Source organism: Delphinapterus leucas, chromosome 7 (genome assembly GCF_059928025.1).
Source record: "Delphinapterus leucas isolate spDelLeu-1000000601 "Yukka" chromosome 7, BTC_Dleu_Yukka2, whole genome shotgun sequence".
Taxonomy (NCBI): domain Eukaryota; kingdom Metazoa; phylum Chordata; class Mammalia; order Artiodactyla; family Monodontidae; genus Delphinapterus; species Delphinapterus leucas.
In genome coordinates, this window is record NC_143135.1 from 24,027,938 (window position 1) to 24,604,653 (window position 576,716).

At 45.3% G+C, this 576,716-nt stretch overlaps 5 protein-coding genes across 24 annotated transcripts; 2 read left to right on the forward strand and 3 right to left on the reverse strand.

The window, feature by feature from the left end:
- Positions 1-20,691: 20,691 nt before the first annotated feature.
- On the forward strand, positions 20,692-50,461 carry ELF5 (E74 like ETS transcription factor 5). 8 transcript variants are annotated; one of them, XM_089914946.1, is made up of 8 exons: positions 20,718-20,800; positions 22,812-22,926; positions 27,578-27,702; positions 37,559-37,792; positions 41,256-41,306; positions 46,519-46,587; positions 48,449-48,668; positions 49,071-50,461. In XM_089914946.1, exons 3-8 carry the CDS (start codon positions 27,582-27,584, stop codon positions 49,165-49,167), a joined length of 792 nt encoding a protein of 263 aa, XP_089771072.1. In that variant the 5' UTR covers positions 20,718-20,800; positions 22,812-22,926; positions 27,578-27,581; the 3' UTR covers positions 49,168-50,461. The 8 variants fall into 8 exon arrangements, with proteins under 8 accessions (XP_089771071.1, XP_030618507.1, XP_089771075.1 ...); XM_089914945.1 differs by lacking the exon at positions 22,812-22,926 and having other exon boundaries at positions 20,692-20,800; XM_030762647.2 differs by lacking the exon at positions 22,812-22,926 and having other exon boundaries at positions 20,692-20,800; positions 48,473-48,668.
- Positions 50,462-59,537: 9,076 nt separating this feature from the next.
- CAT (catalase) lies at positions 59,538-106,869 on the reverse strand. The gene is made up of 13 exons (XM_022583656.2): positions 106,741-106,869; positions 90,597-90,768; positions 89,429-89,539; positions 88,320-88,450; positions 87,763-87,867; positions 87,037-87,162; positions 81,221-81,412; positions 80,606-80,758; positions 77,499-77,637; positions 74,662-74,792; positions 69,688-69,795; positions 68,098-68,181; positions 59,538-67,782 (listed from the first exon to the last, which is right to left on the reverse strand). The coding sequence occupies exons 1-13, from the start codon at positions 106,804-106,806 to the stop codon at positions 67,717-67,719; spliced, it is 1,584 nt and encodes a 527-aa protein (XP_022439364.1). The 5' UTR covers positions 106,807-106,869; the 3' UTR covers positions 59,538-67,716.
- Positions 106,870-153,543: 46,674 nt separating this feature from the next.
- ABTB2 (ankyrin repeat and BTB domain containing 2) lies at positions 153,544-335,265 on the forward strand. Of its 10 annotated transcripts, none has more exons than XM_089914953.1 (18): positions 153,545-155,287; positions 287,287-287,433; positions 294,398-294,611; positions 300,063-300,158; positions 315,025-315,177; positions 316,537-316,702; positions 319,587-319,676; positions 320,243-320,359; positions 322,743-322,839; positions 323,099-323,234; positions 325,037-325,266; positions 326,678-326,856; positions 327,298-327,403; positions 327,758-327,896; positions 328,420-328,510; positions 332,746-332,814; positions 333,501-333,614; positions 334,960-335,265. In XM_089914953.1, the coding sequence occupies exons 1-18, from the start codon at positions 154,405-154,407 to the stop codon at positions 335,155-335,157; spliced, it is 3,225 nt and encodes a 1,074-aa protein (XP_089771079.1). In that variant the 5' UTR covers positions 153,545-154,404; the 3' UTR covers positions 335,158-335,265. The 10 variants fall into 10 exon arrangements, 9 of the variants coding, with proteins under 9 accessions (XP_089771085.1, XP_089771087.1, XP_089771086.1 ...); XM_089914955.1 differs by having other exon boundaries at positions 153,546-155,287; positions 327,794-327,896; XM_089914954.1 differs by having other exon boundaries at positions 153,546-155,287; positions 320,243-320,344.
- Positions 335,266-336,477: 1,212 nt separating this feature from the next.
- NAT10 (N-acetyltransferase 10) lies at positions 336,478-381,663 on the reverse strand. Of its 2 annotated transcripts, none has more exons than XM_089914962.1 (29): positions 381,441-381,663; positions 379,382-379,504; positions 378,943-379,034; positions 376,635-376,806; positions 375,136-375,258; positions 373,423-373,484; positions 371,891-372,005; positions 371,685-371,792; positions 367,978-368,111; positions 366,680-366,773; positions 366,438-366,536; positions 362,827-362,963; positions 359,734-359,858; positions 359,129-359,279; positions 358,749-358,845; positions 357,755-357,871; positions 356,772-356,873; positions 356,601-356,675; positions 355,911-356,027; positions 354,935-355,068; positions 354,676-354,724; positions 351,296-351,392; positions 351,101-351,211; positions 350,009-350,181; positions 349,382-349,501; positions 348,912-349,010; positions 348,455-348,528; positions 347,339-347,422; positions 336,478-339,586 (listed from the first exon to the last, which is right to left on the reverse strand). In XM_089914962.1, exons 2-29 carry the CDS (start codon positions 379,487-379,489, stop codon positions 339,574-339,576), a joined length of 2,982 nt encoding a protein of 993 aa, XP_089771088.1. In that variant the 5' UTR covers positions 379,490-379,504; positions 381,441-381,663; the 3' UTR covers positions 336,478-339,573. The 2 variants fall into 2 exon arrangements, with proteins under 2 accessions (XP_089771088.1, XP_022439367.1); XM_022583659.2 differs by lacking the exon at positions 336,478-339,586 and adding an exon at positions 342,139-342,874 and having other exon boundaries at positions 381,441-381,662.
- A 3,441-nt stretch (positions 381,664-385,104) lies between these two features.
- CAPRIN1 (cell cycle associated protein 1) lies at positions 385,105-421,691 on the reverse strand. 3 transcript variants are annotated; one of them, XM_022583660.2, is made up of 19 exons: positions 421,508-421,690; positions 420,720-420,929; positions 409,015-409,077; positions 408,815-408,901; positions 406,302-406,540; positions 406,130-406,212; positions 402,351-402,488; positions 400,669-400,721; positions 400,505-400,591; positions 399,248-399,403; positions 399,049-399,157; positions 396,795-396,856; positions 396,200-396,310; positions 395,833-395,982; positions 394,732-394,882; positions 390,503-390,697; positions 389,916-390,016; positions 389,446-389,509; positions 385,105-387,895 (listed from the first exon to the last, which is right to left on the reverse strand). In XM_022583660.2, exons 2-19 carry the CDS (start codon positions 420,927-420,929, stop codon positions 387,831-387,833), a joined length of 2,124 nt encoding a protein of 707 aa, XP_022439368.1. In that variant the 5' UTR covers positions 421,508-421,690; the 3' UTR covers positions 385,105-387,830. The 3 variants fall into 3 exon arrangements, 2 of the variants coding, with proteins under 2 accessions (XP_022439368.1, XP_089771089.1); XM_089914963.1 differs by lacking the exon at positions 400,505-400,591 and having other exon boundaries at positions 421,508-421,691; XR_016393804.1 differs by lacking the exons at positions 385,105-387,895; positions 389,446-389,509; positions 389,916-390,016 and adding an exon at positions 391,345-391,448 and having other exon boundaries at positions 390,593-390,697; positions 421,508-421,691.
- Between the last annotated feature and the right edge of the window lie 155,025 nt (positions 421,692-576,716).

Consider the following 576,716-nt stretch of genomic DNA (forward strand, 5'->3'; position numbering starts at 1 on the left):
GCACTTCACTCTGCCTTGGGGCATGGCAGCAGTCAGGGAAGTCTTCCCAGAGGAGGTGGCACGTGAGCCAATTCCTGAAGCGCCTATCATCAAGAAGTTGACCTATCTCACCAGCACCAAAGACAAAGAAAATAGACTGGGGAGAGGGCTTACTGATCAAATGCAAAGACAAGGAACGATGAGAAAACCCAATGAGTCTTGGAGTTCTGAAGAATTCAGTCAGGCTGAAGCATGAAGGAATAAGAATGGCAGCTTAAGGAAAAAAAAAAGAAAAAAAGAAAGGTTGGTGAGTAAGTTGCTCATATATTTTAAATGCTCCAAGGAAAGATAATGTAAATTTTTCAAGGCAGATTAATAATTGACTTTATCACACCCATATGTATTCAATGAGCCAAGTCAATTTGCTGCAGGGGGAAAAAAAAATACTAACATTGAGCAATTCCCATTTGCCAGACACTGCTGTAGTATTTCACATGTATAATCATTGAATTGCCCCAGCAGCCCTAGGAGGTGGGAACGAATATTACATTTACAAATGAGGAAACAAGCCAAGGAGAGATTAAGTGACTTCCCAGGGACGCAGAGTAAGAAAGCAGTAGTCTGACTGCACCCATGGAAGCCTTAGCATTTTGGTTTCCTTGGAGTTGAAGCAGGTGAGCTAATAAGGTGCAGGGCTGAGTCTGAAGAAGAGAAGGAGATGGGAGAAGGAGAGAGAGAAAGAGCTAGAGCATGACTGAGGGAGAGAGGGAGGGAGAGGAGTACAGGGGTGGAAGTGGAAGAGGAAAGGAGTTATGGCTGTCGTTCCCTGTGAGAGACCCTCTGAGCTAAGGTCTAGGACTGGAGGCCCCACTGCTCAGAAGACTCTTTGGCCCAAGCCACAGCAGGGTGGATGGATCCCAGGATTCCCATGGGTGGGGCCTGTGGGCACCAGCCATGCCGGTGAGGGAGGAGGTGGCAGGAGCCCCAGCAGTGTGCATGGGACAAACCTTCTACCTCCATACCCGGGAACAGTCAGAGCAGATTGGACCAAAGAACACTGGGCTGGGAGAGCCCTGGAGAGCAGCCAATGCAGACCCCTCGTTTTATAGTTGATGAAACTGAGGAAGGCTAAGTGATATGCCCACAGGTACCCAATGCTATTGTGTGTGCCTTTTCTCTCTTTGCCTGCAATTACCCACCTGGTAGGGGTAGAGGTGAGACTAAAATCTGGATCTCCTGATCTCCTAGAATTTAAACGTCCATCACTAACCCTTCCTTCCTACGGGGTCAACTGCTCAGTCAAGTTCTGAAAACTAGGGTCTCAGGGACTCACCTGAAGAAAGGGCTACGCCTTCAAGGACAGGAGCAAAGGGGGTTAGAAGACATTGTTAGCATAATAAAACTTGGCCAGCTTCCTGAGAAACAGGCATCTGTCTCTGAGTTACGTCCATGCAATACAAGGTGAATCCCAGTATTCTTTCTCATTCTTTTCTTGAATAATATGGACTTCCCTGAGCAAAAGGAAGAGAGACTTCTGGAAAAAATAAGTGGGGAAAGACTGGAAGCCAGAGAAGAACGTTTTGTAAAGAAATTTCACGATATTTGGTCAATGAATGAATAGCTACCAGGGAGTCCTGAAAAACGTTCTTTGTACTGCGCTCTACACAATAGCCACACTGATGATATTTGAAAGCATATTCTAGTATTGCCTTCCTAGCTGTTAAAATTTGTTTGACAAAGAGACACTGTCCCCTACTGTCCCTGCCTCCCTGACTCGTATTCCTGGGAGCCCCTGGACTGCCCCACGAGCCAGCAACTAAAGTTGCTCTTCCAGCAAGGGGACCACCAGACTCCCCAGGTTAAGTTCTGATTGGCCAGCACTTGTGCAAGTACTCTTTGTTAAATAACTGAATATGCCCCTTAGTTATAAAAAAAACCTCTACAGTTCAGTTTGACTGAATTACGCAAAATGAATGCTGTACTATGTAGTCTTTCCATCAACCAGGTGCATATACCTCCTGAGAATCCACTAAGGGTTAAACCCTGTCCTAAGCACCAAAAAACAACAGAGACTAAAACCTGGCATGGATCTGTGCAGTTTTCGTGGAGCTTTTAGTCTAGGAGGAAAAGTTCTACACTCAACTTCACACCATCATCAAATAAGACAGCCTACATGCTCCATTATCCAATGGTTTTCAACAGGAGATGGTACAGCCCCCCAAGGGGATTTTGGAAAGGAGGGGAAGTATTTTATGTTTTTGTAACAACTGGAAGTTGTAACCAGCTTTTAGTGGGAATGCAATGGACAGTCCTGCAAAAAGAATGGTTGTTCTACCCCAAAAGCACTGAGATTTGAAAGAAAAAATTATAAGCAATCGACCTTGAACCACTGTCAGACAGAATGGTCTGCATGTTGAACCACAGCCTGCCAGAGTTTTATATGATGCTTATCATTGAATAATTGGGCATAATATAGGGGTCAAAAAGAGTTCAAGGAGGCAAGTTCTGGTTAGAGAATCCTACTCTGTGGTGAGACAGTGTTGCATATAACCAGTGATCCTCCACTCAGAGGCAGCCACGGAGTTCTGCATTCTGAACACAGTACCTGCAGGAGCAAAAAAAAAAAAGGAGAAGAAAAGAAAGTGTTTACTGAAAACTATACTACCAAAGACTGTGTTTTAAATACTGAACTTCAGCCCAGTACATAAAGAGTTAAGTCTCTTGCTTGTTCCTTTTTTTAAAAAAAATGAGCAATGTACCTCCTAATCCTTGTAATTTCATTCCTTTCCAGCCAGAAAGCACTGTCTGAACCCACACACTCCTCTCTAAAGCTTTCTTTACAGCCCCTCTGTTGCAGAAACCGAAGTATTATTTTCACCCTCGGCATTCTCCTAAAGTATAGCAAATATCTCTTTTCCTTGACCACAGGGCTGAGAGCTGGCAAAATAAATTGTAGCGAAGAAATCAGTAGTCTAGAATGCTAATCCATTATTCAGCCAAAATCTTTTCCTGGTCTTGCTCCTGATCCCTACAATGTGACTGTGGGAGTGGTAGCTTATAGACAGTAGATACATAGTAGATGGGTGGGGAATATCTGCTGAGTGAATGAATAAAATGATAAAAAAAAAAAAAACATGCAATGGGTCACAGCAAGATCCCGACACTGCTTAAAGTCACCAAGAAGTCAATTCCATTTGAGGCTCAGAGGCTGGAATCTAAAACTCTGGCCTGTCTCCTATTAGATATTCAATATATTTTTATTGATTAATAATAGTAATAACAGCTAACTTATGTACCAAGCACTGTACTAAATGCTGTACCTGGATCATTTTATTTAATCGTCACATAAACGCTGAAAAGTAGGACTCATCGTTATCTCCACCGTCCAAACAAGGAGCGTAAGATAATGAGAAGTGCAACTACATGCCCAAGGTCACTCAGCTAGAAAGGGATGGAGCAGGTTACCAATCCTGGTCTCGTGTCTCAAAAGTTTAGCCGCCCGGCTCTCTGGAGGGTAAGAAGATGAGTTACTGACTTCCCATTCGTTGGAGCCCATAGGATTCCAATATGTCCCACTGGGCAGTTTTTAGAGGCTATCTCAGAGAAATAGGAGTTGAGGAAGCTGCTTCTGAAACCTGGAGCATCACCACCAAATACTTAAAGAGCACTGTGCCAGGCAGTTTGCTGAAAACTCATGAACTGAAAGTGTGTATAAAGAGTTCCAGGAGCTGTAAGGCTGTAGAAACCAGACAGGCCTGAGCGAGGAAGTCGGGTCAGAGATGGATTCACGAATAAGCTGGTATTCGACAGCCTGGGAAGGAGATAGGGATTTGGAGACAGAGGAGAGACACGTAGGGAAGAACACGTCATCACTTCCCAAGAAAAGAAAGAAGAGTGATCTGCCTTGAAGGAAGAATTCGATCCTTCTGGCAACACATTCCTGCTTTTCAGACCCAGGAGCCGGGTCTAAACACTAAAAGTAATCATTGGCACAGCCCAGAACCAGATCTCGTGAGGAATTCTTAAGAAGGCACTTCCAGGGTGATAGGAAAAAGCCTGTGGCTGGCTGCCATGATGAGAGGAGTTTTGCTTGTGCTAAGAACCCAAGGGGCAAGAGTGGGTGTGCACAGGGCTCGGATCAAAGGAGGCTACTCCTTGGCCCCTTTGAGTTTAGAGGATTATACAACAGAAGCCCATACATCTCTGCAGAGGTTCAGCTTTCACGGGATCCTTTAATCGTTTCAAACTGGCACTGAGTCCCATCTTATTTATTCATGTGTATTCTAGAGTTTCTCACACAGTAACTCCCCTGAAGTCCCCAGGCAAACCTGGGGCTCTGCTCAAGATGAGTCACTCAGGAGCTCCAAGTGGGTTCCCTGGGTTAGGTCAGTCCTGCCCTCAGCAAGAGATGCTGGGAACAGGGGGAGGGGGGTTATCCTTGAGCTCGGACAGCCTGGGAAACTTCAGGGGTCATGGAGGGAGGAGGGAGGAAATACCCGATGAGGGTGCCTAGATCATCAAAGGGCTGGCATTTGGGGTGTGCTCATTAATAGCAACTGATGGATGAAACTTCTTAAGGACATTCTTAGGGAAGTAGGATTAGCAATATCCTTGGTTTTTTATAGCAGTGAAGAATTTTCAAAGACTAGTCTCGTAGACTGTGTGCTGCCAAGGATATGGTCCATTATATCAGTTATGACTCTTCTGATGCATGTGACAGAAACCCAACATGAACTAACTTAAAAAATAAGAAGGGGAGATTATTGGTTTACCTAACTGAAAACTCTAAAGGGAGTTCAGGCATGGCTGGATCAAGGGCTCAAACAATCATCAGGATTTGGTTTCTCTCTGTGTCAGCTCTGCTTCCTTAAGTGAGTTTCTCACTCTTGAACAGTCTCCTACCACATGATGGACCCTCAGAAGCTCCAGGCTTCCACCTTCCCAGCTTCAAATCCAGGAGAAAGAAATTCTTTTCAATAGCTTCAAGAAAGATCCTGAGATTAAGTCTCTTCTCAGCCTCTTGGCTGATTTCCAAAAGCAAACATTTCAAAAAGTCACATGGTATCACTTCCACTATAGTCATGGTCCCACCTAGATTCAGCGGGAGAGAAATAGACCCCAAGTCTCTATGGGAGAAATGTCAAAGTTACATTATAAAAAGTGTATGTGTGCTGAGATAGCGTGTTGAGCCATCTCTAGAAAATACAGTCTGCAGGGAACTGGTAAGCACATTGAAATTTGAGGAGCCCAGCACAACACCAATTTTAGGCTCATTACTTATTTGATACTTTGCTTTCCAAAGTTCCTAGCGTATTCCTCAACCAAAGAATCAATACATTTGTATCAAAATCAAGCATTTGTATCATATACATAATAAGAAAACATAGAATATTTTCTAAGTAATGTCCTATTTTCACTCATCTGGTCACCAGTAAATAGTCATAGAGTCTCTATTATAGTCAAGGCATGGTCATAGGTGCCAGACATAGAGTGGTAGATAGGATGACATGGGCCCTGGTTTTGTGAGGCATCCCCTTTTTCTTAAGGTGTCAAGGATCTAGAGCCTCTTCATGGCCATCCTGGAGGTCTCCCAACACAGATCCTTGGAATTCTCCAATGAATCTGAGGAGGGCTGCACTTTTCTGAAACCTCCGAAATTCTTTGCAGGACTAGCCATAGTACCTGCAGAGGATTTTGGTCAAAAAGGGACCCAAATATCTGTCAACACATGATGAAGACATCTGAGGGAAAGTCACAGGCAGAAGCAAGTCCTGATGTGAGGTTGCGATGGTATCTTTCCTGTCCTCTGAGAGGACAGAGGCTGTGACAGACACCACATCCCCATCGCCAGCCACCCTCTTAAATGTTCTCACCCAGGAGGTGCTTGCCCTTGGGGAAAGGCAGGCACCTGAAGACAGTGACTAAGTCAGGACTCATCCAGATGCATATGATCAACCCCAATGCAAAATGTATAAGAAAGAAAATGTATTGGTTTTCATAACCTAAAGGTCCAAGGGCACCTAGATTCAGGAATGCTGGATCCTGGAGCTCAAACACTGTCTCACTACCTTCAGATCGCTCTCTCTCTCTCTCTCTATCCATCCAGCTCCATCACTTTCCAGCTCTCAGATATATTCCTGTTTGCACCTTAGCCTTCTTCCCTACCCCTAACCTGGCTTCCTCCATGTGTTCAGGAAAAATGGCGCTAAGAAGCACAGAGTTCATTGTCTTTACTGTTCCTCATCCCAAAGGAACAGAGACCCTGCCTCTCTCAGGATCCATACCTGTGCCTAGTGAGAACTCTGATTGGCCCTGATTGGGGCATATGCCCCCTCCTGGACCTGTCTCAAGGCCCAGGAAGCTGGAAACCTCCAACTGGTCAGCCTGGGGAAGGGCAGAGCCATGATTGGAGCAGGCGAGGGGTGACTTTACCAAAAGAAAACTGAGTGGCTGTTATCGAAAGAAGAGACAAGGAATGCTGGTCAGCAAAAATAACTAGAATCCCCATATGACCCCCTGGGCCAAAAGCAAGAACCTAAGGGCTAAGTGTATGTCCTCCTGGGACCAAGATTTCATTGCAAATGGCAGTTTCATGAACCCCTCCTCCTATATCTCATCCCAATGCCCACATCCTAACCAGCTTGCCTGCCTTAATCCAAACGCCACCACCTCTGCAAGGCCTCACCTCATTTCCCCAGATCAAGAGTGGTCACCCCATCCACAAATATCAAGCACTTACGAAGTACCGTGCTAAGCACTTAGCTTATTTTATCTCACCTAATCTTCACATCTCCACGAGATAAGCACTATTATTGCCTCCATACTAGTTTGCTAGGGCTGCTATAACAAAGTACCCCAAACTGGGTGGCTTAAACAACAGAAATGTATCATCTCATAGTTCTGGAGGCTAGAAGTCTAAAATCAAGATGTCAGATTGGTTTCTTCTGAGGGCTGAGAGGGAGAATCTGCTCCATGCCTCTCCCCTAGCCGCCGGTAGCCCCAGTATTCCTTGGCTGGTAGATGGCATTCTTCTTGTATCTCCACATTGTCTTCTCCCTGCAAGTGTCTGTTTCTGTGCCCCAATTTCTCCTTTTTATAAGGATACCAGTCATACTGGATTAGGGCCCGCTGTAATAACCTCATCTTAACTTGATCATCAGCAAAGACTTTTGTTTCAAATAAGGTCACATTCACAAGTACTGGGGGCTAGGACTTCAACATCTTTGGGGACCCAATTCAACCCATAAAATATACCCTTTTTTTTTCATATGAGGAAACTGAGTCTTAGAGGATTACGTGCCAGAGTTACATACCTCTGAAGGCAACCTATATGCTAATGTCTGGGATCTGAACAACTTCACTCTGTCTCTCTACTCATCCTTCTCCAGAAATCTCATCCCTCTTTAGGACACTCAACACTGTTTACTTTGTAACCACTATTCCAGCGATTTGTGTGTAATTTTGCACCACCCTTCTAGACTCTAAGCTCCTTAAAAACAGGAGTTTAGGGCTTCCCTGGTGGTGCAGTGGTTGAGAGTCCGCCTGCCGATGCAGGGGACATGGGTTCGTGCCGTGGTCCGGGAAGATCCCACATGCCGCGGAGCGGCTGGGCCCGTGAGCCATGGCCGCTGAGCCTGCACGTCCGGAGCCTGTGCTCCACAACGGGAGAGGCTACAACAGTGAGAGGCCCGCGTACCGCAAAAGAAAACAAAAAACATCCCAGGAGTTTATCATATTTATTTCTGTTTGCCCAGCCCACATAGCAAGGACTTAATCAATATCACCCAGAGGAATAGAGATGGACACCGAGTTCAGGGGCAAAAACTGACCACTGTTCTTCATAGATGATTTCATTTATGAACCAGCTAAGTCTTATATAGAAGAGTTCATTTTTTAAAAACACCTTTTCATTGGTCCCTTTGGCTTCCTTCATTAACTCTTTCAACAAATTTTTAATAAGCCCCTCCTATGAGTCAGGCACAGTGATAGGCACTGAGAAAACAGATAAATCAGACAGAATCCACAGCCTCTTAGAGCTTAGAACCTGGTGGACAAGACAGATAAATCACTAAATCATTGTAATACAATGTCTCGAAGTACAGGCTGTCTTGACGTCAGGAGTTCTTAGAAAAGTAATGAAGGGAGGCAAGCTAGGACTTGCACAACTTCTAAGAAGTTGGAGAAGAGACACTACAAGCCAGAGATCATCTTAAAATACTAAATTTTAATATAAGAGAACACAGTAAATAGTCTCCCCATTCCTGCTGCTGCAGAGAGCCAGACTGAACGAACAATGTATTAGGAACTCTGCCCTAAAGCTAGCTTTGGTCTCAACCAATAAGCCGGAGAAAAACCTCACATGGGTTCCAAATCCAGGTAGACCTGGGTTTTGGTTTATTGTTTTGTTTTTTTTTTTAACATCTTTATTGGAGTATAATTGCTTTACAATGGTGTGTTAGTTTCTGCTTTATAACAAAGTGAATCAGTTACACATATACATATGTTCCCATATCTCTTCCCTCTTGCGTCTCCCTCCCTCCCACCCTCCCTATCCCCCCACCTCTATGTGGTCACAAAGCACCGGGCTGATCTCCCTGTGCTATGCGGCTGCTTCCCACTAGCTATCTGTTTTACGTTTGGTGGTGTATATATGTCCATGCCACTCTCTCACTTCGTCCCAGCTTACCCTTCCCCCTCCCCGTGTCCTCAAGTCCATTCTCTGCATCTGCGTCTTTATTCCTACTTCCTTGTTTGTACTGACATGCCTTCTGCTCAGCGGAAAAGCATCCCATTGGATAGTGGGCTCTTGCTTTCATCCTTAGCTAAATTCAGCTTCTCTAAAATGTGTAAGAGAGCTGAGATCCAAGAGGATGGTGGTCCACATCTCCAGGCCCATGGCATTGAATGCCAGTTGAAAATCAAGATCTCTTAATTTCTGGAAATGGAGTGGTGGGGTCTAGTCCCAGGGTAGGGACTAGTTTAGGGAATGAGGTCAGGGGCCTGTCTAGCTCAGTTTCTAGCTCCTACCTTCTTTTAAAGCCATCACTGTCTTTAGCGCTAGCGTGTTACCAAGTCACTTGTCAATGTCAGAGGAGCCATGCAAAGGATCTTCGGCTCGTCGTTAACCTCATTCCAGCATGTAATTAGCCTAAAAGTCCTCCTCGCTGCCTCCATTTAGTGTTACATGATAAAGAATAAGATATTTTTAGGACACCGTGAAGACTTTAAAGAGTTAATTATGGCTCACTGGAGTCCATCCCCAGGACCCCAAGATGCAAGAATTAAACCGTTTCTTTTCCAGTGTCAGACTTCCAGACGGAGTTCACGGCCACTTCCTCCAAGAAACTTGAGATTGACATTGGCTTGAAAGTAGAACCAACAGAGTGTGCAGTGACAGGTTGGAGAAAGTAGTTTGATTCGGCCCTTCCTCCTACTCTGGGCCATGTGTTTTTAGAGATACCATCTGTGCAGTGTCGGAGAGAAAAGAGAACCAAGGAGAGCTGGAATTCTACTTACCCTCCTAGTTCCATGGGGCGAATCCAGCTAAAGCCATTTGTAATCTCTGAGCTGGAGAGACCAACAGTGTGTCCAGAGTTCAAAGGGAGTTCAGCCCTAATCTGGACATTACAATCTGAGCCAATCTAACCATGCAGGCTCTGAGGACATTATTATCAGTCAAGTGTAATTATAGATAAAATAGTTTTATTAATCACCTTCCTAAGGAGACTGTGTTTATCTGATGGCTGTGCATGGCACGGGGGGATCTGTGCTGTGTGTGGTGGGTCTCTGGGGAGAACAGAGTATCTGGGGGAGAGCATGGCAGATACAGCAGCGAGTGTGTCTGGGAGCTGTGTCTAAGGGTTATGCAGGCTCTGTACACGAGGGATGGTAGAATTCTGCCTATTCTCCCCTATACCTTGGATCTGTCATAATTCTTTTCCCCCAGAAAATAGACTTTTCTATATTTGTACTTAGCTAGGGTCTATGGAGCTCCCAACTGCCAATTCCACCTGCAGGTGCCCTCTTTTTATTTAATTTTTTTAATGGGAGTATAGTTGCTTTACCATGTTTGTTAGTTTCTGTTGTAGTGAGTGAGTGAGTCAGCTATATGTATACATTTATCCCCTCCCTCTAGGACCTCCTTCCCTCCCCCGCATCCCACCCATCTATGTCATCACAGAGCACCGAGCTGAGCTCCCTGTGCTATGCCTCAGGTTCCCACTAGCTATCTGTTTTACACATGCTAGTGTATATATGTCAGTCCTAATCTCCCAGTTTGTCCCACCCTCCCCTTCCCCCACCATGTCCACATGTCTGCTCTACATCTGTGTCTCTATTCCTGCCCAGCAAATAGGTTCATATGTACCATTTTTCTAGATTCCACATATATGCGTTAATATACGATACTTGTTTTTCTCTTTCTGACTTACTTCACTCAGTATGACAGACTCTAGGTCCATCCACATCTCTACAAAGGACCCTATTTCGTTCCTTTTTATGGCTGAGTAATATTCCACTGTATATATGTACCACATCTTCCTTATCCATTCATCTGTTGATGGACATTTAGGTTGGTTCCATGACCTGGCTATTGTAAATAGTGCTGCAGTGAACATTGGGGTACACGTGTCTTTTTGTATTATGGTTTTCTCAGAGTATATGCCCAGTTCTATTTTTAGTTTTTTAATGAACGTCCATACTGTTCTTGCAGATGCCCTCTTTAGCCACTAATTGTCTGCCACATTTTCAAATCTTACCTCCAGGTCTATCTTGGCTTGTCTTAAACGTCCATCACCTTAAACTAGTTTGTCAGTTGCAAGGTATCCTGAAAAAGTAGTTCTCCTTCTGTTCTGAATATTGGTTGGCCTGACCGGAAGTCAACTCCACTCACCTCTGGTCAGGATAAATGAAACTCCTTTTCATTTCATGAAAAGATCCTCCAGAAAGTCTCCAGTTCTGATTTAAACTTGATTAAACATCAGTGGTCAGCTGGGTGTAAGGTAACACTCCAAGGCTAGGTTCCCCCTACAGTGAGGGCTAAGCAACTTCCCAGAGACTGTGGATCAGGCACGTAGCCAGCCTGGTCATCTCTGCCCTTCCCCCCAGTCTACTGACAGCATTAGATATTTGGACAGCCTCTCTCGGCACAGCCATGGTCTGTTGGCCAATTGTGCAACTCACCACTTGCTTTGGCTGGAATACTTGACCCCAGTTGATTCTTTCCTCCCTCGGAAGGCCTTGTGCAAAATCTGTCTTCTGCCTTAATGCAGAGGTGCCACCTGAACTTTGTCCAAAGTGACAGCTGCAACCTGGGGTGGATATAACCCCCCAATCAAAAAGACCCAGTGCCTGTTTCCCTCCCATAGAGGCAGGTGGCATTCACATTCTCCTCTGGGTACTGCAGAAGGGGTGAACTTACCAAAGCCCACCCATAGGGTTTGTGCAGAAATATGTTAAACTGGGCCAGCTGGGACCTCTATGGCCAAGTGGCAGACCTGTTGGCCACTCTTCAGGGTGAGTCGTTGGGATTCCTAGGGCCTCTTTGCTCCCAGAAGGGCACACTGGAGCTCAGGGGAAAAAAAAAGTTTGGATGAGGAAATGAACATCTTATAAAAGTATTGCTCCATTTAAGATAATTAATAACTGTTGGCCAAATATGGTGGCCTTCTCCTAACTCCCAAGGTTGATCCCCTTTTGATAGATACCAGATAAGAGACTGAAAATGAACCAATGGATGGATGAATATCTACTAGGTGCCAGATGCACATACCTGTATTATTTCAATTAATCTAGTGAATAACTAATATTACTCTCATTTTGTTGATTAGGAAATTGGGGGTTGGATAAGTTTAATAACAACAACAGCAGCAGCAATAATAATAATATAGTAAGTAGTATAGCCATGATTTATTGAGTATTTAATAAATGCCAGGCATTGAGCTAAGTACTTCTTGTTTTATATTAGCCATTTAATCCTCACCAGAACTCTATGAAGTGACAGTGTATTTATCCAAGCTTTTAGATGAGGAAACTGTGTCTTCAGAAGATAATTATCACTGGCTACTAAGTGATAGCACTAAGTTTTGAACCCACATTTAACAGATTCAAAACCCAGTACTCTTTCTTGCACTTGTTTTTCCTTTGCTACCTTCTCATCTGGCTTTTGCTCTTAACAATACCACAGTTGTCTGGTTAGTTATTGTATCACTTGAAAATGTTCGGCCAATTTGCACAGCAAAGGAAACCATAAACAAAATGAAAAGACAACCCACAGAATGGGAGAAAATATTTGTAAATGATGCAACCAACAAGGGATTAATCTCCAAAATATACAAACAGCTCATGCAGCTCAATATCAAAAAACCAAAAAGCCCAATCAAAAAAAGGGGTAGAAGACCTAAAGAGACATTTCTCCAAATATAGATGACCAAGAGGCACATGAAAAGATGTTCAACGTCACTAATTATTAGAGAAATGTAAATCAAAACTACAATGAGGTATCACCTCACACCAGTCAGAATGGCCATCATCAAAAAGTCCACAAACGATAAATGCTGGAGAAGGTGGGGAGAAAAGGGAACACTCTTGCACTGTTGGTGGGAATGTAAATTGATACAGTCACTATGGAGAACAGTATGGAGGTTCCTTAAAAAACTAAAAATAGAACTACCATACAACCCAGCAATCCCACTACTGGGCATATACCGTGAGAAAAAACTCAAAAGAGTCATGTACCACAATGTTCATTGCAGCTCTATTTACAGTAGCCAGGACATGGAACCAACCTAAATGTCCATCGACAGCTGAATGGATAAAGAAGATGTGGCACGTATATACAATGGGATATTACTCAGCCATAAAGAAGAATGAAATAATGTCATTTGCAGCAACATGGATGGACCTAGAGATTATCATACTAAGTGAAGTAAGTCAGACAGAGAAAGACAAATACCATATGATATCACTTATATGTGAAATCTAAAAACACGATGCAAATGGACTTATTTACAAAACAGAAACAGACTCACAGACTTAAAAAATAAACCTATGGTTACCAGAGGGGAAAGGTGGAGGGGGGAGGGATAAATTAGGAGATTGGGATTAACATATACATACTACTACGTATAAAATAGATAACCAACAAGAACCTACTGTACAGCACAGGGAACTCTACTCAACATTCTGCAATAACCTAACGTGGAAAAGAATTTGGAAAAAAAAAAATATATATATATATATATATAACTGAATCACTGTGCTGTACACCCGAAACTAACACAACATTGTAAATCAACTATACTCCAATATAAAATAAAAATCAAAAAAACAGAAAAGAAAATGTTCAGCCAAGTCCCATATCTCACTGGTTCTTTGGAACCAGAGGGATAACTTGACTCAGAATGAAACTGAATCCTACTGATCTGCTTTTGTACTTTGAGAGGAATTAAAACATCATTTCATGAAAAGAGATGAGGGCAAGTGATGTCCAGGACCAAAGAAGACACCTCTTTTCTCCTTAACTCCAACAGCTCAGTGATAACTTCCCCAAATGCGGACCCCGAGACAAACACCTTGGGGGGTGGCAAGTTCCACATTGGAACTTCCCTGGGTTTGCAAGTTCAAGGCACAGACAAGTCAGTGTTGATGTGGGCTTCTCGATGATGCTGGGCAGCTTCCCAAATTTGAGGGCTCTCCCCTCAGATTTATAAGCGCTCATAAGTACCAGGAATTGTTGGATTTCAGTTAGGATATGATGACAAACTCTGGAATAAAACGATAAATCAGAAAAGTTCATAATAGTGAAAGACTGAAATTTTGTAAAAAGCACAATGCCTGAGTTCTTACACCGTTCTGTGTTTATAGCCAAGACTGTTTCTCTAAATGAGTTTCCAACAAAACCAAACTCAGCAAAATTCAGTGTGTAATTTAGACCTTTGTACTTTTTAATGGCAAATTAAGTTGTGGGAGATAGTAGAAGATTACAAGGAAACAACCAAAGAAAACAATGTTAGTTCAAAATGAGTGGAAGAAGGAAACCCAGTAACAACCTCCGTAAGAAAGAACAGTGCAATCCTGGAAAAATACATGGGTGAAGAGTAAGAGAAAAATCAAAGTTGTTGACCAAGTATCCTTGCTGACCTGCACAAATTTGCCCCTGAAGAGCAGACAAGATCTGAGGCCTCCTCAAACTTAAAGTCCTCGTCAACTAGGATCCCCCTTGTTCATAGGGGCTGGTGCGCCAGACAGCACGATTCAGACCTCCAGGACCGCCACATGGTGGCATGTGTTAGACTCAAGCCAACCTTCCACAAGCTCCTGGTCTATCACATACACATTCTCTCCACACACCTGCAGGTTTCCTCTTCTTTGAAAGAGCCTGTCCTTCTGTTCATCCCAGACATTACAGAGCACCATGGGCCATGTCCTGAGCTTTAAATTAAGCAATCCTAGGATTGAACTCTGGCTCTGCTACTTGTTAGCTGTAGACCTTGGGCAAATTACTGAAGCTCTTTGAGACTCAGTTTCCCCTTCTGTAAAATGGGGATAATAACAACCCCAACTCCTACAGGTGTTATACTTGGCACATGATAAGCGACCATTTTTAGCAAGCCCTTCCAATTTTTCACAGCCCAGCTCAAATGCCACATCCCACAAGAAGCTTTTTCTGACTGTTCCAGCCCTTATTGTCCTCCCGCTTCCTCAGGTCCTACAGTTCCTAACTCAAAATTTGGCTTGGACTTATATACTCCCTCTAAATGTTTCCTCTTGAATTCTTTGCTAAAGTGTCTATTACTTGAAGGCTACAACTGGGCCTCACTATTTTCTATTCCTGAAAATACTGGCCTATTATATATATTTTAATTGCTATATTTACCGAGTCCACATTTTAACTTTTCTGAAATCAGGATAAGCTGTATAATCTATCTGCACATTTAACATAATGTTTTCTCCCCACAGTGACCTAAATCAATGTTGTATATTATAATCAACAGCATCTCAGAAATAAGATTTGGTTGACTAATGAGAGTAGATCTACATGGATCTGCTACAAATTTCCCCTAGCATCCCTCCTCACCCTTCACCCTCCATCCTCACGGCCACCCCCACCCACAGTCCCTTGACCAAAGACATGCCTTTGGATGACAACTGGCAGAAGTGAGGAGTTTAGTGTGGAGACATGGATATCCGTGTGGAAACACACTTTATGAAACTACATGTGTGATCACTCCCACTGACAGGCCTCAGGAAACCGAGGTTCAGATAAGTTTACCCAGTAAGTCCAATGTCAGCTCACCTACAGGAGGATTAAGTCTTCAATGACTGACTGATTGATTGATTATCTAATGATAGCCTGTTATTAATGTGGTTCCTGAATTAACCAAGCAAAGGAGCCATGGCTGCAGGGACTGGTCCATTCAATACCACACTACACCATACTCCAACCAACACCATGGACTGGCCACAGGAGTCAGTGGTGGCATCCATTCCTCAAATTGTCACCCCCAACAATTCTTTCAGGAAGCAAGCTCTCATGCCTGCCAGGGGACTGATGTTTGGTAGGAAAGCAACTAAAGAAAATACTGTCTTGAAGAATTCTTCCTTTGAGAAGGCTTGTCTTAGCTGGGCCTCTCAGATCCATGCCTTTGTATAGCCATTATTTCTTCAGATTCATTTGGGCTAACCCAAAACATAGAAAATCTGATTAGGTTGGCTTCTGGTATCTTTACAGGAAGAAGGGAGATTAAAAATACAGCCATGCAATTGTGTCTGCTGTTCCATAAACATTATCATAATTCAACCTTACAGTGACAAAATCAGTATTCTTATCTTCATTTTCACTATGCTTCTGTCAGCCATTGACTTTGCTGTTGCTTAACTTCCACGATGCCTTCTGTGCTGGAAATCACACAAAGATCCATTACTTCCATGAGGCTCATAGCCAAGGAGGGATTAGCAGGGGAGCTACCTCACTGCTGCTCTCTGCTGAACTGGGGCTCCTGGCCAGGAAAATGGACAGCATGTACAGCTAAAGGATGAGTTGAATAAAGGAAACTGGGGAAAGACTCCCAAAGAGGAAGTAAAGCAAATACAAAATCAGCCAACAAGAATTGCTGTAGCACTTATTTGTGCTTAAGTCCATGCTAGGTGTTTTAGGGGACAATAGGTTTATAACCCTTGTCCTTGCTTTCAAGGATCCTGCCAGCAACCTGGGAGGCCTAAGAAAATGGATATCTCCTCAACTTAGATTCTGCCTCCTAGAGGTACCGAATGATAGCATAATGGGGAAGCTTGTGGACTCTGGTGCCATCTTCCTAGGCTCAAATCTTACCTGCAGTTCTACCAGCTGTGTGATATTGAGTAAGTTACCTGAACTTTCTATGCCCGTTTCCTCATTAGTAAATTTTAGATAATAATAATAGTACCTACCTCAGAGGAATGATGCAAAGGTTAAATGCTTTAATACACGTAGCAGGCCTAGACAGTTCCTGGCACCTAGTAAATGCCAGATAAATGGTAGCGACTGTGACTATTCATTGCAGGAGGGCAATATTATCCTGCTTGGTATGGTAAACTTCAAAATTCGGCGATCTCAACCAACAGTTTCTCTCCGTAGACCATAGTCACCACTCGGTGAGAACTTACTGTGCACCAGGAATCACAGTAAATACTTCCAGATGAGAAACTGAGGCCCTGAAAAGTTGTTGCTTCATCTAATGGCTCCCAGGTGGCAGGTGCCAGGAGTTGGTTATCATATACACCTACTGAAAGGAAACTTTTCATTCTTAAATATTTAAACCAGTAGAGCATAGAAAATGTAATTTCTCCAACAGACTATTTTCTAAAAAATAGTTTTAGGATAATAGAGACAGGGATCCTAATCCAAAGCTCATACACTTCACCATCACCCTGAAAACCTGTCCTGCTAATGGCATCGTCTGTGAATTTACCTATGTGTATTTTTTAACTCATTTTTGTTTTCAGCCTGTACTGCCTCTTGGGGTGGTGGTGAGGGTAGCAGATTGGGGGAGAGAAAAATGACTAAAGAAATGTTGGCCCAGGTTAAATGGGGGTAGGATCTAGGAAAAGCGTGGAACCCATTACATCTCGTACAAGGAATTGGGTAGGAACCTCCAACCTTACGTCAGGTGACTTGTCTTTTAATTCACTTCCATGATACATGCACGTATATTGAGCGTCTTCTTTGTCCCAAGAACCATACCAGGCACCAGGGAATCAATGAGGTACCAGAATTTCTACTCTACACTGAGAGGTAGACTATGGCAGCAACAGCCATGAGACTCAGGGATCTTGAACCAACAGAGGGGGAAGGACCCCCTCTGAGGCCAGTGCTGAAGCCAGAGCAAATGGAGAGACGCCAACTTGAGCTTCTGTGTCTACATTGTGGTTTTAACACTGGGCAGCCCTGAGTTCAACCCAGGCTTGATCACTTCCCAGCTGGGTGACACCCAGCAAGCCTGGCACCTCTGGTTCTTCATCCTAAAAAGGAGGTAGTGATAGCTACTTCCCAGGATTACTGTGAAAAATAACCAAGGTACAGCAGGTGAGCGATTCTAGCACAATGCTTGGCATATGGTAGATGCTCTACGTGTGATTCCCTCTTCCCTGTCCCCATGCAGCCACCCCAGGAGCACCTAGAGACTGGTTAGCATGGTAGTTAAGAGAATGGGCTCTGGAGGCAGAAAATACTGCTCTGTGTGACCATGGGCAAGTTATTTCACCTCTCTGTGCCTCAGTTCCTTTACCTGTAAAATGGGGATAATAAGTAATACCCCCATCAGAGAGTTGTGAGAATTTAAGGCAGTGAATGCACTAAAAGATAAAAGGAAGCATATGGAAATTTTCAAGCATTCATTTGAGCAAACTTCGATTCCAATCAGGCATCGCCAAACTGGAAGTGGTTAGGTGTTTAAGAGCGCTCCACCAACAAGAGCCAGGGGAATGGTTTTTATAGTACAGACGTGGAAGCAAAGCAAGGAAATTATTTGATTGGCTATAGCTTGAGCAGTTGCTTTATTTGGGAAATCCCAGTCTGCTGCCCGTGATTGGTGGCTTTGAATTTCATTTTTTCGGATACGAGCACATTTACAATCAACTCTGGCTTAGGTTTCGGTTTGCTTGCTTGGGTTACCCAGGCATTAAAGCCACCACAGTCAAACGGCCTCCTTGTTTAATTACTTCAACAAATGTCACGGCAGCCCATAGATAACAGAGCACACACTAGGGCTCTCACCACTTCCCAGCTTTGAACTCATTTAATTCACCCAGCACCCTATAAGGGATGCATTCTTTTTCCCTCAGTTTACAGATGAGGGAACTGGGATGTTAAGGGTAATAAATAAGCTTCCCAGACTTACCCAGCCAGAAAATGGAAAGCCAGGATTCAAACCTATGAAGTCTCCCTCCAGAATCCAGCCTTAGTCACTCTGTGGCTCTTGTAAGCCTAATTCGTGTTACCTGTTATTGCTACGTGGTTGAGACAGCAGAAGGAGGATGGGCTGGAAAGTCTAAAATACTTCATTCCTTCTTCTGCCCCCTTCTGACATTCAACTACAGGTTTTATGAGCTTAGTGTTTGATACCATCCAAGATCTCCACTCCAATCAAATTTAGGTTCAATGTGATAGTTAGACTCCATTAGAGTCAAATTCCTCTTTTATTTTGGTTTTATCTTAATCACCCCTTTTACCCACTAGTCCAGAAGCCAGTAATTCCCCACGAAGGCACCCAGATACGCAGTATTACACATTCAGGACCAACAGAGTTTGTTGTCATCACATTCATTGCCAGAAACTTGAAATAGTTGCACCAAGACAGCATAGAAACAAATATAATTTCTCCAAAAGATTCTTTTCTAAAAACGATAGCAGAACAAGATGTTTTCCATGAAAACCTCTCCGCTGAGAAGAACATATGTGTGCGGATACAAACACAAGAAGACTTTCCAAAACTACTGACAAGATGGGAAAGTACCCAATGGTGAGAAACATGGTATGTACGACCATCCCGGTCCCCTAGATGCTGAGGAGGAAGAAGCAAATCACAGAATTTTAGAGCTCAAAGGAATCTCAATGACCACCTAATCCAGTTCTCTGCAAACTCTTTTTAAGTGCGGATTCTTTTGTTCAAGAGAAATCTTATCCTGAAGATTTGTATAAAAGCTGAGATGCTCTTACTGAATCAGGGAGGAACAGCCCAGAACCTAACCCACTCTGCTTTCATCCTCTCACCCCCAGCAGCTCTTATGAGGGCTCCAGGGAACCCTTGGGGTTCTTCAGAACACAGTTTGAAAGTCACTATTCTAACCCAACCTCTTCCTTTTACCATCAGGGGAAATGAAGCCCAGAGAAGCTACCTGACTTGCCTGAGGTTACACAGCAAGTCAGCAGCCTAGGCAATCCCCTTATCTTCCTTCAACACTTTTTCCATGATGACACCTGAGTCTTCTAATGAACTACCTTTTGTTTCTCCAGACTGTATATATGTTTTTGTATGTTTGCACCCGTCCCCGGTGTTCCCAAGAAAACCTAACAAACCAGTCCTTGCTTTCACTCTAAAGCTTGGAGTCTGCAATTTGGACATAAGCTCTTGGCTGCCCAGGAGAGCTGGAAGCACAGGGCAGAAAGGCAGAGGGTTGGCAACACTGTCCTGAGGCAACCAGGAGATACTCTATTTTCAGCCTGAGTTGGGTTGAGTTTCTGCTCTTACAGGGAATCAGGTAGTTCTCAGCAAGTCACCTGAGAGCTGACATCCAAGTCAGACCCCAGCCTAGAAGCTGTGGACACCTGACTGAACCGCTAAACCTCCTCATTTCTCCATCCGTAAGGAGGAGAGGAAGGGAGAAAGCCACCACATGGCATGTTATGTCCAAAGAGGTTAGAAGTTGAATAGCTCATGTGTCTGATGGCCGGTTATGCTTTGTGTGAAAAAGTAGAAGCAAGGCCCAACATTGGTTCTACAAGCTGGCTGTTCCCTTCATCTGCTCAGAAGGCATGAGGTCGGAGGAAGTGGTGGAGAGGGGCTTTCTGATTAACGTGCTCCGTCAAAGAAAACGCTATGATCACAGCGAAACAAAGGGCTCATTCAGTACTTCACTTGCAGGACCTCATATGACCCCCAGCGCACCCAGTGGGTAGGTCCTGCTATTTGCATTAGAGCTAGTTACCTTATTAACTAGCTAGTTGAGTGGTTCAAGATGACACGACTAGAAAATGATGCACCTAGAATTTGAATTCAAAGTCATCTAGCTGCAAAGTCTGTGTTCTTAACCACTGCCCCATCCTACCCTTCCACCTTGCCAAGCTGCGCAGGTGCGGGGCGGGGGGAGGATGACAGGATATTCAAATTCGCAGGACTCTGTCAGCCCAGCAGGGGGGCGGCAGACATGGGCACCACAGCTGGATTCCCAGGGTTTCCCCTCCAGCTTGCCCTAAAGAGAGTTCCCAGCAAACACAGGATCCCAGAAAGCTCCCAGAGGCAAGAATTCTTGGCTTGTTTACTGATTCCCCCAGGTTGCAGGGGGAGGGGGCGGGGTGTGTGTGAGCTGGGCACAAAGGCAGGATAAAGGTAAACTTTCTGCGTGTGAGAACCATTCCCCCCTCCAAGGAGCCGTGTCACACTGTATGTCACCGTCATCAAAGGGGCTGTGCATAAACCTGAAAAACCAAACGGACCTGTCTGTAGGTGTTACTTATATCACAAGGCTACAGGTGCCTTTATTTCCACTGTACGCCGGTGCTGGGAGCGCCCGCCTTCTCTTGCCTTGAAAACCTCCTCTTTGGACCCAGCACCGCTGTCCTCAAGTAAGCGCCTTTTCTTTGCTCTTTTGGATGAATTGTAAGGGGTTTCAGAGCTTAGAGCCTCCGGCTGGGGCCTGGGTCTGTAGGTCTGTCCCCAGCTCCAGACTGCCCGCCCTCCTGCCATGTCCATCAGTCACAGTGCCTCCCGGGAGCTGTTTGAGTGGGATTTAACTGCTTACCTGAGAGAGACATTTTTGCATCCTCAGGCTGTGTAGCCAGCCACCCACCACCACCGTGGTAGCCCCCACTGCCTCTGGATCACTTGATTAAACCAAGGGGAACTAACTAAGAGAGAATGCATACAGGCACTCTATTCTCTACCCTTCCTAAAGCTAACCTTAGGAAGGGAAGCTGGATTTTACACCAAAAAATATTCAGCTTCAAGGAAAGCCCACCTTCTCCTGCCTAAACGCCTCCTTTTCCCATCGGCCTGCTCATGGACACCCCCCCCCCTTGAAACAGAGAAGATAGCTGCCTTATACAGATTAGGGCGTTTTTCAGGAGATTGTCTTACGTAATAGCTTAAAGGAAGCCCGTTCTGCCCTCTCACACCACCTCCATATAGAATGCTTCCAGAAAAGCAATGGTTAGGGTTTTTCCACTGTATTTATTCTCAGACCTCCGCAAAGACCCTGTAGTATGTGGTGTTCTTGTGCATTCGCCCCCTGCTGGCAGCCACCAGTAGCACATGCTCCCTTCTCCAGCTGGAGCTGGGGACCCACGTTTATTTGGATGTGCTAAGAATTTTACAAACTGGAAAGGTTATCAGACATCATTAGGGACAACCTCTTCGCTTTACAGATGAGGAAACTGAGGCCTAGAAAGGTAAAGTGATTTAGGGAGACAGCTTCATGTTTTAGTCTAAAGACGCAGGGAGAGGGGTTGTTTACCCCTCTGAGTGAAAGCTTAAATTTTTGTCCCCATGTTCTCTGTGAGAATGTTTTTCATGATTCAAGGTGCTGTTGACAAGAGTTTTCACAGATTGGTTTTCTTCTTTTCAAAGAAGTCACCTGAGTAGCAACCTTTTAGATATATTGACAATGATTGATTTTCTTTCCCGCCCCCCCCCCCCGGGACAGGAATGGACATACGTATTATGGCTACTCATCTACATATATTACCTAATTTGGTTAAATCCTTGGGATAATCTGAGCATTGTGTTTAAAATCCCCATTTTAGAGATGAGGCATTTTAAAGATGAGCTCAGAGAGGGTCATGGATTTTTACATAACACACTTTGTATAAAACAAAAATAAAGAATAAAAAATACAATTTCGGCAGGCTGAGTAGCAAGAAGTGTGTCCCACGTCCCTTGCCTTGTGAGTGGCAGAGGTGGGATTTAAACCCCAGTGGATTTAATCTAAACCAAAGCTGATAAGCTTTGTACTGGAGCCCACAGTAAACTATACGGCGTACCTCCTATGAGTCTTCGCTGAATCTTTAGAAAAACAACGAAAAACAAACTAACTAGCAAACTCCCTACACAAGCCAAAAAAAGATGAGGAATCACTTGGCAAGACGTCAGCAAGGCAGTTCTCACAGCTGCTCTGGTTTCTCCCAGAGCAAACACTCAAGCAGCCAACCCACAATCCTTTAGTAGCAAGTATTGAAATAGTCCAGTGGGTTTTCCTCCATGTGTCCTTTCTTAGGGAGGTCCAAAAGGTGGAAGTGGACCCTGCCTTGCCCGCAGGGCTTGGGACCTGATGGACGCTGGGATATCGCTGAGGCTTTAGAGGACAAAAAGCTTTATTTTTCCCAGTGAGATTGCCCAGGTGGTGGGATCAGGGAAGGCCCTCCCTGGCCCCCTTCTCCATGGTTTACACCCTCACAGCCTTGTTCTGCCCAGTGATGTATTAGCGCATAAACAGCCAATGTGTAGGTGCTTCACTGGGTGGATTTTTGGTCACATGCCCGAAGTGAAGTTGATGATCTCTGCCAGGGTCAGGAAGGAATTTTCCTTCTCTGGCTAACTGGCCAAGGCTGGGTGGTTTTCTGCTTCTGCTCTCTCTGGAAGGCTGAGCAGAGGTGCCATGGACACCACACCTGTGACTGCTGCCTCTGACTCGTGTGAGGGCAGGAAGCCCACAGGCCTGTCTCTCTGACTGTGTGGACCCTCCCCGTGCACCTTGGTGAGTGAGCCGACTCTCAGAAGGGATAGGGAGCCTCTGCAGGCACTGGGGACCTGAGCGTCCACGCCACTCCCAAAGGTCCAGCCAGCCTTTCTCGTGCATGGAAGAGAACCCACTTGATTCCTCCCCCTTGTGTGGAATGTGCTTGACCCTTTCCTACTTATTAGGCAGCTAGAATGTGGACCACACTTTGGGGAAACTGATTCCTACTGCCGTGGGTCTGTGGATGGGCCATGAGTGAGGGTCCAGAGTACTTCAGGCGCCTGGCTAGCCCAGGCAAAGAATGTCCAGAGTCCACAGTGGGCATAGGAGGAAAGGGAGAAGAGAAAATTGGGGGAATTTTTAGAGCTAAAAGTTTCATCTCTGTAGTGATTGAATTGTACTCCAGTTTGGTGAGCTGACTTGACTGCACCATCCAACTATACCACCGTATATATGCGTGTGCATATGCGCGCACACGTGTGGATGTGTCGGCCCACTCCAGTGGGTTCCTGCAGAAAATCACGCAGCTGGGGCAGGTCTTGGAGTCCACCTCATCTGTGTGTCCATTTAGCAGATGAAGAACTGAGGCTCGGCAAGGAGCAAGTATATGACTCCCAGCCCAGTGCTATTTCTGTGATGACAAACCAGCCAGCCCCTCAAAAACCAAAAATGTGTGGTTAAAACAGCAGGCCTAGGACCCTCCCTAGACATCCCTTCTTGTCCTGCTGCTGATTCTGGTTCTAACACAGTGCTTCTCAACCTTTTTTTTCTTTATCACCCCCTCTAGGGAGCCTTTTTAGATCATTGTTTCTTAATCGTACCCCTTCCATGAAATGTTAATATCACAGATTTACTATTTATCATTTACGTACTATGGCCTTTTGGAGGGTCATAAAGGATTATAATGGCTAAGATTTTTCTGACCCTCAAGAACCAATTTTTTCCCTCTAGGGTCACTGTCCCCCCCCACTGGGAATACATATTCTAACTTCAGGCCTGGCCTTATAAATCACTGGGCACCAACGTCTTCACTGAGAAGAGGGTCCTCAAATAGCTGTTCTCTCCCACCACCCTGTTCCACCTACATTAAAGAAATCTTAAGGGCTAAAATGTTCAATTATTAAAAGGACCATAGAGAGCCTAAGAAGCTGGGCTGCGGAATACAAAGCAGCCATTATTCCCAAACTTTCACACCTAGAGCCCACTGGCTAAGTGGCCGAGGTCTCTTGTGGAGAATCCAGAGTTAATAACACTCCGTCCTCCCACTGCAATAGCAAAAAAAAAAAAAAAAAGCTGCTGCCTTTTATAAAACACATCTTTCCACAAAGCAAAAGATAATTACAGAAGAAAAATGCATGTTGTACACCTGAAGACAGCCCTTTAAGAAAACTTGATGGATATAATTTGCCATAGAAGAACCACCAAAGGGAATCAGATACAGACGGTGCTGTGTACAGCCCTGGAGAGATTACAGAGCAGCCAGTGGGTTGGTGCAAAAAGAAGAAAAAAAAGAAGTCTTTAAAGGAGGTAAATATCGTACTGGTCAAAAATATTCCTAATTTTTATATGATCAAATTCAATTTACCAAATGACTTTTGAGAGCTTTGCTAGGCAGAGATGAGGAAGAGTGCACTCCTACTGTCACGTTATGTATCTGGAGGATTCCTAATTGACATCGAAGACCTGGGAACTGTTTTCTATTTTCCTCCACATGGAGGCCACCTCTCCTTTCTCCAAGCCTAGCAGTGAAGGTCATGTCAGAAGCCTGCCATTCTCTTCCTCCATTTTCTGAGCCTCCAGCCCAGAAGGGCAGGGGGCATTTTTACATTGAGCCCTCACTTAAGAGAACTTTTCTGGGGTCATGTCCAGAAAGAAGAAGGGGCTTTGGGCTCCAGGGGCCCTTCCCTCCTTCATAATCTCCCACCCCCATCCCTCTTCATCCAGCCACCTGCTCTGGATATAAAACCAATCAATCCGTGGGAAAATCAGAGTCCAAACCCAGGCAGCCTTGACTTCTGTTTGATATGGCTCGCAGCGGGAGATCTAAGAACGTGATAATCTGCTGGGCACGTTAACCCTCTCCGGGCACCAGGAAGGAGGCTTCCTAGTGCGGTCTGGTGAACCTTCGATGACGCCCATAGAGGGTGCCTACATGTGAGAATTTGAACTCAGTTATTTATCTACGTCTGGAGCACAGTTCTCATGCACATCTGATGGTGATGATGATAGATAGAGAGATTTGCAAACATCCCCAAAGAATTGATCTTTGGTTCTGGAAGCACACAATCCCTGCCCCTCTCGGTACTGAGGTCCTATTTGACGTGTAAGTGAACCTGGGATGCGTCTGCGAACAGATGAGGCTGTGAGTGTTTTTAGAAAGGGAAGCAGATGGGTTGGAAAAAAACGTAAGAATTCTGTATACCATAACGCTGTGTGACTTTGACAAAGTTACACAAATTTCCTGGGCCTTAACTTTCTCAGCTGTAAAATGGGTGCGGGGAAAGATTAGACCAACTCAGTACTTTCCAACATGCGGTACTCCGACCACTCATGATACATGAGATAAATCTGGTCGGGTGTAGGCAAACTTTTTCTTAAAGCACTAGATAGTAAATATTTTAGGATTTGCGGGCCTAAAGGCAAAAATCAAGTACATTATGTGTGTACTTATATAACCATTTAATATGTAACCATTTAAAAATGTAAAATCATTTTTAGCTGTGGGCCATTCAAAAATAGGTAGTGGGCTAGATTGTGCCTGTAGGTTGTAGTTCGTGAACCTCTGATCTAGGCGGTGCACGGATGACTAATTTTTATTTCAATGCTTATGTCTTTATTTTTATGTATGTGAAACGAATACCGACCTTCCACTTATAGTGGTGATGTAAAGTTTTCCTTTTAAATAAATGTGGTTATGTTAAAATAAAAAGGGAAGTGATTTTTTTTAATATATTAAGGAAGTTATCATGGTGGCAGGCGAATGACTAAAGCTTGGGAAACACTGGACGAGATGATTAATAAGCTCCTGACCATCTAAAATTCCATGCACTTAATAACCTAGAATCTAGTCTTTGCTTTGACACTTCCCAGCTTTGTGATTTTTGAGCTGCTGTGTCCCCTTTGCAGAAGGGAGTAGAACCACGCTATCTCATCAACATTATTGCGATAATCATAATAGAAGTTGGGTGAACAGATTTTTCTAATTCACCAAACATGAATTCATTTTTTTCTGAATTGTGGGAATATGGGAAACAGCAAAAGGAAACTTGAAAGACGAGACTGGTGGGGCAAGAATGCTTATGAGTAGAAGCCCCAGCCCATTTTTTTCTATCCCCTTTCCAGCCTCGACCAGTCATCTTCTCCCAAAGCTTCCCACTCACCAGCATGCACAATTAGGTTCATGACTTCTTAAACAGACCCACCTGCGTTGTCACCCAAACTCCCAGCACCTGCCACCTGGGTGCTCTGCGGCGTGTTACCTGGAATCTCAGAGCGCCCATCCCTCATCTATAAAAACAGAACCCACACCAGAAACTGCCTCAGAGTGGTTGCCCTGGGGACACCATGAATAATGAACGTAAACTGCTCAGCCCAGAGCCCTCAGTGAAGCAAGTGTGTTACAATTATCACAGGTCTTCACTCTCTTATCCAAAACCCTGAGGCGAGATGTGCTGAAGAATTCAGAATTCTTCAGGTATTAAGAAGGTGCCACAGGGTATATACTGCAGAGCACAGAATACCCCTCTCAAGGTATTGGCTGCTAGGACTGCTTAAATGCGTTAATATTTCTGTAGTGTATCATATGAATATTGATCAAGTGGAACAAATAAAGCTATAGCTATAGGTATAAAACTACAGAGCATATCTATAGTTGTATACGTTTAATAAATGTGTAGTATTTAGTTTATATACATATATAGAAGTAGAGATATAATATATATTATAATTATATATAAAAATTTTATAACATCAATTCAGGACTGTTTTTGCTGGGAAATAAGTTGGAACCACACATACACACACACACACAAAAACACACACACACACAAATATACTTTCATTTTCAGAGCTTTTGGATTTCAGAATTGTGGATCAGTGTTTGTGGGCATATTCATTTATAATAATTCTTGCCCTGTTTTCAGAAGTATACATATATTTTTTTTGGCCACGCACCATGCGGCATGCGGATCTTAGTTCCCCAACCAGGGATCAAACCCCCGCCCCCTGCAGTGGAAGCGTGGAGTCTTAACCACTGGAGTGCCAGAGAAGTCCCAGAAGTATATTTTTAGACATTATAATCCAGTTCAGGGCTCAGGTGTGAGAGAATAGGAAAAGTAAAGAAAGAACATTATTATATAATAAAAGCCTTCATCCTCCAATCCCAGCTTTGCCACTTACTGGCCATGTGACCTGGACAATTGTCTCAACCCCTCTGCCTCAGTTTTCTCATCTATAAAATGGGGATACACACACACACCTCACAGGAGGTGGCAAGGATTAAAAAATGTCACCATGGAAAGCACTTAGAGGGGTGCCTGGCTCCTGGAAGACTGTATGTTTGTAAGCGTTTGCCGTCATTACTAAAAACCAAGTGTCGCCCTGCTGGGGGCTCCTACAGTGTGGCTTTCTTCCTTCATCCGCCTCCTCACAGCCTCTCCTGCCGTTACAGGGTGATGTTGGACTCAGTGGCACACAGCACCTTCCTGCCCAACGCGTCCTTCTGCGACCCCCTGATGTCGTGGACTGACCTGTTCAGCAATGAAGAGTATTATCCTGCCTTTGAGCATCAGACAGGTGTGTACGTCTGGAGAAGCTCATCTGAGCTGGGACAGACTGGGGCAGGAGGTGGTGCTGGCCTCAGGCGGGTGACAATGCCATGCTGGGGGCCTGAAAACGCCAGCTCTCACCAGTGTTAAGGGCAGAGGGTCACAGGAGACCCAGGCGGGAGGAAGGGCCGCTTCTGCAGAGAGAAAAGCACTGGAATCCTCGCCCCAAGCTTTTCCCAGCTCTGTGGGCTTGGGGAACTCCACTAACCTCTCTGAGCCTTATTTTGCTAATGGGTAAAAGGGAGATGATAACACCAATCTCTTGGAGTTATTATATTTAAACAATGTAATAGAAAGAAACCCTTAGCCCGAAGCCTAGTACACTGTGATTGTTTGATCACTGTGGCTTTAGCCAACATTTGCTAACTACTAGCTATGCCCCAGACTCTGTACCAAACACCTGTCTCTTCCTTATTGAAGCCCTAGGAGAAATTACTAATTACTATTCCCATTTTATAGATGAAGAAACTGAGACACAGAGAAGTTACATGACCTGCCCAAGGTCTCACAGTTAGTTAAGTTTCATGCAAGTTGACTTGAGCGTCTGCACTCTTAACTCTCTTACACGTTCATCTTATAAACGACGTAACGCTGTGATTATTGGTATTAATATTTTAGATAGTCTCTGAGCTTCTATTTCCTTATCCCTAAAGCAGGGATGATGAGAATTACTGTGAGGATTAAGGGAGCCAAACTGTGAAATATATAGCCTGACACCAAGCAAGTGCTCAGTAAACAGCAGTGTCCTTGCTGTCCCCCAGGCTGCCCTCCCCACACTTCCTCCTCTCCCAGCCCAGTTTTCTCCTCCTAAGAAGGAAGCACGGGGCCTTGTGCAAGCCCCATGCCAAAGGGAGGCCAGCTGAGCTTTGCCCCAGAAACCCTCTGTGGGCCTCTGTCCCCAGGTGCTTGGGTGACTACACATCACAGCAAGCCTGGCTGGCTGCTAGCACGGCAGGTGCACGCCCCACAGAGGGTGATGCAAGCACTGATCGAGCCCTCAGGCCTCACCACCCAGCCTTGACCCTGTGTGCTCCGGCCCAGCAGGGCCCACACTCAGGGTCAGGAGGCCAGCAGCCTCCGGAAGAGGCCAGGCCTCTGAGAACACTGTGAAATGTCCATCTCAAGGAGCCCCTGCCTCCAGGCCAGAGACCAGTGTTGCACAGACAGACCTGAGACACACACTTACAAATCGAATCCCACACCATCCCCCAACCTCACACACGACACACTTGTACGTATGACATCGCTCACTCTCACCAGGGTCCAGATAATTGCACATGGACCTGAGTCATCCAGCCGCACATTGTAATTCTCCTTCAGGCCTAAGGAGCACCTTGTTTCCAAGAAAGACAATGAGGAATGTACTCGATCTCCCCTACACTCATTATTTGGTCAAGAGGCTAAATTTGAAGGAGGAAAACGAAGGCTTTCGAGTCCCTGTCCCTTCCCCATGTGTCCCACAATGGTGGAGCCCAGCTCCTGTCCCTTCTCTCCATCCATGCATAACCCAGAGCTGCCATCCTGGGAGCCTCCTCTTCCTGCCTCTTCTACCAGGGGGCATCAGAGCAGGATGGGAGGGGGTGGCCTCAGCCGCCTACCCCGTGCAATGTTCCAGGAGCTTCTGTAGTTGTCAAGAGCTCGGACTTTGGAGCCAGGTGTCCTAAATATGAAGAGCGGCTCTGCTATTTAATAACTGCAACACCTTACCCTCTCATGCCTCAGTTTTCTCATCTCTGAAGTGGAGATAGCAGTAATGCCTATCTCGCAGACTTGTGAGGGTGAAATGAGTTAATAGGTGTGAAGTGTCTGGGACATGGCAGGCACAAAGAAAGCACACACAAGTGTGTAAAAATGAAGGATGAGTTTCAGTTTGGGTTGAAGAAGCAGCTCTGGAGATGGATAGTGGTGATGTCTGCACAACAATGTGAATATACTTAATGCCACTGAACTGTGCATTTAAAAAGTACGGACCCAGCTTTCTCCTGTCTGAGGCCTCTGCATCTCCATCAGTGTAATGAGGGATTGGACCAGGTCCTTGCTAGGATCCCTTCCTGAAGCGTCTCTGATTCCTGCATCAGGCAACATCACAGAGGTAGACTTCATCCCCCACCACCCATTGGGAGACTAGAAATTCCCACCAAGATGTGAAGACAGAATATCCTCCGAGAGTGGCCCAGCTTCCTGACATTCCCCGAGGGAGGAGCCAGGCTTTGGGCTGGCCCTCTGGCCCTCTGGACTTCAGAAGGAGCCGAGTGTCTCTGAGCTCATAAAGGTCAAGGTTGGGTGTGAAAATTTAGTCTCAAATGAGGACCCGGGCTCCCCGAGTCCCACTGGTGGGAGGAATGCCCTGCAGTGCCTTCTGTCTTTTTGTCACCCCAAGAGGTGACACATGGGTCTGAGTGTCTGCAAAAACCTTCTCTGAGAGGGATGCGTCAGGGGAGAGCCAGGTTCTCCTCCAGACACTGCTCCGCCATCTGTCCTAAGGTCCTTGCCCACCTCCCAGGAAATTCCAGCTTGAATTCAGGGTTGTCCCAATGGCAGCTTCCTGTTTGGGTCTGAGGTCAAGGGCTGGTGCTGGCATCCACCAGCCCCATGACCTTGGGCAGGTTTTCCCGAACATCTCTGAGATATGCTCTCCTCAGCTGAAACGGCATCCACCTCCCAGCGTTGGGAGGATTGACTGAGATTCCACATATAACGTGTTTAGCAAAGCACCTGGCCCTTGGCAAGCGGTCACTGTAGCCAGGACACCTCATGACTCCCTCACAGCTGGTGGATAAACAGCTTTCTCTCTGCTCGCTTCACTTTTCATATTGAACAAAAGCAGCCCGGGTCTCCATCTCAGCCTTTCCAATTCAGAATGTTGGCAGCTTAGACACTTTGAGACCAAAGGGAGAGAAAGGGAGAAAGAAATGATGTGCCCGCTGGATAAATGATGTCCGTGAGAGTGCAGGGAGGAATACGCAACCTAGCTGGGAAAACCAGCTGCTTACTGCCTCTTAACTGGCTTTAGCAGAGGGCAGCTGAATCTGTGTCCGGCGTGTGTTAGGTGCGCAGCATCTGGCCTGTCTTAGAAGCAGCACAGCCTGCTACACGGCAGGCTGGCGAGTGAGCAGTCACAGACTGCAGAATGTTCTAGAATATCATGCGCTAACCCTGGCCTTCCCTTCAGCTTTTAAAGTAAAGAATTACAGATACTGGAAAATGTTATCAAAGAGGGACGTAGAGGGGAAGTGCATAAATTTCACAAGCATGTGGTATTTTGAAGAGATTATTTCTCCAGTCAAGTCCCAGTCGCCAAGCATCTGACAAGCCATGGAATACCCTGATCTAACCCCTACTTTCTGGAACTCCATCCTGACCTTCACACACCCACACACCCCTCCCCTGATTGCCGAGGTGGCCAGGCCAACACTCAGTAGGCCTTGGCTTTCGGATCTTCCTTATACTTTGCGGCAGAGGTTGAGGCAGCTCTAGGGGTTCCCAGGAGGTCCCTCGGGGACCTGCAGTGACAGCTGAGAAGGACAAGCTTTAGGTCCCCCTCCCCACCTCCCTCCCTCACTTTGATTCGGAAGATATACAGCATAGTGGTTACTAAGGCTTGGCTGCAGGAACTGGAATCTGCCTGTATGACCTCCTCCTCGCTCAGCCACTTACTCGTTGTGTGACCTCAGGAAAGGATTTCACCATTCTTTGCCTTACTTTCATCATTTACTTTGTAAAATAAGCTACGTGATCTAGGACCTCATAGCATCATGTTGAGGATGACATGAGAAAACTCAAGGAGTGTAGCATGGTAACTGGCACGTACTAAGTGCTCAACAAATATGTTAGCAATGGGAGATTTTATTTGAAGACAGAACTGTTTCTTAAAAAAGAAAACAAGGTGCAAAACCCTGATCTTGGATATTAACAACCAGAGGATCAGGAAGAGAGGCATCTGGGTCTCACAGGGGCTTTTCTTAGGCAAGACTCCGGTTCAGGGTATAGAAGTTTGAGATCAGATATGAGAGAGAGTCTAGGAACTTCTAAATCGAAACCAGATAATGAAATACAAAATCATTGGAAAGCCTAAGGTGAGCCCCGTGGCGGTAGTCACACCCCAGGACACCCCCAAGGAGAGACCTCACCATCAGCCACCTCCGGCCTCTCCCACACGCATCCAAGCCTTTGGGCAGCTGTGGCCCCAGGACGGCTCAGGGCTTGGTGCTCTCTGCCCCTTTCTAACCACACTCCCATGGCCTCGGCTCTCTGCGGATACCCAGCCAGCCCTTCTCGTCTCTTCTCCACCCAGTTTCTTACACTGCTCCAGGCTTTTTTTTTCCATCTCATGGTCTAAATCATTCCACAGGCTTGGAAGAAAAGCCAAGAAGGACTATTGGATGGGGCTAGACCAGCTCAGGAGGGAAACCTAGAAGCAATATATCATTTCAGATCTCTCCTCATAAAGTCCTTCCTTTCAGTGACAAAGCCACAATCGATGGTGCCCGGTGCTATCCAGTCCACTCCCTGGCCTCTTCAGCGCTGTTCCAGGCAAAAGACTTTCCCAATTCCCAATGCTAATAAATCATGCTAATTGTGGTCCAGTCCGTCTAACTCAGGCCTCCTCTGACCCAAACTGTCTGCCTCACTCTCACTGAGTTTTGGGTTGCTTTGTTCTGCTTGTCCGTCAGCTAGACTCAGGCCCCGGTGGAGATGGCCTCATTTCCCTGAGAACAAATGTCATCCCAAAATAATAACTAATTACAAGTGACATATGGAAAGCTTCCTGTCGTTCAGATAACTGGGCTAAGTTCTTTACATGCATCATTTCTCTTCCATTTCGTAGCAAACTCCCTAAGAGGTAGGCACTATTATTATTCCTGTTTTATAGATGAAGGAGGCTGAGGTCCAGAGAGGTTAGGAAACTTTGTTAGGATTGCACAGCTAACAAGTTGAGGAAACGCAATTAACGTAGTGGTATGAGTAGCCCTGATATTAACAAGTATAAATGGGTGGTATTTAATGGGCACTTACTACCTGCCTGTCCTTTTCCAAGCACTTTCCACGTATTGATTCACTTAATCTTTTTAACAGCATTATGGGGTACGTCCTAGTATTCCCATTTTGCTGAGGGAGTGAGAACAAGAAACAGATGCCCTTGGAGACCCTCTTAGGGTCCCTAGGAGGCAGGACCACTAAGTGTGAGATCACACACCCGTTCAGCTTTTAGGGGGAATCCAAATATCAAGAGCCCTGGTTTCAAGTTCTAGAACAGTGATATTCAAGGAGCCTTCTGGGGCTAAGGAGGGGAAGCCATATAGTACCTTCCCCTAACTCCCAGCAAAGCAGCACTGCTTTTTTTCCAGAGAAGTTTCAATTTGAAGAAAATACTATTCGACTAAAAAAGTTTAAAAGCCTTAGCATGCCCGCTGTAAACAATAGCCCTGAAGGAGACAACCGTCCAGAAGCTTGTGAAGTTCTTCCTCACAAAGTCACTGCCAGGAGTGAGCCAGCCTTGGAAGAGTTTTGACTGACCCTCAGAGTGGTTTTTAAAAATTAAATAAGTCAGCACTTAAAAATCAAGAGATTTCACATAATATCTGGGCTTGGCAACACAGGGCCCACCTTCCTGCCTGGCAACAGCCAATTGGAGCCGGGCCACCACTGTCCACTTGGCATGAACTTGCCCATTCCCACTGTCCCCATCGGGGGCCACTTTGGGCACTGACATACGCTGCTGACCCTGTGGGAATCTGAGTGTGCCAGCCAGCTCCAAAACATAAGGCCTCCCTCCAAATTTCACTGCATCCCAGGTTATAGCACCGGTTGTGAGCATTTCCTCCCAGAATTGCTGAAAACTCCCTTTAGCCCCCTAATTCTTCTTCCCAATGCAGCTAGCCCTTAAACAAGTGTCCTGACCTACTTCCGACTTCAAAGGAGCTGGCCAAGGCTGCTGTTTAATCGTGGCCTGTGGACCTTTGGATTAAGTCTACCAGGTACAGGACATCATCCATACCCAACTGGTAAACATAGGCAGAAGGGCCTCATAGCTCAGCTTCTCCGAAAAGTCTAAATTATTTTGTGAATAGTAAGCACATCGAGGCAAACACTTTACACTTCCAGACAATACAACCTGTTAAAGATAACATATTCTCTGGGTGTATCACCCTGTCTTGTATTTTCCCTGAGTGCATCTCTTCCGAGTAGTGAAGGGGTCTCCGTGCAATACAGACACATACTGTATAAATATTTATATAAACTATGTGCATATGTTTTAATATATTTATATATATATATATATATATATATATATATATATATACACCTTCATTGGAATTGCTGAGTCAGTCTTCCAGATGTGTGTCCAGTCTGGTCCTTGCCAACCAAGAAGAGTGAGACAAAGGTGATGCAAACTTCCCACGTCCAGAGGCAGAAGAGTTGGTGGAGGCCTAACCCCCTGACCGACCAGCCGCGTGGCCTGAGTCACGTAACCTCTCAGAACTTCACTTTCCTCCCTGTGAAGTGAAGATAATAAGTGGCAGTCCCCTGGCTGGTCATTTCACCTCCGGAACACCCACAGGGGGCTAGGCGGGCTCTGCCCTGCTGACTCAGGGTGAAGAGGCAGAGCTGGCCACGCCCCTGTGGGACAGCAAGCCTTCCTGACAGGGGCAGTGAGCTGGGTCTTGAGGACGAGCAGCAATTACTTAGAGGACCGGAGGGGACCGCACCCTAGGTGACCAGAGGCGCCTGTGCAAAGACGCCAAGAGGCTTCCCTCTATGCTGGCGCTTCGCGCTCCACCTGGCCGAGAACAGCTACTTTGCTCGCGCTCAGGACGGACTCCGCTGGCGAGGAGAGCCTGCCGTGTTTTGCCCTGGCTCTGACCTCCCCCCGAGCCGCACACGAAGCCTGCTCTTCGGGGAAGCTGCCGAGGAGAGAGAGCCGAGAGGACGGAGGCTGCGCTAGCGACACCTTCCCAGGGTCAGTGACACTTCTCCGAATCCCTTAGGCCCTCGCTGGCCTCCAGAAACAACACGGCCGTGGCAGTCTCCCAGGGGCAAAGAAAATGACTTGGGGGTGGAAGAGAGAGGGGAGGGGCTCAGAGACTTGGCGCACGCTCTCCATGGAGAGAAATGAAGTGTGCCCTGCAAGGGCAGCACCCCGATAGGCATCTCCGGCGGGGCTCAGCTCGGGACCCAGGGAGGAAGAATTTCAAGGCTCATAAACATCTCTCGTGGGAATACCAGGGAAGTGGAGGCCCCGGGTTTACTCCAGCCAGAACTCGGCACGTGAAAGCACAGGCCAGAAGGGGGAAGGGCCGCCAGGTGTTCCCAGGAGACCCTGGCACCCCCAGCGGCTGATGGGGGCCCCTTCTCATCCAGCAGGTAGAGGCCACAATATCAGCCTCCACCATCCTGGCCGGATATCAACTCTTAGACTCACACACATATAGAATTCTGATTAAAACCCTAAATTTAAACAAACCTGAGATCTGGGACCTGGGACCCTTTGCGTCAGTGCTGGCACCTGGACAAACGAGTCCTCCAACAACAAAATACCAAGGAAAGACATTATGAGGGACTAAAAATAACTGCAGGTACATGCAGTTGGGGCAAATGATGAACAATAAGATACAAAAAGGCCAAAATCCAACTGCCACTTCTGAGGCGCCAAAGCAAAAGCAGGGTCCTGTGCGGGATGTCTGCGCTCAGCTCCACCAAGGGGGTGGCTAGGCCGCCCCTCCCGCCTGACCCACCAATTCGCCCCACCCTCCCCCCGTTTAAGGGACCAGGTTGACCCTCCTCGGGGATCAAGCAAGGGCACGTGTTTCTTGTTCTCACTCCCTCGTGCTGCAGCACGAGTCCCAAGAAAGCCTTGCCTGAATTCCTCGTCTGGCCTCTTATCAATTTCTATTGAGTCTACAGCAAACCTAGTGTTCAAGTTTGACCTCAATCCACTTCACGGTGGGAAAAGAGATTTCTGGAAGGCCTCTACGTTTTAGGGGGAAATCCGAGGAAGTAGAGCTGATGTAGATCAGGGCATATAGCAGCCTGGCCAATACACAGGGGGTGCTTAGGGGCAGAGAAGCCATCTCCCGCCTGGGATTAGAAGCGCCACAGTTCCTTTGGGGACAGGGGCAGCCAATGCAGCATTTAAAGGGGGAATCATAACAGCCTCGCTGCCGTGCACTGTGGGGTGTAACTCGTGAGGGACACTTTCTGTCATCCACACAGCATGAGCCAGTCACCCCTGCCTGCCTCTGCTCCCTGCCTTTCTCCTCAACCCTTCTCCTTCTCTCTGGCTCTGTGTCTGCCTCCACTGTCTGATCTCTTCTCTCTGCTGACCTCTGAGGACCAGCATGATGGAACGGAAAGAGTAATGGCTTTCAAGTTCAGACTGGGGTTCACATCCCACCTTTACCCCACACTGGCTGTGGGATCTTGGGCAAGACCTCCATGACCTTCAGTCTCCTCATCTGTGACCTCCTGGGGGACAGGGACCAAACCTCCCATTCATCATGAATTTTCAGATCAAAATTTGTTGCTTCACAAATAGAAGGTATTCAGTGGTAATCTTCTAGACCCTGTTCTAAGTACCCTAAATACTTTTACATGTATTAACTCATTTAATCCACAGACCAACCCTATGATGTAGGTGCTATCATTGTACCCATTTTACTGATGAGGAAACTGAAGCTTTTTGAATGAATGAATGAGCACAATGGCAATGGCAAGAACTGTTTATGTCAAAGTACCTGACCAAGGACCTGGTACCTCACATCTTCCATAGCAGATCTGCCACCCTTTTGGTTTCTCCTGGCATTGGGACAGTCTGTTGAGCACCCATCTCTGCCCCTGGGTTAGGCACAGCCTCCTCTCAGCCTCCCAGACAGGATGGCACACACCTCTGTCTGGGGCGTAGGGGCCTTCACTGAAGGAGTGAAGGGAATCTGCCCTCTGGATAGAAATTCCTCAAAACAGCACCAAAAACACAAGAACAACAATACAACCAACGCTTCCACCTCCCCCTTCCCCTGGAGGAGCGTGCTCTGGTCATCCAAGGTCTGCCAGATGCTTGGGCAACATTTCAGCAGCCCAAGGCCCTCAGCACAAGATGCCCAGGGGCAGCACACAAACCTATAGCCAGTGCTGGTCAGCTTTCCATAACAGCAGAGGGAATCAGATCAGCCTCGGATGGTGCCTGGCACACCACAGGCATTTGTTTTGGTTGACCAAACATTTTGTTGAGGTTTTTCTGTAAGATGGTGTGGAAAAACCCGAATGAACTTTTTGGCCAATCCGATAATAAGTATTGAATTGATTGATAACTTTCTATGCACCATATAGTTTATAGGCGTTAACCACAAACTCCAGAACAGCCCTGTGAGTGGAGCATATTATCCCCATTTTACAGATGAGGAAACTGAGGCTTAAATGTCTATGGATCTTGTCCAAGTAGAAAGCAGCAGAACCAGGATTTGAACCCAGGCCTGTCAGGCTCTAAAGGCTATGCTCTTGATGTGCTGTTGTCTGAAACCAAATACCTGAAGGGACTTTTTCTTTCCTTCTCCCCTAGTTCCCCCCTTTCAAGGAGCTCCCTAGCCAGGACCAGGTCTCTCGCCCCGTCATTCCCTCTTCTGCCAGTAAGGCCACTCGTAGGATCCAGTCCCCTCTGGTTTTCGCTTCAGGACAGAAGGTGACCAGGACCCCAGCAGAGCAACCCAGGGCTGGAGGCCCCTTCAACTCATTGGACAGAGGATGATGTTAGTAAAACGAGAGCCTCCTTTGAGGGACTTCTAATCCTCTCCTGGCTGTCATCCCTCACTTGTCTCTTCCTGGTACAGCCTGTGACTCCTACTGGCCGTCTGTCCACCCTGAGTACTGGACGAAGCGCCACGTCTGGGAATGGCTCCAGTTCTGCTGCGACCAGTATAAGCTGGATGCCAACTGCATCTCCTTCTGCCACTTCAACATCAGCGGCCTGCAGCTCTGCAGTATGACACAGGAGGAGTTCATCGAGGCAGCTGGTGTCTGCGGGGAGTACCTGTACTTCATCCTCCAGAGCATGCGCTCACAAGGTCAGTGCCAAGAGGGCTGGGCTTTGAGGACAGGGACCCGGTGTTGGGACCAAATGACCTCTGAGGTCCTTCCCTACCATATGACTCACATGGCGAAATTTTATTAGCTGCAACTCTCTGTTAAACCAAATCCCCTGCTAACCAGACCTTTCTGTACCCAGAAGCTCTAGCATGCTAGAATCAGAGATTGGAGGTAAAACGGAGTGAGTTACAAGGAAGCAAGCTGAGTACAATTTTTTAAAAAAAGAAGAAGAAAGAAAGAAAAAGAAAACTAAAACACGTTCAAGGACCGCCCAGGAACCAGGCTGATACAACAAACTATTATGTTCATAAAGATTGTTAACCATAAAGGGTGGACAAAAAGAGGAGGCTTCTGCTTGACATTTTATTAAGCAGAAGGAGAAGAAAATTAACTAGACCCTTTCCCTTCCCTGTTTCCAGAGGAGTCCGACTAATTGCCATTTCCTTTTATCACATTCCTAATGGTCAAGGATCGAATGGCCGCAAGGTGGCCCCAGTAGCATTATTTAACAGCAACATGCCCTGCCAGAGTAGAATGTTGCTGGACAGGTTTTTTAAACCCGGAAGCATTTTTTGAGAACATACAATTCTGTATCCCCATATCACAGAGAAAGGAACTGAAGTCCTGAATGGTTAAGTGACTTCTCCAAGGTCAACAGGGCTGATTCATGGAAAGTCAGTACAAAGCAAGGACTGTGAGATCAGAAAGACCTTTGCTCCAACCCTGGCTCTCACACTTCGGAGCCGCAGGACCTCTGGCAAATGGCTTAACCTCTCTGAATCTCCACTGTCTCGCCTCTGTGGTGGGGTTATGATACACCCTCCCCGGGCTTCTTGACAGGATTCAGTGAAACATTATCTGGCACAGCAAATAAGGACGCAAATACAATGAATGGCAACTGTTTTTGTCATCATGAATATAACCAAGAGGCAGAAATTTTAAAAAAATAAAGAAACACATCTCAGCTGAATTTTAAGAAAGACCTTTCTAAAAGTTAGCACCTTCTTTTAAAAAGGCAGCTTCAGGGGACTTGCCTAGTGGTCCAGTGGTTAAAACTTCGCCTTCCAATGCAGGGGGTATGGGTTCGGTCCCTGGTCGGGGAGCTAGGATCCCACGTGCCTTGCAGCCAAAAAACCAAAACATAAAACAGAGGCACTATTGTAACAAATTCAATAAAAGCTTTTAAAAAATGGTCCCCATCAAAAAAAATCTTTAATTAATTAATTAAAAGGCGGCTTCAAAAGATACCTAAGGTGGGAAGCTCCCCGTCACTGGAGATAAGCAAGCAATCTAATAGCCCCCTGCTTGATGGCGGTGCCGTGGCAGGGATTCCTATTTGGGCGGAAACCCACGGAGTACCTTCCAGCTCTATGATTCTTTGCCCTCCTCTTGATCTCCCCCATCACGGGTGCCTGAGAGCAGGAAAGCTAAGGATGGGGGTTCTCAGGCACTGCTTGGTTTCTGCCCTGGGAGCCATAGCCCCCTGGGGTGAGGAAGGGACAAACAGACCTGCTGTCCACTGTTATCCAGTCTCTGCTTGATTATCGCCAGTGACAGTGACCTGCCAGGAGTAGTGGCCTCCACTCAGCAGGCCTTCCCTGAAAGGAGGCAAGTCTGAGCAAATCACAGAGGCTCAGGGAGGAGCTGGGGGCTCCATTCAGAACCATCCCAAGGGGACAGCCTTGCACGAGAACCCCAGGGCCACAGAGATGAGTATTCCATCCTGAGAAAAGATTCAGCTTGGTACCGCCAGCCTCGGCAGAACGTCAAGTCAATCACGTTTGGTCTTCAGGCCCAGCAGTCCCTGTGCTGGGATCTCCCACCTCGGGCGCTTCCATTCCTGGCAACTGTTACATCAAAAAATACCTATCCCTGGTCCCATGACCTCAAAGTCTGTGCAGAACAAATAAGCTAAAATCCAACTGTTTTTTTAAGCAGGCCACAAGTTGCCTCTTCTTATTCTAAGGAATCCCTGGAGTCACAAAGCTACCTCCAATGGTGGACATTCAGGGACTCTATGAGCCAGGGCGGTTATCCTGTTGATCAGTAAGATGATCTACTCCATCAACCTGCTCTGTCCTCAAATCCCTCCTTTAATGTTCCTCAGGCGAGAATGTATACAGTGATTGAAATACATGTATTGTGACCAAAGTTTCCAGTGTCCCAATTTGGCCAGGACACGGTGTCTTCAACCATTATCCTGTCTTTCATTCTCAAAAGTGTCCCTGTTTGGACAATAAATTGTATGTTATCTAGTTATTACCCAGTTTAGGCTTTATATTACCCCATAGATGAGGGCTCTGGAAGAAAATGACACAGAACAAGTTTTAGCAGGGAGAGGAGTTAAAGGGGGCTCTAGGCCCAGCGTGCTGTCTGGCTCAGCAGGTGTTGCAGTAGGATTGAAGCACGAGGACCCTGGTCGCTGGAAGGCGAAGTCGGCCGGAGAGGTGCAGGGCAGAGGGCAGACTCTCCCAGCACAGGAGAGGAAGATCCCCTGTCACCCCCTCCTGTTCTCGGGAAGAGGGAAGAGAGTGCGTGGCTGACCAGAACCAATCATTCCTAGAACCAACGGCCCTAGGAATCAAGTCACAACTCTGCCCTGTTCCTGTCTTCTCAGTAAATGGAAACTAGTCCTCACATTGGACACCAAGTTAGAAAGCAGGTGTCGTTTGGCCTGTGCTGCTACGTGAAAATGTGATCTGAAACTCTTGATTCGCCTCACTCTTCAGAGACCGCCAAGGCCCCGACCGTCTCCAGACTCCTTTAAATCCTCATGTCGGGTTCTGCATTTCTTGCAGCCTCCCGTGTCCATTTTTCTCTTTGACCCGCATGTAACAGACGTTCAAATCCCCAAGGGATTAGAGATCACATCCCAGATCATAGATTCCGAGAGCCAACAGGGAGGGCAAGGGTGTTTCTGTCACATGTTGCCAGTAAGGAACACGAGCCTGGAGACAGAGTGACTGGGCAAGTCTACACGGGGGTCAGTGATTCGGCCCAGCTCAGAGCCCAGGCCTCCTGATCCCAAGCCAGAACTCACTGTCAGTGCCCACTCAGAAAAGCCTAGAAGCTGCTGGGATGCGTGGCCCAGGGCTCTCTCCAGGTGGCCTTTAAAAACAAGGAGATTGAGGAATTTCTCGGTGGTCCAGTAGTTAGGACCCGGTGCTTTCACTGTTGGGGCCTGGTTCGGTCCCTGATCAGGGAACTAAGATCCAACAAGGCTCGCAGGGCAGCCAAAAATAAAACAAGGAGATTACATCTCTCAGGGGTGGCTTCAGGGTGGCCCTATAAAGGCCAGGTGGCCTCCAAGTTTCCTTCTGAAATAAAAGTACCCTGCAAAGGGCACAGTGGCTCCCCTTCTCCCCAGTACCTCCCCTCGTGACCTGGCTGGGGAAAGCAGGATTGTATGCCATGGTTTGTGGATTTCTTTTTCTTTCCCAGGTTACTCCTTTTTTAATGACCCTGAAGAGACCAAGGCCACCATCAAAGACTGTAAGTAACTGAGGTCAAGCTGCCCAAGGCCGTGTTGAGGCTATTGTTGGGCACATGGGCTTGAATGATGCTCTTGTGGGACCACACTCAACGTCTGATGACCTGAAACAGTAAAGGCTAGAAGAAGATGGCAGGAGAAACACGGTGGACAGAGCAAGTCTGTGGCTTCCTTAACCTCCCCCAGGCTCAGTTTCCTTGTCTATAAAATGGTGAGACACCTGCTGGGTTGTGAGGAGTTCAGGTAACAGCACATACAAAGCGCCTGGCCTGTGCCAGCAGCGTAGATGCTCCAAATACTGGTACCCTTTAGCAATAATAATCATAATTACTAACCATTAGAGGCCTTGTGGTTGATAATGTCTACAAAGAATCTGAGCTCACTAAGCAGGTCACGTTTATAATTATAAGGTAATGGAGGATCTCAGATGGCCTTGTTGATTCTGAAAATTAACACTCACGGTTTCACTTGTGCAGATGGAGAAGGCTTAAGAAAAGGAACTTTGGAGCTTTCATTTTTTAGAGATGATGATGGTTGCTCTTAGTTACTGAGACCCACGCCAAGGTCCTGGCTCAGGGGCCTGGCCAACTAGGACAAAGTAGCATCCTGGGGCTTCAAGCAGTGTTCCCATTCATCTTAAATAGCTCTAAGATTAATAGCTACTGTTAGTGTTTGTGAAGCCCTTACTATGTGCCCAGCGCGGTGCCAGGCCAAGTATTCTACCTACATTAACTTATTTAATCCTTATGATAACTGTGCTAGATCGTAATGTTATCCCCATTTGTATCTGAGGAAACTGGAGGTGCTGTAACTCACAAGTTACAAGTTATAAGTCAATGCCGAGCAGAGATTCCAACTCATCTTCTCAAAGTCTATGCTCTTATATCCTGTGTCCTTCACCACATGCCCACAGGTGCACACACACATGCACGCATGCTCCAAGACCCTGCTGTTCACTCTGCTGTCCACTCAGTTGAGACCTAAGACTCAGGACTCCTCTGGGTCTGGGCCCAGCTCCACAATGGTTCAGAGAACAGGAGATTTTCAACTTAGTACCTGCTGAAGGGGCCCAGGCCCGACAAGCTAGGAAACTGTCAGAACTGGCCCAAGTGAAGTACCCCAGCCCCTCTGCACTTGATGTCTCCTGTCCACACCCTCCCCACCTCCACCGCAGAAGCACCAGAGGACAAAGCTTACGGGCTGGCTTTGCTGCCGGGCATCTCCGGCTCCTGGGAGGCTCTATGGCTGGACTGCGAGCATCATGGGGACGTGCGTGTGATGAGCTCGATTGAGAAACTGCCACGCCAGCCTCCACCCAGCTTCTGGAGGACAGCGGACCAGGATTTCAATCAACGACTGAGAACATATCCTTTGGCCACATTTTAACAGTCTCCAGTTTCAAGGCAACCAAACCTCTCCAAATCCCACAGACAGCAGAGAGCCCAGGCCATGTCCCCACTCGCCCTGCGGCAGGCACAGCCCAGCTGCAGGGGCACATTGAAGATGAAGATCGTTGTGAGACAGGGAGCTGCCCCCCCAGAACACTGTGGAACTCCGGAGAGAAGTTTGGGGTGGGGTTCAGGGTACCGCTGCTGCCACCTCCTCAGACTGACCTTGGGGACGTTTGGATCTGGGAAGCTGCCTCAATGTGGCCACGCACTGATGGCTTCAGCCCCTGTGCCCCCACTAACACCCTCACCCACCACCCGCCAAGCAAGACCTCCAGCCGAGCCGAGCCGTGACTACACTCAAAGCCACCACTGAGGAGTAGGAACAGATAAAACAGGGTTATTTATCTCTGGCAAGACCCACAAGGGGAAACTCCCACCATCCCCACAGCCCTGCCTCGTGCTGACCCATCCTGTGTTCATCTCATCAAGCCAAATCTCTTCCATCCAAAGCACGTGGAGAAAGCATCAAAATTAAAAGGGTGACTCTTCCATTTCTTGCCACTTTGGCATTTCAGAGAAAGCTTGTTGTCTAGTCACCAGTTAATAATTCGCCTGTGTTTGTCTTGATGACTCCATTTGTTGTCTCTCTTCTTAAAAGATTAAATTAAAACAGTGGCCAGGTCTTCTCTGCAGGTGAAGCCGCAGAGCGTGACATTGGATCAGATAGGAGGGCAGAACCCTTTCTCAGTCTTGATCAACCGACCGTCAGCCCTGCTCACCTGCTCACCTGCATTCACCTCTCTCTACCTGGCGGCAACCCCACTGTCAGCTGATCTCACCTGAGCATTCACTGTGGCTTGGCCCGTGTGCATGGGCCCGTTTTCCCACATCAATACAATCCCAGGCTGTAATGTAGGAAAGGGTGGAGGAGAGGCCGAAGGGACCCCGAGAGTTGAAGTCACGCATTCGTGTCATTGTTTGTTCCAGAGAATGATGCACGGCATTTATTAGGGCTGAGGGCCCTGATGCCGGACTGTTCACATGCGATCTCAGCTCCGACGTCGGGCAGGCATATGACCTGGATCGTGCTCCCCAGACATCGCCAGGGCTCGCTCCGTTCTGCTCAGGCATCTCCTTGTCCGAGAGCTTTGTCTGTTCGCTCTTATTACAATTGCAACATCGCTCAGCCCCTTCACCATGACCTCTATTCTCCCACCCCGCTTCATTCCTCTCCATGGCATTTATCACCAACTGAAATAGGCCGTGTTTGTTCACTGGACATTCCTTCCCACTTGGGTGCAAGTCCCCTGAGAGGAGAGCCTGGGACCTGTTTCGTGACATCCTTCCCATGCCTGCTACAGAGAGTACACTGTGTCTCAGCACTCGTGAGCCCGTGAGTGAAGGACCTCCAGGGAGACGCCCAGCCACCTGATACCTCTGTCTTCTTATACGTAAAGTGGGAGAGTAAGAAACGTGCATCATAAGGGTGGGTGAGATTGGGTGAGCACCTGGCAGTAGCAAACACTCAACAAACTTTAATAATTATTCTTTAAGTATCTATTGAACACCTGCCATGAAAGACATGCTGAAGCAGGAATTGTGAACATCTGCTTTGAAACGGAACTGCTGTGGGTTCAAGTCCTGGCTCCACCTCTCTGGATGAAATTCTTAAACTCTGTGGGCTTCAGTTGCTCCTCAATAAATGGAAATAGCGATTATACCACACAGGGTCGTGGCAGGTATTAAATGAGATACTGTATGTGAAGCCCTTACAAGCACTTGGCACTTAGTAAGCACTCCTTTAATATCAGCTGTTAGTACACATGAACAACGGACGAGATGGACCTCTACGGTAGAGGTAGAAAGGGACCAATGCTGGAACACTGAGGAACACGCAGGCGCTATGGGACAGAGAGGGCTCTAACCCAGAGGGTGAGTTCCGAGAAGACTTCCTGACGAGGTTTTGTGAAGGTGGGGTCACCTGGGTGGAAGTGGGGAGCGGGAAGCACGTGCAAAGGAAGCAGGAGAAAGTCAAGCCCCATTGGGACCATCTGACCCAAAGGAGGGACGAAGTTGGGGAGCAGCAAGAGATAAGCCTGGAGAACTGGGTGGGGGTCCATGTGTGAAAGGCCTGACTAACGTGGCAGCCTCTGCGCAGGACATCACAAGGTACCACTGCAGGATGTCACGCCAGGGAGTGACAAGACCCACTGGCACTAGACAGGCCCCCCCTGGGCAGTGGTGTGGTACACAGGACACCATTCCCTCCGTGGACAGCATACGTATTCTGTCATTCAGTATTTATAGCATCATGTCCCTACAGCAGGGAAGGTGAGTGGAGTGCAGCGTGGTGGCCGCTCCACAATACTTACTGAGCACCTACTATATGCCCAGCACTGTGCTAGGTGCTGGGGGATACAGGTGGGAACACAAATCCCTGCCCTCTAGTGGGGAAAGTCAGCCAGCGAGCAAAATAAATAAATATATAATATGTTCCATGGTGACGAATATGACAGCAAAAAATAAAACTAGCACATGGAGTGTTGAGTAGGGTGAGCGTGTGCAATTCCAGCTCAGGCAGTCAGAGAAGGCCTCGCTGAGAAGGTGACTTTGAGCAAAGATGGAGATGAGGGCGTGAGCCCCTGGACATCCAAGGGAAGAGCACTGAGGGCAGAGGGAGCAAGTGCCCCAAGGCGGGATGTGCCCGTGAGTTTCAGAAGGAGCCGGGAGGCCAGTGTGGCTGGAGCGGGCTGAGCAAGTGATGTGGGGGTAGGGAGGGGTGATCTGGTACCGCCTTTTCTTTTTTAATCATATACACTTTGCAGCGACCTGAGTGTCTCAGACTTACAGCGTGATTTCTAGTTTAACTCGGCCTTGAGGTCACGCCTTGCTTTCTGCTCTTCATAAGCTCTACTCTCTTTGCTTTTACCTGTGTCCCTTCTAGTGTGTTCTCCACACACTAGCCAGAGGGATCTTCTTAAAAAGTAGACCTTGTTAAAGTCCTAAGTCTTCGCTTTACTCTTTGAATAAAATCCCACGTCCTGGGCTTCCCTGGTGGCGCAGTGGTTGAGAGTCCGCCTGCCGATGCAGGGGATGCGGGTTCGTGCCCAGGTCCGGGGAGGATCCCACATGCCGCGGAGCGGCTGGGCCCGCGAGCCATGGCCGCTGAGCCTGCACGTCCGGAGCCTGTGCTCTGCAACGGGGGAGAGGCCACAGCAGTGAGAGGCCCGCCTACCACCAAAAAAAAAAAAAAATATATCCCACATGCTTACCATGTGCCCACGTGACCTGCCGGCAGCCCGGTGCCCCTACCGCCACGCCTGGGCACCCCACGGGCCTGCCTGGTCGCCACCCTTGGCTTTGCACATGCTGCTCCTTCCCTCTGGGACACCCTCCCGCCTCCTGACACCAGCGTGAGTGTCTCCCTTCCAGGAGACCCGCCCTGGCCACCCCATCTACAGCAGGTGTTTTCCTCCACCTCGTTCTCTATCTAAGGCCTCCTTCCCTCATAACACTTAACTCAGTGGCGATTTGTGTTTCACTTGTGTTTTCCTTGCCCAATAGTCCTTAACCTCCAGGTGAGCAGAGACCAAGTCTGTGTTGTTCACTTTCTATCTCCAGCTCAGAGCCCAGAACCTGGCACACAGTAGGGCCCCAGTGTTGAATACAAACGCTCCTTAAACCTACTAATTATTCCCAAAGAGCCCAGCACGCTGTCTCCTACCACAAAGGTGTTCAATTAATAGTTGCTCATTTGGTGTGATTTGAGGTCGGAACGTGGTCTCCAGCTTCCTTCCTACAGCTGTAAATCACTCTGTTGCAGACGCTGTTTCCAGTTGCTTGAAAACAAGTGGCATCAAAAGTCAAGACTGTCACAGTCATAGTCGAACAAGTAAGTGTAAGAGATGCCATCTGTCATTGGTAATTTCTTAAAACCATTCATGAGACAAAGTAATCTAACAAGCTTTGAGACTCAGTGTTTGAGTGAGTCCCGTTATTTCCCAAAGAACATAGCAGAGAAATTGATGATTACTGTTATAAGTGTTATCAAAATCCAATTTCTTTCTTTTTACTTGGAAATGGTATTAGGAGAATTAAAGTAATGTTCTAACCATGTTAAATTTCTGAATAAAGGTTTGTTTCTCCTGGTCTACTGTGAATCCTTCTCACTGAAGTACTCAGGGATGATACTAAAGAAACCCCATGAGTTGGCAGTTCTGTTAGCTTTCCCAGAACTAAGATCTACCCAGGACAGGGTCGAGCCTGCTGGGCTTGGTTCTAGCCATTTAACATGTATTAAAGCATAATCCTCTAACCTGTGCTATGAGGTAGGTACTCTTATTTTGACTTTAAAATAATGCACAACATGGGAGTTGCGAGTTAAGTTTTTGGGGGGCAAAATGAGGACTGCAGCCCGGGAGACAGCGGTTCAGGTAACTCTGAGAAACTGCCCCAAGGAGGCGAGGGGAGGAGCCAGGAGATACAGGAGTTTTGCAGCAAAGAGCAGGTAATCGGAACGTCAGAAGAGTATTGATTTTTGCTTTTTGTTTTTCTAACATCTTCATTGGAGTATAATTGCTTTACAATGGTGTGTTAGTTTCTGCTTTATTACTGGGCATGTCCCCTGAGAAAACCATAATTCAAAAAGAGTCATGTACCACAATGTTTATTGCAGCTTTATTTACAATAGCCAAGACATGGAAGCAACCTAAGTGTCCATCGACAGACGAATGGATAAAGAAGATGTGGCACATATATACAATGGAATATTAGCCATAAAAAGAAACGAAATTGAGTTATTTGTAGTGAGGTGGATGGACCTAGAGTCTGTCATAAAGATTATTGTTCATTAAAGACAACCAAATGTCTCAACTTAAGGAATTCAGCGCTTTTCTAGGTATGAGAAGATGCAAGAGTCTGGGCTCAGTGAAATCATTCCTTTGATATGCACCTCAGCTATCTGGGGCCAGTATCCTGTATTTTCACATCCTGAGTTTCCTCAGGGCTCGCCTTAGGGAGTGGCTGCAGTCTGATGGCTGCTAAATGGCAGGGATCCTTTTCAGCCCTGAGTCGCCTCAGGGCTCACAGGCTCACGTTGGAGGGTTGCAATCATTGATGACTGTGACATCTTTTGTTTATTGATATGGCAGGAAATATTCCATTTGTAAATATTCCATTCCATTTATAAATATTCCATTTATCACTTACTAACCCATTTTAGAGAGAAGATAACTAGAGAGATTTGGTTACAGAGCTAGAAGAGGTGAATTCAGGACCCAAACCCAGCCAGCCAGGCTCCAGAGCAAGCCTTAACTATGATACAATGGAACAAGAGAAATACCAGTTTTTCATGCAAAACATAATGGTAGGATTAGTCCAGCCAGACAGTTGTAGCTATGGGATCTCAGTACAACCACACTGCTTTTCAGAAAGAAGAATGGAAACGTCATTCGACTGTCATTTCATTAATTCTGTAGAATTAGTTGGTAGTTCCATCGAGCAGGGAAAGTTCGTGAGCCAGTGTTGCTGGTCGATGTAAATAGGATGTCTCTGTGTGTGTGTTGTAATTACTTTAGTAGAAGAGGACATTTCACAGCTAGGTATGGTTCCCAGTAGAAGAAGACATTTCACAGCTAGGTATGGTTCCAAGTAGAGCGCTCGGTCATCACTTTGGGAAATAACCATGAAGGAGCATTTCTCATGGGTTCATGAGAAGTTGTACAACTCTTCAATTTTTCTGTTTTAATTTTTAGCTCACTTTTTTTCCTTCCCTAAAGGCCTCCAGAGCTCTCACCTATGGGAATTTGTGAGAGACCTGCTTCTATCTCCTGAGGAAAACTGTGGCATTCTGGAATGGGAAGATAGGGAACAAGGTATTTTTCGGGTGGTTAAATCAGAAGCCCTGGCAAAGATGTGGGGACAAAGGAAGAGAAATGACAGAATGACGTATGAAAAGTTGAGCAGAGCTCTGAGGTAAGTGAACAGCACAAAATGCCGTGAGCCTTCAGGCAGAGTTATATAAAAAGTGTCATGAGACAACACTTCAGCTCTTAGGTACAGGTGGGATTAGGGTTTGTAAACTGACACGCCGTCCTTTCCATTCTTGGCAGTGTTCCCCGGGGATCACTCTGAAGCCAGGCTATCAGACACACACACACACACACACACACACACACGTTTTGAACCAGATGTGGTGAGGTTCGCTCTTCAAGATGACTGGGAAAGGTTTAAGTGTAAGTTGATAAGAGGGTGTGAAAATACCAGGGTAACCAAAGACCAGCCTGTCACCTAGGAGGAAAGAGGAACGTGTTTATGCGCTGTTGTTTTCCCAGGGTATGAACCCTCCTCACGTCCCTCTTCTGCTGTCTTTCACAGGTACTACTATAAAACAGGAATTCTGGAACGGGTCGACCGAAGATTAGTATACAAATTTGGAAAAAACGCACACGGGTGGCAGGAAGACAAGCTATGATCTCCTCCATCATCAAGCTCGTTTTATGGATTTCTGTCTTTTAAAACAATAGATTGCAATAGACCTTGAAAGTTCACTTTTTTAAAAGCCTGCAAACGTGCTGATAAAATTTCTCCACATCTCAGCTTACATTTGGATTCAGAGTTGTTGTTGTCTACTTGGGGGTGATGACAGCAACCCTTAAGAAATTCCTTTTTTTTTTTTTTTTTTTTTTACCCGAGGGGAGGAGGGATGATCTTTTGTGGTACCCGGATCAAACATCACTTCCCTAATGAAGAGTTGCAGAACCACAATGCCCTTGCTATTGCTGCTGCTCAGAGAAAAAGGATCCAATTCTGCCATTAGAGGCTCATCCGGTGCTCCCATTCCAAAGGCTCAAAAGTTTTCACATAGTTAACTGTGGCAGCTCACAAAGCAAAAAAGAAGTGATTAGTTTGTAGTTAATATAGTAGGACGGGGTGAGATGTGGGTAAGACAAACATACTGTAGATTTTAAATTGTTAAAGTCAAATTCCATAGAAAAGTTTCTTAATTAGTAAAGGAGCTAAGCCATCAAGCTGGTACATAACTGGATTTAGCATAGGTTAATAGCGAGTTTCTTAACCAGAACATCTTTTTAGCCACTCAGCAAAACTCCCATGGCCATCCTTCTGCAGTAACACAAAATTAGGCACATTCTTAATTCTGACTGAGTGTATTCCCCCTCTTCTCCTAGGTGGGAGGCATCAGATGTGCAAAGAGTCGACAGACGCTTACATCAATTTCCAAATCACCTCTGTTTCTATGATTCAAGTTGTCAACACAATAAAATCGTAATTCATTGATTCTGTCTGTGGGCAAGACGTTACACCTTTATAGAACAGGGAATGTCTTGATGGCTCTATAATGGCCAATTAAATTATGAGCCTCTTGTTTTGTCTTCCCACCCGATGAGTATGCAAGCTCTAAAATGCATATTTCCTTGACAAAATTAGCGACGTTGGATATACACCAGTGAATGTTCACAAGTTAAAGTATGCACTGACATTTTCTCATCAGTCACTGGTAGGTGAGCCATTAGTGACCTCCAGCTGGATGGACTGCCCCTAGAACTCCTTCCCCAGAGCAGGAAGCCTCATGTGATGAGGCACTGAACGACAATACAGGCTGAGGGCCTCCATCTTAGAGTTTCACGTCAAAAGTAACTTGTTTTTTAAAAATGTGAATGACTGTAAAATAGTCTATTTTTTAGATTCATGTGTTTTCCAGGTGGATACAGTTTGTAAACAATGTGAATAAAATATTTAACATGTTACACTGTCTCCATATTGTTCAATTTAGCAAGGCCGACTCAGCAAATATTGACAACCTATAAAACCTTTGATGACCCTTCCATTTCCTAGCATTTAGGAGATGGAGATTCCTAGAGAGCCCCAAAATATGCAAGAAATATATGAAGTAATCCTCCCCACAACCTTTCTATCCTAAGACAGAGGCCCGCTCACAAGATGGAAGGCATGGTCCAGTGGGTCCTACAGCTATATTTTTGTTTGGTATGCACACACACACACACACACACACTTTTTTTTTTTTTTGCTTGTGTTTTGAGGTTTTGTTTTGTTTCTTATTTTGAATTAGTTGCCTTATTTAAAAATCAGGAGATTTACAGACAAATCCAGATTACCAATTTCTTTTTGAAAATCACATCTGGTACCACTACTTTCTCAGTGCCTGTCGCAGTAATTTCCTGGACCTGAGTGGAAGAGCATTTGGTCACCACTTCATGCTGCCTCAGACGCTGAACTTTGTTCTTGCACTGTTGTGGTTGGTTTGAGGGGTTTCTTTGTTTTTTTCTTTTTGATACAATTTTTAAAGGTTACACTCCATTTACAGTCATTACAAACTATTGGCTATATTCCCCATACTGTACAGTACATCCTTGTGGCCTATTTTATACCCAATAGTGTGTGCCTTCCCCTCCCCCATCCCTATCTTGCCCCTCCCCCACCAGCAACCACTAGTTTGTTCTCCATATCTCTGAGTCTGCTTCTTTTTAGTTATATTCACCAGTTGGTTGTGTTTTTTAGATTCCACATATAAGGATAGCATACAGTATTTGTTGTTCTCTGACTTATTTCACTAAGGATAATGACCTCCAAGTCCATCCATGTGGCTGCTAATGGCAAAATTTCATTCTCTTTTATGGCTGAGTAATATTCCATTGTATATATGTACCACATATTCTTTATCCATTCGTCTGTCGATGGACGCTTAGGTTGCTTCCATATCTTGGCAATTGTAAATAATGCTTCTTTGAACATTGCAGTGCATGTATCTTTTTTATTTTTTTAACATCTTTATTGGAGTATAATTGCTTTACGATGTTGTGTTAGTTTCTGCTGTATAACAAAGTGAATCAGCTACATGCATACATATATCCCCATATACCCTCCCTCTTGCATCTCCCTCCCACCCACCTTATCCCACCCCTCTAGGTGATCACAAAGCACCGAGCTGATCTCCCTGTGCTATGCAGCTGCTTCCTACTAGCTATCTATTTTACATTTGGTAGTGTATATATCTGCATGCCACTCTCTCACTTCGTCTCAGCTTCCCCTTCCCCTTCCCCGTGTCCTCAATTCCATTCTAGACATCTGCGTCTTTATTCTTGTCCTGTCCTAGGTTCCTCAGAACCTTTTTTTTTTTTTTTAGATTCCATATATATGTGTTAGCATACAGTATTTTTTCTTTTTCTGACTTACTTCACTCGTATGATAGAATCTAGGTCCATCCACCTCACTACAAATAACTCAATTTCGTTTCTTTTTATGGCTGAGTAATAGTCCATTGTATATATGTGCCACATCTTCTTTATCCATTCCTCTGTCGATGGACACTTAGGTTGCTTCCATGTTCTGGCTATTGTAAGTAGTGCTGCAGTGAACATTGTGGTACATGACTCTTTTTGAATTATGGTTTTCTCAGGGTATATGCCCAGTAGTGGGATTGCTGGGTCATATGGTAGTTCTATTTTTAGTTTTGTAAGGAACCTCCATACTGTTCTCCATAGTGGCTGTATCAATTTACATTCCCACCAACAGTGCAAGAGGGTTGCCTTTTCTCCACACCCTCTCCAGCATTCACTGATTGTAGATTTTTTGATGATGGCCATTCTGACTGGTGTGAAGTGATACCTCATTGTAGTTTTGGTTTGCATTTCTCTAATGATTAGTGATGTTGAGCATCCTTTCATGTGTTTGTTGGCAATCTATATATCTTCTTTGTAGAAATGTCTATTTAGGTCTTCTGACCATTTTTGGATTGGGTTGTTTTTTTGATATTGAGCTGCATGTGCTGGTTGTATAATTTGGAGATTAATCCTTTGTCAGTTGCTTCATTTGCAAATATTTTCTCTCATTCTGAGGGTTATCTTTTCGTCTTGTTTATGGTTTCCTTTGCTGTGCAAGAGCTTTTAAGTTTCATTAGATGCCATTTGTTTATTTTTGTTTTTATTTCCATTACTCTAGGAGGTGGGTCAAAAAGGATCTTGCTGTGATTTATGTCATAGAGTGTTCTGCCTATGTTTTCCTCTAAGAGTTTTAGAGTGTCTGGCCTTACATTTAGGTCTTTAATCCATTTTGAGTTTATTTTTGTCTATGGTGTTAGGGAGTGTTCTAATTTCATTCTTTTACGTGTAGCTGTCCAGTTTTCCCAGCACCACTTATTGAAGAGGATGTCTTTTCTCCATTGTATACTCTTGCCTCCTTTATCAAAGATAAGGTGGCCATAGGTGCATGGGTTTATCTCTGGACTTTCTATCCTGTTCCAATGATCTACATTTCTGTTTTTGTGCCAGTACCATACTGTCTTGATCACTGTAGCTTTGTAGTATAGTCTGAAGTCAGGGTGCCTGATTCCTCCAGCTCCGTTTTTCTTTCTCAAGATCACTTTGGCTATTCGCGGTCTTTTGTGTTTCCATACAAATTGTGAAATTTTTTGTTCTGTGAACAATGCCATTGGTAGTTTGATAGGGATTGCATTGAATCTGTAGATTGCTTTGGGTAGTATAGCCATTTTCACAATGTTGATTCTTCCAATCCAAGAACATGGTATATCTCTTGATCTGTTTGTATCACCTTTAATTTCTTTCATCAGTGTCTTATAGTTTTCTGCATACAGGTTTTTTGTCTCCTTAGGTAAGTTTATTCCTAGGTATTTTATTCTTTTTGTTGCAATGGTAAATGGGAGTGTTTCCTTAATTTCTCTTTCAGATTTTCATCATTCATAGGAATGCAAGAGATTTCTGTACATTAATTTTGTATCCTGCTACTCTACCAAATTCATTGATTAGCTCTAGTAGTTTTCTGGTAGCATCTTTAGGATTCTCTATGTATAGTATCATGTCATCTGCAAACAGTGACAATTTGATTTCTTCTTTTCCGATTTGTATTCCTTTTATTTCTTTTTCTTCTCTGATTGCTGTGGCTAAAACGTCCAAAACTATGTCGAATAATAGTGGTGAGAGTGGGCAACCTTGTCTTGTTCCTGATCTTAGAGGAAATGGTTTCAGTTTTTCACCATTGAGAATGATGTTTGCTGTGGGTTTGTCATATATGGCCTTTATTATGTTGAGGTAGGTTCCCTCTATACCTACTTTCTGGAGAATTTTTATCATAATTGAGTGTTGAATTTTGTCAAAAGCTTTTTCTGTATTTATCGAGATTATCATATAGTTTTTATCCTTCAGTTTGTTAATATGGTGTATCACATTGATTGATTTGCATATATTGAAGAATCCTTGCATTCCTGGGATAAACCTGACTTGATCATGGTGTTTGATCCTTTTAATGTGCTGTTGGATTTTGTTTGTTAGTATTTTGTTGAGGATTTTTGCATCTATGGTCATCAGTAATATTGGCCTGTAGTTTTCTTTTTTGTGTGACATCTTTGTCTGGTTTTGGTATCAGGGTGATGGTGGCCTCATAGAATGAGTTTTGGAGTGTTCCTCCCTCTGTTATATTTTGGAAGAGTTTGAGAAGGATCAGTGTTAGCTTTTCTCTAAATGTTTGATAGAATTCACCTGTGAAGCCACCTGGTCCTGGGCTTTTGTTTGTTGGAAGATTTTTAATCACAGTTTCAATTTCAGTGCTTGTGTTTGGTCTGTTTATATTTTCTATTTCTTCCTGGTTCAGTCTCGAAAGGTTGTACTTTTCTAAGAATTTGTCCATTTCTTCCAGGTTGTCCATATTATTGACATAGAGTTGCTTGTAATAATCTCTCATGATCCTTAGTATTTCTGCAGTGTCAGTTGTTACTTCTTTTTCATTTCTAATTCTGTTGAGTTGAATCTTCCACCTTTTCTTCTTGATGAGTCTGGCTAATGGTTTATCAATTTTGTTTATCTTCTCAAAGAACCAGCTTTTAGTTTTATTGATCTTTGCTATTGTTTCCTCCATTTCTTTTTCATTTATTTCTGATCTTATCTTTATGATTTCTTTCCTTCTTCTAACTTTGGGAATTTTTTGTTCTTCTTTCTCTAATTGCTTTAGGTGTAAGGTTAGGTTGTTTATTTGAGATGTTTCTAGTTTCTTGAGGTAGGATTATATTGCTATAAACTTCCCTCTTAGAACTGCTTTTGCTGCATCCCATAGGTTTTGTGTCATCGTGTTTTCATTGTCATTTCTTTCTAGGTATTTTTTGATTTCATCTTTAATTTCTTCGGTGATCTCTTTGTTATTTAATATGTATAGTTTAGCTTCCATGTGTTTGTATTTTTTACAGTTTTTTTTCCTGTAATTGATATCTAGTCTCATAGCGTTGTGGTCGGAAAAGATACTTGATACCATTTCAATTTTCTTAAATTTACCAAGGCTCGATTTGTGACCTAAGATATGGTCTATCCTTGAGAATGTTCCATGTGCACTTGAAAGTGTATTCTGCTGTTTTTGGATGGGATGTCCTATATATATCAATTAAGTCCATCTTGTTTAATGTGTCATTTAAAGCTTGTGTTTCCTTATTTATTTTCATTTTGGATGATTTGTCCATTGGTGAAAGTGGGGTGTTAAAGTCCCCTACTATGATTGTCTTACTGTCGATTTCCCCTTTTATGGCTGTTAGCATTTGTCTTATGTATTGAGGTGCTCCTATGTTGGGTGCATAAATATTTTCAATTGTTATATCTTCTTCTTGGATTGATCCCTTGATCATTATGTAGTGCCTTTCTTTGTCTCTTGTAATAGTCTTTATTTTAAAGTCTATTTTGTCTGATATAAGAATTGCTACTCCAGCTTTCTTTTTTTTAAAACATCTTTATTGGAGTATAATTGCTTTACAATGGTGTGTTAGTTTCTGCTTTATAACAAAGTGAATCAGTTATACATATACATATATCCCCATGTCTCTTCCCTCTTGCATCTCCCTCCCTATCCCACCCCTCTAGGTGGTCAAAACTCCAGCTTTCTTTTGATTTCAATTTACATAGAATATCTTTTTCCGTCCCCTCCCTTTCAGTCTGTATGTGTCCCTAGGTCTGAAGTGGGTCTCTTGTAGACAGCATATATACGGGTCTTGTTTTTGTATCCTTTCAGCCAGTCTATGTCTTTTGGTTGGAGCATTTGATCCATTTATATTTAAGGTAATTATCAATATGTATGTAAGAAAATTACCATTTTCTTAATTGTTTTGGGTTTGTTTTTTTAGGTCTTTTCCTTCTCTTGTCTTTCCTGCCTAGAGAAGTTCCTTTAGCATTTGTTGTAAAGCTGGTTTGGTGGTACAGAATTCTCTTAGCTTTTGCTTGTCTGAAAAGCTTTTGACTTCTCCAGCGAATCTGAATGAGATCCTTGCTGGGTAGAGTAATCTTGGTTGTAGGTTTTTCCCTTTCATCACTTTAAATATATCCTGCCACTCCCTTCTGGCTTGTAGAATTTCTGCTGAAAGATCAGCTGTTAACCTTATGGTTATTCCCTTGTATGTTATTTGTTCTTTTTCCCTTGCTGCTTTTAATATCTTTTCATTGAATTTAATTTTTGATAGTTTGATTAATATGTGTCTTGGCATGTTTCTCCTTAGATTTATCCTGTATGGGACTCTCTGCACTTCCTGGACTTGACTATTTCCTTTCCCACATTAGGGAAGTTTTCAACTATAATCTTTTCAAATATTTTCTCAGTCCCTTTCTTTTTCTCTTCTTCTTCTGGGACCCCTATAATTCGAATGTTGGTGCATTTAATGTTGTCCCAGAGGTCTCTGAGACTGTCCTCAATTCTTTTCATTCTTTTTTCTTTATTTTGCTCTGTGGTAGTTATTTCCACTATTTTATCTTCCAGGTCACTTAATCGTTCTTCTGCCTCAGTTATTCTGCTATTGATTCCTTCTAGAGAATTTTAAATTTCATTTATTGTGTTGTTCATCATTGTTTGTTTGCTCTTTAGTTCTTCTAGGTCCTTGTTTCTTGTATTTTCTCCATTCTATTTCCAAGATTTTGGATCATCTTTACTATAATTACTCTGGATTCTTTTTAAGGTAGACTGCCTATTTCCTCTTCATTTGTTTGGTCCGGTGGGTTCTTACCTTGCTCCTTCATCTGCTGTGTGTTTCTCTGTCTTCTCATTTTGCTTAACTTACTGTGTTTGGGGTCTCCTTTTCACAGGCTGCAGGTTTGTAGTTTCTGTTGTTTTTGGTGTCTGCTCCCAGTGGCTAAGGTTGTTTCAGTGGGTTATGTAGGCTTCCTGGTGGAGGGGACTAGTGCCTGTGTTCTGGTGGATGACGCTGGATGTTGTCTTTCTGGTGTGCAGGACCACGTCCAGTGGTGTGTTTTGGGCTGCCTGTGACCTTATTATGATTTTAGGCAACATCCCTGCTAATGCGTGGAGTTGTGTTCCTGTCTTGCTAGTTGTTTGGCATAGGGTGTCCAACACTGTAGCTTGCTGGTCGTTGAGTGGAGATGGGTCTTAGTGTTGAGCTGGAAATCTCTGGGAGAGCTTTTGCTGTTTGATACTATGTGGAGCCAGAAGGTCTCTGGTGGACCAATGTCATGAACTTAGCTCTCCCACCTCAGAGGCACAGGCCTGACACCCTGCTGGAGCACCAAGAACCCTGTCAACCACACAGCTCAGAAGAAAAGGGAGAAAAAAAGAAAAAGATAAAGAAAATAATAAAGTTATTAAACTATTTTTTAAATTATTAAAAATAAAAAAATTAAAAGTAATAAAAAAAACCAAAACAACAAAAAACAGGCAGACAGACCCTCAGGCAAATGGTAAAAGCAAAGCTACACAGACAAAATCACACGAAGACGCATACACATACCCACTCAGAAAAAGAGAAAAAGGAAACAAATATATATATATATATATATACATATAAAAAGAGGTAGATTGCCTATTTCATCTTCATTTATTGGGTCTTGTAGGTTTTTACCTTGCTCCTTTGTCTGTAACAATTTTTTTTTTGTCATTTCATTCTTTTTTTTTTTTTTTTTTGATGGGTAGGGCTGTGTTCCTGTCTTACTGGTTGTTTGGCCTGAGGCATCCAGCACTGGAGTTTGCAGGCAGCTGGATAAAGCTGGGTCTTGGTGCTGAGATTAGGACCTTCAGGAGGTCTCACTCCAATTAATATTCCCTGGGGTCTGAGGTTCTCTGTTAGTCCAGCGGTTTGGACTTGGAGCTCCCACCACAGGAGCGCAGGCTCGACCTCCAGCCTGGGAACCAAGATCCTGCAATCTGCGTGGTGTGGCACACACACAAAAAAGGAAATAAACAAAGAAAAAGAGGAGCAGTACAATATCAAAGAATAAAAAACAAAATAAAATTAGAAAGATAAAAAATATATTAGGAAAAATAAAAATATAATTGAAACAACTGCAACAAGGTAAAATAAAACCACAATAGAGAAAAGAAAAAAAGGGGGGAGGGGTGCAGAGGGAACAAAAGGAGAGAACAATAACAAAGTATAAAGCATAAAATAAAATTAGAAAAATAAAGATTTATTAGGAAAAATAAAAATATAAATGAATCATCAACAATGTAAAACAGAACCCCAATGTAAAAGAGGAAAAAAAAAAGCCTTGCAGGCAGAGTTTAGGTGGAAGGGGAACTTAGGCGGGGGTGGGATTTAGGGTGGGGTGGGACCTAGGCGAGTGGGGGGTGACGTTTGAGCGTGGGGCGGGGCCTCTGCTTAGGACCTGTGCAGAAGGGGAGAGGCAGCACGTGGAAAGGAGGTCCTCTGGAGTGTGGAGTTTGGAGGTGAGGCCCTGAGTGAGTGTGTGTGGTAGGGGTTAGGCCCATTGTGTTGGAGGGGGTCTCAGAGAGGGTCTCCGAGGATAGAGGTAGGGCCCTGGCTGGGGTGTGGGGTGGGGGCCTGGGCTCTGCATGGCAGCAGGGAGGCTCTGAGGGCAGAGGATTAGGCCTGGGAGCCCATCTGGCTCCCTGGTGCCTAAATGGACAGGGAAAGCCCTGGTCCTTTTCCCTTCTGTTCCTTCGTGCCCCTCCCCCACCCTCTCCCCCAGGGTCTCCCCCGTCTCCGCTGGACCCCTAACTGTGGGTGGGTCCTGCTGGGTGTAGGAACTCCGCCAGCCACCCCTCAGGGATACGGTCCCGTAGGTCCGGCCTTTACTTTTGCTCCCCCTTCCCTCCCTCCCACTCCCTCAGGACCCGCGTGGCTGGAGGGGGCCTAGGTGGGCAGAGCATCAGGCCCGGGATCTCAGCAGGTTCCTGGGGACCCGAGTGGGCAGGGGAAACCTGGCCGCACTCCCTTTTGATCCTCTGTCCTCCCAGTGGTCCCCAATCTCCCCCTTTGGGCGTGGAATCCCTTCCCCTCACCCAGCCGCCCTTCAGGGGCTCCATTCTCGTCCCGCCTCCACTTCTCCTCCCCCTTCACTCCCCCCACGCCCCACGTCCTACGCGGTCATGGGGGTTCCTCCCGTCCCCTTAGGTGTCCATGGTCCCCCACCAGTGCCTGGTAGGTGCCCCACTTGTGAGGAGACACAAATTCCGCGTCATCCTAGCACGCCACCTTGACTCCGCCCTCCACGTGTATCTTTTTGAATTACTGTTTTTGTTTTTTTCATATCTATACGTAGGAGTGGAATTGCTGGGTCACATAGTAGTTCTATTTTTCGTTATTTTGGGAAACTTCCATACTGTTTTCCACAGTGGCTGCACCAATTTACTTTCTGTTTGGGGTTTTATGTTTTTGTTTTTCATGCATCCAGAATGCTTCTACATTTTGAAATTGGGACCCCTGTCCCGACCAGGTGAAGAGGGAAGTGCCATGTTGATGGACTGGATCAAAGCTCACAGTCCAGCTGAAAGAAGAGACTGTCCAGGAAACTGGAAATTAGCTAACAGGAGGGGAGCTGGGAGCTTTCAGGCAACGAGCTTGGCAGTGAAGAACCAGAACCAAGAAGTTCCGGGGGATGGCAGAGACTGAGGTGGGGGCAGGGCAGGCAGCGGTGGACGGTAATGAGGAGTCACTCACTACCTAAGAGAAGCTGCCCCCAACCCAGAGAGGGGCATCAGGCGATTCAGAGAACAAAAAAATTAATCCCTCTGCTACTCAAAAAGTTTTCATTTTATTAAACTAGCATCATCTTTCTGTGCGTTTCCAGGGCTGCCCAAGTCACCAAATTTGGTGGCTTAAAACAATGGAAATTCATTCTCTCACAATTCTGGAGGCTGAGTCCAAAATCAAGGTATTCCAGGGCCATGCTCCCTCCATAGGCTCTAGGGAAGAATCCTTCCTTGCTGCTTCTAGCTTCTGGAGGCTCCAGGTGTTCCTTAGCTTGTGGCTGTAAAATTCCAATCTCTGCCTCAATCTTCATATGAGCTGCCCCTCCTCCTCCCCTTTGGTCTCTTTAGAAGCACACTGATCTTTGATCATCCCAGATGATCTCATCTGGAGACACTTGCAGAAAACTTTTCTCCAAATAAAGTCAACTTCACAGCTTCCTGAGGTTAGAACATGGACATATTCTTTTAGGGACCATCATTCAACCCACTATACTCTTTAAAATGTGAGTTTTACTTAAACATATAGTTTCATAATGCAATTCATTCAAGAGCAGAAAATACAAGGACAATTTAAAATAGCATACTTTAAGCAAACAATAACAAAGCAAAACAACAAAAATAAAAACGACAATGCAAAATTCACTTAACAGTCAAATGAGAGAATAAGTATTTCCTTTGCAAAGAGTGTCATAGTCGAGCTTTCTACATGTGATTGATTAAAATTTTCAAAAACTCAAAAGTAGGGCTTCCCTGGTGGCGCAGTGGTTGAGAGTCCACCTGCCGATGCAGGGGACACGGGTTCGTGCCCCGGACTGGGAAGATCCCACATGCCGCAGAGCGGCTGGGCCCGTGAGCCATGGCCGCTGAACCTGCGCGTCCAGAGCCTGTGCTCTGCAACGGGAGAGGCCACAACAGTAAGAGGCCCACGTACCGCAAGAAAAAAAAAAAAAAAGTATACGTAACTTTTTGAGTTCACCTCCACTAACCTTTCACATCTTTAAAACTCTGATAAGGATTTTAAAGCCTTCAATTTGTCTTATCAGATCACTGAAAATAGAATTTGGCCCTTTGCCTTTATCATGAACTAAGAGGCAAAGACATGGCCAAGCAGTTTGCCCATTGTTCTCCTTTCAGAATAGCAAGTGCTAAGAAATTCTTAAAACTCATTTCTGTAGCAGAGATTACAAATTAGACTGATGCCCCTTTATATGGGAAAGGAAAAAAATAATGTTTTTAAACTGAAATTCTACATTGAATTTGAAAGCAACAAGGTAATCTCTCAGTGTTTCTATAAGCCCAGACCAAGCCCTCATTTTAGAAGAGTAGTAGATTTTAAAACACCAGGAGTCGATTTTTAGGGAGCGGTGTGCCAGAAGACGAGTGAAAACGCATTTTAAGAAGGTGAGAATGTGAGAAATGAAAAGACATGTCCACACAAAAACACGTACACAAATATTCATAGCAGCATTATTCACAATAGCCAAAAAAGTAGGAACAACCCAAACATCTACCAACTGATGAATGGATCAATAAAAAAGCTTATTCATACCGTGGAATATTATTTGGCAATAAAAGGAAATGAAGTACTGATCCATGATACAACATGGAAGAATCTTGATAACATGATACTAAGTGAAAGAAGCCAGTCACAAAAGATCACATGTTGTATGATTCCATTTAAATAAAATGTGTAACATAGGCAAATCTATAGACGGATTCGTGATGGCCAAGGGTTGCAAGGCAAGATTAAGTTGGGGTAATGGTGAGTGCTGCTAATGGGTACAAGGTTTTTTGGGGGGTGACAGAGATGTTCTACAATTGATTGTGGTGTTGATTACACAACTCTGTGCCTATACTAAAAACCACTGAATTATGCACTTTAAATGGGTGAATTTTATGGTAGGTGAATTCTATCTCAAAAAAAAGCTGGGTGTTTTTTCTTTAAAAAAAAGGTGTCAATGATTAAGTGTTTTTAAACACTAAGAGGCCAAGCAAGGTGAGTATGAGAATGGACCATTGGGCTTTGTGTGTGTGTGTGTGTGTGTGTGATGTGTGGTAAAATATACATAAAATTTACCACTTTAACCATTTTTAAGTGTACAGTTCAGTGGCAAATACATTCATGCTGTTGTGCAACCATCACCACCATCCATCTCCAGAATTTTTTCATCTTCCCAAACTGAAACTCTGCACCCATTATATAAGAATTCCTCATTTCTCCCTTCCTCCCACCCCTGGCAACCACCATGCTACTTTCTGTCTTTGTGTATTTGACTATTCTAGGTACCTCATAGAAGCAGAATCATACCACAGTTGTCCTTCTGTGTCAGACTCATCTCACTTAGCATAACGTCTTCAAGGTTCATCCATGTTGTAGTGTGTGTCAGAATTTCCTTCCTTTTTAAGGCTTAATAATATTCCACTGTCTGGATATACATTTTGTTTATCCATTCATCCATCAATGGACCCTTAAGTTGTTTTCACCTTTTGGCCCTCGTGAATAATGCTACACATTTTACACATATCTCTTCAAGTGTCTGCTTCCACTCCTTTTGGGGATATACCCAGAAGTGGGATTGCTGGATGGAACCATTGGATTTTAGTGGCATGGAAGTCATTGGTGACCTTGGCAAGGGCAGTCTGCTTGTAGGTTCAAGAAAGGACAGAAGAGAGTGAAGATAGCAAGTAAAGGTAATTCTTATAAGATATTGGGGAGAAGAATAAAGGGGGCAAAGAACAAGAGAGGCCTATGAGATCAAGAGAGGATTCAGGGAGACTTACAAGAGCAAGTCATTCTGAGAAGAATGATACAGAATTCCAGAGCAGGCAGAAGGGCATGGACCAGCGCACGTATAGGGGGCTAACTTTCAATATGAACCGAACTCATCTGTGTCAACAGGAAGGAAAAAAGAGCACGTGGATGTCAGTGCTGGCAAGATGGAGGACTTCGGTGGAGGAAAAGATAAGGAAGTTATCCTATCCTTGATGAACTAGGAGCAGAGGGAGTAGGAGAGTTTACTGAGGAAGGAAAGTCAGATTTCCAGGCGTGCTGAGGGCCCACTTGAGGTCGTGGTCAAATTTTTAAAAGCCCGCTTCGTAGGGCTGTGTTTTGCTCCTGCCACAGTCATTTCCAGTGTAAGAAATGAATAAGTGAGAGGTTTAGTTTACCAAGGCTGGGTTCTGGAGTAATTACAAAATCTAAACAGGGGAAGTAAGGACAAGAAGAGGGTGATGACCAAGGGAAGTTGCTAGTAGTGTTGAAGAACTGATGGGAGGGGAGCCCTATGGGAAATTAGGTTAATGTCCAGATATGTTCACACACACACACACACACACACACACACACACACACAATTGGCTCTGTGGGTACAGTACACTGCCTCACCCTTTGACTTGGGCTTAACCATGTGACTTGCTTTGGCCAATGAAATATTAGTGGGCATGATATGAACAAAGGCTTGAAAACACACTTGTGCAATTTGAATTGCAATCCCGATTTCCTGAGAAAGGAAAAACAGGTTTCCTTTTCTTGCATTCTTGCACTTTTGCCGTTATTATGAGCTAGCCATCACCATGGGTCCTGTGTATCTTAATGTCACTTAAAAGTAATATCATTAGATAGTAACTCCCAGGAAGTAAAACCCAAAAGGAAAAGTTAACTTCATCAGTATTTATATTTGAAAATTACAAAATAGGTCTCCAGAGTAGAACTGGGGACACCTCCATGCAGATTTTTACATATGGAAACATGTTAGATACATGTAATTTAACTACCAGCTTATTTTTAGACTACAGAATAGAACAAAGCAGAAAATCAGCTCAAAAACACTGTGTTTATAACCAATATTTAAATAAATAACCTCCTTCCCATCATCAAAGTATATTAATTTTTATGACTTTATCTTATATATTTAATAAAGAGATGTAACTATATAGTAAAATTACTATATTGAAAGTATTCACCATTGGGTACAAATTGATAAATTTGTTTTCCATGTCTACAAATATAACAGTTTCCAGGCACATTCAAACACAGGAAGGATTTAAGCAGGAGAGTTTTGACAGGAGAGTAAAGGAGTTTGAGCTAAAAGATTGAGAATTTGTATCTACTAGTGTCTAATGGTTTCCTGATGCTCAAGATCTGATTCCTAAGAGTAAGCACAAACTGGTTTTGAAGATCTGAGATGAAGGGAATAAGAATTTTCAAGGAAAACAAGTTTTCAATTAGCATTCAGAACTCATTTTTAAAGTGTTCCCCTTGATTTTCAAGCACGATAGGCAAATACGGGTTAAAAACAAATGAAAAAACTTGAGGTTCTGAGCCCTATTTAAAAAATTCATAACCATAAGACTACAATGAATTCAGTAAAATTGCAGGATACAAAATTAATGTTCAGAAATCTGTCGCATTTCTATGCACTAACAACAAACTGTCAGAAAGAGAAATTAAGAAAACTATCTCATTTACAGCTGTATCAAAAAGAATAAAATACCTAGGAATAAATCTAACTAAGGAGACAAAAAGCCTGTGCTTAGAAAACTATAAGACACTGATGAAAGAAACTGAAGATAACACAAACAGGTGGAAAGATATACCATATTCATGAACTGGAAGAATTAATATTGTTAAAATGACCATACTACCCAAGGCAATCTATAAATTCAATGGAATCCCTATAAAATACCAATGGCGTTCTTCACAGAACTAGGACAGATAATTCTAAAATTTGTGTGGAAACACTAAAGACCCAAAATAGCCAAAACAATCTTGAGAAAGAACAAAGCTGGAAGCACCATGCTCCCTGATTTCAAACTATACTAAGAAGCTACAGTAATCAAAACAGTATATCACAAAAACAGACATATAGATCAATGGAACAGAACAGAAGCCCAGAAATGAACCCACACCTATCCAGGTAGTTTATATACAACAAAGGAAGTAAGAACATACAATGGGGAAAACACAGCCTCTTCAATAAATGGTGTTGGGAAAATTGGACAGCTACATGCCAAAGAATCAAACTGGACTACTCCCTCACACCATGCATAAAAATAAATTCAAAATGGATTAAAGAATTAAATGTAAGACCTGAAAGCATAAAACTTCTAGAAGAAAACAGGCAGTAAGCTCTTTGGTATTGGTTTCGGTAATATTTTTTTCAATCTGTCTCCTCAGGCAAGGGAAACAAAAACAATAATAAATAAAATGAGACTACATCAAACTAAAAAGTTTTTGCACAGCTAAGGAAACTATCAACAAAACAAAGAGGCCCTACACAATGGGAGAGGATATTTGTAAATGATCTATCTGATAAGCAGTTAATATCCAAAATATACAAAGAACTTACATAGCTCAATGTCAAAAAAACAAACAACTTGATTTAAATATGAGCAGAGGACCTGAATAGACATTTTTCCAAAGAAGACATACAGATGGCAATCAGGCACATGAAAAAATGCTCAACATCACTAATTATCAGGGAAATTCAAATCCCAACCACAATGAGATACACTTGTCAGCATGGCTAGTGTCAAAAAGACAACAAATAACAAGTGTTGGCAAGGATGTGGAGAAAAGGGAACCTTCGTGCAGTTGGTGGGAATGCAAATTGGTGCAGCCACTATGGAAAACGGTATGGATATTCCTCAAAACTTTTTAAAAAGATTACCATATGATCCAGCAATTCCCCTCGTGTGTATTTATCTGAAGAAAATAAAAACACTAATTCAAAAAGATATATACACCCCTATGTTAACTGCAGCATTATTTACAATAGCCAAGATATGGAAACAACCTAAGTGCCCATCAACAGACGAATGGATAAAAAGATGTGATATATAATGGAATATTACTCGATCATAAAAAAGAATAACATCTTGACATCTGCAACAGCACAGATGGACCTAGAGGGTATTATGCTAAGTGAAATAAGTCAGACAGAGAAAGACAAATTCTGCATGATTTCATTTACATGTGGCATCTAAAAACCAAAACAAACAATCATAACAAAGTTGCCAGAGGAGAGGGTGGTAGGGGGAGGAAAGAAATAGGTGAGGGAGATTAAGAGGTACAAACTTCCAGTTGCAAAATAAATGAGTCATAGGTATTAAATGTACAGTGTGGGGAATATAGTCAATAACTATGTAATACTGTTGTATGGTATCATACATATCATAACCAGACTTATAGTGGTGATCATTTTTAAATGTACAGAAATACTGAATCACTACGTTGTATAACAGGAACTAACATCGTGTTGTAGGTTATTTATACATCATCAACAAACTCAGAAAAAGAGATCAGGAACTTCCCTGGTGCAACAGTGGTTAAGAATCCACCTGCCAATGCAGGGGATCCGGAAAGATCCCACATGCTGCGGAGCACCTAAGCCCGTGCGCCACAGCTACTGAGCCTGCGCTCTAGAGCCCGCGAGCCACAACTGCTGAGCCTGTGTGCCACAACTACTGAAGCCCACACGCCTAGAGCCCATGCTCCACGACAAGAGAAGCCACGGCAATGAGGAGCCTGCACACAGCAATGAAGAGTAGTCCCCACTCACCGCAACTAGAGGAAGCCCGCGTGCAGCAACAAAGACCCAACGCAGCCAAAATAAATAAAGTAATTTTTTAAAAAAAAGAAAAAGAGATCAGATTTTTGGTTACTATCAGGTGGGGGTAGGAGAGAGGGGAACTGGAAAAAAGCAGTCAAAAGGTACAAACTTCTAGTTATAAGATAAATAAGTACTAGAGATGTCATGTACAATAAATATCATTAATGCTACTGTGTGTTACATATGAAAATTGTTAAGAGAGTAAATCCTAAGATTTCTCATCACATGAAAAAAATTTTTTTTCTAGTTCTTTAATGTCGTACAGTATCTATGTGAGATGATTAATGTTAACTAAACTTATTTTTTTTGTTTGGCCGCAACACGCAGCTTGTGGAATCTTAGCTCCCCAACCAGGGATCGAACCTGGGCCCCTGGCAGTGAGAGGACTGGGTTCTAACCACTGGACCACCAGGGCATTCCCATTAACTAAAATTATTGTGATAATCATTTCATGATATATGTGAGTCAAATTTATACAGTGCTGTATGCCAATTATATATCAATAAAACTGGGAAGAAAAAAAGGAAAAAAAAATTTTTTAATTAAAACTCATAATTAGATAAAGAAGTGAGCTAGTGAACAAGAGATCTAAGCAATTTTCAAAGCTGGGAAATTTGCTGTTTTCCCAATAGAATAAAGTTCTGGTCCCCTGTATCTCAGAAGCTATCTAAAGGCTATTGGTTTAAACAAATAACATACTACCCTTGTGAGGTTGATATTTTTAATTATACGGGTAAGTATCTGATAACAGATGACACTCAGATTCAGAGTCTTGAGACATTCCAAGTTATATATGGAGCCTAAAGAAACCAAATACCAGTCTTCTATTTTTATTTACAGATTATTTTATTGTAAAAAGATAAGCAATTACAGATCAGCCTGTTGCAAAATCAATACTATATTATCATAAATGTAATTCCAAGTTTTAAAAAATCTGATCAGTTCCAAGCAGGAATAAACATTAAGCCATGATGGTACTGAAGTTATTTTCAAAAGACACCAAATTGTGCTTCCTATAAGGAACTTAGAAAAATTTAAATTTCTGAGTGGATTATCTTTATCTTTTCTTCTTATATAATTACAGCCATATTTTTATATAACGGCCATGAGATGATATGTAAACATATTAATTTCACCAAGATTTTTTCTTATCAAATAAAATCGTATTTCTGCTAGAAACTTTCATTCTAGTCATTTTAAGTAAATAATCAGCTGTCAAAAGCAAATACACGTTTCTTTCAAATGATTGTTAAGCTCTAACGTTCATTTACCCCTAGGAAGATAGCATTAAAAGCCATTATTACGTTATTTGCTATAGAAACCTGGGATTATCATTGTACAGACATAAACTTGCATTTGCGTGTCTAGCGCAGGAGAATCTTCCATCCAGCGATGAGTGGGCATGTGTGTCAACATTATGCTTTGTTTCATAGGCGGACGGACGACCCTCACAGATTAGCTTTCTCCCTTGCAGCCAAGTGAGACCCGGGATTTACATAGGTGTGAATCGCGCTCTGTTTCGAAAGACCAAGACCGGCAGGTTACTTAACTCACTTGGGCAGCAACTCAGTATTTATCTTAGCTTTAATCTGTGCTCAAATGAAAATAAGCATTCAGAATTTGTTCACCTTCGACTGTCTTATACTGCCCAGGGCTAAAACAAGGAGCATGTGCTTTCCAGGTGAGCTCTTTATATCTCAAATGAGATTCTGAACAGCTGCTTAGGAAACGGAATAGCTGTCCCTGAGGAGAATCATCATAAAAGGAAACCCAACTACGCCCATCCACGACACACCCCCTCTGCCACAGCCAGGATGCTCTGGGCTCACCTTAGGTTTCTCAGCGTTGTATTTGTCCAAAAGAGCCTGGATGCGGGCCCCATAGTCAGGATGGACATCGCTGAAGTTCTTAACCTGTAACCAGGTGAAAATAATGTAAACATTACCCTAGCCCTCACTACACCAGTCCCCAGAGTCCGCCTCACAGGGTCGACTCCAGAGGGGAGGACGGACGCTTCCACGGGAGGCAGAACCACACAGCATTTACCAACACGGAGGAAGGCTTGCGTCCTGGACATATACTGGCTGAGCAACCTTGCCTAAGTCACTCATCTGGGCTTCAGTACCCACTCCTCATGAAATCAGTGAGATAACTAAATCTACCTCACACAGTTCATATCCACTCCCCAGAAAAATAAGTGGGATGACTACATCTACCTCGTAGAGTACCGTGAGAAAAACGCGTTATGAGGTGAGCTACATTTACAGCAGGTAAAGGGCTGACCTCGGAGGAACGCAAAAAGTTATAGCGATTTGCATTAAGAAACAGGCCCAGACACTGCCTGAATTTAAAGTGAGATGTACAAACACTGGCCCCTGCTGGGCAACTAAGCATACTTCAAGCAGGAATTCCTGACCGTGGGCTGATCCTGACGTGGGGCATCAAGAACCCACAGGGGGCCTTGCAGCTTCAGCATATGTGAGAGGAGAAGGCCAAGGGTTCAAGCCCAGTTCTCTACTTACAAACGGTCTTATTCATTCTTATCAGTGAGATGAGAAAATACCCGCCCCACCTATCTCACAGAGCGACTGTCAGGCTCTCTGCCCCAGACAGCAAGAACTATTAGCGCCCAGGGACTTAAAGGGTTATCTTTCATACACGCCCTGGTGAAACACAGTTATAGAACCTTGCCTGCAGACAGAGCATCCAGCCTGCTGGTACATATCTCCGGGCCTTAGAACACATCCCAGACAGCTGCCCCCATGAACAGAGAAGCAGCAACCAAGAGACAAAGAAATAGCCAGGGTTCCTAAATCTACAAGAGGCTAACTCCCCTGCGGCAGGCCGGGAGACCACAGCAGAGCACACAACACAACGAGCTACCATCAGAAATACCCTGGTGCCTCAGCTCAAAAGTTCAGCCTGAGTCTTTGGAAGCAGCTCAGTTCTGACCCCAGAAAACGTGCAAGTTTCTAGTTTCTTCCGAAGGAGGGTCAGGCCTCATAACATCAAGTAGTCAGGCTGACTTCAAATCACAAAAATGTAATCTGTATTTCTTATCACCTGAATTCTAAGCAAAATTGTGGCAGGACCCACATTTTGACATTGGACATCACCCTCTTACACAGAACTTGGCTGCAGTCAGACTGAACAGCATAGGAGGCCATTCACCCTAAACTCAACTAAATTATTATACACTGGACAAAGAGCTAAGGATCAATGGATATGGCATATATACTGGAGGTAAAACACAGAGAGAAAAGAATCAGAGGTTGATTGGGGATTCATACTAGTTTTTTTAAGTGTGCTTAGCTCAAGTGAAATAGAAATGACACTTCCATGGAAGGGTTTTCTCACACAGCTGCACTCTCTTCTCCTGCCAGCAGGTGTCACCCTTCGGCTTACAAAGTATCACTCACCGCTTTCTTCTGGATAAAAAGTTGCGCATCTTTCAGATGGCCCGCTATGTTCTCACATAGGCGTTTCCTCTGCTCCTCATTCAGTACGTTCAAATAGAAAGCCCGCACCTGCTCATTGAAAATAGAATGCAGGGAATCAAATAACCACTTTAGCACCAACAAAACTCACCCAAACACCACTTTTGAAACGAAGATGCAAGATTTCTCATTGGTATAAGAAGGAAAAAAGGTTTTAGAATTTAAGAATAATTTAAAATTATAGTTGAAACTGTCACGTGTTGAGTTCCTCACTTTTTATTTTATTTTAAGCAAAACAGGAAGATAATAGCTCATAACTTCTTTTTAATAATGTCCTTTGCAGTCACTGCTTATAAATCTCTCATAAATAGAAGGCAGTGTTGCCTACAATTAAAAATGCCACCACACCTTAATACTGACAAGTGCGGAATGTGCAAACCGTCATTAAATGTAAGCTTAACGCAATACAACCTTTGTTCAATTCACCCAGAACCAAAGGGGAGGAAAACACCCTAATTTATTAATTAGGTCTTTAGTTATTCAGAAGCCAAGATTTCTTGGAGAAAACAGATGTTAATAGTGATATTTTGCTTAGATTATTGGGTTTAACCTCTAAAATGACTATCAAGAAGTTAAAATAAAAAGTAAGAGCTTAGTATTAAGTATATGAGTCCTAACAGCCTCTGCTCATTTCTGAAATTAACCATTTCTAAGTTATGGCTATGATTCTATTCTACATTTCTTTCATTCACTCATTGAGCAAATACTTACTTCTCATGTAACTATAACGCACCAGGCACTACTCTATGTACTGTTCTACTAATGTTTATAAAGTCCAAAAATATCCAATTATCCAAAGTAGCAAATTCATAAAATATCAAATATTCATAATTTTTCTGTTATCAAATATCAGAATATAATAATATTTCTTAAAATCTGAGCAAAGTCTAAATATAAGGGACTTCCCTGGTGGCGCAGTGGTTAAGAATCCGCCTGCCAAGGCAGGGGACACGAGTTCAAGCCCTGGTCTGGGAAGATCCCACATGCCGCAGAGCAACTAAGCCCGTGCGCCAAAACTACTGAGCCTGCGCTCTAGAGCCCACAAGCCACAACTACTGAAGCCTGCAAGCCACAACTACTGAAGCCCATGCACCTAAAGCCCGTGCTCCGCAACAAGAGAAGCCACCGCAATAAGAAGTCTGCGCACCACAGCGAAGTGTGGCCCCTGCTCGCTGCAACTAGAGAAATGAGACGGGGTCTTCTCATTGTGGTGGCTTCTCTCATTACAGAGCATAGGCTCTAGGTGCTTTACCCACTCCAACACTTTTACCACAGACCTTTAAGAGCAGGACCAAATTCCTCTAAAAGGAAAAGTGACATTTTTACTAGTCTATACAAAGTTAGAGAATGATTTTTTTCTTTTTAAGTGTAACATGCCTACAGTAAAGGGTACTAAACATAAGTGTGAAGTTCAATGATTTTTCAGTGGACACAAATGTGTCACAACCACCCAGATCAAGACAGAACATCACTCACACCCCAGAAATCCCCCTACCATACTCCCCCACCCAGTCATTATCCCCTTTCTCCAACTGCCTCCCCAAGGGTGAATTTTTTGACTTCTAATATTATAAACGTTTTTTACTTCTCTTTCAAATGTACACAAATGGAATCATACAGTCTATATTCTTGTTCTTTTGCTCAATGTCATGTTTGTAAGGTTCATCTATGGTAATGTTTGTTGGAATACTTCTTTAATTTTCATTGCTGTACACTGTGGGAATATACTGCGGTTTATTTATCCAAGCTTTTGTTGATGAACATTGGGTAATATGAATAAACAGTGCTGTACATGTCTTCTGCTGCTCATATGTACACATTTCTATTAAGAATCTATGTAAGAGTGCACTTACTAGGTCAAAAGACACGTACATGTTTAGCTTCAGTGGATATTGACAAACAGTTCTCCAAAACACCTGAACCAATCTACACTCAGGTAAGAGTTAGAGTTGTTTCTCATTCTCGCAATACTTGGTACACAGTCTTTTTCAGTCTAGTCATTCTGGTGTGTATGTAGTGGTATCTCTTTTTAGTTTTATTTTGCATATCCCCGATGACTAGTGAGATAAACTACTCTGTGTGTTTTTCAGTCATTTGGATATTTTCTTTTGTGAAGTGCCTGTTCAAGTCTTTTGCCCATTTTTCTATTCATTTGTCTGTCGTTTTCTTATTGCTCTGCAGGAGTTCTTTACATGTACTGTATATGAGTTGTTTGTTAGTTAGAGGAACCGCAAATATATTTTCCCACTCTGTGGTTTGCCTTCTCAATCTCTAATTGGTTTCTCATAACAAAGAGAAGTTCTTTTGCTCTCTCTTCATGACTGAGTCTTGATAACATCTACTGCTCTATCCGCCAATTCAGTAATCTTCTCTTTGGCCATATTTAATCTCCTTTTAAGCTCATTTACTAAATGCTTAACTTTAGTTGTTGCATTTTCCAGTTCAGTATGTTCATTCAATTCTTTTTCTTTTTAATTTAATTTAATTTAATTTTATTTTATTGGCCGCATTGCATGGCATGCAGGATCTTAGTTCCCCAACTAGGGATGGAACCCGTGCCCCCTGAGTGGAAGCACAAAGTCTTAACCACTGGACTGCCAGGGAAGTCCCCTCCATTCTTTTTGGACAGATTCAAGTTCTCTTATTAAATTCTCCATGTTGTCAACTGTTCTCTGTTTTCCTGAACATATTATTTGCAGTTATTTTAAAACCTATATCTGACAATTCCACTATCTGGATCTTCAGTAGGTTTGTTTCTATTGCCAGTTGTTTTTTTTTATCCCCCTCTTGCTTTTCAGATATAAGGTCTTATGTGTTGGGTATGCCTGATAATTTATTACTGAATGCTGGGCATTTGCATATGAAAAAATACAGAGATAATTTGAGGCTCTATTTTCCTCCAAAGCCTTATGTTTGCTTCTGGAAGAGAGGATAGAGGGAGATCATCTTAATCCAGTCTGAGATTGGACTGGTATAAAACTGAGTCTCATTTTTTGTAAAGGCAAGTTGATTTCAGGTTTGCCCTTATTTCTAGGGTGGCCGTTCAGGGATCCAACTGAGTGCCTGGGATGTTAACTAGAGGCCCTCTTCCTTAGCAGGTCCTGAACTCCAATTTTTATTCCCTCCAGACCCATGAAAACGCTGTAAACTCTGCTCAGTATGTTGGCCAATACTTACAAAGTAATAAATGCCTCATGAGAAAAGAAGAACAAATATCAAGCTCATATCTCTGCACTTCTTTTCTGTTCAAAATCTTGGCCCCTCAAATTCTTGCTGCTTTTATAGCTCTCCACAGCCTTTTTGTATCTTATCTAGCTTTCCAATGTTCTCCATGAGAGGATAGGTCTGACACAAGCTTGTCTGTCACAAGCCAGAAGCATGAGTCCAAGTGAATCATTTTTAAGAGTATAAACCTGGATCTTCCTATTTATATTCCATGTGACTCTTACAGTTATAGGATTATGCTATGAAGCTATAAACAGAATCTTGACTGCTTAAAAACTTGAGCTCTATATAGTGATAAGAAAATCTCTCAAAATAAGAATGATCATATAGTAAATTTTAATGTGTGAGCAACAGCCTCATTATCTAAATTAATTTTTACAGAGGTTGTATTAGCTAGCTTAACACTGGAATAGACTTCAGGTAGGTAAAATTTTATGAGAAGCAGGAACTGTATTGTAATATATTGATACTTGGTAACCTACATCACCAAGAATAAGGCAGTTACTATAAAAGGCTTTTAGGAGACATTTAATTTCATCTAAAAATGGTTTATAAGGTACAATAAAGTAATTTCTTTTTTACATACATGTATACACGTAAGTGCCTTTCAAATAACGGCATCTTCATAGTGAATTAATTTATGTATTTAAGTATATTTTACTGGGAACACACATTGACAAATTGAAAAGCTAGAATAGGTCCCATTCTAATTTAAATATTGTTTAACACCAACTACCCAAGCAGAGATCTAAGACGACTATACTTTTTAACTTTATCCTTTTCTTACGTGTGGTATAAGTTGCACTGGGCACATTAATGAGGTGGCTGCTCTTCAGAGTCAAAGGGCCTCTTCCATGGCATCTACTAAAAGAACAGCCCCCAGGCAGCCATAGGTGATTAGAAAGAGGATGGGCACTTGACCCCGGGCAGTTAACTAGAGGCTGGCCAAAGGCCAATGATGCAACCCACAGTGAAAACATTAGTCCATTCAATCCAATTTCCTCTCTCCAGAATCTGACTGTAGAAGTATTGAGAGAAGGAGTAAAAAAGGACCAAAAAAAAAAAAAGTAATACATGGAGAAAGAAGCCGTAAAGAAGAAGAGTTAGGCCATGGTCATAGCAAAACCACAGCAATGTTAAAACACAAGCTATGAGGCAAAGAGGAGAAAAATAGGGAAGGACATGGTAAGAATGAGTAATTGGTATTGGAGAGCAACAGCAGACAGATGGAGAGTAGCTGAGTCACATGAATGGGGTGCCGTGCAGTGGAAACACCCACACCTTTGCTACTGGGCCTCCTAGTGCTATTTTGAATCCAGTTCTAGTCCCTTAAATCTGGACTGCCTTTCTCAGATTCTTAGATTCAGCTGTACTTAAGCTTTACTTGCCCATTTCTTAGATTTCCACGAGATCACTGCTTCCCCAATGGCTCCCACTTACATCCCGTCAATAAAATTTGGAGGAACTGAAATGAGTCTCCATACCTTGTACTAAAAGGGCATAGTAACACAACTCTTCAACTCCATTTAATACAGGCACTGATTTATGAATAGAGATGTTGTCCCTGAATTCAAGTTAAGACATATTAGACACTTTAAACGGGGGAATATATGCAGACATTGACAAGGAGAATAACCAAGCAACTCGCACAGCATACAAAAGAGCCACTACCTGAGTGACATTATCATCGTTGGCACTGTTGAAGCGCTGCACATCCCCAGAACAGTGGGTCCTATGTTCCAGGGCATAAAGCTGCTGCTCTGGAGCACCAAAGCTGTTGGGGTAATAATTTGGAGCTCCACCTTTAACAGAAAACCACACAGATTCACTTGGGGAGATGAAAAATGAAGGAAGTCTACAAACAGTCAACAAAATAAGAAATAAATTCAAGTGACATTTATACATATGTGTATACACACACATATACATGCCATGCACATACGATTTTTAACACCCCATATTTAGCTACAGGCAGTACTTGGATTCTTAGAGAATATGCCATCCGCCAAACGCTTGCGGTGGCTGTCTCACTCTGCGTCTTAATGAAGAGATCTCAAATTCCCTTTGAACACTTCAGACGGCCTCATCTCTACAATCTCCTGATGCCTTCCAGTACGAATATATTTATATGAGCTTGGTTTGGTCGCCATAGAAGAAGAGACTCAAAGACATATTTCAGGTTGGAGGGTTTCATTGGGGCTTGGGCTCAGTTCAAAAACAGAATCACAGGGCTTCCCTGGGGAGGCAGTGGTTGAGAGTACGCCTGCCGATGCGGGGGATGCGGGTTCATGCTCCGGTCCCGGAAGATCCCACATGCCACGGCGTGGCTGGGCCCGTGAGCCATGGCCGCTGAGCCTGCGCGTCCGGAGCCTGTGCTCCGCAACGAGAGAGGTCACAACAGTGAGAGGCCCGTGTAATGCAAAAAAAAAAAAAAAAAACAGAATCACAGAATTCTTGGGAGCAGCTCAAAGTTCTAGCTCTGCTCCAGCTCTGCTCCTTCAATCGCCAGACAAATGAACGGAGCCCTGAGATGTTCACTGAGTGCTGCAGGGTGATGTGGTGGTCAGTGGTGGATCCGGGATCTGGGGTTTTTGTCCTCTCCATTCCAGCACGTACTACACTCCTATCACAGGATTCTACTTCACTATTTATTTCTTAATGGTGTTTTAGGATTCTCGGGATATCTATCCTTCCTATTGACCAAGACTTTATTCAGTTCTAGTTTCACTTTCACTTCTCTCTACAGATAAATTTTTAACAAATTTTTCTAAAATTTGATATTTCTAGTATGTCAGCACTCATTCATCTGGAATTAGGAAAAATAATGACAAATGCGATCAAAACATTTATTAAGATTTCTGGAATAAGTTATGAGGCTCTTTTTTCCTTTTGGCATGTTCATTTTCCCAACTATACCCTGCTTCGGCTGATGTTACAGAAGCTGCATTACCTGAGTACGTGCTGCCTAAACAGGAAGGATGGCCTGGAAGCACAGTAAGTGGTTTGAACAAACCAGTCGGGATTAGAATTTTACCCAGCTCACTGCCAGAACAGATTATTCTGGGTGGATAAGCAGGAGATGCCTGTACATCACATTGACGAAGGAGCCAAATGCATGTAGGAAGAGAGGGGGCACCCTACTACCATGGAGCCCAGTTATCCACCTAAGAAATTCATTCCAGCTCAGCCACGTCCATGCGAAAAGCAAAGTGCTCCAATAACGAGCCATCACAGTGGTTTTCTGCACTAAGAATTAGCTCTTTGAAATGTGCCAATTGAATAATTTTTAAATTTGATTTCCAAATTATCTCTACCTTTACTCAAAGTCGCAGCTGTCTTCAAGTCATTGACTACTGGGAACAATTAAGCTCTTTCATCAAACTGCAAGGGCACAGCCCAAATGGTCTACTTTTAAAATTAGGCAAAAGGTGTGTCAAAGTAGTGTTTTTCATACATATGCCACTATAATAGTAAACAAGAATGGTAAACACAAAGCATTTACTTATTAATGACATTCCAAAATATACATGAACTGCTCTGATACAGCCAGTCTCAATAATGAAAGGACCGAGGGAGATTAATGAAAAAAAATCACTTTAGAATAAAAAAGCAGAAGACAGACACAGAAGTATCAGTTACTTTGGGCAATAACACACTCCATACCTTTGTAAACCTCAAAGAGCAGAAATATGGCAACAACACAATACAATCATTCAGTGAGCATGTAAACTTGTTAAATACTTGGAAAAGGCTTAATGATAATGGTAACAAAATGCAAGGCACAAAACTATATATACAAACTAATCTTAAATGTATAACAAGTATTCACAGAAAAGACTGGAAAGAAATACAGCAAATTGCAACAGTTCTGGCCTTTGGATACTGTGACTATATATGGGTTTTTCTTCTTTCTTCTCTTCTTTCCCTTATATTTTCCAAATTTCCTTTAAGGTACATGTATCATTTTTAGCATAGAAAAATAAACTTTGTTTGAATATAGACATCTATGGCTATAAATATAAATCATCAGTAAAATTTCTGAAGGGATCATGTGTCCTTCAGACACATGTAGTATGGCATGTGTACGGCAACTCTTGGCTTTTGCATTTCCAAGAGGCTAAGTCCTGGTGACTTAAGAGTGATTTCAGGAATCGTCCACTTTGTGAAGAGTCTTTAAAACCCGCTCCCTAAGTTGGATGATACCCTACAACAGCCAATGTGGAAAAACCTTTCTCCCTGCCTTTCATAGTCAGATGCACAGCAAGTAAAATCTGAGGAGGGAACTCTCCATAAAACATATAAAATAGATGAAAGTATGGAGAGTCCTCAGGCAGTTTAAACCTTCATTGCTGGGCAACAAATAGGAGGTTGGCAGGAGCGGCTGCGGGGCCTCCACAGAGCAGCAGGTGCCTGGGGCAGCCTGATGACCCCTGGGCTGGCGGGGCCTCCCACGCCCTGCCCAGCAGTGCCCTCCACACCCGCGGGGTGAGCCACGGTCCCAGGCCTACCCTGATTGTCCAGCACGCACATGGGGCCGTCACGTTGGTAGCTGGCCACTCGAGCTCGGAAGGGACAGTTCACAGGTATCTGAAGATAGTTGGGTCCCAGGCGGTGGCGGTGAGTGTCGGGATAGGCAAAAAGGCGGCCCTGCAGTTACAAATGAAACAGACTTTGACGGTGTGCAGTAACATACGAAAGAGGAGTGGCCCGTGAACATCACTGTAAAGTTTCAAGCACAAAGCATCACAAAGCCCTGCCTGTCCTCCCAGTAAAGAGCAAAGTCTCTTCTCTCTCATGAAATGAGTTCTCCCTAACTGAACGGTCCTTACTCTTCCACCCCTGGGGGCCAAACAGCCACAAATCTTCACATCTGTTCTAGGTCATCACTCCTTTTTTCCTCAAGTAACAAGTTAGTGCCCAGGCTTGAATGATTTCCTATTCCCAAGGACACATTACATTGTGAAATAAGTTTGCTAGAACCCAACTAACTGGAATCATGAACTAATTCCACTCCTCCCTACTCTCTCACTCTAGGGGAGGGGTCAACCATTTGCTCTTAACAAAAAGAAGATTTCTACAAAACCAACCGTACGGGAAATCATTCCGAAAAAGCACCTCCCATGTTGCATTCTGGTGTATGTCAGATACACTTTGAGCCCTGAGACTTCCTAGATTTAAACAAAATACTACACAAAGAAAGCCACAGTGCAAAAACGATGGCCCTACATTGCCACAAGGTCCTGAGTCAAAGATTAAATTACATATTTACCAAGGCAGGAGGTTTTGCCTCACACATATTTACCAAGGCAGGAGGTTTTGTAATTTCTTTCAGTTAGTGTTGAAACAAAAAGCTTTATGATTAACTCCCCATCAATCTTAGTATCCAATTATTTAAATATTCCCATTATTCAAAGCTCTATTACATAAGCAGAAAGATTAGGAGTAGTTTTCTTTCATTACCTTCATTACTGGCCTTGAATCTGAATGAGTATTCTTATGTCCCTAATTCTATGGGCCAAAATACAAACCAAGTTGAACAGGACAACTGATGTGATTATTTTGTACCAAATCACGGAGGCCAACGTGCTCAATCCCGTCTCGCCATTCTGTCGATAATTTGCTCTGGGCTGAGCGACCCTGCCTCCCATAATCATTTCAGATAGCCCCTAAGGTAACATTCAGATGACTGGTCATGCAGCCGTGCCCAAGACCACCTACACTTTGGAAACTGGTTGCCTCCTTTTACCCAAAACAGACTAACTTGTGCTCTAACTTTACCAACAGGACAGAAGATACAGTTGAGCCAAGAGCAGCTCCTGGATATAGCCTCATCATGTAATTCTGGTCTTGTGTCACCTTAGGTTTATAAGGCATCACTATCCCACCTGCAGGTGGAGACCTTCAAAGCTAAGGCTGTGAAATGGGCACAGCAAGGCCATACCCTGACCCCAACTTGAATGCAGGCCTTACCCAAGGCCCTGTGCCCAAGCTCCTTGCTGGGCCGGGGTGAGAAAGCAGAGCAAAGCTCTCCCACTCAATCAGTCAGGCCAACTTCTCCTCTCCCAGTAAACTGCAGAGTGTGGGAGAGAAGAACGGCTGCACCTGCATCACCAGGTACTCAGGGGACAGTCTCTGTGACTTGCTATTATACTACTGCCTGCTTTTCACCATGGTATGGCTTACACTTTGGATCCCAAAGTTTTAAAAGTTAATAATCTGACCTGGTTGAAAGGCAACTGAGAACACTGTTCGTTACTGTACAACCACTACCACCTGAACATGCATTAGTTCTCATCAGGGTAATTTCCAAGCCCTCCGAACCAGCTCTCCACTTCCAATCCCTCCTCTAACGACATCCTACATATTCCTGCCGAAAGACTCCTCCTAAGGTCCCATGCAGATTCTATTACAAACCTACTCAAAAAAGCTTGGACAATTCCTCACTGGTCACCAAATGGCTAAATAAGTACAACAGTCCTTCCCTACTGTATGGCCTCCTATTTTAGCAGCCAGGACAGTCTATCAATAGATAGGTATTCAATTTATAGTAAACTGAAAACTAATATAAACTTTCTTTCTATAAAAGGTTCAAATGTTCCCAATGTCAAAGCAAAAAGTTATTATTTAAAAAACAAAGGAAACAGCTTGCCTCCATGGAGAGTGACACCTGAACTGGAATCAGACACTTACATAAGAAAACAGCTGTCAGTCACTGTGGTCTTTAAACTTTGTATCATGGTCAGTCCAAGAACATGAAAGATTGATTTACTCAATAATTATTAAGCCAGTTATTTTCCTATTAATTTCTGATCCAAATAAGAGTTTTTCTCTCTTTGTACTCCTGAAAAAGCATACTGGTGAGTGGTGAAAAAATACTGAATGCCTAGGAACATTACCAAAACAAATGGTTAAATTAACCCACTGGCTTTAATCAATGGAAACATAAACTGAGTTTGTAAAAATCATCTCTGGGGGGCTTCCCTGGTGGCGCAGTGGCTGAGAGTCCGCCTGCCGATGCAGGGGACACGGGTTCGTGCCCCAGTCCGGGAAGATCCCACATGCCGCGGAGCGGCTGGGCCCGTGAGCCATGGCCGCTGAGCCTGCGCGTGTGGAGCCTGTGCTCCGCAACGGGAGAGGCCACAGCAGTGAGAGGTCCGCGTACCGCAAAAAAAAAAAAAAAAAATCATCTCTGGGTCTCTTTCTACATGTGGCAAAATTCAAGCATCACCATAGAAGAGGAAATAAATAAAGTTATGCTGACCAAGCGTTACAATCAATTAGTGACAGTCCTCCATCCCATTGATTACAAATTGAAAAAGAATATTTTACCCCACAAATACCTAAGGTATTTCTACTATAACTTCTTTTAAATTAAGAGCCTAAATGTCAAAGTCTTACCATATTGAGGGACCTACAATGAAATTTGTTTTACACTGTAATGCTCATTTAAGGATGTTTCAGTCAGTCCCACAGGAACTAAGGACCCAGACAAAAGTTTAAGTGATGTTCTAGTTAATTCTTCATATAAAGGTCATGCCAAATTACACTCTGCGCGCGCACGTGTTTGTGCGCGCACACACTCCCGCCTCAGAACCTCTCAATCCACCAGGTTTACCTGAAGCATTTTGTCAGGGCTGGGCTCAATGCCAGGCGGCATGTTGCTTGGGTCAAAAGCCAACTGTTCAACCTCAGCAAAGTAATTAACTGGATTCCGGTTTAAGACCAGTTTACCAACTGGGATAAGAGGGTAGTCATTGTGAGGCCAAACCTAAAAATAATGCCATATTCACAATTACCAGACAATCAACAGAAGGAACTTAAAGTACCCATAAAAATACCAGCTTTCAAATACAATGAAGAAAATGATGATAAGTGAAAATAACATTTTTGAATCCAACAAAATGATAAGAACTTAAGGTGAGTGCATTGGTTAAAACTTTCACAACAGTAAACAGTAAACATTGAGTCTTTCCCTGGGCAAAAGTACATCAGCTCATCAAAATTTGTTCCCTGCTAATAACAATATATCAGGCCACCCAGATGAACTTAGTAAACTCATCAAACAGGAACTGGAAGGGAAATGCTGGTGAGCCCTCACGCACAGGCTAGGAAACTCTTATGTGGTACCACTGTGTTTTGTATACAACTTACGAATGCTTGACCACAATTTTTTTTAATTAGTTGCAAAGACACTTAAAAAAGAAAACAGTTTGGTTGTTAACTGACTCACCTTGGTAATATCAAATGGATTAAATGGGAAAGTTTCTGCCTGTTTAAATGTCATGACCTGGATGTAAAAAGTCCAGGAGGGGTAGTTGCCTGTGGCAATGGCATTAAAAAGATCCCGGAGGCCATAGTCAGGATCTTCCTGGGCAAGTCTTGCTGCATCTTCAACAGAAAGGTTTTTGATGCCCTGGTCAGTCTACAGAATGAAAGAAAAGAAGCTCAAACTGAAACTTATTAGCAAAGTTATCGAACTTTAATCAATAATTCATTGAAGAATTATGAGTAACACCAACCAAAGGCTGGATTTTCCTTCTAACAGTAATCCTACTGTTCAAATCTGATACAAGTATGAATTTATCACTAAGAAATTCTACTTGATTATCCTGATTCTTCTCAATGTCCAAGGAATCTGTCTACACATTTTATATTTAAAATTAGTCTTTCTTTCCCTTTATGTATTCTATATTATTTGAATTTTTAAAATTGTTGACAGTTTATTTTCAATTTTTCACTCATAGAGAATGCTACATTACTGTCTTCAGACAAGCTAAAACAATTTTTGCTATAAAATATACATAACAAAATTTATCTTTTAACCATTTTAAAGAGTCCAATTCAGTGGATTTCTTTGAGGACATATCTTAAAATGGAACTGTTGGATCATATGGTAATTCTATGTTTAAATTCTTGAGGAATTTCAAAACTGTTTTCCAGAGCGGCTATTATTTGAATTTTTATACTCATGCTATTTTCAGATCAGAAAAAAAAATTAAAATATAATTTTTTTTTTTTTGTCTGTGTTGGGTCTTCGTTCCTGCACGCAGGCTTTCTCTAGTTGCGTCGAGCGGGGGCTACTCTTTGTTGCGGTGCGCAGGCTTCTTGTTGCGGTGGCTTTTCTTGTTGCGGAGCATAGGCTTTAGGTGCCCAGGCTTCAGTAGTTGCAGTATGCGGGCTCAGTAGTTGTGGCTCACAGGCTCTAGGGCACGCGGGCTTCAGTAGCTGTGGTACATGGGCTCAGTAGTTGTGGCGCACAGGCTCTAGAGCACAGGCTCAGTAGTTGTGGCGCAGGGGCTTAGTTGCTCTGCGGCATGTGGGATCTTCCCGGACCAGGGATCGAACCTGTGTCCCCTGCACTGGCAGGCAGATTCTTAACCACTGCGCCACCAGGGAAGTCCAAAATATATTTTAAAAATAAGCAAATGATTAATGAAATTAAAGGACTTTCCCTTTTTTTTTTTGCATGAAGTAATTTTTTAAATTCCCTGTTTTATAATAGCTCAAGTCAGTTACTGAGATTGTGCTGAGCTAGTATCCCTCCACCCCAACTGTCTTCCTTGTTTCTATTTTTAAGAAATCACAGAGTCACAGTTTGTAGAGCTGAAAAGAACTTCAGTACAGCCGCTCTAAAGCAGTTCTCTGAGTATGAGCAACTAAAATCAGTATTCTGACCTTCTAAACAAGCCATTAAGATCCAAAGAAGTTAAGTCACTTTCACAAGCGCTCCTATTATCATCCCATCCTGCTCTTCAACAGAGTTCCCACCGGTATCTTATTCTGAAAGATCCCCAACAACTCAGGCACCATGGAAATATTTCTTTAGCAAGTCAACTCTGGAAGGCTGGTCTATTTCTACCACAGAAATACCAACTCTTTCTAGCCAGTGGGAAGGTTTAAACTCTTCTTACTATTAGATCTTCAGGATTAGAAAATGGAAGTCACCATCTGCAGATCACCCAGCTAATACAGTAAACTGTGCAATAATATTTCAATACCTTTCTGATTTTAACTGAATCCCCTGGGTTTAGAAAAGAATAATCTTAGGTCAGAATAATCCAGATTGATGAACCTATGTAGATCTCATGCTACCTCAGAGCCCTCTGCTGAACAGACCCATAAGGAATCCAATCTTTCCAGGACCGCTGACAGCTGGGACTATTACCAAACTTTACTGTGACAGAACTGGAGCTCAGAGAACTTTTTTTTTAAAATAAATTTATTTATTCATTTTTGGCTGTGTGGGGTCTTCGTTTCTGTGCGAGGGCTTTCTCTAGTTGCAGCGAGCAGGGGCCACTCTTCATCACGGTGCGCGGGCCTCTCACTATCGTGGCCTCTCTTGTTGCGGAGCACAGGCGCCAGACGCACAGGCTCAGTAGTTGTGGCTCACGGGCCCAGTTGCTCCGCGGCATGTGGGATCCTCCCAGGCCAGGGCTCGAACCCGTGTCCCCTGCATTAGCAGGCAGACTCTCAACCACTGCGCCACCAGGGAAGCCCCCCAGAGAACTTTTAATAATATACCAAGTGCCAGTTCTCTAGAAGAGGGAAGATTTGAGTTCAGATTGTTTTAACTACAAAGCCACAACATGCTAGCTGTCTGAGATACAATCATTTAGTTCTGCTCTAAGTGACACTATGCTGCTCCTTTTGGCAATTACAAGCCAATGGGTCAACTGTTTCCTGCAACCGTTCCTTGCCAAAGATTATAGATCCGAGTCGTAAGTATAAAGACAGGTGACAGTTTTCCTGTTTGATATACCCACATAAGTTGTTCAGATAACAATTAAAACAGGACAGAAGAAAATAGGTCTTTGGGATATCATTAAGGGGGAACCTATATTTGTCATGCGTCCACTTCTGTCTCTGCTTATTTTAGCAGTAGTTATTTGGAAACAAGTTCTTAGGCAACCAGAGGATTTTTAATAACCTTCTAGAGTTCTCTGGCAATATTACTTATTCTAACCAATGCCAAGATCATACTAAGAGAACCCTTTAAAACACCTCAGTTAATTAAAAGATTCTCAAAAACTTCCCCAAAAGTAACTGATCTGATCTGATTGTATGAAAGCACGTGAAAAAAACAAATTTTGGGCGGGAGGAAAGCAGCAGCCAGGCAGCCCAGCACACCCCTCCAACCCCCGACTGCTGCCATGATGCCCAAGAGGAAGGTCAGTTCTGCAGAGGGGTCAGGGAATGAGGAGCCCAAGAGGAGATCTGCAAGGTTGTCAGCTAAACCCGCTCCTGCAAAAGTGGAAATGAAGCCCAAAAAGCCAGCAGGAAAGGATAAATGTTCAGACAAAAAGTGCAAACGAAAGGCAAAAGGGGGGCTTCCCTGGTGGCGCACTGGTTGAGAGTCCGCCTGCCGATGCAGGGGACATGGGTTCGTGCCCCGGTCCGGGAAGATCCCACATGCCGCGGAGCGCCTGGGCCTGTGAGCCATGGCCACTGAGCCTGCACGTTCGGAGCCTGTGCTCCACAACGGGAGAGGCCACAACAGTGAGAGGGCCGCGGACCACAAAAAAATAAAAAATAAAAATAAAAAATAAATAAAAAAGGCAAAAGGGGAGCAAAGGGAAAACAGGCCAAAGTGGCTAACCAAGAGACTAAAGATGATTTACCTGCAGGAGACGGGGAAACTAAAAACGAGGAGAGCCCAGCCTCTGATGAAGCAGGAGAGAAAGAAGCCAAGACTGATTAATATCACACACCCGGTCCTATCAGTGGTCCCTGTCTCCCTTCTTGTGCAATCCAGAGGAATATTTTTATCAACTATTTTGTAAATCCAAGTTTTTTAGTAGCTTTAGAAACAGTTTTAAGAAGGAGGAAATTCCACCTTATCCCATTTTTTTAAGTGTAAATGCTTTTTTTAAGAGGTGAAATCATTTGCTGGTTATTTTTTGGTACAACCAGAAAATAGTGGGATATTGAATATGGGAGGCTTTGATTGTCTCAGGTGTCAGCTTAACATTCCATAAATGGGGATAGCTTTTATATCCTATAATACAAAGCATACCAAATGGCAATTTGGAGTCAGTTGTGCATTTAAACGTCTTGAACACTTTAAATTACGTCTCTTCCCATGTTGTTTTTGGTAGAATTGTTTCCTAAAGCAAACCACCCCTTGATCTTGGCTCTCCTGGTCAGAATTGTATGCACTCTGCTACATCTTTGGTCGTGGTAGTCCAGTTTTCCTAGTAACTTCATTAACATGCTATAAACAATTGAAAATTCGAGTACATAGTGTATATATGATATTAAATCGTGAATTAGTGGGACTTATGATGTAACAGCACATCAACGTTGGAAGGTATTGGTACTTGATATTCCGTTAAGGAAAATTTGCCTCCAAATTTTAAGCTGGAAAGTCACTGAAATAAGTGACTCTGTGTAGTTGTGATTTTGTTTAGAAAAGAATCACAACTACATGATTTTTGTAGATTTTTTTGTACATATGTTAAGAACTGTGTACAAATTGAAATGTCTGTGTACTGATCCTCAAAACAACCAATAAAATCTCAATTATGAAAGAAAAAAACAGAATTTTTGTTTTCTGACATTTGTAACTGATTTTTCTATGTGCCTTGTGCATGATATATCCTCAATAAATCCTTAAAAATGGATGGATGGGACTTCCCCTGGTGGTGCAGTGGTTAAGAATCTGCCTGCCAATGCAGGGGACATGGGTTAGATCCCTGGTCCGGGAAGATCCCACGTGCCACGGAGCAACTAAGTTGTGTGCCACAACTACTGAGCCTGCGCTCTAGAGCCTGTAAGCCACAACTACTGAAGCCCATGTGCCTAGAGCCCATGCTCTGCAACAAGAGAAGCCACCGCAATAAGAAGCCCGCGCACCGCAAGGAAGAGTAGCCCCTGCTCGCTGCAACTAGAGAAAGCATGTGCAGCAATGAAGACCCAACACAGCCAAAAGTAAAATAAATTAGAAAAAAATTATATAAAAAAATAATGTTCTATTTAAAAAAATGGATGGATGAATTAAAAAGTTAGGAGAAATGTTTTTGGAAAGATAGCATCAGATGTTGAAAATGAGAGTGAGATTGGTATTACAGATAGAAATGCCCCAATTCTGTCTTAATCCCCTCCTGAACCCCAAAACCATATATGCTCAGAACAATGTACTCAGGGCTAGGAAAGGCAAAGCAATATAACACTTTACTGTTTGCTAACACTTGACTCTAAACTCCAACAAAGAACTCTAGGCTAAACCAGGTAGGAATTTCCTTTTACCTAGCTTGGAGACCTGTATTATCTCTTTTTTTTTTTTTAATAAATTTATTTATTTTTGGCTGCGTTGGGTCTTCATTGCTGTGAGCGGGCTTTCTCTAGTTGCGGTGAGCGGGGGCTACTCTTCGTTGGGGCGCGCGGGCTTCTCATTGTCGTGGCTTCTCTTGTTGCGGAGCACAGGCTCTAGGCGCGCAGGCTTCAGTAGTTGTGGCACGTGGGCTCAGTAGTTGTGGCACACGGGCTTAGTTGCTCCGCAGCATGTAGGATCTTCCCGGGCCAGGGCCCGAACCCGTGTCCCCTGCATTGGCAGGCGGATTCTTAACCACTGCGCCACCAGGGAAGCCCTATCTCTTTACCTTTGATCTAAAACCTTAGATCTTCCTTCTCCAGAGAGAAAATAATATCAACGTGCACCTGCCGGCACCAAAAATATTAAACCAGAGAGCAAGCACAAAATGAGCATTTTCCGAAATATTTATGGCAGAGCTTCCCAAATATTTATGGCAGAGCTCCTTGGGAGCTTGATTGCTGATAGTAGCTGTGTGCTATTACCCTCCAGCCACATGAAGAGACCAAAGAGAGACTACACACAGTTCTTCTAATTGGGCAGCGTGAGTCTATTCACTCAAGCTGTGGTCAACACAACAGTCATGGTCCTACTCAACCAGATCAATACTTGTCATCCTTGAGGGTAGAGGTATGGCTAACGTGGGGGAGGCCTTGATTCTTGCCCAATCCTCAGAAGAAGTAAGGATACGTGGGCGGTGGGAGCCTTCCACCGCACTGCCCAAAGGCAACATGTACCTTATAATGGAATTTGCAGTAAACAGCCTTTCCATTCGCATCAACCAGTTTGAAAGTATGCGATCCATATCCATTCATGTGCCTGTGTCCATCTGGGATCCCTCGATCACTGAATAGGAAGGAAACCTAAGGAACAGAAAAGTAAAGTGTAAAATTTTTCAGTTTAAATCAAAACATCTTATATTTTTAAGACATTCCCAAGTTTCCATAAAAATCTCCTAATGACATGGAACATACTAGCCAAGTGCCCACAGGAAAGGTTACCATTTGTAAAAAATGACAAACAGAAGAATTTTTAAGCAGAATGGTATATAAATCATTAACCTCATGGCTCAAAATTCTATAAAGAAACGTTAAAACAAATCTGAAAACTAGCCTAACTTGCTATTCAAATTTTAATTTAATAGAAAATTTGTTTGGTACTACTTTCCCCTCATTTCCCTAATACAAAGAACTTTACTCCCTACTAGAAACTTTAATCCTTAATATTGCTAAATATCAATTGATAATGATTCTAGAATCACGTAAGGTCTATGAATGGGGAAAGATTAAGAAAATCAATCATTATAAAACCCTTCAAGGATCAATAAATCTGAGGAAGCCTCCCAAAAAGAAAGTCAAAAACCAATTCCAATAAAATAGGCAAAACTGGAGAAAAACGTATGAGGCATAATTAAGAGTTCCATATCAGGTGATATAACATAGCGAAAAAAAAGGTGTTCCCACCTGATGCAGAGACTCAGGACGCAGGCTCCAGAAGTCCCAGACCATGTCAGGATCCTTTAGGTGCGTCTGAGGGTTTCTCTTTTGGCTGTGGATAAAGGATGGAAACTAAATGGAAAAAGAGAGAAAAAAAATGCAAAAATTAAGTTTACAGGAATAATGGTGTCTTATACATTGCTTAACGCTAGGTTTACAGATTATAATTTTGAACAATGTAATCCTAGAATTTTAAGCTGCAAAACCCTAAAATGAAATTTGCCCTCTACGTGTTTCTAGGGCAAATTGCCTCTTTTTATTCATCTTCCAAGCTCTGCAAGGAAAACTGGACTATTCCCATAACATCAGTGAATCCCGAAATGCCAAACTAAGACCAATGATAACTGTTGTTAGTTGACCTTATAAAAAGATATTAAATACAGAAAAAATTTTTAAAAAGGCAATCTAGCCAATCCAAATTCTCTTCTTTCTGCCCTTCCCAGGGCTTTTCCTCAAATGCCAATCTATACAGAGTATTTGAAAGCAATTTAAATCAGCAGAGTGCAAAATGCCTCATCACCTACCAATATGGCATCCCTGATGAAGAAAATGGGGGTGTTATTTCCAACAAGATCCCAATTACCATCCTCCGTGTAAAATTTCACTGCAAACCCTCGAGGGTCACGAACAGTGTCAGCTGAGCCTGATTCTCCAGCTAGAAGATTCAAATGAGAAAAATGAAGCCTCCACAAGAGTACTTTGCATCCAAGAAGCCTAAAGTCATAAAGAAACACTGGGATCTATCCTTTCCAATTCGTTTTCTAGAAGTAAATTAGGTATTTAAGTGCCTGGGTTATTATTTCTACTACCCACCAGCTAACTCAGACTAAAAAGTAAACAAAAGAATTAACTGAGAGAAATGAGAGAGTGTTATGTAACAACAGCTGAAAAGATTATCCACTTAACATAAAAAGATAGCTTTGTTCAAACAGGTAATTAAAATTTAAATTAAGGGAAGAGAATAATTATGAAGATTAAGGTAGTGAACAAAGAGAATAAGTGAGTGTCAAAATTATGAGGTTAATACTAAGAAAATGAGTCAAAACATAAATTCTTATTCTTAATTTCATTTACTTTTGCATTCCACAGTATTTTTAAAATGCACAAGTTCATGCAGAAACAGAATTAACCAGGCATTGTGGTATGTTGAGATGCAGTTTGATAGCTCTAACTCTTACTAGCTCTGTAACATGAGGAAAATCACTTACTCTCTCTGAAATAGAAAGAACCCCATCTTGCAAAGTACATCTACAGACTATAAACAATGTCAGTAAAGCACCAACCATGGATGGCATAGAGTTAATTCTCAATAAAGGGCAACTGTTATCATGGCTACTGAGTAAGATTCCCACTTCATGCAACCACTTGTAGGAAAAATTCTTTCCAAATGTCACAGAATTGCAGAGGCGGCCTCTGCATAAGTATGATTTCCTAAGACCTCAACAAACAGAATTATAAGTAACTTTCTACATGTCTTAAAATACTTTTTCTACTGTAAAACCTTGCTATCATTTGAAGAAGTGCTTGTTTTCTATTGTCTGGTAAGCTTTTTCTTGAAATTAAGTTATAAATGCCCCAGATAAGATACACGGTTGAGTTAAGCAACACCAGTAATGCAAACAGACCAACTTACCAACAGTGGAGAAGCGAACTGCAATGGGCGTCCTCTTTCCAATGTGCTCAAACACCTTCGCCTTGGAGTATCTGGTAATGTCATGCGTGACCTCAAAGTAGCCAAAAGCCCCTAAGGAAAAAGACACAGAAATCCTCATCACAAGACCGTCACTCAGGCCATCAGGCCCTCAATAGGCATCCGCGTGAGAGAGAAACTGGTGGCTTAGCACTGGCCTTCTGGGAGCTTCCAAGATGATGGGAGAAGGGGAGATAACCAAACACAAAATGATGAGAGCAAAGTGCAAAGTCCTAGGTCACTTAGTACTAAGCTGAGTGCTACACAGCTGGAGCCAAAGAGGAGGAGGAGATGGGTGGGACCAGAAGGAAAGAGCCAAGGTTGCCACGAGGACACAGGGCCTGAGAGGCCCCTGAAGTAGAGGCCAGGACCTAGGAGAGAAAGAACAGGGTGGAGAGGAGGAGAAAACACAGGGAGAGAAGGATTGAGCATGTACGAAGGTCGCCACAGAGCCAAACAACAAACTGAACAGCATATCAAAATCATGAGGGAAAAGACACGCAAAAAAAGCTGGAGAAGATGGAAGAGCAAATAAAGAAATTGGGAAGTCCTAACTGGGAGTCCAAGTAAGCAGCTAAAACAAAACAACTTCTTCCTTTCTATCAAGCTTTGTTTTTCCTATTGAGTTTTTAGCTTTCTTTTAAACACCACCCCCATCTTTTGTTTCTCTAATAAATGCAAGATAAAAGTTTTACAGAAGTTTTCAACAGAAAGGAAAAATCACCACAAACCCACCACACTAACACAACCGTCATCGATTTTGCCCAGTTCATTCCAGTGTTTATCCAGTTAAGTGCACCATCTAAATCTAATTATAATTACAGTATGTCTGTGTCGGTACTTCCACATTTTTACTTCTTCACTAAACTGCAAAATGGACTAAAAGGAAGATTACTTTTATTTTCAGTAAAAAATATTTTATATATAATGTGAAATCCAGGGAAATAACCATCATTTAATTATTGACTCCTCTATTGACAGACATTTTTTCCCTTCCCCCTGGAATGGAGATTTGGCACTTCTATTAAAGGAGCTCTGATCCTTTGAGAAGGAATTTTTAACCCAGGTGTTATGAAACAGTCCTTTTACAGCAAATGAACACAGTTCTCACCTGCTCCTTTGGCGTGCACGACTCTCTCAGGAATTCTCTCCCGGTCAAAGTGAGCCATTTCATCAGTGAAAACCACATCCTGAACAAGAAGGGGCCCGCGGGGCCCTGCTGTAAGAATATTGAGTTTGTCTCCTATCGGATTACCCGCTCCGGTGGTCAAGACATCAGGTTTCTAAGTGAACATGAGAGGAGAAGAGTGCAAGAGAGTCAGTACAATCACACACTTAATTTCCGCCATCACAGGGCACATCGTTTTGCATTTTTTATACCTTCTACCCAAACTCTTTTTAAATTTCCTGTGTCAAAAGTACTGAAATACTCAAAATATGCAATTGCCTGAAATTTATAGTCAGGTCGCAGAAATCCTAAGAAATCTGCTCTGAGCAGCAGGAAGATGGCTAAATAACTCGCCAGCTTGCTCCACCCCTGCTCCAGCTACAGCCACCGGGCTCCACACAGGAAACCCCAGATACGGATCCGCCCAAACGGATCCTATGTGCTGAACGTGGAACGTCCAAACTAATAGTGAGACGATGGTCCCCACAGAAGCTATGCCTGTAAATGCTTTCCTCAATCTTATAAACTCTTCCTGACTGCTGCAGAGGTCAAGGCGGGTCATCCTGTACAATGCATTCATTTCTCTCAAGCAGTGTGTACCAGCTATTTGCAACATCTCTTTTCAATTCCAAGAAAAAAAAAAAAGTCAGTGGCTTTTGTTGTCACTGATAATAAACAGTTATTGGTAAGATGGATTATAGTACTAATTTTCTTTTTTCTTTTAAACTTCTTTTATTAATTTATTTTTGGCTGCATTGGGTTTTCGTTGCTGTGTGCAGGCTTTCTCTAGTTGCGGCGAGCAGGGGCTACTCTTCCTTGTGGTGTGCAGACCTCTCATTGCGGTGGCGTCTCTTGCTGCGGAGCACGGGCTCTAGGCGCACAGGCTTCACTAGTTGTGGCACATGGGCTCAGTAGTTGTGGCTCACGGGCTCTAGAGCGCAGGCTCAGTAGTTGTGGTGCATGGGCTTAGTTGCTCTGCAGCAAACGGGATCTTCCCGGACCAGGACTCGAACCTGTGTCCCCTGCACTGGCAGGTGGATTCTTAACCACTGCGCCACCAGGGAAGTCTCTATAGTATTAATTTTCTAAAGATGCCAAATGTCTCTGAGATGAGATAGGTTGTTTTATGGTAATAAAGAATTAGCTTTCATCCACCCAATTCTCCCATTTCCGTTACATCAGAAGCCTCTCAGCTGTCCCTTCTCTAGAGTGGGGACAGCACTTTTAAGTCTCACATGATCCTGGGCAGCTCCCAGCTGTGGTCACACTCTGCTTTTGACTACAGCCAACTGCCTCTCCCATGACCTCCCCTGGTCACTAGGAAATCAGGGGAGATGCAGAGCTAAGCCACCTCCAACTGGGTGGGTCCAACCCCCAGCCTTGCCAATTACCAGATGTGTGGCTACTAACAAGTTACTTAGTATTTCTGAGGTTATTTTTCATCTGAAAAATGGACAAAAAATAACTACTTCCCAGGGTTAACACATGGATTAAGAGAACTGAATGTACACAAAATAAGGCCACACACCAGGCAAATACATGTTACTGCTGTACTGGCCATGAGAAAGTGACCTGATACCAGAAACAAAGCATTTCTGGCTTTATTTTTCTAGAAACCATGACAGATGTGTAGGTATCCATCCAGACTCTCTCGCCCTATCCCCTACCCATCCGGCAACAAACCCTTCCAAACTATATGAAAGTTTACGTGTCCAGTCTGTGGTTACCACCCAATCACACCACCCCCTTTTGAAGACACACATGCGCTAGTAAGTGTGACACTGTATACTTGTTTAAAATCTAAACTAGAAAATGAATCAGAGAAAGAAAGAGTGAAATTGCACAACTTCACCTTTAGTTTAAACCTAAAACCTTGATTTTTCAACCTTGGATGTCACTGGAATCACCTGGGAACTTTTTTTTAAGTTTTTTTTAAAATTTATTTTATTTCATTTATTTATTTTTGGCTGTGTTGGGTCTTCGTTGCTATGTGCGGGCTTTCTCTAGTTGGGGCGAGCGGGGGCTACTCTTCGTTGCAGTGCGCGGGCTTCTCACTGCAGTGGTTTCTCTTGCTGCGGAGCACGGGCTCTAGGCACGCAGGCTTCAGTAGTTGTGGCACGCAGGCTCAGTAGTTGTGGCACACGGTCTTAGTTGCTCTGTGGCATGTGGGATCTTCCCAGACAAGGGCTTGAACCCGTGTCCTCTGCATTGGCAGGTGGATTCTTAACCACTGCGCCACCAGGGAAGCCCACCTGGAACTTTTTAAAGCACTCGGATGCCTGGCCGTTCCCCCCTAGAAATTAGTGATACAATTAGTCTAGGTGAGGCCCAGGCTGTTATTTTTTTGAGCTCTCCAGGTGATTCCTAAGTGAGGCCAGGATTAACCACCACTAACCTAAAGCTTTTGGATGGTCTACAATTAAAATTGTAAAAAGTCTGAGTAAACTAAGTCTGTCCACCCTTTACATGCTCTTTTCATCATATAATCAAGGCACTAAAGGAAACCTAAAAATGGCAGAGGGGGGTGGAGGGGAGGAATGTCCCATAAAAGAGAAGAGTATGAGGGAGAATACCAAGCTTAGTAAAAGGAAAGGTAAACAGGTCAGAGTGTCATTTACTTTTCTGCATCCCTAATACAGGAAGGAGTTGCTGCTGAGAAACAAATGAGACCACACCACAAGACCCCTCCTCATGACCAGGTCAGTGTGATAAAGTCAAGAATAAAAACCATGCCCAAAGGAGGCAGATCAGAGTAAGCCGGATGAGCGAATGAACGAGTGAAGAACTAAAGAATGAGATGGTTTCGCCTGGTGACACTGAATCATGGAATCTTCGCTTGGCAATGCTGGAACATTGCCACCACTGGGACTCCCTCCCCCCAACGCAGGAATCTCCTCCATAACACCCACCCCCTGGAGAAATGAAACCTGGGTTTGTAAGTTACAAATGCAGCATTTGTCATCTCTTCTTATTCCCTGGTCTAATAGATCAATTGTTCTCACTTTTAACACCTTTCCTCACACATGCTAATGGATATGTAATTTGCTTTTAAAACAAGTGTGGCAGGGAAAGCTTCAACATGGTCAGCAAGACAGAAGGGAGGCCAGTGGGCAAAGACTAGGGAGGAAAAGATCCTCGACTTCAGGGGGTGTTTAGGGCAACATCAGATAAGAAAAACTGACTTCAAGCAAAGGTAAGAGTATTTACTAGATGAGAAGAAGGACTCAGTATGTTCGCTGAGATGGAGAGAGTTAACGCAATGATGCTTTACTGAAAGTGAGGGTGGAGCTGGGAAACGGACCTCGAAAGCAAATTTTTAAAACTCATTTCTGAAAAAAAGCTAGCTCCATGCAGCGAGCATTGTGATCAGCCCCAGTGTAGACACAATTTGTTTTTATTTTCGTTTGAGCCAAACTTCCAGGAGTCTCAAGCATTTAGAATAATTTTGAACTTGAAGCAGGAAGCAGTGAAAATCAGCCCTCCAGGGCTACAAGCAATGACAAAAATGTCCTGGAATGGCAAAACTTGGAAGATGATACCTGCTTATATGAGTACAGTCCGATGAAGCCATTCCCTGTACAAGCTGAGAAGGGCAGAGGTGATGGGGCGGGGGTGGGCGGGGGCCGGCAGGGGGCGGGATAAGGGAGGGAAGAAGAGAAAAAATGAAAAGTCTACAAACAGCAAAGGCAGCAACCATCTGGCAGCGACGATAAGAGCAACAGCGTGGCAGATTTCAGCCAGAGGCTGGGAGAGAAAGGGCTGGAGGGAAAAATAACTCAGAGCTTGTCTGCAGGTCAAGAACACAAAAAGCAGCCATAGCACACCTGGGTCACATTAGAAGTTCAACAATCCCAAGGTGGACCCCTCTACAGGCTGGATGGTGAGGGGGGCGGCGGCAGGTGGCAGTGGAGCGGGGCATGTGGATTTAGAACAAGGGTCCCTCAGGCGACTCATCTCAACACTCACGCATTCACCAGCCAGGGTCCCTGTCCTCCCCGTCGCCACAGACCACAGAGGCTGGCAAGAAGCATCCCTGTGTCCTGCACACACAATGCTATGGGTCTGCAGTCTTGGAGGAGGGTGGACAGAGGGCTCCTGAGGGCAGTGAGTGCCAGGAAAACCATAATACAACCACGTCCTGTAGCCTGCGCCCCTGTTTTTCACAAGCATCAAACAAAAGAAACAATATCCCATGACGCAAGCTCTGGGCTTTCTCTAGGAATATGATGGAGTGTGGTTACTGCTGGTCCAAAGCTAATTAGAAAGGACAAACACAGAATCAATGCAGTTGACAGAACTGCATACGTTCTGTATATGTTCCTCATTTCCCTCTGTAACTTCCATTTCTCAAGCACCTGCCATACACAAGGCCTTATCCTAGCTACCTTCATTCAAGCCTCCCAAGAACCCAGTGAGATAAATGTCATTACTCCCATTTAATGGGTGATGCCACATGCTCAGAGAACTTAAGTAACTTTACACAGATTTCAACGTGGCAGCACACGTTTACCTGCAACATATAACAAGTATGGAAGGGCAAAGATGTACCTGCCTACTTGCTGATTATTGGGGGTTTTTTGTTTGTTTGTTTTAAAACTCAGTGCAAGGTCACTTTACAACTAGAATTTTTTTGAGACAGAAGAGCTTTTCTGTTGCTGGACAATTCTAAGAGCTCCCTCTCTAGAAAAGCAGCATCAGTACCTGTTAATGTGTTTACATCTTTCTGGCTGCCAATTCCTCATGACATTCACACATGCTTCTCCTGGACCGCTCTTCCTGCCCCGCCCATGCCACCCCATGAGCTGGGCCAAGGGCAACTTCTTGTGCCCCACAGAATAAATATTATAATTGTCTGTGTACTTCACAGTTTTTCCTCTCTAGACAGCACACTCCTTTTGCATCTATAGCCCTGACACCTGCCACAGTGCTCTGCTACCAACAAGTGCACAACCAATGCTGTGGATCCAACATGGGAATGAATTAAACTATGGACCAATATGAAATGGCCAAGAAGGATTATTTCTAAAAAGGAGGAGGATACAACAATAGTCTATGCCTCTCCCTGCACCTCCCCTCCAAAAAATAAAAGAGAAATATTTGAACTTATAACTCCATATTCTGATCAATCACCTTCAGACAAACTTCTTATAAAAACTGCTGCAGAAATTGGCAAAGAAGTACTTTGGCCTGGCTAAAAACTGGCACCATGATTAGAAAGAAGGACTCAAAGTTAAAGTAAGGGCTTCCCTGGTGGCGCAGTGGTTGAGAGTCCACCTGCCGATGCAGGGGACACGGGTTCGTGCCCCGGTCCAGGAAGATCCCACATGCCGCGGAGTGGCTAGGCCCGTGCGCCATGGCCGCTGAGCCTGTGCAAAGTTAAAGTAAAATTCCACTTTGGCTTTGCTGTTTGTATTTTTTGGCTCAAACTAAGACATGGATGAAGAAATTTTCCTGGGAGGAGTCAGGTTGGCTTTCTCTGATGAAATATTTTATCAACCTAGCTTCCACTGATTGGTGCCCACTGCTGACATAATTTCCAAGAACTTGCTACCCATCTTAGTTTTCCTTTTTTAAATTGAAAAACAGTGGTCATGCAAACCATCCCCAACTTTCAATCCCAACAGAGTCATAACGACAGCTTCATATTCCCAGAGGTCAATACAGAATATACCTAGTATTTCTAGCAAATCACTGTCTATGACACACCCGTGTACAGAAAACCAATGACAGTCCTGGTCCTCAGATCTCTTGGTGCTCCAGGCCTCTGTCCTGATCCAAAGAAGGAGGTGGGGGGGACTTCCCCTGATGGGGCAGTTTGGGAAAGGGACCCAGGCCTGCACAGGGCTCCACTCTCTCCCCTTTGGAAACCAATGGCTGCAGGCAGCAGCCATTCCTCTGGTCATCTCCAGAGCTGCCTAAACACAAGGGGTAAATAAATTCAGCTCAGGAGAGCGGTCTCAGCAGGCCCTCTTGGCCAAAACTCCTAAGCCACGTTCTCCAGTCAAGCCTCTACCGATAATAAAGGTGATTCTGGATTCCTCTCATGCCACCGACTCCCTGCTTCTCTGTCAGCTTAGGTGTGCAACGTGTACGTGAGAGGCCTAACCTACTAGACTCGCTCAAGCCTCAAAACAACAAACAACAGCTTGCTCTGCGGGCGCTGTTCTAAACTCTTTACTCGGTGATCACATTTAATCCATCTCTCCGAGGCAAGGACTATAATAATCTCCATTACACGGAAGAGGAAACTGAGGCACCAAGAAGTTATACAACTTGCTCAAGGCCACCCACCTAGAATGGGGCAGAAGCAGAAATTGAACCCAAGCAGACTGGCTCGAGGACCCAAATCTTACCCACACGCTATAGCACCTCTCAAAACAACATAGCTAACGTCTCCTGCACATATTCTTCCGGCTGGGTAATTGACATGTATTCATCTACACACACGTTTTAGATAAATGAATTCTCACAGCAATACTGCAAAGTAAGGAGGATTATTATTCCATTTTCAATATGGGAAACCAAAGAGGAGGGAGGTGAAGTAACCTGGCCGGTGGTCAAGCCTCAATTTGAACCCTGTCTGACTATAAAGCCTGACCCCTCACCTGACCCCCTTAAAGTTTAAGCCACATAAACTTCGTTTACAACCACCCTAGGGAGGAGAAAGACGGACTTAAGAGACATATCAACCCATGTAGTGTATGAACGTTATTTGCATCTGACTTTGAACAAAGTGTTAAAAAAAGAGAGACGGACAGTGTCAGGGGTCCCCAAGACCACCCCGGGTTCAGTGATTCCCTAGAACTCACAGAACTTAGCATCTAGGCATACTCAGGCCGTTACTTATTACAGCATTTAGGTACAAAGCAAAATAAGCAAGGAGAAAAGGCACAATGAAGTCCAGAGGAAACCAGCACAAGCTTCCAAGAATCCTCTCCCAGAGTCATGCAAGACATGCCTAATTTCCCCAGCAAGCTGTGGCTACTCCCGTGAAATGCTGTCTCACAGGGAAGCTCGTTAGAGACTCGGCACCCAGGGTTTGTACTGGGGGCTGATCATAGAGACACCCTCTGACTCCCGGAAGGAAAGCAGGTGTTCAGCATAAACCACACTGTTTGCACAAATGGCTTAGGCACTGTGAGCCACTCTTACCAGTTAGGGTGGTGGGAACCCTCCAGAAAGCCAAGGTCCAGATGCCAGCCAAGGGCTAACCTTGCCAAGAGGTCTTTCTAAGGGCAGCAGTCTCAGGCCTGCATGGAAACTCTTTTCTGCACAGAGACAATCTGGGAAACTGATCAGGCTACTTGGAAATGTGAGGATGTGAGGTATTACTGTTCATTTTGTAGATGTGACCACAGTATTATTTTTAAAAAGTCTTATCTTTTGGAGATATATCCTAAAATATTCACAGATAAAATGATACAGTGCCTGCTATTTGCTTCAAAAATGGGGTGGGGGGGAGTTGGTGGGATTGAAATTCATTATTGAAGCTGAGAGACAAGGCACTTGGAGGTTTGCTAAACTATCCTCCCTATTCAGTTCTGGTTTGAAATTTTCCACAATATAAAGTTTTGGGTTTGTTTGTTTGTTTTTCCACGAAGAATCAAAGAGAAATGCCTAAGAAAAGAAATGAGGGAGAAGTTGAAGCAAGGGAGAGAAATAGGGGGCCGCATCATACATGAGTGGTAGCTCTGAGCAGGCAAACTCAGCACTGCACTCAAAACATGCAACAGACCAGGTGATGAACGCTGGCTCCTGCTCAGACAGGGCTTACCGTCACTAGAAAAAGTGGAAAATGCTAACTTCCATGTAGGCCACTTACTCCTCAACTCTGGATTAAGTCTGATGTGCTTTTCATTTTCAGCATCAGACAGTGACTCACCTCAACACCACATCACGCTGAGGGGGTTTTCTAGCACACAATCAGTGAACTGACAACACTAGGAAATTTTTCTGACTGCCTGAAAGACTGAAAACTACGCTTTCTGGGCTCTAAGTGGACACTTCATCACTGGGATATACTTCATTTTGTAAGTTGACTTCATCATGGTTAAGCCACTAAGGGTCTCAGTATAAGTCAAGAACAGTTGGTCATTCTAAGCTCAAGAGGCGAGAAGGAGTTTTCATTCTACTTTACTAATTGCCTAAGTTATTCTATACCATCTGCCTGGAGAACTGCCATTCAGTAAAATACTAAGTAATACATAATGGAAAAAGTGAAATCCAATAAATGTAAGAAAAGATCAAACTGTGTTTTTCATCAAGAACCAAATGGGTCCTGTTGGTACTAAACAAAGTATACTAAAGTATCACTGAAGTGACAACAGGCCATCTCAGCAGTGTGCTAACTGGTATGGGATACGGCCTTAGGCTGACAACAATACACTCACTGCTCAAGGAACAATAGGATCTCACAGGCGTAAGTGGCGCTGGGAAAACCGGACAGCTGCACGTAAAAGAATGAAATTAGAACACTCCCTAATACCATACACACAAAAAAAACTCAAAACGGATTAAAGTCCTAAATGTAAGACCAGACACTATAAAACTCTTAGAGGAAAACACAGGAAGAACACTCTTTGACATAAATCACAGCAAGATCTTTTTTGACTTGCCTCCTAGAGTAATGGAAATAAGAACAAAAATAAACAAATAGGACCTAATGAAACTTAAAAGCTTTTGCACAACAAAGGAAACCATAAACAAGGTGAAAAGACAACCCACAGAATGGGAGAAAATATTTGCAAAAGAATGAACGGGCAAAGGATTAATCTCCAAAATATATAAACAGCTCATGAAGCTCAATATTAAAAAAACAACCCAATCAAAAAATGGGCAGAAGATCTAAATAGACATTTCTCCAAAGAAGACACACAGATGGCCAAGAAGCACATGAAAAGCTGCTCAACATCACTAATTATTAGAGAAATGCAAATCAGAACTACAATGAGGTATCACCTCACACCAGTTAGAATGGGCATCATCAGAAAATCTACAAACAACAAATGCTAGAGAGGGTGTGGGAAAAAGGGAACCCTCTTGCACTGTTGGTGGGAATGTAAATTGATACAGCCACTATGGAAAACAGTATGGAGGTTCCTTAAAAAACTAAAAATAGAACTACCATATGACCCAGCAATCCCACTACTGAGCATCTATCCAGAGAAAACCATAATTCAAAAAGACACATGCACCCCAATGTTCATTGCAGCACTATTTACAATAGCCAGGTCATGGAAGCAACCTAAATGCCCATCGACAGACAAATGGATAAAGAAGATGTGGTACATATATACAGTGGAATATTCCTCAGCCATAGAAAGGAATGAAACTGGGTCATTTGTAGAGACGTGGATGGACCTAGAGACCGTCATACAGAGTGAAGTAAGTCAGAAAGAGAAAAACAAATATCGTACATCAACACATATATGTGGAATCTGGAATAATGGTACAGATGAACCAGTTTGCAAGGCAGAAACAGAGACACAGATGTAGAGAACGTATGGACACCAAGGGGGGAAAGTGGAGGGGGTGTGGTGGGATGAATTGGGAGATTGGGATTGACATATATACACTAATATGTATAAAATAGATAACTAATAAGAACCTGCTCTATAAAAAAATAAATAAAATTAAATAAAATAAAAAAGATCTCACAGGCAAGCAAAGACCTGCCTGTCCTTGAACTGCATGGGGGCAAGAGGAGCAAATGCCTGAAGAAAATAAAAAATTATTCCAAGGATTCCAGGGAAGGAAACTAGTGGGTAGTGTTTTTTCTTGTTTAATTAATTAATTTATTTATTTATTTATGGTTCCTTGGGTCTTCCTTGCTGCGCACGGGCTTTCTCTAGTTGTGGCAAGCGGGGGCTACTCTTCGTTGCAGTGCGCGGGCTTCTCATTGTGGTGGCTTCTCTTGTTGTGGAGCACAGGCTCTAGGCGTGCGGGCTTCAGTAGTTGTGGCTTGCGGGCTCTGGAGTGCAGGCTCAGTAGCTGTGGCACATGGGTTTAGTTGTTCCGTGACATGTGGGATCTTCCCGGACCAGGGCTTGAACCTGTATTCCCTGCACTGGCAGGCAGATTCTTAACACTGCACCACCAGGGAAGTCCCTAGTGGGTAGTTTATTTTCTTCTTTTATTTTATCGGTAGATATTAATCCAATGTTATCAGTAATCACTTTTTTTTAAAGTAGGTCTGGATGGACTCCATTCACTGTGCTTTTGTAAAAAATTTTTATTGAAATATAGTTGATTTATAATATTGTGTTCGTTTCAGGTATACAGCAAAGTGATTCATATATATATATATATATATATATATATATATTAGGTTCCTTTCCACTATAGGTTATTACAAGATATTGAGTATAGCTCCCTATGCTATACAGTATACAGTAGGTCCTTGTGGGTTATCTCTTTTATTTATAGTAGTATGTATATCTTAATCCCAAACTCCTAATTTATCCCTCTCCCCCCCCACCGGCCCACTTTCCCCTTTGTTAACCATAAATTTTCTTTCTATGTCTGTGAGTCTATTTCTGTTTTGTAAATAAGTTCATTTGTATCATTTTCTTAGATTCTAGTGGATAGTTTTAATTCCAGAAAAAACTAAAAAGTTGCCTTCTACAAGGAAGATAAATAAATGTCAGACTTCAAGGTCACATGGTTGGATGGCTGAGCTCAGACTGACTGAACACACCTCCTCTCTCACTCAAATGGGAAATGTTTGTTTTTACAGCAAGGCTCTTTTGTATTATTTTTTCTAAGAGGAAACATGTCACAGTAGTTGCTAATATTTTTCTACTCTCTTCTTGGTAAGTTGTCCACGTTTCCAGCAAGATATGGTTAAAATACACTGCTACTGGTTTTCAATAATAAGCAAACAGGGCTTCCCTGGTGGCGCAGTGGTTGAGAGTCCGCCTGCCAATGCAGGGGACACGGGCTCGTGCCCCAGTCCGGGAAGATCCCACATGCCGCGGAGCAGCTGGGCCCGTGAGCCATGGCCGCTAAGCCTGCGCGTCCAGAGCCTGTGCTCCATAATGGGAGAGGCCACAACAGTGAGAGGCCCACGTACCGCAAAATAATAATAATAATAAGCAAACAATTAGAATAATCCCACCAAGAAAAAAACCTTGAAAATACACAGAATAACTACTGCAAAAGGGGTTTTCTCTGCCTTGAAACTGACTTTACTAAATAAATCTGATAGCACTGGGAATTGCTCTGGTCCTTCAATTTTTCAAAAAAGTAGGGAATAAGAGGAGAGAAAGGCTCAAAAAATGAAGGACAACTGATCCACAAATATAAAAGATTTCACTACTCTTTGTAGTAGAAACTACAGTAGTCACAGTACCAGAAAGAAAATAAAGAACCAAAGTGAGAAAATAAACAAAAATAAATATTTGCTTGTTTTATGTTTCGCAATCAGCCTCTCTTTTCTTACCAGGAAAAAAATACAGAGTGGTCTAGATGTTGGCTAAAAGAAGTAAAAGCTTAGAAATTTTAATTCAACTTCTCCTAATGTCCATCTGTCTCTCTCTCTTTCTGCCATACTATGTCCCACTCCTAGGTAGTTGCCACCAGAAATGAAAGCACGTGTGCACAAGAAGTTACTGAGTCACCCCTTCTCCAGCCTGAATGTTAGCAGTGTAAAATCAATGCAGTTATTATCACGTTACCCTAAAAAATACATAAACCCTCAAAGGCTCTGTCTTATGACTCATTGACAGGAATGGATGGGATAAGACCCAACCTCTCTCCCAACTAATAAGGGAACTGTTAAAAAAAAAAAGGTTCCCTTGAAATGCTCAAATTCTCCAGTTTTTAAGGGATCAGAGGCTACCAAGTACCCTAAGTATCCCAAAGGAAGAGACAATGGCATTCTAAGCAATGAACGACAAAGTTTCCATCTAAGTTCCATTCAGAGTGACTGGAAATACATGGAGAACCACCTCCTTCCCTTCAATGTATTTTGACAGAAAGAAAAATAAAGTTTTTAAGAAGATCCAAGTCATACCTACGAACATATTTTTTTTTTTTTTTTTTTTTTTTTGCGGTATGCAGGCCTCTCACTGTTGTGGTCTCTCCCATTGCGGAGCACAGGCTCCAGACGCGCAGGCCCAGCGGCCATGGCCCACGGGCCCAGCCGCTCCGCGGCATGTGGGATCCTCCCGGACCGGGGCACGAACCCGCGCCCCCTGCATCGGCAGGCGGACTCCCAACCACTGCGCCACCAGGGAAGCCCCTAGTACGAACATATTTGATTCATTCATTGCTCGCTTATTAAAGTTAACAAAGGTCCCAATTCAGTTGTCAGCAACAAAATATTCCCACAAGGAGAGACGCCCAAAAAATTGCTTTCATTCTGGCTGACACGGGTCTTAAAGAAGGAGACACCCAGCTTGACATTCGGCATCTAGTTCTTGAGGACGGAGACAGCAGGGTGCCCTCCAACAGTTGTTCCATAACTTAAAGCTCTCACAATCCAGAAAAAATAAAAACAAATTGGGGGGTGGGAGGCAGGCTACTGACACAGAGCTGCCCACTTATAAAAAAAAAAATTTGCCAAGCAAGTGGAGATTTTTTTTAAAATACCACCCTTTACTGTCATAATTTTCTAACAGAAAGAATATTTTAAAGCCAGAAAGTAAAATACCCTTTTAAAAGAGATTATGTCTGTTTGCCCATCACCACATCACAAGAAAATGGCTAGAGAGATTGTCACCACATGGAACGTATGTTTGGATACAATGTAGTAGGGTTGGCTACCTAGGCACAGAGGTAGACTATGTTTCCCAGCCTCCCTCACAGTAGGTGTGGCCATGTGACAGGGTGCTAGACAATGGAATGTGAGTAGAAGTGACCTACACCACTTCCAGCCTGGCCTCTAAACCTCCCTCATACTCTCCTCCATGCTCTTAACCTTCTGTGACTAGACAGTGACGTCGAGGGCAACATTAAGAAACCATGTGTTGACAACGGGGAGTCCTCCTTCAGCCTGCAGCCCTCGATAACTGTGGGCTGCAGAGTACTCACTACCCTCTTCTTCAACCTCAAACCACTTTGGCTAATCATGTAAGAGAGAAATAAACTTCTAATATGTTTATGCCATTATACACTTTGGGATGTATAATATTATTACAGCACCTGGCCCATACATGACTGTACTTAAAATATGGGCTATGAATTAAGGATAACAAGACAAACAATCCAATGTTTTAAAGGACAAAAGATTTGAACAGATACATCAAAGAAATATATACCAATGGTCAAATAAGCATATGAAAAGATGCTCAGCATCACTGGTCATCAGAGCAATACAAATACCACTTCCTACCCACCAGAATGGCTTAAATTAAAAGAATGACAATACCAAAAGATGGCAGGATGTGGAGCAACTGGAACTCTCAAACTCAGTTGATGGAACTGTAAAATGGTACAACTGCATTGGAAAAAGGCTTACGAGTTTCTCACAAGACATTCAATTACCTTATTCACTTACCCAGCAATTCTACTCATAGGTATGTTTTAAAAGAAATAAAAGCATATGTGTACAAAAAGATTTACATAAGATTCTTTATAGAACCTTTATTCATAACAGCCACACTGGGAATAGCCCAGGTGCCCAGCAACCGGATAAACATGCGGTGGTCTAACCATACAATGGAATACTACTCAGCAATAAAAGAACCATGGATACGTGCAATGACGTGAATGAATTCTAAAACATTTTTTTAAATCTTAAAACATATTTGCTGAATGAAAGCAGCATTACACAAAAAGTACATAAATCGATGGTTAAAAAAGAAAATCAACATGGTTGCCTGAGGCAAGACTGCAGGGGTTGCAGGAAAAGACTGGAAACAGCATGAGGGAACATTCCAGGGTAATGAGAATCTTCTGTACCTTAATAAAGGAACCGGATGCACAGGTGTTTACATTTATCAAAAAGCAGAGAATGGTGCGCTTAATATTTGTATATTTCCTTGTATATAAATTTTGCCTTAAAAACATAAATAAGCATTGAATTCTGTTAATTTGCATACTTACTATTTAGGGGTCAAGTCTGCTGATGTCTACAACTTACTCTGAAATGCACCTCCAAAAAACAGGTTAAAAGATGTATGAAGGGACAGGCAGATGGAATAACATGTAATAAAAAAAGTACACAGCAAAAAATATGTGGTGGATATATGGGCATACACTACACAATTCTTCCCACTTTTCTGAATGTTTGAAAATTTTCAAAAGAAAGCACTGAAAAATTACAAAGGCCATGTGACATATGCAAAATTCCGTTTGGTGGGGGGAGTCACCTCAAAGAAATAAGCAGTTTTCACTCAGAGCAGCTCAAGTAAGAAACAACAAGACATCAATGTGACGGCCAATCAGGACAACGTAAACAGTGCACTGAGATGCATGGGCAGAGGAGACAGCAGTATTTCAACTAGAAGTGCCCAAATTATAGATGTGCTTTGCGAGCCAGCTGTTTCTCACATGGGTGACCAGGTGGGGTAAATCACCAGGGAGGTCATAATGACTTAAAAACAGTTAATGATTCTCCCAAACAGTGAAGAGGCAAGCTAGTCTCAGGGGAGTCCTTTAAAGAGAATAAATTTTGTTTTATGAAAAACTCACTACATTGTCCATGTTTTTTTCAGTTCACCAAGTATTCATGAAAACCTCCATGTGAACCAGGATGCAGCAGCCACTGGGTATGGAGAGAGTCCTGGCCCCAAGAAGCTGGGTTCTAACCTTGACCCTGCCACTAACTAGCTGCCTGTCCTTGATTGATAAGATGCTAAGTCTCTCTGGGTCACTTTGACTAAGAACTCATGAAAAACTAAATACCCTAGTAGCATATAAGGAGCAAAATGATAAATTTTCCAGGCTCTTAGAAGAGAATGGCAGCCTTCCCACAAACAGGGAACTATAAGGCAATCCATGGGAACTCAGCATTAATACTAGTTCATTAACACTAACCTGGTTTTAAGAAAGAGCGCTAGACATGACTCTAGTCCTCTCTCTGCCATTAACCAGCCACCATGGGAACTGGGCAAGTCCCTCAGACTCTCTGGGCCAATTTGACAAAAGAAGACTAACTAACACAGTATTGTGAAGCAATTATACTCCAATAAAGATCTATTAAAAAAAAATAATAAATGCTCTCATCCCATCCAACCTTCTCAGAGATGCCCTTCAAGGCTCTGCACCCCAGGGTACAGGCCAGGAATGCCTGGCCCACCAGCACTGGGCTGAAATCCTACTCATCTTTAAAGCGCTTGTTCAGATGTCACCTGCTTTGAGAAGCCTGCCAGCCCAGTTGGTCACTCCCTGTACACTCTGCAATTAACCTATATTAGCACCTTCACCACGTTGGATGGTAATCATTTGTTTATCTGTCTTGTCTCCCAGACTGGACTTGGAGCTTCTGTGTGGTGCAATTCTGGCCTCATTGGAATTTGTACCACTCACCCAGCACTGTTCTTAGCACATGCTGGCACTCAAAGCATATGTGTAAATAAGTGCATTAATTAATCACTAAGGTCACTTCTAGCTCTAAAATGCTAGACTTGATGTTTTTAAGTGCAAAAGAAATCATGGGTGTAAAAATCTTTTTATGTAGTTGTTTAATGCTGTGTGTACGGTGCTGCGGACGTCGACATGATAAAACACGGTTCCTGTCCCCCTGGTACCCCACAAATATGAAAGCTGGTAGTCACTGAGCAAGGGCAAAGCTAGAGCCTGTTCCGACTTCCCCCCTCACTTCCTTTCCTGCAGCTGCAGCTCTCTGCCTCTTTCCACGTGAGCCTTCACTCCTGCCTCAAGTTGCGACCTCTGTCCCAGCTGGCAAAAGCGCAAAATTATAAGCCAACCACCCGCGACCTGCGGCCCACGACAAATCCTGCACACACACACCACACACACCACACACACACACACACACCACACACCACACACACACACACCCCGCCCGTTATCTTGGTACAGCCCTACCGAACCGCCGCGCTGGAGAAACAGGGGCGGTTACTCGCGGACACCTAGCTTTCTGCGCGGACCGTTGGGCCGTCTCAGTGAGCGCAGGGTGTACCTGCACGGCTCGCTGCTCCTTCCAGAGCTTCATCTGGTCGCTAGCTGGATCCCGGCTGTCCGCCATTACGTCTGGCGATGCAGAACGCTGCAGGATACCTCTACTCTCGCGTCTCCAGCCCCGCGGCTAAAATTGGCTACTTCAGACTCCGCCCCTCAGCTCCGGCCCTTGTCCCGCCCCCCTTGGCGGGACCGCCTCCTGATTGGCCGCTCGAGCGCCAGGCGGGATGGGATTGGAAACCAAATAGGGGCGGGGCTGGAACTCGGAGGGGAGAGGTTGGGGAGAGGTTGGGGAGGGTGGGTAAAGGTGGGGAGACCCGCGGCTCAGACTCCCTAACCGCGGGATTAAGGGACCTAGGGCCGGGGCCCCGAGTACCAGGACGTGACTCTCTCCTCGGTTTATCAGCATCCTTCAGGTTGCCCTGGGAGGCAGCGGTTGGTGGACTGCCAGTTTTGTTGAGGGAAAGCTTAGGTCCTGCTGGGTGCGGCTTTGAACTCTGTAAATATGCTCTCAGCTCTTAAAAAAAAAGAAAAAGAAATTCTGGGTTGAGTTCATCTGTGCAAAATGAAGTTTTGTCATGTTCTAATGTTAATATTGTTTACAACTGAAGGATTGATGGAATTTGGAATAAATGCATACACTGATTCTGCATTTAAGTATGACCAGTGGCCACACTCTCAAATGTTGCATTATTTCTTCTTTGCTACAGATTATGCACAGAAAGACATGCCTTTTTAAAAAACACAGAAAAGCAAAATATTGGCAAGTTCTAAATGATCTTAATAGTCTAAAATACATAGGAAGAACATTCAACCTTTTAGACTCCCTTTTTGGTTCAGAAGCTCCCCATTTTTGAGTGTCTACTATGTGCTAGACATTGCTGATGGTTGCCAGACTCTATCACTTAATCTTCACAACAAAAAGACATTAAAGATCAATGAAGTCTCCCCACCATGACAGTATAAACAAGAATCAAGAGGTTGGCTTGCTCCTGATGTAGAATAATTAACTAAGTTAACTAAGATGCTCAAACCCACTATTTATTAGTAGAAATGCTGGCATAGAGTTTAGAAAATCTCTTCAGTAAGTTAATGGGGCTGATTTTTGAGGTGTTCGAGCAGTGCATTTTAATAAGTGAAATAGCAGAATATATTTTGTGATATTCCGGAAGAAAGTTGCTCAAGAGTTCAAAGATGCAAACAAGTTCTATGACTTATTCTATGAAAATATCTTCAGTTGGTGTTTTACTCATGTCAAGATGCTTAATTAGATGAAGTGTGAAAGGCGGACTTGCTTGTCCCCAGCTAGAGAGATTGTCTACAAAGTTAGAGACAATTGCCTTGGCATAATAAAGCTAGGGGAAAAAATGGGACTCCTAGACCTCAACAGAGATCTGTACTCCTACAACTTCTCATCCTGAGGCCACATCATAGATTTTTCTTCCACTCTGTGAACCTCCCACTCATAGGGCATCACACTTATTCTTCAGATCTTCCCTTCCCTCAGTTGTTTCCATCCTCGTGTGGTCAGGGATTGCCTTATTCCAGACAAGCTGTCACTCTTTTACTTGTGGATTCATATCACTTTTTATGCTTGAGCTTGTCTTTGAAATGTTAGCATACTGTTAGGACTCTAGTTCAGTCACATTTGTATGAAAAAGGATTTTTGTGAATAGAACTGGAAATCTAACCACTGTTTATAACATTATTTGCATGAGAATAAGTCTTTCAAGTTTAAATTAAGTGAAAGGAGCTAGGGAGGGCTACCAAGACTTTTTGCCAAGTCACATTACGATTACCAGACCTATTAGAAAACCCTAAAGTAAGAAATAAAAACACAGGGCCCGTAGACAACTTCCAAGTATTCAATAATGTACATGATTTCTCCGGTGGTTTTGTGTAAATCTCATCTCCTGTACCCACTGATGCATATGTCTCCTTATTTTAAAGGCCCTTTGTTTCCTGGGCCTCAGCTGCTCAGCGGTAGGACTTTTGATTCTTTCCAGTTTTCACCATGAGTTGAATCAAATGCAATTCCCTCTCCAGATCATCGCTTAACTTATCTGCTTCTCTTGAAAAGTAGGCATTTTTTTGTTTGCCCCTCCAGATCCACTCTCCACCCTTCTCAATCCTCATCTGTACTCCAGGAATCTTGATTTTTATCATCCACTTTTCCCCATGATACCCTGCCTTCTTGTTGAGTTCAGCCAATGGTGGGCCGGCACAAGATGGGAACTTAGGAGGAGAGAGGGGCCAAAGTATTCATTACATCAGCTCCAAAGTCGGATTTACCACGAAGTTAATGAAGCTTAAATTTTAGAGTTCCTCACCTACACACGTTCCTTCCAAACTTCTGAGAGGTGTCCTCACAACGTGCTTACGTGCAATGTGTTTTCATAAAATTAGAGCGAGATATTTAACCATGATTGAATATGACCTCAGTCTCTTTTGATTCTGAATTCCCCTCCATCACACTACCTCTCTTATCAGGTGTCATTGGAGTGACTAGTTATTTTTGGCATTCTGTTAAGGAGACATTGAGCTGGAGATTCATTTAGTTGGGTTTAGTGGAATACAATTAAGTGACTTGCAGTCTCTTCCATGTATAGTTAGTTATTATTCATAAAGTTTCACAGGCTAGAGAGTGGCAGAGTTATGTCTGACTCTGATACCAAGTATCTGTGTGGCCTTTTCTCTGTCTGGTGAGCCTCACTGAGCCTTTGATTCCTCTATCTAAAGGCACAGTAGCCCATCCTCAGCCTCTTGCCAACGTTTGACACTTTTCTCACCTCCAGCACACTTTGTTGTCTTGTCACTTGGTCTTTATCCCCCACCACTGCCCTATCTGTACTCCACACTCCACTAAGCTAAGATTCTTGACTTTGTTGAACCTTGCACTGCTCATGCTCTTCCCTTGGCCAGAAATGGTCTTCCCTAATCACACTTGCTTAGGTTCCTATTAATTTCTTGCTGGTTTGACATTAAAAAAATGATGGGGCTTCCCTGGTGGCGCAGTGGTTGGGAGTCCGCCTGCCGATGCAGGGGACACGGGTTCGTGCCCCGGTCCGGGAAGATCGCACATGCCGCGAGGCGGCTAGGCCCGTGAGCCATGGCCGCTGAGCCTGCGCGTCCGGAGCCTGTGCTCCGCAACGGGAGGGGCCCCAACAGTGAGAGGCCCGCGTACCGCAAAAAAAAAAAAAAAAATTTTAGAGATGTGTCAGACTGTTAATGAAATATTATGCTATTTTGGGGGGATTCTGTGATGTGTATGGTACTTATCAGATTATTCAAGTTTGTAAGTTGTGATTTCTTTTACCATTGTAAATAAAGGTTGATTTTTGTGCCTAAGTATATGTTCTTTTCCTTAAAGAAGCAGTGCAAATTATATAAGCTTTGAATCCCACAAGATCGGGATCCATTCCTACCAAGCTCACTGCCGGCCTACCCTGCCAAGATTCCTTGATTTCTTGGAAGCAGCCATTTCCTACAGCTACAGGTATAATTGGTTCCAGAAACCACTCTTTTTCTTTGCCTCTTCAGACCCAAGAATTGCACAGCCTACCTGACAGTCACAGGTGCTTCACCCTTTTTGTACAGTCCCTTCATGAAAATTTCCACAATTTTCCCTTCAGAGTGTGCTATTTTTTGCAGGAATTCTGACTGATACAAATCATAAAAAGCAAAATAATGTGATGCATCTTATTTATTTATTTTTTATTGAAGTACAGTTGATTTACAATGCTGTATTAGTTTCAGGTGTATGGCAAAGTGATTCAGTTATATATATATATGTTATTACAAAATATTGAGTATTGTTCCATGTGCTGTATAATAGGTCCTTGTTGGTTATCTATTTTTTATACAGCAGTGTATATATGTTAATCCCAAACTCCTAATTTATCACTCCCCCCCCTTTCCCCTTTGGTAACCATAAGTTTGTTTTCTATGTCTGTGAGGCTACTTCTCATCTGTAAATAAATTCATTGGTATCATTTTTTTTTAGATTCCACATGTTAGCGATATCATATATTTGTCTTTCTCTGTCTGGCTTACTTCAACGTGATGCATTTTAAAGGACACATTCTGTAGATATTACAGCACTGTGTTGGACAATACTTGTCCAACCAGCATGGTACAGGGCAGTAGTTCTCAAACTTTTGACCTTAGAACCCATTTACACTCTTAAAAATTATTGAGGACTCCCAAGAGCTTTCTTTTGTTAATGTTAGAAATTATTGAAGCATCCAAACAGAAGAACTAAGAATATTACTAATATTAAAATTCTTTAATTTGTAATTTGTTTATGAAAAGAAATAATAGCTGTCTTCGAGTCACTTTGGAAGTTAGCTAATGAGATGTCAGTATGGTCCACGTGAATGTTAATAGAAGCCAAGTTCCATGGTGTTGAACCTCACTTCTGAAGGCACATATCAGAAAAATAAAGAAGGAAAAAAATGACAATATATCTAACTATGACTTATTTATTGAGAAATTAATATGCATATTGGAACTCTCAATCTCAACATTGCCAAACATCATCTAAGATAGAAGGTGATTATGATGAGGCAATCTTCCTTGGAAAATTGCAGTGGTTTCCAACTTTCCATTGGCTAGGAAATGAAAGAATCGCAAACCTCGAAGATACTTGACGTGAATATTTTGAGCTCTAAAACAGAAAATTGTGAACAAAAAAATATTATTAAATACTGAGGGCCGAAGTCCTCATATTTTTGAGAACTGAATTTAGAAAAAACAATCCCTCTGCTGCTTACTGGCTGACCTGAACTAAGGGCAGGGATGGCTTTTGTAACTCTCCCCACCCTTTCTGGAACATGACCAGCCCATTGGGCGGTCTTATTATAGAACACACAGTTAAACTGGCTCCCTGGGGGTGGAGCTGAGGCTGCACTTTGCCAGTTTGAGAGTAGTGTGCACCAACAACACAATCCCTGCCTTTCATTAATTTTTCCTGGGGCTTGATCTTCTATCTGAACCCACAGAAAACTGCCACTGGCATGGGAGTGGTGATGGTGGTAGGTGCCAGGGGGAAGGGGGAAGAAAAAGCGTCAGGATCCACTGGAGAAGCCAGTTATTTTTAAGTGGGACAACATTAATACAATAGACATCTGTTCCATTGAGAAAAGACCTTTGTTTAACGTATGGAGCTTTCAGTATAAATCACAAAATGATCTAACCTGTAGATGGTAGGCTGGAGTATTGGAATCCTCATGCCTTACATCAATGGGAGCTGTCATTGCAGAATTTAGTTCCCTTTGTGGTTCCCCCAAATGTGCACTAATTATTAACTTTTAGACTTATAGCTTAAGAGCTGTAAGTAGAGCTAGCTCTGAATTGAAAATTGAATGCAGCCAGCTAGTAAGCCCTCAGTTGTTCAACATTCAAAAGGTTTTTATTTGGTATCAACCTGGGCAGCCTCTAGGGTTCAACAGTTCATAAATTGGTATGATCCCTGCCCTTTGGACCCTATCATCTAGTCTTTCTCAAGCTAACAAGATCACAGGTTCAGGAATTAGTCAATCAACTGTTCCCGAAGGACAATCGACTAAGCTGGAAGGAACCAACCAACCCCTACAAATTAGCAATTTAGAAATAAGGGGTTAAAATCTAAAATGCATAAGGAATGCCTACCACTCAATAGCAAACAAACAAACAACAAAAACAAACAAACAAAAGCAAATAAGCCAATTAAAAACTGGGCAAAGACCCAAATAGACATATTTTCCAAAGAAGACCTACAAATAGCCAACAGGTATAGAAAGAGCTGTTCCACATCACTAATCATCAGGGATGTGAACATCAAAACCACAATGAGGTATCACTTTATACCTTTTAGGATGGCTATTATCAAAAAGAGAAGCAATAATAAGTGTTGGAGAGGATCTGGAGAAAAGGGAACCCCTGTACACTATTGGTGGGAATGTAAATTGGTATAGCCATTATGGAAAGCAGTATGGAGGTTCCTCAAAAATTTAAAAAGAGAACTCTCATATTATCCAGCAATCCCACTTCTAGGTATATATCCAAAGGAAATGAAATTAGTATCTCCAAGAGATGTCTGCAACCCCATGTTCATTGTAGCATTATTTACAATAGCCAAGATATGGAAATAACCTAGATATCTGTTGACAGATGAGTAGATAAAGAAAATGTGGTGTATATATATATATACACACACACACACACACACACACACACACACAGTGGAATATTACCAGCTCTATGTAAACACACACACACACACACAAAGGGAAATCCTGCCATTTCCAACAACATGGATGAACCTGGAGGACATTATGCTAAGTGAAACAAGTCAGACACAGAAAGACAAATACTGTAGGATCTCACTGACATGTGGAATCTAAAAAGGTCAAACTCATAGAACCACAGCATTGAATGGGGTTGCCAGGGGCTGAGGGGTGGAGGAGATGAGGAGATGTTGGCCAAAGGGTACAAACTTTCAGTTATAAGATGATTAAATTCTGGAGATCTAATGTGCATCATGGTGACTATAGTTAATAATACTGTATTATATACTCGAAGTTTGCTAAAAGAGTAGATCTTAAGTATTCTCATCATGCACGAAAAATGGCAACTATGTGAGGTGATGGATGTGTTAATTAACTTGATTGTGGTCATCATTTCACAACATACACATATATTAAATCATCTCTGTTTACACCCTAAGTATATACAATCTTTATTTGCCAATTATACCTCAATACAGCTGGAAAAAAAATAAATAACTGAGGTCCTCATAGATTATTATATCCATGCATCTGTAGTTCAAAACTAGTTAGAAACCAGGACTAGAACCCAGCTCTGCGGACTCCCAGACTTTTCCTCTTTGGCGATGTTTACTTTCCTTCCCACTTCCCCACACACAAAAAAGCCTAGTTTCACATTTTAGAATCCTTATACCAGTAAATATCTGAAGACACACACAGGAAATCAATGGCCATTGACTCCTGGCCATATTGCAAAAGCAATATGTTGTTTGTCTTGTATATTTGCCAACTGCTAGAGTACAGTTGTGACATAAATTTGTTTTTCATGAAACATTCTCTACTTTTAAAACCAAAGTTCAACAGAAAGCTGATCACATGAGAAGTACGTCACATATAACTTCGGTTGATAGATGGACTTAAATGATAAATATTAAATAATGGCATTAATCTCTGCTTCAGTAAAGTCCCATCAAAGCTTACCTTTCATAAACATGTACTATTCCTTTAAGTTGGCTTTTCAGATTTCCAAAAGGATTTAGCATAACCTTTGTCATAGTGATTTTTTTTTCTTTAAGATATATTTTTAATTAAGCAAGTAATTCATGAGTACTTTATTGTGTTAAAACAATCAAACTATACAGAGGTAACTAGTTAATGAAGTCACTTACAAGTCAGTATGTAATAGTGATTTTTTAATGTAATATTGATTTTTAAAATATGCTAGACTGAGGAAAAGTTGTGAAATATATTTAGGAGTGGAAAGGCAGAATAAAGTTCCCTGTTTCTTTCTTCTTCTTTCAGGCACCCAGTGGGTCCAATGTCCTTTACCTTAGTGTACCATGTAGAGTAGTTAACAACTGTTCCTAAGAAAATTGTCAAGTAGTTAATGTTCTAGTTATCACCCCAAACAATTCATTTAAAAAAGAAGACCCAGGAAAAACACTATCAATACAAAGTATTGAATGCTTATAAGGAATTTAGGCAACACCCAGAAAGTGTATTTTGCAGGGGTAGAGGGGCTGGAGGGAGGAAAGAGAGAGAAGTGGGGAGATGGGAAAGAGGTATAGAGTAAAGGGATCTACCATATGCACAGCACTGGAGTTACTTCTACAGGTTGTCAATCCAGTTGGGGAGGATACTGATAACATTCCTCAATCATGGACAAGGAGACAAAGTTTGCATTTGTCATTTTCCCAATGTCAGATGACCAGAAGTACAAAGCCTGATCTGATTTATATTCTCTTTATTATAAATCCTATGTGTTTTCCACTACCCTGGCATTGCTGCTCTATCATTGTGCCAGGCGTGGCATATACAATGCTATGTTTAATTCTCACAACAACCCCATGGGATAGATGTTGTTCCCAATTTCAAAATTAAGAAACTGCCTCAGAGAGGTTAAGTCATTTTGCCCAAGGGCCCACAGTAAAAGAGAGCATTTAATAGATAGGTGAGTGCAAAGCTATGCCCTAGTATTTCAGTGTTTCTCAAACAGACCATGAGAGCCTGTGAACCTATTTTTAGAGGCCTGAAGAGCCTCTTCAAGAACTTTTAAATTTTGTATTTTTGGGCTTCCCTGGTGGCACAGTGGTTAAGAATTCGCCGCCAATGCAGGGGACACGGGTTCGAGCCCTGGTCCGGGAGGATCCCACATGCCGCAGAGCAACTAAGCCCGTGCGCCACAACTACCGAGCCTGCACTCTAGAGCCCGCGAGCCACAACTACGAAGCCTGCGCGCCTAGAGCCCGAGCTCCACAACAAGAGAAGCCACCGCAATGAGAAGCCCGCACACTACAACGAAGAGTAGCCCCTGCTCACCGCAACTAGGGAAAGCCCGCGTGCAGCAACAAAGACCCAACACAGCCAAAAATAAATAAATACTTTTTAATTGTATTTTTATTTTTAAGATAACATTTAAAATTTAATAGAAACATATTTTGTATAGCCAATGCAGGGGAGGAAAACTTTTCCCTTCTTCCTTCTATGTTCTTTGGCTGACCTAATAATTAAATGGACATAAAACAGATTAACAGGAGAAAAACAAATTTAATTTCACAAGTACAGGAACCCCCCCCAAATATGTGGCTCCCCAGCAGTCTGGCAATTAAGGCTTATATGCCATCCTGAGCTAAGGAGAAGGGGGTAGGGGCCTGGCACTTGAAAGGGGAAGAAAGCAATTCATAGAAAGATGGGAAGAGCAAATGTTTGGTAGATAAATGTGTGCTGGGCCACGTAGATAGGTCTTCCTGATGAAAAAGGTTATCTCTGCTAATAGCTCTTTCTCTGGTACAAGCCTCTTATCTAAGAGATAAAAAGAGATAAGAGATAAAAATCTCTCCTTGAGTCTCTTGAGCCTTGATCTCTTCAGTTGGAAATCATCCACATGCCAAAGTGACAGTTTTGGGTAGCCTGCCCTGAGCCCCATCACCAAGTAATGCAATGACATTTCAGTGCAGGCATTTATATTCATATTTATAATCATCATAACCTTTAAAGTCTTGGTAAACATGTTGAGTTGCCACTGGATTGGTGTGTCCTCATGTCCAAATGGCAACTCTCTTTCATTTGTACCTAGAGTTCATTTTTTTGCAGTTATAAGACCATATTTCTTTTCTGCGGTGATAATTCATAACTGAAAAATTATTAAACCATTATCTGATATATCAAGACTGTTGCAGCTCTGCAGTTTCTATGTAGGAGAGACTTTAATGGCTGTAGTGGGTTGGAATTAGGAGCAACAAGAGTTGTCTTGAAGCTTCATTGACAAGGGCGTGATTTTCTTTTCTTTTCTATTTTTTTAATAGATCTTTATAGGAGTATAGTTGCTTCACAATACTGTGTTAGTTTTTGTTGTACAACAGAAAAAATCAGCCATATGCATACACGTGTCCCCATATCCCCTCCCTCTTAAGCCTCCCTCCCATCCTCTCTATCCCATCCCTCTAGGTCATCGCAAAGCACCGAGCTGATCTCCCTGTGCTATGGTGCTGCTTCCCACTAGCTATCTATTTTACATTCGGTAGTGTATATATGTTGATGCTACTCTCACTTCATACCAGCTTTGTCCTCCCACTCCATGTCCTCAAGTCCATTTTCTATGTCTACCTCTTTATTCCTGCCCTGCAACTAGGTTCATCAGTACCTTTTTTTTTTTTTTTAGATTCCATATATATGTGTTAGCATACGGTATTTCTTTTTCTCTTTCTGACTTACTTCACTCTGTATGACAGACTCTAGGTCCATCCACCTCATTACAAATAACTCACTTTCGTTTCTTTCTATGGCCGAGTAATATTCCATTGTATATATGTGCCACATCTTCCTTATCCATTCATCTGTCAATGGACATTTAGGTTGGTTCCATGTTCTGGCTATTGTAAATAGTGCTGCATTGAACATTGTGGTACATGTCTCTTTTTGAATTATGGCTTTCTCGGGGTATATGCCCAGTAGTGGGATTGCTAGGTCATATGGTAGTTCTATTTTTAGTTTTTTAAGGAACCTCCATACTGTTTTCTCTAGTGGTTGTATCAATTTACATTCCCACCAACAGTACAGGAGGGTTCCATTTTCACTACACCCTTTCCAGCATTTATTGTTTCTAGATTTTTTGATAATGGCCATTCTGACCGGCATGACATGATACCTCATTGTTGTTTTGATTTGCATTTCTTTAATAATTAGTGATATTGAGCATATTTTCATGTGCCTCTTGGCCATCTGTATGTCTTCCTTGTTGAAATGTCTATTTAGGTCTTCTGCCCATTTTTTAACTGGATTGTTTGTTTTTTTGATGTTGAGCTCCATGAGCTGTTTGTATATTTTGGAGATTAATCCCTTATCTGTTGTTTCATTTGCAAATATTTTCTCCCATTCTGAGGGTTGTCTTTTTGTCTTGTTTGTGGTTTCCTTTGAGATGCAAAAGCTTTTAAGTTTAACTGTCTCATTTTTTTATTTTGTTTTTTTTTCCATTACTCTATTGTATATTGTATATTGTATTGTTGTATTGTATTGTTGCTGTGGTTTATGTCAAAGAATGTTTTTCCTATGTTTTCCTTTAAAAGTTTTATAGTGTCTCGTCTTACATTTAAGTCTTTAATCCATTTGCAGTTTATTTTTGTTTATGGTGTTAGGTAGTGTTCTAGTTTCATTCTTTTACATGTAGCTGTCAGGTTTTCCCAGCACCACTTATTGAAGAGGCTGTCTCTTCTGCACTGTGTACTCTTGCCTCCTTTGTGGTAAATTAGGTGACCATATGTGCGTAGGTTTATCTCTGGGCATTCTATCCTGTACCATTGATCTATATTGCTGTTTTTGTGGCAGTACCATACTGTCTTGATTACTGTAGCTTTGTGGTATAGTTTAAGTCAGGGAGCTGGATTCCTCCAACTCTGTTTTTCTTTCTCAAGATTGCTTTGGCTATTCAGGGTCTTTTGTGTTTCCATATGAATTGTAAAATTTTTTGTTCTAATTCTGTGAAAAAAGCTATTGGTAGTTTGATAGGGATTGCATTGAATCTATAGATTGCTTTGGGTAGTATAGTCATTTTCACAACATAAATTCTTCCAATCCAGGAACATGGTATATTTCTCCAACAGTTTATGTCGTTTTTGGTTTCTTTCCTCAGTGTCTTATAGTTTTCTGAGTACAAATTTTTCGCCTTCTTAGGCAGGTTTATTCCTATGTATTTTATTTTTTTTGTTGCAGTGGTAAATGGGAGTGTTTCCTTAATTTCTCTTTCAGAGTTTTCCTCATTAGTGTATAGGAATTCAAGAGATTTCTGTGCATTAATTTTGTATCCTGCAACCTTGCCAAATCCACTGATTAGTTCTAGTAGTTTTCTGGTGGCATCTTTAGGATTTCTATGTATAGTATCATGTCATTGGCAAACAGTGACAGTTTTACTTCTTCTTTTCCAATTTGTATTCCTTTTATTTATTTTCCTTCTCTGATTGCTGTGGCCAGGACTTCCAGAACTATGTTGAGTAAGAGTGACGGGAGTGGACATCCTTGCCTTGTTCCTGATCTTAGTGGAAGTGCTTTCAGTTTTTCACCGTTGAGTATGATGCTTGCTATGGGTTTGTCATATATGGCCTTTAGTATGTTGAGGTAGGTTCTCTCTATGCCCATTTTCTGGAGGGTTTTTATCATAAATGGGTGTTGAATTTTGTCAAAAGCTTTTTCTGATTCTATTGAGATGATCATATGGTTTTTATTCCTTAATTTGTTATTGTGGTGTATCACATTGATTGATTTGCATATATTGAAGAATCCTTGCATCCCTGGGATAAATCCCACTTGATCATGGTATATGATCCTTTTAGTATGCTGTTGGATTCTGTTTGCTAGTATTTTGTTGAGGATTTTTGCATCTGTGTTCATCAGTGATATTGGTCTATAATTTTCTTTTTTTGTGATATCTTTTTCTGGTTTTGGTATCAGGGAGATGGTGGCTTTGTAGAATGAGTTTGAGAGTGTTTCTCCCTCTGCAATTTTTTGGAAGAGTTTGAGAAGTATCGGTGTTAGCTCTTCTCTAAATGTTTGATACAATTCGCCTATGAAGCCATCTGGTCCTGGACTTACGTTTTTTGGAAGATTTTTAATTGCAGCTTCAATTTCATTACTTGTGATAGGTCTGTGTATATTTTCTAATTCTTCCTGGTTCCGTCTTGGAAAATTGAACTTTTCCAAGAATTTGTCCATTTCTTCGTGGTTGTCCATTTTATTGGCATATAGTTGTGTGTAGTAGTCTCTTATAATCCTTTGTATTTCTGCAGTGTCAGTTGTAATTTCTCCTTTTACATTTCTAATTTTATTGATTTGCATCCTCTCCCTTTTTTTCTTGATGAGTCTGGCTAAGGGTTTATCAATTTTGTTTATCTTCTCAAAGAACCAGCTTTTAGTTTTATTGATATTTGCAATTGCTTTCTTCTTTTCTATTTCATTTATTTCTGCTCTGATCTTTATGATTTCTTTCCTTCTACTGATTTTGAGTTTTCTTTGTTCTTCTTTCCCTAGTTGTTTTTTGGGTTTTTTTTTTATAAGAAGATGTTGGGGGTAGGAGTTTATTAATTTATTTTATTTATTTTTGCTGTGTTGGGTCTTCATTTCTGTGCAAGGGCTTTCTCTAGTTGTGGCAAGCGGGGGCCACTCTTCATTGTGGTGCACAGGCCTCTCACTATCACGGCCTCTCTTGTTGCAGAGCACAGGCTCCAGACGCACAGGCTCAGTAGTTGTGGCTCACTGCCTAGTTGCTCCACGGCATGTGGGATCCTCCCAGACCAGGGCTCAAACCCATGTCCCCTGCATTAGCAGGCAGATTCTCAACCACTGCGCCACCAGGGAAGCCCTCTCTAGTTGTTTTAAGTGTAGGGTTAGATTGTTTATTTGAGATTTTTCTTGTTTCTTGAGGTGAGATTGTATTGCTATAAACTTCCCTCTTAGAACTGCTTTTGCTGCATCCCAAAGGTTTTGGATCATCATGTTTTTGTTGTCATTTGTTTCTATGTATTTTTTAATTTCTTCTTTGATTTCTTCAGTGATCTCTTGGTTGTTTAGTAGCACACTGTTTAGTGTCCATGTTTTTGTGTTTTTACAGTTTTTTTCCTGTAACTGATTTCCAATTTCACAGTGTTGTGGTCAGAAAAGATGATTGATACGATTTCAATTTTCTTAAATTTTCTGAGGCTTGATGTGTGACCCAAGATTTGATCTATCCTGGGGAATGTTCCATGTGCACTTGAGAAGAAAGTGTATTCTGCCTCTTTTGGGTGAAATGTTCTATAAATATCAATTAGATCTATCTGGTCCATTGTGTCATTTAAAGCTTGTGTTTCCTTATTTATTTTCATTTTGGATGATCTGTCCATTGGTGTCAGTGGGGTGTTAAAGTTCCCTAGTATTATTGTGTTACTGTCCATTTCTCCTTTCATGGCTATTAGCATTTGCCTTATGTATTGAGGTGCTCCTATGTTGGGTGCATAAACATTTATAATTGTTATATCTTCTTCTTGGATTGATCCTTTGATCATTATGTAGTGTCCCTCTTTATCTCTTGTAACAACAGTCTTTATTTGAAAGTCTATTTTATCTGATACAAGTATTGCTACTCCAGCTTTCTTTGGATTTCCATTTGCATGGAATATCTTTTTCTATCCCCTCACTTTCAGTCTGTATGTGTCCCTAGGTCTGAAGTTGGTTTCTCATAGACAGCATATATATTGGTCTTGTTTTTGTATCCATTCAGCCAGTCTGTGTCTTTTGATTGGGGCATTTAATCCATTTACATTCAAGGTTATTATCAATATGTATGTTCCTATTGCCATTTTCTTAATTGTTTTTGAGTTTGTTATTGTAGGTCTTTTCCTTCTCTTGTGTTTCCTGCCTAGAGACGTTCCTTTAGCATTTGTTGTAAAGCTGGTTTCGTGGTGCTGAATTCTTTTAGCTTTTGCTTGTCTGAAAACCTTTTGACTTCTTCATCGAATCTGAATGAGATCCTTGCTGGGTAGAGTAATCTTGGTTGTAGGTTTTTCCCTTTCATCACTTTAAGTATATCCTGCCACTCCCTTCTGGCCTGCAGAGTTTCCACTGATAACCTTATGGGGATTCCTTTGTATGTTATTTTTTTGTTTTTCCCTTGCTGCTTTTAATAGTTTTTCTTTGAATTTAATTTTTGTTACTTTGATTAATATGTGTCTTGGTGTGTTTTTCCTAGGGTTTATCCTGTACAGGACTCTCTGTGCTTCCTGGACTTGATTGACTATTTCCTTTCCCATGTTAGGGAAGTTTTCAACTATAATTTCTTCAAATATTTTCTCAGACCCTTTCTTTTTCTGTTCTTCTTCTGCGACCCCTATAATTTGAATGTTGGTGCGTTTAATGTTGTCCCAGAGGTCTCTGAGATTGTCTTCAATTCTCTTCATTCTTTGTTTTTTATTCGGCTCTCAGCAGTTATTTCCACCATTTTGTCTTGCAGCTCACTTATCCATTCTTTTGCCTCAGTTATTCTGTTATTGATTCCTTCTAGCCTATTTTTCATTTCAGTTATTGTGTTGTTCATCTCTGTTTGTTTGTTCTTTAGTTCTTCTAGATCTTTTTAAAATATTTCTTGTATTTTCTCAATCCACACCTCCATTCTGTTTCTGAGATTCTAGATCATCTTTACTCTCATTACTCTGAATTCTTTTTCAGGTAGATTGCCTACTTCCTCTTCATTTTTTTGGTCTTGTATGTTTTCACCTTGCTCCTTCATCTGCGACATATTTTTTTGCCATCTCATTTTTTTTTTAATGAGTGGGATTGTGTTCCTGTCTTACTGGTTGTTTGGCCTGAGGCTTCCAACACTGGAGTTTGCAAGCTATTGGGTAGAGCTGGGTCTTGATGCTGAGATGAGGAACTCCATGAAACCTCACTCCAGTGAATATTCCCTGGGGTCTAAGGTTCTCTGTTAGTTCAGTGATTCAGACTCGGAGCTCCCATGGCAGGAGCTTCGGCCCGCCCCCGTGTTTGTGAACCAAGATCCCACAAGCCACCTGGGGAGGCAAAATAAATAAATAGCAAAATAAAAAATAAAATTAGACTAGGAAACTAACAGATATGTTAGGAAAAATATAAAAATAAAAATATAGATGAATCAACAACTGGAAGGTACATTAGTACCACAATAGTAAAAAAGAGGAGGAGGGAAAAGAAAAAAAACCAAAACAGGGCGGGGGGGGGCGGTCCTTGGCTGTGGGGGGCGGAGCCTAAGCAAGGGTGAGGTTTGGGCAGTAAGTGGGGCCAATGCTCAGAATCCACAGGGCTGTGGGGGTGTGGGGTGTGGGGCTTAGGCTTAAGGAACAGAAGGGGCCCAGGTGTGCCCCCCACCCCTGGTCTCAGAGGGCAGGGGACCTCACCTGGGAGCTCAGCAGGCTTCCTGGGCTCAAGTGGGCGGGGCAAACGCCCTCCTCTCCTCTCCTGCTCCTCTGGCCTGGGACGGCCCCTCCCGCCTGCCTCTCCTGATCTCTCCGGCCTCCCTCAGATGCCTCCAAGGACCCACGCGGCCTGGATGGGGCTTTGGATAGAGGGGAAGCGGCTTGGGAGCTCAGCAGGTTCCCCTGCCCGAGTGGGCCAGTGGATCGCCCTCTGCGCCTCTCCCACACTTCCCGGAGAGTCCCTCCCACCTGCGTCTCCTGATCTCCCTGGCCTCAGGGGTGCCGATCCTGTCTGGCCTCCACTTCTCCTCCCCCCTCAGTCCGCCTACGTCCTACCGGTTCACTTTGGGGTTCCTCCCGTCTCCTTGGGCATCAAAGTCCCCCACCAGCGGCCAGCAGGCGCCCTAGTTTTGGGGTGACGCTAACTCCACTCTTCCTACACTGCCATCTTGACTCCGCTTTGGGAGTGATTTTCTACAAATAAATTGAGCCCTCTACAGAGCATAGTTCTCTCCAAGAAACTCTTAACATTTTCATAAAATGATCATTATTCAATTACTACATAATGTTTTTCACTCTTGCACTTGTTTAAAATAAAGTGCCTTTCCTCCAGAGCCTTATGTAATTCCTTTGCTAGTAACTTTGTACCTTTCCTGATTGCTTAATTTAAATGTAAGAAACTCTAAAAATTCTTAACCATGGGACATGGATATAGCGCTGATCAGAGCTTTGCTCTCAGTAGTTAAATCAGCATTGAGTCTGGACTGCCAAATGAATTAGGAATAGTACAGATTTTAATGGCTAAAGTCACAGTTAGCTATGTAGACCTTTTGATTTCAGCACTTTAACGCACAAGTTCCTCTTGTTATCCAAATTCACTCTCCAAACTCTCTGAACACAGGAACTGAATTCATTTGGATCACAAGGAATAATTTTATAAAGAATAAAACATGCCCCCCAAAGTTCTTTGTCCTTAGAAGTCTCACCCAAGGAACCAAGAAACAATACTGACTGATGTTATTCATTCCATAAGAAAACAGAGATCAACATTTCCTCCACAGGATCTTTTTGTGCCTCTTTAACATGTCTTGAAAACAAGAATCATTTGGCTCTGAAGTGAGAAAAGAAGACATCTATACCAATGGCATTTAAAAATAGTGTATCTAGAAATGCAATTAAAATTAAGGACTATAGCAGAAAACCATATACATATATGAGATTCAAAAGTTGAGCATATCACCAGTACAAAGAGGAGGTTTTAGCAATTAGATGTATCTTTAGCGATGAATGATTGTAAGAAAAAAAAATTGCAAGCTATGAAGACATGGTTAATTTGAAGAAGTCTCTACTCAGCCTTACCTAGTGGAGGGGAAAACAATTAGTATTCAAAACCTTAACTAACTGTCCTCTCTTTTGTCTGCTAAGATTGTTGTGGGGAGGCACAATTTATATCCATGAATTATAATATGAGTGATTCTATCTCTATACCACACCCACGCACTTGCGGACAGTAACAGGAAGAGAAAACCCAGCCTAGGGTTTAGGAAAGACATCATTGAGTCCTTAGCTAAGTATTAGCATCCTGCAGCTGAGTTTGGGGGCAGTGGAGTGAGCTGCATAGTAAAGCAAAAGGGATTTTAAGTTGTTGAGGTACAGTGGTATGGGGGTCAGAAAGGAAGAGTCCTAGAAATCACCAAGGGAATTTTGAAGAACAAGAGAATCTGATTCCGTTTTGTTATGGGCTGGATAGAACTGAAGCATAATCCTCCTTGCCCCTTTCTCCAAAACTTTATACGTCTGATTCTACAAATGACTTTTTTTTTCTCGTGGAGGATAACAGGAATCAAGAAAAACATGATTGAGTCACATGTCAAGGTCATTATTGAGGCAGAAAAGTAACAGCAAAAGGCAGTATTCCCCCTAAACTTGGGCCAGATGGACCCGGCCCCAGACTCCAAGCCCCAGTCTAAAGCAGTGCTATTAACACTGCAGTGGGAATGGAGTCCCCAGTGGGGCTTGTTAGGTGTTCAGGGAGGGCTGAGATTCTACAGTTCCAACAAGCTTCTAGGTAATATTGATGCTGCTGGTCAAGGACCACACCACCCCCTTCCCAGACCATGCTCTGATACCTTGCCCAAAGGACCCCAGCCCATGTACAGGACTTGCACTAGCTTTATCCCTGGATCCATCCTCTTAATGACAGCCCATGTTGCTGGTGTGCATGCCACTAGGACTAAGGTTTGTCCCAAGGAGTGGCTATTTGAGGGCAAGTGGACAGAACTTAGACATGCTGGGATGTCCACAGCTGCACATGAGACCTCTCGTGGTGTGAGATGGTGGAGGAGGGGGCACGGAAGAAAACAAGAGGGTGGAATGGGAGTGGAGGGGGGTGTTGATTGGCAGGGTCCAGTTCTCCCCACACTGCCAATTTCCAGGGGTAGACCAGAAGTCCAAGAATTCTAAATTTCAACCTGGTTTTCTATGTTGTCGAAGGCATATTTATCAAGGTAGGAGGACAGTACAAAATTTCATTTTTAATAAATTCATTTATTTTATTTATTTATTTTTGGCTGTGTTGGATCTTCGTTGCTGCGCGCCGGGTTTCTCTAGTTGCAGTGAGCAGGGGCTACTCTTCATTGTGGTGCGTGGGCTTCTCATTGCAGTGGCTTCTCTTGTTGTGGAGCACGGGCTCTAGGCACGCGGGCTTCGGTATTCGTGGCTCATGGGCTCTAGAATGCAGGCTCAGTAGTTGTGGCTCACGGGCTTAGCTGCTCCGTGGCATGTGGGATCTTCCGGACCAGGGCTCGAACCCGTGTCCCCTGCATGGGCAGGCGATTCTCAACCACTGCACCACCAGGGAAGCCCCAGAGGACAGTACAAATTTTATTTAATAGTTTGTTAAATATCTAGACAACTGTTAGGTGAGCTTCCCTTCTTACTTCTGCCCTGCCCTGGGCTTTGTAAATATTAGGGGCAGGTCCCTACAAAGGTACATGCCTCAAGCCAGAACAAGAGTTGTGTGGGAGCTGGATCCAGCCAGAGTGAAATTTCACCAGAAATGTGCAGAAATCCTGCAAGGATGTGCCTTGGGAGGCTTGAGCTAACATCTGGGTTACATTTAAGTGTTTGGAAGTTATCAAAATATGATAAGGCTATCCTCGATAAAAAGTTGGCCTCATCCCCAGAAAACTTACAATAACCTTCGAGAACTTGTAAACAAAGGCAAGTAATACATTAGCCAGTTTATTTCACATGTTGAAGCATGAGAGGAGACAGTGAACAATCAAGCAAATTAATCTCTAAAACATTGAAGGTATTGTATCTTTTTTAGTTTTCCAGCTAATAGAGAAATGGCAAAAGCTAGAGAGAATTACCAAATATATTTCAGTGGTTCCATACATGAAATTTCAATGTGAAGGGTTACAATAAGATTATAAAACAACACTCACACTTCTGTGTACACAGAAGACCAGAGTGCTAATATTCTTTTCTTCACGAGGCCATAGGAAGTCCTGACCAGTCAATTCAGAAAACTTGCTTTTTTTTTTTTAACTTTTTAAAAAAAAATTTTAATTTTATATTGGAGTCTAGTTGATTCACAATGTTGTGTAAGTTTCAGGTGTACAACAAAGTTATTTAGTTATACATTTTCATACATATTCATATATAGAACGCACTTGCTTTTAATACCCTTCAGATTTTCTTTCTCATTGCCTAAATTCTGTGGCTATTAGAGACCAAGATCAGCCAGGTTGGTTAGGGGCGGCATGAAGTGTAAAGAGTGTTGGCCCAGGAATCACAGACCCCTGGATTTTAGTCTCAACTCTAGCCTCTAACAAGCTGTGTGACCTGGGGAAGCCGTTAGACCTCTCTGTGACTCGTCTTTAACATAACTACGAGGGCTTCAGCACACACATTCTAGGGTATTGATGGATATAGTATCTATTTTCCCTCTTAAAGTACTGCTGTTGATGGTATTATTTTCTACCACTGGAAGAACCAACATATCACAAAGAATGAAAGAGGAGACATACATCAAATCTCATTTTTACTGGTGAGAATACTGAGGCTGAAGTTCAAAAAGAATCTGTATCAGTTAAGGGTCACTTAAGCAGAAATGGGGAATTTCCTGACTTGCAATTATGAAGTCTGTGGCTAGGCAAGGTTTTCAGGTGGACATCTTCCCAGGTTCAAATTCAATGAAAGGAAATTGGAGGACCACTCAGTCACTCAATCTGCATTCTAGGATCTTGTTTTAATTTCCCAAGAATCCCTTGAGGTAAGTATTATTATTTTCCTTATTAAATGAAAGTATCTATTTCATGGAGCTGTGAATTTAAAAGAAAACCATGCATAAAAAAAGTCCTCAGCACAATCCCTGGCACAGAGTAAGAACAAGAAATGCCAGCGATTTCATATATATTTACTTATTTCGTATTTTACTATACATAATGGGTTACATATATTTTATTATCTACACTAGAGGGTTTTAATTGTGCTCTAAGGAAATAAAAAATTTCACTAACAATGAAATATTTGGCACCAATAATGAGGATTACTAAGTGAGGAGCTCATTTCTTGATTTTTTAAAATGTATTTTATATATTTGTATGTTCCATATAAGACTTTGCTTGAAAAATGTGTTTCACTGCTAAGAATAGATTCAAAAACCTCTGACATATTCCAAGCCATTAATTTTACTGATGATAAAACTGAAGCACAGAGAGCTGAGATTCTTAAATTCTCATCTTTGAACATCTTAATACATCTGTTAGGATGTACTTGGTTGCAAATATGTAACAGAAAATCCATGTTAAGCAGTCTAAATAATAAAGGGAAACAATCAGTCACATAACTAACAGGAAGGCCCATCAAATAAGTAGGGCCTATTTCAGGGTTGATTTGATTCCACAGCTCAAGCGGTATCACCACTGTCTGCTTGTCTTAGTTGCTTTTGCTTGTTGGCTTTATCTTGCACCTGGCTTCCCTCATGGATGCAAAATGGCTTCAACTGTTCCACATGTGAAGGCCACCCAGGCCATCCAGAAACAGAAAGAATGTTTGCATTCCAAGTGGGAACTCTGATCTTTCACACTCATTGGACTAGTTGGGGTCATGTGGCTACCTCTGAACCAATCACTATGTCCTGGGGGATTGAACATACCATTCAAGGTGCACTCTTGAAGTTGACTGGAATGCTGTTCACCTTTCTCCAAAGATGGGGCTCTCCAAAGATGGGGTATATGCCCAAACAAAAAGCTGGATGCCAAGACTTCCCTGGTGGCGCAGTGGTTAAGAATCTGCCTGCCAATGCAGGGGACACGGGTTCGATCCCTGGTCCGGGAAGATCCCACATGCTGCAGAGCAGCTAAGCCTGTGCACCACAGCTGCTGAGCTCGTGCGTCACAACTACTGAAGCCTGTGCACCTAGAGCCCATGCTCTGAAACAAGAGAAGTCACTGTAATGAGAAGCCCATGCACCACAACAAAGAGTAGCTCTCTCTCACTGCAACTAGAGAAAGCCCGTGTGCAGCAACAAAGACCCAAAGCAACCAAAAGTAAATAAATTTTTTTAAAAAAGAAAAATAAATGGTTTGACCAAAAAAAAGAAAAAAAGACATGGATACCATTAGGAAGAGAGGAATAGGAAACAGGTGCTCGATAGGCAAGCAACAAAGTGCCTTTAACTGTGTGACTCTAAGTTACTTCCCTTCTCTCTCTTTTTTTTTTTTCCTTTTTTGGGCCATGCTGCGAGAATTGTGGAATCTTAGTTTCCCGATCAGGGATGGAACCCGAGCTCTCTGCAGTGAGACCTCGGAGTCCTAACCACTGTACCGCCAGGGAACTACCCCCTTTCTCTTATAAAATAAGGTGTTGGATTTGATCAGTGATCTCAAATGTTAATATGCATAAAAATAGCCCAAGTTACTCATGAAAAACTGTTAATTCAAAAATCCCATGCTAGGCAGTTCACAATTTTTAATAAGCACTGTAGATGACTGATGTGGGTGGTCCCCAGGCCTCACATAGAGAGACACCAGATGAAATCAAGGCTACTCAAAGTGAGGGCCAAGGACGTGTGCCAGTTCATGAGCTATGACTGCTCTGGGATGAGGTAAGAAGATTGCCCCAGAAGACAAATCAACTGAACTCAGCTGTGACACTCAGCACTGTAATTCAGCTGTATTCTTTTTTTTTTGAGTGCCTATTATGTGCCATAACAATTCCTGGTACTTACGGTGCATCAGTAAAAAAAAAAAAAGAAAAGAAAAAAAGTAAAAGAAACAAACACCCCACAACAAAAACAAAAAACTATGCTCTTGCAAAGTTTGTTCTAGTAAACCTAAACTAACCCAGTTTCCCAGCATTATAGGTACAGAGAATAACAAACAATGAGTTGGAGGCAGGAAATACAGCAGAATGATGTGGAGTCTATTTTAGCTGGAGTACAGCTTTTTTTTTTTTTTTAATGTTAAGACTTTCTTGATGAAAGAAGCAGTTCACTGATAACTGGACAGCAGTAGAATTTCATTCTCCAATTATAATGGATATCAAAGCATCTCTGTAGAAGCTGACAACCAGGGAATAGAGAAGGTGTATCACACTGGGACATATAGGGATCCAATCCATGGGTGTCCACAAGGTATTAGATGCTGCAAAGTATAGCACTTCAAGCAGCAGCATGGAAAGCATGAATGCAGGAACATTTTACATGGCCTCAGGGACCTTTCATCCTCATTATGCCGCTGTCACCAAACAGACAATGTTTCAGCTTCCTTCATGTGAAGCTCTGGGATCAAGCAGCTGATTCACAAGGAACCTAAATTCAGAAATGGCCCCATGATATGCAACAGGTCAAGGTCGTACTAATCCTTGTTTTATTTAGCTTTCTTGTTGGCACACATCCTATGTGACAAATTGTGTATACTTCCACTTGTATATTCCTCTGGGGCACGTTAAATTACAAAACATTATTCAGGGATAATATTTCAAAAGTTCTGTTGAAATGAGGTAAAGGGTCTTACGTCTAGAAAATTAGATTCACCAATTTCAGTATCCTTATATTTTAGGTTAAACATACATATTCTTTATATTAGAGAAGCAGTATAAGGAATATAAAAATCCCAGACCGTTCAGATAAATATATTTGAGTTCCAGTCCCAGCCCTGTCCCTTCAACTTTTTTTTTTTTTTTTTTATAAATGTGAGAAATATTTGTACCCACTTCCTAGGGTTATTGTGTGAACTATAGGAGTAATTCATCTAAAGCACTTAGCACAATGCCTAGCACTTAATAAATTAAATTAAATTACATAAACCAAATAAAATCAGCAAATTAAGATGTAGCAGGGTACTGGTAGCAGTAAAGATCGAGGTTAGTGTAGGAGACATACTTTTATGCTAATTCTGGTAACCGTATTCCAGTTTTTCTCAGAGGAATCACCTACATCCTGCCCTTCCCCCCACACATGCTGTAGGATGAGTTGAAGCCATCCCCAGCTCCAGGACGACACAAGACTAAAGCCTAAGCAATCAGGTCATTGTATTCCACTGGCACAGTGATGGCTTTAGGGATGGGGACATGACCCAGTCACAGCCAATGCGACACAATGACAGTTTTGCTGGGAAAGTTGAAAGAAAGAAGCCTAACCTTATTCTGTTGCACTTGAAGCTTGAAGAAGGTGCCCTGTAGCTTCTGGCCATCATCTTGCCCCAGATGTGGGGGTGAGGTGGGGGTGGGGGGGTGGATAGGGGTTAGGGGGCAGGGAAGCCAACACAGAGGAAAGCAGACACAGTGATGGCAAGAAACAGTCTTTTTTTTTTTTTTTAAGAAACAGAGTCTTGATGTCATAATTGGATGCCTAATTCACCTGTGCTAAAATTATGATTAAATGAGACAATAAGTTCCCTTATTGGCTTACATTATTTTTGCAGTCAAAAGAGCCTAAACTCAAATACCCAGAAATGCATATTTTAAGATCTTTGTGCTGGGAAATAGACAGACAGCTCATTTTCTGAGGCTAGCATATAAATAAATTAGAAGGGGGAAAAGCATAGGATCATTTCAATGGATGCAAAAAGGGACTTGATAAAATTCAATATCCATTAATGATTTTTTAAAAAATAATAAAGAACTCTTAAAAAACTAGGAATAGAAGAAATCTTCCTTATTCTGATAAAAGGTAGCAGGGGGGGAAAAGGCAAATAATTAACTGAGTGAATCAGTGACATCTTTCCCCTGGAGGTTGGAAACAAGACAAAGACAGTTCCTATCATAACCTCTACTTAACATTGTTGGGTATGCTGGAGGCCCTAGATGGTGCAATAAAGGAAGAAAAGAAATACAAGATACAGCAATTGAAAAAAAAGAAAGAAAATGTCATTTTCAGATTATACAATAATGGGAAAACAATGCAAAATAATCTACTTATACATTATTAGGGCAGTAAGAGATTTTAGCAAGGTTGCTAGGATACAAAGTACATACAGAAACATCAACAGCATTTCTATACCCCTCAAAAAATTAGAAAATGAAATTTGAAAAGTGATGCTATAGACAATAGCATCAATAATATTGAGTACCTAGAAATAAGTTGTTTTTAAAAAGTGTAAGACTTCTACAGGAAAAATGATAAAGTTATACTGAGGTACATTGAAGAAGACCTGATGCAATGGGAAGTTATATCATATTCATTGACTGAAACTTTCAACAGAATTTGGGCGGTTTGTGTTGTTTTGTTTTTAGAACTTGACAAGCTGATTTTTAAAAAAATTAATTAATTTATTTTTGTCTGCGTTGGGTCTTTGTTGCTACGTGCAGGCTTCCTCTAGTTGTGGCGAGTGGGGGCTACTTTTCACTGCGGTGCATGGGCTTGTCATTGAGGTGGCTTCTCCTGTTGCAGAGCATGGGCTCTAGGCATGCAAGCTTCAGTAGCTGTGGCTCGCGGGCTCTAGAGCTCAGGCTCAGTAGTTGTGGCACATGGGCTTAGTTGCTCCACGGCATGTGGTATCTTCCGGGACCAGGGCTCGAACCCATGTTCCCTACATTGGCAGGTGGATTCTTAACCACTGCGCTACCAGGGAAGCCTTGACAAGCTAATTTTAAAACATATGTGATGATGCAAAGGGCCAAAAATCTCCAAGACAATCTTAAATCTTAAAAATGACAGGGGATTTGCTTCAACAGATACCAAGATATTTTGATATCAAAGCTATGATAATTAAAACAGTGTGGAATTGATACAGTAATAGACAAAGAAACCAATAGATAAGAAAAGGATATCCTAAAAAATGGACCCACATATACGTGGACCTTGATTTAGACAGAAGTGGCAGTACAGGGCATGGAAAAAGGACAGTATGTTTAATAATGATGCTGAGACACCTACCTATATATGTGGGAAAAAATGAAATTGACCTGAAAGATGCTGACCTCACTGGTATGCAGAAAAATGCAATTTAAAAATCACAAGGAGGGCTTCCCTGGTGGTGCAGTGGTTGGGAGTCTGCCTGCCAGTTCCGGGGACATGGGTTCGAGCCCTGGTCCAGGAGGATCCCACATGCCGGGGAGCAACTGGGCCCATGCACCACAACTACTGAGCCTGAACTCTGGAGCCCTCGAGCCACAACTAGTGAAGCCCACACACCGCAACTACTAGAGCCCATGCACCTAGAGCCCATGCTCTGCAACGGGAGAGGCCACAGCATTGAGACATCTGTGCGCCATGACAAGGGGTGGACCCCACTTATCGCAACTAAAAACAAAACCCACAAGCAGCAACGAAGACCCAACACAGCCAAAGATAAATAAATTTTAAAAAATCACAAGGAGATACTACTACATACTCATCAGAATGTCTGACATGTAAACATCTATTATAAATACCAAGTGCTTGTGAGGGAGTGAAGTAACAGGTATTTTCCTGCACTTTGATGGGAGTGTGAATTGGTTTAATTACATTGCAAAACAGATTAGCATGATCCATTAAAGGGGGAGAAATGCACACCCTATGACCAAACCATTCAATTACACTCCAGGTATGTGTCTATGTTCACAAGCATCCAGCAACAGTAGAATAGATGGGGTTTTTTTTAAGTGCGACATATTCCTATAATGGAATATGATGTATCAATGACAATGAACAAACATTACCTACCTACCACACGAGTGGTGTTCAAAACAGTCAAGAAGCAAGACAACAAAAATGCATGCTGTAAAACTAGATTTTAAAGTTGAAAAGAGGCAAAACAAAACATATTGTTTAGCAGGTTTACAAAGGTGGTAAAATTATAAAGAAAAGCAAGGAAGGGATTACTATAAAAGTCAGAAGAAGCATGATGGAGAAAGGGGGGTCTGGGGATTGTCAATATTCTATTGGTTCTGTCCAGCAAGACTTCCTGGGTTGAGGGTGATTCTCTATATCTCAGCTGTCCAATACCCTAGCTATTAGTCACGTGTTGCTATTCAGCATTTGAAATGTGGCTAGTGTGACCAAGAGCTGAATTTTAATTTTATTTCATTTTAGAATTTAAATTTATTTCATTTAAAATTTAAATAGACACAAGCAGCCAGTAGTTACTCTTTTGGACAGTGAGGTATCACGTTTGCATCAAAGTTCCAATGGGAAACAGAGGGCTTACTCAAAACAAGGTAATTTGAGGAGGGCTCATTTAAAAGACAATAATTACAAAGGTGCAGGTGTAGGGGAAGCACAGGAGATCGTTTTGCAACCCAGAGCTAGTGGCATCCAGGCTGTTACCACCCCTGAGCCTGAAGGGACAAGGGGAGGGCGTGGTCTCTGGAATTGGAAGGACAGAAAATCAAGTAGATTCTGCCAAGTTAAGAGGAGTGGAAAGACCCAGCCAGCCTGAGATGACCTCACATTAGGAGTAAAACCAGAGCCATGAAATGCAACTGTGGTTTGTTTTTAAAGACGCGTGGATCAGTTAGGAATGCTTTGGCTGACAGTGAGAGACAACTGGTTAACCGTGGTTTAACAAACAGAGATTGTATTTCACACATTTAGACAAAAATCTGGACATAAGCAGCTGCTGGTGATGGTTCAGTGGCTCAGTAATTTCTGGACTGGCATCTCTGCAGTTCTTCTGGCCTTTTTCTTCCCGTCACAAATGACTGAAACAGCTCCAGGTATCATGTTGAAGGCACTTGGTGAGGGGAAAGAGGAGGTGTTGGAGGGCACAAGCATTAACCTTTTGCTTTTATCAGAAAGGCAAAAGCTTTCTTTCCAAACCCCCAACAGACTACCACCTACATCTTATTGGCTAGCGCTGTGCCACTTGGCCACCCCTGGATGGAAGGAGGCTGGGAACAGGAGTATTTAGCTTTTGCAACCTTTATAGGGAAGTTGACAGGGGATAAGGGAATTGGAAACAGCTGTTAGCTCAGCCAGCTGAGCTCTTAATACCTGAAATATGTCCCCTGCAATGTCCAAAATGCCTACCACGAGAATGAGACTTCTTTGGCTGTAGGAATAATTTCTAGATGACTTCTATTTGTACGTACACGTTGCCTGGAAGGGTGACATATCATCAACATACTTGTGCCCTTTATCCTATTAGCATTACTTTGTTTCTGAAGATTTGCTAGGAGGTGCTGAGTATGCCACCAAGTGGTAAGACGCAGAAAAGTAGTCTTTAACATAGGAGAAATCTATCAGGAAAACTCTAGGCACTGAGAATGGACTGTTAGTGTCAATAATCAGGTGAGGGCACTAAATCTAGCAAGTGGGGCAAGTAGGGCAGGAGGCACTGAGAGAGAAAATTCACCCACTGCTCTTTGCCTAGGGTCACTCTCAAAGCCAACTCCCGCAGAGCAAGGCAGATTCCTCTCTAGTATGTGCCATTAAAGCTGACCCACTGCTCCCTCCAGGCTGCTGAGAATCAATGAGTCATGAAAAATGGACATCATGAATATGTGTTGACAGGGAGACGCAGACCTAGATTTGTTTCTTAATGGTAGGGTGTGCATGAGGAGGGCAGACTGTAGAGCTGGGCTCCCAGGGACCAAATCTGGCTCTATTAGCTCTGTGACTTAATCATAGGGTGGGACTTCCCTGGTGGCACAGTGGTTAAGAATCCGCCTGCCAATGCAGGGGACACAGGTTCGAGTCCTGGTCTGGGAAGATCCCACATGCCACAGAGCAACTAAACCTGTGCGCCACAACTACTGAGCCTGTGCTCTAGAGCCCGTGAGCCACAACTACTGAGCCTGCATGCTGCAACTACTGAAGCCCGTGTGCCTAGAGTCCATGCTCCACAAAAAGAGAAGCCACCACAGTAAGAAGCTGCGCACCACAACGAAAAGTAGCCCCCACTTGCTGCAACTAGAGAAAGCCCGCATGCAGCAGTGAGGACCTAATACAGTCAAAAATAAATAAACTAAATAAATTTTAAAAAATCATAGGGTGGCCATGAGGATTAAACAGTTAATACATGCAACTTACTTGAAATCATACATGGTGTATAGTAAGTGCTGTATATGAGCTGCCTTCAAAAAAAATAAAGCCTTTCTCCTCTGATTCTATTGGTATGATGCTTTAATATGTGCATGTTTTTTCTAAAGTCTTTTTTCTTATTATAAGAGCAACATAGGTTTACTCCAGAGAACTCAGAAAAGACAGAAAAAAAAAGGAACTTTTGAAATCGATCATTTCCTTCCTCCAGAGAAACCACTACTAATTATATTTGATCCATCTGTATATTTTCACTTACAAAAATTAGGTCTACTTTGCACACTGCTCTGTAATGTGACTTTTAAAAAAAATGTAATGATATATTAGGAACATTTTTCCATACCTAGAAATATATTTGTACAGTATCCAGCATCTTTTTAGTTGTCATGAGATATTCTGTTAAATGGGTATTCCATTATTATTATCCTTAACAAATCTCTGCTGTTGGGCATTGATATTGTTTATTTGGTTGATTTTTGCTATTACAGACAGCACTGTGTTGAACATCCTTAGAGCGACTTTCTTGTGCACATCCACAATAATTTCTTTTGGATAAATGCTCAGAAGTGAAATTGCTAGGTCAAAAGTTATATTTATTTCTAAGGCTTTTGATGAGTATGCTTCAATTATCTCCAGAAAAAAATGCATTCAAGTATATATTCATTTCCTTACCCTTCTTTCTGGCTGCACTGCAAGGGGATCAAACCAGTGCCCCCTGCAGTGGAAGCGTGGAGTCTTAAACACTGGACCTCCAGGGAAGTCCCTCATTTCCTTACCCTTGGAAGTACTATTATTACTGTTTGTTTGGTTTGCAGTTTTCCTGCAGTACTTTCTAAGATCCCCAAACTTGATGCTCTTTGATGTAGCACTCTTTGATGTGATTTCTATGAATTTTTTACCTTTAGCCTTTGTCCCCTCACCTTTTATCTTAACTTTGCGTCAAGGACTTCTGTGGTGAATTTGATTTTTGCCATGATATATTTACAGTTCTTTATGTCAAATTCTGATTTGGTTATTTGGGAGTAGAACTCCCAGATATTTTTGATCATCATCTAGGTGTGAGAACCACTGCTTTTTTTCTAATCAAAGTTTGTTTTAATATAAATAAATTCATTGACTACATTCCTAGGTTAGAGCAAGACAGATGGTGTGATTGTCATCAACATACGTTGAAACTAAAATTGAAATCTTTCAGCACTCTTCAGTGTGCTGTTTACTCAATTATTCAACATTTACTCATCACCTATCAGATTCCTGACCTATGTGCTAGGTGTATAATGATAAATAATAATAATCCCAGCTCTAAAGGAGCTTGGGCTGAAGGAGAGGCAGACAGGAAAACAGGTAAATCACAATGTAATGTGAAATACGCTGTTGAAACATTTTTGTTACATGTCAGGAGAGCACAAATTGCTATGTGGGGAAAACTGAACATTATATGATCTTTAGTTCATCTATTTACTTCCATCATACTTCCTAGAGCCAGGCCCTGACTGTACTTTTATTTTCCAAATGTATTGTTTTTATTGTAACAAAGTAATACATACTAATTTCAGAAAGATCAAAGAATATAGACGAGGCCCCCTCCCCAAAAAGATACTTTTAAACTGTAATTTCATCTACCTTTTTTTTTTTTTTTTTGCGGCACCCCGCAGCTTGCAGGATCTTAGCTCCCCGACCAGGGATGGAACCCAGGCCCCAGCAGTGTAAGTGCCAAGTCCTAACCACTGTACTGCCAGGGAATTCCCATTGCTTTAGTATTCTAAGTTGTTTTCTATTCTTTTTTAACAAAAGTAGGATCATGTTTTATCATCTATTTTTTTCTTTTAATATATGGTGAACATATTGCAAGGTAAAAGATATATTTCTACATTATTTTAAATGGTTCCATATTATTCTACTATATAGATATTCTATTATTTTAGCAATCTGCTACAGACATTTATAGTGTTTCTATCTTTTTACAATCACTAACAATACCACAATGAATTATTTTGTTGCTAAATATCTATGCTCATTCCTATTTCCTTACCACAAAATTTAAGAAGTGAAATCATGTAACATTTGAAATGCTTCACTGGTAATCAGATTTAGAGACAAATGACTACATTAGATATCTCCCAGCTCAGTTGCTTTCTGCCCTCTTGAGTTTCAGTCCTAGCTGCTGTAGATTAAACGTGATCAAAGGGGCATGTACCATGGACCAGGGTTCAGTGGCTTTTACCCCTGCAGCAGGCTGGAGGCTATCACCTTCCTATAAAACATAGGATGACGATTAGTTCTGAATGTAATGCTTTCTTGAAGCCTGATTGGCAGGTTGCCTAGGATAACTTGCAGACTACTTCCCAGATTGTTTGGTTTTTGTTTTGTTTTTTTTCCCAAGATATTTTTTTCTGATATCAATGTTTGTATCTCAAACTATCTAAATGCACTCTTGGCAAGGTTCTGCTTGGGCCACGTGTGGCTGTGGCTTGCCAAAATCATGGGTATATTTCCTGCTGCAAACTTGTACATGATCTTGGTCCACTCCAAGCTGACTGTCAGCATGTTAACTCTGCTCAAATAAAGAGCAGCTTGTTGGCCATCTGTCTATCTTCTTTGGAGAAATGTCTATTTAGGTCTTCTGCCCATTTTTGGATTGGGTTGTTTGTTTTTTTGTTATTGAGCTGCATGAGCTGCTTGTAAATTTTGGAGATTAACTACCATATGACCCAACAATCCCAGTACCGGGCATATACCCTGAGAAAACCATAATTCAAAAAGAGTCATGTACCAAAATGTTCATTGCAGCTCTATTTACAATAGCCAGGACATGGAAGCAACCTAAGTGTCCGTCATCAGATGAATGGATAAAGAAGATGTGGCACATATATACAAGGGAATATTACTCAGCCACAAAAAGAAACGAAATTGAGTTATTTGTAGTGAGGTGGGTGGACTTAGAGTCTGTCATACAGAGCGAACTAAGTCAGAGAAAAACAAATACCGTATGCTAACATATATATATGGAATCTAAAAAAAAAAAAATGTCATAAAGAACCTAGGGGTAAGACGGGAATAAAGACACAGACCTACTAGAGAATGGACTTGAGGATATGGGGAAGGGGAAGGGTAAACTGTGACAAAGTGAGAGAGTGGCATGGACATATATACACTACCAAACGTAAGGTAGATAGCTAGTGGGAAGCAGCCACATAGCACAGGGATATCACCTAAGTGCTTTGTGACCACCTAGAGGGGTGGGATAGGGAGGGTGGGAGGGAGGGAGACGCAAGAGGGAAGAGATATGGGAACATATGTATATGTATAACTGATTCACTTTGTTATAAAGCAGAAACTAACACACCATTGTAAAGCAATTATACTCCAATAAAGATGTAAAAAAATTTATATATATATATATATATATATATATAAAGAGCAGCTTGCTCTCTGGGGCTTATATTTTTATTCAAAAAAAGTGAGAAGCAGGATAATGAGGTGGGAGATTCCTTCACTGAGAAGCAATGAGCCAGGGACTCTGTGGCAGGTGCTATGTGGGCATAAGGGTACAATGATTCCACACAGCTTGCTGGCTCTTCTGGTTTCCAGGGTGCCTGGGGCATTACTAGATGGAACACAAGACCCCAGTTATGAACTATTAGAAGCAACCGAGGAGTCAGATTACAGAGAACAAAAGACACAGTCCCCAAGATTATACCCCAAGAGTTCCACTGGGTCCCCTTAGGCCACCAGTTTCCAGACTAAGTCTGAACAAGATCCAGTTTTATTCCATCTTCAACACTCTGAAAAGGCAGATGAATTTCAACTGCACAGCATTCTGGAAAAGGCAAACCTATGGAGATGATAAAAAGATCAGTGGTTGCCAGGGGCTCAGGGAGGGGGATAAAGAATGAATAGGTGGAGAACAGAGAATTTTCAGGGCAGTGAAACTATTCTGTATGATACTGTAATGGTGGATACCTGGCATTATACATTTGTCTAAACCTATAGAATGTACAACACCAAGAGTGAACTTTAATGTTAACTATGGACTCTGGGTGATGATGATGTGTCAGTGTAAGTCCATCAATTGTAGCAAACGTACCACTGTGGTGAGAGACATTGATAATGGGGGAGGCTATGTATACAGAGGGGCAGAGAGTCTACAGGAAGTCTCTGTACCTTCCTCTCAGTTTTGCTGTGAACCTAAAACAGCTCTAAAAAAAATGTCTAAAAAGAAAGGAGATGACAGCAAAAACAGAGTCCCTAATCAGCATTATTACATCAATCGTTCCTGAAGAATTTCAGACAGGTTGTAACAGACTCCTCTATGAGTGAATGAGTCAAATGACGTTGATTCTTGCTATTAAAATGGATGTTAAGACCGTCACAATCTGAGTCATTGCTTTGCACAATTTTCACTTTAACAATAAGCAAGAATAAAGAATATTGATTCTATTTCATCTGCTCCCTATATGTACAAATTTTGTGTGAGGTTGTAAGGTAATTGGAAGAGCTACTTCACTAAATTATTTTTCAGTTGTTGACTAAGTGTTTGGGGTAACTCTTCCCAGTCACTGGCCTAAATGACATTTCTTGCTGCAAATCCTCGTTTCTTTCTAGCTAATCTATCTGATCTTGAATCTTCTTTGCTTGAGAGAGAAGGCGTGTTCTAAATGTCCTACATCAGTGGTCCCCAACCTTTCTCAGCACCAGGGACTGGTTTCATGGAAGACAATTTTTCCACGGACCAGGGCGGAGATGGTTTCGGGATGATTCAAGCTCACCCCTTTTTTTTTTTTTTTTTTTGCGGTACCCGGGCCTCTCACTGTTGTGGCCTCTCCCGTTGCGGAGCACAGGCTCCAGACGCGCAGGCTCAGGGCCATGGCTCACAGGCCCAGCTGCTCCGTGGCAAGTAGGATCCTCCTGGACCGAGGCATGAACCTGTGTCCCTTGCATCGGCAGGTGGACTCTCAACCACTGCGCCACCAGGGAAGCCCGCGTGCAACACATTTATTGTGCACTTTATTTCTATTATTATTACACTGTAATATATAATGAAATAATTATACAACTCACCATAATGCAGAATCAGTGGGAGCCCTGAGCTCATTTTCACTTCCGCTCACTTGATAGGGCTTTAATATGAGTCTGCAAGCCATTGATTTATTATGGCCTCTGTGCAGTCAAGCCTCTCTGCTAATGATAATCTGTATTTGCAGCTGCTCCCCAGCACTGGCATCACCGCCTCGGCTCCTCCCCAGATCATCAGGCATTAGATTCTCATAAGGAGTGCACAACCTAGATCCCTCGCGTGTGCAGTTCACAGTAGGGTTCGCACTCCTATGAGAGTCTAATGCCACTGCTGATCTGACAGGAGGCGTAGCTCAGGTGGCAATGCGAGCCATGGGGAGCGGCTGTAAATACAGATGAAGCCTCGCTCACTCTCCTGCCACTCACCACCTGCTGTGCAGCCCAGTTCTTAACAGGTCACGGACCAGTACCCATCTATTGCCTGGGTGTTGGGGACCCCTGTCCTACATTGAAGTATTTTATGAATATTTACAAATCCTTTGGCATACCATCTTAACAAGCAAAATGTGTTACAAGCAGATAGAACTTTCTGGTTTTGAGCAATGTGTGTTGCATAATTCAGAGTAACTCAACTGAGTTTAATGCAACAAATATTTATTGAGTGCCTATTCTGCATTTAAACTGTGTTCTGGGGTGTCGGGGGAAGGGTATGGAGAAAGATATAAATCAGAGTTCTTATCTTCGAGAAACAGGCAATGTAGTTGGAAAGAAAAGACACACACTCAGACTTCCCTGGTGGTGCAGTGGTTGAGAATCCGTCTGCCAATGCAGGGGATATGGGTTCAATCCCTGGTCCGGGAAGATGCCACATGCCACGGAGCAACTAAGCCTGTGTGCCACAACTACTGAAGCCTATGTGACTAGAGCCCGTGCTCTGCAACAAGAGAAGCCACTGCAATGAGAAGCCCGCGCTGCAACGAAGAGTAGCCCCCTCTCGCTGCAACTAGAGAAAGCATGCATGCAGCAATGAAGACCCAAAGCAGCCAAAAATAAATACATAAATAAATTTATTTTTAACAAAAAGACACCCATGAAACAATTCAATCACATTATTGGACATACATGATAAATGTCACTCATTCATCTGTTCAGCAAAAATGTTGAATGCCTTCCATGTGCTAAGTACGAACTGGGGATACACAGTTAAACAAAATAATTTCTGCCTTCAAGGTGCTGACAGTAAAATGGAAAAACCAGACGAGTAAACAAGAGTTACACTGCTATGATGAGGGATGATTACAGCAGAAATGGGATCAAGGCGTGGGTGGGGTCTGGAAGGTTATGGAAAGCTTCATGGAGGAGATGGTTCAAGAGGCCCCACTAAAAGGAACTGGAGATCTCTGGAGAAATGGCCGAGCCAGGTCTGCAGCAGGGAAAGTACGAGGTGAGCTTGGGGGTGAGGACCTAAAGTTTGTTCATTAGATATCTCTAACAAAGTACATTGTTTTAAGAACAGCCATGTATGAAACAGATAAGAGCACTAAGTGGTAAAATGGGCTACACTACTAGGGACATGGAGAAGCTGGGAGTAGGAACTCTGGTCAGCCTTGGAAGATACCTATGAATTGAGAAAGTAGCATGTAAACTGGTATAACATTTGGGGGAAATTTTAGTGATAAATGTTTTTTTTTTAAAAAAGTAAAAGCATATCTCGTGACCTGTAATCCAAGTTCTAGGAAATTTATCATATGGAAACAATTGAATAGCTAGAAAGATTTAGGTACAAGAAAGTTCATCACAGCATTGTTTGTATAGCAAGAGAAGAAATACAGAGAGACAGAAACACAGAAAAGAAGGAAAGAAAGAAAGACGGAAGGAACAATGGGAAGAAAGAAAGACAGGAGGGAGGGAGGGAAGAAAGAAAGACAAAGAAAGGAGGGGAAGGAATGGAGGAAGGAAGAGAAAGGAAGAAAGAACAAGTTCTTCAATAAAGGCTAGCTGAAGAAAGTAAGGTACACCATGCAATGGAATGTTATTCAGTCATTTAAAAAGACTGCAGTAAAATATACTACTAATTTGGAAAGTAACACCACACCCATTTATGATAAAAACCCTGCAGAAAGTAGGCATAGAGGGAACTTTCCTCAACATAATAAAGGCCATATATGACAAGCCCACAGCAAACATCATCCTCAATGGTGAAAAACTGAAAGCATTTCCACTAAGATCAGGAACAAGACAAGGTTGCCCACTCTCACCACTCTTATTCAACATAGTTTTGGAAGTTTTAGCCACAGCAATCAGAGAAGAAAAGGAAATAAAAGGAATCCAAATTGGAAAAGAAGAAGTAAAGCTGTCACTGTTTGCAGATGACATGATACTATACATAGAGAATCCTAAAGATGCTACCAGAAAACTACTAGAGCTAATCAATGAATTTGGTAAAGTAGCAGGATACAAAATTAATGCACAGAAATCTCTGGCATTCCTATATACTAATGATGAAAAATCTGAAAGTGAAATCAAGAAAACACTCCCATTTACCATTGCAACAAAAAGAATAAAATATCTAGGAATAAACCTACCTAAGGAGACAAAAGACCTGTATGCAGAAAATTGTAAGACACTGATGAAAGAAATTAAAGATGATACAAATAGATGGAGAGATATACCATGTTCTTGGATTGGAAGAATAAACATTGTGAAAATGACTCTACTACCCAAAGCAATCTATAGATTCAATGCAATCCCTATCAAACTACCACTGGCATTTTTCACAGAACTAGAACAAAAAATTTCACAATTTGTATGGAAACACAAAAGACCCCGAATAGCCAAAGCAATCTTGAGAACGAAAAAAGGAGCTGGAGGAATCAGGCTCCCTGACTTCAGACTATACCACAAAGCTACAGTAATCAAGACAGTATGGTACTGGCACAAAAACAGAAAGATAGATCAATGGAACAGGATAGAAAGCCCAGAGATAAACCCACGCACATATGGACACCTTATCTTTGATAAAGGTGGCAGGAATCTACAGTGGAGAAAGGACAGCCTCTTCAATAAGTGGTGCTGGGAAAACTGGACAGGTACATGTAAAAGTATGAGATTAGATCACTCCCTAACACCATACACAAAAATAAGCTCAAAATGGATTAAAGACCTAAATGTAAGGCCAGAAACTATCAAACTCTTAGAGGAAAACATAGGCAGAACACTCTATGACATAAATCACAGCAAGATCCTTTCTGACCCACCTCCTAGAGTAATGGAAATAAAAACAAAAATAAACAAATGGGACCTAATGAAACTTCAAAGCTTTTGCACAGCAAAGGAAACCATAAACAAGACCAAAAGACAACCCTCAGAATGGGAGAAAATATTTGCAAATGAAGCAACTGACAAAGGATTAATCTCCAAAATTTACAAGCAGCTCATGCAGCTCCATAACAAAAAAACAAACAACCCAACCCCAAAATGGGCAGAAGACCTAAATAGACATTTCTCCAAAGAAGATATACAGAATGCCAACAAACACATGAAAGAATGCTCAACATCATTAATCATTAGAGAAATGCAAATCAAAACTACAATGAGATATCATCTCACACCAGTCAGAATGGCCATCATCAAAAAATCTAGAAACAATAAATGCTGGAGAGGGTGTGGAGAAAAGGGAACACTCTTGCACTGCTGGTGGGAATGTGAATTGGTTCAGCCACTATGGAGAACAGTATGGAGGTTCCTTAAAAAACTAAAATAGAACTACCATATGACTCAGCAATCCCACTACTGGGCATATACCCTGAGAAAACCAAAATTCAAAAAGAGTCATGTACCCAAATGTTCATTGCAGCTCTATTTACAATAGCCCGGAGATGGAAACAACCTAAGTGCCCATCATCAGATGAACGGATAAAGAAGATGTGGCACATATATACAATGGAATATTACTCAGCCATAAAAAGAAACGAAATTGAGCTATTTGTAATGAGGTGGATAGACCTAGAGTCTGTCATACAGAGTGAAGTAAGTCAGAAAGAAAAAGACAAATACCGTATGCTAACACATATATATGGAATTTAAGAAAAGGAAGAGTGTCATGAAGAGCCTAGGGGTAGGACAGGAATGGAGACGCAGACCTACTGGAGAACGGACTTGAGGTTATGGGGAGGGGGAGGCGTGAGCTGTGGCAGGGCGAGAGAGAGTCATGGACATATACACACTAACAAACGTAGTAAGGTGGATAGCTAGTGGGAAGCAGCCGCATGGCACAGGGATATTGGCTCGGTGCTTTTTGACAGCCTGGAGGGGTGGGATGGGGAGGGTGGGAGGGAGGGAGACGCAAGAGGGAAGACATATGGGAACATATGTATATGTATAACTGATTCACTTTGTTATAAAGCAGAAACTAACACACCATTGTAAAGCAATTGTACCCCAATGAAGATGTTAAAAAAAAAAAAAATCTCTAACTCTTAAAAAAAAAAAAAAAAGACTGCAGTAAAATATATTCCTAATTTGGAAAGATGTCCATGATATCTTTCCACATGATATCTTATAGACCTTACATATTACATAAACCCATTTCTGTGAAAAGAAAAAAAGTGTGTGTGTGTGTGTGCGCACGCACGCACGCATGTGTGTAGAAAGAGATGTTTGTCTGTTAAGCTTAAGGAAAAATTCAGAACACCCAACAGTTAAGAGGCATGAGCTTGAAGGAATAAACAAAGGACTTTCATTTCCTACTTTGTATACTTTAAGTGGTGGTTTTATGGTTGTTACTTATTTTCATTTTATTTTTCCAAATACAAATTTTAAATATAGAAAATAGGTTAATATTAAAAAGTTGCTATTCTAGATTCCTAATATAAACTTTTTTAAAAATATATTTATTGATTGATTTGGTTGCACTGGGTCTTAGTTGTGGCAGGTGGGCTCCTTAGTTGTGGCTCCAGGGCTTCTTAATTGTGGCTCGCCAACTCCTTAATTGCAGCACTTGGGCTCCTTAGTTGTGGCAGGCGGGGTCCTTAGTTGTGTCATGCAGGTGGGATCTAGTTCCATGACCAGGGGTCAAACCTGGACCTCCTGCACTGGGAGAGTGGAGTCTTATCCACTGCTCAACCAGGGAAGTCCCTTAAAAGCATCTTTCTTCTAGCTTTTCTTGGGGATGGTGATGATTTAAAAACCAAAACCCATACACAGGAAAAATAATTATTAGTTACTACCTTCAATATCCTATAGACAGCCCCTTGATAAAAGTTTGGGTGTACTGGCTTCAATTCAGAAATTAAGAAAACAGAGTAACAGTAATTGTTCATACCTATACCACGGTGATTTTCAAATCAGAGGGGAAACTAATACCAAGTGAAGTGTAACCTGAACCCCATAACTTAAGTAGAGCCCACATTTACAAGTGTCTTCTTGGTATCAGGGGCTGTATTTTGTGACCCTGAGGGATATTTCTTTAAAAAAATTATTTATTCATTTATTTTTGGCTGCATTGGGTCTTCCTTGCTGTGCGGGCTTTCTCTAGTTGCGGCGAGCGGGGGTTACTCTTTGTTGCGGTGCATGAGCTTCTCATTGCGGTGGCTTCTCTTGTTGCAGAGCATGGGCTCTAGGTACACGGGCTTCAGTAGGTGTGGCTTGCAGGCTCTAGAGCGCAGGCTCAGTAGTTGTGGCGCACGGGCTTTGTTGCTCCGCGGCATGTGAGATCTTCCCGGACCAGGGATCGAATCCATGTCCCCTGCATTGGCAGGCAGATTCTTAACCCACCGCGCCACCAGGGAAGTCCCTGGGGGATATTTCTTAATGTGAAACTAGCAGGACTCTTAAGATGGTCCCGTTAGCCCTGTCCCAAACCACTGAGTCAGCCCAGCAAAGACTTAGGTGAGCATTACTCAGTGTCATAATATTTGAGATTTGCTTTAAAAATACTGGAGATGGGGAAGTAGGTGACAGTGTAAACAAGGTTGACCACAAATTGATAATTATTAAAGTTGGGTAATGGGTACATAGGGGTTCATTATAAAATTCTGTCTTTTTTTTTGTATGTATCTGGAATTTTCAATAATAAAAAAGGTTTTTAAAAGTGTTTAAATAAGATCGTTCAACTAGAAGTCACAAATCTTGGTTATTAATCTTGATTATTCATCCCGTGTTTGATCCTGGTTTGCCGACCAAATTGAGGCAAGAAAACTTTATGTGCTCCAGTGTTTATCTGTAATACAGGGGTCATCCCTAACACCCAGTAATCTCTTCAATTCCAAGTTGATGTCTTACTTTGATTTGGAGTGCTTTTAAAAAGGCCTAAAATAGTGAATTCCCTGGCTGTGGTTAAGACTCAGTGCTTTCACTGCTGTGGCCTGGGTTCAGTCCCCGGTTGGGGAGCTAAGATCCTGCAAGCTGAGAAGCGCAGCTGCTCAGCTTTATTTATTAAACAAAATTTATTTTATTTAATAAAATAAAATTTAATAAATAAATTTTATTTATTAAAAAATAAATAAAATAAAATAGACTAAAATAGGGTTCAATTTTTAACTCTTTGGTATTAAATTAACACATATTCCTATCATATTTGTAGCCTTAATTGTCTTCAAATGAATTCAGTATTAAAAAGTCTAAGGAGGGCTTCCCTGGTGGCGCAGTGGTTGAGAGTCCGCCTGCCGATGCAGGGGACACGGGTTCGTGACCCGGTCCGGGAAGATCCCACATGCCGCGGAGCGGCTGGGCCCGTGAGCCATGGCCGCTGAGCCTGCGCTCCGCAACGGGAGAGGCCACAACAGTGAGAGGCCCGCGAACCGCAAAAAAAAAAAAAAAAAAAAAAAAAGTCTAAGGAGGACTTCCCTGGTGGTGCAGTGGTTGAGAGTCCGCCTGCCGATGCAGGGGATGCGGGTTCGTGCCCCAGTCCGGGAGGATCCCACATACCGCAGAGCGGCTGGGCCCGTGAGCCACGGCCGCTGAGCCTGCGCGTCCGGAGCCTGTGCTCTGCAACGGGAGAGGCCACAACAGTGAGAGCTCTGCCCGTGTACCGCAAAAAAAAAAGAAAAAAAGAAAAAAAAAAAAGTCTAAGGAGACCACAGTCTGAACTCTGAAAATTACTTACACCAGTCTCACCTGCAAATCAGCCATCCCTATGCTTGGGGGTGTCTACAATCATTCCTAATATGGAACATCCTTTTTTCAGGGCAGACAGAGACATCTTCAAACTTTGGAAGGAATTCATCAGTAGAAATAGCTGTTTGGTCCCAGATCGATCCACTAGGGAGATTTAAAACTTAAAAAAATAAATAAATAAAAATCCAGCTCATGTTTTTTTTTGGCTGTGCCGGGTCTTAGTTGCAGCATGTGGGATCTTTAGTTGTGCATGCATGCAGGATCTAGTTCCCTGACCAGGATCAAACCTGGGCCCCCTGCATTGGGAGAGTGGAGGGTTACCCACTGGACAACCAGGGAAGTCCCCCAGCTCATGATTAAAGAATTAGACTTCTTAGGTGCAAGTTTTTAGCAAAATGAACAAGAGCGCCAACTGCTGGGAACATGTGAACTTCTGAGCGTGAATACTGAAGAGCTGGTTTCCTCAGCCTCACCCATTTGAATCACCTGAGAGCCACTGGTTAAAATGGAAGGTTTATAGGCTCTAGGCCTGCTGTATTAGAATCCATGCAGGTGGGGCTCAAAGATTTATATTTTATACAAGTCTTCATGAACTTTGAAGTTTAAGAGACAAATGCCTTAGTTCCCAAACTTGCCTGATAAGAATCATCTGGGAATGCTTGTTTAAAATACTTTTACCTGGATCACACTCCAGGCTTATGGAATCAGGACATCCACGAAAGGTCTTGATAAGAATCATCTGGGGTGGGGGGGAATGAGCGCAATAGGTGAGGGAGATTAAGAGGTATAAACATCCAATTAAAAATAAATGAGTCGGGGGCTTCCCTGGTGGCACAGTGGTTGAGAGTCCACCTGCCGATGCAGGGGACACGGGTTCGTGCCCCGGTCCGGGAAGATCCCACATGCCGCGGAGCAACAAAGCCCGTGCACCACAACTACTGAGCCTGCGCTCTAGAGCCCACGAGCCAAAACTACTCAGCCCACGTGCTTAGAGCCTGTGCTCCGCAACAAGAAAAGCCACCAGAATGGGAAGTTGTCCCTGCTCACCGCAACTAGAGAAAGCCCACATGCAGTGGCAAAGACCCAATGCGCCCAAACCTGAATAAATAAAATAAATACATTTTTTCAAATAAATAAATAAAAATAAATGAGTCACAGGGACGAAATATACAGCATGGGGAATATAGTCAATATTGTAATATCTTTGTATGGTAACAGATGGCAACTAGACTTATCATGGTGATCATTTTGTAATGTATAGAAATATTGAATCACTAGGTTGTGCACTCAGGACTAATGTTGTGTTGTTGTAGGTCAATTATACTTCAATTCAAATACATGCATACATACATACACACCTACATAACGGGGAGTGGGAATCATCTGGGAATACTTGTTAAAAATACTTTTACCTGAATCACATTCCAGGCTTACTGAATCAGGACCTCCAGGAAAGGGGACTGGGACTTTAAATTTGTAATAAGAATGCCAGATGAATCTTAAAAGTTGAATGTTTAGTAAATATTGCAGAGTTAAATGTCATATTTAACTTTAGGTATTTTCCATGCCAAGATAGAAGAGCACAATTGCAGTTAATTGATAACTGGTGTATAGGACATCCAGATGTGGGGATTTGGCAATAGTCCCTGGGTTTTCTGTCTTGTAGTTTTAATTCAGCTCTGCAGCTTTAAGTTCTAGCCCATATCCCTTAAAATTCCAACCCCAGGCTCTTGAAGGCTTCATCTCTAATAATAGCTATCAAATCTATGACACCAACTGCCTAACAGGCAGAACTCCCTCTTGGAGAGACTCCTTCCTCCCCGTCTTGTTTGCTTTGTGAAACTTTTTACTCGTGCCTGCACCCTTATGCACTCCACCTCCTTTTCTCCTGTGGACCAATGCCCTAGGTTTATGTTTACCTTTGGAATCATATTTGTGTCCAACAGAATCACCAAAATCCAGCTTTGGGCAGGGGTCAGATGGTGAACCTTGCCCTGTTCTGGGATTTATCTGAATTCCTTCCAAGGGTCCTGCCCTACCACTGCTGTCTGAGGAGACACATAAACAATAGAGTTGTCTTTTCTGCTTCAGGTTAAATTAAAAATCCCAATCACTTTACAATAGGTCTGCCGGGGATGGGGAGAGTTCTCTGCCCAGTTAAGTCTGAGATATACTAGGTCAAAAAAATATAAACAGAGTCTTAAATAAAAATATTGCATCATGAATATAGTAGAGGAAGAAACAGTGCAAAATTTCCCAAATTTAACTATTGAATCCTTTATTTTTTATTTATTTAATTTTATTTTTTACAAGTGGAACTTTTTATTTGGAAAGTTTTGGCACTATCATGTACAGGAATGCAAAAATTTTTTAATTGAAGTATCATTGACTTACAGTGTTGTGTTAGTTTCGGGTGTACAGCAAAGTAATTCAGATATATATATATATAGGTATATAGATAGACAGATAGATGTACTCTTTTTCAGATTCCTTTCCTTTATAGTTTATTACAAAATACTGAGTATAGTTCCCTGTGCTATACAGTAGGTCTTTGTTGGTTACCTATTTTATATATAGTAGTGTGTATATGCTAATTCCAAATGCCTAATTTATCCCTCCCCCACTTTCTCCTTTGGTAATCATAAGTTTGTTTTCTATGTCTGTGGGTCTATTTCTGTTTTGTCTGTATGTCTCTTTAGTTTTGAGGTCCAGAAAACAATACCTGTGTCAGGAATGGGCTACCTTAGGTTACATGGAACAGAAGGATTACCTCACAGTTTCCACACCATTGGTGCTTTTTCAATAGCTGAGTGTTCTGCTTGAAATTCAGCTACAAAGCTGTTCTGCTAACCACGGCACACTCGTCTCTCTACCAGCACCTTTGTCAGCTCTCCTGGCATTCCACACAGCATTCCCTTCCTTGCAATTGTACCATTCCTCCTCTAGATGCATCAATCTGTGTGGTGAGTCAATGACCTGGCAATGGCCCTTGGTCAGTGGTTTTTGAAAAGCTCCACAAAGCATGTTTTGCAGAAGAGTTAGTCTCATATGCCCATTTCTACACATTGGCCATGCTTTTATTTATGGCAGGGAACTTGTCTAATGCACCTCTACTGTACCTAGCCCAGTTCTAGACCCAGTAGGTGTTCAATAAATGTTGCTGAAAGGATGTACCAAACATGATCCATAAACTAAATTAAAACTTGGTCACTCTCCAAAGTCAAGGTCATAATCTACCTTTCTCATAAGAGAGTTCTGTCTGTACTTAAATAGTTGGGATTATTAACCCCTTCTCTTTAAAGATAAATTCTACAGTATTTTGTTCTCTAACCTTCACATTGTTTTTGATTTTGTAAAAAACTGTATAACAAATATGAGACCTTGCCCAAGATAAAGTTTTTACATTTTATTTCAAGCTCCTGCCTTACATAACTTTTGCATAGGCAATTCCAGATCTGGTTTTTAATTTCTCACTCCACTGGGAATTCTCCGAATATTTGCTATGGTTTCATCATGTTCTTATTAACTTGTCCAGCCACATGACAGTTGTTTTTCTTCAAAGATTATGTTTGGGCCAGGCCTGAGTTGAGAAAGTGGGTCTGCTTTCTCTTCTTCTAATCTAATTTGCATTCCTAAGGTTAAACACATTACTACCAGATTGCCTTAATTAACCACATACGTATAGGTAAGAAGCCATGTCAGGACTTCCCTGGTTGCACAGTGGTTGGGAATCTGCCTGCCAATGCAGGGGACACGGGTTCCAGCCCTGGTCTGGGAAGATCCCACATGCTGCGGAGCAACTAAGCCCGTGTGCCACAACTACTGAGCCTGCTCTCTAGAGCCCGCAAGCCACAGCTACTGAGCCCCCGTGCCACAACTACTGAAGCCCACATGCCTAGAGCCTGTGCTCTGCAACAAGAGAAGCCACCACAGTGAGAAGCCGGCGCATCACAACGAAGAGTAGCCCCCGCTTGCCGCAACTAGAGAAAGCCCACACGCAGAAAAAAACCCAACGCGGCCAAAAATAAATAAATAAATTCATAAAAAAAGAAACAGAAGAAGCCATGTCCATTCTTTCCTTGATCCAAAGTTTTGTACTTCATCCGGCTTGCCAACTTCCCAAAAGATTAACTGAAATCAGTTGGTTCATGTTTAAAACGGTTCAGTGTATCTTGTCCTCTATCTCTCTCTCTCTTCCTCTCTTTCTTTCTCCCCCATCACACAAAACACAAACACAAGCACACTCTGGGTTTATTTTGTACCTCCAGTCCTCAAGCAGACTACAGAACTCTTTGGGGAATATATCAAAGGCAAGAGATCTACAGTCTTAATTGTCTTTCATAACTTTGTAGCCCCTTTACCAGATGTTTCCATAAAGATTTTTCTTTCTTTTTTTTTTTTGGTACACCGGCCTCTCACTGTTGTAGCCTCTCCCATTGTAGAGCAGAGGCTCCGGATGTGCAGGCTCAGCAGCCATGGCTCACGGGCCCAGCCGCTCCGTGGCAGGGATCTTCCCGGACCGGGGCACGAACCCGTGTCCCCTGCATCGGCAAGCGGACTCTCAACCACTGCGCCACCAAGGAAGCCCTTTCTTTCCTTTTTTTAATGGTGAAAATTAAAAGATACATTTCAGTATGTCTCTAAAAGATAAGAACATTTAATAAACATAACCACACTACCATTACCACATCAAAAAACTAACAATGATTTCATAATAGCAAATATTCCAATAGTTTCATAAGGTCAAATATTTACTGATTTAAAAAAGCCCTACAAATTCCAAATAAATTCCACACATTGTGAGTGGCTGATATGTCTTCTAAGTCTTTTTCAGTGTATAGGTTTCCTCTCCATCTCTTTCTTTCCATGTAATTTACTAACAGAACTCAGTTGTTTGTGCAGTAGTGTTTCCAGCCGCTGAATTTTGCTGAACAAATCCTTTTGGTGCAATTTAACATTCACAGCATTCTGAAATTTGGCTGTAGGCATGTTTGATTATTTTTACACTTCAAGTCATCAAGTAACTTGAATATATTAAGATAAATCCCATCTGCTCTTTTCCCCCAAGAAATATTCTAGATAGTTTCCTAGATAACCTTTCCATTCAGTAAGTCCCCTGTCCTAAATTTCCAGTTGTCATTTTCGTTACTTTTTAAGGATGCACACAACAAAATGAAAAGAAAAAGAAAAGAAAAGAAACCCAAACAAAAAAACTTTGCCGAATTTTTTTCCTGTAAACATCCATTAGAGGGCGACATTTGCCTTAGTATTATATTTCCCCTAATAAATATTAAACTGCATCCGATTTTCGCATTTTTGACAAGTTGAACCTCCTTACCTACTTCGACTTCTCATCTCTTGTTCTATAAAATGTCATCACACCTTGTGTCCTCTCTTGATTTGGTCCCTGCGGACTTGTGTCGTTCGTATGAGTACGTCCATCCTTGACGCCGTTCCCAGCCCTCACCATGAGGCGGCGGTATTGCATAAATAAAGATGCGCAGGAAGGCAAAATTAAGCCAAACTGCCAAAGAAAAAGGAGTTTCACAGGGAAAGGGCCATTAATTTAAGAAGGAAAGAGACAAACCAGACATTTCTAGTTCGTATCCAACTCACGGCTCAAGGTCAGCACCGTGTGAGATACAGCACAAGGGAGTTATTCAAGAGCGCGGGAGGAGGCTGACTTGGGGGAAACGCGTACACAATCTCCTGCTTGATTTTGCGGTTCCACTGGAGGAGGCATATGCACATTCGTGCACGTGTGTGTGAATAGTTACAGGACAGCAGCGGGACGGAGTGGGACCGCGCATGGATCTGCTGGAACCAATCGAACTTTGACCGCCTCTGAACACGCGCCTGAGACAGGTTTACAAGGGTGCTGCTTGGAGGTCAGCTCTCATTTTACCCGGGAAGGAAAGCGAGTCCTGAGAGGGGCAGATAACTCGCCCAAGGGCACACCGTTAGGAAGAGGTGCATTCAGCCAGGTGTTCCGAGCGCAGGCCAGTGCTAGGGACGTTTCTCACCTTCGCACACCCATTACACACGTGTGTAACAACCCCCCACCCCCCCGTACACATACACACTATCGGACACTGGCTCCTCGGACAGGAAGGATCCAACACAGCAAGAGGTATTGTACAGTTGTAACAGCGAAGACACGGACACTTGAGAATCTGATCAGTTAGAGCCCTCTCCCCAAGTAATACTCAGACTACTGCATGTGTAATATTGCAAGTGGCGGGGTGGGGGGGACGGGGGCGGAATCGCAGGCCTCCTGGAGCCCGTCCATTTATCAGATGCCAGATTAGGGAGAGATTGTTCTGATTGGAGCTTAGAGAGCACCGTAAAGAGAACCAGACGGATGGGGGAAGAGAAGCAAACAGGGGCGTCCCTCCTCCCTCCCCAACTTCACTGGAGTTTCGCCTGGAAGAAGGGAGGGCCTTGGCAGAAAGTCTTAGCAGAGAGGTGGAGCGACTGGCTTGGGTCCCCTCCCCCATGCCGCTGTGCCCTCCCCCAGCCCCACCTCCCTTGCTCCCTACCCACACTCGACTCGCTGGCGTCGGTGTTCGGTAGCAGAGGGCTCGAAAGGGAGCTGCGAACGCCCAAAGCCTGGACGACGGGAAGGGGCAACGCACAGTGGCTTTTCCTTCACATTTTTCTTTAAGTCGTCAGCTCCCGAGCCTAACGTTTCGATCCCTCCTTTCCCAGTCTCTGCTCCCCACCTCCCAGCTCACTCACTCGCCTTCTCTTCCCCCTCCTCCGCCGTCCTCCCGTCAGCTCTACCAGACCCTCGGCCTCCAGCCCCGCCTCCGCCGCCGAGGGGTTTACCCGCGGCGGAGTGAAATCTGCATAGTGACCGCCTCTGTGGGAGATCATTGGTGCAGCCCCTGCCCATCGCGGCCGATGATTGGTGGGCTGCCCCGCGTTATTTGCATGCCCGTGGCGGCAGAGTACCTAGCCGGTGCGGGCGGCAGGCGCCGCGCAGAAGTTTGCTGAGTGCTTCTTCGCCGGGCGGTTCTGTACTCGCACAGCTCTCGGACCCGCCTCCTTCTGCTGCCGCCGCCCTGTTCTCTCGGGATTCCTTCTCCGCGGAAGATAGACGCTTTGCTTGAGGGAAGTTGAAGTGGGCTAGGGGAAGTGCCGAGGAGGAGCGGCGGGGGGCCTTTCCAGTGACGGCTTCGAGTCCAGACGCCGGGAGCGTGGGGCTCCGGCCGCCGCGAATCTCGCCCACCTTCCCGCGGCCGCCGGGCGGGCGGGCGGGCAATGCGGCCGCCGAGGCCCGCGGCGCCGAGAGGAAAGAGGGCGCCCCGGAGAGCCTAGAGCTTGTTTCTGCCCACTGGGGGAAGGACGCATGGAGTTGTGAGCACCCCTCGCTCGGCGAGGCCTCCCCGGGCAGGCTCCCCATGGCCGGGACGTACAGCTCCACCTTGAAGACTCTGGAGGACTTGACCTTGGACTCCGGGTATGGGGCCGGGGACTCGTGCCGCTCGCTCAGCCTCTCGTCCTCCAAGTCCAACTCGCAGGCGATCAACTCTTCGGCGCAGCAACACCGCGGGGCGGCCTGGTGGTGCTACTCCGGCTCCATAAACAGCCGCCACAACAGCTGGGACACGGTGAACACGGTGCTGCCCGAGGACCCCGAAGTGGCCGACCTCTTCTCGCGCTGCCCGCGCCTCCCCGAGCTGGAGGAGTTCCCCTGGACCGAGGGAGACGTGGCCCGGGTGCTTCGCAAAGGTGCTGGCGGCCGGCGGCAGCCCCTGTTCTCCGCCGAGGCGGTTAGGCGCCTGGCGGGGCTGCTCCGCCGAGCGCTCATCCGTGTGGCCCGCGAGGCGCAGCGCCTGAGCGTGCTGCACGCCAAGTGCACCCGCTTCGAGGTGCAGAGCGCCGTGCGCCTGGTGCACAGCTGGGCGCTGGCCGAGAGCTGCTCACTGGCCGCCGTCAAGGCGCTGTCCCTGTACAGCATGAGCGCGGGCGACGGGCTGCGCCGGGGCAAGTCGGCGCGCTGCGGCCTCACCTTTTCGGTTGGCCGCTTTTTCCGCTGGATGGTGGACACCCGCATCTCCGTGCGCATCCACGAGTACGCGGCCATCTCGCTCACCGCCTGCATGGAGAATCTGGTGGAGGAGATCCGGGCCAGGGTGCTGGCCAGCCAGAGCCCCGACGGCGGAGGGGCTGGAGGCGGGGAGGTGTCCGCTGAGGCCCTGGAGATGGTCATCAACAATGACGCCGAGCTCTGGGGCGTCCTGCAGCCCTATGAGCATCTCATCTGCGGCAAGAACGCCAATGGTAAGCACGCGGGCCCCCGACCCATGGTCGGGGTGGGGGAGAAGTCGGACATGGTTACCCAGGGGATGAATTTCCTAGGACGAAGGAAATTCAAGACCTGAGAGAAAGCTTTCGGTCTACGGGTGGAGGAGTTCATTAAAGGGTCTTTCCCGAGATTGTTCTTTCAGCGACTGACTTTTGGAGGGCAAAGTCGTGGCTGATCTTCTACTTTCTGTTCTGCGTCGTGTTGTCGCTACTGGGGGCTGTTCACTGATTGAATCTCTTGACCAAGCCATCACTGAACCTCTCTTGGCGCGAAGCTTACTGCCCCGTCGCTCTCTGCCTTGCTTGACGGATCTATAGTTGGCATCTCTCCCCAGAGCTGGGCAGATCGACTGTGGTTCTGTCCCGGTTCTCTCCAGTCCAGTAGCAGTAGCCAGAGGGCCCAAACACTTAAGACCTGAGCCTTGGGTAAGTGGGATGGGAGGAAGGGAGCAGGAAGCCCAGGACCTTCGTGCTGCCACCTTGGGCTTTGCTGGATTGAAGCATGCCTTTCAGGCCCTCTCCTGGAAGGTGGAGTGGTACTGGTGGGTTCTTAACACTGTGTGCCCAGAGCGATGGAACCTGGTGACTCCTGAATCCCATTCCCAGAAAGGGAACCACATCCTAGCTCCCAGGGCCTGACTTTCAAAGCTGTCACCAACCAAGTGAGCAGTTGATTAAAACCCCTGTGTTGTATTATATTAAATGCACAACCTTATGGACTTTCCCAAAAGAAACCAAGACCCAGTCAGTAAACCACACTATTGGGAAGAGGAGTGGGGGGATGGGCAATGGCATGGTGTCAATTCCGGGAAAGAAACCATTAGGTAGTTGCATTTCTCTGAAGGATGACATAGCTTCAGTGCAGAAGGTGGTAGGGAAGCGCTTGACCTTTTCCCTTGAAAGGTTACGGTGTGACATACATTCAGCAGTAAACTGCCTACCAGACTCCAACTTCAGGAGTCAGCAAACCATCAGTTATTTGGAATGGTACTTTGGCTAGACATCCTTGCAATCTGATTGTAAGGCCATTTTGGGGGCAACATTCAGTGGCAAGTAAGTTGTCAGTGGAAGAGGCCGTGTGGGTGTTGGAATGCCATAAAGGGAGTCATATTTAAATGTGGTTTAACATAATCATAATAGCTAAAATTTTAAATTAGCACTTAACAATGTGTCAGTCACTGTTCTTAGCACTTTATATGTTAACTTGAGTAATCTGTAGGTACCTATAGTATTATCCCCATTATACAGATGGGGAAACCGAGGTACCCGTCAGTTAAATAATTAACCCAAGATTACACAGATATTAAGTGACAAGGTGGAATTTGAACCCAGGCGGGCTCCAGAGTTCAAGCTTTTAGCCACTAGAGGAGAAGAAGCAGCTTTGTTTTCACTGGTCCAATTTTCAAGGAGAGTACCTGACATCCTAAGGCCTCATTTTGAAGGCAGTCTGTATCTACCAGTGTGGCTGACTTTGACTTTCAAGGGTTTTGTTTTTAATTCTAGCACTGACAAAAGGAGAGGCCTGGAATGGAAGGAAGAGCATACGCCTTTTAATTTTCCTCCTCTTAGGTCAGAGTTGAGGTCAGTCCAGGATCTCAGCTGATAATGTCACAGCTGATAATTGTGTTTACCCTCCAGGTTTGTGGCATCAGCATGAGGAACACAGCCCCAGGAGAGGAAGTGGAGGGCAGGGGGATTTCCATGTGGCTGTCATAGCCCAGGGGGGAAGCGTTCCGAACTTTTGGCTGAGGAGAGGCCCAGACTGAACTCAGAGAAGTGAAGACTCCTGAGGGAAAAAACAAAGGCCTATGACCCTACAAACCAGACTAGAATGAAGGAGGATAATGGGTGACAGAGAAACAAAGCAAAACCAAAACATGCCCTTCATGCAGAACTGGTGCCCCTCAGGTGGAGGAATTTCTCAGTTTTTCTAATTGTAAACTGAGGCAGTTAAGAGCAGCTGCCTCTCCAGGGTCCTCTGAAAATGTAGAGTCATGAGAAATTGCTAGAACACAGGTGTCTTCCACTAAAGGGCTATCCCAAAGGGCCCTAGATTTCTTATCTAAGGTCATCACTCCTTGGGATTTTCTTCACCGGATGGGGTTTTGACCCTATAATTTTACCTCTTCCCTCCCATCCTCCACCCCAAACAATTCTTCTTAAGCCATGCAAGACAGCAGGACTCTATGTGACAGGCAGCACATCTCCGAGATGTTCCGAGCAAACGTGTCCCTCCATACATTCCTTGGTCTCCAGGGAGCTCTCCTGCAAGACAGGTGACCATTCGCTTCCCTTGAGTTACATGGATGCTCATTTTTTATACATGAAAACCTGAGGGTGGCCCCAGTAAACAATAACCAGGCTGATTTATTTTCTTTAGACAAAGTGAAATGAATGTTTAGTAGAGGCACAATGAATTACTTATGCCTCAAAGCTGACTTCAGAAGGAAGCATAAACTGCTTAGGAAAGAAATGGAGAGACCCTAAACCTTTGTTGTACTAAAATAAGCCAAGGCCAGCAAGGTTACTATCTATACAGCTGAAGTCTAAGTGGGAAATGGCTACGCACGGGAGGGAGTGTGCTGGTTCGAAGTCTTGTCCTGCTGGTCTTCCCTTTATAGTATATATTTATTGTTGTTATGCCTGCTAATTATACAGCATGGGCACATGCATTTGAGTCAGCTATATAGGGCTCTTAAACTTTTAATGTCTTCCAACCAGGAATTTAAGACCCCTAATCCATCTAATCCCATCCATTACTCAGAGTCTTGGGCAAATATGGTTTCGCTCAGCCCAAGATGGATGATAAAATTTCTATGGTGTTTATAAAACATGATCTCAGCTTCGTAGAGCAGCAGGAGTTATATATTGCTTGCTCATTTGGTATCTGTGTCGCTGTTTCCAGGGCAATGTCATTAAGTGATGATATCTTCCTTGTGGGAGGTAGAGAAACCACTTTAATAGGGCAATATTTATAAACATGGATCTGGTAGAAAATAGAAACTTCTCTCATCTACTTTCTCTCTCTCTCTCTCTCCCTTTCTCTCTCCCTTTCTCTCTCCCTTTCTCTCTCTCTCTCTCTCTCTCTCTCTCTCTCTCTCTCTCTCTCATCGTCGTACATCAGTTTGATGCTGAGCATCACTTCGGGATTTCTTCTTGGCCATTTTTCTTACTAAGCTTTCATGAATGTCCATGGCATTAGAGAAAATCCCCTTCCATTTTGAGACTCTAGGTTAAATGATAGGATTTTGGTGAGAATATTCCTGCTCCAAAGCAGTAACCAGGATGTACATGAAGGTAGCTCTATCATAATGGTAAGGAGCAAAAACTTTGGAATCACAGTGAGGATTTGAAGCGCACCTCTGCTGTTTATATGAGTGACCTGGGGCATATTTCTTTTTTTTTTTTTAATTTATTTATTTTGGCTGCATTGGGTCTTCGTTGCTGCGTGCGGGCCCTCTCCAGTTGCGGCAAGTGGGGGCTACTCTTCGTTGGGGTGTGCATGCTTCTCATTGCGGTGGCTTCTCTTGTGGCTGAGCACCGGCTCTAGGCATGTGGACTCGGTAGTTGTGGCTCGCGGGCCCTAGAGCACAGGCTCAGTAGTTCTGGCACACAGGCTTAGTTGCTCCGCAGCATGTGGGATCTTCCCGGACCAGGGCTCAAACCCATGTCCCCTGTATTAACAGGTGGACTCCAAACCACTGTGCCACCAGGGAAGTCCTGTGGGGCATATTTCTTAACCATTCTAAGCCTCAATTTTGTTATCTGTAAAATGGGGGTTAATAACAGCACCTAATTCTTAAGGTTGATGAGGATTAGGTGAAAGCATAGATTTAAAGATTGTAGCACATAGTAAATGCTTAATAAATAGTTGGCAGTTCATTCAACAAATATTTATTGAGCACTGACCCTGCCTGCACCACAGTTAAAAGTGCTGTGGATTAAGTTGGGGGAGGGAGAGGTTCCTCCTCTCATGAAGTTTACAAACAAATGGAGGAGACAAGGAGAAAATGAACAAATAGGGATTTACTTTTAGCAGTAAGTGTTACTAACAACAACAGAAAACAGTAATAGGATGGTGTGACTGGGGCTAATTTAAGTGACAGCCAAGGGGGGCCTCTCTGAAATTTCATAAGTAGTAGGTAATATATCAATACTGCTGATGTCTAAGGATCACTCAGCAAAGAAAAAAAAAAAAGTGACTGAGGACCTTTCTGAATTATTCAGTTATTTATCAGCTGAGGCAGAGTCCCAACAATCTCATTTGCAGCCGAGAAATGAAAGGGCTGCATCTACAGCAGGGCTGAAAACTCTTCTAGTTGTAGGATTCATTTAACAGGGAGATTATAGGATGGATTTCCATTGAGATAATCAACTCCAGGAGCAAGGGTTAATTGAGCCGCTAGTTGCTGTTTAATCAGTTTCCACACCTGGGTAGTCTGGGCTGAGGTGGCAGCTTCCCCCCTCTTTGACTGTTTTATTGAAGCCCAGAGAGCTGGTAAAACTGAAACAAAGCAAGCTTTGGAAATGCAAACTTTTTTTTTTTTCCTTGAATGCCTGAGAAATGCAAGCCAGCCTTAAGTAGTTAGAAGAACAAGGCGGGGATGTTCTGTTTCCTCCAGGAGGTTTTACCTGCCTCCGTGCGGGCTGAAGGGCCACCTCTCTGTGAATTTCCACAGCACTCAGGGCAGATTCTTGAACTGTTTCCTGTTTGTGTCTCTCCCATCACACTGTGGACTCACAGGCATCACTGTCTCCCCTGTGCCTCGCATGGGGTCTGGCACACAGTAGGGGCTCCGTGAATGGCAGTCAGGCAAATGATTGATCCCACAATACAAAGTGTTCAATTCCAGAAACTTCATTCGAAATCCTTCAACCCCCTCAGAAGAACTTTACCCTGTTTCTACCATGGCAGAGAATTTCAAGTTCTTGATGAATAGAGGCAGCGTTTTGGAGTGTACCCAAACCACAGGGACATCATTCAAACTTTTGATCCCCTAATTTTGAGCAGGGTTCCCAAGGTCACCTGTGATAAGTAAAGGTAAATGGGAGGGATTTCAGGTTGGGGGGGGCTTCCTTCAGTGTGCAGTGCCCATAGTGGGCGTTTCACAGCAGAAGTCTGATGGGCAACAGATAGATCCACAGGAAGATTGAGTTGAAAGACAGAGGCACTCAGTTCCCCTAAGAATAGCAATACCAATCCCGCCTTGCCTGCAGAGCTGCCCTAGACGGCAATTTGTTGATGACTATTGCTCAGAAGAGGGTGCATCTGTGTTGCACCCCATCTGCCTCCAATCTGAGGAAGGCACTAAGGCAATCAACTACCGAGACATTCCTGGGTCGCACGGACAACACCTAAGGTTCTAAAATAAGCCAGATTGTAAAGCAATTATACTCCAATAAAGATAAAATAATAAAATAAGCCAGAGACCCTGGGCTGCGAATCCTCAGGTTGGTCCTTATCCCATTTCCCCATCACTACCTGTCCTTCCCCAAGTAGTGTAGTGGGTGAATGCTTTGGCCTCTGTTTCTACACTTCTACAGCTGTAATAATAGGCGTAACCTTTGCACAGGTCCTTAAACCTTTTTATCTAGGATCTCGCCCGGTGCCCATAAAAATCCATCGATGGGATGCTCTTTCACAGAAGGGTCTCTGGGAACCCAGGATTCACAGCTTGGTAATGGCCGGGCCGGGACCAAGCCCCATATCGCTCAAGCCCTAGGCCTGTGTTTTTTGTGTGAAGAATCAGGGAAACAAAGGTAATGAGGACCAGGGCAGTATTTTTCCCCTGCCAGTGGAGGCAAGGGTCAGACTCACAGCAGCACCTGCTATACATCTTGCTTGTTAATGTCTGCTGCATCCGGGCTCTTTACATCCATTAGGCCAGAGAATCTTCACAACCAAGCTGAAGACCAGGCATCAAGGCCCAGGTGTGGGTCTTCCTCTGAAGGATGCTGTGATAGGCTGTTTAAATGCTGCTTGCTGACGGTCCCAGAGTGTGTCCTGCAGGTGCCATCGATTTTAAGGAGCCTTTATTGCTGCTCCTGAGGGGCGGGGAACTCTGCCGCCCAGGGAGGGCCTTACAGGTGTCAGCTGCTGAGTGATCAATAAGCTCAGTTGAATGGCAAAGCTGCCACCTGCACCGTGATTGTCTTCTAACGGCGGGGAGAGCTGGCCCGGAGAAGTAGGACACGCAGGAGGAAAGAACCCAAAGGGAGCCCGTGTTTAGGCCACTGGCCTCAGGGCACTCAACTCACTTGCTCTGGAGTTGGCGGAAAAGCATTTATGAAGGGGCCTTTGATTTCCTCAGAGTCCACTACGGTCTCGGCTGAAATCTCAGTGCCAGGAGCACAGGGAGAGAAGGAATCCGCATAGCGAGCACTGAGATGTCCTGGCTTTGAAGTCTGAGTTGGGCCCCAAGTTGCCTTGCTTCTTACAAAGGCCTGGAGCAAGTTGCTTCAAGTCTCCAACTATAAGGTGAGGGGCCGGCTCTTATACACGGGCGGTTGTGCCTGCAGGCATACTCATTGCTCCCAGGATGTCAGAGCTGCCTCTGGGTTGAGCGCTGAGAACATAGCACAGGGTAGGGCTGCCCGGGTGTCATTCCTGGCGCCCTCCCTTTTGAGTTGTGTGATCCTGGGCAAGGTCAGTGCTGTGCCTTAGTTTCTTCCTCTATAACAGGATTTCTCAGCCTGTCACTGTGGCACTTTGGACTGGATAACTTTTGTTGCAGGGCTGTCCTATGCCCTGTAGGATGCTTAGCAGCATCCCAGCCTCCACCCGCTAAATGCCAGCAACACCCTCCCTCCCCCACCTCCAGCTGCCAGTGGTGACCATCAAAAATGTCTCCAGACATTGACAGATGTCCCTTGAGGGGCAAAATCACCCCTGGTTGAGAAACACTGCTCTGTAATAGAACTGAAAAGAGTACCCAACTCGTTGGATGTTTGTGGGATTTACTAAAAGTCTCTGTAAGGGACTTTGCACTGAGCCTGGCACATGAAATATTAATTCTAATCACTGCTATATTTTTGCAAACTTGTGTTGGTTTGCGGCCAGTCATGTTCACTTTTGCCGAAGTGGGCATTTCTAGTGCAGGGGAGGATCGGGACCCAAATCCCAGAGTGATGATTGTGAGTCACAAGGCTTTCCTTGGTGACTAATAGGTAGGAGGAAGTTACGGGATCTGGAAAAAGCACCTTTGCACCTTGCTCAGTTATGGCTCTGTTGCCCTCAAGATGAAGCAGGCTAGCATTGGGCATTGACATCTGACCCTCCCTCCAAGCTCAAGGCTGACCCTGCCAGGATGATAGTGATGGTGCAAACTCAACGCTCCAGGCCCTGCAAATTCATTCTGCTATGGGACCCTGCCCATCGCCGCTGCCAAGTTCTGAGCCACAGGACAGCAGGTGTTTTGTGTTTTGCTGGCCTGTCATGTAAACATACTTTGTAATCTTGCTTGTTTTAAAAAAGGCCTAAATGGTTTTGCAGCTTTGGCAGTAGGCTTGGAGCAGCTTGCCGAATTGGGAGGAGAAGCTTCAGAAACACAGCCCGAGTAAGCCTGAGGAATGCCATGCCGGCCTCGTTAATCGACTACTTGCTGAGCGCCAGCTACATCCAAGGCCATGGAGGAGGACTGGAATTATCTTGCCTGTCAAGAAGTTTAGAATCTAGTAGGGAAAGCAAAGCATGTCCATGGATTCTTCCAAGGAAGTTTGGGGTCCCTGCATTCAAATGAGAGGGATGATGCTGAAGCCTCATCTTTCTCACTGCCCATTTAGGGGTGCTTTTCATGAGCTATTTCACTTAATCCTCCCAAGGCCCTCTGTAAGGTAGATATACTGTCTACCCCTTAGATGGGGACCTTGAAGTTCTGGTGACTGGAGAGCTCAAAGGGGAGAGGTGAGCCCTGGCTGGGTGTGAGGGAGGGAGTTGGGGCTGCTTTGTGGAGGGTGTGGCATGTGAGCCAGGGGCACTTGGGCAGGTGGAGCTGGGACAGAGAAGGGAAGGTGGTGCAGAGAGCATGCAGGCTTGCAGGCAGAGGGAGTGGTGTGAGCAAAGACATGGAAGCCAGAGTGTGTGTGTTGGAAAATGGCAAGTGACCCTGTTTGGCTGGAAGGGTTCAGATGCATGATGAGGAGAAGGGCAGATAACACAGTAAAGAGGAAAACTTTCCCACATCTTTTATCCAGATGTTAAGAAGCCTGCCAGAGTGCAGGAAGAGAGTTTTCCAAAACTCATTTTTATAATTCAGAAATGGAGTGTGTCTGCTCCCCAGCGCATCTTAACCACAGCCCCAGACCTCCCATTACCCCTCTTGTTGATTGAAAGATTGACCTCAAAAATGCCCCTGGCCTCTGTCCTAGCAGTACAAGTAACGAAAGAAGACTTTACCCGAGCAAACCTGGGCTGAGAGGGCCTGAAGAGCAAGACTGCCATCACCCCTGCTTCTCCCATGCAATTTGGCTTCTGACTCGGTGTTTCCTGCAGGGCTCCGCACATAGCATTTCAGGCCAAAGCAATCCCAGTATGGAATGAAGGTCGAGGCTGGCACACCCGTTAAATGAGGCTGTTGGACTGACTCTTGCCAAGGCAGAATCCTCAAACACAGAGGCAGAGAGGGACAGAAAACAGGATAAGAGGGTCCCAGAACTTTGGTTATGAGTCTGGCTTGATATCTTCAGTTTACAGTTTATCATTTTGGAAAATAACAGCTCAATTCTCAAAGAGGTTTAGTCACCTTCTAATTCTTGCTAAAGTTGTTTCCAGAGCATTGATAATAAAGATTTCAATCATCATGTTAAATGTTTGATATTGTGGAACCACCTTATAGCTCAGTGCCATCTGGAATGGACTCCCTAGGGTCCAGCTGAATTCCGCTGGCCGTAATGAAATGTGATAGGTCATCAATGGCTTAGCCGATAACTCAGGTATTAGACCTTTTCCTGACCCCAGTGTTATAAAGGAATTTGTCGCTTGGAAAAGAGAAACCTCATGAACATTTTACAAAAGTACATATATAGTTATTTATGGTTAATGGTTTGGGACCCATCATTCGCTTTCTAAAAGTGAGCTGGGTGGGGGTTTGGGAGGGGGGTGGTCAGGCCCATGATGGAAAAATCACACAGGAAAGCTGAATTTGGAAGTATCAGAGATAAAAGTTTAGGAGTGGGGAGAGATTAAAGGGGAACACAAAGAGGGTGAAACAGGTCTTTCAGTGCATGAAAATCATCCCTAAAATTGAGGCCAAGTTTTGTTGAAATTTTAAAACTTTTTTTTTTTAGTCTATACCTTTTAAGATATGAAAAGCAATATTTGCTGTGAGGAGAGCTGTTCATAAACACAAGCCGAGGTTCACGGACCAAGCAAGTATATGTGCACAAGTGTCTGGGACAGTCCAGTTCAGAGAGTGAAGGATGTGGATCCAGAAGATTCTGGGCTGGAGCTTGGCCTCTCCGTGACCTGGAGTGAATCACTCCCTCTTCTTGGCTGTTTGTTACTTTATCTGTGGTGTGAAGAGGTTGGACTAGATTCTCCAATGGCCCTTCTGTCTCTGATAATGTTTCCAGACCCCACATGGACACTGTGAAATCACTTTCCTAAGGTCGAGCCCTGTAATTATTACCCTTGGGAAAGAAGCAGCCCAGGATGGAGCTGGCCGCGCTCTTGGAAGATGGTCCAGGTAGTGGGACTAAATGCCATCCTTTTTATATTGGGATTCACTATGATTACTTAGAGTTTTTTCTTCCCCCACTTGCCTCAGAAGGATGAGTTCTGTCTACTCTTGGCCAGCCCACCCCACCAGCACTCAGCAGCTGTGTCCAGGTCCTGGCAGGCCTGCTTGGTGGTGAGATTGGCCCCGAGGTGACTTCATGCAGCCGGTGTTTGCAGCCCGCCTATCTGACCTCGGATATTTATAGCAGGGAGCAGCTAGAAAAAAAAAAAAAATTAAATATGCTACACCCTTCTTTATACTATGTGGGACAGACAGACATTGTGAGGAATTTAGAAGGCAGGGCAGTATAATCCAGCAAGATATTTTTAAATGCTCTTTGTTGCAGTTGGCAGGGCCGATTCTTCAAAGGCAGGGAAAGTGAGAGTAAGTGAAAATGACAGGCTGCCAGGAATTCCAAGGCTGAGACGGGGAGCTCAGCACCCCAAGGGGTACGGGTTCTGAACCCCGATTTATTTCAGTCACAGAGTCTGAGCAGGGCTTGGGGTGGTCCCCGCCAGAGATGGGTGAGTGGGGCAGCTTGTCCCTCTTCCCCACCAGCCCGTCCACTCTACAAACCCCCAAGTTGAAGATTATAAAATGTTCAGGAGAAAGCAGAACACGTGGCCAAAAAAGAGTGGCTTCTGTGGAAACCAGAGGCCTGGTGCTGCTTCTTTAACTCATCTCAGCAGCTGGGTAAATCACGTTGTATGTGGGGACACCATTTGGAAGCCAGTTGCTTGCAGCTGTTTTTCTGGATGTAATCTTTCCAGGAGGAGCGGGGCAGGCCAGGACTATGCTGAGACCCAATTCAGTAGCAGGTGAGAGGGCCTCTGGGGTAGAGCTGCCTCTGCAAAGGCATTACAGGGACCCCCACCTGTCCAGTGGATGCTTGTAAAGTATCCTGGGTTTTCTACCATGTTGGTCTTGGAGGAGACAGACGGTGGTTACGGTGGGAGGATCTGGGATTAGGATCCAGGGAGAGGCTAAAAGTTTTGGCTACCTCTGCTCTTTTATTCAGCATATATTTGTTGAGGACTTACTGTGCATGGTGATAGAATAGATGAATATGAGAGACACAAAGGAGGGGAGGGTGTAGGCCCAGTGGATCATGAGGAAGGGTAAGACCTGCTGGAGGAGTCACAGTGAGGCCAGGCAGGCTGGGGAAGACAGCTCCGGACAGAGGGAGCAAGTGCACATTGGGTCCAAGGAGGCTGGCGGGGCAGGTGAGGGGGAGCAGGGCGCGTAGTAGGAGATGCAATTGGAGAGGGAAGGGAGGGGTGGGTAGTCAAGTAGGGCCTTGTAGGCCACTGTGTGGCACCTCGGCTTTCAATTCTGAGTCTGCTGGGAGTCACTGGAGGGGCCTAGGCCCAGGAATGATGTGATCGGATTTGCATTTTAACAAGATCACCCTCTCTGCCCTGTTGGAAATGAACAGTAGTCTCAAGCATGGAAGGAAGCAGCACGACTGCTCGGGACGTCTTTGCAGTAATCCAAGTGAGAGAGGATGGTGGCTTGGGTGTCAGTTGAAGAGGTTATGGATGTATTTTGAAGTTCAAGCCAACGGGACTTGCCAACAGCTTAGATGTGAGGGATGAGAGAGGAATCCATGTGACAACGAGGTTTATGGTCTGAGCAACTGAAAGGAGGGATTGGCCATTGATTGAAAGGGGAACAGCTATGTATGGAAGATGGAGGGCTGAGCCAGCGATCTGAGTGTGGTTTTGGTTGCTTGTCTCAAACTTTGTTAGAGAGAGATTGAGCAGGAGGGTGGCCTCCAGATCTTCTTAACTGGGAGGAAAGGCCTCCCTCCTTAATCACATGATGGATTGAAACATTGCCCTCCTTTGCCTTTCCCAATGGTAGGTGCCACACAGCAGGGCTGGATAGGGCCTCAGGCAGTGGAGATTTAATTTTCAGTCTTATAATTCTTTGGTTGATGGCCTTAAGAGCCCCCCTAAATTTTGCCTTCTAGCTTCTTCATAGACAACCAGCAGCCTTTAATGAAGATCATCAAATCCACAGTTTCCCGTCATTAGCGTGGGGTCTGTTTAATTAGTTCCAGTTGTTCTGTGGATTGCTGAGACTTCGTGCATGTGTCCTTCAGGTCTGGGAAAGCGAGTCTCCATTTCCGGACAGCTTTGGATTCCTGGAAGTCAAGTCTGGGTCAGAAATTTAGCCAGAAAGAGAACCGTCTTGGGTGCTTTGAGAGGGCACAGAGGCCTGGAGTCGTCTCAGAAAGGCATTGGGAGGCTCCAGGTGCCTGTGAAATAGTTTGACCTCTGCTCCTCAGGTAGCACAGGTGGCTAAGAGATGGAATTTGAGAGTCACCCCTCCTGACTGAGGTCTCTGAACCTCAGTTTTCCTCTTCTGTTTAATGGGTATACCATGGTTCCAAACTTAGAGTTGTTTCAGGGGCTCTGAACCCTGGATTCACATTAGAATCACCTGGAGAGCTTAAAAAAATTAAAAAAAAAAAGTGTGTGTGTGTCTTAAGTCCCCACCTCCAGAAATTCTGATATAAATTATCTGGAGTAGGGTGCAGACCATGTGGGTAGAGTTCTTGGGAGCGTCTGGTGCTCATTGAGCACTGAGACATTAGCTGTTATTCGTGGTAAGAGAATCATTGTTCTGGAGCATTCATGTGTGCCCCACCCAGGATGGCGACTTTCCTTCACTTCATAGCCATGCTTGCTCCTCTGGTGGGATTACCAAAGAACAACCAAGAGAAGCTTGAACTGTTAGATTTGCATGAAAAGGGCAAAGTTAGATCTAGAATGGCAGTGGCACCATGTAATAATGTTACTTATCCCGCTGCTAAATGAGGGATATTAATTGCATCTTAAAGAGGAGGAAACCAAGGCTCAGAGAGGTTCAGTCACTTGCTCAAGGTCATACAGCTAATGAGAGGTGGAGATTATAATTAAACCCAGGCAACCTTACTCTGGATTCTCCACTCAACCACATCCTGTTCCCTTCCTACCCAGAGAAGCCAGCTGTGATCCCCAGTACATACCTGCCATGTGTTGAGCCTTTACAAAGTTCCAGCCCTATGCTATGTGCTTCATGTGTATAATATCGCGTAATCTCTATAATTACCCAATGAGGTATGTATTCTTCTTAATCTCATTTGACAACTGAAGAGACTGAGGCTCAGAGAGGTCAAGGTAGCATAGCTGGTAAATGACACAGCGGATTCAAACCAAGGTCTGTTGGGCACCATTCCTCACTTGCCATGCTGCCTCTGTCCTCCCCTACTTCTGTCCTCGGCAGTTGCCTGGATGGGGATGAAACACATGCAGTGATTTCCTGAGCAAAGAAATGAATGGGTTGGTCCAAGAGGGTGAGAGGAAAAGCATCCCTCGCAGCTTCTGAACAACCGAGCCATTTAGGTGCCTTAAAATAGTAACATTTCTCAGAGGGGTGGCCAACCTGACAGCCCTGAGAGCTGTGGTGTAGGTATTTGTTTCTTTGCGAGTTTAAAGCTATACTCTGCGAAGCACGTTGCTTCTGTTCTATTGCTGTGAGTGAAATAACCTCTGAGAGATTGTGTGGGCTGCTTAAAATAGTTTCAGAGAAAGAGCGTTTGGAAGCTGTTAGCTTCTTGAGTCTATTCCCTCCTGATTTATGACACCTTAGAGAATGCCGAACTTCTTCTTGTTTACCTTCTGGTTTTTTCGTTCCACCATATTTCAGTCCTTGTGTCATCATAAGCTGAAGGAATTTGTCACCTGAAAAAGTGACAGCCTTTCCTAAGTAATTTAATCAAGGACTTTCTACGCATTTCATTTTTTTTCTTTTAAAAGGAAAAAAAAATGAGGCGAGGCCATTTGTTTTGGAATCTGTCATTTCTCTCTTCCAGCTGCAGAGGTTCCAAAATCATAGCGATGGTGTTTGCTCTGGGGCAGGAATAATTTATTTTATTCCTTCACACTAAGGCCTGCCCTGGGAAGCAGCGTTTTCTTACAGCCTTCCTGGAGTGGGAGCCCAAGACACGTGACATACTGTGAGTGAGAGAAACTGCTCTATTGAACACGGCAGACACTAGCCTTGTGAGGCTATTGAAATTTAATAAAAATTCAATAAGGTTAAAACATCAGTTCCTGGGTTGCACATGTGACGTTTCTAGTGCTCACTCATCATGGGAGGCTGGTGGCTACCAGATTGGACAAGGCAGATATGGACCATCTCCATCATTGCAGACAGTTCCATGGGACGCTTGGCCACTAGAGTGAGTCATCGGTTGGTCACTTGGGGCCAGCTTTCTGGGTTTTCAGAGGTCTCAAAATTTTAACCATTCTCTAGCCTCTCTGAAGCCCTCTGTGCAGAAACGAGAAGATTCATGGATGTGGAGATTAAGGCCATTGATTTTTGTGGCTCTAACCTCTGGACCCTTGACACGAGGTCAGGTTTTATGATTTCCAAGCTGCATGGCCTGGAGCAAATCAGCCTCTGAAGTTGTCCCTTATCAGTGAGATGGTGATCTAAAAGTAAATGGTGATCTAAAATCCCTCACAGGGATTTTGTGAGGGTTAAACAAAATGACAAAATATGTATAAAACACTTAGCAGGGCTCCCCTGGTGGCGCAGTGGTTGAGAGTCCGCCTGCTGATGCAGGGGACGTGGGTTCGTGCCCCGGTCCGGGAAGATCCCACATGCCGCGGAGCGGCTGGGCCGGTGAGTCATGGCCGCTGAGCCTGCACGTCCGGAGCCTGTGCTCCGCAACGGGAGAGGCCACAACAGTGAGAGGCCCGCGTACTGCAAAAACAAACAAACAAACAAAAAAAACACTTAGCAGAATGCTTGACACATAGTAACAACTTACATGTGTTACAGAGTTTTCATGGGTTTTCTCATCTGAGCCAGGCAGTAATCCTCCGGAGGTAGATATTGTTGCCATTTTTAAGACAATGAAACAGGCTTGGGGGAAAGCTATTGCTACTGTCTCTGCTGCTGCTCCTACTAAGGGTAGTAGGACTTGAACTTGAATTCTGCTTTTTTCCACCAAGGCTCTTCTTTCCTCCTGGGCTGGTTGGATGACCCCTTGTCATAAAGTCAGAGGATGTTTGTTTGAACTAGAAGCTCTTCTGAGCTCACTTTCATTCAGGAACTGCCTATTCCTCCCACCATTTGAGGGGAACTCTTTTCAGAGGTGTTTTGCCTAAAGCCAGCCTGCCACGTCCACTTGGAGAGCGGCCACCAAGAGAGCTCCTGCCAGCATCTGTGGCTCCTTGGAACTTGAAATTTACCCAAGAGATTAAGGTTTTTAGTGCTTCACATGCCCTGTGGTCCTTTTGCATCCTTTGCTGTGAGGACTGAGCCTAAGAGAACTCTCAGTGGAATCCTGGCAGAGGATGGCTTTAAAAGGAGTATCCCTTGCGAAGAGTAGGACCAAAGAGGCCTTGCTGATGTGATGGGTAGAGGGACCTGAGAGGATGTTTGCTCACACCTGGGGCTTGGGTTCAAACCCTGACTCCACTACTCACTTGCCCAGATCATACAGCTAGTTATTTAACCTTTCTGTGCCTCAATTTTCCCATCTGTAAAATGGGGACAATATGAGAGCTTACCGGGTATGGTGGTTGTGAGGATTAAGTGCAAAATAAAGCCCTTAGCCTAGTGCCTGGCACATGGCAACCACCAGGAGCATGCCAGTTGCTTCCAGGCAATGGCATTTGGTGCACTTTCACTTTTAGGTGCTGTTTGCATTTTCTACTTGAGGATGTACAATGTTAGCTGTCTAGTCAGAAGTGGTCTTTAAGTGAATGTTAACCCTTTAAATGAATGTCTAAGTTACATTTGTATATCATGGGCCTCTACTTGGTCTTATTTTTCTTTTTTCCTTTCCTTCCTTCCTTCTTTCTCTCTTGACGATGGTGGGGGTGAAAAGCGTGACTGTGCAGTTGTTATTTCAGTACCTCACCTGGTAACCACCAGCCTGCTTCCCTCCTGCTGGCTTGGGCTGTGCAACCAGCACCACCAGTCAAACAGTATAATCAGACAGAGTCGGATTATTTCTATAGGATTAATTTGTGGTATGAAATGCCCAGGTAGTTATGCAATTGCCACTCATTTGCCCACATCCAGAATGTGCTAAATCTGCCACTTGTAATGAAATCCAAATGGCTTGGAAGCATGTGTAGGGAATTTTGAGTAATTTTCATCACAGTTGTTACAAGAGATGGGTTTAAATCCGGGGAATCCAAATGCTACTTAGCAATGGTGATGTCCCTGCTTTCCTTCTGTTCATGGTTCTACTGAAGGAGGCATGACCCTCAATGAGATGCTTCCAAGGAAAGAAGGACAAGGGCCAGGATATTACATCATCGTGTTGACATTTGTGTAGCATGGGCCCCGCCATGGGCCCTCCCAGGCTGACCAGATGCTTGTCCCTTGTGAGGCTTCCCTGGCACTGACAGATCACCCGTGGTTAAAGGGTAACTTGGACTCCTCTTGGCAAATAGTTGCCTTGTTAGTTACTGTGCTGTGGTCTCTTCCATTAGCACTGGGGCCCCTCAAACCTCTAAAGAACCGTGTGTGTGTGTGTGTGTGTGTGTGCGCGTGCATGTGTGTACATGTAGGACGAGTCCACACATCTCCCTCTCCTTCCTAAAATACAGGAACCCCTTAAATCAGTCATTTCCAGGCCTGGCTCATTGCTGAAACACTTTAAAAAATCATACTCCGGGATCTACCTTGGATGTATTAAGTAAGCACCTCTAAAAGGGGGGCCAGAATGTCTGTTTTTAAAATGTTCCTCAGGTGATTCACATTTGTGAATCCCATCCTCTATCACTTGGATTTGGGTTTTGCCTTCGGGGCTCCTTTGAGGGTGTGCACTGGGCAAAGGTCCCCTTAGAGGTGGCATGTGAGGCTGGTCTGTGAAGTTCTTCTCTGTGAGCGGTGGGACTGCCTAGGGTCACTTCAGGAGGAGGTGCGGATGAGTGTTGCCTTGGAGAAGATAAAGGTAGCCAGCCTCTGCTGGATACTATCTTGTTTAATCCTCTCAACCAGACTGTGAGGTCGTGGAGATGAGAACACAGGCTGGTACTTATTGAGTGCAGACTATGAGATAGGACAAGATTCTAAGTGATTTGCATGGATTATCTTATGGCATCCCCACAACAGCCTAGGAGGTGTATGTACTATTATTTATTCCCACTTTACAGATAAGGAAACTGAGGCCTGGAGACAGTTTAAATGACTTGTCCAAGGTCACACACAGCATGGGACAGAACTGGGGTTTGAGGTTAGTGTGATCAGACTTCAAAGCCTATGACTTACATTTCTGGAAGCTGGCTAGAGTTTTAATCATGTGAAATCCTTAGGTTATTGCAAGTGCACCAAATAAGAACCTTGTAAGTAGAATGTCAGAGTTTTTCCAGAAGGATCCTCTGTGCCCTTTCTTTAAGACACTGTCCTTTGGCATTTCCAGCCGTGGTTTTCAGAGCCTGGTCATTTCCCCACAAGGCCCAGGCCCCTGACCGAGACCAGCAGCCAGCCAGTTTTGCTGCTCTTTGTTGAGGATGGCTGTATTTTCTTTTTCTTTTCTTTTTTTTTTTTTTTTTGCCCTACGCGGGCCTCTCACTGCTGTGGCGTCTCCCGTTGTGGAGCACAGGCTCCGGACGCACAGGCTCAGCGGCCATGGCTCACGGGCCCAGCTGCTCCGAGGCATGTGGGATCTTCCCGGACCGGGGCACGAACCCGTGTCTCCTGCATCGGCAGACGGACTCCAACCGCCGCGCCACCAGGGGAGCCCAAGGACGGCTGTATTCTCCTCTGCTGTTCCTCCTTCTCACTCGCTTCCTTCTTCTCTACTCAGCCCTTGCACGCAGCTCTTCTGGGACAAAGACCTCGGGTCAGGGCCTTCCTCAGTAAATAAATAGATCAGGTTGTGGGAGTGCCATACTCACCACCCAGATGCAAACTCAGCACAGGCCTCTTCTGAGCCAGCACCCGTCCTATTCACTCGTACTCAGATGGTTGTCCTCCTCTGTAGACTGAGAGGCGTACAGCTTTGTGATTGAGGGTTTGGATGTGCAGCCGGACTGTCTGGATTCAAATCCTGGAGCCACTGCTCCCTTGACAAATTGCTTCACATCTCCGTGCCTCAGTTTACTTGTCTGTAAAATGGAAATAATAACACCTACCTCATATGGTAGTTGTAGCGATTAAAGGAATTTACCTTCTAAAATGCCTGAAACAGTGCCTGGCATGTAAGTGTTCACTATGTTAGCCATTATGATGATGATGACGACTATCTGGGGTGGGAGGTCTTTGGTGACCCTTCCCATAGTGTGACGGGGGAGCCCACTCATACGTGAACACGTCTTGAGTGTTATAGTGGAAAGATCAAGGGCTTTGGAGACAAACCTGGGTTTAATCCCAGATAAGCTGATTTTTTTTTTTTAATGTGAAGCCCCTCTCCCTGTTTGTTCTATTTTATTTAACGTATAAAGTAGGGGTGACAGTAGCTGCCTTGTGCTGTTGTAAAGGTGAAATGCAAAAATGTAAACGAAACTTCAGCTGGCAGTGAATGGATAGGAGGAAAAATAGGAGCTTGAATGAACCTTAGCAACATAATACACGAAAATAAAAATCAGCCTCAGAAGATTAGATACAACATGGTACAATTTTTACAAAGTTAAATTTTTAAAAGGTACTGAAACACTTCATCACAGCCACAGTAAATACCGTGTAAAGGCGAAAGTGAAGGTTGGTAAACGCGGGTGATGGGACGATGGTCACGTTGTGTCGGAAGAAGGAAAGGGATGAACTGAGGTGTGCGGGGCAGAGATGGTTTGCGAGGCTCTAGCTTTTGTTTTGGAGGTTAGTTCACATTATTATACCTAACCAAAAATGGTCATGAACCAAGGATTATGATACACTCAATTTGTGTGCCTGAGGCTACAAAATTAGTGGATTCTCAATAGGGGGCCATAGGCCACCATTAATACCTCCTGAGATTGCCTGTCATCTGTCAAAATACCCTGAAAACCACGCTTTTCCACCTCCAGCCACAGCGGCTTCCACATGAGAACACAGAACAGTGGGGATATTTAAGCTGCCTTATTTCTTAGGTTTATGCAGGTCTTGGGCATGAGCTCCTGTGTGTGTGTAAAGTAGCTGGACAAAGACAGGGTTGTTTCTGCCCTTGCTGTGCTAGATATAGAGGCTTTCACTGGAATCACTTGAGCACTCACGGCCAGGATTTTTGCTTTCCGAGGGAAGGAGATGTTTGGGCTGGACCTGATGGTATTTGCCTTGGTATGATCTGAGACCTCTCTGCTTCCATTGCCACCACCAAGCATCATGACCTTTGCCGGTGGCTTTTCTGTACCTGATGCTCCTACCCTTAAGGGAGAGGGGAAGGAAGTGTGGGGGCGGCTCATGAGACACCCCAGAGGTGTGCTTGTAGGTCCCTGGCCTCTGGGCATAAATGATCCTCATGTCTTACCCCTCTCCTCTGAATCTGAGAAAGTAGAGGAGATAAGAGCATAGGTTTTGGAGGTAAGGAAACCTGGTTTCAATTTTGGGATCTTCACTGTGTGATTTGAGGTAGAAGCATTATTTGTTTTCCTAATTTTAAATTAAGGTGCGTGAAGGGTAGAACCTGAAGTGTACAACTTGATGAAATCTTCGCCAGGCATATACCTGTGTGACCCATCCGGGTCAAGACCAAGATTTAAAACGCTCCCGCCCCAGGAGATGCCTCATGGCCCTTCCCCGTCAGTTTCCATTCCCTTCCCCAAGTAACCATTATTCTGACTTTTGTCACCATCCATGAGTTTTACCTGTTGTTGAACTTCTGGGGGGTGGGTACCTTATCAAACCTTTCTGAGCCCCAGCTCAGTTTATTTTTAAAAGTGAAATTGTAGTTCTTGTGTTATAGCTTTGAATTGAGAGAATCAAATGAAGCAACACGTGTAGAGCCAATAGTAGAACATTTGTAAAACAGTCAACAGTCAGGTGGAGGGACTTCCCTGGTGGTCCAGTGGCTAAGACTCCGCACTCCTGACACAGGGGGTCCGGGTTCAATCCCTGGTCAGGGAACTAGATCCCACGTGCTGCAACTAAGAGTTCTCATGCCTCAACTAAAGATTCTGCATGCTGCAACTAAGACCAAACGCAGCCAAATAAATAGTAAAAAAAAAAAAATGTCAGGTGGAGCTGGTGATTGTTGGTTATTGCGTGGTTGACTTAAGTGTTCATCTGTTCCTTACCCGGGGACGCAGGCCCTTCCCTCGGTTCTCACTGCAATTCCCATGCATCTGGTGCCCTCTGCACCCATCCACGCCCTGGGACCCCCCGAACACACTTCTGAGATTGTGCCCTCTGTGGCTTTCAGGGTTTCATACTGAAACCAGTTCTCGCTTAATAAGGCAGAGGAAATGGGCAGGAAAGCGGAGTTCTGCTGCTTCTGCCCCTTTCAAAGAGGGTCTGTTTGCTCTATTAGCAAAATCAACAGAGGCGTTGCTGGTGAGGACTGAGCTGGACGGACTTCCCTGGGTCCCCGGATGCTGGCTTGCCCAAGTGCCCGGAGTCGGTCATTGGTGAGGTTTCAGGAACAAGACGGGGAGCTACCTCTTCCCCCTCGTCCTTAAAAAAACAAAAACAAAAAACCCCAAACAATCTACCCCTGTGATTGCCTGAAATTCTACAAGTAAGATTTAATTCCTTAGGTCAAGGCTGGGGGGCATGGAGGGAAGCACAGGTGTCCTGGTCTGGGGGGTGGGGGGCATGCTTTAATGAGGTATGATTCCATTTGATCTTAACCTGAATGGTTTTATTGTGTCATTTCCTGGGGGGAAGTCTTTATGAAGGAGGAGGGTTAAAACTGTGCCATCGGTGGTGGGCAGTGACGACACAAGAGGCAAAGAGAGGTTACAAAGGCTAATTCCCTGTATTTGTGGCGTGGTCTAGGTCATTCTGCCCACAGGACCCTCTACACACATTTACAGAACACCTAAGCCACGTCAAGCGTTGTGTCAGAAGACGGGTGAAAAGTTACAGTCCCTGCCCTTCAGGGAGCAGCTTCTAGTTGGGGAGCAAAAATTAAAGAGCCGTTTGTAACGCAGTCTGTTATGTGCTGTACTTGGAAGACCCCAGCCCCTAAACCAGACTGGGGGCACAGGGTTGCTGCAGTGCTAGAGATGGTGTCATTTGGGTTGAGATCTGAACGATAAATAGAAGTCAGCCCTCAGACATCTAAAACTCGTGACCCACATCAGTGTATCCTTGGGACTCTCAGGAAATACATTTTCAAGGATAACTTCTGCCCACCTGATAAATTTGATTTTATTTTTACTAAACTGTTTGACTCTTTTGCTAGTAGCAAAACTGTTGATTTTTTTCCCCCCAGCAACCTTGTAGCCCCTCTGTCCTGTGCAATGGAATTTTGAATCCATGGATCTTCTGATTCTGCAAAAGATTTTCATTTTCCTGCAAGGTGGGTGAGAGAGGCTGGGTGGGGAGATCCATTTATAAACTGAAGACTTTATTAGTAAGATTTTATGAGTAAGAGAGTAACCCTGCCACAGAACCAGAAGAGAGATGTGTTTGTTATGGAAGAAGATACCCACTTGGCATCCCTCAAGTGGCCAGTCCTTGCGAATGGGGCCAGCACGCCAAATTTCTCCAGTTACCATGGGACCCAGACTTAGACAGGAAATCATGGCAGGATGGGAAAGAGTCCAAAATACACACGGCGGGTATACAGGCTGCAGTTAGAGAAGAGAGCCAGAGAACAATCAATCTATTTTCCTGAACGAGTACTGCAAAATCAAATGGGGCTGTTTTTCCAAGACCCCTTACATTTTATGGACCTGATTTTCAAGCTTTAATTTTTTCCACATTAAGCAATACTTGGGTTCTTTGAAGTGACCCTTCTGTCTGCTCGTGGTGAGCACTTCTTAGGCTTGTTTTGTGTGGTTTTTAAAGCTCCCAAACTGAAAAAGAACCAGTGTCCTTTTGGTCTGGGGGTGGGGGGGGGGGCTTTTTCTCCAACACCTGGAAGGAATATCTTTTTGGTTTTACCACGGCTGTCTCTTTCCTGCGAGCAGCCCACTGGAAACCCAGCCCTCACTCATTTTATGGGATGTGCCAGTGGAAAATAGGAGGGGTCCGCCGTAAGGCAGCACTCCCCGCGTCTGGGCTTCTTGGCAATCAGTGCTGCCAAGTCCAGCAACTGAAGTTTCTCATTCATAAAGAAGCACATTTTCATCCTGCCCGTGAAGTCGTTCAAAGCAATTGAAAAATCAGGAAGGGGATCTTGTACTTTTGCAGATGTAGCTCTGGAAAAGTTCAGAATGGTCCAGAGTGTTCGTAGCTTGGGCACAGTTCCAGGCCTCCAGAGGAACAATTAACAGGTCGCTATTGATCGCATTTTCCGTGAACTGCCCTGATGTATTTCTTGGGGAGTGTGCTACACTGTTGACAAAATGACAGTTATAGTATGGAGTTCGCAGCCTCATGCTGCGCTGACAACTCTCTCTCTCCCTCTCTCCCCCTCTTTGCCGGGTCGCGTATAATTTATCAGTTGAGTTCAGTTCATGGAGTTTATTGCCTTTATCCCACACTGTGACATAACCCACGAGCAGTTTAGGAGTGAGGAGAGGTGATGATGATAATCCCTAATATGGTTTTTATGGTTTTTACAAAGTATTTTCACGTTCTTTCACATTTGGTCTCACCGCTATTAACATTTATTGAGTCTTTACTATATACCAGGTACATTGCTAAACACTTCACAAACTTTATCTTATTTAATCCTTAGAATGACCCTATGTGATAATACTATTTCCCTTTTACAGATAAGGAAGCATCTTACCTGAGATCACCTAGTTAGTTGAGGGTGGACTAGGGATTTGAACCCCAGTCTTCCTGACTCAAAGCCCATGTTGTTAAGTACCGTGCTGCACTGGCTCCCGTTCTCCTGGTGTTAGAGGCAGGTGGCTTCATTCTCCTGTGGAAAAGGCTAAGGGTTTGTTTGAGGTCACAGAGCCAAAAGCAACACAGCAAGGACCAGAAGTGAGGTTTCCCGAGGGACCAGTGCTTTGTCATTACCCAAGACCTGTTACCCTGAACAGTGTTACCCAAGTGAGGTCATCAGCATTTCCAAGTCAGCTCCCACTTGGTCAGAAACGGCCAGTCCTGTGATCATTCTTCAGGGCAGGCAGATGGGAAGGAATTCTGAGATAATCCAGTGCATTAATAATAATAATATAATAATAATATTAATAATTCTGGGGTAATCCAGTGCATGATTCTCACATTCGAAGTAATTTAACCGATGCTAAGAAGCCATAAATTTGCTACTTATAAGTGCGTTTCCATCTAAAGTTTCTACGTCAGGACTCTGCATGTTGCAGACACGTTTCAAACCAACTAAAGCAAAAGGATATTTATTGGCTTTTCTTTTAAGTAAATTTATTTATTATTTATTTTTATTTTTGGCTGCGTTGGGTCTTTGTTGCTGTGCGCGGGCTTTCTCTGGTTGTGGCGAGCAGGGCTACTCCTCGTTGAGGTGAGTGGGCTTCTCATTGCGGTGGCTTCTCTTGTTGCGGAGCACAGGCTCTAGGCGTGCGGGCTTCAGTAGTTGTGGCTTGTAGGCTCTGGAGCGCAGAGCTCAGTAGTTGTGGCACGTGAGCTCTAGAGCACAGGCTCGGTAGTTGTGGCGCACGGGCTTAGTTGCTCCATGGCATGTGGGATCTTCCTGGACCAGGGCTCGAACCTGTGTCCCCTGCATTGGCAGCCAGATTCTTAACGACTGTGCCACCAGCGAAGCCCCTATTGGCTTTTTTAAAAGTCCTAATGGTAAGGTTGGCTACAGGGGTGTGTTGATGCAGGGGTTCAGTGGTGTCTTTGGGACCCTGTCTCCTCTTGCTTGCTGGCTCCTCTGGATTCTGCCCCTGGGTTGGCTCCATTATCCAGCAGCTTTTCTCTTGTGAATATAAACTGCCTGCAGCAGCTTCAGCTTTAAGGCCTAATAGCAAAGGGGACTAGGCAGCTTCCCTGACAGCTCAAACAAAACTCCTGCATGAGTCTCATTGGCTCTAATTGGCCTGACTTAGGTCACGTGCCCACCGTTGAACCAATCACTGTAGTCCTGTGGCCATATGCTGCTCCCATGCTGGGAGCCCTCCTGGTCTGACAACCATAAGTGGGCTATAGAGGAGGGAAGAGTGGATGTTGTGGAAATGAGACACTGGGAGACCTGGGGGTGAAGTAGCGGGGAGATGGGCTGGGAGATCCGGAGGGAAAAGTAGAATGGAAAAACCAGTCTTGTAGAGAAAGACATCTGCACATTAGGCTGGGAAGGGTAAATTTTTTATTTGAAGTGAGTTTCAACAGACCATTAATGAGAACAGGAAGCTCACAAGTATCTTTTTGTTGCAGATATTAGAGAATTTATTATTTATTATATCCACTGACTTCAGTGTATATTTGTTCTAGTGTAACCTTTCCTCTCTGGAAGAAAAGCACTTCTTTTTTTTTGCGGTACGCGGGCCTTTCACCATTGTGGCCTCTCCCATTGCAGAGCACAGGCTCCGGACGCGCAGGCTCAGCGGCCATGGCTCACAAGCCCAGCCGCTCCGCGACATGTGGGATCCTCCCAGACCGGGGCACGAACCTGTGTCCCCTGCATCAGCAGGCGGACTCTCAACCACTGTGCCACCAGGGAAACCCCCGAAAAGCACTTCTTAAATATTCAGATTATAGGTTTGAGGGAGAGAGCCATTTAAGTCCTGAATAGCTGGTGACTGGGCTTCTTTCTGTCTTAATGCTACCTTAAATCATGCCAGATGAATTGAAGTGCCACTTCTCTTCTTCAGTCTGTCTCCAATTTGATGCCACCTTGATGTGCTTCAAGTTTTAGTGAGAACGTTTGGTCTGAGCTGCATGTTGTCAAGTATTATAGACAAGTTCATCTCACAGATCCTTGTTTTTAATTGGCTGCAGATGCAAATGGAAGGTGTGATAATATTAGAGACCACATGTTTTCAGAATCCTGGGTGGCTTGGTGGCTAATTTGCTTTCCATTTCAGAACTAAACCAGACAAGGAGGGGGTGTTATTAAATATTCCTTTTGAAGTACCTACAGCTAACTAGGTCCAGATAGTGGGAATGTTTAGCCAACGAGGGTTCCTTGAATGCCTGCCCTGTGGCCGGCATCTTGTAGGCATCATGAAGGACACAGAAGGAGTGGTTTCTGTCCTGGAGGAATGAATGATCCTATTGCAGTTATAACAGGAACTGTGTATTCAACAGTTACTCTGGGCAGGCACAGCGCTAAGGATTTTGCATACGTCATTTCTTTCAATCCTCACAACACCAATAGGAGGGCAGATGCTAAGTCCTTGGTTTGCAGAGGAAGCAACATAGGCTTGGAGAGGTTAAGCAACCAGCCCTAAGTCACACAGCAAGTGAGCGGCAAAGCCAGGCTCACACCCAGCTCTCTCCAGCTGCAAAACTCAAGTCCCTCACCCCAGTGCTGTGGATGGAGACTGTCATTGCAGGATTTCTCACAGTCAAAAGAATGAGTTCTCCCTTGATAGCAGGTTTCATCACTCGTGAGACTGCAGGCCTGGGAAGAAAGAAGATTGCCTCACGGCTGAGGCCAGTGCCTTTCCAGAAGGAGGAGACTGGGCGGGCCTTCTGCCAGCCTGTCTGACCCACGTGATTCTTCCATCTGTCTGACTTATGACTCTGAGCTGCTGGTCCAGCCTGTCTGCATCCTGGACAGTAGGACCAGTCTTAGCGTGAACCAAATCTTTTTTTCTGGAATTGGGTGGAATCAGAGCTGTCCAGAGCTTTGGAGTTCCCCGTAATCTCTCTGTTTTCACACACTGGACTGGATGACACGTTTGAGATCGCAGGCAGCATGGGGATTGGAGGTGTTAAACAGGCTGCGAGGAGTCGGGTCTGGCAGGCCAGACGGCAGACCGAACGCATCCTATCTGTGCCACACGCCGCCGGGGGCTTGTTTAAACCAACCCTGCCAAGGTCATGGAGGCAGAAAACGTAATCCAGAAACCCTTTCTCCTGGGCAGGATAAGTTGGATTTTGAAGGATTTTCCCCCCCTATCTAATTTCTCTTGGGAGAAATATATCTGGGAGGGGGCAGGAGTAGAAGCAAGGGAATTTTTTTGCCCCCAATGGTTATCCATACGGATGTAGAGCCCCCTGAACAGTGTGACGCTTCAGAGTTGAGAATTTACCGCTAGGAATGAGGGTATAATCCTCGGGATGGGATGGCTTTTTCAACAAGGTCACTGACTCCTGTCACTTTGGGGGTTGCTTTCCCTCTAAAGCTAATTGAGGTTGGAAGGGAATTGGGGGTGAGTGAAGATAAGCAAATGTGCCTGAAGCCCGGGAGGGAGAGCCAATGTCTTTTCTGCTCCTGGGCCCTCAGGGAGCTGGGAGTGGACAGGAGAGTAGAGTCTCCGATGGGGAGAAGAGGGCCTTCTGCAGGGCTCCCATCTCATTCTACTAGAAACTTCATCTTCTCTGATGCATTATATAAAAGCTAGTGTTGGTAATGTCCCTCTTTGTCTCTAATAATTGTCTTTGCTCTGTAGTCAACTTCATCTGATACTAATTATAGCTACTCCGGTTTCCTCTTGATACATGTTCACCTAATGTATTTTTCCATACATTTAATTTTACTGGTTTATGTAGTACACCAAGTGAGTTTCTGGTAAACAGCACAGAGCTGCATTTTGGTTTTTTATCTACTCTCAATCTCTTTCTTAATTGGTACATTTAGACTCTTTATATTTAATGTAACTATTGATATATTTGGATCTAGTTTCTACCATTTTTTGTTCTGTTTTTCCTCTTTTGACTATATCTTATTGTGTAGGTTTTTTTTTTTTAAGTAGGTGCTCTTAGGTTTAACACGTATGTTTTCACAATCAACTTGGAATTAATATTTTCCTACTTCAAGTGCAATGTGGAATGCTCATCACCATATGGGTCGTTCCATATAAAATCTAGTTTTGGAGGAAACCCATCCTAACCCAGTGTAGAGAGAGGAGGCAGACCTGGAAGAAATGAAGTTTGTTTTTATCTCCATTCATTCATTCACTTAGTAACATTTATCCAGCTGGCAGTAGAATCTTCTCCCTTCTGGGTTAGGTAACCTAGTGTCTAGCTGGCCTAGTATTAATAATAGCATTGATGAAAAAATTACTCAGTCGATCTAAGAAAGAAATGGGAAATTTTTTTTTGTAATTTATTTATTTTTGGCTGTGCTGGGTCTTTCTTGCTGTGTGCGGGCTTTTTCTAGTTGCGGTGAGAGGGGGCTACTCTTCGTTGCAGTGCGTGGGCTTCTCATTGCGGTGGCTGCTCTCATTGTGGAGCAAGGGCTCTAGGAGCGTGGGCTTCAGTAGTTGTGGCATGCGGGCTCAGTAGTTGTGGCTCACGGGCACGGAGTAGTTGCTCCGCGGCATGTGGGATCTTCCCGGACCAGGGCTCGAACCCGTGTCCCCTGGATTGGCAGGCAGATTCTCAACCACTGCGCCACCAGGGAAGCCCAGAAATGGAAAATTTTATTCGAGCCAAAATGAGGATTATAACCCTGGAGCAGCCTTTCAGAAAGCTCCGAGAACTGTTCTGCCCATTAGAGGTCAAAGCAGTTATATAAGTTTTTGAGACAGGGGACTGTACATTAAATGACATATTATTGACAGTTTACACAGTCCAGATCTACACTACAAAGAGTAGTGGGTCATGGCCCCTTACAAGATTAAGCAGGAAGTTTATCTCCTAAGGAGTGGTGATCCTGGATGAGATTAAGAGGGAAGGTTATCTTCTAAGGAGGTCTGGTTAATGCAGACTCGCAATACACGCTAAAGGGGACGAAGGAGGCCCAAATGGGCAGAGAAAAATTTTAAGTTTTTCTCGTCTTGCCATAAAATATGAATTTTATTTCATCAATAGTAATAGCTAGCTTTGAGCACTTACTGTGAGTCACCCACTGTTCTAAATAAGTTCTTTACAGGCATTACGTTACTGTCCCTATAATTATTTGCATCTTATAAACGAGGAAGCTAGGGCATCGAGTTGCCCAGTTACAGCAGACTAGCCAGTAAACAGCAGACTTTGGACCATTGATTTTATCCTATTATCAGAAGGCCTCGATGGGGGAAGAACACACTGGAAAGTATACAAGTGCCTAGTCTTTCTTGAGGATCTTATACTCCCCACCATCTTCAGATCTTCTGCTAGAGCCCACTGATGGTCCACTTCAGAGGCTCCTTTGTTTCCAAACTGATTCTCTTCCCCATCTTTCTGTAAACTATGCCGGGGGTTATGCACATAATACCAAAGCTCTGGGAATGGACCTTGAATCTGAGGTTAGAACTGAAAGAGACTCTAAATGTGGCCTAACCAGTACATTTTTCAGATATGGGATCCGAGGTGGTGAAGCAGGCTGCCCGCGGGCGCGCCAGTAGCGGCAGAGCCTGGGCTGGACATGGGCCTCCTGACTCCTGCTTTTGGTTTTTATGCCTCCATGTACTTTCTTGGCAGGAGGGTGTGGGAAGCTGAAGAGTAGCAGAGCTGGAAATTCTGATCTGTAACTGACAGGGACAGCCAGCGGTCCCCACGGGGAGCCCTTCCTTGTATGCCAAGCCTCAGAAGACTTTGGCAGCCGGGCTGTGCTATTTAATAACCTTCTGGAGGCTGATCCAGTGGTATGGCAGTATTGCTCACCAAGGCCGAGGTTTATTTGGAGCCTTAGGTTTTGCATTTCCTGAAGAGGCAGGAATGGACCCCAGAAAGAACTACTGGAGGGGCAACTCTGTCACACTGGCACCTGCTTTTTAATAGCAAGACCTAGTGTGCGAGTGGCAAGTAGATATCACATCATGGACCAAACCTAATCAAACGATGAACACTGCCTGAAGCCCTGTGATGAATACAGGCTCGGTGGAAAGAATCTGGGGATCTATTGGTGATGCCTGTCATGGGCCCAGGAATGGGCTGGAAGCACGTCTGTCAGGTGTGTGTCACCTTGGGTGTAGGGCTTACATAAGCCTTGGATTTTGATTGTAGCACAATATTACCTGCCCTTATAGGATTATTGTGAGGATTAAATAAGAGTATATATAAATTGCTCATTAAATGGTAATCATTCTGCTTAGCATTCGGAAGGGCTTAAGAAAATTCAGTTTATTCTTTCAAATATTTGAGTACCTTCTGTATGCCTGGTGCTGATTTGGCACCAGGGAAAGATTATACAAGATACATTAGGTCACTCTTCTCATGAAGATTGTTCTACGTGGAAGAAATAGACAATAACTGATAAATAGACAAGTGGGGTAGCTTCAAGTAGTGGTAAGAGTGTTGAACCACAACAACAACAAAATCAGACTAAGGTAGAGAAGGACTGCAGGACAGGTGAAGTCAGAAGGTGGCCTGTGGACAGAGGCCTGAATGTGAGAAGGAGCCAGTACAGTCACCCCATTGATACCAGAATCCGAGATGCTCAAGTCCTTTATATATAGTTGTGCAATATTTGCATATAACCTATGCACATCTTCCAGTGTACTTTAAATCTTCTCTAAATGACTGTAATACCTAATACAGTGTAAATGCTGTGTAAATAGTTGTGAATACAATGTAAATGCTATGTAAATAGTTGCCAGTGTGGCAAATTCAAGTTTTGCTTTGGGAACTTTCTGGAATTTTAATTTTTTTTTTTTTTTAAATATTTTTGATCCATGGATACTGAGGGCTGACTAATGCAAAGATCTGGGCAAACATTCCAGGAAGATGGAAGAAAAGGTGGAAAGGGTCTTGACGTGGAACAGCTTGAAGGCTTGGTAAGCTTTCAGCAGGCAAGGTCATTACTTTTGAAATACTTTTTTTTTTTTTTTTTTTTTTTTTTGCTGTTCGTGAGCCTCTCACTGTTGTGGCCTCTCCCATTGCGGAGCACAGGCTCCGGACGTGCAGGCTCAGCGGCCATGGCTCACGGGCCCAGCTGCTCCGCGGCATGTGGGATCTTCCCAGACCGGGGCACGAACCTGTGTCCCCTGCATCGGCAGGTGGACTCTCAACCACTGTGCCATCAGGGAAGCCCTGAAATACTTTTAAAATTTTTATTATGAATAATTTTCGAACATTAAAAAGAGTAGAGACTTGGGTAACGAACAACTGTATATCCATCACTCAGATTCAACAGTTATCACCATTTTGATGCTTTCTTCATTGATGCCTCTCTTTATTTGTCTGAAATAGGTTAAAGCAAATCCCAGACATCGTGATATTTTATCCCTAAATACTTCAGTATGCATCCTTTAAAAAAATCAAGATTTGTTTATATGCTAATGTAATTTCTCACATTTAATTGTCACAGTGCCATTGTCTTAATAATAGTAATTCTTTCATATAACCTAGGACCTAATTCATATTTGCCTGCTTGCCTCAGAAGTATCTTTTATGAGTTAGTTAGTTTGAATCAGATTCCGAAGGCGGTCTACACGTTGTAAATTGTTGTTAACCCAGATGTGTTTTCATCATGAACACTGGGAGAAAGGTATTTAACATCAGACCTGCACCAGTGGAATGGTTTTTGCATGTCTTACTGGCTCAATATGTGGTTTAAATTGTAAGGAGCCCCAGAGGACAGTGAACTACTGTAGATGTTGTTGGATTATCTCCCAAACTGACATCAGAACCCCGTGCTCCATCCTCTGTTCTTGCTAACAGAGCTGTGGCTCTGCTTAGGCATCAGAAGACATGTGCGTTATGAGTCTGGGCTTTTCCTCTGGCCCAGATGTGAGTCCTGAATTTTTTTTTCTTTTTCTTTTTTTGGCTGCGTTGGGTCTTCGTTGCTGCAGGCAGGCTTCCTCTAGTGCGGTGAGCCGGGGGCTGCTCTTTGTTGCGATGCGCGGGCTTCTCATTGCAGTGGCTTCTCTTGTTGCGGAGCACGGGCTCTAGGTGCGCGGGCTTCAGTAGTTGCAACGCATGGGCTCAGTAGTTGCAGCTCGCGGGCTCTAGGGTGCGCGGGCTTCAGTAGTTGTGGCGCACGGGCTTAGCTGCTCTGCGGCATGTGGGATCTTCCCGGACCAGGGATCGAACCCATGTTCCCTGCATTGGAAGCCAGACTCTTAACCAATGTGCCATCAGGGAAGTCCGGTCCTGACTATTTTGACAGATGTGGTTCTGGTACCCTTGACAGTGACTGAGTGAGGAATGGGCCTGTGTCCCAGCTCAGGCCATTGAGGGAAGTTTGCTTGGTGGGGATTCTGGGAGGGCTTTCCTCTCTTACAGGGATGACCCAAATTTGGGGTCATCTTTTCAGACTTTTGGATGTTGCATGGGGGTGTCTGGAGCTGTGGCAGGAGCCATCTAATGACTGTGCAGGGAACATTGGGTAGAACCCACCATCCTGATGCAGACCGAGGGTAAAAAGGAAATAGCATGAGTCCTTGATGACAATGTTGAGTCACAGAACTAACCGTCCTGAAGCCACTCGACCAGAGATGTCTTTTTATGAGATAAAAATGCCACTTTTTGAGATCAGAAGCATCCCATTCACAGGCGTCTTTCTAGGAAAAGAAATATCATCCCTAATAAGTTTGAATTTTCTTTGGATCAGAATAGGGGAACTGACCTTCACACTCTATCCTTATCCTCCTGCTTAAACCTCTTTATTTTTGTGTTTTTTTTTTCAAATTGGTTAGTGTTTCTCCTTTTCCTTTCAACTCCTGGCACACTGCCCTCTCTGATTTGTCCAGAAACATTTATGAAGGTTTGACTTCTGTGGAATGGGAAGTATGTACCTTCTCTCCTTGCAAAGACTTAACCCAAGGTAAAACATCTTTAAACAGTGCAAAGTAAAACTTTGTGGAAGGTTTTAGCACACATTGCTGCAAGAAAGATAAAAACTGTGTTGGAGGCCTTCCCTGGTGGTGCAGTGGTTGAGAGTCTGCCTGCCGATGCAGGGGACACGGGTTCGTGCCCCGGTCCGGGAAGATCCCACATGCCGCGGAGCGGCTGGGCCCGTGAGCCATGGCCACTGAGCCTGTGCGTCCGGAGCCTGTGCTCCGCAACGGGAGAGGCCACAGCAGTGAGAGGCCAGCGTACCGCAAAAAGAAACAAAAAAACAAAACTGTGCTGGAGATTGGTTAAGCTTGCGTGTGCTGCTTGCTGATGGAGTGAGGTGTCCTCAGGAGAGGGCAGGCAGTGAGCAGGGCTTGCCCAGAGGAAATAAAGTTAGAATTTGGCAACCTCTAATGTGGACACATGGTGCTTGTGGAATAAGTACTTGGTGAAGGTAAGGTGTGTGAATGGGAAAGGCTGTCAACTCAGTCTACCAAAAATGACCCCTTGGGTTTCTAAGTTGTACTCTGCTTTGGAGAAAAGATTCTGCTGTAATGAGACATGTCCATTCAGGTGACCTGTTGTCATAAGTCTCTGCACCCATGGGGAGTTGAAATGGCCCGTGGCCTTTCCAGTTGGGGAGTCATCAAGGGACAGTTTATTTCTCATCATCTCCTAGAACTGCTTCAGTCACTGAGTACATTTCTAGGACCCTGTCTTCTGACACAGCTTGTCCAGGAAATGTAAAATATCTAAATGTTAGCCCAAGTTTAACATCCTTAAGAAGGAAAATCTGGGCTTCCCTGGTGACGCAGTGGTTAAGAATCCACCTGCCAATGCAGGGGACACAGGTTCAAGCCTTGGTCTGGGAAGATTCCACATGCTGTGGAGCAACTAAGCCCGTGCGCCACAACTGCTGAGCCTGCGCTCTAGAGCTGACAAGCCACAGCTACTGAGCCCATGTGCCTAGAGCCCGTGCTCCACAACGAGAGAAGCCACCACAATGAAAAGTCCATGCACTGCAACGAAGAGTAGCCCCCGCTCACCGCAACTAAAGGAAGTCCGCACGCAGCAACGAAGATCCAGCGCAGCCAAAAATAAATAAATAAATTTGTTGAAAGGAAGGAAGGAAGGAAAGAAAAAAGAAAGAAAGAAGGAAAGGAAGGAAGGAAGAAAGGAAGAAAATCTGCTCCTTCAAATGAAAACATCAGTGTCTTCCAAAGCTAGAGCTAATTCCTGTTTGGGTCACCTATGCACATACATAGGGGAGATTGACATAGAATCAGGTCCAGCTCTGCTGGTAAATATCTCAGGGGATAAGCTGTGTGTTTAGGATAAAAATAAAATTAAGTAACGTGTTAAAGGATTACTATGTTCCAAGTACTGGGCTAAATGCGTTATACCTATTAACTCATTGTAATGTACTTGCTCTCTAAGAAGGGATGGTGTCTCATTTTCCAGATGACAGAACTGAGGCTCAGAGAGGTTAAATAACTTATCACAAGGTGATGAGTGATGGTGAGGGGATTCATGCCCAGGTCTGGTTAACTCCAGAGCCCACCTTGTTAACCACTTCCCAAAGATGGCAGCATGGCAATTACTTGGTGTGTGTTGGCTGTTCCTTTCTTGCCCACAGCTCATCTTTGGCTTGGAGCTGTCTCGAATTTAGGTTTTCCCTGCCCCGCCTCCTAGACACTGACCAGCCCAGGCATCAGCTGGTCCTGATTGGACCTGCTCCTCGATAACAAAGTGGGAAGAAAGCTCAAATGAGCCTTGCTGGGGACTCTGTGACCTTTTCCACTTGGCTGTGGAATGACAACCTGAAGTCAGCAGGACTGTGGGAAAGAAGGCTGGAACCAAGGCTTCACTGCACTGCCTTTTCCCCTGCCATGTGCTCCTGGAGTTTGGGGTGGTCTCTGCTCCAGTGCTGATCTGTTTTTCTGCAAGGCTGACAAGATGTCCCCAGCTGCAGGAGCCTTTGCTGTCACTCTTGCTGAGGCACTGCTGATGTCTGGCTCTGGAATGTGAGCCTGGGAAAGAGGTGCCTTTGCCAGTAGAACTGACGCAGGCTAGTAACTGGGGCAGTTCTTTGAGAGACGTGCCAGCTTCTTTCCTTAGCCATGAGATGATACTTCTTGGTATTCCTTCATCAGAGCATCTTGTTTCTCTAAACAGTGGGTTTTATGGATTACTTGGGAAGACCTGAGAGCAACATGTTGTATCCTTATCACATTATGGGTCACCTCTCAACTCAGAACACTGAGTTCTGAATCCTCGGCTGGCACCAAATGGAAAATAGCCCCCTGGGCTCTTAGACTCTGTATTTACTTGGTGACTCACAATCTGGTAAAACCACCTTCTTTCGGACTGCCCAGAGATCTAAGTTAGATTTTGATGACTGCTCTGTTGTGTTGTTAGTGGCTGAGACTCAGCATCACATCCTGGCTCTGCCACCAGCTGGCTGAGTGACCTCCGCCAGTCCTTTGACCCCTCAGAGCCTGTGTTTCCTTCTCGGAGACGTGTTAGGGTGTGACTTCTCTAGGTGGTCTCTGGTTGCATTTAAAATCAGTGATTCTATTTTTTTTTTTTTTTTTTATGGTACGCGGGCCTCTCACTGTTGTGGCCTCTCCCGTTGCGGAGCACAGGCTCCGGACGCGCAGGCTCAGCGGCCATGGCTCACGGGCCCAGCCACTCCGCAGCATGTGGGATCTTCCCAGACCGGGGCACGAACCCGCGTCCCCTGCATCGGCAGGCGGACTCTCAACCACTGCGCCACCAGAGAAGCCCCAGTGATTCTATTTTAAATCTTGTCGATGAGCAGTTCTTCTTACTGTTCCTGGCTGCATTTGTTCTCCCAGTCAACCCCTCCTCATCAAGCCGCCTGTGGGCCATGTGCTGTCCTGGGAAGTAAGAACACAGTAGGCAGGAGAGGACACACGTCCCAGCTCCCTTGCCCACAGGAAGATTGTAGTCTCCAGGGTGGAGGGACCTGTAAGCAACGCACTAGTGACTGTGATGACCGTGTGAGCCAAGGGCAGCAGAAACAGAGGGTCGCCAAAGCTAGGATGCGTCAAGCCGATCTAGAGTAGGAACAAAGCTCATGGGTGACATGTTTAACCTGCCCAAGAAAGGTCGTGCTTTCATGAAACACCTGAAAATCCACTCTGCAGTACCGAGGGTTCTTCCATACATTTCTGATTGGAATTGCTCTAGCTCGGTTGATTCTGCAGTTGCCTGCTAGTGGCGGAGAATCAAACAGCCCTTTACGCCTCTCCTGTCCTAAGCACCTCCTTCATAGGAATTCTGGAGTTAATGCTGTTCTGGCCCAAGTGTTCTGCCCAGATCTTTCTATCCCTTATGTCTTTCTGGGCTTCCTCCAAGGAGGTCATTAGTGTGTAGAGAGTGGGAACTGTGTCACAAACTGCTCACCTATCGCTGGGCCCACTGCTGCCGTAGGTACGCAGAGGTCCTTAGTGTACCTGTCATACAGTCAAGTAGGCAAGCCCAGCACACCTCTATTCTTGGAAACTTCTTGTGTATGGTTTTTATCGTTATAGTTTTGTCACATTCGAGTACACACTGTATTTAAAAACTATATCTATCTATCTATCTATATATATGTATCTGTATCTATACAGAATATCTATATTCTGAAGCTCACAGATTATCTGTAAAGTTGGGTTTTAGCAGCACCAGTAGAAATAGGAACTTGGCCTTGCTATTTTCACCCCTTGACCTGGTGTGTTTGTAGTTGGTGAAATATTTGTGGCAAACACACGTTTGCCCTTGGTCACTGACTTAAGCCTGTGGGTTTTAGGGGAGCAAACGAGCAGACTGTAGGAGTTAATCCAAAGAGTCTCTTTGCTTCCCAAAAAGGATAAAAGGGAGCAGTTTGCAGCTTTTCAAATACCCAAGTGACAGGTTGCTCCTGTGATGGGCAGAGTCTGGGGCTGACCACAGAACACAGCCTCGTGTTCGATGCCCTTGGCTGAGAGCTGACTTCACGCCCTGCCCCAGGGAACATCCTTCGGAGGCTGGAACAGTCGTTTCCATCCTGCTGGGTCGGTAAAGCAGAGTGACATCAACGTTTGTAGCCCCTGTTCTAACAAATATGGCTGCTTGGTCCCAAAGTTGGTTCTGGTCCCTTCAAGTGTAGGACAAAGTAAGATTTTTTTTTCTTCCCTTTAAACTTGAATTCCACATGTTTAATTAGCAGCTGGATGTTGGTTAGAAATTACTGCGTAAGCTGGTCTGGGACAAATTATCGTATGCCACTGCAGGTCCCTTCTCTGTAAAGAGACTGACCCGCATGGGTGTCTGGGATTCTGTCTGTGTGTCAGAAGCACTGAGATCCTGCCATGAAAGATGGCCTGAACCATGAAGGATAGCTGCTTTTGTCGTTTCTAATTTGAAAAGGGAAATTGAAGTTGAGGACACCTGTGCCCTTAAGAACTGAATTCATGGTGAAGAAAAGCCTCAGGGCCACGGCCAGCTAGGGAGCCCTCGCCTCTGCTGCATCTGCAGAGGCTGTGGGAGAGCTGTCTGTAGGGAAAGGGAGGAGGACAGAGCAGAGGGGGCTGGATGGGGGAGAAAGGGGTGAATGGGAACCCAGAACTCGTCTCTGGAATCAACCTAATTGTTTCCATTCCTCCTCGTGAATAAGTTGGAGCTGTATTCCCCAAAGCGTTTTGGAGTTTATTTCAGAATTTCCTCCCGGAGATGGGTTTTTGAACCTCAGTGAGCAAATCCCAGACCCCTTGGAGCCTGGGGTCAGGAAGGCCCTGGACACAGGTGATTTTAGATGCTCACTTCTCTCCATCAGCAGACACCAGTCAGCCTGAGCTGGGTGTGTTTATTCAGCGAAATCCAGGAACCTCAGGCCACTGGTTTTAATCAAGACACTCGCTCTGTGGTAACTGGGGCTCCTCAACCAAGGATCTGGTCCCAGTTAGGTTTCTAAATGCCAGGCAAGCTTGTTTCTACAGATAGAGTGTCTGCCACTCACGTGGCCTCCTGCAAACGCTGACTGTCCAAGTGCAGGCCTCCTTTTAATGTGGAATTTTGAAGCCTTCTGGCAGGGAATTTTCCAGTCTTTGCTTTTTGAAAGGAGGGTAAGATAATACGTGGCGGCCTTTCTGGAGAAGTAGTTTGGAGAGATGGGCTGGAACTTGGCAGAATGAACTTTGGGACCATGACAGGGCTGCTTAGGCCTTGTAAACTCGGTGTCGCCCTCAGCTTCTCAGCGCCAGCCCCGAGAGGCAGGGCCAGCCGCAGGGGCATACAGCCTTTGGGGTCTCATGCGGCCTGCATTCCGAGGGGCCCCATGCTTAGCTCAGTGACCTGTCGTTGCTGTCTGAATTCATAATAATTTTTGAATGAGGTTCACACATTGAGGGTGAATATCTGGGCTGAAGGCTGGGCTCTGCCACTCACCAGCCGGGAGTCTTGGGGCGAAGGAGACACTGACCTCTTGGCCTCAGTGCCCTCCTTTCAAATGAGAAACACCTGGCATCTCTCCCCTAGAGCTGCTGGGCAGAGAAGAAAAGATTATGCCCTGCAGCACTTAGCAGTGTGTGTGGCACTTAGTAGGCCCTTGAAAACACATATCTGGCTTACCTTTCTAGTCATTCCATTCTTCATGCAACAAATACTATTGAATATACATGCTGTGGCCTAAATGGTGAGCCTCTCAGCCCCAATTCATATGTCGAAGCCCTAACCCTCTATGTGACTGTATCTGGAGATACGGTCTTGAGGAGGTCATTAAGGTTAAAATGAGGTCCTGAAATTAGGGCCCTCATCCAATAGGATTGGTGGCCTTATAAGAGGGAGAGAGATAGAATATGAGAGACAGAGAGAGAGAGAGATAATGAGAGACAGATAGAGAATGAGACAGAGGATGAGAGATCTGCCATGTAAGGACACAGCAAGAAGGCAGTTATCTGCAAGCCAGGAAGAGAGCCCTCGTCAGAAACCAAACCCTGCTTGACCTTGATATTGGACTTTCCAGCCTCCAGAACCGAGAGGAAACAAGTTTCTGTTGTTTAAGTCACTTGGTCTGTGGTATTCTGTTATAGCAACCCCAGCTGACTAATACAACACACTGTGTGCCAGGTACTGGATCAGAATTGGGAGTATAGATGCTTCATTAAAGAAAGCATACATGGTCCCTGCCTTCACTGAGGTTGAAGTATAAGCTCAGACCCACACCTCCTTCCCTGAACAGATTGCATAAGTCTCTGTTCTGTCTCAATTTATCCAAGAAGAACAGCTTTGAAGTCTGGTGGGACCAGCTGGTCCATGGGACCTCAGGGCATGTGGAACAGCTGTTAATCCAGCCTTCACTGGCCCTCTAGGGTGCCCTTGCTGAGTTTGGGATGCTAGATATCAAAGAATTAAACAAAGCCACATGCATGGGAATATCCCAGGCAGTATTTTCCGTCATCACTCTGTCACTGCATCAGCCCCTCCCCTTTGCTGTTGTAAATTTGGGGTCCTCTCTCTGTTTCCAAGTGTGTTTAGTCATTCCCCGCACTGCAGGCCATGCCCCTTACCCCATCACTGTGTGGCAACTGGTCATGCCCTCGTGATCCACCCCCAGCTTGGAGGAGAACTTCCGTAGGTGGTGCTGGGGGAAGCCCCTCTCCAAAGGCGGCAGGGGTCGAGGTTTTTACATCGTGAATCTATGAATTCTTGCTCCTTGTCCCAGGGGTAGTAATAGTAGTAATGATAGCTAGCAGTACTTGATGAATGTTAAAAAAGCACAGGCACTGTTCTGAGAGCTTTAACACGTATTAACTCATTTTGCCATAGCGTTGCGAAGTCCTACTGTTAACTGTTTCACGGAGGAAGAAACTGAGGCAGGTGAGTCCTCACACTGGCATCACTCCCACTTATATGGGATGGCTGATATCATCGTGTGTGTGTGTGTGTGCGTGTGCGCGCGTGTGTGGTACCAGCTCCTTCTATCTCTCTGGGTGTTTGAGAGGACTTCCCCACACATCCACAAGTCAGATGCTCCTGGTTACATTGACAAGCTTGTTTAAGGCGGATGGAAGGGCCTTGACTTAACCAGGAAGCGCTGGCCCCATTGGGGCAGGAGATGAGTCTGACAGTGACGCAGGCTGCCGCTCAGGTGCTGGCTTGCCTTCTGAGCCAGGTGGCCTGCAAGGAGCTACCAGACACTTGAAAGAATGTGGTCAGACCACATCCTACCCAGGAGACAGCTGGAGTGCACAGGAGCCATCCAGTAGGATAGTCTGTCTTTGAGCCAGACCTCCGCCAGAGCGCCTGTGAAGAGCAAGTGTCTGGTCATCTTCTCACTCCCCTTCCCTGCCAGCCGCTTGCTGTCCAGATGCTGACCTCGCTCCACAGAAGGCTTCAGAACCTCCTGAGCAAGAAATTGCCCATGGGCTCCTGTATACATTGACCCAGTGACAAGGAGCTAATATTAATGCTTTCAGTCCCTGGCCCATTTCCAAATCAAGGATATAAATTTAATTTTAATGTGTGTATCTCACTAAGAAAGATTTGTTTTTTTAAGAACATGGGCTTTGGGAGTCCCTGGTGGCACGGTGGTTAAGAATCCGCCTGCCAATGCTGGGGACACGGGTTTGAGCCCTGGTCCGGGAAGGTCCCACATGCCGCAGAGTAACTAAGCCCGTGTGCCACAACTACTGAGCCTGCGCTCTAGAGCCCACGAGCCACAACTACTGAGCCCGCGTGCCACAACTACTGAAGCCCATGCGCCTAGAGACCGTGCTCCGCAACAAGAGAAGCCACCGCAATGAGAAGTCTGTGCACCACGACGAAGAGTAGCCCCCACTCGCTGCAACTAGGGAAAGCCCACGCACCACAACAAAGACCCAACGCAGCCAAAAATAAATAAATAAATCTATAAAATGAAGAACATGGGCTTTATTTTTTTTTTTTTAATTTTTTAAGTTTAGTTTTTGGCTGCGTTGGGTCTTCGTTGCAATGTGTGGGCTTCTCATTGCGGTGGCTTCTCTTGTTGCAAAGCAGGGGCTCTAGGAGCGTAGGCTTCAGTGGTTGCAGCACGAGGGCTTCAATAGTTGCAGTGCGCAGGCTCTAGGGTACACGGGCTTAGTTGCTCCACGGCATGTGGTATCTACCTGGACTAGGGATCGAACCTGTGTCCCCTGCACTGGCAGGCAGATTCTTAACCACTGCACCACCAGGAAAGTCCCAAGAACATGGGTTTTAGAATCACTTAGGCTTGTGTTTGAAGCCGAACTCTGCCCCTTACTTGCTCTGTAATCTAACACAACTTCTCTCTCTGAGGCTGTTTCCTCCCATAAACTGGAAATAATAGAAGCTATGAGACAGGACTGCTGAGGGGACTGAGTGTTATAATGCATGAAACACACCTCCATAGTTCATGGCGATCGGTAAGTGCTCAGTGAACATTAGTTGCTGCTGCTGCAAAGCACGGTCTGAGGTGAAGGGGAATATTCTTGAGGCTTATTTTTCTAGATCAGTTGAGAGAGAAAATTTAAAAAAAAATGAGAACTCTGAGGACTAAATACCATCTGGGAACAGGGAACGTCTTAGAGTGGTCTTTTTTTTTTTTTTTTTTTTGCGGTACACGGGCCTCTCACTGCTGTGGCCTCTCCCGTTGCGGAGCACAGGCTCCGGACGCGCAGGCTCAGCGGCCATGGCTCACGGGCCCAGCCGCTCTGCGGCATGTGGGATCCTCCCGGACCGGGGCACGAACCCGCGTCCCCTGCATCGGCAGGCGGACTCTCAACCACCGCACCACCAGGGAAGCCTATAGTGGTCTTTTTGATCTAGAAACAATAAAGTACTGAACACTCTACTGGGAACAAAAGCCAGAGACTAGGTCCTGATGCAGCAGGTGTCTGCCCAGCCCTGTACCGTGTCTGTAGCTCACAGCCCGTCTTCCTCAAGGCAAACCGCTAAGGGTAGTTCCCACCCCCAGTTAGAGTTGAGAATGCTTTTCCCCATTTCGCAGATTTGACCCAGAAGCTTCTGACCCCAGGGCTAGTGTTTCTCACCTCAGAGACCCTCTGGTAATGGGTGGACAGTATGGGTTCTCCTGGGATTCCAGTGTTGAACCAAATGGGTGCGTTTGGGGCCCATCTGGATGTGTTCAGTCCATTTGAAGATGCCTTTGCAGGCAGAACCACCTTTGGAGTCACTTTCTCTGAATGAACTGACAGAAATCCTGCCTCAGCAGAAGGTAGGAGTTGATTCCTCCCTTCTTTACGCTTCCTCTCAAATGGGAAATGGCATAATTACCCTGAGGCAGAACGCTAGTAACTAGGGTTATGTTTAAATAATTGCCTCTCATTGAAAATGGACACCTTATTTAAAAAAAAATTTTTTTTTTTTTAATTTTAAAAATAGCCCTGGAGAGCAACCTCAGCTACTGTCCCTGAGAGAAATGTTCTCTTGCTTTCTCAATTAAACTATCAGTAGCAGCTCCAGAATTTCTACTTAGGTGATGTTCTCAGCCTTAATTTGGTTTTAGGGCGTGATTGCGGGATTGGTGTGAAGTTTGGGTGCATGGGGGTCTAAGGTTTTCTTTTACGGTAAATCAGTTTGGGTTGGTTTGCGCTAAGGGGAACCATGAGGACTGAGGCCTTGTCCAGACCACTCTGGGACTTGCATGATTAAACATCACCTTTGGTAATTTTAGACCTCCTGGCGGCAGATAAATTTAGAAGCACTTGCAGTGTGCCTGTCTGGGTCTGTAGCCTGGAAGTGCTGTGTTCCTGTCTAGCCTCACCTCACCGGTGGCAGCTCTCAGAGGCCCGAGGCAGCCCTTCCGGGGCCTGACAAACCAGGGTGTGCGTGAGGCCTGCCAGGATCCCCTGGAATGAGGTCCAGTGCAAGCTGGACAGGCAGAGACATAGGAAGCAGTACTTCTCACAAGACAGAGGGGTGAGATTGGGGTTGAGGACCAGCTTTGGGACATGCCCAGAATGGGGTATCTGTGAGATATCCAAATCTAGTTGTAAATAACAAGTTGGATCTGAAGATAAAGCCTTGAAGATCATCAGCATTTAGATGAGCCACATTTAAAGGTACTACTTCTGGAGTGCGTCCTGGCTCTCAGGCCTCTCTATGCCTTATCTCATTTCACTGGCAAGCATGGGACACACGCTGTGCTTATCCCTCTTTTAGGAAGGAGAGTTGAGGCACAGTGCATTGGAGGGAGGTGCCTCTCAAACCACATGTTTAATTAGTCTCCGGGTCAGGCTCACAGTCTTCCACGGTCAGGGGCAGTTCAGATTTTGTGAGATCTAAAGTTTATCCAGTTAAGAAAAAAAATCCAAACTTACAAAAGCAAAGGGGGGCATAAAAGGAGATATTTATTTAGAATGAGAAAAAGAGTCCAACACATTTTCAAAAGCTGATGCATGTCACAAAATCCAGAAAAATCATTTTATTAACTGTCTGGCGTACCTTGACAATACTTTTCCCCGCATTTTTTAGCTTTGCTCACCTTTTCCGATGACAATGATTCTATACTATTTTCTATGGAAATAATTCAGTCTTTTCATTAGAAGAGATAATCAAAAGTTTTTGTTTTTCTTTTATCACTGAGAGTTGAGAAAACTTTATTTTGACCTTGTAACTCATTATTGGTGATGTCCAGTATTTCATAGGGTTGTTGTCAGATTTGGGGACATGGCAATCACATTTCTGTCGTTTAAAGAGCAGTGAGATTTGGAAGGGTTTTTTATGGGCTAGCTTGGTTCCCTGCCTTCTGAGCTAAATTTCTTCCATTCCCCATGCACCTCTGGTGCAAGCACCGTAGCACACATTCATGTCTTGATATGACCTGTACCCTTGTGTCAGGACACATTTGACAGTAGGAGCACTTCTGGGTGTCGTGAGTGCACTGGGATGGTTAGTGATATAGTAACTGTACTCAGAAATGACTGCTTACAGTCAGCTGGGGTTAGTGGTTGGTATCTCCAACTCAGCTTCCCTTCAACCAACTCCCAGAAATGCCCTCCTGATGCCTGGGGACATGTAAAGGAGTGTCCATTGGAGTGGGGAGAGACAGCGGTCCTAACTGATGTGGTTAATCTTATGTTGGTCAAATTTTATGAAAACTCATGTTCACCTGAACACATGGTTGGACCCCCCCCCCCCACCAAGGTTCTGGAAGGGACCTCTACTAGTGGGGGCTGCCAGAAGGTGAAGCTTCCTTAGCTTTGTGATAACTCTGCCTCAGCTTGAAATCTCCACCCATCAGACCATAGGGGCACAAGTCATCCAGGATAGCTGCACATTCGTGTCCTGTAAGTGCCCACACTTTGTTATTACAGTAAAACTTCTTAACTGTTTAGGGCTGGAGTATTTTTTTAAGGCTCATTTTATTTTATTTTATTTTTTAATTTTTTGCCTGCGCTGCATGTGGGATCCTAGTTCCCTGACGAAGGATCGAACCCACACCCCCTGCATTGGAAGCGTAGTCTTAACCACTGGACCACCAGGGAAGTCCCAGTGCTGGAGTATTTTTAAAGCATGTCACGTAGTTTTGTGTTCTTAAACGGTGAGCAGAGCAGATGTGAATGTGTTCTTGATGACTCAAGGTTGTCGTATGAGTATATGTACAGCACTGTGCTTGCTGTAAGGGAGTGATTCACCAGGAACCCCAAGATGTGACCGCGAGTTGATCCCAATACTGAATAGCCCCACACTTAGTCTTGTTTTACATTTTTACACCTGCTTTCTCTTTTTGTACATTTTTCAGCCCTTCTAAAGCTGTTAGCTATCATTTCTTGCTGCTTTGAACAAGCTGTGGTCTGAGAAACAAAATCAGCCAGCTTCCTTTCAATTAATAGACTCTTCTGAGCATCTGTTATGTGTCGGGTGGTGAGGGTCTGGGAAGTGTACATTACTAATAATGGTTAGTATAACGAGCATTCGTTGAGTGCCTGCTCTACGTCAGGTGTTCTAATCTCATCACACGTGTCCACTCAGGTAGTCCTCACAATCATCTACGAGGTAGGTGCTGTCCTTATCCCCATCTTGCAGGAGAGGAGGCTGAGGCACAGAGAAGTAAATCAGTTGCAGTCCAAGGTTACAGAGCAAGAGGTGAAGGGCTCGGATTCAGTCCCCGGTAGTCTGGCTCCAGAGCCACAGTCTTAACCACTGTGCCCCAGGGCTTCTCAGTGTGTAACCTCTTGTCTCACAACACCCTCAAAGTATATGTTTTAGACTGTATTTTAAGCATAAGGAAATCAAAACTCAGAGAAGTAAAGTAACTTGCCCAAAGACACCGATTCCAAAACACCCACCTTTTTTATTCCACCACGTCGTAACTCTTAGAGATTTGTCGACTATGGGGCCAGACTCATAACCATTGATAATGTAAAAATCAGACCCAGAGAGCATGATCTGTGTCCCCAAGGAAATTGCACTCTCCAACGTATGGGAAAGGAAAGAATTGTGGCGTGAGTCTGAAGAGCTTTCCTGTGAGAGCCATGAATGGGATTCATGGCATTTCTGTTGATGGCATAGACTCTTACATCATTTCCTGATCATAGCTGAGTGCTGGATGGTGGAGATTGCTGAAGGGCTAGGTTTTGGGTACGTGGGGTGTTGAGTTATCCAGGAGTTTCGGGATGTAGTGGTTATGCAGGTTATGCACACAAGGAGACCAGGGGAGACCTAAGGGTTAGTCATTTCTTGGTCCTGACCTCATGAGTATTTTAGAGAAGTGACCTAGTTGTTCTGGACTTCTCCTGTTGGTGACCCAGTGACAGTTACACTTTTGAAGCCCGGGCAAGCATTGGATGCTGTTGAACAATTCTGGCAGCACCAGGAGGAAGTCTGGATGATTCGGGATGTCACTGTAAGGGTTCTTGGGGTACCAGGCTCTGAGTAAGTGAATCATTCAGGGACGCCTGCAGTAAAGTCAGCCTCGAGTCGTGCTTGAAGTTTTGTTCTGCTTTTTCCTTTTTTAAGTCCCTTCTCATCCTCTCATGCTGTTAGCTTGTTAGCTGTCCTTCCTTGCTGTGGCTGGAAATCTAAGCAAGCAAGCTTTCATTCAGCCATCAGGCACTTTTGAGTGCTTCCTATGTGTCGAGCTCATCCAAATTCTCATGTAGCAGAAGTTTCTAAATATTATAAAGTAATATTTGTTTATAAAAAGGAAAAGACGACAACTAAAGAAAACAGCTCACCTTCCGGTCTTTCTTTCCCCCAAGCAGAAGTACTTTTTAGCTGCATGGCAAAAGGCATGAACACAAGCAAATAATGGAATGTCTTTTTAAAAACAACCTCCCACACGTGTAATGGGATCCAGGCACTTTGAGCTTATCCCCCTGTGGGGTCTACAGTGTTGAATAATGAGAAAATTAGTTTAGAATCATGCAAATATTTAATCATCGTATGAAAGTTATTTTACTCACGGCATTGTTGTACTTAGTGAGCTCTGGTACATTTTAGAGTTATTTTTCCCTCTAACAATTTAATTGAATCCAAGTTGTGTCATTTTATTTAAATGAGGTTTTACTGACTCTTAGAAGTCAATGTAATTATATAGTTATATTCCAAGTACATATATTTACCTTATAACATTAATATATTATTAATTATAATTGTATCAGAAGTAAATATAATGTAAAAATAAATATTAGATAACATTATTGTGTCAATATGCATTTTCTTGAGAATGGCAGTCTTAGATAGAAGAATGTCTCTCATCTTAGGTGATATGTGCTGAATTATCAATAGAGGAAGCTGCAGTACCTGCACCTTTCAAATGTTTCAGCCAAAAAAAAAATAAATGTGGCAACATGTTAGCAACTGGTGAATCTAGGTGAAGGGCATGTGCTTTTCATTGTACTATCCTTTCCATTTCTTTGTAAGTTTGAACATTTTCAAAGTGAAAAGTTGGAAGGGGAAAAAAGTACAATTCCAGTCCTTTGGTCCTGTCCTTTAACTGTCTCTGAAGTCAGAAATCATCATGAATGAAATGTACTGAGATAGCAGGTCTTTATTATAAACCTCCTATTCCTTTACTTCACTTATTTCCAGTCAAGCCTCAAAGCCACCAGTAGAATATTCATTTATATGACGTGCAAGATTATTTTTGGCCAGGAAGGCAAAAAAAAAAAATCTCAGCTGCTCTGGTCACTCAATTTTTCAGTTTGCAGGAAAAGAGGTGCATGCAGTGTTATTGCCTTCATGGTGATGCCTTCGTGAGTATCAAATGTTTCAAACTGCAAGCTTTTATTTTTTAGAGAGAAAACAGCCATGTGTGAGAGAGAACGTGTGCACGAGCCAGCAGCTTGTCCGGTAAGGGCTTCCCCACTCACAAATCTTGGGAAAACGCCGCCAAGAATTAACGGATGGGCCCCAGAGGCCTCGCGGCTGTGTCGCTGAGTTTAGTGTGGAGGTTCAGCTTAACATTTTGATTTTCAACCTGCAGATGCAGGACCCCTCCCAGATCACCTGCACCCGTGTGGGGTCTTCATTTAGAGTGCACGTTTTCTTGAGCCCGAGATGTGTGCTCTGACGAGGCTGCTCTGCACTTATGTGTCATCCCAGACTCTGCTCCGAGGAGTCCTAACCTTACTCAGGGGTGAGCCTCTGATGTCGGTGCACACAGCAGAAACTGCACATGGCCAGCATTTCTGCCGAAAATTTCTTTAGTGGCCCGTAATGTACACCATGAGAGGAACCCGGGAACTGAGCCAGCAGGGAGCACAGGTTCATGGTCCTGTCCACATTCACTCTGGGGCCTTCACCCTTTGAGGGGAGGGCAGCGCAAACGCCAGTTGGCAGGGGCACTGCGGCCATGTGGTTGGTTAAGAACCCTCTGCACTTGGATTGCCTGGGTTCGAATCCTGGCCCTACCATATCCTAGCTGTGTGTCCATGGACAAGTTACTTGACCTCTGTGTCTATTTTTTTAAATCTGTGAAATGGGAATCATGCCTACCTCATAGGTTATTAGGAAGATTAACTGAATTCATTTATAAGAAGTGCTCACAACAGTGTTGACACATAATTAGTTTCATGCAACTATTTATTACTAGTGTTTTTTCTTTCACGTGTGTATATTTGCGTTGTTCATGTATGTTAAATGCATGTAAAGTACAACTCAACTGTCAAGATAGAGTGTGCATTAGCGTTGGCAGTTTAAGGAGAAAACTTTTTTTTTTTTTTTTTAAGAAGAAAACATTTGATCTCTTCCTCCTCTAGACAGGAAGCTTCCACGCTGTGCCACCCGTGTCTTTCTTGCAGCTGATTCTGATGGCCTTAGATGTGAGGAGGCTGTTTCTGATCCTCTTGTCATGGTGTAAAGTAACACGTGCTTGACTGGTTGATAAAAATGGTAGATGGAGTTAGAAAGGAAACCTTTGTAAGCAATTAGCGGTTGATGGTTGGCTGACTGTGGTTGGGTGCCACTCCGAGGAAGTGCTCAGCACAGGAAGTGACCTCTGTACCTCTTCCTGTGGCTCTCCCTCTTGACCAGTGAAGTGAGTTGACCGCTGTCATCTTCCTAAATACCACACATCCAATAGGATTGTGGGGAGGGGGTGATGCTAACTATGTGGTCTCTCTATCTGGTTCCCACCTGAGAAAGTATCCTGAGGCCTTTTCCTTAAATCAAGGGACGGGAATGTTGGGAATGAAACCCATCAGGAATAAACCTGCCAGAGGCAGGAAATTGAATTGGAGGTGTCTTATCAGGTGCCGATCTTAACCCTCCCAGAGAAGCACCAACCCAAGATACAGATCTACAGATAAAGTTCCTTTTACAACTGGAGACTTGACAGCTCCAGACCACTGGGTAGCTTAGAACCCCCTGGTGAATCTATAACGCCTCTGGGTAATAAACCAAACTGCCAGGAATGTCCCAGCTCTCCTTCTGATGGGGGCTTTGGGTACCAGAGTTCAAGAGGTCCTGTTTCTGAGGGCTGGAGGCTCCTTAGCATTAGCTGGTCACAGAGAGCATCTTGCTTTGCTTGCTGCCCCCAGGTTTTCACAAGGACACAAACACCGGCACAAGCTGGTGACAGAAATAGCGGGCAGACCAATAGTTGATTTCAGGCCTTGGTAACACTTCTGGCTGTTGCTTGAGCCCCTCTGGGGCCTGGGGAACCAGCAGACCTTCTCTTGCCAGAGACTTTTATGCAGGAATGCCTGCTGTCAAGTTTCCCCAGTAGAATGTCCCTTGATAGGTTTGAATCTATCTGGTCATGGGTTTCAGATAGGAAGGTAAGAGTTTAATTTTAGTAAAGAAGCCAGGGAGACATTAAAATCCTATCTATCATCTGAGAATGGTTAAATTAATCATAGCACTTGGATATGGTAAAATTTATCCAGCCGTCAAAGAATACTTTTTTTTAAACAAAATTGCATGTGTTTATTTATATAACTTGGAATGCACAGGCATCACACAAGAAACACTGCTTTTTTTGTATTTTGGTTATTGTGGTAAAATGTACATAACATAAAATTTACCATTCTAAACTTTCTCAGGTGTACAGTTTGGTGGCATTAGTACACTCACAATGATGTATAGCCATTACCACCCTCCATTAAAGAATACATTTTTGGTGAATTCCCTGGCGGTCCAGTGGTTAGGACTCTGTGCTTTCACTGCTGGGGCCCGGGTTCGATCCCTGGTTGGGGAACTAAGATCCTGCAAGCCTCGAGGTGCTGGGAGGGAGAGAAAACGAATACATTTTTGAAGGAAATGTAATGGCATAGAAAAATGCTCCTCAGATGTCCAGTCATGGGTGGCAAGAGGGCAGAGACAGGACACTATATATATGCCATGGTCCAGTTCTAGAATAACATACTTAAATGTCATACGTGTGAAAATAGGCCAGAGTCTTACTAGTGATTATCTCAGGGCGGTGGAAACACACATGATTTTCATTTCTTCCCTATACTTTCTACTTTTTGCCAAATTTTATGCCCTGAGCATAAAAACATGTTGAAATGTTTTCCAATGTTAAGTGTTCTATAGTGAGGAGAAACGGAAGAGTTCTGAATCCTCAGAAGTGGCTCCCTCTTTGGATTGTTAGAAGAGGGTGATGCTGAAACAGATGTGTTTAACACATAGCAAAGCTCACAGGCCTTTCTTGCTTCTCTCCCTTTCAGCTTTGAGGCTAGGCCTTCATGCTCTGCTGGTGGTTGTGATGTACCAATTTACTCAAGCTTGTTGTTTATGCTAGGTTTTTTGGGGGGTGGGGGGGATTTGGATTTTTTTGAAGGGTAGTTGATGCACAATATTATATAAGTTACAGGTGTGCAACGTAATGGTTCACAATTTTTATATTTTATACTCCATTTATAGTTATTATAAAATATAGGCTATATTCCTTGCGTTGTAAAATATATCCTCATAGCTTATTTTATTCTAGCTTTTTGATGAGCAGGAAAAGTACACATTCATTGACTTAGATTTAAAAAAAATAATTGATGTGGTCAAGGTGATCATTAGAAGATTCAGTTCCGATCCACAGACCCTTTATTTGTAATCCCATTATCTGAAAAACTCTGAAAACACAATTTTTGTCTTCAGTTTATTTGATGGCATGATGGGGTGTGGGGGGGTGTCCTTTGAACAGCAATAACTGTGGGAAAGGAGGAGTTAGAGGGAGGCAGCTCCCTCTAACTCTGATGTTCTTTTTGCCCGCAAGTGACCCAGGTGAGCCAAGATGCTGTCAGAGGCCTTCAAGTCTGTGAGTTGCTTTTCTGTAACAGCTCTGGGGGCTGGAAGGCTAACGAGCTATAGAAATACACTGCAATTGGACACAAAGACATGAGACCACAGAAACGTAGATAAAGTTTCTTCACCCTCTCTCCTTCCCTCCTACCCCCTCATTATTGACAAAGACTGGACACAATCATCTCTACCGCTGGGATAGAATGGATTCTCCCCTCCTCCCTTCCCAACTGGGATGGCTGGATGTTTAAGTAAAGTTAACCCAACTGGAAAAGAGTTTATGATTCACGTTCATTTCATGAGAAAGGAACACACAGAAAGGCAGAGCAAAGGAAGGGAAACAGAAGGGTAGAAGCACTTACAGTCCTTAAGCTGGTTGTTGCAACTTAAAACCTCTTCTCGTTGGTTACCTTGTTGAGTACCCAGAGTTTGAGCCCATGCCCACCCCCAATCTTCTTTTGAAAGAAAGGATGAAAACGCTATGAGGAGATGTATGAGCTCTGATTATGCCCAATTACATTTGGCAAGCCCAAGACAAAAATTAATGGGACCAGATCATTCTTCTGCGTGAGATGCCGTATTGCCCAGCCTAACGATTTTAGCTCTTGCCCTGCCGTAGATCGTCAAACAAATTAATAGCATGCTAATGGGTGCCTTTCAGCCTTCTCGTTTATATTAATGAGTTCCACTCCATCCGATAACCAGTGATTTATAGCACTGGAACTTGGAGCATGGCTATAAAGATCGTCTTTTGTCACTCTTTCTGGGGTGGGGCAGTCAGCCTAACAAGCTAAATGGTAGGGTTTTGTAATTGAATTCTAAAATGTGAAACGCCTGATGTGAGAACATTTCATTCTGATCATGGCTTGGGAAATTGAAAGGCCTTCAGTGTGTCTCCCACCACCCAAAGCTGAATGCAGTCTGATTTGGGTTTCCGCGACTTGAGAAACAAGAGTGTGACATGATTCTTAATGTAGGGGTATTCATGCTGAGCTAGCATGGCAGTTAGATTCAGCGGGCTATATAATAGCTCCTCTAAAAGAAAACAATATATGTTTGAGAGCCATACAGGAAGCCCCTTCCTTACCTTGGAGGTGCTTGCATCCCTCACCTTCAACCTCCGCCCCTCCCTGCCCGCCCCTCGTGACTAAGAGGCAGAGAGCGCTGACTGGGTGCCAGACACTGTACCACCTACTCTATCCTTGTCTCATTTAATCTTCCCAGTGGTTCTATGAAGTAGGTAGTAATATTATTCCCATTTTACAGAGACAGAGCTGGAACACGGAGGAGTTAATTAGCTGACCCCAGCTCTTAGAGCTGGTCAAGTGGTGGAGCCGGGATACCAACCTTGGCCACACTCTGCTACCCCAGCCAGGTGGCCCGCTTCTCTCTTCCTCTGCATGTAAGAGCAATGCAGAGTGGGAGCCCCAGATGAGCAGTCTCTCGGCATGAGGGCCCAAAGTAGCTGCTGTCAGTTTGAGCCTGGGAAAAATGCCGGCTGCAAATGGAACGGCCCACCTTCCTCGGGCTCAGGCAGGGTTCCTTTGCTGGCCGAAAACTCCCATCAGGAGTGGCGGGCTGGCAGGGCCCTGGTGGAGCCGAAGCCTCGTTGGGCTTTGCCGACAACCGCCTTCATTGTTTTCCGCGAGGACTACGCAGTCACGACTTCCCAAACAAACACGAAATCCTTCTCAACCAGGGAGCCCAATACCCTCAGAGGTTTTGGTTTAAACATCACAGGACCGTCTTGCTTAAATTTTTTTTTTTTTAACATCAGTTTGGGTTCGTTTTCTCTGGTCCACGGCCACCATGTATAGCCATGTCCTAGAAACAATCCGAAGACAGCTTTTTTTTCATAAGCAATAGTCTGGAAAGTTAATTGATGTGCCATTCCTGCCTCCCAGTCCAAACCCTTGCCCAAGCCACTCTCTTTACCTGCTTTGATTTAGATTCTTCTAATTCTTCCTATTTTACAATCACCAGCCATTCCAGAGAAACATCTGCTAAAAAGATCCATCCCCTGTAGTGGGAATTAAGTACATATTTTAACTTCAGACAATTTTACTTAATGTTTTTTACATTGCATGGAGCAGAGGATTAATGCAAATGTCCCTGAGAAGCTCCTATGAAACCTTAAGCTGCGTCTTCAATCACTCAGACCATTCAAGGACCAGAATTTGAAAGAGGGTGAAGAAGCACCAAGAATAAAATTAGAACAGGGATCTTTATTAACTTAAACATTTATGCAGGCCCAGTTGTGTGTAAGAAACTCTAAACTCTTTTGCTTTGTTGTACCCAAGCCGAATGCTGTTTTTTATGGGAAGACGAGAAAGTAAAATGGCTTTTTAAAGTAATTGGTTTGAAAGAGAAAAGAAATGAGATTTTCCTCCCAAGTTTTTTGTTGTTGTTGTTTTGGTTTTGTTTTGTTTTTTTTCCTGTAATCTTCTGTATTTTAAAGGTAGACATTAAGACGTGAGTTTTATGCCAAGGGTATATGCCGTGAGTGATTGAGTCTGGTCAATCATGTTGCAGTGAAATGTGGGCATATGTTTTGTGATGTATGTCGGAGTGGTTGGTAGCCAAGAGTCCTGGGTTCTGGTTCCGTTTCTTACACACCATGTGTGATCTTGGGTAAGTCACTTAGCCTCTCTGAGGCTGAGTGAGATAATAAAAATAGGATAAATTGTCTGTTTACACTCAGCTTGAAAATTCTCCAGTGTGCTTTTGTTTTCATATTAAGATCTTCTACTCTACAGCACGTTAGAAAAAGTTAACCAGAATTTGGCTGGCATTTCTTTCACTACTTAAAAAATATGTAGTTGAAAAGACTGGAGAGAAGGGCTTCCCTGGTGGTGCAGTGGTTGAGAGTCTGCCTGCCGATGCAGGGGACACGGGTTCGTGCCCCGGTCTGGGAAGATCCCACATGCCGCGGAGCGGCTGGGCCTGTGAGCCATGACTGCTGAGCCTGCGCGTCCGGAGCCTGTGCTCCGCAGCAGGAGAGGCCACAACAGTGAGAGGCCCGCCGCAAAAACAAAAACAAAAACAAACAAACAAAAGACTGGAGGGAGAGAATAAGCACAAGACTCAAAGGCCTCAGAGAGGCAGGGACCTTTAAGGAAAAGCAAATTCATTCCTAAATTCACAGAGCATCTACTGTGTGCGAGGTACTAGGCTAACAAGTGAGGATATAAAATGAACATGTACATAAATGGCCAAAGCTAAATCTATCTTCCTTAGTGAAATACTTTTAAAAGGCGGGTTTTTTGTTTTGTCTTTTTGGCATGGTAAGCTGTATACACATAGCTAAATTGTATATATGAATAAAAACCTAACACTGAAAGTCTTCTTCACTCATTATGAATGGTAAATTTTTCAAGGTCTTTGAGCAAGTTATCCAGAAGTCCAGGGCTTTTTTTTTTTTTCCTTTTCCCCCATTTCCTTCTCCATCTTGCTATAATTGAAATCTGCCTGAATCTGGAGGACATTACCGTCCCTACAGCCTTCTGAAGCCGTGGCTGTTTACTTCTCCCACACCCTACGTACCCAGGATTTTGATACAGGTCCAAACTCTCCCTTCCTCCTTACTGTCATTTGCAGACCATTTCCCCCTATTTTCTTCTGGAAAAGAAAAAAAAAATACCCAGTTCCTTTGAAGCATACAGAATTTCAGGTTGTGTCGCCTGCTGTCCCTCCCTATTGCAGTCCTCTGCACATCTCCAGAGCCCCATCCGCACCTGCTTCCTGGGTGGTGTTGGCCCCTGCCTCACCGCCTCTCTCTCCCGCATAACCCCTGCCTCATTCTGGGCAGCATCAACATCCGCAGAGGACACTGGTCTCAGTTCCAGTGGTCTTGTCCTTTATCTGACTTCAGCCACCTGCTCCCAGGGTCAGACTCTGGGCCTTGTTATGACCAATAATAACTGCATCATCTCTGAAATCATCCTTTTAAGCTTCCTTCTCTCTGACCACCGCCTCCTGTCTTTCCAGCTTAATTCCATTGGTCCTAACACTCAAGTAGTTCCTCCATTCCAGGGGGACCTCCAACTCATTGACTCCACTGTCCCTGAATACCCTTCATCCTTTTCTTCCCTCCTTGCTCACCTTAGATTTCATGGCCCATCATTGTAATCACTGCCTTGCCTTTCACTCTATCTTACACTCTCTGGAAAATTCTGACCTTGGTTGACCCCAAGTCTGCCTTCTCCATGCCGTCACTCAAGCAGCTCAGTGTGGCTGAGAAGGACATGCTCACAACCACGCTGATTGGATTCACATTAAATTTATGGCCACATACCTCAACTGAGCCTTCTGCTTTGCTTGGCACACCTTCTACATTCCATAGTCAGTTCACTCTTTTCTTCCCCACACCTCTTCTCTCTGAAACCTTAAACACCTACTCTCTCTTTCACGTTCAACTGCTGACTTTGTTATATACATCACTGAGAAAATAGAGGCTATCAGAAGGGAACCTCCTTATATTTCCTTGGCCAAATTGAATGATCTCCTTGCATCTGAACTCCCACACTCTGCCACCCCTCCAGTGGTTGACCCGTCTCTCCTCCTGTTTAGGGCCAACCTTCTTCTTGCGCATCCCACCCACTCTAGCCTACGGAAGAGCTTTGCTTCTGTAGTTCTCCCATCTCTGCTGGATCATTCTATCAGCAGACAAATATACCATCTTAGAGAAGTACCATCTTAAATTTTTTTTCACTGATCCCGAGCTCAGTGTCCCCTCCCATTTCTGTGTTCCAGTGTATAGTGAAACCTCCAGAAAGCATTGTCTATAGTTAGTGTTGTCAGTTTCTCACTTCTCGACCTATCAGCGATCAAGGTTTCATCTGTAGCACCCCAATGAAGTTGCTCTCGTTAAGGTACAGCAACTTCTGCCTTGTCAGACACTGGTCCATTCTTGGTCCTCATCTTACTGGATCTCTCAGAAACATCATTTTTTTTCTTTTAACTTTTTTTTTTTTTAAAGCTTCTAATTTCTTTTCTTCGTTTGTTTGTTTCTTTGTTTTGACTGTGCCACGCAGCTTGTGGGATCTTAGTTCCCCACCCAGGTCCCCTGCAGTGGAAGCGCCACTGGAACGCCAGGGAATCCCCTCTTTTAGTTTTTATTTTGACAAAACTTCACATGTAGAGAAAGTTGCAAGAATAGAACAAAAATATCCCCATATATCCTTCATCAAGATCTCCAACTGTTAATTAACGTTTTACCACGTTTGCCGTATCCTTACTTCCACCCGTCCCTTGCTGTGCGTGTGTTTGCACGCACACACGCAGATTCCTTCCCCCACCTTTTGAGGGGGTCTCAGCAGCATTTGACACAGCTGGTCGCTCGTTCCTTCCTGGAACAGTTCCTTCACTTGGCCTCTGGGGCCCAGTGCTCCTGCCTCGCAGTCCCTTTTGTGAGTTCTTCCTCCTCCTGAGGGCTGAGGGAGCTTCCTGGCGCCCAGCCCTGAGGCCTCTTCATCTGTGCTAATCCTCTGGGTAGTCTCATTTGGTTCTGAGACCTCACTTTATACCTCCAGCCTGGACTAGCCCCCCACCCACCCACACTCCTCGTGCTTCTCAGTCTGCATCAAACGCCCCATGCCTGAAACTGGGGTCCTGATTCACCTTCCCAGACCCTGCTTCTTGCCTAGGGCCTCCCAGCATCAGCAAATGGCACAGTCTGGTCGCGCTGCCAAAAACCCAGCAGCCATCCCCCATTCTTCTCTCTCACATCCCACACCCAGTCCATTAGCCAGCCTGTTGGCTCTGCCTTCAAAGCATCCTCTCTTTCCACTGATCTCTCTCTAATTTAAGCCATGTCTTCTCCCTCCTCCCCTGCATCCTCCTAACCTGTCTCCCTGCCCCCGCTCCTGCTCCCTGAAAACCAGGGCGTACCACGGCCCTCCCCTGCCCAAAGGCCGCTCATCACACTTGGAATAAAATCCAAAGTCCTCCAGCGGCCTACATGCCCTTTGTGGTCTGGCCCTTGCCTTCCTGGGTGACCCCTTTGTTACCACCCCTCAGGGCTTGGTACATGCTCTTACCTTCGCCCAGGTGGCCCCGTCCCAGGCTCCCTCACTTGGTGCAAGTCTCGGCTCCCCTGCCACCTCCTCCAGGAGGCCTTCCCTGACCTCCCTCGGAGAGAGCTCCACTCTCCCACCCCTCTCCATTCTTTCTTTGCTTAATTTTTCTTCATATCGGCAACTGCTGTCTGTCGTTTATATTTGCTTATTGTCTATCGGACCCTTGAGGCAGGACTTGGGTCTGCTTACTAGCAGATGCCCTGGCACATAGGAAGTATTCCATACAGAATTCCATATTCCAGCAGGGCAAAGGCAAAATGACCGACTGGTCTCTGAGAAGAGTAGAGACCAGCGACCCTGGCTGGGCTGCCATCTTCACAGACCATAACTAAAAGAGTCCTCAAGGAAACTGGCTGGTTTCAGGTCAAAGCCAACGTTTTACCAATTTGCAAAGTAGGAAAGATCATCTTTGTGCCACAAGGCATGTAGCTTCTTGCAGCTGTTTTAAAAGTTTCCAAGTAAGTCTTTGCTAAATTGTTCCCAGTCCTCTCTTAGAACACTGTGGCTTTTCCTTCCTTCATTACTGGGAAGGGAGCAGGGTTATTGGATGAACAGAAGGAATTCAGCCTTGGTGCTGATCCAGTGGACTTTAGACCAGGCTTCACACAAAATGAAATATTGGTTTGCTTTAAGGTCTACTTAGATGTGCCTCCCGCCTTCCCCGGTTCATTAGAATATGGGCTGGGTTTGGGACTCAGCAAATTAGTATTTATGGCCTGTGTTTTAGACGTGTAAATCAGTCGAGCTCAGATTCCTAGTGCATTCATTTCAATGTACCTTTGTATTATTTGTGTAAGCCACTCAAAACCTTTAAAAAGAAAAAAAAAAAACCCAGACTCAAATTAGTTACTAGTAGGGATGGTTCTGTGCAGATCATTTTGCCCAACTAAAAGCCCATTTGCATTGCATAATAATATTAAAAACAAATTTTCAAAGCAAATGTAATCAAGATCAGCTACAGGAACAGTTTTCTTTCCTGTGTGCCACCCCCAGAGAGCATGGAGCCGTCTCTGTCCTAGCCGGTGCTCTGGCTGAGCAGACCCGCCAGTCAGCTGACAAAGGGGTCTCCAGCTCTTGCACCTTCCAGGCTGGGAATGTGCTTACAGACCCCTCACCCGCGTGGGAGAGGCTGGTGGGGAAGCCGGAACTGGTCCACTTGGGATAAAGACATCAAAGAGGATTCTGATCCAATTAGAAAAAGATACTATTGTCCTCTGAATTCCCAAAGTTAGCCGGCTGTTATGAACACTTAGCCAGTTTCCTTGGGGATCGCTGTGGCATTGACTTAGATCTGAAGCTCATTGATATGCACACATCTCGACAGACCCCAGTCTCTCCTACATGCAGGGAGCCTGGGAAACCCCGGCACCACTTGCTGCCTTTCCACTCAGCAGATGAAGGTTTTCAGGGTGTGTACAGTGGCTGTAAAATGCTGTTTTTCCTCAGTTGGTCTTAAGTGAGTGTTGGTCTCTTGTGTCTTAGAAAGAAGAATATGAACACTTTATTGGGAAAAAAATTTATAACTGTTTCCATTTATAGCACTTCAGAGAATGAACATGGGAAATAGTTTAAGCTGGTAATTTTAGCCATTAGTCCTAACTGTGGAATTCCCGGAGACACTTACCCATCTGTGTTCAAGTTGCAATTATTCTGTCCTCTCTGGCACACACTTTTCTTTTGTTCCACTTTTATTTCCCCCTCTGAAGCTTTTCTGAAGGCCACCTGTCCATGATGATGTATAGATGATTTTCATATCTGCCATATGTGGCTAATGAGCTGCTTAAAATATCTTTCTTTGACTGCTGCCACTATTACAGAGAAGAACCACACTTGTAAAGTTTAGAAATTGTTTTCCTGGGGTCACTTGTGTTGGCATGGACTGCTGAGGTCAGGGAGGAATTGGATATAATCTTGACAAGAGAAAGTTGGGCCTTCTCTGCTCCCAGTCTGCAGTGTAACCCCTAACTCCAGCTGCCATCTTGAAAACACAGATTTCTGACCTCAAGTGTGACTGAGCAAGGGAGGGTAGCTACTTCCACCCAAATCCAGCAGAGACACATGCCCTCGTCCAGTTGTTCCTATACTTTAATCCGCTAATGATTTGAAAATCATTTCATGATTTTGTCCATTGATTTGACTACATTGTACTCAATATGTCTCTTGAAATCAGTTTTTTATAATTCAGCCTTGTTCTGAGTAATACTATCCACAACACTGAGTTTTGGATGGGCTTATTGTTTTTTTCCTAACACATTATACACGTTACTATTAAATATTTTGAAATGTTTATCCAAGTACCAATAAGTTTCCCAGCGCAGCACTTAGAGTAATATTTCTTTAGTATAAGTGCTGCTTATCTGAAATAATGATTTAGATATTATTTTGGGGAAATCAGAAGGTCTGTATTTAGAGTATACATAGATGATAAGCCCCATTCTGATTTCACAGATGCAAAATCTCAAGACAAGGAGCTATGCATAAACACATTATGGTTCTATGCAAAAGTCAGGAATTTGCAGGGCCCTCTCTGAGTATAAAAAACAGCCTTTAGAAGCATGGTTCAAGACAGAACCAAAATAAAAATTAGAATAGAATCATTAGGGTCCCCACACCATTTAAGATGTTTAATTGAAAACAGAAAAGAAAGAAAAAAGAGGCTAAGAAAATGCTTCATTCAGTCCAACAATCTGTCATGTGCCCTGGCTACTTACATGTATGCACGTGTATATGAGTGTTTTTGGATCTCTCTTGCTCTCCCTCTGTTTCAAATAAGCCTAACTTCAGTGGCCAGCACTCTGGCCCAGATGTCTCAGATGGAGCCTCTTTTGCCAGCTACCCTAAACAGAGTAGTACCTCACCCTGGTAATCCTTATTAATGTCGAATCCCGTATCCTATCCTTAGAACCCTGTTAAACGTGACATTTTTTTTTTTTTTGAAAAGCGGTATCTCTGCTTATTTTTGTCTGATGATATCCAATCGTAAAAAAACATAAAGCATCCCAGAGGGTGCAAATGGATTCCATGATCCTACCCCCAGAGATACACCCAAACATTAGCAGTATTCATCCTTATATCTTCCACATTTTTTTTTCATTTTTTAATATCTTTTTGAACTGTGGTTAAAAAAAAAAAACAAAAACACAAAATTTACCTTCTTAACCATTTTTTAGTGTGCAGTTCAGCAGTTTGTCGTAAAACAGATCTCCAAAAATTTTCATCTTGCAAATCTGAAACTCTCTACCCATTAAACACCCCCCCCCACCCCTTCCTCCCTCCCTCCCTCCAGCCCCTGGTAGTCACTCTACTTTCTGTTTCTATGAATTTTACTACTTTAGATAGCTCATATAAGTAGAGTCATACAGTATTTGTCTTTTTGTGACTGGTTTATTTCACTTAGCATGATGTCCTCAAGGTTTGTCCATGTTGTAGCTTGTGACAGGATCTCCTTCCTTTTTAAGGCTGAGTAATATTCCATTGTATGTATGGACCAGAGCTTATTTATCCATTCATCCATCAATGGACATTTGGGTTGCATCGTCTCTTGGCTGTTGAGAATAATGCTGCTAAGAGTATGGATATGCAAATAGTCTCTTCCAGACACTGCTTTCAGTTCTTTTGGTTACATACCCAGAAGAGGGATTGCTAGATCACATGGTAGTTCTGTTTTTAATATTTTGAGGCACCTCCATACTGTTTTCCACCGTGGTTGTATCATTATACAATCACACCAACAGTGTACAAGGGTTGCGGTTTCCCTATATCCTCTCCAACACTTGTTATTTTCTGATTTTTGGATCATAGCCATCTTAATGGGTGTGAGGTGGTATGTCATTGTGTATCCTTCCTGTCTTTATGTGTCTGTGGAGACACACCTTTAAAACATAAGTGTGATCATATTATATGTGCTTTCTTTGTGGAAAATGGCCTCTCTCTCCTGCTGTGTTTTTGTAAAAAGCTATTAACTTGCATAAATATTTTAACTCTTACTGCCAAGGGAGTAAAACGAGCTAAAGCAGAAGACTGGGTTGGGTTTTGTTTTGTTTTGTTAGACCAGGTATTTTTTTAACGACTGTTACAATGAATCCATTTGGAATCATCTTTTAACTCTATTTCTGTCTATGAAAATTTTTATAAAAAATTTTAATACCCCAATGTTTTTATTAATTCACATTCTTTGTCTGACTTTAGGAGAACAAAAATTGGAGTGAGCTAATACCTGCTTGTTTGCTGACTCTTATTGGTTTACTTAGAGAAGTGTTAGCTTGTGAGCAAACATGGAAATTGGTGTTCTGAGAAAATCCAGGGTAGGGGCTTTGGGGCATGTAAAATCCAAGGCAGTAGGAGGAGCATTTAGGGGCCTGCATCAAATTTCCATGGTAGGGTCAATACAACTGATTTGCTGTGATTTAGGAGTTCCATTCAAATGTCTTTAGGGGCTAGGCCATTCATCTTTGTTAATTTGTTTTAATGAAGATGTTGGAGGTGAGGCAGTTGGGAATAGTGGGGACTACAGTAAGCTGCTGGCCCTGCCCGAAGGCTATTCAAACTTAAACTTTAACAAAAGCAAAGCTGTGTGGGCCAAACAACACACATCTGGTTTGAATCGGGCTCAAGGGTGCAGTTTGACATCTGCTGTGGAGCTGTGGTTCTTTATGGGATATTCTTTGCCTTGGGGGTTGGTTCACCATCTCTCAGGTTTTAGTGACCTGCCCGCAGATCTCCCTTGTTTAGGCTCTAGATTATTGTGCTCCTGGCTCATGCCCAGGGCCCTGTGCTGGCTCCTGCCAGGAAGGACCATCTCATCAGTTGACTTTAATAAATCATTTAGATGGGAATGAAGATTTGGGGTCAGGGGTAGCTTTAAGTTATGGCCTGAGCAAAGTTGGTTTGTGGGGTTCTCAAGAATGCCACGTGTGTTCTGGTGGTCCTGGAGTCAGGCTTGGGTAGATTCCAACTCTGCTGCTCACCAGTTGTGTGTTTCTAGGAGGCAAATGGCTTTGCCTGTCTAAGCCTCATGTTCTACCTCTGAGAGTGGTAGAATGATAAAGGGTTTTCGTGAGATTGAATAAGACAATATAGGGAAAGTGCCCAGCACATGGTCAGCCCTACATTAGCATTAACCATGGCTATTGGGGTGTAGAGGCCTTGTGGATGTGCCATGGTGAATCCTGAAAATTAATTGTAAAATGTTGTGTTGATGGGCACTTTATTTTTCCTGGGGAGAAGATCCATTACCTTTCATCAGATTCTAAGCGTCAGCCATGATAAAGAAGGGACCCCGATGTTCAGGGATGCTGAGGAAGTTGTCACAGGACTCAGATGTTGGAGCATTGGCATGCAGGTCTTCTTGGACCTGGAAACACAAGGTCGAGTTTCGTTCACTCTTTCCATCCCCGTCAGAACCTGACTGATCAGAGATTTATTCCATTGACCCACTTTCTCCAAGGACAGAGCCAGTTTTCCAGGCAGTGCCGACATCAGAATTGGAAAAGCAGATTCTCAGTCAGCCAATGTGACCTCAGTAAAAATGGCCGTGTTGCTGGGTTTCCATGTGAAGGCAGGGGTAGGGGCAAGGGTACATGATGAATAACACCAGAGGGACTGTGAAGATCGCTGCTGATGTTATGACCAGATGCAGGAGTGTCCAGGGAAGGAAGGCTGTGCTTCATGTTGGGGCAAGAAGGTGGAGTGTTTCCCAGTATATTCTGCTGCGACCCCTCCCTCCACCTTCCTCGTGCAGCTGTGGAGGGATTTCTGCAGCAGCGCGGAAGCCCGGCTTCTAGGGCAGTGACCTTGGCCACGTGGCTGGGGGTCATCCTTCACTGTCATCCTCCTGTGGACCTGTGAGTCCTGAACCACACCCTCCCATCCCACCCTCATCCCCGGGGTGAAAACACGACTCGGAAGACTAATGAGGCAGTAGCAAAATAACTCATCTAGTGCTCTGTCCTTCTGTTTCCTTCTTTCAGGCCTGATTCAGGGCACTCAAAACTTGGAAGGGGTGCATGGCCTCTAGGGGACCAGCTATTGGAAATCTTTGATTCTTGCACTTAGGAAAGCCCCAAAGAATGTCTTCACCTCTGGTTCCTTGGCTTTGTTTATGCAATGGGCATTTTTAGATGATTGAATAGAAATTGGTGGAGAAAAAGTCAGATGGGTTAAAGCGTGGACAGTGGGACAGACAGTTGGATAGATAGGTGATAAACAAGAATAGCAAAATGTTAGTGATAGACTCTAGTCTAGATGGTGGCTGTACAGGTGTTCACTGTAAAATGCTTTCAATTTTGCTGTCTGTTTGAAGATTTTAATAATCAAATGTTGTAGGAAATGAGATGAAGTATCTGAGTATAAAACCTTTGGAAAATGGCAAAAGACAATTCATGGATTTGGGATCCCACCTCTCCCCCCACCCTCTGCGATTGTTTCCCCATTTTTTTTTCAAGCTCTGTCTTCATGGCCTGTTCACTCCGTTTGGGGCACTTGGGGGCTTGTTCTAGGTGATGTGGATACAATAGTGAGCAAGGTGGTCCCCTGATTGCAGAACACACACCCTTTCATTCTTTCGGGGGGAGGTCAGACAAGCAATAGTGGAAAGTTGTATAAAAAGAAAAAAATTTTTAAAAACAACCATGGAGACACATAGTGAGGAGGGAGCTGAGCTGCTGTATATTGAGGGCCTAGGGAAGGCCTCTCCAGGAAGGAGCCATCTGAGCTGAGACCTGAGTGAACAGAAGGTACTAGCCATGCAAGGATGAAGGGAGGAGCAATACAGGTGGGGAGAAGCTGCTGCAGAGGCCTGGCAATTGACACATACTTGGTGGATTGGAGGAAAGGAAAGAAAGCCAGTGCGTGTGATCAGGGAGTGGCTGAGAGACAGGTGGGCTGGGGGGTGTGGGGGGGTAGGCGAAGGCCTACATGGTAGGCCTAGAATGTTCCTCTGATTGAAGGAAGCAGTCAAGGTTGGAGGGAGGGCATCCTGCGGGGCAGACCTCTGGGTACCGAACTGTACATTGCATATGATGAACCGGGGTCCCCGAAGTCAAGTCACATGTGTAGAAGCCCTGGCTTGGGCAGAGAGGCTCTGTGTGTTGTGTAAAAGCTGTCTTCACAAATTGAAAGAGTTTTGAAGAAGTGGATCTGTTTGGTGACTAGGATCAGTTGATCATTCATAATTGCAGAATTTTCCCACCCCCATCCCAGGAGCTCAGTTCTGTTGGTGTATATATATATATATATATATACACACACACACCAAATATATATATTTGTAATTATCGTACGGTAAAATCAGCTTTGGGGGATGTTGACGCAGTTCTCTTGTATACATTTGGGTAACCACTGCCACAATCAAGATACAGAACAGTTCCACTACCCCAAAAAGCTCCCCCCTGCTATACTTGAGTCACAGCATCCCCACTCCCCCACCCCCTGACAACCACTGATCTGTTCTCTATCAGTATAATTCTGTCTTTTGAGGACATCATACACATGGAATCTTGCAGTACATAACTTTTTGAGACTGACTTCTTTCATGTAGCATAATGCCCATGAATATGTTTTTAAGCTTCCAAGGGGACATGTTGAGAATAATAATCAAGTGGCTTTTGTTTTTCTGGGAGTGAGGGAAGGGAGAAGAAGCAGCACAAAAATGGCAATGGATGGTGAGAACCAAAAACAGGAGTGGGGGACACAGAGGCGGGCACTGGGCAAGGATGGTTGGGGAATGAACCTGGTCTGTAAAGGGAGATCGTATCAAGCTGTCTTCTGTAAATGTGCAGTGTAAATCTCCTTTGATTTTTTTCCCCAATAAACCTTCAGTACTGGAGGTTGGGTTATGGAGTTGAATTTATTTAGGGCCTTTTGGCCGCCTCCTGCCGGGTACACATGAGTCGAGGACAGAGGCTGCCCATCTGGTTCCAGTCCATCCAAAATACAAGCTGCAGGGGGGCAGCTTTTGGCTTAAACAGGAAACAGTGGAATAAAAGGATAGGGGAGTGGGTGCCTCACTGTGCCCTGGGTCCACGTTCCTGCAAAGCGGTGAGAAGCTGGCTGCCCGGATGCTTTAGTCTCAGGCTGGGAGAGGGGCTGGTGCACTCTGGCTGGTTCTCGACAAAGCCAGAATCCCTGAGTAAACTGAGCAGTTTGTGCACATGTGTGGCAGAGTGAATGTAACAAGACCGAAGGGCGGGGTGGAGAGCCCCTGCCTTCTCAGCTGTGCTGCTCAAGCATCTACCCTCCTCTGGCCTCTCTGAGATCACATGTGTAGAAGGACTTTGTATACCACAAACCGATTGCGGTCTTTTCATTGTTACTGTCCATTTCTGCACCTTCATGGTTAAGAGGCCTGCCGGATAATTAAAGTAGGGGAGTGGAAAAAAGGCCAACCTGTTTTTCCATTAGCAAGGGTGCATTGCTGTGTTTCTCTGGTTACCGCCAGAGCAAAGCGCACCGGGTCCTGCTGTGTGATGATGAGTCCCCAGAGACCCCCGATAGTGATCGATAGCGCCCGCCTAGCTCCGGGGCTCACATAATGAGCTGTGCAGCCCCACCAGAGTCACCAGCCAGCATCGGGGAAACCTCCCCTCCCCCACTGTCCACTTCTACAACAAATGTCCCTCTCCACCCGCCTCCGTGGTCGGGTTTCCCTTTGATTGGCAGAGACCCTGTTATTTCCGCCTGGGCTGCCTGACAGCCTCTCTGCCTGGTCTAATTATGCCGAGTCTATTCTTGGGCCGCAGCGACCCCAGGAAGGCTTTATCAGATTGTCCAACTGACCGTGACCAGATCTCCAGCACCTGCCTCCCTTGCTGATTGAGGATGGAAGGTGTTTATACACAGCCGAGCTGGGGGCTGATAGACTGGCCAGGGTCCTGTGCTGAGGACCGCCCGTCTGAGTGTCAGTGATGAAAAATGGAGTCGGCCTCACCACCCAGCCTCATTAACGCCCCTTGGGGTCCAGACAGCATCAAGCGGGGCGTGTGCAAGCACAGCACCCGCTGCCATTGTTCAGGGCCCACGGAGATAGGTATCCAGCTGCAGCAGGGTTACTTGGGTCCATCTTTTACCGTTTTTATTGTCCTCTGCTTTCTCCACCTTTCCTGTTCCAGTCACCGATTCTCCGCTTCCTGTCCATCCTTCTCTAATCCATCCTAACTGTGGCCTCTCACCTTTGTCTTCCACCCTCATACCTTGCTTCCAGTGTCAGCTTTCAGAGCAGCCAGTCGGAATTCCTGTTTGGGGGTTGATTTATTGGGGTCGTAATGTTCTGTTCCTGAATGGAATCCTTGGTGTTGCCAATCTTTTTCAGGCACCCAAGGGTGTTTCTGGTTATACACAGAGTTCCTGGAAGGCACCCCAGGCATCGGGGCTGCTCCCTCTGGTAACTGTGGTTAAATGGCCCATTTTGATAGGAACATTAAATCATCAAGGTCCTTCAGGGTTCTGTTTGCTAATGGATCACTGGTAGCCTGAGAAGGTAAGAGTGTAACAAAAGCCAGGACGTTTCTGCCCTCTTGGGTGATGTGGTTCGGCCCATTGTCTCATTTAACCTCGGCACCCCTGGGCTGAGCCAAGCTCTCCTACCTGAGAATCATGGGGAGGGCTTTACTGCTCCAAGTGTGGTCTCTGGACCAGCTGCAGCATCACCTGGGAGCTTGTTAGAAATGCAGAATCTTAGGCCCCACCCCAGACCTCCTGAATCAGAGTCTGCGTTGTGATAAGATCCCAGGGATCATGTGTAACAGTGCAGTTTGAGAAACTCTGTACCAGGACCTAAATCTGGTAGGGAAACCCTCCTTTGGATTTGCCAAGAAGTAAGAGAACTCAGCAACTTCCATCAAATGGGCTGGTGAAGAGTTCTCCCTTCTGGCCTGGGGAGGACCTTGTTAAGGAGACAAGAAAACCAGTTGGAAGCATGTTTGCTGAGGCTAAGGAACCCAGTGTGCGTCTTAGGCCCCTGGGGCTAAATATCTTAGCAGCAGCTTCTCCTTATTCTGGAGGAAATGTTTTGGTGTTGCAAGACCACCTAAAAAACAGTGTCCTCTAGGGCCACCTTGGATGGTACCCTCTAGGTTGACTGGTACTTAGTGATGATTTTTCTGTCTTGATCCATGCCCTAAATTACTGCTACCTGTCTTTTGTTAAATTTGAAATTTTGAAGCTTGGATTTATAGGACGGTATTTTTTTTCTCAGCGTATATTTTTACAGTTGCTAAATGGACATACACTGCTTGCTTCTTGAATCAAAAGAAAACTTTTTTATAACTTTTATTGTACAACTAATATGTTTAATGTAGACACAAGTTTAAAATGTGTGTCATCAAAAAAGGAGCTAAAATCATCTATAATCTCACTGTTTGGAGATTATATTTTCAAGTTGTTGATTCATATATAGAGATTTTGGTTTCGTTTCACATACAGAGATTTTTGTTACTTTCCACACTGTTTCATAACCTCCTTTCCATTCAATATACTATCAATATCTTTCCAAGTCAGTAAATAGAGCTCTTCTACATATTCATTTTTAATGCCTTACAAAGTATTGCATTATATGAGCTGTTCTATATAATGAATTTATGTAATTTGTCACCTATTTTGGGACATTTTGGTTTATAGTGTTTTCTGTTATATTGGCATTGCCATGAACTTAATCTGTAGCAGAACTTTTGCACATGGTCTTAATGATTTATTTAGAATAACTTTTCAAATACATATAAAGGCAACCTTCCAAAAACAAGAAGGTTGACTCTGAGTTTTTTTTGTTTGTTTTGTTTTGTTTTTTGCGGTATGCGGGCCTCTCACTGTTGTGGCCGCTCCGGACGCGCAGGCTCAGCGGCCACGGCTCACGGGCCCAGCCGCTCTGTGGCATGTGGGATCTTCCCGGACTGGGGCACGAACCCGTGTCCCCTGCATCGGCAGGCGGACTCTCAACCACTGCGCCACCAGGGAAGCCCGACTCTGAGTTTTGACTCCGTCCTGGGATGTAGCTTTGTGTCTGTTAATGGCATCTTCAGGTGATAAGCCATCAATATGCTGGAACGAGGTGATGCAGCTTCATTGTGGCAAATGGCTCTTAGGAATCATCTGGGCTTTCTGAAGAAAACAAATTATTTGGGTTCTGCAGCTCAGTGGCCCGCCTAGTAGGCAGCCACAGAAGGCTGTGCTAGAATTCCAAAGCCTGGTTGGCAAATCTTCGGTGATAGTTACAGGATCATCTCTACAGAAGGGCCCAGGGGAGGTACAGAGACTCTTGTGAGTGGGAAGCATGACGCTGTATGTATGTATAGGGGCCACACCCTGGATTTCGGCAGGAGTCAGAAGAGATCCGAGGCTTGGGTGTGGGCAGCTGTGCTAAAAGGGGAACTAGAGGTGGTTTCTAGCCAGGGTGGAGCTGGGAGCCAGCATCCAAGAGGGGAGTGGCCTCAACAGCAAGGGGCAGATAAGGATTTGCGAGGCAGCCAGGGTAGAGCCAGGATCAGCTGTCTCGGGGAGCAGGTATTGGAGAACTCCTGCCAGATGTACACGGAAAGGATGTCGGAAGCTTGGTGCATACTCCTGGTCTGGGAGAGAGTCTGCTGGGTGTCATGCTGTTGCTGCGACTGTGGTTTTGGGTGGAGGTTCTCATTCCTGGGGAACGTAGCTGCTCAGCCCAGTATGTTCCCCCATGAAAGGCAGCTACAGCCACTTAAATGCCACCACCTCCTCCTGGCTAGGAACAACCTCTCCAGTGTTGCTTTATCTGTGTCCCAACTAGGGCCTTTCCCATTTTCTTTGTTATGCTATAGTTAGTTATATGTGTGTCTCAGGAAAAGCAGTACGGTGTGGGGAGAGCACCCAGGAATTACGAGTCCACCAAGCTCTTCAGTTAGCATTCTGCCTCCTCCAATTACTGGGTCACCCTTGGGTAAGTTACTTAACTTCTCTGAGCCTAAGGGTCCTCATTTATAAAATAGGGCGGTTGTAAGGACTAGAAGTAATGGCATAGAAAGTGTTCCCTTAGTAGCTGGCTGGATTGTAAGTGCTTAAATTGCCCATTTTTATTGAGGGCTTAGTGTAGTCCTTAAGGGTTGATGGATCGTTGTCTGTGGGCAGATCCCACTAGACATGACTGTTAGGTTAGTAATAGGGGCCCTGAGGTCAGAAGGCTTGGGACAGCCATCCCGCCTCCCAGACCTCAGCTAGGAAAACATTCACTGCTAACAGATTATTGAGCTGTGCCTTTCTGACCAGGCAGGGAGAGAGAGAGAGACAGACAGACAGACAGACAGACCGGCTGACCCACCGACCCTGGGGCAGCTGTTGGAGCTAGGAAGGCGCCAGCTTGCTGAAGGCTTGAGGAGGGCGTTCTGACCTGGCACAGGGAGGGCCCTGTGATGGTCTCCTCTCTGACCTGGATGCCACAGCCCAGCAGGCGGGCAGCAGAGCCACTGCCCAGGAGCTTGGCCTGGCCTCACCGTCTCAGCTCCAGGCTCACCCCTGCCCTTCCTTTGCCATGCCGAGCAGTACAGTGATCAGGCCTCCATGTGCCAGGGTCCCATCCCGGCTCCATCCTTTCCGTTTGTGTGACCTTGGGCAGGTTCTTAACCATTTTGTGACTCAGTGTTCTCATCTGTACAATGGGGATAATAGTACCTACCCCATAGGTTCTTCATGAGGGTCAAATGAGTTTATTTATAAAAAAGCATTTAGAATAGTGACTGGATATAGAAGGCATTTTCTTTATCAGTGTTTGCCAGTGCCTTCTGTCTGCCTCAGGCCTTTCATCATAACCTCTTATTTCTTCTTGAGAGCAGAATCCCCGTCTGATCCATTTAACCTCCACTTAGTAAGGATTCCTAAATATTGGTTGGATGGATGGATGGGGAGGCTCAGCCTATGATACCAGATAGAACTGGGTTCAAATTCTGACTTTGCCCCTGTCTGTGGACCTTTGACTTCGCTGGCCTCATTACCTCTTTGTAAAATGGAGTAGAATAGACTCCTGCTAGGGTTGTAGCAAGGATTAAATTAAAGAACCCATGCGAAGCCCATGACAGTAGTGAGCTTTCAGGAAATGGCGGTGCTAATGCTGGTGAGTGAAATATTGCCTCAGTAAATAAATATGGCCTCATTCTACCACATTAAGTAGGTGATTCCTGCATTTTTTCAGGTTTCATTTTGAAGTATGAGGATGATTTCTGGTTTCTGTTTAGTTTTCGCCGGTGACTGTCAGAACACAGGAAGGAAAAAAGGACACCTATGCACAAGCCATCCTTTCCCACTTCCCACAGCTATACCCTTAGAACTGCTCTTCTGTATGTACTTTTCACACACAAGCCAGTGTCAGACATTAGACCACCCCAGAGGTTCACTGTGACCTTTGGAGTCCACTGTGTGTCCATAGTGGCCAAGATCATTGGGCATCTTCCCAACCTCACTGTGGTGGTGGTCTGGCTTGGAGCACATCGCTTGTCTCCAAGTTGGTGCTGACTCTCCTGCTTGGAAATGCCAACACACACCTTGGTGTGTACAGTGATTTAGTTTTCTCATGAAGGCGCCCGGGCCACCAGGGTGTCAGACGTTTGGGAGACCTGGCAGGCAGTAAGCTGTGTTCCTGACAAGCTCAGACCCTACAGGGTGCTGTGGGGAGTCAGAGAGAGGATATGATTTTGTCCATCATGTGCCCACAGGGGCTGGTGACACTCAGCCATTCCCTCAATACATGAAAACGGAAGCCAGCACACTGGACAGCTTTAGTTTCCTTATCTGTGAGTTTGGGGTGATGATTACTGAGTAGAGGACTTACCCCAGTATCAACTAATCCCCAGAGTAATTCTCAGAACACTGCTCATGTGAACGCACCACAGGAAAAGTTTCCATGGCCAAATATGTTTGGAAAATGCATTACTCTGTCTTTCCTTCTTGGCATTTTATAATACACATTTGTATATTCAAGGCTCTGAGAAGTCCTGCAGTAAAGAAACAAACTTTACATTGTTTAACCCGGAAGTGCCCAAATCAAATTTACCATGAACACGAACACTTTTTTTTTTCAGTCCTAGGGGCTAAATAAAAACACTGAAGATATCTAATTATCCTGAAAGAGTTTATAACAAGTGATTATGTGAACATTAAGAAAGGAGAATCTGTTCATTTTTAATAAGACATTTAGAAAATGGTAGAATTAAAAGTACTTGGCAAAAAAGGTATTTTGTTTTGGTGGCCAGTCACTTTTAGATTTGATCTTAAAATACTCAATGTCTTACCAACCCATGGCCCTCTTGAAATACCAGAGTCGTGATATGCTAGGAGATGCTCCCAATGGGGGTAAGGCTTGAACTTGAGTAATAAAGGTATTTATTTAAAGAGCATTTCAAAGATGCTGTTTATGAGACACTGGATTAACTAGGGCTGTTCATTCAAGTAGTTTCATTTGGACCTTTAAACGCACATTCTCAGCCAAGTGAGCACCTCCTGAGCCTGCCCCGATCTAGCTGTTCCAGCTCGATCAAGCAGTATGAAACTGGAGCAGTATGAAAGATCCAGAGTCATCGATTTATCCTGAAGAATACTTTTCATATATCTTGTGCCCTCAAAATGCTGGACCGTGGAAATCGGAACGGATGACCAGACCCCACTCCCCCACCCGCCTCCCCGAGCCTCATTGCTCACTTGCTCAGACTGTTCTGGTAAGGAATGGAAGTGTGGATCTGCGGGTCATCATTATCCTGGATCTGAGAGTTCATTAGGTCACCTCTGAAACCTCTGCGCCAGTTCAACAAGAGAGAAAGGGCCGCTGCGAGCTCTTGTTTATTTATTACAGTCCTCTAATTGTACATCCCTCTCACGCCCTCGCTCCTGTGGCTGGTCAAGCTAATTTGATCTGACGTCCTGGCATTCGAGATTTGTCAAGTATTGTAACCCTAAGCGGTACTAATATTGAAAACTGTACTTGAAATTTATGTGATCCAGATGTGCATGGCAATAAAGCAGAGAGATGAAATGGCAGGCTTGGGCTGCGGGACGGGGGGAGGGATGAGCGAGTGTGTGTGTGGAAGAATCCTGTTGCCCTATATTTTTTCCACATGGTATATAGCCAAGAAGGATTTTACGTGTTAATATTTTCCCTTAAGAATAATAACTGGATTATGAAGTATAGCTTTAAGTAAGTACCAGCATCGGTTTTATTCGCGGCCAAGAATAACTGATTAAGTTTTGGGGAGCAGAAAGGCGATCTATTTTAAGTTCTTTTTAAAACTCTTAAATCGGTCAGGTCCCTTCAGCAGTGCGGTCTTGAGAATTATTAGTCACACTGAGTCAGGATGTTTGACGTGGTTCTCTTTAGTGTCGAACGTTTTCTATTTCAACATGTCGTTTTTCTCACTGGAGGGCCCCGCTTAAAAAGAAGGGCTTTGACCCCTGAGTTGTCAGTTCTGAGCCCCCCACATTGGTAATGCCCAAGTGCCATTTCTATTTTCCAGAAGCTCATTGAGTAGCTGAATTAACTATGGAAAGGTCTCCGTTCAGGTATCTGATGGTGGCCTTCCTTGGAGCGCTTGTCTGGCATCTCCCTTCTCCACCCCCAAGCAGTGGCCCCCTGTGCCGACTCCAGCAGGCCAGCCACCTTCTCTGCTCATGGCCTTGCCCACCTGTGAAGATGACCACGGGATTTTATCCAGCTGACCTGACAGGAATAGTTCACGTAGCTCACCTGACAGGGAGTTCTGGGTCGGAAGTTTTGGTGTCCTTGACCTGAAAGGGTGGCAGAAAGTATTGTTAGTCCTAAGCTTGTTGTGCATAATTAGCATCTACCCTTAACTAGACCTGGAAGCCCAGGGAAAACTGGTCATGCCAGCTAGTAAAAGCAGATGACGGTGATACAGAAAAGGAAGCAGAGAGCTGGGATCCACATGAGTGGCGGTGACTTTTGGCGGACCTGGCTGTTCACGAAACCCATGGCTGCAGTTGGTGCTTATTTCTAAGCAAGAGATCCAAGATCAGGTTGATATTATAGCCCCGTCTGCGGGTAGAATAAAGGGAAAACGATGTCCAGGATTCAGGGGGAGCCTGTGGCATGCTGGCATTCCCGCTTAACTAAACGGCTCTGGAGAAAGTCCAGGGTGTGCTGTTTCCACGGCAGGGGTGGAACGTTCTCCACTGGGTGTACCAGCTTTTCTTTTGTCATAACTTATAGCCCTAATTCCAAGAGGGTGAGGAGGCCGATGCCTGCATCTCAGGCTCCCCTGAACAGAGCCTCAGCCTGTGGGCTACAGCCCTGTTTCGACTCAGATCTTGAGTAAGGAATGCTGTCATGGCTCCAAGCCAAATAGATTCCAAATGATGGAATCTTATTTTTCCTGTTGGGTTTTGAGGTAAGGGAGTCAGCGTGTGATGTGATGTGATCAGGCCTCCGTGGGGCTCTGGATGGGGCGGGGCCGGCACAGAGCGCAGGTGAGTCATCACCGTCTATTCTGCAAGGCTCGGCAGTCTGGGACCAGACAGGAGGCAGATGGTCAAGGCTGCTGGTCCAGTTCTCTCTGCTGATGTCGTCACCTCATGTAGTGTAGAAGGGTGGAGGACGAGAGCAGGCTGGAAGTGGGGAAGCAGGAACTTTCCGGGACAGGAATGTTTCAAGGCAGCTTTTAAGGCACATTTGCACGGTATTGAGCCACGCTGAGCTGGTGTGGACTGACCCGTGTGTCTAACGGGATCCCAAGACTGAAATGGGGCTCTGCACAGCCACTGGCCTGACTTTGCGCCTCCCAGCTAGCACAGAGTGAGACCTGCTTGGCCAGAAAAGGAAATGACCTTTTCTTTTCTTAATGCTTTTATTTTGTTTTTTTAATTTTTAAATTTTTTCTTTTTCTTTTTTGGCCATACCACACAGCATGCAGGATCTTAATTCCTCAATCAGGGATCGAACCCATGCCCCCTGCAGTGGAAACGGAGAGTCCTAGGCACTGGACCACCAGGGAATTCCCTTCTTTTCTACCCTCCCCTCCCCTCCCCTCCCCTCCCCTCCCCTCCCCTCCCCTCCCCTCCCCTCCCCTCCCCTCCCCTCCCCTCCCCTCCCCTCCCCTCCCCTCCCCTCCCCTCCCCTCCCCTCCCCTCCCCTCCCCTCCCCTCTCCTCTCCTCTCCTCTCCTCTCCTCCCCCCCCCCTTTTCCTTCCCTTCCCTTCCCTTCCCGGTTATCCAACAGAGGTGTGCATTGCTTTGGGGTTGTGTGTTTGTTTTAAATATGTAGTATAACCATTCCAATGCACTAGTTAATACAAGGATGGATGCATAAGATCATACTAGAAGGGCTATAACCAGAACTGAACCATAGCATTAATAAAGGGCAAAATGAGAGCCCAGCCAAGAGGAGCTGTGGTTGTGAGGGGCGGAGCTGTAGCCTGGTGGCTAAGAGCTGTAACCTGGGAGTCCGTGAGCCTGGGTTTGGATCCTGGCCCTGTGGCCTATGAGCTGTGACCTTGGCCTCTCCAGCCTTCTGTCCTCTTACTATAAGATGGGGAGGTGGGGAGGGGCAATATAGAGGTAGGGGTAAGTAAGAGGTACAGACCATTAGGCAGAAAAATAAGCTACAAGGATGTATTGTACAGCATGTGGAATATAGCCAATATTTTGTAATAACTATAAATGGAGTATAACCTTTAAAAATTGTGAATTCACTATATTGTACATCTATAACTTTTGTAACATTGTATCGCAACTATACTTCCTTTGAAAAAAAATTTTTTTAATAAAAAAAGATGGGGAGATGGCACCATGCCATAAATTGGCCTGAGAACTGAGTGCACCTAACAGGAAACAAGTGCTTTTACTAAATGGGAGCTGTTAGCGTAATGGTTGTCCTCCTTTTTCCCATAGCAACAGCCTGTTTTGGGATGATGCCCTCCATGCAGCTCAGTGTGTCTGATTTCCTTCCTCTTTTCTACCTCGTTGCTCCAATACTTGCACATAAGGGGATGTAAGTTCTTAGGAACTTCGACCTTGAAACCGGACCTTCTGGCCAGCATCAGTTCTTCTCCTATGGACCCATTGTCAGGATTGGGTCCTGTTTCATCCTTCTCCTCCGAGGTCTGAGTATTGCTCAGCCATGAAGTCCATGTAGTGGACCACTATTCAGATGGATGGAGGAGTCTTTCAGAGAAAGCATGAGCATTCTGGGATGGTGGTATCTGGGGTCAAGTGCTGGTCTTTGCCAGCTCTGCCCCTCCCACATCCCCCGCCAGCTTACGCTCCAAAGCAGTGAACCTGGAGCCAGCCGAGGCTCCCCAACAGAGACCTCAGGCCTTCCAAAGGCAGGCTCCTCGGGCCTAGGCTGCCTGAGTTTTCTCTTCGAGTTGCAACATGGGTTTCTTCCAAAGCAAAACAACAAAAGCAGACCCCTGGTGTTTCTTTGACTCACTTCTGTAAAGCATCGTGACCATTAACCAAAGGAAAAAAAGATCTGAGCCTTGTGACAGACAGAAGGTAGACCAAAATTATTCTCCCCTCTCCCTTCCTGGTCCCAGGAATGGTGAAAATAGTAAACATAATAGTAGCTAAAAAATCATGGAGTTTTACTTAAGTGCCTGCCTGCCTAGTGTTTAAGCACGTTACATATATTATTATGTAATTCTCCTAATAACGCTGTCAGAGAAGTGCTATTATTGTTGTTCCCCTCTTACAGATAAGGGAACCAGGGCACAGAGCAGTGAAGTTACTTGCTGAAGGTCACACAACTAGTAAAGGCCAAATCAGTTTTGGAACCCAGCCTGGAATTAGATGCTGCACACATAACCACATCCCTGCACTGCCTCTCATGATACTTATCAATTATAAAATAGTTATAATTATAAAAATAAACCATATACACATGTGATAAAATAGCATAGAATTATACACAATTTTCCAATGTCAGTTTCCTAGTTTCGCTATTGTACTGTAAGACTTAACCATCTAGGAGAATGTACCGTCTAGGTGAGGGTACACAGGACCTTTCTATACGATTTTTGCAGCTTCCCTTGAATCTATAATTATTGCAAAATAAGAGGTTCCAACAAACAAATAAACCATGGCCAACACCATATTGAATTATGATTTTATGGCAAGCACTTTACACTCATTATTTTATTTAATCCTCCCAGCAGCCCAGTGAGGTATGGGTGCTTTATTATCTTCAGGTACAGATAAGGAAGCTGAAGGTCGGCAAGGTTAAATAAGTTGTATAAATTCAGTAGAAAGTGGTGAGTCCCTTGGGTCTTTCTGACTTCAGAGCATAAACTCATAATGCTTTTGTGGATGTAAGAATACTTAGAAGGTGTGTGATGTTGGGACCTAGCTCTGTGTCAGGCTCAGCTGAGAGTGGGTCAAGCTCCCCAGGTGACAGCAGCCCTAGGACCTTGTTTGGTCTGTGGCAGACCTGAAAGGAATCAGACCCGTCAGTTGCCATCATCTTTTCTCTTTCCCCATCATCCCTTCCTTTCCATGAAGGATGTGCTTGCCGTACAAGCTCAGAGACCCTAGAGGTATGTTTTGGGGGCTGAATCACAAGTGTTCCTCACATCTCAGTGAAAGAGCAGACTTTAGGCTCAGACCTAGGTTCAAATTCTAGCTTGACTTCTCACTAGCTTTTTTTACCTTGAGAAAGTTACTTAAACTCCTAGAACTTTTTTTTTAACCTGTAAAACAGGAATAATAGCCGTACCTACCTCCTTGTTTTATTACAAAGATAAAGCACTTGGTGCATGGATGTTCCGTAGTGTTTATTTCCACATGTTTGCTCAGCAGACATTGAGCCCTGCCAGGTGCTGCGCACAGACAGCATTGCATGAGCCAGTCGCAGCCTCTGCTGAGGTTTGGCACAGAGGATGCCAGGGATACAAGGACAACTACGATGTGTTTCTACCGTCCAGGAGCATGTAATGGGTCATGGTGCACAACACAAGTTATAAGTATTGACAGAGTGTGAGCCGGGAAAAGGATACCCACCCAGCCTAAGGCACCTTCCTCTGGATCCAGACAGAGTCTGGGTCTTGGACCCAAGCCAGGCACCTTCCTGGGATTCAAGGACATTGCTACAATTTGGAAGAGGGAGCATTATCAATCACCATGTTGGATGGCATCAATGATTATCATCTTCATTTCCATCAAAGGTGTCTTGTGACAGGGTAGCGTCCAGTTCAATTTAGTCTGAATCAGGACACAGCAAGGATATATTTTCTATTTCTGCCCTGGGCTGAACCTGTCTTGAATAATTCAGTGTCTATCTACTCCCAAAGACCAAGCTTCCACGCCCCCTAGCTCCCGTACTGCTTTATTCAGGGTCCCATGGTTGCTTGTTTCTCCAAAAACATACATACCCACCTCTGGCTGCCAGTAATGAGTGTTGTCAGGAAGGAGAATCAACTTCTTATATGTACTACAAGGTGGTACCAGCTGCCCAAAGTCGATAGACGGGCCTCAGAGCAGAGGCTGCACACGGTGGCCTCTGGATATCTTTTGACCTAATACTCTTAAAAAAATTCTTATGCTATCATTATAAAATTAGGAGATTTCCAGATCTAGCAACAGTTGGCTAAAGCTGAGTGGCATCTGCCCCCTTTAGATGGAGCAAGTGTTCTCCAATTTGCTGTAAGCCTCCACCCCCCAAGGTCACTCATTTACCTTGCATGCCTGGCACTCGCAAGCATCTAGTTGTCAACTCCTGACCTAGATGAAGAAGGAACTCTGTCTCCCAAGGTGCAGCCTGTTAATGCTTCGGGAGCTAATTGTTCCACAGTGGATCCTGAGACTGTGTGTGTATATGCAGCAGAAGTAGTGGGCAGCTGCTCATTCTTCATCCTTCCATTAGGTCAGTGTTATGCCTGGCCATCTTATGTAGGAAGCTGAGATCCTCAAGGGGAATTCTCAGCTCTGTAGCAACACCCCAGTTGTGGCAGAATTCCTGGAAAATGGATCTGGAGAATGACACGTGCTGACTTGGGGAGTCATGGTTATGTGCGTACATCTGTGGGGAAGTAGTTGACTTGGAGCATAGTTACGTGATGTGAAATATTCACTGGGGTATCAAACAAGGAGTCGGAAGACATAAGTTTCAGTCTAGCTTTACCACTTGCTAACTGAGCACTTGACTTCTTGGAGTCTGTTTTCTCATTGGTAAAATGGGGATAATGTCAAGTGTGCCTCCCGACAGGGTAGATAAGAGGATCCGGTTACATGATCCAATGAAAATGTTATGAAGTGTAAAGCTGTGTTGAAAAGTCGGGTGATATGACAGAATGTCGTGCTGTGGATGAACACATAACACACAACCTCTGTGTTATTTGTAGATCAGGGATCAGCAAGCTGTGGCCCACAGGACATATCCTGCCCTCTTTCACATTTTGGAAAGGTTGAAAAACAATCAAAAGACAAACAGCGATTCATGGCGCGTAGAGTTTCTACGCAGTTCCAACTTCTGTGTCCATATAAAGTTTCATTGGAACACAGCCATGCCCATGGGTTCAGGTGTTGTCTGTGGTTGCTTTCTGGATGCAGTGGCAGAGTTGGGAAGTTGTGACATATACCAGATGGCCCTAAAAGCATAAAATATTTACCCTCTGACCCTTTACAGAAAAAGTCGGCCAACCTCTAGGGTAGAGCGTGGAGTGCCGGTGACTCAGCCCCTCCATCTCGTTCCCTCACTACTTTTACCGTCAGGTGCTGTTGCAAATAGGTAGCCCAAGAAATAGTTTCAGATGTAAAATCAAGAATTTCTCTCAATTTAACTCTCACGGAGCAACGCTTCCTTCCTCTGGCTTCAGCCAGGGGCACTTCATCCAGTGCTGTGATGAAAACCACAGCATTTTTCTTAAACCAATCCACCTCTTAGCAACAACCGCAAAAGGAGACGAGGCTGTTCCTGTCACAGTGGGCATTTCTCCAGCATGTCACCCATCCAGCGGGCCTGGTCAGCAGAGCTTCCCTCAGCCTCGGACTGACAGGACACACACAGGGCGGCCACGGCTCTGATAAGCTTGTGAGGGCAGTGTTAGGGCCGAATTGTGTCCCCCAGAAGATAGGTTGAAATCCTAACCCCTGACACCTCAGAATGTGACCTTATTTGGAAATAGGGTAGTGGCAGATGTGATTAAGTAAGACAAGGTCCTGCTAAAGTAGGGTGGGCTCTGGATCCAACACGACCGGCATCTTGTTGAGGGAAGAGGGAAATTTGAACACGGAATCAGAGACGCACAGGGAGGAGGCTGAGTAACAGTGAAGGCAGAGACCGGAGGGACACATCTATATGCCCAGGAATGCCAGGGTGGCTTCTGGCCACCACCAGAAGCTAGGAAGAAAGAAAGGATTCTCCCCAGAGTCTCAGAGGAAGCATGGCCCAGCTGACAGCGTGATCTCCAACTTCTAGTCTCCAAAAGTGTAAGACAATACCATTCTATTGTTCAAAGCCACCCAGTGTGTGGTAGTTTGTTACAGCAGCCCTAGGAAACTCACCCACCCTCGGTGCCACCTTCTAATGCCGTTCAAAGCACTTGGCGCTCTCCCCATTCTCCAGACGAGGTAGAGGTGCCGCAAGTTTCAATGACCTGCCGGAGGTTTTGGCTAGTGGCAGAGCAGGATACAAACCCAGGCCTTCTGATTCCACGCTTCTGGGAATGGCCTTCCTCTGGCTGGTCCATCGCACCCTAGTGGAGGGAAGGGCGGGTCATCTGAGTGATGGTGCCTCCTGCCTTGCATTTCTCATTCCAGGAGCTCTGCAGAGAGTATTCCTTTACTGTGGTCATCTGAGCTTGCTCACTTGGGCTCTCAAATGGGTAGGAGGAAAAATCAGTCACTAACTTTAAAAAAAAACAGTGGAGGTGGGGATATGTTTTGCATACATCTGTGTGCTTTTTACAGTTGTAAAATTGGAAGAGGAGTGAACTGTCATTTTCTGAGCCAGGTTACAGTGCATCTGAAGAATGCACTTAAGAGATCTTTGGGGAGATACCCCACATAAAACTCCAACGTGGAAGACGATTTAATAAGGGAAGTCTCCAGTGGCTTCCTGGAAAGCATAAGAACACTGACACTTCCTTCTTAGGTAGCCTCTGGTTGGCTAAGCTCATTTGTGTGGCAAACAAATGAAATCAGCCCTCAAAGCTCCTGAGATGCTGTACTTCTCTCCACAAGGGCAATTCCTTGAAAATTCCTTGAAAACTCCCAGCTCACACACTGGTGAAGAAACTCAGGTTGCAAAGGAAATCTTACCATTAAAAGTCCAGGGTTTTGTTGAAGATGGTCTTTGTCTCTATTATGACTGTTTCCAAATATACAGACAAGTGTAAAGAGTTGTATGGAGAAGTCCCACATTCCTACTGCCCAGAATTCCCACTTCACCTGTTTTTGCCCCACTTCACCTATTGCTTTGTCCTTGTTGTTGCTGAAGTGTTTGAAAGTATGTCCCTTATTCACGTCATCTTACGCCCTCCTACTGGAGTGTGCGTCTCTTAAAAAAAAAAAGTCATCGTTTTTATAACCACAATGTCATTATCGTGCCTAAGCACGTTAACAGGGACTCTTTGGTGCCACTGCTACCCAGTTCATGTTCAGAGTTCAGGTCTATAGTTTTTAAACTACATGGATGAAAATGTGGACTGAGGGGCAGGGAGCGATGCCAATGCGGGATGGGCAAGAGGCTGAGGTTGGGGTCCAGGAAAAGAGAATTTGAGCAAGTCCTCTCAGAACGTGAGGCGCTTTCAGAAAGTCAGCAAGGCTGAGGCCAAGCGGGGCGTTCCTGGCCACTGGGTGTTTCCCCCTCTGCCGTGGTGACCCAGGTTTCTCCATGGAATTCTGCCAGCACTGGAGGGCTCCCCTGAGGGCCGCTGCCTCTCGGACACCTGAGAGTTAGATGCCAGCTTCGGCTATGGAGGACTTATAGCGTTCAAGACCTGTGGCTGGCCGCGACCCCAGCGTTCAAGACCTGTGGCTGGCCCCTACCCCAGCGTTCAAGACCTGTGGCTGGCCGCAACCCCTGTACACTTTTGGTGGCTGCCCAGAAAGAGAATTGTTTCTTTCTCTGAATGGGGTTTTTTACATCAAGAGAACTTCCTTCTCCTACCTTCACCACCAACCCCCCACCAAAAAAAAGCGGGGTGGGGGGAAAGCTGTTTTGGAATTTGTTTTTAGTGGGCTCGCTCAAAAGGAGCTTTCTGTTTATTTTTTGAGTGGCTCTCTGGACCGTTGTGTCCATTTATCATGCCTTACTCCCAGCCCTCCCCCGTCCGTCCCTCCTTTACTGTGCAAACCTAAACTTCATCAAACTGTTCCTAACGACTACCACATGTCCACTGAGGGTGCAGGGGGCGGGAATGGGGAGCTGGGAAATGAAGGAATCCTCCAAGGAGCACAGTAGCATATTAAAATTCAATGGCTTAGTCATCAGAGTTTTCAGCCCAAGCACCGAAGAAAAATAAATGTTCTGTAACAGTCTTGTGGATCTCAGAGGAAGGGGGTGGCCGTGGGGAGGGAGGAAGGGGAGAGGTTGTGGTTTTTAGATAGAGGAGCTCATGCTATAGAGAACAATTAGGGCCTTTGCTCAGAACCAACAAGACACACTACTGTTTTCCTGCTCCACAGAGGAGCACGCAGTGTCAGTGAGAAGGGATTGTTCCGATCAAGTAGCTCAGCTCCCAGATGGGGAAACTGAGGCCTGAGCAGAGGATGTGACTTCTGCACAGTCCTAGGATGAATTAGCGGCAGAGGTGGGAGTGGGACTAGATCCCAGGTCTGGGAACCTCGTGGTCAGTGTGCCCCACCCCCATTCAAAAGGGGTATTTTCCTAACAAATGCTGGAGAGGGTGTGGAGAAAAGGGAACCCTCCTACACTGTTTGTAGGATTATAAATTGGTGCAGCCACTATGGAGAACAGTATGGAGGTTCCTCAGAAAACTAAAAATAGAGTTGCCGTATGATCCAACAATCCCACTCCTGGGCCTATATCCTGACAAAACCGTAATTCAAAAAGACACATGTACCCCAATGTTCACAGCAGCACTATTCACAATAGCCAGGTCATGGAAGCAACCTAAATGTCCATTGACAGAGGAATGGATAAAGAAGATGTGGTACATATGTACAGTATACACAATGGAATATTAGCCATAAAAAAGAATGAAATAATGCCATTTGCAGCAACATGGATGGACCTAGAGATTATCATACTAAGTGAAGTAAGTCAGAGAAAGACAAGTATCATATGATATCACTTATATGTGGAATCTTAAAAAAATGATACAAATGAACTCATTAACAAAACAGAAATAGAGTTAAAGACATAGAGAACAGACCTGTGGTTGCTGAGGGGAGGGTGGGGATGGAGGAGGGATGGATTGGGAGTTTGGGGTTAGTAGGTGCAAATTATTACGTATAGAATGGATGGACAACAAGGTCCTACTGTATAGCACAGGGAACTATATTCAGCATCCCGGGATAAACCACATGGAAAAGAATATGAAAAAGCATATATATATATGTATATATATATATGTATGTATGTATAACTGAGTCAGCAGCTTTGGGGGGTAAAACCGAAAAAAAAAAGAAATAGAGCAACCAGCCAACTCAGATAAATGTTGGTGGCAGAAAGTCAAACAAAAACAAACTGGTTTTCTGAACCAGTCGGAAAGATCCTGGAGTAGCCGGGCAAATTCCCATAGATTCGGGCCACTAAGCATAATTTCCAAGGGCGCCAATCTGCTCTTGCTTCCCCTGCATATTGTAGAAATGATCGTGCCTCTTCCTGTCCACAGTTCCAGGGAAGGAGCCATGTCCATGTGCCACCGTGTGCTCTTGTTGGGCTGCTGTCTAATTGTACGGGCAGCAGAAATTGAAGCTTTCATTTCACAGAGGGAGAAATCAGGACTGGGAGAGCTGGGCAGAGTGGTACCAAGGGAGAGTCGAGATTAGAATCCCAGCCTTGGGCTCCCCACGTTGGGCCCTGCCCACTGGGCTCCCCATCCACTGCTCGCCTCCAAGGAGCTGCTGTTCAAAGATCAGTTGGGCTTGGAGACCCACCTGATGGAGCTGGGACTACCTCCCTGTTTGTCCTGCTGGAGAAGCCAGGGGAGGCCTGGGTCACTTCCCTCAGAGAAGATGCTGGGACACTTTCTCTAGCAGACCGTTGATCTTACAGAGCAAAGCCAATCTACCACCAGTCTCCATAAAGACATCAGTGTGGAAAGGAGAGCTGCCTGGACCTGCACCACCCCCCTGCACCAGCCTTACTGGCAGGCGGTTTTGAGGTCTCCCTCCCAGGCCCCCAGATCACAGCTTCCCTCACAGATGTCCCCAGGAGGGCTGGGGTGGAGCAGGGTGGTGGCCCTGTTGTGCACGTCAGATGCGCCTCTAATTTCCGAGCGTGGGCTTGCCCTTTGGACTTGGAGAAGAGGGCTCCTGGGGTCAGATGTGCGCTCACGTGTCTTTGTTTCCCCTCTGGGCTTGGAGTTGAGCTCTGTCCACTGCGGGTGCTCATGACCTACTGAGGAACGAGTGGGAGCGCGTTAGTCCCGTGCACGTGTGTGCCGCACCTGCCTGCCTTTCCAGCCGCTCAGGGAACATGCCAACCCTACCTATGAGACCCTCAGGGAAGAGCCAAGCTCTTCTGACCCAGATAAACTTTGGTTACCTGGGTCTGTCCCAGCTGACAGTAAAAGTAACGCCTGAGGAGACTTTATGTTTGTACGCATTGGCGGGGGGGAGGGGAGTACTCTGGCCCCAGAGGTGTACTGATTAAAACTGAGAACCTGCAAAGGAACTTTCATTTAAACCTCACCCGCTCTCCACATTCACCCTGCCTCATCCTGCTGCTTGCTTTTGTGGCTGTAAAAGCCTCTTATTTTCCCCACCAAGCCTTTATTAATGAATTTCTAGCCCGAACCCCAGGGATGAGCCTGGCTCTCATGCACGCGCATGCACACGGGGACCGCCACGCATGAGTCCCATTGCACAGTGGCTCCCCTCTGTGTCCTCTCCATCATCACAGGCAGCGTTTCTCACGAGATGAACCCTTAACTTTTCACAGCTGCCACAGGCCCAAGTGCATAATGAAAACCAGAGCCCCCCCCCGCCTCGAGCATTTCTGATGCTCACCCCATCCCAGAGCTCTGTCCCGGAGCTCTTTAGCTCTAGGCCTGGCGCTGCAAACGAGCTCAGTTCAAAACAAACCTGGGGCCCATTATCTCCTTGGCCTGGTTTTGTCCCCCGTGGCTGCCTCGTCCGTCCTCTGCTAGGCCTCGGATGCGTTGCACTGGGCCCTTCTCCCCTGTTCAGGGCCCTGGAGAAGCAGAAAAGGTGGATTTCAGGCAACACAACATGGAGGGCGGAGCTGGGTACCAAGGCCCCTGGCGGCTGAGGGTTCACAGGTGAGAACCGCCAGCGAGAGGCAGCGGGGAGCAGCCTGGCATTGGTCTGGCAGGCCTTCGCAGAGGCCCTTGAGAAAACAGTATTGCTTTATTGTCACTATTAATAATGGCCTTTTATTTGAGCCTTGCTAGGACAATGCTGCAGACAAAGCTGAGAGGAAGAAACAGTCCCTGTCGTGGGGCCTTGTAATTTATCAAGGCTGGTGGAGGAAGGCAAGCCCACTGGGGGAGCTTGTGGAGAGATTCTATAGCTGCTGGAGGGGTAATCGGAAGATGCCCCCAGCCTCACTATGCATCCCCGGTCACTTTGTCACAAGAGTGTCTCCAGCTCCTCCTTTGTGTTTCTTTCACCAGATCTGAGCCCCTCCAAGGCTCTGAACAGAGAGAGGATAAGGTCGGGCCGACCCGGGTCTAAATCTTGCCTCTGACACAGCACTGTGACCTTGGGCAGGTTCCTTTATGTCTGAGTCTGATTCCCCACCTGCTGGGGAGCATCCAGATCGGAAATCATGGGAGTATAAGCCCCTCGCGTTGCTCAGGGAATAATAGCAAGAGTGTGACGAAAAAGGACTTGCTGGAAGTGCCTTGCACCCCTTAGAGGGAGGATCCAGGTGCAATGCTGGGTGCTAACTAACACCACCGTTTATTGAGAGCCGTGTGCCAAGCACCGAGCCTGTTGGCATTTCTGGACCTCGTTTACCTCTCTGTGAAAGGACTGTCGCGAGAATGATGGCCTTCACGCTGTTCACATGAGGCTGTGAGGCTGTGTTGTTTTCTTGTTGGGTGCCGGGCTCACCGTACCAGGGGTGTGGTGACACTTCAGGGCTGGACGGGCTCTGTGAAAACCAGCAGCCCACCCTGCCAAGTCGGAAGTCCTGCTGTCCTCCAGAGACGCTGGCAGCCGGTCGCTGCAGCTGTGTGGCAACAAGTCTGATTTAATTTGGGGGGTGGTACAGACAGCACTGTGCGGTGTTTGTTAAAAACCAGAAGAATGAAGCTTATTCACCAGTCTATGAAAATGGCTGTGCCTTGGGTTGGAGGAAGCCAGACGAGAATGGGTGATAGCATTTTAAAAGAGTGAAAATGCTGATAATTGTAAATGTATCCTAATGCCCATTATGCCCGAGGTCTTTGTGGACTAGCTCATTACAGCTAAGTAGGCAACAGCTTTCCCTGAGGCCTCTCTCTTCCTAGGTTTATAATTCTCTTCTGACTTCTCTGTTAATCTGGAAGATGGGAATCTAATCACTGTTGTCACTAATCCTCCTCCTCCTTAGTCCTTTTATCACCACCTTGGTTTCTCAGAAATAAAAATCAGGAAGGAGAAAAAAGTACATTTTCCGTACAATACAATTGGTATAAACCCAAAAATGTTGGAGGGGGGCGGGTTTTGTAAGTTAAATCCTCTTTCAAATATATGAGAAAAACAGGCCACTTGTTAGAATCCTGTGGTCAATAGTTTTGTCAAGCAAAAAAGCATATGTGTATTTATCTTTTAGGTAAATCTGGATTTTTCACATCCACAGTTACTGCAGTGTGTACTCAAGCGGACAGGTCATCCATTCCAGCAGTATTTCTTTTTTTTTTTCTTTGCGGTACGTGGGCCTCTCACTGTTGTGGCCTCTCCCGTTGCAGAGCACAGGCTCCGGACGCGCAGGCTCAGCGGCCATGGCTCACGGGCCCAGCCGCTCTGCGGCATGTGGGATCTTCCCGGACCGGGGCACGAACCCGCGTCCCCCGCATCGGCAGGCGGACTCTCAACCACTGCGCCACCAGGGAAGCCTCCCAGCAGTATTTCTGTTTTCATATCAACTTACATCTTTTCTCTAAAAAAATCTTTCGGGTTATTAAACCTAGGTGAGGGTAACTGAGACAGAAGGTATGAATGTGCCTTTTGAATTATCATTTAACTGTAAGGGTGCTGTGAACCCAGACAGGACAGAAAAGGGCATTTGGAGGAAGTGTGGCTGTGAAGCAGGGTGGTAGGAAGCCTGGAGTAGAAATTGTGAGCCTTGGTGTCCCGTCAGCTCTGCCCTTACCTTTGGTATGACCTTGGGCACAACTCTTGGTCTCCATGGGCATCAGCTTTTATATACGTAATATGAGGGATTCGAATATTTAAGAAAACCCATGAAATAAGTAACTATTATGGAATTCTTCCAAAGAGGCAATGCTGGGCCAAATGTCCCTTTAGAAAAAGTGTTACTCCCTGGTTATCAGTACAGGTTTCTCCCTGGTAGGATACAGGCATGTTTCTGGACAGAGGTCTGGGGAGAAACTTGATCTGGGAATTCTGCCTTCTCAAGGCCCCAGGACCTCAGTGCGCACTGATGTGTCCTCTCCGGAGACCCCTCATTGAATTACACTGCGATCCGCAGTGGGGACCTTGCGCATGTATTATTCAGGAGATAGCACACCATCCTTCGAGGGCAGGTACTTTATCGGTTGGGATCAGATGGGTTATTGAGTCCAGAAAATCCTCATTTTGTATTCGGCTTGCTTCTCCCTGTCCACTGGACCAGGTCCCCCTTCTCACCTCCCAGGGTCTCTGGGGAAGCTTCAGAGGCTTTCTACAATCAGGTGTATAAACATATAGTTATGTTCCCCCCACACATACACGCACTCTACACCCTTCTCACCAAGAGCAGACGCTTCTGTAGAGCTTTCCCTGTGCTGGGCGCAGTGCCGAGCATGGTATATATTCTAACTCACAACGACCCTAAGGGGCAGGCGCCGTTGTTCCTCCCATTTTACAGATGACCCTGAAGCACTGAGAGGTTAAGTGACTTGCCCAGAGCAACCCAAGATCATCCTCAGTCTTTTGCCGGGTCATTAACTCCACCTCTGTGAACCCTTGACAAGTGTGTTTAAAACAGGTGTGATCTTACCTCCCTCTGCCTCTCTCTCGTTGTCAGGATTAAATAGGGAAAAAAATAAAAAAGTGAGCCAAATGTGTAAGTTATGCCTTATTCAAATGGGCTGTGGAGAAGGCATGTGAGGGGTATACTGTAATGGCCTGTAACTTCTGGAAGGAGTGGCATGAAGCTTACAGGCCAATGTGACAATCCATAAGGTAGGCCATGGGTCTTCATCTTTAAACTTGAGATTTTTATGGGACAAAACAGGTTGGGGGTTCTGAGGGACAGTGGAGTTTCTGGTGTCATTAGAGCACTCTGCCTGCAGGCCCCAAAAGGGAGTCCAGGTGCTACCTCTGTTCCCTCCTTGTCTCCCAGGGACTCTGGGGCAGGGGGTTGGGGAAGAGCAAGGCACCATGGCCCATGGTTGGGATATGCTTTGGAGAGATTTGGTGGCATCAAGTGATTGAATACAACCCTCAGGTGGAGAAGGTCTCCTCCAGGACTGGAAGATGTGACTTGGACTGAGAGGACCTGAAGGCCCGGGGCTAAAAAGGAAAGAAAAAGAGTAACTGTCAGATAGCTTTGCTGGAGGCTGTTCTTGGGCTTTTCTTTCTTCTATTTTTATTTTTTTATAAATTTATTTATTTATTTTTGGCTGCGCTGGGTCTTTGTTGCTGCGCGCGGGCTTTCTCTAGTTGTGGCGAGTGGGGGCTACTCTTCGTTGCGGTGCGCGGGCTTCTCACTGCGGTGGCTTCTCTTGCTGCGGAGCACGGGCTCTAGGTGCGTGGGCTTCAGTAGTTGTGGCCTGCGGGCTTCAGTAGCTGTGGGTTGCCGGCTTTAGAGCGCAGGCTCAGTAGTTGTGGCGCATGGGCTTAGCTGCTCTGCGGCATGTGGGATCTTCCCGGACCAGGGCCCGAACCCGTGCCCCCTGCATTGGCAGGCGGATTCTTAACCACTGAGCCACCATGGAAGTCCTGGGCTTTTCCATAAATAGTGCTTTGCCATTTAATCTTATTGTACTGCTCAAAGTGGTAGCCAATCAACTCGTGTGACTATTTAAATTTGTATTTTAATTAATATTAAATAAAATTAATATTTCAGTTCTTCAGTCGTATGAGTCATATTTCAAGTGCCCGTAACCAAATGTGACTAGTGACCACTGTGTAGGGCAGCACAGATGTAGAACATTTTCATCATTATAGAAAGTTCTAGCAGTTACCTGATCCTTCTGGGTATATGATAGCAAGTTTGCTCTTTCTTAGGCTGAGTTCTGTGGCCCCTTCTAGACTAAAAACTCTTCTTCATATCTTATGGTCCCAGAGGTCTCCTGGAGACTTAGTTGCTCTGAGTTGCTTTTGACCAGTTCTAAATGTTTCAGTCATGTGTTTTCTTCTTTGACACCATAGAACCAGGTCTTCCTGAGCCACACATGGCTCTTGGGTTCTTTTTCTTTTAATTTCTCCCTCCCATGTTCAAGGCATATCTGTTTATTCTGGAACAGTTGTTCTCCATGTGTGCTCGGAACAGACTTATTCAAGTCCGAATGGACAAGTCAGAACTCAGAGGTCAGTGTCAAGACCCATCTTCATGAAAACCCAACTTACAGGACCAGGACTTGCTGCCCTTCATACTAACTCTTGGGGATCATTTCATGTGTGAGGAATAATGGAGTTTTATTGTATAATTAGAATTTTTAAACAAGTTTGTGTTTAAGCAGCTAATAAGCTCCAGAGAAGGTATTTGAGTCCTATGAGTGCCCTGTATCTGGGTGAACCACGGTGTGCTAGTGATTCAGAGCAACCCAAGAAACGCTGGGCTGCGGAAAGGGCAAATTCTGTCTCATTCTTGCAGCTGCATAGCTAGTACAGTCCACAAAATGGAGAACTCACCAGCTAGATTTTTCAGGAGGTAATTTTCCTTTGGGGTAGCCTGGGGCTCCCCCAGACCATCCCCTCTCTAGTGAGTGAGTGTGTGTGTGTGTGTGTGTGTGTGTGTGTGTGTGTTTTGTGGCCAGAGACTGGGAAAAGAGACTTCTTGAAACATTTTTCACTTGGGAAAGAAAAAAAAAGAAGCGTTGGCGATTTTGCCTTGAGTGTTTGGAACCTGACACCAGCCTCCTTTTCCTCCACTGAGCCTTCAAATGTCACACTGTGCAGGTTGCCGACACCGTTTCTCATTACCAACTTGATTCTCCCTGCACCCAGCCTCCTTTCCCCAAACAAACCCCTTACATCTCGAAGGTCAGAACCCCGGACAGCTTTTTATGCAGCCACCAGATGGTGTTTGCTTTAGCATAGATCCACGAATGATGTGTTATTATAGTAGAGGTGCCGAAAATTATATGACAAAACCTGGTTTGTTTCTCTGCTAGAAACCCAAGGCTGAAATACTGCAGTATTCCTTCAAGCCTGACTCAGAAGACGAAAGGGAGACTTTCCCAGAATTAGGGGGCATTCAGCAGGGACCAGAGGGAGAAAAATAACATTATGCTGGTCACTAGCGGCTGGGCTGGTGGTTTATTTTCTGTCTGTGTCATATTAAATTTGCATTTTCCATTTGACTTTTCCTTGTATGATTTATTTCTGCCTCTAGATGTCCCCCAGCCCATCCCCCCACCCAGGAGATTATAAACTGACAGTAGTGTGGGCATCACAGTTAGCTGAGACTCATCAGTTGGATTTCACGAAGGAACAGGAATGGGAATGAGTGTTGGGTTAGTGCTAGGGTGTTTGGTAAGGACCGAATGCCCACCCAGTGCATTATACCTTTTTTTTTTTTTTTTTTTTTTTTTTTGCGGTACGCGGGCCTCTCGCTGTTGTGGCCTCTCCCGTTGCGGAGCACAGGCTCCGGGCGCGCAGGCTCAGCGGCCATGGCTCACGGGCCCAGCCGCTCCGCGGCATGTGGGATCTTCCCGGACCTGGGCACGAACCTGTGTCCCCTGCATTGGAAGGCGGACTCTCAACCACTGCGCCAACAGGGGAGCCCACCATTTTTTAAAAATTAATTAATTAATTAATTGGGTTGCACCAGGTCTTAGTTGCGGCAGGCGGGCTCCTTAGTTGCGGCTCGCCTGCTCCTTAGCTGTGGCACGTGTGCTCCTTGGTTGCGACTGGTGGGCTACTTAGCTGTGGCTCACCGGCTTCTTAGTTGTGGCATGCACACTCTTAGTTGCAGCATGCGTGTGGGGTCTACTTCCCTGACCAGGGATGGAACCCGGGCCCCCTGCATTGGGAGTGTGGAGTCTTAACTACTGCACCACCAGGGAAGTCCCGCATTATACCATTTTTGATGGAATGGCAATATGCTGAGGATTGGATTGATCCTAAAGGAAGTGATCAGGAATTCAGTTTCATTTAAGGAGGCATTGGAATGTCCTTGAGGCCAGCATGGGATCACACTATTTTTAACCCCCTTTAATTATGTCTCCTGGGACAAGACTGGTGGAAGAGGGAAAGAATTTATCTCATTTCTCCCTCCCTCTCCTCATTTTTAGAAAATTATCTTGAAACCACACAGCAGCTTAGAAGGATCTTGAATCCTGACCACCTAGTCACTCTGGTCTGAGGAGACCATGCCCCAGGCTCTCTGGAACCCTCCACCATGTTCCTTCTCAGTTTAGAGTAGGGAAAGGTGAGAAAGTGACGTGTCCAGTTAATGGTAGAGCCAGAATGGGCTCCATCAGGGCCATCTCCCCTGGCCCTCAGGTCAGAAGTCAAGTTTGGGTATAAAAGTCATGTAATGAAAATGGTTTGGGAGCTTTGAGTATTCAGTCCAATTCAGCTTGAGCAAATCTCTGAGCTTCAGGTTTGTTATCTGTAAATTGGGTAAATATTGCTTGTTCTGCTCACCTGAAAATTGAATGTTATGGTATATATGGAAGTACTTTGTACAAGATATGATTTTTTACCTGTGTTGTCTAGTGTGGTAGCCACTAGCCACATGTGGCTATTAAAATTTATTTAAAATCAAAGTAAAAATGTGGTTCCTGATACTCACTGGCCTTATTTGGTAGCCTAGTGGCTACCACATTCACTAGCACCATCGTATAAGAATATAAGGAAGTGGGTGGTAGTAGAAGCATCCCTTCATTCTGGGGTCAGAGTCCCCGCTCCCCCCAACAGGTCCCTCCCCCAGGGGGCTCGCAGCCCAGCTGGGGAAGAGGAGACTTTCCTGAGAGAAGCACAATGATGGTCAGTCCCAGATGGTGGTTCCGAGTTCAGGCTCCAGGGTTCAGCAAGGGAGGTAAGCCACCTGACACAGCCTGGTCCCGCACCGGAGCCCCACGATGCCACACCTGGGAGGATGATGACTGGGGCCACAGTGAGAGGCCAGGCACACAGGCCCTGTCCTGAATCTTCACGTTTCCCCACTTCTTTTTGGTCTGTTCCCTGAAGTGGCCACATCTGTGCCCTTGCTGGGCTGACTCCCCTTAGGAGTAGCATCTTTAGGGCTGTGTGGGCAGCTCACAGTGACCACTGCTTAACTGGTCCTCCTCAGTCACAAGGGGAAGGTGCCATCTGGAGAGAAGGAACCCAGCCCCACTGGACTGCAGGGGGGCCACTGGCCCCTTCCCGGAGAATATGGAATGGGGACCTAGAGAGAGTGACTGAATTCCTAAGAGCCAATCCCCAGTGTGCTCTTGTTTACAAAGAAGCTCTGGAAGAGTGGAGAGCAGAAAGGGGGAGGGGGGACAAAGGGTGTGTGTGCGTTATCCTCCCAATGCTCGGTCCCAGTACTGTCCCGAGGCTCAGCTCTCCTGCCTCTGGGCTCCACCTGCTTTTTTTTTTTTATTTCCTCCTTATACTCCAATATGTCTTTTATAAATTGTGACCGCAAGAGTCCTCCCTAATCTAGTGCCAGGGCCAGTGAAACTACCAGCTGGGCCAGAGGAGGTTGGGTGGTCTCCAGGGAGCCATAAGGTGACTGGACCTGGACATCTGGCCATCTCTTGCCTTGCCCCAGGTGGCCGTCACCTGGCCCTGGCACAGCTCAGGGCCCGACTCCATCCCTCCTTCCACAGGAGGAAGAGCCACTTCCATAGCTGCCGTGAGTGGAAATTCCTCCTATCAGTGCTGACCCTGAGCACTGCACCCCCCAACCCCAGCTAATCCCCATGTCCATCCTGGGGAAGACCCAACTCCTTTAGCTCCACAGCATTCTTCCCAGATGACAGCAGGGCTTGCCCGCTGCTAAATCAGAACGCCCTGGCCCCTTCCAAGCTGGGAGCATCACTGCCACCATCTCCCCTCTCAGCACCTGCACCCAGGTCACTTGTGTACCTGGAGGCCTCACCTGGGCCACGAGACACAGATGCCTGGGATTCTTCACTTCCTTCCTTCAGAAAGACTGGGGACACCGCTCATGACACAACCCTCCCCTTGCACCACCCCCTCCCACAGCTGCCACCACTCACTCCGCGAGAGCCACAGAGGAAGCCAAATGCCCTGGTTATCTCAGGTTCTTCCTGTCTGGAAACAGGGCCCTCCTCCCTCCTCCACCACTGGAAGGGAGTTCAATGCCTTCTTCTATGCCCGAAGGATGGGCTCCTTCTCTGGCTCAGGGCACTTGAGACAAAACTGCCTTGTCTGGCCGTCACCCGCTTGGGCTTAAAACTACCACGCCCCCTCCTTAGCTCTCCCGTGCTGAAGTCTGCCGTCCTCCCCAGGGCGAGGTATAAGGGCGGTGACCGCACCGACTCGTATTTTCCCATATGTTACAGTAGCAGAGTGATAGCAGCACCAGCAGCATGACAAGTCACGATTTAAGTAACTTAAGAAATCATCTGAGCGCTTATGAAATGCCAGGTACTGAGCTGACTGCTGGGCAGACACGGTTTCATTAAACCCTCGCAAGCACCTTGGGAGGAAGGGACTATTATGTTTTCCGTGTTACTGATGAGGAAGCTGAGGCTCAGAAAAGCGAGGTAACCGCCCACGGCCTATGGCTGGTGACTGACAGAGCCTGGAATCAAACCCCCAGTAAGAGGGGAAGGAGGCGGACAGTGTCCTCCACAAAGCCAGTCACCCCAACATCCCCTTGGTGCTTGGGGGAGGGGGTGTGTTTTGGAGGGTTGCTGTATTTCTCAGCATATCTACCTCCTTTGACAAAGAGCCCCGCCTCACCCTGCAGCCCTCACACTGGCAGAGCAGAAATAGTGTCAGGTTGTCTGAACAGTACCTCGCCCTTCACAGGGCCTGATTCACTGGGAGTGATGCGCTCCCACGCCCCCGGCAGCCTCACCCCGTCTATTTTGGTGTGGTTGTCATAGAAGAAGGGGAGAGCCACCCTCCTTGCCTCTGAGAGGCCCCTCCTACCTTCCCACAGCCAGGCTGGCCTCTGCTCCTACGCCGGGGGGAATGTTCACCTCTTAGCTTCCAGCTTCTCTTTACCAGTGCACAGGCATCTGCCCTCCTTCCCTTCCTCCGCGGTGTAACGTCAGAGATTCAGGAGGGGTGAATATAGAGATTGAGGATATGTACTTTGATGTCAGAGCAATATGAGCCCTGTTCTGCCCCTGTCAGCTGTGTGACCTTATGAGTTACTTAATCTCTCTGAACCTCAGTTTTCTCATCTGTAAAATGGGGGTGATGATTTCTACCTCTCCGCATCATTCTGAATGAGCTCATATTGAATGAGCAGGGGGTGATTTGCACAGTGCCTGACACATGGTAGGATCGCAATAACAGTAGCTGCAGTTTTATTAAGGGAGGCACCTGATCTGCGTGCTGCAGAAAGAAGCTGGGGGTTGGTGCCATTCCTCTTGAGGGGGAATCTCAGTCAAGGCTACTGGGGTTTGGGAGGAGCTGGTGTGGAGACTGGAAGGATGAAGTGTCTTTGTGCCGCGACTGTTCACTTTCCACATCCATTCCTCCTCTCCCAGAACTGAGTCTCTTCTTCATGTAGCAGGGAGCTGCCCCTAGGGGTCATTTGAAGAATTGTTTCAGTTGCCCAAAACCTTGTCATTTGGTGTCTATAAAGCCCCCTTTTTCCCTCCTTGTGCCAGGAGGGAAGGGATTCTGGACTCACATTTATCATTACTTTATTCAGCAAGTATTTACTGTATGTGCGCCACGTGCCAGGCATTTTTGTGGGTGCTGGGACTGAATCCCCCGCCCCTATGGAACTCACATCCGGTAGTGCCGAAAGCCTGGAAAGGCCCTCTCAGGAGATCTGCAGAGACTTCTCTTGCACTGGAACCTTCATTGTCTCCCTGTTGCCTGTGGGTGAGATACAGGCTCCTTGCCGCCTGGGTACCCTCCGCCTCCACTTCCCTTGTACGCATTTCCTGCTTGCCTCTCGCTTGAGCGTTCTGCTCCCCTGAGACCCCCCTTCTTTCTGTTCCAGGGCAGCTGACACTTTTCTGCCTTTACTCGTCTGTCTGCCTGAGCTCCCCAGCTCCTCTTCCAGGGCCAGCTCGAGTGGTCACTAAGTCCCCCGTGAAGCCGTCCCAGCCACTGAGCGCCATCGAGGTTATTCTGCTGGGGCCACCCATATGCTTTGACACTGACAAAGTCTTACCGGCCACACCGCTGGCTTTGTGAGAACAGACCTGTGTGTTGGGCCTCTTCAGCTCTGCTGATGGTGTGCAGAGATGGTGCTGAAGAACTATTTTCCTGACCGGGACAAAGCTCTGAGTTAGGTGTTCAGGTGGGGTCAGGCTCAAACGGCCTTGCCTTTCTCAGAAGGTCTTGGAGTGACCTACCCAGGTGGCCTGCCCTCTCGCCAATGTTCTGAGCCTCAGCGGTAAGGCCCTGTCGTATTAGAGGACATTCCCAAAGTGCTTCTAAGTCCCTGAGATGCCTCAGGGGTTATTCTGGTCAAAGACAGTTTAAGCTGGTTGCTTTTATAGAATCTGATTTAAATTTCCACCCAACTCTGGCTAGTTCGGTGTAAAACTAGTATTTCACCACTTCTTTGCAACGTTTTCAGTTGCTCACTGATACCTATGTGATACTACAACTGCTGTAGCTCAGGGGCCAGACTCAGACTCGTCCCTAAAGGCACAGTCGGCACAGGCGCCAGGCACGGACGGCTGAGCTACCATCACTGAGTCGGCACTGGTCTGTGGGTCCCAACTCCAGCCCACGGCCAACATCTGCTTACGTGCAAGTCATGGCCACCTTTGCAGTGAATTCGTGTTGCAAGCATCTTGTATCTCTTTGATGCATCAGAGCTTTTAGGGTTTTAAGTAAACATCATATCACGACTCCATCAGTGACTTTTGCAGTTAAAATACCCCCCAAACTCAACACATCTGTCTTTTTAGAAGTTGTGCATTTGTGTTCATTTATGAAAACCACACTTGTGAATTAATTCACTTGTTTTACATTCTTACGTGAGCTGAGGGGAGGGTGTTGTGATCACATCAGGGGCCTGAGTGGTCCTTCAGGTTCTTCTCTGAAGGTAGAGCCACCTCTGAAGTGGACTGGGCTGCAATTCCGCTTCACATCCTGCTTTTTAATCATTCCTGCTTTGGGTCACCGTGTCCTGGAGTGGAAAGTGGAATGAAAATGGAGTTGTAATTGAAGGTAGTGAGGAAGTCTCTTTTTTAGAGGAAACTTGCAGTTAACCCTTTGAAAGAATGAACCATTACTCCTTGGCATTCCCTTTGTATAAATGTGGGTTTTTCCACAGCGGGTTCCTAGCTGTGCAGGACCCCAGCCCCAGGTGTGGCTCTTAATCCCCCGAGCTTGGGTATGCAATCAGCACATACGTGCCTTTCGCCCAGCGTGAAGCACTGAGATGCTCCAATTTAAGTTTCTTTCTCCCCTACACCTGTGAACCTACTGCTTCATGTACAAAATGGTACCAAAAATAGCCTTTCTCACAGAGTCGTTAGGAGGTTAAATGAAATGACGCATGTGAAGTGCTTAGCAGGGCATCTGGTTTGCAGTAATGCACAGTCGCTGCCAGCCTTTGCTGACATTGGTGGTGAGAGTCGCTGCTTTGCTAAGATTTCTGCTGCTCTGTGGCCCCGGGTGGGCCTTAGCTCCTCAGTGGATGGATCTTTAGCGCTTCTCTTCAGAGCTGTTGAGGGCAGCAGAGGCAGTGGTGGTGGGAGAAGCCCACTCGGAAGCTTGTGATGTCAGCGGCCACAGCACCAACTGGTCAACGGGCCAAGGCAGATTTACACAGGAGACACTGGCCCAACTTTTTAAGAAACCGAACTTCTGGCAAAAAAGTGATCTGTTGAGCCTTCCGAGTGTGAATACAAAGAAATATCATTTGTGTAATATCAATAGGAGCTTTATAAAAAAAAAACAAAACACACAACCTAAAGAAATAAGTGGGGTTTTCTGTTGTAAGACGGTACAAAGCAAGGTGGGATGGCTCACTATGCAAATACTGAGAAGAAGGTGGAGGGAAACCAGATTCTTCTTCCAAAAAACAAACCAAAGGCCCCTTTGTCGCAGATTGGACAAGAGGTTGCCTAACCTTGGCCACTCTTGTTGAACTTGTTTAAGAAGCCCACCTGGTGCCCTGACTGGTTTCTTCCTTTTTTTTGTTTGGCTGAAGAGTCTTCATTTGAACAGAATCCTCTCCTTTTAGGAAGGGAGATAAGGATGGAGAACCAGGTGGTGGCTCCTGCGCTTGGGCCCTCGAAGTCCCGACTGGTCCAGCACACCCTGCCCACACCCCTCAAGTCCTCCCCGGGGCTTGTGCCAGTCCTGCTTGGGGGCACTGGGCTGTAAGGCTTCCATGCTTCTGGCTTCCAGTGTGTCGGTGAGGAGTCTGCCACACCAAGGCTAATCCCGTGGGTGTGGGTATGACCGAGGCAGCAGCCTTAGGTAGGAGGTAGTGAGGGCATCTGACTCAGCGTGCTGGGGCTGGGGGAGCCAGAAGCCTGGGCTCCCAGCCGGCCCCTCAGCCCCTCCTCTGCCATTTGTATGCGGTGGGGGGTGGCTGGCTGCTGGTGGACACACATTGCCGGGAACCGACAGCAAAGGCCAATCCATAAATGACTGACATTTGTGGTCCCAGGATGAGGAAGACCTCTCTCCTCTCCTGGGGTTTGTGTGTTTCTGTGTCTGCAGCATCAAGGGCTAGGGTTCTCCCCCAGACACTTGCTGGGGACAGTCTTGGGAGGAGCTGGTGGGTCCTGGGCTTTTCAGCCATACCTGGCCGCTGGATCTTTTAGCCACCTTTCTACAAATAAGGCCAAGCACAATTGAATTTTCAGAAAGAACTCTGCTCGGAGGAGCCTCTCTGTCCCTTAAGAAGAAGTGTTTTGTGCGGAGCCTGATTTCTGGGAAAGGTGTAATATAGGGTAGAGAAAATCAGCCCTGAGCCCAGGCGGCGTGCGTTTGCATCCTGCTTGGTCTCTGGTTAGTGGGGGAAGATGATCCAAGTTCTGTCACCTCTTTGTGCCTCAGTTTTCTCACCTGTAAGTTGAGGGTGGTGACGTAGTAGCAAACAAGTAAAGAGCCCTCTGTGTGTGTTCTGTGTACCTCATACCGTTAATTCCTGCCTCCCTCACAGCCCACCCTATGAGGTGGGTCCTGTTAGTACCTACCTGTCACCATACTGGAGGCACACAATTCATCAGTAATTAAGCAGGTTAACAATTTATAATAGTGCTTCGGTCACAATGTGCTCTCAATAAATGTCACTTATTTTTATTTTCTGTTGCATGCTTCCATTCTGCCCTTCTACCTCACAGCCAGGGTTAGACTTGGTTTATTCCTCGACTTGAGAAACCTCAGTGGGGATTTGGGTGATAAGAGCTTTTCGAGATCCAGGCTTCAGAGAGCAGCTCTCTCCGATGGAATCTTCAGGCTCTGAAGCAGAGATGCCCAAGGCAGCCCGAAGTACCTTGGATGGCCAGTGTCGGGCCTGGGTGTTGCCCCCCTGCAGGTGGAATTATCTCTCTGGGGAAGGGTCAGCAGCAATGCATTCACCCTCCCTCAGGTAGGACTGGCCGTCAGGAAGCCTCCCCGTGCCTCTCTTTTCCCCTTCCCCTGTACCCCGTGAGGCTCTGGGGGATGGGGGGAAGGCTTTCCCTGACCCCCAGATGGAATTCGTTCTTCTGCTATGAGAGCTCACAGCACCCTCTGCTCCCGCCCTCATGGCGCTCATTTGTTCCTTCACTCACTCATTCATTCAGTTATTCACTTATTCAACAAATATTTACCCCTCTAGGTCATGGCAAAGCACAGAGCTGATCTCCCCGTGGTATGAAACTAGCACAGTATTGTAAAGCAATTATACTCCAATGAAGATCTATTGAAAAAACAAAACAAAACAAAACAAATATTTACCAAGTGCCTGTGGCGTACCAGACACTGTTTTGGGTGCTCCGGACATGTCAGGAAATAAAACACATACAGATGTCTTTCCTTTGCATCCTAGTGGGGCTGGGGGGAGAGGGGAAGAAGGTCCACAGTAAACACAGGAAGTATACACCAGAAGATGGAAAGGGGGAGTGAACAAGGTAAGGTGGATTGGAGGCACAGGGGCGTGGGGAGTGAAGCTGGAGTTTGAAATAGGATAATCAGGGTGGGTCTTATGGCTGTTAAACGCAGGCTGGAGGGAGGGGAGAGATTTTGCCCTGTGGAAAAATGGGAGAAGAATATTCCAGGCAGAGGGGACAGCCTGCATGGCAGCCCTCAGGTCTGACGAGTTCCAGTGAGGACACACGGCAGTAAGATCTGAGGAGTTTTGGGGCAGCCTTGTAGGGACTGAGAGGACATCTTCAGGTCTCGCCTTGGACTCTGAGAGAGATTGGGGGACGTGATCTGAGGTATTTATTGGAAGGATAATTCTGAGTGCTGTGTTGAGTCTAGACGTGGGATGACTTCGGTGGCATTTCTTGATCCGTATCTCTTTCCTCTTAGATCGTAGACCCCCCTGTGGGCACGGGCTGTGGTCTCGTTCTGCTGCTCTAACGCCAGCAGCCCGTCATTTGTTTTCCATGAACGACTCACGGAAACCTGTGCTGGGGCTTGTGGTCCCAGGTGTGACAGGAACAGAGGGAGGCGTGGGCAGCTTTCACCCTTAAGGGTGAGGCTCTGGGTTCCACCTGTGGCAGACAAGCTGGGGCCCAGGGCTCCAGGTAGAGGAAGCAGCCCACCGCAAAGTTCCCGTTTGTCTTCGTGATGAGACCGTGTGTCGGAAGGGAGCCCCGGGTGTGTAGAGGTGCACAAGAAGCCACAGGGAGGGGGCGGCCTGTGGCCAGAAGACGGCCTCCGTGTGAGTAACCTGGATGTCAGCCCCTGCGCATCCTGCCCTCCCCCAGGCCCCTTTGGATCAGAGGAGGAAACAGACAGAAACCAGGACAGCTGGAGACAAATTGCTCTCAGACACCGCTGGTTCCTCAGGTGTCTCGGCACCTCACGGGCCTCGGGTCTGCCCTGCACGCATTTCCAGTGGTTGGCTTGCAGTCTGCTTCCACAGAAAGACCCCCAGGTGGGTTCCCACTGAGGAGGTGATTTCCTAATGGCAAGACCCAAAGAATCAGCAGGCCTCTGGCTTGGAGGCAGGCTTCGTGGGGAGGTGGTGTGGTGAGCTGGGCACAAGCATCAGTACCGAGAGGGAACTGCACAAGTGTGGGTTGGTTCTGACCTTGGGAGGTTTCAGGTGTATCAAGTGTAAAATAAAGAGATGACACACAGCCAGGCACGGGGCTGTCTGCGATCAGCGTAACAACAGCAAAAGCTACCACTTGTTGAGGACTGTGTCCCGGATCCTAAGTTAAGTTCTTCCTGTGGCTTTGCTTACTTAATGTTTAAAACAACCTTATAAGGTGGGTTCTAGTATCCCAGTGTTATGGACAGGGAAATTGAGGCCTGAAGAGGTTAAACAAGGCGCCCAAGGCCACCCAGCCAGGAGAGAAGGGGTGAGAGGGTGAGTGGGAGGGAATATTGAGAGTAACCCAAGCAGACTGACTCCACAGCCAGCTCTTGGCCGCTGAGGTGAGGACTCGATGAAATTAAATGAGGTGATCTGCATGAAAGGCTTAATAATACAGGCGCAAAGCGAGCCTCACTCAGTCCTAACGAAGGCCCTGGCTGCCCCTGTTCCCTGCATGCTTTATTACCCTGCATTTTGTGCTGGGGGCCCAGCTGTGGATGATTCTAGTCACATACTAAAAATGTGCAGGGTTTTCAGTCTCTGTTGCCGGTGAAACTGGTGGCTATCTGCTTTTCCCACAGCCAGCCAGCCGAGGCCTGCTGGCGTTGTCACTTTGAGCTTTGAGAGATCACGGGAGTCCTGATAGAGTGTCTTATCTCCTAAGTGTTTTAGAGCTGTTTATTCATTTAACGACTGGAAGTGATTTTTAAAAAGAGAGAAAGCACCTCTTTTGGCCAACAGTGACATCTCCAGAGGTCAGCATCTGGGTCCCCAGGGCAGGCCTGCTGTGGCCTGCTGGTACCTGGGATGGCTGCCCAGAGGGTAGCCGATCTGGTTTCTCTTTGTATCTCCAGGACTAGTGGGAGAAGCGTGGGACAGGCGTGGAAAGAAACAGAGGTAGTTTGTGAATTATGGCCCCATATAGCAGCGTTAGACTCAGGATCCAAAGCTTCAAATCCCCTCCGTTTCTCCAGACACGTCCACTCCACTCCACTCCTAGGGTACAGAAGGGTCTTGGCCGCAGGCAGGTGGAGTTTTCCGGACAGTTCATATAAGCCAGTGGAATGCCCTCTGCTGAGTCACTGTACCTGGGGATGGGGCGGGTCCTTGAAGAAAGAGCCTTGCTTTGGACATCTCAGGGCTCCATTCCCATCCAACCTGATGCTTGACCTTAGGGCTGTCCCTGGGCTTCAAGTTTTCCCCTTTTAAACACTGAATCTGTGCTAAGCACATTCCATGCAAGATCTTGTCTTCATAGATGCCTCCTAAGAGAATCAATGTTCTCATTTTTACAAATAACAACAACCTGTAAAATAGGTTTAAGGCTAGGACCTATCTCCTGGGATTATTTTTGAGGATCAAATGAGATACTGAATGGGAAGTATTCAGCAAGTGTTCTAGAATGGACTAAGTGCTCATCGAAGTTAGTGATTTCTGCTTTTGGAGGCAGAGCGAGAGGGCGGTGGTTATGGATGAGGCAAGTGGGGATTGGAAGTGGGGTTTGGAAGGATCCTGCAGAGGCAGGATCTGACAGGGGCTGTCTCTCACACCTCTCTTCCCCCTTCAGTGGGGTGATAACAGCCTCCCCGCCTATAGCTGCAGAGTGTCCTTGAAAAGCCGAGGTTATCTTGGGTGTGATAGAAAAGGTGGAAAGTTCCACCAGCTGGCACATCTCCTCCTTAGGCCTCTGCTTCCTCATCAGGCTCCCTGACATAGGTCACCTGTGAACTGGGTGGGGGCAGGGGGAGATGAGGAGAGGCGAAAGGGGAGGGCTGAGGAGAGGTGGGAAGAGGCCTTGGTTCACCTGGGCCCACGCGCGAGGTAAAGTTCTCGGTAAGCACCTGGAGTCCTCCACGTAGGGGCTGTGAAGTGGGAAGGTTGTTTGACCTCTAAGCTCCAGTTCTCTCCTCTGGAAAATGGAGACACAGTGGTGCCCTTCCTGTGGAGACTTCGAGGAGATGATGCAATGTGAACGGCTCAGCTCGGTGCAGAAGTGCTCAGAAGCCTGCGGTGATTAGCTAGCTCCGTCACACGCCTGAGGACGGAAGACCCCAGCTGGTCATTTTTTCCCACGAGTCCACACCCCTCCTCCCCCAGGACACCAGTCCCTCTCCTTCCTCAGAGTTAATACAGGTACACCTGCAACAGAGCCCTCTTACAGCATCCCTACCCCTTCTGCCACCTCTACCCCCGGAAAGGAACCTCACAGTCCAGCAGTAGCTCCCACTCACTGAGCACCGTGTGCAGAGGTGTTTGCACCATGCAGGTGTCTGTCTCACCACCATCACCACCGTGTGTCAGATACTGTGTACCAAGAACCTGATAGTCATTGTCTCGTTTAAAGACCAGACCACACAATTCCAAGAGTCATAAGCCCGGGAGTTCCTACCGATGGGAAATGGTGTCCTCTTGGCCCCCTTGGTTCAGTAATCACGCCTTAGACCAGGAGGGTGTGGCAAGGTCTGACTCATGAGTGACTCGGAGGCACGTCACAGATGTGCAGTCCTAACAAGGCAGCATCACAAGCCCGAATGGATCCTGGTTTCATTTGGAAAAGGCAAAGCCTACTCTTTCCGTGCAGAGTCGTGGTGCAGTCTTGGAAGCTGGGTAGGGAGGGGGGTGGCAGGGGGCCCCAGGAGCACGGTTAAGGTGAATAGCGACTCTGCAGAGAGATTTCAGATGCCAGCCCGGGGAAGTACACTCCGATTTTTAATTCTCTCACTTATTCAAGAGAATGAGGGGCCAGGAGGTAAGATCAGCCTGTGGAACCTTCACCAGACCCCTCAGAAGGGTTTAGCTCCCGCAGCAGCCTTCTGGGGGCCGTGGCCTGTTTTGTATTGAAATTCAGCCCTGGATCCTAACAGCTTGCCATCTTTCAGTGGTTCTTTTCCCGTCTCAATCCTAGACTCCCAGAGACATGCCTCTGTGGTTCATGGTGTCCTTCCAGTACCTTCCACCCTCCTGTTTCTTCACCCCTTCCATGGTTCTTGGGCAGCAGGGATGTCATCTGGCTGGAAACCCAGAGGATGAGGTAGGCACCCTCAGACTATCCCTGGGTGAACACTGCCTCCTCTCTCCACCCTCCTACCTTATCCCAGAAATGCTTAATTACATTCTCTGTTCCACCTCTGTTAGGCTTTAGAAGCAGAAGTATTAACTCGCTCAGTCCTCATAACACCCCATGAAGGAGGTTACTAACAGTTGTCCCCACTGTACAGATGAGGAAACTGAGACATAGAGGGGTTAAGTAATTTGCCCAAAGTCACACAGTAACTGGTAGAGCTGAGACTGGAGCTCTAACCAGCTGGCTCTCAAATCCTTTTAACCACCATGCCATAATGCACCTCTTCTAGAAAAAAGGCAACTCTGACTGAAAAGCCTCCAAGTCCCTCTCTCTCTTGCCCCCAAAACCTTGAGAACTTGGCCTCCCTGAAGATTTCAGCCCAGGCAGTCAAGGGCAGGCTCCTCCAACGGGACTGGGCATGGGAGATGCGTGACTAGAACGTCTATGGGTGCATTCTTGGTTCATTATGAGAAAATCTCCCCTGTCTCTGATTATCCGGTGCTGATGGGGGGACCCTCTTTGGGGGGCGGTTGGCAATGAAGGAAGCAAAGCTCTCTTCTCGTGACCCCTCTCAGTGGTGAGGTCATCCCTTATTCTTCGGCCAGGTTGGATCATCAGAGAGTCCCTAGAATCGTGGCTTCCAGCTTTGAGCCGTTGCTGTCAGCAGCTTGGCTTTACTGCCAGCTAATGGAGTCAATTCATCAAATGGAAAAGTTTTGGAAACTGTGGGAAGGAGGACATTCTTTAAGAGCTCTCTTGGCTTTAAGATTGGGGGATAGGGGTCACACACACAACCTTTTTCATTTGTTCTCAGAAGCCCCACCACCAAAAAAAAAGGTCTGTAATGAGTAGAAGTTGAGGTTATGTTGATTTTCATACGAATTGTCAAATCTTCTGTGTCCATTAACCATCTTTTGTGGTGAGGAAATTGTGTAACTGGAATAAGAAACTCCTCCTGACTATTAAGTGATAGCTCAGTCCCCCAGCTCTTTATCGAGTACTGGGGGTGTGGGGTGTCCATAGAGGGAGACAGCTTGCTTCTCTGAGAAAATGGTCAATTCAGAGTAGAATGTCTTCCTGCCCTTTGCATGGCTGTGGGTCTCTGGTGCATCCTTGCCAGGGGAGGGGAGCCAGGACCGGAGGAGAGTGACAGCTGCAGTTAGCCTCCCAAAGGTCAGTTCTCCCCCTAGACTCTTGTCAAAGAGACTTACCTTGTACTACTGCAAAGTCAGTTACAGCCTGTCTTCCAGTCTGTTTGGGTAGTTCTTTGCTGGCAGAAAGCCCAGGATTGGGGTGGGTGGGATAGGAAAGAGGTAGAGGCCTGAGAGTGAATTCTAGGCTTGGCTTAGCCCCAGGGTAAACTGCTTTACATGCTTCTGAAAAACTCTGTACGTGGGAAGGCAAACCCAGGAGCTGGCTAAAGCGCCAGGCAATGAATCCCCCCACTCCTTATCAGATGGATTCGTTTCACCTGAGCACCTCCCGGGTACAGGGCACTACCCTAAGCACCAGGGACATAGTGATGAACAGGCCAAACGTAAACCTGCCCTTCACGGAGTTTCGAATCCAGCAGGGAAAATCAAGGCCTATGTTCACAATAGGACGTGACTAATGAGATCAGGCACAATGGCAGAGGGCAGCCCAGCTCAGGCACATCACTTAGCTTCCACGTCTCAGTTTCATCATTTATAAAGTAGGGGGTCAGATCTCCCCTCACGGGCTGTTGCAAGGCTTACTGGGATTGTAGATGTTAAGTAGTTGGTGTGTGGTAGGTACTGGATTAATATTTATACAAATGCACGGATGAATATGAATATGGTTATAGCAAATCTCCATTCAACAAATACTTATAAGCACCTACTATATCCCAGGCATTGTTCTAGACATTAAGAATATGAATGAAACAAACAAAAGCCCTGCCTCTTGGAGATTATACCATATTTGGGGAAGACAGATAATATAATAATTAAGTAGAAAGCATAGTATATTTGGTGAGTGTTATCATGGAGACAAATAATGCAGGGAACGTGAATAAGGAGAGATGGAGGTGGGCAGATAAAGGTCAGGGAAGACCTCACTGAAAAGGCAGCATTTGTGAAAAGCCCTGAAAGAGGTGAGGGAGATAACCAGTGCAGACACCTGGGAAGCATTTCAGGAAAAGGAACAGCAAGTTCAAATGCCCTGTGACCACAGCATGCCTGGTATGTCTGAGAACAGCAAGGACGCCAGTGTGGTGTGGCTAGAGAGGTGGAGGTGTGGGGGGATGACGAAGGGCTTTGAGGCCAATTTAAAGACTAGAGTGCTCTGCTGGGTGAAGGGTGGGCATGCAGGGGGTGGGGCACAGTAGGGCTTTGGAAAGAAGAGTGCCATGATGAGACTTGGCTTCTTGGTTTGAGCAGGATCCCTCTCTTTGTTCTGTTGGAAATGGAGGACAAAGAGAGAAGCAGGGAGATCAGCTAGGCTGTTACAGGAAGCCAGGTGAGCAAGGATGGTCTCCTGGACAAGGTGGTATCAGGGAAAGTTGGAAGATGGAAATTGACCTCATGGGGGAGGAGAGTACATTTCTGGGTAGAAGTGGTCTGCCCTGTCCCATCTTGACCTTCCTTCTCAGATGCCAGAGGAAGTTGATGGTAACCACAGCGCCCTGACCCTGGGGTGACCTGGCTTCCTGCCAGTTCGCCTTGAGGAAGCCAGAGTAGCTCAGAAAGTCAAGACCAGACATTTTCTCCCCAAATAAGAAAAGAGCTACAGAAATACAGGTGGGTTGGACCTGATCTGGCCTCGGAAAGTGGGTGTTTCCAGGATTTCATTCCTTTGACTGGGGCTTTGTTTTCTCTTGGGCTTCTTTGAGCCTTCATAGTTGTTTATGCCTGCGGTCACATCCTTTCCCCACAAGTAGCTGTAATTTAGGGGAGGAGATGGCAGATCCTGAATTACCTCTGAGAGGACCCCTGGCTTCTTTCCTGTGTGGCCTCAGGCTGTTCTTGAGTTGGGTCCCCATTTCAGCCAGCCATAACTAGGCAAGTTCACATTTACACAAATGATAGTTCAGAAGGTGAGAGTATCCTTTACAAAGAGCATATTCTGATCAAAATAACAATTATAAATAATCTGGCAGAAGGATTTTAGAGATAACAGGAAAACAATTTGCAATCAGAACGTGCAGAAATACCAGCAGGGCATATCTGGGATAAGTGATATAAAAACGGCCAATACTGAGTGTTTACTCTGTATCCATTAGCACGTTTAATCGTCATAACAACCCTACAGAGGTGGTGTTGTGGACTCTGTTTTACAGATGGGGAAAACCACACACACACACACACACACACACACACACACACACACACACACACACACACACACACACACACACACACACACACACACACAGATTCGGTAACTTGCCCAGAATAATTCTGAGGTAGATGATCTGTCCCCAGAGTCCCTGCTCTTGGCCACAACTCCTTAAGATACCTCTAAACAGCTTGATTCCTTCTTACAATTTAAATGGTTTTATTTTGTCTTCATGTTTACATTCAACTTTCTCATAAACTTGAGGATCTCAGATCATAACTGTCAAAACATTTCCAGGGAACCCAGAGTCTGGATCCTTGAGGGTTCCCAGATGGCTCCGGCGGGCCCAAGATGCAGAGGCTGTCCAGAATGCTTAGGGCAGAGGATGGGGCTAATCCATCAAGGAGAAGCGCTCTGCCACTGATGAGAATTCGTTTATCCCCCCTCCTCCTCTTTGTCCTTCCTCCCCACTCCCAGCCCTGCACATAGGCCTGGCCTTGGGCCCTGAGGCCTCCCAGAGTAAATCAGTAAATTGTGGGGAGGGGTGCAGAGGAGGGATCAAAAGAGAATGGGGTCCTCTCTGCTTCCGGCTACCTATCATCTGTGGCTTACCCTGAAGATGGGGGAAAAGGATCTCCCCTTCCCCGCTTGCAAGGAGCTGCCCTCAGGGAAATCTGGAGGGAGAAGGTCCTTCTTCAGCCCTAGAAATAAGGTCTCTGAAACCCATCAGATGAACCAGCCCAAATCAGGACGAATTTTATTCTTAAAAAGCATATTCAACTGAATCCTGTGTCTTCCGCCCTTCACACAAGGCCAGAGGTGAAAGGCAAGCGTGAATTCTCTAAACTTCAACTGCAAGAGTAAAGGAAGGAGACAATTTCTGTATTTTCTCAGCTATTTCAAAATGCTTTCTAGTTGCGGCGAGTGGGGTCTACTCTCCATTGCGGCGTGCGGGCTTCTCATTGCGGTGGCTTCTCTTGTTGCGGAGCACAGGCTCTAGGCACGCAGGCTTCAGTAGTTGTGGCACACGGGCTCAGTAGTTGTGGCTTGCAGGCTCTAGAGCGCAGGCTCAGTAGTTGTGGTGCACGGGCTTAGCCGCTCCGCGGCATGTGGGATCTTCCTGGACCAGGGATCAAACCCTTATCCCCTGCATTGGCAGGCAGATTCTTAACCACTGCGCCACCAGGGAAGTCCCCTCAAAATGCATTTTTTAAGAATTTAGGTGAAGAGACTGTTCCAAAGGACCTCTTCTTTGAAGGGAAATAACTTGCTCTATTTTGATTATTTTTCCTCCTCCTTTTTCTCCAGCCTCTCTTTTTCCATTTTTAATCTCTCTCTCCCGGCAAGAGTCTCCAGGGATTTACCACCGGAACCTCTTCTCTCCACAGCAGAGCTGTCCCCACGAGCCCTCACCTCTCCTGGCAGCTCTTCTTTCCCCTCCTGGAGATGGACCTACTCTGGGCCTGGGCAGTGGAGAAACCAGGTGCTGCTCCTGCCTCCACCAAACAGCTCTCTCTCTCCATTTAGGGCTTTGCTACCTGGAAAGTTTGTATCAAGGGGAGACGGGTTCCACTCTGCCTTCCTGGCTTTGTCTGTTACCTGGGATGCAAAGACTGTTCCCTTAGCTAACAGCTGGCCTCCTGCAGCTAATTACTGCCTCTAGCTGGCCTGGGCAGCCTGGATCAGGACAAGCTTTGCAAAACAACAATTAGTGATGGATTGCTTGTTGCTGCTTCCTGGGAGTCTGTCAGCAGGACCCGTGGCTTGTAGCTTACCAGCCAAACTGCGGGATCCCCCCTCAGACAGTGTCCTGGATGACCTGGCAAATCCATTTAGGAAGGTAGGATCATAGGCACCAGGTCCTTTTGATCTTCCCCTCTGCCATCGCCTTCCTGTGGGGCTGGTCGAACAAAGGCCAATTCATTAAATACTGGAAATGTGGCCATTAACTGAAGGGGCTCAGATTCGTCCCTCACCTCTGATGGTGATAACAAAGAGAGCCCATTTATTCGTTTATTGGTGAACTCTTGCCATGTGTCAGGCATTAAGGCTTCGTGTGCATTTGCCCTTTTTAATTCTCACCGTAACCACTAGAGAGAAGAAACGACATTCACTTTACAGATGAAGAAACTGAGATCTAGAGGTCAAGTAACTTACCCAGGGTTATGGTCAAACAGCTAGTTGATGGCAGTCATTTTTTTTTCCCCAAAAGGTATTTATTGAACATCTACTATGTGCCTGACATTGTTCAGGCAACCTCTGCCGGAACGAGTTTGCATTTTGGAGGGGAGTGCCAGACTCTGAACAGCTAAGCAAATAAATAGACACAGCGATATCTGTATAAATGCTTCAGGGTCACTAAAAGGGCTCTCTTCCATGGCAGAGCCAGGATTCCCAGAGCTCTGAGGCTGGCAAGAGCAGGCAGCATCACCTTGGAACCTGGGGTCCTCAGCAGGCAGAGTCAGTGCTTAGCACTGCCTGGTAGCCGTGTGTTTGCGTTAGGAAACCATTATGTGCCGTGTCTTATGAGAGGCAGAGCCAGAGCTGGCATTGAAAGTGTCCCCACGATGCTGGCACTCTGAACTGCATCTCTCCTTTGCGAAGCGGGACCAGCCCCAGCCCCACCCTTGCCCAGCCTCACTCTGGATGTAGGTAGTCATCTTGTGATCAGTGAAAGTAACCCAGGAATCCCCCAGATGGGGAAGCCCTGGGGAATTTACTGTGGTTCCGATGCTCTGATTCCAGCCTCTGCTCTAGGAAGTCCAGGGAGGGGAGAACCCAGCAGTTCTCATTCTCAGCCGATACCTGTCCCCCCTGAGGTGGGAGCCCCTCCCCTCGCTCCTGCCTCACTGAGCAGCTACTCAGCTGGCCTGCTGGGCGTCTGCACGTAGCTCCCCGGTGTGATTTCACTAAGGAAGCTCATCTGCCTGACTCCTGGCCTGCTTTGGGCATCTCCTTGGGGAGTGGCTCCTGCCTCTGCTCCCACCCCCGCAGGGGAAGAGCCAGGAAAAGGGGAAAATCCCTCACTGAGGCACCTGCCATGGAAAATACCTGCAGTCCCAGCTTGGCTCTGCTTAAGGTGCCCTGGAGCTGGCAGCTTTGCTAGATACCTGAGAGGCGGGGGCCAGCTGTGGGCACAATTCAAATTACAGCAGAAAACTGTGCAGATCTTAAAATGTAGTGATCTGAAAAATGTCCCCAAAATATAGGATTCAGTGTTAGGTGAAAAATAATGTCATTAGAATCCTATCTGTGAGGGAAAAAGTACTGATAAGGTTAATTTATGCACAAAAAAGGCTATTTGAAGAAATAATATATACCGTACTAGTATATATATATATATATATATATATATATAAAACAGTAGTTATCTTTGGAATGTAAGAGTACAGGAAGCTTTCTTTTTCTTTGTCATTTGCCTTTCTGATTTTTAAATAATAATCATATTTACCATTATAATCAGAAAAAAAAGATTTGGAGGAAAAAATCCTAATAGTTTGAATAGTGTTTAAAAATGATTAAAGAAGACAATTTAGGTGATACAAACACACTTTATTTAACACTTCATGAAGCAGACAGTCTCCTTTTGGAGAACTGCAAAATAGGATGGAAGGCAGGAAGATTTTATGGAATAAAGAATAAAGAACAAGGAGGAGAATAATAGAAAATATCTGATTGGTCAGGGCCACACGGTCAGCCTTGTTTGGGGTGAAAAGGCCCATAGTGGGCTTGGTGTTTGGGAATCGGCTGATTGGATACATTGCTTTTCTGGTGAAGCAGAGCATTTACAGGGACACAAAAGTTATCAAAGTTTCAGTGTGCTGACGTGGCACCCCAGGCTGGAGTGGCTCAGTCTGGAGCTTAGAAAGTTATTTCAGCAATAGATATAATGCTTTCAAGTAGTATAAGTGCTGTCTGAGATATGTGTCTTCAGGTTTTGGTGGGGGCCTTAAGGGAAAGATCGCCTCACTAGGAATTAGGGAAGGGAAGTCCATATGATGCTATTTCTGGGACATTCTTTTTTTTATTATTTTTTTTAGGATATACTTTTTTATTAACATTCAGTAAATTTTTGAGAATAATTTTAGATTTAGAGAAAAGTTGCAAGAATATTACAATAAGTCCCCAGATGCCTGAAACCCAGTTTCCCCTACATTTTACATTTGTCACAACGAATCACTCACTTTGATACAATGGGTTTTTTTGTTTTTGTTTTTGTTTGTTTGTTTTGGCCGTGTTGGGTCTTCGTTGCTGTGCGCAGGCTTTCTCTAGTTGTGGTGAGCTGGGGCTACTGTTGCTGTGCGCAGGCTTTCTCTAGTTGTGGTGGGCTGGGGCTACTCTTCGTTGCAGCGTGTGGCCTTCTCATTGCGGTGGCTTCTCTTGCTGAGGAACATGGGCTCTAGGGCGTGCGGGCTTCAGTAGTTGTGGCACGCAGGCTCAGTACTTGTGGCTCGTGGGCTCTAGAGCGCAGGCTCAGTAGTTGTGGCTCACGGGCTTAGTTGCTCCGCGGCATGTGGGATCTTCCAGGACCTGGGATCAAACCCATGTCCCCTGCGTTGGTAGGCAAATTCTTAACCACTGTGCCACCAGGGAAGTCCCGACACGATGTTATTAACTAAAGTCCATACTTCATTAGGATTTCCTTAGTTTTTACCTAATGCCCTTTTTCTGTCCCAGGATCCCATGTTACTACATTTAGTCATCCAGACATCTTAGATTCCTGTCAGCTGTAACGGTTTCTCATCTAAGCCTTTCCTTGCTGTTGGTAAGCTTGACAGTGAATCAGAAGACTTGTTAGGTGTTTTGTAGAATGTCCTTCAATTTGGGTTTGTCTGAGGTTTTTCTCATGATTAGGTTGGGATTGTGGGTTTTGGGGGAGGAAGACCACAGAGGTAAAGTGCTCTTCTCATCACATCGTGTCGAGGGGTACATGCTATCAACATGACTTACCATGATGAGGTTCACCTTGACCCCCGGGATGTTTGTCAGGTTTCTCTACTATGAGGGTACCTCCCCCACTCCCCCTCCCTTCTGGACCTTTCCATATTGTACTCCTTAGAATGAAGTCACTACGTGCATTCCACACTTAAGGGAAAGGAAGTTATGCTCCAGCACCTTGAAGGGGATGAATCTACATACATTACTTGGAATTATTTTGTGTGAAAGATTTGTCTGTTTTCTCCTCAATTATTTGTTCAATCAATTGTTCAAACATTCCATCATTGTTAATCATACGGATACAGGGATATTTAGTTTACACTTTGGATTCTAATTCTTTATTGCTCAGATTGCTCCATCCTGGGTCATTGAGAGCTCTTTTGTTTGGCCCCGTCATCCCTTTCACATGCCCCATCATTTTGGTTTTTTGGACACTATCTTACTTTCTGGCATTACAAGATGCTCCAAGCTCATCTTGTGTATTTCCTGTCCCGTTCCTAGAATCTGCCATTTCTCCAGGAAGCTCTGGGTCTTTTCACTGGAGAACGGTATTAGAAACCAGAATCTGCCTGTCTGCCTGTGGGATGTGCTGGTTGCTACTGGGGAGCTTGGGACGTTCTTTTTTTTTTTGCGGTACGCGGACCTCTCACTGTTGTGGCCTCTCCCGTTGCGGAGCACAGGCTCCAGACGCACAGGCTAAGCGGCCATGGCTCACGGGCCTAGCCGCTCCGCAGCATGTGGGATCTTCCCGGACCGGGGCACGAACCTGCGTCCCCTGCATCGGCAGGCGGACTCTCAACCACTGCGCCACCAGGGAAGCTCGGGGACATTCATTTTTGAAGAAGGTTTTCAGACTGGGGAAATAAGAGCCAAAGCTGTACAAAAGATTTGTGATGAAAATAAGAGGGAAGAGGACATCCCCGTTGGCACAGTGGTTAAGAATCCGCCTGCCAGTGCAGGGGACACGGGTTCGACCCCTGGTCTGGGAAGATCCCACATGCCACGGAGCAACTAAGCCTATGAGCCACAACTAATGAGCCCGCATGCCACAACTACTGAGGCCTGTGCATCTAGAGCCTGTGCTCCACAACAAAGGGTAGCCCCTGCTCGCCACAACTAGAGAAAGCCTGTGCACAGCAACAAAGACCCAATGCAGCCATTAATTAATTAATTAATTAATTATAAAAATAAGAGGGAAGGGGCTGGAAGAGGTGGTCCCTAAGCCTTTTGCCAAATCAACAGCTTTAGGTGGATACCATTCAGCCCCATTTTACTGCTAAAAGACTGAGGACTTGCCCAGCGTCCCTGGGTAAGTGACAAACCTGGCAGCCAAACCTCCGTGTGGCCCTCAGGTTCTCCTTCACTGAGCTGTACTGTCCGTTAGTGTAGTTTGTGAACTATTAGCTTCAAATGCAGGAGTGGACTGTGGTGTCCCCAAGTCCATGGGTCCACATTCTCTGCTTTCTCTGATCAGAATGGTTATCACAGGGAAACGGGAAGGCTGTGTGTGTGTGTAGGCGTGCACAGGTGTGTATCTGTCCATCCCAAGGGCTCTCCAGGGGCTTCACAGATTCCCACCCCTTCCCTGGCAGGTAGGCGTACCCAGCCAGAGGCTCTGCTTCATGAACTGAATGATGGGGAGTTTTAGAAGAAAGGAAAGTGGACACAGGTAGAAGAGCAAAGGCCAGGGAATTCCCTGGCGGTCCAGTGGTTAGGACTCGGTGCTTTCACTGCCGGGGGCCCGGGTTCAATCCCTGGTCGGGGAACTAAGATCCTGCAAACCACGCGGTGTAGCCAAAAAAAAAAAAAAAAAACCTGAAGCAGTTGGCAATGACTACATAGACATATTAAATATGTTTCAAAGATATTTAATATCATAAGAAAATGATGTGTGATAAGTAAAATGATACAACACTGTATGTTTAAAAAGTATATCAGTACCTCTCTCTAAGTGATGGGATTATGGGTGATTTTTATTTTCTACCTTGGACTTGACTATATTTTCTATGCCCTGCAGTGAACATGCATTAATTGTTCTGGCAATGATAACAGTAATTTAAAGTGAAGCCAGTGAGGGAGTTTCATTCTTGGGGTCATCCTAATCTCCTGTGACTGATTTGTTGTTAGCTGTGTTATCTTACTTTTCTGTGTGCTTCTTTCATGTATTTTGTGATGGCACTCCTTCTAAGGAAACCCGTTCTAGCATAGAATCGTTGCCAAAGAATAAATAATTTTTTAAAAGATTATCACATAATGAGATACTGCTTTACACACACTAGGATGGTTTTAACCAAACAGGCAATAACAGTTGTTGGCCAGGATGTACAGAAATCGAAACCTCCGTGTACTCTTTGCTGGTGGAAACGTAATGATGCAGGCACTGTGAAAAATATTCTGGTAGTTCCTCAGAAAGTCAAACATAGAATTACCACATGACTCAGCAATTCCACTGCTAGGTGTATGCCTAAGAGAAATGAAACTGTATGTGCTCATAAAACTTGTACGTAAATATTCACAGTAGCATTATCTGTAATAGCCAAAAAGTGGAAAGAATCCAAATGTCCATCAGCTGATGAAGAGATAAACTGTGGTGCAAGATCATTCAGCCACAAAAAGGAGTGAAGTATTCATACAGTACAACATGGATGACCCTTAAAAATATTGTGCTGCATATGTAAAAGAAGCCAGACACAAAAGACTGTGTACTGTACATTGTACGATTCCATTCATATAAAATGTCCAGAGTAGACAAATCATAGAGACAGAAAGTAAATTACTGGTTGCCGGGCCTGGGCAGCCGTGGGGAAGTCAGAGAATGGGGGTTTCTTTGGGGGCTGTTGAAACTGTTCTGGAATTAAATAGCGGTTATGGTTTTACAATTCTGTGAATGTACTAAAAACCACCGAATTTACATATTAAAAGCGTAGATTTGGGCTTCCCTGGTGACGCAGTGGTTGAGAGTCCGCCTACCGGTGCAGGGGACGCGGGTTCGTGCCCCGGTCCGGGAGGATCCCGCATGCCGCGGAGCAGCTGGGCCTGTGAGCCATGGCCACTGAGCCTGCGCGTCCGGAGCCTGTGCTCCGCAACGGGAGAGGCCACAACGGTGAGAGGCCCGCGTACCAAAAAAAAAAAAAAAGCATAGATTTAATGACATGTGAATTATATCTCAATTTTTTTTAAGTCTCCAGTTTTGAGTTATAAGTGCTGGGCCCAGACTCCCTACAATGGAACAGTGTGGAGCATGGACTCTGCTGCTTCCTGGCTGCGTGATCTTGGGCAAGTTGCTTAACCTCTTACAGTGTCGGTTTTCTTAGGGTAAAACGGAGACGCCGTTACATCACCAAGGGTCCCTGGGCATTTGTTCAGACCCCACACCCCTCCTCCAGGTCATCCTCTTGTCTGCCCCTGTTAGCTGCTCCCTGAAGAGGGGGGTTTGTCACTCATGTAAGGGGATCTTCCTTTTTGCTTTCCATTCCCACGGGAGAGCCCCTGCATTAAAACCACCCCTTCCAAGAGACTGGGCTTCTGGGTTGGGGGGCAGAGTGATGGCTCATCCTGCCAAGGCATTTCCAGTGTTTGTTTGAAGAAGTAAAAGTCAACTAGGCAGTGGCTTCTTCTGAAACATGTCGTTAATGCAAGCGTCATGGGGCTTCCGAGCTCCAAGCACTCATGGGGAACCTGTTTATTTTTCAGACACGCTTTCTTCCCTCTCTTCCCTCCTTTTCTCTCTCCTTCTCTTTCTCTTTAAGGGAAGGGAGTGGGAGAGCTAGGGGCTGAGGGTGGGCTCTGCAGTCTGCACACAGAGCGTAGAGTCAGAGCTGCTGTTTAGAGCTGCAACGTCCCCATGACCGGTCAGGGCCTTGCAATCCGGACCTCTGTGCTCCACTCAAGCCCATCTGTGAACCAGAACCAGGGCTGGGAGGGCTGAGGGTGGAGGCCAGACTGACGTGCCTGCCCTCCTTCCATTCTGCTGGAGTGCCTGGGCCCAAGCAGTCAGCGCCCGGCAGGCCCCTTCCCTCTGACATCTGCCCCCGACGGCTGTCTCCTAACAGGCCAGACGATTGGAGACGCTGTCACAGAGATGGTTTTCTTCTTTAACTTGTCACACCATCTGAAGCCAAAGCCATTCTCATGGTTTGCTTTACTATTGAGAGTGTCCAGTGTTTTTACTAAGGCTTAAAGCTGAAGTAAATTCGTGTTCTCTGAACATGGGTTTTCCATACTTATTAAGCATCTACCATGTTCTTGGAACTGCAGAGATGGCAGAGAGAGGGAAGGAGTAAGGTGAAAAGCATAGCCTCTGCCCTTCATAAGCTTCTAGGAAAAGGGTTATTGATATCACAGGTAACTCCTACCTGGAGCCTGAGAACCCTGGGAGAGGGCCAAGTGCAGTGGTGATTAGATCCCCACCTGATGGGGGTGATGGCACAAAGACACGGTCCCTCTATCGTGTGCCTGCTCTGTGCCCCACACTGTACCTTCCTGTCATCTCGGTTGACCCTCACTCTTGCTCTCTGAGGGTAGGTGTTATCCCCATTCTACAGATGGGGAAACTGAGGCTTAGAGAAGGTATCACATGTCCAAGGCCACATGGCGAGTAAGTGGTAGAGTCAAGATTTGAGGCCGGCTCTGCCTAACTTGTGAGCTTGTGCTCGCAACCAGGGCGAGGCTCTGGGAAGAAGGTGGTGGCCAGTCACTGGGTAGAAAGAGGATGGACAAGGATGGGGGACGCCACCAATGCAGAGGCTGCAATCATAAGCATTTCAGAATCTGGGAAGAGGGGTGTGGACCATCCTCCTCTCTTCTGAACCAGTCAGGATAGACACACACACGCACAACACAGCTCGGGAATGCGCATGAGTCCTGAGATCCCCAGATTTCAGTGGTGTGGAGCCACGACACGTAAGGACATGTGATGGATATAGGGGCCCCACCATGGGAAGGGAGCTAGGTTTACTGGTGTGGACACAGGACCAGGGCTGGAAGCTGCAACAAGACAGATTGGATTAAATAAGAATTTTCTAGCAGTTGGAGCTGCACATGAGCTCACTTAGGGAGAGTGAGTTCCTGGCCACTGGGACTGAGCCCTCAGGCAGCTACTCAGGGTATTATGCAGGAGTGTCAAACATCAGGGACTGATCAGACAGTGCTGATATATGTACTGGGGGGTGTGGTGAACATTGCCAACACAGTGGCAGCGTATTAAATAAAGATGGGTCCTGGGGAAGTGCAAAAAGGGTTTGAGTCTGTGTGGTTTCTGTAGTCCTTTCCAGCCTTGGTTGTAGAAATACAAGTCATGCCCTTCTGGATTTGGAAGGAGGAGATGCTGTTTGTGTTTTAGTAAAGCCCTGGGACACAGAAGTGATCTCCTGAAACTTAGTCTAGGAGGTTAAAAGATTCTGATGCTTTCTCGCCTTCACCATCTGGCTGGTAGCCTCAGGGTGGACAGTAAGATCTCCGAGGTGGCGTTGCTTCAGCCTTGGAGTAATCTGGGGCGTGCTGACTGGTCAGTGACTCGAATAAATGAGGTTGATGCTGGGGGGCAGGAGACCACTTTTCTCTGCACTCCACTCACCCCGGCCTCCCACCTGCAAGGCACGACCCCTCACACATGCATGAGCTGCAAAGCAGAACTGACGGAGCTAAACTTGGGGCCGCCGGGCACCCCCCAGGCAGGAGAAACACCCCACAGAAAGATAAGGTTAATCTGCAGAAGGCAGGAGTGAGAATGTCGGGGTTGTGTTGTGGGCAGCAGCCTCTGCCTGCAAGGATGAAGATGGGGGATGCGCACGGAGCAGGGGTGCTGCAAACGAAGTGGGGAAAAGCTGAGAGCAGCAGAGGGTGTCAGAGTGTCAGAGAGGCAGTTCATTCCCCCTGTTAGTCATGCCGCTCACATCCAACAGGGATCCAGCCCAGCTGGCTTGAGAGGACGTCCACGGTCTGCCCCTTTTCTGGCCTGTGGCTGACACAGCCTTAATCGAGGGGGGGCTGGAGGGAGGGGGTCCTGCCCAAACAGGCTGATTCACTATTTCCACCGGGTCCGCGCCATCTTGGTGGGCAGATCACACGCCAGCCTCGTAAACTCACTCTCCACTTGTCTATGTGACGTTTATAGTCCCACGGGGAGCTGGCTTTTTAATGAGCCTAATTTGAGGCTCTAAGTAGGCGTCTGTAAAACAAACAGGGAGGGACTCCGGCCAAAGCCCAAAGTCGCCGTTGAAGCACGCAGGGTCACATCCAGTTCTGCAGACGGGCCAGGACTCTGCGTGCCCAGGGCAGCGGGAGAAGCTGCTCCCCAATGACAGGCCTCTCTTCCCAGGCAGGTGCTGCAGAAACCCCTGGAGCCTTGGCAAGAGCCCTTCCCATTTTGGTTCTGCGTGGAAAGCACAGGAGGGTCCTGGCTTTCCTGGTTGGAGGAAAGGAGTGGGCCTGTGTGCAAATCCAGGGCTGGTTGTCAGGGGATCAGATGGCCTGGGTGCTCCCTCGCTGGATGACAGCCCCACAGCCAGCCCTCTGAGGCCTCCGGGAGCGAGAATCTGTTACCCAAAGACACCTGTGAGGAAATTCCCCATCTTCCTGTGGCTTTAGTTCATTTTTTTGAGACCTGGTTTTCAAAATCAGAATGAGACAGAGGTGCTGGCATCTGTCATGAGGCCCTGTTAGGGTCAACTCTCTCTAGCAGGTCCTGGTTGGGAGAGGAGGGGCCTGACCTCCCTGGTGGATTCTCAGGGCTCACTTGCAGAGCTAGGACAACAAGCAGGATTCCCTTCGGTGCTAGAGCGCTGGGGTTTGATGTGACTCAGAGGCCACTGCCCACTGTGAAGTCATATTGGGGGACGCTCCTGAGTCACCCAAAATAACAGTGCTAGGTACTGTGAGCCTTTAGAATAACAGTGCCAGGTACTGTGAGCCTTTAGAATAACAGTGCCGGGTACTGTGAGCCTTTAGAATGGAGTGTGCTGCAGCCATTGAAAGCGATGATGAGAAACAATATTTGGGACCGTGGAAAGCTATCTGTGAAATATTAAGTGAAAAAGGTCATTAAAGTATTAATTTCTTAAAATTAAAAGTATGCATGTGAGAAAAAAGAAAGTACACATGCACGCTCCAAAGCAGAGGTGCATATTCAAAAGTCTGAAAGGATATTAAACTGTAATGTCAATGATGATTATCTCAGGGCAGTAAAATTACTGTTTTTATTCTCTTCTTTTCGCCTATCTGCATTTTTTTTTTTTTTTTGCGGTACGTGGGCCTGTTGTGGCCTCTCCCGTTGCGGAGCACAGGCTCCGGACGCGCAGGCTCAGTGGCCATGGCTCACGGGCCCAGCAGCTCCGCGGCATGTGGGGTCCTCCCGGACCGGAGCACGAACCCGTGTCCCCAGCATCAGCAGGCGGACTCTCAACCACTGCGCCACCAGGGAAGCCCTTATCTGCATTTTGTAAATGTAAATAAACTGTGAGTGGCGTTCTGCAGACACTCACCCAGCAGAAGCCCAATGGTCTGCCCAGAAGATTTCCCCAGTGAAGGGAGCTTCCAGCCCTTATGTTGAGCAAAGTGAGGGCTGGAGTTGCTGCCGCCACCCCAGGCCCTTGGGGAACTTGGCCTTGTGGGCCAGAGCCGCCCTGTTCTCAGCAGAGTCTGAGTCCAGCATGTCCACAGCCAGCGCCACACAGAGGAGCCTGTGAGCACACATTTTTAGCATCCATAGAGACGCAGGGCCCCAGGAGCGGGGAGATGGCTTTATCATCAGACTCCACGTGATTTCATTTGAACAAAGGGTTCCATGGTTTGAAAGTTTTTTTGCAAACTAATGATTTACAGAAACCATCTTGTATTAGAGAAATCACTTCATCTGCAAGTCAAAAAAACCTGCCTGTGGTGGTCTGAACTGTGACCCTCCAAAATTCATAGGTTGAAGTCCTAACCCTCAGCACATCAGAATGTGACTGTATTTGGAAATAGAGTCTTTTAAGAGGTAACTAAGGTAAAATGAAGTCCCACGAGTGGGCCCGAATCCAATCTGACTGGTGTTCTTGTAAGAAGAAGTGATCAGGACACAGACACATAAGGGAAGACCATGTGAAGACCCAGGGAGAAGACAGCTGTCTACAAGCCTAGGAGAGAGGCCTCAGAAGAAGAAAGCAACCCAGCCCACACCTTGATCTCAGACTTCTAGCCTCCAGAATTGCGAGAAAACAAATTTATGTTGTTTAAGCTGCCCTCCCTGTGATATTTTTTCCTATAACAAGAAGTTCGGGGATCGGCAGTTCCTGGTGGTGGGTAGCTGCTCGGTGAGACGGTCAGAGACCCAGGCTCTTGCTACTTTCTACTCTGCCATCCTCAGCATGTTGGCTCTGATCTTGCCCTCGTCCCCTCCTGCAGCGCCTCCCCCCCGCACGGCAGCCCCAGGGTGCTGCTCCAGCTTTGGCAGCAGGCGGCCTGGCTCCTGCTGGCATAATGGCTGCTGCTGTACCTCTTCAGACAGTGTGTCACATTTGAGGCAGGAAGAAGCTCAAAGGCCCTGCCAGCTGGACAGCCTGTCCCTTTAGATCAGGAAAAGCAACATTTTCCAAAACCCCTGAAGTCTTGAATTTACGTCTCATGTCCAAAACCATGTTGTACAACTGTAAGGGAGTCTGGGAAGGGGCCCCCCAGGGCTCGTACTGCAAGTCACTCCAGGCAGAAGCAGGGTTCTGTTAGCCAGGGAGGAGAAGGACGGCACTGGATAGGTCGCTGGGAACAGCGGCACAGTTTCAAGCATCCAGCGGCTGGATGTTTTCATACACCTTTGCAGGGAAAGATCATGGTGTCCTGGAAGTGACACAGTGAGGTTTGAGATGTCCCCCTCCTGAGAATGAACATTCTACAGGGACTTCCTTCCTATGAATGAGCTTCTTTTCGCTGCACCTTCTCAACCTACTCCCATGTTGCATGACGTCGCTCAGCCGTGAGATGACCGGGGAGTGTTTGCTACTCATAAGGTCTGTACGGTCCCTTTGGGGTTCTTGGAGTGAGGAGGGGTGGCTTTGTGAAACATCCTGTTATTTTTCCTCCCTTGCTGGCTGACAGCACATAGCAAAAGCCCTCTCTTCAGACTCCTTCCAAGCTTCTAGTACCTACTGCAGACCCCTCCTCTCGCATTTATTACGGTACTTTTTTTTTTAGATGTTGCGGGTAGGAGTTTATTAATTAATTTATTTTTGCTGTGTTGGGTCTTCATTTCTGTGCGAGGGCTTTCTCTAGTTGTGGCAAGTGGGGGCCACTCTTCATTAATTTATTTTTGCTGTGTTGGGTCTTCATTTCTGTGCGAGGGCTTTCTCTAGTTGTGGCAAGTGGGGGCCACTCTTCGTCGCGGTGCGTGGGCCTCTCACTGTCGCGGCCTCTCTTGTTGCGGAGCACAGGCTCCAGACGCGCAGGCTCAGTAATTGTGGCGCACGGGCCTAGTTGCTCCGCGGCATGTGGGATCCTCCCAGACCAGGGCTCGAACCCGTGTCCCCTGCATTAGCAGACAGACTCTCAACCACTGCGCCACCAGGGAAGCCCATATTATGGTACCTTTTAATTATCTGTCTACATATTTTTCCTGTCCTCTAGAGCCAGGGAACTGGATCTTACCTCTATTCCTAGCACCAAGCTCGGTGTGATGAATAGGTCTGTGATGAATATTTGAGTAAGTGAATGAGTGACAAGAATAGCACAGTAAAAAAAAAAAAAAAAAAAAAAGAATAGCACAGTGCTAAAATTCCCCGAGCCTACTTGGATACTTCTTCCATATTGGAAGCCATCAGTCAACCTTGGGACAGAAGGTCCCATGGCCTTAGAGAATGTGTTCTCTGTCCATAGGATTTAACTGCCTGCAAACAACCCTTTCTGTGCAGGGGAATGGGGACGGGTTGGTACATGGGTATGTCCATATTTGCCATATATGAGTTATGAAGGGAGTGACTTAAACTCTGGGCTCTGGTGCCCCAACACACTTAGCATTGGGGGTTTTTTTTCAGCCCAGATTTCAAGGCACGTGTTGAATTCTCCCATTCTCTGTGAATTGCCTTTTGGAGCCATAAAGATTGAGATTGAAATTTGCTGGAGCCATGAAGATTGAGATTGAAATTTGCTAACTGCTTTAAGTTGATCCGGGAACATCACCAATTTTAAAAGTAGTCAAACATGGTTTTCATTTATTTGGTCTTAGAAATGATCCCTTAATGAATTTTAGTTCCGAAAAATGTAATCTGCTACCTCTGACTTTGATGTTTAAGTGCTTAATGCAAAAGCTAAAAGGAATGAGCAGCTTTATTGAAATAAGAGCCCAAGCAGTGGCCCAGGTGGATTTTTAGACTATGCATTCCTTGGCAAAGAAGATGTCTTCAGCCAGCAGTGGGGCTCTCTAATCTCTAATCTCCTCTCCCATCCCTTTCCCATACAGCTACCGGATTTATCTGTCTGAATGTGCGTTATGACCCTGTCATTCAATTGCTTAAACCCCTTCAATGAGTCCTCATTGCTCTCAGGACAGAGTCTCAGCCCCTTAGAGTCCTGTGACTGGTGCCATCCACCCTGGTCTCTCCCGCGGAGGCCTGTCACACTCACCCATCACTCCGAGCTACCCCTCTCCATCCCTCTGAGGGGCTCTGGATCAGTACAGGGGTCAGCAAGCATGGCCCTGGGGCCAAATCCCACCTGACACCTGTTTTCGTATGGCCTACAAGCTAAAAATTAGTTTTACATTTTTAAATGGTTGAAAAAGTACTAGAAGAAGACTAGTTTGTGACACGTGAAGGTGATATAAAATACAGATCTGCGCGCATTTGTTTATGTGTATGCGCGTTACGCTGGCAGGGCTGAGTAGCTGTGACAGACCCGCAAAGCCAAAAATATTTACTCTGACCCTTTGCGGGAAAAGTTCACCGATCACGGCTTCGTAGTGGCTCCAAGGGTGGGTGGAGAGAGGGCAGTGATCTCCATTAGCCACCTCCCAGGCTGCCCTGAATAAACACATAGTCTAAGTATGAATAATGTGCTGGCTCTACAAACACAGCTTCATGACAAGTCTCAGGGGGCCCCTCCCCACCTATCGCTGCCCCAGAACCTCCCTATACAGGCCCTCCCTCTGCTTGGAAGACCCATCCAACCCCTTCACTAGACTGATATCTACTCTGTGTCTCTTCCTCCAGGAAGCCTTCCTTGACTACTAGGCCTATGTAGTCTGCTTAGAGACCCTCCTCTGGGCTCTTTGATCCGACTCCATGTAGCCCTTTTCATTATGGACTTGGCTGGCATACTGTCTGCTCTCCTTCACTAGACGGCAAACATCAAGAGGGTAGAGACTATGGCCTGTTCACTTTTCTACCCCCAGAGCATAGCCACTTTTAGCAGATTATTAGGTCATCAGTAAACAGTTGTTGAAGAAATTAGTGGAGGAATGCAGAATAAATGATCCATCCGTGGTGAATAAAGCATGATTCTGTATCAGCACAGGCCTTTAGGAAAATAATGGGATCGGTTGGCCTAGGGTCCATCACTTCTGTCGAATAGAAATACTTTTATATGGTATCTGATGGCTTTATCCCAAAGCTATTTGGCCCTGGGAATCTGTGAGGCCATTTGTAAGATATTACCATTTATTACATGCTTACTATGTGTCAGGCATTTTACTAAATGCTTACTTACTTAACTTCTTTTAATTCTCAAATAATCAGTGAATTCGGAGCTATTATTAGGCATATTAGACAGATGAACAAATTGAGGCTCAGAGAGGTTAATTAACTAGTCCAAAGTCACAAAGCTAATAGGATTCATAGCTGAGTTTTGAACCTTCTTCCCTCTGATTCATGCTCTTAAATCATCTGGAGGGTCTAATAGCGTCATTTGGAATGGGAACCAAAGCCGACTGAAGCAGGTTATATTTGTTAGAAGGACTCTAGCACATTTCTGACTAATGATGCATTCATGTTCTATTAATAAATATCTTGGCCATCTGCCCTAGACCTTGTGACATTTGCCTCTTTTTTTTTTAACCCCTAAGGAATGACTTGTGTGTATTACAGGTGCTCGGGCTCATTTATCCCTCTCCTTCCTCTGAGTTGACACTTGGAGACTTCTCCCACTCCCCTCTTTTACTTGCAGGCAGCACTGCTCTCACTGGAGAAGTAGCTCCGGGATCACTCCCAGGACGTGCTTTGCCTTCTCTCCCATTCCCGGGCCCACCGGTACCTCCCACCCCACCCCCAGCAGCACTGGTAGTGGCAAGCCTCTCCTTTCACACTTGGTGCAGCATGAGGATGTCCCCCAGCTCTCCCTGTCCTCAATCCCAGCAAGTGGCAGCCCGTACCGACTGAGAGTACTGGCGGTCCAGACTGCCACGTGGCTGCATCATGATCACACAGGCTCAGCCCAGTGGGTACATGACTGGACCAGAGGAAGTGCCCCTGAGTGGCCTCTGAGTGGCCCAGAGTCCCTACCATCTGGCCAGGTGAAGGGGCTGGCTCTCAGGCCAATTCTTGGAATGAGACTTGCAGACAAAATCTCACCTCCTGCTTAGGAATATAGAACAGTTTCTGTCTGAGTTTCTTTCCCTTACCTTTTTTTTAAAAATTAATATTTATATAAAACAATCAAGTTTTCCTTCTATTTACTTTTTTTTCCTCCATGAGCTCACAACAGTTGTAACAATGGTTTTGTTTTTATTAAAATATATATGTTCATTAGTTAATCAGCAGAAAAAAAGCATGAAGAATAATGGAGAAAAAAATCATCTAAAGTTCTCCCGTGCAGAAATAACTATCTTTTATGTTAGATGACCTCCATTCTGGGCTCTTTATAGGTAATTAGATCATAGTAATTTTTTTAAACGTTCTCTTGTTTTCCTATATAAAAATTTAATTTCAGTTAACTAACTTTCTAACATATTTGAAATTATGGCTATTCCTATGCTCAGAAGAAACATTCTATCACCTTCTTCTCTCTCTAAGTACATCTCCCCCACCACGTCCCCTGTTTCTCTTATAACAATCACTTTTTACACCACCAATAAATCATATTTGTAAAAAGTTTAAAAAGCACAGTAGTTCAAAACATTCTTATAGCCCTAGCGCAGAGAGAACCACTCTCACCTTGGTGGTTGTGTGCATGGGTTGGGGGAAGGGCTGATGTTTTAGGGTGATGACTGTGTATGTTTATGTTTTAAATGTGTTGTTGCCTTTATACAAAAGTGGCTGGTTGTTGTCCTTGGCTCACAGGAATTGGCATGCTCAGCCACCATGGGTCAAGGACAGCAGTTGACAAAGGACCATGGTCATGTGATGGATTTTTTTTTTTTTAAGAGGTGGCAGTTCCAAGACTCATGCTTCCTGGGTCGCTCAAGTTCTTGATGTGTTACATCAATACTTTGGAGCGAGGCCACCCAGAATCTCTTAAAAAGTACTCCAAACACAACAGAGATCTTTTTCCACAGGAAAAATCTCAGTGGTCCACGTGTGAGTTCTCTGCTCCATACCCCCCGATGTTGTGACGGTTGCTGGGTTTTCCAGAGTTCATCTTTAGGTTTAATTTCCTGAAATTGATCTGCTTGGTTACTGTAGCTTTATTTTATTCTCTTGCAAGGTGGGGAAATGGCAATGAACAGGCTGCGTTTCGCTAGGGCTTTTCTCACTTCAAAAGAATTAAGCAGCAGTCCATGATCTCTACTAGTTCTTTTACGGGCATATTCATCCTCCGGGTCTCTGATATGAACCTTAATTAAACATGATATGAACCTTAATTAAACAAATCACCAAAATGCCAGTGAGCCGACATTCCTAGCAGACTTTCTGGGCTCACCCGCACTGCTTTGTTGGGCTATTATTTTATGGTGGCCTCTCTCCCCATCTAAACCCTCACCCTGCTTAGAGCCCCTCTGAGAACTGAGTGAGCCAGCCCTGAGGTCAGAGGTGCTGCTACCAACTGGAGGGAAAAGAGGCAGCCCAAGGCCAGCTCCCCAAGCAAGATCCTCCCGCCCAGCCGCCAGAAGGCCCAAGACTGTCAAGGACTCCAGAGAGAGATGAATGCAGCCCAGTGTTGACCTTATATTTTTACCGCATATATTTTTTTAAGAGAATTGGGGACGCTGGCAACAAGCGTGTTGTACTCCAACAGCCTTTGATCTCGCTAGCCCTGGGTTCTCTGGCCCCTGGCTCCCTGGGCAGTCATAAATGTGCATTTTTATTTCACAGTTTAATGGTAAGCTCCTGGCCCTCTGGGCCTCTCTTAACGGGAAGACCACCCTCAGCCGGTGGAGTTCTGATAACTTAGAGTGAGATGTCAACCAGAGCATGATTATGCCTGCTTTTAATTTCCTGACCTTGAAGAAGAAGGGGAACGGGCAGTGCTAATTGGACTGGTGAGTGGTGACAGAACTGTCCCTGGGCTTGAATGGGCAGAGCCCCACGTGAGAGGCAGTGTGGACTCCCGGGATGGACCGGCTGAGTCTGAATCCCACCTCGGCCATTTTCTAGCTCTGTGACCTTCACCAAGTGACCCAGCCCATTTAAACCTCAGTGTCCCTCATTGGTAAATGGGGTTAGTAACAGTACTAGCTAATTGTAATGAGACCCCTGGTGGGGTCTTCATGTGGGTTCAAATGCTGGTTCATCCCACTCATGGCATAGAGTACTACTCAGTATGGGGTCGCTCATTCCGTTCATTACTAACCCGTGGTTAAAACCTGCTTCCCAAACTCAGTGTAGACCTCAACTCTTCTCTCTTCCTGTCTCCCAACCTTTGCCCCTCACTTGAACTCTTGGGCCTCACAGTATGGCGGTCTCATCTTTAGGTGGGTTCTGGCTGAGAATTACATGAGCTTTCAATTACTCTTGATGAATCATTTTTACAGGGATGATTGACGATTTATCAAGTCAAGCAGATTTCATTCCACTTCTAGGTTTTCCTCATTTCCTTCATCTTCCCCTTGCTTCAACACGCATCCCCCAATCTCGTTGGGCTTCGAATATCAGGAGAAATACCATTCAGTGAAGTGGGTTTTTTTAAGAACCAACTGTCCTTATACTCCATTTGGGTCTCTCTGGAAAATATTCCAGCTTTAAGTCTTCAGCACTTTGTTTCAGTATGACTAATACGCAACAACCGAGCATTAAACGTACTATATATAAAATTCCAGATCAGAGAATGGAAACACTTTAAAAAAAATAAAAAGGATTGGATTATGTGGGCTATTTGGAAACTGTTCAGTGGGGCAATATAATTTTTATTTTCAGAAGCTTATGGATTGAACCCCACCCAAGCTTCCAGCTCCTAAGAAAAGTGGCAGAAGACGCCCTGCCAAGTTTCCTCTCAAGGGCAGTAAAAGAGTAATCCTCTGCATGCCGGGTTTCATTTTAAAGAAACAGGCGACAGGCAGTGGCCTTTGCTGTCTTCACAAATGAGCTTCCCTGAGCTAGGGGGCTAGTGAGTCTGGTGGGGCGTGTCGGGGGGCAGGGGTGGGAGAAGATGCCAGGCACGCAGGCTTGCACAGGTCGCTGGGCCCACTGTAGTCACAGCGCCCTGAAAAGAACATTTGCAAATCTGTGGAGAGCCCTGGGAATGGAAATGGGTTGTCAGGTTGGGGGTACAGTTATGTTACAGTCTTGATGGCCTTTCGATGACTGGTTAGAAAAACTGAACTGTAAATCTACCCAGTTTTCACAAAAAAAGGACATCTTTACGTTTACAATTTTGTGTGTATTGTGTCTGTTGGGCTGTTGTTATAACTTGGGGGAAATTAAATCACAGGAAATAATGCTAACAGGGCCTATTTGTTTCCACAATTCAGAAATTAAATAGTGGAATGAAAGTGGGGGGAAAGGTTTTAAGGGGTGCACTTTAGTGCTAGAGTCCACAGAAGGGCCAGTTGGAGTGCAAGATCCCAGTGCTGGAGCAGACTTGAGAGGCCACCCAATTGACCCCTGTGTCTTACAGAGAAGAGAATGAAATCCCCATCGATTTGGCCTTTGGGCTGAGCCCTGCTTCTGAAAAACCTTAGCACTGAAAATCTGGTTTGTCAACCCAGTGTGCAGTCCATTGGCTTCTGGCTTGTTACTTGCTTGCTTGGAGGAGCTGGCAACCTCTGCCAGCAGAAACCCAGGTCGAATTCCTGCTTGGCAGCCAGCAAGAAGGCGGGACTCCCAGTCTTCTGTGCATTGGGTTTCCCAGCTGACTCAATGGCGCCCTCTCTGGGCACTGGTGGAGAATCACCTGGGAAGGAGCCCAGGGCTGGAGCAGAGCCAAGTGACCAAACTCGGAAAACAGCCTGCAGAAACCAGGATCAGGTGTGCTGCGTAGGCTTCTTTTTTTGTTTTGTTTTGTTTTGTTTCCTATTTATTTATTTTTTTTAAAAAAACATCTTTATTGGAGTATAAGTGCTTTACATGTTGTGTTAGCTTCTGCTGTATAACAAAGTGGATCAGCTATATATATACATATATCCCCATATTCCCTCCCAGCCTCCCTATCCCACCCCTCTAGGTGGTCACAAAGCACCGAGCTGATCTCCCTGTGCCATGCAGCTGCTTCCCACTAGCTATCTATTTTACATTTGGTAGTGTATATATGTCAATGCCACTCTCTCACTTACTCCCAGCTTACCCTTCCCCCTCCCCGTGTCCTTAAGTCCACTCTCTATGTCTGCATCTTTTTTTTTTTTTTTGCGTTACGGAGGCTTCTCACTGTTGTGGCCTCTCCCGTTGCGGAGCACAGGCTCCGGACATGCAGGCTCAGCAGCCATGGCTCACGGGCCCAGCCGCTCCACGGCATGTGGGATCTTCCCGGACCGGGGCACGAACCCGCGTCCCCTGCATCAGCAGGCGGACTCTCAACCACTGCGCCACCAGGGAAGCCCCTATGTCTGCATCTTTATTCCTGCCCTGCCCCTAGGTTCCTTAGAACCTTTTTTTTTTTTTTTTTTAGATGCCACATATATGTGTTAGCATACGGCATTTGTTTTTCTCTTTCTGACTTCACTCTGTATGACAGATTCTAGGTCCATCCACCTCACTACAAATAACTCAATTTCATTTCGTTTTATGGCTGAGTAATATTCCATTGTATATAGGTGCCACATCTTCTTTATCCATTCATCTGTTGATGGACACTTAGGTTGCTTCTATGTCCTGGCTATTGTAAATAGTGCTGCAATGAACATTGTGGTACATGACTTTTTTTGAAATATGGTTTTCTCAGGGTATTTGCCCAGTAGTGGGATTGCTGGGTCGTATGGTAGTTCTATTTTCAGTTTTTAAGGAACCTCCATACTGTTCTCCATAGTGGCTGTATCAATTTATACTCCCACCAACAGTGCAGGAGTGTTTCCTTTTCTTCAGTGCGTAGGCTTCTTAACTCTGCTGATTTCTTGAGAGGTGCTGGGAATTTCCCTATTTACTGGCAGAATTATTTTCATCTCTAAGTATCATAGAAAGAAAGAAGAATATTATCTATTCTTATCTGTAGAAAGGTGTTTGAACCTCTTTGTGAGGGCAGTGGGCAGTCATTGAAGAGTTTAAAGCCAGAGTAAATAAGAGTGCGTGACCAGAGTAAGGGATTGTCAGGGATGGGGCGAGACGGAGGGAGGAGACGGGGAGGGGCTATTGCAGTATCCAGTGAGGGAAGATGGTAGCCTGAACCGGCAGTGACTGGATTTTTGAGATACGAAGGTAATGAGAGCAGCAAGGTTTGGTGGTTGATTGGATGTGTGGGGGGAGGAGGAAGAGGGTTGATAAGGATGACTCACCGGATCTGTTCTTGGGCAACTGGGTGGATGTGGTGCTGTGCTCAGAGAAGGGACTGGAAGCTTTGGGGAATGAGGTAATGAGTTCCGAGATTCAAGGGTTGGGCAACCTGCTTGAGAAAAATTGAGTGACCGAAGATTGTGGTTCTGTGTTCAGATTGAGAAATGTAGAGGCTTCACCTACAGTCAGAGCACACTGGGGTGGAACCTTGTTTCCACAGAAATGCTGATTTTGTAGACAAGGGAGACAGAGGGTACCTGGGTCATGCCTACTGCTTCCCTGCCTCACACTCCAGAGTTCATTTCACAGCAACGATCTGAGTGACGCACGTGGGTATTCTCTGTAACTTTTACAGAGTTCAGCAGGGATCGATTTGAGGTGTCCTTATTAATTAATAAAGGGATACAGGTTTCATTCCAGCATGCTTTTTTTTCCATCATGACTGAAATAAACAGATTTTTTTCTAAGGAATTTAGTAAACAGAGGACGGGGGGGGGGGGTTGCTTTTCTTCTGTTTTTTTTTTTTTTTGGAAGTCCCTTTTTCCAGAATGACCTTGCCCTGGGCCCATCCCCTAAAGCCAGGAATTTCTGTGGGGCAAAGAAGGCACTGAAGTGTTGAGAGAACTTAAGGCAAGTGTTTTCCATCTCCAGTGAGAATGGCTGAGGAGCAGGCTTATGTGGGAGAGAGAAGAATTTCACATTGACATTTAAAAAAGGCTTTTTTTTTTTTTAATTATTTATTTATTTTTAGCTACGTTGGGTCTCCATTGCGGTGTGCGGGCTTCTCATTGCAGTGGCTTCTCTTGTTCTGGAGCACGGGCTCTAGGCGCGTGGGCTTCCGTAGTTGTGGCTCGCGGGCTCTAGAGCGCAGGCTCAGTAGTTGTGGCGCACGGGCTTAGTTGCTTCGCGGCCTGTGGGATCTTCCCGGACCAGGGCTCAAACTCATGTCCCCTGCATTGGCTGGTGGATTCTTAACCACTGCGCCACCAGGGAAGTCCAAAAAAGGCTTTCTTAAGGGGGCAGATTCAGAAGGCAGCCTGTGGAACTGCATTCTGGAAAGATCAGAGGGAATAAGAGAGATGGCCTTCAGTCTGTAAGAGCTTTACGTGAGGCCTCCAGGGTTCCTTAGCAGGCGGTGCCTGCAGGCACATTAAAAGAAAGTTGTATTTCTGGGTCTTTATATTTCCTCCTATCAGACCCCAGGCGCAAACAGAACAGAACCCCTTTTCTCTCACATATCCTTGTGCTCTTTAACTAAAGACAAGGGGGCCAAAGTTAGGACGTCATTTCATTTCAACAGCTTGAGAATCAAGATGTTGAGATTCTAGCCCCAGTTCAGTTTCAGACCCTCAGTAACCTTGGGCAAGTCACTTAACTTTGGGGGCGGGACCCTTGGTTTTCTCATCTATAAGATGGGTGCAAACAGTACTTCATGAAGCCTTGGGAATTGCACGTGATCATGCATATAAAGTTATCACAGTCTTGGCACATAGTGAGCACTCTTTAAAAGTCAGCAGTGGGGCTTCCGTGGTGGCGCAGTGGTTGGGAGTCCACCTGCCGATGCAGGGGGACACGGGTTCGTGCCCCGATCCGGGAAGATCCCACATGCCACGGAGCGGCTGCACCTGTGAGCCATGGCCGCTGAGCCTGCACGTCCGGAGCCTGTGCTCCGCAACGGGAGAGGCCACAACAGTGAGAGGCCCGCGTACCGCAAAAAAAAAAAAAAAAAAAAATGTTATCAGTGGCTATTACTGATAATGACCTCTCTACCTCCCTTGCTGGAAGAATAAATTATGTACTCCTCAGTGTTCGAAGTCCCTTAAAAGCAAAAGGTACTATGCAAAAGCTGTGATGCTATCAATTACTATTAGTAATAATAGGCTCATAATTACTTTTGCCACGGTATTAAATGAAAACCCCTTTGGGTGGGCGATGACTGGGAAAATAGGGACTATTATTAATGGAGCTGCAAGCTCTTGTTACTAGATCCATTGACATAATATTTCTCTCTGGGAATCCTTTGACAAATCAGCTGAATTTCCTATTCCCTTGCCCTAAGCTCTGTAAATTTGATCCACACGTCCCTAGCGTTGTTTCTGTGGATTAATAATGAAGAGAAGAGGAAGAGCAGGGCCTGAGTTAGACCCGTAGATGCGTAGAAGCCCTCCCAAACATTTGGGCTGCCCGTGGGTTTGAGCTTGTAGTTCCGGGTGGGGATGGGAGGGTGGTCTTTTGTTTCACTACTTGTTTTAATGCTCAGAGCCAGATCTTCCTCATGCGTTTGGGTCCTCAGCTGTCAAGGAGAGGTTCTGCTTTGGGGACAGGGCTGGGGGCAGGGGGAACCTAGTCATGCCCTCCTCCTTCCACTGGAAACAGAGCTTTGAGGAAGTGCTTTGATGCCCTGCTTTGCCGAACCAGCGCCCAGATCGGGAGTCCGTTGCCGCTGCCATCCTGGAGGGGTCGGAGGGAGATTCAGAGCGGCAGGTCCCAGCCACACAGCAGGGCAGTGAGGCAGTGCTGGCGAGGGCAGTGAGGCAGTGCTGGGGAGGGCAGGGAGGCTGGGTCAGGGGAGGGGCAGGCTAGGAGGGCAGGGCTGACGGGCAGCCGAACCTAGAGCATGGCCAAAGAACGCTGCCGGGATCTGGGCAGGAGGAAGGCTGCCATGTGCGTTTGCCCCATAAAAGAGCACATGAGGCCCAGCAGTGGGGCTTCCATGGGTGAACCAAGCAGGAATAACACTGAATCGGGACAGCCGTAGGTGAGCTTGGTGGTGTGTTCATTGAATCTGGGCTAACAGAGAGGTGAAGCGTATACATTCTAGAGCCAGTCAGACTTGGATTTGAATCCTAGCTCTGCCACTTGGTAGAGCAAGTTATTCAGACTCTCTGCACATTATCTAAAATGGAGACAGCAGTGCCCACCTTGTTGAAAGAATAAATGAGATAGTGTACCTAAAGCCTGCGTTCCCAGCACATAGGAAAAATAATAGCAAGAGCACTTACTCTGAGCCACGCAGCAGTCCACACGTGGACATCTGGCAACTCACGGCCACACCGTGAGCTAGGTAACTTTTGTTACCTCTAGTTAACACATGAGGAATCTGAGGCACAGAGAAGTGAAGTAACTTGCCCAAGGTAACACCGCTGGTTTAAGTGACAGAGCTAGAATCATGAGCCCAAATGTTCCAGCTCCAAGGCCCTGTGTTAACCTCTCTGCTGCAGGACCTATGGCTGTTGTCATCCTTATGACGTTTCTGGGTACAGGATAGGGAAGTCTAGCCTGGATTTGGCCACATCCCAGGGGCTCTTCTGTTATCTCAAGGAATTTTAAGAGATTTTCCCAAAAGTGACTAAAATAAATTCCTGTGGGTCAAAAAAAAAAGTTCAAGGGGGTTGGACAAAGAAGCCTTGATCGAAGAAGAGGCAGTTACCAAAAATTGGGAATCTTTGTGGCCACATGCTCTTAAGAACCAACATGTAATTTTAAGCCAGTCTGATTTTGCTTTTCTGGTGCTTTCTAAGAAGCCACACAGTGAGTTGGAGAAATTTACAGGCTGTCACCCCCTGGGATTGATTCTGACAGCTCTGCTCCTCTATTGTTGAAGTGCTAATGAAAAACGCTAATTGGCCTTGGCCAGTGGCTGGATGAGTCCCCTTCGTGGAGTGGGGAAAGCAGCATCCTTTTCTCTGTGATTTCTCCTGGTCCTATTCTTGGCTTGAAGAAGGAAGGGGGGGGGGGCAGCATGAGGAAGTGGGAGGACTCCAAGGGTGATGCTGCCCTTTGGGTGGGCAGGGTGAACAGTTTACATCTGACGCCCCATCCACTGAGCTCGGTGAAGACAAAGCCAGGTCTCTTTGTCACCCCGGAATCCTAAAGGCAGCAGAATCCCTGGGCTGAGTGAGGCACTTTGGATATTCAGCAAGCGAAGCAGGGAAGGAATGAATGAATGCTTATATGGCCCACCAGCCTCTGAAGGCCAGTTCCTTGTGCAGCTCCAAGAAAGGATGGTCTCCACTTGCTTTAAACCACATCTACAGGTGGGCCGCCCTCATCCTGGCTCTTGCAGCACCGCCCACAGTGAAAAGTCAGCTGTCCTAAGTGGAGCCTTGCAATTTGCCCACCACCCGCACTCGACCAGACAGGGAGCAGAGCTGTGGCCTTTGAGCTTTGCTTCCATCCTCAGGTGACTTGTTGATAAAAGACATTTTCACATATTGACATATAGGGAAGTCATTCTGGCTTATACATGAGTTAACTTGAGTTTTATGCTAACTAAAATAGCCTGTTTGTGGCCTATCGAACATACATTGTACGTCGGCTTTAATTATTAAAGAAAAGGGCACATTGACCAGAAGTAAATAACGTCTAGGTTAAAAATAAAGATTAAATGCCCCCCTTCCTGGGATGCCAATGCTGGTCCTCTTTGGATGATAAGACTCCCTTCCCACACTTTGTTATAAAGCAGAAACTAACACACCATTGTAAAGCAATTATACTCCAATAAAGATGTTTAAAAAAAAAAAAGACTCCCTTCCCAGATGCTAAGGCATACCGACTTGCTATGTACGTGCTGGTCTGTTCTTTTTTTTCTTTTTCTAACCTTGAAGAAATGTAACCCAGACTTGTTTAATATTCTTTGTTCTGACAAGATATAGAACTGTGCTGAAAACCCTGCTTCTCCAGAGAGGCTTCTCGGAGTAACCTAGACAGTGGGCTTCTGGGCTAGTCCTCAGTTTGGCTCAAATAAAACTCTTTGCTATTCTTACTATTGATTGTTTATTGATTATTTTCGTTGACACTGTCCACCATGTTTCCCCACAGGTGTCCTCTCCCTCCCTGCGTACTTCAGTCCCTACAACGGCGGGTCCCTGGGCCACGACGAGCGCGCCGATGCCTACGCGCAGCTGGAGCTCCGGACCCTGGAGCAGTCCCTCCTGGCCACCTGTGTGGGGAGCATCTCGGAGCTGAGTAAGTGGGGCACCCACGGTCTGCTGGCTCCAAGGGAGAGTCAGGGAAGAGCCCAGCTTCCGGGTCCTGGCTTCCTCCTTCTCCTCCACGCTCCTTACCTTCTCTGAAAGCCAGAGGTTGTAAACTGGTGGCCCACAGACATGTGTGCTTTAGTTGGCAGGTGCATTTAATCACATCCAAATTTGGATCTCTCGTTTCTCTAGAGAAATCAGACGATCTGGCACTGCTGCGCCCCATTCCTGCATGGCAGCGATCAGGGGGAGCTGAGTGGCAGCTAAGGCGACAGAAGGCATTCCCTACATTGCCACGTGCCTCGGTCTCTCGTAGCTGGCCTGTCTCATTTATTTATTTTACCTGCCTGGCCCCAAGGGCTCTGAATTTACAACCAGTATTTGAAAGAAAGCACCTCCCGAAACCTCGTCACAGAAAAAGAAAGAAAAAAGCTGAGCTTCTCTGGCTGAAGGAGGACCTGATCAGTGGTCTCAGCCCTGCGGTACCCTGCGCATCTCCCAGGACCTCAGGGCTCTCTGGAACACAGCGGGAAACCCTGGGGTCTAGGTCATTACTGTTTGGCAGCTGTTTCAGAAGATCGTGTTAGGAGGCATGAGATCCCCGTGTCTCCCGATCTCTCCCTCTCATTATCCCAATTATTTGAGAAATCAAACTGCATGCTCCTCCCGGGGTCATGAGACCACCCAGCGGAGGGCGGGGACACATGCCAAGGGTCGTATAGCACACAGTGTGGAAACAGATGGAGTTTCACTCTGCTCCAGCCTTTTCCACTTGTGATTTCTTTGAGGTTTCTGGCCCCTGAATAGTGAATGGCAAGCCGTTCTGTTTCTTTAGGACACAGCTTCCTCCCTTCCCCCCCGCCCCCTTCCTTCCCTTCCCAGGACAGGAAGTGAAGGTGCCTGATTCAAGGTCACAGAGCAGATTGGTAATAAGGCTGGAACAGAAAGCAGGACTTTGAGCTTTCTGTCTCCTCGGGGCATTCCAGCATGGCCACCTGGGTCCCCTGCCTCTTGAGGACCCTGCAAGAAGTGGGCTTGGGTGTATGGCTTGATCCCCACCCCTGAGGAATGTCTCCTGGACGGTGGGCTGTCTTTGGGGCTATGCGCAGTCTGTTTGGTGAACTCTCTTGGCCTGAGAACAGTGAGGGACACACTTAGGCCTCAGTCCACTGGAGAATACCTTGATTTTGTTTTGCATTTTGAACATTAAGTGAGCACATACTATGTGCAAGACACTGTATGAAGTGCCTTCATCACATGATCTCATTTACTGTGCAAAACGACTCAGCAAGGTAGTCCTGATGAACCGAAGCTTAGAGAAGAAAAGTCATTTTCCCCCAGTCAGGTTGCAAATAAGAATCAGAAAGGGGGCTTGACTCCTGCTGTGTCTGACTTTAGCAAAGCTCTAAATTACTTAGGGCTATGGGCTTCGTAGACGTGACTAGCAGCCCAGCCACCAGCATCTCAGGGCAGCTGAGGTCAAGATCGGAATCTGGGGACTTCACTGCTAACACAGTGGTTAAGAATCCGCCTACCAGGGGCTTCCCTGGTGGTGCAGTGGTTGAGAATCTGCCTGCCAATGCAGGGGACACGGGTTCGAGCCGTGGTCTGGGAAGATCCCACATGCCACGGAGCAACTGGGCCCATGAGCCACAACTACTGAGCCTACGCGTCTGGAGCTTGTGCTCTGCAACAAGAGAGGCCGTGACAGAGGCCCGCACACCGCGATGAAGAGTGGCCCCCACTCGCCGCAACTAGAGAAAGCCCTCGCAGAGAAATGAAGACCCAACACAGCCAAAAATAAAAAAATAAATAAGTAAAATTAAAAAAAAAAAAAGAATCCGCTTACCAATACAGGGTACACGGGTTCGAGCCCTGGTCCAGGAAGATCCCACATGCCGCAGAGCAACTAAGCCCATGCGCCACAACTACTGAGCATGTGCTCTAGAGCCCGCGAGCCACAACTGTTGAGCCCGTGCACCACAACTACTGAAGCCCGTGCGCCTAGAGCCTGTGCTCCGCAACAAGAGAAGCCACCACAATGAGAAGCCCGCGCACTGCAACGAAGAGTAGCCCTCGCTCGCTGCAGCTAGAGAAAGCCCGTGTGCAGCAACGAAGACCCATTGCAGCCATACATACATACATACATAAGATCGGAATCTGATCTTGACTTTTATCATAGAGCCTTTTGTTGTAGTGGTCTCTGTGCCCCTTACAATCCACAGTCAGGCACAAGGCGAGCATTCAGAAACTTCCCTCGGGAAGGGCTTGTCCTTACCATTCAGCCCAGGGACCAAGTCCAATCAGTTCTACCTTCTAAAACTATCCCAAGTTTAAGTTTGCCCCGTCACCACTTCCAGGGCTACCAACTCGGGCCAAGCCAGGGATGTTTAAAACCCAGATTGCATATGTCACTCATCTGCTCAGTATCCTCTCAGTTACCCCCACGGCTTCCCAGCACACTCAGTGAAGTCCAGGATTGGACATATGATCTGCCTTCCTCGTCTTCTGTTCTTCTCTTGTTGACTGTGCTCCAGCCACCCTGGCCTCCTGGCCTCCTGGCTTCCTAAGATCCTCCCACCCCAGGGCCTTTGAACTAGCTGTTCCTCTGCCTGTGACCTTTTCCTCCAGTTGTCCAAATATGGCACGTTCTTAGTCTCTGCCCAATAACACTTACTAGACAGGCCTTTCCTGAGCACCCTGCAGAGGTTAAGGGTCCCACCCTCGTTCTCTGCCTCCCATCTTACGGCTTTGGTTTATTCAAGGCACTAGTGGACACTTGGCATTGATTATATATTTACTTGTGAATAGTTGGTCATCTTCCTCATGTGATTAGAACTTCAGCTTCACGAGAATGAAGACTTTCTCTGTTGTATCCCCTGGTGTATGTATCGCTAGTGATGAGGACAGGACCTAAGCTGTGTATTGGGGTGTGTGTGTGTGTGTGCGCGCGCGTGTGTGTGTGTGTGTAAGAATAAGTTCTCTATCGTCCAGTTTTTGCCTCCTAAAACCCACCTAGGATTGGTCCCCATCCTGGCTCAGCCACTCCTCAGACCAAAGGGAAGAAGGATCCCCAGAGCATCTTTCACCGACAACCAAGCAGGCTGTGTCATGCGCCAAGATGCCCGAGCTCCCTCGCTCTGAAACCAGGGTTTCTGCTAATCGTTGTGAAGGTGGAAGCAGATACCACAGTTTTTCTCTTCAAGACTACAGAGCTTAATGAGGCTAGTGATACTTGGCGCTGAGCACCTCGTACCTTAGAGTTTAGCCCGGCTTTAACATCCGCTCTCTCCCTGCACCTGGCCAGGACCAGCCTGCCAGGTAGGTCAGGAAGTCTCATTCTTGTATCAGGTCCATCTGCATAGGGAGCTCGGGCACTTGTATTTTCCTCTGTCCCTCTCTACCTATGAGAAGGTAAATGGAAGGGAATAAGAAATAAACAAAACACTTCTTTTCAAAGGGAGCCAGATGGTATGGGCCTCATTTGGGAGACAGTGCTGAATCCCAGGCCCTCCCACTCTCTTTTTATTCGATGGCTCCTGATGCAGGTTGGACAGACCAGAGGGAAGCCGTAGCACCTCTGCTCAGGGCTCTCATGATTAACAAGCAGGGAGGGCTTGTTTCTCCATACTTGTGGGTGTTTATGGGCTTCAGACCGAGGTCTCATCAAGCTTAGGGTCAATTGATTCTCAAGTACAAGGATGTCTCAGAAGCAGCTCTGAGGAGTGCCCAGCTGTACCAAACCAAGAGCACAGCCCCGTTGGGCCACAGCTTCTGAAACTCACTGTGGTAGCAGGTCAGGGATGGTATCCCCCCAGCTTTGTTGCAACCTGAAACTTTTATAAAATACAATAAAAAGGAACGTTTAGAAATATGAAATAAAGCACAGGTAAGATGCAAGCCGTTTTATTTTATTAATTGGATTAAGTAGGCATGAAATCACTCTGTCGGATTGCTCTGGAATTTCTTTCAAGCTCACTCTCAGTTTCTGAAATGAACTTCCGAACCAGTAACCAGTTTGCACACCTGTCCCAGTTCACAGACCTGTCGCAGTGTGCAGACCACACTTCAAGCAGCAGTGTCACAGTGGTCGAGAACATGCGTTTGGGACACAGGGACCCCAGTTCAAGTCCTGCTTGTGCCACTGGACAAATCACTTAACTTGTGTAGCCTGTGTCCTCATCTGTAAAATGGAAATGCCTCCCTTATGGGGTGGCTGTAAAGAGATTTTTTTTTAGAGATTTTGTCTTATCTTTTCATGTCTGTCTTGAAGCCTAGAAAATAGAAGGTGGCAGGGAGGAAAATCCCTCTGGGAGAACATCCAAAACAAGTGGCTGTCTTTGCCCCGTAACCTGGACTTGCAGCGCAGCTTAAGTTTTTTAGATGCCTGATCAGAGTTGTCTGCAGGCATCTGTCTCTTTGGTCTTTGAGAGACACCAAAACCCGAAGCTGGGCCTGGAGCAAAGTGTCCGGGGACTCCATCTCCAGTCACCATTCTGCTGCCTTCATGGCTTCCCAAACCTTCGGAAGGCCTCTCTGTTCCTGGCTTCCCTTTTAGGGAGCTGTTAGGAGGTATTCCTATTCCTTCCTCGATTTTTTTGCCTGCATACTGTCTGGAAATGTGCTGCCAAGGGTTCTACACCAGGAACAACGAAACCATCTTAAACGTAATTAATGGTAATGACTTCTACCTTGTCGAGTCTTTGAAATGATATTTCAACAAGATTTCTTCGATGCTATCGGGGACTCTTTGAATTCTCCTCCTTGTGGTCCTGTGGTCATGCTAACAGTTATGACATTTAGACCTGGAGAAACGGGAGCCAGATTTCAACTTATTGCAGCCAACTTAGCTCTACAGCTAGCTGCTGGGAGACGGCTTGGCCTGGGGTTGTCGATGCCAGTTTCTACTACCCAGGAGCCTGAGGGCAGGGCTGGAATCCTCCTGTCCTGGGAAATGAGGGGCAGTGCTTGACTGCAGGCAGAGGTCCCGGAAGGAAGAGTACCACGAGGTGGCCTGTAGGATAGAGGATTACTAACAAAAGACAGTAACAATAATGGTGATATATTTAACTTTACCAAGCACTTACTCTGTGCCAAGCATGATGTTAAGTGCTTTATGTTTGTTATTTATTTGAATCCTCAGGATTTTTAGGTTAGAAACGATTATTTCCATTTTACAGATAAGGAAACCAAGGCTTTGTTAAGTAACTTACTACGTAAAGCACACAGGATAGAAATAGCAGAGCCCTGACTGGAAGCCAGGCAAGTCTTAATCCAGAATCTATGCGCTCATTCGCCTACCTGGTGATTCTCAAACCTGACTGGAGGTTAGATTCACTGAGGGAACTTTTACAAAATACAGACGCCTGGGTCCTGCCCCAGACCAATTAAATTAGAGTTTGGGGGGTGGGAACCAGGCATCAGGAACTCAGTGCCCTCAGCCCTCCTGGCCCTGGGGTCTGGCAGCAGGCACCCAGGCAGCTGAGCTACAACTGCGGGATGAGCAGAGTCCGCTTTGTAGAGAGGAGTGAGGACCTGGGGGTGGCATGGAGGGCTCTTTCCCAGTGGAGATCTCCAATTCCAGGGCTGTCATTGTCCCTGCTTGGAAACAAGCGTTGCTGCTGTGGCTGTCATGGGAGAACTTGGCAGCTAACGAGCTCAAGTCAGGCCCCACCAGAAGTTGTATCTTAAATGAAATGAATGTGTAAGGCTACTTTTTCATCCTCCAAATGTTTGCCGAGCACCCGTTGTGCCATAGAAGCTGTGCAGGGCTCTGGGGACACATGGTATAGAGTCCCAGACCCAGAGGCTCTGTAGGGGAGGTTAACGGAATAAGTGAATGAATTGGTCCTGTCGAACGTTGAACAACACTTCACCTGCCATATTAAAACCTGCTCGTTTCTCCCTCCTTGAGCTCAGCCTCATTCAGAGGCTTTCTCTCCAAGGGGTTATCTGTAAGGGGCAAGCTGACCCACAGGGGACGCCCCCCCTGAGTTCTCAGGCCTGAGAAGAATGGAAGGCGCCACTTTTCCTAGAAAGAGGGGCCCGCAGGTGCCTGGGGCCATTTCACCCGTCCTTTCTCAGCATTGTGGCCTCACACAATGATGGGACGTTTCCTGTCCTGGGCTGGTGGGGAATTGAAAAGACTCAACTGGGGAAGAAACACAGCACAGGATATGGGGACCTGAGGACCCTGCAGACTTCATTAGCTCAGGCCACGGCCTGGGTCCCAGTTCAGTTCATGGACTTTGGAGTCACACAGGCCTGGATTCAAATCTAGACTCTACCGTTTACTGGGCACCGCGGCATCCCTGTGACCAGGGAAATGCATGGTGTCAGTAAATGTTTGCTTACTGGATAAGCCTCAATTTCTTCGTCTGCAAAATGGGGACCCTACTCGGGCCCCAGCCTTGTAAGGATCAAATTAAATTCTATTTCTAGAAAATTGAACACTCAGCACATAATAAGCATAATGGATGGTGGTGGGAGTTTTCCTTGAGGCCGTGGAGAGGGAGGTCCCTTTTCTGCAGAAGTACCTGGACTTTGCACCAGACAGCACGGGGGATAATCACCACGCAGCCTAGCACAGGAATTGGAGGTTGGGAAAAGAAGCCCAGGGAGATTCCTGTGGTGAGAGCTGGGGAAAGGGCCATGGGGTGATGGAGGGAGTGGGGCTGTTGGAAAAGAAACCGTATTAGCGTAAGTTCTGGTGGGGCCGGGCCCCTACCAAGCATTTCGTTCAACTGTTAAGGCAGGACTGGAAGTGAAAGGGAATCTAAATTGCTATCATGTGTCTGGGTGACAGTTTCCACCTCCACCTGCCACCTCTGGGTAAATAGTAATTAGGCATGCCGGCTTAGCTGCTCCTCTAGCTAGCAGGATCCTTGGGAGAATGTGGGCTGTGAACTCAGACTTTTCCTTTTTCTCTCCCTCTCGCCTGCCCTCGTCACCAGGCGACCTGGTCTCCCGCGCCATGCACCACATGCAGGGGCGCCGCCCGCTGGGTCCTGGCTCCAGCCCCGCCCGCCAGGCCCGCCAGCCACCCCAGCCCATCACCTGGTCCCCTGACGCCCTCCACACGCTCTACTACTTCCTGCGGTGTCCACAGATGGAGTCCATGGAGAACCCCAACCTGGACCCCCCGAGGATGGCCCTGAACAACGAACGGTAGGGATCTGCCTTGGGCTGCACACCTGGTGGACCGTGCGACCCAATGTGTGTTGACTGACCGAGTGACCGATGAGGTGGAAAAAGTGCCCTGGCCCCGGCCTGTGTGCCTGTGAGGAGGCGGCCTGACATGAGCGACGGCTGCGAATTCAGACGGATGAAGGCCTGTCCCTGGGGTGCAGCAGGATTTGTTCACCCCGGGCTGTTGTAGGGCGGGGTCGTTGAGTCTCAGAAGGTGGGCCTTGGCCTCTGTCTCACAGCTCTAGCGTTTACTACCTGGGCTCTTGGAAATTCAGTTGCCTCTTTTATAAGATGAGGTATTCGCACCTACCTAGAAAGGTGGTAGTAAGAATCGAGTGAGCTAGTGCTCTCAGAAAAAGCACTTAGGACAATGTCTGGGTGGTAACTGGCCCTCCATCAGTGGTGGCTGTCACCTCTTTTGATGATGATATCATTCTTGTTAGGAATTCTTAGGCACATTTTGCCCTGTTCTCTCGTTTTATAGATGGGAACGTCATGGCTCTGGCAGGTTATTTGATCTCCAGCAGGTTAGTGGATAAATAGCCCCAGGGTCCAGGCCTGCTGGCCCCCAGTCTAGTGCTGTCCACGGGGTCCCAGCCCTTTCCCAACTGGGGAAAGGGCTGCTAAGAACAGATATACAGGTTGTACACTGCACAAGGGGACGCAGTGAGGGGCATGAGTGGGGGACACACATGGAGCCATGTCAGCCTGAGGACAGGGTGCCCATTCTAATTGGTCTACTCAGAGGGCCACCTTTTTTTCAATTTTCTGCCCAGAGGAGATGCTTTTTTTTATAATTTGTCCAGTATATATGCTAACAGGAGCTTCACCTGGAGGCCACCACATGGCCACCCAAGGCAGGGTCTGTCCACGGGCTCGACTCATGGACAGGGGTCGAGGGTTGTGTAATTGAAGGTCCAGGGAGTGGGAGAGACTCGCCTTCAGTTTAGGCAGCCCTGGGTGCCTACATTCCACCTCACAGCAGGGCCCAGGAGAGGGGGAGAGCAGCCCAGGGGTCTCTGTGCCCCATCACAGAGGAGGGAGATCTGAGACCTTGATCCAGAGAGTGCCACTGCTTTCCCAGCCCCCCCACCGCCCATTGTCTTTGGGAGGCATTGGGTCTCAGTGGTGTGGTCCTCACAACCAGGCCCACCTCTCCAGGGCCTCCACAGTCACAAAAGATCAAGATGCAAGTGTAGATCCCCACGCCAGCTCATTAAAAAACAGCCATCATGAAAACACTGGCAATCCTGTGGACATACGGCAAATGCTGGGAGCGAGGATGCAGAGGCTCAGGAGTCAGGTGGCCTGGGCACGCACAGCAACTCTGACATTCAAGAACCTTGAGACCTTTGTGCAAGGTTCCAAATCTCCCTGAGCCTCAGCTTCCTCAGCTATAAACATGGGGCAGTAATGAAGCAGTTTTAAGGATTCGATGATAATCAGCGATGTTTATAGGGCCTTTGCCACGTGCCAGGCACCGTGCTGAGCACTTTACATGTGGGCACACACTTCCAGGAAATAGGTGCTCTTCGCAGCCCCATTTTACAGATGGGTAAGTGGAGGCACAGAGAGATTCAGTAACTTGCCAAGGCCACATAGGCTCTGCTCATAACCTCTGTACCATACCGTCTGTCATTACGAGAGATGTGAAGCAATAGTGGCCCAGTCCACACACACAGTAGATTCCCCGTAAATGCTACCACTGCTGTTATTATCACCGGTGTCATTATTAGACCATCGTTGTCTCATTTCTTGGGGAGCTGGACAGTGAATGCAGGTGGGGCCTGACACGGAGCAAGAAGGCAGCAGGTGGAGGCCCCGGGTTTCCTGAAGGAAGCATCCAGCAGGGAGATGGGGCCAGAGCACAGGCTCTACGCCCCAGCTGTTTCTGCTTTGTGGAGAAATTGTTGTGGTTGCCAGAGCTGGCTGGGAGGGAGAGAGGGCCAAGAAAACATCTGGAGGGGGTGGGGATGGGGAGGAGAGGTTTGCTCGTTAGTGGTGAGGTCCCCAAGGGTGCTAGACTGAGCCTGAGGCTGGGTCACCCAAGCAAAGATGGCTGGGAAAGGAGGACAAGGAACCTTCCTGGGACCTGCTGCCCCAGGCTGGGCTGCTTGGCCCTCCGGCTGTGAGCGTGGCTACTGGCTGTGGTGCTGGCCAGGGAGCTGCTCTTCTGTGGACGCTGTGCCCAGAACCCCTTGGATGTCTTTGTGGCCACCCTGTGGCTTTCCTCCTGGGGGGATTCCCAGCCCCTGACGCTCTAAAACATGACATCAGGGTTTCTGTGCTACACGAACTGCTTGTCTGTGTGTGATTGCGCTGGCTGAGCTTGAGTGACAACATACACATGAGTACGTGTTTAGATATCTCCTTATTTACAAACCACACTGTCTGTGGCACAAAGAAGTCAGTTGCAAAAGCATTTTTCCGTGAATCGTTTCAAGTGAGTGTCAGACATGTGGAAAATTGGAACCACCATCAGGAAAAAAGAATCCCAAAAATTCAGATTTGGGCACTAAAAGGACACCTTAAAAATACCCAGGGGGACAGACAGCCCGGCAGCTCTCTGGTGGCCCAGTTCCTGGCTGCAGGGTGGGTCCTGCCGTGCTTGGATGCACTCTGACAGGGCAGGCCCTGCAGGACTTCGAGAGCCTGGCTGGCCTTTCCTTTGCAAGCTGGGACGCATGTCCCCACGAGGCACTGCCACTCCAATACCCTCAGCAGAGCCCTTCTCTCCTGTGCACCAAGGAGCCGGCGTTTGCTAGGGCTCCAGGGTGACAAAGCTTTGCTTTTGTGAGTCTGGGGATGTCTGTCTGTCTCTTTCTCTCCCCTCCCCCACTTCATTCCCTTGAAGTTCCTCCCTCTGTCCCATGTCTGGGACATGGGGGTCAGGTCCCCCAAGCAGAATTGGACAGAACCTCTGATTTCAGGTATGATGGTGGGTTTGTAGCCTGGAGGCTTTCCGCTTGGGGATTCGATGGTTCAGGGGTGTCTGGGCCCGTGGGGATTAAGGGACCTCTTCCACCGCCTCGCCTACCTGGGCTAAGGAGCTCGGTTTGTCGGCTTGGGTTTGGCCCGTGGCACCACTGACGGTGCCTCTCCAGTCTGTGCTTATAGATTCCGCTTTGAAGAAAGTACCCGTCTTCCCTCCCACGGGGGTTGTGTGTGACCACAGGCGTGCTGACAGAGGGCAGGCGGGACATGCCTTCAACCCTCTGTGCGAAGCTCATCCTGCTACGCTGTGAGCTGCGTCTGCGCTGCTCAGTGGGGCCTCAGTGTCTCTCCATGAGGACCGTTCGCCCCAGGGCCTCCTGCTCTGGGTTTGCAGGGAGAAGGGAGTTGTAGAAGCAGCGGGAGCTTTGCGAGGCACGAGAAGGCAGTGCTTCCGCGGTGAGCCGGGCAGCAGCACAGCTTCGAGCAGGGGCCTGGGCTCCGATCCAGCCTCCCACACAGGCCCCTCCACGCCTCAGGCTCCTCATATGCTAAACAGGGCTGAGTGACCCATCAGGGAGGGCGAGTGAGATGCCACATGTGAAAAGACCCAGCTTTTCCTTTTAAAGGGCAGCTCTCCCGACTTCTGTTTCTTTTGTGCTCCACAACGAATCAGCAAGGTGCGTGTTAGCATTACCTGCATTTTACAGACGAGGGCGCGGGGCCAGGGGCGACCTAGCTGCTGAGTATCTGGGCAAGGATTCGAATCAGGTCTCTCTGACCTGAAAGCCCTCGCCCTTCACCATGCCAGGCTACAGCTTTCCCACCCAGCTGCTGAGACCCAGTCCTAAAGCTCTGAGATAATCTGGGTGGGTGATGGCCCTTGGGGCCACTTTCTCTGGGGCCATTCCAGCCCCACCTGCCTCTCCTCTGTCCTGGGAGAGCCCCGCAGCTGGAGCCTCCCTGCACCCTCCCAGGATCGCTTTCTTGCTGGCAGCTTTGCATCACAGGCACCAGCAGGATCTCAAACACAGGATTAGTCACAGCTGCCCCCCTGCAGGGCATGTCATCACCCAGGACTGAGCTCAGAAAGTGAAAGAACTTGCTGTCAGAGATCCAGGGTTACCCAGGGAGATGGGGGGAGCCTCTTCCCCCATGGTCTGGAGGAGAATGGACAGCCACATCTGGCTAAATGTGGTCCTTGCTCGTCATGCCTGGAGGCAGAGGGATGGGTAGCTGAAATAGCATCCAGGCAGAGGACATCGTTCTCCTGGGAATGAGGGCTTTGGGGAAGTGGGGAGGAAGGCCGTGTAGACATGCCGGAGCAGAGGGAGGCCTGCCAGCTTGCCAGTAAATTGCTGGAGGAGAACATCATCCCGCAGAGCACACGGAGGGAGACAGATGCAGCTAGAGATGCAGAGGGGGCTGAGATAGACAGAGGGTGATCTGATTTTCTGCCTCAGAACCTCGGGAGCTGGGGTGCTCAGACTCACCGAACGGTGCTGCCAGCAGCAGCAGAGAAGCCAGATCCTTGAGGAATATCTGGGAATACTGGAAACGAAGGTGGGCTCCTTTTCCACAAACCAGCCCATCTGCTTAACTTCAAGCCCGGGCCCCCTTGCTTCCCTCTCCCCAGCCCTGCACAGTGCCCCATCATGGAGGGAAGCTCGGTCCGAGGGCTGGGGGCCTGCTGGTGTTCAGAACACTAAGCCAGGAAGAGCGTCTGACTTGGGATGGAACCTGGAAATATCTGGTGTTCTGTTTCTCAGCCCGCAGAGCATGATCTGAGGGGAAAACTGCGATTCAAGGACGCGCATTTGAGATCAGACTTATCACTCTCTTATTTTAGATCCTTCGAGCTGTCACTTAGTCTCTCCAGAGCCCAGGTTCTGTGGACAACTAACATTTAGTCCTCACAACCACCCGTAAGGCGAGCACTGATGAGTTAACGTAGGTAGCACTTCTAGAATGGTACCTGGACACAGTCAGTGCTCAGTATTAGCTACTGTGATGATTAGTATCAGGCAGAAGGAATAGCATATGCCGAGACCACGTGGCAAGAGAGAGTGTGGGACCTGGGGGAGAGAGAAAGGAGCAGTGTGAGAATAAGGAAACACGGTCCAGAACGATGCCCGGGGAAGCTGGGGCCTCCAGGGCCAAGACAAGGGGAGGGCTGAGCTTGCAGCCTAGGACAGGGGTCCGCAACCCCCAGGCTGCGGACTGGTACTGCTCCGCGGCCTGTTAAGAACCTGGCCGCACAGCAGGAGGTGAGTGGCGGGCAAGTGAGCAAAGCTTCATCTGCCGTTCCCTGTCGCTTCCCATCACTCGCATTACCGCCTGAACCATCCCCCGCCCCGGCCCCCCCACCTCCATCTGTGGAAAAATTGTCTTCCACGAAACTGGTCCCTGATGCCAAACAGGTTGGGGGCCGCTGGCCTGCTCAGTGTTTCTGTGATTGGCTGATTTTCACTTGCCCTTTCCCCACACATCCCCTCTCAGCACCTGGACCACTCTGAGAATGAAGGCGCTAGGAAGCCCTTCCCGTGCTGCTGCGAGGAGAGGCACTTCTACCAGGATCCACCCTGGAGCTGTTTGGTACGTGGTCCTGCACCATGGGCAGGTTCAGGAGACACAGGTGGCCCAGAGTGCTGCTTTGATACCTATCAGTCCCCAGTTCCCATGGAGCTGTTTTTGCTCTGAGATCAAAGCCCTTTTCCAGGTGAGGTCCCGGAAGAAGGTGCTGGGTGTCTAGCCCATCTCTTGGCTGCCCTGATCCATGTCATGCTAGCCGAGAGGGTTCCTGCAAGTATGTGGACAGAACTCAGAAAAACTGGAGTTGGCAAAGGTCCCAGCCCGTAGGGGTCCTACTCACTCCACCTGAAGTCCATACCACGACCTCAGGTACTGCCCAAGGGTCAGAGGGTTCCACCAGCCTCTTGGGTCATCCCAGAGGTGCCCTCTCTGCTACCTTCTAGCAGTGTGACACATCAGCCCATCTTTCTAGTCCTCAGTTTCCTCAGCGGTAAAACAGTGAAGATAATAAGATGCTACTCGGGTTAAATGAGATAATGCGGTAAAACACTCAGCTCAGTGCCTGGCACCTAAAAGTACTCATAAATGGTGGCTGTCATGCCCCAGCCCCGCCCCCTGCTCCCCCCGGTTACTAAAATGGTCATAAACATGCTTAGGTGACGGTTGGCGCCGAGAATAGTCTTTCTTCATTGACATAGGATGATGTTTCTTTTTTTTTTTTTTTCATCTTTCTTGGAGTATAATTGCTTTACAATGGTGTGTTAGTTTCTGCTTTATAACAAAGTGAATCAGTTATACATATACATGTGTTCCCATATCTCTTCCCTCTTGCGTCTCCCTCCCTCCCACCCTCCCTATCCCACCCCTCTAGGTGATCACAAACCACCTAGCTGATCTCCCTGTGCTATGCGGCTGCTTCCCACTAGCTATCTATTTCACGTTTGGTAGTGTATATATATCCATGCCACTCTCTCGCTTTGTCACAGCTTACCCTTCCCCCTCCCCATATCCTCAAGTCCGTTCTCTAGTAGGTCTGTGTCTTTATTCCTGTCTTACCCCTAGGTTCTTCATGACATTTTTTTTTCTTAAATTCCATATATATGTGTTAGCATACGGTATTTGTCCTTCTCTTTCTGACTTACTTCACTCTGTATGACAGACTCTACGTCCATCCACCTCGTTACAAATAGCTCAATTTCGTTTCTTTTTATGGCTGAGTAATATTCCATTGTATATATGTGCCACGTCTTCTTTATCCATTCATCCGATGATGGACACTTAGGTTGTTTCCATCTCCTGGCTATTGTAAATAGAGCTGCAATGAACGTTTTGGTACATGACTCTTTTTGAATTATGGTTTTCTCAGGGTATATGCCCAGTAGTGGGATTGCTGGGTCGTATGGTAATTCTATTTGTAGTTTTTTAAGGAACCTCCATACTGTTCTCCAGATAGTGGCCGTACCAATTCACATTCCCACCAGCAGTGCAAGAGTGTTCCCTTTTCTCCACACCCTCTCCAGCATTTTTTTTTTTTTGCGGTACGCGGGCCTCTCACTGTTGTGGCCTCTCCCATTGCAGAGCACCGGCTCAGGACGCGCAGGCTCAGCGGCCATGGCTCACGGGCCCAGCCGCTCCGCGGCATGTGGGATCTTCCCAGACCAGGGCACGAACCCGTGTCCCCTGCATCGGCAGGCGGACTCTCAACCACTGCACCACCAGGGAAGCCCTCCAGCATTTATTGTTTCTAGATTTTTTGATGATGGCCATTCTGACTGGGTTCTCAAGCAGCATCTGGGTTAGTAATACGACTACAGCTAATACAATTACCACTACTACTATTGATATTACCAATGTAACCAGTGCCACTACCAATAATAATAGTTAATAATGCAACTCCTAATATTATTCCTACTTACAAACACTCCTGCTAATTATAGCTAGCATTATAGAGCACGTATTAAGTGACAGATACCATCTTAAGTGCTTCACTAATTAACTCACATTTCTCACTCTACTTCTGTTGATCAGCAGGGAAGGGATATAAGGGAATTATGGAGTGCCTTATGTGATTGAGTCTCCTGCCTAATAAGGGAGGCAAAAACAAGACAGAGGGGAAAAATGAGCACAGACCGCCAGACAATGTAAGAAGAAACTTGGTTGTATGATACTGCATTAGGTCAGCCCTCAGGCCCTGACACTGGCCGGGATTCAATCCCAGCTCTGCCATGTACAAGCTGGTGGCCTCGTTCATATAGCCTGTATGCCTCAGTTTCTTCTTAACACAGGACTAACAGTGCCAACCTCGTAGGGGTGTCATGGGGATTGAGTTAATATATGCAAAGCACAGTGCCTGGCACACAGTGTGTGTCAGTCATCGTCTTCTTATTCCTCATCCTCATAGCCCAGAGGATCTTGGAGAAGACTGGAGTCGTGGGGGAGGTTTTAACGGCCTTAAAGAACAGCCACAGGACACTGGGACAGGTGGGGTGACATTGGCAGCAGAAGTCGCAGAGGGATTTTGTTGCTTCAAAGGGCATATTTCATGACATATTACATGAAATCTACATTTCATGTACATTTTTAAAACACAGAATAGGTTGTGTTGTTTTTTTTAAAATCATCAGTGGTTGTTGTTTATCTAGGCAAATGCTCCTAGGTGGCGCTTGAGTGGTTTTCCCGTGGAGACCGGCATCCTTAGAGGCGCCCGTGTGTGAGGGTCAAACCAGCGCCGCCTCCTCCAGCTGTGTGATCTGAACAGGTCTCCTTACCTTCCAAGCCACAGTTTCCTCCTGTGTAGAGGGAAGATCTAAGCAGCGCCTACTTCCTGGGGGCCCCCCAAGTTCTGGGGCAGGGCCCCCAACACACATGAAGTACACAGCAAAGAGAGGCCTCTCTTTGTTCCAGTCCAGATGCAGGAGGGGGATGTTTCCCCTCAGATGAGCACTTTACATAAGTGGGAGGCGCCCGCGGATAGGCTGCGTTCAGTTTGAAGAAGTGGGCTCGTTAATCTTTTGCTCGGCTTGCGAAAGTGTTTTCTTATCAAATAATAGAGATGATGGCACTGGTGGCTTTATGCTCCTGACTTGTGGTTCCCTTAAATACCATTTCAAGAAGATTTGCAATGTTAAGCTCTTTTCTCTCTTTCCACTCCCCCCTTTTGTGCATTGAATTTCCATCTGCTTACCCAAAATGGAAGCAAAAGAAGTAAAAATAGCTATCGGGTGAATTAAGTACTTGTTTGCATGTGTTTCCCAGGCTGGTGCATCCAGTGACCTCTGAAGTGACTCGTCTGTGGTCTGCAGTACACACAGAGAGCTGTCCCTCCCACCCGCAGTCATTCTCCATCCTCTTATCTGCTTTTTATTTTCTTCCGGACACCCTCCTCTGTCTGAAGTTACCTTGTCTGTGAATTTGTTTACTTCCTTTTCTGCCCCCTCCTCACCCCTCTAGAAGGTAGGCACTGTGGGTCCGGTGTTACCACTGTGACTCCAGCACATAGAACATTCCCTGGCACAGAGTAGGCAGTTAAATATTTTGTTTGGTTAGTGAAATAGGCTATAGAGCCTAAAGGTTGGACTTTTGGAGTCAGAAAGACCATCTGTGGGGTCTCTGCTCTCTCATTTACTAGCTGTGTAACTATGGGCAAGTTAATTTCTCAGGCCTCAGTTTCCCCAGCTTATAATGGAAAATGGCTTGATCTACTTACATAGGTTTTTGTAGGGATCAAATGAGGTAATCCATTGAAAGGACTTAGCACAGAGTAAGCTCTTCATATGTGATGGCTGCGATTATCAGTATAATTACTGTTTTCATAAACCTGTGGAGGGACTCAAATAACTAAATCATGTTTAATGCATAAATAACCCAAAACAATGGTGAATTTAAAAATCACATCTACTCAAAGTGCATGTTTTCTTTCCCTCTCATATATACCGCCTTCAGTCGCTGCCCTCAATTCCCTCGTAACCCACCCCTGACTGTAGCCAGGGAACCAGGCAAATGACAGAGAAGATGAGGTCGACCAGATGGTCCAAAGGTTTAATTCAGTGAAGACAGTTTTGAACGGAGATACGTACAGACTTTGGATTTATCGCAACCCACCACCCGAGAATCTCGAAGAACTCTAAAAACTGGATTTCATCCACCCGTTGGTTCAAAGACTGAGCAGCACGTGAAGCACTCTAAAGTTAGTGGTGTAGCCGTGCCCCTGGCCCCTCACTTGCTGGTTTGCCCACAGTGCCCGCACAAGACGGGCTGCCATCGCTGAGTGTTCAGCGTGGGAGTGATATGACCTGATTTATATTTACATGGGTTAGAAGCATCTGGACAAATCTTTACAGTTTATAAGTCACTTTAAACACACAACTCTCTAGCAGATCTTCACAAGCTCTCAGAGGAAGCCGTTTCCGCTCCCATTTACAGAAGAGCAGACTGAGGCCTTGAGAGGGTAAGAGGGGCACCCAAGGTCACAGCTAGGAAGAGACAAATCTGAGCTCAGGCAGGGAGGTCCAACCATAAGAACGCAGTGAATTCACAGTGACAGTGGAGGGGGTGAGACCTCCCTCCCGCCCCCGCCCCCCCCCACCGCCCCGGGGGAGAGAGAAAGACCCTGGGAACCGGTCTCCATCAGCACCTCCTGCCCAGTGTGACTTGGGCTGCTCGCTCTCAACCACTCAGGGCCTCTTCCCCCACAGGCTTGAGTTAGCTGGCTCTGGGTGGCCAGAGAGGGTGGGCATCTGTCCAGCATCCGAGAAGGAATGAGCCAGGGATGGGGGACAGACGAAGTGGCAGTGCCAGATAACAGGGGCTGGAGAAAGAACAGGATCCCGACCCAGCTGTTGACAAATGCCCCCGGGGCTGCCTGTTGCCTGTGATTTCCTGTCCCATTGTTGCGCCCCAGGTCCCCACAGAGAAGAAGAAGACTGGGAACTGCCAGCCCCAGGGGTGTTTTTGTCACGGGGCCGCCACAATGCCCTTTGTCTCCCAGAGGGCGCCTGGGTGCTGGGAAGTCCCAACTCAAGGGAATGGAGTTTGCTTTCTTACAGAAGGCGGCTTCCTAGGCTGAGCTGTGGACTTTGCAGACGCCGAGGATGGGCCAGGATAGGAGCTCGGGCGATGTCTGGAGTCCAGCTGGGCTGGTTTCTGGCCTGCTCCTACTCGCCTGCCAGCCGGCTCCCCAGATTTACCTCCTCCCTCAAGACCAACTGCCTCTGACAGCCGCTTCCTTTGATGCTTTAATATTTGAGATTTGGGGGAAGAAAGCTCTTGAGGGGCCCGGAGTGTCCCTTTGGGGCCCAGCCCAGCACCCCGTTCCCTGCTTCCTTCAGGACTGTTGAGGCTATGGGCGCGGAGGCTGGAGTTGGGCAGAGTGGGGCAGTGGGCGCACTGGGGCGACTCTTTTCTCCTTCGCGCTCTGCCTCCCAGTTCTCCACCAGCCAGTAGGCTCAGAGCACTTGGCGTTTGGCAGTTTGGTCTCGGGAAGGACCTCGGAATCTCTCTTTTTAGAGCCAGACAGATCACCATTGGCTAGCTATGTGACCTCAGACGTGTGTCCAAACCTCTCAAAGCCTTGGTTTCCACATTTGTAAAACACCCTTGCAGGGTGGCTGTGTTAGAGGGTGATGTTTTCAGAATGGCCTCTTCCTTACCTGGCACGTAGTAGGCCCTCAGCAAATCTTAGCAATGTGGTTTTGCTGCTCAGAAGCCAGTGCCAGCGTCTCCCCTGAGGCTGCAGTTGGGCCGTGGGTGCAGAAAGCAGGGTCAAGTGCTGGGAGCCTTTTCCAGAGTGCACCGCCGTCTCCAGCTCAGGTCAAAGCCGCTAGCTGCCAGTCGGGAATCTCCGCCTTGCATACGTGCATCTCCCGCCAGGCCTCAAGAGCCCCATGCCTCTACCTCCTCCTGGAAGTTTCTGGAAACTCTTTACCTGACAGCGTGAATGGGTCACCTTGCTACCTTAGACTGGGGGGGGTGGGGAAGGCGGGTGCTGTGTGACAATACTCAGCTGAATCCGGACAGGAACACCTATTCAGAGACTAAATAAATGACCCCACCCCTGGCCCACTGCCCTGCAGCTGCCTGTTGGGTCAATGAAGCAGGAGAGCTAAGCCGTTGGGCCCTCCCAAGCTGACTTGCTGGCAGAGGCCAATCGCTGGTGGCAGTGCCCTCACCATGATTCTGAAAGTGTGTGTTCAAAAGAAGGGGCGTGTGTTTGAACAGGTTGGAGGCCCTTGACTGTCTGGCTTCCACAGGGTGAAAGAGCTGTGGTCTCTTGTCAGCCATCACAGACGCCGAGCCTGGGTGATTCTGAGTCTCTTGCATCTTCATGCAGCAGTGAGCCCCGAAGGTAAGGTGCAGCCGCGAGGCCAAGGGAGCCACACCCCAGCCAAGCGGAGAGAGGGAGGCCTGCTTTCACCAGGCTCCATTCCACTTGTGTGGGAAGCAGCGATACTCTGGCCTGCTTTGCCAGCTGCCTGCCAGCTAGGCCGCCTGCCGGCCAGGCCGCCACACAGGGGAGCTTTGGCCTGAGAAATGGTCCAGATAGATGCCCTGGCCCTTGCAGCACTCAGAGCCCTCCCTGCTGTAGGGGAGAGGGTGGAGGGGTGGTGCTCACATGCAGTCTCCAGTGAAATCTGTACCATCCCACCCACATAAGAGGCCACCCTAGAGTCAGGCCCAGTTACCAAAGACAGATGGCCGTGTCCCTTACATCGCGGCTCAAGGCCACATGGACGTCTGCCGAACCACACCTGCCGTCCCCTCCCTGAGACGGCTCCACGTGCCATCCTAGCTGCCCTCCCAGAAACCACCTTAGCCCCAGTCAGCGGAGCTTCCCCAGGAAGCTGTTCCTGGGTAGAAAATTCTCCTGCGGCATGCTTATCTCTTTATCAGGGAAATATTTTCTTTTTTTCTGAAGAGAACCATTTGTTAATACCCAAGCCAGCCCAAGCCTCCAAGAATGGAAGACAAAGCACTTCCCCATTTCAGGAGCTCAGCTGCCTGACTTAGAGCTCGGGAGCCCTGCAGAGAGTCCTGGAGTAAGAGCGGACCCCTGAGAACATGTTAGCAGCCAGAGGGCTTTGCCTCTAGGAGTGAGAAACATTCTATGCATTTCTGTTCTTTTTTTTTGGCCATACCACGCAGCTTGCAGGATCTTAGTTCCCCAACCAGGGATTGAACCCAGGCCCTCGGCAGTGAGAGCGCGGAGCCCTAACCACTGGACCGCCAGGGAATTCCCTGGGCTATGCATTTCTGAATTCAAAGGTTGAGTTTCTAACATGGGCTTCTGTGCTGGGGGATGGGCAGCATCAGTAAGTAAAACAGTCTCTGCCTTCAGAGAAATTATAGCCTGAGGGGAAAGCAGACACAAAGAATGCAAACAAACAAAATGATACCAAATGGGCAAATGCTGTGAGGGTGCGGTGCTGAGGGCAGAATGGGGACCAGGCTCAGGGAGGGTGGGCAGAGAGGGCCTCCCACTGCCTGGAGGAGACCCATGAGCCAGGCAAGGTGCCTTACCCCAGTGCCTAATGCCAGGGTGACCAGGTGTTTCTGTTTGCCTGAGACACTTCTCATGTATGCCTGCCGTCCCAGTGTTGTTGGCAGTAGCACTCCTTTTCCCTCTCAGAAGTGGTCCAGTCCCCAGGATGTCCAGGTCCAGAAAAATGGAAAGCCAGGGCCAGCTTACTAAGCTAAGTGGCAGTGGAGCACACTATTTGGGAACTTGGACATGGAGGGTACCCCGCCTGGGACCGCATCCCAGCTCTGCCACTTACTAGGTGTGTGACCTGGAGCAAGTTACTTTACCTCTCCAGCCCTCAGTTTCTCCATGCGTACAATGGGGATAATAATAGTACCTGTTTCATAAAGTAGATATGAGGATGAAATAAGTCAGTAGATATAAAGGGCTTAAAACAATGCCACGTGTTTAGCAAATGCTCTGTACACGTTAGTTGTTTGTGTTTCCCAGTTATTCCTGGATGCCTTGGAGCCAGGCCAGGATGCCCCGATTGTTACCCAATTGGCCTCCCATCCCACAGCTCACGTTTAGGTTCCCTGACGGGCAACCAATGGGAAGAGGCAGGGAAATCGTTCACAGCTAATCATGACTTGGTTGTAATCTAAATTTATATCCATATGCATATCTGAGCAACTGGAGGTTTTTCTGGTGCCTCTAATCTGTACCAGATGGGTTTTAATAAGAAAAGCGTATTTCCCAGAAGAAAGTCCTAAGCCCTGCCTCTAACAGAAGTCACCTGACCCCACGTGGAGATTCTGCCAGGGGTCAGCTACAGGGTCTGAGGCAGCGGGGCTGCCAGAGGAGATAGGCCCCGGGGTCAGAAGAGAGATGCCTGCCCGGCTCTGACTCCAAGCTGAGCCAAACCATTCTGGTTTACCAAGCAATTCTAGAAAAATAATTAGTCCAACATGTGAACCAGACTAGAATCGCTTCCTTTGTACTGGGAGTGGAATCTGACTTCATTTGGGACAATGTTGGTTTCATTCTCCATGGATGTTTTGGCTTGGTGTTCGGCCACCGTGGCCCTCCAGAAATCTTGGGGGACCTGTGGTGAGGGCCGCAGAGCTGGCAGAGCAGAGCCGACCTTGACCTTCCTAGAGCAGTCTCTGCTTGAAGAGCTGTCGCTTGATTGGGAAAAGCTTGGCATCTTCTCAGGTTCCTGACGGTGCCACTTGCCAGCTCCCAGCCCAGGCGGCACAGCAGGGTAGGGCGTGGAAGCGGCGTGCTTCCCAGCAAGCTTCCTGAGAACGATGGATTTGGGGGGAAGGTCACCCCATTCAACGCCAGTGCTCAGCAGTGATTCCCACTGAAGGTGGGGCAGAGTCGGTGCAAGATTTTAGGGCTGAGGGTGGGAGACATTCTGGCTACCCCCTCCCTTGACCATCACCTGCAGCTGTGTAGCTGGTCCCTGTGAGAATCCTTTCCTGGACTAAGGATGCTCACAGGCAGGGTGGGCTCTAAGGCATCATGGGCCTCCCCAGACCCTCCCAGCTAGGCCCGCGCCCCAGAGTCCTGTGTCCTCCCAGCCAACGGTGGAAGTTAAGAAACCACAGCCCGGTTTCCCAGGGCTGAGCTCAGGCCGGGTGTCGAGGCCCTGCCCAGCCAGTGGGCACCTCCCAGATCTGCCTGCCTGAGTATTTGAACCCAGTCCTCGTGGGTGGGCGCAGAGAGGACATACCTGCTGGCCCCAGACTTGGCCTGCCAGTTGGGGACAGAGGCACAAGGCCTTCTCACTCCTGGGCCTCCAGTTCCAGGCTTGTGCCCCATCTACCAACCTGACTCTCTCCCTAAGGCCCCGCCCACCTCAAGGAAGAACAGAGCCTGCTTTGAGCTGGAAATTGGAGGCGTTTCCTGTTTCATGTTGTTAAGACACTGCTTATAGGGCTGTAATCCCAATGAATCATATGCTTGCTGAGTGGGGCAGAGGTTTTTGTTTTTCCCCAGGCTGTAGGGACCTCTTAAAACCAAGGCCTTAAGAAGTTTATTCTCTTTCATTTTTTTAACAGGCAAAAATGGCTTTTGCAGGCCTGGTCCTATTGAAGGACCTTGTGAGCCCATTGGCTTGATATTCTCAGGCTCATCTGTATGATTAATTTAAAGAGAGAGGAAGAGAAACTGAGTCATGACACATGGGGCTGGGCCCCCTGTTGCTGCTAAAGGGCTCTGTGACCTTGGGTGAGATGCTCGGCCTCCCCGGGTCTCTATTTCCTCCTCTTCACCCCCCTTCCTGTTAAAGACCCGTTTTCTTTGGTGTATTTTACACCTCCCCCCACGTGACATTAGTTGCTATTTTATGCACACAAAGACAAATGCTCCCAGTCGGTGACCCTTTTAAGTGGCTTTGTTTGTCACGGTAGCAGCCTGACCGGATGCGCTTGCCTGCGTGCGTGCGTGCGTGCGTGTGTGTGTGTGTGTGTGTGTGTGTGGTGTTTCTGAGGTTGGTTAGGCCGCCAACGGCATTTAGGGGCGGCAGGTCCCTCACAGTCATCCCGTGCGCACCCCGTCACCACCTCGCATGTTTCTGACCCCATGGCCCCTGGGTCTGTGTTGTCGTCGTCCCTTCCCGTCTTCAAGGTTACTGACAGTCAAGGCCGAGTGTCTGCACGGCCAGAAACGGTCTCCAGATCACACTCCACTTAGCGGTTGTGTTTGTTGCTCTGTTTTATGAGTGGGTGGTGGGCAGCTCGCTGGCAGGCTTTCGCAAGCTTTACATGTTTATACTTGCTGGAGGGTTGGGGTGCGTGGAGAGGGAATTGGCTGGACTTGAAGAAGGCTGGAGCTGAGGCATTTAATAGGACCAGATTCCTATAGCCTTTTCTGCTATTATGTATTTTCTCTATCAACAGACACTAAAATGGTAGTAATAGTTAACCTTTACCAAGAACTTACCATGTGCCAAATGCTGTGCTAAGCCCTTTATGTACATAACCTCTGACCATCTTGTGAGGTGGTCCTGTTATTTATACCCATTTTGCTGATGGGGCAACTGAGGCTAAGGGAGATAAAATAACTTGCACAGGATCACAGTTTAATTCACTGAGAGTGCAATGGATTGCAGCCTAGGGCCGTCTCCTACCAGAGCCTATGTTCTTGACCTCGGTATAGTAGGTACAGCTATTGTCATGTGGAGGCTGTGAAATAACAGCAAAAGTGTTTCTCATGATGGAAAATGTCTAGAAACCACTGACTTAACGCCATCTTTAAAAGAAAAACAGGCCCAAAGAAGGTAATGATCTGCCCAAGGTTACAGAGCCAGTTCGGCTGCTTCCTAAAACTAGGGCTGTCTCCCAGTGAGGATTCAGTGTGGGATCCTCAGATCCTTAGGCCGGGAGCATGCATATAAAACACACACCATTCTAGAATTGGCTGGACCGGGACAGAATCCCAGCCCCACGCCTGAGAGCAGCCTTGCCTCAGGGATCGACTACATTTGTCTAAGGCAGTGGTTCTCAATGAGACTTCTCAGGACTCCACAGGGTCAAAATTATATTCACAATAATAAGGTGTTATTTGCCTTTTCACTCATTTTCTCACAAGTTTCCAGGGAGTTTTCCAGAAGCTGTGTGACATGTGAGCATAGTAACAGTCTGATGGCTGACGGGATATGGGTTTGTGTATTCAGATGTTTGAAGCTCTCTGTTTTAATTTCTGATACAATAATTAGCGCTAGAACAATACACATAAATAAAAGCCCTTTGGGGGCCTCAGTAATCTGTAAGAGTACAAAGGGGATCCTGAGGCCAAAGTGCTTGAGAACCGCTGTTCCGTGGTGCCAGACCCAGCAAAGGGGACAGTCAGTGGCTTGCAGCCACACTCAGCCTAGGGAAAAGGCAAGAAGAGGGAAACAGGCTTTTTTCTCTGGGAGGGAACCAAGCAGAGAGACCCTGGGGATGACGCATACTCAGTCATTCCCAGCTTTGCTCCTCTAGAGCCTTTTCACTCCACAGTTAGGATGCAGCCATGGCCGGTACAGATGGGAGTTTTTATAGGGATTTTCCAGAATGTCCAGTAATGCAGGCCAGTTTCTCAGCATACCCAGTGGGCTAGATGAAATTACCAGAAAGGAAATAGTAGCCTGGAACCCACAGCCCAAGGGAAGGATGTTACTGAGAAAGTCCATGAATTGCTTATCATTTTACCTTCCCATGGGCTGCAGGTCAGGGAGGTGGGTAGACCAAGGAGAAAGGCCTGTAGGGGTCATTTGGGGGGCTGCAATGGCCTTGTTTGTGGACAGGTGGGCACCAGCCACCACCCCAGAGGCAGAGTGACAATTTTAACCCTGAAGGATTTTTGTATGTTGAAGAATATTAATCAGTGTGCAATTCAGGAAACAGAAAACACCTTAGGTGTTTTAAACAGGAAGGGATTTAATGCAGGGAATTCAGTGCCAAAAGAATCATTGGAAGGACTCAAGGAGCAGGTTCAAGGCTGAACCTCCAGGAATGACTCCAAGGACAATACAGAACTTGCTATCAGGGCGGCTACTCCCTCGGAGATAACCCTGGGAACTGCAATTCAGGATTGAAGCTGGAGTCAAGAAGCTTCTGCCATTGCCTTCAGTAGCAGTACTGCTGCCTCTGGAGCACTCAGGAAGCTGGGAAACGGACACCGGAATGCTCTGTAGGGGGAAAAAAATCCCTCCTGTTTTATGAGTTGACTTGCTAGCAGAAACAAGCAGAGGGGACACAAAGGTGGCCTCCGCCTCACATCCATTTACCAGATCTCGTGCAGCTTCGTCTTAACGGTGAAGCCTAATTTGCAAAGAAGTCTGGGAAATGTAGTTTTCCGTTTTCCACGTCTTCAGCTAAGATGGTAGAATGGAGGCTGAATGAACCAACCCCCAGTATCTGCCCACCTGTTATCAACACTGCGTCTTTTCATGTGCCGAGTTGTAAGAGGCACAAGGCGGGAGAATGAATCGTGACACCATCTGATTAGACTTCACGGTTTCCTGAGCTCCCTCCCTCTTGGGTTTCCCGTAGTGCAGCTGGGAGATGCTGCTTAGAGCGTTCGTGGCCACACGCGGCTCTTTGTCTTGGCCGTTGGCCACAATAGGGAAGAATGGCTGGCAAATCCACGAACCGTCTTTTTGTTCACCTTCAGTCTCCAGTGCTGGTGGTTTAGATAAAACCTTCCCCTTGGGTCAGAAGGACTGACATGTAGAAGTATGTCTCTGAGCTTGCCTTGTAGCATTGGAGTGTAAGAATTATAAAATTCCAAAATAACATTTGGGGGGAATTCAAATGGGCATTCACAATTAAAGAAGATCTTGGAAACGGGTGTAATTCACAAAGGGATTGTTGTTCCTTCCTGGATTCTACAAGCTCCCCCACCATAGGGTCCTGGCTTCCCACTCTAACAAGTCCACGTTGTGGCTCTGAAAAGTATATGCCATTCTTTTCTGGGCAGAAACAGGACTCGGTCCAGAACTGATAACTTGGATGCATTATGCCACGTTCCTGATGCTTAGCCATCCTTGCAGTCATTCGGTTTACTGAGGATCTGTTGTGTCTAAGTCCTGTGCTGGGTATATTTTAGAGAACTAGAGATGACGAAGGCATCGTTCTTGTCCTGAAGAGGAATAATCTAGTCAGGAAGATGAGACGCATTCATTCTGGAATAGAATTGTAAGGGATCTTGGAGAAGGAAGAGATTATTTTCTTTGGAAAAGGGATGTGGGAAGGCTTCTAGAAAGAAGTGGCATTGGAACTAAGCCTTGAAGGATAAATAGGATCTGGATGGGCAGAGGTGAGAGCTGGTTCGTTCTTGTGGAGGTGGGAATGGGCAGGGTGGGCTTGAGAACCACGAATGCCTGATGGTCAGGTGTGTCATGATGAAAGGTGTGAGCCAGGCTTGGAAAGTAAGTTGAGTGAGGTTCTGGGCATCCTTGAAGGCCAAGGCTACAAGACTTATCCAGCCTGTGGCCGCCTTGTCACCATAGCGATTGGTACACTCAGTGCACCAGTGAAATGACTCAAACCTAGAAATATTTTCAGAAATGACAGAACCAGGACATCAAAATAATTTCCAAATGAACCACGTTCAAGAATCCCATCCGATTCTCTTTATAAATAAATAAATAAATAAATAAATAAGTGAAAGCATCCTTTGCCCTCAAGAAGAGAAGCTTTGCAAACTTTGACAATGACCTAAGCTTTTGAGATCTGAGATCAGTCATGTGAGGACATCTTTAGGTGACTCCCTGCAATTGATTTACTCAGGAGCTGAGGGGAGAGGATGGAGGTCGTCTTCCTGGACAGAGTACCTCTCTTGTGTGTCTAGGGGAAAGATGGCGACAGCAAGGGCCTAACGCACAAGGATCCCAGGGTATCAGATGAAGTGGGATGTGGAGGGGGCATGGGGGGCAGTAGGCATGAAGCCAAGACCGGCTGTCGGGGCCCCTCCACAGCATGGGGTCTGCTGGGCTGTGGAGTGGTCTTCCGAGGTCTTCACCGTGGGAGATGGGCCAGAATGGGCGGAGGACAGGAGTCAAGCTTGGTGGGGTAGGGACGGCACGGCCTGGGGCGGGGAGGGACCGGCCCTGAGCGGCAGGACCATGGTATTGCTCAGCACCAGGGGGCACTAGTCGCTGTCCTGTGAATGGTGCCCCCTGCTGGCACCCAGAACGCCTGTGACCGGTGCCCCCTGAGTTTGTAGCTCAGAGGCTTTGCTGGACCAACCGCCTCTCCCTGCCTCCTCCTAGCTGCCCCACACCGTAGCCATGGGTTCTGGGTGTGACATAGGTCCTGGGACAGGTCCTCCCTGGAGGACCTCGGGCGCCAGCCTGGGGCCACCCTGCCTGCCACAGGAAGCGACATAGGCCCACCTCAGCCCGGGGTTCAGTTGAGGAGAGAGTGGCTGTCAACCACACACAGGTAGTGTGCCATGTGTCGTCTCACGTGGCCTCACGATGATCCTGAGAAGTGGGGACTGCCCCTCACAAGTGAAGAAGAAAACAGCCTCGGGGTGTTGTCTGTGGTGATGAAGGGGCACAGCTGGGTTTGGAGCCTGGGTCTGTTCGACTCTTTCCTCTGCACCCCAGCACCCAGAAGGCAGGCATCCTCTCCCCTCTGCAGAGAGGGAGATCCCGTCTGAATTCTGTGGAGGGGACAGGAGTCCCCAGTTCCACATGCTGGCAAGCCCCTTCCTTGATGGGCCACCTAAGGCCCTCAGGCTCTGCTCGTGGCCCACGACAGGGATTCCTTCCGAGTCCTGACTGAGTTCCTGTAGAATGGGGCAGATCGCGCTCTCCGTGAGGAGAAGAGTCAGGCCCCCTCCACCTCCCACAGCTGGAAGGCTACAGGGGACCCAGCCTCCGCGGCTGTCCTGAGAGTGGGTGCTGAAGGGGGTCCCCTTCTGTGCTTCAGGGAGCAGCCCGCCCAGGCCTGACCCCCTCTCTCTGCTGCCTCCCAGGCCCTTCATGCTGCTGCCGCCGCTGATGGAGTGGATGCGCGTGGCCATCACCTACGCGGAGCACCGCCGCAGCCTCACCGTGGACAGCGGCGACATCCGGCAGGCGGCGCGGCTGCTGCTGCCCGGCCTGGACTGTGAGCCCCGGCAGCTCAAGTACGGAACCAGGGAGGCGGGGGTGAGGTGGGGGTGGGGGGACGTGTCCATGCCCAGTCCCCGGTCAGCCCTCTGCTCCCTCCTCCTCCTGGGTCGGGAGCGGGCAGCAGGCAGGGGCTGCAGGCGGTTCGCTCGAGCTGCGCTAAGGTGCTCTCTGCACAAGCCCACCTGTTGGAACTGATGTGTTCTGGACCTTGGCTGCTCTCGAATGCATCCTCGGCAGCCACGGGTCGGGCCTGCAGGGCAGACTCCCATCTGGATTTGGGTGGGAGAGCTTTCGCAGTCTGACTCTTCGGGCCACTTGGGGGTATGCAGCAGAAGTGGGCCTCCTTCCTGCGGTTACCACCATTTTCTGGAGCACTTCCTAGGTGCAGGCCGGCTCTGAGCCCTTCCTTCTTACGTGCACTTTCTCAGTCCTCGTGACAACCTCAGAGAAGAAGGGGCTTTAATGCTCATGTTTCAAATGGAGAAGCTGATGGTCAGGAGGAACAGTAACTTGCCCAGTAACTCAGCTAGCAACGTGACCATGCCCGAATTTGAACCCAGGCCCGTATGGCCCCAAGCCTGGGCTCTTAGTTACCTTCCCAATGTGCCTCTCTTGCATTGGACTGGCCTCCTGAAGTTGTTTCAGAGAAGCGTTCCTCTGGCCATGCTTGACCTGGAAGAGCCTTGCTTTTTTTTTTTTTTTTTTTTTTGTCTTCTGTCGCCATTGCAAATGCCAGGACCTCGTTCTGTGGCAGGTATTTTTTACTCTTTGGCCTAATCACGACTCCAGGCTGAAGCCACCTGTTGGGAGCTTGTGGTGTGCCCTCTGCAGACGCAGGTTTTATCTGTGACTCTCCTTGGTAGGATGGCTTGGCTGCAATGGGAGTCTGGGCCACTCTCTGTGTCTCTTTGTTGCTTCGGGGTCTCACCAGGAAGCGCTGAGGCGAGAGGATGGAGAGGCAAGAGCTGGAGCTTGGCCTCGATGACTGAGAGAGTGAGAGTGCGCCCTTCCCTGTGCAGAAACTATACAGCCAAGAGCCGTGGCCCAAGGCCCAAAAGCTGGAGCTTCTTCCTCCTCAGAGCAGTCCCCTGAGAGATTATGTTAGATGGGAACTTTGTCTCTGACAACTGACAGCTCCCAAGAGCTCAGAGCATGTCTTTAACGTGTTTGTAGAACGGCCGACTTATGTGCTCTTCCTGTCACTGAGCGTGACAAGGCCAGTCACTGCCGATTAGATAGTAATTCCCAGTCCTCCCCTGCCAACCTCATCCTCACACCACGCACCAGCCCAGAACAGTTGTGTCACCGCTCATAGGGAGGCCACGTCCTAGCAGGAAGAGCCATGCTCACACACCCCGGTCTCTTCTGCGCAGACCCGAATGCTGTTTCAGTTCCTTCCGGAGGCTGGATGCCCCAGCGGCTACTGAAAAATTCAACCAGGACCTGGGTTTCCGCATGCTCAACTGCGGGAGGACGGACCTCATCAGCCAGGCGATCGAGGCCCTGGGTCCCGACGGGGTGAACACCATGGATGACCAGGTGCGTTCTGAGCACTCCGCCAGCCAGGCTCAGGACCAGAGTCCAGAGGGGTTCGTGACCACTGGAGCTGGTGGCACAGTCCCTTCTGTCCCAAACCTGAGACCCGCCCACTCAGCTCTGTGCTCTAAGAGGTGGGCTGCTTCCTGAATCATGCCCTGCCATCCAGGTACAATGTCAACTCAGAGACTTCCCTAACACCCCTTGGAAATCCTTTGTAACAGGGATTCTGCTTCCCCTCACTGGAAGGCTGGAGGTTGCCCCATAGGGTGCAGGGCTGGGAAAGAGTCCAGAGGAGTCAGCTTGATAGCGAGCTCTAGATCATAATCACTGAGACTTGTATTTGGAGCATCCTGTGTGCCTGCCACGTTCCAGGCCTCTAGAAATCCTGGCCTTCATGAGTTAACATTAGAGGAGACAGATACTAAGAAACACACACACACACACACACACACACACACACACACACACACGAGTATGTTAGTGAAAAGTGCTAAGGCGTTAAATGAAGCCAGAAAAGGGGAGAGGAAGTGTTGGAGGCAATTAACAATTTTAGGTAGAATTTAACTTGACTTTTTTGGCTTTGTTTTTTGTTTTTGCTGTGAATAGCTAACATTTATATAGCACTCACTGTGTTCCAGGCATTGTTCTAAGCACTTTGCACAGAGGAACTCATTTAATCTTGACCACAGCCCTACGATGTAGGTATAATCCCCATTTTATAGATAAGGAAACTGAGGTACAGAGGTCACACAACTAGTAAGGAGCAGAGCTGGGATTAGAAGAACCCAAGTGGTCCAACCCCAGGCTCTTCACCGCTGTGGAAGATGCAGTTTGTGTATTTGATGTCGTTTTGTGAGCTCTGCAATATATAGGTAATGGATTTCCTATATGGGTTTAGAAACCCACACAGAAGCATGAGGGAAGTTAAATGACAGCTGAAGGGTCACATAGCCCTCTCGGATGAGATGACAGCATGATGCAGAGCACAATGAGGCGCCCGGCGAACCCAAGCCAGAGTGGACTTTGATAGGTCGGGCTTGAGCAGCCAGGGAAGGCTTTCTCCTGGGGGATCTGGGCCAAGCTGGAGTGAGGGGTGGTCGGATGCAATGGAGAGGAGTGGGGAAGGCATTCCAGGGAAAGGAGATGCTGGGGGCAGGAGCGTCGGGGCGGGACAGTCGGGCGCGTGCTAGGACAGGTATGCTGCAGCCGAGCTCAGGGAGGCGACAGGCTGGGTCCTGGGATCTCCCCGAGGTGCCTCTGTCAATGCAGGCTATGGGGCTTTCATCCTGGGGGGGGTCATCATCTTCCTCCAGCAGTGCAGTGGGGAAGCCCATGGACACTAGCCTCAGACGGACCTGGAGTTTAGCCCTCCTGTCATAGCTGTGGCAGCTTGGACAAGCACCCCTCTGAGCCTGTCCCCTCGCCTCTAAGATGTGGGAATAAATAACCGCCCCATAGGGTTATCGTGAGGCTTTCACATCAGGCACATAGTAGATGCTCAATAAAGGTTCGTCCAGTTTTCTGTTGTTGATACGGTGATGATCATCCCTGAAATCTGTTAATCAGCCTCTTTTGATTTAGCCTCTTTAGGTACCTGCAGCGGGGAGGGGCCAACACAAAAAAAGCAGTTTCTCCTTAGAAGGCTTGTAGCCTGGTTTACACTCCAAATCATGTTCAGATGTGTGGAGAAAAAAGAAGTCAAGCATGTGCCAAGGGGAATAAAACAAAGCCAGATTCTCACTCGGTGGCAGCGGGCTTTTCTCTAAATGTTCGGTCCTGTTTGTTCCCTCAGCCTCAGGGTCTGCAGAACGATCTGTGGGTAAAAAGGCCTCTCACCCGTGATTAATCTCGGGCCATTTCTTTATCTCTGGGCACTAGGCAAGGATTTATGAGGTAAGGAGATCTTGTCTACACACAGATAACCTAATAAGTAACATCGCGGGGCTCCAGACAAACGCTTGCCAGCATCCAGCTGTGGAATAACACTTTCCACCGTTGCCTTTGCTATTACTGGCCACCGAGGAGATTCCCCGCCAGGGAGGCAGCTCCGTTAATCGCCCACCTAAACTCAGGGAGGGATTGGGCCTCAGCTTTCAGAAAAGCTCAGAACTGCTCACAGCACGAGATGTTAAAGTCAACCTCTCCACCCTCCGTGAGATGCCTCAGGGGAGAGCTTCGCAGCTGAGGCAGACCTGGGTTCCAGCTGAGTTCATCCTCTTACTTACCAGTGTGACTGTTGGGCAAGTTAATCCCCTTCTCTGCTCGTCTGTGAAGTGGGGACAATAACAGAACCTCCCTAATAAGGATGGTATGGTCGTTAAATGAGACGATGCATGTAAGTCACTTCACACGGTGATTTACCAGCACAGGGCCTGGGGGGGGTTTGGATGTGGCAGTGTAACATAGTAGCAGTGATAGTGTTGTGTTATTTTAATTAGTTAGCTTATCCTTAGTTAGCTGCACTAAGCACTTTATACATAGTAACTCGTGCTCTTTACAACAACCTAGTGAGGTAGATACTGTTGTTATTCCCATTTTAAAGATAAAGAAACTGAGTCACAGAGGAGTACAAGTAAGTTGTGCCAAGTTTACAGCAGAAGTAGCCTTTGCACCGGAGTCTGGCCATGGGGCCTGTGCCCTTTGCCCTTCTGGCGACCTGTAGTGCTCATGGAAATGTCCCCTCCTCATCCTTCAGGTGTCATACGTCCAGTGGGCCTAGGGGGGGCAGGTTGTCTTGTTCAGCACAAGACACAGGATTGTTCAGGATGAGCAGCTGGTCAAGCAGGAAGACCTGGATCTGGTTTCTGGGGCAGAGACACCTATGGAACACGTGTCCTCATGTTCTGTTTGCAGACAGTTTAGCATCTGCCTTTGGTTCATGTAGGGTATGACGCCGCTGATGTATGCCTGTGCTGCTGGGGATGAAGCGATGGTCCAGATGTTAATTGATGCTGGAGCAAACTTGGACATCCAGGTGAGAAAGCCCCCAAGGGCTGCACCGGGCTCCTAACCCGGCAAGAGAACACCCCAAGGTCTTCGTCATCCATGCTGGCTGTGATGCTATGGACAACTAGACGTGTCTCAGAGGACTGAAGATGCAAGATGCACAGAGATCACAGTTAGCAAAGAGGGTTTTTCCTCAAGATTTGAACTTTCTGTCAGAGAGGAAGTGAGCTCAGAGGGGAGTCGAGCAGAGAGAATGGCCATAATTCTGTTACTGTAGCACCTTTCCCATTTTATCAACCTAATCCCCAGCCATCCCCACCATCCCCAGATACTTCTGGCTCTACCTCCCTCTGAGGCATAAAGTGTTCCCTCTCTGCCGTCTCTCTGCCCAGGGCAGACATCACTAATTGAACATCCTTTTGAGCCTTTTCCACAGGGTACTCCAGGCAGACATTGCCAATCGAATGTAGAAAGCTCTTGAGTTGACTCCTAGTCACCATCCCTGCAGGGCTCCCCTTAGCTCAGGTGGCTGTGTCACCTGCCCAGGAATGTCACTGACCTAGGAAACACTGATCATTTGTGGTATTTTTCCAGGTTCCAAGCAACTCTCCCAGGCACCCCTCCATCCACCCTGACAGCCGGCACTGGACCTCACTGACATTTGCTGTCCTACATGGACACATCTCTGTGGTCCAGGTGAGCTCCTGCCAGGTATGCAGCATGCCCTCAGCTTGATGGGTGGGTTGAGCCCCAGGCGTATCCCCAGCCTTACCTGTGTGAGCAGCAGCCTGGAGTCAGACACCAGAGGCGCTAGTAACGCTAGCTCACTTGGTCAGCAAAGACCCACCTGGTCTGCCTCCAGGAGCAGGCTTCAGTGTGAGGATACATGTGAGAATTTTAGGGAGCAAGACACAGGCCCAAGTAGTACCAGGCCTGCCTGGCGTCTCTGCATCTGTGGGTGGGTCCTGGGGCGTGCTGGAATCTGGAATCTGTGCAGGTGTGCTCCGTTTCTCTCCTCCAGTAATCTTTCCAACCCTTAGCTGTTTTTACTGCCTAATGAGTTCTGCCGGCTCTATACAGCATGCTGTCCTTCCGGTTCTGCCCCTCCCTGGTAGCAGGCGTAGCCTCTCAGCTCCCCAGTTCCTGAAAGAGGACTCAGATTGGCACAGCTCGCCTGTCAAGCCAAGCCACACTGTGCCCACCTTGGTCCCAGTAGCCGTGGCTGACGTGAGGAGGGGGTTCAGGCCTAGAAGTGGAAGCCGTGGATGAGGCATGGTGACACTGCCACTTGGCTCCCAGACTCCTTCACTCCTCAGGCCACAGGCCCACAGGATTCCAGACTCCTTCCTGGGAGTTCGTATTCCACCCTTGCTGTCTGCTAGATTGTGGGGCCTTTGAGAGCAGGGGTCATGTCCGGCCTATTCATCGCTGTGCACCCAGGCCTGGCCTATACGAGGGATGCAGTAAATGGTGGTCAGTGGGCTGACTGCCACATTCTGCCTGCTTTTTGGTGCGCGTCCCCCTAAGGCCCTGAGTAGAGTTCCACGCTAGCCCAGACTGGCCTGCAGGGCTGTGCCCTGGACTCACCTGGATTGGTGCCCATTTTCACCCTGACAGGCAGGCCTCTTCCTCTTCCACCTTGGCACACTGGCTCAGGCAGTGATGTCCTTTCTGCCTGACGGGAGCCTCCTACCGACAGCCGCCCCCATGCTCCACGCTGTGGGGAGGCTGAGAGGTCAGCCTGGGCCCCTCGGACCTGGTCTCCAGGTGGCGGGGCCGCGGTGTTGCCTTAGCCGGCCAAGCACGGGCTCTGAGGGGGCTTTGGTCTCCGGAAACCTGGGAGGGTTGGAAGGCGGCTCCCTCCAGAGCAGCCGGTCAGGAAAGGTGAGATGGAGCTGAAGTCACCTCTCGGTGAAGCAGACCCACCCCTGCCCCAAGGCAAAGCCGGCCGGCTCAGCTGGAACTGCTTGGTATCTGTTAGCCCTGCCCCATCTGTCCCCTGCAAGACTTGCCCTTGCTAGAATGGGGAGAGGCCACCTGGTGTCGCAGACAGTGAGGTTCTGCCCCAGCCCCACACTTCCCAGCCTTGGGTAGCTCACCGAACCTCTCTGATGAGAACCCTAAAAGCCACTAGTTATTGAGCCCCTATGGAGAGGTGAGCACCGTTTCATTTCATCCCCAGCAAGGCTGCAAGGCGGGCCTCTTTTGCATTTTCCAGATGAGGAAGACTGAGGTTTGGGGAGTTGAGGTACCTGCCCCAGGTCACCCACTGGTCTGTGGCTAGCACTGGCACTCAGCTCTAACACCTCTGCTGTTTCCACTACCTCTGCTGCCTCCAGAGCCCCAGTTTCCCCCGGTTGATTGGGGGGTGGTGCCTTCTCTTCTGCTCATCTGTGTGAGCTCTTACAAAGATCACTGCAGCCAGTTTGTAGGAAACTGTTTGAAAGGGAGAAATAGCTCAGAGGTCCCTATAGCTTAGGGGCTTGGTCTAAGGCCACAGGAGTGGAGGTGAAGATTCTAGACACTTAGAGCCCTGAAGGTAACCAGGAGTTCGAAAATTCTGGTTGCCTGGACGCCCGGGTGAGCCGGTCCTTGGTCACGTGCCACAGGAGGGAACTACAGGCCCCTCCCCAAAGCCTCCCTGCACGTGCCCAGACACTCCCTACCACGTGCCACAGGAGGGAACTACAGGCCCCTCCCCAAAGCCTCCCTGCACGTGCCCAGACACTCCCTACCACGTGCCACAGGAGGGAACTACAGGCCCCTCCCCAAAGCCTCCCTGCACATGCCCAGACGCTCCCTACCACGTGCCACAGGAGGGAACTACAGGCCCCTCCCCAAAGCCTCCCTGCACTGCCCAGACGCTCCCTACCACGTGCCACAGGAGGGAACTACAGGCCCTTCCCCAAAGCCTCCCTGCACATGCCCAGACGCTCCCTGCCACCTGAAGTGTCCTCCCCAAAGCCTCCCTGCACGTGCCCAGACACTCCCTACCACGTGCCACAGGAGGGAACTACAGGCCCCTCCCCAAAGCCTCCCTGCACGTGCCCAGACACTCCCTACCACCTGAAGTGTCCTCCCTGTGCCCTGGTAGTTGCTGCTGGATGCCGGTGCCCACGTGGAGGGCTCGGCAGTGACCGGTGGTGAGGACAGCTATGCGGAGACACCCCTGCAGCTGGCTTCTGCAGCCGGTAGGTACACCGCTGCCCTGCCCAGTGAGGGTCCCCTACTGCCCCACGGGTCCACCTGCTCCTCCCCACGGTGTCACCCAGCCTGGCTGAGCTGCACACGCAGATCACTGGGCGAGCCTTGAAGCCCCTCCTTCTGGGTCCCAGGGGCTCCCCTTCACCCCATCGTCAGTGTTTCTGCCACGCTCACTGCCCAGGCAGGCCCAGCAGAGGGGCAGTGACACGGGCGGTGGAAGCATCCTTGGTCCGCCTTGTCTTTCAGGGAACTACGAGCTGGTCAGCTTGCTGCTCAGCCGGGGCGCCGACCCCCTCCTCAGCATGCTCGAAACCAACGGCATGGCCTCCTCCCTCCACGAGGATATGAACTGCTTCAGCCACTCAGCCGCCCATGGCCACAGGTACCCGCCCGGGGTTGCTGCCCCGTGTGCTGTGGGGCGTGAAGCGGGCTCTCAGCAGAAGAACTAGGCCTGGAGGTCCTTCCGGAGGTGGGGGCTGGGGATGGCTGCACGCACACCAGCCGGAAAGACGGGGCTTCAGGCAGCACGGGGGCCCCAGATGTTGGAGGCCCGGAGACGCTGGATTGCTTAGAGGTCCTACAGTCAGTTCCTGGCAGACGTGGGACTGGAGCAGGCCCTCCCATTCCCCCGTGAGGCTCTCCACCCTGCAGCCACCCAGGACCCCATCCCTTCCCATGCCTGGGGTGCTTCTCCGGTGCCTGCAGTGGCCTGGGGCGCTAGAGGCTTCCACACAGCAGGCAGCTCCACCACGAAGATGCCACTGGTGGCTCTGCAGGAGATAGCGTCTCACTCCAGGAGCGGATGGTGGACCTTGCTTTGCGGGGGCCGGGGCTGCGAGAGGGCAGGGCTGAGAGCAGAGCCGTTAGGCAGCTCAGGGGGCAGAGGGAGACAGGGAAGAGGTGAGTAGAAGGTAGAGCAGGCGGGACACCTGCCTCCCGTCCTCAAGCCCAGACTGTGCCCTTGCTGTGGCCCACTCCCTAGCGTGCTTCCCCCCGCCCCCCGCCTTCTGCGCCCGGCCCCCCGCTCTCACCCATCTCCACCAGCCCTACCCTCAGGCACCACCTCGCAGGGCACGGCCTCCAGGCCTCTCTACCCCGCCCAGTGCCTGCGTTTCCCCCCCGCCCCCGCTGTGGCCTCTTCACCCTGCGTGGAGTTGCCCCCCTGCTCATCGGTTTCCCACTCTCTCTCTGGAACACGGGCTCCCTTGGGTGGGCGCGGTGGGCGCTCACCGTCATGTGCCGGCTCACGCCAGACCGGGTGCTATGTTAAATTGCTGAACTGGCAGAGCTACAGCAGGATGACCCAGGTCCCTCGAGGGGGTCCCTGCCGGGCCTCCATCACACAGTAGGGGAAGGGGTGGGGGAGGGGTGGCCAGGGCCGCTGGGAGGAGGCTCAGCCCCAGGTGACCTGTGGGCCTGGCCCTGCTGCAGCCTGCCCAGAGCCCCAGCCTACAGGCTGTGACAGAACGAGCCTGGGGCTTGAAGCTCTGGGTCTGAGTCTTCATCCTGCTCAGAGTAACCGTGAGCAAGACGTGGTCATCGCCGACAAATGGCGAGGTTCATGGGATTGCTCAGGTTAAATGCAGCGGTACGCGGGAATATGCTCCGTCAAACATCCAGTGTTCTACACATCTGTGTATGTTAATGAATTCAGTATAAAATGCGGCTCCACTTCATATTAATGGAGGGAAAGTGAGTATAAGCATGTCCTATGTTTCGGACACGTTTACATGTGTCAAGCTGGCTGCTATTAGGAGGACTGCTAGGTATCAGGCTTTGCATTTGATGTCATCACATTGGCCTCACGTTAACCGGGAGAGCATGATGCTGATGCCCTGTCCTACAGATGACAAAGCTGTCAGGGCTCAGAGAGGTAGAACAACCTATCCGAGATCACACAGGATGGCAGAACCTGCTTGGTCTCAAAGCCCACCACTTCTTGTCACTACATGGATGGCAGAAGGGAGAGGTCTCCTGCACCTTCCCCTTACTCCCCAGGTGGCCATGGATGGGGGTCGCTGGGAACCCTGGCCCAGCCTGCCTGGGAGGGGAAGACCATGAGCCCTTTGTGCCCGCAGATGCCCCGTAGCTGCCCATCTGGACCACGGGCCGCCAGAAGGCAGCTAGGCAGGCGCCGTCCGTGGCGGGAGCCTCAGGCATCACCCTCCGTCCCTTTACCCACAGGAACGTCCTGAGGAAGCTCCTGACGCAGCCACAGCAGGCCAAAGCAGACGTGCTGTCCCTGGAGGAGATCCTGGCTGAGGGTGTGGAGGAAAGCGATGCGTCAAGCCAGGGCAGTGGCAGCGAGGGGACCGTGAGGCTGAGCCGGACGCGCACCAAGGCCCTCCAGGAGGCCATGTACTACAGCGCGGAGCACGGCTACGTGGACATCACCATGGAGCTGCGGGCACTAGGTGAGACCTTGCAGCGTACGGGTACACACGCACATGCACACACACGCACACACTCACTCACACACAGGCTCTGCTGCTCCTCAGGCCAGGAGAGGGCCAGGTAGCTGAGCGTAGGGCGGGGCTCAATTCCCCCAGGCCTGGTGACTGACAGCCAGGACCGGAGCTGCCCAGAGCCTCAGACAGTCCTCTGTGGGGATGTGTCTCAAGACCCTCACTCCAGCCCTGTGCCCTCAGGTCCCCCAACCTCCCTGGTCAAGTCCTGGGATGTGTAGCTCTGGGAGCATCTGTAGCACTAGGGATCTACATTTCTGGTCAACTAGATGCTCTCCAGTCCCTCAGCCAACCTCCCCACCTCCTTGGGTCTGCAAGCCTGCCGACCTCTCCTTCCCTCCCAGGAGGCTGGTCAGACAGACAGACTTGGGTGCGAGCCTAGCCCTGCCACGTTCGCTGGCGCTGATGACTCTCCATGAATGTGGTGTCGTCACGTGCAGCCCAGAGCCCAGTGCCAGCTCACCATCAGCACTCAGTGCACGCTGACTCTCCCGGGGGCCATGACACACGAACGCCCGGCGCTGGGCCAAGGCAGCAGGAGGCCACGTGGCCCTGCTGTGGCAAGCCAGCCTCAGTGTTCTTCTCTGTGAAATGGGCTCCTACATACAGTCGGTCAACCAGGGATGCTAATGTTACGCATGTCGTCGTGGGGGGTAGGGACTGCCATCGGTCCTTTTTTAACCCATGGTGAGGTGGGGGAGTAAGAAGCAATCCCTCTGGTTATCAGAAACATCACTAGTTTTTGTCGTGATCTTTACAAAGTAGTTGTAAGTTGCTCTGCGGCCCCGCCGACACACTCCAGGGAGCTGGTAAACAGTAATTACGTGGCACTGGATGTGCATAAACAGACCAGTGAGCTGGGCGATAGGACGGGGTTGATTTCAGGCTTCTAGACAGGCAGGGAGCCCCTGCGTCCCCAAGCACCCTGCATATCCTCCGGGTATCCGAGTCTCCCGGGCTACCCCTCGTAATTATAATGGGTCCTCCTCCAGTAAGTCAGTCCAGGGCCCAACAAGGAGTCAGGCCAGTGTGGGTGCTGGGATTGCGCTTGAAAGTCCCCAGGCTGAGCTGTGGATTTTCAGAGCTCGGGCTCCCTGCACTTGGTCCGGAGGCATTCCTCCACCTCATCTGACACGAACCCGGGCACCCTCTGATCTCTCAGGGAGGCCTGTCAGGGTGAACGGAAGCTTTGCTTACTGGCTACACCGAGGGGGCTGGGGGCTGCCCCCTGCTCTGCAGACACTGGGCGCATCGCAAGAGAGCCTGCCAGGAAGGGGTTCATCGGGAGGCGGGCTCGGTGGCCCCCGCAGGGAGCGCTCTGCCCAGGGGTGACTGCTGCCCTTCCCCTGCCCGGGCCCAGGCGTCCCCTGGAAGCTGCACGTCTGGATCGAGTCTCTGAGGACGTCCTTCTCCCAGTCTCGGTACTCGGTGGTGCAGAGCCTCCTGCGGGATTTCGGCTCCATCAAGGAGGAGGAATACAACGAGGAGCTGGTGACCGAGGGCTTGCAGCTCATGTTCGACATCCTCAAGACCAGCAAGGTGAGTGTCTCCGGGCAGGTCCCTGCCCCAAGCTCAGAGAACCCAGGCTCCAGAGCCTGCGGCCCCAGCAGACCATGGGACGGACACGGAGACGGACGCATAGGAAGACAGACACAGGCACAACCCCTCCCACGGACAGATGGACACAGGCACCTTCACGCACGCGGGTGGTTGCCCACCCCACACGCAAACGCGCACCGCCTGGCTGCAGAGGCCGTGGATTTGTCTGGGCTGGAGCCCGGCCAAAAGAGCGATTTGGGGAATCAGTGTTGAAGGGACAGGCCTCCCTCACCAGGCCACCTCCAGGAGGAGCAAAAGGCAGCGGCTGCTCTGATCCTGGCCTGGACTTCTGAAGTTGGCCCGATGTAGCAGGAGCTATAAACAGACGGCCACAGGATGGGGGGTTGAGCTCATGGCCCCTCCCTGCCTCTCCCCCCACAGAACGACTCTGTCATCCAGCAGCTGGCTGCCATCTTCATGCACTGCTACGGTAGCAGCCCTATTCCCAGCATCCCTGAGCTCCGCAAGACCCTGCCGGCCAGGCTAGGTGAGGCCTTCCCCACCGGCCACCCGCGCTTGCCAGGCCTCCCTCCCCTCCCCTCCCCTGCCGTCCCCTCCCCTGCCGTCCCTCCCCTGCCGTCCCCTGCCGTCCCTCCCCTCCCCTCCCCTCCCCTGCCCTCCCCTCCCTTCCCCTCCCTCCCTTCCCTCCCCTGTCCCCCTCCCCTCCCTCCCCTTTTGCTCTCCCCTCCCCCCTCCCCTTTTCCTCTCCCCTTTTCCTCTCCCTCTCCTCTTTGTCCTCCTTCCCCTTTCCAAGTGCCATGGCCTGGCCTCAGTTTCTCTGCTCTCCACAATCCCCACCCCATCTGCCCCCAACACACATGTAAGAAACCCCTGGGGGCAGGCTCCTCAGTCACCCCCTCTCCTTCCCTACTGGCAGATCCTCACTTTTTGAACAACAAGGAGATGTCGGATGTGACCTTCCTTGTGGAAGGAAAGCTGTTTTATGCGCATAAAGTCCTGCTGGTGACAGCTTCTAACAGGTAGGCAACCCGGATAATGAAGTCTCAGCTGCCGGGAGGCTGGGCAGCTTCATGTGGATACAAGGTGATGGACAGGCTGGAGAAGAGCCTCTGCCCCCCACAGGGAGGTCACGGAGCGCGGAGGGCCCATCCGCCCCACGGCGGGCATGGGACAAGTTGATGGAGGGACAGTCGAGATGGGACCCAGAGTTCTCCAGGAGGAGCTCTGAGGCTGTATCCTTTCTGGCCAACTTGCTGCCTTTGATTATTAGAAAACATAAATGTTCTGGCACGAAAGTCAGTTTTCCAGCCGCAGGCGTCACAGTCACTCATCTGGTGGGCAGCAGGGACAGAAGGGGCCCAGCCCAGCCGTCTGGACGATGTAAAACGTCACTCGCCGAGAATTATTTTGAGAGCACGGCAGTAATTTCTAAAATGCTCCTGTTCCTGGTGGCCAGTCAGGTGGCGGACGGTGCCGTCGCCACACGGCCATGGAGTGAAAGTCACGTTCAAGCCCCGTCCTGTCTCATCTCCTTGGCTCCAGGTTCAAGACACTGATGACCAATAAATCAGAGCAAGATGGCGACAGCAGCAAAACCATTGAGGTCGGTGACATGAAGTACCACATTTTTCAGGTATGTGGACCTCAGTGCTGCACGCTTCTCAAGGGATGCCCCCTTCCCCCAGGAGCCCCACCCTGGCTTGTCCGTCTGGGCGGGAGCAGCCGTGAGTCGGTCATAATCTTCCCCTCTGTCCCCAGTGCCTTCTGTGTTTTGCTGAATCTCAGTGGTCAGGTTGGAGCATCTAGGTTTTTCCCAGGCAAAGGTAGCCATTCCATTGTGACTTTGTAGCTTCAGAGCCTGTCTCGTGGGCCCTGAGCTCTAACCACCGGGTGAGGGGGCTGGGCAGACTGATGGACGTGTAAGGACAGGCGCACAGCACACGTGCAGCATGTGAGTCCTTGCTCCCCGGAGTGAGCTCCCAGAGTACAGACGTTGCCCGCGTGCTTGTTGGGAATGCAGAACCTCAGGCCCCACCCCAGACACCCCACATTTTAATAAGACCCCGGTGGGTGGAGGGTGACGTGCGCGTGCGCTGGTGTAAGTCAGTCACTCCTCCCGAGCATCAGACCCCAGCCATACCGGCCAAGCAGAAAAGGCTATGGTGAGCCCATCCTGGGTGTGGAAGATCAAGGTCAGGGCTTTCGATCTCTAAGCTTCCGAGAACCTCAGAGGTTGCGTAATGGAAACTCCACAGGCTGGCCACCAGCAGGCGGGGTCTGCAGGAGGAGGCTGGCTGGGGTCTACGCTGAGCCCCGGTGGGGAGCTCCTTTCTCCAGTGATCTCCAGGCTGCAGGCATGACCCTCAGGGGCTGAGACTGAGGCCAAGAGGCAGCTGGTGGGTGGGTCCAGGACCTGGCCTTGCACAGGACAGGCTTGTGACTTAACGGGAGAGATCACAGCCTCACAGAAGCATTAGGAGCCACCATCTACAAGGGTTTAGTCCCTCTCTCATGTTCCCTGTAGTCATTTATTTAGCATTTAGTCACTTACGGGTACCGTGGAGACAGCAGTAAATGGGACAGGGACCCTGCCCTCCACGAGACAGGGTTATGAATTAATGGTATAGGTGTGGTGGGGAAGGCACTGGGAGAGCAGGACGGGGCATCTAACCCAACGCTGCGGAGGAGGAGGAAGTTTCTTGGAGGACGAGGGCAGCCGGCCAGGTATCGGGAGCTCCAGGTAGAGGAAGAAGTGCACGCAGGGTCTGAAAGCCAGAGACCACGACCTGTTCAGGAAATGCCCTCTGGCCTAGTCGCGGCAGCGATTCAGAAGAACATCCAGAATGAGGCTGAAGCTGCGCCCAAGAGCCATAGCATGAAGGGCCTGAGCTTTAACCCAAGGACAGATGGAAGCTACTAGGAGGCCACCATCATCACAGACACTTAGCCAGGCGTGGTTCCAAGTGCTTTGCCCCTGTTCTTCAGTTAAGCTTCACAGCACAGTCCTAGGAGGTGCAGGTTTGTTATCGCCCCTTGGTAGATGAGGGGTCACAGGCACAGAGAAGTTTGGTAACTTGTCTAAGGTCACAGAGCTGAGAAGTGACTGAGCCAGGATTCAATCTTAGGATGTGTGGAATGGTCCAGTTTGCATTACCTCACTCACTCTGGAGGGTGAGGAAAGGACTGGAGGGGGCGTGACTGCAGCCAGGGGACCAGATAGGAGGCTGTTGAGAAATCCAGCTAAGTGATGATGGTGACCAGGTAGTGGCAGCAGGATGGAGGGAAGTGGGCGAGGGGAGAGTGGATGGAACTCGGCGACTCATCGGGGTGGGAGACCCAGGGTCTGGCATAGGGTGTCTCCCCTCCCCCCTTTTCCCGTCCCTTGAGCCAAACTCACTGGGGAGAGGAGCAGCTCTAGAAACTTACTTGGCTAAGAAGCCCAGAGTCCAGGTGAGTTGGAGCATGAGGTGGGGTCAGGCTCTGACACAGGAGGTGGGTCTGAGAAGGGCAGAAGGGATTGGGCGGGAGTCGCGAGGCGGGGGAGCAAGGGCACACGTGTGGCTCGGGTGACCACTGCCATCAAGGCTGCATTCACTCAGCAGGGGAGGATGCCTGTTCCAGGACAGGCTGGGCAGCCCTTGATGACTTCTCGGGGTTGTCACGAGGGTAGACGGGGACAACGGGTCTAACGTCGGGGCACACGTGAGCCTGGGCATATTAGCCTCTGGCCTCGCCCCATGGGTCCTCTGGGGACAGAGCTCTGCCATCACTGGGGGGAGCCCGAAGCCATCAGTCCAGGGCCGGTGCTCCCTAAAAAAGCCTAAAAGTTTCAGAGCAGCCCCCAAACATCTCATTGGCTCTCACAGCACGAAGAGAAATGGCGGTCATTATTTGTTTTCTAGAACAGGAAACAGAGGCCCAAGGAGATCTAAGCAGTGCTATCATCCAATAGAAAGATAATGCAGGCCACACAGGTAATTTAAAATCACTTAGTAGCAACAGAAACAAAAAGGAACAGGTGAAATGAATTTTAATATTATTTAACTTAATATAGCCAAAATAGTATCATTTCAACCTATAAAAAATTAATGAAATGTTTTAATTCTTTTTTTCACACTAAGTGTTCAAAATCCAGTTTTGACACAACACGTGTTAATTCAGAGCAGCCACGTTTCAAATGCTCAGAAGCCACACATGGCCAGTGGCTATTGCATTAGCACCGGTCTAGACACTTGCCAAGGTCACTGCCGACTAAACCCAGGCCTTTGGGGGAGAGCCCTGCCATTGTGACGTGGCTCTTGACCCCAGGCCTGTCCCTGCAGCATCAGTGGCCTCCCTGTGGTCACGTTCCTGGTGGCCCACTCTGGGCAGGAGGAAGCCTGGCAGCCCCTGCAGCCGGTCCTGACAGCTGCTCACAGGACGGCCAGCCCAGCCCCACAGGCTGCCCGCCAGCAGCCCAGCTCCCTCAGCCAGCCTCCAAAAGGGCACTTCTGCTCTGACTTCTGTGGACTCGTGTGCATTCAGGTGACCTCAGGGAGATGCCTGGGCCTGGCCAAAACCAGCTACCAAATGCAGCAGGAGGCTGCCTTCCAGGCCAGGAAGGGGAGCTGCAGGCTGTCACCTGTCTCCGAGCCTCCTCTATCCCTGGGCCCCTTCTCACCTAGGGGCTGCCCTGAGGCCATCCCTTAGCAAAGAATCCCTGCAGATGTGACCTACCCCACTCCCAGCCCTGGGCGTTCAGGGCTGTCCTGCTGGTGCTGTGCTCCGCACCCACTCGGCTGCATGGGGATGGCGGAGGAAGCCAGGCGCGGGCCCGGCACCACCTGGAGCCGTGGGGCACGTGGACACATATGTGTGCTGTAGGACCGCCGTGTGAGCTCCAGCAGGGGCTGGGGAAGGCCTTCGGGGGCCCCCGCTCCCCTGAAGGGAAGAGACTGATGTCTCCTGGAGAGGCCTTGGGCCTGGATGAGGCCGGTGGGCCCTCCCCACTCCCCCAGGTTGGGCTCCTTCCCTCTGGTGCCGCTTCCAGCCTGGGGGCCAGTCCTAACAGAGCCTGACTGTGCTGGCTGGAGCCATGTTTACTTACACACTTGCCAGCTCCTTGCTGGGGCCATTTCTTCAGCCAACCAGGGAGAATCATTTTTCTTTTTCCAACTGGGAAACTCCCCAGTGTCCAGCATGATGGCAGAGCTTGTAACTCAGACCTCAGTGGAACTAAAATGTAGCCTCCCTCCCGACAGGCCACCTCATGTGGCGTCCCAGGGCCCTCTGCTCCCCAGGACCCTGAAGGTCCTGGGCTGGTCAGCAAGGTGACCTCTGGACCAGATCCCTGTCCCAGCTCTGCAACTTACTTTCCAGGAGGGAGTCGGGATCTGGCTGTCACCTCCACGTGGAGGCCTAGCGCCGACAGGGAGGTCAGGAGTTGGGATCCTGAGGGTGGCCCGTCAGACAGTCGCCCCCTCAGAGCCCCACCTCCCCCTCTCCCAGCCCCAGACTTAGAATTTCGGTAAAAGGAGAAACGAGCGGCACGGTGCCTGGTGGTGAGCTGGAAGGGTTCTGGGGAGGGGCTCAGCCCCCCTCCCTGGCCTCAGTTTCCCCAGCTGTGAGTACTATCTGCCCTCCTGGGCTCACAGGCCTGTCGTGAGGATTGAACTGAAACCACTCTGTGGAAGGAAGCTTGCCACACGCATTCCAGGGAAAACACAAAAATGTCTGACGAGAGTCGGGGGAGGCGCAGACGTCAGCACACAGAGGTCAGGGGGCACCAGGAGGCCGGCAGCGGCTGGAGTGGCACTCCATGGGTGCCGGGCGAGGACTTCGGTGCTGTGGGTCCATCTGGCGCTCACACCGGGCCTCTCCTCCCTACAGATGATGATGCAGTATCTGTACTACGGGGGAACAGAATCCATGGACATCCCCACCGGCGACATCCTGGAGGTGAGGACCTGGCCGGTCTACCCGGCCCCAGGGGGAGGAGCAGGGAGGCTATGAGCCTGGCCCCCAGTCCCGCCATGCCTGTGTCCCCGGCCTGCGACATCTTCCAGGTCTCAACCCCGCTCTCAGAAACACAGCACTTGGAGAGATGAGGGGGGAAGGAAGGTGGCCTCTGCAAGGACCTCCTGGTTCCCTGCTGGTCCTTGCTCTTCTGGCGACGGGAAGCGCCGTTCCAAGAGAGTGTGGGAAATTGTGCACCCACGGAGCCCGGCCTCCCGGGCCACACCTCGGGGTTAGAAAGGGCCACCCCTGAGGACGGAAAGCCCAGGAGGATCAGAAGGCAGCGAGGCCTTCCCCTCACCAGGTCGCTGCTCAGAGAACGGACCCGCTGCTGGCCGTGCACCTGGCTAGAGGTAGATGAGCGGGCAGCTTGTAGCTGAAGGCCTCCTGACGTCAGAAATCCCAAGCAGCGTCTGTCACCCATCCGGTGCCGCCCGAGGTGTCCCAGCCAGTGCGTAGAGAGCCTAGAGTAGAAATAAATCTAGGCCGCCAGACTTGACTGGCAGCGGGGGAGGGCCCTGGAGGTCGGGAGGAAGCGGAGCACACAGCACAAAGCAGCCGTCTGTTCCGTGATGCCTGGGCCGCAGACCTGGCCATGCATACCCACGGCCTCCTTTGCCTCCTGCCAGCTGCTGTCAGCTGCCAGCTTGTTCCAGCTGGACGCCCTGCAGCGGCACTGCGAGATCCTGTGCTCCCAGACCCTGAGCGTGGAGAGCGCCGTGAACACCTACAAGTATGCCAAGGTGAGGACCCCTGATGCCCGCCGGCTGCCTCCCAACACACACTCTGCTCCACTGTGGCCTGGCTAGAAAATGCAGGTGGCCAGGCAGCTCTGAAGGGCACTGTAAGTCCCTCTGTGGCCTGGCGTCAGTGGGGCAGCATCGCAGCCTGGGAGCTGAGCTGTGAGCCGGGTGGATCTCAGTTCCCATCCCAGCCGTGCTGCGCCAGGCTGTGAGACCTGGGCCAAGGAGCTGAGCCTCTCTGAGTCAAATCAGCTCCCCAGGCACTACTTGATTTGCTTCCCGGCACGGCCCTCCTTATTCTTCCTCCTCTCAGCAAACGCCATGGTCACCTGCCACATCTAGAAACGCTCCTGAAACACATCAGCAGTCCCTCCCCTTCCCTCCATCTCCATTGTCCCCTCCCGTGGACAAGTGCTGCCCTGGCCTCCACACTTCCTGGCTTTCACCCTGCAATCCACAAGACTCTTGGAAAAGTGTAAAGACCGTGTCACTCCCCTACGTAAACCCTCCAAAGGTTTTCCACTGCAAACTAAATAAAATCCAGCCCTTATCTGTCGCCCATTACGTGGGCCCCAGGACCCTGTCCACATCTCCCCTTCCGATGCCGCCCCTCTGCCTTCACCCAGCCACGCGGCCCGCGTCTCTCAACTCATTCCCACCACAGAACTGCTGCGATCACTGTCCCCTCCCCTCCGGTAAAGCTCTTCCCAAGCCCTGTTGATTTCCCCAGGCCTCCCCCGAGTCACACACCTCTCTGTCCCTTCACCCACTCTCACGTCCTCACAGCACTGACCACAGTCTGTGGTTTCCTGGCCTGGTTGGTTCCTTGGCTTCCCTGTCTTCCTGAACTGGAACATCAGCTCTGAGACAGCATCGCAGACCTGGGCCTCGAGGCCTGCGCCCAGCACCTGGCCCAGAGCGGGCACTCCATATTTGTTGACCTAAAATAGTTACTGAGCATTTACCAGGTGAACACTCGTGTGCTGGACATACCACAGTGGGCAGTCCCTGCCCTTAGTGAGGGAGCTGCCAATCCAATAGGGATGACTGGCATTCAACAAGCCATCACCAGCAGGACCTAGGCCAAGAACAAGATTTCAGGGATGTTCCTGGTGGCACGGCTGGGATTTGAACCCCGATCAGTCTAACCCCAAGGAGAGGCTTATGGAAGGAATTCAGATAAGGGGCCAGTCGCCCCAAGAGATAGGACATGCCTCCCCCAGGTTGAGGCTTGAAGCTGGGCCTTAGCCCATGGGTACTATTTGGAGGTGAGGGTAGGGGGAGGTTTCAGGCAGGGCTGTGCTGACACAGTGGGTCTCACCCCCTCCCTCTCCCTGCCCCACAGATCCACAGCGCCCCCGAACTGGCCCTGTTCTGTGAGGGCTTCTTCCTCAAGCACATGAAGGCCCTGCTCGAGCAGGACTCCTTCCGGCAGCTCATCTACGGCCGCAGCAGCAAAGTGCAGGGCCTGGACCCCCTGCAGGACCTGCAGAGCACCCTGGCAGAGCGCGTGCACTCTCTCTACGTCACCTCACGTGTGTGAGGTTGGGGGATGGCTGGCTCTGGGCCAGGCTCTGTCGCCAGGCATCCTAGCGGGTGGGAAGGGCCGGGGAGCAAGTGCTTCCCGGGGTGTCTGGGCCAGCACGTAGCTGGGGCCTGTGGACACGCTGGGGCCCTGCTGGGTGGAGGCTGGTTACAGGCCCTCTTGGAGCCAGACCTGGGCAGGCCCAGAACTAACCACTGGCTCAACCAGTGATGGGCCAAGGGCAGGTGTGGCCAAAAGGTGCTCTTCCCCCAACCCTTCCCCGACACCTACCGCTCGCACCTTGAGGGCCGCCATGCACTCACCCTCATGTGATCCTGATTCAGCTCTGCTCAACACAGCTTCAGATCGTGCCCTCCCCCTGGGGCCTCAGGCAGCTCAGACTGTCCAAACTGGGGCTCTTCGGGGGTGTGGGCATCCTTATGAGTGTACAGAATGTATGTTCTGTCTGGGCCCCGGGCCATTTCAGTCAAAACTTGGTATTTTCCCTCAATGTCACGTCCGAAAGGCTGCCCAAACCCTGAACTTACTCAGGGCTGTGCCTTTGAAAGACTTGATGTGGGCCTCCAGGGGGCCGGGGATCGTGCACAGAGAGTCACTTGGAGTCCGTTCTCTTGGCGTCTGGCCTCCTCTGGGGTCGGGGTTGGGCCGGTGCGGGGGGAGTCGCCGTCCTGCTCAGAGAGTGGTTGGCAGAAGGCAGTTAGTTAGTTCCCCTGAACGCCTTTAACGCTTTTGGTCTGAGCCAAGAGTGGCGTGGGGTACAGTGGAGGAGCCTGGTGGCCTCAGCTTTTGTTGCTGCTGTTTTCAGGGTCGATGCTGAAATCCCAAGCCTAGAATTAGGCTGCCTCTGTGGGCTCCAGAGGCAGAGCCCTAAATGGCCCCCCTGGTCCAGTTTCTCCAGTGAAAAATTTGGATTGGAGAGCAGGGCCCACACTTCCCACCGGGAACTGCGGGTCTTGGGGATTTAAAGGACGGGGCATGGGTGGAAGGGAAGGACTGGGAGAGGAGGCCCTTCTACTTCTTCCCCGCTACCTGCCCCTGACATTCTGCAGGCTCCAGGCTCTCCTGGGGTGGAAACACATCGTTGGGCCTAGACCCTTGTCGTATTTATGGGCCAGACACTGGGGGCACCTTCTGGACAGCTTGTGCTGGATGTCGCCTTCAGCTGTCTGGCCGTACCTTAGAAACTATTTATTCACCAGAAGCCCCAGGCACTTTAGGAGGTGTCACTTCGGTCACCTTGAAAAACCCCTGGGGGCTTGCAACCGTGGAAAATATTTTCAACTAGCAGCTTGAGCTGGATGTACAAAGGAATAGGCGTTATTTTATTGCTGTAATATTGTACGATACTGTAACTATATATTAATGTTGTCACTTATTGTAAATGTACTATGGTTTTATTAACAATAAACACTTGTTAACAATGACCTTGGCCTCATGGCTCCTGATAGAGGGTTACCCAAAGTTCAGAGCTGGGGAGGAGCCCATTTAGGACCAGGAAGAGAACCCAGAGCTGATTCCCTCGTTACTTGGGGCACTCATGTCTCAGAGGGAAAGAACCCCTGCTGGAAGCTGTGCTGTGGCCACCTGCCAACCCCTGTCCTACCTTACTTAGTACCTGAACCTGGGTCCAGCCCTCGCTGGGCCTTAGTTTTCCCTGTTCTGTCAAATGGGGTAGGTGTGTTCCCATTCGTTAAGCACTTAAGTGCCACTGAGCTGGACTGGAAGGACGGGAACACAATGCCAGGAATAAGACAGCTGTCAGATTTTTCACAGAACTGGAACAAATAATCCTAAAATTTATATGGAACCACAAAAGACCGAGAATAGCCAAAGCAATCCTGAGGAAAAAGAAAGCAGGAGGCCTAACCCTCCCAGACTTCAGACAATACTACAAAGCTACAGTAATTAAAACAACATGGTGTTGGCACAGAAACAGACATATGGATCAGTGGAACAGAACAGACAGCCCAGAAATAAACCCACTCACCTATGGTCAATTAATCTTCAACAAAGGAGGCAAGAATATACAGTGGAAAAATGACAATCTCTTCAGCAAGTGGTGTTGGGAAAGCTGGACAGCCGCATGCAAATCAATGAAGTTAGAACATACCCTCACACCATACCCAAAAATAAACTCAAAATGGCTTAAAGACTTACTTAAATATAAGACATGACACCATACAACTCCTAAAAGAGAACATGGGCAAAACACTCTCTGACATAAATCATACCAATGTTTTCTTAGGTCAGTCTCCCAAGGCAACAGAAATAAAAGCAAAAATAAACAAATGGGACCTAATCAAACTTAGTAAGCTTTTGCAAAGCAAAGGAAACCATCGATGAAACAAACAACCTACAGACTGGGAGAAAATATTCACAAATGATGTGACCAACGAGGGCTTAATTTCCAAAATATACAAACAGCTCATACAGCTCAATATCAAAAAACAAACAACCCACCCAATCGAAAAATGGGCAGAAGACATAAAGAGACATTTCTCCAAAGATATACAAATGGCCAATAGGCACATGAAAAGATGCTAATTATTAGAGAAATGCAAATCAAAACTACAATGAGGTACCACCTCACCTCGTCAGAATGGCCATCATCAAAAAGTCTACAAACAATAAATGCTGGAGAGGGTGTGGAGAAAAGGGAACCCTCCTACACTGTTGGTGGGAATGTAAATTGGTACAGTCACTATGGAGAACAGTATGGAGGTTCCTCAAAAACTAAAACATAGAGTTGCCATATGACCCAGTAATCCCATTCCTGGGTATATATCCAAAAAAATCTATAATTCAAAAAGATACATGCACCCCTATGTTCACAGCAGCACTATTTACAATAGCCAAGACATGGAAACAACCTAAACGTCCATGGACAGATGGATAAAGAACATGTGGAACATACATACAATGGAATATTACTCAGCCATGAAAAAGAACTCAGCAACACAGATGGACCTAGAGATTATCGTACTAAGTGAAGTCAGACACAGAAGGACAAATACCATATGATATCACTTATATGTGGAATCTAAAATACGACACAAATGAGCGTATCTATGAAACGGACTCAGAGCACAGACCTGTGGTTGCCACGGGGGAGGGCTGTGGGGGAGGGGTAAACTGGGAGTTTGGGATTAGCAGACGCAAAGCATTATATACAGAAGGCATCAACAACTAGGTCCTACTGAACAGCACAGGAACTAGATTCAATATCCTATGATAAACCATAATGGAAAATACAAAAAAGGAGATATATATATATATAACTGAATCACTTTGCTGTAGAGCAGAAATTAACATTGTAAATCAACTATACTTAAAAGTGTTTAGAAAGACAGCTGCCAGAGGGCTTTGCTGATCTGCCCCGAGGCCAGGTTCCCCACACCCCTGATGCAGGGGGCTGCTGGGATAGTTGTTTGCAAGCCCTCCCTCACACAGTCAAAATCTGTGTGGCCCAGCACAGGAAGAGGGGGGCCTGAGGAGGGACCCTGTTGAGCCCAAGCTGGCTGTGTTACCTGTTAATGCAGGGAGGACCGGAAGCCGGTGACTCAGGCCCAAGGGTTTTCTGGGGTCGGCTGTAGTTTGTCTTAGGTGCAAAGTCCAGGCAGAAATAAAGGCTTTGAAAAATGTTTCCTGCCTGCAGCAGGCAGAGAAATTCCTAAGGCCGCTGGGAACACTGACTGGAGTGGCTGTGGTTCGGTGACCGACAGGCCAGGACCCAGGAGCTGGGGGACAACGTGAAGACCGCACAGGGTCAGTCCCGGGAAAGGCCTGCTGTGGGCTTTGCTTGGTGGAGCCCAGGCAGGGCAGCCTGGGGCCCTGGCCTCTGTGGGGAGAGGGCTCAGCACGGACCATGGCGCCCTCTGGGGGCCTTGGGGAGGAGACGCGCCCCTCGGCACCATCCTCCTGGTTCGAGGCCCCAGAGGGAGCTTGCGGGGTGGTCCCTCCCCAGCACTCACCACCTGCAGGGGATCCCCCGCGGAGGTCCGTGTCCACCCTCCCCACAAGTCCCCCAGCCCTGCAGGACGTGCCTCAGTCAAGCACGCAGCCTAAGAGACAAGATCTAGTCAGCACCTGGCTCCACACGGGAGCTCAGCCATATTTTCTCTTTTTGGGGGGCAGACGGTTGAAGGGAAGGTGAGATAAGGGAGGGGTGGGACCCTTTTGAGCCTGCGTGTAGCAGAAACACGCTCTAAAGCAGGCACTTAAATAATTAGAAAAAAATCAGACATTCTCCAAGGGGCCAGGAGGACTAGAACGGAAATGGGGGTGTGTCTGGTCACCTCACTTGCCCCGGCGGCCGGGCCTCCTCGTCGGGCCGCTGCTCCGGAGCATGGGGGCACCTCTCGTCCGCTGCCTGCTCCAGGCTGTCGGCAGCCAAAGAAGACAGTGAACTTCTCCTTAGCAGGAGTCCCTGAAAAGCAAGGGGGACTTGGTTCTACTCTAGCTGCCCCGCAGGCAGTGAAAGCTGGGCTAACTCAGCCGGAATCTCCACAGGAAAGCCATCCAGAGCAGAGGGAGCCCGAGTCCAGCCACCAAGGCCCACACCGAGCCCGCCCTCCTCAGCAGTGTCCGGCCCCCTGCTTTCCTCCTCCCCATACTTCCCTTTCCTTTCTGCTCCTGCCGGTTGGTTGCCCGATAGCATCCAGATGCCGGATTATCACAGCTTTCTCCTCAGCAGAAGCGACACAAGAAGAGCTTCAGCATCTCCCTTTCCTGCCACCCCACCCTTCTGCAGAATCCGCACCACCTTTCAACTTTCACCAGTTGTTTACAGAGTAAAGGGCAGCCGTCTGGAGTCTGAACTGCCTATTCAGGCCCTGGGGATGCCAACCCCGCCCCCTCCAGGCCTTCGGACCGGCTGGTGTAATGGCCTCTGATAATGAGTCTACATTTGTCCAAGGTGACGGTCACTGATTTCCTCCCCTCCCCCAGCCTCACAGCCCCCTTTGTGTCATCTCCTGGTCACCCCGGAGTCCTCCGGGACTGTGGGGGACAGATGAGCACTGGAAGCGCTGAAGCCGGCCAGTACTGGCCCCCTCCCAGCTCGGGGGGGGGGCGGGGGGGGGTGGAGACCATTGAGGACTCTTCTTTGTTCAGGCTTCTTCAGCCCCTTCCCCAGGCTGGTGGCAGCATTCATAGGCAGCCTATCTGAATTCATTTTGCAAGTGAGATTTCCTGAGACAGCGAGCTTTACAGATGTCACTCTGTCTGGAGGCCAGATGGTGAGGTCTGGGGGAGGCGTGCCTTTTCAGGTTTGGAGGAGAACCCAAGATCACAACCACCAAGTGCAGAGACCTGTTTAGGAACACACGCTTTGCAAGACTGTACATAGTAGGTGAAATGCTCACTTCCTTTTCATGCGCAAAGGGAAAGGCTGTCAGTCAAGAGGCTTGTCAGAGAACACAGAGCTGGCCTGGTCTGACTACAAAGCGCACGCTCCTAGCTGCCCCGGTGGGCCTCTTCTAGCACAGGCTGTGGTTTAGAACAAAGCCAGCCAGGCCTCATTCAGCCCATCTTAGCGCTCGTGGGTAACGGAGCAGCTCCCCGGGTTATACTGGCACATGCCACAGAACCCAGAGAGGCTTGGTGAGTGCCTGCTGCAGGCCAGGCACCGTTCTCAGCTCCTCCGGCCGGCCGCGTGAGGGAGGTGCTGTCATTACCACCTGCGGTTTACAAAGATGTGGACCTGGGTTACGAGGTGTGCCCCAGGTCACAGCAAGGGCCAGGCAGAGCCGGTGTCAAGGCCAGGAAGGCTCCCTGGAGCAGATCAGAGGACGCGCTTTGGGGCTAGAGGGGCCGAGCAAGGGCCTGGCCGATCTGGGTCCTGCAGCTGTGGGACGATGTGGCTGGAGAGCTTTAAGATGCCACTCGGCTCAGACCATTTGGGGCTGTGACTTTGCTTTTCAGCTACTCTCCTTAAGAAAATCCTCTTTGAAAGGCAGGCTCAGGCACTCACCTGAGAAAAATGGATCAAATTTTTTTTTTCATCTCTAAACTTTCCTTCAGACTTAATAGGGGGTCTGCAGCTCCAGGAGACAAAAGGCCCTACGCCTACGGGGACAAGGCGCGGTAGCCCCAGATACGCAGTCAGAATCTGCTTGTCTCCCCATGGCCATCTGTCCTGGGAGTTGCACGTTTAATCCTCTTTGGTCCAGAAGCTCCCTTTCCTTCCCCGTCCACACGCTAGACTTCTAGGAACCAGATTACCTATCAGGGCTGAGGAAAGGATCTATTTGGACTCACAGAGGACCAGTCCTTTTAAAGTCTATGAAAAAACAAGGAAGATCAGTAACCAAGGCCACCACATGAATTTTTTAAAAATAAGGAAAAATACAGAAGCTGAAATCCAACCCGGTCAGCGAGCTCCGAAGGATCGCCATTAACCCACATGCGGAAGCGGGGAGAAAGGCGGATCAGAACCAGAGCGCGACGGAACTGACTTCCACTCTGAGCTCTCCTTGCACCTGGTGACGTGGATGAGGAACAATCCTACAGGACCAGCAGAGGGGAAATTCCCTGGCCATCCAGTGGCTAGGACTCTACGCTTCCACTGCAGGGGGCCCTGGTTCGATCCCTGGTTGGGGATGCAGGGTCAAGGTTTCAATAACAATGGTATCAGATTCAGGACTGGAAAGCAGACACCATCAAACGTTCCAAAATACACATGAAGCCACAACATAATTTCTGTGGAGAGGACCAAACGACCTGACAGGAGCTAGGCAGGAGAGGCCCAGCTAGCTGGCTTCCAGGTGCCATCCCAAGTCCCTCGGAACCACCACAGTGAGCACCGGTCAGCATGGCCACTTCTCCCATGGGCTCCTGGGTCCGTAAGCCCTGGCCACGCTGCCCACCCTCGGCCTTGATGCCAGCACCCTCCCAAGTGTACTGGCAGCCAAGATCCACCAAAAGAAATGAGCAAAGTGCAACTTCCACCTACATTCAGTTGACAAGCACACAGGCAGCTGATCTTTCTAGGATATAATTTATTAAAAATAGATTCTCTAACCCCCTCAATCCCTGCTAGCAAAAGGGTCTTTCCCAACAGTTTTTCCCAAATGGGTGAAATACCAGGTATTGGGGACTCAGATGTCATATCCTTCCTCTCCTAAGAACTCAGGCTTTTCTGGGCCACTGCCAGGGCCAGAAGAGGAACGGCACACGGCAGCGTGGGTCCCAGGACGCCAGTCCTGGGTGGACTAGAGCCTCTGCGGCTCCAGGCCCCAGGGAGTTTGGACGAGTTCATAACAAGAGGCCCCGGTGCTCCCCCAGCAGCCTCCTGAACATCCCCAGTAGACTGTGTACTTGACGCCCGAGAAGGAACAAGAGCCAGCGTGGCTTCTACACGTGCGAGAAGGAACCGAAAAACCTGGGCCCAAAGCAAACTATGAACGAATGGGGAGACAGGCCTGGACTGGGGGGAGGAGAGACGGTGCCGGAGGATGGCCAAGCATCGAGTTCTAAGCCGACCCACTCAGAAGTGACTGCTTTTAATAGTCTAGTCAGCTGCCACTCAGTGCAGCCAGAGACAGTTCCGAAAGTCAGGGTATCTCCTTACGAGTCAGCCACCGACACCCAAGTTACTCTCCACTATTTCTTCCACTTCAGTTTTGTATCTTTTTTGTTCTTCACATCTCTGTTTTTCTTCAACTTTTTGTTCTGTTTGGGTTCTTGTTTGGCTTCCAACTTCCTTTTCTTGTCACTGGAGAAGAAAAAACAGTAGTAGGGAGAGAAAGAATGAAGCATGCCTGGATCTGTAACCTTTCAGACTGCTTTGCTTTAAGCTTGCTTTGCTTTGTCTGAAAAAGGGTTTCCGCCATCTGAAACGTGATGTAAGAATGTGCAGTCACACAGCGATGTCCTCTGCAGGCCTACAGGGCATTGTGCTGGGGTCTGGGGGTACACCACACCAACCCAGCTCCTGCCCTGACCAAGCTCTCAGTCTGTGGAGGAACAAATCTACGGCTTAACTCCTGAAATCTGTACACTCCCCCCTCCCACGACTTTAAGAAAAATCCAAGGCATAACAAGGAAAATTCCTTCCCACCACTTACCAGTAAGGATTACCCTGGAAACCAGACATATTATCCCACTGACTGAGGATAGTCCATAATACACAGCATGAAAACTCCCAGAAAAACCATACAATACTTTTTGATGTGTTATTTTATTTTTCCTAAATGAGAAGAAAACCCAAAGGAATAGTAACTCGGGTACACATTTCAGCTGGCCAGTAGGTTCCTCACAGATAGATTAACGTGAGAATAGCTCGGCAAATGGCCACCTTCCTTTCCCCTTATAGGTTAAAGATTCTCTCCAGTGTCATTTTGCCCTGGAAACAAACACCTCCCTATAAGGGGAGGGTGTGCAATTCTGTCCTGAGACCTAACATCACCTGAATGAAGTGACTGCTCAGAAAACAGAAGGCCTCAAAGAATTCGGAATGACAGTTATCAGTATTTTTACTTCCAGAGGCACAAGCTTTCACGTTTCCCCAGACCCCTCAAGCGCATGAATGGCCACACAGACTGGGTAATGCAGATGGCTCCTCAGGGGCAGTGACAGCCAAACCAACAGTGGGAGAGACTGAGCTCTGCGGAGCACACAACCAGGCCGTCTCCACACCAGGCCCAGAGCCACCACACTCAATACGCAGCCATCACGCGCCCTGGGCCACATCTGCCATATTGTCCAAACCAGAAATTAGGACACACTGATAGCGGGCTTTTGTGCCACATCAGAGACCATCAGGAAAATGAGGCTAGCACCAATGCTGGAATCTTCCAGGTAGCACAGTGATTTATGGAGACAGAAGAGAATATCTGATTTCTGGGAACTATGGTTCGTAGAGTCACAAGATTTCCTCTTTCCAAATAAACTCTTCAGGGGACCCTGTTTATGGCAATGCCAAGAACTCACCCTCCCACAAACCCCCAAACCAGCTGTGGAAGCCTCATCTCCAGAGGCCCAGGGCAGGGGAGGCCTCACTGTCTTCCCAAGGGAATCTCCAGTGAAAGTGCCGCCCCACGGAACCACCGTCATCTACAAACACCGCTCTGCAGAGAAGCAGCTGAGGGCGAAGGTTTTTGAAGAGTAGTCCAGGGAGTCCTGGAGTCCCCCAAGACCCCTCCCGGTGGGCCCCAAAGTCAAAACTATTTTCATAATAATTCTAATACATTATTTGCCTCTTCCACTTTCATTCTCTCCCAATTGTTTTGTTTTCCAGAGGCTCCAAGATGTGTGATAGCACAACAGATTGAATGCAAAAGCAGACAGGAGAATTCAGCTGCTTTCTAGTATGCCAGATATTAAAAAGATTCACAAAAATGTAAATGTAAAACAATGCCACTCTTCTCACTAAAATTTTTATGAAAAAGGTATTTTTAAAAACAAAAAACCCATAATGAGTCCATGACTGTTAATTCTAAATGAATAAACATTTTTTTTTTTTTTTTTTTTTTTTTGCGATACGCGGGCCTCTCACTGCTGTGGCCTCTCCCGCTGCAGAGCACAGGCTCCAGACGCACAGGCTCAGCGGCCCTGGCTCATGGGCCCAGCCGCTCTGCGGCACGTGGGGTTCCCCCGGACCGGGGCACGAACCCATGTCCCCTGCATCGGCAGGCGGACTCCCAACCACTGCGCCACCAGGGAAGCCCAACATTTTTTTTTAATTTCTCAGTTTTTCATTTCTAAAATGGGAAATTTTTTAAATTTAATTTAATTTTTTTATACAGCAGGTTCTTATTAGTTATCTATTTCATACATATTAGTGTATACATGTCAGTCCCGATCTCCCAGTTCATCCCACCACCACCACCACCTCACCCCCACCCCCGCTTTCCCCCCTTGGTATCCATACGTTTGTTCTCTACATCTGTGCCTCTAAAAAGTGGGACATAGTGATAGATAAAACCCACACGCACAAAAGCCCTTTGGGGTCCTCAATAATTTTTATGATATAAAGGAACTCTGAGATCCAAAACTTTGAGAACCATTGGCTTAGAGGAAGGTAAAACTCTGGGCTTTGCAGTGGACAAACCTGGTCCTGATTCTGGCTCTGCCTCTTACTAGCTATATGCTTCTTGGGAAGTCACTTAACACCTGAGAGCCTCAGTTACTTCATCTTTAAAGCAGTGATATACCCATAAAACTCCTAGAAGAGAACATAGGCAAAACATTCTCTGACATAAATCATACCAATGTTTTCTTAGGTCAGGCTCCCAAGCCAATAGAAAGAAATAAAAATAACAAATGGGACCTAATCAAACTTACAAGCTTTTGCACAGCAAAGGAAACCATAAACACAATGAAAAGACAACCTACAGAGTGGGAGAAAACATCTGCAAATGATGCGATGGACGAGGGCTTAATTTCCAAAATAGACGAACAGCTCATACACCTTAAGAACAAAAAAAACAACCCAATCGAAAAATGGGTAGAAGACCTGAAGAGACATTTCTCCAAAGACATACAGATGGCCAATAGGCACATGAAAAGATGCTCATCATTGCTAATTATCAGAGAAATGCAAATCAAAACTACAATGAGGTACCATCTCACGCTGGTCAGAATGGCCATCATTAAAAAGTCTACAAATAACAAATGCTGGAGAGGGTGTGGAGAAAAGGGAACCTTCCTACACTGCTGGTGGGAATGTAAAGTTGGTGCAGCCACTGTGAAAAACAGTATGGAGGTTCCTCAGAAAACTAAAAATAGAATTACCATATGATCCAGCAATCCCACTCCTGGGCATATATCCGGACAAAACTATAATTCAAAAAGATACATGCACCCCTATGTTCACAGCAGCACTATTCACAATAGCCAAGACATGGAAACAACCTACATGTCCATCAACAGAGGGATAATGGATAAAGAAGATGTAGTACAGATATACAATCGGATACTACTCAGCCGTAAAAAAGAACGAAATAATGCCATTTGCAGCAACATGGATGCAACTAGAGTTTATCATACTAAGTGAAATAAGTCAGAAAGACAAATACTGTATGATACCACTTATGTGTGGAATCTAAAAATGACACAAATTGAACCTATCTATGAAACAGAAACAGGGACTTCCCCGGTGGTCCAGTGGGTAAGGCTCCACACCCCCAATGTAGGGGGCCCGGGTTCGATCCCTGGTCGGGGAACTAGATCCAGCGTGCGTGCCGCACTAAGAGTCCTGCATGCCACAACTAAGAGGTCCGCATGCCGCAACTGAAAGATCCTGCATGCTGCAAGGAAGATCCCGCATGCCACAAATAAGACCCAGCACAGCCCAAATAAATAAATAAATAAATATTAAGGGGAAAAAAAGAGATCAATAGAGCAAATCTGGGAAAAAGACAGGGCCACAGCAATTTAAAAAAGCACAAATAACGAAGAAGCTGTGTGTTTTATCAAGGAAAGTTTCAAAAAAGACATACACAAATTGAACTATATATGTGTATAACACACATAAAACCCTATTAAAAAAGCAAAATAATAACCAGGTTTGAGGGGGTAGAGTGAAAGGGTGAGTTTAGAGAGGTCAAGCTTAATAAGCCTGAAAAAAACCCAAAACAACAGAAACAGAATCTCAGAGATAGAGAACAGACTGTGGGTTGCCAAGGGGGAGGGGGGCGTGAGAAAGGGATGGATTGGGAGTTTGTGATCAGCAGATGCAAACCGGTATATACAGAATGGATAAACAACAAGGTCCTGTGATAAACCATAATAGGAAAGAATATGAAAATGTATACATATGTATAACTGAGTCACTTTTCTGTACAGCAGTAATTAACACATTATAAATCAATCATACTTCAATAAAAATAAATAAATAAAGCAGTGATGTAAGAAAAAAGCCACCTCTGTTTAGAGCATGAAGGGGATACTGCATTAAAGCCCCCAGGAAGTGCTCAGGTAGTGGCAACTCCAAGGCTGTTGTTCTCAAGCCTGTCTCCCTGGCATGTCTGAGAATACAGGAGATGCAGAGATCCAGGCCTAAGCAATGGCCCTGCCTGATCGGTGGGAGCTATGATACAAAAATAGCATCCCTCAAAGGAAAGAATAGTGAGTTTCCTCAAAGCTTTTGCTCCAACCTCCAATTTCCTAGAGAAAGTTACCAGCGAAGCAGAGAGGCCAGAATCCCTCCCCTGCCTGATGTACGCCAGCCCCTCACCTTTTCAGGCTGACAACTGAGGCATTCTGCCCGGCTTTGTTCAAAACTTCATTCCATTCTTCATCGTCCCCACGGATTATGTATCTAAAAAATAAAGGGAAATATCAAAGCCTGCTCAAAAGAAGAGAAGGCCGCTTAAAAGAAAATAAGAGAGTGACAACGTTTTCATCACACACGTCCTACCACGAAAGCCAGGCCGAGCTGCACCAGCATTTGAACAGCAGAGAGCAGGGGAAAGGCGTGCAGCTGAGCTCCAGGGACAGGAACTTCACCGGAACAAGCACGGTCAGGCCTGCTAGCAGGGGTCGATCCGCACAGAAGGCAGCTGCCTGACTTCTGCCACCTGACTCTCAGCAACCGCCCACCCGCCCACCAGAGGAGCCTCCTGTCACCCCCAGCATCTCTTTGCTCACCGCCACCTCCACAGCCCACACGCCCTTGGACTGGGCCATGTCTGCCCCACCTCGCCCCACCTCTCTGGGATCTGGCAGTCCTGACAAGTCAAGGCTTTGATGCTGCAAAGCTGTGTGCAGAGCTCAATACTTTGCCCACGGACCTCCTGGCCGCCTCCATCTCACATCCAACAACCACCATCACTAATGACCCGGCAACGGGACTACAGGTCAAAGAGGCTCAGAGGCCACCAAGTCTGGAGCGGTTATTCACATCAATCTACCAGGCGGGTACCACCATTATAGCTGCAGCTCAAAGAGGACTGCAATCTCCAGGGCATGGAGGGTTCTAGAACAAGGGGTTTTGTTGGTTCGTTGGCAGTACGATCTCTTCTTCAAACAAATTCACATCAAAAGCCAAATATTAAAAAGTGGCCACTGAAAGTGGATGCTCATGGATCAGCATCCCCCTTCCCTAAGGGGCCCGGGGCATGACATGGGACCCAAGGGATCTCTGGAACACGACCTGCAAGTCATGACTTCCATAGTGGCAGAGCTGATCTGGGGAAAACAAATCCTTCAAAATTATGCAATTAGTCAATGAGGAGGTTTTCAGTGGCTAGTGCTTCTAAAAATGATCCCATGAAACACAGCTTCCAGGGCACCCAGGAAGCGAATCAGAAGCAACCAGCAGAGGTTCCGTGCTTCCCACGAGGGGCCTTACTGAGCGAGGTCCAGGTTCTTCAGCTTCCCCACTTCTTTCTTGTGTTTCTCCTGGAACTCCTTTGCTGCTTCGTCCTGTGGTCGAAGTCCCATACAGAGAGTAGGTCAGAGTCAGGCAGGGGACAAATGGCAGGGAAAGGCCAGGGGGCAGAACGTGACCGCGACGACCAGCAGCCCTCTCCTTCTGCACATTTCCCTCCCACAGCGTTAGAGGCAGCTCTTACTCAGTGTGTATGAACATAAAACGTGCCTTCTGAAAACCTAAACGATCAAACAAGTAGTTCACAACAGCAGCTGCCGGACTGCCAGCTCGCACACGCACTCAGTGGGGGGCCTCGTCAAGGGCCGGGTGGGCACGCGAGGGGCAGGGAGACTTGGGGAGCACACCCCTCACACCCCCAGAACACTAGCGCCGGGGACCCTCCTATAGGGGAGAGGCGGACGTTCGGTGTTCGTACCAGGTCGTCACTCAGCGTCTTCATCGTGGGCTCCATAACCACGGCCTTCACTGCCACCATTTGCTCCTCGATGGCCTTCTCCTGCACTTCATTAAACAGCTACAAAAGACCAAGGCCAAGAAGCAGAAGATGAAGGAGCAGCAGAGGCCCAGTCACTCGTTACCAAGTCATTCAGCACGCGCCCTGCACGGTTTAGGTGTACACACGCTCACGGGAGGAGCAGGAGATCCCCGACTGAATGCCTCTGCGAGACAACGCGGAACGTTACAGATCCAGCTGAAGTTCCGTGTGTGTGTGTGTGTGTGTGTGTGTGTGTGTGTGTGTGTGTGTGTGTGTGTGTGTGTGTGTGTGTGTGTGTGTAGATCTGCAGCAAACACAGCCAAATGTTAACCTTTCTGCATCCTGGGGCAGGGAGTGGGCTTGACACATTTTTCAACACAGGCCAAAGCCCTGCCCTCAGCTGAGGTTACCTTCACAACCTTGCGGATGATCCGGTTGAAAAGTCCCATCAACTGGCCTGAGGGCAGCTCGATCTCCTTTTCCAGCTGGTCCACAGACTTGTGCTGCAGGCCAATCCCCAAGAGAAGAGCCTGGGGGACGGAGAATCTGTTGGAGTGGCTGCCAGGGCAGGCTTTTGCCCATTAAAACCACACCAAGAACCAGAGTTACACTCTCTTGACCAAAACACTGACTGACACTATTGTGGAATCTTCCCATTCACCCTGTTACTGAAACCACTAGGAAAACTCCCTCCTCCTGAAATCTCCAAACTAACTTCTTATCCCGGCAAATAGCTGCTTTATGGCTACAAGTACAAGGTGCTCCTGGACCTCTGATGAAGCAGAGCAAGAATCAAGGCAACGTGGTGGGGTGGAAGAACGTGGGTCCAGACTGCAGCACTTCTACTTACTTACTGCACTGCTGGGCACACGGCTCAACTGCAAAGCCCAAGAGTCCCCACGTGTAAAAGGTGAGACCGCTACCCCCCCATCAGCACCACGAAGAATTAAATGCACAAAGTTATGTCAGAGCATCCGACCGACACCCAGCATATAAACTGCTCCACAAAACCAGCACACAAGCAGCAGGTGACCTACCGACTGGGCAGCAGACAGGGCCAGGTCCCCCAGCTGGTTCAGGAAATACATCTGGGAGATGGCCGGGATCATGTCCATGATGAGGTGATAGTCAACCATGTTCCGTGAATACATCTCCAGCCTCTTCAGGTCATAGGGGAGGAAGAGTGCTTCCAGCTCCTCCCGGCACAGGGCTGGACATGCGACAGAGCCAGACGAGTCAGGTGAGCCCAACGCCCTTGCAGGGTCTGACGAGATTCCCAGATGGCACTCACAACAGTCCCCAGGTGGCACCCAACAGCTGCTCCTCCACTGGGCCTTCAGCAGGAGCCGGGCAGGAGCCACCTAAAAGTGCCTGCCCACCCTGGGCCGCCCTGACCCTCCTCCTGCAAAGCGGAGGCAGCTTGGTCCACGCAGGGAGGGGGACGGATGGTGTGTGACCCTTGCTCAGAGTTCCACGCCAACACATCAGACCAAGAAAGGCTCCCGTGCCCTGGGGTTAGAGGAATGCAACACTTTCCCCACTTTGTCACTTCTCCTCAGGACGCAGCTTCACAGAAAACAGGCATGCTCCACCCAGCTCGACAAACAGATTTTTACACCAAAATATAATTGGCCCAAAAAAAGGGTATACGTACATGTAACTAGCAAGAGGGAAAAAATACCCCACGGCTGTTAACACTAATGATCCCTTACACCTTTTTTTGTGTTTTAAATATTCAAACAGAATCTACATGCCCAAAGCACTTCTATGTGTTGGCCATAGAAGGTTGACAGCATATTCTTATTACAATTTCATGAATGAGGAAACGGAGCCTCAGAATTGAGCTAGTTACCCTAGCTCACAGGATTTAGATCAGGTTCCACAACTGACCAGCTGTAGGCCTTACTTACACCTCTAAAGCCAAGTCCTTCCCCCCAAGTCCTGTCATGAGGGCAGTGTGCGATAGCGGCCCTGAGGCGGCGCAGGGCCTGCTGAGCAGAGGGGGATGGGGGAGACGCAGGCCTGGAACCAGTCCCTCCATTCCTAGTCCAGCCCTCTTCCTGGACCACATGCCCACCGCCTGTTCCACACCAAGCCCCACCAGCCCTCCGGCCGCCCCACCAGCTCACCCAGCTGCACGGGTTTCCCGATGTTCCTGTTCTGAAGGATGTTCAGGGCCAGGGAAGGAGAGAAGGTGCTGAACTGGTAGGACAGCAGGGCTAGGAATCGCCTTCGGAAATCTGCGGTGTTCAACCACACAGTGTCAGAGGTCTGCAGGCCCCTGTGCCTGCACCTGGCCACCCTCCACCTCCACTCCCACTCACCTTTCCAAAAGGCAGAGAGCCAGGCGCCCTGGTCGGCCTCATCCTCGTCCATCAACGTCTTTAGCATGATGCACGAGTGTTCTCCGGTCAGGTCATTCTGGGAAACACAAATCCCTAACTGGCACCAAGACCCCCTTTTACGAAGGACCTGTCACTGCTGAAGGGCAAGCACGCTTACACGGGCCCTCGCTTCCTCCCCAGCAGGAGAGGCGTCCTCGCCTTCATTCTCGCAGGGCCCACTGCCTACACGACAGCTTCCAGAGACCACTCTGCCCTGCAGCTTCCGAGCAGGTGCCCCAGCGATGGCGCAAAGCTGCTCAGACCTTCGGAGCGTGTCTTCTGCTGTGAGCCCCTTGCTCACGTCAGGTCAGATTCTGAACCGGGAGGCATTACAGCTTAAACTCCACATGATCCAATCAACGTGTTTTGGGTGCTCGCAGCAAAAACTGCATGGCCAAAAGCAAGTACGGCAAGAGTTCCCCTGCTGGCAACAGGTTTGCAAGTGCAGGCTCCTTTAGGTACTAAAGCAGTAACCACAGGTTTTTTAATTTCTACTACACAACAACCACAAAGCCCAACACCATAAAAATACCTAGTGGATTTCAACTGAAGGGCATTCAAGTAACAAAAGGCCACCACGCCACAAACAAGCACTGCACAGTACAAGACCGTAGGGACGCGCCATGGCCCACGCCGAGCTCACTGCTTGTGTGGTCCTTGCAGTCGACCGCCAAACTTACACTCCAGCCTCGACCAGGGTCACTGACAAGGACCCAGCCCCTCTACAGCTGCTCCTGCCCACGTGGAAGCAGCCACACACCCAGTGGTCCTCATCAGTCCAGCTTTGAACTCTCAGATGGGTGCCACCCTTGGATACTGACCTGGAGAACTTCTTCATCCTCCCAGCACCAGCTCCACCAGCTGACCAATACCTTCTGTGCCCACTCTTTGCTTCCCTCCTGCTGTGAGGGATGCGGTGGCCACCTCTCCCCCTGCACTCCAGGTCCTACCCTCCTGCCTCTTCCAGGCCTGTAGCCCTGCAATCAGCCCCCCTCACCTGCATCTGCATGATCTCTACAGGATCATACCCTGCAGCAAACGAACATGTTCTGGAATCTCCCGGCTGACAAACCTGCCCTGACTCCAATCTCCCCCCAGCTACCTTATTCCTCTGCTCCCTTTGCCTCGTGTAGGAATCGTGTATTCAGTCTGTTTCCTCACCTCCCATTCTCTCCGGTCAGGTTGATCCCGCCACTCCACTGAAACTGCCTTTATTCCGATCACCAACACCGACAAATCCAATGGTCAACAGTCCTAACCTTACTTGTTCTCTGACAGCAGTGACTCCCCTTCCTGAAACACTCGTTATTCTTGGATTCTGACACCACAGCCCCTGCCCTTCTCCTACAGATCATGGCTACTCCTCAGCCTCCCTTGCTGTGTTTCCTGACTCTTTCCTCTAAATGCTGCAGAGTCTAAGGACTCACCCTCTTTATCCTCAGCCCCTTCTTCCAACAGCTTTAAATACTTATTCACTGAACAAAAGTATTTACTGAGCATGTACTATACACAGCAGATGCTATCAGGTGCTGGGGTTATAGCTGTGAAGAAAACAGGCCACCCCACCCCGCACCAAAAAAATCCTTGACCCCGAGAGTATATTCTATTAAGAGTATGCTGACGACTCTCAAATCTCTGTCTCCAGCCCCGACCTCTTCCTTGATCTCCAGACTCCTATAGTCAACTGCCTATTCCATACTTCCACACTTGGCTGTCTAATAGGCATCACACACTTACTATGCCAAAAACAATTCCCACTTCCACCTCCAAATCTGGTCCTACCCCATTCAGTTTCTTTTTTAATTTATTTATTATTTTATTTTATTTATTTATTTTTTTGGCTGCTTTGGGTCATCGTTGCTGCGCGCAGGCTTTCTCTAGTTGCGGTGAGCGGGGGGACACTCCTTGTTGTGGTGCGCGGGCTTCTCATTGCGGTGGCGTCTCTTGCTGTGGAGCACGGGCTCTAGGCGCGCGGGCTTCAGTAGTTGTGGCTCGCGGGCTCTAGAGTGCAGGCTCAGTAGTTGTGGCTCGTGGGCTCTAGAGCGCAGGCTCAGCAGTTGTGGTGCACGGGCTCTAGAGCGCAGGCTCAGCCGTTGTGGCGCACAGGCTTAGCTGCACCGCGGCATGTGGGATCTTCCTGGACCAGGGCTCGGACCCGTGTCCCCTGCACTGGCAGCTGGGTTCTTAACCGCTGCGCCACCAAGGAAGCCTCCCATTGAGTCTTATCCCAGGAAACAGCACCTCCAACACCCAGTTTCTCAGCCAGTCTCTCCAGCCAAAAACCAAAGAACTACCCTTGATGCTTCTGTTCACTTACCTTCCACACCCCCATCCTTCACCTCTTCTCAGTTCACCTCCCAAACACCCCTGGCATCTGGCCCTTCTCTCCCCTCACCATGTCCTCCCCAGCCAAGCTGCTCATCTCCCCGCCTCTACTCACGGGCCACCGTCCATCATCTACACGGCAGCCCCAGCACCTTCCCTCTAACCCCTCCCTCCACCTGAACGGGGAGGGAGCGCAGAGTCCCTGCCCAGACCCACCTGCCCCGCTGTGAATCACCACCCTTTCCTTTCAAGGTCCCTCCAGCCACACTGGCCCTTTGTTTCCTTCAAATCACCAACTTCCTTTCTGCCTCAGGTCCTCACATTTGCTGTGCCCCCTGCTTGAATACGCTCACTTTTCTGCAGGCAGGACTGTCACGTGGCTGGTCCACCCTGATCATTCAGGTTGCAGTTTGAAAGGTCACCCCTCAGAAGCCTGACCACTCATTACACCGTCACTATCTGAATACTTCTCGTCTGCTCACTTTTTTGCTGCCTATTTCTCCTCATTAGAAAATAAGCTTCACGGCTTGTCTTGCTCACTGCTTGATTCAGTGCACGCACTAAATAAATTTTTTTTTTTTAATGAACTGACAGCCACTAACTCTCTCATCTTCCATTTTATCCTCTATGGCTCTGTTGTCCACACAAGCGCATCCCTCCTTCAGATACCAGCTTATAGTATGCACTCCTCCCCTAGAACCACTTTTCTTCCTGTTTTTAAAAAATACAAATTCGAGGAGGCCCCCAGTGACAGGATTCCAGAACGTGGTGAACAAGCCCACGTGCACTTCCGCCATCTCAGCGTGGAGCGCGAAGCCGCTAGAGTGTGCAGTGGGGAGAGCGGCCGTGCGGCCCTCAGTAGGGGCGGCTGCTCCGGGGGCATTCAGAGAAGCCTCCTGGCGGCACAGGCGCACCGCTCAGGGCACAGCGGGAGGCTCCAGGGCTCTGCGAGGACACACCTGTCACCACCCTCCCCTGCCAGGCGCCTCACTCACCGGGGTCTGTCTCACATAAACAGGGACAAAGCCAGCTCGTTTCCAGAACCTGCAAACGATACAGAGCAGGTCACCACGTGTGCCTTCTGGGAGCGGCTGACACACAGAGCTGGGAAGGGCGGGGGGTGAGGGCAGCGGTGCGGGGGCGTCAGGACAGCTGACACCACTGCAAAGGCAGACACACAGCCCACAGGACTCTCATTCTCAGGACACCAAGGCCAAAGGGATGCTGCGGGAGGAAGGGCAGGCGAACGCTTACCTGAGGAGCCTGGGGGTCAAGCCGTAGCACACCCCCAGGTAGTCCAGGTGCTCGGCAGGCCTCTCGTTCAGTTTGAGAAGTAAGGGAGGCAGGTCCTTCCGGGGAGTGACGACCTCTTCCAGCAAGCTGACAGCCTGGAGGATGCCAGAGGGGAGAGCACGTCCACCCAGCGGAGAGAGAGGAAGGTTAATGACATTCCCAAGCACCCCTGGCCACACCAAGCTCTGGACGAACACAGCAAAAACCGGGACAGGTGTCTTGGTTTTTAAAATGTAAAATCACCACTAAGTCCAGTCATCATTCCTAAGGATACCAAACCCCTAGACAAGCACGGACTCACACTGCTCAAAACCCAGAATTCGGGAAACAGCCACACGGTTTAGAAATGCCAAACGCATTTACAGAGACAGAGGTAAGGCGCTGAAGACGCAGGCCTGTCACCGGATGGCTCTGTGTCTTGGGAAGTGACAAACCTCTGAGCCCGACCTTAAGTATAAGCCCCTTCCCACCTCCTGAACAGGCACACCCTGAAAAATCAAATGAACCCGTGTGAAAAGCTGTCCCAGCTCCTAGCGTTAAGCATTCTTACCCAGAAAGACAGAGCTTCCCTGAGTCTGAGTTCAGTACTGAGAGGAGGAGACTGCACAGCTGTGGCTTTAAGCCGGCTTGTGGATCAGCATCACCTGGGAGCTTCAGGCAGATTGCTGGGCCCCACCCAGAGCCTCGGATTCGGGAGGCCCGGGGCAGGAGTCAAGAGCTGACACTCTCAACGGGCCTCCAGGTGAGGTGGATGATGCTGAACCGAGGGCCTCAGTCTCAGTGTCAGCTGGGGAAAGAGAAGCTTCTCCAAAGCCAGAGAGGAACTCTGCTGCTACTGCTCAGAGAGCCCAGACGACAGGACAGCTCTTGATGATACTCCTGGAGACCCAGAGGATGGCCCTCCCCGGAACCAGGAGCTCGGCCAGAAGATGCTTACCTCACTGCTGACAGTGTGAATTTCTTGTGAGGGCTCCAGGACCTTTTCCTCGAGACAAGGGAATCTGCCCTCATAGTACATCTGCAGCAGCTGCAGGGCTCGGCTGCCATAGCCCATCTGTGACCAAACATGGAGGGAAACAGGCAAAGGGAAGAGAGATGTCCTCAGTGTCTAGGCCACTCGTACGCCCCTGTATTGCTTCTAGAAAGCCTTCACTCCAGGTCAAACTGCACTTCGCAAAGGGAACCAATGAAACCCCTCAACAAGGTCAAAGCAGAGACCCTTAAGACCTAGCATGGCACGACCCTCACTCTCGCACTGTCCAGCCCGTCAAGAACGTGAGGATGGCTGAGCATGCTTTCTGGTCCACAGATCAGCGAGCTCGGAACTGACGACTCTACGGCTAACTCTTCGGTGAGGACTTCTAAGACAGGAGGTAACTACAGGAAGCAGATCTGGTTCACGAGTCCCCTGTCCTCACAAAGAGTGAGCACATACAATCATCCTGCCCACCCACCCCCAGCCCCAGGCAAACCGTCCGCAGCAGAGGGGGACCTGGACCTGCTACTCCTTGACCAGCTTCCTATTTAAACAACCGCATACACCTGCCCGAACGAGCGGCCAGCAACACGGCTTCAGCTAATTACAGCACACCAGGTTTAAATAACAGCACACACGAGGACACGCTACCGCTTGATAATCCGGGTGAACAGCAATGCGAACCACCCTTCCACCCGAAAGGCCGCCGAAGTCTGGGTCTTGGAACTGTGGGGGAGACACAAGCCGGTAACTAAGCAACAAAAGACAGTCTCCAGCACTGCCAGCTTCACTCGCTCAGACACACCAGGGAAAGCACATCACCTGTTCCGACACTGTCCATGGAATCAGGTCCCCCGAAGCCTTCTTGCCTCGAGACAGGCTGTTCAAGATGGACTGGCGAGAAATCTCCCCCTCGAGGCACACCTGTTGGGGAAGCAGGACAGTGCACACAGAAAGGCCGGCTCCAGGTTCAGAGCCCACCCCCAGAACCTCACCAGCACTCCGCCCTTGCTCTGACTAGGCCGGCTGTTTCCACTCCAGCGCATGCTTAACCCTGTAACCAACTCATCCATTTCCAAGAGAAGTTTCATTACTGTGTCCCCTGGGCATCCTGACACCCTCACTAAGAAGGCAGAATACTGACATCCTCCTGGCCCAGAGAGCAAAACCACACTAGAAGAGGGTCTCCACACATGGTGTACATGTGAGCTCATCAATTAAGGCTCAGGACGCTCACGTGGCTCTCTACAGAACTGTGCAACGTCAGTGACTCCAGGGTCTAACAGGAGGATGGTTAAACATAGTACCGTACGTGCACGTCATGAAATACAATGCAGCCTTAAAAATTACACAGATTATGAATATCTGACACATTGAAAAAAAAACCCAGATTACCAAATACTATGATCGCATGTTTATGAACAGGAAAAATGAGAAAGAAATGCATAAATACAGGCTAGGCATTAAACACATCTTCCCAATCTGTGTCTTCTAATTTTACAAGTAGCATGTACTGCTTCAGTAATAAAGGAGGAAAACAAAGTGCTGGTTTAGGAGCTGCAAGTCAAAATACGAGTGGCCAGTTCTGATTTTCTCCCATCCATGAACAGTGGGGCTTTGGGTCTCTGTCTGGGTGGTAGTTTCCTTTGATGCACCCTAATCGCCTGCCTGGATACGTCCAGTCACTAGGCTTGAGACCAGGAATCAGCAGCTTCCCCTTCTGCACTGCGGTTACCGAGCCACTAATCCTTGATGCCTAAGTGGGTCCCAAAATCAATGCCACAAGGACACCTCAGCTTCTGTACCTGGATGACAGCAAGCACTTCAGGAAGGGCATTCTGGGTGGGGGGCACGGGAGGCAGGAGGCAGAAGAGATGGTGAGCAGGCGCATCAGAAAGCATCTGGAGATCGTTGGGAGAGTTCTGTGGGGCACCAACAGGTCAGTGAGAAGCACTCCTCATCCTGTCCTCACTCGAGAGGCTACTCCACAGTCATGACTGGAGAACTGCCTTCCCCAGAGCCAGGTGATGTGCTGAAACCCGTCAAAGCGCCTTTCCAGCATCATAGCCGGCCAGCCTGAGACCCTCCGTAAGGGCTTAAGTGGGACTTAAGCCTCCAACGTTTGCTGTCGCCTCACCACGAGTGCTGAGGCTGCAGAGCCGGAGCAGAGACCTGCTTAGTTAGTGCTATATACTTCACAGCTGGGAAGCGAACTTCTTCCTGATAAGAGGCTGCTATTTCAAGACAACCTCTCACCACTTCTAACATCAACGCTTTGGCTTTCCGTTTAAAGGGTGTTCATAAAAAAGCTACCTAGACACTCAAAAAGTGTCCTTTCCAATGTGCCTTTTTAAGACTTTCAAATATTCCAAATTCTCATTCACTGCTCCTTAAAAACAGCCCAGGGGTATAAGGCTGGTCTCAGGTCAAACAGCAGCCCCCGGATTACAACTGCTATGTCATCTCAGCCCATCCATTTAGCCAACAGGCAAGAAATATAAGTACCCCTTTTAAAATGGGCAAAACTTTCCACCCTCTCCAGCTACCACACATGGAGCTACGTGCAGAAATCTCACACTCTGTATGCAAAGCTGGAGCCCACGACAAGCCTGAACAACAATGGGAAATGCAACCCCTCCAGCAGGATCCCTGGACCTTGCCAACATCAGGACGTTCAAGTCCCAGTGGAATGGTCACCTGAGCCACTGGGTAACAAAACATGCAAAAAGCCGAGTCAAAAGGCACTGCCCAGTGCTGGAATTCACTGCTAAAGTTCACCCGAGGGCTAGCTGCAGTTACCTTGTAATGAGAAGCCACATAGAGGGCCATAAGCCGTTGGAGGAAAACCTCAGAGGCTTTGTGGTAGCAAAAGAGGGTATCTCTATTAACATAGTAGCTGGATCTGGAGTTAAGCAACCAAAGCAAATCAAAGAGAACCCAGAACAGGACACACTACTTCCAAGGGTCACCTGGATATGTGGGTTTCCCTCAACCTGGGAAGAGGAGCCCCTGGTTCTGAGCAGAAACATATTAGGGAGGAAAAGAAGGGAAATCAACAACATTCAACTTTCCCCTCTCCCTAGAGCAGCAGCCTATGAAGCAAAGGGCCAAAACCCTTTGTTCAACTCTTCCATTGCCCCCTCTCCCTTTCACAGGGCAAATGGAACCCAGGAGGATACAGCTCACAGGCTTCAGGCAAGGGGCAGCCAGAGATGATCCGAGTGATGTTGAGGCAATCCAGGCACAGCAGGTCGTTCAGCCACTTCTCTACTGCATCCCCAGGGGCGTATCGGATCGACTCGTGCAGGGAAACCTCATGCAGTGTTCGCGCTGTTCCCCACAAAACACACACACACAGTGAGGAACAACTAGTAAATACTTTTTGTCCACAAGAGCAAGGCAAATGTTCTACTCTATCTCTGTCACATGGCGCTCACAAAATATGGCTCAAGAATTTAAAGCGAGTGGTTTTAAATTGTTCTGGTGGATGTTCAACTTGCCTCGACACCAATCCCAAGGGGATCTCTCTAAGTCAATGCAACCAATGTCCTGAGATGGTGACAAACAGGAATCTAGCCACCAGAAGGCCCAGGTCAGCCTCCCATCTGGTCACTGGTTTGCTGTTCCTCAGAGAAAAGCAACTTCACCTCTTGGGGACTCAACCTCTCTGCCTGATGGTCAGACGGTCTGTTACCGCCCATGTGGTCATGAGCGGAAGGATCCCGCAGGAGAGTGTGAAGTGACTTGCTGTGCACTACAGGCGCATTCAGAGCTCCAGGGGTACCTGATGCCAGTCTGGCGGTCGTCGTGGTCTTGTTCTCGGCGGTGGTGCTGACCTGGCTCTGGGCACTCTGTTGACGGAGCTGCTGAATTAGCTTGAGGGACAGAGACCGGCCAGTGCCCTCGTAGCTAGGAGCAAAAGCAAAGGCAATCGGGCATGAGGTCCCAAATCAACTCTCTAGGAGGGAACAGAGAACTACTTTCCTCGTCCTGATGAAACACCAGACTTCTGTTCGCCAAGGACAACCCTGTCACCTCTGAACTTCCATGCCCAAAGGAGGCAGGGCTGCATGGTGGCTCACCTCGGAGCCATCTGGGCCTGGGCTCAAGTCCTGGCATTTAGTACCTCTGGACAAAGAACTCAACCCCTTTTAGCCTCCTCCTCAAAAGGGGACTATTCCACACATCTCACCAGACTGTACTGTGAACTAACAAATAAGGACTGAGGGCTCCCCTGGTGGCACAGTGGTTGAGAGTCCGCCTGCCGATGCAGGGGACACGGGTTCGTGCCCCGATCCGGGAAGATCCCACATGCCGCGGAGTGGCTGGGCCCGTGAGCCATGGCCGCTGAGCCTGCACGTCCGGAGCCTGTGCTCCACAACGGGAGAGGCCACAACAGTGAGAGGCCCGCGTACCGCAAAAAAAAATAATAAATAAGGACTGAGAAGATGACGTGAATAAAGCATTTAGCATAATGGAACTGGAACACAGGTAAATGGCCAATTAATAAGAGCTGCTATTAGAAGTTCCATGCTTGAAAAAATGAACAGAGAACACTTCCAGTTTGAAAAAATTAAGATTAAACAAGTCCACCACCCAAGTAACTTTTCTCATTACTACTTTCATTTAAAAGATGACATAAAGAAGTAATAAAAAATTTGGGGAAAAGAAATCATCTATAATCTGATCACTGTACCAGCTCTTTTCAATTGTTATTTCCTCCTTGTCTTTGGTCACAAGCACACGTGACCACAGGGTGCAGACTGCTCAGTGGGTTTTTTTAATTTTCGGTTTTACACTGTTTCATAGTATTCATTATCATAAATAAGGGTACTGTATAAATACTTCCTCTAACTCAAATACTACTTTTAAAGAATGATCAAAAAATTAAATTTTGAAGTGCTTTTATTACTCCTGCCTGCCCCATATAACAAAGCATTCTCAAAGGAATTCCATTTACTTATTTAAAAAAAAAAAGTAAGCACAAGCAACAAAGCTAAAAAAATTTTGTGTTTCAAAGAACATTATCAAGAAAGTGGAATTTCTTGAGTGGGAGAAAGTTGTTGAGTGGGAGAAAATTTTTGCAAATCATGTATATGAGACTTGTATCTAAACCATATAAGGAACCCTTCCATACAACTCAATAATAAGTAAGACAACTCAATTAGAAAAATGAGCAGAGGATCTGAATAGATACTTCTCCAAAGAAGATAAATAATGGCCAATAAGCATGTAAGATGCCCCACATCACCAGCCATCAGGGAAATGCAAATGAAGACCACATGAGATACCATTTCATACTCATTAGGATGGCTATAATCAAAAAGACATATAAATGCTAGCAAGGATATGGAAAAACTGGAACCCTCAGACACTGCGATGGGAAGGTAAAATGGTACAGCTGCTTAGGAAAGCAATCTAGCAGTTCGCTAACAGTTAAACAGAAAGTTATCATTTGACCCGCTAATTCCACTTCTAGGTATATACCCGAAAGAACAGAAAACATGTCTGCACAAAAACCTGTACATGAATGTTGACAGCAGCATTACTGCTACTAGCCAAAAGAGAGAAACAACCCAAATGACCATCAAAAAGATGAATGGAAAAACAAAATGTGCATAAACATACAATGGAATAGCATTCAGCCATAAAAAGGAATGAAGTACTGATATAAGCTACACGGATGAACCTTGAAAACATTCTGGTTAGTGAAAGAAGCCAGTCACAAAAGACCACATATTCTAAGATTCCACTTATATAAAGTGTCCAGAATAGGCAAATCCATAGATACAGAAAGTTGACTAGCGGTTGCCTAGAACTGGGGGTTGGGAAGGAACTGGAGGATGATAATTAAAGGATATGGGGTTTCTTTCTGGGGTAATGAAAATGTTTTAAAATTGACTGTGGTGATGGCTTCACAGCTCTATGAATATACTAAAAATCACTGAATTATACACTTTAAATATATCTCAATAAAGCAGTTACCAAAAAAGAGCAAAGCCCATTTTCTTTAACTGTTTTCAGTACAAGCAAAGCAGTCAAATAGTAAGTCTATAATATAGAATTACCTCTTCAAGGTGTGACTTCCATATAGAAATCTTTTCAATATTGAAGACATGCATACACTGAACAGGAACGATTTCCCAGTTTTTTTTTTTTTTTTTGGCCATGCTGCACGGCTTGTGGGATCTTAGTTCCCCAGCCAAGGATCAAACCCAGGCCCCCAGAAGTGGAAGCTCTGAGTCCTAACCCCTGGACCGCCAGGGAATTCCCAGTATATTCTTTACATAAAAAAGCAAATTCAAAACATTATGAAAACTATGTTTATGTTCTTATTCAAAATGAAAAAGTTAAATAAATGCACAGAAAATGTACACCAAAATTCTAACAGAAGCTGTCTCTATATGGTCAGATCACCGGTGATTTTTCTTTTTGCTTACCTTACCTTTCTAGCTTTTCTAAAGCAAACAAGAACTAAATATTTCAAAATTTTAAAAAAGCTCTTGAGCCTGCTTTCTTATGATAACTATACAGTTACTTTAATACTATATTTTCACATAAGCCTCAGAGATAAGACACTGGTATTGCCATCCATGTGCCCTTTAGAACTTCATCAGGTCTACGGACAGAAGGAGACACTCATCAGCTGGGTTATGAAGTTCTTCAGTCTGGTGCTGCCTGTTCTGGTGGGCCGTAGCTCAGACCAGAAGTGAGCTATAGTTTGCTATGAAGGGGCCAGCTGCCAAGGAGAAGGCCGAGGAGAGAGAAACTTCAGGAATCAGCCCTACCCACCCAGGCCCAGGTCACATTCGTTAAGTGCTATCTAACTGGCAACAACCTACAATGGGAGCAACGGCTCCTGCCCAAGGTGCCTCACCCGTTGATGGTGGATGCCATGAACACAAGGTAGGGGCCCAGAAGGCTCTTCACCAGGGGGAGGGGGATGGCAGCAGCTTCATCGATGACAACAAGTTCAGCCTGGCCCAGTTTCACAGCATCTGCAGGATGTATATACTGCCAGAAAGAAAAACTTGTGTTATTAGCTTGGCCACCTGATACCATGGCTGTGATCACTGGTGAGTCACCATAAAGGCCTCTCTTTACTCTCTCTCCCCGGTCCTATTTCTTCTTCTCTCATTCCTCCTTCTCGCTTTTCCCTGGCAGGGCAAAGCTGGGATGGGCTTAGAGTCAGATGCCTGGGTCCAAACAGGTCGACCACTGACTGTGTGGCCCTGGGCAGGTCACTTCATCTCAGCACCTCAGATTCCTCTCCAGAAAATGGAGGAAATACCTGATGGCTGCTTGAGAAAAAAAATAGGTAAATCTGTAAAAATGCCCTACCTGGGACCTGGCTGAGTGATAGGTGGTGCCTCCCTTTCTCTCCTCTCTCCCTTCTCAGGCTTCTCCCCAGCCTCACTCTGGCCAGTGGGCCAGAGGCAAGCTTGGTCCCAGCAATGGCTAAAGGGGAGGAGTTTCTCAAGCATCTCCTACACTCTGGGTACTGTGTCCTGCTTTGACACTGTCAATATAAAGCCCAGGTCCCCCTGCACTGGTGGGGACACTTCTAAGACTTATAACCTTCTTAGTGCTCACACATCCTTATTTATATTATTAGCTGGGCCGTCTAATGTCACAAACTTGCCATGAGCTTGGCACCCTTATGCATATAAACAACCCTTTCAGTTCCTACAGGGGTTCCTGCTCTTTTTAAAGTTTGCAAAAGCCTATGAAGAGGTATTTTTACAGGAGAGGAAACCTGAATAGCCAACTAACATAAACAAAGGTACTCAACCTCACTAGTAATCAGCGCAATGCTCAAGACAACAAGGAGACCCCACTTCACACGCAGACGGGCAAAACTTAAATAGCAGTAAAACACCCAGTGTTCGTGAGGACGTGGGGAAACAAAAACTCAAGAGAGTGCTGGGGTGAAAGTAAATATGTACAAACACTTTAAGGAAGAATCCGGCAAAATCCAAGAAAGATGGAAATCTACGTATACCCTAAGACCCAACAATTCCAATTCTAGAAACATATAAATAAACTGTAATGTGCTCATATAGTGCTTAAAAATGAATCAACCAGATCTACAAGCTTCAATCTGGACCAACTTGAAAACAAATGTTGAGTGAAAAAAAGGCAAGCTGAAAAAAGACAAGTATAGTATGTTACCATTTATGGATACATAATTATGTAGTGAAATACAAACAAATGAATTGAAAGGAAACACACCAGGGACTTCCCTGGTGGCGCAGTGGTTAAGAATCCGCCTGCCAATGCAGGGGACACGGGTTCGAGCCCTGGTCCGGGAAGATCCCACGTGCCGCGGAGCAACTAAGCCTGTGCGCCACAACTACTGAGCCTGCGCCCTAGAGCCCGCGAGCCACAACTACTGAAGCTCGCGCGCCTAGAGTCCATGCTCCGCCACAAGAGAAGCCACCGCAATGGGAAGCCCGCGCACCACGATGGGAAGCCCGCGCACCGCGATGGGAAGCCCGCGCACCGCGATGGGAAGCCCGCGCACCGCGATGGGAAGCCCGCGCACCGCGATGGGAAGCCCGCTCGCCGCAACTAGAGAAAACCTGCATGCAGTGATGAAGACCCAGCCCAGCCAAACATAAATAAATAAATTTATTAAAAGAGAGAAGAAAAAGAAAGGAAACACACCAATCTCAGAGCACAGTATGGGGAGTGACGGAAGGGAATGGATGGGGAAGGGTACAAGAGGGACTTTAACCGTGTCTGTGAGGATTCAGATCTTTAAAACAAAAATATGCGTGTGCGTGTGCGTGTGCGTGTGCGTGTGCGGTATGCGAGCCTCTCACTGTTGTGGCCTCTCCCGTTGCGGAGCACAGGCTCCAGACGCGCAGGCTCAGTGGCCATGGCTCACGGGCCCAGCCGCTCCATGGCATGTGGGATCCTCCCGGACCGGGGCACGAACCCGTGTCCCCTGCATCGGCAGGCGGACTCTCAACCACAGCGCCACCAGGGAAGCCCATGAGTGGCTTTTTAAACGTGAAACAAACACAGCAAACAGCAAAACATCAGCATTTCTTAAGCCTGAGTGCTGGGCACCTGAGTGTTATCTTATATTGGTCTCTGTGCTTTCCTGTAGTTTTCAAGTATTCCATTACAGGTGAGATTTTTTAACTGCTTTGCTGGAAGCTGATGGGTCGAGGGGGCAGAGACCCCACTCATTTCCGACAGCAGATACATGTCCTCAGTAAGGCCCCACATCTTGGATCCTTACAGAGAAAAACTAAACAAGCACCTCATAAAAGCAGCAGGAAGCAGGCCCCTGGAGAGGCACAGCCGACTTTAATATTCTTCTGTATCGCAATTTCCAGCAAGAAAAAAGAGGTCTCAAAGAGACACAAATGTAGCCTCATAAAGTCACGTCACCTCTTCTGCGCTTCAACTCCAGTCTGGAGACAAAAGGACTCTGGTAATACGAGAAGGTCTCTGATGACAGATCCAAGGAGCAGCGAGGGCTGAGCCAGGCATTTCACGGAAAGCTTCTCCCTCTTTGGTTTGTGTGTTTTTCTTGAGTTTTAACAGATCTCTGTATTCTCAGGGCCTGCAGCCTGCCCCTCACCCCGCCCTACCCCAACACTGGACTCTCTTCCCCTCAGCTGAGAGAACCAGGCCAAAGTAGGAAGAAACACACAGAAAGAAGAGAGTCTAGAAAGAGACCCAGCAAGAAAAAAACTAAGGTCCTTGAGGGAAAAAGGCACAAACACTGAACCTCATTTATAACCTGGATCCTTGATAAAAGGTATACCTCCTTGACAGACATATACAAATGCCTCACAGGCATAAAGGTCAAGGGCGTAAATTGCCAAGTTGACCTGGCCCACTTCCCACCCCAACCCAGCTCCAAAAGTGATCGATAACCTGCTCCATTAGGAGCCCACGGGCCCCCATCCCTTCTGCAAGCCTGTCATGATTTAACAAAATTGTAGCCTTTGGACACGTACAGACCATTCAGGCTTACAGAGCACTGGAGATTCACAGAGCTTTCGGGGAAACACTGTTTAAAAAGGAAAATAGGCCACCAGCTAAACCACAAAGATTCAGAGTACATTTTACAAAGAACTTTTCTTCTTTTAAATGGTGAGGTTATTTATTGTCCTCGCTACAGATGCATCATCTCAAAACCTGCTGTAACTAAGCAAAATTGGAAATGATGTCGGAAAAAATGATTTTATTTCTCTTAGCTGATTAGCATACTTACAATCCTACTCACTCAATTTTCAAGGGACAAAACTACAACTTTCCCATCTGGCTACATACATTTGGTAGTCTGCTTGAATGTTTTTCTTTAGAAGAGGCTGAAAATCTGGAACACGTTTACCGTAAAACAACAACGCTGTCTAAAAGATATGCAATTACACAGCACATAAAACAACTATAAAAGGAGACGTCTTAGAGCATTTATATACAGCAGGACACTGGCCCCACGTGGTAGGGTTTTAGAACAAGCCTCACCTGAATGGTCTGCCTGTGTTCCCGGAAAATGTTCACTCTGATCACGGCTTTGTTAAATTCAGGATTTAGAGACTGAATGATCTCATAATCCAGATGCTCCTAATAGGGAAAGAGCCAAACCAATGCCAAACGTCAGAAACAGGCTTTAGAAACTAAATATTACGAAAGTTTGCATTCTAAAGACTTCACCTGGATTTATACTCAGCATGGAATCAAAATAAGCTCTTATCCTAATTTCCTACCTGATACTGCAGAGCATCAAATCCTTTAAATACAAATTCAAACAGAGTGTGGAGGTTATCCGGGCTCGGAGAGGTAACAAAGATATTGGAGTACCTGTTGAACAAAAGGAGGATTTTTTTTTTTTTTTAAGTAATTAGGAAATCTAAGAAATGTTTAGAGAACTTAAAAAAAGAAAACATTTTTGTTTGCCCCTGTTACACAGGGGATAACCAGAGACAGTGGCAGAAAAAAAATCAGGACACACGTTTTGGGGAGGAAAAGTAAAGCAACTCCAGACCTGAGGGTATTCTTCCTCCCAACCTAATGAAAACGCATTACCAGTTTGAAGGTAGCACATCCCAGCAATCAGCTACCAGCATCTGTGAAAGCACCCTGCTGAGGGCACTGTGGGGACCGCTCCCTCAGTGCCAGGGCCGGCACGCGGCTCCCCAGTCCTGCGCCCTGGGACGAGAGGGGGCTTCACTCTCATCACTAGCTGTGCTGCGAGGGTTTCAAACCGTGAAGCCAAAGTGCTCAACTGTGCTCAGGCTAAGGCCACAGTTAACCTCTGAGGGATCCTTGTTCAGTGTAAAGGATGCTGATGGTGGCGGGGCTGAGTGGTACTGCCAGAGCAGCGAGAGAAACAAAGGACTAGGAGTCAGGAGCCGAGTTCAGCCCCAGCACTACCAGCACTGACTTGGGGGGGTCTTGGGTGAGTCACTGAAACTCCCTAAGCCTGGGTTTATCCATCTATGAAACGCTAACATTGTTAATTAGGAGCACCAAGGAAGAGAATGCATACGGGATGTGGCAAATTCTAGGTCTGTTATTTATGTCTGGGAAGCTGGAAGTACATGACCTCCTGGCAGTTGCAAAAGTCTTCCGCCCAGGGCAAAAGGATGCAAAGGAACATCAAACTGAAATGCAGCTCCTCAGGAGCAAACAAGATCTTCTACTGATCAAAACCATTAAAATGTCAAACTTGTACTTTTCTAAGTCAGCAAAGCTGGTCATATTCATGCTCATCTCCTGAGAGTTTTTAAGTTTCTTAACCCCATTTCTTTGCTCTTGTGTGTTTGTTCAACTCTGAATAGTGAGTTGGCCCTGGTGTATATCTGTGTGTGCATGCACACATATATGTGCACCTTTGGGGGTTTGGGGGAAACAGCATTACTCTTTCTAGACAGGAACCCAAGACCTAGAGAAACCACACAGGAGCCCGCTCAGACCCAGGAGCAGCTTCCCTGTCCCCTGACCCCCTACTCCTGCACACTGCTCCCTCAGAGCTCAGAGTGCCTAAAGATGGGGACCCCCTTACCCAAAAGCCACCGCCCCAGCAATAGCCAATCCCAGGGCTGCAGATTTTCCCCTTCCTCGGGCAGCTGTGAGCACAACAGTACTCCTCAGGGTCTTTTCCGAGATCCCCTCGATGAATTTCAAGACAGCTTTGGCCTGTGGAAAGAGAAACATATTAGGTGAGCTTTGAGAAAGGCCAAGGTCCAGCCATCTACCACCATCGCTGCGGAGAATTCAGGCTGATGCCTAGGCTAACTCGGGGGCAGAGGGGCTGCAGGGCAGTTCTTACTGGCCAGAAAGCAAGGCCCAGCACCTGGACTCTCACTCCCTTCATCGTCCCCTCTGGGTCTCAAGGCTTTAAACACCAACTAGGTGCTGATAACCCCCAAGTTCACACCTCCATCCAGACCTCTTCCCCACACACCAGACTCTCCTATACACGCAACTGTCCCTGCTCTGCCCTCCACCTGTACATCTAATAGACATCTCACACTGAACACCTAACATCCCCTCCAATCCTCCCCCACCTACGATCTTCCCCAGCTCAGCTAACTGTCCTATTGTTTAGGCCAAAAGTCTTCTCCATTTTCTCCCACACCTGATCCATCAGCAAATCCTGTCCATACTTCCTTCAAAACAGAAAAATTCTACATTCCTCACCATCCTCCTCCTCCAGCACTCTGGTCACAGCCACCACCCTGCACCGCCGCCATTATCACAGGAGCCTCCTTATCAGTCCTGCTCCCACCTTCGTTCCCCTACAGCCTAGACTCCACGCAGCACAAGGCGATCCTGTTAAAATTAAGGCTGGCTTCCAGAAGCATAAGAATTCCTTCAATTGGATAAATAATTTGTGTATTTGTTTAAAAAGAAAAAGCATGATAACGGGGATTAAATAAATAAAGCCAGCCTGGGGATCCCTCTGACAGCTGTGCGGAGACCATAAGCATAAAACTCTCTGCTGGCCCCCATCGCTCCCAGAGTAAGTGCCAAGCCCTCCCAGGGGCCTGCATGGCCTGCACGGTCTGACCTCCGTCGTTTCCTCCTACCCTCACCCACTCGCTCTGCTTCAGCCCAGTCGGCCTCCTTGTGAGTCCCTGAGCGCACCAGGAGAACCGACCTGAGGCCTGTGTACCTGGTGACCCCTCCGCCGGGAGCACTCTCCCTGCAGAGAGCCACGTGGCTCGTTTTCTCAACTCCTTCAAGCCCACTCAAAGAGCAGCTGCTCACCAGGCCCTCTCTGACCACGAGACGGAGACCCGCAGCACCCCTCCCTCCTCCCGGCACTCCCCATCCCTCCTCGCTGCTCTTCATGTTTCCCCACCTACACAGCACCTTCTACTACAATACGTGGTTTGCTTATTTCCTTGATTCCCTGTCTTCCTCATCCCACCAGAATGTAAGCCCCATAAAGCAGGTGCGTCCCTCTTGTTTACTGCTGAGCCCCTGCCTAGAGGAGTGTCAGTGGCACTTACTGAGAAGAGGGACCATAACACTACTCAGGGGCCAGACTCTGCTCCCCACGGGGAATCTGCCCTGGGAACAGGCCATTGAGACTGGGAAGAAGGCCAGATGGTCCAGCCTGGCCTGTCTGGTCCTGAAGAAGCTGCCTTACATGACTGGGCATGGACACTCAGAAGATACTGATAAGACGCAGTCCCAGGCAGAAGGAAGGGAAGGAAGGAGAGGGGCTTCAGGAAGCCAGAGTCTCTCCAGATGGAAACACTCAGAGGGGATCCAGGTCCTACTCGCCTTAACTCGGCCTTGGCCGAACACTGTATTTTATCCTCTTGTTGTTTGCTTTAGAGTAGAAAGGTGAAGAACTCTGATAAAACATAAGTGGCAAAATCTACAAACATAATGAAAAGGTATGAAATCTGGACTAAAAATGCCCTCTAAAGTAATATTCTAAAATGAAAAACCAATACAAAAAAGCAGAGTGGTTTATAAAAACAAACAAAATAACCAGTAATTATATGAAAACAGTGCCTGCTTCTCTCATAACTAAAGTAACAACAAACTGAAACAACGATCCTATGTTCCCATATCAGATTCGTAAAGACATACGAGTTTAACAGTACCCAGTGTTGGCAAAACTGCAGAGAAAAAGGCCTTTTCATACACGGTGCGGGTTCCATAACCTGGCATGACACCCGTTTTAATGCACACATACTCTACCCCAGCAATTCTCCTGTTAAATTATCCTAGAGACAGTGCCCACAAATGTATCTGTAAGAATGTCCTAATAGCATTACTTATAATAGCAAAAAAGCTGGAATCAAGCCAAATGTTTAATGGGGACCACCTTCCCTTTGCACACTTTAAAAATACCCATTTATATGCACAGAGAAAGATCCAAAAGGACACACAATAAACCATTAACAGTAGCTGTCTCTGCAGAGCAGGACAGCCAAGGAGAAACACCACTTTCTATTTTTAATGCACACTTTCCTACTTACTGATTTTTAAAATTTTTTTGCCATGGGTCATTTATTTTCTTATAACAATACTACTGTATTATAGTTTCTCCCTCTTCTGCCCTTTCCCTATCGTCTCTCTCACTCCCTCTCTCTGGTGATAAAGTTACCAGGAAGTGGTTGAAAGCAACCCAGAGCCTGCAGCCTGGGCTGCAGAGAGAGCTGCGTGGTTGGTGATTCTACTTCCAGCATGGAAAGGGAAACCACCCTATTGGGTCTCAGCCCCAAGTGGGCAGCATCATTGCAGCTGTTTTCCATCATGAGGGAAAAGCCCAGTGCTGAGAGAGGCCTGTGCTGCTTGGCTGGCTCAGGCTGGACCAGAACCCTGAACACACCCGACAGCTTGCAGGCCTCTGGGCCACATCCATTCAGCTCCCATCACCGCCCAGGAACCACCGGAGAAGCCAAGTTTACCAGCCCTGGCCACTTCAGGGAGCACAGAAATGCATCCTGGCAGCTCCCACGCAGCCTGCTGTCTGTACCTAGAGATCAGGTACACAGAGGATCCTCACCACAGGTCCCTCATCAGCCCTCACACTGGAGCCTCCAGCTCTCCTCACTTACGAACAAGGCATAAGCGAAAACCTTTACATCATCAAAACTTAATGAAAATGGGGGCTTCCCTGGTGGCGCAGTGGTTAAGAATCCACCTGCCAATGCAGGGGACACGGGTTCGAGTCCTGGTCCGGGAAGATCCCTCATGCCGCGGAGCAATTAAGCCCGTGTGCCACAACTCCTGAGCCTGCACTCTAGAGCCCGCGAGCCACAAGTACTGAAGCCCGCGAGCCTAGATCCCTTGCTCCGCAGCAAGAGAAGCCACCGCAGTGAGAAGCCCGCGCACCGCAACGAAGAGAAGGCCCAGCTTGCCGCAACTAGAGAAAGCCCATGTGCAACAGCGAAGACCCAACGCAGCCAAAAATAAATAAATTTAATAAATTTAAAAAAATAATAATGAAAATGAAAGGACACAGGTCTAGCACCCCGTGCCTGTGGCGTTCCTCCATAAATGTAACCCATCTCCCCCCGACCCCCAGCTCCCTGAACTGTTAATGTGGGGCAGGGGGAGCTAATCCTGGACCACTGTCGTGAACACATGCTGCTGCTGCACGCCTGAGTGTGAGCAACAGAAAAGGGACCTCGCCCTCGGAGGAGCCAAGCCTTGTTCTAACTTGGCGTCTGTCACTCTCCGTCTGCTGTCTCTCCCCTCCGCGCCGTGCAGACTGGGCTGGGGACGTTCCGAACGCACGCTCACCTGGTCTAGGGTCTTGCAGCACTCCACCAACACGCCCACAGGCTGGGTGTCCTGCAAGCTCTCCTTCAGCTCCTTCAGCTCCAGACCAGAAGGCCCAAGACTCTCCTCCTACCAGAGAGGAGAGGAGGAGAAGCTTTGCTGCCACCCCGGGAGGGCCAGCACAGAAAACGCAGCCTGCCCCACGTTCCCGGCTCCCGGCAGCTCACCGGGGTCTGGGGAGGGAGGGCCTCAACGCTGGCGGCATGGGAAGAGATGGGCAGGATGTTGAGCTGGTCATCGATGGCGAGACACCTCTTACACGAGGCCAGAGAAAGAATAAACCTGAGGAACAAACCGCAGTCGTGAGGTGCTGAGGGCAGTGTCTGCACAACAAGGGAAGGGCTTTTCTCCAGGAAAATCATCTAGCCCCACGTCTCTAAGAAAGCTGGAGAAAGCCAACACCGTCATCTGGAGGGCAGTGCTGGATGATTCCCAGCCTCCCTTACGAGGCCCGAACATGCTTTATAGAGCAAACAAGCAAACGGGGAGCTCCCTTAAGTGACTGATTACAAGGGCCCCTACTGTGCAGAAGCCCGCTGCTCCAGGGTGCCCCGGCCCTTCCCCCATCCTGCCAGGTTCACCCTTTAGCACTGTGTGTCTCCTTGAAAGGGGAACGCCAAAGCCACCCCACATGTGCTCACCAGCCACACAGGGAAACAAACGCATACACAAATGGACTGACCTCCTGCCACAAGGAGGAGAAAATAAAGGAAAGGGTGGAGGGGAAAGCTCCCTCTAGCACTATAATACAAACATTTTTGCGTGTAGCAAAACATGTGTTTGGCTATAAAATCCAAGCTTCTCCCACAACTGCAAGAAAAGGGCCTCCCGCACTACTTTCACAGGCTTCCCTTCCAGCCAGTAGCGCTGGGCGACCTCCAGGCCCACTCCTACTGAGCAGCTTCAGAGGCGACTGAAATCAGGTCGCACGGTTCACCCAGGCCAGGATTCCTAAACCTCAGCACTACTGAGATTCTGGACCAGATAATTCTTTGTTGGAGGGGCTTTTCGGTGCCTTTTAAGCTGTTCAGCGGCACCCGTGGCCTCTACCACCACCAGCCTCCCGCCCTCACCGCAGGTCACGACCGTCAAAGTGTCTCCAGACACTGCCAAGTCTCCCCAGGGGCAAAACTGCTCCAGTTGAGATCCGTTGACTTAGGACATGGCTTTTTTCTTCTTAAGGTGTTTCACGTGTTGCTAACTGGCGTTCCCTAAAAAGGGGTCTGTGGTCAAATAAATTGGGGTCCCTGGTGCTGTGAGACTTTTCAGAGGCTAAAACAGGCTCACGTGAATCCTCAGAAAGGAAAAACCGCATCAGCATCTCCCAGACGTACCGGACCGGAGAACCCCTTTGTCATAAGGCCCCTCTTAAACATCAGTGCTCTGTGAAACACATTTGGGAAAGGGGTGGTCCAGACAAATCACCCCTCTGACAGATGCGCAGGCTAAAAGCCAGAGCGGGAGAGAGACTTGGTAAGGGCCAGAAGCAAGACAGAATCCAGGCCCCAGCCTTCCACTCACTTTTATTGCTTCCAGTTAGCTGCACAACTACCGCTGCTATCGGGAATCTCACCATTTGGGGCTCCTGCACTACCTTCCCTGAGACAGAGCACAGCTTTCAGTTGGGTCCAAGGTGAAAATTTTCCTCCCACTGTGGCTCCCCACAGCTGAGGAAGTGAGAAACGTGCTCCAGACCCACCTCTCATTAAATCTTCCCACCACATCCTGATGGGCCTCCGTCCTGTATCTTGAATGCACGTCCTAAAAGAGACAACATCCATTAACAGAGGCACCCAAATCGCACTGAGGTTCAGCGTCCAAGTGTGAAGAAGTTCCAGCAAACAGCCCTGGGGTAAAAGAGGCACCAGTGATGCTGCTAGAAACAAAATCTACTCCTACCTAACCTGCCATGCGAAACTGGCCGGATGGGATCTGCTGCAGCAGGACTCAGACACTAAATGCAATGTTTCTTACCACAACAAATGTCCCCTCACCTCACCTTTGACTGTTCCCACATTTTATCCAGCAGCACAAAACATATTCACTCGTTCAATAAAATGCACATGCCAACGCCAGACAAGCTGGGCACACACCGGTGTTTAGTAAAGCATGAAACCTATTCTCCTGAAGCTTACAGTCAAATGGTTGGACGGAGACAAACAAGTAAATAGATACAAATTTTGGTAAATGCTATGAATGAGAAACAGGGTGCAGTGGCAGCCAATGGGGGGGTGGGGAGGGGGACTACTTATATAGGGTAGAGAGGGAAGGCCCTCTGAGTTGGTAAGCAGGCAGCCAAGTAACAGAGGGAGGAAGAACAAACAAAGTGACGTGGGCACAGACATTTGCTCGCTCACAGATATTTCAGGGGGGCTTACTGAAGGCCAGGCACCCTTCCAGGATCAGGGAATATACCAGGGAGGAAAACAAAGTCCCTGCTCCCATAAAGTTTGGAGACTGGCACGGGAAGCCAGACAATAAACAAATAAATGTCTAACTTCAGGTGGCTGTACCATGCTTTGAAGCAAAATAAAACAGGTTGAGGAGTGACAGGCCAACCACATATGCTACACAGGGTGTGAGAGAGGCCGCACCGAGGAAGTGGTATCTTGGCAGGGACTGGAACGCAGCGAGGAAGTGAGCCAGCAGACACTCCGTGGAAACGGCGCGAAGGCCCTCAGGTGAGAGTCTTCTGAGGGGAGAGGGCGCACCTGAAGACCTCCGAGGAGGCCGGAGGGGCTGGGGGCGATGGGGCAACAGGAAGCAGGCGCTGAGATCTGAAGGAAGTCCACTTCACCGGGCGGATGCAGCTCATGAAACCCTGAGGCCAAGCCTAACAGTTCCTGAGCAGCTGGCAATGTACAATGACTCCAAACCTGCGGCTCAACACACCCATGTGGCAGAACCAGCTCTCATCCAGGGAAACCCTTCCAGCCACCCCCTCAGCTGGGGCAGAAAAAAAATACCCCCCCACCCCCTGGAGTCAAAGTTTCTGCCAGTCCGGGAGCGGGATGGCAATGCTCCTCCACTACCCATTAGGGTGAGGGCAGGTGAGAACGTCTGTGCGTGGTCCCCTTTTTGTAGTACACAAATGTAAGCACTGGCGTGGCTCTCTGTGGAATACTGTTTTAGAAATTGAACTACACAACAGCTGCATCATGTCTGAATCTCACTGGTGTAGAACCTGCAAATGCCTGAGAGCGAAAGCAAAATTCACAGATTCCTAAGCACACCCAGGGCCACTGAGGCTTCTCTGCAGAAAATTCCTCATTAGCTCCAAAGAGCTCCCAGCCTAGAAATTATACTGACCGCTCACTGGAGTTGCTCAGTAGGAGTTCTTAAAAGAAAGCAGCAAAAACACAGATTGATCTGAACCGCCACAATCAAGTTAAAGAAAAAAACGGACACTTACCATGGTCATCGTGTACAACTGCTTGAGTGAGTTCATGGTCCGTAGGAGGATAACCACCAGCCCACCACCTTCCACTGTTTCTACAGTCCTGGCCAGCAAGTTTGGAGTTAAAGCTTCAAAATCCTGGAAAAAGGAAACCTTAGAACTGGCTGCAAAGAGCACCCACTGGGAAGCTGTTAACGAGGGGCCAGGCGATAAGGTACAAGGAGGGCTTCAGAGTACGAACTCAAGACCATACCCCGTACCTGACTCACCAGGACACACACACACACATGCACACACAGACGGTCCCTTACTCAGGGGATCACAGAAGAGAGCCCAGCCCTGGAGAAGAGGGATACCTGGTTTTACATGTCAAAGTGTTTCCCGTAATCCCTCATAAAATCTTATTTGGAAAGAAGTCCTCCAATCCGCACTGATTGACACTTGAATTTCAGAAATACCTCACACTCATTTTCTGCTCTGTTCACAGATGGAAACTGTCTGACAAAACTCAACTGCACCACATGGGGGAGCCGCTGCCTAAAGGAGCCACCATCGCTTCACCTGGTAACTGGTGAGCAGAAGCAGCTCCCTACCAGTCAGCAATGGGGTGAGAACAGGCAAAACGCTCTTTTCAGCCTCCAAGGTGGGTTGTAAGCCAGCAGTGTATGGACAGCCCACTGGAATGCGGAAAGGGAAAACTAGAACTCCTATTCAAAATTTCCCACCTCATTTCTTAATTTATATTTTAAAACGTATGTTTTACGATGCACGTAATCATAGTAGTGCATGCATATAATAAATACATATCAAACTGTGGGAACCTGTGCTTAAATGTGAGGATTTGTGCTTAAATGTTTTCTTTGGTGGGTGGAGCCAGGGCGGGGGGGGGGGGCAGATGGAGTCACAGGTGCCAAAGAATCAAAGAACAAAACAAAGACCACCAGAGCTCAAAACAAAGAAAAATGTGAAACTTAATCTATCAACTTGCCAGGCAAGAGAAAATATATACCAGTGAAGAAACTCACCAGCTACTTCTCTGAGGGAGGAAAGCTAGGAGACTTTAAGGACGAGAAGGGCGGTGATAGGGGTGGTTATTCGGTCAAGCACTCTGGATAGGACGTCCAAGTACTCGGGTCCGTACCTAGTTAGCTAAAACAAGTCCCACTGCTCTCTGGTCACAAAAGTCTTCAGTTAGTTCTAATAGGGATCTGGGGTGCTAGGGTCACTCAAAGTTCAGTGCTTTACCAAGCTGGTTAGGCCCAGTTGTGATGGAGCATCACTGCCAGTTTGGGTATCTCTAGACAACTGCTGCTTTTGGTAGAAAATGCTCTTTTAATGTTGGTGAGTTATCCAGTTCCTATGGAAAGTGGCCAAGTCCTCCACAGATGAAGCTTTGGGGCAGGGAGTACACGTGACTCCTCTCCTCTCTGTACACCTGTCCTTGTGGGTGACCAAGCAGCCCAGGCACTCCCTAGCACTCTGACTCCAGTCACGGGCTGGGGCAAGTCACCCACCTGGAGAACACACATGCCAAACGTATTGCCCAGGATCTTGTGGGTCTCATTGTAGTAGCAGTAGCGAATGTTTGTGGCAGCTACGAAGAGTTCAAAGGGGTCATCTTGCTTTATGTTCAGCGTCCCGCTCTTTATTTTTTTCTGCAGCTGTCGCATTCTTTTCTTCCGATGACTGCAATCACCCCCCATCCCGTGAAAGCCAGTTAACCAGAGAGGCCAGAGTTGGGAGCAGGGGATAGGCTCAACGATCACCCACTTAGACCTTCAGAGCTAGAAGGGAACTTGGAAATCATAATGCTCATCCCCTCACTTTAAAGCTGAAGGAAATGAAAGAGGCATTAGAGCAGATGGGCTTCGGAGGGAGACAGTGTAAGTCTGTGTGAGAACCCTGCCATTTTGATACTTCACTTTACAAAAAGGGTAATGGGAGTCCCTAAACCTCACATTCAGCCAAAGCTTGAAAGCAAACCTTAGTGGCCTCATTACCTCAGTCTCAAGCCAATGCTTCAACCACACAGCACCGCTTCCCAGAGAACCTGGGAGGGGCACTGTGATGGCAGGTTACTTTACTCATTTTTCCTAACTGAATTCATCCACTTCCTTCCCAGATGGTGGGATCAAGTCCTCAAGGGCAGCTCTAATCTAAGACAATACTGATAGAGGATATAAGGGTTGGAACGGAATCTGGACGTTTCCCAGAAATCCCTGAACTTTTCTTTTGTCTTAAAAAACCCTGAATACCTAACTGTCAATTAACTGTTTCTTTTAGAGAAAAGAGAGAACGAGAAAACTCCAGAATCAAGGGTTACAGCAAACCAAAATTTTACCATAGTTCTCTAACTGAATAGTAGAGCCAAGGCCTTCCCCCTGGGGCTCCACTTCCTCAGCCCATGACTTAGCATCAGCCTTAATCTAATGCTCAAGACAGGGGCAGGAGAGCTGTAAGAGGCACAGAAGAGATTTTTAAAAGTGAAAGCAGGTGGGTTAAGTTTGAAAGGCAAATCTGCCCAAAACACTGTAAACTGCCCAATTTCGCAGGGGGTTTCCCCACAGCAGAGTCCGCCCCAGAGACGCATATACTGGGGGATAAAGGAGGGAGAAGAGGCCCAAGGACAGAACCACACAGGTGAGCTGGATTTAGGGAAGGAGATGAGCTCGGGGAGAGAGAAGAGCTCAGGAAGGTGGTCCAAGTGTCACAGAAGCAAAGAAAGGAGAGCATTTCCGAGATGACTTTATAATGGTTTATCTGCCAAGGAACAGCACCCCCACACCCCAAACTCCTCCACACACACAGTCGTAGGCAGAACTGCCAGGTTTCTGGTAGGTGACCCACCCCACCTCCTCTGGCCCAGGGCTGGATGTCTTTCCAAAAGAATGTGGGAGAAAGACTGATTTCTGTGTCGTTGGACCCAAACCACGTAAAACTCAAGTGGTGTTTCTGCGATGGGCACCATAGAAGGCAGAAAGCTGCCCTGAAGTGGGAAAAGAACAGAGCAGACACGCAGAGATGAGAGACTGAGCAAGGACCAGAGCGTCAGCACTGCGGCTCTACACCACCCCCGCGGAAGAGCTGAAATCTCATCCCCGTAGGCTTCAGAAGCTAGCCCGTATACTGCCGACCCTTGAGAAACCTGGGGGTTAACTTGCATCTAACTTAAGAGTCGGCCCCTCCGCAACCGCAGCTCCTCCACATCACAGGATTCAACCAACCACGGACCACGCGGTACTGTAGTATTTACTACGGAAAAACATCCGTGTATAAGTGGAGCCCTGCAGTTCTAATCCACATTGTTCAAGGGTCAACTGTACTTCAACAAATTCCCCTTGTGCCTAAGTGTGTTTGTGTTGGAGGTCTGCTCTTTACTATATAAGAAGTCTTAAGTCCACAGCTTCAAAAAATAAGAACAGCCAATTGTCAAAAACAGCAGTGAACTACTAGAGGAAGAGCTCTGAAAAAAAGGAGAAAGAGGGGGAAACGTTGTTGCATTAGGCATCAGGTCGTTGGTAACTTCCAAGAGCAACTGAAGGAACCTGCATTATTAGAGGGGCTTGATCAGCTGAGAAAACTCGTGTGCAGAAAGCAAGGAATTGGGCTGGGGACTGAAAAGAGCATGAAAAGGATCTGAAATTTATCGTCAGGAATGAAGAAAGGGCATCAGCTCTATTATTTTTCTCTACTAGAAGTGTCCTCAGAGATAGCACCTTCATTAAGAATCCCTGAAAAACCATGTCAAAGAATCATTTCCTAGCATTTAACTAACAAGCAGGGACGGGAAGTGGGATGGGACGCTCAAAGGGCACGGCTTACCTGCTAAACCCCAGCTCTTTCTTATAACACCACAGCACAGAAGGTCGAGCCTTCACAGTTGCTCTGGACAACATGTGATGGAGTATGACCACCTGCCAAAGAAAAAAGCCATAGCATCTCAGGACCAAAAGAGACCTCCGGGACAGCCAGGCCCGAGACCACAAGGCAAGCAGTGCCCAGGCGGGGACTAGAAGCCAGCGCACATACACTTACCCTTGCGTTCAGTCCACCACCCCACATATCAAAAGCTGTTAACCTGTCTGTTAATAATTCTAAATACTGAGTATTTATCACTTCCAATAAGTAAAAGAATGTTCCCACTAGGCATTTCACTTAAAGAAAACCAGTCATTATGTGTGAAACCCCAGAGTATCTGTTAACATGCTGACTCTTTGGGACAGGATACAAAGTAAGTCAGGGAGCATTTACCAGGTCTTACCTGATCCTTTCCTCGATCTCCGACCACAACCAAGAGAGACCTCTGCCGCTCAGCTATCCCATTCTCAATGAGAATCCGGATTCGGTTATCCACTTTCTTCCGATGCATGGTGAAAAACTATCACTAAAACAGAAGGAAAAGACACAACTGGACATGAACATCCAGGTTCTGGGTGAGGAACATTAGCTGGCTGCCTCCTGTGGGGCTGGGAGGCTGAGCTAGGGCACATTTATAAGTATCATCTTATTGAACCCTCAAACAGCTCCCTAGGGAAGACATCGGCCTCATTTTTTAAATTACGAAACTTAAGCTTGAAAGGTGAAGAAAATGTTCCCTTGGCATGGGAAGTCAACAGGGAAGCTTTAATTCACCCCCCTATGGAGAAGTTTTTCAAAAATTGGAAACAATGTTCAAAAAAAGAATGATTAAAATGTATGATATATCTATGGGAAAATAAAGTGGTTTTCAAAAAAATTTGTTCAAAATCATTTTCAAATATTATCTAAGGATATGGATACAGATGCTTATTAGAGGATAACATGGCAGGATATGCGTGTACATAATATATATATAGAAAAAAAAAGACTGGAAGAAAACACCAAAATGTAAAGTAGTTATTTATGGATGGTGAGATAACAGATGATTCTTATTTAGTTCTTTTGTTTTTTTGGAGTTTTGTGTTTTGTTTTTTTTAATTCACATATATTACTAACAAAGTCAGGAAAAGAAATCAATTGACTATTACTATGATGGAATGTGGCCATCTGTTTCCTCAAAGGAGGGAAAACTATACTGAAGCCTGTACAGAGAGATTTCAAAAGTTATTGTGATTACGTATGATAGAACATTGCATCATTATAATAAACACACCAAAGAAACATCAAAAATATCAATTATGCTTCTACAATGTAAAAGTAAAAATAACATGTTACTTAGAAACTCCAGTGCTTGCTGCATTCTAATTCTACACCTAAAGCTCATTAACTGAACCTTAACCCTGCCTTAATTGTCCTTCTAACCTCTCAATCCAAACATGGATTTTAGCAGTTCGATCTTACTGTAAAACACTACGTCATAATCAATAGCTCCTATTTTATAAAGAAAGGACCAAGTATAAATACTCAAGTACCCCAAGGAAGAAAAGTGACGGGGACAGGATTCACAGGCAGGCCTCCCCTGATTCCAAAGCCTGAACCCTTTCCAGTTCACCAACCTGACCAGCTTGTCAGCTGAGTTGCGGGCCACACAAAGACCCCACAGCCAATCAACAACTAATTATTGCTTTTTGTTCTAGTTCCTGTGGGAGCCCCAGAAGTAGTACCAGATAAAGCCTTGACTTCGAGGAGCTTTCATTTTCCTTAAAGAAAATATTTAAGAGAAAGAAATGAGGGATAATCTGTCTAAAGACAGACAAATTAGATGTAAAATTAATTGCTACAGTGGTCTGATGAAAGTCTGAGATTACTGTGGGCTGGAGTTGCCATGGAAGGCTTAATGGATGAGGAGGGCCTTGAAAGAAGAGAAAGAGGATTATTTTTCATTCATCTATTAGTCTAACAAATATACATAGCATCTATGTGCCAGGCACCATTCCAGGTGCACTGGCAAACAAAACAAAGCCCTGAATGTGCCTGCAGAATACGGAGTATAAACGAATGAGCAGAGTGAAGTAGCTAAGAGCGTGGGAGGATCTAGATGAAATCAGACTGCCTCAGTTCAGTGCCAGGTGCTGCAATCAGGAACTGTGGGCAAGCTCCGCAGAAAGCAAACGTGTTGTCACCCACCCACCCACCCCACCCCACCCCACCCCCAGAGCCCCTAGAGGATGGAGATCAAGCCACGCAACCCGCCAGAGCTCTCGAGAAGCACTCCCGAGAGTGGCCGCCTACTGGGGAAGAGGGTCCTGTTATCTAGGAGAGCCCGGGTGGGGCGGCAGTCGGCATGGGCCGGGCATCAGCACGGATGCAGAGCCTTCGTCCTGGAGCCAGTCTCCTCCGGGCCCAAGAAGGACACGGACACCGACCTCGGCACCCATCCCCAGCCATCCCGTGATGGGTACCTGCGCCCAGAGCTGGGCGGACTCCAGCCAGGAGCGAAGAGGAAGCACGTGGGGGGTCACCAAACTTCTGCAGGAGAAGCGGGCGCAACGTGCTGCCCCTAGCAGATGCCTGGTCGCCGACTCTCAGTTTGCCTCCCTCGGCAACGCGCGTCCAGCTCAGGCGCCCGTAGGCGGTGCGTGCGCTGGCGAACTAACGGAGCGGAGACGGCGAGCGAGAGGGGACCTTTTCCACCCCTGTCCCTGCGTGATGACGTCATGGGCCCGGGAGGCGGGGCTGCAGCAACTGCGGCTGCGCGGTTTAGTCTCTGCCCGCCGTAACTGTGGTGCGCGTTGTAAGTTGCCCCTTCGTATCAAAATTAAGAGACCGTGACTACGGAGGGCAGAGTAAGCAGATGCCCGCACCCGCAGGGCCTGTCAGTGCGCTGGGGCTAGCTCGGGTGCCCAGACAGGTCCGGGGCAGCACACGGTAAGTGGTCTGGGGTTTTCAGTGTTAGCCTGGTTATGCGAGATGACTGGCTCCGGGGATCTGTGCGTAATTTTGACAGTCCTCTTACTTTAACTATTTTAATGTGATAAGATGGGGAAACTCGATCAGCAGACCTGTCTCATTCAGCTCACTTGACCCTCCCCATCCTCAGTAATGACCTTGTAGACCTCTCTGGCATTCCGTAGATTTTCTACCCACTATTGCTGCTCCTGTACTTTGGCAGGCTCCCTTTAGGCCTGTATCTGGCTGTCAAATGCTGTTGTTCTGAAAACCAGCTCTGAGGCTCTGCTTTCGTTACTTCCCCTCCCCCCCCCCCACTCTCGGACGAACTCGGTCAACGGTTGACTTGAAGGGCCACCTATGTAGTTTTGGTTTTTTTGGCCAGATCGTTGAATTTAACAAGTCCAACTGCTTGCTCAACATTTCTCGATGCCTCAGAAAGTTGAAGCCGAATTCATTTGCCTTTCTTCCTTAAACTCCTTCCTCAAAGCATAATGTAATTCTCTACCTCCAAATCTAATGTCATCAGCAGCACCGCCCATCGTATTTTTTTGTAATTCCCTCAACAAAATGTCAACATGCTAGACACAAGAGATAGTGACCAAAACAGTCCTATCTTCTGTGAAACTTACAGTCTAGGTAAGAAAAAAGTGTTAAGAAAAAAGTATCCAGTGAGTAAAAAATAAGGCACTGCTTTAGAGGTGGACTTGGAAGGACTCTGAAGTGGTGACTTGGAGTAAGACCTGAATTTAGAAAGAATGAGCCTTAAGAACAATGGAGGGAAAAGCTTTCCCATGCATTAAGTGTAACACATGAAGACCCCCAAGATGGAAAAAGTCTCAGCAAAGCAGCCAGTGTGACCAGAGTACAGTGAGCAAAGGGAAAAATGGTAGGAAACTAGACCAGATAATTGAAGGGCACATGGGCCACAGATCTGAATTCTACGTGTGATGGGAAACCACTGGGGTCTGAGTAACAGGGACGTGACAAAATCTGATTTGCCCTCTTAAAAGGCTCAATCTGGCTGCTATGCAAAAAACTATACTACAGGAGAGCAAGAGTAGAAACACAGAGAACCGTTATAAGCTACTGTAGCTACCTGTTCTGATGTGGTGGTCACAAAGTGCTAGTAGACTCAGGATATATTTTCAAGGTAGAACCACATGTAGATTTGCTTAAGGACTATAGATACAAGGTATGAAAGGGAATCAAAGATACGAGCAACTGGATGTAGGTTCATGAAGAAATCAATTTCGAATACTCGACATTCAAAGCAAGATATTAAAGTAGGAATTTGTTTGGGGGAGTTTGGGACCTAGAAATACTTGAGTGACTAAAATGCTGATTGTAGTCAAAGTCCTGGAATTGGATAAGATCACCTAGGGAAGAATGTTAGCTAGGGATGAAGTCTGCAACCAAGGCCTGGAGAACTCAGCAAAGGATACTGAGCAGTGGCCAGTTAGATAGGAAATATGTAGAATCCCATTTACTACCACCCTCCACTTTATGTTGTAACCGTTTCTTACATGGGCTACTCCGATAGCTATCTCTTGCACGATATTATTTTGTTCTCAACACTGCACTGTTTTGGGGGGGGGTTGTTTTGTTGTTGCGTTGTTTTTGCTGCTCCACGAGGCTTGCAAGATCTTAGTTCCCCAACCAGGGACTGAACCCGGGCCCACAGCAGTGAAAGCAGAGTCCTAACCACTGGACCACAGTGGAATTCCATGCACTGAGCGTTCTTAAATGGCAATTTTATTAGGTGACCCACCATCCTCTCCCCCCCAACCCCACCCCCTATACACACAGCTTAGAAATCTTGTTTCCAACTGTTGAGACAAAACTTAACATGGAATAGAACTTACAAAGCTATTCTTAGTAGCCCTTACTGTTGCTTCAGCCTCTTTCTAGCTCTACTAAATCTGTACTCTTTTCACTTGAGCCAGAGAGCCTTTCTCAGTCACTGGAGACTGGACTTGGGACATGTGGTTCTCTCCCCTTCTTTACTAGTTTACTACTCCTCATCCTTCAAGTCTTAATTACTCCTCTCAAAAAAGTCTTTCCTGATCATTTTAACTGGGTCCTATCCTATCATGGCCTTAATATCTATCATCAACCATGTTGCTCCATCATGGCTTTTGCCATACCTCAGTGTCATCACGTCAATCTCTTTGATCAAACTGTTCAATGAAAGCAGGAACCACAGTGATTCTGTCACCACTGAATGCTTAGTGCTTGGAATGGTGGCCTGGCAAAGAGTACCCATATTTGCTGAATGAAGCGTTAGTTTACTGACTTAATACAGTGGCTCCCTAATAAACACACCGTACTTAAAGAAAACCAATATTACAAGTTAAGAACACAACACTAAAAATTGTCTTTACTAAATCAGGTGGTCTTTCACTACTTACAAACTTAAGGAGCCAGTCTTCTGCATGGGACTGGATTAGGCTTCAGAACAGCTGTTAAAGTAAGGTACTGAAATCCCAATTGAGAAGAATGTAGTAATCTAACAAGTAAGTAAGGCAAGGCTACCAGAGATTTAAATTTTTTCCTCTCCTCTCACGAGTAGCACTTCTTCACTTAGAGCTTTGCTTGATGGTATAAACAACTAAAGCAAACTTCACTCAAGGACAATAAGGTATCAGGTTTTAATATAATTTAATCTAATGTAATTTAAAACATTCACTAGTCTTTACCAGTAGTTTTGTAGAATTCAAAATGGGAAAGGGTATAGAGATGAGGCTTAACAAATTACTTTAATATTCCTGAGGGGTCTCCCTCCCCATTAACTCTTTAGAAGGGATAAACTCAAGGGCAATACTGATTCTTTTGATATAACTTATAGTCAATAAAACTTCAGAGTTCTTAATAAGAACTCAACTGGGATGGGGATTCAGAAGCTTAAAGATGAACTGAAGGGTTTTAACTCTGTGCTTACCTGTATCCCATTTCCCCTAATAAGATATATTACTGAAAATATAATGAACAATACAAATTTCCTAAGACACTTAGGAGGCTGACTACTCAACTACCTTCTACATTTTATGAACTGCTTGTCGACAGAACATCTCAGTGCATGAGCCTTCTGAGAATAAACACACATTCTCATGTCTCTAAGTGAAGTCTCCCACATAACAGAGTCATATACATAGGAGACAAAAAAACTGCAGAAGCTAACTGATTAAAAATATTTAACGGATTTCGTTTTAATATCAAGATATGATGATCAGAAAAACTTTCATATTCTTTAGGGATATTAGGATCTGAAAAAAAAAAGCCTTAACCAAGGTAATCAATGACACTCTACCTTAAAGCTTTAAAATAGAAGTCTCATTGTCCACATGAGATGACTGATACTGTGCATTTACTTGAAAGTACTTTATATATGGAGTCTTGCTATACCAAGAAGCTACAGGGCCACATGTGATAATCATTTTCTTTCAACTCTGCTAGAATATGCATTTGCCCAAACAAGGCCTTCTGCAGGTAGGACAAGTATTCACATTTTATACAGAACACCTAGTACCAAGACTCAGATCTTAATGGGACTTTTTAAAAAGTTATCTGCCCCATAATGAGGCACTGCTTTAAAAAATATAGTCTGAATTGAGGCATAAAATTGAGGCATAAAAGCTTTAGATTTAGACTACAATGGTAGAATGCCAAAAAAAAAAAAAGCATAGTATCTCAAAAGGAACAAACGATTCTTTTAAAAACATACATAGAAATAATCAAACTACTAACACCTTTACATATTCACAGCATCTGCACTAATGCATAGAAGTCTGAAACCTAGAAAGCATTTCTCCTCCATCCCATCTCTGAACTGATTCATAGAGATCACTGTATAAATAACTTGCTTCAATTTTGATTTCAAATCTCATGAAATTATTTTCTACACAGATAGCAAATTTAGTTTTATATATAGGATTGTAAGCATACATCATCTATAGGGATTACCCAGTAAATCACGAATATTTTATCTATCCCCCTAAAATACAGCAAACATATGGTTGTGGTACATCCCAGGCAGATGTCATTTAAAGCACACAAGGGGAGGTGCTAGCAGAAGAAATACTTATTTGCAAAAGTAAACAGATAACCCTTCCAATATGATGTACCACAACCACACATGAGAAAAGAACTTCTTTTATTTTAAAATAAACATTGAAGATTCCCCCACTTCCCCACCACCCTACAAAACTTCTGAATGTGGAATGTTCAATAGCCTAACCATTTTAGTAGGTTACAAAACCAGCAAAATCTCCAGTTGTCTAACGGTGAACGTTTGAGAATGGTTTTGTGGGGTTTTTTGTTTTTCTTTTTTTAAAGTAGCTGAGCACCTACTGGAAAAATTCCTTAGCTAAAGGCTGAAGACTAAATTCAATTTCTGCACAGAAAATACCATTAACTTAGTAGCCTTTGCTTAATAGGTGGAATTAATTCTCCATGAAGTCCAAGTGGGATACAACAAGCAGCATTAAGTTCATAGGCACACAAAACTAGTGCTCCAACTGCTAACACAAATTTCAACATAGTACATAAATTACTAAACTGTCCTCTTCATCAAACTTGGGACTCGCCCTATACATCTATGGGAAGGAATCACCACTTTGAATATAAATACCTCCATGAGAAATGGATAATTCGATTAGGGTTAGACAAAAGATAAGTGCAAGTACTATAGAAATAGCTGCTGGAGATAACCATAAAATTTGGAACACTAACTGCATGGGGTGAACCACATAAGCTGCTAGCTGTTGAACACCAGTGTTTCAAGATACAACTTTTATAAACATGTTTTATTTGTTTGCTTATACCATCAGAACTGAAACTACTGACTGTCGTTTCCCTAAAATAGGGAAATCAATCTAAAACACATACTGGTGCTTTTCAAAGGGTGGTAGCAGCAGGCATTTGATATCTTTTTCTTTTAAAAACTTTCAGGCTTCAGGAAAAACATGTGACCAAGGTTGTTACGATTATCCATTAGAGATTTTCATCAGTACCTGTACCAATTTAGGTGACAATACAGCAAGATCCAAGGATTAGTGACAGACAATGTACATCATAAGGAATGATATATAGTACCAATCCTTACAAAAATCATTGTCAAAGAAACTGTTAAGTGTTCAAAAAGGTATCTAAATATTTCACATTAAGTACAGAAGCGGCCATCCAGATTAGATCCCTTATTTGTTGCATATTTTTCAAAAAGTGCCAATCAAAGCCTAATTTTGCATTTTGGCTTTGTCTTATACAGTATCAGCTGTTAAAAAGCAATTTGCATGTGTTTTCAACCACAGTCGTCTGGCCAGAGAATGAACAGTGCTGTGTCAAACCCTAAGGCTGGTAGCCAGCCTTATATGTGTGATTAAGGACCCATGCATAATTTGGTATGCATCTAAATGTTCAGTGCTCCAATTTAACTGGAAAAGCTGTGAAATGCAGTTGTTATGCCAAACCACACTCCATTCCTTCCACCTTCCTTTCAAGGGAAATAGTTTTGTCAATTACCACTGAATAATAGGGCTGATTTGTAGATTTTATCCAAAGTCAAGTCAATCTTGCTTTTTCCAAGCCACTTAAAATAACTATGGAGATACCACCCCGTTAAAGTATATGATGTTTTACTCCTAAGCAAGGGTGAGGAATCTGAGTATCATGTGCAAGACTCAAGATGACGTTTAGGACAGAACATGCAGAGTAAAAATAGTTTCCTTCCATATCCAGGTAATATAAAGCTGACAACTGTAGTCCTGTCTTTATGGGATGAAAACAGTCCCTTTACAATAAGTTTCCTGAAAGGGAGAACAAATAGATAATAACTCTTCTGGTAACATATTATGGTACACTGGCCAGTGTGTTTTTGGCGATTAAACATAATCCTGTGAATCAGATTAATTCACTTGCTGAGTGTTCATTTGCGGCATCCCTCTGTTGGGTCTTGGGGGCCCTCCACGACCTAGAAGACAAAAATGGCATTTGGTTTTTCTTTCAAATATTATTTATTTTGCCTTCAAGCAGATTTTCATCTGAAGTCAAGAAGCATGTGGGCAGCTTGTCACCACATTATTAGGTTTAAGAGGTCAATTCTTCAGTGTTCAAGTTTCACCTGTCCTGGAAGTTGTCATGCGCAAATTTGCTCATGTTCTCTAGCTAAAAGAAGAGTAGAGCTAATGGAGTATTCCACCAGTACTCATTCATTCATTCATTCAACAAGTATTTATTGAGTGCCTACTATGTGCCAGGCACTGTCATCAGGTGTTGGAAATAGATACAGCAGTGAAGACAGACAAGGTACCTGCTCTCATGGAGCTTACATTCTAGTGTACACTCTAGCTTACATTTCAGTAAGTAAGTAACATCATACTATCAAAATTAATAAAAGCACCAGAATGAAAAACAGACCTTATTACCTAAACTGTTAAAAAGAAACTACATAACATTCAAAATTGTATAATGACTTGTAACAGATAAAGTAACTTTTTACATGCTGTTAAAACAGATTTTTAGCTACCAGTCAACTCAACTTTCATAGAATATGCTACAAGGTGAGAAAGAAGAACATAACCCACATTCACATGCAAATATCCTTTGATACTTCAAGTCAGTAATTCTCAAGTGATCCATAAATTTTTTTAAAAATGCACCCTTTTTGCTGGCCAGTTTCTACTAGCATTGAAATCAAAGTACTTTGTAATTCCTCCTTAACATACATTTTATACATGTTATGGCCAATATCTAGAGGAAATCTATTCAATTTTACTTCCCTCCAATCAGAGAACCATTTAGAACTTCAGACCATATGAAACGATACCTCTAATTGTTACACAGATTGACTTCCTACCCAAATAGTAAGTAGTTTTCCTATGGTAATAGACAAAAGCCAAAAACTCTTAAAACCTATAATTTTTAAGTATAATTCTGTAAGTTAGTTACGAACTTGGAGGTTTTGTTTCAAAGTCAGAAATAATTTGACATTTATATCACTAATAATGGTCCAAAAGGCATTGAAATTTCAATTAGTTCTATTACTTCTAAACGGTTCTCTTAATGTAACTATGGCTTATCCGGCCATTAAAGGGTTTCTGGCCCTAAAATATAATATGCATGTTTGAAAAATGAAAGAGGAATAATAAATTTATATAAATGTTTAATCTCATTCCAAAAATGTCTTACAAAAATGTTTTGGTAAGTACTTCCTAAAAACATTTAGCAGGTTTTAGGACCTGAAAAATAATTTGCAGTTGGAAAAACACTTTTTCTGAGGAGGAGAGATGTTCTAGTTTTCAAGACAGTTTATATATAGTAACAGGGAAAGTCATTCAAAAAATTAAATTTGGGTTCAAGATAAGTTTTAGAAACAAAGCATTTCATTTAATCCCTAGCAACAAGTCTGGAAATGATAAATGTATTCCTAACATGTAACCTACATGCAGACTATGAACAGCTCTTCCAAGGCCAGAACAGAAGCTCCACTTAGGAGCTAGGATCACCACCACAAAATATTACCTCGTGGGGCTCCCCGTGGTCCACTCTGCCCAGAGCCTCGCTTGAAATTCTGCTGATATCCATCCTAAAAGACAAGCTAGTTAGTACTGAAGAAAAGGCAATTTTCTAATGCTTACCCATCTATCTCTATTCTTACAGTCTAACACTTGTAGAATACAGAATTCTTTATTCTTTTAGACATTTAAATACAGCATTACTACAAGTTATTCTTTAATCGTACTTCTATTCTCAAGATCAATGAGATATATTTCTCAGCTCTTAAACATCACTGTTTTTACCAGCCTCTATTAAATGAATACCTATATTGAGTGCTAAGAAAAGCAAAAATCATTCTCCATAAGGAAGTATCTTGTACAAGGTACAAAATTAGCCCCAAATTACTTAGTTGCTCAAGTGCATCAAGCAACTACATTAGTCCCTTTCATTGGGGTATTTAGGTCAGGTTTATATTTTATAACAATTTTACCTACCCGCTGATAGCCAGAGTAGTCCCGGGGAGCACTGAACTGAGACTGTGTATATCCACTGTTTGGAGTGTTAGAGAATGAAGGGCGGTAACCATCATATCCTCCTAAAATTTAGGACAAGAAAAAAAACAACTTTCTTATCTTCAAAGGGAATTTTTACTTTCTCATTACTGACCAAGGGAAAAACTGAAAAACTGTAAGCTATGCTAGTTATTCAAACTAATCTATTATCCTGATCCAATCTGTTTATACATTAACTGCCTTAGAGGATAAAATTTTCACCCATCCATGCACATACACAAAAAAAAATAACAAAAAATCTCCATAAGGTCTGACAATTTATAGAAAGCAATATCCCCTACAGGACAGTGGTAGACATGGGTTTAATACATACAAAAAAACTCAGTCCCAATTTTGCCAATTTAAATGACGGTATCAACACATACTAAAAATGTTTATGTTGTACATAAGAAGCTAATGCAGAGAGAGACATATTTTTCCTAAAAATCATATGACATATTTCTATATATTGCGCAAGTCAGAAAAGAACATGAACTTGCTTTCTGGGGTTTTTCTGTTTTTGTTTTTACCTCTGAATCCATTAGCAGGTCCCCTGTATCCATTCATCAAGCCTCTAGCACCACGGGAGCCTCCACGAGACACACCACGACTGTTGTAATAGGGCTGACTGCTACGTGGAAATCCAGTGTTCTGCTGGGGGGGCTGCTGGTGGTTACCAGTCACTTGATGGGTCTGGTCCTGGGAACCATGGTAAGTGCCAACCACTATAAAAGAAAAAAATACATACGTACATACATATGTATATACACACACACACAGCTCATTACAATTTGTCTGATTTCCTACATGCTTTCTGGTTTAAGAAATGTCTTACACAGTTTCCTCAAAGTTTAATTCTGTCTTTAAATTTTCATATTAACAATAGGGAAAACTACACATTAATGAAGTCCCTGTCTTTCTCCTGTATTAAGCTAAAGGGAATAAAATTCTCCAACAAATTCCAAACCTTTGGAAGCGCACACTGTGTGAGAGCACACAATTCTATCCTTCCAAATGACCTGAAAGGCTATATTATTAAACATCTTCTGAGAGGCATCTGCTTATAGCACAAGAGACCCGCAACAGTCAAAAGATCTTACATACTGAAACACTTACCATCTTGTACCATTTAATTATTTCATTATAAAGCTCCTACTGGTAGTTTTCGTATTCTTTTAAATTTTCCTTGATACTTATTAAAACATACAAAAACATACTCTCCCATAGCTAAGCAGCTATATGCTAGAATACTCAATTACAAAGATAAATCAGCAGAGAGAGGCCTTCAACTTACACCCCACCCTAATACTTGAGTACATTTCAAGTACTTTTAAAGCACAGCCAATTTAGAAGAGAGTTAAATGGTACTCACATGGGCACTCAACCCCCTGGAGTGAAGGGAAGGTTCTAGAAGGTCCACACTATCTTATACCCCCTCCTCCTTCCACAATGGGGAGAAGTCTAAAATCTAGAAACCTTCAAAAATGAAATACCAAGGTACATTTCAGGTATTACCCCAATGTTCATAATTTACAGGGGAGAAAAAACAGTGCTAACAGTATCTTTGGGAGGTGAGGAAGGCATAGACCAAAGGAAGGCCCACACCCCAGGAACAAAACAGTCAGCAGCCTTTAGTCAGCCCAAATCTCCCGTGTTTGGGCAGAGAGAAAAGGTGATGTGAGTCTTGAAAATATTTAGCTGAGCTATTTTATAACCTCAAGAAACCCACATTTATTAGTTCTTCAAATGATATTTTGCAATGAAAAAGCTAGAGAATGCCTAGGAACAGAAGGGGTCATGGCTCCTTTTTGAACTATGTAATGGACCAGATACACTATTCACAGTGTGCTCTTTCTACATAAATTACCTTTTACTACATTCCCAAAATTTTAACTTATAAGCAAATATCACAAGTACCAGTAACATTTTCTATCTAAAAAGATTCATTCAGGGAATTCCCTGGTGGTCCAGTGGTTAGGACTCTGCACTTTCACTGCAGGGGGCATGGATTCAATCCCTGGTGGGGGAACTAAGATCCCACATGCCATGCGCCATGGCCAAAACATAATAAAAATTTTTTAAAAATAAAAAGATTCATTCATATGCAAGTAAAAAGTAGAAGAACTGAATTTTCGACTCACTTTTTATCAATAAGAATTCTATTATGCCTTTTGGTCAAATCTCACTGCAAGAAACTCAAAGTAGAACAATTAAAGGGTGATCTTTATTTAAAAATACCAGAATTCCTATTTGAGTGCATGTAAAGCATAAACACTAGTCCATAAAAAATAGCCAAAGATCCTTGCCAGATCCTTTTTTTATGTTGTTCCTGACTAGATACTAATTCAGATTAAAACAAAACTTCTGGAATGATGGGATACACTGCCTTGTTCAACAAATATCAGAATGCCCTCAACCTGCCAGGCCTGGTCCTAGACACAAGGGATGAGTTAGCTGCCAACACATAATCTTTGCCCATAAGGAAGTTTTAATAATGGGAAATAATAAGTAAATAAAATATACATACAAGTAAAAACATCTATACTGTATCAGGTAATAAGTGATTAAGGAAAACACCAAGTAGGATAAATGAGTGACCAAGTGAGCACATTACATTTGGACAAGGCAATGAAGGAAGGTCTCTGTGAGGTGATATCTGAGCATAGACCTAAAAGTCAAGAAGCAAGCCATGGAAACATCAGTGGAAGAAAGTTTCACGCAAAAAGAAAAGGAAGTGTAAAGGCCGTGAGAAAGGAAAGAATTTGTGTTTGTGGCTGGTATGGGCACATAAGGAAGAAAATAGGATATACAACCAGAATCAAGGCAGGGGCCAGATCATGGATCTTGTAAACCAAGGTAAAGACTTTGGATTTCTTTTCTAAATGTAATTGGCAGTCACTAGGAGGTTCTGAACAGGAGAGAGACATCTGATTTACATTTTAAAATAATCACTCTGGCTACTGTGTGGAGAACAGACTGGACTAAAATAAGAGTCAAGGGAGACAACTGCAATATTCCAGATAAGAGCTGATGGCTGCCTAGATCAGAGTGGTAGGGTGGAGGTGTCTGAGCAAAGCAGATGGGCCGATTTGATTTTTTACTGAAAATATCTGTAAATGTTATGAAGTTAAGTTTCATAAATATAATGTGTATTTTGAAATGGTAACAAAAGTTATCTAGTCCAGTGCTTCATAGTCAATTAGTAATGTCAAGTAGAATATAAGAACAAGATAGCTTGAAATCAACTGGCACAAAGGGCCAAACTAACCAAATCAAATGATATACAGTAATTTTTAATTTCATTACACCATCTGAAAAAAAGGTAAAACAGCAAGCATGTTAGCATAATGTCTAAAGGCACCAAATATATCCGCTCCACAACCAACTTATGAACACAAGCATGCCTCATTTTATTGTGTTTCTCTTTATTGCTCTTCACAGATACTGCGTTTTGTTTTGTTTTGTTTTTACAAATTGAAGGTTTGTGGCAACCTTGTGTAGATCAAGTCTATTAGTACCATTTTTCCAACAGCACTTGCTCATTTCATGTCTCTGGGTCACATTTTGGTATTTCTTGCAATATTTCAAACTGTTTCATTATTATATTTGTTACGGTGATCTGTAATCAGCGATCTTTGATGTTACTACTATGACTCAGTGAGGTCTCAGAGGATGGTTAGCATTTTTTGACAATAAAGTATTTTAAAATTAAGTCACGTACACTGTTTTTTTAGACATAATGCTATTATTGCACACTTAATAGGCTATAGTATAGTGCGAACAGAATTTTTATATGCACTAGGAAACCAAAAATTTCACGTGACTCACTTTGAGATATTTGCTTTATTGCAGTGGTCTGGAACCGAACCTGCAATATCCTCAAGGTACGCCTGTACATGGCAATGAATAATTAAAGGAGCCTGAGAACAAGAAGTCCAGTTTTATCATTCAAAAACACAGATTGCATAACTGCCAAATTTCTGTCAGACTGTGGTTGATTCAACCTCCCTGATTAGTGATGCTGAGTACTACAGTGACATGTAAGAAAAATCAGTGCTGACCCAGGTCTGTCAAGAAGTTAGACAATCAGAGATAGTCCAGTTACTCACATCAGTCAGTCCAGTAAAATTAAAGTATTAACTCCTATGGTTCTTAATAGGGTTTGCCAGCTTGTTGTGGGATTCCAATTAAATCTCTTAAGAATTAAATAACCAAAGACCTAAAAAAGCTATTTATGTCTTACAAATGTAAGAAATCTAAAATATCTATATCCATATTATTATTGTGATAGGTATGACAACTGGCCAAATTATGACCTTACTTGCCAACAAGGACCTTGTTTCAACCTAGTCCACCAAATGCAGCCACACCAACTCCTTTACTGCTTAATTTTGTATAACCAACTTGCTGCCAGGTATCATGCCAGCAGGCTTCAAATAATTAGCAATTAAGAGCAAAGTTGATCACAATTTGAATAACAAGTTTAATTCCTCTAAAATCACATAATGAAATAGGATAGGATATTATGAAAACTCACTAACCAAGGGAAAATGGGCATAAAGCCTCCAAAAACTGCAATAATTCACATAGAGCAAATATGGGCTTGATTTTACTCAGCATCAGCAATGAAAAATTCATATGGTCTACTACCAAAACAAAAACTCTTGGACACTGCCACTCAAAAGTCCAAACTCTCCTAACACTGTCAATAACTGCACTGCAAAGCAAGTAGTCAAGGAGGTGACACTGGTTTTCCTACCTGTTTGAAGCTGTTCTTGCTGAAGCTCTGTTTGTTCTACTTGGTGAGGCTGACTGGAAAAGCTCTGGTTATAACTGGTCTGGTACTGATTTTGCTGTTTTAAAGTTTCTGGTTCATTAACAGGAGGAACTGGGGCATTCATATTGAACACCTATAAGTAAATAAAGTAAATGATTAGTTCTTCCCTTTATGCTAATCATTTCCCTACTTTTAACATGGCCATGGCAGATCTCAATTCTGGTTTTACCTGAAACGTAAGAAAGACCATTACAGAAGTCTCAGACATCTCTCTCTCTCTCTCTCTCATACACACACACACACACACACACACACACACACACACACAAACCCTCAGTTCATGCACTTCAATGTCGAAAATACATATATACCATACAGCACTTAAAGCAGAGTATAAATGGGGATTAAAAATCTAAAAAGACATATAATCAGAAGCCTTGGAAATGCTATTATAAATGAGAAATCTTTTTAAAAGATGCAAACCCCTGATAAAATATCACTTACAGAAATTAAATCTAAGAACTTTAATTTAAATAGTTATTTTTATTGATATTTTCATCAAAAATTAAGCATTTAACTCTGAATTTTCCTGTGAGCACTGTTTTGGCTGTATCCCATCAATCACAGTATTTTCATTATCATTATTTTCTAGAAATTCTGCAATTTAGAGATGCTTACTGAAAAACCAGGGTGAAGTATCAAAATGTCCATTACTTTGAGATATACTTCAGTAAAATCAAATATTAAGCCAATATGGCAAAGTGTAAACAGCTGTTAAATCTAGGTAATGATCTATATACATAATAGATGTTATACTAGTCTACTTTTTTCATGTTTACAGTTTTGTTAATCAAATCAAAACGGTGAAACTACAAAACAAGAAGACATGGGCACATAACTCCTAAGACTCAAATTTATCTCTGGGAACAGAAAAAAATGAGAGTCTGTGTTCAATTAAATATACCCTACAGTTAGGGTAGATGCAGACTCAAGCACAAAGTTAAATAAAGACTTTCTGTTGAGACTCTAGCATGAAGATAGTACACACCAGGCACTTAATGTTAGCTGGATTAATTTGCTTACCGTTTGCATGGATTGGAATGGAGCTGCATTTACATTGATTCCACTGCTATGTAAAGGTTTGCTTGTCCCAGCCTGGAACACCTGAGGCTGAGAAGCAGCAGGAAGGGATGATGATGCTGTAGTCTGGTCTGTATTTAAAGAGATTGTTGCCTAAACACAAAGTGAATAATCACACTTTAGTGGTAAACTAAGCCAAGTCTACTACCCATACGTATGTTAACAAGCTCAACTATTTTATGAAACAAAAATACTACAGTGCATGCACTGGGTCCAAAACGAAGAGACACTGTATTAACAGTTATTTACCTCCACCCAATTCATGTATAATTGCCTCATCAAGTTTACATGACCTGGTAACAGAACTTGCCTGAATCTGGTCAATTGGTTCCTTTTGTGGTCGTTGCTCGGTAGCATGAGAAGGCTGGTACAAGGGTTGAGATGCTGTATATCCCTCACTTGTAGATGAAACCAAAGGAACCTACAAAGAAGTAAAGAAATCAAAGCTTCATTCTGTTATAAACCACCTTTAATACATACAGGGCTAAGAAACAGATATGATAAGGAGACTATAAAACCTAACAACTGCAAGAATATATATATTATTAAAGCTCAAAGTTAAATAAACCCTAGTCCAGTTATGAAGCTCCCCACAAATGTAGATAACATCTACACTAAGTTTTAAAATTATGAAATCTAAAATATGTCTTCTCAAATTCTCAGTTCAAAATTAAAAACCTTCTTCCTTCATTATAATTATAAAACACAAGGATTAACAAAAAAATTTTTTTAGTTCATCAAAAGAAAAATAAATGTAAAGATGGAAATAAAGGCCAATAGCTAGCTACCCATGCCAGACTTGGACACTTATCAAATTCCTACCTGGTTTTCATAAACTAACTAAGAAAGAGACCCAAGAAGTGATTAAAAACAAAAAGCTGTAAAAATATTTATATCACTCTTACCTGTGTAGCTTCTGGTTGTACAGAAACTTGATTAGGTTGAGCAAGTCTAGATTCAGAATGAACTGCAAAATTGATCAAACGATACTGTCATACAAAATCTAATTTCTTCAGAGATGTCTAAATACATTTACTTGCTCTTTAAAGTCAATTTTCTATAGCCAAATCCTTTATAAACTTTTCAGCAATCATGAAAATAAATGGGGAAGTATAGGCAGGATTTTAGCTTTCAAGTGAGGATTTTCGATTAATTGATAGTCACTGTAAGTCAACTGTCACAATGGCCTCCACTTTGTTTTGCAAAGTGTTAGTGAGACAGTACTAATGAAGAGGTGTGTAGAGCAGAATGGTAAGAATCAATGCTAATGTTACCCACAAAGAGCCTTTTAAAGCAGTAACCATAAAGCAGCATTACTCTTACTCAAAACTTTTAGATAATATTCAGTAACATTTTAACATTATCAACTTTCAATATAATTTCAAATGTTGCCACTGGAAAAAATAAAAACATACCTTTAAAAAGCCTATATTCAATTCAACGTGCATATTATTGCCAACTCTCACCATCCTTCCACTACTCTCCCAAATCACCGTTAGATAATAAAAAATACAGTATCTTTCGTTAGCCATTTAGAAATCATCCGTTTTCACTGGAGTCTAGTGAACTCAGCCTTACCTGAACATCTAAACAGCTTTACAGGTTACATCAGTCCTGCATGTGTTGACTGGCACAGCTAAGAAAACTATGTATTTTCTTCCTCTGGTAGAGCTCAAAAAATGAACACTGATCTGTTTTCTACTCTTGGTAGAGAGATATGAGCTCCCTTTACTTTAGAGAAATCCTAACTACCTTAACCATATTAACTGTGTTCATTAAACATGCTATTACCAGCAACTCCTTTTATGAGACTTAAGATTAACAACATTAGGGCTTCCATGGTGGTGCAGTGGTTGAGAGTCCGCCTGCCGATGTAGGGGACACGGGTTCGTGCCCCGGTCCGGGAAGATCCCACATGCCGCGGAGCGGCGGGGCCCGTGAGCCATGACCGCTGGGCCTGCGCGTCCGGAGCCTGTGCTCCGCAACGGGAGAGGCCACAACAGTGAGAGGCCGTGTACCGCAAAAAAAAAAAAAAAAAGATTAACAACATTAAATGTGTTGCTTTACATGGTTCCACTTTTATGCCCTTAATGCTGACATGCTGTAGGAAAAAAACAAGACTCAAAATTACTAATGGTCCTAAAGAGATGCTCCACTTAAGCTGATACAAAGGCACCAACCATATTTAGTGTGCTGCTGTTTCAAATAATGGTGTAAGACTAGTAAGAATTTGAAACTTACTATCTCTTCCACTTTCCTCTTGAGCATTCCCTTACCCACTCCACTATTTTTTACCGACTCCATCTTATTTTTTATTTAAGTAATAAAATGTTCAGAAATTCTCCTAAAAAGCTGCAATCATCCTTCAGAGAAAGATACCTGTTAATACTAGATTTATTCTTAGATTAATTTTGAAATTTAAATAGCCAAGCAAAATTTCATTTATACACAAAAACAAGCAAAACAGGTCTACAGTTTTACAAGTCAGGAAGTGGTTACTAATGGGGCAAGGAGAGAGGTAACTACTGACTAAAAGGGAACACAAGTAGCCTTCTGGGGTACTGGTAAAGTTCCACTTTTGGGTGCTGGCGTGTTCAAGTTTGTGAAAACTCACTGTGCTATAAATTTGCTTGTACTTTTCTGTATGTCTGTATGCCAATAAAGTTACAAAAAAAAAAAAATCCACCACCACCACCAATGATGGAACTACAGATATTATTCACATTACAGGAAAAAACAGTAACATTTCTCATCAAATTAAAAGATACAGAGACTTCCCTGGTGGTCCAGTGGGTAGGACTCCACGCTCCCAATGCAGGGGGCCCAGGTTCGGTCCCTGGTCGGGGAGCTGGATCCCGCACACATGCCGCAACTGGGAGTCCGCATGCCGCAACTAAGAAGCCCGCATGCCACAACTAAAAAAAAAAAAAGGATCCCGCATGCCACAGCGAAGATCCCGCATGCCACAACTAAGACCCGGTGCAGCCAAAGTAAACAAACAAACAAATAAATATTTTAAAATAAATAAATAAAAATAAAAGATACAAGATCTAAAAGTTAAGCATTAAAAAGAAAAATAATAATTTTCATAAACTTTACAAAACCTGAAAGCATTAGCTCTATACTTTCTTTCTCACATAAACATGTATCATTACTAACCTGGAGGGCAAACCAGCTGGGGTATGTCCATGTTCTGTGCTGGATTCATAGGCTGCGCAGATACAATGGCAGGATCAAGGGTCTGGTTTTCAAAATCCAGCATTGAATCCTACAAGTTTAGGTAGAATGTAATGGAATTAAGTTAAATAATGTAAACACTTAACCCTTCTGTCATAGTGTTTGACTAAACAGCACCTACCTGTATGAAATTATAGGGCCCCTGCATTTGCGCCATGAGGTCCTGTACTCGCTGTCTTCTCACGAGGGGATCTGCCTGAGCCACTGGGGTCAAAGAGTGGGGCTCTGGTACTGAAGGAGATGCAGCCTGAGGCTGCTGCTGGAGTGAATTTACCACCTAAAATGGGAGAGAAGGAGAGGGGACTGGGTTGGTAGAATGACAGAGCTCCACTCATTATCATCATGACTGGTCCCCAAATTACATACACCACCTACACTGTAAACAGAATAGCAGACTGGAATGTATTCAACCTGACCAAATTATGCCAAATTTAACATTCTGATCAATGCTATCACTTCTGTAGTGTTTCCAATTCCACAGGGTCACCATGTCGCATTTCAGATTTACCTTGTAAACTGCTTTCAAGAAAGACTACCTGTGATAACTTCCTAAAATTATGTGTTTTGCTTAAACTGTTAAGCCTTCTATATTAAGCAAACCTATATATCTATACCAAATATATATCTATCTCAGTACATGATATATAATGAGCATTCAAGAAATGTTAGCTATTATTATCATCAAGCTTTGAGTTCCTATCATTTCATTCTCTCTGGCAATACCATAGGATCAAGCTCTATCACCTCATCAAAACTGTTACAAAAGCCAAAGCTCACTCTGTCATTTTTCTAGCTCTAATAATTTCTGATTATTGTTTTTAGTAATTCCCTGCTCTACTGAGAAATATCACTAATTTTTATTACATCAAATTTATATTCCTCTGTCTGGCTTTTAAGTCTGGGCAAGTCATATCTGTTAAGCCTGGGCAAGTCACAACCTTATTTCCTTTGTAAGCAATACTGAGCTAACAGAGCCTGGTAACCAAACAGCACTAGGGTGAAGGAGAAGTCTAAGATGACACTCCAACGTACCCCTGTAAGGTAGTCTTTCTGAAGGCTATCCATGTGGGAGCCCAGATTTTTATAGAGCAACCTGATAACAGACAAATCATGTACTTTAATAGACAGATTAACCCCATAAATTACAAATGGATATTTGTATATTTTTTTGTAATTGTATCAGCAAAGCAGTGATTATATTAAATATCCTCAAAGACAAACAAATCACCTTTTAAACAGAACAGTCTTACATGATGAGTTTGTTATTCTAATAAACGTACTAAGAATGCAAAAGACTTAATCTAAAATTGTTCTTAGGAGAGATAAGAATTGCTAATTAAAGGCAAAAGACATCAACCTTGTAACAGAGAACTCTTACCTCAACTGTTTCAACTGTCCACTCATCTACCTGCTCCTTTTCACCACTGCTGAACTGTGTTTCTGCCATAAATTGTCTATTTACATACTGCAAAGCAAAGTAAATGTTTGAGACCTCTGTTTGAAAGGCAGAAAGGGAAAGCTAGCATTAAATAAAAATCATACCTCTGTTGATTCAACTTCACTTTGTTCAGTGTATTCTTCTGCAGGCTCAGGTTCTAAGAGGTTAAAAAATGATACAAAAGAGTGTAAGAAAACTTTTTTTAAGTTAACAATTCATTTAAATCCAAATAAGTAAACAGTTCACCATCACATAGTCTGAATTTATTTACAAAGTTATAGTTAACAGTACGTTTCTGTATTTTATTATTCTTACAATATATTCAGAAAGTGTTTTCTTTACCATTTATTCCACAATTATTTTAGTTTCAATAGTAATTATTCTGGATCAAGTATAATGCCAATAAAGCAGCATCCTAGTCTCTATTTTAATCTACTTGGTAAAAGTGGTAAGGGGGGAAAAAAATGTCTTGGGAATTCCCTGGCAGTCCATGGCAGTCCAGTGATTAGGACTCGGCACTTTCACTGCCTGGGCCTGGGTTCCATCCCTAGTTGGGGAACTTAGATCCCACAAGCCTCACAGCACAGCCAAAAAAAAAAAAAAAAAAGACTGCCTTACTGCCTTATATTGATCTGCAACCATAAATTCCATTGATGTGCAATGTTCCCTTCTAGTTTCAACCTAATGCTTACCATGTGCCAGGCACTGTATACATACTTTACAAATTACTTCCTAAATGAAGAACCTGAGGTACAGAGAAGTTCAGTAGGTTGCCCAAAGTTACACAGCTAATACGTGTTGTAGCCAAGATTTTATCCAGGCAGTCTGATTCTGGAATCCATGCTTTTACCCATTATAAAGTTTATGCTCCAACAACGCTCCCTACAGTACTCAAAATTTTATTCATCATCTTACATTATCATAGAAGTCCTCACAGTAAGTGCTTACCTACCTATTAGTGATGTGCTAGGTGCCAGAATAGATCTCTGGTGACTGACGAATCTATAGTTCAAGATCATGGAGTTATAATCACTCCACCATAAAAAAAACCAGAAAACCTCATACCGTTCACCTCATATACTGGCATTGCAAGCAGCTATAAATCTGCGTACATCAGCCAAAAACCTATTTGAAAAACCTTACAACCGTTGCTCCCTCATCCATCCTCCAGCCTAGCAATACTGCAGCAAGAGAAATACCAGTCTGTAACAATGATCAACATAAACAAGATAGGGGCTTCCCTGGTGGCACACTGGTTAAGAATCCACCTGCTGATGCAGGGGACATAGGTTCGTGCCCTGGTCCAGGAAGATCACACATGCTGTGGAGTAACTAAGCCTGTGTGCCACAACTACTGAGCCTGTGCTCCAGAGCCCGCGAGCCACAACTACTGAGCCCATGTGCCAGAACTACTGAAGCCCACACGCCTAGAGCCCGTGCTCCGCAACAAGAGAAGCCACCACAATGAGACTCCAGCACACCGCAACAAAGAGTAGCCCCCGCTCGCCGCAACTAGAGAAGAGCCCGCGCACAGCAACAAAGACCCAACACAGCCAAAAATAAAATAATTTTAAAAATAAAACTAAAAAAAAAGATAAACAACTGATATTTAATGCCTCTGGGAATTACTCTTAACATGCTTTGTCTTAATATTTGGTCATGCTTAAAGTTTCTTTAAAGATCTAAGTGTACAAATATAACTAAATAAATGTATAGCTTGAACTTGTGGCAAAGGAAAGTAAAACCAGGACCCTAAACTAAAGCTCATATCCACCTGAGTACTCACCAGCTTCAGCTACCTGGTCTTCAACTGCAGGTGCTGAGGCTGCCTCTTCTTCCTCACACAGCCCATTCTGGTGGTTGTGAGTGCTGTCAAAGTAGTTTGACTGGAAAACACGCTCAACAATTTCCTTTAGAGCTTTATCTAAAAACAGAATATTAATTATAGTCTTGGACTATCTGAGGATGCCTGACTTAAAAGATTCAACGTTCTACAAAATACAGTGGTAAGAAAAAAAAACCCATCAACTATTACTTAAAAACATAAAACCATTAAATTCCAACAGAAATTTATTACAGAATAATAGGGAACAACAAATTATTTGTATTAAATTTTTAAGTATTTTAAATAAGTTAGTCCAAAAAAACCCTGACAATTATCATTTATTCATTCAATAAACATTTACTTAGCACCTAACTGTATGTTAAGCAATGAACTAGGCACTGGGGCTACAGAGAGGTATGTAAAGATACAGTATCTGCCCTCACTAAGTGAACAGTCCAATAAAGAAGAGTTATCAAATACTCACAAAAACAGTAAAATTACATCTGTGAAAAGTACTACACAGAAGTACAATGGACTGGACCTAATCAGGGAGAGACCATGAGAGGCTTTTCTGGTATAAGGGCTGCAAGAGCTGGGATCTGAAAGGTGAGTAGTAGAGAGGAAACAAGTGTTTCAAGGCAGAGGCAACAGCATCTACAAAGCCCTGTACACAGGGTGCCAAATACAAGAAAATTAAAGTATGCATTGTGGCGGGAGCATAGGGAGTGAGAAAAAGCATAAGGAAAGATGAGTCTGGAGAGACTGGTAAGAGCCAGAATATGCAAGGTCTTACAAACTAAGGGCAAATGTATATAAAATGTGATTAAAATAAAACCATTAAAAGATTTTAAAGAGGAATGGATGGTGAATTCAGTTAAGAGACTGCATTAGACAACAGAAAGGCAGAAAAGCAGAGAAAAAGAAGTAGATTCAAAAGATATTTAAAAGAAAAATAAAATTGTCAGAATTTGGTACATAAAGGGGACAGGGCGGTGGGGGAAGGTTTGTGTCAGGAGTTAATCTCCATTTCCTGGCTTTGTATAGTAGATGTAGAGCAAGACTATTAAATAGGTCACTATACGGAAAAATGAAACTTCAGGGACATTATATCAAAGTATTATAAAATTAATGCTATTAAAAGTAAAACTATAGGGGGACTTCCCTGGTGTTACAGTGGTTAAGACTCCACGCTCCCAGTGCAGGGGCCCCAGATTCGATCCCTGGTCCGGGAACTAGATCCCACACGCATGCCGCAACTAAGAGTTCACAAGCCACAACTAAGGAGCCCGAGAGCTGCAACTAAGACCCGATGCAACCAAATAAATAAATAAATATTTTTTTTTAAAAAAGTAAAGCTATTGGGAATTTCCTGGCAGTCCAGTAGTTAGGACTGCGCTCTCACTGCTGAGGGCCCGGTTCAAGCCCTGGTCAGGGAACTAAAACCCCGCAAGCCACACAGCACAGCCAAATAAATAAGTAAATAAATATTAACTTTTTTATATATATATATATATATGCACACATATAATATATATGTTTATTTATTTATTTATTTGGCTGTGTCGGGTCTTAGCTGCAGCACACAGGATCTTCGTTGCGGCATGCGGGATCTTTCACTCTTCTCTACTTGTGGCACGCAGGCTTCTCTCTAGTTGTGGCACATGGGATCAGTTGCCCAGCAGCATGTGGGATCTTAGTTCCCCGAACAGGGACCAAACTCGCGTCCCCTGCATTGGAAGGCGGATTCTTAACCACTGGGCCACCAGGGAAGTCCCAATAACTATTAACTTTTGAATGCTGAACACTTCACATGTTTTCCTTCCCCTGCTTCAGAATCTCCTGCCTCAGAACTATTTTTAAAAAACTTATGAAAACTGAATGCACATAAAAACACTAATATGAGTAAATTATATCTTTCCATTAACTATAAAGATGTTACATTCCTCAGATGCAGGAATGAGGCCAGGTAGAAAATAACACCAAAACAAGCTACGGCTTAGACTTTAACCCTTGTTACTCCTCAACAGTGCTCATGAAAATTTTATCAGGCTTGACCTAAAGCTACTTTTTGAAGCTAACAAGTTTATACACATGTCAACTGCTTTCTAATCAAACTTCAAGTGGGGAATTCAGTACATATTTGTAGCAGAACTAAAATCAAGAAGCCAAAAAGTTTTTTTTTAACGAAGAAATACAGACAACACAAGTTAACAAACCAAGAAAATGATTTCTTACGTGAAAAGACACAAAAGCATTGGTTCCTCATATTCGATTTACCCATCTCCTTAAAGCAAATACACTCCAAATTACATCATACAGTTTTGCCAAAAAAAGTATAAGCTCTTTTCAACCAAATAGCTAAAAACAGGGTATAAACAGATACTTTTGCCTTAATATGTTCAAAAATCTACTTCCCTAAATCGACATTAAAAATAGCTAAGAATCTATTCCCTGACTTACTAAGGGGTTAAAATCTAAAATTCCTAATTTACTGAGGTAGTGTAACTTAAAAATATCCTTTAAAAAAAAAAAAAAATCAACAGGGCTTCCCTGGTGGCGCACTGGTGAGAGTCCACCTGCCAATGCAGGGGACACGGGTTCGTGCCCTGGTTCAGGAGGATCCCACATGCCGCGGAGCGGCTGGGCCCATGAGCCATGGCCGCTGGGCCTGCGCGTCCGAAGCCTGTGCTCCGCAACGGGAGAGGCCACAGCAGTGAGAGGCCCGCGTACCGAAAAAAAAAAAAAAAAAAATCATACAACTGCATATTTACAATTAAGGAATTCACATACAGAATACTGGCCTAGATATTAGCTTTTTAAAAAACATAGAAAAAAATGAATGTCCCAAATTGGCAGAAGTTCAAGAAAAACTAAAGATAGACTAAGGCTATGACCATGAGTAGAATGTACAGGGTGCAGTAAATGTTTTTCACAAAATTTCATCTGTAAGGAAAAACCAGTCCCCATCTAGTACCAAAAACAATGAAAGTCAATTTGGTATTAATCTGTCCACCTCAAGCAAAATAAGTTATGAACAAAACCATGTTAATTTAGGACTCCCATCTTTATAGATTTTTGATTGGTTGATGCTGGTGTTTTGACTTACACACAAAAAAATTGCAAAAAATAAACAAATAAAAAGATACAAAAAGTAAATAAACCAAAAAGTAAACAGTCGATTAACGTTATTTACACAGTTCTAAAATTTCTTTAATATTTATTTTTATTTTATTTTATTGTGGAAAGAACCCTTAGCATGAGATATACCTTTTAACAAATTTTTTTTTCAACAAAATTTAAGTGTACCATGTATTATTGTTGACTACAGGTGCAATGTTGTACAGCACACCTCTAGAATTTATTCATCTTGCTTGAATGAAACTTTATGCCCAGTGATTAGTAAGTCCCCATTCCCCCTCCCCCCAGCCCCTGGAAAATACCATTTCCTTCTTTGATTCTATGAATTTGACTTTTTTTTTTTAAATATCTTTATTGGAGTATAATTGCTTTACAATGTTGTGTTAGTTTCTGCTGTATAACAAAGTGTATCAGCTATATATCCCCATATCCCCTCCCTCTTGCCTCTTTCTCCCACCCTCCCTTATCCCACCCCTCTAGGTGGTCACAAAGCATGGAGCTGATCTCCCTGTGCTATGCAGCTGCTTCCCATTAGGTATCTATCTTACATTAAATTTTAAAGATTCTTAGTCACAAAATCAAAAGTTGTCAGTGATACTCACAGGTTGTTCCACATACAGGTTTTTCCTTCCCTTCCAGCAAGTCCCACAGGTGAATGGAGGCATGTTCATACTGCTCATTCAACCTTGTAATAATAAAACAGCTAGTTAATTACCTTTCGGTTGTCTACTCAACACAACATTTAGAAATTTCTATTATCAAATACCACTATACCTCAAGCTCATGTCCCGTTCAGGGTCTGCTAATTTGTAGAACTCATCCAGCAACGACAATTCCTCTTCTGACAATATTGGCACTCCATTCAAACCTTGCTTGAGGTCAGTTCTCACTTCGTCATCTCCCAATTTGTCCAAAACATACTGCAGCTCAAGCACAGTTTTTAAACGTTTCTGTTCAGCTTCTTCTCTCATAAGCTGCTCCCGACGTGCTGTCTTCTTTATTGTTTTCTGAATCTGCATAAGAATATAAACATAGACGTAGAAGTAAGTTTTACGAAACTCCTTTACATCAATTTCAGGTCCAATGTAAATAAGACATATTTCATTCACTGAGTTAAATGAGACCCTGATATACAAAAGAATGACTCCCAACTTAAAAACAGTTTAATAAGTAATCTGTTTTAAGTAGCTGCTGGAAATTCAAAATACATCTTTTCCTAGAAGGTATTACACTATGGAAATGGTATCAATGAAACAATATATTGGGGATTTGCTTCAAAATAATCTAGCAGGCAGGGAGCAAGGGAGTAGGTGTATAGATGAAATATAATTGCCCATGAAATCATGGTAACTGTAAAAGCTAGGTATAGGTAAATGTGAGCTCATTATAGTCTTTTCTTTAGTTTTTAAATTTTCCATAATAAAAAGTATAAAAACTAAAAATTTTAATTAAGGTTGAGACAATTAAAAAAGAAACCCAACCAACAGCCACAATAAAAAAAAAAATCTTATCTATGTCTATCTCTATGAAAAAATGGTTCAAAATACTAATTTCAATTGCCTACTATTGACTCACAAGAAGATGTCAAACCCACTACTCATCCCAACAATCCACCACTTCCATTCTAGGAAGAAAGGCAGGAATGAGAAAATAAGTCAAGAAAGCAAAAGTAAGATAATAAAGAAAGCCACTTTGGATGAAACGAGGAGTTCAAGTAGGGAAGACTATGAAGACTTGAAAAGGTAGGCTGGAACTAGGTTAAAGAAGCTCTTGAACCAAAACAAAAAAAGTGTTTAATAGCTGCGAAAGTGCAACAAAGCATCAGAGTTAAATAAAAGGACTGCCAATGAAGTTAAAGGCCCAGTGAAAAGTTCCTGAAAACACCAGTGTTAAAAAAAGAAGCAAAGGAGGATACAAGTATTTTCATTTACATAGTGACAGTAGCTTCAAAAATAGATTCTATATTAAATTGTATATAGCAATTCTACTTCTGTGACCCATATTTTTTTTTTTAAATCAGAAACAAGAAATTGGACAGGGTTCATCAAGCCTGACGCTCTGATCTAAGCCAAGTGGAACAAATCCCTACTTGGGTGTAAATTAAATTTCCCTTACTCTATTTTGAGGGGTATCAATATTTTCCACCTTTAATCAAATTTAGTAAGTAACAATAATATTAAGTGCATGAAGTAGTTATACGTCAAATACTGTTATAAGCATAACCCTATAATGAGGCACTATTACTGCCCCTCCCCTCTCCCTTTTTCTCCCATCCTTTCCTTGCTATCCTACTGGCTCTGTTTCTCTGGAAAACCCTGACTGATGCAGGTATAGACTCTTTCAAAGTCATACAGCTATTAAGTAAAAGTGGCAGAATCAGGATTCAAATCAGGCAGTTTGGTTCCAGTCAGAACTCTTCATCTCTGTACTGCGTTGTCTCTCATCACATAATAAACTGTTTTGTTTATTCATTTCACCAAATCAGAGACAAATTCAAATTTCAACGTTGTTATAAGCCTTTCTCCAAATAAGCTAACACTAATTCAGAAGGCTATCAATTTTCTGGTCTCAACTTTCAACAAATTATTTGACTTTGCTCACATTTAATTTTATCCTGTTCCCAAAGGCTTCTGTCACATCAAAAGATGTTTGGGGAAAAACACACCACTTTGTTGGATCAAGAGTTGATACAAGTGCAATATATTAGTCGGCCACATCCCTTAAGATCTCTATGGAGAAAGTAGTTACCCATTATATCAACAGGTTTCTTTATTTTCTGATAGTTAATGGGATTGTAACATAGTCATGAGGCATAAAAGAATACATGGAAGATAAATGTCTATCACGTTTATACAGTTATCTCTCCGTAGCCAAGGGGAATCGATTCCAGGACTACCCCCCACCCCACCCCCCGTGGATACCAAAATCCATGGATGTTCCAAGTCCCTTACAGTCCACACTCTGTATCTGCAGATTCAACCAACCTAGGATTTCAATCCTTGGATGAAGATCCCGTATATACAGAAGGCTGTTATATTTGCATAAATAATTTTTTAAACCAACGATACATGTCTGTCATATATGAAACTCAGTCCTTTTAAAAGGCATCTTTCAGGTGTTACACTGAACTTTACAGAATTGGAAAGCATCTTAGATATAACTGGATCCAATCCTCTCCCCCTTGCAGAGAGCTTATCAACAGTAATGCAAGAATTAAAACTCAAAGAGACAAAATTTTCTGCCCTCCTCATTTTTAATATTTCATAAACATGCTATTTTTTACTTACATCTTGGCTTAATGCCATGAAACTCCTCTGTAGTTCTTTTGCAAACTCCAAATTATTTGTGACTTCCTGGTACTTAGATACAGCATCCTAAAATAACAAAGAAAGAACCCGACTTTACTGGAAACACAAAGAAACACAAAATTAATTTTCCTATTAAAATTAATGAGCATAAAATCTTAATAAAAATATAACATCTTTACCAGCTGATCTTGATTAAGCCTTTCCCCTTTGTTCATTCGTTCCTGATAATCATCAAGCTTGCCCTATATTAAAAGAAAAAAAAATTATATTCCATACTGAAAGTATATACCAGCTTAACCATGCTAAAATAACAAACCCACATAATTCTCTAAGTTTGTCTCAAATCTTGCCATAAATATACTTTTTAGATATACTACAGTTTAAGTCAGTATATAAAATAGCTTTGAGTTAAAAAATGAATTTAAATACCCCAGCCATGCTGAATGATACCAAATACTGTTATTATAAGCCAATGAAAAAAACGCTGCTTATTTTTTAGGTTTCTCAAAAAAGATATGCATCAGATGGCCCAGGCATATAATACTCATCCACATAAGTGAGGGCCACAATTTGGTGAAAATCCCAGTTACACCTAAGTGAGCATATCAGACATTTTATTAAGTGTTAAATTTTTGTCCCTCCCTCCCCCTGCCAAAGAATTCATGTAAGTGACATAAAAGAGTTTATTTTTCCTGAATAAACACACATGCATATTGTCTTTGACATGCCTCACTCATTTCCCTTGAACTGAAATAACTTCAAGCTATCATATCACCTACAGGCACAGTACACTAGTCCACAGCTTTCCTTTTGTTATTTTCTCACAGATGTAATTAATGTGCAAGGGGGGGAAGAAGTTAAGCCTCTGGTTCAAGATCATCTCCCTCCCCCCCACCCCTAAGTTGAAAACTTTGGAGGTTTCCTAGGCTACTACTATTAGATAAGCACCCCCTGCCCACCCCCCCGCGGAGATACTCAGGTACTGAAGCACAGTTAAAAATTCAGATATTGTTTTAATAAGTTGAAATCTAAATTGAGGGGCGGGGGGGGGGGGCGCAGGCGGAATTCCCTGGTGGTCCAGTGGTTAAGACTCCATGCTCCCAATGCAGGGGCCCGGGGTGCCATCCTTGGTAAGGGACCTAGATCCTGCACACAACAACAAAGATCTCACATGCCACAACTAAGAACCAGCGCAGCCAAATAAATAAATAAATATTTTTTTAAATAAAATAAAATAAATTTTTAAACAATCACAATAAATTACAAACATATACTTTACCCTTAGCAATAATAAAATAATGAAGAAACCAAATACAAAGTAAGGGTCTGATAAAATTCAGAGGCACAGAAACAAGTTTAAGAGCAACGCTAGAAAGGTGTTTTAGGTCAAATGATCCATTTTCTTTATGGCAGAAAAGACAGTAGTCAACTTTTATAGCCATTCTACCCTAAATGAAACAGCCTATCACAATTCCTTAGTTATATGGAAGGTAAATAAAATCAATACAATCATTAAAACATTAAAGGATGATGAAACTATCCAATTTTATTTAGGTGAACTATTTACACAATCAACAAGCTTCCAACTAAACACATATAAAATTCAAGTCTACCAGATGAAAATCAAGATTTTTACACTGATATGACAGGCCTAACCCCATGTGCAAAAGATAAGCTCAACTGCCTCAAACACTCTGAGGATGGAACAAAGACAGTTCATTCATTTTTTTAAAAGGGTAGGCTAATTTTTCTTTAAGAAATAAAAAACAAGTTAAGATTTGCTTTTAATTATGATTTAGGATGTAATAACAGCGTTATAATCTGCATTCCACTATTTAGAAGATATGCAGACAGAAGGGAGGCCTGAAATTTAGTGTCAGTACACGGTTAAAATTCTAGCAACCAGGCAAAAGAAAAACTACTATTAGCTTATACCTTGCATTTATTATCTTCCCTTTTTATGGTATTATACATTTTTCAAGGAAACTGTTGCTAGATCAGGACATTAATACACAGTGAATGTCCTACATATCCCACAAGGGATAGTTTTTTGTTTTTTGGGTTTTTTTGTTTTGTTTTTTTTTGCAGTACGCGGGCCTCTCACTGTTGTGGCCTCTCCCGTTGCGGAGCACAGGCTCAGCGGCCATGGCTCACGGGCCCCGCCGCTCCGCCGGGGCACGAACCCGCATCCCCTGCATCGGCAGGCGGACTCTCAACCACTGTGCCACCAGAGAAGCCCAAGGGATAGTTTTATATACCTAGATTTTTTTAAAAAAAAATAAATTTGGGCTTCCCTGGTGGCACAGTGGTTGGGAGCCCGCCTGCCGATGCAGGGGACGCGGGTTCGTGCCCCGGTCCAGGAGGATCCCACGTGAGCCACTGTCGCCGGGCCTGCGCGTCCGGAGCCTGTGCTCCGCAACGGGAGGGGCCACAGCAGTGAGAGGCCCGCGTACCGCAAAAAAACAAAACAAACAAAAAAAATTTTATTTATTTATTTTTGGCTGTGTTGGGTCTTCTTCATTGCTGCACGCAGGCTTTCTCTAGCTGTGGCAAGCGGGGGCTACTTTTCGTTGAGGTGCGCGGGCTTCTCATTGTGGTGGCTTCTCTTGTTGCGGAGCACGGGCTCTAGGCGCACGGGCTTCAGTAGCTGTGGCTCGCCGGCTCTAGAGTGCAGGCTCAGTAGTTGTGGTGCTCAGGCTTAGTTACTCTGTGGCATGCGGGATCTTTCCGAACCAGGACTCAAACCCATGTCCCTCCCCTGCATTGACAGGCGTATTCTTAACCACTGCGCCACCAGGGAAGCCCTATACCTAGCTTTAACTTTGTCATTTAATGTCTCGAGAACTTAAAACTCCTGAAAAATGCCTATATATATATATATATATATATATATACATATACACACACACACGTATGAAAAACAAAGATTTTTTTAAATGTTAAGAATGGTACCTGAGTGGTACAATTATAGGTGGAATCTTTTTCCTTTTTTTGTACCCTTAGATATTCTGCAATAGACATATAATAAAAAATTAAAATCTTGTGCTATATAAAAGATGTTAAGATTGTTAGATTTCAGGATATTGTTAGGACCTTCACCTATAATAATCCATGAGTATGAATCTATATTATCCTAGGACAAGATATCCTATAGCAGAAAAGCTCCAATTTTCTACACAATAGGAAATTTACTATTCATCTAACCCAGAGATCTATGGCAGATTACATTTTCTAAAGATGGCTCCCACATACTGTTCTACAATGTGACCTTGGCACTTCCCCATTAAGAACTAACCCAATTCCTCTGCCATTTTATTGAGTGGACGCCAACCAACAGTGTACAGTGGAAGTAATCCCGTATGACTTCCAGGGTTGAGTCATTAACAGCACTGCATCTCTGCCCTGTTTGCTGGTCACTAAAACCAATCATGTTTGGAACCCCGAGCCATCATATAAGAAGTTCAATAACCCCGAGGCTGCCATGCTATGAGGAAGCTAAGCCATGAAGACAGGTCTCATATAAGAATTCTGGTCAGCAATCCTAGTGTTAAGTCATCCTAGCCCAGGCATCAGACATGTGAGTAAACAAGGCTGAGTCTTCCCAGCTGAGGCCCCAGGCATCATAGAGCAGGTCAACCCCGCTGCATGCCCTGTCTGAATCCCTGACAGGCATCTTCTGTGCTCATGATGCGATGAGGTAAGTGTTGGAGTAATCTGTCACACAGCAATAACTGGAAGGTTAAGAGGTAAATAAACAGAGAAAGCAGCTACTTTGTGAAACTCAGCTTCATAGTACACATCTTCATGGAATACTGTCATCAAAAAAGGATGCAAAAAGACCTCTGTGCAGCCAAAATAAAGATCTATGCATTAAATACAAGTAGAAAAATTGTTCATTTGGGGTTAAAATTGGTAGTATGAACTTAGTCACTACATAAATAAGGACTTGGTTGTCAAACTGACAGATCCAGCATTAACCACAACAAAAACAGAGAGGCAAAGACAGGAGTAAAGGACTCCAGACAAACACAGCTTTTTTTCTTCCCTAAGCTAGAACATGGTTCCTAACTTATAAAGTGGTAAAGACAAATTTGTTAACTACTCATATCATCCACATAAAATGAATATTAAGGTTTTTTTTTTCCAGGAGAATGTAGTCGTTTTTCTAGCATCAGATATCTTAATCAGAAAGCCTACCACAATATTGATATAACTGAAACCTGCCCTCTTAGATTCTATCTTGAAATATCTACACTGAAAATTCAATTTAGGGTTCCTTTTTCAACTACTGAGCAGCCTGAATGTATTAAAAATTCATTTATAGCACCACATATGAGCAAGATAAAAAATCAGGCCATTTTCCAGACTACTCAGAGTCTCTAAAGCAGAACCATGGGATAGCAGTGGGACAGACATTACCCAGTAAATGTCAAAAGACTATATAGTCATGTAGTACTAAGAAATAATTGTCCCAACAAGTGCTGTCCAGTCCTACCTCCTGTTTCTTTGTTGCCTATAATAGTTGACAGTGTTTGTTATGTGACAGACCACATTCAAATTTAAAGTATCAGGGAAGCACTATTATCAATCATATTTCATCTAAATGGAAACTGAAAGAAAGGGCAATTAAATAACTTGCCTAAGGTCATATATCCCAGAAAAATTATGTGTGCCTCAACACTTGCCCACTCTGTACTCCAGCCACCACTACATTTCATTTCTGCCCTCCTGCTGCTGTTTTCCTCCTTTTCCTTCTCCAGAATCACAGTGCACCCAGATCCTCCATTCTTCCCAAAGATTTTTTCATCACCACCAAAGTTACTTTATTGAAATGTTTTTAAAAAATTCACTACAGTGCCATGAGGGTGCTAGAAGATAAATATCCAAAATAGCTGTTTTCCAGAGACTTCCTGCCTGTGATAACCAAGAAATTACACAGATGAATAATTTTTAAAATATTTTTAAATTGAACAGTTCAAAAGAAATGGCAAAAGAGATGACAGACTCCAAAAAACCAAAAATTCTTCAACTAGACAACTGTAAACAGTCACAACAAGGAAGATTAGGAGAGACAACATCTTTAGCTCCACTATCTGGGAAACTATGTAACTTTTGTTCTCAATTAAGGGGATCTCCAAACTGAGGCAGAATACTTAAAAATGAAGTCTAAAATAACAAAAGTGGTAAGAACGCCTAGCTATATCTTAAATTATTTTACGTCTCCAGGCCAAATAAATCACTTCTGTAGTACTGAAAGAACCTGTAGAATGGAAACACAGAAAGACAAAGATTTCTCTTCCTCTCATCTTCCCATAATCTTCAGTGGCCCTTCTACACATTATTTCAACTCCCCAATCCCTGCATTCCTGTTCTTCACCTAGAAACATCAGTTCTGACTTTGCCCACACAGTGGTAGGCAGCTGACCCTGCCTCCAATTCACCTTCCACCAATTCAACTGAGACTTAGTTGTTAGTAAAATTCATAGAAGACAGGAAAGGTAGTAAGAATCAAGTTTCTTCAATTTTTAAAGGGAGGTAGAGAGAACATACAGTACAATCCATTGATGATTCATAACAGCTCTCTTCAAATGCTGGAAACCTTCACATGCAGAAGTCTGAGTTGTTACAGAAAACAAAGTAAGTATTAAACAGTGGTGGCAGGGACGTAACTCTAACATCATGAACTTAAAGAGTTGTCCAAAAATGAAATAGACTTTCAATGAAAAATGAGCATTCTACCAGGCCCTAGAAGAATGATTAATGCAGAAGCTCAACGAATACCTGTCAAGACTGCAGGATTCCTGAACACTGAAGAACAGAAAAAGGATGCTAGACTAGATATTATCTAAGGTCCCACTGTAAGATAATTTTTCAGGCAGATAACTAACCAGGAGTTTAATTTGACAAGATTTTTGTCCAACTGAAAAGAGAAAAAAGTTTCTGTAAAAACCTTCATTCCTTGTCTATGGCAGTAAATATGTAGTTAAATCTGAATGAATGGAAGCACCCTAGCAGGAAAATGAAAAAGTTTAAAGAGTTTCAGCATCACCTACTTTGAATTATATTCTTATAAAGTCTAAATAAAGCTTGTGCATTTGAAAAACAAATGATCAAAAAAAAAAAGAAAAGAAAAACAAATGATCATAGATAATCTTAACAAGTGTCTTTTGAATTATTAGTTGCTTTAACCAAACTACGCATTAGGATGAGTTGGTACAACTGGTTTATATACTCTGGTGGGAGTATATAAATGTAGAAAGATGTGAACTGTAATTCATTTAAAATGGAGACCAAAGATTTTTTCCCAATGATTAAAGTATATTTCAGCTATTTCTATGTGTGGATAAGAGTATTAAGGGGAATGCAATGAAATTTCTAATAATTTACAATGGTTCAAATACCAACCTATTTGCCTACTCATCAACTTTACTCACTTAAAAAAATCCTTCAGGAAAAATCCCATTTCAATAAAAAACAGTGCAAGTAAACAGTACAAAATGTACAAAAAGCATTTTCCCCCTCATGGATTAATCCATTTTAACACGGTTTTACTGATGAAGCTACAAATACTTCTATGTAATGATTTACCCAAACTAGCAAATACTGATTTAGCATATGCCCTATGCAAGGCACGGTGTGATGTTAGTAATAGTCTCTGCCCTCCAGCAGCTTACCACCTATTTAGAAAAATACATAAGGTAAGAACATAAGGCAATATAAAAATGTAAAGGAAGTGTACAGACAATGGGTAGCCCAGAAGTTAAAGGAAGCAGACTGCATGGTCAAGAAGCATACCTTCCCCTTTCCCCAGGAAATACCAATTCTGAACTCTGCTCAATAAGGTCTCTTTCATCTATGTTTTTACACTCATGCTCTATCCAACAAAAGCACTGGTATATAGCTAGTGGGAGAAATAAAAAGATGAGAAGTCAAGCACCTTATAATTCCAACTTTGGCTGACATTCTCTTCTGCTACTCCTCTCATTCGTCTCTACTGCATACATACTATTCATTTCCTCCCCCAAAAGAAACCAATTATTAAAAAATATCCAGAAGCTTGCAAGACAAGAATTAAGATGTAAAGGTTGACACACCTCTGATTTCTCTACTGGTGATGCTATCCCCAAATCTTCTGGTCTATAACATACCAAATTTGAGGAGACTGGCAAATGTGCATTTGGGGCTTACCTAAGCACAAAGAGAAACTTCAGAGTTTAAACTTTAAGAGTTCATTTCATTACAACAATAGGGATGTCCCAGTGATACCTGGTACAATGGGACTTCAGCTCTACTGCTAGTTGCTGGAGCCCATTACCTAGGCAGCCTACAAACACAAATTTAACAATGAGATGTTAATAAAGGTCTATCAAAGAAAAAATAAAAAGCTTTTTTCTTTTGCTTTCAGCGTTTTTAAACAGAGGAACTCTTAACATTAAAGTAAAAGGCTTTACTTGGTTCTACAGGATCAGCTTAAACATGAAAAATTACACTTACGTTGCAGAGCATTACAAATTCTAATTATCCCTCTAAAACATTACAAGAGACCTTGGAATTCACCCATTTCAACCTGGGTCATTTTACATGAGCATCTCAATTTCCTCTTCTGTAAAATAAATTGGAATAAATTCTCAGATGGCTTTAAGCTCTTAAAATATCTTAGATTCTGTAATAGTATGATAATAAAATTAAGGCCATATTGTTGTAAGTTTAAACTTTTGCAAGTATTTATTAATTTTTTTTAAAGATGAAGTAGTACTAGGCTAATCCTCATCTAGTTCTAAATGTAAACTAAGAAATTAATTACGTAAAATTATGACAAATTGTATGCTTAATCTCCAAGTCACACAAAATGTATTCTGATAGAAATATCTGCCACATGGGAATGACCCTAGAGCAAAGTAGTATGGCCAGGTTAAGACAATGCATTCTCATTATCATGCTGAGGATTCTACTCTCATTCTTGGAAAAGGTAGTGATGTTATCACATGATGGAATTCACACCTTTTCCTTTCCAAATCCAAATTTTAAACACTTCTCTATGTCACACACTCACAGAGCACACCCAGACAGGCAGAGAGTAACAAATTAAGCATTATACTTTTTTTCCTCCGTGACAAGGTGAATGCAAAACATAGTAATCTTGCCCTCTGCATTGCAGAGGAACAGTTCATGCAACCAATGGAGAAACCAACACATCAGAGATTTTAACTGTCAACAAAAACTTCAGATGTTATCCCCAAGAAAAGATTTTGCTTATAAAACAATTATGAATGCTTTTGTTCAAAATACTTAAAAGAATTCTGTACAACAGCTGCACTGAAAATTCTAAATAGAGGCATACTGCATTGCTCTGGAAAGAAATGTTATCCTTTCTAACACTGATAGCATCCTTTTTCAGAATAATGTAAACTGCAAAGATATAAAGAGCAAAAAGACTTTAGGAAGTATGAAAAACAGTACACTTTGGCTATCACTTCTGGTCACCTATTGGTTACAAAACTGCCAGGCCATTGTGCTAGACAACACTGATTAATCTTTCACCTCCCAAAGTCACTACTGTCTGAACTTAATGTATCTGAAAAGAGTATAACAATTTTAAATGTCATCTATTAAAACGTCCTCTATTCTACATCAAAACTGATTACATCTTACCATATAAATGAGCTCTCTCTTGAGTTAAAATTAAGACCTGGTTTCAAAATCTCATCTTGCATAGCCTAGGGCCCAGTTCTATGCCAAGAAACTGATGAAGAAAACTAGGCAATCACTCAATTCATTATTACTTGTCCTTTAATCAGGTGAAAGATTGGTGAATGGAGTTTTACACTTGACTTTTTATTACAGCTGCATTTCTTCTCTATGCTAAACACTCATGAAGTCTTTATAAGCCCAAATTTCAAAAAGCCACCAGGCCATTTAGTTGCATTACACGACAGGATCATATTTCTTCAAAGCTAAGCATGCATTCTCACTGGACAGATGCTTAGCCTCCCTCTAATGGCTCAACTTACCAAAAAATTAACAAGTAACTTTGTTTTTTCAATGAAGTGCAATAAAATTATTCCAACTCTCTATGTCTCGTTGTGATGTTACTTATCAAGCAATAATTTTTATTAGAATACTTGATTTTAGAATCCCTGGAAAAAGGCATTTTGTCCAGAAGGCTCCTATGAAAAGGTCAAAACTAAAATACTACTCAAATATAACTTGCTTAAGGAACTGAAGTAAAAAGGAATCCAGTTATAAATAGTCTCTTCCTTTACTCCACAAGCATTTCTAAAAAGGTTCAAAACTACTTTGTAAAGTAAATCCTACTTTAGGTGTGTTAGAAATGCTCACTGTTAAAAAATGAAGCACAGTTAAATCCTTTCATACAGTAACTCATCTAGATATAGAAAAAATTCCATTTAAACTAGGAACTAGATGTGCTTAGAGGAAAACCCAAATGCCTTGAGTTTCCCAAAAAGTAAAACCTACAGTTTTAATAGTAATTAAGTCACAACATCAGTACTGTCAACTCAACTAGTTAACACGAGGCTCAGTCTATTAGTTACCAAAACTCCTCACTTAACTGTAATTTGACATTTCCGCTATCTAGCAACCAAACACTGAGAAGACAGAAGATATGAAATTCATTTCTTACTTTGTGTAGTACATTAAATCTCCATCACTACGAGGGAATTTTTCAGTATTTACTAGCCTAGTCCATAATCTCTGCAATAATAATTACATTACTTTCTCCTCTATAATTGGGGGGAGGGGGTAGGCAATATACAGTAATACAAACCTATACATGTGAATGACCTGTCATGGTTCAGGGCCTCACAGGGCTTATGAAACTAGATTTCTCATTTTTTTCAGATACATACTAGAATCTAACAGCCACCTCACAACTAAGGTACCTGCTAGTCAGTGCTTGATTTTTATTATAAACATCTTACAAGAATCATTTTTCAGCCATTAAAATATAAATATCTATATTAAGATGTCCACACTTAAAATATTACATCATTAATATTTATCTTCTGATTCCCACCCTAGAAGAAAACAGATTTCTTAGGAATTCTGAAAACAAAAACCATTCAAGCAACAACCAGATTGAGAGGATTATTTGCTGCATTAAGATGTTTTTAAAAGGTACCTAAGTCTCAATTTCAAATACAGATTACAAAAACTAAATCAGATGGCAGACTCAGAAGACACTGGTCTTGGGTGTGCTTTTCCTATTACATATTTGAATGCAGCTCCTTATCAATTAAAATGCTTTTGTTGCTTTGTTAATACTGATAAATCTACTATTTAAATCATTTATAATAAACCACACAAAAGACAGAATTTTAAAACTCTAAAAATGTTTTAAAACTCCCTCCAAAATGTAAAATGAATCATTAAACACGCAATTAAAATAATTACGGCCTAAATATCACCAGTGTTCTTCAAGTTATTTCCCAGAGCCCAAATTTTAGCCAAGTAGTTACGATCTCAACATCTTAAGTAACACTATTAGGTGTCTGGCTAATTAAACATTTTAAAATGACTTCTTCAAAATTCAAGATGCTGTAATAAATGTTTTACTAGAGGCAGACAAGCAGAACCTATTAAATGAAAGTTATTTTCTTAAGGTAAAATGCAAAAGTTTGCCTAATAGTCACAGATGTAATTACCCCATTTTTGTACTACTGATTCGTTTTCCCTTTCCCCCTCCAACCTTACTGAAGGTTCAATTATCCACTCTGCCGAGACCCTTTCTCTACACACACACACACACACACACACACACACACACACACGTGTCCCTCTAAACTGAGCTGGCACAGTCCTGCGCTGAAAGCATAAAACAAAAGGCCAACTTGAAGACAAACCTCACTGTGTGACCTAGACTGGCTGAACACTGAATCCAAAAAATTGTGGGTGTGGCTCGATTTTTCTTTTTGGTGGGGGATTGAGGGAGGCCAGTTGGGGCGGCTGCCTGGTCTCTGCCCTCCCCCTCTGCTTTCGCTTTGTGCTCACAATGCAGCTCCTGTAAAGCTCTTCCCTCTCCCCGCAGCCGCCGCCATGTTAGACGCGCTCTCCATGTGCCCAGAGACCCAGCGAGCCCCTCCGTCTAACGGACCCACCCCCCCTCCCCCGAGTCCCGATCGGTACAGTCTCCCTCCCATCCCTCTTTATAGTGTCCCAGAGGGACAAAAATCCGCTGCAAAAAATCTTCCCGGGATCGAGTGGATCGTGAGGCTCGCGGGGGCACCCAGACAATTGAAACAAAGAAGGCAACGTTAAGGGCGCCCGTCAGATGAGGGCGGGAGTAGCAAATCGAAGACCTCCTCTAGAAGGGCCGGATGGAGAAGCCATCCTCCGTCCACTTTCCTCCCAACGGAGAAGAGGGGCCACGGCGCAAGCCTCAAGTACCTGGTAACGGAGCGGACAAGCCCCAAGGATACAGGACGCAGGCCGCCCCAACTCCGCGAGGCGGTCGGGTGGACCCTGAACGCCCCCCACCCCGGGACCTCTTCATTTTCCCCCGCTGACCCCCTCGAAGAAATGGGGCCTCGGCCACGGAGAGAGGGGCATCCATCGCACAGTTACGCCCGGCGACGGCACAGGCCCCCACCCTCACACAACCCAGTCCCAAAGACCAAGGGCCCGGCCCCCAGCACGAGGAGTCATAAAGAGACCTGGGGGCCAGCGCCGCGTCCGGGTCAGGGTCAGGTGACAAGCACCTCTCCGCGGAGCCCGCTCTCTGCGCACGAAGCTCCGGTTTACTGGGGAGACCGGGCTTGGGCGCTGGGGGCCGGGTGGAGGGGAAGCGTCCGAGACGGGGAGAGTGAAGGCTGCGGTAGTCGGGGTCGGAGCATCAAACCCCCCCTTCCCCGCCAACTCGTGGCACCTTTTTCTTCTCCAGGTTCCTAAGTTTCTTGTCGATCACCCCGAGAATCTGCTTCATGGCCTCGGTCTGGACAGCGCCGGTGCCGGTCGTGGGGTGTTGAGAAGCTGGCGCGGCGGCCCCGGCCCCCGCCTCACTCCCGGTGGAACCCGAAGGAGGTGGCGGTCCGGACGACTTGCTGCCGCTTCCGCTGTGGCTGGTGGCCGAGGGCATCTTGAGACCGTAAGGAGAGAGAAGAAAAAACGGGAGGAAGGACAAGAGCGGCGAGTCAGGCGGCGGACGGGGCGAGACGCGGGACAAAACGCGTAGCGGGCGGGAGCTTGCGCGAGCGGGTGGGGGCGGGGACGGGGATGGGGACGGGGCCGGCGCGCGCCGCCGGGGCAGGAAGGGGCCGCGGGCGCGCGCGCGACCCGCCAGCGGGGCGCCCGGACGGGCCTCGCCCCGCCCCCCGCCCCTCCCCCGCGCGGGCTGCCGGCTCGGCCTACCCGCCCCGGGGCACCGAGGCTCGCGCCGGGGGCGGGGCCTCGCAGCGCCAGCCGCCAACGGCCAAAGCAACGGTCCCCACCGGGGAGGGCCGGCTCTCGCCGCCCTGCGAAGAAGGGAGGGAAGAGAGAGGTCGGGGCTGAGGGACGGAGAAGGGTGAAGAAGGGCACTGGAAATGACCGGGGGGTGGGGGAGGGGGAGACTTGAGGAGTGAGCCCCTCGCGAAGATCCAGCCGATCCGGAGGTAAAGGACACTCCGGGCAGCGGCCCGCTTCCCCTTCAGCGCCTTGTTCCGGGGTGGCGCTCACCGTGCACGCGCGGAGGCCGCTGGAGATCCCGAGTGGGCGGCTGAGGGGGCAAAGGTGGCGGTGCGTTCCGAGCAGTGTCGTGCGCTCCTTGGGCACAGGCCGCTGCTCCCGGTCCCCGCTGCACCGAGAGCCGCTGCTAGTGAGGCGGAGAACCGGGAGCGGGAGGGACTTAGGCAGCCAGCCCTCTGGGGCGGAGGGGGCGGGAGAAGCGGCGGGCGGGGGCCTTCGCGGCCGCTCGGGCTGCCCGGCGCGAACGCCTGCGGGGAAGGGCCCGCCCGGACTCCCGCCCGGCCTGCCCAAGCCCCTGGCCTGGGGCGCGGCCGCCCGGTGCAGCTCGGCACGGCCCCCGGGAGGCTGCCAGAGCGGTGCCTGCAGTTTTGGGCGAAATCGAAGCTAGGGTCCTTCAGGCGAAGTCGCTTGACGTCCAAACGGAGACAATAGGTGTCAAGCCGCTGGATCTGGAGCTGGCGACTTCCCTGCGAAGAGCCCTTATTGGGTGGGGGTTGGAGGGGTCGGGGCGGCGGCGGGGGGGGGGGGCAAAGGTTTCCGCAAGTAAGGGGTGCGTGATGGTGGGTGGTGCAGTCCCACCTTCTAGAATTCCTTCTGTATGCAGAGCATGCAAACTCCCACACCCCGAAAGGTCTGAAGACAAGTTGCCACTTCCCCCACAAAACAATCACCTGGTAACCTAGGAGGTCTCTGTAGAACGCGTTTGAAATGAGCAAGATGGATTTTATTTTTTAAGTCTTAAAACTCTGGACTCATGTGAAAAATAATATTCAGCTCCCTTAAGATGACGTGTACTCAACAGGCCTGAGTATTACGAATCAGACTTTTTTCCTTTTGTTTTAGATTTACCTAAAACTTAAGAGAATGTTAAATGAAACCGAGACATCTTATTTTTCTCCAAGAGAATTATTACACCCTTGTAATAAGGCTGTGGACGGTGAACAAAAAAGAGGCCAAGTGCTGGAAGAAAATGTATTAAAAGGAATATAATCAGTGGGAAAGTCAGCAACGTAATGTTGTATGACAACAGTAAATGACCAATTTATAATTTAAATTTCCTGAAAAGGGGATTTAGAAAAGGATTCTACCAAACCACTGTTCCCTGGGAATAAAATGAGTAATACTGGTTAGCACAGTGTATCCTGAGGGAGCCTAGAAAAATAGCAGCAGCCTGCAGCCTCAAGATATTCCAGTTAACTGCAGTCTGTTATCTATTCATTCAAATATTCATAGAGTACCTAACTATGTCTTAGGAACTCTGTGATGCTAGGGACTGTGAAAAAAACAAAAAATTCTATATTCATGGAGCTTACATTGTAAGTGGGGAGAAAAGTAAATAGTGGAGAGGTAGAGAAAAAAAATAGGGTGGTCAGGAAGAGCCTTACTGAGTGACATTTGAGCCAACACTGAAGGAAGTGAGGAAGAAGGTCACGCACTTATCTTGGAGGAAGAATTTTCCAGGTAGAGGGAAAACCAAGTGCCCAGGATCTGAGATGGGAGTGTGCTTGGTGGGTTCAAGGGACAGCAAGGAGGCCACAGTGGCTAGAGCAGAGTAGGAGATGAGGTCAAAGACAAAAGAGGGCCAGTCAGGTAAAACCTGATAGGCCATTGTAAGGACTTTGGCTTTTACTGAGTGAAATGGGGAGTCACTGCGTGCATAGTCTTAAGCAGAGGAGTAACATGATCAACCTGTGTCTTAAACCCTCTTGCTGCTATATAAAGAATTTACAGTAAGTGTGTATTAGAAGTGAGAGGGAGGGTGGAGCAAGCGCAGAAGCTGGGAGCCCAATTAGGAGGCTGGTGAAATAATCCAGCCCAGAGATGGCGGTGGCCAAGGTCAAAGTGTTACAGTAAAGGTGGTGACAAGTGGTTGGATGCTTTATAGTTATGATAGTAGAACCAAAAGGATTTGCTAACCAGTTAGGTGTGAGTGAAGTCAAAGTGGACCTGAGGTTATTCAAGACTGAAGCACACGAACTGTGCTTGGCACTAAGCTAAACACTATGCTAAGCCTAGGGCTAAAAAGGGAGATTAGAATCCTTCAGCTCCTAGCAGCAATTAGTGTACTCAGCCTGACCACTAATCACTATCAAAATCTCAGGCCTCGGGGCTTACCCGGTGGCGCAGTGGTTAAGAATCCGCCTGCCAATGCAGGGAACACGGGTTCGATCCCTGGTCCAGGAAGATCCCACATGCCGCGGAACAACTAGGCTCACGTGCCACAACTACTGAGCCTGCGCTCTAGAGCCCGCGAGCCACAACTACTGAGTCTGCGTGCCACAACTGCTGAAGCCCGTGAGCGCCTAGAGGCCGTGCTCCGCAACAAGAGAAGCCACCGCAATGAGAAGCTCGCGCACCACAACGAAGGGTAGCCCCTGCTTGCTGCAACTAGAAAAAGCCTGAGGACAGTGATGAAGACCCAAGTAGCCAAAAATAAATAAATAAATAAATTTTTAAAAATCTCAGGCCCCACCTCAAATCTACTGAGGTAAATCTGCATTTTAAGCTCCTCAGCCAATTTGTATGCCTGGTGAAGTTTGGGGGGAAAAAAAGTTGCTGCTTTATTAGAACTTGATCACTGTCTTTAAGATCAGACACGAACTACACTACCAGACAAATTCTTCCCAAACCTATAGAATCAAAAATTCTGAGGGTAAAACCCAGCAATCTGTGCCCTCTGGGCGATTCTGATGCCTGCTAAAATATGAGAACCAATGACTTGCCGACCTTTGGTGATTCAGGTTTGAGCTGAAGAGGCCTTGTGATTAGGTGTTAAGAAGGAAAGGCCTTTTCTGCCTTTCTTTCGCACATTATGAAATAGTAGTTACTGAAACAAAGATTCTGGCCAGTTAAGTTAGGCTTGAAGAAAAGAGAAAGTGCATTGTTGAGAGGGAGCAGGATAGATGACAACACAGATGATGAAGACTCATTTGGGGGTTCATCTCACAGCTGACAGTATATCAAGATAGGCTAGGTTATGCTGCAGTAACAAGCCTGAAACCTCTGTGACTTAAAATAGGGATCTGCAAAATATAGTCCCTGGGCCAAGTGGCCCTCTGTCTGCTTTTGTAAATAGTTTGGGGATGGGGGAGATACAGCTACATCCATTCATGTACATATTTTTTCATGGCCGATTTCATGCCACAGGACAGCAAAGTTGAGTAGTAGTGATAGAGACATTATGATGGGCAAAACCTAAAATACTATCTCACCCTTTACAGAAGAAGTTTGCCAATCCCTGGCTTAAAACAAATGATACACATCCATCATGTTTCAGCAGAGGGCTCTGCTCACAGCACTCAGATTCGGGCTGATGGAAAAACCATACCTCGAGTGTTGCTGATTACTATGCCACGAGAAAAAAGAACTCGAGGATTTCTCAAGTAGTCAATTAAATACTCCAGACAGGTAGACTTGTGTCTTGTGTGCTCGCACCTTATTAGCCAGGAAGAGTCACATGACCCCATCCAACCAAGAGATAACTATCCTATCAGATGCCTGGAAGGGAACCAGGTGAACCAGAAATACTTGGTGGACATACACAGCTGTTGTGCTCTCACTTCCTACAATATGTTATCCCAATCCCATGTCCTTGGTTTTCTGACATTCTTGTAGTTGTTTATTCAGGTCAACAGGTCCAGGAAAACAACAAATTTAAGGCAAAGCAGTGTCTTTAACTTCTGCCCAGCCCTGTGCCATGGTCCCAGCAAACCAGATTTGTCTATTTCCCATCTGACAAAAAGGCGACTAAAGCTATGTTTATGTGAATTTTTAATACTTTCTCTTTTTGCCTTTTTTTCCCACTACAAAGCCATGTGGTACTTGGGGTCACTGTATCACTGAAGAAATAGGAAAATTGAAGGGTTTTCCCAGCAAACCAGTGGGAGAGCAGAATATGTAAGTGGAAAACACTTTCTCCAAAAACCTTGGTATTAAAGTTATACCCAATATATTGATATTTTAATAACACCAATCTCCCAAGTTGACATTCACTTCTTTGGAGGTATTTATAAATTGTCACAACTTGAGGGGGAGGTGCTACTGACATCTAGTGGGTGGAAGCCAAGGATGCTTCTAAACATCCTGCAATGCACAGGACAATACAGAATTATTAAGGCCAAAATGCCAATAATGCTGAGGTTGGGCAGCTCTGTTTTATGAGACCAAAAATATAGTCATTTGTTCCAGCACTTCACAAGTAAAAATACTGAGATGACACTGGCAGAAAAAATAATCCTTAGAAAGTGTGACAGGACGTAACACTGAACTGGGAACAGATAATCATCTTGCATCCTAGCAACCGATGCACAGTCATGGTCTCTTTCAGGCAATATATAGTATATATATTCATTTCATCCACTAATACGTACAGTCCACTTCAAACAATAATCGAAAAAGAATTTCCTTCAAAGTGACAACTGCCTCACAAACTTTAGAAGGAATAAAACTTTATATATCTCAAAGTTACATACTAGGAGAATATAAGTATATTATAAAGGTACTTTATTCAGGACTGTTTCTACAATTAGTCTATGTATTGTTCAAGAATAACTTTCACATCTAAAAGAACAACTCCCCCTGCGTTAATGGTTTACCCTTCGGGTGTTAATAACATTTTTTTTTTTAATCTTGAGAGTCTAAAAACTTGATTTAAAGATTTCCTAAGCACTAAGCCACTAAATTAAAGACATGAAAAATGTTCCAGAAAGGTGTAGGTCCCGTGTTACTTTTTTTTTTTTAATTGTATAGATTTTCCAGCGAGTGTCGACTTTGCAAAGGGGAGAGGTCTGCAAGCCCCACCCTAATTCTCCGGCTTTGTGCAGTGTTTCTCAAAGGAAGCAAGCCCCCACTTTCAGAATCACCTGGGGCACTTGTGAGAATGAGCATGACCAGACTCCACCCCAGATATCGCATCTACAAACCAGAATCTGAGACCTAGGAATATGTGTTTTAAAAATCAAATTCCTCTTTGCACATTCAAGTTTGTGAATAGAAATGGGGCATTTATTTTCACAAAAAGAAGTGTCATAAATGTTTAAACAAAAATAGCTCTTTTCATGATGTCCTCTTATCTTTCTTCCCAGGAAGTGCTGTGAGGATCTCTTACAAGGGTATTGTTGGCAATCGCCAGACACATTGAAAAGGGCCACACACTCGAGTTGCTATTCAGAAAGGAGCAATCGGATTCCAAGATGGGAGAGAAAATGTTGAGGCTACAGGCTGGGGAAAGAATCCAGAGTGGTGAATGGACGGTTAGGGTTAAGGGAAAGGAAGGTGACTCAGCAAATCTGTAGCGCCTACTACTGTATATTATACTGAAAAGCCGCTGGCTAAGAAAAAGCACTATTTAGCGGTGCTAAAACGGAGGCTGTGCCTCAGAATCGCCTGGAGGGCTTGTTAACGCCCTGCTCGCGGGTCCCCACTCCCAGAGTGTCAGACGCCTCGTGCAGATGCGGGACGGGACGATATTTTACATTTCCAGCAAGTCCTCAAGTGATGTTGATGCTGCTGGTCTGGAAACCACGTTTTGAGAAGCACAGGATTAGAGGGATTTATTTATTTTTAACGATTGGAGCAAGGAAGAAAACTAAGGGGAGAAGAAACGTTTAAAAGTAATGATGACAGTAGTATACTAGAATATCATGGTTTATGCTGCTACTTCTTGTTTTGTATTTTCCTCTTCAAGAGGCCAGAAGAGAAAAAATAGATAAGGATATTGGACAGGCTAGTCAAACTTCATTAAGAGCTTGTTCCAGATGACAGTGAGGGAAGGAACCAGCCACCTTTCCTCTAGGCTCTTCTTATATAAACCAAATGCCCCTCGAAACCCTGTCCTACTGCAAGATCATATTCCTTGGCATTCTTCTGGTTAGAGCTGGTTACGCTTCCCTTCATGAACGCTGGGCTAACATCCACCTAAAGAAGAAAGACACCAGTTCTTTAGGACACCAGGCTGGGTTGATGAGAGAAAAAGGAGAGGTGTTAATGTGACAAGAAATATGTTTTTGCAACATCTTCACAAGGAAAAAAAAAATACAAATCATAAACGTAGTTTTAAAAACTTTGGTTTTGGGCTTCCCTGGTGACGCAGTGATTAAAAATCTACCTGCCAATGCAAGGGACACGGGTTCAAGCCCTTGTCCGGGAAGATCCCACATGCCGCGGAGCAACTAAGCTCGTGGGCTACAACTACTGAGCCTGCGCTCTAGAGCCCACAAGCCACAAGTACTGAAGCCCACGCGCCTAGAGCCTGTGCTCCGCAACAAGAGAAGCCACCGCAATGAGAAGCCCGTGCAGTGCAACGAAGACCCAACGCAGTCAAAAATAAACAAATTTATTTTAAAAAAAATAAAAACTTTGTGTTTTGGGGACTTCCATGGTGGTCCAGTGGTTAAGACTTCACTTTTCCACTGGAGGAGGTGCCTGTTCAATCCTTGGTCAGGGGAACTAAGATCCCACATGCCACATGGCTAAAAAAAAAAATTCAGTTTTTTTTGAAATTGCAGGAGTAATATATGCTTACTGCAAATAATTCAAATAAGAAGTATGCAAAAAAGCAAAATTTAACACTTTGAAGTGTATAACAGTTTTACTGAGATATAATTTACATACCATAAAATTCACACTTTAAAAGTGTATAGTTCAGTGGTTTTTAGAGTAGTCACAGAGTAATGCAATCGTCGCCATTATCTAATTTTAGTATATTTTTATCACCCCAAAGATAACATGCACCCATCATCCATCACTCCCCATTTATCCCTTCTTCCAGCCCCTGACTACTACTAATCTAATTTCTGTTTCTATGGATTTGCCTATTCTGGACATTCTATATAGATGGAATGTGTCTCACTCTGTGTCTGTCTCACTTATTTCACTTAGCATAATATTTTCAAGATTCACCCATGTTGTAGCACTCCTTTTTATGGCTGAATAATATTCCATTGTATGTATATATAACAGTTTATCCACTCATCAGCTGATGGACATTTGGCTTATTTCTACTTTTTGCTTATCATGAACAATGCTGCTGTGAACATTCATGTACAAGTCTTTAGGTGAACAAATTTTCAATTCTCTAGGTATATACCTAGAGTAGAATTTCTGGGTCTTTTGGTAACTCTACCTTATTTTTTAAAAATTTTATCTTTGGCTGCACTGGATCTTTGTTGCTGTGCTTGGGCTTCTCTCTAGTTGTGTCAAGTCGGGGCTGCTCTTCATTGTGGTGCATGGGCTTCTCATGGCGCTGGCTTCTCATTGCGGAGCACGGGCTCCAGTCACGTGGGCTTCAGTAGTTGTGGCATGCGGGCTCTAGAGCACAGGCTCAGTAGTTGTGGTGCACGGGCCTAGTTGCTTCACGGCATGTGGGATCTTCCCGGACCAGGGCTCGAACCCGTGTCCCTTGAACTGGCAGGCGGATTCTTAACCACTGCGCCACCAGGGAAGCCCCAGTAACTCAACCTTTAACTTTTTGAGCAGCTGCCAAACTGATTTCCGAAGCAGCTACACTATTTTATATTCCTACCAGCAATATACAAAATTTCCATTTTCTCCACATCCTCACCAACACTTGTTTTATCCATCTTTTTGATTATGGCCATCCTAGTAAATGTTTCTCATTGAGAAATGGTATCTCATTGTGGGTTTGATTTGTATCACTGGGTATCTTTAAATAAGGATTAGCTTCTTCCCTGCTTTGGATGGCTTAGATTTTGTCAGAAAGCAGGAGGTATACAACTGTATTTCAAGCTCTCTTTTAACTCTGTGGTCAGAACTGTCACAGCTCTGGTGTATATATTCCTGGTCAATGCTATGAAGTATCTAGCTAGTGAGTCCTTGAGAAAATACCAGAAGAATAATACTGGCAGTAGGTGGACACTCAAACATGTCTAATGATTAGGACTTAAACTTAGGCAATATAAATGGTCACTTACCTAAAAAGCTTGATTTTGGCATTAGGAAGACTTCTTAGCCCCTTATTACTTCTCCAACAGTGTGTTCACTGAAAAAACACTTCCTTAGCACCCTGTGTGTGCCAGGTACTGTCCATGTTGACACACGATGAATGAGACATAATCTCGTGGCCTCAAGGAAAGCAGTATTGAGAAGGGTAGACAGAAATAAAATTCGGTGTAATATACCTCAGGGAGGTACTACTACACTGTCACCAAAGTAGCTAAAATTTGGAAACCGAAATGGATGAGTAATGGTGAAAATATAGAGCAACTGGAACTCTCATACACTATTAATGGGAGTATAAAGTGACCCAACCGCTTTAGAACAGTATTTGGCCGTGTCTCCTAATGCTGAATATTCACACACCCTATAATGGAGAAATTTCACTTTGGGACATATAATACCTCATAGAAGTGCATATACATGGTAACTGAAAGACATAGCCAAGAATGTTCAAAATAACTTTGTTCTTAGTAACTAAAAATGGAAACAATTCAAATGTCTATCAGTAGTGAAAAAGGATACATAAGTGGTATATTCATACAAAGGAACACTATACAGCCCTACAAGTCAACAAACCGCCATTACTAGAAACAACATGGACGCGTCTAACACCCGGAATGTTGAATCAAAGAAGCTAGATACAAGACTATGAGACTTTTTTAAATGGGCAAACTAATTTATGATAAAAGAAATCAGAACAGTGGTTACGTTTGGGGTTATGTAATGACTGGGATGAAGCACAAGAGAGGCTTTTGGGGTCCTGGTAATGTTCTATTTCTTGATCATAGGGGTAGTTACACAGGTATAATTCACTTTGTAAAAATCATTGAGCTGCTGCACGTTTATGGCTTTCTCGCTTCTGCAGGTATGTTATACTTCAATAAAAATGTCTCCTTAAAATATTTCAGTTTTTTATGAGCAAAAACACGGGCAAACCAGAAACCGATATAAGAAAAAGAGGTGGCTCATAAATGGGATTGGTTAACTCTTTATGGGAGGGAACCAGGGAAGGCTCTCTGGAGATGTTGCCAGAGCTGGATTTCGAAAGTTAAATTTTACAAGCAGACAAAAGTGGGTAAAGGAAAGAGGAAAGGCATTGCAAAGGGAGCAACATGCTCAAAAGCACGTGGAGGCATACAATTATATGGCGTATTTTAGGAATCATAAGCAGTTCTATATTGTTGGAGTGTTAATTGGGGAGGGATGGCAGGGAGAGAGATGCAGACGATAAGACTAGCCAGATAAGCAGTAGCCAGGTCGTGAAAAATCCCTTTCATCCCAGATAAACAACTTGAGCTCAAACTATAGATCTCAGCTTTCCTATGGAAATATATCCCGCTGAAGTTCTGAATAAAATGGGCCATCTCATTGGAAAAGTGCACATATAGAATCTGCATATAATCCACAATTCCTCTGACGCCTGTCAATTTGGACTCCTGCTTCATGTATCTCAGAACAGAGGCAGGATCAGATTTCTGTTTTAGAAAGCTCAGTGAATGCAACATGGAGGTTGGATTGGAAGTTGAGCCAGGGTGACCTGTAGTAACTGATTAAAGCAGCAAGAGAGCAGACGGGGCTTGAACTAAAACAGTGCCAGAGCTGAATTCTAAGGATATTCATAGGTAGGGTCATCAAGGATTGCTGGCTGATTAGATATGAGGGTTGAGGGAGTGGTAGCTTCTGGAATTCTTCTGTGTTTCCAGCTTGAGTTAGTCATTAGACAGCCTACCAAAGACAGGAGCTAGAGGGTGTCAGGAAGATTTTGGTTAAAAATGAATTTCTTGGTGATCATTTTGAAAGGTATAGAAATACTGAATCACTATGTTGTGTACAGGAATTAATATGGTGTTGTAGCTCAATTATACTTCAAAAACAAACTTGTAGAAAGAGTCATCAGATTTATGGTTACCAGAGGCAGAGGGTTGGGGGGAGGGGGAATTAGATGAAGGCAGTCAAAAGGTATAAACTTCCAGTTATAAGTACTAGGGATGTAAGGTACAACGTGATAAACATAACATGACTGCTGTATGTTACACATGAAAGTTAAGAGAGTAAATCCTGAGTCCTCATCACAAGGAAAAAAAATTTTTTTCTATTTCTTTAATTTTGTATCTACATGAGATGATATGCACTAAAATTATTGTGGTAATCATTTCATGATGTATGTAAGCCAAATCATTAAGGTGTACACCTTAAACTTATACAGTGCTGTACGTCAGTTATATCTCAATAAAACTGGAAGGAAAAAAATGAACTTCTTTCTCAGAAGTAGACTATTAACTAACTCCTTAGACTTCAAGTGCATCCTGATTAGTGTTGGGCCCCATGCTGCTGGCCTCTGGTGACACCCCTTGCATTTAAGGCTTAAATGCTGCAGGAACAAACCTGGACAGGAACAAATCAATTTGCCTACACTAATTCACAAAGACATTAAGCCTTTGCCTTGGGAAATGTAAGCAGGTTCTGACACCAGCACTCCTTATCCATGTGAGTGAACTAAATGTGCTGTGTAAGGGAAGAGCTTGAACATTTGTGTCACAGGCTCACCATGGCATTGAGCCATCATAGATGAATATAACCCTTGTAAAGAAAGATTTTTTTCCCCCTACTTCCAGAACTGAAATACTGTGGAGCCTAGATCATCAAAACACTTTCTTTCCCTGAATAAGGATTACCCAGGGCTATTTGGTGGACATTTGTGCCTGGTCACTGCAGATCATACAGCAATGGTTAGGGACTACCCAAGGACAGAGGACCAGTGAAGTCTGGTGTTTTACTGACAGTCACAGCAGTCAAAAAGAATATGAGCAGGTTTTCCAGTTCCATTTATTAAGACAATCTGAACCTTTGGAATGTGAAGTTATCACACAAGGGAGACAAGTTGAAGGCTCCAAGTCACCTGATTTGAACATTTAAGAGGAATGTGACCTGATTTTGAACCCCAGGGGAGTGAAACAAGATATATTGGTTTAATCAGATTTGCATTTTTAAAAGATTACTCTGGCTGTTTTATAGAAAATGGATTGGAGGGAGGCAAATATGGATGCAGGAATACAAGAGGACATTTTAATCAGTGAGGTGACAGGTGATCGTGGCTTGAACCAGACACTGGCAGGGGAATATGGAGGGAATGGATTTAATATATATTCCATGTATGTCAGAGGGAGGATAAGTAGAATGTGGTAATTGATTCAATATGAGGGGGTGGCACACCGGCTTAGTTGCTCCGCGGCATGTGGGATCTTCCCAGACCAGGGATTGAACCTGTGTCCCCTGCATTGGCAGGCGGATTCTCAACCACTGTACCACCAGGGAAGTCCCCAAGATGTTTGGCTTTGGGATAGACAGACTGATGGCTGGAGGTGGAAGTGGGGATAATTATTTACTTTTGACATGTTGGCAGAGATGAGCCTGCATGAATGCCATTCACAGATAGAAGAAAAGGCTACAGTTAGAAGGAGGGATACATATTTAGTATGGATAGACTGGAAGGAAATAATTTTATAGATATGGTAGCCCAAAATTGAAGGAATTCTTGCATGATGGATTCTTTTTTTTTTCCCGTGAAGCAGAAAGTGAGGGTTATTTACTGAGAATGAGGGGAGATGTAAGGGATCAGAAGTTTAATAAACGTAGGTAGATGAGTGGCAGGGGGGCGGGCGGGGGCCTGTGGGAATTTGCATTAGAAGTTTCCAGCGGATATGGAGGATGCTGGTTCAGGGACTGCACTTTCAGAGAAAAGTACAGAGAAAGCATATGGTTACCTCCCCAGTTGAACACCTTCATCTCCCAGTTGGACCACAGTGGCATTTCCATCACTATGTCCCAGCTCCAGCTGTGCCTCCCCCACGGTATATTTTCTACATAGTATTGTTTTCGAAGGAAAGTCAAACTATTTCAATCAGCTGCTCAAAACTCTTCAATGGCTTCTTTGGACAAACCAAGTCCCAAGTCCTCATCTGGGTCTATAACGCCTTCATGATGTGGCCTCTGGATATCTTTCCAGCCTCATCTTCTACCATTCTCTGCATTCCAGGCACGCTGTCAGCTTGCTCTTCTTCAGACAGGCAAAGCACACTCCCACTCCAAGGTCTTTGCATCTGCTCTTCTTGGGAATGTCCTCCCATGCCATGGTTCTTAGCTCATTTCAGATCTCTGCTCAGAAGCCACCTCTTTGGTGATTCTTTTCCAGACTATTGCATCTAAAATAGCACTGCCCTCCCACCCTTGTTACTTTCTGTCCCCTTTCCCAGCACTTATTTTTCCTCAAAGCACTTATCGTGAGCTAACACATATTAAATCTCTATATGTCTATTTTCTGCCACCACGAGCACCCCCTCCCGCCCCTGCAGGATATAAGCTCCACAAGGTCAGGGCCATGATCTGTCTTGTTCATTTTGTATCTTCAGTACCTATAAAGGCGCCCGTCACAGTGTTGATGCTTATTCAATACGTGAGTTATTGATGGTTGATGTCAGCCATGTTGGGTTTGGCCAGAGTAGTGACAAAAGACCAGAAGGACAAAGTAAATGAAGATATTTGCAAAAGACTGATTGAAATGACTGACCATCCAATCAAAATTGGGTAAGAAACCAAGGAGATGACAATGTAAAGAGAGTTAAGGGGTAACTTTTGGGTCTAGGTATCCCAAAGAGGTTGGAGAATGATCATAATGGAAACAGCTGACCAAGCAAACTGTAATGCAAGAATCTGTGGTTGGGGAATGGGAGGCTTATATTTGTGATATGGGAGGAAAAGCAATTTCAAAGGGCAAAGTAGAGGACAAAGGAGAAGGTCGGTGGAGATAAGATGGTCAAGAAATTGAGAGGCTTGGTTGTTAGCCATCACTCTGGACTTCGAAGTGACCCAGGATGAGCCTGGTACAAAAGACTTGAATGATGAGATGGGGGAATGGTGGTATAACCACAGGGCATGAGCCTCAAAGGAAGAGGATTTTTTACAAGAGGGTGGGGTACAAGTAATGGTCTAGAAATAGTGATGGAGGGAAGGAGGATGAGGGCCTGTCCCGCAGTAAATAGATGTGAGTACAGATCCACCATCCCAGAGGGCTGCTGTCGAAGGGAGTGGGTTTCGATTAATGCAAGGAGATATGGAGAACATTCCTGGAAGGTGTAGTAGATACAGGGGGGTTTGCTGATCACAGAGCAAGTGCTCCAGAGGGCACACTGGAGAGCTGGGGTGGGGAGGTGTGTATCAGAACAGTGGGGAGCCAAAGCAGGAAGAGGAAATAGGGAGGATTATGGGGGTGATTGTATAGTGCAGTCATTCTCAAACTTTCCAACGCATAAGAATCATGGGGAGGGCTTGTTAAAATACAGATCGCTAGGCCCCACTCCCAGAGTTTCTGATTGAGTAGATTCTGGGGTGGGCCTGAGAATTTGCACTACAAGTTCCCAAGTGATGTGGATGCTCTGGTCCAAGGACCACACTTTCAGACTATGGATATAATGGAAGACCAGTGATTAACGTGGCAATGAAAACAGGGATGAGAGTGCAGAGTAGATTAGTCCCAACCGTTTCCTGGAGGATGTCAGTTTCTGAGCTAATGGACAGAGGGCTTGGTGCCATTCACTCTAGACAGTATCGTTTTGACACCAGTGGCCTTAGCACATTCAGCATGGGGGCGGTGAATCTTTATTATGAAATCTTTAGTATGGAGCATCCCCCTCAGGAGCTTAGCACAGAGCAGTGCTACCTAACAGATTGAAGGAGATTTATACTAAATCCATTAGAATTAGAGGCTGGCCTAAAGCTGCATCCCAGTGGCACTGTTGGGGCTGGTATCGTGAAGTCTCAGCAGTGATCTAATCAGGCGTCTGGCTCCACTGAGAAACAGTGATTGTGCCCGAAGCAACCAAGTACTGCCAGCAACCAAGGACTGCCGATAACTCTTAGGTCTCAGACTTCACAAACTGGATTATGTAAATGGAGTCACGATTACAGCAATAACCCTAATCTTGATGCTCCCAGGCCTTACCTAATTGACTAGCAGGGATTCAAATAGTTTCTACGGCTTCTCCTGAAAATATCTGGGGGGGATTGGAGAATTGAAATTTGGGATATTCAGATAAAAGTAACCTCATTGACACTTGGCTTGAGTTCTGGCAACATTTCTGAACGTAAACTCCAGAATCTCAAAGCACCAAACCCTGACTTAGTTGATATGAAGATGGTAATGGTATCTCTCAGATTTCCCTCCCTCCTAACATTTGTGAAGTTCCCAGGGAAAATTACACATGTCCATGAATCACTCCTGGCCATCATTTGCTCCTAGCCTGCTGGTAGAGGGAGAAGTCATGTGAGTTCTTTCAAGCAGAAACACTAGAGTGTGAGTCAAAATAATGGTGGAAGTTTAGTCTGAACACAATGAAGGAAGTATAGTAGAGAAAGGAGTGGCATTTTGAGTCAGAGCCCAGCTGACTCTCTGGGGATTGCAGATAGAATTCCCCCCCTCAGGCACCAGTGCCCTAGAGGGGTACAAAGAACTCTATATGGTCATTAGAGGAGGCTGATGACCCAAAGTTACACTAACTTAGCCTGTTAGTCCCCATGAAAAGAGAAAAACTAACCCCACTTCTGTAACTTCTCAAGATGAGACTGGATTTTTTTGTTTTCTTTATGTTCCTTATTTATTTTTTTGGCTGCACCTCGCGGCATGTGGGATCCTAGTTCCCTGACCAGGGATCGAACCCGAGCCCCCTGCAGTGGAAGCATGGAGTCGTAATCACTGGACCAGCAGGAAAGTTCCGAGACTGGATTCATATTGGGCCCTTCCCTTTAACTGACTGTGGGAAAGAAGGGAGCCACTCCTAAGTACCTTTGTGTACTCTGGCTCTGGGCAAGGGCAGGGCAAACACTTACAGAGCCAGGGACCTACCAGGAAGTGAAATATCTGTCTGGTAAGTCTTTAAAGGTTCTGAACTGCTGTGCCATGTACCCTCTGGGCAAGCTAAAGTTAACTGGAAATGAGGGCAAGTAAGCACAACTTGGCAACAGAATTTGAATTTGCTCCCAGAGGTTCTCCACTGTGGAGTTTAGGGGACTGGAAATCCATTCATTCAAATTAATATTTATGAGTACACATCAGAATAACCAGGGGTACTTTTTTTCCCAAAATACACACGTCTTTATGAGTTTGCTTTGCATAGTCCTTTAGAGGCTACTTCTTGCTTTTTATACCCTATACCTGAAATTTAGGTAACATAAAAAAGATGAGTGATGGTACCTGTATAGGATTACATGTCAAATTGGATTGTTTTTCCCAAGTCCCAGGTAACCTTCTCTAATCAAACATTCTTAATAACTTTATTTTTTGTGTGTTTTATAAATTCATTTTTTTAAAATTTATTTTTATTTTTGGTTGCTTTGGGTCTTCGTTGCTGCACACGGGCTTTCTCTGGTTGTGGCAATCAGGCTTTCTCTAGTTGCGGCGAGTGAGGGCTATTCTTTGTTGCGGTGTGCGTGCTTCTCATTGCGGTGGCTTCTCTTGTTGTGGAGCACGGGCTCTAGGTACGCGGGCTTCAGTAGTTGTGGCACGAGGGCTCAGTAGTTGTGGCTCACAGGCTCTAGAGCACAGGCTTAATAGTTGTGGTTTACGTGCTCCGCAGCCTGTGGGATCTTCCCGGACCAGGGATCGAACCCATGTCCCCGGCATTGGCAGGTGGATTCTTAACCAGCGCGCCACCAGGGAAGTCCACATTTTTTTAGAAATCATTAATGAAACAATTACTAATTTTAAGAAAATAATTAAAAAATAAGTCCTAAGTAAAGTACTTTCTCAGACTTAAAAAAAAAAATCTAGTATGAAGTATCGCTAGCCTAATTCTAATTGAAAGGCCTAAGTAGAAATAATCATGGCTACCGTTTCCTGGCCACTTATTATGTGCCAAGCACTTCATATGTGTTCTCACTTAATCTGCACAATAGTCCAGTGAGGTGGGTGTGCTTCTACCAATAGGAGAGAATGGAGAATCAGAGAGTTTAAATGATTTAGCTAAGATCTAGAGCTATAATCTAAGTCAGAGTAACTGAGGTTTTGTCTGATGTTGGGCCTAAAATTTAGAGGGCAGGAAAACAGTTCTTTAAAAAGACTGTCTATTTTAAAGTCCCTCTTTCTTTAGGAAACATTCTCTGCCTTTATCTCTGTACTTCTGGCTTTGGTGGCAAGCTCTCCTGTAGGCTGGGACATTATCCTTTGGCAACCTACCAAGATTTGTCTATGTGAGAACCCTCACTCCCATTCCACTTCCGCTTTAAGGGTCAATGTCCTGACATTTGCCATGGTGCTAGATTTGAATCCCAACTTCATGTTGGTCTTAAAGACCAGGCAACCAGTCTTTTTCATCCTTCTCCTTCTCTTCTTCCTCTTTTCTCCTCCCCTCTTCCTTTTCAAAATCAATCTTCTGCTGCTTCTCTAGAAAAAAAAAAAAATGTCATCTGACACTAAAACTCTACTCAGAGCCAAAAACCTTCAAGACGTGGGGCATTAGCATAGCTTGGCTTCCGAAGCTTTGGAGCTGAAAGTCAGACTGACCTGCTTGAGCCTGAAGTTTTCTACATTTGCTCCTGGATGCTGTCTGCTCACTCAGTTGAAATTGAAACCAAATAGGATCCTGTGGGGCTCCTGGGCACAGAGGCAATTCTATCCCCCGTTTCTTGTTTGTAGGGAACAGACCCCAGCCTCCATGACCTTCCCTGTGTTCCAAAGGGCAGATTCGAACAGTTGCTAGTCAGGGAAGGGAGGGGATGTGAAGATAAGGGACAAGCAGCCAAGAAACCACCTGAGGCCAAATGATAGGAACCAGAGAAGCTCCTCAAGTTTAGGAGACCACCTGGGACAAGATTAAAGGCGTGCAGGCCCTGCACACACCCTCATCTTATCAGCAACCACACCCTTGAACCGTTACTATAAAACTTCTCATCAAATACTCCCGGGTTGGGACACATAGTTTTTGAGGGGTACGAGCCTGCTGTGTCCTGCTTTGCCTGGCAAAGCAATAAAGATATGCTTTTCTACTTCACCCCAAACTCTGTTTCTGAGATTTGATTCAGCACCAATGCACAGAGGCCGAGATTTCAGCATCAAAACCCATGCTGTGTGTAGAGAAGTTTCTGCTCAATACTGTCGCCACGGGGTTAGGTCTCACTGCTCTCTGAAACCTTGGCAGGTCAGAGTCAGGGCTAGGGCTGCTGGTTTTTACCCCCAAGGTGCTCTAAGCCAAGATGACCCCGAATTCCCTGTGCCACAGCAACTCAGCGTCATCCACACCATTGTTCTCTTAAAGTCTGCCTTTTTAGGAGGTTGAGTCAGGGCCTTCTCATAGACTCAGGACTTTCATTTTCCTCTGCATGACGCAGAAGTGAGCCCACTGATCCAGGCTCTTTCTTTCCTCATGGGGAGTTTTATCACAGTGACTTTGTGTGTGTGTGTGTGTGTGTGTGTGTGTGTGTGTGTGTGTTTCCTACCATAAGAACCCAAAGATCACCTAAATCCACCCTGGCAGATTTGAGTGACTTCCAATTTCAGGGTCAAAGGATTGAGGACTTGACCTTTTCCAGAAGATTGCAAGTTCAGGAAGGTATATTGAGATGAGGTAAGCCCAATGGTGCTGCCGAATTATCAACAACCAGCTCTCTGGTGGGAAAGTGTGTACCTGCGTGTGCATACATGTGTGTATGTTATATACATACATATATATATATTTTATTGCTATAAAAGACTAGAAGACAACATACAAATAAGATATATAATACTTATTTTAAATCCTATGTAACAATTGTCGTAAAATGCTTTGGTTGATTTTTACCTAAATCTTACATCCATAGCCAACCAATGGTTGCAACTGACAAACAAGTGTAGTTCCAACATAAATGTTGGTAAATATTTTCCTTCACGTTAACTGGTAAGATGAAAATCAAACAACGAAGATGTGTATCAGTACTTCACTTATTTATCAATAACGTGATTGACTTCTTTACCAAATGAGATAATGGTTTTAAAACACTGGAAGAATATTTCTTCAATTTTTTTTGTGCTATTTACAGTGTAATCGTTACAGACACCACAAACTTTTAAGTTTAAACTGTGTTACTAATATTAGTTCCATCATTATCTTAAGTCTAGATAATTGACAAAATAATAAATCAAACTCTGATTTACAGTGTTTGTTAATTTCTGTGGTGTATATACTCCCAACATGGCCAATTGTAATCTAACAATGAGATGTTACCGAATGCAGAGTTGGAAAGGGATGCACCATAAAATACCATTATAAATGATTTCTACCATTACAAGTACAGTAGAGGTAAATAACCTCAAGAAAATAGATAATATTAAAATGTGTAAAATAATTAGAAAATAATGCTTTTTTTTTTTTTTACTGTACGCGGGCCTCTCACTGTTGTGGCCTCTCCTGTTGCGGAGCACAGGCTCCGGACGTGCAGGCTCAGCGGCCATGGCTCACGGGCCCAGCCACTCCGCAGCATGTGGGATCTTCCCAGACCGGGGCACGAACCCGTGTTCCCTGCATCAGCAGGCGGACTCTCAACCACTGCGCCACCAGGGAAGCCCTGAAAATAATGCATTTTGAGTATTTATTACTTGTTTTAAATATAATTTATTTAATGGTAAGTTTATATAATTTAATTTTTAAGAATGATTGTTTAATTACTGGTTTGCACATTTCCTACAAATTTAACAATCAGCGCTAATAAGTGGGTACAAGCTGGCTTCTCCAACAGACTAGTCAAACCAATAACAACAAGTTGAGTATTATGGCTTTTAGTCATTGGGATCACATGTACATTTCCTATTTAGAGCATCTTTGAAGACCATTGGTGCTATTCTTATGAAGTATTTCCAGCTCTTCACTTTATGAGCAGAAAAATATGGTGAAGATTGTACTTTCTTGCCTCCTTGGAGTTAGGGGTGGCCAAGTAACTTGTTTATCCAAGCAAATGTGAGCAGAAATAACATGTGTCACTTTGGCGCAAGTGTTTTAAGAAGTAGTACATGATCTGCCACTCCCTCTCTTTCTTTCTGCCACCAGCAACACTCCATTTAGTGCCTTCTCCATCAGCCTGTGTCCCAGAGTGAGTAGGGCCTGGACCAGACCCTCAGTTAACACAAAGTGAACATGTAGTATGAGTGAGAAATCGAATAGTTGTTTTAAGCCACTAAGATTTTTGGAATTGTTTGTTACTGTGGAATAACCTACAGGATATCCTGACTGATACAGTGCCTAATATTTGAGAGAATCTGGCGTATCAGATAAACAGACAGCTTATTTTATCTGAAATATATAATTTATTTTAGACTTATAATTTTAACCTGAAGGATATAAGATAATTACTAACAGAATTAGACTCTCTGCAAGAGAAACTGATTTACTACATTAATGCATTTGATTTATTACATTTGTAAGAAATGCTTACGTGCTTAAAAAGATTTTGCAAATAAGGTTGTCTTTCCTATAAATTATTTGAAGTGCTTGGGAGGTATTACGCAAATTCTGTTTAAAATCTTTAAATGTATTTATTACATTTGTAAATTTGAGACTAGGTATTTGGGAGAATTTAACCTGTTAAACTTTAAGTAATTGAATGTCAAAAAACATGATTAGATTTGTAACTAAATCAACGCTTATAAGGTAAACTTAAAAAACCTAAGAAAACATGTTTTAAATATACAATTTTTAAAAAAATTTTATTTATTCTTTTTGGCTGTGTTGGGTCTTCGTTGCTACACACTGGCTTTCTCTAGTTGCGGCGAGCAGGGGCTACTCTTTGTTGCGGTGTGTGAGCTTCTCATTGCAGTGGCTTCTCTTGTTGAGGAGCACAGGCTCTAGGCGCACAGGCTTCTGTAGTTGCAGCACGCGGGCTCAGTAGTTGCAGTGCACGGGCTCTAAGGCACGTGGGCTTCAGTAGTTGTGGTGTGCGGGCTCAGTAGTTGTGGCTTGCGGGCTCTAGAGTGCAGGCTCAATAGTAAATATACAATTTTAATAAACTAAATATTAATTTAAAGCCCAAGTAACTGTGAACTGTCCTTTTCAAGCAAAGCTACCCTCCTTGATCATTAAAAAAACTCACACTTGGGGCTTCCCTGGTGGCGCAGTGGTTGGGAGTCCATCTGCTGATGCAGAGGACATGGGTTCGTGCCCCGGTCTGGGAGGATCCCACGTGCCGCTGAGTGGCTGGGCCCGTGGGCCATGGCCGCTGAGCCTGCGTGTCCGGAGCCTGTGCTCTGCGGAGGGAGAGGCCACAAGAGTGAGAGGCCCGCGTACCGCAAAAAAAAAAAAACAAAAAACCTCACACTTAATGTGAGTTAATGACCATTCTTCACACTTCAGGATTTATTAGAAAGAATATTCAACTAAAACTTGAGACCAGAATTCTATTTCTGGCCTAGCCAACAAATAACTAGTGTCCTCGAAGAGGCTTTTATCTATCTATCTGTCTATCCATCTATCTATCAATCTATTTATTTTTTACTTCAAGACACGTTTTTTTCCATTTCATTTTTTTCTTCCAACCTTATTGAGATATAATCAACATACAGCACTGTGTAGGTTTAAGGCGTCCAGCATAATGATTTGACATAGCTGTTAAGTTCTACTGGTGCAGCACCACGGCACCCCCTGTGCCAGCGAGGGAGCCATGGCCATACCCTCTCCAGCACAGTCTGGATCTCAACTTTAGTGGCCCTGGGGGCTCGGCCTTCAGTGTTCTAACTCAATCCTAGGGGTGAGGGCTATTAGATATTACACAGTAGACCGGCTGTTATATGTTATATCTGCTATCTCTATATTCTTTAGAGTTCCCTTTAATTCTTGCTATCCAATCCTCATCACTCCAAACCCTTGTTATAGTTAATAATTCTTTATATTAAACTTTCCCTGCTACAGTTACTCTATGGTTTATCCCCCCCTGATTACACCCAGACCGATATACCTTGGTACAAACCATAACTTATACCCTGCTATCTTACCTCTCAACCAACTCAAAAAGTATAAACACATATATTGCATTTTTTAAAATTAATTTTTATGGAGTGTGGTTGCTTTACAATGTTGTGTTAGCCTCCACTGCACAGCAAAATTAATCAGCCATACCCTGCCTTTTGGACTTCCCTACCATTTAGGTTACCATAGTGCGTTAGGTAGAGTACCCTGTGCTATACGGTATGTTCCCATCAGTTGTCTATTTTATATATAGTATCAATAATGTATATGTATCAATCCCAGTCTCCCAATTCCTCCCAACACACCCCTTTCCCCCTTGATATCCATACATTTGTTCTCCAGGTCTGTGTCTCTATTTCTGCTTTGCAAATAAGATCATCTATACCATTTTTCTAGATTCCACATATATGAGTTATTATACGATATTTGCTTTTCTCTTTCTAACATACTTCACTCTGTATGACACTCTCTAGGTCCACCCACATCTCTACAAATGACCCAATTTCATTCCTTTGTGTGGCTGAGTAATATTCCATTGTATGTATGTGATATCTTCTTTATCCATTCATCTGTCGATGGACATTTAGGTTGCTTCCATGCCCTGGCTATTGTAAATAGTCCTGCAATGAACATTGGGGTGCATGTGTTTTTTTGAATTATGGTTTTCTCAGGGTATATGCCCAGTAGTGGGATTCTTGGGTCATATGGTAGTTCTATTTTTAGTTTTTTAAGGAACCTCCATACTGTTTTCCGTAGTGGCTGTATCAATTTACATTCCCACCAACAGTGTATGAGGGTTCCCTTTTCTCCACGCCCTCTTCAGCATTTATTGTTTGTAGATTTTTTTGACGATGGCCATTCTGACTGGTGTGAGGTGCACTTTAATACCTGTTTGACAACTGAATTGTCCTGGAGTTTTACTTCCTCCATACTACCCCTCCCCCACCAAATCCTTCTTGATATAACCTATACTCTAGTCTCACAAATTATGATGCTGATCTATAGACAGACTGTGTTCTTCCACACCCTTGCAGATCCCAATTCCTTTCTGCCTAGAATCTTTCCTTCCTGTAATGTCCTTGAAGAATTCCTACTTTTTCTTTAAGACCCAGCTGTAATATTATCTTTTTGAAGCTTCTTTTGTAGAGTTATTCATATACCTCTATTGTAGCATTTAGCACGTAGTATTTTATTTTCTCCAATATTTATTATCTTCAATAGACTATAAACTTGAAGACAGGGGCTGAGTCTTGTTAATCTTTATAACCCCAGCTCCCAGGACAGTGCCCAGCTCATAGTAGGACATCAGTACATGTTTGTCGAATGAATCAATATGTCAGCATATGATGCAAGAGATGGAAAATTTCAGAGCACTATCATCTATGATAATGGGCTATGATACAGCTCAGCAATTCCTTTTTGATCAAATTATAAAAGTTATGTCTACTCAGAGAATCAATTCTGCTTTTGCAATTATCAGGACCTCCAGAGTCTGACTTCCTCTAATTAGCTGGAAACCAGAGCATGGTCTCAAGCTTTTATCCCTAGACCAATAGTCAAGATGCTGTTCCCAGGCCCAAGGCCTTTCCTCAGTTCCTTACCGAGGAAGGCTACGTCAAGGACCAGGTGTCTGTAGCTAGACAGATGGGGCATCTTGGTGAGTTAACTGAGTTAACTTGGTGAGTTAAATGGCTTTCTAAATTTCACTTTCCTCATCTACACCTACCTCATAGATGAGGATTAAATGAGATAGTGTAAGTAAAGCCTGCAAGGCACCGGACACCAAATGATCACTCAAATGTTAGGTGTTATTAACATTCCTTTGTGCCCAGGTTTAGCCACATTCAAACAACAGCTCCTCCATGCTCTTCTTCCTGGACTGGACATTTGGACATCGATCCCAGCCTGGACATTCCAATAGTGCACTCCTATTGGAGTGCATTCCTACTTGGAGATCTGGATACCAGTCTGCCCAGTCTCTGCTATAGAATCTAACCATTTTAGAATTTGGGGCATCCCCAGTTCATCTCCTTGGAGCCCAACTCATGCAACATCTCAGATTCACCTTTGTCCTCGGGCAATTGTCTAAGTCACTACCTTGGCAAGTCATTCAGGACCCTTCAAGTTTCTCTTCAGTCTCCCTTTCTAGCTCTTGTCCTGCCCCACTCCCTTCCTCTTTACCCCACAGCTGACTACAAATCTAGCATATACACTGACTGTACAAAAGTAGCAAAGGCAGAAGACATTTCAGTTCTTTTCCTCCTCAAAGTAGAGCTTGTTGGAAAACTTCTGATCAGAAATAAATGATCCTGGGGTTTCATATAATTGATGCAGAAGTATGTGTGCTGCTAACCAATGTTTGTTTTTCTGCTTTTGTTGCCTGGAGAGGAGGAAACATTGGCTAGAGCTTTTCTATGCCTCAGCGGCTTTGGACCAGCCTCTTTGGCTTCTTCCACTGGTAACTAACATTATTATGGGGAGCCTTTACCCTTCAACGTGGCCCTGAAAGAGTTCAAGTCCTGGCCTTGTCACTTGCTTCCTGTGTGAGCATAGGCAAGTTTCTTAACCCCTCCAAACCTCAGTTTTTCCATCTATAAAATAGGTATGATAATAAGAATAATAGCTACTAAAAGAAAATTAGATGATACACATAAATTACTCAGCACAGTACTTATACAGAACAAGCACCCAACTGAGAGCTAGTTCTAGGTTTGTTGTTGTTGTTTTACTAGGGCCCAGATGGTCTGGAAATGATAAAAGAATAACAGCTGTACCACTATGGAGAACAGTATGGAGGTTCCTCAAAAAACTAAAACTAGAGTTACCATATGAGTCTGCAGTCCCATTCCTGGGCATATATCTGGAGAAAACTGTAATTTGAAAAGGTACATGCACCTCAATGTTCATAGCAGTATTATTTACAATAGTCAAGACATGGAAACAACCTAAATGTCCATTGAAAGAGGAATGGATAAAGAAGATGTGAGATATATATATATATATATATATATATATATATATATATATGATGGAATATTACTCAGCCATAAAAAAGAATGAAATAATGCCATTTGCAGCAACATGGATGGACTTAGAGATTATCATATTAAGTAAGCCAGAGAAAGACAAATATCATATAATATCACTTATATGTGGAATCTAAAAAAATGATACAAATGAACTTATTTACAAAATAGAAATAGACTCACAGACATAGAAAACAAACTTATGGCTAACAAAGGGGATAGTGGGGAGGGGGAGAGATAAATTAGGAGTTTGGGATTAACATATACACATTACTATATATGAAATAGATAAACAACAATGACCTACTGTATAGCACAGGGAACTATATTCAATACAGTATCTTGTAATAAGCTATAATGGAAAAGAATCTGAAAAAATTTATATATGTATAACAATCACTTTGCTGTATATTTGAAACTAACACAACATTGTAAATTAACTATACTTCAATTTTAAAAAATGGTTAAAAAAAAAGTTGCTACCATCGAGGGGATGCCTACACAGACCTGCAGAAAAAAAAAAAAAAAGCCTTCATAGAGGACTTTGGCAAAGGTAAATTTTGAACAGCTAGGTGATCTTTCCAGGGTTTTTAGGGATACTCAGAAGCTCTAGATTCATATGCTTGGGCATTTTTTTCCAGATGTTGCAGCATTTAAAAAATTATGATAAAATATACATAACATACAATTTACCAGTTTAACCATTTTAATCTTAGGCATATTTTAGGGCTATCCACAAACCATGCAAAATGATCAGTGATTAGTTAGGACTCTTTATATTTCAAGTCATAGAAAATTCATTTAAGTAATAAAGGGAATTTATTGGTTTATTTAACTGAAAGTACAGTGGCATCTGATTTTGGGCATATATATATATATATATATATATATATATATATATAAATTAAATTTTCTTTTTTGGCCATGCTATGCAGCTTGCAGGATCTTTGTTATCAGACCAGGGATCGGGCCCTCAGCAGTGAAAGCACAGAGTCCTAACCACTGGACTGCCAGGGAATTCCCTGATTTGGGGTATATTTTGATCCAGTAGCTCAAGTGAATTCAACTAAGGACTTGTTTCACTCCACGCTTTTCCTCTGCCCTCTGCTAGGCTGGCTTTATCCTCCACAAAGTGGATTCCTGGCAGCTCTGGGCCCCCAACGCTCAGTAACATTTTGTTACTGATTACCAAGAAGGCCAGGCCTCTAGTTTTTATAATCACTCTTCATGGAAAGAGAGTTCCCAATGATGAAAGGGAAACTCCCCTCCCCTCCACCCCCTACTTCCCCCCTTTCCCTTCCCCCATCACAAGGTCTCCTTGCATCTAGTCTAAGATTGTATTGTGTGAGCCTACAGGCTCTTTGGTGGGGCTAACAGCGGACTCTGGGAGGGCTCACACCAAGGAATATTTCTCAGAACTTCTGCTGCCTGTGTCTTTGCCCCCGCAGTGAGACACAGCTGCCCCTGCCTCCACAGGAGACCCTCCTGAACTAGCAGACACAATTCAAGACTGAGTGAAAGATCAAGCGGCAACAAAATCTGAACTTGAGGGCAGACACCAGAAGCAAGAAGAACTACAATCCTGCAGCCTGTGGAACAAAAACCACATTCACAAAAAGATAGACAAGATGAAAAGGCAGAGGGCTACGTATCAGATGAAGGAACAAGATAAAACCCCAGAAAAACAACTAAATGAAGTGGAGATAGGCAACCTACCAGAAAAAGAATTCAGAATAATGAGAGTGAAGATGATCCAGGACCTCGGAAAATGAATGGAGGCAAAGATCGAGAAGATGCAAGAAATGTTTAAGAAAGACCTAGAAGAATTAAAGAACAAACAAACAGAGATGAACAATACAATAACTGAAATGAAAACTACACTAGAAGGAATCAATAGCAGAATAACCGAGGCAGAAGAACAGATAAGTGACCTGGAAGACAGAATGGTGGAATTCACTGCTGCAGAACAGAATAAAGAAAAAAGAATGAAAAGAAATGAAGACAGCCTAAGAGACCTCTGGGACAACATTAAATGCAACAACATTCGCATTATAGGGGTCCCAGAAGGAGAAGAGACAGAAAGGACCCGAGAAAACATATGAAGAGATTATAGTTGAAAACTTCCCTAACGTGGGAAAGGAAATAGCCACCCAAGTCCAGGAAGTGCAGAGAGTCCCATACAGGATAAACCCAAGGAGAAGCATGACGAGACACATAGTAATCAAATTGGCAAAAATTAAAGACAAAGAAAAATTACTGAAAACAGCAAGGGAAAAATGACAAATAATATACAAGGGAACTCCCATAAGGTTAACAGCTGATTTCTCATCAGAAACTCTACAAGCCAGAAGCGAGAGGCATGTTATACTTAAAGTGATGAAAGGGAAGAACCTACAACCAAGATTACTCTACCCGGCAAGGATCTCATTCAGATTCGACGGAGAAATCAAAAGCTTTACAGACAAGCAAAAGCTAAGAGAATTCAGCACCACAAAACCAGCTCTACAACAAATGCTAAAGGAACTTCTCTAAGTGGGAAACACAAGAGAAGAAAAGGACCTACAAAAACAAACCCAAAACAATTAAGAAAATGGTAATAGGAACATACATATCAATAATTACCTTAAACATGAACGGATTAAATGTTCCAACCAAAAGACACAGGCTTGCTGAATGCATGCAAAAACAAGACCCTTATATATGCTGTCTACAAGAGACCCACTTCAGACCTAGGTACACACACAGACTGAAAGTGAGGGGATGGAAAAAGATATTCCATGCAAATGGAAATCAAAAGAAAGCTGGAGTACCAATTCTCATATCAGATACAATAGACTTTAAAATAAAGAATGTTACAAGAGACAAGGAAGGACACTACATAATGATCAAGGGATCAATCCAAGAAGAAGATATAACAATTATAAATATATATGCACCCAACATAGGAGCACGTCAATACATAAGGCAACTGCTAACAGCTATAAAAGAGGAAATCGACAGTAATACACAATAATAGTGGGGGACTTTAACACCTCACTTACACCAATGGACAGATCATCCAGACAGAAAGTTAATAAAGAAACACAAGCTTTAAATGACACAATAGACCAGATAGATTTAACTGATATTTATGGGACATTCCATCCAAAAGCAGCAGATTACACTTTCTTCTCAAGTGCACATGGAACATTCTCCAGGATAGATCACATCTTGGGTCACAAATCAAGCCTCAGTAAATTTAAGAAAATTGAAATCATATCAAGCATCTTTTCTGACCACAATGCTATGAGATTAGAAATCAGTTACAGGGAAAAACACATAAAAGACACACACACGGAGGCTAAACAATACGTTACTAAATAACCAAGAGATCACTGAAGAAATCAAAGAGGAAATCAAAAATACCTAGAGACAAATGACAATGAAAACACGACGATCCAAAACCTATGGGATGCAGCAAAAGCAGTTCTGAGAGGGAAGTTTATAGCTATACAAGCCTACCTCAAGAAACAAGAAAAATCTCAAATAAACAATCTAACCTTACACCTAAAGGAACTAGAGAAAGAACAACAAACAAAACCCAAATTTAGCAGAAGGAAAGAACTCATAAAGATCAGAGCAGAAATAAATGAAATAGAAACAAAGAAAACAATAGCAAAGATCAATAAAACTAAAAGCTGGTTCTTTGAGAAGATAAACAAAATTGATAAGCCATTAGCCAGACTCATTAAGAAAAAGAAGGAGAGGACTCAAATCAATAAAACTAGAAATGAAAAAGAAGTTACAACAGACACCGCAGAAATACAAAACATCCCAAGAGACTACTACAAGCAACTCTATGCCAATAAAATGGACAACCTGGAAGAAATGGATAAATTCTTAGAAAGGTATAACCTTCCAAAACTGAACCAGGAAGAAATAGAAAATGTGAACAGACCAATCACAAGTAATGAAATTGCAACTGTGATTAAAAATCTTCCAACAAACAAAAGTCCAGGACCAGATGGCTTCACAGGTGAATTCTGTCAAACATTTAGAGAAGAGCTAACACCCATCCTTCTCAAACTCTTCCAAAAAATTGCAGAAGGAACACTCCCAAACTCATTCTATGAGGCCACCATCACCCTGATACCAAAACCAGATAAAGATACTACAAAAAAAGAAAATTAGAGACCAATGTCACTGATGAACATAGATGCAAAAATCCTCAACAAAAAACTAACAAACAGAATCCAACAACACATTAAAAGGACCATACACCATGATCAAGTGGGATTTATCCCAGGAATGCAAGGATTATTCAATATATACAAATCAATCAGTGTGATACACCATATTAACAAGCTGAAGAATAAAAACCATATGATCATCTCAATAGATGCAGAAAAAGCTTTTGACAAAATTCAACACCAATTTATGATAAAATCTCTCCAGAAAGTGGGCATAGAGGGAACCTACCTCAACATAATAAAGACCATATATGACAAACCCACAGCAAACATCATTCTCAATGGTGAAAAGCTGAAAGCATTTCCTCTAAGATCAGGAAAAAGACAAGGATGTCCACTTGCACCACTATTATTCAACATAGTTTTGGAAGTCCTAGCTATGGCAATCAGAGAAGAAAAAGAAATAAAAGGAATCCAAATTGGAAAAGAAGAAGTAAAGCTGTCACTGTTTGCAGATGACATGATACTATACATAGAGAATCCTAAAGATGCCACCAGAAAACTACTAGAGCTAATCAATGAATTTGGTAAAGTTGCAGGACACAAAATTAATGCACAGAAATCTCTTACATTCCTATATACTAATGATGAAAAATCTGAAAGAGAAATTAAGGAAACACTCCCATTTACCACTGCAACAAAAAGAATAAATTACCTAGGAATAAACCTACTTAGGGAGACAAAAGACCTGTATGCAGAAAACTATAAGACACTGATGAAAGAAATTAAAGATGATACCAACAGATGGAGAGATATACCATGTTCTGGGATTGGAAGAATCAATATTGTGAAAATGACTATACTACCCAAAGCAATCTACAGATTCAATGCAATCCCTATCAAATTACCAATGGCATTTTTTACGGAACTAGAACAAAAATTCTTAAAATTTGTATGGAGACACAAAAGACCCCAAATAGCCAAAGCAGTCTTGAGGGAAAATAGCAGAGCTGGAGAAATCAGACTCCCTGACTTCAGACTATACTACAAAGCTACAGTAATCAAGACAACATGGTACTGGCATAAAAACAGAAACATAGATCAATGGAACAAGATAGAAAGTCCAGAAATGTAGATCAATTGTAGACCAAATGTAGATCAATGGAAAACCCAGAGATAAACCCACGCACCTATGGTCAACTAATCTATAACAAAGGAGGCAAAGATATACAATGGAGAAAAGACAGTGTCTTCAATAAGTGGTGCTGGGAAAACTGGACAGCTACATGTAAAAGAATGAAATTAGAACACTCCCTAATACCATACACAAAAATAAACTCAAAATGGATTAGAGACCTAAATGTAAGACCGGACACTATAAAACTCTTAGAGGAAAACATAGGAAGAACACTCTTTGACATAAACCACAGCAAGATCTTTTTTGTTCCACCTCCTAGAGTAATGGAAATAAAAACAAAAAAAAACAAATGGGACCTAATGAAACTTAAAAGCTTTTGCACAGCAAAGGAAACCATAAACGAGACGGAAAGACACCCCTCAGAATGGGAGAAAATATTTGCAAACGAATCAATGGACAAAGGATTAATCTCCAAAATATATAAACAGCTCATGCAGCTCAATATTAAAAAAACAAACAACCCAATCCAAAAATGGGCAGAAAACTTAAATAGACATTTCTCCAAAGAAGACATACAGATGGCCAAGAAGCACATGAAAAGCTGCTCAACATCACTAATTATTAGAGAAATGCAAATCAAAACTACAATGAGGTATCACCTCACACCAGTTAGAATGGGCATAATCAGAAAATCTACAAACAACAAATGCTGTAGAGGGTGTGGAGAAAAGGGAGCCCTCTTGGACTGTTAGTGGGAATATAAATTGATACAGGCACTATGGAGAACAGTATGGAGGTTCCTTAAAAAACTAAAAATAGAATTACCATATGACCCAGCAATCCCACTACTGGGCATATACCCAGAGAAAACCATAATTCAGAAAGACACATGCAAAAAAAGAAAAGAAAAGACACATGCACCCCAATGTTCATTGCAGCACCATTTACAATAGCCAGGTCACGGAAGCGACCTAAATGCCCATCAACAGACGAATGGCTAAAGAAGAAGTGGTACATATATACAATGGAATATTACTCAGCCACACAAAGGAACGAAATTGGGTCATCTGTTGAGACGTGGATGGATCTAGAGACGGTCATACAGAGTGAAGTAAGTCAGAAAGAGAAAAACAAATATCGTATATTAATGCATATATGTGAAACCTAGAAAAATGGTACAGATGAACCAGTTTGCAGTGTAGAAATTGAGACGCAGATGTAGAGAACAAACATATGGATACCAAGGGGGGAAAGCGGTGGGGGGGGGTGATGGTGGTGTGATGAATTGTACGATTGGGATTGACATGTATACACTGATGTGTATAAAATTGATGACTAATATGAACCTGCTGTATATAAAAAAAAAACTACAGGAACTAACAATAAGCATGTTTATCAAGGTCACAGGATACAAGTTCAATCAGAAAAATCAATTATATTCCTATGTATTAGCATGAACAATTAAAAGCTGACATTTTTAAATTAAAAAAAAAAAAAGATTGCATTGTGTGCCTATTTTGGAAAGACCATGGTGACCAAGGCACATAGGGTGGCTTAAGCCAATTAGAATCCATCCTAGAATTGGAGCTGGGGTCAGTCCCACCCAAACCACACAACTGATAATGGGGGAGGGGTACTTCCCTATAAGTAAAACCTGAGGGCTATTACCAGCAGAGGAAATGGCCACTAAACACTTTGTCCTAGCCTCCCAAGAGTTCCCACCCACCTTCCCAAATAGGGTAACTTCATATGTTTTTTCTCTCTCATCCATATTCCTGCAGACTCTTCTCCCTCGCTGGTAGTCTGGCCTCATTCTCCATTGCTATTCATCTAATGACAGGATGATGAGATATGGATAGTCCTGACCTTGCCAGTTTTGAGTTATCAACTACTCCAGAATGAAGGGGTCCTTCAATGAATCAAAATATAGCTGGAATTGTCGACCCATCCCAACAAAAATTGAGTTACCATGTGCCCTGAAACTCAGCTTTGAAAATCTCACTGCCTATAAAAGAAGAAAACTTTAGAATCTAAAATCAACTTTAGACTCCAGACCTGCAAAGTCTAATGGATATGGCCTTAATCTTGTTGCACGCTAGCTTAGCACCCTGAAAACACAAAGCAGGACAGGAATAAAGATGCAGATGTAGAAAATGGACTTGAAGACACGGGGAGGGGGAAGGGTAAGCTGGGACAAAGTGAGAGAGTGGCATGGACATGTATACACTACCAAATGTAAAATAGATAGCTAGTGGGAAGCAGCAACACAGCACAGGGAGATCAGCTCAGTGCTTTGTGACCACCTAGAGGGGTGGGATAGGGAGGGTGGGAGGGAGACGCAAGAGGGAGGGGATATGGTGATATATGTATATGTATAGCTGATTCACTTTGTTATACAGCAGAAACTAACACACTATTGTAAAGCAATTATACTCCAATAAAGATGTTAAAAAAAAGCATTTTGAATTTTTTACTAAGAATGTGTATGCTATTACATGAATTGAGCTGGTTTTCTGCTAATCTTTTCAAATCCACACATTTCTTCAGAACAAGGGACTTTTGTTTTTCGTGACTCTGACACACTTTTCTCATGCTCTCTCTGTGAGTTGCAGTGCTTGCTTCTTAAAAGATTTTCTTTCCAAAGAAGAGGACCAAAAGTCGTAACAATTAGGAATTTGCAAGAAAATAATAAAATTATACTTCAATATTGATTTCTAAAATTGCTTTTAAAGTTAAAACAAATGAACATGACCAATATTGATAAATGTCATTTTGGGTTTTTTTGGGGTTTTTTTTGCGGTACGTGGGCCTCTCACTGTTGTGGCCTCTCCCGTTGCGGAGCACAGGCTCCGGACGCGCAGGCTCAGCGGCCATGGCTCACGGGCCCAGCCGCTCCGCGGCATGTGGGATCCTCCCAGACCGGGGCACGAACCCGTGTCCCCTGCATCGGCAGGCGGGCTCTCAACCACTGCGCCACCAGGGAAGCCCAATAAATATCATTTTAAAGAGTTTTCATTTAGTCTTTTAGAGGTGAGTGCTCGTTTCTGCTGCTCTCACAGTTACCCACCTCTGAGGTGGAAGACCTGCCATTTACACCTGGTGACTATACCTGATGCATAACTGCTCACTGGTGAAAACCTACTATAGTTGCAGGCAAAGCATCCAAAAGGAAGTGAACATCATCTCAGTACTGATTAAGCATAACCTAAGCAAATGACAACATGATTATTTAAATCCTTGAAGTTTAAGCATCTCGGACCATATATACTTCAGAAATGCATGGCATCTTATGATTTAATATTTTATTACTTTGTGGGATGACCACTTTCTAGTCAGGTCTAGCTAATCTGATTTCAGTGTTGCGACCCATTAAAGGGTGAGAACTTATCTGGAATCCATGTAATCATACACATTATGTATTGTGTATATATATTGTATTATATTCATATACTCTCTTTTACTGTTTTCTTTTTTCTCCTCATATATAATAGTTGAGTTAAAATTTTCATTTCAGCACATATTTCTTACTGAAGTTGACAAATGAGGGAATAATATAAAGTTTCTTTTGCTTTGTAAAGTGTAATCTTTTTAAAAACAGACTTACTGAAGTATAAACGACATACAATGAGCTGCACATATTCGAAGCATACAATTTCCTAAGTTAACATATACACACGCTCATGAAACCATCACCAATAATCAAGAGAGTGAACACATCTACCACCGCCAGAAGTTTCCTCAAGCCTTTTTTGTAATCCCCTCTGTGAATCCCCCTCCCAAGCAACCACTGATCTGCCTTCTGTCATTATGGACAGAAAGTTTAATACAAATGGAATCAGACAGTACGTACTCTTTTGTGTTTGGCTTCCTTCACTCAATAATTATTTTGAGATTCATCCATGTTGTTCTATGTATCAATAGTTTGCTGCATTTTATTGCTGAGTAGTAAGGAGTATAGAGTTTTAACATCTGACCTTGAAATTCATAAAATAGAAGCTCGTTAATTCTGTTTAATCTTTTACTTGAATATAATAACAGAGGATGTTTTTATCAAGGTATTAATAGTATGTCTGAAATGTATTAAGTATGAGGCCTTATAACTCCTTTTCATGGGATAGCAGGTTTAGTCTGTGACTTTGATTAGGTTGTCTTAATATTACAGACTGTATGCATTAGGAGAAGGTTTGACATTGATTTAAATGGTAGAATCACGGAATTTCATGATTTAGAAGGAGCTTTGGAGATTATACCAACTACCTCTTCACTTTACACATGAGGAGCTGGATGCCCAGAGTGGTTAAGGGGTCTGTCCAAGGTCATACCGAACAAACTTCTTTCAACATTATTGGAGGGAGGTGAGGGGGGTTGTAGTGGAGGATACAGTCAGTCCTCCTCTTTGCTATCGTGGCCTCCTCTCATCATTCCTGGCTGCAGACCCATGAGCTTCTGTCTCAGCCTCCATCTGGCCCCCAGTCAGTGGTCCACCCCCTCTGGTGTCCCACCAGCTTCTGGGATGGGGGGAATGGCCTTGCTCCAGCAGAGCAGGCTTACCACAGCCCCTTGATGCTTGAGAGCAACTCAGAAAACCTATACTTCAAGACTGCCTCTGTCTGACCCAGCCGAGCTACCAAATTTAGTGGATGTGAGGTGACCACTCTCCTAGTTGCTTTAGAACAGCTGTCAAGGTGCCTCCTTCCCAGAGACCCAAACGGACAGCAGGGCGAAACACTCTTGCTGAAGCCCAGAGAGGGAAAACTGGACCCCATGTTTAAACACTTGGTTTGCTTCCTATTCTTTATCCTCCCTCTAATAACACTTCTGGGGCCAAGAAAGGGCAGGCTTTCCCTTCTTCGTCTTCCTTGGAACTCAACAAGCCGAGACCTTGATAAATAAAATGGAGGTAAAGGAAGATGTGCAATCCTCTCTTAATAGCCTGACTTGCAAAGCTAGAGTAGTGCAGAAAAATCCTTTTTTCGAGTGTCAGAGCTGGTTTTCGTCTCTGCATTCCTCTGTAACACTTTTAATCTCCCCAGGCAGAAGGATGCCTCAGGAAGACTAAGGTGAAGATCATGTACTCTGACAAACTAAATATAAAAGCACATTAATAATTTTCAAACTATCAGTATTACCTACATTCCACTTGCCACCAAAGTGTCCTAATTAATACCCACTTACTCAGACTTACAATAAAATTACACCTGCCTAAGATCCAGAGACCCTCTCCCTCCCACAGTCTATCTTCTCTTCACTACAATGGTGATAATAGCTAACACTTAGGAAAATGTACTATGTGCTATGCAGATTATCTCATTTAATTCTCCCAACAGCCCTATGTGGCCAATACTATCTTTTTTAAAATTTTATTAAAGTATAGTTGATTTACAATGTTGTGTTAATTTCTTCTGTACACCAAAATGACTCAGTTATACATATATATATGCTTTTTCATATTCTTTTCCATTATGGTTTATTACAGGATATTGAATATAGTTCCCTGTGCTATACAGTAGGACCTTGTTGTTTATCCATCTTATGTATAATAGTTTGCATCTGCTAATCCCAAACTTCCAATCCTCCCACCCCTACCCCTGGCAACCACAAGTCTGTTCTCTACGTCTGTGAGTCTGTTTCTGTTTCATAGATAGGTTCATTTGTGTTGTATTTTAGATTCCACATATAAATGATATCATATGGTATTTGTCTTTCTCTTTCTGACTTTTAGCTTGTTTCCATGTCTTGGCTATTGTAAATAGTGCTGCTGTGCACATAGGGATGTGTGTATCTTTTCTTTTTGTTTTGTTTTTTAAAATAAATTTATTTATTTATTTATGGCTGCGTTGGGCCTCCATTGCTGTGTGCAGGTTTTCTCTAGTTGCAGCAAGCAGGGGTTGCTCTTTGTTGCAGCGCACGGGCTTCTCACTACGGTGGCTTCTCTTGTTGCAGAGCACAGGTTCTAGGCGCGCAGTCTTCAGTAGTTGTAGCATGTGGGCTCAGTAGTTGTGGCTCGTGGGCTCTAGAGCACAGGCTCAGGAGTTGTGACGCATGGGCTTAGTTGTTCTGTGGCATGTGGGATCTTCTTGGACCAGGGATCGAACCCGTGTCCCCTGCACTGGCAGGCAGATTCTTAACTACTGCACCACAAGGGATGTCCTGTATCTTTTTGAATTAGAGTTTTGTCTGGGTATATGACCAGGAGTGGGATTGCTGGATCATATGGCAACTCTATTTTTAGTTTTTTGAGGAATCTCCATGCTATTTTCCATAGTGGCTGCACCAATTTACATTTCTACCAACGGTGTGGGTGGGTTCCCTTTTCTCCACACCCTCTCCAGCATTTATTATTTGTAGACTTTTTAATTATGGCCATTCTGACCTGTATGAGGTATTATCTCGTAGTTTTGAAATGCATTTCTCTAATAATTAGTGATGATGAGCATTTTTACATGTGTTGCCAGCATTATTATTCACCCATTTTACTGATAAGGAAGCTGAGGCTAAGAAAGATGACCTGCTCAAGGTCATATATCTAGTAAGTGATAGAGTCATGAGCCTGAAGTTTGTTTTTTAGCTACTAGCCGCTTTCCAGTTTTTACCTGCTGGTCTCCACTGCTTCCCACCTGATCACCATTTACACAGTAGTTACATTCCTAGACTGAACTGGCCAACTTAACTTAATTGGAGGAGGTGCGTTTTCCAGGACCTTTCTTACCAACTGACATGTAGAGTGAAATCTGAGTGAACTTATTTATGGCAAAACTACAGGTGACAGTTAACAGATTTTATTGCTTCTAGAAATCTTGGCAGTGATAGATTAATTACCTTAAGTGAAGATACCAGCTTTAAAAAGCCAAGGTATGCTGCAATTAAGTTATAGTTTAATAAATCATTGCTCTGGCCTTTATTCTCACTTTGCCCTAATTTTCTCATCTATATTTTATCCTTTTATATTTGATGATTTTTTAAAGCGTCTGCACATCCCCTTGGGAATGAGGTGGGAAGAGTTAGCAAATATAATTAATGAATTAGTGAATCACTGTATTTAAAAGGTAAAATAGTAAAAAAAAAAAATCTTGTATACCACTTTGTAGTTTTGTACACATTCTTTACCATTAACTTTATCAGTTCTCTATTCGTCTTTGTGTCACTAGGATCTGTCACCATTTATTCATTCAATAAATAATTTTGGAACTTTAGAAAATGTGATAGTACAAAGAGCTTGTTCTCAACGAGCTGACAATGTAATGGGTGCTGTCAAGTCTATTGGAAGAGCTCAGTAAATGTTGTGGAATAACTTTCACTTCAGATCCACAAAGGAACCTTTTATGCAAAATTAAGATTTTTTTTTTCTAGTTTTTAGAAAGACACAGAGAGGCAATATGTCTTATTCTTGGTGACTCACTGGAAAGAGAGAGAGCCAAGTATTCAAATCCAGATATTTGGACCCCAAAGTCCTTGCTCTTTCTGAAGATTACATTAATATAAACCCACACACACAAAGCAGGTGGACATAGGTTTTTTTTTTTTCTCACCTGCCTAGTATTTCTATGGGCAGCCACTGAGGTTTCAAGGGACGATGGAGGAAAAGCACATCTTTCCAATCAGAGGCCTATGTGCTCCTGGACATGTGATGTTACCCACGCCAAGCCAATCACTGCATAATCATTCATCCCCAAACCTGGCAACTTTAAACAACAACGATTTATTATTTCTCATGATTCTGTGGGTTGACGGGGTGTTCTTCTGCCACATGTGATGTTGGCTGGATTTACTCATGCAGCTGGTTTAGCTGGCAGCTGGGCTGAGCTGGAAGGTCCAGGCCACGGTGATTGATGACTTCAGCTGTGGGGCCTTGATTTTCCTCCACTGGCCTCCTTCCACACATATCTCATCCTGCAGGGCTGCCCCATGTGGCCTTTCTCCAGTACTGTAGCCTGGGCTTCTTTATGGCATGAGTATGAAAACAGAGGCTGCTGGTCTTTTAAAGGCCTGGACTCTGAAGTTCCTGAATGTCACTTTCATTGCATTGTATTGGTGGAGGAAAACCATCTCAGATTCAAGAGGAAAGGAAACAGACTCCACATCTTAATGGAGGAGTCGTCTGCTCACGGAGGAAAGGGGAGAATTGCTGGGGTGAGCATTTTCAGGGAACTTACCACAGAGCCCTCTCCAGGACGATTATCACACTTAGTCTCCTTCGGGAAAGCACAGATGCCAAGAATCATGCAAACCCAGAGCTGCTGGGGCCATCTTTGCTGCCATGTAGAAAAAGCCCGTTTTTTCAAAGAGTGAATATATGCATATTGTAACTGAATCACTTTGCTGTACACCTGAAACTAGGGCAACATTGTAAATCTACTACACTCCAATAAAATTAAGAAAAAAGAAAAAACTCGCTTGAGGACAAAGTGAGCCCAGAGGAAAGCAGAGCAAGAGGTGGAGAAAAAACTGGTGAAATTCAGTTCTCCACTGAGGTGGAGCAGAGAGGTTGTAGAGCTAAGTGGTTACATGGCTCGGTGCTTGGAGTCATACTGCCCTGAGTTCTAATCTAGCTCTGCCACCTATTAGCCACGTAAATTTGGGAAAGTGAATATCTATAAGCATCCGATTCGTCATCTATAAAATGTGGACAATAATAGTCTCTGCCTTCATAGGAATGTTGTGACAATTAACTGTGATGACATTTGTGATGAGTTTAGCAAAGTGCTGGGCCCAGCATAAGCCCTCAGTGATGGCCGCTGTGTACACTGAGATGCACTTGGAACCTCTCTGCCACAGAGATGCTACCTCCTGTGCTGGGACCGTGAAGGTCGAAAGTGAGGTTCCAACCTTCACATGAGTTGGAAACCCTTTCACATATAGCAAAAGATCCTTTATGGCAGAAGTCTTCTAAGCAACACATTCTTATTTCCTCTTGAAGCATGTGAAGCCCAAAATAACAAATGCCTGACTTTAATTTTGGGAAAAGAAAGAACAGTCTGTAAGTTTTATGTCATTCTTAGGAAATGTAAGTCCTATGACAGACAACTTAGAGAGATGCAGAACCATACTACCATCACCACACCAAGAGAGGGGCACCAGTGGAACCTGTCACATTGCGTTTATTCCCATAAAGCTGAATTCAAATCGTATGCAGTTGCTTCTTAGAGGCTGGACTGATCTGGCTTTCAGTTCACCTTGACAAGCTAAAGGTCACTTGTATGACATGGAATACTTTTATCTGTTATGCACAATATATTTACTCCCTTCCTTCCTTCCTCCCTTCCTCCCTTCCTTCTTTCCTTCTTTCCTTCTGTCTTCATTGCTGCTCATGGCCTTTCTCTAGTTGCGGCGAGCGGGGGCTACTCTCCATTGCGGTGCATGGGCTCCTCATTGCGGTGGCTTCCCTTGTTGCGGAGCACGGGCTCCAGGTGCGTGGGCTTTAGTAGTTGTGGCATGCAGGCTCAGTAGTTGTGGCTCGTGGGCTCTAGAGCACAGGCTCAGGAGTTGTGGCACATGGGCCTAGTTGCTCCGTGGCATGTGGGATCTTCCCGGACCAGGGATCGAACCCGTTTCCCCTGCATTGGCAGGCGGATTCTTAACCACTGCATCGCCAGGGAAGTTCAATATATTTACATCTTTTATGCATCCCCGTCAATTCATAAAGTGACTTCTCGTCTCCTCTGGTCGTTACTGGAATTGTAGTCTAATTTTGCATGTGATGAATTAGTCTGTGGATCTCAGAAGTTACCCTTGCGTCTCTCTCTCTTTTGTGATAAAATACACATAACATAAATTTGTCATTAGTGACATTTAGTACATTCGTAATGTTGTGCAACCATCCTATCTAGTTCCAGGATACATTTTCTGTTAATTCTCTGTCTCTCTCTTAACCAAATATTAGAACAAGCTTCTTTGGTTACCTCAGTTTACAGACTTGGCCAAAGCGGGAACTAAAGGAATTACTAGAAGCCATGTGTCCTGATCAGACTGGTTTAACAAGGCTGAGGAATTTGCAGTGACTGTCAGCCGAGGACATAGGCACTGCTGCCTGGAAACCTTGTGTGCTGTTTGCAAAGGGACTGGTCCCAGAAAGGATCAACTGCCTTTTGTTAATTGTGTAATTAGTATTATCTCTCCTGACAGTTTTCTGGAATAAGACAAAGGTCTACACTTGGTGAAATATATTGTTTTTAGATATCTGACGGTATTCATGGAACATTATTATTATTATTATTTACAGAAAATGGTCAACCTCATGAAGTGTTTCATGTGCCAGGCATCATGCTACTAATTGATTCCTTAATATCCCTGTGGAGGTGGTCCCTTTATTAGCCCCATCTTACAGATGTGAAAATGAAGCCTCAGAGAAATCAAACAACTCTTCCAAGAGCACACATCGAGTAAGTTGTAGATTCAACTCTAGTCTCTTTGACCCTAGAGCCCACGCACTTAGCTCACGGTGAATACAACCATTTCACTCCACAGTACGAGGCCAGCATATGAGAAACGCAGCCTGAGTTTCAAGAGCAAGAAGCATCACCAAATCAGCAGCCTGAACAAGGAGAACCAACTCTACAGAACTGCAAGGTACCGCATCTAACAGAAGTAATAACAGCTCTACCCGCTGTCTGTTCCATTCTTCACAAAGAGCTAACTTACGAAGCCACTTGAAAACCTGCTGTGGACCTCAGCCCTCATCTGCAGAATTTGTTCACCCCATTTCCATTTCGGCCTGGTGAGATCCCTGGGCCCTGGTTTTTCATCCTCGTAGAACACTTCCCCTCCTTTTGGTTGCCTTTCTTAGCTCCCAATTCTGGTTCTCCACACTTCTGACTCTACCCATTTCCACATGCCACTTGAGCTGGAGCCAGCATGCCTCTCGGATCTGATCTTAACATTGACCTTGTAGGAACAGGTGAGAGAGGCTCAGCTTGCCCCGCCCCCCCCTCCGCCGCAGGCTCTGCCACGCAGGAAATGAGACATCCACCATCAGAACAGTGGAAGAGGACACCCATTCACCTTCGTGTAGAGCTTTGTCGTTTACAGAACATTTGAAAAGTATCCTTTAATGTTTATAAAAGAAGACAGCTGGTACTGTTTTCTCTATTTTTTAAAATGTCACAAACATTTCAAGTGTACAAAAGAAAAACACCAAATAACAGGGACATCCATAAACACTGCCCAGATTTGACACATTTAATTTTTCCTTAAAGAAATAACACATTGCAGATATGCTTAAGTACTTTTCCATCCCGTTTCCCTCCCTTCTTCCCCAAAGAACCCACTGTCTTTAAATTGATTTGAATTGTCACAACCAGGTTTTAAAATTATGTATCTATTATCTATCTGAATCCATAATGGATATTATTACTTTATGTTCTTAAAACTTTTACATATATCATACTATATGTATCCTTTTGCCACTTGCCTTTTCAAAGTTTTGTTTTTAAGATTTATCTTTATTGAAACATGTATCTAAGTTCATTCATTTCACCTAATAGGTAGTGTCTCCCTCGCTTTCAATATGCGTATACATAACATACATTACTTATCTAACCTCCCACTGATAGAAATTTATATAACTTGCTGTTTTGCACTATTTCAAAAGATACTGCAATGACCAGTGTTGTACATCTGTTCCTGTAGACACGTGCCAGACTTTTTCTAGAGAAAATTCCTGGAAGTAAAATTCCTGGGGTGGGGGTGGGGGGTCATAGGGTATGTGCAGATCTACAATTTTAAAAGACACTGCCACTGGCTTTCCCAAGTGGTTATACCAATTTACATTCCCATCACCTGTGTTTGAGAATTCACATTTCCCTTCATCCTTGACAATTCTTGGCATTATCAGATGTTTTGATTTTTATCAATCTGTTCACTAAAAACAATTTCTCATTGTTTTATCATGGATAGATTTTGAATTAATGATTCAAATTCTTTATTATAAAGCCCACTGAAGTTTTCTGTTTCTTCTTGACTCAATCTTAATGATTTATAGCTGTCAAAAAAAACCTGCTCATTTCATCTACATTTTAAATATCTTGGCATAAAGTTGATTATGATGTTTTCTTATTATTTTAAAATTTACTGTAATTATGTACTTCTTTTCATTTCTGGTATAGTTTATGTCTCCTCTCTCCTTTTAATAGATCTCACTAGAGGGTTGTCTAGTATATTAATCTTTTCAAAAAACAAGCTTTTGGTGTTGTTGATATTCTTTCTTATTTCCTTATTTTCTATTCATTAATTTCTGTGCCTATCTTTAGTTCCCCCCACCTTTCTTTGGTATACACTCTGTGGCTCTTTTCTAATTGCTTTCATTGCATGATAAATTATTTATCTTTCTTTTTCTCTAATACATACATATAAGGTTATAAATTTCCTTTCAAAAACTGCTTCAGCTCTTTGATATATAGTTCTTTGGTTGTTATTTTGTAGTAAATATTTAATAATTTTTATAATAATTTCTTAATTGATCAATGTATTTTTTAGAAAAGTGTTTTTCTAACTATGTACAGTATGATGGGGTGATTGGTTATGTTTTTTCTAAAGTATTTTTAATTTCATTGTATTTTAGACAGACAATGTAATTTAAATGATATAAATTATTCTGTGTTTGTAGAGACGTCTCTGTGACCCAGTTTGGGGTGAGTTTTTATAAATGTTCCATGTGTGCTTGAAAAGCATGTATCAATATAATATTGAATTATTGAGCACAGAGTTCTATATGTCATTTGATTAAATTTGTTCACATTTCTTTTTAAAAAAATTTTTATTGGAGTATACCAAAAAAGGGGATATATGTATATGTATAGCTGATTCACTTTGCTGTACAGTATAAACTAACACAATATTGTAAAGCAACTATGTTCACATTTATTTTCTTTTGCCTACTTTTCCTTTATCTGCTTTATCTATCTATTCTGAAAGTGGTATATTAAAATTTTGCAACTATGATTGGGAACTGTTAATTTCTTTTTGTAATTCTGTCCATTTTTGCTGTAAATATTTTAAGGACACATTAGTAGGTACACACAAGTCGAGAAATGTTTTTGACTGTCTGGAAATTACTCTTTTCATCATTCTATAATGACCCTCTCTCTTTCTAGTGATGCTTTTATTTTTTTCCCCTTAAATCTGTTTTGTGTGATAATAACGTAGCTATATCATATTTCTTTTAGTTAGCTTTTGTCTGAGAGTTAGGTAATTTTAGTTTATTTAGTTAGATGGTTTTCATCCTTCTAAAATGGTATCTCTTGTAAACAGCAAAGAGTATTTTCTTCTTTAAAATCTATCTGAGATTCTCTACTTTCCAACTGGTGAATTCAATCCCTTTCCATTTATTTTTATTGATGCATATTGGGTTATTTCTACCGTCTTATTTTGACTTTTCCTACCATACTTTGCTTATTTCTTTTAACTCAGTTCCACTTAATTGACCGAGTTTTCTGGATTCTCCCACTTTTCTCTTCTACTCATTTGAAAGTTATATATTCTATTTTCATTCTTAAATTGATTACTCAATAAAACGTGTAACTATTTTAACAAAGTTTAAAGTTAGTCAATAGCTTTACCTCCCTTCAATACACTGTAAGGAACTTAAAACATTTTAACTGCAATCACCTGTCAATCTTCCAAGTATTTGTTGTTTAACATTATAGTTCTACCTTTTTTGTAAGCTACTATCTCTTTTTAATTATTATTATTTTTCCTAATCTATAGACAAGAAAACAGGTTCAGGAAGATCAGGTAATTACCTAAGGCCATACATCTAACAAGTGGCAAAATCCATCTAGAACCCACCTTCATTTGGGAATGAAACATCTACAGACTTGAATTCTTTGGGATATGCTGGCCATTTCACTGTATGGATAATTTTTCTGTGGCCAGCTTTAAGGCACAACGAGTGCTATTGGCTATCTCCAAATATCTCTCATTAGTAAACCAGATAAAATGGGTGTTTTGCCCTTGGTTTTGCCTTAAATTGAAAATGGACTCCTTATGTCTTTTCCATTGTGTTTACAGAATCTCATTATTATTATAAAGGAGTGACAAATGACAGGTGATGTGCTGAGAGTGGATTAATGATATAACATAGAGGAGACCACTCCCTCCTTCCCTGTGGGAGCTGGTTATCATACAAAGAGAGCCATCCTAGAGACTCCTTACTTGAAATTTCAGTCTATATGTCCACCCATCCATCCTTTGATACGGGACAGTTTTATGGCTAAGGTTGGAATTGTAATTGCACAAATTTCCAGCCTCCTGCTTCAGGTCTCCGATCATGTTTCTTACTAACAAGTCTGAGATCCCAATGAAACATGTTTGTGGATAGCTCACCACCACCTATTGTTATTGTAAGAAAACAAACAAAGCCCATTGAAGGTAAAGAGTGCCATGGTGTCATCTCTGTTCATGAAAGACAGCCCAATTTTCAGTTGGTGAACAAAGAGTATATTTGAGGGTGAAAGGCTGGTGAAATAGCTTCGCTGAGTAAATGCTCCTGCAGCAACGATTATTGCCTCATCACTCAAAGGTGAAAGGACAGGAAAATAAAATGGCACAGATTGCATCCCCCAGGTAACAGATGAGAGACAGAAGAATACAGTTCAAAAGCTGGCAAGCACCCACGCGGTCCTCTGCAGAACCTGAAAGAGGCCGTCTGGACCAATTTTGGATTGTGCAGTCGTATTGAGCACTCACGCCCCATTTAAAAACAAATCTTGATAAGATTTGGGGCAGTTTCGATGGATTCAGAAAGAAAGATTTGAGAAACACATTGCTCGCTGGCACTGAAAAGTATGGAATTAGTATGAAATGTCTACCTGTATCAGACCCTGTGCTAAACACTTTACATACATTATTTTAAATTTTCCTTATTAGTCCTTTGAGGAAGGTTTTAATATCCTTCACTGACAGAATATAATGAAGGTCAGAGATCTGAAGTGACTTCTCTAAATTCACAGAGCTAATAAGTGGGATTTGAAACCAGGCCTTCTTGGCTATCACTCCATATTGCTTTTCAGAGTGAGATGATGTCTGTAATGTAGCAGTTTAAAAGGGTAAAAGTGTGATTATAAGGTATTCGTTCTGCATTGATTCCTTTCCCATCTCCCTGAGCCAACAAAGAATTCTGCACAGGCGTTTTTCTCTGTCTAAACTACGCAGTCCTGCAAGCCACGCCCCTACAGTCAGACTTCACCATTTAAAAATAGGCCTTGAGCCCCCTCTCACCAAGTCTCAGCCTTGAACTTCTAGCCCTGACCCTCTAGGGCTGCACACTGATCTGGATGTCAGCTTCTCCCTCCCCATTCCATCTGTCCACCTCTATTTCTAGCCCCATTGCTTTTCTGCAATTTCTTTCCTCCCTTCCCCGCCTGCAACAGCCTGCACGCCAGGCACAGCTCTCCTGACTGAGGACATGATTTCTGTCCTCTGAGACCGCTCTGGCTCAACTCCATTCCCGGGACAACCTGCCTGCCACCCCCTCTCACGCCAATTCAGTGCAGTCTCCTCCCTTCCTCCTTTAAGTTTCTGACACTCATGAATGGAAATCCCCTGAGCAGCTCCTTTGTACCAGGCACCAAACCAAACACAGGGGGTGCAGATATGCCCAAGGAGATCATGGGGTTGGGAGAGAGACAAACAAGTAAACAGAGTTCTGAAGCAATGCAATGAGTGTGTAAAAGAGGTGTGCACAGGATGCCCACGCATCCTGGGTAACAGCGAGGTTGTCTCCTCTGAGGCTGCAGGAGAATGAAAAGAGCCTTCACAGACGAGGCGAAGACTTACCTGAATCTAGAGAATGAGTAGGAGTTTCTATACTTTCCCACCAGCTGGGTTGCTATGGTTATAGCTGTAACAGGCGGTGGAAACTGGAGGAGTAAGGGTAGAAGGAAAGGTGAGAGAGGTGAGGAGGGAACTTCAGGACTTTCCATATCCTCTACTCAATCCTTTAAGGTTGAGGGGAAATTGTATTCCCAACTAGAGTTTCATTCTTCTGCTCGTAGAGAGAAATTCCTTCTCTTCTTTCCATTTTGTAAAAGCAAAATGGTGGTGGTGGGGGGGATTATGTGAGTAATTACTTTTCCTATAATAATAACTATCATTTTTTTCCACAGGTAGTTACTGTGTGTTAGAGACTGTACTACATTCTAGAGCGTTCCCTCTTGCTAGGTACAATATTCTCAGTCACTTCCCAGATTACATTATTTGAGGCTCCACCTGCTGGTAAGAGCTGGAAGTTCAGAAGTCTCGTCAACCTGTCCCCAGGGCTCCATCCCCCTTGCCTTTAGGCATCTGGAACCCAGGAGCCGTGACACGTGGCCTTTGGCAAGAAGTTCACACAGGTTTGACCCCGTTTCAGTGGATGGACTGCAGTGGAAGCTGGTCATGGTGGGCGGTGGATTAAGCTGGTCAGGGATTAAGCCCCAGTTCTCTGCTCCTGCTATATAACCCCAGTTGCTAGAGTGGAATGTCTTATAGGGGGGAAAGGGGGAATTCTTTGAGGATGAACTGTATGTCCCCCAAGGCTACACTCCCTGAGGGGGGTCACAGCCAAATCATCCACAGCTCTCTTTTATTCCCCAGTGGGTAACCACATCCACTGGAAGACAAACTACTCCAGGAGGGTGGGGATGGGGCCCAGCTTCTCGATAACTTTGCAAGATGGCAGCAGCAGAGCTGACGTGCAGCCCAATCCTTGCTTGAGATGCTGCAGAGGTGGGACCTCAGCTCCCCAACCCCGTTCTTCACTAGCAGTTTTTCAAGGGAAGAAGATGCCTCTAGATTATGCTCATTGGAGAGACTCCTTGTCATTCCTAATAGAGCTGAGCCTCTGGGGTTATTGTTCTTAAAACACACTGACCTCGAGGGATAGGCAGAACCAGTGACAGCATCAAGCACTTAAAGGACCCAGAATCCCCATCTTGCACTCTCTTTTCTGGGTTTATTGCCAAGCCTGGCCACAAGTCCCGCATCTGTGGACGCAGTTTGTAATAGGGAAGAACAAATCTGACTCCATATTATCTGTTTCTTTTACTTTAACCTTTGTATTCTAATGCTTTTGCTACAAGTTAATCACTAAAGTGATGTTGTTTATAGCTTAAAGTATACATAAAGGCCCATCTCCAAGAACCCTGCCTCCTATGCCTGAGTGTTCAGCTAAAATACTTCTGTTTAGCTCACAGGAAACCTCCTGACCAGGCCCACCTGTGAATGCCTCCAGGAGAGAAGGAATTAACACATCCCCTCCAGAGTGTGGCTGGAACCAGGAAATATCTGTAACAACTTATCGCCTTTTTTACTTTATCTCCTCGCCTCCCCCTCTTTGATCCATAAATGAAACTAGCATCCAAACCGGGGCAAGATGGTTCTTTGGGACAGTAGTCCACCAGCTTCTCGGTCTGCTGGCTTCCCAATCAAGTTGTTATTTCTTGCCCCAACAACTTGTCTCTGGATTTATTGGCCTGTCACGCAGTGAGCAGTATGAGCTTGGGCTCGGTAACAAGTTGGACCTGTTGCTTTTCCTGCTTCTGAATCCTTTTCCGAGTTGCCCACGAGCACCCCATGTATCTCCCTAACTTCAACTCTCAGGGAGAAGGTTTGGGAATAGAGAAAGGAGTGAGACTTTTCCCTCCCAGAAGATCCCTGGGTTCCCTCTGCAAACTGGCTCCTCCCCATCCCTGGAGCCCTACATGCAAGGAGGCGCCCCTTCACTCAGTTAAACATCAGTCCCACTAGAACTTTCCTTAGGTAAGGACGACTCGAAAGACCTCTTCAAGGGTAATCTATACCAAACGGCTGGCAGTTCCTTTTGTCCAACAGGAAAGAAGAGATCTGAGGTTACCTCATTTAATCTTCACGATAGTCCTGTGAGGCAGGCGTTATTGTCATCCTCCTTTCACAGGAAAAACGCTAAGGCCCGGCGACGTGAAGGAACTTGACCAAGTTCTCCATGGTCAGTAACAGAGGAGAGATTCAGAAGTCCTTGCACACACTGCCTGCCAGCCGTGGAAGAACTCCTCGTCCTCAGTGAATAATATTCACCTGAGAATAAAGGATGTGTTGCAGTGAATGCTGAAATCAAAAATGGGCTGCATGTGGACCCACTGACCCATGTTATTTCTGTTTGGCTTTGTCCTCTGTATCTGTTATGGGCTGAATTGTGTTCCCCCACCCCCCAGATTCATCTGTTGAAGTCCTAAGCTCAGAATGTGACTGTATTTGGACGTAGAGCCTTTAAAGAGGTGATTAAGGTAAAAGGAGACCCTATGGGTGGTCATAATCCAATATGACTGGTGTCCTTCTAAGAAGAGGAAGTATTAGAAACTGTGGAAGACTGGGTCTTGCCACTCAAAGTGTGGTCTTAGACCAATAGCAAGCATTATTGGCAGTTTGTTAGAACTGCAGAACCCCAGATACACTGAACCAGGATCTGTGTCTTAACAAAATCCTCAGGCAGGACCAGCGGGATCATTTGTAGGGTCCAGTGCAAATTGAAAATGCAGAGACCTAGTTAAAAAATCGGTAAGAATTTCAAGACCTTAGCAGCAGGGCATTAAGCCAAGTGTATGTATTGATAGTACTAACAGGTCTCACATCTGTGTGGGCCCTGCTCGCAGGTGATAGGCATGCACTCCAACGCTGGAGAAACATCGCCCTGGGGGATTCAGTGATGCAGCCTTTACCAGAGGGATGGTTTTAGTGTGATTTTATCTTTTTTGTATTCTTATCCTAAACATACAAAATTTTTGCATTATACTCCTTAATGCATCTATTCATCTTCCTATAAAATGATATTCCTGCCCCCAAAAAACCTGGAAGGAAACTTGACACTCCTGGGTGATGCACCTTGTTTTTGTAGTGTTGACAGCCTGTGGCATCATGCCCATTCCAGGAAGTACGTGCTTTGTGGGAAAAGCCTGGGCTAGCCCATCCTAGGTGTGGACTGCAGAGCCCTTGATTAAATGTTTTCAACAGAATCACCCCACACAACTTCATGTCCCCCGCTTGCAAGAAGCTGAGCGTTCATGAGCTACCCCTCTGAACCAGTTACTTAAGTTCTCTGAACCTCAGTCTTCTATAGAGTGGGGGAGAAGAATAGTGCCTACCTCAGAGGGTTGTTGTGAGGTTGAAATGAGACAATACATAAAAATAAAACACAGAGATGGTTTCCTGTGGGGTTTTGTGTGTGTATGTGTCGTTGTTGTCCCGTGGTGCAGCTTGCAGGACCTCAGTTCCCCGACCAGGGATTGAACCTGGGCCCTTGGCAGGGAAAGCGCCACGTCCTAACCACCAGGGTGCCAGGGAAGTGCCCTTCTCTGTGTGTGTGTTAAGTGCTCAGTAAATGTTAACTTACTATTTCATCTTGGAGACTAGGTTCTTGTTTCACTCTGAGTAGGCAGGCAATGAGAGAGAGAAACAGAGAGGGTGTCACAAGGGGAATTTGCCCAGCCCCCAGACATGGAATGGCACTTATTCTAATGAGTTCATCTTGACCTGGGGTCTGGTCTTCATTCTACTGATGCAGAAACCTGATATTTTTTAACTTTTTTTTTTAACTTTTTATTTTATATTGGAGTATAGGTGACTAACAATGTTGTGTTAGTTTCAGGTGTACAGCAAAGTGAACCAGTTATACATATACATGTATCTATTCTTTTCCAAATTCTTTTCCCTTTTAAGTTTTTACATAACATTGAGCAGAGTTCCCTGTGTTATAAAATAGATCCTTGTTGGTTATCTATTTTTTTTAATTTATTTATTATTTTATTTATTTATTTTTGGCTGCATTGGGTCTTAGTTGCTGCATGTGGGCTTTCCTCTAGTTTCAGCGAGAGGGGGCTACTATTTGTTGCCGTGTGCAGGCGTCTCATTGTGGTGGCCTCTCTTGTTGCAGAGCACGGGCTCTAGGCGCGTTGGCTTCAGTAGTTGCCGCACGCGGGCTCAGTAGTTGTGGCACACGGACTTAGTTGCTCCGTGGCGTGTGGGATCTTCCCAGACCAGGGCTCGAACCCGTGTCCCCTGCATTGGCAGGTGGGTTCTTAACCACTGCGCCACCAGGGAAGCCCTGGTTATCTACTTTAAATATAGCAGTGTGTATAGGTCAATCCCTAACTCCCTAACTATCCCTCCCCCCAACCCTTCCCCCCTGGTAACCATTCGTTTGTTCTCCACGTCTGTGAGTCTGAGATACCTGATTTTGTAAGCACCCGAGAATGCGGCTATAATTGGGGGTGGCGTAGTTACACTATTGGACACTGGTGGTGGTGGTGAGGGGTGTGTGTGTGTATTTGTGTGCATGTGCGCAGGCGCTAGTAGAAGTTACTAAATAGAGCAAATAAAAGTTTAGAGTCTGGTGAGGATGACCTTTCAGTGAGAGAAACTATTTCTACAAAGAGTTTGAAGGTTGCTGGGGGGAACACCACCACCAGCAGTGACAAGACAGTGTCAAGGGGCTGATAGGTTTCAGCTCTGACACCAAGTCACCTTTGCGGCGTGCATCTTATGAAACAACCAACCCCGGGTAGCACCGTGGAGTCCTTGAGCCTCAAGGGGGCGCTCTAAGCTTCAGCTCTAGGAATCAGGCAGGAGTCCAGCCAGGTGTTGTCTTTTGGATATAAGCAAATGCAGGGGATTTTTGGAGACAACAAGGTGGGTAGGTGTGTGGGCTGTCCTTAGAAGAGATTGGATTAGTGTGGGCATGTGGGAGCTTGAGAGGTGCGTTTGGGGACATTGCTTAGGAAATGTTTTTTATCTTTCAAATTCTACAATATAATATGATAATTAATGTGTGTATACACAAATATATATATTTATATATATTTATGATTATAAAGGTTAAAGATGTCTATTGTAAAAATTTCAAATATTAGAGAAAGTATAGCTTTGAAAGCGAAACCCTTTGCTCTTCTCTTCCACAACCCACCGCCAAGAAATAAAGCACGATTAAGAGTTTGGTATGTTTGCTATGCCCATATTCATTAAATAGCTAGCAAACTAACTAACCAACTAACTAACTAACTAACTAACTAACTATATATATATATATATATATATACACACACACACACACACACACAGGAACACATGCATATGTATTTCTACATAAATATGAATGCTGACAATTAAATTCACAATGAAAACCTGAGCTGTAAAGCCGACTGAAAAGCTTGTGTCTTGTTACCCACTGCATTCTCTTCCCATGAGCAAGTAGCACAGAAAAACAAATTAAAGAAATTTATGAACTGAGTGTGGAAACAAAACAAGGGGAGTGAGTTAATCTTCTGAAATGTCTCTCAGCTAGGAGCTCTCCCTTTCCCCCCACCAACACATCAGGGAACTAGTATCTCACAGAGCACATTTTGGAAAATGTTGACCTCTCTGCCTATGTCATTTCAATGTCTCCTTAAAGCAACAAATTATGGCTGGGTTATATTGTTCCTTAGTAAATTCTTTGCATTTGGGAGAAAATTAATAATTTTCTTTAACCTATTTATGGATCCTTTGAAAAAATATATTTAATGATTTATTTATGATGATTAAAGCCATTATACTAGTTTGTTTGTTTTTTTAACTTTATGTCCTGAATCTTCCAGAGATTGGATTTTTAAAAATATTTATTTATTTGGCTGCGTCGGGTCTTAGTTGCGGCTCACAGGATCTTTGTTGCAGCACGTGGGCTCTCTAGTGCCATCATATTAATTTTAAACTCATGTTTCAAAATAGAGTGGGAGAAAATTAAAGTTCCAGTAGCAGTTATTTAAAATAAACTGAGGCCAAAACCCTATTCATATTAATAAACCTTAAACTCTGTCATTAGGAATGACTGTAAGTCCATAAAATATTTCTTTAAAAATAATCATTAATCCTATATCCTTCATGTAAACCTAAAAGCGTGAATTGTGATTACTTTTAGGCATGTAATACATAAAAAGATGACCAAGCTGTTCTCCAGCTCATCCACTAGAGAGCACCTGAGGGTCGTTCAACAAAAGCACTCGGGAAACTAAAGTTAAAAATCTGAACTAGAAACGCAGACCTAAAGCGCTATATATATTTTTAACACTTCTGGCACATTATTAAATAAAGTCAGTTTGCTAAAAGATAGGCATACATTTTCTTAATTATAGGATTTTGACACTTCTATCTGTAGACCAACACTCACTTTCGAAAGAATTTTTGGATCTTGCCTAGATAAGAGGATACTGTGCATTTTGCAATATATTAGACACTTTGCTTCTCCAGTGAAAACTGTGATATTTAAGTTTGCTATAAAAGGCTGGTAATTTTATTATCATAACCCCAGAATTGTTTCTCTGTTTTACGTAATTAGTATATTCCTTAATTGGATTCACCCTGAATGGTCTCACGAGAGATGCAGAATGTTATTTTTCCTTTATTACATTCATCTTCCGCTTCTCAATCCCATTCCATGTTTCAGCAAAGAGCAAATTACTGTACTGCACGTTAAACCTAAAAACTGGAAATAGTTCAAATGGCCAATAGTAGGGAATAGGAAAGCCGACAGTGGTATGTTATGGCAATGACTATTTATATTAATCTATGCATTATAGTGTATATAAATTATAAGACCAATTCAGTAGCATTAGAAATGCATTTACAAAAATGTGCTGACCATCCACTAAGGATTAGTCCCTGTGCTATGTGGATGATGAACAAGAAATAAGTCCTAGCTCTGGAGGAGTCCATAATTTGGTGCGGGAGGGGTGTGTGTGTGTAGGTGTGAAGGGACCCATAATTGAATGCTTAGAGGGTAGGGATTGGGAACATGAGCTTTGGAGTCAGAAATTCAGGCTCTCCCACTTGTTTGTTATATGACCTCGAGCAAATAATTTTACCTGTCTCTGAGGCTTGATTTTCTCATCACTTATACGGGGATAGTCACCTACCTTAATTTCATTGTGAAAATTAAGTGGGATCATGAACATAAAGTACATGGCGCCTAGTATTAACTAAGGAGTCCAGTAAATGATACTAGTAGTTGTGGTTTTTTATCATTGTTGCTTTCTGCTGGTAGCAGTGCATCGTTGTGTGATACCGTGTGTAATGGACTTTCTCAGCTGGCCACCCCCAGCATGAGATGGAAGCACTGGTCCAGGGCCAGACAGTTGCTCTTGTCAGGGAAGCTTCAGTCACATCTTAACAGTCCAAATTTCTGGATAGCCCCATGGTTTTGGCTGTCTGGCATGGAGAAATTCACTAAGAAGGGATCTCACCTCCCTTGGAGTGGTCTGTGTTTCTGTTTTGCTTTAGCTGCTTCAAGGTCCAGTGGCCAAAGTGGGCTTCTTCAGGTGAAGCCTTCCTGCAGTCCCAAGAGCCTGTGTAGACTGCTGCCCCCACATGGGCTAGGAGGTGGGCTTCACTGGGAGATGGGCTTGGGGTGCAGGATGGCAGAGGATGTTTTGAATATTTCTCAAGCAAAGCTGTGAGCGATGCTGAAATCCAAGGAATCTGCTGAACCAAGAGTCAAATGAGGTCAAAAGAGTCATATGAGCTGAGGGCAGAAAGCCAGACAACGAGATCCAAAAGGGTGGCCAAAGGCAGACGGAAGCTGCGCTGAAATCCGAGGTGTAGACCAGGAATCGGAAACCAGAGTGAGTGAGTGCAGGGGACAGCGAGTACCTACTATTCTCTAACTACCGTTCCTGATACTGGGAACTTATATTCTGATAAGCCAAGTTCCCATGCTGGTAAGTGCTATAAAGAGAGAGAGTTCCTGGGGTGCTGGTCTTAGCTAAGGCGGTATTCTGGCAGGAGGAACAGCGAGGGCCAGTCTCTGAGGCAGGAATGACAGAAGAGGGCCATTGTAGCTGGAGTGTAGTGAATGAAGGGAGAGGGGGAAGGAAATGAGTTTAGAGAGGGAGGCAGGGGCAATACCATGCGGCGGCTTGTGAACCATAATACAGAGTTTGGATTGTATCACTGGAATGGCAAGCTATTTGAAGTTTTAAACAGGGCAGGCGACTTGGCACAATCTAATTTACAGTTTAGAAAGACCACTCTGGCTGATGTATGATGGATAAATTATAGTAAGACAAGGGTCTTACACAGGAGAATTCTCCGGTCCCCAGTAGGAACTGCTGGGTCAAATCAGACAAATATGCCCATGAGCTAGTCCAGTGGAAAATCTGTGTCAAATATCTATGTTTCCTCTCCTACCCTGAGGTTGTCCTTGTACTTAAACCAGGCTGGTAGGTGGGCCTCACCTCTTAATTTCTTTGCCAGGAGCGCCTTGGTCCTGGGATTTGTTTATTCAGATTTCCAAACCTGTGCAGATCAATCTAAAATTTTGAGAAACATAGCTTGAAGGGGCTAAAATGGGGCTTCTGCTACACACCTCATTCTGTTTTAATATGAATGAGGAGAAACTAAAGTTTATAGTTTTTTAAAAAGTAAGAGGGTATGTAGAGAAGTGGTTCATTTAAGTAGCATTTCAAATAGACAGACTGGGTTAGTTATTTAAAGATAATAACTTAAAAGCATATCAAAAAGGATTATAATAGTTGCAACTTACTGAGTGCCTACCATGGCTAAAGGCTTCACAAATGAAACAAAACAATAATTATTGACATAGGAGTCTTTTCCCTCCTCCTGTGCATTTGAAGAGGATTCTGGTTCTGGGACTGATCCACGTGGGTCTCTAGATGCTATTGGTTATAAAAGTATTTCTTTATTTACTTCCTGGCAAGCTAGACATTAGCATCCCCACGTTTTGCAGGTGAGGTGACTAAAATTTATAGAGGTTGTATACCTGGTCCAGTTGAGTAATAAAGGCAGAATTTGAATCCAGGGCCATCCAACTCCAGGACTCACGTTGGAGCCACACTACATGAATCACACAGGTATGTTGCAGTGATTGAGTGTGTGAATCATGGCGTCAAGGGATCTTGGGTTTGAATTCTGCTCCATCGTTTGCTAGCTGTATCATCTTGGTCTGGTTATTTAACATCTAGGAGCCTGTGTTTCGTCGTTTGTAAATTGGGGGTAACGATAGCCCCTCCTTCAAAGGTTGCTCTAAAGATCATGTGAGACGTGTTGCATGGACCTGGCAAATAGAAGGGGCCCGATAAATTGTTCGTTTTTTAAAAAAATTATTTAATTAATTTATTTTTGGCTGTGTTGGGTCTTTGTTGCTGCATGCAGGCTTTCTCTAGTTGTGGAGAGCAGGGGCTACTCTTTGCTGCGGTGCACGGGCTTCTTATTGCCATGGCTTCTCTGGCTGCAGAGCACGGGCTCTAGGCACGCGGGCTTCAGTAGTTGCAGCACACGGGCTCAGTAGTTGTGGCTTACTGACTTAGTTGCTCCGTGGCAAGTGGGATCTTACCGGACCAGGGCTCAAACCTGTGTCCCCTGCATTGGCAGGCGGATTCTCAACCACTGCGCCACCAGAGAAGCCCAAATGTTAGTTTTGATTATCATATACCATGCTGGCCTCTGAGAGGTGTTCTTTGGCATCTGTCTGAGCCAGTTTCACTGCCAGCATCAGAAACATATATCCAACCTTGGAAACATCCCACATAATAGATTGTGTCTGCTTAAGTCACTTTGCACTCTGCTTTGAACACCAGACATCTAAGAAGTGCTTTGGATGATGGCATTACCCAACTGCACGAGTAGGTTTGATAGCTTTTCCAAAGGGTTGGTTTTTCAGTTGTGCAACTGTAACTGCTTCATGGCAATAGAAAAGATTTATTTTTTGGACCCCAATCAACCCTCAGCCCCATTTCTCAAACTCCAGCTCTATCGTAAGATGTTGAAATTGTGCAGTATTAACGTTTGGTCAAAGGTAATAGCAGCATTTCACAGACGGAATGAAGAGCCCATATTGTCCCAAATTGCTTTGTGATGCCTTCTGCCCTGAGCCCTGTTTGCCGTTTAAGGTCCAGTTGGTGGGAAAATTCAGCTACAAGCTCAGCTGGAAGGCAGTGGAAGGACAAAAAACTGATTTGCTTCCCTTTGCAGGAGCCTGGGACCTCAGCGTGGGGTCGAAGATGCCCCCTGGTAAGGAAAAGGGTCTCCCCCCAGGTCCAAGGAGGGCAAAGGAGAAGATCTCCCATAATTAAAAAAAAATAAACATAATGCAGTCATTTTTGAATGAGGATGGTTTCCCATCTCCTAGAGAGATGCTGGAGTAGTGGGGGGAGCAGAGAAAAAGGAGGGATTTTTCTCTCAGAGGACTACCATTGTCAGTGAGGTAAGCTGCTAAATCAATTATTTCTAACTGGTTTTGGGGGCCAGATTTCTCAACCTGAAGGGGAAGAACTGTGTGCTTTCTTCAGTCGGGGTCTCTTCTAACCAGTCTGTTCTCACTTACATTGAAGAAACGGAGGCAGCCTGACAGGGTATAAGAGCCCCACCTTGAGGGGCGTGTCTGTGTCTTGCATCCCCAAGTGTCCCCGCTCTCCTTTAAATCTTGGTTGGAGTTGGACAGGCCTGGGTCAAAGAGTGGTGCAGCCATGTACCTGCTTTGGTGCCTCGGGCAAGTCGCCTGACCTTGGTTTCCTCATCTGTAAAATGGAATTAACAAAAGAACTTACTTCAGTAATACATATGTAATAGAAAATAAAAATAGCATTGTAAACCCAAACTGACCATAAACACTTCTCCTTTTTAAGGGAGGTAGGCATGCTTTATATCAGTGAGGAAATATGTTTTTCCTCAGAAAGGGAGGTGGGGGGGAGAGAGAGAGAGAGAGAGAGAGAGAGAGAACTAGTATGTGATTGGGTAGTAGGTCTGCTGTTTCACAGAGCACGTTAATGGTGTTTGGATAATCACGGTAAAACTGGAGCTGAATTTGGCCATAGAAACTGAAGAGGGCTGAGTTGCTCTACCCAATAGTTTTGGGGGGGGTTAATAAATAGTTTTGGGGGTTTCCAGTGGCCAGTGAGAGAGAAATGGCCCAAACAATACCGCAGAAAGCAGATCTTTTTCTTTATTTATTTATTAAAAATTAAAAAAAAATTTTTTTTGGCTGCGTTGGGTCTTCGTTGCTGCACGCGGGCTTTCTCTAGTTGCAGCGAGCGGGGCTACTCTTCGTTGCAGTGAGCGGTCTTCTCATTGCTGTGGCTTCTCTTGTTGCGGAGCACGGGCTCTAGGAGCACGGGCTTCAGTAGTTGCGGCACGCAGGCCCTAGAGAATGTGGGCTTTAGTAGTTGCGGAGCATGGGCTCAATAGCTGTGGATCATGGGCTTAGTTGCTCCGTGGCATGTGGGATCTTCCCAGACCAGGGATCGAGCCCATGTACCTTGCATTGGCAGGCAGATTCTTAACCACTGTGCCACCAGGGAAATCCCCAGAAGGCACATCTTAAAGGGCTAGTAGAGCCCAGCTGTTGTTCAGTTTAGATGTTTATATATGCCAAAGTATGTAGAATAATTCTTGGCACCAGTGAGCATTAAATAAATGGCAGCCAGGAGCCATGTAGCAAAGCTATCTCATTGTTGCCCTCTAACAGTCTCTCTCTCCAGAGGAATAGCATCTTCTCCCTCTTTTATGGTGTATGTGGTGTGTGTGTGTGTGTGTGTGTCTCAGGGAAAGTGGGGTAGACAGCAAATGAGGGATGTAATGGGTTCAAATTCTGATTCCACAGGGTTTATTTCTTTAATATTCCATCTTTAAATTGGGGCAAAAAAATGGTACCTCACTACAAATAATAAATGCTGGTGAGGGTGTGGTGAAAAAGGAACCCTCCTACACTGTTGGTGAGAATGTAAACTGGTATAACTACTATGGAAAACAGTATGGAGCTTCCTTAAAAAACTAAAAATAGAGCTACCATAAGATCCAGCAAGCCCAGTCGTGGGCATATATCTGGCAAAAACCATAGTTCGAAAAGATACATGCACCCCAGTGTTCATAGCAGCACTATTTACAATAGCCAAGACATGGAATCAACCTAAATGTCCATTGACAGATGAATGGATAAAGAAGATGCAATATATATATATATTCATTTTATATATATATATATATAATGGAATATTACTCAGCCATTAAAAAGAATGAAATAATGTCATTTGCAGCAACATGGATAGATTTAGAGATTCTCATACTAAGTCAGACAGAGAAACTCAAATATCATATGTGGACTGTAAAAAAAATGATACAAATGAACTTATTTACAAATCAGACTCACAGACATAGAAAACAAACTTATGGTTACCAAAGGGGAAAGGAGCGGGGGAGGGATAAATTAGGAGTTTGGGATTAACCTATACACACTACTATATATAACATAGATAACCAACAAGGACCCACTGTATAGCACAGGGAACTATACTCAATATTTTGTAATAACCTATAAGGGAAAAGAATCTGAAAAAATATATATATATGAAACTGAATCACTGTTTTGTATACCTGAAACTGACACAACATTGTAAATCAACTATACTCCAATAGAAAAAATATATAAGGGACTTCGCTGGTGGTCCAGTGGTTAAGAATCCGCCTTCCAATGCAGGGGATGTGGGTTCGATCCCTGGTTAGGAAACTAAGATCCCACGTGCCGCAGGGCAACCAAGCCTGTGCACCGTAACTGCTGAGCCTGCGTGCCACAACTAAAGAGAAGCCCGTGCGCCACAATGAAGAGCCTGTGTGCCGCAACCAAGACCCGACGCAGCCAAATAAAATAAAATAAATAAATAAATTACAACAGATATATACAAAAAAAAATAAAACCTAAAAACAGTTACCTCATCTCATATGATTTATATGTAAAGTTTAAATGAGATAATCTAGATAATCCATGAGCCAGGCACTTAGCCTTCAGTAAATGTTAGCCCTTATTAGTATTCTACAATTATAGTCTTATGACGATGGTATACCATTTTAGAACGTGTGCTTCGTGGTTTTTATTTTTAAATTGATATTTATATTCAATGCAGAAAACTTGAAAAATATATAAAGAACACAGAAAAACAACAATCTCGCCGACAAAAAATCACCAGTGTTAACATTTTGGTTTATGTCCTTCTGTTTTTTTTTTCCTCCCAAGTGTATGTACATCTTTGTTCTATCTTTTCAAAATGGGATACTGTTCTATAGTCTGCTTTTTTTTTTTTTTTTTTTAACCTAGCAATAGACTGTGAACTCTTCCCCATGGATGAGTTGTTTCTTAAAATAGATATTTCAGTGGAAGCAGTCATACTCTGGGACAGCAGTTTCATTGCTATTCTTTTTTAAGAATAGAGTGGGGATGCCTCATGGCCATCCAAATCTGGGAGACCCTGCCCCTTATATTTACTTCTTGGAAAATTAATAGTGCATATTAGCATGTTAAAGGCTCTGAGAAGCCCTTCCATAGAGAACCTGCTTGACTTTGATTACTGTTTCCTAAACTAATTTAACGCTGTGGAGTCATTTATTCTCATAAGTCCTATTAATGTCTCAGGAATTACTGGGGGAAACACGGCTGCAGGTTCAAGATTCCTTCAGAACAGGGAGCAGGTCTTGTTCATCTTCGTTGTTTCCGCACGCTTGGATTGATGAATCTGCTTTCTAACCGACAGGCACAAACGTGTGAACTGGGGGCCAAGGTTAGAGGCTGAGGCTGTGCTCTGAAGTGTCTCTCGGTGTAAAGCTAATTGGCCCCTTTGGGGATGAACCTGTGAACTTGGCCTCGTTAGCGCCAGCACGAAAAACAGCTGAGTTAGTTTATCTGGCGCCATGAAATTGTTTTCTTACGCAGATTCTCATTCTGTCCTCCAGATGGCGATGCTGGTTTGTCAACTTTCTAAGAGCCTGAAGCTTGGGCCAAGAAAAGCTTGAAATTGAGGGGAAGAAGATGCGTGAGGAACGGAGTTGGGAGTGGAGGGATTATTGAAAACCAGAAGACACACCATCAGGTTTGCTGTTGGCATGAAGCTGAGGGGCAGCCTTATACATTGGGTGTCAGACACAAGGTTTAGAAAAGTCTTGATGAACCAGTGAACCAAGAATAAATATCGCTAGCATTTATGGAGCACCAACTATGGGGCTGGCAATGTGCCAGATAATTTCATTCACTATTCCTTTCCTTTCAATACCCTGAACAGACCTGGGAGGTAGCTAGAGGAAGAAGAACTGGAAATTCAACCCTGGTTCCTAGGCCTGGTGCTGTATTGCTAGACTGAAACAAGAAAGTTATTTACCAAGGATGAATAAATATAATATGTTTTCTGTATCTATCTACTATCTCTCTATCTATGCATCCATCTATCTGTTTTTTTCATTTGCACAGGATAGGCCTAATAGCACGTAGTGAAATTAATACCAGAGTTCATGATTTTATTTTTTTTTAAGTTAGCCAACTGCTAATAAATTAATCACAGTTCTGGGCTGCATTCTTGGAATTACCACATTTAGATCAGAGTGGTAGAAGTATTCTTTTTAGAATTCTTCTACTGTTTTTAGTTCTGGTGGTCATTATGCAAGAGGAACATGACCAAACTGAATGCTCTAGGGTGGACAGTTTAAAATTCCGTTGTCAGACTGAATGGTCCTTGTGTCCCACCATACCCCTGTTATAGCACTTGGCACCTAGGGCAGATTGCAATTGTTTCTTTAACTGCCTCCCTCCCCCAGTGGATCTTGTACTTCTTGAAGGGGGGAACTATGCCTTCTTCTCCGTATTCCTAGGGCCTAGCGAAGTACTTAGTACACAGTGAGTAAAGTTTAAATAAATGAATGAGCAAATGAATGAAGGGCCTCTCCTGCGGAAATGATGTCAGAGCCTGAAAAAAGGAAGGAACTCAGGGATCTTAGTCTAGATGAGCAGAAAGAGGACCTGGGGGAGATGTGAGAACTATCTTTACACGTGTGACAGGCAATCATGCAGGTGAGATCGTAGAACTAGATTGTGCCTCTTCAGGTGGAAGGCTCAGGAGGCCAGTTTCTTCAGCGAAAAAGAATCTCAGAGCTGTCTAAACAAAAAAGGAGCTACTTTTGAGGACAACCACCCTCCCATTTCCTCAGCCAGAGGCAGGATGGCCATCCAGTGCGAATGTAGGAGAAGGGGTTCCTTCATTAGTTTGAGGCAGCATGAGGGGGTTACCGAGGTATGCGGCTGTGTGGCAGGCACGTAGAAGGGACTTAATATTTGCTGAACAAATGAATAACAGTCTTCTAATTGAAGACTCATTCTGTATATATTTATTAAATTCTATGTGTTAGGTCTGTACTCAGTTGAAGAGGATGCATCAGTGAAAAGGATGATTCAGCCCCCATCATCAAGGGGGAGTGTACCGTACAGGTTGGGAGCACAGGATGGAGCCACACTGCCTGGGTTCAAAACCCAGCTCTGCCAATTACTTTATTTCTGTGTGCCTCAGTTTCCTCAGCTGTAAATGGGAGTAAAAAAGCATGCACCATAAAGGATTATTTTGACAATAAAGTGGATTAATACTTGGCACATATTAACGATTCAAATATTAATGATTATTACAGTACATATCTTCCAGCAAGGGCTATAGAGAAGTTACTGTTATGTGAATGATGCTCTGATGGGTATGTCTGGACTGAAGTACATGAGCACGTGGACAGGCTAATAATTAGACATTCATCAAGTCAGTGTGCTCTAAATCTTTATTCAGCTTTCATTAGAGGAGAGGCTGAGCATTTTGTGAGGTGGGATTACAGCTCACCCATCAGGGTTTTTGTGATGGCACCTCCCTACTCCCCTTGGAGTTGTCCAGTGCAACTAGAAAGGTATATTGGGACCCAGTCAGGAAGGAAGTGCAGAGAAAGGAGGCCTGCTGATGCCAACACTGATCCTTACACACAAAATCCTGAGCAATTCCATTCTGCCCCAAACCTGCAGTCCCTACGAAACCAAACACTTCGAAGTTAGACAAGTTCCCCTTTAAAAGCTCATCTAGCACTTCTCAAGCATGTCCCTTTGGGGGTGTTACCCCTGCCCCAAGGGTCTTTCCAGCCACATAGCATGCTATCTGAGGAAATTGTAGGAGAGAGAAATTTTCTTATTTCATTACATTTCCTATGATTTTTATTCCCCCTTGTAGATTGCTGCCTCAGGTGATTGATCAGCGGACCACCCCTTAATCCCACTCTGCTGATGGGGGCTGTGCAGAATGCCACGAGGACACCTCCAAGGGAACCTATCCCTGACTTGGAGGGTGAGGGAGGACTGCAGAATGTGTAGGAGTTAGTTATGCAAAAAGTGGCAGGGTCAGCTGTTCTGGACAGAGGGAACAGAGCATGCAAAGACCTGAGGTCAGCGAGAACATGGTGCATTTAGGGGACTGAAAACGGTTTAGTGTGGCTGGCTCACAGGGTACAGGGTGTGTGACGTGGGGAGGGAGAGTGAGGAAGAGGCTAGAGAGGTATGAAGGGTAGGGATTGTGAAGGGCCCTGTAAGTTGTGTTCAAGAGCTTACGCTGGATCCTGAGCACGACTGAAAATCTTTGAAGGGTTTGAAGGAAGGTGGTGCAATGAACAGGTTTCCATTTTAGAAAGAGCACCCTAGCTGTGGAAAAGGGATTAGAAGGTACGGGTGTGTGTGCATGTGTGTGCACTCTCCAACACGAATTGCTGGGGCAGGGATGGCGTGGTAGGTGGCACCAGAAGCAGGGAGAAGAGCCAGGAAGGTGTTGCAAAACCTCCTGCAAGAGACAGGGGACACTGGACATAAGGAAACTCCAGCATTGTGACTGGAGAGAGTGGTGAGCAAATTGGAGGGGAATTAACGGCCTCTTGCTACTGACTGGGAGCTGAGAGTGATATTTATTTGGCTTCTCTGGTTCTTCGTGACAGTGCATACAAGGTATTAAGCCAAAATCAGGTGGCAAAAATGCTCCACACAGGGTGCCTCACCCTACCGTCTTCACCCTTCTACTTGTATTGCCCCCATAATTTCTCTCTTCCTCTTTTTTTCCTCTTTTAAAAATCTCTCTTCATATAGTACACAGTAAAAAGCATGGGTGTCAGAGTCAGGCTGACGTTAAACACAGAACAAATTAGGGATTTTATTTATTTAAGGTATTTATTTGAACTTCTTCGAGCCTCATTCATTTAATTATAAATGGGGATAATCATACCTACCTCATAGGGTTGGGATCATGATTCCATGCAGATTTTCCCCGTTTGGACACGAACTCAGTTCTCTGCTGGAGAATGTGAATGGCACCACTCTACAACCCATTCACCCCCAAACTGAAACCCATGGTTCCCCCTTTCCTTAGCACTGCCTCCCCCCACTCCACCCCCGTGTGAATCACTGTCTGCCTGTTGCCCTGACAGCTGCAGTTGCTTCTTAGTTGATCACCTGCTTCCACTTCCCTCCAAGGATCCTTTCTCTTGTTTTCTCTGTAGAGCAGCCAGGGTGATCTCTTCGTTGGTGTTGGTTTTTTGTTTTTCATAACAACTTTATTGAGATATAAGTCACATACCATAAGATTCACCCATTTAAAGTGGGTTTCACCCTGCAGAAAGCAGGCATAGAGGGAACTTTCCTCAACATAATAAAGGCCATATATGACAAACCCACAGCCAACATCATCCTCAATGGTGAAAAACTGAAAGCATTTCCACTAAGATCAGGAACAAGACAAGGTTGCCCACTCTCACCACTCTTATTCAACATAGTTTTGGAAGTTTTAGCCACAGCAATCAGAGAAGAAAAGGAAATAAAAGGAATCCAAATCAGAAAAGAAGAAGTAAAGCTGTCACTGTTTGCAGATGACATGATACTATACATAGAGAATCCTAAAGATGCTACCGGAAAACTACTAGAGCTAATCAATGAATTTGGTAAAGTTGCAGGATACAAAATTAATGCACAGAAATCTCTGGCATTCCTATACACTAATGATGAAAAATCTGAAAGTGAAATCAAGAAAACACTCCCATTTACCATTGCAACAAAAAGAATAAAATACCTAGGCATAAACCTACCTAAGGAGACAAAAGACCTGTATGCAGAAAACTATAAGACACTGATGAAAGAAATTAAAGATGATACAAATAGATGGAGAGATATACCATGTTCTTGGATTGGAAGAATCAACATTGTGAAAATGACTCTACTACCCAAAGCAATCTACAGATTCAATGCAATCCCTAACAAACTACCACTGGCATTTTTCACAGAACTAGAACAAAAAATTTCACAATTTGTATGGAAACACAAAAGACCCTGAATAGCCAAAGCAATCTTGAGAACGAAAAACGGAGCTGGAGGAATCAGGCTCCCTGACTTCAGACTACACTACAAAGCTACAGTAATCAAGACAGTATGGTACTGGCACAAAAACAGAAATATAAATCAATGGAACAAGATAGAAAACCCAGAGATAAACCCATGCACATATGGTCACCTTATCTTTGATAAAGGAGGCAGGAATGTACAGTGGAGAAAGGACAGCCTCTTCAATAAGTGGTGCTGGGAAAACTGGACAGGTACATGTAAAAGTATGAGATTAGATCACTCCCTAACACCATACCCAAAAATAAGCTCAAAACGGATTAAAGACCTAAATGTAAGGCCAGAAACTATCAAACTCTTAGAGGAAAACATAGGCAGAACACTCTATGACATAAATCACAGCAAGATCCTTTTTGACCCACCTCCTAGAGAAATGGAAATAAAAACAAAAATGAACAAATGGGACCTAATGAAACTTAAAAGCTTTTGCACAGCAAAGGAAACCATAAACAAGACCAAAAGACAACCCTCAGAATGGGAGAAAATATTTGCAAATGAAGCAACTGACAAAGGATTAATTTCCAAAATTTACAGGCAGCTCATGCAGCTCAATATCAAAAAAACAAGCAACCCAATCCAAAAATGGGCAGAAGACCTAAATAGACATTTCTCCAAAGAAGATAGACAGACTGCCAACAAACACATGAAAGAATGCTCAACATCATTAATCATTAGAGAAATGCAAATCAAAACTACAGTGAGATATCATCTCACACCAGTCAGAATGGCCATCATCAAAGAATCTAGAAACAATAAATGCTGGAGAGGGTGTGGAGAAAAGGGAACACTCTTGCACTGCTGGTGGGAATGTGAATTGGTACAGCCACTATGGAGAACAGTATGGAGGTTCCTTAAAAAACTACAAATAGAACTACCATATGACCCAGCAATCCCACTACTGGGCATATACCCTGAGAAAACCATAATTCATAAAAAGTCATGTACCAAAATGTTCATTGCAGCTCTATTTACAATAGCCCGGAGATGGAAACAACCTAAGTGCCCATCATCGGATGAATGGATAAAGAAGATGTGGCACATATATACAATGGAATATTACTCAGCCATAAAAAGAAACAAAATTGAGCTATTTGTAATGAGGTGGATAGACCTAGAGTCTGTCATACAGAGTGAAGTAAGTCAGAAAGAAAAAGACAAATACCGTATGCTAACACATATATATGGAATTTAAGAAAAAAAAATGTCATGAAGAACCTAGGGGTAAGACAGGTATAAAGACACAGATCTACTTGAGAATGGACTTGAGGATATGGAGAGGGGGAAGGGTGAGCTGTGACAAAGTGAGAGAGTGGCATGGACATATATACACTACCAAACATAAAATAGATAGCTAGTGGGAAGCAGCCACATAGCACAGGGAGATGAGCTCAGGCAGATCAGCTCGGTGCTTTGTGACCGCCTGGAGGGGTGGGATAGGGAGGGTGGGAGGGAGGGAGACGCAAGAGGGAAGAGATATGGGAACATATGTATATGTATAACTGATTCACTTTGTTATAAAGCAGAAACTAACACACCATTGTCAAGCAATTTTACCCCAATAAAGATGTTAAAAAAAAAAAGAAAAAAGACAGTGCGTTTCAGTATATTCACAGAGTTGTGCAACCATCACCACTATCTAATTTTAGAGCATTTTAATCACCCCCAAAAGAAACCCCATAACCATTAGCAGGCATTCCCTATTTCCTCCTCCCCCAGCCCCTGGCGATCACTAATCTAATTTTTGTCTCTATGGATTTGTCTATTCTGGATATTTTGTATTAATGGAATCAAATAACATGTGATTTTTGCTTCTGGCCTCTTTCACTTAGCATAGTTTTCAAGGTTTACCCACATTGCAGCATATATCAGTATTATATTCCTTTACATGGCAGAATCTTACATCATATGGACATACCACCTTTTGTCTATCCATTCATCAGCTGATAGACATTTGAGTTCTTTCTACTTTTTGGCAGTCATGAATAATGCTCCTGCTATGAACATTTGCGTACAAGCTTTTGCACGGACATATGTTTTCACTTCTCTTGGGTGTATACCTAGGACTGGAATTGCTGGGTCATAAGTCTTATGTTCAACATTTTTGAGGGGCTGCCAGACTGTTTTCCAAAGTGGCTGCCCCATTTTATAATCCCACTGGCAATGTATGAGAGTGCCAATTTCTCCATGTCATTGCAACACTTGTCATTGTCTGTTTTTTTGAATATAGTCATCCTGGTGGGTAGGAACTGGTATCTCATTGTGGCTTTGGTTTGCATTTCCCTAAGGACCAGTGATGTTGAACATCTTTTTATGTATTTTTTGGCCATTTATATATCTCTTTGGAAAAATGTCTATTCAAATACTTCGCTCTCCCACCTCCTGCCCCCTCCCAACTTTTAAAAACTTTTCTTTATTGTGGTAAACTATACATAACGTAAAAGTTACCATTTTAACTATTACAGTTCAGTGGCATCAAGTACATTCACATTATTGTCCAACCATCACCACTGTCCATCTCCAGAAATTTTTTATCATCCCAAACTGAGACTCTATCCTCATTACCTCCTCCTCCCCGGCCCTAGTAACAACTATTCTCCTTTCTGTTTTTTAATTTTAATTCTTTCTGTTTTTAACTCTAGCCATCCTAATGGATGTGAAGTGGTATGTAATTGTGGTTTTGATTTGCATTTCACCAATGCTTAGTGATGTAGAGCATTTTTCATGTGCCTATTGGCCATCTGTATGTCTTCTCTGGAGAAATGTCTATTCATGATCTTCGCCCATTTTAAAACTGGATTATTTGCCTTTATATTATTGAGTTGTGTTCTTTATATATTTTAGATACAAGTTCCTTATCAAATATACGATTTGCAATTATTATCTCCCATTCTGTGGGTTGTAGTTTTACTTTCTTGTGACGTACTTTGAAACACAAAAGTTTGTAATTTGAGAACTCCAATTTATCTATTTCTTCTTTTGTTGCTTATACTTTGGTGTCACGGCTAAGAAACCACCACCAAATCCAAAGTTAGAAAGATTTAGTCCTATGTTTTCTTCTAAGTGTTTTGTAGATTTTAGCTCTTCCATTTAGGTGTCTGATCTGTTTTGAGTTCCTTACTGTATATGGTATGAGGTAGAGCCAGGGTGATCTTTCAAAAGCACAAACCAGGCTCTGTGACTCCCCCTGCTTAAAATTCAGCGCTGGCTTCCCACTGCTCTTAGGACATATTCCACGTTCCTCCCCACAAGGTCTTCATTGTCCTCTCATTTCCCCCACCTCTCACCAGCCCCTCTAGTTTGCTGCGGCCATAGCCACCTTCTAATAGTTCTTTTTTTAAAAATTATTTTATTTATTTATCTTTGGCCGCGTTGGGCCTTCATTGCTGCACGCAGGCTTTCTCTAGTTGCAGCGAGCAAGGCTACTCTTCATTGTGGTGCGCAGGCTTCTCCTTGCGGTGGTTTTTCTTGTTGCGGAGCATGGGCTCTATGCGCTTGGGCCTCAGTAGTTGAGGCACGTGGGCTCAGTAGTTGTGGTGCGTGAGCTCAGTAGTTGTGGCACACAGGCTTAGCTGCTCCACGGCATGTGGGATCTTCCTGGACCAGGGCTCGAACCCGTGTCCCCTGCATTGGCAGATGCATTCTTAACCACTGCACCAACAGGGAAATCCCCTAACAGTTCTTATATGCTTCCTGCCTCAGTGTTTCTGCACTGCTGTTCCCTACACTTAAATGCAGAATATCTGGTGGCTTCTCTCTTGTTCCTCAGGTCTCAGCTTAAAAGTGCCTTCTTCAGGAAAATCGTTGCTGACCACTCCGTGTAAAAAGTAGGTTCCCCACACCGCTCTTTATTCCTTAGTTTCCTTCACACTGATGTTAAAAACCTGAGCAAAATTTAAAATCTTACTGGCTTTATTCAACCCTTCATGAATCAGGCAGCATCCAATCTCAGATAGAAAGGAGCTCCAAGAAGCTGTACAAAATGGAAGACTTTTATCGGCAGAAGGGAGTGGGAATGAGGAAGTTGTACTGGGCAAAAAGCATGGTGGTTATTGCAAGTGACTTTCCTTTAGGGGATGACAGGAGTTTATGAGGCAGATTTCCTAGCTAGTGATGATGAAGAGATTCCTGACTGACTGGTTTAAGATTCCATTTCTGGGAGAGCTGAAAGTGTACTTAGTTAAGGCTCTTGTTTTGGTGATGTGTGACTTTCAGCACAAGTGACTCCCTATTGGGCCTGTAGTCTTGTTTTTGACAGTAATTAACAAAGTAATTAAGGAAATTTGCTTACTTATTTATTGCTCCTCCCCTTATTTAAGCCCCATGAGGGCCAGGACCACCTGTGTCTGATTCACCGTTTACCCAGCACCTAGTACAATGCTTGGCACATAACAGGTGCTCCATAAATACTTGTTTTAGGAAAGAAAGAGAAAGAATTAGTATTGTTAATGTTTCCTCCATTCCCAGCATCCTTTCCCACTTTTGCCAATTCTACTACTTTTATCTTTCATCACCTTTTGCCTGGATTTTCTTCTATTTCCTGTTTTCATGGAATATATTATGGAGTAGAACACCCATTTTTGCTTTTTGGGTTTTTTTGTTTTGTTTTGTTTTTCTCTTCTTACCGCTTTTAGCATATAAACACATGTTGGAATTCAGCTTTCTAGTCCACAACAAATTTTTTTTTTCTTTTCTGAAACTTTCTCAATAGAAACTCAGGATTGAGCTCACTGGGTCTTTTCTTCTGTTTTCATATGAATAAGACTTTTCCCCTCAGTGAAAATGAAGGCTAAGAAGAGAATTTTTTTTTTTTTTTTCTAACTCAGAGAGTGGTTGGCTGAGTTCTGGGCAAGCAAGTCTCAATAAACACTAGGGCATTGACCAGCAGTACTTTAAAAAACAAACAAAAAAAATCGGGTATACTGTGCTCAAAATGTGAAAAAAAATTCCAAATCAGTGGATTCTGAAACTGTTACCACCTGACAGCATACAAAATTTAATTAACCAAGCACCTTTCATGTAGAAATTCTATTAGAAGTAATCACATAATAATAATAATATGTATCGTCAAAAATCCTGCAGAATAATTTCTTACAGACAACTCCCTGTTGAAATGGGGGAACTGGGGTCCTTTGTTTGTGACATATCTCTGCACACACTTCTGCTTCGTATCAATTCAGCAGGACTATACTTGTAAAAAAGGAACACATCTTCATCTTAATGTTAACCTCTGCTCCCCCCACTGATAAAAATTCTTTTGATGAAGGCTGCAGCCAGAAACATGGTTAAAGACCATTTCACCTGAAAGCCCCACATTCCAGATATTTTTTTGAGTTTGCCATCTTGCTTATCGTTTACAGATATCCAAATACCTAAGAAGTGAGCCCAAAAGATGATTGAAACTTTTGATCCAAGAAATAACTCACACATTTGTTTTGCTTTGCTCTCATCTTCAGAGCTGTGTATCATGCTGACAAGTCTCAGACTTTTAAAAAAACAGATTTTCCTTTGGGTTTTCCCCCTCCTTTCATGGTGGTAATATTTTCTCCTATCTTCCATCTTCTAAAAAAGAGTAGGTGTAACAGTCTAACCAGCCTTTACCAACTTTTCTGCAAGAACAAGGCAGAAAATATAAAGATATAAATCAAGAATTGTTATCATTGTTTATGTAGTAGTGATATATGATTCCACTGGGCTTTGTGTTTTACATGGCCACTTTGAAAACACAGAATGCTGCTCAGGCACAAGTGATTTGTTTCTGAGCCCTGTGCTTGGGTATTTCTAATAAATATTATTCTTCCTCCAATTTTATGTTATCAACAAGATACTCATGCAATAAAATATGTTCCGATTCCTGGTATTAAGTCTACATTGTCAAACAAAGATAATGTTCCTAAACTTCAAGAACCGTAGGTAGAGAAAACATTAGGCATATAATAACTAAATATTTGTAAATCATCATAATAACAATGATAGCTTTATGCATGGGACAATGTCTAGAAGGATATATATCAACATATTAAGCCATGTTATTTCTGGGTAGAGAAATCAGAGGTGACTTTAATTTTCTTTTTCTCTTTTTTTGGCTTATCTATATTAATTTTTTTCTGTGAATGTATATTACTTTTGAAATAAAAGAGATTCTTTTCAAGGAATAGTACATAGGAAGAGTTGATAAAACGAAGTATAAAAATAGAATGAGTATCATTCTTTCATGGAAAATAGGGAGAGTAGCTTCTGAGAAAGTGACAATCTGATTTATCTTCTATTAATTTCTGAGTTCCTATTGTGCACACTTTCTTTAGCTTTGATGAAAACACTGGTTACCTGCTGCCCAGCCCCACCCTTGTATCGAAGCCAGGTCACTATGCCTACATGCCCCATGCCAGGAAAAAGCAAGCAGCAGACCCTCCTATTTCTCAGTAGGAAAATAGGCTTCTTGTTTGATTCCCAACTGGCTCCCACTCCAACCTTCTTTCCATCTGGCTCTGGATTCCTGGCTTTTTCTTCTTTCTAAAGCCATGTGATTCCCTCAGGACACCTTAAAGACTTGGTCTGAACTCAACTTTCCAGATCTGGAGAATGGTCTCTTCCATTCAGCCCACAAACCCATGTACTAGCTGCCATGCCCTCACATCCCACCTCACCTCCTTTTTCCACTGCCTTGTCTCAAGATGGTCAAGGAAGACAAGATTGAAAGCCCCCTCTTTACTATAATAACCTCATCATCTCACCTCTCAGTGCCTCATCTTGCAGTCTTATTTGGGAACAGAAGGACTTCTGTGAAATGGCAGAGAAGGCTGGACCAAAAGATGCAATGTTGTGTTTACAGTAATGTGCAACATCTTGGAGATATTCAGCTGTATGAACCAGAATGGCCACGTCCATACATTGTTTATGGCTCGTGTCTGTCCTGACTGGTAAGTAACTATGTCTTATCAGTTGTTAAATATTTCAATGTCATTTTCAAAGTAAAGTTTTCAAGTTACTGTTATAAGTTGACAGTACTTACAGGAGACCGGAGTTGAGTATGACTAAGGGCCGGCAATTTACCCTCTGTAAGCCTTGGCTTACACATTGGGAGAACGGGGATGCTAAGACTGCCCTGTCCACTTCAGAGAGCTACTGTGATGATCAAACTGTCAGAGTGGATGCAGAAGTTCTCTGCCAATTGTGAGAGACTGTGCACAGGCAAGGAATGATGACAAAAAAAGACCAGTAATGACCATAACAGTGGTGGTGGTGAAGGTCAAGGTGATGGTGATTATAACGAATAGGAAGAAGACAAAATTGGGAACACTGTAGACTATCCTTTTCTAGTTCAATGTGCTACATTGTTCCCTGGCTCACAATTCACCATACATAAGAATTAGAAGCATATAAACTGGCCACATCCACCTCCTCTGGTTTATGCCATTGTAGCTCCCTGGTTGTTCACTGGCCAGTGCTGAGAGGCACTTCCCTTTGTCTGTGGGCATTCGATCATGGTTTATTTCATATCCTGGCTGGGAAGCCCTTCTATCTTGTAATGCCCAACACCAGGGACAGCTCTTAATGCATTTAGTGATCTGCTAGGACCTGGAGCCAGCAAAATGGAAATGTGGAGTTACGCCAGTGGGGTCCTGCACCCCCAACACAGCATGGTCTGAGCTGGATTCTCATGTGCCTCCTTCTGATGCACATCCTGTGATCCCCAAACCCACTCTGCAAGTGTCTTGGATGAGCTGTTGGTTGTGACCAGGTAGAGTTAGTAATTGGCTCCCTCCGTCCTTCCCTCCTTCCTTTCCTCTCCTTGCCCCTCCCCCGCACACACTTAGGAAGTTTCTGGGTCTGTGCTGAATCCTATAAGATGCTTCTGGCTGACCTTGACAAGAGCCTCCACCTTGCCCTTGGAGAAAGGTGCAGAAGAGCTCCACGGAGTCTATTCCAACAGAGCCAGCACATGCTGGCAGAATAATTGGCTCCTATAATTCATTCAGAGCAATAGCTGGGGGACAGAGAGGTTTAAACCCTGTGGCCTTGAGGGAAAGACATACTTTAGAAAGGTTTCCCTTTGCCTTTGTTAATTGTGAAATAAAACACTTCCTGCAGAGGAGGCCCCCCCCCCCCCTTGGTGAGGGCTTTGCGGTCCCTTCACAGAGTGATGGCTTCTGGGAGCCTCTCTTCCCCTTTTCCTCATGCTCTGGGATCATATACTTAAAAGTTACACAGCCTGTAAGATAGGGGGGAGGAGGTCTAAGTGGCCAAGGCTGAACACTCCTGAAGGCCTCTCGATTACAGAGAGAGAGCCGAGCTTCAGGGTGGGGTAAAGTGGGAGTGGGTGGCTTTGCAATGGTCACAAAGAGCCTCAAATTTCATCTCTGAGATTTAGTATATAGTCACAAAAATGCACTGAAAAGATCCAACCAATTAGAACATCGTAATTTGTTTGACCCAGTTTGGGCATTTCTTAATATGTAAGGAACCTCTCCTGACCTCAGAGAGACCCTGGGTATGACAATGCAGCAACCAGATTGATTGTCAGGAAGAGCTACTTTGGGCTTCCATTTACTGGAGGGATTTTTCTACCTGGTTGTTATATTTGACCATCATGACAGCCCTGTGAAGTCAGTACTGTTGTCATTTCATAAATGGGGAAACTGAGGCCTTGTTCAAGGTCACGCAGGTAGAAAGCAGTGGAGCTGGGCTTGTCTAACATCGAAGCATCTTTCCATACTTCCATTATAAATGATAACACAGCCCATCATTTAGAGCTGACTCTGGACTTACTCAGCAGCCATGGGCACCTGGGATCATCTTTTGGGTAATGGGGCCGTTCCTTCTCTGGACCCCTCCCAAAGATGGTCCTACAGGAGCTGTCAGGTGGGGCTTAGGTTTATGCCTTGGTTAAAATCCTCTGAAATTCCATTCTGAGAGAATCCGAGGCCTCTGATGCCTTGATCGCCGTGGGTGACATCATGTTTAAGTTAGTCTGACCTCCCTGAGCTCATTTCATTGTCCCGGTCACCTCTGCTTCCATCAAAAATAACAGGTTGCTGATAAGCTGGCTCTCAGCTCCCTGGCTCAGATGGTGGACTCTGAATCCATGCTCAGAGCAATCCTCCCAAGTTCGAAAAAGCCCTTGCACTCTGTTTTGACAGGTTGAGAAATCCAATCCATTTATTTTGAAAACCCATTAAGCCCAGCCAATATGGGATATTTAGAAAGGCCAGAATTTTGCTTCTGGTCAGAAGGTCAGTGCTGTCATAAAATAACAGCTAAAGGAAGTGAAACAAAACATATTTTATTGTAGGGCTATAATTCCCAAGCCTTCTTTAAAAATGTACTTTCAGTTAAAGTAAGACAAAACAAAAATACGGCTCATTGAATTGCTGGAAATTGCCACCACTATAAACTCTCTTTGTTCAGAGTACTTATTCAATTTTGCATGCCCAGTTCCCATATCAGTGACAGGCGCGTAGTAAATGCTCAATACATGTTCAATGAATGAGTCTCCAAATGGTTTACTTTGCTACTTAACCTTTTTTCTAGGTATTAGTTTTTCTTGTTCCCCATGGCTGTTAAATCATCCTCAAGAAAAAAACATCTGATTTTTAGTCCTCTAGGGTTTTGGAAAGTAAGTTTCAGAATAAGTAAGTTTGACTTTTTTTGGCATCTTGAATTACATTATTGATGATACAGATAACAGGGTCTTATGGTCAGATTCTCCAAAGATAACTAATTTGACCCTTTTAACCTTGTGAAGGAGGCATGAGAGATGTTAGTATTTTTGTGTTACCCCTACGAAGGGTGTGTTAAGTACAGACCATTACCTGAAAGAAAATAATTTTGCCATTAGGTGATCCTGAAGAGGAATGGTGTTCAGAAGATGGTGGAAAACATGCTTGTATTTTCTCACTGACTCACTTTCTGGTCCATACAGTGCCCTCCTCTGATGGGTTTCCAGTGACCCATCTTTTTGTTTTGTTTTTTGTTTGTTTCTTTTTTTAATATTTACTTATTTATTTAGGCCGCTCTTGGTCTTAGTCGCGGCACGCAGGAACTTTTTTAGCTGTGGCACACAAACTCTTAGTTGTAACATGCATGCAGGATCTAGTTCCCTGACCAGGGATCAAACCTGGGCTCCCTGCATTGGGAATGCAGAGTCTTACTCACTGGACCACCAGGGAAGTCCCCAGTGACCCTCTTTTTGGATCTCCCTTCCCTCTTCTCATACCTTCCATAATCCCCTCAATCTTCTCCACCCCATCTCTCTAAGCTCCACCCTGGAGAATCACCAGAAGACCCTCAAGCTTCTAAGCATGGCCCCTGCCTTCACCCTCGTGGGATATAACAGTCCCTAATTCTACATCCAAAGATTTGGTTTGTTGTTAGAGGGAGCAAACGTATGACCTGGGAGCAGAGATGACTCTTGGAATCTTGAGGTAGACCCAATAATTAGGGTTTCTTTTTTCTGCTTGAACTATGAACCCACCGAGAAGTAAGACCAAAGAGTAAGCTGATGGAAGTAGTGTATCAACTTCATGAGAAAGTGGATGTTGGAGAATATGGCTTATAGTGGTAGGCAAATAGGGTTCCTACTACAGAATCCCAGATTCTGGACTGGGGTAGGCTGGCTTTCATCAGGGCAGAACCCGTGGGTGGGTGGGTGGGTAGTTCCCAAGGGAGGGGAAGACACTGGGTTATGAATGCCCTGTTCCTTCTTGTAACCTAGTGCCTTCTTCCAAACCCATCAACCAGGTAAGTTATTTTGCCCCACCTGGGGAGGAATGAGTGAAGAGTACGGGAGAGGCCACTCTCCCACTTCATATTCTTTTCCATTATTGTTTATTCCAGGATATTGAATATAGTTCCTTGTGCTTTACAGTAAGACCCTGTTGTTTACCTAGTTTATATTTAGTCGTGTATATCTGTTAATCCCAAACTCCTAATTTATCCCTCGCCCCACATCCCCTTTGGTAACCATAAGTTTGTTTTTTATAGATGTCTTTTCTCATGAGGAATCATCAAGAAGGGAATTGTTTCCCTTTAACACAGCATGTTCTATTGACCCACACTGTTTTTAAAAAGTTGACATAGTAGGTAATGTTTAAAATAAGGAGATTTTGCACTAAAAATCAGAATTTCTGGCTTTCTTTGAAAAGTGGAATGATTTATCAGCAACGAACCTGTGTTTCCACGTGGCAACAACGGCTTGGAGCTGAGTTGTGCCTGCCCCTTTAGGCAGGTCTATGTGTTTTAGCTCATCAAGAACCCCCATTCCCTATGGTGTAGATACTGCTCTCTCCAATTTACCCATTTGTATTTCCCGCCTGGTCCTTCGGGGCATTTTAGTTTGTTGCCTCTGCTTTACCTGCCTAAGTCTAGAGTGGAGTATAAGCAGGACCAATAGACATGGCTCTTGCCAATGTCGCCCAGCTCTACTGATCAGTTTCATTTTGATTTTGTTATTAGCTTAACAAAGTCTCAATCCTTCTATTCTGTCTTACTAAAGACCTCTTTCGTACCAGAGGCTTTGCATTGGAGAAGATAAAGGAGGTGAGGAAAAAGGAAAATTCTGCCCTATTAAACAAGGGAAGAAACAAGGCCAGGAGGTTAAGGAACTTGTCAAGGTGTGTGGCAGAAGGAAGACACCCATGTGGTCCTTTGACACCTACTCCACTGTACTACAGCTACGGTCATTTCTGCTTTGCTGATCCAGTGGGCACCACTGATCCAGATGAGCAACAAATTGCACATCTGAGTGTGCGTTTCTGAAATATGTTTTGCCTCCCTAGGATGACCAGTTAGGCAGAAGCTCCAGCCCAACTGGATTCACAGCTGCTTTTCCAGGGCCAGCAATGGGTGAAGGGGAGAGAAGGTAGTCAAGAGTCTGTTTTCATAGCCTTCCTGAAACTCTTCTGTCTCGTCTTGAGGTGCAAAGGGGTTAATTCAGGGAAGAGTAGGGCAGTATGAAGCAAGCCAGGCCTCATTCACACATTCCCCTTCTTACCCCGCCCACCTATGCTTTCTTAAGAACTTAGCATAAACCAGAGGGAAAGATGGTTGCTATGACAGATGGATGGATGGATGGGTGGACCAATAGATCGATGATTCCTTTCAGGGAGCTTTGTTAGGCTCTTCTGTGTGTTTGCATCCGAAAACATTTTGATTTCACACCTAAGGGTCAAATATCAAGGCTGAAAAAGCAAAGATACTCTGTCTTCCAAAAGAAGGAAGTACAGTGAAGATTAAGAGCAAGGGTGTTGGAGTCATTCACTCCTTATTAACATCTCTGAGCCTTAGTTTCTTCACGTATAAGATGATAATAACAGTACCATTCTCAAAGGTGGTTGCTTTTAGAATTAAACAATTTTTGGAAAATACCAATAACTCATTGCCTGGCAGATGGGAAGCACTTGGGATATGATGACCCTAATTCAACTGAGAGAATTCTGTTTTATTATATTTTTATTATTATTATTATTTGTGGTACGCGGGCCTCTCACTGTTGTGGCCTCTCCCGCTGCGGAGCACAGGCTCCGGACGCGCAGGCTCAGCGGCCATGGCGCACGGGTCCAGCTGCTCCGCCGCATGTGGGATCTTCCCGGACCAGGGCACGATCCCACGTCTCCTGCATCGGCAGGCGGACTCTCAACCACTGCGCCAGCAGGGAAGCCCGAGAATTCTGTTTTATATTGAGCACTTATTACATGTTTAGCTCTATCACAGGAATTAGGTGTACATTTGTGGGCGCTAACAAAATTTGGGGTTACAACTGCAGAGTATGGTTATAAGATAAAGTACAAGGACATACTGATATAACTGTAATTGAACATCCTCATATACATTCTGGTGGGCGGTTGGAAGGAGAGAACGCTCCTGTTGACAAGGGGATGAGTAGGTGGAAGGAAAAAGGAGTTGGGGAGGAATTCCCAGTAAGGGAAGTCCCACTCAAAAAGGCCATAGTAAGAAAGGAGATGGATAGAACGGTAGCTGCTGGTCAATTTCCTTTTAACCCAGATCCAGGGAACTTCTCCTAAGAAGCAGATTCTGCACTAAGTAGAGTTGTCCCTTGGTATCCATGGGGAATTTGTTCCAGGACCCCCCTCAGATACCAAAATCCAAGGATGCTCAAGTCTCTTACAAAAAATGGCATAGTATTTGTATATAAACTACGCACATCCTCCCTTATATTTTAAATCATCTCTAAGTTACACATAATACCTAATACATTATAAATGCTATGTAAATAGTTGTAAATACAAGTAAATACTGTGTAAATAGTTGCTGGCATGAGGCAAATTCAAGTTTTGCTTTTTGGAACTTTCTAGAATTCTTTTTCTGACTACTTTCAATCCGGGGTTGGTTGAATCTGCAGATGCAGAACCAGTGGCTACAGAGGACTGACTATACTTTCAACTGAGTCCTGTCACTTGCTGGTTATTTTTCCTGGCCTTAGCCACACCATTCTGAGCCTCAGCTTTTCATCTATAAGATAGGAAGCATTCTGTGAATCCTATTTGGTATTTTGATGCTTTTGAAATTGCCAATAAGGAAGGTCTTTGTAAATGCAAAAGCATTGTACAAATGTAGGGGCTGATTGTTGTTGGCTTTTTAACCTGGCAGCCACAGTGGACCATTTAAAACACTAAGCAAATCATTCCCTTGCTGAAAATTCCTTCAGTGCTTCCCTATTGCACTTAAAATCCAAGCCTCTCACCATGGTTCACAGGACTTTATACTGCCTGGCCCTGGGCATCCACTCTCCTCTGCCTCTCCAAAGGCTAAGCCATTCCCACCGTAGTGCCTTTGTACTTTCTGTTATGTCTGCTGGAAACTCATGGCTGGCTCCCTATTTTTATTCAGGTCTTGTCTCAGAAGCCATCTTTGCAGAGGCCACCCAAGACCACCCAGTTTAAGGTATTGTCTGCCCATCCCCACTCTCCAGCCACTCTCTCTCACCTTGTTTCACTTCCCCAGTGTTATTTATCACGATCCAAATGTACCTTGATTATTTATTCTTTACTTGTTTGTTGGCTGTTCCTCTCCCCCATATAAGTTCCTCCCTAGGGAATTTGGTATGTCTTTTCACAGTTCTACCAGAGCCTCAAAGAATGCCTGATATTGAGAGGTGCTCAATAAAAAATTATCAGTCACATTTAACTATGGTCCCACAAACCCCTAACACTTTTCAACAAAAGCCAAAGAAGTTCCATTCATGGGAAAAATATTTATAGTTCACCCAGACTTCTAAACTAGGAGTGTTCTGAATCGTGTTGTGTTCACTGAACACCTGCCGACTCCACGATTTAAGAGTCATGAATACTGAGTCAGAATAGTATAATACTAAGAAGGAAAAACAACAAGTTTGGTCTGTTCCCTGCAACACCAGTCAAGGCAAAATACATTAAGCTCACAGCTGTGTGGTCAGACAAAGACAGGGGCAATGGCATTTAAGAAGAAACTGGTGGGCGGCAAGTGGACTCTTAGAGCGGCAAAGCCAGGGGGTGCCAAGAAGGCCTTTGCCGGAATTGGCAGGCGGTGGCTGGTTAGTGAGGTAATTTGTGCCTGGTTGGCCCTGGCCCTGCCCACGGAGATGTGTGTCCGAGGGAGGTGTTGGCAGATCCGTGATGCCCCATGGTGCTCTGCAAACTGCTGTTGCTGCTTAATGAGCCGGTCAGCCATTAAGTGCCTCCTACACAAAGGCAGCATTTGCAAATGAGCAGCTGAAGGAACATACTGGAAAGCAGAGGAGTTGAGTCTTGACCAAGTCTTCCATATCCTGTCCTCTCCATCCCATCTCTTTGATCTTAACTTCTAAGTGCTCTCCTTGTTCACTTTGCTGCAGCTGCACTGGCCTCCTTGCCTTTCCTCCAACCCACCCAACCCACGCCTACCTCAGGGCCTTTGTACTGGCTGGTCCCTCTGCCTGGAGCTCTCCTTCCATGCACTGGCTGACTCCCTGATGTAGTTTATGTCTCTGCTTTAATGTAGCCTCGTCAGAGAGACCTTCTCTAGCCACTCTATCTAAAAAGAGCACCTGCCCTCCAGCCGCACTCAAGTTCCTCACCCTCACTTATTTTTCTTCAAATAAAGCCAACAGTTTATTATTATCTATTTGTTTATCTGCTTACTTGCTGTCTCCGATCCACAGGTTACCCTCCTACCCCTACCAGTCTAGTTTAAATATCTGGAGAGGGACCATGTTTGTCTTGCTTAGAGCTGTATCCCCCTTAGAACCATGCCTAACTTAGTATATCAATGATAACAGTTGATTCAACTGAATAAACATGATTCAATTGAATTTGTTGAATGAGTGAATGAATGAATGGGTGGATGAATGGATGAATGAAATAAGTTTCAGGTTCAGGATGGACTGGGTTATGAAGGACACTGAATACTAGACGTGGGTACAAAAGGGCAGGGCGTCCAGGGTAGTGAGAGTAACGACTGTATGTAATGAAGCAGGAAAGTCCGTAGATGAAGAGATACATGTTAAGGGCTTTATCTGGTCCAGGCACATTCATCCCACACTAAACATATATATATTTTTTTTTTTACTTAGAAGAAGCAAACAGGATTTTGATAATTATCACTTCTGAAATTATTTGGTGACAAATATCGATACACTCATTAAATTAATTAAACAAGAAGGCCATTTGACTAAGGTGGTTCTAATACCTTAGCAGCCATCATAAGCAAACCAAAACCTAAGTCTGCAAATGCCTCATGGTTAAGAAATCAAAACCGAAGGACCACCGATCATAAATAGCCAACTAGGATTTCCCAAATAAGGCAATTGCTTAAGCTATAGCCAATCAAATAATTTCCTTCCTTTGTTCCATGTCTTCTCTATAGAAGTCTTGCCCTTAGCAAGGGGAGCACTCTTAACCACTTTATATGTATACAAATAAAAGAGCTTTACTACCAGGACTTCCTTGGTGGCACAGTGGTTAAGAATCTGCCTGCCAGTGCAGGGGACACGGGTTCGAGCCCTGGTCCGGGAAGATCCCACATTCCGCGGAGCAACTAAGCCTGTGCGCCACAACTACTGAGCCCACGGTCTAGAACCTGCATGCCACAACTACTGAAGCCCGAGCACCTAAAGCCTGTGCTCCGCAACAAGAGAAGCCACTGCCATGAGAAGCACGTGCATCGCAACGAAGAGTAGCCCCTGCTCGCCACAACTAGAGAAAGCCTGCATGCAGCAACAAAGACCCAATGCAGCCAAAAATAAGTAAACAAATAAATAAATAAAAACTAATTGTATATATATATAAAAAAGAGCTTTACTACAGGGTCACCTGAATTGGGTCACTTGCATACAGAGGCTGACAAGTCCCAAGATCTGCATTCAGCAAGCTGGAGACTCAGGTGAGCTGAAGGTGTGGTTCCAATCCAAAGGCTGGAAAAACCAATGTCCCAGCTTGAAGGCGTTCAGGCAGAAGGAGCTCCCCGCTACCCGAGGGTGTGTCAGCCTTCTTGTTCTAGTCAAGCTTTTGACTGCTTGGATGATTGCCCAGGGCAATCTGCTTTCCTCAGTCTACTGATCCAAGTGTCAATCTCATCCAAAACACTGTCACAGACACACCAGAATAATGTTTGACCAAGTATCTGGGCACCCCATGGGCTAGTCGAGTTGACATGTAAAATTAACCATCACGGGGGTTGGGTGTAGAGGAGTAATACTACTCATCACTTGGGGTTGTGGGAATTAAATACAAGTACTAAGCACAGAGACTGGCACATAATGAGGGCTCAATAAGTGGTAGCTGTGGTTATTAATTTTGTCAAAACAGACATTTCTGGAAGGTGATTCCTCTTACTAAGATAGGAAAGCCTATGTACACCGGGGCAATGCCTTTAATTAGGAAACTCTCTATATATTTTTTGGAGTATATTTTCTTTACAATGTTGTGTTAGTTTCTGCTGTAGGACAAAGTGAATCAGCTTTATGTATACATATAGCCCCTCCCTCTTGAGCCTCCCTCCCCCCTCCCCCCATCCCACCCCTCACAGGTCATCACAGAGCACGGAGCTGAGCTCCCTGTGCTATACCACAGGTTCCCACTAGCTATCTATTTGACACATGGTAGGAAACACTATTTGTTGAACTGTTGAGCTCAGGGAGATTTTTGCCAAGAGTTGAAGACCCTCCATCTCTCTGCCTGGGAAGCTGACATTGGTCCAAAATTGATTCATGTGGACCACAAGCAAGCCCTGTTCTCACAAGGTCCTAAGGAAGCCCCAAATAATCATCACTTTGGAATCCTCCAGTGTGAACCTTTATTCAGGAGTGCACCAGGCCTAGGGAAAAATATTGCAGAAATGTACTCCATGTTTGATGCCAGGCTTCTCATAGCTGATAAGAGGCAGAGTTTAGCCCAGGACTGTAGGACTCAAGAGCATACTAACCCACCATACATCCTCCCTATGATGTCAGTTCTCTCACCCATCAAACATGGAGAATAATACCCATCTTTTCCACTGCTCAAGGGTGTTTGGGGAACAAAAAGTTATGCATGTGAAAGCATTATATAGACTCTAGAGAACGACACAGGTATAAAAGGACAACATGGTCAGCTCATCTATACATTCCTGCATCACAAATATTTATTAAGCACCTACTCTGTGCTGAGGACTGTGCTAGGCCTCTGGGAAGCATGGGTGGTGTAAACCAGACACACTCTGTCTCCTAAGGGATTTTCTCAGCAAGGCCTTCTCTGATTTCAGATTGAGATCCCTGGTGAATGAATGGCTTCTATAGAACTTTGCTTCTTTTCTTTATAATATTTCAATTTGTTGTTCTGTGTGCATTTGAATAATTATTAATATCTGTCTCTGCTACTTAGATCTTAAGCTCTGTCAGGGAGGAGTCTGGTTTTGCTCATCATTATAGCCCCAGGCCTACCACAGTGCCTGGCACAAAACTGGAACTCAGAAACTAGTTGTTGGATGGATGGATGGATGGATGGATGCTTTCTAAGTGCCCAGGATGTGTGTGAAATAATAGAAAATATATATTGGTGTCTGCCTCTGGTTTCTGACACAGAGCTCCTAAAACCCTTGTAATTTCCTCAGTAATAAGAGCACTAGGAGAATGTTTTGTTGTAGCATTTGTCCTTTCATTCTGGTTCCTGACAAAGAGCTCCTAAATCCCTAGAAGTTTCTGGGGTGATAGGAGTATCTTTTGTTTTAATAAGGGAACTCTTGATGGTTTCCTAGATGGGGGCTGGTCACCAGAAAGGCCAAGCCATGATTAGAAGCTCGAAATTTTCAGCCCTATCTCCCATCCTCCAGGAAGTGGGGGGAGGGCTGGAGACTGAGCTAATTATCCACCATGCCTCTTTGATGAAGCCTCCATAAAAATCCCCAAAGTTCAGGGTCCGAAGAGCTTTCAGGGTGGTGAACACATTCTGTGCAGGGAGGGTGGAGCACCCCAACTCCACAGGGACAGAAGTTCCAGTGCTTGGGACCCTTCCAGACCTTACCCTATGTAGTTCTTCATCTGGCTGTTCATCTGTATCTTCTATTGTATTCTTTACTATATAGTAAGCTGGTAAACATAAGTGTTTCCCTGAGCTCTGTGAACTGTTCTAGCAAATTATCGAACCTGAGGAATGGGTTATGGGGGCCCCATTTTATAGCAAGGTGGTCAGAAGTACCAGAGACAAACTGGAACTTGCAGTTGGTGTCTGAAGTGGGGCCAGTCTGTGGGACTGAACCCTTAACTTGTGGGATTTGATGCTAACTCCAGGTAGATAGTGTCAGAACTGAATTGAATTGTTGGACATCCAGCTGGTCAGATAATTGGTTGGTGTGGGAATAAACTCACACATCTCGTGTCAGAAGTGTTGAGTGTGGCATTAGTGTGAGAGTAAAGGAAATCAGTGTTTTCCCTAGGCAATGCAAAACACTGGGCAAAGCACTATCACCACTTCTATTCAACATAGTACTGGAAGTCCTAGCCACAGCAATCAGACAAGAAAAAGAAATAAAAGGTATCCAAATTAGAAGGGAAGAGATAAAACGGTCATTATATGCAGATGACATGGTACTCTATATAGAAAACCCTGAAGACTCCACACAAAAACTATTAGAACTGATAAACAAATTCAGCAAGGTAGCAGAATACAAGAATGATATACAGAAATATGTTGCATTTCTTTACACTAACAATGAAACATCAGAAAGAGAAAGTAAAACAAACAAACAAAAAACCCAATCCCTTTTAAAATCACGTTAAAAAAAACCCCCAAAACTAAAAATAAACCTGATCAAGGAGGTGAAAGACTTATGGTCTGAGAACTATAAAACATTAATAAAGGAAACTGAAGATGATTCAAAGAAATGGAAAGATATCCCATGCTCTTGGATTGGAAGAATTAATATTGTTAAAATGGCCATACTGGGGAGATGTTCAACATAGCGGAGGAGCAAGACATGGAGATCACCTTCCTCACCACAAATACATCAGAACAAGAAACTCTCCACATACCTGGGTAGGGCAAAAGAAAAAAAAAACAAAAACAGAGACAAAAGGATAGGGACAGGACCTGCACCTCTTGGAGGGAGCTGTGAAGGAGGAAAGGTTTCCACACACTAGGAAACCCCTTCACTGGTGGGGACAGGGGTTGGCGGGGCAGGGGGGTAAGCTTCGGAGCCATGGAGGAGAGCGCAGAAACAGGGGTGCAGAGGGCAAAGTGGATCCGCACAGAGGATCAGTGCCGACCAGCCCTCACCAGCCTGAGAGGCTTGTCTGCTCACCCGCCAGAGTGGGTGGGGGCTGGGAGCTGAGGCTCGGACTTAGGAGGTCAGATCCCAGGGAGAGGACTGGGGTTGGCTGCATGAACACAGCCTGAAGGGAGCTAGTGCACCACAGCTAGCCGGGAGGGAGTCCAGGAAAAAGTATGGAACTGCCTAAGAGGCAAGAGACCATTGTTTCGGGGTGCACAAGGAGAGGGGATTCAGAGCACTGCCTAAATGAGTTCCAGAGACGGGCATGAGCTGTGGCTATTAGTGTGGACACCAGAGATGGGCATGAGACTCTGAGGCTGCTGCTGCAGCCAACAAGAAGCCTGTGTGCAAGCACAGGTCACTACCCACACCTCCGCTCCTGGGAACCTGTGCAGCCCGCCACTGTCAGGGTCCCGTAATCCAGGGACAACTTCCCTAGGAGAACACACGGCATGCCTCATGCTAGTGCAACGTCATGCTGGCCTCTGCCGCCACAGGCTCGCCCTGCACTCTGTACCCCTCGCTCCCCCTGGCCTGAGTGAGCCAGAGCCCCCTTATCAGCTGCTCCTTTAACCCTGTCCTGTCTGGGGAGGAACAGATGCCCTCAGGTGACCTACACACAGAGGCGGGGCCGAATCAAAGCTGAACCCCAGGAGTTGTGCGAACAAAGAAGAGAAAGGGAAATCTCTACCAGCAGCCTCAGGAGCAGCAGATTAAATCTCCACAATCAACTTGATGTACCCTGCATCTCTGGAATACCTGCATAGACAACAAATCATCCCCAGATTGAAGCTTTGGACTTTGGGAGCAACTGTAGGCTTGGGGTTTGCTGTATGCAACTGACTGGTTTCTGGTTTTATGTTTATCTTAGTTTAGCATTTAGAGTTTATTATCATTGGTAGATTTGTTTATTGATTTGGTTGCTCTCTTCCTTTTTTTAATATATATATATATTTTCCTTTTTCTCTTTTTCTGTGTATGTGTATGCTTCTTTGTGTGATTTTTGTCTGTATAGCTTTGCTTTTACCATTTGTCCTAGGGTTCTATCTGTCCTTTTTAGTATAGTTTTTAGTGCTTGTTATCATTGGTGGGTTTGTGTTTTGGTCTGGTTGCTCTCTTCTTTCTTTCTTTTTTTTAAATTACTTTTTAATTTTTAATAATTTTTAAAATTTTTAATTTTAATAACTTTATTTCTCTTTCTTTCTTTCCTTCTTTCCTTCCTTCCTTCCTTCTTTCCTTCCTTCCTTCTTTCCTTCTTTCTTTCCTTCCTTCTTTCTTTCTTTCCTTCCTTCTTTTTTTCTTTCCTTCCTCCTTTCTTTCCTTCCTTCCTTCCTTCTTTCTTTCTTTCCTTCCTTCTTTCTTTCTTGATTTCTTTTTTTCTCCCTTTTCTTCTGAGCTGTGTGGCTGACAGGGTCTTGGTGCTCCAGCCGGGTGTCAGGCCTGTGCCTCCGAGGTGGGAGAGCCGAGTTCAGGACACTGGTCCATCAGAGACCTCCTGGCTCCACATAATATCAAACAGCAAAAGCTCTTGCAGAGATCTCCATCTCAACACTAAGACCCAGCTCCATTCAACAACCAGCAAGCTACAGTGCTGGACACCCTATGCCAAACAACTAGCAAGACAGGAACACAACCTCACCCATTAGCAGAGAGGCTGCCTAAAATCATAATAAGGTCACAGACACCCCAAAACATACCACTGGACGTGGTCCTGCCCACCAGAAAAACAAGATCCAGCCTTATCCACCAAAACACAGGCACTAGAGTCCCCTACACCAGGAAGGCTACACAACCCACTGAACCAAGTTTAGCCACTGGGGGCAGACACCAAAAACAATGGGAACTATGAACTTGCAGACTGCGAAACCCCAAACACAGTAGGTTAAGCAAAATGAGAAGACAGAGAGACACACAGCAGATGAAGGAGCAAGGTAAAAACCCACCAGACCAAACAAATGAAGAGGAAATAGGCAGTCTACCTGAAAAAGAATTCAGAGTAATGATACTAAAGATGATCTAAAATCTTGGGAATAGAATGGAGAAAATACAAGAAACGTTCAACAAGGACCTAGAAGAACAAAAGAGCAAATAAACAATGGTGAACAACACAATAACTGAAATTAAAAATTCTCTAGAAGGAATCAATAGCACAATAACTAATGCAGAAGAATGGATAAGTGACCTGGAAGATAAAATACTGGAAATAACTACCACAGAGCAGAATAAAGAAAAAAGAATGAAAAGAATTGAGGACAGTCTCAGAGACCCCTGGGACAACATTAAACACACCAACATTTGAATTATAAGGGTCCCAGAAGAAGAAGAGAAAAAGAAAGGGACTGAGAAAATATTTGAGGAGATTATAGTTGAAAAATTCCCTAACATGGGAAAGGAAATAGTCAAGTCCAGGAAGCTCAGACAGTCCCATACAGGGTAAATCCAAGGAGAAACACGCCAAGACACATATAAATCAAACTATCAAAAATTAAATACAAAGAAAAAATATTAAAATCAGCAAGGGAAAAACAACAAATATCATACAAGGGAATTCCTGTAAGGTTAACAGCTGTTCTTAACAGCAGAAACTCTGCAAGCCAGAGGGAGTGGCAAGACATATTTAAAGTGATGAAAGGGAAAAACCTACAGCCAAGACTACTCTACCCAGCAAGGATCTCATTCAGATTCAATGGAGAAATTAAAACTTTTACAGACAAGCAAACGCTAAGAGAATTCAGCACCACCAAACCAGCTTCACAACAAATGCTAAAGGAACTTCTCTAGGCAGGAAACACAAGAGAAGGAAAAGACCTAAAATAGCAAACCCAAAACAATTAAGAAAATGGTAATAGGAACATACATATCGATAATTACCTTAAATGTAAATGGATTAAATGTTCCCACCAAAATACATAGACTGGCTGAATGTATACAAAAATAAGACCTGTATATATGCTGTCTACAAGAGACCCACTTCAGACCTAGGGACACATACAGACTGAAAGTGAGGGATGGGAAAACGATGTTCCATGCAAATGGAAATCGAAAGAAAGCTGGGGTGCCAATTCTCATATCAGACAAAATAGACTTTAAAATAAAGACTATTAAAACAGACAAAGAAGGACACTACATAATGATCAAGGGATCAATCCAAGAAGATATAACAATTGCAATTATTTATGCACCCAACATAGGAGCACCTCAACACATAAGGCAAATGCTAACAGCCCTAAAAGGGGAAATCAACAGTAACAAAAACATAGTAGGGGACTTTACACCCCACTTTCACCAATGGACAGATCATTCAAAATGAAAATAAATAAGGAAACACAAGCTTTAAATGATATATTGAACAAGACGGACTTAATTGATATTTATAGGACATTCCATCCAAAAACAACAGAATACACTTTCTTCTCAAGTGCTCATGGAACATTCTAGAGGATAGATCATATCTTGGGTCACAAATCAAGCCTTGGTAAATTTAAGAAAATTGAAATCATACCAAGTATCTTTTCGTCCACAATGCTATGAGACTAGATATCAATTATAGGAAAAAATCTGTAAAAAATACAAACACATGGAGGCTAAACAATACACTACTTAATAACCAAGAGATCACTGAAGAAATCAAAGAGGAAATCAAAAACTACTTAGAAACAAATGACAATGAAAACACTACAACCCAAAACCTACGGGATGCAGAAAAAGCAGTTCTAAGAGGAAAGTTTAGAGCAGTACAATCCTACCTCAAGAAACAAGAAACATCTCAAATAAAAAACCTAACCTTACATCTAAAGCAATTAGAGAAAGAAGAACAAAAAATCCCCAAAGTTAGCAGAAGGAAAGGAGGCATAAAGATCAGATCAGAAAGAAATGAAAAAGAAATGGAGGAAACGATAGCAAAGATCAATAAAAGTAAAAGCTGGTTCTTTGAGAAGATAAACAAAATTGATAAACCATCAGCCAGACTCATCAAGAAAAAAAGGGAGAAGACTCAAATCAATAGAATTAGAAATGAAAAAGGAGAAGTAACAACTGACACTGCAGAAATACACAGGATCATGAGAGATTACTACAAGCAACTATATGCCAATAAAATGGACAATGTGGAAGAAATGGACAAATTCTTAGAAAAGCACAACCTTCCAAGACTGAACCAGGAAGAAATAGAAAATATAAACAGACCAATCACAAGCACTGAAATTGAGACTGTGATTTAAAATCTTCCAACACACAAAAGCCCAGGACCAGATGGCTTCACAGGTGAATTCTATCAAACATTTAGAGAAGAGATAACACCTATCCTTCTCAAACTCTTCCAAAATATAGCAGAGGGAGGAACACTCCCAAACTCATTCAACAAGGCCACCATCACCCTGATACCAAAACCAGACAAAGATGTCACGAAGAAAGAAAAGTACAGGCCAATATCACTGATGAACATAGATGAAAACATCCTCAACAAAATACTAGAGAACAGAATCCAACAGCACATTAAAAGGATCATACATCATGATCAAGTGGGGTTTGTCCCAGGAATCCAAGGATTCTTTAATATTAGCAAATCAATCAATGTGATACACCATATTAACAAATTGAAGGAGAAAAACCATATGATCATCTCAACAGATGCAGAAAAAGCTTTTGACAAAGTTCAACACCCATTTATGATAAAAACCTTCCAGAAAGTAGGCATAGAGGGAACTTACCTCAACATAATAAAGACCATATATGACAAACCCACAGCAAACATCGTCCTCAATGGTGAAAAACTGAAAGCATTTCCACTAAGATCAGGAACAAGACAAGGTTGTCCATTCTCACCACTATTATTCAACATAGTTTTGGAAGTTTTAGTCACAGCAATCAGAGAAGAAAAAGAAATAAAAGGAATCCAAATTGGAAAAGAAGAAGTAAAGCTGTCACTGTTTGCAGATGACATGATACTATACATAGAGAATCCTAAAGATGCTACCGGAAAACTACTAGAGCTAATCAATGAATTTGGTAAAGTAGCAGGATACAAAATTAATGCACAGGAATCTCTTGCATTCCTATACACTAATGATGAAAAATCTGAAACAGAAATTAAGGAAACATTCCCATTTATCACTGCAACAAAAAGAATAAAATACCTAGGCATAAACCTACCTAAGGAGACAAAAGACCTGTATGCAGAACACTGTAAGACACTGATGAAAGAAATTAAAGACGATACAAACAGACGGAGAGATATACCATGTTCTTGGATTGGAAGAGTCAACACTGTGAAAATGGCTATACTACCCAAAGCAATCTACAGGTTCAGTGCAATCCCTATCAAGCTACCACTGGCATTTTTCACAGAACTAGAACAAAAAATTTCACAATTTGTATGGAAACACAAAAGACCCCGAATAGCCAAAGCAATCTTGAGGAAGAAAAACGGAGCTGGAGCTATCAGGCTCCCTGGCTTCAGACTATACTACAAAGCTATGGTAATCAAGACAGTATGGTACTGGCACAAAAACAGAAATATAAATCAATGGAACAAGATTGAAAACCCAGAGATAAACCCATGCACATATGGTCACCTTATTTTTGATAAAGGAGGCAAGAATATACAATGGAGAAAAGACAGCTTCTTCAGTAAGTGGTGCTGGGAAAACTGGACAGGTACATGTAAAGAATGAAATTAGAACACTCCCTAACACAATACACACAAAAAAAAACTCAAAATGGGTCAAGGACTTACATGTAAGGCCAGACACTATAAAACTCTTAGAGGAAAACATAGGCAGAACACTCTATAACATAAATCACAGCAAGATCTTTTTGACCCATCTCCTAGAGAAATGGAAATAAAAACAAAAATAAACAAATGGGACCTAATGAAACTTAAAAGCTTTTGCACAGCAAAGTAAACCATAAAACAAGACCAAAAGACAACTCTCAGAATAGGAGAAAATATTTGCAAATGAAGCAACTGACAAAGGATTAATCTCCAAAATTTACAAGCAACACATGCAGCTCAATATCAAAAAAACAAACAACCCAATCGAAAAATGGGCAGAAGACCTAAATAGACATTTCTCCAAAGAAGATATACAGATTACCAACAAACACGTAAAAAGATGCTCAACATCACTAATCATTAGAGAAATGCAAATCAAAAGTACAATGAGGTATCACCTCACACTGGTCAGAATGGCCAGCATCAAAAAATCTACAAACAATAAATACTGGAGAGGGAATGGAGAAAAGGGAACCCTCTTGCACTGTTGGTGGGAATGTAAACTGATACAGCCACTATGGAGAACAGTATGGAGGTTCCTTAAAAAACTAAAAATAGAACTACCATATGACCCAGCAATCCCACTACTGGGCATATACCCTGAGAAAACCATAATTCAAAAAGAGTCATGTACCAAAATGTTCACTGCAGCTCTATTTACAATAGCCAGGACATGGCAGCAACCTAAGTGTCATTGACAGATGAATGGATAAAGAAGGTGTGGCACATATATACAATGGAATATTACTCAGCCCTGAAAAGAAACAAAATTGAGTTATTTGTAGTGAGGTGGATGGACCTAGAGACTGTCATACAGAGTGAAGTAAGTCAGAAAGGGAAAAATAAATACTGTATGCTAACACATATATATGGAATCTAAAAAAAAAAAAGTGGTTCTGAAGAACCTAGGGGCAGGACAGGAATAAAGATGCAGATGTAGAGAATGGACTTGAGGACACAGGGACGGGGAGAGGTAAGCTGGGACAAAGTGAGAGAGTGGCATCGACTTATATATACTACCAAATGTAGAACAGATAGTGGGAAGCAGCCGCATAGCACAGGGTGATCAGCTCAGTGCTTTGTGACCACCTAGAGCAGTGGGATACGGAGGGTGGGAGGGAGACACAAGAGGGAGGAGATATGTATAGCTAATTCACTTTGTTATAAAGCAGAAACTAACACACCATTGTAAAGCAATTATACTCCAATAAAGATGTTTAAAAAAACCCAAAAAGGCCATACTACCCAAAGCAATCTACTGATTTAATGTGGTCCCTATCAAATTACCCATGATGTTTTTCACAGAACTAGAACAAATAATCCTAAAATTTATATGGAACAACAAAAGACCCAGAATTGCCAAAGCAATCCTGAGGAAAAAGAACAAAGCTGGAGGCATAACCCTCCCAGACTTCGGACAATACTGCGAAGCTACAGTAATCAAAACAGCATGGTATTGGCACAAAAATAGACATATGGATCAGTGGAACAGAAAAAAGAATCCAGAAGTAAACCCACACGCTTCTGGTCAATTAATCTTTGACAAAGGAGGTAAGAATACATGATGGAGAAAAGACAGTCTCTTCAGCAAGTGGTGCTGGGAAAGCTGGACAGCCACATGTAAATCAGTGAAGTTAGAACACACCCTCACACCATACACAAAAATAAATTCAAAATGGCTTAAAGACTTAAAATATAAGACATGACACCATAAAACTCCTAGAAGAGAACATAGGCAAAACATTCTCTGACATAAATTGTAGCAATGTTTTCTTAGTTAAGTCTCCCAAGTCAAAAGAAATAAAAGCAAAAATAAACAAATGGTACTTAATCAAACTTATAAGCTTTTGCACAGCAAAGGAAACAATCAACAAAATGAAAAGACAACCTGTGGACTGGGAGAAAATATTTGCAAATGATGTGGCCGACAAAGGCTTACTTTCCAAAATACACAAACAGTTCATACAACTCAATATCAAAAACCCCCCAAACAACCCAATCAAAAAATGGGCAGAAGACCTAAATAGATATTTCACCAAAGACATACAGATGGCAAACAGGCACATGAAAAAAATGCTCAACATTGCTAATTTTTAGAGAAAGGCAAATCAAAAGTACAAGGAGGTATCAGCTCACACTGGTCAGAATGGCCATCATCAAAAAGTCTACAAACAGGGACTTCCCTGGTGACACAGTGGTTAAGAATCCGCCTGCCAATGCAGGGGACATGGGTTCAATCCCTGGTCCAGGAAGATCCCACATGCCATGGAGCAACTAAGCCTGTGCACCACAACTACTGAGCCTGCGCTCTAGAGTCCGTGAGCCACAACTACTGAGCCCGTGTGCCACAACTACTGAAGCACCTGGAGCCCATGCTCTGCAAGAAGAGAAGCCACTGCAATGAGAATCACATGCACCACAATGAAGAGTAGCTCCTGCTTGCTGCAACTGGAGAAAACGCACACGCAGCAACAAAGACCCAACACAGCCAAAAATAAATAAATTTATATTAAAAAAAGTCTACAAATAATACATGGCAGAGAGGGTGTAGAGAAATGGGAACGCTTTTTCACTGTTGGTGGGAATGTAGTGGTGCAGCCACTATGGAGAACAGTATGGAGGTTCCTTAAAAATCTAAAAATAGAGTTACCATATGATCCAGCAATCCCACTACTGAGCATATATCTGGAAAAGAGGAAAACGTCAATGTTCATTATAGCACTATTTACAGTAGCCAAGACATGGAAGCAACCTAAATGTCCATCAACAGATGAATGGATAAATAATATGTGGTACATGTACACAATGGAATATTACTCAGCCCTAAAAAAGAAATATTGCCATTTGCAGCCACATGGATGGACCTAGAGATTATCATACTAAGTGAAGTCAGACAGAGGAAGACAAATATCATATCACTTATTTGTGAAATCTAAAAAAATGATACAAATGAACTTATTTACAAAACAGAAATAGATTCACAGACATAGAAAACAATCTTATGGTTATCAAAGGGGAAAGAAGGGAGGAGGGATAAATTAGGAGTTTGGGATTAACATACACACACTACTATATATAAAATAAACAACAAGGGCTGACTGTATAGCACAGGGAACTATATTCAATATATTGTAATAACCTAAATGAAAAAGAATCTGAAAAAGAACATATATGTATACATTCTTATACATATATTCATACATATTCTTTTTCGGATCATATTTTACATATATGTATAACTGAATCACTTTGCTGTACACCTGAAAGTAACACAATATTGTAAAGCAACTATATTTCAATTAAAAAATTTTTAAAAGACAATGGGCAAAGCAACTTATGGCTCAAATGTGTGTGATATTAATGATTTTTCAACATGACATTGGACCAAGGGATTTGGACTGAAATCCTTATTATGTAGCAACTAAAAGTTAAACTGAGCCAATCCCTTTGAAGTAGGTGTGACAGAGTTGAGACTGAGTGTTATCTTCCAAGAAGGGCTCCTGGGCCCAAATCAAGTGCACCAAAGACTGTAGCGTCCCTTCCCCAGATCCTAAATGCACACAATATGGCCTGAGAGATTATCGCTGTCCTTGCTGTGGCTCCCAGATGCCACAGTACAGTTGTCATCTAGCCCAACCTGCTGCCTCACCTTGGGGAGGCCGAGCCACAGTCCTACTTCAGAGGGCCCTCCTACCATTCCAGTTAAGCTACCTCCAATCCTTCTGATGAAGAAAATGCTGCACCAGCCACAGGACATTGGAGTGTACTTGGTACCCAGAACCAATCCCATCAATCAGCCACCTCCAACTATCCTGGGGCCATAGACATGGAGATTCACTTCCATAACAAAAGATGTGAAACTTGCAGTGTATTTCCTGCTAAGTGAACAAGTCTTCTGGGTTGTTTTTGTTTTTTTTGATCTTGCCCTCTCACTGGAGGGAAAGTGATGAGTGGGAAACAGTTTCCAAAAAGAGTGGCCAACCTCATAAAGGACTCTTAAGCCTTTTGGGTGGAAATATCTCAAAAGGGGTATGCCAACTGTCTCCAAATATATGAACTTTCCACATAGAACAAAGATCAGATTTAAATTTCCTGTGATCCTGGAGAGTACAGCAAGAACCAAGCTATGACCTCAGAGCGACAGCCTTTGATTCAATGAAAGGAAGAAATGTCCATCAGCCAGACCTTTCTGAAAATGAAATGGGCCACCTAGTCAGGTAGTGAGTCCTCTGTCCCTGGAGGTGTTCAAGACTGGCCAAGGTATGGGTCCTATATTCCATTCTACCGTATGCGTAACAAGGGATGTTTCATAGGCTTGCTGTTCTTGAGAAAGGTCTGGATGCTGGAGTAGGGGAACAGGGATAATCTAATATGACAACACAATTAAAAGCCATTAGTAGCTCAATATGTGGGTATTGAGTACCTACATCCACCACACTTTGCTAACTATTTTGTACGCATGATGTCATTTAGTCCTCACAGCAATCTTAGGTATGGAATCCTTTAATTACCACCCTATTAGAGACAAGAAGACAGAGACAGAGATGTGAAGTAACTTGCCCAAGTTTGCACAGCTAGAGTGAAGATCTGGAACTCAAATCCTAAACTATTACCCATTCTGCTATGGTCCCATCGTCACCTCTGTCGCCCTCCCCCCGCTACCTCCCCAATCCCTCCTACTAGAGCCTAATACCTATAAGAGCATAATAAGGAGATGTCCCCCAAGAAAGTTCATCGGAATGGGCCCCAACCCAGAACAGCAATGCTAATAACACAAAACGCCCAAATCGGGGGAAATTACTACACTTGAGTACACTTTGCAAATCACTGAGAGAGAGAGAGTCTTCCTACAAAGTGAGAGCCAATTTTAAAACACCCACATCCTCTGGCCTCACTCACTCTCTCCTCCCCAAAGGTTCTTCTGGCCTGGCTGGGGGAAAAAAATCCCTTTGCCTTCATTTGCATCGTTCTCGGGAGGAGGAAAGTGAGCAAGCTGTGAAGTCACTCCCCACAGAAGAGTCAGAATCACACCTTCAACTTGACCAGCCATTCCTGACTTCTCAGGAATCTGATTTAAAGGTCCCAAACAAGTCAAACTAATTAATCACTGTTTCCCCATTAATCACTGTTTCCCCCAAAGACTGTAACACTTGATCCTTAGCAAGAACATGAGTGCACCCCAGATGCTTACAAGAAAGGAGGGCACAGGGCACCAAAAAGAAAATAGAAAACCTGGAAGAATGGTGTTTTTTTCCTTTTCTTTTTTTTTTTAAATTGAGGTATAATTGACATGCAACATTAGTTTCAGGTATACAACATAATGATTTGATATTTGTATGTATGGTGAAGAGATCATCACAATAAGTCCATCACCACACATAGTTACATTTTTTTTTCTTGTGATAAGAACTTTTAAGATTCACTCTCTTAGCAACTTTCAAATATACAACCTGGTATTGTTAACTATAGTCACCATGTTGTGCTGTACACCATCCCTAGGACTTAAATTTATTTTTTAACTGGAAGTTTGTACCTTTTGACTCCTTTCACCCATTTCGCCCACTCCACACCACCCCAACCCCCCACTAACCTCTGGCAAGCACCACCAATCTGCTCTCTGTATCTCTGAGTTTGGGGGTTTTTGGGGGTTTTTTGCTTTTTTTTTTTAAAGATTCCACATGTAAGTGAGATCGTACAGAATTTGTCTTTCTCTCTCTGACTTATTTCACTTAGCATAATGCCCTCTAGGTCCATCCATGCTGTTGCAAATGGCAAGATGTCCTTCTTTTTTATGGCTGAGTAATATTCCATTGTATGTATATGTGTGTGTATATATACATATATACCACATCTTTATCCATTCCTCTGTCAATGGACAGTTAGGTTGCTTCCATGCCCTGGCTATTGTAAATAGTGCTGCTATGAATATTGGGGTACATGTATCTTTTCGAATTAGTGGGTTTTTTGGGGGCAGATATATACCCAAGAGTGGGATTGCTGGATCATATGGTAGTTTCCTTTTTAATTTTTTGAGAAACCTCCATATCTTTCCACTGTGGCTGCACGATTTACATTCCCAGGATTTTAATGTGCTCCCTCCCCATTGGACCGCAGTTCTAGGCTGCAAAGTCAGGTGGGGCCTCTAAGCTGCCATCACCTATCAAATCACGTTTACCCCAAGATTCAGGGAGGCCCTGGGGCTGTGAAATGTCACTTCCCAGCTGCATCTGGAGAACCACAAAGAATTTATGTGGGGCTAGGTCGTTTTCTAAAGCGTTTCTCTATGTCCTACTAGGCAGTTTATCACAAGGATCTGAGGCTCTTAAAATCCCAGGGCCCTTGTGTGATCTAGAGGTCATGCCGTATTAAATTTTTCTAACTTCTTCTTCCCTTGCACCACCTCATGAAGTGCCTGCTTATCGGTGGGTCCCAGATCTAGGCTGCCTGGGTCCTGTCCAATCCCAAATCATCCCATTCTCCACCAGCGCCCTGGGGTGGCCTGGATTGTCTTTTGTTGAGCAGGAGAATAAAAATAATTTTAATCTCCATGAAATGCCAAAACCAAGCAGAGTGTGTGTGATTCTTTCCAGCCTCCCAGGGACCCCGGGCCGCTACGGCCCCATGCTGCCTGGGAGGAGAGAAAATGACTTAGCAGCACGAGGGCGATTCGTCATTAGAGCAACAAGGCCAGCGCGCTGCCCGGCCTTATCGGGGCGGGAGGCCTCACTGGATTCTATTAATTGCTGAATGCTGTTGGGTTTGGCAGATACAGGAAGCAGTTTACATGGCTACACAGTGCCCTGGCTCACAGTCTCTCTGAAATGGTATTATTGTAGCGGGATAATTGTGATTAGGGACAGTTCCCGGAGGAAGACCAGGCCTTTGATGATTGAGTCACTTCCTCCCCACTCCCTCCAGTGCGATAGGGTAGCTCGCCCCACAGACACACACCCTTTGCTGGCCGGCAGGTCCCACGCCCCACGACAAGGTTCCCAAGCAGGGCAGCCTGGAGCCTCATCAGAGCCAGGATCGTGGGAGAAATGGGAGCAGGCTGGAGACCACCCCTCCCCCCAGTTCTTTTTGGGTAATGGTGACAGGCAACCTCGTTAGTGATATCAATTGTGTGTCCCCGACTCCTGCGACAGCATGGACTTTGGAACTGGGGAGACCAGGTTCTACGCTTACTGGCTGTGTGAGCTGGGGAAGGCCTCTCTTTGAGCCTCAGTTTCCCCATCTGCAAAGTGGTGGACATAAGAGAATCTACCCCAACTGATGTTGTGAGGATTAAACGGATTACTTTAATGTTTAATAAACTGTAGCTGTTATTATTATTGTTGTTGTTGCTGTTAAGAATGCCTCCCCTCCCTCCCCCCACATCCGCTCTCCCTTCTCCCAAAGTCTACTGAAGGCAGATCCAGTCACCTTCACTCGAGAGAAATGCAGCCACCTCCGAGGTGAAGGCTGGAGAAGGATGTGGCTGTCTAGATGTGAAGGCCTGGAGTGGGGTAGATCTGAGTCTCGGCTTCCGCAGGGGCCATTTCTGGGCCCAGAGCTCCCCCAGAAACACAGCCCATCGCTTTCACCCTGCACTTGGTTTGTGGTCTTCTCTACCACCGGGTGCTGCCCTGGTCCACTCACTCACTCACTCTGGCTTATACCCAGAACAGCTTCTCATGAGCTGTCCTGAATCCTGCTTATCTCAGACTTCATCGGGCTCCTAGGAGAAAAGCACCCTTCTGTGCACATGGGTAGGAACAGCATTTGCCCAAAAAAGGGAGTCCGCCCTATTACTAGAACCCAGAGTGGGCCCTGCAACTGCCCTCAGATATGCATGGGGGTTGTGTGCTCTTAGGAAAGTCACTTTTCCTCTCAGAGCCTCAGTTTCTTCATCTGGTAAATGGGGATAAAAATACCTCTCTCAGAGTGCTGTGGTCAGGATGAAATTAGGTACGTATGCAAAACACTTAGTATAGTACCAAAAACATAGAGAATACTTACTATATGGCAGCCAAAGAGGTGAACCAGATGGACCAAGGAGAGCACTAAACACCTCCGACAGGCTCCGGGATCCAGAAAGGGCAGAGCTCCCGCGGCCCCAGAGATGCTTCTGGGACCCAATGTGCTTTAGGAACTGCCAACCAGACCCAGAGTCCCCAGACAGTGGCAATATCCAGCAAGCTCTCAGGGGCAGACACTATGTTTGTTTTGTTCACCACTGTACCCTCAGTACCAGTGTATTTTTTTTTTTTTTTTTGGTACGTGGGCCTCTCACTGTTGTGGCCTCTCCCGCTGCGGAGCACAGGCTCCGGACGCGCAGGCTCAGCGGCCATGGCTCACGGGCCCAGCCGCTCCGCGGCATGTGGGATCTTCCCGGACCGGGGCGCGAACCCGTGTCCCCTGCATCGGCAGGCAGACTCTCAACCACTGCGCCACCAGGGAAGCCCATTACCAGTGTATTTGTTTCCCACGGCTGCTGTAGCAAATTACCACAAACTGAATGGTTTAGAACACCACCAATTTATTATCTTACCATCCTGGAGGCCAGCAGCCTGCCATCGGTCCCATGGGGTGAAAATCAAGGTGTTACAGGGCTGCATTCCTTCTGGAGGCTCTGGGAGGGGGGTCTAGAGGCTGTCTGAATCCCTTGGGTTGAGTCATGGCCCCTTCCTCCATCTTCAAAACCAGCAGCCTAGCATCTTCAAACTCAAGTCTGAGTCCCATTTATAAGGACTTGTGATTACATTGGGCTCACCTGGATAATCCAGGCTACTCACCCCAGCTCGAGGGCAGCTGATTTCCATGTGTGAACTTAATCCTCCCTTTGTTATATATCAATAACATATCCACAGGTTCTAAGGATTAGAATATGCACACTTGGAGGGAGCCATTACTTTGCCTACCACACCTAGCATGAAGGAAAATGAACAAAAGTCAGATAGTAACACTCACCGGCCTTCTATTTTGGGCTGAGCTTCCCAAGGACAGAGGATCTTGCAGTCCACCCCAGGACACAAGATGTTCACTTGTGAGAACAGTCATGAGCACATTACAAGTGATTACAACCTAGAGGGAGGTAACAGGGTACAGAAGCCCTTAGGAAATGAAGAGCCTCTGGCCGGTGCTCAATGAATCATAATATTTATTCAGCAAATATTTTGAGTGTCAATTAGGTTCCAAGTGCCAAGCAGGTTATGATGAATAAGATTACTATTCCTGCCCTTCAGGAATCTAAGAGCTCAGGAAAATCTTCTGGAAGAGGTAAGGATGAAGCCAGGGTTAGATAGGAGAAAACCAAGAATTTGGGGAGAGGGTGATGGTTTGCAGAGATAGTTTGCGTAGGTTACAAGCACAGAATCCGTAGCCAGGACTACCTGGCCTCAGAGTCTGGCCCTGCCATGTACCAGCTGTGTGACCTTTAGAAAGTTTCTTGGGAGTTCCCTGGCGGTTCAGTGGTTAGGACTCCAGGCTTTCACTGCTGAGGGCCCCGGGTTCAATCCCTCATCAGGGACTAAGATCCTGCAAGCCGAGTGGCAAGGCCAGAAAAAAAAAAAAAAAAAAGAAAGTTTCTTAACTCCCTACAGATAACTGTGCCTCAGTTATCTCATTTAAAAATGGGAGTAATAATCGTACAATATGTCATAGCGGTCACTGGGAGAACTGCATGACCAAGTATATGTAAAGTGCTTAGCACGGCATCTGGCACACTGCAAGTGCTATGTAAGTGTTAACTAATATTACTGTCCACTTCTTATCCTTCTGGCAGTCTTAAAATAGCAAGCAAGGAGTGAGGGAGAGTCCAGCAGATACTGGAAAGGAGACAGTTAAGACAACAAACGGTCTCTGGTAGGAATGCTCCTTTAGGGGTGGAATTTCCAGTTTTTAAATTCTCCCAAGGTGGAAAACAATGCAGTTTTTACTGATGGCTATTGGGTGACAATTTGTCTTCATGCAGCTTTCCTTGTGACCCCCTAATATAAACAGACCAAAGGGCATGGAGTTTGACCGGAGTAGTTTGGACTCGCCCCGAATGGACCAAACCTTGGCCTTGGTCTTTTCAGGCCCTGGCCCTAGATGCTGAAAGAGTGGGGAGCAGGAAAGCCAGAAGCTCCAGGCCCAGGCTGGTGGAGGGGGGCCCAGATTCTCTGGGGAAAGATCTTCTTTGGCCACTGGAATCTTTGACCAAACAGATCTGGAAACATCATTCTGGTTTACTGGACGTCCTAAGTGCCCACTCTCCCTTAAACTCAGAGCCAATGTTTGATTAGTGAGCAAACGTCTCCGTTATCATGGAGGGCTAAAAGTGGATTTATTTAAAGCATTTTCTCTTTGGAGGTGCAGTAATTGCTCTCTGATCAGGCAGGAAGTCCTATTGCTTGAAAGGAGCCAGTGTTATCAAGAGAAAACACATCAGCGCCTGTCCTCTTGGGAAGGGAATTGTGAGTAATCAACAAGGCTCCTCTCCAGCTGGTCATGGGGCTTTTGTTCAGATGGCGGACAGGTCAGGGAAAGTTTGAGCAGACAGTGCTTTGAAGGGGCGGGTGCAATTCCAATCCTTTCTCTTCATACTTTCCTCTCCAGGGGACAGGCTTTCCCCAGGGGACAGGCTTTCCCCAGGGAACGGAGCTAATCTGGATAAATTGTTCTGAAGCCATCAGACAAATCTGATTACATCACTCTCCTACTTGAAACCCATCAAGGGCACCCCTGTTACCCTCAAGATCAAGTCCAATTCCTTGATATGGTTTACAAGGCCCTTCATCACCTGGCCTTCGCGGCCCATCTCTTCCGCCTGCTTTATCTATCATCACTCCCAATCAGTACTCTTTTTTTCTAGTTTTCTTAGTACATGGAATGTACACTCATCATGCCAGGAGCACCATCTCGACACATTATGTTGTGTTGGGTCTAAGATATTGCCCGTGAGCTCAGGAGACTGAATATACAGACATAAGAGGGAAGTCCAGTAAAAATCACGAAATGAATGAGACAGCCCTGGCTGTGACAAAATTTCCCAAGCAAGCCCCACAGCCTAGCAGTTTTCTGTGTGTTTTTGTACTAGTCTGTATGCTTCTTGAGAACAGGAGAAATTTCCGAGACCTTAGTTCTTCTAACCGGAAGACACTATGGAAGGCAAGAATGGTGATACTGATAGTAGGTGTTTAGTAACCTACTATCACTAAGTATCATTTACTGAGCACATACTATGCTCCAAGCTGTGCTAAAGACTTTGTGTGCCTTGTCTTATTAAATTCTCACAATGACTGTAAGAGGTAGGTATTATTAGCCCACTTTTATAGATGAGAATGTCAAGGTTCACCAAGACAGTCACTTACCCAGGGTTATACATACAGGAAGTAGTAGAACAGAAACTCAAACCTAGGTTTTCCTGAGCCAACCATCCAGAATTCAAAGGCATACAGCTTCCTAATGTGTGGACATGTGCATGGAGCGTCCAGGGCTTGGGGAGGGGGGCCCAGGAAAGGCAGGACAGACGTAATCAGGGTAGGGCCTCTTTTGTTTGGCTTCACTTCAAACAAAGATGACAGCAGGGAAACTGAAGCCCCTACTTCCCTTCTCTGAAGACCAAAGCATGGCAAAAATAGGAGCGACAGGAAGCATTTGATCCCAACGTGTTAAATGAGCACAGACATCCTGCCAGCTTTGCCATCAGGGAGTGCCCAAGAGCAGCTGCTACATGCAGGCCAGTCAGGAGGCCAGCCTGTGGGGCAGTGCCCAGCCAGACGCCCTCAGATTGACGTGGATCTGGGTCTGCTGGCATTTCTCCAGGGTTCTTAGAACATTGGACATAAGAGCACCCAGGGTGCTTAGAGATTATTATGGCCCGAAGAATGCACCTTGCAGACCTCCGAGCTCAGGAGGTCCTAGCTGCTTTCTCTGAATGAGCTCCCTGGAGTGTTTGCTCCGATGCCACACTTCCCAGATGACAGAGAACAGCACAGATGCTGAGGCAGACCCATTCCTGGGAGACACCAGACTCCTCTGACAGCTGTCTTTGGTTTGAGGACTCCTTGATGGTCTTGTTAAACTTGCCTCAGATTTAGAACCACCTAAGATGCTTCCACTTATTCCTTCCTCCTGTCTCCTTGACGCAACGTCAGACTTGCATCGTGGTCTGAGGGCTCTCCCAGCTTTTCTCAGCTTCCTCCTCATTTTTCTCTCATGGGAATTTCTTTCCTAATGTCCTTGCGTGTTCACCCTCCTCTTGGCATCTGCTTCTCAGAGGACCTGAACTAACTCAGAGATCATCTAGTAATCGCCTCATTTTATAGCTGAGAAATTCGAAGCTCAGAGAGGCAAAGGGATTTTTCTGAGGTCACACAGTAAACTCTTGCAGAGCACGAAATGGTTCTCCCAGCTTACAGGTCATATCTGTTTACTTTGCCTCATGTGTGTTTGGAGTGGGAGGGAAGTGATGAGACTTGTGTGAGAGTTTCTTCAAAATAAGGCCCCTCACACACTCACTAGTATCTCTCTCTAGCTTGAGACCCAGAGGGAAAAACAGTGTATGTCTTATTCACCCATTTGCCCCAAATACTCCAGTCTCCAAAGCTTGAGCCCTTAACTACACTGCCTGCCTGATGTAATAAATGTGAGTGTACCATTCAAATAAGAGAGGTCATTATTGCTTTTGCAAATGGAGCCAGAAAAGTGCATAGACGTCCACCAGCAAATGTGTGTGGAGAGAGAAGGTGGGAAGAGAACTGGAAGATCTGGGGACCTTCCCAACCAGAGAAAAGAGAGCATCAGCATTTGCTCAGGGGCCTCTCTCTGTTGGGGCCTAAGCTGACCTGTCAGTTAAGAGGCTTCCTGCTAATTTCTTCTGCACCTGCCCAGGAGCTGGGGCTGCTTCATGGCTTCCATCATGCTGATTGCCACTGTCTCCCCAGTGACACTGAGCTCAGTTCCTGATAAGGTGCTTCCTTAATAGTCTCCCATTTCCCTGCTGACACTAGAAAATAGGCCGGACTTGGCGATGTCTTACTGCACTGAGTGAGGCGGAGCTGTCACCCCCAGCCTCACAGCCTGAACCATTAGTGGACCTAGAATCAATATTGTTCAGGCAACCCTTGTTTCCCTGAAAGCGTGCATTTGGAACGTTTGCTGTTTGTCAGGCAGTCCTTTTCTCTAACGTCCCACGGTCCATGGCCCTGGTGCCTGAGTCTCTCCTTCTATAGAGTGCGGAGCAGAGTTTGCAAGTTCCAGGCATTATCAGCTTGCTCTCTTCGGAACAGAAGAATTACAACTTTCATTGTAACTGGCAAACGACTGTCTTGGTTACAGTTCTTTGGCTGCAAGCAACAGAAATCTACTGTGGTGACTGTAAGCAAAGTAGGGCCTGATGGGAAGTTACTTCAGAACACAGCAGTGAGGCTAGATCAGCACCAGCCAAGCTTCTTCAAATCCAAGTTCACGGGAGAGAGTGTCATTTTGGTGTAGTCTGGGCCACTTGCATACCCTTTGGTCAAAGGAGGGTGGGTCAACTAGATGGTCTGAATCTAACAAAGGTCAGTGATGATACCAGAAGAGGAGAGAATGGATGTGGGTCAGGCAAATAATGGAACTCCACTAGGTGGACAGACATCTGGGGATGTAGGACCAAAGGAGGTTCTAATGACCGGGTGTACGTTAATTCAGACCCCTCCCCCCACCCCACCCCCACCCCCACCGGCCTAGATATCTCCACTAGGCCTGTGAAAAGTGCCTGGCACTGGACATGTGTTCAATAAGTGACAGCTGATACCATTAGTGCTTGAATTCTTGCCTTTGTAGCATAATTTTAAACATTAGGCAAAGTGAAAGCACCTGGTGGAATGCTGCAGGCATGGCCTAATTATCATGCTGTGTATTTATTTATTTGGCCCAGCTGCACGGCTTGGGGGATCTTAGTTCTCTGACCAGGGATTGAACCCATGCCCCCTGCAGTGGAAGCACGGAGTCCTAACCATTGGACAGCCAGGAAAGTCCCCTAATTATCATCTTGAATTACATGAAGAATCCTGCCAAGTGCTGTGACCAGCTCCTTTCGGGAGGGAGGTCCAAGAGGGAGGGGATACATGTACACATATAGCAGATTCACTTCGTTGTACAGCAGAAACTAACACAACATTGTAAAACAACTACACTCCAATAAAAAAAAATTCAAAGAATAAAAGATTGTTGCTAAGTTTAACAGGTAATGGAAACAATCTGAGATATTTGAAGGCCTGGGTGAACTGTAGAAAAAGAAACTTGCAGTCTCTGGGAAGGGCTGTAGGAGAGCATTGCGGACCCTGCTTCATAACACATACTGTTAAACAGAGCAGAATTTCATCCATATGGGATACCTTACCAGCACCATCAGACAGAATTTGCACTGTAACTGCTTATTTGCTTGCCTGAATCCCTTTCTGGATTGCAGCTCCTTGAAGAAGGAGGGCAGGGGCTGGGATCAGTTCACTGCTGTATCCCTGGGGTCCAACACAGGACATGGCACACAGTATATACTCAGAAAATATTTGTCGACTGAATGAATGAGTGAATGGCAGGGTGTTGATGACCTTTCAAGGTCACTGGTTGGCTAACTGCAAGGTGTTACAGCCGCTGTACCACATCTGCTTGTAGCATCAGAATAAAGTCTCCTGGAGCCATTTGGGTGGCTGCAGAGCTGATCTCATAAAGTGTTCTTATCTGAAACCTTGTAATGCTTATTGAATGAAGGGGAGAGAGAGGGTGGGAGCACCAGCAGGGAAATTCATGATTCAGAGGTGAGGCTGGGAGGAGAGGAAATGGAACGCAGAGGGGCGGGGGAGGGGATTGACAGGAAATTCCTGTGGGGACCCAGGGGTGGCTCCATTGTCAGGAACTTCATTTACTTCTGACCTGGACACTGCTGACCAGAGGTCCCCTCCTGACCCAAATGCCCATGGGCTGGAGGGCGGGAGGCCAAGACTATACTGTACGTGCTCCCCCAAAAGAGAAGTGTTCAGTAGCGATACAGGACATGTCAAAGGCAGCTCTTGACTGAAGGCCACGTATGGGTTGAGAGAATAAATGCTGTAGGAGTGCAGATGTGTAGGAGACCGCCATGGCCAGAGGTGGTCCAAGGTGTCTTCGTGGGTAAGAAGAGGGGGTCGGGTTGGCCTCATACGATGGGAGAGATTTGGATACATGGAGAAAAAGGAGCACAGGCAGGGGACAGAGTCTGAACAAAGCACAAATGTAGAATAGCAGAGTATCCTTCTGAGGCAAGAAGGTCCTGGCAAACTCAGGACAATGACAAGTCAGAGAAAAGGTGAGACAAGGTGGCTGGGGTCAAATCAAGGAGAGGTCTTCATATCAAGCTATAAAAAAACTTTTTTTAAATCAAGCTAAATTAATTTTGATTCATAGATATATATATATATTTTATAAGTACTATCCACATGTGAATGAATGAATGTGAAAATGCACAGGACATAAACAGGAGGGAAGGAGCTGGCTCTTCTGCTGTTGAAACACCTCTGCCCAATCCAGCGATGACAAAAGGCTTTAAACAGTCAGCCTTACAGGTGAGCGTGCTCACCTCCACGCCTCAGGGCCGGGAAAATGCCATCCCCCTCCTTCACCTAACGGTTACGGCTTCACACAGTATTGGCAACTAAAGTGTTTCAGTTCATAATAAGGAATATCTAATAAGTGAAACAGCCTGGATTCTATGTAGTTTCCATTTCCCCAGATGTTTCTGTGTTCCCAGCTACTTTTGAGCTCGTAAAGAGGCGACTCCGGGTCTCCTTTGCTTCTGCAGCCCTCACCCCCTCCACCACCCATTTCACAGTGAGAGCTCAGGCTGACGTCCAGGACTTAATTACTATACGACAGGGCCTTGGTGTGGGCTGGCAGAAGAGATGGGCAGGCTAAGATAAACTGTGCTGGAGTTCTGGGGCAATGCCTACAGCAGAGTGAGCGTCCCCAAAGGTCTTCTCTCTCCCGCCAGGCAATAGAGGGGTTCAGCCAAGTGGGTTAACCTGGTAAGTAAACTAGGATATTTCCCTTGGATGAAATTTAAGGGATGCTGAGAAGGCTCCCTGCCTCCCACCCAATCCCTTAATTCAGCGGGATGCTGCCTAAAATTCCATAATCAAAGCTTGACCTCTTAGCTAGAAGCTGTGATCGCTAACTTCTAAAGCTGTTATCAGTCCGTTATACCTTACTGTGAAGGTAGGATCTGAAAGCACATTTTGACAGGGAGGCTGGAGAGGAAAAGGAAGATGTAACTTGAGTACTTGAGGTGGAAGATGAGAGACATAGTGCTAGAGAGAGTGCAGGGAGGAGCTGGCGTTGTGACTGACTTTGCCCAGCACAATTTTGCTGAGTTCTAGCAACTAATCCTAACAGCGGCCAGACCATCCGGTTATTAACACAAATGTTTCATACACTCTGTCTGACTACAGCACCAGCCGGATCATTTAGATGGCCGCATTAGGCAGCTAAATCCGTAGTCGCTGGCTGCTCTGACACATAGGGGAGCTTGGCTAATCTTAACATTAGCAGGTTGCAGCGCCTCATCCACAGCTGCTTGCTACACAGGGTGAGTGATGCTGTTCTCAAGATCCCAAGGAGGCCCAGGGAGTTCAGGAAGATGGAAGTGCTCATTCTTATTATAAAATCCCCTGAGAACAGCAGGCTGTTCAAAGGATTGGTGTGGGGGGCATTTTTCTTCTGAGGAACTTTGCCTTATAGTCTCACGCTGCATACTTCCTGGTCATAAAAATTTGGAGAAAAATATTGCTAAAAGGCTGCATAAACAATTTTAATTGGCCTGGCCTCCCAAAATGTGCTATTTTTGTTCTTCTGCCAGCCTTGCTTTTTTTACCAGCTAATTATGCCCAGCATTTAACTTTCGGCAAAAAAACAGGAAATAGGACATTCATTACTCGAGTGACAACTTTTCAACAAGCCCACATTTCAACATCCATTGTGTAATTTCCTCTCCCTAGCTTACGGTTAGTTGTTGCATCGGGCCTTTGGAAACAAGCAGCTCCTTCAGCAGGGCCCAGGAGGGGCTTTGTTCTGTTTAAATGCTTGCCTATCTCCAAAGCTGGCAATGTGTGCCTATCCCTGCCCCGGGGGTGGGGCTTCCAGCTCGTTTTGGCTCCTTGCAGACTTTCCTCACTGTGGTTTCTGCTAGTTTAAGTTTGCTGCTAGATTGTGCTCTCCTATCAGGGGCTGGGCAGTGCCTCTTTATGCATCACCCCAAGACACCTGTGAGAGGGCCACTCTCAGAGGGATGCCCTCTTATCCCTTGAGGAATCACAAAAGATAGGCAACCTCAGTCTGCTAGGCAGTAACTCCTAGAAAGTGCTATAAAGCCATGTTTTGTTGTATGGGCCATTTTAAATGTATTTTATTTCAAAAAAATTATTGCAAAGTATGGCATGCATGCATAAAAAGTACAAAAATTGTTAAATATATAGGTCGGTGAGTTATCATAAAGCAAATACCATGTGAATAGATTATTACCAGCACCCCAGAAGCCCCCCTCATGCTCTCTCCCAACCACTGCTCCCTGCGTCCTCCTCAAGGGTAACCACTACCTGACTTCTAAGATAACAGTTTAATTTTAGGTAACAGTTTAGTTTTAGGTATTTAAACTTTATATAAATGGAACTATGTGTGTTTGTGTATATGAGTGGGGCCATGTGTGTATGTTTTTATATCTGGCTTCTTTTGTTCTACTTGGTTTTACTCCTTGTAGCTGTGCCTCATTTGTTTTCATTACTATAGAGTATTCCACTGTATAAATATATCACAAGGTGTCATTTTACTATAAGTGGACATTTAGGTTGTTTCTGATCTGTGGCTACTGTGAAAATGCCACTGTGAACCCTCCTATGTGTGTCTTTAGTGCATATGCACAATATTTCTGTTGAGCATCAACTAGGAGTGCGCTGCTGAGTCATACATATAGTCGGTGTGCGTGATTTTTTGGCTTTGTGCAAACTGTTTTCAAAATAGTGTATGTAAGTTGCCACTGCACCATTTCCTCATCAACACTTGGAATTGTCAGTCTTTTTATTTTAGCCACTTAGGCAGATGTGTAGTGGTATCTCAGTGTAGTTTTTTTTTTTTTTTTTGCAGTACGTGGGCCTCTCACTGCTGTGCCCTCTCCCGTTGCGGAGCACAGGCTCCAGATGCGCAGGCTCAGCGGCCATGGCTCATGGGCCCAGCCGCTCCGCGGCATGTGGGATCCTCCTGGACCGGGGCACGAACCCTGGTCCCCTGCATTGGCAGGCGGACTCTCAACCACTGCGCCACCAGGGAAGCCCCTCAGTGTAGTTTTGATTTGCTAGTCCTTCACTATTAATGAGTTTGAGCACTTTTTCATATGTTTATTCATGATTGGATTTAAAATAAGCTAGAGGTTGAAGAACCAGATGGCCAAAATCTGGAAAATGATACTTTAATGGGAGAGGAGGCTGATAAAACCTCTACCTCTTGAAGTTCTGATATTGATCAACAAGGACTTATTGAGCCCCCATGGTGGACCTATAGCTGTACTAGGTAATGTGGGAGAATCAAAGAAAGCTCATCACCCTATACCCACCATTAGTGCCTTGCTTTTCTCTGTAAGCAATATATAATCAGCATCTTTCTGTGTCACTAAATATCCTACAAGATCATTTTAAATGGCTACGTTGTATTTCCTTATTTAAAGGTATCATAATTTATATAGTCAATTTCTGTGGCTTTTGATTTTTACTATCATTGTCAATAATGCACTGAAAATCCTTGTGACTAAGTTTTTGGGCACGTCTGAGATTATTTACTAATGCCAGCATACTTCAAAACTTAAGTATTTGGGAGGCAAATTAGATAGCACGTAGGGATGTGTAATAAATGAATTGGTATGAGCACTGATTCTTCATATTTCTTTTTTCATTTTATGTGTCTGCCCTCTGCCTTTACCAAAACTCAGGGTCTTCCTGAGGGTGAGCTATATGGAGTGAAAGGGACAATGGTGTCAAGTGGATCCAGGCACTCCATCTCCTGCATTGGCTCATTATTATTATTATTAATTGAGCACTTATTATATGGCAAGCACTGTGTTAGGTACTTTATAATAGGAGTTACTATTTAAAACTTTATGATATGGATGCTATTATTGTGCCCATTTTTGAGGTGAGGAAATTGAGGCTCAGAAAGGTTAAGAACCTTGTCAAAGGTCATGTAGTAAGTGATAGAGTAGGACTTAGAATCCAGCTGTCTGACCCATAGTTCCAATTCTTAACCGTTGTGTCAGTAATTCTCAACCTGTATACTTTGACGTTCTGGTCTACTGCAATCCTTTCCTAGACATGTTGCTAAATTTTATGTATAAAATGTATTTGCTGCTGAGTGGCAAATGCTATGTGGTAAATTGATTTCAGAAATGGCTCTAATTCTTCACCTTTCCCTGTATCCATCTCTTTTGTAATTTACCTTTGCAGCCCCTCCCATTGAAAAGTGAAGACTATTTCCCCAACCCTTGGACATGAGCTGACCCTGTGACCCGCCTTGGCCAATAGAATGTGTTGGAAGTGATGATGGGCTAGTTGCAAGCCTAGGCCTCAAGAGACCTTGCTTGCTTTGCTCTACCTCCTGCTCCTCTGCCCTTCCTCACAGGAAAAAAGCCTAGTCCTGCTTGATGGGGGATGAACCAGATCAAGGCCCTAGATATATGGGAAAGCCCAGCCCAGCCAAGATCAGCCAAGCCTCCTAAGCCAACCTACAGTTGAGTATAGATGCATGAATGATTCCTACTAAGCCCAGTGAGACCAACTAATTGACTGACAGACTCAAAAGCAGAGTATTAATTGCTGTATGTCACTGAAGTTGTATGTGATTTGTTTTGTAGCATGATTGTGGTGATAGATAATACATACTCTGGTGGCTGTCTAACAGATGGAATACTAGCTAGTGGGTCATGAAATGCTGGATAGACTCAGGTACAACTTGGCCTCAGCACAGCCAAATGTCAAGCTGCCACCTGAGAAAGGTGTATATTTACTGAAGCATGTGAGAACCATGCTCCAGGAGCACATGAGAAGATGGGATAGCTCACAATTTCATTCCAACAGCAGCCTTGTACCACTGGACCACTCAGGGATAGTGTGATACCTCTACTGAATAAAGTTTAAAGGGACTGAGAGAAGTCAAGTTGCATTTTGATCACAAGCTACATGTCATATTCTTCATGTGCTGGTTACATTAGTTGAGTTGAATTTCTGTCCCTGGCAACCCAAAAAGTCCAGGTTCCGGCAATGGGAACATTTGAAAGACTGCAGCTCCTCCCCTCCCATCTGATGCTCATGGTCCTTCTGCAATTGACATGTGGCTGAGAAAGCAAGCTGTAACCTCCAAAGCACATTCAAAGGTTGTTCCCTATGTCAGCCTCTTTGTCTTACAGAGAGGGCCTCCTTCCAGGGCTAAGCATGTATAAGCCAAAGTAGGCAATGCTTGCCTGCAACAAACTTCCTTTGCCAACACCTGTCTCTGCCCTAAGGCTCCCAGCGTCTGGTATCTTCAGACTGATACTGCCATTCCATGGTCCCCCCTCTGTATACACCAGCTAAACAACGCTCCATACTCTTGGCCTTTTTCTTATATAACTTCTCTTTCAGTTACATATTGTCATGTAAAAAACTATCCCAAACTTAATGACATAAAACAGCTACCATTTTTTTTTTTCCTTTTCATGTGTTCTGCAGATCATGAATTTACAGAAGGTGTGGTGAGATGGCTTGTCATTGCTCCTGGTTGTCTGGGCTTCAACTAGGAAGACTAGAATTGCTGGGGCTGGAGTCATCTGGAAGCTTCTTGGTTCACATATGCCTGTTGCCTAGGCTGGCTTTGGTTCAGCTGGAACTGTTGACACCAACATGTAACCTGTCCACAGTATGATGGCTTCATGGTAGTCAGACTTTAATAGGGTGGCGCAGTGCTCCAAGAAAGAAGTGAAATCTCCATGGCCTTTATGACTTATTCTTGAAACTTGTACATCCCTTCACATCTCTCATACTCTATTGGTTAAGACAGTCACAAGTCTGCCCAGATTCAAGGGGAGGGGACATAAACCTCATTTCTCGATGAGACAATCATCCTGTACAAAGAATTTGCAACCATGTTTTAAAACTATCATACCTTAAATTTATTTATCCATTGTGCCAATTGCGAAGATCCTTTATTTAATGTACGAACCTTTTGGTTGCAAGGAACAAAAATTATCCAAGCTGGCGATAGTTAATTTATTATAAGGAGGCAATGTTATCTCACAAAACACCCCCAAGGATGTCACTATTGTCCTATTGTATGCTCAGTGCCTGTAGGTGCTAAGGGGTTAATGAGGCAAACATCCTCACTGATGTGTCTCCATACCTGGGCATTGATGCCTTATCCCTGAAGGCCCTCAGGGAGTGCCCGTGGAAGGAGAGTGGAACACTGTGGCAGATTTATCACACACAACAAAGAGGAAGCCAAAGTATGGAGATGGTTGTGTCTCCCAAGGTGGGAGCTGGAACACTGAGGATCTGGGTGGAGGAGACACTTGGAGCAGTCTCTTCTATCCCTAAACACACAGGTATATATTCTTGAGGGTCAGCTTTTTAGATCTTTCTCCCCCTCTCGATCCCTCAGGCTGACTCAGGCTATCGCTAGCCCAGCAGATTCGGTCAACCATTAATTCCACAAATATTTCCTGATTCTCTTGGATATGCCTGGCCTTGTGGCAGTGAACACGACATTCAGAAGCCTGATAAGATGGAAGCCACTCTGACCTGGGACCCAGGAGCCCTGATTCTGCCAGTTACTCTCTAAGTGACTTTGGACAGGTACTCAGTCCTCCCTGGGCCTCAGTTTCCCCATCAGTCAAATCAAGGCCTTGACCTTGAAGATTGCTAAGAGCCCTTCAGAACTCCCAGAAGAAAGATGATTCTGGCACACCAGGCACTCCTAAAGTTTCAATCCTCAACCTCAAGTTTATTTTCTGTCTTTTGCCTTTACTGCCGGCTGGCTTACTCTTGCTGTAATTTATTTAACTGAGATGTGCCGAGCAGTTTGGAACTGAGTTTGCATGAATCACTGTCCATAAAATCAAGTTAAGTGGATTTCATTCCACAGAGCGCACCTGTGTATATACTCGGGGAGAAGAAGCTGGATTTTCTTGGCTCTTCCAGACCACTGTTGGAATTGCTTCTTTACAGATATAGCATTCATCCTGTATTTATAGTCCGTTGTTATAACAGCCTCCTTCAGAGACCTGAAAGTAAAGTGTTGGATGCAATTTTTCCTTCAGATCATTTTATATAGCTGTCCTGTTTCTCTCTCTAGCTGGAAAAGCTGACATTGATTTCTTCTATTTTATCAGAGCTGGCAAATATCAGATTCAACTTCATTCAACAACTATTTTCTGAGTGCTTTGTGAAGTCCTACTGAGCTAGGTATAGGGGTGGGTGTCAAGCAGTGTCATGCTGCTCAAAGACTCTACAAACTATGAAGTGTTAAGTAACAACAACGCAAGAGAATGTTTCCAGGCAGAAAATGGGAAATTTGCTGTGTTGGGTGGAAGAGGAAACTAGCAAAGGTGAGTGATCTGGGGAGGATTATGGAGAGTTTGGGGAGGATCCTGAGCTTGTGAGGGAGATTTCTGTTTGGACCACTGCCCACATTTCCCTCCTCCTCAGCCCCATCTGACAAAACTTGCACCAAAATCCTTTCAGTTTACCATTTTGTAAAAAATGTGATTAGAAAAGAAAAAGGTTTTGAGTGGAGATGAGCATTTTTATAGGAAGAAATAATGCCCGGAGTGTCTGCTCTGGTGCTTGTGGAAATACTTTTTTGGAGCCAGTGTGAAGGATTATAAAGGGATTTATTTCATTTTGTAACACAGCCAAAAGCACAGGCAGACTGTGACTAAAACGGTGGTGCGAGGGACTAGCTATTTGTTCTTATTTTCTACCTTGATAGGAAATATGTCATTTTTACTCTGCCACAGAAGAAACATTTCACGATTTTCTTGGCCGATTTCAAGTGATGTAGGAAATTCTATCCATTGACCCCTGGGACTCTGGGAGACATGCTGGGATGCTGGGGAAGGGCAGGGTGTGGCCTCCCACCTCCACTGACACTATGCTTATGGCCATCCAGTATTTTTGAGAAGATGGGTTCACTTTAAAAGACTTTAAGCTTTGGATGTACCTGCATTTGTATCCAGGCTGCAAGCAAAATTTGCTTTGCTTAATGGATTCTGTTTGTCGTACTGTCTCGGAATAAGACACACCCACATTTCCAGGCAACTATTTAGGAAGCTTGTATTTCCAGAAGGTGCCCTAGCCTGGGTTGTGTCTGCCCTGGACAGCGCCACTTCTGCACTGGGGGAGTAACACAATGGACCACAGAGCAGTGCTGTCCAAGGGAAATACAATGTGAGCCATGTCTGTAATTTAAAATTTTCTAGTAGCCACAAAAAAAAAAAAAAGAAATAGGTGAGTTGAATTTTAGTAATATATTTATTTAATCCAATATATCTAAAATATTATGATTTCAACACAATAAGCCATATGAAAATGATTAATGAGATATTTTACATTAAGTCTTCAAAGCTTGGTGTGTGTTTTATACTTTAGCACATCTCAATCCAGACCAGCCACATTTCAGGTGCTCAGTAGCTGCATGTGGCTAGTGACTACTACATTGGACAGCACTGGTCCAGGGTTCTTCCACAGACTCCTTGAAGCCCTGGAGGGTCTTTTATTTTAACCTTTGTAGGCAATAAAGAGCCCAACCTTTTTTTGCCTTGACTAGGAATAGCTCACTGCTTGGCCCTCCAACAGTATAATTGTCTCCGTTGCTCTCAGAGATGGAGTCTGGTGAATTTCAGGGGCCTTCCATTATGGTACCCATCGCTGCCACCCCTATTTGTGCTACATTCATACCTTGTCTGTGTTTCATGCTCTGGCACTTTTCATACTTCCTTTGTCCTTTCAAAACTTACCTTTCCTGGGTCCCTTTTCCTTCAGGGTCCTACTCAGGGTTTGGAGGATAATGATAATAAGGGCTAATGGTCAAAATAGACTGTGGTATAATACTTCCTGGGCATCAGCATGTACCAACACACTTCAGAATTGCAATCCTCCTGCAGGTGGTGAGTGGCAATGGGACAGGATGGCAGAGCATTGGAAGTGGAAAGAATTTAGAGAGCTTCTAGTCCGGTATTTTATTTTTAAATTGGGGTAAAATTTGTATAATTTAAAACTAATCATTGAAAGCATATAATTCAGATAAACAACAAGGTCCTATAGTATAGCACAGAGAACTGTATTCTGTGTGACAAACCATAATGGAAAAGAATATGAAAAAGAATATATATATATGTATAACTGAGTCACTTTACTGCACAGAAGAAATTAACACAACACTGTTAATCAACTATACTTCAATAAAATTTTAAAAAAGAAAACAAAGTGTATGATTCAGTGCATTTAGTATATTCACTATGTAGTATAACCACCACTTCTATCTAGTTATAAAACATTTCCATCACTTCAAAGGAAACAGCAAAATTGAGCAGAAAATCCAGAGTTCCCATTTACCCCCTGTCCCCACACATACACAACCTTCCCCACTATGGACAGCCCACACCACAGGGGCACATTTGTGACAAATAGTGAAGCTGCATTGACACATCATTATCGCCAAAGTCCAGAGTTTGCATTAGGGTTCACTCTTCATGTTGTACATTCTATGGAATTTCACAAATGTACAATGAGGTGTATCTACCACTGTAGTATCATACAAAATAGTTCTACTGCCCTACAATTCCTCTGTGTTCCACCTCATTGTGGTTTCAATTTGCATTTCCCTAATGACTAATGACGTTCAGCAGTGGTCTAGTGGTTTTTAAGCAGTGCCTTGAGGAGACCCCTGAAGGGCCACCATGGTGAGGAAGAGAAGGCCAGGCAGGTAGCAACAGTATTCAAGACCCCTCATGCCTTCTTCTACCACAATCACCCCAGTTGTGTCTATTTGACACGTTTGACTTCGCGTTGAATGTTTCATCTGAGCAAAGGGTTCTGATGCTTGGGTAAGTTTAGCAGTCACTTACCTGGTCCTACATTTTCCACAACTCCATTTTACATGTGGTGAAATTGAGATCACAAGAAGCAAAAGATACTTGGCTAGTGTCTTGAGACTGGTAACTTCCAAAACCAATAGTGGAGCCCTATTTTTCTGACTCCTGGGCCCATTCTCTTTCACCTATACCACCTGTCACTAATAACAATAATAATGATAATCACCACATATTAAATGCTTACCACATGGCAGGCACTGTGGTAAGCACTGTCGTGTGACCCTCTCTTAATAACTCTATGAGGTTCACACCGTCATGAGGCATATGTCACACTTAGAGTAGAAGTCTTCACCATGGCCTGTGAGACCCCTCTCCAACCTCATACCTGCACCCCTTCCCCTCCATAGCTCTGCTCCAGCCACGTTCCTGCTGTTCCGTGTGAAGGCCAGTATGTTCTGACCTCAAGGCTTCCTCCATCCTCCTCTCTTGTCCTCCTTAATGATAAACTCTTACATTATATATAGTTTTGTAGACCTTTCAATAACAGATCATTGGGTTTTCTCAAAAACTCCTGTAGTAGGCACTGACACCTCCTTTAAAATTAAGGAAACTAAGTCTGGATTAACTAAAATCAGTTGTTCAAGGTCACACACATTTCCACATTCATATGTTCGTTTACTTAAAAAAAAAAATGTTTTAGAAACTCTGTTTTGTGCCAGGCACTGGGAGAGGTATGTTATGGTATTAAAGAGGCAAAAGAGAAAAAAATCCTTGCCCTCATGGAGCTTACAGATTCGTAGGACCGGTGAGATAGAAACACAAACATCTATAATACAAGGTAAGAATTCGAACTGCTATACATAATAACACCCGCGTGCAAAGATTTCATTAGAAGTAGGTTCATCTGCATACAAAGCCAAATCCCAGAATAACAGTGGCTTAAATAAAACAGACATTTATTGCTTTGTCACATAAAGGAGGTCTGGGGGTAAGCAGACCTCTGACTCTGGGGTCCTCAGAGATCCAGGCTCCTCCTATCCTGCCCTACCACCTTTGAGTGTGACTTCCATGTTAATACTGTAAGTTCGAGATGGCACTGGACCACCAGCCACTCTACCTGAGTTCCAAGCAGTAGAGGAGGAAAAGGAGGAGGGAAAAAATACAACACTTCCCAGCTGAGTCAATTTCCTCCAAGCAGCCTTCCCGAGGTCCCACTTAACATTTCTATTTATCTCACTAACGCATGTTCTCTTGACCTAAGTTAATTGCCAGGGAAGCTGGGAAGTGACATTTTTTAGTTTACCTTTTTTGTCACACCAAAATAAAATTGAGATTCCATTCTAAAGAATAAGGGGAGAATGGAGTCTACCACAGTTGTTTATTGGAAGCACTTTTTCATAGTAAAAATTTGGGAATAATGTAAATATCTAAAAACATGATGGGCTCAATAAATCAACTGATTCATTAATACCATTTGAGCTTACATGTTACATTCTTGAAGAATATTTAATGACACGGTAAAATTTTATGATACTACAATGAGTGAAAAAAAATTACTGTTGTTCTAGGAAAACAATTAAGATAGTATGTAAGAGCCATCAAAGAGGAAAAGCTACTTGATGATATAAAAGAATTCCGGTACTGTGCTTGTCTTTTAAAAGAGTCCCTATCATTTAGTGATATATTTATGGATGAAATGATATGATGTCTGGAATTTGCTTTATAGTGGAGGAGATTGAAAGGTTGGTGGGGGAATATAGATAAAACAAGAATGGCCATATGTTGATAACTGTTGAAGCTGTGAAGAGATAAATGGAGGTTTGTGATCCTATTTTTTTTCTTTCATGCATGTTTGAAATTTTCCATAATACAGTTTTAAGCATAAAGTATAAATCATTTAACCTTTGTCTCATTTCTCAATTGGACTAATAATAATAATAATTAGCTCACAGGGTGGAGTAGAGGTTAAATGAAGTGAAAGGTATGTAAAAATACTTGGAGATGAATAAAAGCGGTCAGAAATGCCAGTTACTCCCATCAGGATGGGGCTGGCATAAAGCCAAGTTAGAGACAAAAGCCAGGTTCTCAAACTTTTCATCTCTGGCGTCTTTCACCCCTCACTTTGCCTTCCCACTAAGTACCCCAGGGGATGGCGGAAGGTGCTGGCACAGCGGGGCTCAGTTCAAGCCAAGGGTGAGGCAGGTTTGATTATAAGGTGTCCCAGGCCCCCAACGCTACCCCTGTAGGTACCCACATTCTTGATCTAAACATGGGGTCAACACGACCACTATCACCCATTTAACTGCCACAGGCTGGGTCACAGTCAAGGTGCTCCACCAACTGGCTTTGTGGCATTGGGTGAAGGCCCCTCCCAAGGCCTCAGAGTCCCCTCAGTCCAAGGAAGGAGTTGAACACACTTGTTTCCAAGGATTCTCTGCCCTTGATGTTTTCAGAAGATAAGTGTTAATAATATAACAACAACAGCCAGCATTTATGGAGTGCCAAGTATGAACCAGGCATAATGCTAAGCACCTTATAAGCTTTAATTCATGTAATTCTTACAACAATCTTTACAACACAGGGAAACAGGGTCATTTTTTTTTCTTTTTTGGCTGCGTTGGGTCTTCATTGTTGCGCACGGGCTTTCTCTAGTTGCGGCGAGTGGGGGCTACTCTTGGTTGAGGTGTGCAGGCTTATTGCGGTGTCTTCTCTTGTTGCGGAGCACGGGCTCTAGGCGCGCGAGCTTCAGTAGTTGTGGCACACAGGCTCAGTAGTTGTGGCTCGCGGGCTCTAGAGCGCAGGCTCAGTAGCTGCAGCGCATGAGCTTAGTTGCTCCGTGGCATATGGGACCTTCCCGGACCAGGGCTTGAACCCGTGTCCCCTGCATTGGCAGGCGGATCCTTAACCACTGTGCCACCAGGGAAGTCCCAACACAGGGTCTATTATTAGCTCCTTTTTATAAATGAAAAAGTAGGTTCAGAGAGGGTAAATCACAAGGTCACAGAGCTGGTAAGTAGCAGAGCTGGGTTTTGAACTCAGGCAGCCTGGCCCGGGTTCAATAGGAAGGAGAAAGCAGCAGATTGCATGGCATGTGCTTTTAGCTCTGTTAAGAAGGCTGCCTCCATTGTACACACTAAATTCTGGAGTCCCTGACAAAGCCTTGGGTCTGTGAAACTCAGGAAAGAAGACCCCAGTACTTCTCCCAAGGAATGAGGAGGTGCTCTAGGCCTCAGTTGTGTAGATCAAAAGGAACAGGCTTTCAACGCCCTATTTAGGGGACATCAGACTGATGGTCAGATGGCCGGACCAGTGTGGCCTTATGGACTCTTTATAGTTGTGATAGTTTTGATTAGTCTTTGCCCGGGGCATACCAGTTGCCAATTATTTACTATCACCCTGGATTAGAGAGAAGAATGTCTTGTTTGCAAGTATTTAGAAGTCAGATGGTCTTCTCTAAGGAGTCTGGAGAGATTCTCAGAAAATGATAGACAGCTCTCTGGCTTGGGTAGATAACCAAGCAATGTGCCTGATGGCCCTTCAAAGTCCCGCGAAGGCCCCAGGATCTCATAAATACTCATAAGTACTGGTAGATTGGTCGCTCATTTAGAGAAAGTGATAAGTCAAAACCACCAGAAGTGTTTTATAGTAGAAGCATGTTTTTGCCAACCCAGTTTTGCCATTCCCTTGTTCAGGTACTCTATCTTGGTTTTCCTTTGGGGAACTAGCTCTCCCTCCCTACTTACTTTCTTGGTGGAACTGTCCATCAGGTTGCTCTATCCTCCCAGGCCAAGGGAGGACCACATGACCCAGTGAGGCTGCTCAGATTCTCACTTGGAATATGAATCCCGAATCAAGATACAGTGACGGAAAACAGCACAGGTGCACCCCAAACAGCACCTTCAAGAGAGCCACTCTGGTTGCAAATATTTCTGAGACCCAGCTATTTCATCTTTTTCTTCAATAGTTTTATTTTCTGAAGTTATCCGGAGTCTGTTTCTGATGCCTGTAACCCAAAAACTCAAACCCCAAACCCCTTACTCACACAGTGTTCAATATCAAACAAAAGTTAGTGCTTTTACTTAGAAGTTTTTTTTTTTTTGCGGTATGCAGGCCTCTCCCTGTTGTGGCCTCTCCCGTTGCGGAGCACAGGCTCCGGACACGCAGGCTCAGTGGCCATGGCACACGGACCCCATGTGGGATTCTTCCCAGACCAGGGCACGAACTCGTGTCCCCTGCATTGGCAGGCGGACTCTCAACCACTGCACCACCAGGGAAGCCCGTTACTTAGAAGTTTTTAATCCTGAAGGACAGACCCTTCCTTCTTGGTTCAACCTCCCCTACCCCCAGAACCTAGGTCTTTTCTCTTCCATTTCCTTCCAGAGCTTCCCAGGTCAGGGTAGAAAAAGGGCTCCTGTCAATGCGCTACACTTTACCTTGAGGGATGAGTGAGGACACCCTTTAAATTACCTATAAAACCCTTTGATTCACTCAGCAGAGGTTGCCATGGGCAATTTGCTAAGCTTATTGATTATTTTCTGTTTAAATTAAAGTTTGATGTCCTGGAACAGGCTGTGCAGTATATGGAGTTAATGGAAAAGGTTGAGATCCAGGGGAGAGACACTCGCTGGGGAAATGGAGGGTATTCAAGGGGAAAACAGGGAGTCTATGAAGAGGAGATTGTCAGCGCCAAGTTGTAGTAAATATGATGGTGATAAAAAAGATAGAGAATGGAATTCTTTTATGGAGAAGGTAGCTTCCTTTAAAGCCTCAGGGAGACAGTGGGAAAAGTGTATTCATTCCACAAATATTTGTTGCATTCGTGCCTGTTATATGCCAGGCATTGTGCTGGGCACTAGGGACAAATAGTGTGGAAAGTATGATCCTTGCCTCTGTGCTTAAAATCAGTGTTTCTGAAAGTGTGGTCGCTGGTGGGGCAACATTCCCATTGCCTGAGAATGTGTTAGGCCTGCAAATTCTCAAGTCCCACCTCAAACCTACTGAAATCAGAAACTATGGATGTGGGACCCAGTCCCTTCCAGGTGAATCTGATGCAGGCTAAGGCTTGAGGACCCCTGCTCTAGACCCTTAGGCCTCTGAGGAGTCGGCCTCAGGGTTCTGCCAACCCTGAGCTCAGTTTGTGTTGGTGTTTTTATTGCCAACATCTGTTGCGTATTTATCATTGCCAGGTTTTGTGCTAAGTATGGCACCGGTTACATTTCATCCTCAAAACAACCTGTTTATTAAAGGATGAAATGGAGACGCACTGGAATTAAGTGGGGTCAATAGAATTCAAATGCAAGAATTAACCACCCTGCCTTAATGTTTCCCCAACACCAAGCTCCCACAAGCTCTGTGACTCATTCTGTCCTGGTCAAAGCTGATTCCAGATAGAGACAGATCCCTGGTTTCCTCCAGATGAGCTATATTGTAGAGTTGGGTTTTAGATGCTCGAGGAAGTAAAAGAAGGGTAAAAAGTGTGAAATGCACTGGAAGGAGGCGGAGGGCATGATGGGTCCCAAGGAGAAGCCAGCCAGCAGTCCCCCATGCACAGTTAGGCCCGTCTCATGGGAGGCTAGAATTCAAAATCACCATATACTGATTGAGTGTGGGGAAATCTTGTCAATTCAGTCAAAAAGAGACTTCATTTTTGTTTGTTTGTTTAAGTTATTTTTGGCTGTGTTGGGTCTTCGTTGCTGCACGTGGGCTTTCTCTAGTTGTAGCAAGCGGGGGCTACTCCTCGTTGCGATGCGTGGCCTCCTAATTGCGGTGGTTTCTCTTGTTGCAGAGCAGGGGCTCTAGGTGAGAGGGCTTCAATAGTTGTGACACACGGGCTCAGTAGTTGTGGCGCACAGGCTTACTTGCTCCGCGGCATGTGGGATCATCCCGGACCAGGGCTTGAACCCGTGTCCCCTGCATTGGCAGGTGGATTCTTAACCACTGCACCACCAGGGAAGTCCCAAAAAGAGACTTTGTGTTATGACGCCTAAATCCAAGCCCTTTAACTCTTCCACTGATAGTGTGTATTGGTTTCCTATTGCTGCTGTAACAAAGTCAGTATTAGTTTCATGTTGCTGCTGTAACAAATTACCACAAATTTAGTGGCTTAAAGACAACACAAATTTATTCTCTCACAGTTCTGGAGGTCAGAAGTCTAAAATCAAGGTGTTGGCAGGGCTGTGTTCCTTCCGGAGGCTTCAGGGGTAAATCCATTTCCATACTTTTCCAGCTTCTGGAGGTTGCTTATATCCCTTGGCTTTTGGCCCCCTCCTCCATCTTCTCTCCTATCTGACCTCTGCTGCCGTTCTTACATCTCACTCTGACTTGAGTCTTCTTTGTCCCTCTTGTAAGGACAGTTTGATTATATTAGGCCCACCTGGATAATCCAGGATAATCTTCTCATCTTCATATCCTAACTTAATCATATCAACAAAGTCCTTTTGCCATGTAAGGTAACATATTCACAGGTTCTAGGAATTAGGATGTGAACATCTTTGCAGAGGCATTGTTCTGTTTACCTCACTATGTGACCTTAGGGAAGGCATTTTTCTTTCTGAAAGCCTCCAGTTCTCTCCAAAAATGGGGACTATAATAATTCCTAGTCCTAATTCTATAGGACTATGATTGTAATTAGTGGGTATGTCATTTCAATCACAGATGTAAATATTATTACTGCCTCAGTTTCCTCGTCTGGCAAATGGGAATAAGAGTGGTATTTCTTTTTCCTTCAGTTAAAAAATATGTAATGCTTATTTTCTCTGAACCACATGGTGGTCGTGTTGCATCGGAAAGGACTTGACACAGCATCTGCCACAGAAAAAAAACACTTGGTAAAATGCAGTTTGCAGTAGTATAAGTTAGTTAGGTTGTAGAGCCTTAAATATGTGTCAGCCACAAGTGGAGATGAGGCCAATTCTCCTGAGAAACCAACCATCTGATGACTCATATCATGGTGCAATATTTGGAAGACAAGTAATAAGCCCAGGTCTGAAGATGCTCCAGGATTCATGAACTTAAGAGTCTGTCCACTGAGCTAACTGAGGGTCAAAATGAGCCTCCGCACCCCCGTGGTAGGTGACAGGTAAGGGCTGCGTGTGCCCACTGGAGGCTGTTATTGCCAGTTCCTTGGATCTGGGTTTGTTGGGGATCGGGAGAACAGAAAGCAGCAGCCGGGTCCACCAGAAGAGAGACATTAAAGTTGATTAAGTGAGGGGCCAATTAGCGTCTGGCTTTATGCAGCGTGGAGTTAATTAGCCTCTACAAAACAACAACAGCTGCTTTAATGGTGGGGCAGGAGGCCCAGCAGAGGAGCTATGGGAAGAGAAGTGATAGGGCTGGTGCTTCATAACTTGGCTGCAGTGAGCCCTGACCCACTAAAAATGTAGAACAAAGCCCTGGGTAAATTCCCTGCCTGCTTCCAGACAGTGCCTGGGCCAGAGAACCAGACCCTTCGAGGGTCCTCCCCCCAGGGAGAGGCCAAACTCAGACCTCAGACTTGAGTTTCTTTCTGAGCCTATTTAACACAACTTAGTTTGCCTTCTAACTAAAATCGCTACCGCACACATTTTGTCTTGATCCTCAACTTTATAATTCACATTGTTTCCTAACGGTGATATTTTTTTTCTTTATTCCAAAAGTAATACATATTCTGGGGGGAACATTTGGAAAGTATATAAAAGTACAGAGGAAAGAAATAGTCCCTCCACCCTGAAATAGATTCTTTCATTCATTAACCATTTATTGTTCACCTGCTAAATGCCAGTGCTAGTCAAGGTGTTCAGACAAAGTGTACATCAGTTTCGTTTTTTCTCCATGCAAATATATATGCTGTTTTACAAATTAGACTCACTATTCATGATCTTTAATAACCTACTGTTTTTAGCAATATGTCATCAACATTTTCTCCATCTTGTTAAAGTATCTTTTTAAACTACTCAGGCTTTATGGTTCTACTAATTAAGCTACATTTTAGCTGTCCATTTATTTATGCCTCTGTTACCTCTTCTAACAAAGTTCTTGGGGTCAGAGACAATATCTTTTTTTTTTTTTTTTTAACCACTACATCCCTAAGGCCTAGATGAGAGCCAGGCATGGGGTAGGTACTCATTAAAAATGTGATGAATGGGCTTCCCTGGTGGCGCAGTGGTTGAGAGTCCGCCTGCCGATGCAGGAGACACGGGTTCGTGCCCCGGTCCAGGAAGATCCCACATGCGGCGGAGCAGCTGGGCCCGTGAGCCATGGCCACTGAGCCTGCGCATCCGGAGCCTGTGCTCCTCAACGGGAGAGGCCACAACAGTGAGTAGGCCCGCGTACCACAAAAAAAAAAAAAAAAAAATGTGATGAATGAGTCAGCAAATGGGTGAACGAATTTAACCATTCCCTTTTTATGGGCCACTGAGGTTGCTGTCACTTCTTTTCCATTATAAAAATGTTATTGTATCAGTTAAGATTGGGTTCAACTACAAGTGACAGAAAATCCCCCAAAGCAGTGACTTAAACAAGATAGAAGTTTACTTCTCTTTTGCAAAAGTGCAGGAAGTGAGTCCAAGGCTGGTCCAGAGCTTTGCTATCCACTGGCATGGACTCCATTTCCAAAGTCACCTCATTGTTCAAGATGGCTTGAACCACGGCCAACCACATTCCAGCCAAAAGCAAGGAAAGGAAGGGAAGAGAAGGACATGTACTCTTTCTTGAAGGACCCTTCCTGGAAGTTCCATATACGGCTTCTGCTTGCATTCTCATTAGTCAGAATTTGATCACATGAGCATGTCTAGCTACAAGGGAGTCTGGGAAATGTGGTCTTAATTATGCAGCTAATATTCAGGGCTACTGTTAATGAGAAAGAAGGGGAAGGAAATTGGGGGACCATTAACCGGGATGGCTCTTGGACTGCTGGATTGACCCCAGGCTCTCAGGCTAGCCTTTCTCTAATGTGACCCTTAATGTTTCCAAATGGGGATCTGGATATCGATCAGGTCGCCATGGCTTCTTGGACTCAGGCCTGGGGCCAGTGCACCGGGAGGGTTTTAGAGCTTTCAACTCCCTGCTGCAAATTTCACCTTGCCAGTTGACATAGCCATCGCCAAAGATTGACTCAATAAAGATGCCCCATTTCCCAGAGGATGTTTCTCCAATTAGTGCAAAGAGGAAGTTCCAGCTGTGAGGACAGGAATAGGGTTCTGTCCTGAAATGCAATGATTATTAGTAACAATCAATCAAATGGCCTCTGAGGACAACGGAGAGAATGCCAGCTCTCAAGGATGCTATGTGGGACAAGGATGACGGGCTGCCTGTAACAAGAGGCAGTGTGGCTCAGCCACAATGCGGCCAAGCCCCTGAGACGGTGAGGGACTTTGTAACAAGGTTTTACTGCCTGCAGTAAAAATCCTGCCAAAACGCATTCAGGAACATGTGGGGAGACGTGTATTCATTATTATGCCCCTAGCAGCTATCACAGGAAACCATCTGGGCTCGGCTGGCCTATAAATTTGCAACTTGCAGTTGGGTGGGCTACGGGGACTTGGCCAAGTGGGAAGGCAAGGTGTGAAGTGGATCTGGCGGGTGGCACACACAGGCCTAGCTCAGAGAGTCACCATTCCTGGCAGCTACTTTTCTTTAAAATTTTTTACCGTGAAATACAGCACACACAGAAAAGTGAATAAAACATAAATATACACTTTAACAAATTATCATAAAGTGAATACATCTGTAACCACCACCCCAGTCAAGAAATAGGACATTGCCAGCCCCCCAAGACTCCCATGTGCTATTTCCTAAACACAGCGCTCTCTTTCCCCTCAAAGATAATAACCTTGACTTTAATGAGTATACCTTCCTTGCCTCACTTTACTGTTTTGTCACTTAAGTATTCACCCCAAAATGGTATAATTCAGTTTGCCTATTTTTAAAACTTTTTTTATTTTATTTATTTATTTTTGGCTGCGTTGGGTCTTTGTTGCTGTGCGCGGGCTTTCTCTAGTTATGGCGAGCGGGGGCTACTCTTCGTTGTGGTGCTCAGGTTTCTCATTGTGGTGGCTTCTCTCATTGCAGAGCACGGGGTCTAGTTGCGCAGGCTTCAGTAGTTGTGGCACGTGGGCTCAGTAGTTGTGGCTCGCGGGCTCTAGAGCACAGGCTCAGTAGTTGTGGCGCACATGCTTAGTTGCTCTGCGGCATGTGGGATCTTCCAGGACCAGGGCTCGACCATGTCCCCTGCATTGGCAAGCGGATTCTTAACCACTGCACCACCAGGGAAGTCCCAGTTTGCCTATTTTTGAAACTTCTGTTGTTGTACAGAATCATAGAGTTCATATTCTTTTGTGTCTGGATTTGTTGTGTGTGTGTATGTGTGTGTGTGTGTGTGTGTGTGTGCGCGTGCGCTCAACATTATCTTTTTAATGCTAATCCATGTGGCATAAGACTCTGGTTTGTTCATTTTCATTCCTGAATCATTTTCATTCCACTTACCTATTTTATTGCTTTGGAACATTTTACTGATCCTGGACATTTGGGTGGTTTTTAGTTTGGGGCTATTACAGACAATGCTGCTGTGAACATTCTTGTACATATATCCTTGTGCACATATGTGTGAGTTTCTCCACAGCTGTGATTCTCAAACTTCAGTGTGCATGAAAATAGTCAAAAGCCTATTAAAATGCAGATTCCTGGTCCTTCTCCCTAAAGATTCTCATTCAGTTAAGTCTAGGGTAGTGCCCATACAATTTCATTTCCAACAAATTGCTAGGTGATAATAGGAGGAAGTTGAAAACAACTTAAATGTCAGGTAAAGGAGGAATGGATAAGTAAATCATGGAATATTGTACAATTATTCAAATAAAGACAGTAGCAACATGAATAAATGAATTGATATGATGAATTAATGAATTAGTATAATGCTAAGTGAAAAAAAACCAGAACACAATGAACATCCGTTTGTTAAAAGACACCATGATACAGTGAAAAGACAAGTCCCAGTGAAGAGAAGATATTTCCACACATATCAGTGACAAAGGAACTGTATTCAGAATAGGTAAAGGACAGATAACGCAATAGAAAAAGGGGCAAAAGATTTGAACAGGCATTTCCTAAAGCAGAAATCCAAATAGCCAATAAATATTTGAAAATGTATTTAACATCTATGGATAATCAGGAAAATGCAAATTAAAACCACAAAGGAGGGCTTCCCTGGTGGCGCAGTGGTTAGGAATCCACATGCCAATGCAGGGGACATGGGTTCGAGCCCTGGTCCAGGAAGATCCCCCATGCCGCAGAGCAACTAAGCCCGTGCACCACAACTACTGAGCCTGCGTTCTAGAGCCCATGATCTGCAACAAGAGAAGCCACCGCAATGAGAAGCCCATGTACTGCAACGAAGAGTAGCCCCCGCTCGCCGCAACTAGAGAAAAGCCTGCGCACAGCTACAAAGACCCAATTCAGCCCAAAATAAAATAAAATTAATTAACTAAACAAAACAAAACACACAGAGGAATACCACTGCACACCCAGTAGACTGGTTAACATTTAATTTGGACAAAGTCAAGTGTTGGTAAGAAGGTGGAGCAATAGGAACTTTCAACTGCTGCTGATGGGAATGTAAAAGTGGTACAACCACCTTAGGAACTGACATTATCTGGTAAAGGTGTTACAACTTCAAACCCTATAACACAGAAATTCCACTCAAAAGCATGTGTTCTGGGTCGAGTATCAGCAAACTTTTTCTGTCAAAAACCAAACAGTAACTATTTTAGGCTTTCAGGGCCAAATGGTCTCTCACAACTACTCAACTCTGCTGAGCGCTAATGCAGCCATAGACAGTACATAAAGAAATTAGCACAACTGTGTGCCAATAAAACTTTATTTATGGACACTGAAATTACAAAGAGAAAATAATTATCTCTGTGAGAAAAAAAAATAGATGCGTTAGAAAAATCCTGGAAGGAATATACAGTAACGATAATAGCAGTTACGAATATGGGTATTTTTTTCTTTTTTCTATTTTCTAAACCTTTGGTAATATGGTTATATAAATTTATAGTAAAAATATAAGTTAAAGAGCCACTTCCTATTAGCAACTGACTCCTGTTTTCAGTACCTGCCGTGTGTCCGGCCTGTGTCCAGCAAGATGCTAAATGCCTTACATGTGTGACCTCATTTAATTCCCAGAGCCCTTGTGGAATGAGTGCTTTTAGATTATTGTCTCCTCATGAATGAGAAGTGGAGAAGGGGGCTTAGAGGTAGAGGAACTTCCCCCAAGTCACAAAATGAGAGGCAGAGCTGATGCACGGACGCAGATCTGCCACAGTCTGTGGTCTTCACCACTGCACCAGCCTGCTTCCACCTGCTAGAGAAGCACGGCATCTTTCAGAGGGAAACGGGTTTAAAGATGGTTAAAATGCAGTTCTGCTCAGAAGAAAGTAGGTCGTTAGCCTTTAGACCCCTCGGGCCCGGTGCCTCTGATTCTCAACCCCATCTCACGTGAACAAGCCGGGTGATCTTAGATGGTGCCCCGATCCTGCTGTGCCCCAGCTTATTCTTCTGTCAAGTGCAATAAACACAGCCCACCTCAGAGGTTGTTGTATTGATTAATGAGATAATATATATCCCATGTCCTCCAAAAGAGAGGCACTTGTTAATTTATTTCCCTCCACCCAAGGACACAGGAAAGTTTAAAAAGCCCCAGCCTTTTCCTGTCACTTGGCCTCTGGTTATTGTCCTGGGTGTAATGGAGTGGAAAACTCTATACATGTCTCCCTCTGACAGTGAATTTCTAATCTTAGAAAACTTAATGGTTTTTGTCAACCTGATTGTCCAGTGAGAGCGGATTAAGAGAATGACTTCCTTGTCACTGGAAAGTTGACTTGCTTCACGGCGTTTTTCCTGGTGCCGGTGGGATGCATGATCGATACAACACAGACCTAAATACTTACCTGTGGTTTCGGGGCTGAGGACAAAGGTTGGGTGTTCCCTTTAAGTGCGTTCCTCCATTTCCACATAGACCCAGGTGGGATGTGCATTAAAGCAGTTTAGGCAGATGACCCGCGACTCTGCAGTCTGAGGGGCAGACCAGAAATTGAACAGTGGCTTTCTCTTGACCAGCAAAGCAGAGGCCCCTCTGGCTGAGGCTGGGTTTGTTTTTTCTGCTCTGTCTTTCCTGTCTGGGAAAGGAAGGTCCATTAGTTACTGTCTGTGCTACAGGGGAAGGATGGCCTTGCTTTTTTCTGTACCAGGACTTCCCAGACAATGCACCGGAGCAAAAATGGGTGATGACTGCTAATGAACACTTGGTTCCAAATCCCTGCCCACTGCCCGCCAAGGGCCAGGAACATCTCTCACACCAGGCTACCCTCTACAGCAGATGGAACTGAGGCAGCCTCCGCCAGAATTTAATCACCCAGGGAAACTCCTGCCCTGTGCAGGAAAGCTCTCTCAGTCCTGGAGGGCAAAACAAAGCCCTATTTTATTTGAGGCACTTAAAATGATGTCCCTTCCTCAGGGATGTCATCTGTGACCTTTCCGATGCGGCAGGTCCCCTGTACTTTTTCTTCATGATAATTATTCTAACTAGAAATAAATCAATATTTACATCAATTAGAATGTAAGCTTCCTGAAGGCAAAGGTGTCTGCCTGCTTTGTTCACTGCTGAACCGCAGTGCTTGGAAACATTTTTGGCAGGCAGTAGGTACTCAATAAGTATTTGTTAAATATATTAACTAATAAATCTATATAATTATTAGTTTATGACCTGTCTCCCCTATTTATGACTAGAGCCCCCATGGAAGAAGGAACCGTGTCTATCTCATTCACCGTGTATTCTGAGGACCTAGAACAGAACCTGGCACATAGGAGGCGCTCAATAAACACTGAAGGAATAATAAAGTACTTAAAAAATTTTACATTGAATTAATGGTAGTAATTTTATTCATGTAATAAAATGGTAATACAGTTATTTTAGAAAAAGAAAGTAAAGTAAAAGACACATCTCCCACCACTCTTAAACAGCTACTTTAATTATTTTGATGTTTTTCCTTTCAGAGTTTTTCATTTGTGTGTTTTATACATAATTTTAATCAGGTAGTTTTAAGTGCACTTGTGTGCACCCACCCCCACACACCCCCTCACCCCCACCCCCCCACCCCCCACACATTAACAACTGTCCAGGTGGCAGGGATTTTTATGAATTTAAGAGCAGGAACGGAGGCCTGGATGAATAATGTCTTTCTTATTTTTATAATTAATTGTTGGTCCTACATTGGGATTGATAGCATCACGAGAACAGCTAGCGAGAAGCATTGCTCACTAAAGGTTTACCCCTGAAGTCAAGGCAAATCTGGCTATGGAAAAAATTTGCAGGTTAGAAATAATCCACAGGAAAATGCTTTATTTTTATGCTTACAAATCAGGGAAACTTGCCATGGCCGTTACTAAACATAAACTGGTTATAAACACCGCAGTGAGCTTAGCAGCTCAGGGCTCATTTCTCAGGCTTTTTTATTTGGATCATTATGTGGAAATCAACCCAGTTTCTATCTTTAAGCCCCTAGTGATACAGTGCCAACAAGTGACTTTGACTGTATTTATAGAAGTGAGGAAACCACTGTATACTTTAAAAAACAAAACAACACCCTGTTCCGTTATATTCAAAATACCTTTCTAAACTTTTAGAGGGAAAAGTGTCTACTCCCTGTAAGGGGAAGCCTGTAATAGCAGAAAACCTGTTAGTTTACAATGAGAAAAATTCATGTGAATTACTTATTGATAAATAAGGTAGGCAGGAAGTTGAGTGAACAAATTACTCATCTATTGCTGGGGGACCACTTTGGGGCTTGGATACAGACTCTGTCTTGACTGGGAGGAAAAAGGTTGATCTTAATCTTTATCTTTTGTCTTTTTAACCTGTTCCTTATTTGCAATAGAAAACAGGAGTAAAGGGTGAAGAGAGGGGATTTATTTGAGATTAATAAAACAGCACTCCTTCAGGAGATGGTTTAGTGGAAAGGCAGAGGAACTGGGTGCTGGTTCTAGCTCGGTGGCCACCGTAGTGTGTGAACCCAGTCACCTTTCTGGGGACTAAGGATGACGAAGACTTCATACCACCTTCACAGAGTTCTTGGGTGGATCAGATAAAGCCCTGACTGTAGAAGCCCTTTGAGAACATGTAGTCAAATGTTTTTAAAATGAGCGGTAAGGCTCAACATTGCTGGAGGAAGCCATACTATTGAAAAGCCTGGGTGAGGAACTTTGACATCTGAGCTGCAGCAGCCGTATAGGAGACAAGCTGAGAGCTTGGGACTTTTGCGCACTGGAGGCACTGAGAGATGAAGACAGTGTAGTTTTCTCAAGCAGTCAAAGGATTGCCTGAGTACTTGATAACAGTTGAGTTAAATGGGAAAAAGCATCCGTATCTGTTTCTACTTCTTTAATTTTTTCCTTTCTGTGACACTGATGTATTTGTAAAACAAAGATGGGAAGAGAAGATGAGCATTTATGCAAAAATTCTAAGAAAATTAGATTTCTAGGGTTAAATAGTAAGTTTTATCTCATTTTCCCCAGTTGTAATAACTGAAACTGCTGGATCTGATAAACAGTATATTCCCTTCAAACAGGCTTTTTTTTTTTTTTTTGGTATGCGGACCTCTCACTGTGTGGCCTCTCCTGTTGTGGAGCACAGGCTCCAGACTCGCAGGCTCAGCGGCCATGGCTCACGGGCCTAGCTGCTCCGCGGCATGTGGGATCTTCCCGGACCGGGGCACGAACCCGTGTCCCCTACATCGGCAGGCAGACTCTCAACCACTGCGCCACCAGGGAAGCCCTAAACAAGCTTATTGAATTCACTTATCCATTCAACAAATATGTATTACATCCAGCTGAATGTCCATGGGGTAAATAATTAACTTCTCTAGGGCAGGTCTTAAAGCCCCAAATCTACTGGGCATTGCAAAGATCCACAAGATGAAACTAAAAAAGAAATTGCAAGATCAAAGTACCATTCAGAATTCAGAAAAGAAACATCAAATGTAACAGCAGGGACTGATGGCTACATGTTTTCCTCTCCTTCCTGGACACACAGATAGACTACATTTCCCAGTCCCCCTTGCATATGGCTACAGCCACAGGACTGTATTCTAGTCAGTGGAATGAGAAGCTGTACATCACTTTCAAGCCTGGCCCATAAAATCCTCCCACACAATGCTCTTTCCTTGTCCAGGTGGCTGGAACCCAGAGGACCTCACATGTTGAAGATGGCAGAGCCTCCATCAGTCTGGATCCCTGAACGACTGCACAGAAGAAGACTGCCCTGTGAGCTGTTCACCAAGCCAGTGCCATTATGAGAACAAGAAGTCAATCTCAATTATTTGGGGTCATTAGGCATTTGGGGTCTGTTGGTTCAGCAGTTATCCTAATTTAACTAATACATATGGCAACTGAGTCTTCACATTATGGGCCTGTAAGAAGGAAGAAATCAGGAACAGTATCAGAGATTTATCAGCAATGGGTGCTTTTGCTAACTGTCATTAAGAAGTTCAAAGGCTTTGGGGTTCTCAGTCTGATTGTCCCAGGGACTTGCCTCCTAGTAGAATCATCTACACTTTTCTTTGCCTTGGTACTTCCATGGCAAGAGAGCGTATAGATAGACACATAGATACATAGATAGATATAGTTATATAGATATAAAGATAGTTTTGAAGGTAAAGTATAAACATTATGTCCAAAATGGTAGCAATCTATTAAACTCTTTCAAGAGCAGATGGATGGAGATATGAAAGCAGGATATAAGGTATCAGGAAGAACCTGGTTTTCTATATCTCTGATCATTGCTCTGCCAACCCAACCCTGCCAGGGTACCCACAAAAATGTCAAGCATCTGTAGGCTGAGCCTTACTCAGGTCCTGGTCAGTGGGAGCCTGGCCTCTTACTGTACCAGGAACCTGCTATCTATCAGTGAGCAAATGGGGTCTGGAAATAGGCTCTCTTCAGCTGCTTCAGCCTTGGGTTAGGATGCTTTGGTTGAAAGTGATAGAACACTCAAACCAAGCTGATTTCTGCTAATAGGGAATTTACTGATATATGCAACTGAAAGCCCAGGGGCAGGGGCTAGCTCCAGGCACAGCTGGATTCAAGGACTCCAACAACGTCGTTAGAAACTGTCTCCTCTTTATTCTGCTGTTTATCATCCTTCAGTCTTGGCTTTGCCTGGTCGCAAATGGCTGCAGCAACATCAGCTACCTAAGGTGACTGCTCTTCTCTGAACCAATCCCAGTGGCCAGGGAGGCACAGTGCTTTGATTGGCCAGGTGTGCTCATATGGTCTACTCTGGCAGCTGGATGTGGGAACTCTACACAAAGTGCAGGGACTGAGAGTAGGGAGGAGATGGCTTCCCAGGGGGATATCAAGGGCTATTACCAAGAAAGGGGGGGTGGGTGCCAAAGAGGCAAACCACACTGGGTACCGAGAGGTTCAAGTCACAGCCCTGTGCTGTTCGTTTATGCCTCTTTGCTCCCTGTGGTGCTAACCCACCTCCCTGGCCCTTCTAGAACCTAGGAAGAGAGACTGGAGCCCTAGTTCTGGACCCCAGCAGCAGGCTACAAATCCTGTCCCACTTGCTGAACCCTCCCTCCCCCAGGTCTGTTTTCTAGGTTTCCCCAATCCTGCAGGAGAGCGGGGGCAGGGATGGGCAGCTCTGGGCTCTATAGTAGAATTCCTGCCTGTGGATCTTGGTTTTGGCTTCTCTCACTGCTCTACTCTCTGATCTCTGGTGCCATCCTGTCCCCATACACCATTCTGCCCACTCCATCGGGTTGCGCTCCTTGGTCATTATCATCTACCCATATTGCACTTGGGTTTCGCTCACACTCTTTCGGACTTAACTGGCAAGTTCTCAAGAGACGAACTTCCATCTGGTTGGTCTCGTGGTGGTTCTGGATCCTGCCTTCCCCTTTCTCCCAACCCCAGTCCCACCTGCTCCCACAACCAGCTCTGCTCTACACTCAAGCCACCTCTAGACCCCATCGGCCCTATAGGCTCACAGGATGTGAGGCCTGGGCATTCAGCAGCCCTGAGAAGGACAGTCAAGTGTCCTCTGGACCACCTTGAGCCAGGGGGATATTCTCTAGAATTGTGCTAGAGCTCTGACCTTTTGACTCTTCTCTGGCCTTGTAAAGTGGGAAGACTGGTGCTGTTTGGAGATCTGAAAATAAAATCACTTTTAATGCAGATGTGTCTATAGCTTGTCGGTGTACAGGCCTGGAGACAGCTCCTGCACAGAAAACATCCTGGCCCTGAGCTGCTGGAATGACAGAAGGATTGTGGATTCCCCAGAGGCAGGGTAGGAGCCATCCCACATGGGCAGGGTCTCCATCATCAATCTTGGGGAAATTCAGGACATTTCAGGGGTTGGTTTTTCCATGAAAACCATCTTGAAGAAACTTTCAGGTTTCAGGGAAAAGGGAATAAATGTTCTTTATTTGGAAACTAATGGAGACACTTATAAAGATAATGATAATTGTATTTATTGGGCCTTTTCTAACATGTTCCAGGCACTGTTAGGAGCCCTTTACATATCTCATTGCCCTGAATCCTTACAACACTTCGATGAGATGGTATTATAATCCCTACCTTTTATAGGTAAGAGGATGGAAGCATGGGAAGGCAAAATCATGTATCCACAGTTACACAACTAGTGAGTGACAAGGACTAGGGGTCAAACACAGCTAGTCTGACACTAGGGGCTACATCAAAGTGCTTAGTTTTAGAAAAGGCTCAGGCTATATAAAGGGCTTAGATGAACTCGGGGACAGTCCCAGGTAGAAAATGCCAAAGCAAAGCAGACACATCACTAGGAATAAACAACAGGTTGTCAGGCTGGTCCTCACCCAGAGTCTAGGCTCAGCCAATGTCACATACAGGGAGAAAGACAGACCAGAGACACCAGTGCTCAGAATCAGGTTGCCAAGGTCTGAATAACAAGGGCAGGAGGCCCAGGGCTGGGCAGGCGGGGCCAGAGAGAAAGGTGATCTGCCAGGAGCCAACTGACCTGGCTCCAGACATGTGGGTGTTTCCTTCCTCCTGTGTGTATCTTGGCTCACAGTTCAACCCCTTTGTACTGAATCTGGACCTCAAAGCATAGCTCACGGTGGGTTGGAAGGGGGCAGAAGTGGTCAGCCAGAGCTCAGAGACCACATCAAAGTATTTTGTGGGCTGAGTGTCCCGAGGGGGCCAAACAATGCCAGGGGAACTCACTGGAATATTTAAGGTGTGTGCAGAAGAGAAAAATGGGAAACAAGAAAGTGAGAATTTGAAGGGCAAAAAAGGAGAAAACTGAGGCAATTGTGATGGGAGGCCAGAGACTCGCACTTTGACAATTACTGCCTTGCCCCGCAGTGCTGCCCCCAGAAACCTGTGCAGGGGTTGGGGTGGGAGGGTAGGCTGTACTGGACAACCTGGGCTTCCTTCCCCCAGTTTGTCCACTCTTTTGAATGAGTTTTGAGTACAAAATATCTCTCCCTAAGTAGGAAGAGCTCCAGTAATAAGATGCCCAGAGTTAGTTATGACACTCAAGCCTCTCGTAGGAAGGAAATATTTTTTTATGTCATCGTAAAACTGCCCAGCTCACCTAAACCTGCTGTGGAAATGGTGGCTCTGAGGACAGGGTGGAGATAAGAGCATCTGACCTGAAGCTGAGGCAGAAGGGAAAGTCAGGGACCCAGGTCCCCTCCCAGCCAAGAGTCAAACTGGCTTTTCTACTGCGCCCGAGTCAGCAGGAAGCAACACACAGCAGTCAGGGAGGGAAATGAAAGGACAAATGGGGGTCCCTGGCCTAGGTCCAGCCCTGTCCAGAGGAATGAAGTCTGTGAAAGCCTCTCAGGGACCAGTCTTCTCCCCGGGGGCAGGTGTGGTTGGGTGGGGGCAGGTGTCCACGGACAGCTGCCCTGAACTCTCTGCTTAACTGGAGCGCCTCATCCTAGCTCCCGCCTAAGGTAAGCAAACGTAGGTCTGCCAGGCCATGTCCACAGACCTCTCCCTCAAACGAGAGGCATCGCAGCATCTGAACTCTGGAGGCAGGAAGACCTCTGTCCAAATGTCACTCTGCCATTTCTAGCTGAGTCATCCTGGATGACTGCCCATCTCTGAGCCTCTGTTCCCTCATCTGGGAGTTGGGGAAAACAGTACCCATCTCACAGTGCTCTGAGGCTCAGAGCCACAGAGTGCAAAGCACCACCAGTGAAGCTCAAAGCGTTGTATCTAAAAATATAATTACACAATTGTCCCATCCAGAGCCTTAATGGTACGTTTCCTTCCAGAGATACAGCTTTGAGGGTCTTTCTCACACAGAGAAAGAGATGGAGACAGAGATGAATAAGGCAGGGACCTGCCCTCCAGGGCTCACAGCAAGCCCGGGAGATGAGACAGGCAGACACCTGATTAGAATGAGCGCTAAAAGAGCTGAGATGCATGAGCAGCAGACTCTAGGGAGTCGGTGTAGGATCTGAGCCTTGAAGGGTGAGCAGGATATTATGGGATAGGTAATATCCTATAGGGAATAATAGGGAATAGGGAATAATATCCCTATTCCTGTGGGATAGGAAATATCCATTTCCCCCTAAAATAGAGGGAGGACATTTTAGGAAGAAGGAACCACATGAACGAAAAGTACAGTGATTGAATATGACCCAGAATATTGGGAACACAGTGAATGGTCTAAAGGGCTGGCGAACATGGTCCGTAATGGGCAGTGGCAAGAGGGAGGTGAGAAAGGCAAGCTGGTCAACATTTAGAAGTGGTTAATATAGCTGAAAGTGACCCCATAAAACAGTGAATGCTATCCCAGAGGACTTTCTGTGATGGAAATGTTCTGTATTAGCACTGTCCAATATGGTAGCCGCTTGGTCACATGTACCTATCGAGCACCTAACATGAAGCTAGTATGACTGAGAGATGACATTTTTGTTTTATTTAATTGCAATGTAAATTGAAGTAGCTACATGTGGCTGGTGGCTACCATATTGGACAGCGCAGCCATCAAACTTACGACAATAAATTCAAGCATGTAGAGGGAGCCCTCAGGGTCTCCACCTTGCAGTCCTGTCCTCAGCCCATAAAACGGGGGCTCCCACACCCGCCGTTGCTACAGTTGCGCAGCCAAGTGGATGAGACGGGCTGAAACATAGCTTGTTTCCTGCTTGCCAAGCCGTGCGCCCCGATGTGGCTGTGTCTGCTTGGAGGAAGGGGCACCTTTCTTACAAAGGTGTTAGGCGGGCTAGCAGCAGCCCTTTTTCTGTCCGCAATGGCCTGTCTGCAGGCAAAGTCAGGTTTCCTCTCTGCTTCTACTTCCTGGAGCTGCCGGGCCAGGTGAGCACAGCAATGCTCCCACAAGGTGATGAGGCATTCTCATTAAGCCTGTCAGTATCAGCTTCTGTCCTGCAGCCGTAACTGTCTGCAAGCAGATTCCTTGGCCTGAACTTGGGAAGAAGTAATGGGAGGCTCCGACTCTGGTCAAGGTTAAAAGGGAGGTCATTATTCAGCTTTACCAGCAATAAAGCATATATCATAGTTTAGTCCCCACTTTGCTTCCTGGCCTAGTTCTCAGTTGTTTCTAATACAAAAGGGAGGAGGAGGAAAGGTAAGCCATTACGTTCCTTCAGAACCTGCTTGCCTCCCAACCAATAGGACATGGGCACGCTTTCTAGTCTGGAATACAAAACAGTAACATATTCGTGAGCTGACATGTCCATTCATGATGTCCTGCTCTAGAACATAGGCACAGACTTTCTGAGTTGGAAGGAATATTGAATTCTAAAATCTCATCATTTGATGAGGAAAATGTGGTCCCAGAGAAGTTTGACGAACTCCTCTAGGCCATGCAGAGGTCAGAGGCAGATAGGACTGGATCCCAGTTCTTCTGACCCAGACAGGTCCTACTTATAAAACTCAGATTGCAAACTGGTGGCCAAGGGTTAAAGTTAGCTTGCTGTTTTTGTTGTTGTTGTTTTAATGTACACAGGCCCATGCAGGGTTGGCCCATGCAGGGTTTAAAAGATATTTCTGAATCATTTGCCTATACTTAAAAATCAGATGAATTCGCTTTGAAATCCAGATTAGCTATCATTTTTAGGCCTGTAATTCCACATGGCAACAAAGGCCTGTAGCGAAGTACTGCCTGACCCTGCCACAAAGAGAGGTAAACGGGAGAAAGGAGACGTGTGGACCACTTCAGAAACTGATCCTCCAAAGCCATCTAACTGGATCCCAAATGAATATAAGCTGTTTTTAAAATGCCTCGTTAGTAATTTGTTACCACTTATTTTAAGGACTTATAGAGTTTCAGTTTGTAGAAGTTTAAACAAAATATAGATCTTAGAAATCACCTGGTTGAGCCAATTCTTTTTACAGATGAGTATCATGGATCTAAACCATCATGTGTCTAAGCCTGCTGATAAAACAGGGTCACAGGGTGTTGTAACCAGGTAGGATTTGATTGGCTCCCTTGGCTCCAGCTCCGTAGGGGTTCCAGGTCCATCACATGTCCCCCTAAAATAGTTTTGGGAAAAAATTCCTAGGGATATTTCTTGTGGACTCACATGTATTAACGGTACTGATGTCTGCAACAAACACACTGATGTCCAACTCAGCACATAATAGGCATTCATTCAATAAATGTGTTGAACAAGTGAACAAATGTGTATCAAATGACATCAAAATTGGGTGTAGCTTCCTTATACATGTTGCCATTTTCAGTACATAATCTTTTCAGATTAATATTAATGAATCTTGGCAAAATACTGGTATCGATGGCAATTATAATCTGCTTTTTATAAATAGATGCAACATTGCTCTGATTTGGAGAAGTAGAGAATCAGAGCACTGGTGTTATATTTTTCAGGATGTATTTTGCAGTCTCATAAAATATGAATATTTTAATTGCCCCAAAATAAAACTTAAATAAATCTTAACTTCACTAGGAAGGAAATCAGTGAACAAAACAAAACAAAACCATGCTGCTGCCCAAACTAAGGCAACCATGTTTTGAAGCCTCCAGTGCCATCTTTGCTCACAGCCGAGGAGCTGACCCCAAAGTCTTGTGTCTTGTTATCCCCTGGATATTTCAGTGAAAAACCCTTGATTCTACTTTCAGTCGCTCTCTAATTATAGCTCTCTTGTTCTAGGACTCCACTGTGGGTGCCATAGTTGTCCTCAGAAATAATTCTGCCCTCTCTCCACTGTTACCCATCGTCTTTGAATGAGACAAATGTCCCTCAACTTCGCCTCTCCCTGGGACAAGTCGTCTTCTGAGAAGTAGTTTGGTCCTGCAGGTAATTAAATCCTGGGGAGGGGAGGGTGCCCCACTGGTCCTCCAGGCTGCTTCCAACAAGTCTGGACCCAGCTTAAGCTACTTTGTCTATTACATAAAGATGGTAACACATTGGAAAGAAAATGACACAAGTGCTTTGCTCTTTCTTTGCTGCTGTCTAGTAGAGCAGCGTGGGGTCCTTGCTTAGCATTTGGTGGGCTCCACTTAACAGAAGGATATCCCTGGTCTTGATCACTGTCCGAAAACAGGTTCTACCACTTCCATAGCCTTTGGCAATTGAAAGCTTTTTTCTCCGTAAACATCAATAGACTGGAGAGAAATCTCCACAGTGAAAACCCCTTTTTAATTTTTAAAAATTAAGTCTCAGGTGGCACTTTGGGACAGAGGGGCAATAAATTACAATTTACCATGTGCCAGGAATCATACCAATTCTATATCTTATTAAATCCTCACAACAGCCTGGAGAGGACCTTATGATCTCCACTGAGAGAGGAGAAGTGGAGGTGGAGAGAGGAGGTGGCTTGCCTGTGTAAAGAGCTGAGCCAGAATTCAAATTCAGGCTTTTCTAACTACAAAGCTAGTGTCCCTTTCTTAGTGTTGGCCCTCCAGAGGCATTTTTTTCTTCAAAGCACCCCAAATCACACAATAGAGCCTCCTTCTCTGTGTGTCACCACTGGGAGCTCATAAAACACCATATTCCCACCATAATCTGAGACTCTGCAAAATGCACATACAGCTAACTGGGAAAATATAATATTTGAATCATCCTGTAGCGAGAACCTCAAAGCAATAGTCAGCCCATGACAAATGCCATCTGATCGCCCAGCCCAAGGCTCAGCCTAAAACTTGCTGCAGGGTGTCAGTCTAAAGATAACCCAAAAGGTCTCATAGCTTCCTGGTTGTTAAAACAACAACTACAGTAGCAGGAATTGAGACCTAAAGATCAGCGGGGTAGAAATGAGGAAGGAAATGGCATGTTAAATGACTATTTTTCCCCAACTGGCCCTGTTCTTTCTAGATATAGTCCCAGAACTTGCATAGTTACAGTGGGAGAATTTGATCAATCAAATGCTGAAAGTTTTCTACCAAATTCGAGGCTGTTCAAATCTTGATGTACTTTGAAGTCTGGAGTACAGTAGAATTCCTAGGAGATTTATGCTTCTATCTCTGTTAGGCTGGTTTGACACAAATACCCCCTTAGGAGGCCCTTCCCAAGCCACTAAGTAAACTCTCCTAGGCCAGCAGTAAAGAGAGTGTGTTCTCGTAGTCCTCTGCCCTCCAAGGATCTCATCTTAATTCCCTCCTCTTCTTTTTGTCCCTTTCTGGTTTCATCAATTCATTGTCACTTTGGTTCTTTCTCCCTCTCTCTTCCCACTTTTCTACTTCAGATCAAAGGAGCTCCCCACTTCCCCACTTCTGAATTTGCTCCCTGGAAGGCAAAGCACGTTAATTTCCCATCTCCTTTTCCAGGCACACAGGGCGCTCCTTAGCCAAATAAAATCTCCTCTTCCCCCACTCCCCCACCCCCGACACACCCTTGCCCAGAGCCCTGGCGATTTCAGGCTCTCAGGTTGTAGTGGGAGAAAAGGTTTAGTCTGATGTGGTTAAGCCAGTCATCACTGCGTCTTCAGATTCTCAGCCCCAAACCACTCTCCGGTACATCACCCTCACTTTCCATTTCTCTGGATTATCTTTCATCTGTTCACCACTAACCCTCACAGCCTCAAGCAAGGCTGAAGCTGGGGCCAGAAGGGTGGTACGCTTCCTTTCCTGGTTGAAATACTGACTGCTGTGGCTAAGCCATTCCCTTTAGGGCTCATTACAGGGAACAAGAGAAAGAGAAAGCAAGAGTGAGGGGGGCTGCAATGACTGTTGTTACATGGTTTCCCTTAAGCCCCAGAAATAGAAAGCCAGACTTCCGACTTGCAGAGCCCCCCTGCAAACCACCAGACCACACTGCCAGATAAGAAAAATGTTCGATTGTGTCATATTTCCTTCATCAGCGCCAGTTTCTGAAAATGTCCCTGAATTTCAGAGAGCCTCGTCATGATCCTAAGATTTAGAGAAGATGGAAGAGGGAAGAACAAGGTATCAGATCTCTCTCTTCTGGTATAAATTTATTTTTAACCACAGAAGTAAAGGAAAGAAAATATTATGAGAGATTAGTCATGAACTAACTTTGTTTGCAAGAGAAATTTCTTATTCGCCAGAGAAAGAAATGAATTGGACATCAACAGGCGTTGAGAAAGGGAATCTGCTAGCTTAAAAAAACGTGTCCTTGGCCTTTTCAATTCACGTGTGTTCATTTATTGAGTACCTACTGTATGCCAAGCGCTGTGCTTGTTGCTGCAGATCCAAAGAGGGTGAGACACCTGCTTACAGAACCAGGAAGCTGGACTAGATTCAGATTCACCTAGATTCCAACCCCTGTGCTCCACACCACCTGCAGCGCTAAAATAATTCTGCTTCCCTCTCCCAGAGCAGCCTCGGCAGGCGCCTGTGTTGCCAGCTGCTGCAGCAAGAATGGTGGCCGGGGGGTTGACAAGCTCCCAGTTGTAAGGTAGGAGGTACCGTGAGAGATCAGCTAGGAGAGATATCTTTGGACCAGGGTGGGCTGCTAATGCTTGGAAAAGACTTGGGGGTGAGGCCTAGCGAGCTGTCACCCTGGGGTAGGGCCTGGCCCAGCAGATAGACAACGCAGGCGGGGGAAGCAGGTGACAGACAAGGCCCTTGTGGGGAAGCAGCCATTTCAGGGGACAGCAACAATAGCATGGAAGCCAGGACCTCAGGAGCTGGTGAGCTCACTAGGGGTTGGGGCACAAAGAAGGGAGAGCCTAGTGTGACCCCAAAGCCCAGGATCAAAGAGGCTGGGCCAGGAGAGCTGCTGATAGCAGCCTTGTGGTGAAGATAAAGGATGGAGAGACAGGGGTCAGGAGTCTCTTTTATTCAGCCAATACAGAAACAACTACTTATGGGTGACTTCTGTATGCCTATAGCTGTTCCAGGCCCTGAGGGGTTCAAAGCAAGAACCAAGTTAGAATTACACACCCAATTAAGAGATGATCAAATCCATACCCTGAAATTACTGCTGGGTAAGGCAATACTGCAATGGGTCATGCAATATTGGCACTCGCCTCAATCGACACAAGCGCTTTCCTTGCCTTATCTCACTGAATCCACCCAACAGCCCTGCAAGGTGGGCACTCTTGTCCCGGTTTTAGAAATGAGGGTGCTGAGGTTCTGAGCCAGCTAGTAAGTGGCTGAGCCAGGATTCAGATCCAAGTCTGTGTGAGCCTCTGAACTTTCTAGTATAGCCTGCAGCATCCCTGTACTGGAATAATACGGTGCCGCATTAAGCAAGAGGGAAAAGTAGATATTTACGGGCCGGAAGTGCAGGGAGAAGTTCAAAGGGAGGAGCCCTAGTAGAGGAGAGGGCGCTATGCATGCACAGAGTCAAGGATGGCTTCTTGGAATCGGACGGTCTGTTGGAGCTGGGTCAAAGCTGTAGATCATAAGTCTTCTCCACTTTCTGAGCCAGAGAAGGAGGGTCTGAGTTAGGACTTGGGCCATCCAGCAGTTGCTGTCTGCGCAGCAGAGTGGCCCTGCCCTGAAGACGCAGGGGAGCCACACAGAGCAAATGTGGTGCGAGAGCTCACTGCAGGAACCATGCTCCACCCTGTCAGACAGACACCCAGGCGGCCCACAGGCCCAGCCTCTGAGCCATGGGCTTACAACACCCCCAAAGAACAGCAACTGGCCTCGAGCAGAAGAGCGAAGGAAACCCCGCCTCAGCCCCAGGCCGTGGAGGGGGGCCTGGCTGTCCACAGGGCCTGCCAGTGTCTTGGCAGAGAGGAGGTGGCACAGGCACCAGGCCCTAGGTTGCCAGGGCCTCCCAAGAAGGAACAGGTGCAAAGCAGGGCAATTAGTTGAGAAGGCATCCGGGGGGCAGGCGGCCTAGACCTGACTGGGGGAGCCACCAGGGTTACATCCTCTGCGGGTGAGTAGGTTTGATTTACTCTCCGATGAATGGAGTGTTGCAAGGGAACTTTTCTCTTCTTCGAGGAGCCAGATGAAGTGATCATTAGATTTGGATTTAAAATAAAACTATTCTGAAGGGGGCACAAGCCCTCAATCTTCCCCGGGTGTACTTGGCACTCTGGCTTCTCTCCGCGAGGAAGGAAGAGCGTCTGCTCATGGGCTGTGACTTGGAGGGGTCCCACGGTGAGTCAGGCGCTCTGTGTGTGTGCCCCGTGATTACAATGTCCTGAGGAACTGCTAATTTACTCATGTAATGTGTTCCTCTACACCAGCCACAAAGAAGACTGCTCAGTTATTTTGATCCCAAAGAGAGGCTGGTGTTTACCATGAACTCCCCAGCAACCCCGTGTATGTGTGTGTGTGTGTGTGTGTGTGTGCGTGCACTCTCGCGCGCATGCATACATATATGTATTTGCATAACGACCTTACACAATGAAGAGGTGGGGCCACTGCCCTGTCCAGCATTTACAAACACATTTCAACTCTGAATTGAGAGCAGGGATCGGCACGGAGTGGCCTCCACGGGGATGATGACCTGTATTCTTCTAAAAACCCAGGTGCATGGAGAAAGTTGTCACGTGTTCCTACCACCACAGGGGATGGGGAAAAGGGGCAAACGTTTGAGAGTATGTACTTCTTGCCAGGGTTTTATGTATATTGTTGCCTTCTTCCAACTACCCTTTGAAGCAGGTATTATGCTTTCATTGTTCCAGATTCTTGCCCCACTGTTTTTGCTTAGGGGAAACCCATACTTCCTTAGGTGCCCTCTGAAAAATTCTGTAAAGCCTTTTCTGACTTTATCAGTAAAATGAGTTATACTCTCCTTCGTGCTCCCAGAAAATCATAGACTTTAGGGAGACGGCAGCCTCAGTTTCCTCATCTGCCATATTGGGGTGACCATAGGGTCATTGTGAGGAAGAAATGAAATAAATCATGTAAGTGCTTCGACAGTGGCTGGCACTTAGCCCTTGTCAGCCATCGTTGTTGTTATTAATAACAGTAACAATAATACCCCATATAATTCCTTACCACGATGTAAGTTCCTTGAATATAGGGATGATGCTTACTCGGTTCATTGTTTTATACCCAGAGTCTAGGAGTATTTGGCACATGGGAAGCGCTCGTTTTCTAGCTGGTGAATGAATGAATAACAGTGAAGGATTTGTGCGCTCTCACTTCTGTGTGCCCCTGAGGATGAGCCCTTGTCTGACCCGCTTCTGTATTTCTAATGTCACCACTTCATCTCGCACAAACTACGTGTTCAGTGACTCTGTTGAACAGATGAACAGGACCATGAGCTGCTGCTACTCAGCCAGTGCCCGGCTGAGGGAGTGCAGCTGCACGCCTGTCTCATGCTCCGGGGGGCGGGGGCCCCTCCTCCTCCCTGAATTCAGTAAGGCCCTTGACACACCACCTCTACAGGGTGAGCTCCTCGAGGTGGAGACCATGCCTTGTTTACTTTTAAATCCTTGGTGTCCAGCACCGCACCTGGCACACAGGACATGCTCAGATGGCTATATGGGGACTCTCATGTCCTCTTGGACTCCAAGGAGCACAGAGTCCAAAATGGATTTGTCATCTCTCTTCCATCACCACCTAACCCTCTTCTTCCAGAGACGTTCCCATTTCTGTTTATTAAAGACCCTTCTTCTCAGTTACAAAGGTCTAAGTCTCCTTGGGAGTATTGTACCCTAATGGAAAGAGCAGTCATTGTAGTCAGGCTTTTCTGGGCTCGAATCCTGGCTTTGGCAACCACTGGCTGCCCTGTCTGGATGAGTTGCTTACCCCTCTTGAGCGTTAGTTTCCCCTTTCATCGAAGGAGGATGACAATACACTCTATTCATCCTTTCAGTAAGTGTTTATTGGGCCCCTAAGACATGGTGGGAACTGTTCTAGGCCCTAGAGATACGTAGATGTGAACAAAACAGACATTGCTCTTGTCTGAATGGCACCTGCAAACTAGAGAGGGAGAGATAGACACTAAACAAATAAGCCAGTAAACAGGGTGTTGGATGGTGTATGAGCTGTGTGGAAGGAAGTGGGCAGTCAGGGTGTCAGTGTCTTATTCAGGGGATGAAGGAAGGCCTTTCTAATAAGGAGAACCTGCATCTGGAGAATAAGATTCCAGGGAGAGGGAAAGAGCCAAGGCACCTCCTGCCTCTCCCACCCCAATCCAGCCCCAGTACCATCCAGTCACACCCCTTCCCTGCTCAAAAGTCTGCAAAGGACTAACAGCTCATTAAGTTCACATTCTTAGACGCTGATATTTAAGACCATCTCCAGTATGATGCTACATTTACCTTTCCCACCCATATTCTACTGCTCTCCCAGAAATATTAAATACTAGGGGAGAGAGTCAGGTGCACTCTGTCACTCCCAGCAGGATGACTGAGAAGCCTAACCACACTCCCAAAGACAAACTGACTGCAGTGGAACCTTACCCCAGATTCCCTGAGCCATTGTATGCTCCAGCCACGGCAGACATGACACCTGTCTATTACTGGCTCACCCTTCCCGCCATGCTACAATATCATGAACTCCGTGATAATGGGTCTTCTCTTAAAGCTACAAAATGGCATATGGTTTCCCAAATCACTTTTCTTTCACTGCTCTTATCTCTCCTGATACCTGCCCCTAAAGGCCCCTCACCCATAACAAAATATCCTTATTTTGACTTTGCTGGTTCTAATGGGAGATCCAGGCTCAAGTCATGAATTCCTACATCCAACTCTCTGTCCCAAGATCTCTCCATCCCCCATTCTTCTATCCCCTTTCAATCTGCACTCAGTCCACAAAGGACTGGTGCCTGGTCTGAGGGCAGATCATAAACTGGGACCCGCTGGCGCTACACGGAACAGCAAAATCCCTGATACTGTGCTTCTTCCAGCCTGGCGAACAGGCACCACCATCCCCTGAAACATCCCCCATGGTGGAATTTATGATGAATTTATAGGCTGGCTAATTTCGGGCCCTTCTCCCAGGGAAGGCCCTTGGACTGACGCCTACCACCATGTGGATCTTGGAGAAAAGCAAAAGAGATCCTGGACCCCAACACCGATATTCTAAAATAGTATTCCTGAGGCTTTCTGTTCCCCACCACATGATGCTGAAGCAAGGACAGGCACTCGTAGCTGTGGGATACAGATGCCCCCTAGCATTATAAATGGGCAATCTTAAATACCACTGTAGAGCCTACAAACCTGAAAATGTTATTGTTGGGCTTCCCTGGTGGCGCAGTGGTTGGGAGGCCGCCTGCCGATGCAGGGGACATGGGTTCGTGCCCCGGTCCGGGAGGATCCCACATGCCGCGGAGCGGCTGGGCCTGTGAGCCATGGCCGCTGAGCCTGTGCGTCCGGAGCCTGTGATCCGCAATCGGAGAGGCCACAGCAGTGAGAGGCCCGCGTACCGCAAAAATAAATAAATAAATAAATGTTATTGTTGAACCTTCAGGTTATCATTAGCTGGCTATGCTTGTTATGGTTGATATAGCCGTGGTCTGGGACACAGTTTCCTACTCAATGCCAGGACGCCTGGGCAATATGGCACCCACACTGTCATCCCTATCTGTTTGGAGTGTACCACTCTTCTTCCACAATACCATAGGCCAAACATATTACATCATCCTGAGCAGCCATCAGGAAACACAAACAGGAATGTGGTCCTGCATTCTAGTGCCCCCCAAAGGCTACCTCCACCATAGTTATGATGTCCAGTTGGCTGCCCAGCACATAGCTACACGTGACTTCGACCACTCCCTCCACCTTGTACATCTTTGTGACAGCTTTGCCAATGTCAATCTATGCCTCTGAGGCCTGGCTCAAGAGTTGTGCTGGCTCAGGGAGCCTACCACCTCATTACAGGTGATGACCACGGCCCAGACAAGCACTCCATCTCAGAAGATGACTACCCAGCTACCCACATCATCTACCAAGGTGCCCCCTGCCAGAACACAGGCATCTTCCCGTCAGGGGATTCCCCCACTCAGCATGTACCGCATACCCAAAAGAGTGAACACCACAGACCTCCAGACTCATACCTCTCTCCTCCCCACCTTCCCCCCGGCGCACAATAAAGCCCATTACCGCTGTGGCTAAAACTTCCCCTCCTGGACTTCCTAAAGCAAACCTCCTGCTTAAGGCCATCCCCAGGCTAGTCTGTACGTACGTATGGTCAAGGCTGCATCCCAGAGGCCCAGCCACTGGGTGCACTCTGCCCCCATGAGCAAGCCACTTCCTTATTCACACCATACCAGATGACCCAAGGCTCATGAAAAAGGCCCACAAAACCACCAACACTAATGCTACTGGTCTAGGCTCCTGGGTCTTGCCCTGCCTTATCCAGGACCTGATGGACAGGACATTGACTGAGGTTGTCGAGTCTGGTCCCTGGCCCATGAGTCCAGATCATGCATCTATCCAAATCCACAGGCCTATGTTGATACCTTCCTAGGCCCTCACAGCATGACGGGAGGCATAACCCTCCGCTGGCCCAGAGAGTAAAGGAACATGAGTGATCAGAAGACCCAGAAGGAACCTGGTTCACCGGTGCCCTACCCTAGACGACGCCTTCCAGATGTCCCAACTCCTTAAACTCACACACACACTCTGCTAACTCCACTGACCTTCTTAACATTTTCCAGCCACCCCATGATAGGGTCCTGCTGTTCACAGTCCCCAGGCAAAGGTGATGAGCATTTCCCTACCCAACGCCCTAGGCATAAGAGTGACATTTGGGCTGGAGGAGTGGGACTAAAGGCTCAGTTACACAAGGAAAATAGCAGATGCAGCAGAGGAAATGTCCAAGATTCTATCAGAACCTTGTGACATTCACAGTGTAACGTAAACAGTGGCAGCACTTGAGGCTTTCACTGAAGGGCAAAAAGCCTAACTGCCAGGGGCCAGGGTGGCAGATAACAGACTAGCTCCAAATGATGTCCTGACTGCCCAAGAGGAGTATGTGCCCTCCAGGGAATTTCACATTTTGTGTGGATAAACAATGCAGGAAAAGTAATCTAAATAGCCCAACAGATGCACCACCAAACGAAAACCAAATTTTAAACAAAGCACCCTGAAGTCCCTAGTTCCTGGATATCCCCTGCATCCTGGGGTGACCTTGTTACAGGGACACTTCTGCCAGAAAGTGGACTTTACGTGCTGAACTGGCCACGAAAAACCAGTACAGCCCACAGCCAAGTATGTTAATAAGAGATAATTAATCTCTCCCCTCTACCATCTCCCGGCATTCTGCAACAGGTGGGTTCCTGTCCTGTATCTGTGTCCCCAGGACCATGCGTTCTCCCTCTGAAGATGATGGGGAGCCCTCTTTTCAGTGGGCCCCTCGCCTGGGATTTCCCTCACTTTGCCAATGTCTGAGTCGGTAATAAACCTTTGAGTCACTTGTGATCATGGCAGGGGTGGTGTGTTTGGACATGCAATGCCTTTAAACAGGAGGGAATGGCAGACTGGTCGTTGAGTTGCATTATAACAATATTCCAGGAAAAGGCAACTTGAACATGTCTTTATTCCATCACTGCCCCAGAACAGCACCTCAAACTCCTTATCCCACACCCAGACCCTTGCTCAGGCTTTTTCCTGCCAGCCACACCTGCTTCACTCACCGGGTGTTTAGGAGAAGTGGCTTTGAAACCACTGGCTGTTAATCCCTACTCACTTCTAAGCTCTGTGACCTGGTACAAGTTCCTTAGCCTTTCTGTGACTCACTTTCCCCATCCATAAAGTTATGAACACAGTACTTACTCCATTAGGGTGTTGTAAGGGGTGTGAAAAACCCCACTCTAGGTAAAGCTCACAGTACAAGTCTGACACAAAGGAAATACCCAGGTATTTACTCATTTAGAGGCAACTCAATTTCTACTTCCTCCAGAAAAACTTCCATACCTATTCCCACTTCAGCTTATCCTTAATCCGACCAGTCTGATTGCATTTCTGTTCAGCACCTTGCTGTTGACCGTGTATCTGTTCTCCATTACTTATGCGTTCACTTTGACCTTCCCAAGTAAGAGATAAAGGTCCATGAAGGAAGGGACAACATTATACCTGGCTCTCCTACTGACTTGCTGTGTCATCTTGCACATAATTTTCTTAGGATTGAGTTTCTTTCCCTGGAATGGCAATTACATGGCTTGTGTGCCAACACCTCCCTACCCCATGGCCTTGGGAGACACTAGTACCCAATAATAATTCTCTTCCCCCGAACCTGGGTCCAGACTCAGAATCCTTCTTAACACAGTGCTTTGGACAATGTCTAGTAATGTATTCAATAAATATGTATTGAGTACTTACTAGGTACTACTTCCCATTTAGTATTCTGGAGATAAAACTTTGGGCGTCCTGTCGCTGCACTTACGGAACTTGTCACTTAGTGAGGAAGAAAAACAATATGTAAATTCATAAATGAGAAAAGATCAGATAGTGATCCGTACAGTGATGAAAATAAAATAGTGCTGTGTTAGTGCCTGGGGAGAAGGCTACTTTAGATTGGGTGTCCAGGGACTTTCTGAAGCCCCTGGAGATTGTGATCTGGTAGATTTTGTGTGGGCCCCAGAATATGTGTTGTTAACAAGCAAATGCAGGAAATTTGGGAAAGGCTGACACGGTGAGTAAGAGTGTCAGAAGTCAGAAGACCTAGGTTCACATCCCGTTTCCTACACTTATGTAGTTGTGTGACCCGAGCAAGTTATTGAACTTCTGTGACCCTCAGTTTCCTTATCTGTAAAATTGGAATAATACTACTACTCATCTCAGAAGGTTATATTAGGATTAAAATAAGACAAAAAACAAGATTTAAGATTCCTGGCACATAGTACGTGCTCAATAAAAGGCAGCAATTACTTACAACAATAGGCCCATCTACTCCTAACTATAATCTTCTGTTTGAATTACTTGAAAGACAGACCCAACAAGTACCACTTAGTAGGCAGTTAATATAGCCTCTAAGTTGATTTTTGCCCAATAAAACTCTTCCTCTTGAAAAATAAATTCTCAAAAGACCTTCTTGTGAGCAGGAATGCCAGAGTCCAATGAATGTATGTCCTACGGCACTCTAGTTTAGGCAGGTTTCAGGTTTGGAAGGGCTTTGGCCTAATTTCCTCTCCTATCAAAAGGGAGCCTGGCTACTTGCCCTTTCTAATTCAGTGGGCAGTGGGGGGGACATATTTCTGAGACCTAAAGGGATGTGAGATTTGCAAAGTGTAAGGCACAAACAGGACACTCGCCTTCTCAGAGCAGCCGGCCCATCCAACTGAAGGGCCCAAGAGCAGCGATAAGCACGCTCCTGCTCTATTGGCCTCCACTCATTTGGAGAAGGGGGCTGCTCCCTCACGTTATAAGCTGAGCTGGTACATAAGGAAGAAAAAAAAAGTTGGGCAGGAAGCAGCCTTTTCAACCAGTGAAGAAACCGTTAGAATCCATCCCTTTGCCCTGATGCCAAAGCTCGGCCTGCACCACCCAGCTACACTATCGAGGACACTCAGGCTATCGCAGAGCCCTGGAGGTATTTGTCCCTAGTTTATCAGGGACCTGTGGAAACATTTCTCTAACTGAAGATAAAGGACTCTTCCTCCCCACCCCCATTCTACTTCTAGCTACCTACCAGAGAGTTTCTCTTTTTCTTTCAGTAACACCAGTTCTGAAAAGAAGATATTTTTCAACCTGGACTTGAAGTAACTGGTGGAGAGGCAGGTAAGATGAGTTTTATTCATTCATTCCTTCAATAAATAATTATTGGGTACTTACTATGTGCTGGGCTAGGCTCTTGGGTTCAATTCCAAGCAGAAGGAGCTTGCAGTCTTTGGGGGAGCTCAACAGAACTTAACAACCACAAAACATAGAATTACCAATTGTGATCCAAACTGGGCGTGAGTAGATAAACAGCAAGGTCCTACTGTATAGCACAGGGAACTATATTCAATATCTTGTAATAACCTATAATGGAAAAGAATCTGAAAAAAAAAACTGAATCACTTTGCTATATACCAGAAACTAACACGGCATTGTAAATCAACTATACTTAAATAAATAAGTAAAAAGAAAAAAAAGGGAGAAAAACAATTTAAAAAAACCTGGGAGTGAGATCATCAGTGGGTCCTAATCTAGTCATGAGAGGCTGGAGGCTTCCCTGCAGAAGTAACATTTGAGCTGAGAGACAGTGCGTATAATAATCTTCTAGATTTCGCTCTTGCCCTCCAAGTGGGCGTTTTCAGGGTTAAAAAGATGCCTCAGGGCCAGAAAGAATCGCTGCCATGCCATGCCAGTCCTGTTTTGAAGACCAAGTCATGATTCCTTGACCCTGGTGAAGGTTAGGATGGAAATATCTTATTGGAGTGATAGAGAGGCCAGCATAAACCTGCCAGGACCTCCTTCAAGATTCAGCTTTGTAAAAGTTGCCAGATAAAAGATATTTCCAGATGGAGGGCCACGCAGGAAATACAAATGGAAAAGGTTTTAATAGCTCTTCCTTTGCAAGCTACGACCCAAGGCAGCTTTTTGCAATGCGATGGGATGGGAGGCACTGTAGCCTGATACCATAGGAGGAGCTGAACTGGCCCACGAGCATCCTGGGGGCCTTTGGAGAGAGGCTGTGGCCTCAAGGGAGCATTAAAGATGCTCTACTTACATGAGACCCCCTACTCCAGCCATCCCCACCCCAAATGGAACCTGTGCCTGCTATACTCTAACCCTCGGCTTCTCAGAGGAGAGGGCAGATAGGAATCTATAAGAGCATGAGTCCCTTTAAGGATGTGGCTGTACTTACTAATAACAAGCTGCCCCCTTTTCCCCTGTCCTTGGGGCCTAGTGGGCTCCTGCAAAGAAGGTCATCTAGAAGTCAGGGACCAGTGCTGCTGATGGGGGCATAAGTGAGCAGGAATTGCCATTGGGGACCTGAAGAATGTCTCAGAGCTCACGGGACTGGCTTCACCATACATTGGGGTTGTCAAATTGGTCCATGGATGAACCTGAGAATGTTGTGAGCTCCCTGAAATGAAAGGTAAAATTCTGCACCTTGGACAGCTCTGCACATAGGGAAACGTCTTTAAATTTTATCTAAAAACTTTTAGGTTTTGTGTGTGTGTGTGTGTGTGTGTGTGTGGTAAAAATATACATGGGCATAACACTGGCCATTTTAACCGCTCCCCCGTATATAGTTGGGTGGCATTAAGCATATTTACATTGTTGTGCAACTATCACCCACCATCCATCTCCAGGACTTTTTTTTTTTTTGCGGTACGCGGGCCTCTCACCGCTGCGGCCTTTCCCGTCGCGGAGCACAGGCTCCGGACGCGCAGGCCCAGCGGCCACGGCCCACGGGCCCAGCCGCTCCGCGGCACGTGGGATCCTCCCGGACCAGGGCACGAACCTGCATCCCCCGCATCGGCAGGCGGACTCCCAACCACTGCGCCACCAGGGAAGCCCAGGACTTTTTCTATTCTTCCCAAACTGAAACACTATATCCATTAAAAAATAATTCTCCCCTCCCCCCAGCCCCTGGCAACCCCCATTCTACTCTCTGTCTCTGTGAATTTGACTACTCTAGGTACTTCCTATGAGTAGAATCATACAGTCTTTGTCCTTTTGTGACTGGCTTGTTTTGCTTAGCATAATGTCCTCAAGTCTCATCCATATTGTAGCACGTGACAGGACTTCTTTTTTAAGGCAGAATAATATTCCATTGTATGCATATTTATTTATTGGGTATATACCCAGAAGTAGAACTGATGACTCATATAGTAATTCTATTTTTAATTTTTTGTGGAACTTGCATGCACCATTTTATATTCCCACCAGCAGAGCACAGAATTTCCAATTTGCCCACATCTTCGCCAACACTTGTTATTTTCTGTTTAGGGGATAATAGCCGTCCTAATGGGTGTGAAGTGGTGCTTTATTGTGGTTTTGTTTTGCATTTCTCTAGTGATTAGTGATGTTGAACATCCTTCTATATGCTTATTGGCCATCTGTATATCTTCTTTTTTTTAAATTAAATTAAATTTAATTTATTTTTCACTGCATTGGGTCTTCGTTGCTGTGTGTGGGTTTTCTCTAGTTGCGGCGAGCGGGGGCTACTCTTTGTTGCGGTGCATGGGCCTCTCATTGCGGTGGCTTCTCTTGCTGTGGAGCACAGGCTCTAGGCATGCGGGCTTCAGTAGTTGTGGCTCATGAGCTCTAGAGTGCAGTCTCAGTAGTTGTGGCGCACAGGCTTAGTTGCTCTGCGGCATGTGGGAACTTCCAGGACCAGGGCTCAAACCCGTGTACCCTGCATTGGCAGGTGGATTCTTAACCACTGTGCCACCAGGGAAACCCCTGTATATCTTATTTAGAGAAATATCACTCCAAGTCTTTTGCCTACTTTTTTAAAATAAAAACAATTTTTTAGTTCTCTTCCTTGTATTTTTTTTAAATTTATTTAATTTTGGCTGCGTTGGGTCTTTGTTGCTGCACGCGGGCTTTCTCTAGTTGCGGTGAGTGGGGGCTACTCTTCATTGTGGTGCGCAGGCTTCTCATTGAAGTGGCTTCTCTTGTTGCAGAGCATGGGCTGTAGGCGTGCAGGCTTCAGTAGTTGTGGCACACGATCTCAGTAGTGGTGGCTCGTGGGCTCTAGAGAGCAGTCTCAGTAGTTGTGGCGCATGGGCTTAGTTGCTCTGCAGCATGTGGGAACTTCCAGGACCAGGGCTCGAACCTGTGTCCCCTGCATTGGGAGGCGGATTCTTAACCACTGCGCCACCAGGGAAGTCCTTGCCTACTTTTTAATTGGGTTTTTGGGGGTTTTGCTGTTGAATTGCAGGAGTTCTTTAAATATTCTGGATATTAACCTTTTATCAGATATATAATTTGCAAATATTTTCTCCCATTCCATAGGTTGCCTTTTTAATCTCTTGATACTGACCTTTGATGCACACAAGTTTTTAACTTTCATTGCAGTCCAATTTATCTGTTTTTAATTTTGTAGCCTGTGTTTTTAGTGTCATAGTCAAGAAATCATTGCCAAATCCAATGTCATGTAGTTTTTACCCTACATTTTCTTCTAAGAGTTTTATAGTTTCGAGTTGCCAGGTTTTTAAGAAGTTTATGACTGTCAATGCATGGGGCCATCCTCAATACCGATTCTGGGGAGACCCTCAGGTCTTGACGAATGTCAGTGTGAAGCTAGAATTGGGAAATTGATAACATGCATGTGATATCTGAAGCCTTTAATTCAAAAGGAATTATTGAGTATCTCCAAATTTATATCAATACCCTGGGAACTAGTAAAAATGAAAATCATGGCCTCTCTTCTCTAAGAACATAAGTCACTTACAAGGTGGCAAGATGGTATGCACACATAAAATTATGGCACTGCAAGGCAGAGTCTAACGAGCACCTAACCAGGCCCTAGAGCCAAGAGCTGGAAGGAGTTGAGGTCAGGGGACAGAAAAACCTTCAGTGCAAAGATGTGGCTTGAGTGGGGTCCAGGTTGATTTGGAGAGGCAGAGAGGAGTCGGAGGCTTTTGTACTAACTGCAGTAACGACTGCCATTTACCGAGCGCTCACCCTGTGCCAGGCTCTGTGCTCTGCCTGCTGCACACATTATCTCAGCTATGCCTCCTCACCCTATGTTTATCATTGCCTCTAGTTTATCACTGCAAGCACTGAAGCACAGAGATTTGCCTAAGATTAATTATCCAGATAGTAAGTTGTAAAGTGGGGCCTAGAAACCAGGTTTATCTCTATTCTTAACCCCTCTGCTCTTCTAGCACCAAAGTTTTGAAGCACAGACATTCCAGATAGAAAGAACAGAATAAGACAGTGTGCAGAAATGGTCATGAGCAGGATGTCTGAGGTCAAAGAGGAGCAGCCTGCCTGGTGGGAAGGTTCAGGCTCTAGGGCTTTGGGATATGAAGTTCATTTGATGGCGTGGGCAGGATCACAGGCACCTTTAATGGAATCATGGGGAGTTTGGTCTTGATTTGCTAGAAGGACAGAATCACACATAGAGCTGCAGCTCTAACCTTCCAGTCAACCTCTTTCCTCTATAAAATGAGAACATCAAGGTCCCAAGAGGTTAAGCTACTCGACAATAATCAGAGGAAACAGGGAGCCATTGCAAATTCTTGAGCAGGGTAGTAACAGTGAAGAAAACAGTATTCCAGATGGGTTAGTCTGGCAGTCAGATACATGACGGGCAGCTGAAGGGAAGCAGAGAAAACTGGCAGGAAGAAGCAAGCAGCTCTTTCCCTCGTTTTGGCTGAAAGCTACCTCCCTCAGCAATTGGTATTTCTGGGAGCGTCACACACAAGACTCCTTTCCGCTGAGGTTTAAGCTTAGGAAGTCAAGTGTCATCAGGAAGGCCAGAATCTTCTTCCCCTGCCAGGCTCAGTGCCCTCAGCTAGACACGAGTGCCAGAAAACACCACTTCCCTGGAAGCAGCCTGGCCTCTCCTCCAATGGAAGGTGTGTTTGGAGTGCAGTGTCTCAGACCAGAGACCCCCAACCCTGAAGAGCCAGTGACCAGGACAGGCTCCTGACACCATCTCTTTATGTCGCCTTCCTGACCATGAAGCTAGGCCAGGTGTCTGCCAGCCTAACCCATCTGCCCCGTGGGGGTTGGGGGTTGCCAGAGAAGGTAAGATTAGGCAAGGGTCCCCCAGGTAAGGAGGCTGACCCCACCTGCTTGGGCTGAGCCCTCATTGTGGCAGAACTCCAGTTATCCACCTCTGTGTCGAGAAAGGCCAGCCCTGGTTGACTATCCTCCTCTGAGCTTCTCTTTGCTTAATGAACTCTAATAATAGCTGTCGTCCACTGAGCACTGTGCGAAGCATTTGACATGCACGGCCTCATTTTATTCCTCCCGCCCTGCGATGAAGATATAATTATCCTTATTCTACGCGTGACGGAACTGAGGCTCAGACTGTCAAATAATTTGCCTAAAATCACGTAGCTGAAAGAGCCAGGACTCAAACATAAGCCTGTCTATCTCCAAAGCCTGTGCCTTTACCCATGTAATTGACTGCATCCTACACATTGGTCCACTGTAGCCACATCTCCTTGTGGGTATGGGGGCCCTGCAGTGGAGAATCAAGCTTCAAAGTGGGACCTTGTGGCTTCCTGAAAACACCTGTATCTGCGTGTTCCTAGCAGCCAAGAGCTTGATCTCGTTCCCAAACCAAACTCTTGGGTCTGCATCTGAATGGTATCTGGGCCCTTATCGTCTCCCAAAAGCGATGCTCAAGGAAGACAAGGGATCTTCAAGTTCCTTCTTAACTTTTACCCAGAGAGCATAATGCAGGCATGCTTTGGCCAAAGGGGAAGGCTACCATTTGTACATTCATTCATTGAATAGTTAATGAGGGCCTACTGTGTGCTAGGCACATTCTAGGTCCTGAGGACACAACTGGAAACAAGTCATAAAGAATTTCTATTCTCATGGAGTTTACATTCTAGCTGGGAAGAAAAGCCAAAACCAAACCCATAAAAAACTACAAATACATATGTAAAGTATAAGTAATGATGACACTAGGAAGAAAAATAAAGCAGGATGAGGAGATGGAGAATGATGAGAAATGGGGTTTTAAAAGGCTCTTATGAGGGTAGACATTTGAACCTGAGTGAAGTACATGGGAGCCATGGGATGATCTAGAGGAAGAGCATCTCAGACAGAGGGAGGAGCAGGTGCAAAAGCCCTCCAATAGGAGTCGGCTTGGTTTGTTTTAAGGAATAGAGAAAAGGTCAGTGTGGTTCAAGCAGAGAGAGTGAGGGGGTTGTGATGGAAAAGAGTAGTAGGGGCCAGATAGTATAAAGCTTTCTAGGCCACATAAAGGAGCTT

Excerpts from the sequence above, each read along its gene's own strand:
- ELF5 (XM_089914945.1), top strand. The coding sequence starts at position 27,582 with ATGTTGGACTCAGTGGCACACAGCACCTTCCTGCCCAACGCGTCCTTC. Across the intron at positions 27,703-37,558 it reads TGCCTTTGAGCATCAGACAG|CCTGTGACTCCTACTGGCCG; the intron begins GTGTGTACGTCT and ends TTCCTGGTACAG. Across the intron at positions 48,669-49,070 it reads AAGTTGAGCAGAGCTCTGAG|GTACTACTATAAAACAGGAA; the intron begins GTAAGTGAACAG and ends TGTCTTTCACAG.
- CAT (XM_022583656.2), bottom strand. The coding sequence starts at position 106,806 with ATGGCGGACAGCCGGGATCCAGCTAGCGACCAGATGAAGCTCTGGAAG. Across the intron at positions 87,163-87,762 it reads GTCCTGAGTCTCTGCATCAG|GTTTCCTTCCTATTCAGTGA; the intron begins GTGGGAACACCT and ends TCTGTTCCTTAG. Across the intron at positions 69,796-74,661 it reads ACGATGATAATGTCACTCAG|GTGCGGGCTTTCTATTTGAA; the intron begins GTAGTGGCTCTT and ends TTCAATGAGCAG.
- ABTB2 (XM_089914953.1), top strand. The coding sequence starts at position 154,405 with ATGGCCGGGACGTACAGCTCCACCTTGAAGACTCTGGAGGACTTGACC. Across the intron at positions 315,178-316,536 it reads TGTGAGCCCCGGCAGCTCAA|ACCCGAATGCTGTTTCAGTT; the intron begins GTACGGAACCAG and ends TCTTCTGCGCAG. Across the intron at positions 327,897-328,419 it reads CTGGTGACAGCTTCTAACAG|GTTCAAGACACTGATGACCA; the intron begins GTAGGCAACCCG and ends CCTTGGCTCCAG.
- NAT10 (XM_022583659.2), bottom strand. The coding sequence starts at position 379,489 with ATGCATCGGAAGAAAGTGGATAACCGAATCCGGATTCTCATTGAGAAT. Across the intron at positions 379,035-379,381 it reads GAGATCGAGGAAAGGATCAG|GTGGTCATACTCCATCACAT; the intron begins GTAAGACCTGGT and ends TTTCTTTGGCAG. Across the intron at positions 356,028-356,600 it reads TTCACCCGGATTATCAAGCG|ATGGGCTATGGCAGCCGAGC; the intron begins GTAGCGTGTCCT and ends GTTTGGTCACAG.
- CAPRIN1 (XM_022583660.2), bottom strand. The coding sequence starts at position 420,929 with ATGCCCTCGGCCACCAGCCACAGCGGAAGCGGCAGCAAGTCGTCCGGA. Across the intron at positions 400,592-400,668 it reads GTGAAGTTGAATCAACAGAG|TATGTAAATAGACAATTTAT; the intron begins GTATGATTTTTA and ends TTTGCTTTGCAG. Across the intron at positions 390,017-390,502 it reads ACCTGCTAATGGATTCAGAG|GAGGATATGATGGTTACCGC; the intron begins GTAAAAACAAAA and ends CCTAAATTTTAG.